The sequence below is a fragment of the Bos javanicus genome, chromosome 3 (genome assembly GCF_032452875.1).
Source record: "Bos javanicus breed banteng chromosome 3, ARS-OSU_banteng_1.0, whole genome shotgun sequence".
Taxonomy (NCBI): domain Eukaryota; kingdom Metazoa; phylum Chordata; class Mammalia; order Artiodactyla; family Bovidae; genus Bos; species Bos javanicus.
In genome coordinates this window covers 7,042,975-7,592,629 of record NC_083870.1, presented here as the reverse complement: position 1 = coordinate 7,592,629, position 549,655 = coordinate 7,042,975, and the positions used below count along the sequence as shown (strand labels likewise).

The 549,655-nt window shown below is 44.6% G+C and overlaps 4 protein-coding genes, 1 long non-coding RNA gene and 1 other non-coding gene across 14 annotated transcripts; 1 reads left to right on the top strand and 5 right to left on the bottom strand.

Annotated features, from left to right (window-relative positions):
- Positions 1–22,821: 22,821 nt before the first annotated feature.
- On the bottom strand, positions 22,822–72,132 carry OLFML2B (olfactomedin like 2B). Of its 4 annotated transcripts, none has more exons than XM_061400227.1 (8): positions 71,446–72,132; positions 68,746–69,009; positions 65,859–65,966; positions 47,459–47,635; positions 41,026–41,257; positions 38,660–39,211; positions 24,403–24,579; positions 22,822–23,901 (listed from the first exon to the last, which is right to left on the bottom strand). In XM_061400227.1, exons 1-8 carry the CDS (start codon positions 71,617–71,619, stop codon positions 23,300–23,302), a joined length of 2,286 nt encoding a protein of 761 aa, XP_061256211.1. In that variant the 5' UTR covers positions 71,620–72,132; the 3' UTR covers positions 22,822–23,299. The 4 variants fall into 4 exon arrangements, with proteins under 4 accessions (XP_061256211.1, XP_061256215.1, XP_061256235.1 ...); XM_061400231.1 differs by having other exon boundaries at positions 41,026–41,254; XM_061400251.1 differs by having other exon boundaries at positions 41,026–41,209; positions 71,446–72,131.
- A 51,565-nt stretch (positions 72,133–123,697) lies between these two features.
- Positions 123,698–123,833, bottom strand: LOC133245441 (small nucleolar RNA SNORA70). Its single transcript, XR_009735698.1, has one exon. It is a non-coding gene; the product is annotated as a small nucleolar RNA SNORA70 (small nucleolar RNA).
- Positions 123,834–134,325: 10,492 nt separating this feature from the next.
- LOC133237785 (uncharacterized) lies at positions 134,326–137,112 on the bottom strand. The gene is made up of 3 exons (XR_009733343.1): positions 137,024–137,112; positions 136,089–136,188; positions 134,326–135,383 (listed from the first exon to the last, which is right to left on the bottom strand). It is a non-coding gene; the product is annotated as an uncharacterized LOC133237785 (long non-coding RNA).
- C3H1orf226 (chromosome 3 C1orf226 homolog) lies at positions 136,918–496,419 on the top strand. 5 transcript variants are annotated; one of them, XM_061400275.1, is made up of 12 exons: positions 136,918–137,104; positions 226,700–226,771; positions 384,355–384,447; positions 396,088–396,146; positions 430,294–430,402; positions 442,915–443,056; positions 466,428–466,594; positions 468,313–468,492; positions 475,935–476,100; positions 477,514–477,666; positions 491,857–492,166; positions 492,976–496,419. In XM_061400275.1, the coding sequence occupies exons 1-12, from the start codon at positions 137,000–137,002 to the stop codon at positions 493,469–493,471; spliced, it is 2,052 nt and encodes a 683-aa protein (XP_061256259.1). In that variant the 5' UTR covers positions 136,918–136,999; the 3' UTR covers positions 493,472–496,419. The 5 variants fall into 5 exon arrangements, with proteins under 5 accessions (XP_061256259.1, XP_061256248.1, XP_061256279.1 ...); XM_061400264.1 differs by having other exon boundaries at positions 396,073–396,146; XM_061400295.1 differs by lacking the exons at positions 136,918–137,104; positions 226,700–226,771; positions 384,355–384,447; ... (5 more) ...; positions 475,935–476,100; positions 477,514–477,666 and adding an exon at positions 487,816–487,901.
- SPATA46 (spermatogenesis associated 46) lies at positions 484,343–487,096 on the bottom strand. The gene is made up of 3 exons (XM_061400313.1): positions 486,898–487,096; positions 485,634–485,747; positions 484,343–484,984 (listed from the first exon to the last, which is right to left on the bottom strand). Exons 1-3 carry the CDS (start codon positions 487,094–487,096, stop codon positions 484,458–484,460), a joined length of 840 nt encoding a protein of 279 aa, XP_061256297.1. The 3' UTR covers positions 484,343–484,457.
- Positions 496,420–506,964: 10,545 nt separating the features above from the next.
- SH2D1B (SH2 domain containing 1B) lies at positions 506,965–536,999 on the bottom strand. Of its 2 annotated transcripts, none has more exons than XM_061400191.1 (4): positions 536,701–536,999; positions 515,229–515,292; positions 512,765–512,930; positions 506,965–510,908 (listed from the first exon to the last, which is right to left on the bottom strand). In XM_061400191.1, exons 1-4 carry the CDS (start codon positions 536,832–536,834, stop codon positions 510,871–510,873), a joined length of 402 nt encoding a protein of 133 aa, XP_061256175.1. In that variant the 5' UTR covers positions 536,835–536,999; the 3' UTR covers positions 506,965–510,870. The 2 variants fall into 2 exon arrangements, with proteins under 2 accessions (XP_061256175.1, XP_061256186.1); XM_061400202.1 differs by having other exon boundaries at positions 512,774–512,930.
- Between the last annotated feature and the right edge of the window lie 12,656 nt (positions 537,000–549,655).

Genomic DNA, 549,655 nt, shown 5'->3' with positions numbered 1-549,655 from the left:
GGATGAAAGATTTCACACCTATTTTGTGCAAAATCAGGAGACTTCTCGTGACTGGGTGTGACTGTAACCCCCATGTATGTGACGAGCCTCCCACAAAGTAAAGATACCGGCTGCGTCACGTGACGCGGCCCCTGGGACGCCGCAGGCGGGTCCCCTCTCGGCTCCTGCGCTGACGGAGACCCCCAGCACCACCTGCCGGGTTAGCGCTCCCTCCCATCAGAGAGCGTCGCCATGTGTGCGGTTCAGGCTCAAGGGACCGTCTAGGGGAAACCAACGTCAAATCAAGTGTTCCGGATGCTGGCTGTGGTCCACCGGCCGCTGTGCCTCCTCCATGGGTACCGTGGGCTCTGTGCCCCCTCCCGCCCTCCGCATGTCTCACGAGCTGTTCGGAGGGGCTGCGGGCGCCGCATGACAGCACTCTGGGTCCTGCAGCTGGGAGCTGCCTCCAGCACTTCAGAGTTTCCAGTCAGTGGTTTCCTGTGGGAGAGCAGGCCCGGCCTCCGCTCTCGCTTCCTGGCAGGCCTCCCCCTCTCTCTGCTCGGCCTCCCATCCATCCTGACCACTGGCCTGGCCTCGCTAGAGCAACAAAAAGTAGACTGGCTTCCTCAGAGTCAGAAGATACAGCATGCCTGGGAGCTGAAGCTAGCCACTGGCCCTTAGTGTTTAGGGGACAAGAGTGAAGTGGAGGGCACCCTGGGACCCCAGAGTCTAGAGCGTGTCTCCTGAGGACAATCTGTTCTGCAAGAACGCAGCAGCCCAGTGGGGGTCCTCGTCTGTCCCGATGATGCCACGTGGAGGGCAGGGGCCCCTCCATAGCAGAAGTGGCCACTGTGAGACGGAGGAATCCGCATGGGGCGACGGTTTTTAGGGAGGGCAGGGTCCACTGCTGGCTGAGAAGGCTGGACCTGGGGGCCGCAGGAGCCTGTTCCAGGGGCTGCTGGGAGGTTCAGAGGTCCTTCTGGGTGACAGCACGCATGTCAGCATACCAGTCCACCTGCTCGGAGCTGGGCTCTGCTCACGCTCTCTCAGGGACACAGAGATGTCCTCCAAAGATAGTCAGCCTAGAGAGGGAAACACGTGAAGTGTGAGCAACTCAGGCACCAGATGCCGTGTGTGCCGAGACACAGGTACAGAGGGAGACAGGGAGGAAAGGATAGGCAAGCCGGGGGGCTTCTTCTAGGAGGTTGGTCTGGGGTAGGGCCTTAAGGGAAGGGGAGAATTCAACCAGGTAGTGACTGGGGAGGATCACCTGTCAGGGAATTCCAAGGAGAGGAATGGCCTGAGCAAAAGCAGTGAAGGTGCCCGGGGGTCAGTGTGGCCTCACGCATTGAAGTCTCGTTCTGCCCAGGGAAAAATAAAACTGGTGGGTCAATAACTTCCAACGTCTCTGACGCACTACTTTGATGCTGGGACTGGTTGTGAGTAATCCTGAATGGTTCCCCAAACTTGGACAGCTCTATCTCAAGAGAGTCATACTTGGGGGAGTTCCCTAGGAGGGAAGAGTTAGGTGTTAACCTGCACAAAATGAATCTGCCTTTCATTGGATGTCCCAAACATCGCTGTCCTCCAGAAACCAGGAGATACCTCAGGGTCCTCTGATCGTGGGTCCAGTGGCCCTGGGGAGCAGGAATTCCACATCACTCCTAACAAGAGCTCTGAAGGTCTGGAAGGTCCTCAGCGGCCCTTCAGCTAAGGGGAAAGCCAGCATCAACACCTTTCATGAAGCTCGCGTTTACTGGCCCTCATGAGACCTGCTCCTCCTAGCCATGCCAGCTAGACAAGGGGTAGACACAGTCAAGTCACGTGCTCAGGATAAACAGAGGAACTGGACCAGTCACAGGGGTTGAAGAAAGAGACCCAGGGATGGCACAGCTGGATATGCAAGCTCAGACAGCTGGTTGACCACGCTGCCATCATGCTGGGCCACATGCAGGATGACTGAGCCCAGAGAAGCAGAAGTAAGGGAGCTCTCTGAGGGCCTCCAAGGGATGGAGAGGATTGGCAGTTCCTGAATCTTCTGTCCCAGCCCCTGAGAAGATCATGATCTGTTCTTAATTGCTCAGTTGTGTCCGACTCTTTGGGACACCATGGACTGTACCCCGCCAGGCTCCTCATCCATGGGATTCTCCAGGCGAGAATACTGGAGTGGGTTGCCATGCCCTCCTCCAGAGGATCTTCCCAACTCAGGGATCGAACCCAGGTCTCCCACATTGCAGGCGGATTCTTTACCAGGGAAGGCCATGAAGATCATGATACCTCCCTGAATGTCTAAAGGACTACCCTTTGCATCCATTACATCCTTACAAACAAGTGACTTTTATTTGAGCTAGCCTGAGTAGATTTCTGCTTGCTATAACCAAAAGATCCTGAGACGAAAGAACATTACCCTCCCACCTCTCCTTGCCTCTGGGCTCAGGCAGGAAAAGTCAGCTTATCACGGAGGCTGGAGGGTGGAGCTGGGGTTCTTTTGAGGGCAGCAGGCAGACCTCCCATCTTTCCAACCCCAGCTTTGACTCTCCAAACCCTAACTGAAGCTGCTATGCGGCTGGGAATTTCACCAGAGTTTTCCGGCCCATTCCTGGCACCTGCTGCTCTTGGCTGCACTCGAACTCCCCCAGGCACTGCCAAATTTTCCTTGGTGCTCCCAGGCCAGGCAATCTCCTCCAGAGAGAGAGAGCTCAGCTGAGGTCACACGGAAAATAACCCATGAGCGGGGCCCTGCCCCAAGCTGCTTCAGATGACTTCCTTTTGTTCTCTCGCTTTCTCTCTCTCTCTCTCTTACATGAAACTGGCCTGTTTTACCAGGTCAAATTGCATTCTTCTAAACACAGGAGTGCTGTGCAGTGAAAGTTTGATACAAGTTCTTTGCACCTAATCACTCTGGGAAAGCTTTCAAAGCGGAGAACTGCAGGGATACTGTGCCGTGATATCTTTATAACTGCTTGCTGGCTTTCAGATTACAAATCCTTCCAATGGGAAAATTCATAATACAGATGAACCATGCTTTACACCATAGCACATTCCTGAAGAGTCACAAACAAATCTGCTCACTCATATTCTGCCTTATTCCAGAAAAAAATAACCCCACAGCATGAACCAAGATGGCAAATTAGAGAGAAAGGAAAACGAACATCAAAAATATAAAAAAGAACCAGGAGAGAGGCGAAGACAACATGGTCACCCACAAATCCTACTTGCTTTCTACAGGTTAAGATTCAATAGGGCTGTACACTTCCCAGCAGCTAATGTGGAAAGAGAAGCGTGATTAGTTACACAAAGAGTCACATATAAACTGAATTTTGGCAAGCTGAATCACATTTCAAATATATTAGCAGAGGTTGCTATTGAAAAACTTTTTAAGAGGCATCTGGTTTAGGGTTTTAGTTTCTGTTTGTTTTTGTTTACTCAGCAGCACTTTATCTTGGGAACTGACCCTTCCTGATGTGGTGTGATTCAGGTGAGTTGTCAATCATAGAATCCCACCTTGTCATGGAGGTAGGCTTGGGACCCAAGCTCACTAATCATACCGTCTAGTGGAAATTCACATCTTGAGTAGAGAAACATGGGGGCTGTATATGGTTAAAGCAGAGGCTCCCGTGAGGGTTAGAGGAGGAAATGGCAACCCACTCCAGTATTCTTGCCTGGAAAATCCCATGGATAGAGGAGCCTGGCGGGCTACAGTTCATGGGGTCACAAAGAGTTGGACATGACTGAGCACTCACATTTGCACACACACACACATACATGCCTGTGAGGGTATTTTTAAAGGACCATTCACAATGTCCTGCCACCCCTGAGCCCCAGTGCTGGCCTTGTTCTGTCCCTGCCATTCTGGATTTCCCTTGAGTATGTTAACTTCCTAATATCCTTCCAATAAATTCCTTTTAGCTGAGGCAAACAAATATCTATTCCTATTCCTTGGTTACAAGGACTCTGAAAGATATTATACCGGTAAGTTTATATGGACTATGAGAATGCGCTCAGAAAGTAAATATTAGGGGTTTCAGGATGGCAGAGCAAGAGGACATGGGGCTTACCACCTCCCACAAACACATCAAAAATGCATCTATATGAGGAACAATTCTCATGGAAAACTGTAAATTGGCAGAAGAACTGTACAGCCAAGGCTGTAAGGAAGATTCCCATGTGATTGGGTAGGATGGGAAGAAAAGCATCAGGTCAGGACCTGTGTCCCTAGGAGGAGACTAAGAGGGAAAGGAAGATCACAGAGGCAGATGCTCACCGTGGGGAGTAAGACGGTTGAACCTCAGACTGGCTATCCCAGTCCTGGGGTCCTTTGCATAGGAAACAAGTGCTCTGATCTGCTTGGAGAACCATTGGGACAGACAGAAAGGATAGAAAAGCCTACACATCACTTGTAAGGATTGTATGGGTGCTGGCTTATCCCCAGACAGGTCAGAGAGAAGTCTACCCACTGGCAGCCACCTTGCCATGTTCCCCAGTTCGAGATGAGCAAATACCCTGGACCCATTCACTCCATGCCACAGCTTGGCATGGGGTGTAGCATGGTCAGGACTTAAGAAAAGACTCAATCTAGGGACTCAGAGGTGACCCAGGGCCGTGGAGTGTTGTCTAGGTGGCGCGGCAGTGGATACTGTTGGCACTTACTCCAACAGGACCACAGAAGCAGCCACGACTTCTGAAGGCAGTGCAGTGACTTCAGTTCCCATAACCACAATGCAGCCATCCCCAGTGCCAGCCAAGGGAATGCTCTGGCCCTGCCCACTCCATCCCACAAATTTGCACTAGATCTGGTATCACCACAACAGGGGGAAAGATGCAACCTTGGGCTACGCCTGAGCAAAGAGACTTCTGTAAGCACATGAGCCCCACTTTCTTCAGCACGCCCCTCCTTTGGAGCCAAGCTCCCGGTACCAAGAGGAGGAAAGACACACACTCAAAGGGAGCAGAGCCAGCCAGAGCCTGACCCTCAGGGCCTCCACTCCAGCAACTTAAGAGCAGATCCCACTGAGCAGAAAGTCCCACCTCACACCCTGTGCAGGCTCCAGCTGCTCCCAGGTAACAGAGGCCAGCACACTCTGGGGAAAGATGTTCCTGCATCCCTATCAAATCCAGCCTTCCCACCAAAAGCACGGGGCACACAGCCTACATAGGGACGCTCCCATATAAAACTCTCTCGAGACCACAATAGATAACTGTTTCATATAAGTACAGAGAGACAGAGACACTGAAGGAAAATGAAAGGCCAGAGGAACTCCTCTCAAAGAGCAAGAGAAAAACCCTGAAAAATAACAAAACAGAGACAATCAATCTACCAGACAGTGAATTTTAAAAGTTGGTAATAAAAATGCTAACTGAAGTAGGAAAGAGAATCATCCAAGCACAGATTATTTTAACAAGGAACTATAAACTATAAAGAAGACCCAATCAAAAAGAGACAAATCAATTTCTGAGAGAAAAAGCAATCCAAAAGCAATGAATAGAAGACTAGATGACACTGAAAATGCACAAGCGATCTGAAAGGCAGAATGATGGAAATTACCCAATCAGAACAGCAGATAGAAAGACAAGTGAAAAAAAAAAAAAAAAACCACAAAAGCTTCATAAGAGATCTATGGGATAATATAAAATGTGCCACCATTCACATTATAGGGGTTCCAGAAGGAGAAGAGAGAAAGAAGGATATTGAAAATGTATTGAAAGAAATTATGACTGAAGCCTTCCCAAGCCTGAAGAAGGAAACAGATATCCAGGTATAGGAAACACAGAGGGTCTCAAACAAGATGAACCCAAACAGACTTACACCAAACATATCATGACCAACATGGCAAAATTAAGGAAGACGTTTAAAGGCAGCAAGAGGAAACCAAAGTGCCATTTACAATGGAGTCCCCATAAGTTATCAGCTGATTTCTCTGCAGAAATTTTGCAGGCCAGAAGGAAGTAGCATGATATATACAAAATCTTGAAAGGGAAAAACCTGTAACATAGGATACTCAGCCCAGAAAGATTATCACTCAGAATAGTTGGGAGAGGTAAAGAATTTCTCACATAAGCAAAAACTAAAAGAATTCAGCAATACTAAACCTTCCCTAAGAGAAATATTAAAGGGTCTTCACTAAATAGAAAAAAAGCAAGAATCTTTGGGAAAGGGAAAATCATGATAGGAAAGGCAAATATATAAACAGATGGAGGATCATTTAAGCCTGTATGTACATTTTAAAAAATTATAAAAGTAATTATAACTATAGGAATGAAGATGTAAAATAGGGCATATAAATCACAAAATGTGGGGAAGGGGAGTATAAAAACATAGATGTTTTAGAATGTGTTTGAACTTGTGTATGATTATCAATTTAAATCAAGTAGATATAGTTATGGGTCAATATACTTGAACTCCAGGGTAACCACAAATCAAAAACATACAATAGATTCACAAAAACCAAAAGAAAGGAACTTAAATGTACTACAAAACAAAACCATTAGACCACAATGGGAAAAAAATGAACAAAGAACAACAAAAACATCTGAAAAACAAGGAATAAAATGGTAATAAGTATATATCTATCGATAATTAAATGTCATGGACTAAATGCTTTAATAAAAAGGTAAAGGGTGGTTGATTGGATAAAAAACAAGACCCTTCAATAGCTGCCTACAAGGGACTCACTTTAGGGTGAAAGATATATATAGAGAGACTTACAGTGAGGATGTTGGAAAGAGCAATACTGCATAGGAACCTGGAATGTTAGGTCCATCAGATCAGATCAGATCAGTCGCTCAGTCGTGTCCGACTCTTTGCAACCCCGTGAATCGCAGCACACCAGGCCTCCATGTCCGTCACCAACTCCTGGAGTTCACTCAGACTCACGTCCATCAAGTCAGTGATGCCATCCAGCCATCTCATCCTCTGTCGTCCCCTTCTCCTCCTGCCCCCAATCCCTCCCAGCATCAGAGTCTTTTCCAATGAGTCAACTCTTCGCATGAGGTGGCCAAAGTACTGGAGTTTCAGCTTTAGCATCATTCCTTCCAAAGAAATCCCAGGGCCGATCTAAAGAATGGACTGATTGGATCTCCTTGCAGTCCAAGGGACTCTCAAGAGTCTTCTCCAACACCACACTTCAAAAGCACCAATTCTTCGGTGCTCAGCCTTCTTCACAGGCCAACTCTCATATCCATACATGACTACAGGAAAAACCATAGCCTTGACTAGACAAACCTTTGTTGGCAAAGTCATGTCTCTGCTTTTCAATATGCTATCTAGGTTGGTCATAACTTTCCTTCCAAGGAGTAAGCGTCTTTTAATTTCATGGCTGCAGTCACCATCTGTAGTGATTTTGGAGCCCAGAAAAATAAAGTCTGACACTGTTTCCACTGTTTCCCCATCTATTTCCCATGAAGTGGTGGGACCGGATGCCATGATCTTCGTTTTCTGAATGTTGAGCTTTAAGCCAACTTTTTCACTCTCCACTTTCACTTTCATCAAGAGGCTTTTTAGTTCCTCTCCACTTTCTGCCATAAGGGTGGTGTCATCTGCATATCTGAGGTTATTGGTATTTCTCCCAGCAATCTTGATTCCAGCTTGTGTTTCTTCCAGTCCAGCGTTTCTCATGATGTACTCTGCATGTAAGTTAAATAAACAGGGTGACAATATACAGCCTTGACGAACTCCTTTTCCTATTTGGAACCAGTCTGTTGTTCCATGTCCAGTTCTAACTGTTGCTTCCTGATCTGCATACAAATTTCTCAAGAGGCAGATCAGGTCCATGAATCAAGGTAAACTGGATGTGGTCAAATAGGAGATGGCAAGAGTGAACATTGACATTTTAGGAATCAGTGAACTAAAATGGTCTAGAATGGGCATTTAATTCAGATGACCATTATATCTACTACTGTGGGCAAGAATCCCTTAGAAGAAATGGAGTAGCCATCATAGTCAACAAAAGTCTGAAATGCAGTGCTTGGGTGCAATCTCAAAAATGACAGAATGATCTCTGTTCATTTCCAAGGCAAACCATTCAATATCACAGTAATTCAAGTCTATACCCCAACCACTAATGCTGAAGAAGCTGAAGTTGAACAGTTCTATGAAGACCTACAAGAACTTCTAGAACTAACACCTCCCAAAAAAGATGTCCTTTTCATCATAGGGGACTGGAATGCAAAAGTAGAAAGTCAAGAAACACCTGGAGTAACAGGCAAGTTTGGCTTTGGAGTACAAAATGAAGCAGGGCAAAGGCTAACAGTTTTGCCAAGAGCATACACTGGTCATAGCAAACACCCTCTTCCAACAACACAAGAGTAGATTCTACACATGGACATCAGCAGATGATCATAACCAAAATCAAATTGATTATATTCTTTGCAGCCGAAGATGGAGAGGCTCTATACAGTCAGCAAAAATAAGACCAGGAGCTAACTGTGGCTCAGATCATGAACTCCTTATTGCAAAATTCAGACTTAAATTGAAGAAAGTCAGGAAAACCATTAGAGCATTCAGGTATGATCTAAATCAAATCCCTTATGATTAAACAGTGGAAGCGACAAATAGATTCAAGGGATTAGATCTGATAAACAGAGTGCCTGAAAAACTGTGGACAGAGGTTCATGACATTATACAGGAGGTGACGATCAAAAACATCCCCAAGAAAAAGAAATGCAAAAAGGCAAAACGGTTGTCTGAGGAGGCCTTACCAATAGCTGAGAAAAGAAGAGAAGAGAGCAGCATTTTTCTTTTCTTACATAAAGAAAGCTGAGCACCAAAGAATTGATGCTTTTGAACTGTGGTGTTGGAGAAGACTCTTGAGAGTCCCTTGGACTGCAAGGAGATCAAACCAGTCAGACCTAAAGAAAATCAGTCCTGAATATTCATTGGAAAGACTGATGCTGAAGCTGAAGCTCCAATATTTTGGTCACCTGAAGTGAAGAACTGACTCCTTAGAAAAGACACTGATGCTGGGAAATATTGAAGGCAGGAGAAGGGGACGACAGAGGATGAGATGGTTGGATGGTATCACCTATTTGATGGATATGAGTTTGAGCAAGCTGCGGGAGTTGGTGATGGACAGGGAAGCCTGGCATGCTGCAGTCCATGAGAGTGCAGAGTCGGACACAACTGAGTGACTGAACTGAACTGAAAGTAAGGATATGGAAAAGAATATTTCATCCATCGGAAATGCCATGAAGTAGAATGACAGAATGAAATATTGTCTTTGTAGTAATGTTGATTGACTTAGAGAATGTTATGCCTAGTGAAGTAAGTCTGAAAAAGACAAATGCAATATAATATCAATTATATGTGTATCAGAAAGGTAATAGAACTGAATTTATGTGCAAAAGGGAAACAGACTCACATAGAAAACAAACTTGTGGTTACCAAAGGGAGAGGGAAAGGGAGAAGGACAAATTAGGGGTTAACAGATACAAACGACTATGCATAAAATAAATAAACAATAAGGATACGCTCTCTAGCACAAAGAATTATACTCATTATCTTGTAACAACCTATAATGGAACATAATTTGCAAAAATACTGAATCACTATGCTGTACACCTAAAACTAACAAACATGGTAAATCAACCATACTTCAGTTAAAAATAAAAAAGAAAATATTATCCTGAGTTGCCTTCTCTGAAAATGACAATCCAAGGCCTTTTATTGTTGTCCATTTGTGATTTCACAAGAGTGGGCAGAAGGGAGATTGAGAAAGTCAGCAGTTAGTGGAGGAGATAGGGAGGATGTTCCTGGTGCTGTGGGTGTGCATAGGCAGCCAGGGGAAGCTCTGTGATCAAGAGGGCAGAGATCCTCACCAACGTACTCAGGATCAAGCCTTCAGAGACTCATCTTTGCTCAGTAGAGCTCCAGATAGCCATATTTCTTGCTAGCTGTATAACTTGTCAAGAAACGGCATACTTCTGTGTCTCTTAGTTAAAAATAAGGAAAGCAATCCATCATTGTCACTGAGGCTTGACAATGCGGGATGAGCTGGACATGTCCTGGGCTCAGGGATGACCACCAGGTGAAGACTGGTGGTTCCAGAAGGATCCTCTCTAAGGGTGTCCAGAAGTCTGCCCTCCTTGAGTTTTCACTTCCCTGAACTTCAGCACAGCCACATTCATGCCACATGGTCTGCTGAGCATTGTACTAAGAGTCTGTGGGCAGGACAGCCTTAAGAAAAATAATTCCTTGAATATACACTGCAGGGAAGCCTGTGACTCTGATCAGGTTCCTGTTTGTGAAGTCACTAATTTGACCTTGAATTTTGTGCAGCAAAAATGAATTCATCATTCATTTACTTACTCATTTGGCAGATCCCTAGTGAATAAGCATTATGAGCCAGACTCTCTGTTTAGTGCAGTGGAGAGTCCCAGATGAATAGGAAATAGCCTCTGCCTTCCAGGAGAGGGACACGTCACTGAGTAGATTATACGTCTTCACAGATGGATGCAATAAAAGGCAAGGAGTCGAGAGCCTTGAAGATGAAGAGCACAGTGATTGGCCATTGGAAGTTGACAACAGCCAATTGAGAGGATCATAGAAGCTGATCTTACAACTACACAAGAAGTTCCCCAAGAACTCACCGTTGACCATTCTACAGTTGTTTGGCATTTGAAGCAGATTATAAAGGTGAAAAAGATCAGTAAGTAGGTGTCTCATGCTGCTGCTGCTGCTAAGTCACTTCAGTCGTGTCCAACTTTGTGTGACCCCATAGACGGCAACGCACCAGGCTCCTCTGTCCCCGGGGTTCTCCAGGCAAGAACACTTGAGTGGGTTGCCATTTCCTTCTCCAATGCGTGAAAGTGAAGTTGCTCAGTTGTGTCCAACTCTTAGCGACCCCATGGACTGCAGCCCACCAGGCTCCTCTGCCCATGGGATTCTCCAGGCAAGAGTACTGGAGTGGGGTGCCTCATGAGCTGACTAGAAATCAAAAATCTTGTGTTTTTAAAATGTCTTGTCTTATTCTATGCAACAACAATGAACAATTTCTCAATTGGATTGTGACACAGGAGAAAAAGTGGGTTGTAGATCTCCATCAGCAGATGAATGGATAAGAAAGCTATGGTACATATACATAATGGAGTATTACTCAGCCATTAAAAAGAATACATTTGAATCAGTTCTAATGAGGTGGATGAAACTGGAGCCTATTATACAGAGTGAAGTAAGCCAGAAGGAAAAACACCAATACAGTATACTAACTCATATGTATGGAATTTAGAAAGATGGTAACAATAACCCAGTGTATGAGACAGCAAAAGAGACACTGATGTATAGAACAGTCTTATGGACTCTGTGGGAGAGGGAGAGGGTGGAAAGATTTGGGAGAATGGCATGGAAGCATGTAAAATATCATGTAAGAAACGAGTTGCCAATCCAGGTTTGATGCACAACACTGGATGCTTGGGGCTAGTGCACTGGGATGACCCAGAGGGATGGTATGGGGAGGGAGGAGGGAGGAGGGTTCAGGATGGGGAACACATGTATACCTGTGGCGGATTCATTTTGATATTTGGCAAAACTAATACAATTACGTAAAGTTTAAAAATAAAATAAAATTTAAAAAAAAAGAAAAGAAAAGAAAAAGTGGGTTGTATATAACAACCGGTGACAACCAGCTCAATGGTTGGACTGAGAAGAAGCTCCAAAACACTTCCCAAAGTCAAACCTGCACCAAAAAAAAAATGTCATGGTCAGTGTTTGGTGTTTCCTGTCTGATCCACTACAGCTTTCTGGAATCCCGGCGAAACCATTACGTCTGAGAAGTATGCTCAGCAAATCGATGAGATGAGATGAAAACTGCAACGCCTGCAGTCAGTATCGGTCAACAGAACGGGCCTAATTCTTCTCCAGGACAATGCCCAACCGCATGTCGCACAACCAACACTTCAAAGTTGAATGAATTGGGCTACAGAGCTTTGCCCCATCCGCAGTATTCACCTGACCTCTTGCCAACTACCGCTTCTTCAAGCATCTCTACAACTTGTTGCAGGGAAAATGCACCCGCAACCATCAGGAGGCCAAAAATGCTTTCCAAGAGTTTGTCAAATCCCGAAGCACAGATTTTTATGCTACAGGAACAAACAAACTTGTTTCTCGTTGGCAAAAATGTGTTGATTGTAATCGATCCTATTTTTGATTGATAAAGCTGTGTTTGAGCCTAGTTATAATGACTTAAAATTCATGGTTTGAAAGTGCAATTACTTTTTCACCAATAGGTGAAAATGTAATAGGAGGAAGGAACCTGAGAAGCATTATAGAAAGTGAAAGTGAGAGTTTCCAGGAGACACTACATCTCTCACTGCGAAGGAGGGGCCAGACTCCACTCTGTATTCACCAGGGAGGTATCCTGGAACTGGGTGAAGACTTAAACTCTTCACCCACCTTAAGACTATTAAAAAAAAAAAAAAAAAAGCTGAGTTGGATTTTTTAAAGAGAATGAAGAGAATTCCCTTGGAAAGAGCTTTTCCGAGGTCTGCCCTTCCTCCTGGAGCAGGGAGTGCCCGCATTTCCCCTTAAGCCTAAGGGAAGAGAGCTTGAAATGGACCAGTTGGGACACTTAATCTGTGTTCCTTGTAGTTCGGGGGTCACAGTGGACCCCTGACTGACTCCCACCTGGGAGACCTAGAGAGGAAAGATGGGCTAGCTAGCTACTACTTTTCAGGAAAGCAAAGATTACTTAGTTGGAGGCCAACCTGCACTCCCAGGCTTGGTCAGAATAAATAACAAGTGAAAAATGTCTATGGATCAGATGTGGCTATACATGGGGTCATCTTAAGTTTGCTCTAGGTGGCCATTTTAGAGGGACAGAGGTTTCAGCAGTATGCCATCGGAAGGATCACTAGAATCCTAGGGGCTGGGGAAGGGGTGGACAACCAGCCAGAATAAAGATGCTTCAACTCCTTATGAAGAGAAGACGACAAGACATCCCTATCAAAGGAGGAGGAGGCTCTTCAAAGGACCCACAAAAGTGCCTGAGAGAGAGAGAGAGGATTTTAAATGCCTCCCAAGAGAGTGGGACCACCATGACTTTACCAGCCAGATCACAACTTCCCTGCCCTGCTTGTTCCCCTCTCTCTCCTGTTCAACTCTGGACCAGTTAGCCACCTGGGGGAGTTGATGACCCCCTCCCCAAAAGCAGGATTCTGGTCTCCAACAGACTGAAGCAGCTACCTGAAGTGGAGTCCAAAGTGTTGATTAAAACTGAATCTGCGTTTGTTTATTTAAGGTGACCATAGGACTTTTTATTACCTGAGAGTTCCCAGAAAAGTCAAAGGACCTGCCCAGTTTTTCATACGGGAGCAAGAAAAGACAAGGCTCTCCACCACCACCCCCGCCAAATACAGGGATATTCTTCCCCCAAATACAGGGGTACTGGTAGGAAAAATAAAGCTGCTTGATGACTACAGTCCTGAAGCACCCTGTTCAACTTGACAATTACGAGGACATTATCAAAGTAAGATTCATCTGTCGGTGTGGGCTTGATAGATCTGTGGGAGAGAAGCCAATAGAACTGGTATGGGGCATTTGCAATACGCACCTTGAGGTGGTGAGGCTGGAGGAGGCAGAGGAAGTAGTAGGGAAAATACGGAAAATACTAAGCACCAAGTTCACAGCATCAGCATACAGTTTTCTTGCCAAAAACAGTTGAACCTGGACCTAATCAAGCCTTCAGATCTAACGTCCAGTTTAAAGGGAAAAGAAGGGAGAGAGGAATAAATTAAATGATAGCTGAAGGAAGCAATCAGATAAGGCCAGAAAGTGATGTTCTACAAAAACCCAACATGATTTTTCTCAGCAAATCAAGGCATGAAAGAAAGAGGACAGAACAGGAAGAAACTATTCTAGACTAAAAGATCTAACTGGAGTTTAGTTAATAGTAATATAGCGATATTGGTTTTCTAGTTTTGACAAATACCTTGATTACATAAGATATTAATATTAGGGGAAACTGAAGAATAGTTGGGAACTCTCTGTACTAACTTTGCAACTTTTTCGTAACTCTTAAATTATTCTAAAATGTAAAATTTATGAAAGAGAGAGAGAATTAAGATGTAAAACCATAAACTCAAAGTGTAGACATTGATTCAGTTCAGTTCGGTCACTCAGTCGTGTCTGACTCTTTGTGACCCCATGAAACGCAGCACGCCAAGCCTTCCTGTCCATGACCAACTCCCGGACTCCACCCAAACCCACGTCCATTGAGTCGGTGATGCCATCCAGCCATCTCATCCTCTGTCATCCCTTCTCCTCCTGCCCTCAATCTTTCCCAGCATTAGGGTTTTTCCAATGAGTCATCTCTTCACATCAGGTGGCGAAAGTATTGCAGCCTCAGCTTCAACATCAGTCCTTCCAATGAACACCCAGGACTGATCTCCTTTAGGATGGACTGGTTGGATCTCCTTGCAGGCCAAGGGACTCTCAAGAGTCTTTTACAACACCGAAGTTCAAAAGCATCAATTCTTCGGCGCTCAGCTTTCTTCACAGTCCAAATCTCAAATCCATACATTACGACTGGAAAAACCATAGCCTTGACTAGACGAACCTTTGTTGACAAAGTAATGTCTCTGCTTTTTAAATATGCTGTCTAGGTTGGTCATAATTTTCCTTCCAAGGACCAAGCGTCTTTTAATTCCACGGCTGCAATCACCATCTGCAGTGATTTTGGAGCCCCCAAAAAATTAGCCAGCCACTGTTTCCACTGTTTCCCCATCTATTTTCCATGAAGTGATAGGACCAGATGCCATGATCTTAGTTTTCTGAATGTTGAGCTTTAAACCAACTTTTTCACTCTCTTCTTTCACTTTCTTCAAGAGACTCTTTAGTTCTTCTTCACTTTCTGCCATAAGGGTGGTATCATCTGCATATCTGAGATTATTGACATTCCTCCCTACAATCTTGATTCCAGTTTGTGCTTCATCCAGCCCAATGTTTCTCATGATGTACTCTGCATATAAGTTAAATAAGCAGGGTGACAATATACAGCCTTGATGCACTCCTTTTCCTATTTGGAATCAGTCTGTTGTTCTATGTCCAGTTCTAACTGTTGCTTCCTGACGTGCATACAGGTTTCTCAAGAGGCAGGTCAGGTGGTCTGCTAATCCCATTTCTTTTAGAACTTTCCAGTTTATTGTGATCCACACAGTCAAAGCCTTTGGCATAGTCAATAAAGCAGAAATAGATGTTTTTCTGGAACTCTCTTGCTTTTGCCATGATCTAGCAGATGTTGGCAATTTGATCTCTGGTTCCTCTGCCTTTTCTAAAACCAGCTTGAACATCTGAAAGTTCATGGTTCACATATTGCTGAAGCCTGGCTTGGAGAATTTTGAGCATTACTTTACTAGCATGTAAGATGAGTGCAATTGTGCGGGAGTTTGAACATTCTTTGGCATTGCCTTTCTTTAGGATTGGAATGAAAACTGACCTTTTCCAGTCCTGTGGCCACTGCTGAGTTTTCCAAATTTGTTGGTATATTGAGTACAGCACTTTCACAGCATCATCTTTCAGAATTTGAAATAGCTCAACTGGAATTCCATCACCTCCACTAGCTTTGTTTCTAGTGATGCTTCCTAAGGCCCACTTGACTTCACATTCCAGTATATCTGGCTCTAGGTAAGTGACCACACCATCGTGATTATCTGGGTTGTGAAGATCTTTTTTGTACAGCTTTTCTGTGTATTCTTGCCACCTCTTCTTAATATCTTCTGCTTCTGTTAGGTCCATACCATTTCTGTCCTTTATTGAGCCCATCTTTGCATGAAATGTTCCCTTGGTATCTCTGATTTTCTTGAAGAGATCTCTAGTCTTTCCCATTCTGTTGTTTTCCTCTATTTCTTTGCCTATTGCTGAGGAAAGCTTTCTTATCTCTCTTTGCTATTCTTTGGAACTCTGCATTCAAATGGGTATATCTTTCCTTTTCCCCTTTGCTTTTCGCTTTCCTTCTTTTCACAGCTGTTTGTAAGGCCTCCTCAGATAGCTGTTTTGCTTTTCTGCATTTCTTTTTCTTGGGGATGGTCTTGATCCCTGTCTCCTGTACAATGTCATGAACCTCCGTCCATAGTTCATCAGGCACTCTATCTATCAGATCTAGTCCCTTAAATCTATTTCTCACTTCCACTGTATAGTCATAAGGGATTTGATTTAGGTCAAACCTGAATGGTCTAGTGGTTTTCCCCACTTTCTTCAATGTAAGTCTGAGTTTGGCAATAAGGAGTTCATGATCTGAGCCACAGTTAGCTCCTGGTCTTCTTTTTGCTGCCTCTATAGAGCTTCTCCATCTTTGGCTGCAAAGAATATAATCAATCTAATTTCAGTGTTGACCATCTGGTAATGTCCATGTGTAGAGTCTTCTCTTGTTTTGTTGGAAGAGGGTGTTTGCTATGACCAGGGTGTTCTCTTGGCAGAACTCTATTAGCCTTTTGCCCTGCTTCATTCCATACTCCGAGGCCAAATTTACCTGTTACTCCAGGTGTTTCTTGACTTCCTACTTTTGCATTCCAGTCCCCTATAATGAAAAGGACATCTTTTTTGGGTGTTTGTTCTAGAAGGTCTTGTAGGTCTTCATAGAACTGTTCAACTTCAGCTTCTTCAGCGTTATTGGTCGGGGCATAGACTTGGATCACCGTGATATTGAATGGTTTGCCTTGGAAACGAACAAAGATCATTCTGTTGTTTTTGAGATTGCATCCAAGTAGTGCATTTTGGACTCTTTTGTTGACTATGATGGCTACTCCATTTTTTCTAAGGGATTCCTACCCAGAGTAGTAGATTATAATGGTCATCTGAGTTAAATTCACCCATTCCAGTCCATCTTAGTTCACTGATTCCTAGAATGTTGATGTTCACTCTTGCCATCTCCTGTTTGACTGCTTCCAATTTGCCTTGATTCACGGACCTAACATTCCAGGTTCCAATGCAATATTGCTCTTTACAGCATCGAACCTTGCTTCTATCACCAGTCCCATCCACAACTGGGTGTTGTTTTTGCTTTGGCTCCATCCCTTCATTCTTTCTGGAGTTATTTCTCCACTGATTTCCAGTAGCATATTGGGCACCTACCGACCTAGGAAGTTCATCTTTCAGTGTCCTATCATTTTGCCTTTTCATACTGTTCATGGGGTTCTCAAGGCAAGAATACTGAAGTGGTTTGCCATTCCCTTCTCCAGTGGACCACATTCTGTCAGACCTCTCCACCATGACCCGTCTGTCTTGGGTGGCCCCACAGGGCACAGCTTAGTTTCATTGAGTTAGACAAGGCTGTTTTCCATATGATCAGATTGGCCAGCTGTCTGTGATTGTGATTTCAGTCTGTCTACCCTCTGATGCCCTCTCTCAGAGCCTACCGTCTTACTTGGGTTTCTCTTACCTTGGACATGGGATGTCTCTTCACGGCTGCTCCAGCAAAGCCCAGCCGCTGCTCCTTACCTTGGACGTGTGGTAGCTCCGCTCCTGCGCTGTTGCAGCCACTGCTTCTGCGACATTGAGTGATCTGATTCAAAGGTCCAAATGTACAAGACATTGTTGACACAACTGGGGAAATTGAATGAGAGTTGGTTTTACTAATTTTAAGAAATCATTGTTATCCTTGTTACATTGAGGTTATGTAGGAAAATGTCCTTCTTTCGAAATAGGCCTACTGAAGTAAGTTTGGGTAAAATGTTATGATGTTCTTGAAATATTTTAGGCAATTTTTTTTTAAGTTGAAGCAAATATAATGAAATATTGATAATTATTATATTCTTGATGTTGGGGCTATGGGGGTTCATTATACTTTCCTATGTATTTTTCTGGCTGAAAATTGTCAGTCACAATAAAAGCACAATAAAGTCGCAATAAAACTATTGTGTGCTATTTTTGCCTTGTGCTTTGGGTGTTATTTCATTACATCCCCAAATAGCCAATCAAAGACAAACCCATTACTGAGGGCTCAGAGAAGTTCAGTGTTTTTCCCAAGATCACACAGCCAGAACAAGGCAGAGCAGATATTTGTCCACAAAAACCCACTGTCTCCCAAAAGTGCCTCAGGTGGAAGGAAAGTATCTCGGAGCAGCGGCAAAGTTAAGAAAGGAGCCTTAAACTGATATCCCAGAGACCAGGAGACCATCAGGGAAGTTGAGAGGAGAAGCTGGCTCAAGAAATTTAAATGAGGACTTTGGCTAGTGATTTCCACTTGCTTTTACTTGCACTGCCCTGTTCTAATCTTCCATGAATCTATCCTCCTTATAGGCTGTGTGTGCTCTTTTCTGAGGTCGTATGAATGCCAAGTTGCGGAACCAGAACTCAGACTGCGGTCTTGGAGACAGTTTCCTCCAGCAGACATCCCGATTCCCTTGGTGTTTTGTTGTTATTGTTTAGTCTCTAAGTTGTGTCCAAGTCTTTGTGATCCCAAGGACTGTAGACTGCCAGGCTCCTCCATCCATGGGATTTCCCAGGCCAGAATCCTGGAAAGGCTTGCCATCTCCTTCTCTAGGGAACCTCCCCACCCCAGGGATCAAACTCGCATCTCCTGGATTGAAAGGAGGATTCTTTACCCCTTATCCACCAGGGAAGCCCTCCCTTGGTGATAGCACAAAACAGGGCTGCAGGCCATCAGCCAGTTGTGTCCAGGGGTGTGAGCACATCACGTGGCCACAGAATACATGTGCTCATTGCCCGGGGGCTGGGTTGGCTGTGGGCACCTCACCCGGAGCCTGGAGGCTCACTGCTCTGGGCTGATACTGCTGAGAGCGGTGGCTGCAGGGCGTTGGCTGGTCCCGTCCCCTGCTGTCAGCCTCTAGCGGTCTGCATGCTCAGTCCTGCCATCTTCTGCTTCTGTCCCAATGTCCCCATATCACAGAGACTTTCTCTGACCTGCCTACACAAGAAGCCACTCCCTCTCTTCCTCCTGTGTTTCTCTATATTCTTTCCCTGCTTTATTTTTATTGCCACCTGTCATAACACACATCAATACATTCCTTTTCTCTCCTCCACTTCAGAATATAAGATTCCTGAGCTCAGGGACTTTGTCTTGGTCACTTAGGTTCCCCAGTGGGGGTTCTGTGAATATTTGTTGAATGGATACATGTAAACATGAACAGATAAATGCAAAAATAATGTGTAGATTGTTAGTCATATTTTTCCCCATTTTTGAAAATGATACTGTTGGAAAATACTTTAATAGGAAAACAAAAGTAAATCTATTTTCCCATCAGTATCAAGCAATTAAAATGCCCAAGGTTAATAATTCAAAAAAACACACATGTTATCCACATGTTCATTGCAGCTCTATTTGCAATAGCCACAACATGGAATCAACCTAGATGTCCACTGATAGATGAATGGATAAGGAAGTTGTGGCACATATATACAACAGAGTATTACTAAGCCATAAAAAGGAATGAATGTGAGTCAGTTGAACTGAAGTGGATCAACTTAGTGCCTATTATACAGAGAGAAGTAAGTCAGAAAGAGAAAAACAAATATCGTATATTAATGCACATATAAGGAATCTAGAAAAATGGTATTGATGAACCTATTTGCAGGGCAGGAATAGAGATGCAGACAGAGAACAGACTTGTGGAAACAGTGAGGGTAGGGAGTAGAGGGTGTGGGACAAATTGAGACATATGTTACCACATGCAAAATAGATAGCTAGTGGAAAGCTGCTGTCAACCTAGTGCTCTGTGACAACCTAGAGGGGTGGGCGGGGGGCGGGCTGGGTGGAAGGGAGGTCCAAAGGGCGGGGACACACGTATACCTATGGCGGGTTCATGCTGTTGAGTGGTGGAGACCAGCACGACTTTGTAAAGCAATTATCCTCCAATTAAAAATAAATTTTTAAAAATGCCCCAGGTTAGGTGATGGGTTACAAAGCTCAGAGAAGACTTGGCAAATCTGGGAGCTGGAAGATCCCCCTTCATTTCACAGGTCAGGGAAAGGCCAGGAGGGTCGGTACCTACCTGGCTGTTTGTCTGCCTCTTCAACTTTCTGAAAAACTCATTCTCTAATTCTTCATGTTTCTGAAACTCAGTCCGGTGATGAGAAAGCTCCTTGGACAAGTTCTGGATGTGCTCAGGGGAAGTGTTTCCGACCACCCAGCGTCAGGCCTGAGGTCACCCCTTCCACTGCTTCCTCCTTCCAGCGTGTGGGAGGTACCTGGGGAGCAGAGCCTCACCTGGCCTGAGTGGGCATTTCGGCCTTGGGGCAAGTAGATCGCCCAGACAGGCTGCAGCTGGCATCCCTGGGGCTGCTTCTCAGGGCCCCTTGCGCTCCCAGCAGGGGGAGCTCCGTGACGACTGAGAGGGGCTGGGAGGAGCTCAGAGGAGCCAGGGCAGGAAAACTGGTGCTCGGGTGAGGAGCCACATGAGTGTCCGCGTGGGAGCCTGATCCCAGAGTCACCGAGGAGGTGGGCAGCTGCCTTCTTACCTGCTGACCAGCCCTGTCTGGGGCCTGACGATCCAGGCCGCGGACACTTACTCCTTTGGCGTAGGTGATACAGCTGCCTGGTCCTTGCTCTGCCGCTCCTGCCTCTAGGCTCCTCAGCCCAGGTTCTGGCTTTTCAGGGGACACGGCTCATGTCCTAGGACCCCTACACCTGCACCTTTAAGCCAGGCCTCCCAGAACGAATTATTTTCCATAGCAGCTGGGGCCCTTCCTGGTCCCTGCCCACATCCTACTGATCCCCATTGCTTGTTCCTAAGGCTTATCCCTGAAGGCCAGTCTGCCCTGGAAACTTAAAGTCTGAGACCTTCCTTTGTCGACATGGCAGGGCAGCCCAACCCTCAGGAGGTTGATGCAGCTCTGCCCACCTGAGGAGTGGGCAGATTGGGAGGTCCTGGCAAGATCTGGATAGAGCAAAGTGCCTAGGCTATGGTTCAGGCACAGAGAGGAGAGGGACGCACAACCAGCCAAGTCTCTGGGCCGCCCAGCAGTGAGGTCCCAGGAGGGCTGAGTGTGCCTAGGTGACAAGCCCTCGTCTGGGAGTCTGGTGTACATGTGTGCATGCTCAGTCGTGTCTGATTCTTACGACCCCATGGACTGTAGCCCGCCAGGCTCCTCCGTCCATGGAATTTTCCAGGCAAGAGTACTGGAATGGGTTGCCATTGCCTTCTCCAGGGCATCTCCCTGACCCAGGGATCAAACCTGCATCTCCTACATCTCCTGCATTGGCAGGCAGATTCTTTAGCACTGAGCCACCTGGGAAGTCTGGCAATGTATCACTTTGCATGGATGGATGGGTGTGTGTGCAGGGGCTGGGGCGGGGGCATGGATGGCTGGCTGGATAGACAGATGGCTGGATAGACAGACAAACATTTCCATAAGATGTGAGCTCCCACCAGCTACTCTCCTGGTGGCTTACCCCATTCCCTCAGAGCAGCCTGACCTGGGGCTCATGCTGACTCTGCTATGGTTTCCAACTGGGGCCTGACAGAAGGGCCAAAGTCTAGGGAGGCAATGCTTCTCTCTTCTCTAGCAGGGCAAGGCCTCTGGACGTGGGCAACTCTACCCCCATTATCGTCCATCAAAGTCTTTTTGAACCCCGGACATACCAGCTTGTAAGCCCTGCTGCTGCCTCCAAGCCTGATAGGCACTAGCATCTGTTTCAGAGAATTTGACCCAAACAGCCCCAAGACAAAGTGAAGTCATTTGGATTTTCGTTATTTAGAATAGTCTAAGTGGAGGAAGCTGCTAGCGGGGTGGGGGTGGAAGCCACCCACTGTGCGGAGAAGTATAAGCTACGGGGATGACTGCGGGCCGGGCGGGGTGGGGGCGGTGGGAAGGGCGGGGGCGGGGGGAGAGGTGTGTGTCTGTGCACAAGGACTCAGCAGGCAGTGCTGCTCCCTCTATGGGGGTGGAGGTAGAGATGGTGCGGTGTGGGGACAGTGTGGTGACCTGTCTTCCCACATCACTCTTGGGTTTGCCTACCACCCACAACCTCTGGAGAAAGATGTCCCTCCAAGGCCAGGACAAATAGAGTCACAGACAGGCCCCCCAGGCCTCCTTGGAAAGGGAAACACTCGAGAGCACTCTCTCTGTAACAGTCTGGGGTGCTGCTCCCAAGGCCTGTGGCTCCCACCCCTTTGATGGTGTCTGGGAATGACTACTTGGCACGGTCTGGGGTGGGTGGCTGGGGCTGGTGGGGATGGTGTAGAGGACTTTGGAGGACCAGGCCATGCTGACACTGAAGTTGGCCTGCTCCGTGATCACCTCGGCCAGCATCTGGTTGTCAGTGGGCTTGTCTCTGCCCAGGCTTCTGTCTCATGATTTGTGTCATGTGGAGGAAAGGGCTTGCTTGTGGGCAGCAGGCACTCACACACAGGCATGGGGAGGGTCTACCCAGTTCCCGCAGGGGCCTTGTTTCAGAAGAAGGCCCTTCCCCTTCTGGGGAAGCTGGGAAGGAAGGCTGGCTGAATGTGAATGTTCAGGATCAGCGGAGGAGAGCACTGTGGGAAAAGGGGAAATTAATTGTTTGTAAGCTTCGTAAGAAGTACAGGGTGAAGGTCACACTCAGCTTTATATTTTCAATGGTGCCAACCACCAGACTACATGGAGGAAGACGAAGGAATGAACAGGTTCCTACATCTTGGGTAATGACTAGAAAAAAACCCGAACAGATCAAGGAAGCTGGTTGACAGTGGAAGAGCCGGGGAGGGATCAGTGCCACAGAGCAAGTGCCGTGGGAGTCAGCTCATTCCAAATTCCACCCCTCAGCCCCCCAACGGAGCCCCGCTCTAGGAGGGAGAGGAGCTGCCTGGGAGCAGCTCAGCATGAGGATGGTTCTGTGAAACATAGACTCATCTCCTTCTGGGGGAGGCATATAATCCTGTCAGACATAGCCATGCTAAACAAAAACGCATTTGGGGTTATTTTTAATTTCTTCTTTATTTAAAAAAAAAAAGCATTTTTTTTAATGTTTTTTTTTCCTTCAAAAACTTCTCCAATACATAAAAAAAATTTCCCGCCCCTTAGCACTTCTTTCTTGCCTCCTTCACTCCTGCTCCTGGTGCCATCTGCCTACAAACCCTGATGACAAAGCCTTCTCAGATGGAGATCAGGAAGCTGGAGGGGGTTGAGGGTTTGAAGGAAGGTGGTTACTGGTCAAAAGGAGAAGTTGATTTGCACAAAAATATAAACCATGGAGGGTGAGACCAGCACATACACGAATGGATTGATCTACAATCCACATAGAAAAAATAGACCCAAATTGTCATTTTACATTTGCAATATTATACAAAATAATATATATTTTTTAAACAACACATGCGTACACACACACACACACACAAACACACGCAAGGTGCCAGTAGCCCCGCTGCACTTCGGCTTGTGGGGACAGGGGTGTCAGTAGGCGAAGATGACATGATAGGTGACCTGGTGGCCATTGTCCCAAGCATAGAGCAGGCGGTCCTTGGGGTTGTAGTCTATCTGGGTGGTGTAGGAGTACTCATTCTCAAACAGCAGCCTGGGGACAATCTGGGTGTTGGTGTGGGTGTCGAAGGCGTAGGAGATGTTGGCGTTGCGCTGGTTGTGGCTGTCCACGGCGTACAGCACCCCGCAGATGACAAAGCAGTTGCCGTAGAGGTTCCTCCGGAGCCCCGTGCGCCACGTGGTCTCCTTCTGTGTGCTCAGGTCCACGGCATTGAGCTTGCTCAGCACGATGACCTCCTGGCTGAAGCCCTCGTCGTCCAGGGCGGGGTAGATGAGCCACAGCCCATTCTCGTCCACAGCAAAGTCCACATCCGAGTGGCCCTGCCACCGCCAGGGTGTGGCCTCCTCATAGGCTACATCATGGAGCATAGCCCAGGCGGCCACATAGCGCTGCTTCAGGTCATACTTGATGATGTTGCGGGTGAAGGCCCGGTTGTAGTAGAAGGCACCATTGTACACCACGTGGCCCGTGCCAATCCAGCTGTAGGGGAGCTTGTAGGAATTGCTCCAGCGACCTGCGGGCGGTGAGAAGGCAGGAGGCTTCAGGGCGACAGTGCAGTGACAGCCGCCAGGCGGGGAGGGTGAAGGAGCAGCCCAAAGGGAGGGGATGCGCCATGGGCTTGGGGTCTGGAGCCCTGGGTTTATATCTTGGCTCTGCCACTTCCTACTTCTGTGAGGCACCCTCATCTGTCATTTATAAATGACAATTCCCACTCCCCTCGTTGAGCTACTTCAAGGATCCAGATGCTAACATACATGAACATGGTTTATAAACAGTCAAGGACCACGGGAAAGGGAAGATGTATCACTTCCCTTGGGTAGTTGTCCCATGTCTCAGGGGCTGGAAGATGAAAAGGGGTGTGGAAGAGGGACATCCTATTGCTAGAAGTGTCTTTTACCATCAGAAGAAGGTTTTCCCCTTCTTATCCACTGTGTGCACCTTGGGTGATCTGGTCATTAAAACAGAGGACATGGAGAAGGAAGACCCTCCCTCAAGCTGGACCTGTAGCACGTACCTTGTTTGAAGTTCTCCAGGTTCCGGAACTCTACCAGGGTGTTGCCATAGTAATAGTTGGTTACGTAAATCCGCTCATCTTTGGCCAGGGGGTCCTTCATCCAGGCCCCCTCATTCCGCCCATACGTGTTTTGTGTAATCGGCCCTGTGATGGTGGAGAGGGTGTCCTTGCACCTTCCTGATGGAGGAGAGGGGGATGGAGGGGTTAGGCTGATGGAAGAATGCCCCACCCCTAGGGCCCTTGCTGGCTGCCCCTCCTGGAGTCTGAACCCCTCCACAGGCTTCTACAGTCCTGTGTAACCAACATAACACCAGATGTTTGCCCAGCATCCTCCCCTGCTGCTCCTCTTATCTATCCAAGGTGTGTCTGACTCTTTGGGACCCCATGGGCTGTAGCCCACCAGGCTCCTCTGTCCATGGTATTCTTCAGGCAAGGATACTGGAGTGGGCTGCCATCTCTGACACCAGGAGATTTTCCCGACCCAGGGATCGAACCTGCATCTCATCTGTCTCCTGCGTTGGCAGGCAGGTTCTTTACCACTAGCACCACTTGGGAAGCTCCTTATTTACCCTAGTCTACTCTTATGAAGCCGTCTACTGCCACCATCCTGGGCCACATTCATGCCACCACGCTTTGCTCCTGCTGACCACTTAGTCCTACAAACTCACCCCTCAGGGATCTAAGCTCCCATGTGCTTTTCTGACACCACTTTCTCCTCTGAAAAACCATTCTATCCCCCATTGGATTCCATCCTGCTCCCACAGTATTGTGAATGTGCCTCTCTTACAGGACACGTCACCTTCGGTTTTGACGATGCCTGTGCATCTCTGTCCTGATTCAATGCCCATCCCCACCTCAAGCATAAACCCCAGGGGGTAGGGGCTGTGGCTGTCCCCTTCGTGTCCTTGGTCCTCAGAACACAGTGTCCGACAGGCCGTGGGCACTGGGCAGATGCTCTGAAACTTGGATGAATACCCGGCAGCATGAGAAAGGTGACCAGAGGAGAGGACTCTGCATGCCCAGGAACATAGAGCTTCACCAGCCACCAGGCAGCCCCAAGGCGGTTGGCCCAGACCAGCAGCAGAGAGCAGCCCTGACTGTGCAGTGGGTGTCATGTCCGAGGCCCACCTGCTGGGTCCGAGAGAGCTGTCCTCAAGCCTACGCCCCTGTGAGCAGGGTGCCAGGACCCCATTCTGGGAATTGGAGAGGCCTGGGACCAAGTTCCCAGATAAGGAGCTTGTTCTGGGCTGTAGGAGCCTCCTTCAAAGGTCAGGTCTGCTTTAGTAGGACAGGCACTCTGCCATGCCCTCCTGAGTGACCCCCTGAGAAGTCCTCAAAGACCACTAGAATCACGTGTGTGTGTGTGTGTGTGTGTGTGTGTGTGCGCGCGCGCGCGCTCAGTCGTGTTCAACTCTTTACGATCCCACAGACTGTAGACCGCCAGGCTCCTCTGTCCATGGGATTCTCCAGGCAAGAATACTGGAGTGGGCTGCTGTTTCCTACTCCAGGGGATCTTCCTGCCCAAGGGATCACAACCCCATCTCTTGTATCTCCTGCATTGGCAGGAGGATTCTCTACCACTGTGCCACCTGCGAAGCCCCATAGACATGCTGGGTTCTAAATCAAATCGAAAGCCTGCCTGCATGCTTACTATGCAGTATTATTATATTGAACATGGCCCCAAATGATACTAAAATCATGTGGCCACTTACTGAGAGCATGTCTTTTTGCTCTTTTTGTCTCTGCACTAATGGTTATGAAGGAGACGGGAAGAGAGGGATGTGGGAGAAGCTGATTAACCCAGCTTTTACAACTTCCTCCTCCTCTCTGGTGGCTTAGATGGTAAGAATCCGCCTACAATGTAGAAGACCTGGGTTCGATCCCTGGGTCAGGAAGATCCCCTGGAGAAGGGAATGGTACCCACTCCAGTATTTTTTTTTTAAGTACAAAATAATTTATTACAGCATTATATAGGTTGGCATTATTTTACAATGAATTCTTTTCTCTCAACAATTATGAATCTAAATATACACTTAGCGTGAAGGAAAACAATTTTAATTAGAACAGTTTCTCTAAATAAAATCTTTTGAATTTATATTTGTCTTAAAAGGAAGTATTAATGTTACAGACATATTTATATGGTTCTGAAAAAAACATATTCAATGATGCTATTACTGTTTTCTTATATTACTTATACTGTATAAGACAGTATTCTTATCAAGAGAATTCCATGGACAGAGAAACTTGGCGGGCTACAGTCCATGGGGTTGCAAAGAGTCGGACATGAATGAGCAGCTAACACTTTGACTTCACGCTCTTCCTCCTCCTGGCAGCTGGGACCAGCAGAACACCCCCTCCCCAACCTGCCATCAACACTGGCTCGTGGACGGGCAGCAGCGATGAGAGGGATCTGCCCCTGACACTCACATGGGACCAAAGAGCAAGGGCCCACGGCTCAGATTCAGGGCCCTCTCAACTCCAGGCCACCCCTGTTTCCAAACTGTTTCAATCTGTTCCATCCCTCCTGCTCCCACATTAGTGGTCTGAGCTGGCAGGACGGGGCAGGCGCTGTGCCCTTGGCCCCGCGCCTGGGGCAGCCAGGCGTCTAAAAGCAGGATAAACATTGTTTCCCAGGCAGGCCGCACAGTTGGGTGCAATTGGCAGGGCTCAGGCATCTCTGTGTGGGGTTTATTAGGTCCTGGTCTGACAGAGAGGGGAGGGTTTTGGTCTCTGTAAGACAAACAACAGAGCCTACCAGCCAAAGCTTCATTCCCCCACAACTGAGCTCATCTGCTCGAGACAATAAAACAAAAGAATCTGCGTGAGCCTGGGCAGCAGAGTTCTGATGGAAAATATCTCGTTCCCTGGTGCTGAGTGGGACCCTGCCTGCCAGTGGAGAAGCTGTGCTTCCTCAGAACTAAGGTGAGCCTTAGCGTGCCATGCCCAGAGAGGGGCATTTTTGCTTGCCCCCTTCCCCTGGAAAAGCCCAGTGAGGACCCAACTCCCTGCATCAGAGGCAGACCCCAGGCAATACCCAGAGCCTCGCAAGTGGCTGTGAGAAGCCAGGAGTCTCTGTCAGGGTCGCTATGGCTATGCCACCTTCCTGCCCAGACGCGGAAACTGCAGATGAGCTCTTGGAAACTGGGACTCGTCTAAGCTTCGATGCACTGCATCGCCCCAGGCAGCTTCCAAACCCCTCCAGGGTTCTGTCTCAGCACTAAGGCTCTGCGGTGACGGGGCCTTAATGTGAAGCTAGAGAACGTGCAGCCCCCTCCCCGATTTGTAGCCAGAGGTCTGGCATCGCTCTTGGTCTTGCTACAGACCCCCAAGGTCTGTGTTTCATCTGAAAAGTCACAGAGCTTTCACTTCTTCCACAGAAAAACAAGCAAAATATATGCCCTCTCTACATCATGAGCACACTTGGAGAATGCACTCTGATGATGGTATAGAAGGCTGAGTATTGTCTTCCAAAGGTATCCAACTCCTAATCCTGAACGGGACTGTACATGGCAACAGAGAGTTTGCCAATGTGATTACCTCAGGGATGCTGTGATGGAGGGTGGCCAGGGGAGGGGGGAGACTAGCCTGTATTATTCAGGGGGGTCCTAATCACAGTCATAAGTATCCTCATAATAGGGAGGCAGAGGGAGATTTGACTGCAGAAGAGGAGGCAACCTGAGGATGGAAGCAAAGGAAGGATGAGGAGGAGGCCCCAAGCCAAGGAATGCAGGCAGCCACCCGAGACTAGAAAAAGCAAGGACTGGACCATCCCTTGGAGCCTCAGGAAGCAACCAGTCTCCTGACAGCTTGATTTTAGTCCTGAAAGACTCATTTCAGCCTTCTAGTCTCCAGAACATTCGAGAATAAATTTCTATTGTTTAAGCCATTAAGTTTGTGGTAATCTGTTACAGGAGGCATAGGAAACTAAAACAGATGGAGGCTGCTTCTGGAGTCAAGCATCTGTATTTCTGTAGGAAGAAGGGAGTCTCAGCTTACAGCTTCCAAGTCCTGACACCCAGGACCTCAGGATGTATCAGCATATGCCCTCAGATAGAGCAAATGCCAGCAACACACAGAGGGGTCCAGTACAGGCAGAAACAGTGATAGGTGTGTGTGGTCTGGGAGCATGTGGACACGGGTTCAAGGGAGGTGAGTAAACCTCGAGGCCCAGGCCCATCACTATGGTCGGAGAGTCTGGGGCCATTCAGATGCTCCCACCCTTGGCAGCAAAGCGTCAGCCCTGGAGAGAAGAAGCCACGTGTTTATTCCTTTCCAGGGCTAATGAGAGAAAGAAGGGAGAGAGTTCAAAGGCACTGTGGAGAAAAGAGAATGCTTCTGCCTGCTGCTCAGAAGTTCTCCCCCACAGTATGGTGACAGGGAACATTTCCTAAGCTGTCTCTATGTACTAACTCATCTTATCATCAATGGTCCTGGGAGACAGCTGGCCCTGCTTCAGATTCCCAGGGTCTGGGGATGGGATGGGGAGGGGGGTGGGAGGGGGGTTCAGGATGGGGAACACATGTACACCCGTGGCGGATTCATGTCAATGTATGGCAAAACCAATACAATACTGTAATTAGCCTCCAAAAAATAAAATTAAAAAATTAAATTTAATTTAAAAAAAGATGGCAGACAGCATATATAATAGGCCTTCCTCCTGCCTCAAATGCTATGAAGGCATGACAAATTTGATATGATAAATTAGCATGCTTCATTTTTAAAATAATCTTTTGATCTCTCTCTTCTGTAAGTGGTTGCCCAAGTGATATGTGGTCACTTGGAGTACTTGAAAATACAATTATTCTCTTTCAGGAGAGCATATGTATGTAATGTATAAAAATTTTGCTATTAGAATTAAAACTGCCACTTCAGAGGAAATGAATGATTTTGCTCTAGCTGAACCAAATGTACTAGATGATTAAACCTCCCACAAAGGAGATTTATGCACAGAGAGGGTTCCTTCTTTATAGAAGTTAACTATGGTAAATACCTACCATTTTTATTAATTTCATCTTCTCCGGTGAAAAGATTTTTTATTTATCTCTTCAACAACTTAAGTAAAATGTAGAAGTTCTAGCCCTACTTGACTAAAACCAAACGACAACAGCAAAAATAACTTGGAGGATAATAGAAATGTTTCTGGCCCATAGAAACATCTCTATTATACTGGTTTCTAAATTTCTTTATTTGCAGATGGTGTAGCCCTCACATGTAAAATACCATCTATGAACTAGGAATAGAGGATAGAGACAGGACCACGAAATCAAGCTATTTGTCCCAAACTCATTCTCTAGTGTTTTCCCCTTGGTTGTTGCTCAGTTGCTAAATTATGTTCAACTCTTTGCATCATCTCTTTTAATTTAATGTACTGATGGACAGTACAGCAGTCTTTCCTGTCCTTCACTGTCTCCTAGAGTCTGCTCAAATTCATGTCCACTGAGTCGATGATGCTAGCCAACCATCTCATCCTGTTTTTTCCTTAAGCTCCAGTTATATTTGAAATAGGTTCCCCTTGATATCTGTGGGGGATTGCTTCCAGGAGTCCTGATGGATAATGAAATTCGCAGAGGCTCAAGACCATCATGTAAAATGTCTCAGTACAATGAATACAGTGCAGCTTCCATATGTCAGAGTTCCTCGTCCTCGGATTCCACCAACTATGGCCCAAGGATACAGAAGGCCATTTGAGTGAGTCTCTTTGAAGCTAAAGGATATCTTGCCTTATCTATTATATGTATTATCTTCTAAAATGTTTATAGGTTAACAACAAAAAAAAGGTTCCCAGGGTCTGTAGGGGCTTTTCCTCTCAGCACATCAAGCTGCTCAATCTTGCCATCTAACAAAAAGAAGTCAGCACACAAGAGGCCCCTCTGCCCTCTAGGGCTCCCAGCTGTGGCTGTCACGTGGCAGGCCTCCACTACAGGGTGGAGCAGCCCCAACACACTCCTCTGCCCCTCCCCGATGGCTGCCTTAAATGCTTGCGCAGCGTCCACTGGGGATGCTCTCTGGCCCTTTTATCCGAGTCAAGCCTGTCTTGTGCACCCACCCTCTTCACACACTCGGTTTTCCTACCCCTCTCTCCTGGTTCCCACTTGCCGTCCAGGTCAGGCTGTCTTTGGCTGGTTCTCTTTTCTGCCCGCCTTTCAGATGTCATCTCTCAGAGCCCCAGTTTCAGCCCCTCGTCTTCCTCTTTTTCTTCCTGTATTCCCCGGGCACACTTGGCTCTCACTCAGCCCAGACTTTGTTTCTGAGTGCCAGGTGGCCACCCCGTTATGAGACACTTCCCTCCTGAGTGTCCTCCGGACTCCTTAATGGATTCAAAAAGGAATTCATTTGCTTCAGTTCACAGCCTGTTCCTCCTATACTTCTGTCCAGGAGAAAGGCACGGCGCACCATTCACCAAGCCGGGAATCTTGGTTCTCCCTGCTGTCCACCTCTCCTCTACGCATGGCCCCATTGGTCGCCGTCTCCCCCCTCTTCACTTCTCAGCTCTTCCATTCCACCTCTGTGCTTAGCTTAGACCTCACGGTCCCTTGCCTGGATCACTCCAGTTACGATGGTGGTTTCTATGGCTCGTCTCTAACCCCTTCTAACCCATCCAACCCCTGTGCCCAGAAGTCCTGAGCTGCCTTGCTGCTTAAACCCTTCACTCACCATCATCAACTGCTGCAGGAAGCCCTAGGTCCTATCCCAGTGCATCAGCCCCTCCTTCAATGCCATCACTTCTTGCCATCTCCCCTCAATCAGAGTTCTCAAACTCAAATGCCTCTAGGGGCCAGGTGTGATGGAAATGGGTGAAGCAGGCTGAGTATGAGAGGATGAGTAACAACAGAGACTGGAGTGGATTGGAAGAGCAGCTGACCTAAAGGCATTCAAGTTTAAGGCTGACAAGACATCTTGGGGGCGCATTTGGCCCTCGGGTTGCTAGCTTTGAGATCTCTTGCCCATACCTAACTGCTCATACAGCCCATGGTGCCGTGCCTGGAGGTAGCTTCATGGACATGTGAACCGGGCAATCACCTTTTCAAAACTCTGCTATGGCCATCTTGTAATTCTTAATCATTTTAGTTTGGATTTTTATTTTATAGTTAGAATCTAATAGGACAACTGGGCATGTGCATTTGCAGAGGACACAGTACATGTGTCCACCTTCCTATGGCCCACTTGCGTGCAGGGGACACCGGTGGGCCCACTGCTCATGGGGTTACGGTGAGACTCAGAGTGAAGATAAGGCAGGTGTGTTGTCCCTGTGACTGAGTGCGCCGGGCATTGCAGCCCCAGAGGCCACACTTGCCATTCTAAACAGAACCTCGAATGCAGAAAGAAGGCAGCGGTATGCTAGGAACCACAAATAACCAAGTAATCCCATTATATTCTTTCTCACTTGTGTTATTTCCTTGGAGTAGACAATAACTCATGCTGAAAATGTTATAGAAGAGGGAAAGATAGGGCAACTCACAGTTCCTTTTCTTTTATTCAGGGAGCCAAATGTAGGGAGTGGGGGTAGACTGTGAGCATATTAAGAAGAGAAACAGATGAGTTTGTTGTGTGCAGTATTTTCACTGGGCTGCTAAGAACAAATTACACAGGAACATAGGAGCCATGAAAAACAAACTGTATCATCTTGGTGGACTCCACACGTGAGTTAAATGATCTTATCTTTGCATTGAAAACTGGTAGTGCACAATATAAACAAGAATGATAAAATCCACGCCAGTTATTTAAGTTTTTAAAAAAGTATTTCTTACAATGGCATGAAGTAGCAAAGAAAAAAACCAAGTGAATGAGAGAGAGAGATCAAAGAAAGGAAACAGCTTTATATTCACTATCTTCAATGGCAATTTCCATCTTGCTTTTTGAACTGGGGCTCCATGTTTTCACTTTGCAATGGGCTCAACAAAATGTGTAGTCAGCCCTAACTAAACTGGTTCACTGCTGGGGCTCTTGTTGACTCTGGTCCTTCTTATTGCAATGCCACCGTCCTTCCTGGCTGGTTTTGCCTCATCCCTCAAGACAGCTAGGTCAACTTCTCTTTCCAGAGGAGAGTCCCTCTGACCGCAAAGCACTCTATGCATCTGCTCACCACCCTGAGTTGAAATTGGGTTTGCCAGGTGGCTCAGTGGTAAAGAATTTACCTGCCAATGCAGGAGCCACAGGAGATGTGGGTTCCATCCCTGGGTTGGGAAGATCGCCTGGAGGAGGAAATGGCAACCCTCTCCAGTTTTCTTGTCTGGAGAATCCCATGGACAGCAGAGCCTGGCGGTCTACAGTCCATGGGATCACAAAGAGTCAGACATGAATGAACAGCTAAACGCCACCCATCATCTGAACTGAAACTGTGTTTCTGGGTCCCATATACGAGCTTGTGCACAACTCCAGGTCGGGGACCCTGCCTCACCTGCTTTTGTAGGATCAACACCTACAGCGCCAGCACTCAGTACTGTCCTTCAACTCAGTACTGACAAATGTGAGTGTGCTCCTCTGCTTAGAACCTTCTCTAACACCTTTAGATCTAAGTCCTCATGTCTTACTCCCTTCATCATCAGGCCCTCTCCCCTACCTCTCCCGGTCTGTGCCAGCACCGTGGGTGCCCTTCAACACCCCTGCAGAGGCTCACGCTGTCAGCTCTGCCCTGGTGACCACACCTGGAGAAGGAGCTCACAGTCAGAACCAGAGACAGCCTCCCCTGGACCACATACCTTGCCAGACCTGTCCACTCTAGTCCCTGTAGCCCCTCCTGGTGACACCTCCGTGGAAGTGGCCAGAGTGCAGGCCCTTTCCCAGCCAGCGTGGCGAGGGCTGGGTGAATTAGGAGTGGCCTGTATCCTTGTAGACAGGCACAGACTCTTCCTTACCCATTTACAAGGAGCCACTCCACTTTATATTTGTCTTTCTAGGGCCAGCGGCCTCTGTGTTCTGACAGAGGCTCCTTGTGGTTTCAGGGGCCTGATGAGCTGATCAGCACAGTGAGAGCGGAGTGTGTCTGTGGAGCTGGGGCTGGGAAAGGTGCCTGTCAAGAGACTCTGGGCCGCCGACGGGACAGTCCTTGGTACTGAGTCTGGGTGCTGTGGAGGCTCCGGTCAGCACTGCCCTGCCCGTGTCGGTGCCACTTACTCAGGCCGTCTCGTGCCCACTGCCACTGTGGCCAGCCAGGCCTCGGGGGTTGTTACGGCCAGTTACTTTGTGGAAGAGGTGGTCTTCATGGGATCACATTTCTAGGTTCAGCCATGAGGCAGGCTCTGGTATTGCTGTCATCCCGACTGTCCTCTTCGCTCCTCCCCACTCCCCTCTCTGCCCCACACCAGCCTCTCCTACAATGCGCATCACAGCCCTTAAGGTCTGGGACTCTGCAAAGCCACGGCCATGGGGCACCCGTGTTCTCATCCTCTGTGGCAGCCTGACCAGAGCTCCCCACACCACCAAGGATGGTGACCAGTCCCCTTTCCTCCCTCCCGGAACCCGGCTCCCATCAAGGATGGTGTTTTTCCTCTCTTGTCCTCAAGCAGCTATGCTTTGGCCAAAAGTTAATTCTAATTCGTTTGTTTTCGGAATTTTTCTGAGCATTTTACAATTCCCCTGGGGAAACTGGTGGACATTTTTGGGCATCACAAAACCAGGTTTGGAAACCACAGGATAGGATGTTCCTTCTAAAAGCAGCCTGTTTAAAACCACTCAAACAGCTCAAACTCGAAATTGCCAGGCTCATTAAACAGCAAACAACCTTTCGCAGGTAGCAAGTCAGTGGCGTGTGTTGGTTTCAGACAAATGATGCTTATTTAACTGAAGGCTACATATAGTCTTACTTGGCCAGGCACAGGCAGGCAGGAAGTGTGCTAAGAAGGTTCCAGAAAAGAAATCCCATCCACACTAACAGCAGCCTGAGAGAAGCATGTGGCAGCAATACGTGATTGGAAATGATTCCTGAGAAAACCTGCCAAGACTCCACCTGCCTTCTCTCTGTGCCACCCCCTCTTTTCACCCCTTGGCATTTGAAGAAGCACTTATATCTGTGTCCGTGTCCCTGTGTTTTTTTCCGCAGTAGATACAAGAGATAAGAATCCCAGATCTTCTGAAAAAAAAACCCTACAGGCCAGTCTTTAAGCAGAAGCTGACATCCTCTGTGTAAGACAGATGGATAAAGAAGATGTGGCCCATATATACAATGGAGTAATACTCAGCTGTTAGAAAGAATGAAATAATGCCATTTGCAGCGACATGGCTGGACCTGGAGTTTACCATACGAAGTGGAATAAGTCAGAGAAGACAAATATCGAAATCTAAATAAAAATGATACAAATGAACTTATTTACAAAACAGAAACACAGTCACAGAGAATGAATTTATCAGGAGAAAGGTTGAGGGGAAGGGACAATTAGGGAGTTTGGGATACATATCAGATCAGATCAGATCAGATCAGTCGCTCAGTCGTGTCCGACTCTTTGCGACCCTATGAATCGCAGCACGCCAGGCCTCCCTGTCCATCACCAACTCCCGGAGGTCACTGGATATTTATACACTGCTGTACTTAAAACAGATAACTAACAAGGACCTACTGCATAGTACAGGGAACTCTGCTCAATATTCTGTAATAACCTAAATGGGAAAAGAATTTGAATACGAATTGGTATCAATATATGTATAACTGAATCACTTTGCTGCACACCTGAAACTAACATAACATTGTTAATCAACTATATTCCAATATGAAATAAAAATTAGAAAAAAAGAACCCCAGCTCTTTTGAAAAATCCCACAGGTCAGTCTTTAAGCAGAAGCTGACATCCTCTTTTAATGTTATGACCAACCTAGATAGCATATTCAAAAGCAGAGACGTTACTTTGCCAACAAAGGTCCATCTAGTCAAGGCTATGGTTTTTCCTGTAGTCATGTATGGATGTGAGAGTTGGACTGTGAAGAAGGCTGAGTGCCGAAGAATTGGTGCTTTTGAACTGTGGTGTTGGAGAAGACTCTTGAGAGTCCCTTGGACTGCAAGGAGATCCAATCAGTCCATTCTGAAGGAGATCAGCCCTGGGATTTCTTTGGAAGGAATGATGCTAAAGCTGAAACTCCAGTACTTTGGCCACCTCATGCGAAGAGTTGACTCATTGGAAAAGACTCTGATGCTAGGAGGGATTGGGAGCAGGAGGAGAAGGGGATGACAGAGGATGAGATGGCTGGATGGCATCACTGACTCGATGGACGTGAGTCTGAGTGAACTCCGGGAGTTGGTGATGGACATGGAGGCCTGGCATGCTGCGATTCACGGGGTTGCAAACAGTCAGACACGACTGAGCGACTGAACTGAACTGAACTGACATCCTCTGTTGTATAGGCGCTCAGTTGTGTCCGACACTTGCCACCCCATGGACTCTAGTCCGCCAGGCTCCTCTGTCTGTGGGAGTCCCCAGGCAAGAATACTGGAGTGGGTTGCCATTTCCTTCCCCAGGGGATCTTCCCAACCCAGGAATTGTCTCCTGTATCTCCTGCATTGGCAAGCGGATTCTTTTCCATTGAGCCACCAGGGAAGCCCCTCTGTGACAATGTGCTTCTGGTCGAACAGAATAGTGAAGCACAAGAGAAAGTGTATCCTGTCTCCTGCTCCTCTACCAGGTAAACAACTTCCAGGACACAGGGTCTCTCTTGTCTGGGCATCGGCATCTCAGTCAGGCTAACGAAGGAGGTGGAGTCCTGAGACCTAAGAACTCCAGAAAGATGCACATCGGAAAAGCTCGCGGGTGGCGACACCCAGGGGAGGCAGGTGGGTTGTGGAGACAGTGGAGAACTCACTGGCTGGAAGTGAAAGTGTGAGTCGCTTAGTCGTGTCTGACTCTGCAACCCTATGGACTGTGGTCCACCAGGCTCCTTTCTCCATGGGATTCTCCAGGCAAGGATCCTGGAGTGGGTAGCCATTCCCTTCTCCAGGGGATCTTCCCAACCCAGGGATCAAACTCAGGTCTCCTGCATTGGAGGCAGACTCTACTATCTGAGCCTCCAGGGAAGCCCCTCTCCTACTGGCTAGGAAGTCACCAAGGGAAGAGTTTCCAGCCAGGCAATCACCATCCCTGGGGACATACAAGGAGTGTGGACCTACCTGCGGCCTGTATTCCACCCGTCTGTGGAGGGATAGTGGTGGGCAGCTGGCTAAGTTTCTGGAGGAACTGTCCCTGTCACCTGAGTGGTAGAGGTATGGGGACCCTGGGGAGTGCACTCCTGTGGCAGTGGGGAGATGGGATGCTGGGCTCAGGGTCTGTGAGCCCATGAGCAAGGTCAAGGCTGCCCAGAGCCAGTGTGGAAGTGGACCCTTTGCTCAGACCCTGGGGCATTCTGCAGAAACTGAGCAAGACCCACAGCTTCAGAACTGATTTCTCCACGCGGTGAGAAATGGATCTTCTACTCTGGGGTCTGCTTGCTCCCACTGTGACAGTGAAAGGGACGAAAAGAAAAACATTCTTTCCTCCCACCCCAACCTCTGTGGCTCAAGAACTGTCTTCTTGCTTAGCTTCCTCCTGGCCAAGGTTCATTGGCTATTTCCTTGTTATTACTCTGGGGTTTTTTTTCACCCAATAAGAATTCCTTGCTATATCACGGCCTGATACACTTACTACAGGATATAGCTGAGGAAACTTTCTTTACCAGCTGAGCTACAAGGGAAGCCCAAGAATACTGGAGAGGGTAGCCTATCCCTTCTCCAGTGGATCTTCCCGACCCAGGAATCAAACCAGGGTCTCCTGCATTGCAGGCAGATTCTTTACCAACTGAGCTATTTAGGGATTCCCAATTGAGGCAGCAATCTTTAGTAAATTTCTAATTTCTGAGACCTGCAGAAGGGCAGAGATTTGGCTAAGGTCACACAGCTCTCCGCAGTGGGGACTAGGCTACAACCAGGCATCTGGCTGCTGGTAGGTGCCCCTACCACCATCTGTCTGGCATGGCTGGCACTTTATCCTGAGGAGGAACTGGAAAAGAGGATGCCAAGGGGGCTGAAAATGGGAAGAAGGGAAAGAAAGGTATAAGGCAAATTGCATCTGTCAAATCAAGTATATTTTTAATGAAATTACTATTCAATAGTGTTATTTTTCAGTGTTGATGGTGACTTAATGAATGTTTAAGTCTTTTTGAAAAAGCCATCTGTGGCAAGTCCCACTTCCCCCTCACCCCGCCTCCGCCCACGGAAACATACATAGACACACACACACTTTCACGTTTCACTGTTCTCAGAGTCATCTTATGGCCATGGAGCGCCCAGGCACAGAACAGGCTACATTCTCTGTTTCTGGAACACACCCTGCTCATTTAGACCTACCCAGTCAGAATACTTTCCTTTTCCACTTAGCAAACTCCTGTTCATCCTTCAAAACTCAGCTCAAAGGATACCTTCTTAGAAAAGCTTTCCCAGCCTTCTTAGCTGCCAGGCAATCTGCTGCTCCCTCTGCCCCTGTCTCTCCACTCCTCTGTTACATCATTTATCACACGATGCCATGATGTTCCCATGCTTTCTAAGGCCAGGGGCTAATGAGATTTGTTCCCTGGGGCTCACTATTTCCCTGTTCCCTCTTTTAATATTCTGGGATCCCCCCACCTACACACACATAAGAATCTCTTGTTAGTTCATGGCCTGGTAAACATCCTGCTGAAAACGTGTTGCTGCTGCTGCTGCATCGCTTCAGTTGTGTCCGACCCTGTGCGACCCCATAGACAGCAGCCCACCAGGCTCCCCCATCCCTGGGATTCTCCAGGCAAGAACACTGGAGTGGGTTGCCATTTCCTTCTCCAATGCATGAAAGTGGAAAGTGGAAAGTGAAAGTGAAGCCGCTCAGTCGTGTCCGACTCTCAGTGACCCCATGGACTTCAGCCTACCAGGCTCCTCTGTCCATGGGATTTTCCAGGCAAGAGTACTGGAGTGGGGTGCCATTGCCTTCTCCAGCTGAAAACGTAGTCATCACTAAATAACCAAATATCCAACACCCATCACAAAGCCTAGTACACCAGCATTTGACAAATGTTTATAAAACTTATTAATGAAGCTGAGATCTTAGCTCCACTAATTTATTTTAGAAAGGAGTTTTCTACTCTTGTCACTGGCACATTGTGAATATAGACCCTAGATGTTAAAACTGATCGTTGCCCAAGGAGTAACTCCACTTGCCTTTCTTTATGAAGCAGTTGGAGCATCTGACTCTCCCCTCTCCTTTCAAGCTATTTCCAGGCTCAGCCTTTTACTTGAGCAGGAGACCCAAGCCAGGCGGAATGGACTCACCTATGACGTTCCGTATGTCATCTTCTTCCTCGGGGCTCAGGGTGGGGCCAGGGGGAACTGTGCCCTGTCTGGCAGTAGAATCTTTCCCTGGTGAGTCTGTCCTGACTGGAGGCGGAGGCACTGGGGCTGTGTGCGTCACCTCCACAAAGGCATCCTCAGGGGCCGCTGACGGAGGAGCTGAGGCTGGCGGTTGCTGGGTGGCTGTGTGGGCCACAGTGGTAGCTGGTACCTGAGTAAAAGGTGTAGGGACTGCCTCCTCCGTGGGATCTGGAGACACTGAGGTCGTCGGGAGCGGTGTTGAGAATTGTTCGACTGAGGCAGAGACTGCAGGGTCAGGGGTGCTGGGCGCTGCAGTGGAGGCGGGCAGCCGGGCGGAGGGCAGGGCTGTGGTCGGAGTGCCAGCGCTGGTGGTGCCGGCATCAGCTGTCACAGCGGCGCTGCGCCTGGTGGCTGCTGGCCTCCGGGTGGCGCTGGTCAGCAGCTGGTTGTGTCTCAGAAGCTGATCTTCAATTAGCAAATCCATTCCGTGTTCACCACTGAAAAATTCGTCTTCTGGGAAACAAACACAGGTGTGTTTGTGACTCAGGAGTCAGCAACATGTGGTGTGTGGCAGATTAATGAGGGTTTCTTTCATCAGCATGATACCCTGATTTATTATTTTTTTTATTTTTTAAAATTAATTTTAATTGAGGATAATTACTTTACAATATTGTGATGGTTTTTGCCATACATCATGAACCAGCCATAGGATACTCTGATTCAAAGTGGAGCCCAGGTGGGATTTAGAAGAAGAAGGTGAAAGGAGCACAGATGGACACATTTCCTGGAGGGTCTCTCTGAACAGTCTGCCTCCACCCACCACCCAGGAACCGCAGCCAAGGGCTACAAAACCTGGGAGGAAGTTAGTCACTCACTCAGTAGTTATCAATGGAGCACAAACAACAATGAGCCTTCACAGAGTTTCTATCTAGTGGTGGAGACGCCAAACATTAGACAGATTGTCTCCTTGAAGGTGTTGTGAGGAAAAGTCTAGTAGGGTGAGGGGAAGGGGGGGATGGGAACCTTGCAGTCATGGATAAAGTGGTCAAGATGAGACTCAGTGGGATGAAGAGAGGAGCAGTGGCTTGAAGGGAGGTAACCGAGCAGGTGACGGGGAGGAGTATTCAGGGAGAAACAGCAGCAGTGCAAAGGCCCTGGGGCCGGAACACATCTGCTGAGGCTGAGGAGCAGTGAGGTGGGCAGAGGTCAGAGGGAACACAGCCAGGTCATGGAGGGCTTGGCTGCTGTGTTTGGACTTCAGTTTTTATCCTGCATGAAATGGGGGAGGCTCCAGGGTTTTGAGCAGAAAAGGAATACTAAGATGGAGTGTTTTCTTAGGACACAAAGAGGTCTAACCACAAAAGACATAACTGGTCGACTGGATTTTATCTGCTCATCAAAAACATCATTAAAGAACTAAAGGTACAAGCCATGGGCAGAAATAAAATATTAATATCTGCAATACAAAGGATTTGTCCCAGAATATAAAAACCCCACAAATCCATTATTTATTTTGGCCATGTAGAGAGGCTTGTGGGATCTCAGTTCCCCGACAAGGGATTGAACCTGGGCCACAGGAGTGAAATCACCAAATCCTAATCACTAGACCACCAGGGAACCCCACAAGTCAATAAATTAAAACGTTACACAGTTAGAAATGGGCAAATTGATTATGCCAGCAACTGGGGGAGCAGAATCTATCAGGAGGCAGCTGAGGGGGACCAGATGAGAGGAAGTGGCGTAGCAGGGAAAGGGGAAAAGCTAGGTCTCCTGGGGTGCTGGGCAGGGATAGATAGAAGAAAAGGAGGGGCCGGTGGCAGGGAAGAGCCCAGGAAGAGGAAGTGTAGGGGAAACAAGATAAAGATGAGGTGAAAAGGAGTATCTATTTTCTGTGAAAGAGTAAGAAGGAAAGAGATGGAAGAGTAGGTGCTAGAGTCTAGGTCAAGAAGCCCAGGGTCCCCCTAGAAAAAGCAGGCAGGAGAAGCCTCTGTGTGTCTCTGAGTGGGTCACCCCTCCATGCCTCAGTGTGCACGTCTGAGAATGGGGAGGGCACAGAGGCCCCTTCCGGCTCAGCCACGCTCCGCCCTGTGGTCCTCTGCAAGCCCAGAGAAGGCAAGTGACTTGCCCCCGGGGTGCTCAGCAAGCTGTGAGGAAAGGCAGTAAGAACTCTGGATAATTTGTAACTGCAGGTAAATCTCAGGTAACCAGGCTGGCTCTGCGGGGCCACTGTAGTAATCAAACTGCCGAAGGCAGGTGTGGCTCACAGGAAGTGCCCCTCCAGAGTGCAAAGGGTGACTCCCTCCCTGCCCCTGCGGACCCCAACTCACGATGCTCTTCGATGTCATTCTCCTCCTCGGGGTCCTTGGCTTTGTAGTAGGTGATGCCCCGGATTACGGTGGGCCTGGAGGCTGGCCGGCCCCTCAGGTGGACCTGTCTCTGCAGGGGTCGCTGTGGCTTCACCACCTCTGGTGGAGGCAGTGGCCGCGTCTGCAGGAGCTTGATGGATTTGATCTGTTGGGACACAGTTTCTTCCTGCAGAAACCTCTCTTCATACTGCTCCTCAGAGGGGACACAAGGGAAGGTCACAAGAGGCAGTGCTGGAGTCAAGGCCATCCTAGTCACAACAGCTAATCCTAAAAGCACTTCCTAAGCCAGGCACTGTTCATCTTGTCGTCAGCCCCATGAGGTATGAACCATTTTTAATCATTCCCATTTACAAATTGGGAAATTGAGGCACAGAGAGGTTATGTAAATCACCCAAGGTCCCAGAGCAGAGAAGTGGTAGAGGCAGGATTTGAACCCAGGCAGTCTGACTCTAGACTCTGACTCTAACCTCCATGCTATACTTCCCAGAGAGTGCAGCTGTCCTCTCAGCTCTGGCCTAGAGATGCTGGGTGCCTCAGATCTCACGCAGTTGTTTGTAGTAAATCTATGTAGTTGGAACATGAAGTGTGTTAGTCACGCAGTCGTGTGTGACTCTTTGTGACCCCATAAACTGTAGCCCGCCAGGCTCTTCTCTCCATGGGATTTTCCAGGCAAGATTACTAGAGTGGGTTGCCATTCCCTTTTCCAGGGGATCTTCCCGACCCAGGGATGAAACCTGGGTCTCCCTCATTGTAGGCAGATTCCTTACCATCTGAGCCACCAGGGAATCCCGGCACAGGAAGGCTGAGGGCTAAGATGCACAGCTCAGGATAAGGCATGACTGCTTTTACTTGTGCTCTTGGCACAAACTGCCCCAAGCCCTCCCTAATGCATCCAGAATAAAGTCCAAAGTCCTTGACCTGGCACTGAGAACTCAAAGTGACTTGACCCAGCTCAGCCTTCTCTCTTGCTCCACCCCCAGCCTCCCCACCCTTGGTATTCCAGGCACTTGGGTGACTCCTGAACTGCTTGGCTCTCCCGAAGTGCTGGGTCTTTGCTCAGATTGTTTTCTCTGTCTGGAAGCCATTCCCTTCCCCCCATATAGCCATTTATTGAAATCTACCCACTTTTCAAGGCCTGGCTAAAATCTCAGGACCCCAAGGAAATACTCCTAAACCTTTTCATTTAGAATGCATCTTTCTTTCCCAATCCTTACTTTGCAGCAGAGACTTCTAAGTGACTATCTGAACACTCTCCTTTTTTCCTAACTTAATGAGAAACTGGTTTTGTGGGAGTGGTCCTGGGACTAAGTTCTGGCTGTTAAAGTAGAAGTAGAAGTTGGTGGGAAGAGCTTTTGGAAAAGTTCCTTAAAACATGGGGCTGACTCAGCTGGAAGGCATCATTTGCACTTTTCCTCATTTCTCTGGCCAGGAGAATGTGGGCAGGATGGCTGGAGCTGAGCAGTCATCTTGTGACCATGAGGGGATTTTGAAGATGGACATCACTAATGACATCTCACAGCTAACTGTACCAGCCCTGGGCCACCTGCCTCCATGACTCTTTTTACAACAGAACAACAAACCCCTATATTGTTTAATGCACAATATTTTGGTCTCTTACCTAAAGCTGAACACAACTCCTAATGGATAAAACTCTATACTATTATAACACCTCTCCCATCTTGCCTTCCACAGGAATTTCTTAAGAACGTTGTCTCTGTAAACTATGAGCAATTGGAAGAGCAGAGACAATTTCTTGTCCGTCTCTGATTCCCCTGGATATATGTACCTTAATATTTGTTAAACTGAATTTCTGAATCATAACAAATCCCAAAGAACTGTCAACACCTGTGACTGCCACTGGGATTTTTGTCAAATCAAATGATGCTTTACAGTAGGTAGCCTATGACCTGGGCATCATGATGGTACCAAAAAAAGGCCTCTGCGATGGTTATGGCCACACAGAAGGACCATCCTGTCCGTTCATCCTGGGGACTGACCTCTTGTGTCCACAGTGTGGCAGAGTCCCTGGGCCCTGCCTAGGTCCATCCAGTCATATTCCCTCACCCAGGCCCGTTTTTGAAAACAAAGGGGCTTGGACACAGGGCCTGTGAGCCGGCTGTGCTCCAGTGCAGAGCCACCAGACAGGGCCAGTGGCTCCATCAGTAAAGCAAGCGCGGACCACGGGAGGCGTGGCCCACCTCTGCTCTATGAGGACTTTGAATGGCTGAATTATGAAGAGGTCACTCCCTGTAGTCACCTAAGCCCTGAAAGCTCTTCTTCTCGCCAGGAGGAGGTGGGTGAGCTCCCTTAAATCCTCGGTAAAATGTGCCCAGAGAGCACAGCCCACTTGGAAACAAAACCTCTGTCCCTTTGATGCTCAGTCCTGAGAGGCAGAGCAGGACCTTTGAGCTCCCTGAACGTCAGCTGTCAGGGACCCAGCTGTCATGACCAACTCTTTCACTCTGCCTGCTGCTGCTGCTGCTAAGTTGCTTCAGTCGTGTCTGACTCTGTGCGACCCCATAGACGGCAGCCCACCAGGCTCCCCCATCCCTGGGATTCTCCAGGCAAGAACACTGGAGTGGGTTTCACTCTGCCTAGGAAGAAACAAATCAGATTCTTGTTCTGACCTTTAAAATCTGGCCTAGAGAAAACCTGGAGTCCTCATTCCCCACCACACCCCGGGTCTGTACTGGTTTTCCCGTGATGGAAGACTTTATCCAGATGGCACTGCAGACAGGGAAGCTCCTAAACATGTGTTCTTCACTCCCCCATGCTGACCCACTCCTGGAAAACAGAGGACACTTTCCAGCAGCCTCCCCTTGCTGGGGCCAGAGAGCTGCCTGGAAGAAGCAGGCAGACGTGTGCCCTGGGCAGCCCTCACTCCTGCTAACTGCCCCTCCCCCACTTGCCATGGTTTGCTGGGGAGGTGACCGCCACCAGAAGTGCAGGGAATACTTGGCTGGTGGTGGTGGCATTTTACTGAGCATCTGTTATGGGCAGACATGTCCCTTCATATTCTTTTTAACCCTTAAAACAATGAGGCAAGATAGATACTATTATCCACATTTTACAGATGAATAAAGAGAGGTTCAGAGTCATTTAGCAATCTGGTTGAAGGTTAATCAAGTGAGAGAGCACTTATTAAGTCATGTATGTGCATGCTAAGCCACTTCAGTCATGTCTGACTCTGCAACCCTATTGGACTGTAGCCCTCCTGGCTCCTCTGTCCATGGGATTCTCCAGGCAAGAATACTGGAGTGGGTTGCCACTGCCTTCTCCTTATTAAGTCATAAGGCTATTAAATAATCCAGGGCTGCTTGCCTTCAGAGCCTGTGATCCACCTTGGTATAGCTATACTGTGCTCAGCTGTCACCACAGGACTAACTCATCTGCCGTCCAAAAAGCCCTCAGGGCCGTGGTCTGGCTGGTGTCCAGAAGACTTGGGGATTCCTCATTTCCCATAGAAAAGAGCTGCCTGGGAGGCGGACAAGAGGCCCCAGCCCTCAACTCAGATGCCACAGGCCATCTAATTGCCAGACCTTGGTTTCCCTCTGCATTGCAAAAGCAAGTTGTCATTTCTTCGTGGCAAACCCCAGGAACTGTCTTTAATTCCAGACTTTTAGGGATGAGCGGGAACTGCAGTTCCCGCTCCCAGCCAAGGAGATGGAGCAAGACCATGGACAGCCTCTGCCAGAGAACATATAATTTCCTTGGATTCGCTGGCGACAGGCTGCACGGGGCGGCAGCAGCCCCCGAGTTTTTGTTTCTTCTCTCTGTTAAATTGTTGTATGACCTCAACTCCTGGTGTTTCCATGTTCCCAATCCCACCCTGACCTCTCCACCCAGCCCCCAGAGCCCCCTGCCAACCCTCCAGGCATGGACCTTCTTGGAAAGATGCCTCCAACAAAGTGCCATTCACCATTCCAAAAAACCCTGACGTAATCCATAAGAACCTTGAAAATAACAACCAAACCCAGACACCCCTCTTTACCCCCTTTTCAACAGGGGGTTCACTAAAGAGATAGGAAAAGGGAGAGAAAGATTCTAGCCTCGTCTCCTTCACCTCGCCTCCCTTTCTGGTCCTGCCCTGGCCCTGGCTACCCCCACCACTACCCTGGTTTGGGTGGATTGTGCTAACCTCAGCAGTGTGTGAATGGGGATTTCAGGAGGGAGCAAGGTTTGCTGAGCAAGGAGAAAAAGAGTTTGGTGTGTTTGATTTGGTTTGCTGTTTACCCTCAGGAAATCTGAGCTGGGATCCTGAACATACCACATAATGTGTCATCAAGACAACTGATGGAATTCTCAAGCTCAGTCGACTGGGAAATTGGAGCCAGAGAGGACTGAAGTCAGGGAGCGCCTGATTCCACTGAGCGGCTGGACCGGCAGATGATGCCACACGGGCGGTGACAGGAGCTGCTGGGCCCCAGGTCTGATGAACCCAGGGTGCCTCCAATTCCCTTTAAAGTGCAAATGTCCTCTGGCTCTTTGGTTTACAAGTTCAGACTTGCTCAGGGGTGACCCACCAAGCAGACTAAACATACGCTCAGTCACTGGCGTGTCGAGAACACCCGAAAATGAGAATAAAAATAATTTTTGAAGATATATGATATTTCCAAAAAACCATCAATGGAGTCATCGTGGGCTAAGCCAGAAAATTACTGGCCTTGCTTGTACTTATTTTCTGGTTTGGAAATGGGTTTATTTCAAGTTACAAATTGGGCGGAGTGTAGGCACCAGACTCTCTTCAGGGCCTCTTGTCTCCAAAGTCCTAATCTGCCTGCTCTTCTGCCTTTGGAACACATGCTCAAGGTTCCCCAAACCCACAGCTGCTGCCTGCTTGGCTCCACTTGGGGAATTTCTTTGCTCAAGAGTTCCAAGCCCGCAGGCCTAACCTTACTTCCTCTCTTACCCTGATTCTTAACAACCCAGGCAACAAATCCTTTGCAGCAACACTTCCCAGCCCTTTTCAATGTCACAGCACATAGAACCACAAGTTCAGGGCTTTGCTGTCATTGTCCCAGACCCTCTCAACCCACACTCTGCCCACCTGCCCCAGGCTGAGCGGATCCCGCGATGGGTCACCTGAAATCCATGCTCTGCTGTCCACCACCAACCCGCGGCCCAGTAAAAGTAAGCACGACCTTTCTTAGCTGTCGCTATTCCATGTTTGCCAGGGACTCCTTTTATAACACTTTATCCAGACCTGTCTTGCTGAGAGCATCCACACTCTGCAAGTCCTGCTGCCAGAATTTACCTGTTTCCTCTTCTATTCTTTTAGGGTTAGCTCCTGTTTCACAGGCAGCAATTTAGGAGATAACACATAAATAATAATATATATAACTATCGGCACATAAATATAACTTGGTTGCTGCTGCTGCTGCTAAGTCGCTTCAGTCGTGTCCGACTCTGTGCGACCCCATGGACTGCAGCCTACCAGGCTTCTCCGTCCATGGGATTCTCCAGGCAAGAACACTGGAGTGGGTTGCCATTTCCTTCTCCAATGCATGAAAGTGGAAAGTGAAAGTGAAGTCACTCAGTTGTGTCCGACTCCTAGCGACCCTATGGACTGCAGCCTACCAGGCTCCTCCGTCCATGGGATTTTCCGGGTGACAGTACTGGAGTGGGATGCCATTGCCTTCTCCCATATAACTTGGTAAGCAGAGACAAAAGAAACAGGTATCAGACGGGGAGGTATTTTTAAGCAAGTAGGCCCTCTGGCATCACCCAAATCACATTAGGTAGTGTTTCATTTCATCACACCAACCCAGACACTGCTGAGTGGGCAGAGACAGAGATCTGAGACCCCTGTCGCCACTTTCCGGCTGAGCCACGGGGAACGTGAGCGTTCCTGGACCTGCTTCCTCTTCTGCAAAGTGAGGGTACTGATGTCGGCCTTGGGCTGCCTTCTAGAGCTGGGGTGAGGGCCGTACGGTGTGATGGATGATGGAAGTACTCACAGAGTCCCTTACAAATGGGGAGGACCACACAGCTGACTGCTTCCAAACTGGGACTCTTCTAGAGTGACAGAAGGAGTCATTAGCGATCATGCCGGGACAGCAGGAGTAAACTAGGATGGTCCCAGACAAGCCACCTAACTTGTAAACGCAAGGGATGCTCAAAACGGCAGGATGAAGTATAATACAAAGAACAGGCCTGGTACCCAGGAGACCCAGATCTGGGTCCTGGCTTCAACCCTGGCTGAACCTTGCGGGGCTTCAGTGTTAAGTGTGATGGGGTCCACTTCTGCCCCGTCAGACTGATGGGACAGTTGAGTAGATGGAATGAGACCATACCCGTGGGAGGCTGGAGCCCGAAGGCTCCATGCACCTGCGAGGGGGTGGGCGTACACTTTCCGGAGGGCTGTGGTCAGAGCTCCCGGAGGCCGGGGCTGTACCTCGGGACGGGTGTAGGCTGCAGCCGCGTCCCTCTGCAGGGCCGAGCGGATGTCTGGAATGCTGTCCAGGATGTTATTGGAACAGTTCTCTTTGCCTCGCTTGTTCATCTCAGTTCGAATTTCTTCCACGTCCTCTCTGATCTGCTCATTTTCCTTGGTGAGGTTTTTAGATATTTCCTAGCAAGAGAGAAAAATTTTTAAAGGGAGTCATTTAAAGTGCTCTGAGGACAAGTAGGAGGGAGCTGGCAGCCATCTCCTGCTCCAAGCCCAGAGACTCAACAGGTAGGTTGAGAAACCAACCAGAAAGCACAGGGGCCCTCAGGAGCGTCCAGCCCTGTGCTGAGGCCCAGCGCATGGACTCAGGTCGCATCTCCAGGGCAGCCTGGCTCCAGTGTGTCCATGACTGGAAATGCTTCCCAATACCACCACGGCTTTCCTAATAATAATACTGTCATGTCCCCGAGCTACTGGGACACCTGCTATTTTTCTATCCTGTGCACACAGTATGCTCATACCAGTGATGAGTAACATTACAGAAAAATTCCATTTGCTTGCATCTCCCCACATGTGAACCAATGTCTCAATTAATGAAAGAGGGATTTTCTAGGCAATTTAAAAAGAGGTGGTCAAAGAAATCTACTTAATCTGCTTTTCTAATAAGAACAAACTATTCTTTCGAGCACTTTTTAAAAATCTTTTTTAAATTGAATTCTAGTTGATTTACAACATTGTATTAGTTTCAGGTGTACAGCAAAGTGATTCAGTGATATACACACACATTTTTTCAGATTATTTTCCATTATAGGTTATTACAAGATATTGAATAGAGTTCCCTGTGCTGTGCAGTAAATCCTTATTGCTTATCTATTTCATGTATAGGAGTTTGTGTCTGTTAATCCCGTATTCCTAATTTATCCCCTCTGCCTCTCCCCTTGGGTAAACATAAATTTGTTTAATATGTCTGGGAATCTGTTTCTGTTTTTTATATAGATTCCTTTGTATTGTTTTTTAGACTCTACACATAAGTGATTTCATGTCATACTTGTTTTTGTCTGACTTAGTTTGATATTCTCCAGATGCATCCATGTTGCTGCAAATGGCAACATTTCACCCTTTAAAAGTATTTACATATTTATTTTTGACCGCGCTGGGTTTCGTTGCCGTGGGTGGGCTCTCTCTAGCTGCAGCGAGAGAGGCTTGTCTAGCTGTGGTGCACGAGCTTGTCCCTGCAGTGGCTCCTCCTGTTGCAGAGCGCGGGCTCCGGGCACATGGGCTTCAGTAGCTGTGGTGCACGAGCTTGTCCCTGCAGTGGCTCCTCCTGTTGCAGAGCGCGGGCTCTGGGCACATGGGCTTCAGTAGCTGTGGTGCACGAGCTTGTCCCTGCAGTGGCTCCTCCTGTTGCAGAGCGCGGGCTCCGGGCACATGGGCTTCAGTAGCTGTGGTGCACGAGCTTGTCCCTGTAGTGGCTCCTCCTGTTGCAGAGCGCGGGCTCTGCGCACATGGGCTTCAGTAGTTGTGGTGCTCAGGCTTGGTTGCCTTGCAGCATGTGGGGTCTTCCCAGACCAGGAACCAAACCCATGACCTAGCATCGGCAGCTGTATTCTTAACCACTGGACCCCCAGGGACACCCCTTCACCCTTTTTTTATGGCTCCCCTTTAAAAAGCATTATTTACATAGGAAATTGAGAGGCTGGCTTTAAACTTTCCTAATCACACATAAAATGTTTCCCTAAATGACCCCTCCTTGGCGAATTACCCATGTTCCAGATGTACTTCGTACCAGCAAGGACCAAAGTTACATTTCTATCAACCAGTACTGGTAAGCACCTCCTGTGTGTCTAGGGTGCAGTATGGCAGAAGGAAATCCTCTAATTCCTCTGGTGTTCCTGTCCTGGGATGGGAGGTGGGGGTGGGTTCCGTGGGGGACAACTGCAGTGGAGAAGACAGGCTCCCCACTGCAGGAAAAAGATGACCAACCACGCCAGGTTCTGTAAATGCCACACAGGCGTTCAAAGGGAGGGGTGGCGAGAGGCATCAGAGGCAGCATCCTGGAGAAGGTGAGGCTGAATGGGATTTGAATCTTGGGCAGCTGTCAACAGACTTAGAGGTACCCTTTCATCTCTAGCTATTTTTAGAGACGTTTACTGCACTGAGATCTAATGTTGTCCAGCACTGGCTCCCATTCCACAGTTTCCATGAGCATCTGAATTTTTAGATGTGGCGTTCTCCTTTGGGCCCTGTTTATGAGGGTGATAGAGGAAGTAACCATGTAAACACAGAGGACGTGTACACTTTCCATCTTTCTTTGACAGACAGGGTGCAAAAGCTCAGACCCCGCCAGGCACAGTCTGCAGTCTGGTAAGACGCCGCTGTTGGCCTAGAGGGATGCCACGGTGGCTCAGACCTAGGGGGCGTATAGGCAGACTGTGACACCCAGACACTGTGGCTCCAGTGGCTCTACGTGGGCTGCCCAGAGGAGCCCACGAGGTGCTTGTTAAAACTAACCAGGCTCCAGACCACTGGCCATGCCATTCTTACAGCATTTCAGCGCACGCCAAATTCTGAGCACTGGAAAGGCTCAGTGTGTTCTGTGGGGCTGACGCCAAGTCGGCCTCCCTAAATATCACAGAACTAAGTGTGAGAGCGAAAGCCCTTGAGAGGAGGTTGTTTCAAGAGTGCCCGGAATGAGCGGTTTTACTGGACGTCTATCATTCCTGATAAGTGTTATCAGGGTCAGTCAAATGCAGCGGTTAAGAGCACGGATTCTGGAGGAAACCTTTCAGTTTACATTTCAATGGTGCTACTGCTAGACCTGTTATCTTGGGCAAATTGCTTAAGCTCCCTGTGCTTCATTTGTCCATGTGTAAAATGGGGTTAACACTAGCACTCTCCTGGTGGGTTGTAATGAAGAATGAGTTAACGTATGTGGAAATGCATGGGACATACTAAGTGGCTGTTATTTTTCATAGAATGTTACTGTCATGGTCTATGCACAGGTTGGAAAAGAATTTCCAGACATGAGGCGGAATGAAGGGAGAATAAAGCTTATTAGAGTGGGAGACGCTCTTGGAACAGAGGCTGGCTCCAGGAAGAGCCAATCCCTTTCTTGGGCTGGTAGCCAATTTTTATAGCCTCAAGACAGAAGATTCCTACTGGAAGGGTGGCATTAGGTGATTGGTTAAGATGCTATAGGGTAGGTAATAGGGTGGGAGGTTTACCTACTATGGGGCCAGAAAACTGGCTGGCTTAAATTCGGAGGCTCATGGCAACAGTTGCTATGGGACTTGGTCAGTTCCAGAGATTTTTGTCCTGTGACAAAACAGAGGGCTCCACACCTGTGACCTGGTCTAGGGTTCCACAGAACTACTACTCAAAGAGACCAACAGCACAGGCATCACTCCATCACTCAGGAGCTTGTTAGAAATGCGGACGCTCTGTTCTTACTGTAGGATTTGGGAGAAAGGTAGATAGTGATGGGAAGCTTTACTAATCTAAAGTGAGTGTGTGTGTGTGTGCGCGTGTTTATTGAAATACATTTGTGTAAAGCATAAAGATTTGGGGAGACTAACCTGAGCAAGAGTCCCTGAAAAATAAAAGGCAGTTTGATTTGAAAAAAAAAAAAGAAAGAAATGCAGAAGCTCCGACTTGACCCAGACCTGCTGAATTAGAATCTGCGTTTTAACAAGATTCCCAGGCAGTCTGCATACACACTGAAGTCTGAGAAGCACTGTCTTCAATATAGGGAGCTTGGGATACAGCTGATGGAAAGGGGGCCCAAATGTGTCAGAAAGGCTATTTTATAGGAGCCAGGTTCTTCCCGGGGCTGACAGGAGAAGTTCCTGGTGCCTTCATGGGATTCAAGCATTTCTGATCATCCACAAGCACCTGCAGTGAGCAGCATCCTTGCATCTTCTATAATTCTCACATCCTGTGATGTGGAGTGAAGCCCCAGAAGGTTCAGGGTTCGATACACTACTCCTTCATTAATGCACTCATGTGTTCAGCCCTGGGCACGGAGGGTAAGCCAGAGCAAGGATCCTGCTCTGATGAAAACCACCTTCCGTGAAGGGAAGTAAGCAATACATAAGAAATCAACAAGAAACCATCAATTAGTAAAAAGTGCAATGAAGAAAGCAAGTCGGGGTGATGTGACAGAGGCTGGTTCTGACTCATGGGGAAGGTCAGTGACGTAGCTCTAAGGGACTGAAACGTGTCCACCTCTGCTGCCCAGCCGTGGCCCCAGGACCCCAGACCCAGTGGTGTGGCCTAAGTAGCTGTATTAGCAAAACAAGAGCTCACGCAATTCCTGAACGCCTGGACAGAGTCAGCACTGACCCTCACACTCGCTGTGAGGCAAAGGGAAAATCCCATGGAATTAGCCCCTGCCCTCTAGACCTTGGGTTTTCTAGACCCCTGGAAGGCCCTGTTCTCACTGATTTAGAAATGCCCAAGCCACTTTCTGGTTTTAGTGAGGGACCATTATTCTTGGTTTCCATAGAGGAGAGTTTGAGACAGGCCTGGCCCTGAGACCCCAGAGAAGCAATATTTTTTATTTCCCTCCCGGGAACAGCAAAGCCCACCAGCCGCCTGAATAAACAGCAGGCTGGTGGTAGCCTCACCCCATCAGCCTGCTGAGCCAAGCCAGCTGGGGACCCCAGGGCTGCAGCAGCAGATGCCCCTCCTTAGCCACCCTCCCCGACTCAGGCACCTCTTCCCCAGAGATGCTGGCCTTGCAGGGCTCCCCGCTGCTCCCTGGGGTTCTGCCTTCCTCATATCAAGGCTCTTGCTCGGTATGTCTCAGGAGGCACCAGGGATGCTGCCTACCCAGGATACTCTCCATCCTGCCCTGGGAGAAGGCTGAACCCCATGACCTCATGCCTCTGGCTCTTCCCCTCTGGGACAGCTGTGACTATGACATTTATGGTGTGTGCAACTTGGCTTGTGCATAGCACTGGCAATGTGGGAGAGAGAACAGGAAGGGTGCCCGTCTTGCGGGGTGAACACATCTCATCATCCCTGCCAAGGGTCCTGGTGCTGTGAGGAGGGAGAGGAAGAGGGAAGAAGAGTAGGTAGAGAGAAGGCTGGCACAGAAGGCAGGACACAGCCAGACAGGACGACTGAAGTTCTGGGAGCTGGGTCACGGGACTCAGGCCAAAGAGTCGAGAGGTGTTCCCAGAAGGAGGGCCACGTGCTGGGGCAGGCAGTAGGGCATCAAGGGCGCCTTCTAAGAGCAAGCCCACCTTGCCAGATGGGACAGGTGTCCTGCTCTGACCACAGCCAGATGCACAGGTGGCCGAGAGGAGGAGGTATGCAAACTAGGCAGGTCCCCAGGAAAGGGGAACTACGTATAGGCTTCCCTGGAATTGGGGGTGCCCCTGGCAGCCAGCCCTGGCAGCACAGCTGGTCAGAGGGCAGCTTGAAGGAGCCATGGAGGGCCAATACTACCAGATGTGCACGCTGGGGCAATGGACGTGGATGGAAGGGCTGTTCCATGGGTTCAGACGTATCCTGACTTTGTCCAGCTGTGGGACACGTATGTGCACGCCTGGGTGAGAGCATGGGGCAGCTTCAGCCAAAAGTGTTGGGACCTGAGGGAAAGACGACCAGGGTCAAGGCTCCATCAGTTCTCTGTGGTCTTGTTCTCCCACCCAGAAGCAGGGATGAGGGGCGGTGGGCAAAGTGCAGGCTCTGGAGACCAGGTATGAAATACACACCGCAGTCACTACCTGGTTTTATGTAACCACTTAAGGTGAGGGATGGGACCTCTCCAGGCCCCAGGTAGAGGAGGTCAGAATAATGATGTCTGCCTCCCAGGCTTGGTTTGGAGAATGAATGAAGAGGCACATGTAGCTCAATGCCAGGCACGAAACAGGGCTTGGACACGTGGACCTGAAGGTGGGGTGGGATGGACTCTCAGGATCTTGGTAGCAGACGTGCAGGTAGAAAGGGGAAGGGAGCCAAGGCGTCCTGTGGCTGGGACAGGGAGGAAGGTGAGGACTCAAGGCTGGTGTGATGTGAAGGAGTCCTGTAGAAGGAGACCACGCAAGATTGCAGCTGGGCCAAAGCACGGTCCCGACTCGTGTAGCAGGTACGTCCAGCCCCCACCTGAGACACAGGGCTCCAGTGCAGATGGTAAGCTTGAGGGTGAAGGGAGCAGGGTGCTTGTGGGAGGGAAGTGTGACAGTGCGGGGGGCGGGGGTCACTGGACCTGGTGGCAGGGCTCGAAGTTCTCGTCAACTCACCCTGCCGCACCTCCTCAGAGGCCTCCAGGACATGACTAGGACCAGGTTGCCTGGGACAGCCACCCCTGAAGACAGCTGTCTGCAGCCCTTGGAGGAGAGCTGCAGGGGAGAGCAGCTAGAAGCAGCCGGTGCTCCAGCTGACGGGACAGCCGGGGTGCCACACAATCCCTGACTGCAGCTGGTGGAGACGGTAGCAGGCCCGTGCTGCAGGGGTGGCCGGCTGACGTGTTCCATCACTCCCTCAACCAAACAGCTGCTGACCATTTGGTCCACACCCCGTGCGGGGCTAAAATCCAGCAAACAAAAATAACTTAGACCCAGGTTGTCCTCAAGACGTTCAGAGCCTGGAAGATAGTCAAACACATAAAAAGCAAGAAGTTCTAGGCCTCTGATGACCAATCCTGTAAATATAGCCATGCACTCCTTACATCATGGCAGCTCCAAGCTATTGCTGGGCCAGTGGATGTAGGACAGATGCTCACACCGTAAACCCCTTTAGCCAAGAAGAAAACCTTTCATGCCACGGTGACAAATTAGATTTGAAGTGTAGACAACCCCAGGAGAGATAATATATTGACCTGAGCCCTTACTAAGATGTGAATTAACATTGGAACTGAAATATATCTTAGAAATCTTATCTCCAATCCTTTCCCATTTCACAGATGAGGACACTCTGGTCAGGCAGGGTGAGTGACACTCCTTTCCAGGCCACACTGGAGTGAGGAGGAGAGTGAAAAGATTTACAGCAAACCCTTCTGTGAACGATAGGAAGACAGTGCACTTGGTGTCTTGATGTGAGTGGAGGGAGGGCAGAAAGGAAAGGCTTGGAAAGAGACAGCTCCCCTGACTCACGGCCTGGTCTGCACAGACAAAAGTTACATTTCCCCATTAGTTGGTAAAGAGATGTATCCCCCAGTGTCAGGAATGATCTTTTGATCTTGCCTTCCAGACCAGAAACACAAAGGCCACCACATCCTTACGTCTGGGGGCGAAGCCCTCAGCAATGCTTATGCCAACACATTCTGGGGAGAGGGCCAGCTCTGGGTCTGGTAAATCCATTGTAGACTGTAAATCTCACTTGGATGCAACATTATCAGGAGAAAAGCCTTCAGATGACACACAAGGTTCCACAGTGCCATCTGTATTCATGGATGGGGTTTGCAAACTCCAGCAGGCAGGTGCGAGGGAAAGAGCCACACACACACGCTTGGGCAACAGAAATCACACTTTGGAAAGCTTGTAGGCATGCATCTATTTTAAGAGCCTGGGCTAGGCACCCACACACATGCAAGAGCACACGTGTAAACAGTCACCTCCAAGTAATTATAAATGTTGACAGGTGTCCTGCAGCTAAGTGGGGGTGAGGCATTCCTTCACCAAGTTTTGCAGTTTTTATGGGCATGACTTAATCCAATGAAAGCCTTGAAGCTAGAATAAATTATTTTAATGAGCTGTCCCTCTGTTTGTCTTTTTCTTTACTTCGAGAATAAATCTACTCCTGGAAGCAGTTGGTGGTACCACAGCTGTACCCTTGCGTCTTGTCCCTCTGCCGTCAGAAGGCACTTTTAGGCCTGGGCAGCCTACAGGTCTTTGTATCTCTGAGTGCACTCAGAGCAAAAGTCTTCTGGGCTGAATCTGTGCCCTGGAGTGAAAAGAGTCATGCAATGAATAGGTTCTGCCTTTGCCTTTAGAGGCTACAGATTTTCCTTCTAGACTTCTAATTCCTATCTCTCCTGGCACTTCTACTCTGCGCCTGTGCTGTGCTTAGTCGCTCGGCAATGTCCGACTCTTTGCGATGCTATGGACTGTAGCCTGCCAGGTTCCTCTGTCCATGGGATTCTCCAGGCAATAATATTGGAGTGGGTTGCCATTCCCTTCTCCAGGGGCTCTTCCCACCCAGGGATTGAACCCACATCTCTTACGTCTTATGCATCGGCAGGCGGGTTCTTTACCACTAGTGCCACCTGGGAAGCCCATATTTGTGCCTGCTGCTGCTGCTGCTGCTGCTACTAAGTCACTTCAGTCGTGTCCGACTCTGTGCGACCCCATGAACTGCAGCCCACCAGGCTCCTCCGTCCACGGGATTTTCCAGACAAGAGTACTGGAGTGGGGTGCCATCGCCTTCTCCATATTTGTGCCTACACCCACCTCAACTCCAATACATACCGCTACTTCGTGCATCCCCTTCCCTTTTCCAGCCATTTTCAAAAAAGGGTCAGTCTGGATCTACCACACTGAAGGTTCTTGGACCACTGACCACCTTAGATGTTCCTTTTACTTGGACCAGTTCTAGAGGAATGCCCATGCGGTTTCAGGCCTCCACTACGTGAATAGGAAAGATGTTTTGAAGCGTAAGTTTTTGAAACACAATGAAATGGTTATACTAAGATACATGCTCCAAATATATAAAAATTAGAAAGTCTGTCAATACCAACTTTCGGTAAAAATGTGTATGGAGTATTCACAGCCTGCTAGAGGTGTCACTGGGGAGAACAGTATGGCAATAGAGTTGTCCCTTGGTATCTGCAGGAAATTAGTTCTAGGACCCCCGAGAACAGATAAGAGAATCCATTCAAGTCCTTTATACAAAATGGTGTTGTTCAGTCGCTCAGCTGTGTCAGACTCTTCTTGACCCCATGGACTGAAGCACACCAGGCTTCTCTGTCCTTCACTATCTCCTGGAGTTTGCTCAAACTCTTGTCAATTGAGTTTATGATGCCATCCAACCATCTCACCCTGTCACCCCCTTTTCCTCCTGCCTTTAATCTTTCCCAGAATCCCAGGGTCTTTTCCATCAGCTCTTTGCATCAGGTGGATCATAAATATTCCCCGCAAAATTCCAGAAAGCTCCAAAAAACAAACATTGAGTTTGCCACACATACATAACATTTGCATTGTATTAGGCATTGTGAGTAATCTAGAGATGAATTAAAGTATATGGTAAGATGTCTGTGGGTTTATGCAACTACTACATCATTTTATTCATTGGAAGGACAGATGCTGAAGCTCCAATATTTTGGCCACAGTGCGTTGAATCTACTGATGCAAAACATGTGGACGCGGAAGGCCAATCGTACCCCTTAAAACGTGATAAGCATAACAGCCCAGTGGTCTCATTCCCACTTACATATCATAAAGAAACGTATGTGTGTGGGGGACGGGCTTTTAGACGGGCACTCCTGGGGCTACTATGAATCACAAAACTAAAAATAACCCCCATATTCACCACCAGTAGGCAAGATCAGCAAATTGTGGTATAATCTCACACTAGAATACTACACAGGAATAAAACTGAATGAACTACAAGCCACAGAATTGACATAAAATCTTTAAGTTGAATGAAAGAAACCTAACACACATACACACATACTTCTGTAGGATTCTATGTATTTAAAGTTAACAAACAGAACTATTGTGTTTAGGGATGTATCTTTAGGTGATGAAACTGTAAAGAAAAGCGAGGAAGATGATTAACAAAGTTAAGGATAGAGGTTCCTTTCAGGGATGGGATGTATTAGGCTGGGGTAAAAAAAACTGAGGTTTTGCATTGTTGAAATTTACCATTTGATATTGGAATATATTCTAAATAAATGTGGTCATGTTATACCTCATTTTAATGTGCATTTCTTGCTTTATCTTTTTTTTTGCTTATGACATTACTCGCCATTTTATATTTACCTTAGACTATGGAAATGAAGTTCAGAGAAGGCGATGGCACCCCACTCCAGTACTCTTGCCTGGAAAATCCCATGGACAGAGGAGCCCGGTAGGCTGCAGTCCACGGGGTCGCTAAGAGTCGGACATGACAGCAATTTCACTTTCACTTTTCACTTTCATGCATTGGAGAAGGAAATGGCAACCCACTCCAGTGTTCTTGCCTGGAGAATCCCAGGAACGGGGGAGCCTGGTGGGCTGCCATCTATGGGGTCGCACAGAGTCGGACACGACTGAAGTGACTTAGCATCACCAGCAGCAGCATGGAAATGAAGTTAGAAAGCAAATTTGAGCAATTTTCTTATTTGAGTTCAAAAATGGGTTGTAAAGCGGCAAGACATCTTGCACCATCAACCACGCCTCTAGTCCAGGAGCTGCTAATGAACATACAGTGCAGCGGTATACAATGCAAGAAGTTTTGCAAGAGTTGAGAGCCTTGAAGCTGAGGAGCACAGTGGCTGGATGTAAGAAGTTGACAACGACAACTCAGAGCCATCATTGAACCTAATCCTCTTACAACTACATGAGAAGTTGGCAAAGAACTCAACGTCAACCATCTACAGTAGTTTGGCATTTGAAACAAACTGCAAAGGTGAGAAAGCTCAGTAAGTGGGTGCCTCATGAGCTGTCCAGAAATTTTTAAAAATCATCATTTTGAAGTGCTCTCTTCTCTTATTCTATGCAACAACAACAAACTATTTCTCAATTGGATTGTGACATGTGACAGAAAGTGGATTTTATATGATAACTGGCTCAGTGGTTGGGCTGAGAAGCTCCAAAGCACTTCCCAAAGCCAAACTTGCACCAAGAAAGGTCACGGTCACTGGTTGTCTGCTGACAGTCTGATCCACTACAACTTTCTGAATCCTGGTGAAACCATTCCATCTGAAAAGTACGCTCAGCAGATCGATGAGATGCAGCGAAAACTGCAATGCCTGCAGCCTGCATCAGTCAGCAGAAAGGGCCCAATTCTTCTCCACGACAACGCCTGACCACACATCGTACAACCAACGCTTCAAAGTTGAATGAATTGGGCTACCAAGTTTTGCCACATCCACCATATTCACCTGACCTCTTGCCAACCCACTACTGCTTTTTCAAGCATCTTGACAACTTTTTGCAAGGAAAATGTTTCCAAGGCAGCAGGATGCAGAAAATGCTTTCCAAGAGTTTGCTGAATCCCAAGGCATGGATTTTTATGCTACAGGAATAAAACATTTCTCATTGGTAAAAATGTGTTGATTGTAATGGCTCCTATTTTTGATTAATAAAGCTGTGTTTGAGCCTAGTTAAAATGATTTAAAATTCACGGTCCAAAACCGTAATTACATTTGCACCAACCTAATAAGTGGGAAGAGGGCATGTGGGGAGCTTTTAGGGTGTTAGCATTGCTCTGTTTCTTGAGCTGGGTGGTGGTTGCACGGGTATTCGCTTTATAATGATTTGCTAAGCTGTACATTCATTGTTTATGCACTTTTCTATGCATGTGCTATTTTTCACCATTTAAAACACAAGCTCAACCAAAATCACTCCACCAAGCAGAGCTCCCAGAGCTCACTTTACCAGGAGGTGAGATTCTCAACAGTTCAGATTCCATTTCTCTCTCCTTCCTTCCTCTTTCATCTGCAAATGGAGTTTCCATTCTTAAATCCTGCTACAGAGCCGAGGTGGATGCACACATGTGTATGTGCCTGCTTCTTCTGCCAAGTTCTGATCTTACTCTGGGCAAAATGCCCCTCCATTTGACCCCTTTTGTCTGGTCTGACCTCCAAAGAACTCTCCTTGGGATTCAAGAATATCCAAAGGCCAGGAGCAGAGGTTCAATTCCATTCCTCCTGCAGAGTCAGGCTGGAGACGGAGTGTTTTTTCCATTTACCCAGCATTCTGCCTTTTCAATGTGCACAGACTGCAGACGGAGTTGGCCAGCAAGAGCCAGGAGACGAGTGGCCAGACCCAAAGACAAGAGACTCTGGTCTGTGGGCCCAAGGCCCAGGCCCATCATTATTCACTGTCACACCAAAGCACCTCGTCATCTTGGGCTGCCTGTTGGGGAAACTTTCACTGGATGAGACCTTCCCTAACTCAAATTTAATCCTATTTAACAAGATTTATGGGATATGGCCATGGTTTTGCCTAGAAATTCCCTTGGAAGGACTATTGCTATAAGTTCTGGTTAGGAAAAACTGACGCTCCCAGGGCAACTAGCAATGATTTGAAGACACTTATAAGGTTTATTAGAAAGAGCCTGGACAAGGAACCAGATGACCTGAGCTCCAGCCTATTCTTTCCCAGCACTGTGTCTGTAGGAAAGCCATTTAATTTCCTTTGGTCTCATGTCTTGTCCAGCTCATAGGAACAAAGAAACTAAATATAAATGGAATGCTTTAAAACTACTGCTGCTGCTAAGTCACTTCAGTCGTGTCCAACTCTTTGTGACCCCATGGACTATAGCTCACCAGGTTCCACTGTCCACGGGATTCTCCAGGCAAGAACACTGGAGTGGGTTGCCATGCCCTCCTCCAGGGGATCTTCCTGACCCAGGGATTGAACCCATGTCTCCTGCATTGTTCCTGCATTGCAGGCAGATCCTTTACCACTGAGCCCCTGGAGAAGCCACTAAGTAAAACCACTAACGCTATACAAATATAAGGGATGATGATGATGATTACAAAGGTTCCAGTTCTTGCTACTAAACATTCCATAGTTCTGAAAAAGACATAGCTCTCATCAATGTAACTATGGTTAGTTTTGGCGAAAACCCAGTGACTGACTGTTCAGAAGATAGATGCTGCTGGGTAGCAGCATTGCACCAAATTCACCCCCAGCCCCCTCCTTTGCCAGCAGAGAGGGCTCAGCTGCTAGACAAGGCTGGAAACAGATTATAGCCCTTCAACAAAGCTCAGCGCACTGGCCTTCTCAGAGGCTGAGTGCCTGACCTTGGCCTCATGAGCACTGTGTTCTACCCCCACAGCCACCTTTCCCAGGCTGTGTTCTCCAGAGAGAATGAAAAACATGTGGCTGCCAAGGTCAGGTAAAAGCAGAAGAGGAGGCTGTTACTGATGTTCCTGCACATTTGGATGGTTCTAGGGGCCAAGGGAAAGGGAGGTACTTTTCAACTTTGAAGGTCCAGTTGGATCGTGGTCTAATTCCTTTTGAACCCATTTGAAAGAAGCAGAAGCTGGTTCTAAAAGGGAGGAAGAATCCCAGGCCTGCATGAAGTCCGTAGGTAGTAGGATGCTGTTGACCATTCCCAATCCCATCAGTCTAGCTATTACTATCAGGGAAGGAAAGACTCAAGAAGCCAAGTAGCCTGATTCTCTTCGGGAGCCCCTCCAGGAGGAGTGGGGTGATAAGAGTAAACTGCCAAGATCCTATTGGCCACCTTGGCCTGCCTCCAAGTTTGGGCTCCAGTACCCTGACCCCACTCATTAGACCTCACAACTGAAGTGACTATGGACCTACCAACCCTCCCAGAGCAAACGGCCACGTTCAGACAGCACTTCATCCCAGCCCTGAGGGAGTTAAGGCTACGGGTAGTTGAGAAGGCTCTGGTGTTCTCTATCTTTAAAAAAATTTTAAATTGGAGGATAATTGCTTTACGATGTTATGTTGGTTTCTGCCATACAGCAACATGAAGCAGCCATAAGTATACATGTATACCTTCCCTCTCGTGCCTCCTCCCCGATCCCCACCCTACTCCTCTAGGTCATCACAGAGTACTGGCTGAAGCTCCCTGTGTCATACAGCAGCTTCCCATCAGTTATCTGTTTTACACATCAGTTCAGTTCAGTTCAGCCACTCAGTCGTGTCTGACTCTTTGCGACTCCATGAACCGCAGCACGTCAGGCCTCCCTGTCCACCACCAACTCCAAGAGTCCACCCAAACCCGTGTCCATTGAGTTGGTGATGCCATCCAACCATCTCATCTGTCGTCCCCTTCTCCTCCTGCCATTAATCTTTCCCAGCATCAGGGTCTTTTCCAATGAGTCAACTCTTCGCATCAGGTGGCCAAAGATTTGGAGTTTCAGCTTCAACATCAGTCCTTCCAATGAACACCCAGGACTTATCTCCTTCAGAATGGACTGGTTGGATCTCCTTGCAGTCCAAGGGACTCTCAAGAGTCTTTTCCAACACCACAGTTCAAAAGCACCAATTCTTCTGCGCTCAGCTTTCTTTATAGTCCAACTCTCACATCTATACATGACTCCTGGAAAAACCATAGCCTTGACTAGATGGACCTTTGTTGGCAAAGTAATGTCTCTGCTTTTTAATATGATGTCTAGGTTAGTCATAACTTCCCTTCCAAGAAGCAAGCATCTTAATTTCATGGCTGCAATCACCATCTGCAGTGATTTTGGAGCCCCCCAAAATAAAGTCAGCCACTGTTTCCACTGTTTCCCCATCTATTTGCCATGAAGTGACAGGACCAGATGCCATGATCTTAGTTTTCTGAATGTTGAGCTTTACGCCAACTTTTTCACTCTCCTCTTTCATTTTCATCAAGAGACTCTTTAGTTCTTCACTTTCTGCCATAAGGGTGGCATCATCTGCATATCTGAGGTTATTGATATTTTTCCCAGCAATCTTGATTCCAGCTTGTGCTTCTTCCAGCCCAGCGTTTCTCATGATGTACTCTGCATATAAGTTAAATAAGTAGGGTGACCATATACAGCCTTGACATGGTCCTTTTCCTATTTGGAACCAGTCTGTTGTTCCATGTCCAGTTCTAACCGTCACTTTCTGACCTGAATACAGATTTCTCAAGAGGCAGATTAGATGGTCTGGTATTCCCATCTCTTTCAGAACTTTCCAGTTTATTGTGATCCACACAGTCAAAGCCTTTGGCATAGTCAATAAAGCAGAAATAGATGTTTTTCTGGAACTCTCTTGCTTTTGTGATGATCCAGCAAATGTTGGCAATTTGATCTCTGGTTCCTCTGCCTTTTCTAAAACCAGCTTGAACTGGTTCTGGAAGTTCATAGTTCACATATTGCTGAAGCCTGGCTTGGAGAATTTTGAGCATTACTTTACGAGTGTGTGAGATGAGTGCAATTGTGCGGTAGTTTGAGCATTCTTTGGCATTGCCTTTCTTTAGGATTGGAATGAAAACTGACCTTTTCTAGTCCTGTGGCCACTGCTGAGTTTTCCAAATTTGCTGACATATTGAGTGCAGCACTTTCACAGCATCATCATTTAGGACTTGAAATAGCTCCACTGGAATTCCATCACCTCCACTAGCTTTGTTCGTAGTGATGCTTTCTAAGGCCCACTTGACTTCACATTCCAGGATGTCTGGCTCTAGGTGAGTGACCACACCATCATGCTTATCTGGGTGGTAAAGATCTTTTTTGTACAGTTCTGTGTATTCTTGCCACCTCTTCTTAATATCTTCTGCGTCTGTTAGGTCCATACCATTTCTGTCCTTTATTGAGCCCATCTTTGCATGAAATGTTCCCTTGGTATCTCTAATTTCCTTGAAGAGATCTCTAGTCTTTCCCATTCTATTGTTTTCCTCTATTTCTTTGCTTTATAGCTGAGGAAGGCTTTCTTATCTCTCCTTGCTATTCTTTGGAACTCTGCATTCAAATGGGTATATCTTTCCTTTTCTCCTTTGCTTTTCACTTCCCTTCTTTTCACAGGTATTTCTAAGGCCTCCTCAAACAGCCATTTTGTTTTTTTGCATTTCTTTTTCTTGGGGATGGTCTTGATCCCTGTCTCCTGTACAATGTCACAAACCTCCATCCATAGTTCATCAGGCACTCTGTCTATCAGATCTAATCCCTTGAAATCTATTTCTTACTTCCACTGTATAATCATAAGGCATTTGATTTAGGTCATATCTGAATGGTCTGGTTGTTTTCCCTTCTTTCTCAATTTAAGTCTGAATTTGGCAATAAGGAGTTCATGATCTGAGCCACAGTCAGCTCCCGTTCTTGTTTTTGCTGACTGTATAGAGTTTCTCCATCTTTGGCTGCAAAGAATAGAATCAATCTGATTTCAGTATTGGCCATCTGGTGATGTCCATGTGTAGAGTCTTCTCTTGTGTTGTTGGAAGAGGGTGTTTGCTATGACCAGTGCGTTCTCTTGGCAGAACTCTATTAGCCTTTGCCCTTCTTCATTCTGTATTCCAAGACCAAATTTGCCTGTTACTCCAGGTGTTTCTTGATTTCCTACTTTTGCATTCCAGTCCCCTATAATGGAAAGGACATCTTTTTTGGGTGTTAGTTCTAAAAGGTCTTGTAGGTCTTCAGAGAACCATTCAAATCAGCTTCTTCAGTGTTACTGGTCGGGGCATAGACTTGGATTACCGTGATATTGAATGGTTTGCCTTGGAAATGAACAGATGTCATTCTGTTGTTTCAGAGATTGCATCCAAGCCCTGCGTTTCGGACTCTTCTGACACCTGGTAGTGTATGTTTGTCAATGCTACACTCTCGATTCGTCCCACCTTCTCCTTCTCCCACGTGTTCACATCTGTCCTTTACCTCTGTGTCTCTATCCCTGCCCTGCAAATAGGCTCATCTGTACCGTTTTTCTATATTCCATATATATGCATTAATATCGAATACTTGTTTTTCTCTTTCTGATTTATTTCACTCTGTATAATAGGCTCTAGTTTCATCCACCTCATTAGAACTGACTCAAATTTGTTTATTTTTATGGCTGAGTAATATTCCATTGTATACATGTACCACAATTTCTTTATCCAGTCATCCATCAATGAACATTGAGGTTGCTTCCATGTCCTGACTATTGTAAATGTTCAATAGAAATGAACATTGGGATACATGTGTCTTTTTGAATTATGGTTTTCTCAGGGTACATGCCCAGTAGTGGGCTTGCTGGGTCATACGGTAGTGTTATTCCTAGGTTTTTAGGGAATCTCCATATTGCTCTCCACAGTGGCTGCATCAGTCTACATTCCCATCAACAGTACAGGAGGGTTTCCTTTTCTCCACATTCTCTCCAGCATTTATTGTTTGTAGATTTTTTTGATGATGGTCATTCTGTTGGGGATGAGGTGATACCTCATTGTAGTTTTGATTTGCATTTCTCTAATAATCAGTGATCTTGAGCATCTTTTCATGTGTTTGTTGGCCATCTGTATGTGGTGTTCTCTTTCTGGGAACATTTTAGGAGTATAAGGAGTGTGCTGAAATCAATCCTTGAAACCATAACATTTCATCATCCTTGTCCCAGTTCTCCTGGCAAAGCAACAGAGGGATATTTGCCCCTACTCTCTCATTGGTCATAACCTGAGTGCTTTGTTTTTTTAACCATTTCAAAGTATTTATGAAATGGTTAGTTCAACTTTATCCCCTCAGGAAACACACAAAGTAGGCAGCAGACGTTTCCCACTTTACAGATGGAAAAAGTGAGATATGGCTGCGTGGGAACGGCAAACAAAGAGCAATTCACCGTCCTGAGTCCTGGTCCAGTGGCTCTTTCTGCCCCCTTGAAGAGCCTTATATACACCTCCTTCTACATCTGCTATCTCAACTAATCACCCATCAGGGAACCTCAGCTTCTCCACAAGAGACCCCCAAACGCCCACTTTTTCATGAGGAATAATAATATATTTACAGTCATCTCATTATTAAATTTATCTTACGTTAACATTCTAAAAATTAAATAGTTTTTTACTTGAAGTAGCAGCTCTTTGAGCCACTGCTTCAAGAATTCATTCAAGGACTGGATGCCAGTCAATGAACTTCTCATCAATCAGGCTGAACGATGGTCATTCCTTTTCTGATAATTACATGATTGCTTATTTACATGTTGAAGCATTACAACAACAAATCAATGTCAACATTACTGTTTACGACTTCAATCTCCCATCAGCTGTGAAAACCATAGCTCCAGCTGTGCACCTCTTTAGAACTCACTCATACAAATGCATCTCTGTCTATGGACATTACATTACTAGTCTACTTTTCCTGGAAGTGAGCAGCCTGAATGGTTTCCAATAAGGGGTATTATTTATTAGTAAACATTTTATGTCTTTTTTTTCTAAAATGGATTTGAGATGGATTACTGCTCCTCCTCTCTGACACACACAGAGACATGCACCAGAATAGTTTCTTTAAGAAAGGAAATTAATAACCATATACCCAGAATAGAGGTGACTCCACCTTAAAATACGAAGTAAGATGCTTATTGTACTTTTTACATTTTATTCAGCTCTGAGTTCCCTCGAAGTCAAGGGAAAATAGATATACATTGTTTAGTGGTTCTTATATATGGAAAAAAGAACGTATTTCTTTTTATCACCAACAATTTGGCATGATTTTGATGAGTGTTTTATGTATATTTTTTTCTTTCCAAAGAATAATGAGTTAAATATAACCAGGGTACGTGCTTTCTGAAAACAAGGCTTTGGTTGACTTTAATACACTTTGAGGTTTGATCAAGAGAAAGATATAGAAATCTAGACTCTTCCTTACCTCCTCCAGCTTGTCCACTCGCCCCACCAGTTTGGTGGTAACTGAATGCAGCTTCAGGAGATCCAAGCCGTAGAAAGCTCCTTCCAGCATGTCTATAATGGTGGAGAGCTACGGAACAAGGGCAGGCATCAGTCCAAGGCTGGTGCAGACGGACCTAGAGGGAGATGGCTCCACGTCGGAGGCTGGACAGGGACACCACTAGCCAGGAATTGCGAGGCCCCTCAGAAACGCACTTGTGCGGGTGGATAGGCAGATCCAATGGTGCAGGTGTGTTCTGTCTACTGGAGTACATGGCTAAGAAGATAGGAGACTCCTACAAGTCAACTGAGGTCTGAATAGCTTCACCAAACTGTTTATACTTCCTTTATTAAGTCTATCAGTTGGATGCATGTCTGTCTTTCCTACTAGACTGTGAGCTCCTTGAAAGCAGTGCTATGTCATCTTCATCCTCGATTCCCCATGATATCTTGGCCCATAACAAGTGATATATAAACACTCAACAAAGTGGCTTATTAACATCCGTGCCTTGAGGATATGCTTCTGAAATACTTACATGCATTGTCTGCTGAAGTCCCTGGAAGACACCAGCAAGCTTTACCTTAGCACTAAAAGCAAAACTGCCCCTGGGAGGTAAAAGAGACCCAGTGGCCCACCTTTAAGGTGGCAAGTTGTCATGGGGTACCCAGCTGTCTCAATTTTTTCGACACTGTCCTCCCTGCCAGTACAGAGCCGGTGGGAGAAAGATGGCTGAGGTGCTGGTGACATCCAGGTCATGCAAAGTTTAGGCATAGGAAGCTGACGAGAGATGCTTAAAGTGAGCCTCCCTGCCAAGGACTATCCCTGGAAGATAGGGATGGGGCACATGCTTGTGCCCCACAGCCTTTCTATCAGATAAGAACTCCGTGTGTGAAGCGCTCATGTTTCAAAGATCTCCTTCCTCTGCATCAGAGGAAGATAGCTGAAGCCTGGGTGAGAGCCACGGAAGGGCAGCCAGTGAGTATGCACTGTGACGATTCTCTGATTCCTAAAATTTTGCCTGCTATTGTTTCAGAACCCCCCAAGAGTCCAATCCTATAACTGAGTGATTGTGCCTTTGGTTCAGAAATTGTTTCACAGCAGAGTTGCAGCTCTAAGTGACATGGCTGAATTCAGGGACACTCATTTTACTGGTAAACCCTGCTGCTGCTACTGCTAAGTGGCTTCAGTCGTGTCCGACTCTGTGCGACCCCATAGATGGCAGCCCACCAGGCTCCCCCGTCCCTGGGATTCTCCAGCAAGAACATGGAGTGGGTTGCCATTTCCTTCTCCAATGCATGAAAGTGAAAAGTGAAAGTGAACTTGCTCAGTCGCATCCAACTCCTAGCAACCCCATGGACTGCAGCCTACCAGGCTCCTCCGTCCAAGGGATTTTCCAGGCAAGAGCACTGGGGTGGGATGAAGCCCAACTCTGCTTAAAGGAATATCAGTGACGACCAGTTACCAAGTGTGCGCCAGCTTCTGGCATAGCAGTAGCACTTTGCATGGTCATTCATTACTGGAATGTGTCTATGGAGCCCCAACTCTATGTCAGTCATTGTGCCACATACTCAATAGTTGTCATCTCATCTATGCTCAAAACCCTCAAAGGTAGATGTTATTCTTCCTACTTTTTAATTCAAGGAGACTGAGGTCAGGCCAGTTGAATAACTTGTATATCACCATGCAGCAAGCACTAGCAATGATTTGAACCCAAGTCTGACTCCAAATCAAGCTTATCCCATGAGCCCACACTACAGATGAAGAGGGGAAAGTGGGGATCAGATGAAGGCCTCAGCTAACCTATGCGGCTGCCCCAGATAGGGCCTGAGTTTCCCCACCCTGTGGTCCAGGATTATAGGATTCCAATTGTGAGTATCATTGCTTTACAATGTTGTGTTAATTTTGACTGTACAGCAAAATGAATCAGCCACACATGTACATATTATTGCTGTTGTTCAGTTGCTAAGTCATGTCAGATATTCATATATCGTCTCCTTTTTGGATTTTCTTTCCATTCAGGTCACCCATTCGTGTCTGACTCTTTGCAACCCCATGGACTATAGCCTGCCAGGCTCCTCTGTCCATGAAATTCTCCAGGCAAGAATACTGGAGTGGGTTGCCATGCCCTCCTCCAGGGGATCTTCCTGACCCAGGGACTGAACTTGGGTCTCCTGCACTGCAGGCAGATTCTTTACCATCTAAGCCACTAGGGAAGCCCTTCAGGTCACCATAGAGAATTAAGTAGAGTTCCCTGTGCTATATAGTATATTCTCATTAGTTATATATTTTATATACAGTATCAGTAGTATGTATGTGCCAATCCCAATCTCCCAATTCCCCCCACCTCCGTCTTTCCCCTTGGTATCTGTACACTTGTTCTCCAGGTCTGTGTCTCTATAGGATTGCAGTTTGCTGACCGGACCTGGGCAGGCCCCAGGCCTCTTCTTCCCTGGGTCACCCAGCTCTTGCACTGAGGGCTAAAGGCTCACTGCTCTCTGTGTGTCTCTGGGGTGCTTGCTGTGCTGACAGTAAATCATGGCAGTAACTTTCCTGGAGAAGAACGCTGAGTTCTTTTGGCCAGCTGGGTCTGGCAGCTGTTCCCAGGCCCGGCCTCCTTGGCTCCCAAAGAGAGGGAGACATACTTTGCTCTAGGCATCACCCTCAGACATTAGAGTTGCAAATGACCAGTCTGTCAATTCCTCAGCTCCGGATCCACACACAACACTCTGAGGCTTGGAGCCTGACCTCCTTTAAAGGCTAAAACAGGGCCCACTTACTCCAAGGCCTTGATCCCCAGCAAAAGCCTTGTCAGACTCAAGGGTCCCGAAGGCACCCTCTCACCCAGGCATCACCTTCCACCAGGTCCTACCTTCAAGTCCCGGCTGTCTGCCTCCCGAAGCTTCTGGAGCCTGAAGTCTCCCTCGCAGGGATTGAGGGCGGATGGAGGTGCAACACAGGCGCACTTGCAGGAGGGGCCCGAGGTGATGGTCTCCACTGTGTAGAAGTCTTCCTTCCGGGAGGTCCCCGCGTTGACCCGCTGGCAGGCATCTCGGCCCAGGGGCCGCACCACACACTTGCACTGACAGTCCGAGCCCTCAGACACGGCCTTGACTTTGTCATAGTCTCCCAGCAACTGGACAAAGACAGAGAGACCAGGTTTGGGCTGTGCAAACACCAGCATCCATCAGGGTCCTGAAAAAGGCTCTACATTCACTTTGTCAGATGTCCTGCTAGCCAGAGATCTCCGCTAACTCTGGTGCAGAGTTGAAGGGGTCATCGCAACACAATTTGCTAACTCTAGCATTTCCTGGAAGGCACTCTGAGTTCAGCTCTCTTTACTTATTTTGGAAAGGAGTGCGTGTCTCAGGGAGCCTTAGTCTTTTATCACTTAAAGGAAAAAAACAAATAAGCTCCATCATTCTTCCAATAGTACTTGCCTTAGCTAGAATCCAGATTTAGACTGAAAAGGGAAAGGAGAAAGGATGGCGGAGGGATTGGAAAACTGGCGTTCCAATTTCAAGACTGCTGGCTTCTGTTCCCCTTCATTCATTCTCCATTTACTGAGTGCCACCTTGGGACTGAGCTTGGTGCTATGAGAGGTAAAGCGATGAATGGGTCAGAGAGCCTGCTCTCGAGAGCTTCCTGTGCAAGAGGTCTATAAGTTATGATCACCCCAAGCAGGGAGTGGTAAGTACCCCGGATGTGGGAGTCCAGTGGGAGCTCAAACAGAAGGCCACAGAGCGTGGCTTCTAGAAGGAAGTGGTATCTGATGTGGCCTCAAAGGATGAGTTAGATTTGGAAAAAAGAAACTGGGAGGAGAGAGACAGATGCAGATGTCAGTAGGTTTACTCAGCCCAACGGTTCATTTGGCTCCTAGAATAGCTTCTGCACCCAAACCCCAGGCCAAAGCCAGGAAAGCAAACTGGCAGCACTTACTGCCTCCACAGCGCTAAACATTTCCTTCTGAGTGCTTGCCCAGGCAGGAAAACACGCAAGGGCAGGCTTGCTGGAACCACAATCCTAGGCACTTGCTGGGGACAAGGCTCCTCCCCAGCTCCTCTGCAAGACATCCTATATCCCCAAGGTCATGGCTCCCTCTGTGGGCACAGGGAATGGTTCCCTTCCTTTGACTAATGACCCTGGCAGGCAAGCTCTGGGCTTGTTGGAGTGGATATGTTCCTGGGATGCAGTTGGGGGAAAGAAGTCTTGTAATGTTTTTCTTGCAAAGGTTGGGTTTCTTCTAATACTAATATTTGTGTTAGGACTGTTGTCAAAGGCAGAATGGATCAGTGGAAGACAGAGTTGTAGTTCAAGATGACTTAAGTGGCCGGTCTTTATGGGCTGATGGAAAATCATAACTGTCTGCTCTCTGAAACTCTGCTTAGATTCCTATATAGCCCTACTCAGAGACTCTGGGCGAATTCCTTCCTTTCAGGAGGCTCAAGTTTCAGGAAAGTTTTTGTTGATGGTCCTCCAGAGCCCCAGTATGATGGATTTTTAAGTCTTTTTGATTTAGGGGTCAGTGCGAGGTTATGGATGAGTATAGGGCATATATTAGCATAATTCTTAAAGGAAGGGTGAGGTGACTAATGTTTGATAAATGCCAAAGTGGAGCCGATCATTCTTTCTACAGGAAGGAGTCAAGGACCCCAGTCCAAGGGCTTAGTAGAGGCACAGGCAGCACTATAGGGATCCTTTTTCAGCCATCCCGCCTCCTTAGGATTAAGGTGACACCCAACACACAGTCATCAGGCCGGTCCTGGAAAGCGTGAAATAAACAGTCTAGAGAGAACTGTTCTTTACTGTCATGAGATCAGGGCTGCAGACGGTCAGAGGACCTGGCTCTGCCCATCTCTAGGGCCCTTTACTGTTTCAAGCCTTACGGTCCTTATCTGTAGAGCGGTAGTAAGCACGCGTGAGGATTGAGGCAAATTAAACAAGTGAAAGCTTTTTGTAAAAGGGTGTGTTACAGATCCGGTTCCTACCCGCTGTCACTCCCCGCTCTGACACCATCTGCCAGACCTGAGTGGATCTGCATTTCCCTCTTATCTCCCCAGTGTGAGGGGGCACTTATCATCAGTGCCTCCGTGTGGGGCTCACCTCATGTTCATCACATTTGTTGGTGCTCTCTCTCCTCCCTGGGGGTCTCACTCAGGGTCATGAAATATCTCCCCATGGGTTACACCACCTGCCTCGGTCCAACACGCCCGCCTGTATTCACATTCCAGTTCTGACGAACAGCCACACAGACAAGAGATGGCCATACTTTCCACAACCCTTGAACCAAAAGGTTTTGATATTTTTTCTTTCTTCTCAGGGAGTTGTGACGTGTCTCCCCTTCCTTCTCCTCTCCTTTTTCCTGATTCTGTAACCTTGAAAGACCCTATGACTTTGAGAGGAGGACCCATGTCTCTTCAGTTAAGAAAATGTTCTGATAAATGAAAAGCAAAAGCCCTCCCCTTCGGTAATGGAGGGACAAACAGCTGCCTCCAAACGCTTCAGCGGGGACCGTCTTAAGGCTCTTGCCATCACTGGGGCCAAAGGAGTGGGCATGGGACTCGCAGCCTACCTGAGATAACACGTTCTCCTGGTTGTCTGCTTCGTTTTGCAGAGTCTCATCCTCTGTGGGTGCCACCGTCTGCACATCTGGGGGCTCGGTCGTCCCGGTGGGGGGAGCGCTGTACCCCCAGCCCAGAGTCGTAACCAGAGCGAAGCAGAGAACTAGCAGCAAAGACTTGGCCATGAGGAAGGCGACAAGAGGGAGCTCGGCCCCTTGGAAGAATGGCTGGGGTCCGGTGCGGAGGGTGGTGGGGCAGGGGCGCGGGTATCTCAGCAAGGAGTGAGGCGAGAGGGTGTCTTGGCTGGAGCCCCAAAGTGACTGCTCTAGAGCTGGGTGCGGCCGGGCGGGGCAGGAATGTGCACCCCAGAGACCCTGGTCATCTCCTTCCCGACGCGATCAGCCGGTAGACAGTGGGGCGCAGGGCAGAAGGAGGTGACAAGGAAGGTGGAGGTGGCAAGGCGAGCGCGTCGTCCTCTGGAGAGGGCTCAGGTGGAAGGAGCGGGTCCGGGCGGATGCGAGCGGGGCGCTGCGCGCCGGGGCGGGCGGCGGGAAGCCTGGGGGCGCACCCGGGCCCTGTGGGAGTGCGGGGCCGGCAGCGGCGGCGGTGCCGAGAGCTGCTGGGCCAGGGCGCCGCGCAGCGCTGGCGCGGAGGGAGGGCGGAGCCTCTATTGTGCCGGGCCGCGGGGATGCAGCCAGTTACCGCGCGGAGGAGGAGGAGGACCGGGAAGCGCCCTGGGCTCGGGCGGCGGGGAGACCAGCCGACCCCGCCCCCGACTCGACCTCAGCTGCTGCTCACGCCCTCCAGGGGTGACGTCGGAAGGGCGCCTCTTTCATCTGACCGCAAATGGGAGAGAAGTTACCCTGAGCCGGGTCCTTGAAGTTCGGGGATTCCTTGTGCCCGTTCTCTCCGAGAGGAGCGAGTTTCCTGTGGGTTGGCAGGTAGGCACCAAGAGCTCTCTCCAAGCGCGAGCCAGTATAGATGGATCCTCAACACCCTCCTTTTATTGCACCTGGAGGACGGAAGGAACATTTGCTCTTGGATGTTTCTTTTCCCGGACGACTCTGGAAAGACTCTTGGCAGCTTTGAACTTGGCGCCACTGGTCGTTTGCTCGCCTGCCACAGCTTTAGAACCTGGTAATACCTCCACCCAGAGGGTAACTATTGAACTCTCTGCAGGAGTGTCCTCAGCTCAATTCGGTCGCTCAGTCGTATCCGACTCTTTGCGACCGCATGAACCACAGCACGCCAGGCCTCCCTGTCCATCACCAACTCCCGGAGTCTACTGAAACCCATATCCGTTGAGTGGGTGATGCCATCCAACCATCTCATCCTCTGTCGTCCCCTTCTCCTCCCGCCCTCAATCTTTCCCTGCATCAGGGTCTTTTCAAATGAGTCAGCTCTTCGCCTTAGGTGGCCAAAGTATTGGAGTTTCACCTTCAACATCAGTCAATGAATACCCGGGAATGATTTCCTTTAGGATGGACTGGTTGGATCTCCTTGCAGTCCAAGGGACTCTCAAGAGTCTTCTCCAACACCACAGTTCAAAAGCATCAATTCTTCGGGCTCAGCTTTCTTTATAGTCCAACTCTCACATCCACACATGACTACTGGAAAAACCATAGCTAAGTTGTGTAATTATTAAAAACAAAGAGAGTAGTTTTTTCAGTAAATCTCTGACAGTCTGTGGGTGGGGGCCAGGGGGAGGGGGGAGCTACTATCGGAGATGCAGTTGATTGTCCAAGGGTACAACTCTTACTGTCTTCATGGTTTGGGACAATTGTCAGGATCTCTGTCACTGGATGATCTCTTAGAAGATGTCCACCTTCAACAGTGTGCAACTGTGCTACAGTATCCCTTAATTAGGTTCCGTTTTATAAACCAACTGTGAAGATTAACAGTGTCTGAATTAAAGGAACTGCACTGCACCTTCTGAGACAACTGTGGAAATGCAAAACAGAGCCAGACCCTTTAGAAGATGTGAAAAGTGTCACGCATCTTTGGGAAATTCAAACACTGTGCCTTTATAGTAAGGAAAAAGGGTCCTCATAATCTAAATAATAAACTATGAGATTTCAGCTCATATAAACGATGCTGGTTGAGAGAAGCACAGAGTTTTGCCAAGAGAACACACTGGTCATAACAAACATCATCTTCTAACAGCACAAGAGAAGACTCTGCACATGGACATCACCAGATGGTCAGTGCTGAAATCAGATTGATTATATTCTTTGCAGCCAAAGATGGGGAAGATCAGCAAAAATAAGCTGACTGTGGCTCAGATCATGAACTCCTTATTGCAAAATTCAGACTTAAACTGAAAAACTGGGGAAAACCACTAGATCATTCAGGTATGACCTAAATCAAATGCCTTATAATTATACAGTAGAAGTGACAAATAGATTCAAGGGATTAGATCTGATAGACAGAGTGCCTGAAAAACTATGGATGGAGGTTCATGACATGGTACAGGAAGCAGTGATCAAGACCATCCCCAAGAAAAAGAAATGCAAAAAGGCAACATGGTTGCTGAGGAGGCCTTACAAATAGCTGTGAAAAGAAGAGAAGCTAAAGGCAAAGGAGAAAAAGAAAGATAGACCCATTTGAATGCAGAGTTCCAAAGAATAGCAAGGAGGTAAGAAAGCCTTCCTCAGTGATCAATGCAAAGAAATAGAGGAAAACTATAGAATGGGAAAGACTAGAGATCTCTTTAAGAAAATTAGAGATACCAAGGGAACATTTCATGCAAAGATGGGTACAATAAAGGGCAGAAACAGTATGGACCTAACAGAAGCAAACAATATTAAGAAGAGGTGGCAAGAATACACAGAAGAACTATACAAAAAAAAAGATCTTAATAACCCAGATAACCACGATGGTGTGATCACTCACCTAGAGCAGGACATCCTGGAGTGTGAAGTCAAGTGGGCCGTAGGAAGCATCATGTATCACTATGAACAAAGCTAGTGGAGGTGATGGATTTCCAGTTGAGCTATTTCAAATCCTAAAAGATAATGCTGTGAAAGTGCTGCATTCAATATGCCAGCAAATTTGGAAAACTCAGCAGGGACCACAGGACAGGAAAAGGTCAGTTTTCATTCCAGTCCCAAAGAAAGTCAATGCCAAAGAATGTTCAAACTACCGCACAATTGCACTCATTTCACGTGCCAGCAAAGTCATGCTCAACATTTTCCAAGCAAGGCTTCAACCGAAGCCTTGAACTTCTAGATGTACATGAAGCAAGAACTTCCAGATGTTCAAGCTGGATTTAGAAAAGGCAGAGGAACCAGAGATCAAATTGCCAATGTCCAAACATCCAAATGAATCACAGGAAAAGCAAAAGATTTCCAGAAAAACATCTACTTCTGCTTCATTGACTATGCCAAAGCCTTTGACTGTGTGCATCACAACAAAGTGTGGAAAATTCTTAAAGAGATGGGCCTACCAGACCACCTGACCTGCCTCCTGAGAAATCTGAATGCAGGTCAAGAAGCAACAGTTAAAACCACACATAGAACAATGGACTGGTTCCAAACTGGGTAAGGAGTACGTCAAGGCTGTATACTGTCACCCTGCTTATTTAACTTATATGCAGAGTACATCATGAGAAACGCTGGGCTGAATGAAGCACAAGCTGGAATCAAGATTGCTGGGAGAAATATCAATAACCTCAGATATGCAAATAACACCACCCTATGGCAGAAACAGAAGAGAAACTAAAGAGCCTCTTGATAACAGTGAAAAAGGAGAGTGAAAAAGCTGGCTTAAAACTCAAAATTAAAAAAATGAAGATCATGGCATCCAGTCCCATTAATCACTTCATGGCAAATAGATGGCAACAATGAAAATAGTGACATGGGCTCCAAAATTACTGCAGATGGTGACTGCAGCCGTGAAATTAAAAGGCACTTGCTCCTTGGAAGAAGAGCTATGACCAACCTAGACAGCATATTAAAAAGCAGAGACATTACTTTGCTGATGAAGATGCGTCTAGTCAAAACTATGGGTTTTCCCGTAGTCTTGTATGGATGTGCGAGTTGAACCATAAAGAAAGCTGAGCGCCGAAGAACTGATGCTTTTGAACTGTGGTGTTGGAGGAGATTCTTAAGAGTCCCTTGGACTGCAAGGAAATCAAACCAGTCAATCCTAAAAGAAATAAGGTCTGATGCTGAAGCTGAAGCTCCTTGGCCGTGTGATGTGAGAACTGACTAGCTGGAAAAGCCCCTGATGCTGGGAAAGATTGAAAGCAGGAGAAGGGAATGACAGAGGATGAGATGTTTCGATGGCATCACCGACTCGATGCACACGAGTTTGAGCAGGCTCCGTCCTGGTAGTGAACAGGGAAGCCTGGTGTGCTGCAGTCCATGGGGTTGCAAACTGAACTAAACTGAACTGAATATCTTTTAGGTTATAAAGACTTCAGAGTATTAATATAACTTAATAGTTTTTTAAAACCCAGTTTATAGGCAAAAATTCAAGATTCTAGTTATCTGGACTTGTGGAAATATCACACAGAGAATATTAAAGCTATCAAATCTTTTTTCAAAACTAGATGGAAGTAAGCAACTATAAAATATAGTTTGAAAATTCAATTAAAAGAAGTGTTGAATGTTGGCTAAGTATAGGACAATCTGCTAGATATTTAATTGGAACAAGAGATAGTCCACGTTTTCCTGGAGAAGTGGACTAGGAGTAAGGAGGTAAGCAGGACAAGTACTCAAGTTGTCAGGCAGAGTAAGAGCACATCCCAAGGAGCTTAAAGAAGGATTAGGTCACTTCATGTTGAAAGGTCAGGATTTCATGAAAAAGTGACAGGTTGGCTGGGAGGATGGGAAGGTTTCGGCAAGGCAGTAAGATGTAGGCAAGATGAGAGGAGCCATTCTGGGCAGAGCCATCAGCCCGAATGTGCATATTCAGGTCTCTGACCGATGCTCACTTCTCAGGAAAGGCTTCCCGACTCCATCTCCAGCATACTTCCTCTTTGACGCTCCCATAGTACCATAGCATCAGGTTCCCCAGGTGGCGCAGTGGTAAAGAGTCCGCCTGCAAGTGCAGGAGACATGGGTCTGATTCCTGGTCAGGGAGATTCCCTGGAGTAGAAAATGACAACCCACTGCAGTATTTTTGCCTGGAAAATTCCATGGACAGAGGAGCCTGGCAGGCTACAGTCCCTGGGATCAAAAAGAGCTGGACACAGCTGAGCAACACATACACACAGTACCATGTATCTTTTCTTCATAGAATTATGGGAATTGCATTTTTATACTTTGTGAGTTGTTTCCGTTGTGTCTGCCTTCACCACTAGGCTGTAAACTCCATGACGGCAGGCTTTTGTCTGGTTTTGTTCACCATTACATTCCCAGAGGCTTCCTTTGTAGCGATTCTTGGGTCAGGAAGATCTCCTGGAGAAGAAAATGACAACCCACGCCAGTATTCTTGCCTGGAGAATCCCATGGACAGAGGAGCCTGGCAGGCTACAGTCCATGGGGTTGCAAGAGTCGGATATGACTTAGCAACTAAACCACCACCACATTATGAGAGTTTAGCTAGTACCTGGAAGGAAATAGACACTCAATTAAATTGGTTGAATGAATGGACTATAAATAGTCCAGTTGGATGTACTCCTAGTTACCTTCATAAACATCATTTTTGTACCTATTAGCATGCATTTGACTACAAGGAACAGGAAATCAACAATGGCTTAATCAAATTCTTATTTATTTTTCTCCCACTCTAAAAGACTGGAGGTTGACTATTTGAAGGTTGGCTTAGTGGCTCAGTGATATCATCAAGGACCCAAGCTCTTTCATTTCCCACTCTATTATTCTTTGGGCTTTTAAAAGATTTTTTTGTTTGACCTAATTGTAATTGGCTTAAGTCAGTTCCATATATCCCTTGACCATTCTCTTTTGCTGGACATTCAATTTCCCAATCTCCCTTGCAGTTAGGGGTAGCTAAGTGATTCAGTTCTTACTAATAGAATAAAAATAAATCTGCAGAGTTTTTACAAAAGATATTTTACTTCCTGATAAAAGAAACAAATAGAAGGGAGGAGCTTTCCAGTGCCACCCTTCCCCCACTTTGTCTTTGACTGTGGTCATGGCCCCTGGAGCTGTGGCAGCCTTTTCATAACCATGAGTGAGTCCTTTCTCCTATGCTGAATTGAAATATGCCTCCTTTTAAAGTCCAGTTTTAAATCATTTTAAAGTTCAAGCCTATGGTTCTAATACAGCGTATGTCTTGGCCTTCCTTTAAAGAAAGGAAATGTATCTTTACTTAAAGACAGAATGTATCTTCCAAGTCTCTGTCTCAAGCGAACTACACCCACTTTCTTCACCTTTTATCTCCTTTTTATTCACCTGCTTCTCAGACCACATAACCTTCTAGACCTTCTGTTATTCTGGTTATTTTTTTCTCTAGAAAACCTCCAGTTTGAGTGTCTGTAGAGCATATTGAAACTGTTTTCTTTATTTTTGGGGCACTGTTGCTTTATTAATACAGCCCACGATTGCCTTGGTTTTTTCAGTAGTTACATCACACCAATGATTCATATTGATTTATTTTTTAAATGTAGTTTTTCCTGTTATTTTTAGCATGAATTTTATACTTGTTTTCCCCATTCTGTGCTTTCCAGCTGAGTTCTTCTTATTTTTTTTTTAACCCAAGTGCAAGCCTTTACATTTTTTTCCCACTGAATATTATGATGGTTTTGGCCCATCTTTTCATTCTGTTGAAATCTTGCTCTTTTTGCTCTTGTCCCAGTTTGGGATAATTTCTAAATTCAATAAGCATAGTTTCTATCTTAATGCAGATCACTAATTTGAAAAAGTCATAATTATTCATATTCTAGAGCCCTACGCATAACAGGAAAGTCTTTCCTTATTGATATTAACATTTTGTTAATTGCTTAGGCAGTCAGAGGCATTGATGCCCAGGTCACATGTTTTCATCATGTCTAAAAGCATTTCCAGACAGACTTTTGTCACCTGCCTTTCAGAAATTCAGATATACTGTAGCTTAGTCCCACCTGCCAAGAAGATAACCTGATCTGAAGATCCTGAGACGAGCTGGGTTTGGCTTTAGAGCATCCAAGCTGACACAAACTCTGTGAAACATTTGTTAAACGCCTAAAGATTCCACTTCACTTAATCTTCAGCATATTCACGTAAAATAAGTACTGCTCTACCTGTTTACAGATGGTCTTTGAGGCACCTAGACAATGAATTGTATCATGGCCACCCTGTACTGAGTGCTCACAAAACGCTGAGCTATGTAGTATCATCCCCTTTTGCAAATGAGGAAACGGCTTCAAAGAGGGACATACTTACTATGGAAATGTTCCAAGAAGAGGGTCCCAGGAAGTCCTGAGCATGCCACTTGAGCAACCTGAGACTCAGAACCTTTATAGGTTTTGGCCAGTTGGCACGTTGCGGGTCTCTGGGGCTCCCTCAGATGTTGCATCCACCAGGCCTCCCCAGCCAAGTTTGCTTCTGGCAAGAGCATCTGTTTTCCAGTTTACCTGGGAGCCTCCTGGCTTTGCTCTAAAATGCCTGTCTGTTGAAAACCAAGGCTTCATTTGCCAGGTGGGGCTGGGTTGGCTAGAAATGACCTGCCACCTTAGTGTGTAATTTAGAAAATGCACCTGCCCCACAGCATCAGAATCAAAGAGCAGGGCAAAATCCCACGAGCCACATCATTCTGCCATCTCACTTCCCTGGCTCATTGTAAGGTGGGAGCCCTGCCAGGGAACTGCCATAAAGTGCTGGAAAAGGATGATGGAAAGCATGGCCGAAAATGAGGTCTTTTTTCCCCTGTTCTCTCTGCTTTGCTGTTTTCTCAGCTTCTTATTTTGCCTTTGATCTTCTAGATTTTCTCTCTCTTTTAATTCAGTTTAACTCAATTATTGACTGTATATTATGAGCCGGGTACGCTATGGCCTGCTGAACACAAAAGATGAAAAAGACAAAACCTCTGCCTTTATGAGCTCATGTTATAAAGATTACGTGTAATCCTGGAGAGGCATACAAAAGAGCTTTTTTCCCTCTGAAAGTATTTAGTAAAAACAAAATTGTTCATAACTGCAAGAGAGCTGGGCAGTGACGAGTCATTAAAAGATCTGGGCCAGGAGAATGGCCATGGTCCGATTAGATGACTCACTCGTGGTGACGCATTGAAGGCAGAGGGAAAGACAATACAATTAACTACAGTTCTCTGCTTGCAGACCCCCTGGCCTCCTGGGTTGGCTCTGCCCAAGCTAGAGTCCTGCACTGGCCAGGCCAGTGCTCTGATTTAGAGGCAAGCTCCCCTGCCCTCTATGACTTGCAGTGACCCAAGGACGGATAGGTAGGCAGAGGCCCTTTGCCCTACCAAAGAAGTTCCCGTGACTGCTACATGGCAGAGCTGCAGGAGATATCATAGCTCACATGAGTGGAGCCCTCCGAAATAGCATAGGCACAGCCCACAGCACCAAACACTGTCCTGGGACAGGCCAGGAGCACCAAATAGAGCCTGTGGCTTCTACACAGCGTTTCCTCCCTCCCTCTCTCTCGTCCCACCCCCTCCCTCTTCCTCCCTCCCCTCCCACTGCCTCTCTCCTGGTTCCAGGAGGCCTCCGTGCTTGCAAGCAGAGAGCAGATGGACACACATCACGTGCTTGTGGTGTGCTGTTTCAAGACATTCACACGCCTCCCCTGTCTTTTCACTGATAGCCCTTTAATACATTCTGCCTTCAGAGATGAGTCTTTACACATAAATACTTCTGGTAGAGGCAATGAATTGCCTGGAATCTATACCAGGGAATAAATAAACAACTGATAACAGATTTTGCTATGGAAGCAGCAGTGGGAAAATATTGCAAAGTCCGAAGGACACATTACTGGGCAATCCCAGAGAGGAGAATGTGGAGAAAGGCAAGGCCTGGTCCATGCTCTACCACCTAGGCTATAAATGAGGTGTAGGGATTCATTCTTGATCATTAGAGGTGCGTAGAAGTTGGTTCAGTAAAGACTGGGAGAGGGCACTCCAGGTAGAAACCAGAAATGATAAAACTGTGGTGTTATCGGGAAGTGCAAGCAAAGGCAGAGCATGGGGTCACAGTGGACCGAAGAGAAAGGGAAGCAACGTGGGTGAGGAGGCAGGGCTGCATCATGCCACGCCTGTGCACTGTGCTGGGAGCTTGGATTTGGAACCAAAGGCTCTGGAGAGACTCCAAAATTGCTGTAAGCAAGGGAGTGAAATGATTAACTTGAGTTCTAGTAGATGGTCCTGGCAGTAGAATGGATTGGAGGCTCAGACTGAAGTAGGTAGACCTGTTTGGAAGTAGGAGATGTAAAGGTGCTGATAAAGGCAATGGCACAGACAGAAAGGGGTGGGTAGGAGATACCGAATGAGGTAGAAATAATAGGAGTCAGTACACCTCTAGATATGGGAGAGAGAGTAAGGCGAAAGTATTCTTGACTAAGAATTCCTGGTTGTAAGTAACAAGATAACTTTATCCAGATTAATCAAAGAAAAGGGGTGAGGGAGAGGGTTTTATTATAAGGATATAGGATTGTCTCACAGAACCTGAAGGCCCCAGTGTCTCTTGGGTCATTAAGGACTTCTCCATACAACAGACAGAAGGTGTCCAGGCCATAGTTATTTGAAGAGAGAGTGAGGCTTTCTCCTTCTCAGGGTCAGTTCCAAAAGCCCAGGAAAGGGACTCTGATGCAACCTGGATCAGGTGCCCAGTCCTGAACTGATAACCTAAGGTGTATATGGAGGGTGTCAGGCCACTGTGTAGAACTGGGAGGAAGGGCAAGTCCCGGGGAAGGGCTAACAGACCAGACAGATTGACAAGTATCCACTATATTCTAGGCCATGGCTGGCTGGCTCCGTCTTCCCTCTGCTTCCAAAATGTACTTACTTAACGTAAATTAATCTTCTTAGAGAAAAGCAAAAATGTCTCCCCAGAAAGAGACAACCCAAATTACTATCTAGGAATGACAGCTCTTACGTATGTCCAAAAAGGTATCTGTCCAGGTGATATCTTCCCCAGAGTGGCTCGAATCTGGTCCAGATGTGACTTTTCACCACCCTATAGGCACCAGATTCAATGATACGTTTAACCTGCTTTATGTAAATAGATCTCAGCTCAGTGTAGACATTTTACTTGGTAGTATGCTGCTGCTGCTGCTAAGTCACTTCAGTCATGTCCGACTCTGTGCGACCCCAGAGACGGCAGCCCACCAGGCTCTGCCATCCCTGGGATTCTCCAGGCAAGAATACTGGAGTGGGTTGCCATTTCCTTCTCCAATGCATGAAAGTGAAAAGGGAAAGTGAAGTCGCTCAGTCATGTCCGACTCTTAGCGACCCCATGGACTGCAGCCCACCAGGCTCCTCCGTCCATGGATTTTCCAGGCAAGAGTACTGGAGTGGGGTGCCATGGTAGTATAGCCACTGAACATATGTGATACATACATTTGTTCTCCAGGACACTCTCCTGTTCACTGGGGTGCATGAATATCATTTAATTTTAGCCTTGTCAGGCAGCCTGGAGCCGTGGGGGAGCCTGGGCTTCAGGTTAGACAGATGGTCTATGGAACCCTGGATTTCCCACACTTACTATGGAGTTTGGGAAAGTCACTTCGCCTCCATGGATCTCTGTCTCCTCCCTCTCACCTGGGAGTCATGTAAACATCCCCCTCTGACTACTAGGTGCTCACCACGTGTTCCTGTGTTTGACTCTGGTGGGAATGAACTCCCACCCCAATTCTAAGGCTAAAAATCATGAGGTATACAAAGGTCACAGAAGACTTAATGAAAGGGTGCGTCTTAGATTTGGCATCAAGAGGAAACCCAGACACCGATACAAAGGTGAAGGTTTACCTGTAAGCAGGAGAAATGATTCTAGTCTGAGCTTTGTGGTGGCTTCAGGGCCACAGACCTGGGCTCCAATCTTAATCCTGCCACCTTTCTGGTGGGTGGTTTTGGGCAACTTTTTCTCTTCTGAGCCTTAGTTTTCTAACCATTGCTACGTTGTCGTGGAGATTAGAGATGTATAAGAATGCCTCACATAGCTTGCCACGTTCACAAATATTTGTTGAGTGAATGATAAAATAATAACTCTTTATTAGAGATATTATTATCCTGTTTCTTTTTTATTATACATCAATTGATATAAATTTATCAATTCAAATGCATGCACTTAAAAACTTAACTTTAGCACACGATCATGGTGTTGTTTAGTGGCTAAGTCATGTCCGACTCGTTGCAACCTCGTGGACTATAGTCCGCTAAGCTCCTCTGTCCATGGGATTTCCCAGGCAAGAATACTAGCGTGGTTTGCCATTTCCTTCTCCACTATCCTATTTCTGACTCACTATGTGAGCTTAGTAGAAACTCTCTCTGTGCCTCGGTTTACTTATCTAAGAACAGCAACTATCCTTTCCTGTTCTTTGTCCCTTCCATGTGGGGACTGGGACTTACGTACACAGGTTTTTCCCTTTGGGGGATTTGCTTGTTGCAGGGACTAAACTTGAATAAGATAACGTTCTAAAGCTTAAGCAGCTCTTGAGGTGTTTGGAGCCAGCTGCCAGCCCCTTGCTTTTGTTGGCAGGATAGCCCAGGAACATCCAGCAGGTGCAGCTGCCCAGGGAGATACTACCTCCAGTGGGGGAAGAGGGGTGGGGTGGAGGTGGGCAAGGCAGGAGCTTGTCTTGGAGGACATCCAACATTGCCCAGAGCAAGATGGTGAGTAGAACAAGGCTGGCACAAGCATGCCTGGCCCGACACTGAGTCCTGAGTGAAAACCAAGGGCCACCTCACTCCACATAGGAGGAAGCCCTGCTGTGTACTCTGGAAGCCAACACTCTCATCCAAAGAGAAAGACACCCGAAACAGCAGCAGCATGACCGAGCGAGGGTGGTGCCCCCAGAGTTCCAGTTTCTGCTTTCTGCAGCTTTCTCCCCTCTCCTCTAAAATTACTTTGTTTCTTTCAAAAAACCCAATCCAAGTTCATTCCAGTTAATCTTTGGATCTTCCCTCATGCCCCCATCATTCTCAGCCTTCCTTCAGCTCATTGATATTGCTCTGTTTTCCTCTTATCCCTCCTTCTTCCCTTCTTGCAAGGAAAAAACATTCAGAGATCTGTTATCTGAAAGTGATAACTGTGGTTCCTGAAAAACCACATGCTGTTGAAGTTTTCCATTCCTAAACAGAAGATTTTCAGTGTCTGCACTTCACTGCTCATAGACCTAGAGTGGTATGTCCAGTAACATACTGCTTTTGTATAACTCCAGGAGGACTGACCATACAATGTAAATGGTGCCCTGTGGGGTTAAGGATGGTTTTAGCACCTAATATGGCCAGGTGCAAGCATCTCATCTCATCACCCCAACAGTCTTGCAGTGGAGGTGTTTTTAACCAACAGGCTGCAGGTGAGGAAAATGAAGCAGAGAGATTGACTAACATGCCCAAGAACAAAAATACCCAATTTATTAGTGGCAAGCTAGCTTTGATTTCTGGAGAAGGCAATGGCTCCCCACTCCAGTACTCTTGTACTCTTGCCTGGAAAATCCCATGGACAGAGGAGCCTAGTAGGCTGCAGTCCATGAGGTCGCAAAGAGTCAGACACGACTGAGCGACTTCACTTTCACTTTTTACTTTCATGCACTGGAGAAGGAAATGGCACCCCACTCCAGTGTTCTTGCCTGGAGAATCCCAGGGACGGGGCTGCCGTCTATGGGGTCGCACAGAGTCGAACACGATTGAAGCGACTTAGCAGCAGCAGCAGCAGCTTTGATTTCAGCTTCAGGTCTATCTAACTCCAAGCTCATGCTGTTAATGACACCCCATCCTACAGTTAACTTTTGAAACCCAACTTTGTCTCCTCACCCACATGCCATCTCCTCTCCTGGAATTCCATACTTCAGGTTCTCCAATCACTTAGGGGCAAAGAGGCATATCTATGGAAAAAGAGCCGACTACAGAAGCGGTGGACAGTGAGGTGTCCTATCTAGGAGACCCAGCATCTGGTCGCAGCGCTGCCACTCCAGCTGTGTGTGTGAAACTCGGGAATCCTGGGTTTTAGTCTTGTCTCTTTTTCAAGAGAATTGATTGGAAATCAAGAGTGATTTCCAAGGTGGTCCCTTTCAGCCTCAACATTCTAAAGTCTTCAGTCCAAGCAGTTGATTTAGTGACACTTCTTTACTGTGTTGTAAACACAGTTGGCTTGAATGTAGCTACCCACACAAAAAAATTGTTTTATGTGTTTCTGTAAGGCCATTAGTCCCTCTACATAGTGTTGAATGTTTGAGTTATGAGAAGGGTAGATACATAGATATCCCGTGTTTCTCGTGGCACTTTGCTTAACACTTGTGTCTCCTGGGTTTCCTCAAATTGAAGCTTGGGGACTGCATAACCATCGTGTGGTCATGCCCATTCTACACCTGAGAACAGGTGGGAGGGGAGGGGGGAGTATCAGGGCTGCCCCAGGTGTGCTGCCAGGAATTTGACTGGTCTGGTCAGGAGTAATGGCTCACTCTCTGTAGAGCGTGTGTCCTGGCCCAGGAAGCAGGAGAAGTGGTCTGGTTCCAGCTGGGCTCACTCTGGGTTGGGGATAAATTAAGCAGTGAGGGCCACTGGCAAAGCTCATTAACAATTCCCACGAAATAAAAGTAGAACCCAGGTAATAAAGTCTAACATTTTTTTTCCTTTTCTTTTGTGCTTAGTCTGGTTTACTTGGTCACAGGGTACCACGTGTGGAGTCCTTGCACCCTGCACTTCAGACCGGAGTTCCTAGTGGGAAGTGGCTGCACCTTACACTTCAGCTCAGGGGCGATGTGCAGAGATGCTGCGCCTGGAGCAATGCAGTCTGGAGCTATGACCAGCAAGAACTCCATCCCCCTCCCCTCCCCACTGATAAGAACCCTATAAAGCGGTTCCACCAAAGGACTTTTGGGGAGAACGTGTACTTTAAAGCATGCGCTCCCTCCTCTCCATTCTTTGGTCAGAGACTGAAGCTTTCCTCTGCTCCTGAGCTTCACTCGGTCTCTTTCCATTGGCTCAAAGGACGCCTGGCACGAGGCCCCTTGTTGGAAACAGACACAAGAGGGGCAGCAACAAACTCCCAGCAGCCACAGAGGCATGGGCCATGGCCTTTTCACCTGCGCTTACCCACCAGGCTCCAGTGGGAGGACAGTGGAGGCTTTCAAGTTTTGCATGAGGATGACTGAGTCCAGTCTTCGAGTTCCCTCTGACAGGGGATTCAGAGCAAGTCTGCCCAGCAACCTGAACCTGGGTGTGGTGTGCACACTGGCGTAGCTCCAGAGTCATGTGAGCTGTGCCTGCTCGAGACGATCACCCTGTGGCATCATCAGGTATTAGAGACTGAAATTCACACGCCTGCCCACTGCCTCTGGCTGGCCTTCCCCGCAGTGCCGGATGCCCCAGGGACAGTGGGGACCTGTGGGTAGAGGGAGCCAAGGCAGGCTTGTCCAATGTCTTGCTAGTAGTGCTGTCCTCGTGACCCCTGGACAAGGCAGGAGCAACCACACCAGGGCTTTTGGCCCTCCTCTCTGGCCTCCAGGATGCAATGGTAGCATTCTTTATAGTCTCTTTCAAAATTGGTGAATTTTTATGTAGGCATTTTAATATTGAAGATGGAATAAAAAAGCAACATTTTTATCATATTATGCCTTAGTATTTCAATAAAGGTTAAAAAAGCAACTGAAATGCAAAAGAAAAAAAAATTGTGCAGTGTGAGGAGAAAGTGCTCTAACTGATTTAATGTGTCAAAAGTGGTTTTTGTAGCTTCATGCTGGAGATTTCTCACTGGATGATGTTCCATGGTTGAGTAGACAGTTGAAGTTGATAGTGATCAAATAAAGACATTAATTGAGAATAATCAATAGTATACCATGTGGGAGATAGCTGACGTACTCAAAATATCCAGATTATTTATACCAACTTAGTTGCGTTCATCACTTTGATGTTTGGGTTCCACACAAGTTAAGTGAAAAAAACCTTCTCGATTATATTTCCATATGTGACTCTCTACTTAAACATAACAAAAATGTCCCAGTTTTAAAACAAATTATGATGAGTGATGGAAAGTGCATACTGTATGATAATGCAGAATGTAAGAGATTATGGGGCAAGTGAAATGAACCACCAGCAACCACACCAAAGGCCAGTCTTCATCCAAAGAAGGTGATGTTGCATATATGGTGGGATTGGAAGGGAGTCCTCTATTATGAGCTCCTTCTGGAAAACCAAACGATTAATTCCAAAAGGTACTGCTCTCAATTAGACTAACTGAAAGCAGCACTCGCTGAAAAGCATTCAGAATTAGTCAACAGAAAACACATAATCTTCCATCAGGATAATGCAAGATCACATGTTTCTTTGATGACCAGGCAAAAACTGTTACAGCTTGGCTGGAAAGTTCTGATTCATCCACTGTATTCCCAAGACATTGCACTTTCAGATATCCATCTATTTTGGTCTTTATGAAATTTCCTTAAGGGGAAAATTTCAATTCCCTGAAAGACTATACACAGCAGCTGGGACAGTTCTTTGCTCAAAAAGAGGAAAAAGGTTTGGAAAGATGCAATTATGAAGTTGCCTGAAAAATGGCAGAAGGTAGTGAAACAAAACAATAAATACATTGGTCAATAAAGTTATTGGTGAAAATGAAAAAATGTGCCTTTTATTTTTACTTAAAAAACCAAAGGAACTTTTTGGCCAATCCAATGTAAGTGGTTAGTTAAGGTGACAGTAACTCCTGGCATGAAAAATAGAATCAGTTGTATAATTGGAACCGTCTCCATCTGTACAGTGAACATCCCCAACAGCAGACCTCCCAGAAAGCCCCAGATATAAGGTCCGTTCAGGGCAGTGGGACATATCCTGGGGAAGACTGGCAGATTGATTTCACTGTCATGCCAAGAGTGTGGGCAATTTCAGGTATCTTTTAGTGCTAGTAGACATGTTTTCTGGGTGGATAGAAGCATTACTAAAAGAATAATCTCTAGGCAGGCTTCTAGGATCCCTGCTAAGCTACTAAGTCGCTTCAATCGTGTCCGACTCTGTTCGACCCCATGGACTGCAGCCTACCAGGCTCCTCCGTCCATGGGATTTTCCAGGCAAGAGTACTGGAGTGGGTTGCCATTGTCTTCTCTAGGATCCCTACGAAGCAGTAATTGTCCAGCATTTGTTTCTCAAATAACAAAGGGGATAAAGAGTGCCCAAGGCATAAAAAAGGGACCTTACACTCAGTTTGGAGATCTCAATTGTCAGGGAAAGTAGAGAGATCAAATCAGATCTCAGAAATGGCCCTTAGCAAAGCTATGTCAGGAGACTCAGGAAATTATTAAATTGGTTTCAATTGCCCTGCTCCACATGCAGTTAGCCCCAAGGGATAAGTTCAAGTTAAGTTCATTTGAATTCTTATATGTAGACCCGGGCCTGAAGATGGAGAAGGCAATGGCAACCCACTCCAGTACTCTTGCCTGGAAAATCCCATGGATGCAGGAGCCTGGTAGGCTGCAGTCCATGGAGTCGCTAAGAGTCAGACACAACTGAGTGGCTTCACTTTCACTTTTCACTTTCATGCATTGGAGAAGGAAATGGCAACCCACTCCAGTGTTCTTGCCTGGAGAATCCCAGGGACAGTGGAGCCTGGTGGGCTGCCGTCTCTGGGGTCGCACAGAGTCGGACACACTGAATTGACTTAGTAGTAGTAGTAGGCCTGAAGAAGGGAAAACTTAACCCCCTTGAAATGGAACAACTCATGTATGACCTCCAGGTAGGAGAAACCACGAAAGTCCTCACAGACTATGTTACCAGGTAATGCCTGCACCCCCTGACCTGGCCCTCCATTGCTTCTGGTCAGGAGACTGGGTATATCTGAAAACCTAGAAAACGGCAGCTTGCAAGATCAGTTCAGTCCCATCAGAAAGTGTGGGCTCTACAGTGTGAGCTCACAGCTCTCCATTCTCTGATCAAAGAGTAAAGCTTTCCTTTGCTTGTCAGCTGAATTAGGTCTTGTTCTGTTGGCTTGAATGACACAGGGCGCAAGGACCCTTGCTGAAGTCCCAACTTGAGAGGTCAGTAACAATAGCAGCATTCATGACAGAACTGATTCTTCATGGCTTTATGTGTACTGTCACTAATTTTCAAAGCATTGCTAGCAGACAGGTATAGTTTTCTCCACTTTGTGGATGAGAAACAGAAACTCAGAAAGTGTAAGTAATACAACCAAAGTCACAGATGGTGGACTGGAAATTGGGCTTATTTATTCAAAACCAGTGCTACATTCCTCATTTGTGGACTGGAGCACTGAACCACTGCTTCCTGGCATGGGACATGCATACTGTTGGGGGGCACTTGAAAATATTTTAGGTGGTGCCCAGTTAGTCACTTCAGACTAGGGTTCCTAGTACCTAATGACTGCTCCCGGCACAGGAACTCTGGGACCCTGTGCAGAGATAATGTACATGGCACTGCCGTCTTGACGGTAAGCAACATGCCTGCACCCACCTTCTGGTGGTGCAGAACATTACACACAGAAAACTTGCTATTTCTTAAATATTGATTACTGTTAAGTGTTAATTGCTCAGTCGTGTCTGACTCTTTGCTACCCCATGGACTGTAGCCCACCAGGCCCCTCTATCCATGGGCATTCTCCAGGCAAGAATACTGGAGTTGGTTGCCATGCCCTCCTCCAGGGGATCCTCCCAACCTAGGGATTGAACCAGGGTCTCCTGGGTTACAGGTGGATTCTTTACCAACTGAGCCACCAGGGAAGCCCAATATTGCTTAGGGAGAAGCCACATTTAAAAATTAGTTGATTTAAGGTCCAAAGGTCAGTTGAGGTGACGTGGCAAAAATTGTGAAGTTGGGAACTTCACAAATGCCTGAGATTTGGGGACTGATGAATCAGACAATATGCTGCCCTGGTTCCATAAGGACAGAGCAGAACCATGGCCTCCCTGAGCCTTTGGAACTGTGCCTCCAGTGCCTGGGCCTTTGGATCCTTCTGAATGGAGAGAAACAAATTGTGTATACAGAAGGTTTAATAGGCCAAGTCTCAATTTATCCCGCTTCTAATGTCTACCCCACCTCCACAATCCTGTCTCCTATACATCCAAGACTTCACTGTTAGAAATCTCAACACATTCCTTGAGTGAGAAGCTTAAGGTGTAAGTTGCAAACTGATTGGCTGTGGATGTATTTAATTAGACCAGCACAGTGATTGTTTTTTTATTTCTGAATTTGAATGTCTTTAGGGAGGACATACTCAAGCTTTAGCACATTTCACTTCACATAACATTAACCTTCTTAACTCCAGGTCCCTGAGGCATATGAGGCTGTGACCATTGGTTTAAAGTCTTATCTTCCCCAAGGTCAAAATCCTGAAAGGCCCGAAGGACTGGTTCTTCCATGGTGGGATTTCAGAGCATAGCCTTCCCAAGGAGCTGTCAACTGTGTATGTTTGTAATACACCGTGAGTCTCTAATGCCTGTGGAGTTTCTGCACCATCCTTGCAGGAGGGGAAGTCAGGACAGGAGCCGGAGCCAGTGGATGGCAATCATCACAGCTTTTTATGGCCTTTGGTACCTCAGTGGCCTCTGCGATTTTTCAGACTAGGAATAGAGTGACACCTGGCGTCTTGTGTCCTTCTTCACAGCCAGCAGTTCCCAGCATAAGTCTCCATCCCCAAACCATTTCTCTTTCTTCTCTTTATTCCCCTGTTTGGGTGCAGACAGCCTGGGATCAGGTTGAAAACTTCTCAGTCATCACCAATACTTTCTTTCTTCTCTCCTCCACCCCTGGCCCTACCCACTGCCAGTGTCTTGCAATTTGACTTGGGTTGATTTTATATGTCTCGCCCCTTCTTGCCATTGCCTCTTTTTGGCTCATAAATTCATCTCTCTCAGTGTAATAACTTTTTCAGAGTTCTCAACTACATATCACTGCCTGGTTAACATTTTTAAAGTACAGTTCCATCGGATCACTCCCCTGGGCCATTAGGTTCCCACAACTTGCAGAATAAAGCCTAATCCTTCAGACTGTTCATGACTTGGCCCCTGGCTACCCTTCTGTCATTTTCTGCTATTCCTGTGTTCTTCAGTAATGTTCCAGACTTTCTGCAGCTCATGTCACTGCTTCCCCCTACATGAATCACTGTTTCAACAGGGCTGGTTATAAAGAGAAGTAGAGAGATAGAGCAAAAGGTAAAAAAGATGAGCAGAGAAGGAGTTTTCTTCTGATTAACAGCAATGACTTGAACACGATTTAAGCCAGAGATTAAAGAACTCATTGTGGGGTAGGTAAAAGATATACACTGGCACTCTCTGAAACCACCTGTGGACCAGAGACTTGACTCTGTTTTACAGGAAATAATTAATTTCAATCCTCTCAGCAACATTACAAAGTAGGTACCATTGCTGATCCCATTGTACAGATAGGGACAGTGAGACCCAGAGAAGACATGTACTCACGTAAGAGCCAGAAGGAAGTAGAGCTGAGATTTGAACCCAGGCTGTTCAGCTCCAAGTGTGCGCTCTTACTTGATGTAAGAGAAGGGGGATAACAGCAGAGTCCCTTAAGAGGTGGAAGGGGGAATAATTCCAAGCTTGGAGTCGGGTGGTCATCCATCAGCCTTACACAGAAAGGGAACACCTCTTTCCTGAGGTAGGAGAAATGAGGATGGTGGAGTTAGACCCATAGGTTGAGGAAAGAAGTTGGAAATATTCTTTCCAACAGTTCTCTGTTGAGAACTGGGGGAAAGGGTGGTGTAAGGAGCTTGAGGAGAGTAAGGAGAGTCTAAAATAGTTGCTGCCGGGGAATGAAAGAAGAACTGTGAGGACCTGGAGTCAACCTTGCTTCAGTGATTATAAGCCCTCAGCCACACCGTGTGTGCATTCTCTGGTCTATACCAATTCCAGGTACCACTCAAACACTGTCTCCTTCACTAAACTTTCCCTGATCCTTCTAGCCAGAACTTTCCCACATTAATTTTCTCTCTTTTTTATGGTCCTCCTAGTAAGGGGCTTCCCTTGTAGCTCAGTCGGTAAAGAATCTGCCTGCAGTACAGGAGACCCAGGTTCGATCCCTGGGTCAGGAAGATCCCTTGGAGAAGGCCATGGCAACCCACTCCAGTATTCTTGCCTGGAGAATCCCAGGGACAGAGGAGCCTGGTGGGCTATGGTCCATGGGTCGCAAAGAGTCGGACAGGACTGAAGCGACTTAGCACGCAAGCATGCACGACAAGGCCGAGCATGTGCCATTGGATCATGACTGAAGCGACCTAGCATGCAAGCATGCACGACAAGGCCGAGCATGTTCCATTGGATCATGGTTGCTAGGTAAATGCTTGTTCACTTACTGCTTGACTATTTCTCTCCAGATGAGACCACCTCTTTCCTTTATTCTTTATTTTTCTTCCTTTATTATTTTTTCATTTCTTTCTGTCTGGGTCCCAGAACCTATCGTTTAGCTGTTTCTATTTTTTCTTTTCTGTTTACACTCTTGGAGGCTCTGCTTGGACTCTAATGGAGGCTCTGCTTGGACTCTAATTAGCATTGCCTGGTTGATCTAGGTTCTCTTGAGGTGAATTGAACAGGACAATTCTTGAATAAATGAAGACCACATAACAAGAGTACAGACTGACACTAGTCACCGGTCACTCCTTGCCTATATCACTGTACTTCTTGCAGATGTCGGGGAGCCTTGATAATAAGATGGAGTCAAAATGGATAAAAAAAGAATCTTTTTTTTTTTTTTGGCTGCACCACATCTTGCAGGATCATAGTTCCCCAATCAGGGACTGAACTTGTGCCCCTACAGTGGAAACATGGCAGCCCTAATGACTGGACTTTTGGAAATTCCTCCCAAAGAAGAATCTGTAACTACTGCAGACAGAAAGGATATTTAACTTATGCTACCCAATAGTATAGAAAAAGCAAAAGAGTTCCAGAAAAACATCTTCTTGTGCTTTACTGACTACACCAAAGACTTTGACTGTGTGGATCACAACAAATTGTGGAAAATTCTTAAAGAGGTGGGAATACAAGACCACTTGACCTGCCTCCTGAGAAATCTGTATGCAGGTCAAGAAGCAACAGTTAGGACTGGACATGGAACAACAGACTGGTTCCAAATCGGGAAAGGAGTATGTCAAGGCTGTATACTGTCACCCTGTTTATTTAACTTATATGCAGAGTACATCATGAGAAATGCTGGACTGGAAGAAGCACAAGCTGGAATCAAGATTTCTGGGAGAAATATCAATAACCTCAGATATGCAAATGACACCACCCTTATGGCAGAAAGTGAAGAAGACCTAAAGAGCCTCTTGATGAAAGTGAAAGAGGAGAGTGAAAAAGTTGGCCTAAAGCTCAACATTCAGAAACCGAAGATCATGGCATCTAGTCCCATCACTTCATGGGAAATAGATGGGGAAACAGTGGAAACAGTGACAGACTTTATTTTGGGGGGCTCCAAAATCACTGCAAATGGTGATTGCAGCCATGAAATTAAAAGACACTTACTCCTTGGAAGAAAAGTTATGACCAACCTAGACAGCATATTAAAAAGCAGGAACATTACTTTGCCAACAAAGATCCGTCTAGTCAAAGCTATGATTTTCCCAGTGGTCATGTATGGATGTGAGAGTTGGACTATAAAGAAAGCTGAGCACCGAAGAATTGATGCTTTTGAACTGTGGTGTTGGAGAAGACTCTTGAGAGTCCCTTGGACTGCAAGGAGATCCAACCAGTCCATCCTAAAGGAAATCAGTCCTGAATATTCATTGGAAGGACTGATGCTGAAGCTGAATCTCCAATACTTTGGCCACCTGATGCAAAGAGCTGACTCATTTAAAAAGACCCCGATGCCAGGAAAGATTGAAGGTGGGAGGAGAAGGGGCCGACAGAGGATGAGATTGTTGAATGGCATCACTGACTCAATAGACATGAGTTTGAGTAAACTTCCGGAGTTGGTAATGGACAGGGAGGTCTTGCATGCTGCAGTCCATGGGGTCGCAAAGAGTCGGACATGACTAAGTGACTGAACTGAACTGAACTGAACCCAGTAGCATCCATATCTCTACTCAGTTCAGTTTTCTTATATTTTTTCTTTCTTTAGATGTTGTCCCCCAAATACCACAGCATGGTCAGAAGACGTGTCTCTCAGAATTCAATAGCCATTGAGGTAATACACTTGAACATGAAGCAGAACTCTCCCACACAGTAGACTGAAAAATCTGCCCCTCCCTAAAAAAAGATATCCACATCTTAATCTATGGAAACGGTAAATGTCACTTTATTTGTAAAGAGCATCTTTACAGATATTATTCAGGATCTTGAGATGAGGAGATTATCCTGGATTATCTGGGTGGGCCCTAAATATCATCCCAAATGTCCTTCTGGAGAGAGGCAGGGGAGCATTGATACACACAGAGGAGAAAATGATGAGAGGAAGCAGCAGGTGGAGATGTGATGACGCTGACCTTGAAACCTGGAACAAGGCGGCCGCAGGGCAAGGAACGCTGCGCCCACTACAATTTGAAAGAGGGAAGGTACAGACTCTCTCCTCTAGCTTCTGGAAGGAGTACAGCCTTGTAAACACCTTGCTGTTGGTCCACGGAAACTGATTTCAGGCCTCTGGCCTCCAGAACTGCGAGAGAATAAATTTCTATTGTTTTAAGTCACTGAGTCTGTGGTGATTTGTCACAGCAGCCACAGGAAATAATACACCACACCACTAAGAAGACACCATTCCCCAATGACACGTAGCCAGTGGGGGCGTTTGGAAGATCATATTAGAAGAAAGAAAAATCTCATTACGTTTTAGTTTTCAAGACCCTGACAATTTTAGGCAGAGGCTGAAAATAGTTGTGCATCTGGCAAGAAAGGCACTGATAAAAAGAAGCCTCCGTTCCAGCGCAGATACAGATGGTGTAAGAACAGCCTGGGGCACTCAGAGGAGGATCAGCTGGTCCTGCACAAGGCGAGAAAAGAGAAACCCAGTTTTTGCCAGGATAGACACAAGCCTCTTAGGTATACTTGGCTAAAGAGTTTTTCCCTACTTTTTTCATAGAAAAAGATTTGAAGTTAATATTTAAAAAGACGTCAAATGTCTTATTTTATCCTGAAATGATTATTTTATCCTGAACTAAGGTAACAAACTGTACTTGATTCTCTTTTGTGGATGTGAGTTCAGTTACTTTCAATTAGTCCTCATGCCATCTTCACAATCTCCTGAGCTAAAGAACTCCTCCAATGCTGTTGTGGATATCCTTGGACCTCATGGCCCCCACCTGAGGATAGCAGTCAAGGTCTGTCCTTCGGAATCTGTAAGCCAGATGAGTGCGCCTGAAAATGCTATCTTCAGAAGGCTTATTCCAGGCTGCATGGACAATCTAAAGCAAGGTAGGGTAAAACAGTAGCAAGCTGATAGTTTCTGTGGAAACAGAAATAAGATGAGCCCCATTTTTGAAAAAGGAAAATATGAAATCAGAAATGTGGGATCTCCCTATAAGAAAGGAATCTGCTTTACTGCAGTGAAAGCAGAATGACTCCCTCTTCTGGCTTCTGGAGTAACTGATAACAGACTTGTACTCCCTCTGTAAACAGCTAGAAAATTGAACAAAATGTGCGAGACAACTGCTTCAGACATTGCACAACAGGCAGCGCAGCACTGTGATCTCTGAGAGAAAGGAGACAAGGTGAGACCTGCAATTAACACAGTTTCCTGGCTGGAGGCGCTTTCTAGAAGGCAATGCAGAAGGGGAAACCTGAGATCACAGCAGCCTGAGTTGAAGAGCTAGAGTTCAGGAAAGCAAGACAGCTTGAACACTCAAGGCAGAGCACCAGAAAGAAGGCAGTGATATAGGGAAAGAGATTCAGAAATTTGCATAAGGGTTCCTCTTGAATTCTTGGCTGAACACTAAGTCTACATACATAGAATAAAACTCCATGAAGATTCTGCAAATAAAACTGTGAGAGAAGAAACAACTACCGGAGAGATACAGGAGCTCACGTAGGTTGAACAGACGTTTAATTTCTAACCATCAGAGTGTTCTTCTGCCAACACCTATGCATTCAGTAGCGAGGCCAAGACAGTTATTTTTTTAGTATTAGAGCTAAATCAGAGTAAAGGCAGTGGTGTGTGGAGCTGGCTCACACTAGTTTGTGGGGCCAACTGTGCATACCTCCTCCCATCTCCACCTTTAGTGACGTCACTCTGGAAGCTGGACATGAGCCATGGTGGGATATTTACATTAAAGAAATCAGCATACATTACAAATCTGTATTGTTTTCCCCAGGAAAATTGGTTGTTAAACATTTACCAGCATAGCTGTGGCGTCATAGAAAGACGTTTGGTTTTTGTCTCTGGTTCCTAGTCTAGAGCTCCTAAAAACTCTTGGAATTTCCTGAGTGATAAGAATGATAGGAGCGTCTTCTGTTCTAAAGAGGCAACTCTTCACGGGCCCCTAGCTAGCGTCAGGGTGGGAGCTGGTTATCAGAAAGACCAAGCTTTGATTAGAAACTTGAAACTTTTAGCCACGTTGCCAAACCTCTGGAGAAGTGAGACCGTTTGGAGATTAAGTTGTTAGCGGTTAATGATTTAATCAGACATGCCTACACAAAGACCACCATAAGGCGGAAAAAACGCTAAATAGTAGGGTTTAGAGAGGTTTTTGAGTTCAGTTCAGTTCAGTCGTTCAGTCATGTCCGACTCTTTGTGACCCCACGGACCGCAGCATGCCATGCCTCCCTGTCCATCACCAACTCCCAGCATTTACCCAAACTCATGTCCATCGAGTCAGTCAGCCATCCAACCATCTCATCCCCTGTCATCCCCTTATCCTCCTGCCTTCAATCTTTCCCAGCATCAGAGTCTTCTCCAGTGAGTCAGTTCTTCCCATCAGGTGGCCAAAGTATTGGAGTTTGAGCTTTAGCATCAGTCCTTACAATGAATATTAAGGACTGATTTCCATTAGGATCGACTGGTTGGATCTCCTTGCTGTCCAAAGGACTCTCAAGAGCCTTCTCCAATTTCATAGTTCAAAAGCATCAATTCTTTGGTGCTCAGCTTTCTTCACAGTCCAACTCGCACATCCACACATGACTACTGGAAAAACCATAGCCTTGACCAGACAAATCTTGATTGGCAAAGTATGTCTCTGATTTTGAATATGCTGTCCTAGCTGGTCATGGCTTTTCTTCCAAGGAGTAAGCATCTTTTAATTTCATGGCTGCAGTCACCATCTGCAGTGATTTTGGAGCCCCCAAAAATAAAGTCTGACACTGTTTCCACTGTTTCCCCATCTATTTGCCATGAAGCGATGGGACCAGATGCCATGATCTTAGTTTTCTGAATGTTGAGCTTTATGCCAACTTTTTCACTCTCCTCTTTCACTTTCATCAAGAGGCTTTTTAGGTCCTCTTCACTTTCTGCCATAAGGGTGGTGTCATCTGCATATCTGAGGTTATTGATATTTCTCCCAGCAATCTTGATTTCAGCTTGTGCTTCTTCCAGCCCAGCGTTTCTCATCATGTATTCTGCATATAAGTTAAATAAGCAGGGTGACAATATACAGCCTTGACGTACTCCTTTTCCTATTTGGAACCAGTCTGTTGGTCCATGTCCAGTTCTAACTGTTGCTTCCTGACCTGCATACAGGTTTCTCAAGAGGCAGTTCAGGTGGTCTGGTATTCCCATCTCTTTCAGAATTTTCCACAGTTTGTGGTGATCGACACAGTCAAAGGTTTTGGCGTAGTCAGTAAAGCAGAAATAGATGTTTTTCTGGAATTCTCTTGCTTTTTCGATAATCCAATGGATGTTGGCAATTTGATCTCTTCTTCCTCTGCCTTTTCTATATCCAGCTTGAACATCTGGAAGTTCACGGTTCACATACTGTTGAAGCCTGGCTTGGAGAATTTTGAACATTACTTTGCTAACATGTGGGATGAGTGCAACTGTGTGGTAGTCTGAGCATTCTTTGGCACTGCCTTTCTTTGGGATTGGAATGAAAACTGACCTTTTCCAGTCCTGTGGCCACTGCTGAGTTTTCCAAATTTGCTGGCATATTGAGTGCAGCACTTTACAGCATCATCTTTAAGGATTTGAAATAGCTCAACTGGAATTCCATCACCTCCACTAGCTTTGTTTGTAGTGATGCTTCTTAAGGCCCACTTGACTTCACATTCCAGGATGTCTGGCTCTAGGTGAGTGATCACACCATCATGATTATCTGGGTCATGAAGATCTTTTTTGTATAGTACTTCTGTGTATTCTTGCCACCTCTTCTTAATATCTTCTGCTTCTTCTAGGTCCATTTCTGTCCTTTATTGAGCCTATATTTGCATGAAATGTTCCCTTGGTATCTCTAATTTCCTTTAAGAGATCTCTAGTCTTTCCCATTCTATTGTTTTCCTTGATTTCTTTGCACTGATCACTGAGGAAGGCTTTCATATCTCTTCTTGCTATTCTTTGGAACTCTGCATTCAGATGCTTATATCTTTCCTTTTCTCCTTTGCTTTTCACTTCTCTTCTTTTCACAGCTATTTGTAAGGCCTCCTTCAGTTCAGTTCAGTCACTCAGTCGTGTCTGACTTTGCGACCCCATGAATTGCAGCACGCCAGGCCTCCCTGTCCATCACCAACTCCCAGAGTTCACGCAGACTCACGTCCATCGAGTTGGTGATGCCATCCAGCCATCTCATCCTCTGTCGTCTCCTTCTCCTCCTGCCCTCAATCCCTCTCAGCATCAGAGTCTTTTCCAATGAATCAACTCTTCGCATGAGTTGGCCAAAGTACTGGAGTTTCAGCTTTAGTATCATTCCTTCCAAAGAACACCCAGGACTGATCTCCTTTAGAATGGATTGGTTGGATCTCCTTGCAGTCCAAGGGACTCTCAAGAGTCTTCTCCAACACCACAGTTCAAAAGCATCAAATCTTTGGTGCTCAGCTTTCTTCACAGTCCAACTCTCACATCCATACATGACTACTGGAAAAACCATAGCCTTGACTAGATGGACCTTTGTTGGCAAAGTAATGTCTCTGCTTTTGAATATGCTATCTAGGTTGGTCATAACTTTCCTTCCAAGGAGTAAGCGTCTTTTAATTTCATGGCTGCAGTCACCATCTGCAGTGATTTTGGAGCCCCCAAAAATAAAGTCTGACACTGTTTCCACTGTTTCCCCATCTATTTGCCATGAAGCGATGGGACCAGATGCCATGATCTTAGTTTTCTGAATTTTGAGCTTTATGCCAACTTTTTCACTCTCCTCCTTCACTTTCATCAAGAGGCTTTTTAGGTCCTCTTCACTTTCTGCCATAAGGGTGGTGTCATCTGCATATCTGAGGTTATTGATATTTCTCCCAGCAATCTTGATTTCAGCTTGTGCTTCTTCCAGCCCAGCGTTTCTCATCATGTATTCTGCATATAAGTTAAATAAGCAGGGTGACAATATACAGCCTTGACGTACTCCTTTTCCTATTTGGAACCAGTCTGTTGGTCCATGTCCAGTTCTAACTGTTGCTTCCTGACCTGCATACAGGTTTCTCAAGAGGCAGTTCAGGTGGTCTGGTATTCCCATCTCTTTCAGAATTTTCCACAGTTTATTATGATCCACACAGTCAAAGGCTTTGGCATAATCAATAAAGCAGAAATAGATGTTTTTCTGGAATTCTTTTGCTTTTACGATGATCCAGCGGATGTTGACGATTTGGGATCAAGACCATCCCCATGGGAAAGAAATGCAAAAAAGCAAAATGGCTGTCTGGGGAGGCCTTAAAAATAGCTGTGAAAAGAAGAGAAGCGAAAAGCAAAGGAGAAAAGGAAAGATATAAGCATCTGAATGCAGAGTTCCAAAGAATAGCAAGAATAGATAAGAAAGACTTCCTCAGCGATCAATGCATAGAAATAGAGGAAAACAACAGAATGGGAAAGACTAGAGATCTCTTCAAGAAAATTAGAGATATCAAGGGAACATTTGAGGCAAAGATGGGCTTGATAAAGGACAGAAATGGTATGGACCTAACAGAAGCAGAAGATATTAAGAAGAAGAATACACAGAACAACTGTACAAAAAAGATCTTCACTACCCAGATAATCACGATGGTGTGATCACTCACCTAGAGCCAGACATGCTGGAATGTGAAGTCAAGTGGGCCTTAGAAAGCATCACTACGAACAAAGCTAGTGGAGGTGATGGAATTCCAGTTGAGCTATTTCAAATCCTAAAAGATGATGCTGTGAAAGTGCTGCACTCAATATGCCAGCAAATTTGGAAAACTCAGCAGTGGTTTTAGAAAAGGCCTCCTTAGACAGCCATTTTGCTTTTTGCATTTCTTTTTCTTGGGGATGGTCTTGATCCCTGTCTCCTGTACAATGTCACGAACCTCAGTCCATAGTTCATTAGGCACTCTGTCTATCAGATCTAATCCCTTGAAATCTATTTCTCACTTCTACTGTATAATCGTAAGGAATTTGATTTAGGTCATACCTGAATGGTCTTGGTTTTCCCTATTTCCTTCAATTTAAGTCTGAATTTTGCAATTACGAGTTCATGATCTGAGCCACAGTCAGCTCCCGGTCTTCTTTTTGCTGCCTCTATAGAGCTTCTCCATCTTTGGCTGCAAAGAATATAAGCAATCTGATGTTGGTATTGACCATCTGGTGATATCCATGTGTAGAGTCTTCTCTTGTGTTGTTGGAAGAGGATGTTTGCTATGACCAGTGTGTTCTCTTGGCAAAACTCTATTAGCCTTTGCCCTGCTTCATTCTGTAGTCCAAGGCCAAATTTGTCTGTTACTCCAAGTGTTTCTTGACTTCCTACTTTTGCATTCCAGTCCCCTATAATGAAAAGGACATCTTTTTTGGGTGTTAGTTCTAGAAGGTCTTGTAGGTTTTCATAGAACTGTTCAACTTCAGCTTCTTCAGCATTGCTGGTCAGGGAATAGCCTTGGATTACAGTGATATTGAATGGTTTGAAACCATTTGATATTGAATGGTTTCCAATTCAAATGTTTTGAATTGGAAACAAACAAAGGTATTTCTGTTGTTTATGAGATTGCATCCAAGTACTGAATTTTGGACTCTTTGTTGACTATGATGGCTACTCCATTTCTTCTAAGGGATTCCTACCCACAGTAGTAGATATAATGGTCACCTGAGTTAAATTCACCCATTCCAGTTCATTTTAGTTCACTGATTCCTAGAGTGTCGATGTTCACTCTTCGTCTCCTGTTTGACCACTTCCAATTTGCCTTGATTCGTGGACCTAACATTCCAGGTCCACTAATATTGCTCTTTACAGCATCGGACCTTGCTTCTATCACCAGTCACATCCACAACTGGGTGTTGTTTTTGCTTTGGCTCCATCTCTTCATTTTTTCTGGAGTTATTTCTCCACTGATTTCCAGTAGCATATTGGGCACCTGTTGACCTGGGGAGTTCATCTTTCAGTGTCCTATCTTTTTGCCTTTTCATACTGTTCATGGGGTTCTCAGGGCAAGAATACTGAAGTGGTTTGCCATTCCCTTCTCCAGTAGACCATGTTTTGTCAGAACTCTTCACCATGACCTGTATGTATTGGGTGGCCTACACGGCATGACTGTTTCACCAAGTTAGACAAGGCTGTGGTCCATGTGATCAGATTGGTTAGTTTTCTGTGATTGTGATTTTCAATCTGTCTGCCCTCTGATGGAGAAGGATAGAAGGCTTATGGAAGCTTCCTGATGGGAGAGACTGACTGATGGGGAAACTGGGTCCTGTTCTGATGGATGGGGCCATGCCAGTAAATCTTTAATCCAAGTTTCTGTTGATGGTGGAGCTGTGTTCTCCCCCTGCTATTTACCTGGGGCCAAACTATGGTGGAGGTAATGAAGATAACGGTGACCTCCTTCAAAAGATCCCTTGCATGTACTGCTACACTCACTGCCCCTGACTCTGCAGCAGGCCACCGCCAACCCACACCTCTGCTGGAGACTCCTGGACACTCCCGAGCAAGTCTGGGTCAGTCTTGTGGGGTCACTGCTCCTTTCTCCTGGGTCCTGGTGCACACAGGCTCTGTCTGTGCCCTCTAAGAGTCTATTTCCCATGCTGTGTGAGTTCTGGCAGCTCTATGGTGGGGTTAATGGCGACCTCCTCCAAGAGGGTGTATGCCATACCCAGGTCTGCTGCACCCAGATCCCCTGTCCCTGTGGCAGTCCCCTGCTGACCCATACTTCCTCAGGAGATGCTCAAACACCGTTCCGTCTCAGTCTCTGTGGGGTTTCTGGGTCCTGGTGCGCACAAGGTTTGTTTGAGCCCTCTGAATGTCTCTGGTGGGAATGGGGTTTGATTCTAACCTCCATTTCGTCCCTCCTACCATCTTGCTGGGGCTTCTCCTTTCCCCTTGGGCATGTGGTATCTTCTCACAGCCACTCCAGCGCCTACCATATTGCTAGGGTTTCTCTGACCTTGGACGTGGGTTATCTCCTCACAGCCATTCCAGCGAAGTGCAGCCACCGCTCCTGACCTTGGACATGGGGTATCTGCTCACAGCTGCTCCAGTGAAGTGCAGCTGCTGCTCCAGACCTTGGATGTGGGGTGTCTTGGAAGTGGGGTTTTGGGGCTGGTGAACATATTAATGTGCTAGGGGCGATGATGGCCACCACTGCTGCTGCTGCTGCTAAGTCACATCAGTCGTGTCTGACTCTGTGCAACCCCATAGACGGCAGCCCACCAGGCTCCCCTGTCCCTGGGATTCTCCAGGCAAGAACACTGGAGTGGGTTGCCATTTCCTTCTCCAAAGCATGAAAGTGAAAAGTGAAAGTGAAGTCACTCAGTTGTGTCCGACTCTTCATGACCCATGGACTGCAGCCTACCAGGCTCCTCCATCCATGGGATTTTCCAGGCAAGAGTGCTGGAGTGGGGTGCCATCGCCTTCTCTGTGTGCCTCCACTGGACCCCACTATATTTATATATCTCTTACATTTGATTGTTTGAATTGTATCCTTTATGATAAACCTGTAATAGTAGATAACAGGTTTTGTGTGTTATTCTAGCAAATTATTGAAACTGAAGGGAGAGGCATCATGGAAATCCTCAACTTTGTAGCACAAATGAACAGAAGTGTGGGTAACCTATGGACCCAATACTTGTAACTGGTATCTCAAACGAGAACAATCTTGTGGGACTAAGCCCTGAAGCGTATCGAGTTTGACACGAACTGCAGATAGTTAGTGTCAGCATTGAATTGCGTTGTAGGACACCCAAGGGATGTCAGAATTCATTAGTATCTAGGAGGGAAGAAAAAAAGGCTATTGATACCACTGAGTAAAGCCTATTCAAAATCTACCCTAAAAAGATTCTTTAAAAAGTCTCAAGGTGGTTTGCAATAGCTAAACTGCTTCTCAAAACAAAAGTAAATTTTCTTTACAGAAAGACATCAGAATACAATCAACAGTGTTATATTTAAAATGTCCATTATCCAATAAAAATGACTAAACACATGAAGAAGCAAGTAGGTGTTGTCCATCACCAAGAGAAAAATTATTCAATAGAAACAGACCCAAATAAAATTAGCAGATGAAAATTTAAAACAAGTATTATAAACATGTTCACAATTTAATGGGAAAAATATCCAGATTGTCCTACACAGCAAACAAACAAACAAAGTGAGCCTTGAAAAGATTTACTGCAAAATATGAGTATGAGAAGTAAAAGATATGAAAAAGTGAAACAAATGGACTCTCTAAAGCTGAAATATATAATATCGAAAGTGAAAACTTCACTGGATAGACTTAGTAGTATACTATAAATTAAATAAAAAAGAATAATAATCTTGAAGACTGCAATAGAAACTATGTAAATTGAACCTCAGAGGGAGAAAAAGCTGGAAACAAAATCCCACAGCAAACAGCACCATGACCTGCAGGACAATATCAATCGGCATAATATATGTGTGATTGGAGTCACAGGGTGACTCCAAAAAATATTTCAAAATGCATACCCCCAAAATTTCCATTTTGATTAATACTGAAAACTTAATTATCTAAGAAGCTAAATGAACCTCAAGCAGAATATACACACACCCACAAACAAAAAAACAAAGGAACATAATAAAAAAATTATTAAAAACCAGTAGTAAAGAAAAAATCCTGGAAGCAATCAGAAAAAAAAAGACACTGGATGCAGGAATACAAAAATAAGAATTTAATAACTTCTTACCATAAATAATGAAAGCCAGGAGACAATGGGAACTTCCCAGGTGGTGCTTGTGGTAAAGAAGCTGCTGACAATGCAGAAAATGTAAGAGACACTGGTTTGATTGCTGGGTAGGGAAGATCCCCTGGAGGAGGGCATCACAACCCACTCCAATATTCTTGCCTGGAAAGTCCCTTGGACAGAGGAGTCTGGTGGGTTACAGACCAAGGGGTTGCAAAGAGTCAGACAGGACTGAAGCGACTTAGCAGCATGCGGGAGATAATGGGATGATCTAAGTACCAAAATAAGAAAAAAATAGTCCATCAACCTAGAATTTTATATCTCACAAAAATATTCTTCAAAGATAAAGGCAAAATTAAGACATCTTTAGAGAAGCAGAAGCTGAGGAAATTTGTCACCAGCAGATCTGCATTAAGATAAATGCTAAAGGAAGCTCTTTGGACTGAAGAAAAATAATACCAGATGGAAAACCAGATGTACAAAAGGAATTAAGAGATATGTATATATATATATAAAAGAGACATTTCCTAATTTAAACTATCTTTAAATGTAATTGTTTAAAGCAAAACTTAAAAAAAAAAAAACCACAATATATTCTGAGTTTTATAACAAAAGCAAAATAAAATACAAAAATGGCACAAAAGATGGCAGGGGAAACTTTTTTAAGTTGATCTTAAAGTATAACTGAGATTGTATAACATTTAAAAGTAGGCTGTAATGAATTAAAAGTATTTGAAACTCTAAAGAAACCCCCTAAAACTAAGATTAAAAGGTACGTATCTAACGTATTAGTTTCTTAGGACTGCCATAACAGAGTATTATAAACTGAGTAGCTTAAAATGGCCAGAATTTATTCTCACAGTTTTAAGACTGAAAGTCTGAAATCAAGGTGTCAGCGGGGCCAAGGTGACTGAAGGCAGTAAGGAAGCATCTTTTTTTTTTTTTTTTTTTTTTGCCTCTTTCTAGCTTCTGGCAGCTGCTGGTAATTTTGGCATTCCTTGGTTTGCAGATGTATCACTCAAATCTCTGCATCCATCATCTGGCATTCTCCTATGCATCTGTGTGTCTCTGTTTTATTTTCTTATCAGGATATCAGTTTTTGGATTAAGGTCCTTCATAATCCACTATGACCTAATCTTAACTCTAATTATATTTGTAAGCATTATTTCCAAATAGGGTTTCATTCTGATGTTCCAGTGAACATGAATTTGGTGGACACTATTCAACTCAGTACAGCCAAGAATCCAAAAGTGGAAATTAAACAGAACGTAGACCACCTCTCCAGATGTGGAAAACAATATCGTTAAATCTCTATAGAGTTAAACTGGCCAACTACTCTTTTCATATCCAGTTCAGGCAGTTTGGTGAACAGAACATGTTTGTTTGTTAATATATTTGTACCCATTTAGTACCAGTTTCCCAGAGAAGGCAATGGCACCCCACTCCAGTACTCTTGCCTGGAAAATCCCATGGACGGAGGAGCCTGGTAGGCTGCAGTCCATGGGGTCGCTGAGGGTCGGACATGACTGAGCGACTTCACTTTCACTTTTCCCTTTCATGCATTGGAGAAGGAAATGGCAACCCACTCCAGGGTTCTTGCCTGGAGAATCCCAGGGACGGGGGAGCCTGTGGGCTGCGGTCAATGGGGTCGCACAGAGTCGGACACGACTGACGTGACTTAGCAGCAGTAGCAGTACCAGTTTCCTTCCTTTTTCTTGCTCACAGTGACCCATTCCAAGTGACTCATCAGAAGGTAACCCCATCCCCTGCTCAGGGTTAAGTTCTGATTAGTTTAAGTAACTCGTGTTAGTCCTGTTTCCCTTGTCAATCTCTTATTTAAGGATGAGCATGTGACCCATTTCTGGCCTTTGAAATGTGGTGGGTGCTACTAAGACTTTTGTTGCTGTTGCTGTTCCGTTGCTCAGTCATGTCCGACTCTTTGCAATCCCATGGACTGCAGTATGCCAGGCTTCCCTGTCCTTCACCATCTCCTGGAGCTTGCTCAAACCCCTGTCCATTGAGTCAGTGATGCCATCCAATCATCTCATCCTCTGTCATCCCCCTCCTTCAATCTTTCCCAGCATCATGGTCTTTTCAAATGAGTCAGTTCTTCACATCAGGTGGCCAAAGTATTGGAGTTTCAGCTTCGGCATCAGTCCCTCCAATGAATATTCAGGACTGATTTCCTTTAGGATGGACTAGTTGGATCTCCTTGCAGTCCAAGGGACTCTCAAGAGTCTTCTCCAATACCACAGTTCAAAAGCATCAATTCTTCAGTGCTCAGCTTTCTTTATGCTCCAACTTTCACGTTCATACATGACTACTGGAAAAACCATAGCATTGATTATATGGACCTTTGTCGGTAAAGATCATACTGTCTAGGTTAACATACTGTCTAGGTTGGTCATAGCGTTTCTTCCAAGGAGGAAGTATCTTTGAATTTCATGGCTGCAGTCACCATCTGTGGTGAATTTGGAGCTCAAGAAAATAAAGTCTGCCACTGTTTCCCTTGTTTCCCCATCTATTTGCCATGAAGTGGTGGGACCATATGCCAGGATCTTCATTTTTGAATGTTGATTTTTAAGCCAATCTTTCACTCTCCTCTTTCACCTTCATCAAAAGTCTCTTTAGTTCCTCTTCTCTTTCTGCCATAAGGGTGGTGTCATCTGCATATCTGAGGTTATTGATATTTCTGTCCTCAATCTTGATTCCAACTTGTGCTTCATCCAGCCTGGCATTTTGCATGATGTACTCTACATATAAGTTAAATAAGCAGGGTGACAATATACAGCCTTGACGTACTCCTTTCCCAATTTGGAACCAGCTCGTCGTTCTACGTCCAGTTCTAACTGTTGCTTCTTGACCTGTATACAGGTTTCTCAGGAGACAGGTCAGGTGGTCTGGTATTCCCATCTCATGAAGAATTTTCCACAGTTTATTGTGATCCACACAGTCAAAGGCTTTAGTGTAGTCAATGAAGCAGATGTTTTTCTGGAATTCTCTTGCTTTTTCGATGATCCAACAGATGTTGGCAATTTGATCTCTGATTCCTCTGCCTTTTCTAAATCCAGCTTGAATATCTGGAAATTCTCGGTTCATGTATTATTGAAGCCTAGCTTGGAGAATTTTGAACATTACTTTGCTAGTGTGTGAAATGAGTGTAAATGTGTGGTAATTTGAATATTCTTTGGCATTGCCTTTCTTCGGGATTGGAATGAAAACTGACCTTTTCCAGACCTGTGGCCACTGTTGAGTTTTCCAAATTTGCTGGTATATTGAGTGCAGCACTTTAACAACATCATATTTTAGGATTTCAAATAGCTCAGCTGGAATTCTATCACCTCCACTAGCTTGCTCATATATAAAGGTTTTATTAAAACATCCTACATAGAGATGCTTGTATAAATGTAAGAGTAAGATGAGAGTTAAGCTGACATGATGATGGTCTGAGATTATGAAAATCTGTGTGTTAGTTGCTTAGTCATGTCAGATTCTTTCCAACCTCATGGATCGTAGCCTGCCAGGCTCCTCTGTTGATGGAATTCTCCAGGCAAGAATATTGGAGTGGGTTGCTATTTCCTTCTCCAGGGAATCTTCCTGATCCAGGGATCAAACCCGGATCTCCTGCTTTGCAGGCAGATTCTTTACCATCTGAACTACAGGGAAGTCCTGTGAAAATCTGGTGGCCCTTAAATCTCCCCATCACATTTTATTTTTCCTCTCATGGCTTGTGGGATCTTAGTTCCCCAACCAGGAATTGAAACTATGCCCTCAGCTGTGACAGCAAGAAGTCCTAACCTCTGAACACCAGGGAATTCCCTCCCCATAAAAATTTTTAATCTTACATTTCCATTTGAAAATATTGTAAAAGTGAGATATAAGGATATTCTAGAACAGGGCTCACATTTACATTGGTGTTTATGATTGTGTTGTTACCCGGTGATCCCTTAAGTGACAGTGCTTGATTTTTAATGTGTTTATAATGAAGTCTGATATGTTCTGATGTCAAAATGATCACTGACCCATAATTATTACCATGCTGAAATTCTTCAACAGTTTAAGGACAAGGCTTTTCTTCTGCAATGATAAGTCATGTTACTAAAGAAGTCATATTTCTAAAGAAGCAAATCTTGTACTTTCTAAAGAAGTAAATCTCTTGAGTATGTTGGTGTCCAAAGTGCAGATTATTCTGAGTCCAGCATGCCTGTGCTCTGTGCCTCTGTCCTTCCCCCACTTTTTCTCTGAACTACAAGAAAGGCTTTATTCACTGCGACTGTACTGCACTCTACTTTGTGCAAATGCAAACACAGTCCTTGAAATACGTGACACTATTTAGTTATACGATCACGTGCCAGGTGATTCCCCAGTATATTTTTTATTGCATTTCTTCCTTTTAAAATGACTGAAGCTCAGAAATGTTAAGTTGCTGGGGGCCAGCCCCGGTGGATCCAGGGAATTCGAAGTGGGGACGGCGTTGGCGAGGATCAGGAAACAATTGTTTTATTAAATATTAATTAGAGATATAAAGAGTAATAGAATAAGGATAGCTCAGCAGGAAAATTCAGTGGAGAAAAAAGGCTGAATAACTTGGTTTATGTGGAAAGCTAATAAAATTCCAAAGAGAAAGAACGACATGGGGAGACCAAGCTTTGGTGAACAAGGCCTGCACTTTATTTTCCAAAGTAGTTTTTATACCTTAAGTTGTGCATAGAGGATAATGGGGGAAGGGGTAGAGTCAGCAGTAAGCCAGGCTTTCTTCTTGCAAACTTATCATATACAAAAGTTTAGGTGATTTACATCATCTTCTGGCCCGGAGGCCTGTTAACATTTTAAGACCCTTTCTTCAGAAAACTTATTTTTCTCTAAAAGTGATTAGTCAGGCGCCACCCTCCAAAAGCATTAGATAAAGTTGCATTCCTATAGGGCAAAGGTGTGGTGGGCTATAACAAGAAAAATAATTAACTCAAGGGTCCAAGGTTACAAACATTAAAGCTACTACTTACATTCCTATACACTAATTATATTAATCAATACACTGCCAGAGACACAGTAGGTAAGGGATATGGAAACTTAGCAGCAAACATTGGCCCAACAAGTGAAAAACCCTTCACCAATACAATTTCTAATCAATCTTTTAACTGCTCAAAGGAATCTGTATTTAGACAGTTTAAACACTCTTGTCAAGCCCAGGAACTTTATTAACTGGAGCTGTAAGTTAACTGTTTTTCAGAGAGAGGTGGTGGGGGACAGCCCCCCGTAAAGTCAGAGGTGTAGGTGAGAGCACAAAGCAGTAAAGTAGGCAGACTCTGGTTCTGGGGGTAGATGCTCGAGAATTTCCAGGGGGACTCCTGAGGCTCGATCCCGCCTTTGTGTATGCCGAGCCTCCTTCCTCATGACCTTTGCCACGGGCGGAGTTCCTCACGCTGGCTCCCGGCATCAAGTGACTCTTCAGGGCTGCAGAACTACTGAGCAGAGGAACCATAATTTGAATGTAGGCATTTTTGCCTCCAATTATAGTGCTTTTCCAGCTACATCACTGTTTTCCTAGTTAGCATGCAAACCACTGGTGATATGTCTGGTTATCTTAGGTGATATATGGGAAAACATTTTAAACATTTGTAACTGAAAATATAATTCGTTTTATATCAAAATTATACTCTGATTTCTCAGGGTTTTGCATAGGACAGGGTTAAGGTAGTTAGTACTATAAAATTTTATTTTAGTCAGAACACATTAAACACAGGAGTATGGTCAGGCAAGTATATTGATGTTTCCAAATTCCAGTAACTGAATCTTCTGTTACATAAAATTATTGAGATTAGCAATGATATAGATAACTTATATGGTTTCTCATATATCGTTTTCAGGCAAATATTGAAGTCTTTCTTCCATAAACTCTCAGTTATTTGCAAAATCAATACAAAGACTTGTTTCTCATATCTAATCTATTGCAGCAATAGGAAAATTTTCGTACTGACGTAAACACAGGGAAATCTTTCTCATCAGAGAACTGCACGAAGATGGAACAAATCTGTTAAAACATGTTAAGGGTAGGGCAATACATTCTTGACATTTTTTTTTCTCAGATAGGTGGTGTTCATAAGCAACATTTGTTTCATTCTCAAGTTCAGTGGCTTTCATAGGGAAAAAGCATTTCTTATCTAAGTTGCAAGAAAAACTTCAGGGCTTCCAGAAGGAACTCATCACTCTGTAAGATTGTGGGCATTATTGAGACTGACCTTGCAAACTAGCTTATCTCACAGATTCAAAAAGCTTGAATTTGTCCTTTCAAGGCAAGCTTTTGAAAATATATCAAGTGTACTACACGATTCTCATGAACCTAGGGTGTGGGATACATGCCATGACTGGTGGGCCTAGCTTCTATTTGTTGTCTAAATTACCCATCTATTGTTTATATTTCTGAGATTCTTAGTAATACCCTCTCCTCTTGCATGTTCTCCATGACTTGCTGTATCAATTCAGTTCAGTTCAGTTCAGTTCAGTCGCTCAGTCGTGTCCGACTCTTTGCAACCCCATGAATCACAGCACGCCAGGCCTCCCTGTCCATCACCAACTCCCGGAGTTCACTCAAACTCATGTCCATCGAGTCGGTGATGCCATCCAGCCATCTCATCCTCTGTCGTCCCCTTCTCCTCCTGCCCCCAATCCCTCCCAGCATCAGGGTCTTTTCCAATGAGTCAACTCTTTGCATGGGGTGGCCAAAGTATTGGAGTTTCCCACTTATTAATTCCAGGTCTGAGAATTAAGACAGTATCACTTCCTTTTCAATCTGTGTATTTTTTATTTCTTTTTCTTGCCTTATTGCTGGGACTTCCAGTTTGGTGTTGAATAGACAGGAAAGCACTTGTTCCCAGTCATAAGAGGTGTGATAATGTGATTTATAATAAGAAATATATATTTGGTCATCTCCATTTCTGGCACAGTGCTCCTAAAACCCTTGAAATTTTCTAAATGACAAAAGCACTAAGGGTGTCTTTTGTCATATTAATGAGGTGACTTTTGTACCCCACCTGAGGATGAGGGCTGGTTGCCAGGGGAGCCAACTGTGAGATTAGAGAATCTGAATTTTACTTCCACACCCCGTGACCTCTGAAGAAGAGGAGTTGAAGGTTGAATTAATCACAGATGGCCAGTTATCTAATTAGTCATGCCCATGTAGTGAATCCTCCATTAAAAATTCAAAAGGACAAGGCTGGAGAGCCTCTGGGTTGGTGGCTGTGTGGAGATTGGAGGAGAGGGGTCCCCTCAGAGAGAGCATGGAACCTCTATGCCCTTTCCTCACGCCTTGTCCTATGCATCTCTCCCATCTGACTGTTCCTAAGTGGTGTCCTTCTATAATTAACTGGTAATCTAGTAATTAAATGTTTCTCTCATTTCTGTAAGCTGCTCTAGCAAATTAATCAAACCCAAGGAGTGGGTGTGGGAACCTCTGATGTACAGCCCATCAGTCATAAATGCAAGTGACAACCTGGACTTGTGATTGGTGTCTGAAGTGGGATAGGAGTTGGGGAGAAGTCCTGCGGGACTTAATCCTTAACGTGTGGAATCTAACGCTACTTCCAGGCATATAGTGTTGGAATAGAGTTGACTTGCAGGACGCTTGGCTAGTGGCCAAGAGTTGATTGATGTGAGGGGAGAAAAGTCCACACACTAGAATTGATGTTCAGAAAGCTTTAGAAGAAAAAACTTCAGACTTTTGCCATAAGAATAGCATGAGCTGAAGTTTTTCATAGATGTTTTTTGGTCTTATCTATTTTAATTCTCCTTAGTGTTTGAGAAGAATTATCCCATTTACAGATGAGAATACTGAGGCTCAAAGACATTGTGTAAATTACCTACAATTATGCAGCTAGCAAGAGGTGGTCAAGACCCCAGTGCCAGCACTATTTTGACTGTACCAATGATCCAGTTTGTCAAGTGCCTGATGCTTTATTCAATTTAAATCATTCATGTCATAAACAATTACCGAGTTCATATTTATGTGCTGTGTTTTGAAAGTGCAAAGCACTGAATTAAAGTTATTTATTTAGTTTTAAAATTAAGATGATACCTAGGTTATCTTTTAAGAAAGGTTTGCGGAAGATTCTTGCATAGATTACTTAGAAAGATGAGAGGACGTCACTTTACTGATGGGAAATAATGTTCCATCAGGATGGCACATCTCATTAAGCATCAATGAGATGCTGAGTTTTGGTTCTTAGAGCATGGGGTTGTGTCTCCAGAGATAATTTGCAATAACAACTATGCATTTGTGGCTCTATTTACCTGTGTTGAAGAATTCCACTTCAAATACAGGCTGTACTTATGGAGCAGTACCCTAGGATTGGTAATTGCCACGGTCTTCTTTAGGCATCATATCAGAGAATGTCCTTTCTGATTTTATTGGGAGTTAATCTATTCTTATTGTAACCATTTTAGTTGAGGAAGTTTTAATTTTAGGTTTAGATTTTTTAAAAAATGTTTGTACGTATGTATGTTCTAATTCATTCGATCTAAATTGGAGCGTAATTTGCAAAGTGAAAATCAGCTCATATTCCTTCTGCAGATTATGAATGAACATGAAGAGGAAGGTGAAACTGTAGAAGAGAATCACAGAATGACAGGACTACAAGAGATTGCAGTGGCCAATGTGCCATTTTACAGATGGGGAAACTGTGGCCCAGAAATCTTAAGTCACATGTCTAAGGTTACACAACTACTGCCCCAGTGGCAAAGCTCGGGTCTTTCAAACTCAGGTCTTACGTTCCCAAGGCCTGCATTATTTCCATGTCCACAGTCTGATAAGCATCAAATGAGAGCCTGGGATAGTTTACTTTCAAGATCGCTTTCAACTCAAAGAGTCTTTTGTTATTTTATTCTTCTTCTTTTTTAAATGGCCATGCCCTGAAGCATATGGGATCTTAGTTTCTTGACCAGGGATCAAACCCATGCCCTCTGCATTGCAAGACTGGAGTCCTGAACACTGGACTGCTAAGGAAGTCCCTATTTATTCTGTTTAGAATTTTATTAGTCCTACAAACACTAATATTTGAAGTATTTTATGCTATTCTCCCTGCATAAAGAAATATTTCAAATTAAAAACGAGTTTCTAAAAAGTTGATTATAGGCCAATTTAATGAGAATCACTACTACCTTTGAATTCATATACATGTTTTAGTTAAACAGAACAATCTTGTCGTGACTATTTGCATTTATAGGATCAGTGGTTGTTTTTCTACCACCTGTTTCAATAAAGACCCATGATTCCCCTGTCATGTTGGAAACGTTCATCTGCAGTGACTCAACACAACTGCACCTAAAAAAATAAATTGATATTCAGATTTCTCAAGATGCAAAATCAGCCTGAAAAAGTAAAAAATAGATGTGCTTTAAAATGTAAAATGTGCACTGCCAAAAAATGAAATACACATATTCAAAATTTGAAAGCTCTATGATAAGATTATATCAAGTAATGTTTTCCATTTAGAAATTAAAAAAATTTTACTTTTTCCTGGATGGTGATACAAATCATTTTTATTTCTGTCAAATCCACTGTAGCCTCTGACTCAACAGCTATTTTCCTCTATGTCTCTAGCATCTATATGAGAATTACCTGGTTCTGCTAATTAAAAATGCAGACTTCTGCTTCTCTCCCAGGCCTCTTTTCTGGTTGGCACCCAGGGACTTTGCACTTTAATACACTCTCTTCCCCACTCCCAGGACGATTCTTACGTGCACTAAGTTTGTAGCACTGGCCTAGAAGACAGTTTAATAACCTTAGTTTAACCATCACTAACCATGCCAGGTTCCTGCATTCTCTGATGATGATAATGTAATGCCTACTAAGCTCCTGCTTTAAACCCCTTGTAGCTACAGCTTTCCAGCTCCTACTTACAGGCTAATCCCCACCTGGTATCTTGGATCAGCCTTGTACTTATTCAAGGAGAATCTCAAAACCCATAAGTCAGTGGTCCAGGGTTCAGCAATGAGGGTGATGATGCTGTGATATTGATAAATATCTTGATATTTATTGATTGATATTTATTTATATCAAATAAATAAAGATACTGATAAATGTCTATTCTGGCCCCTCCCTCTCTTTCTCTGTCTTGGTAGCTCCAGGGAAGGTGGAGGGTGCATACTGCGCTGCGGGATCCCCCTCACCTCTAGGAGGCCCATTTCTCACTAGTTAGCTGGTTTATCCCACAAAACTTACCAGACAGCCTTCAACTTCACTCTTCTCTTTCCCTCTCTCCCCTAGGTCCACACAAAGGGGCTGGTTGGGTAGGATTTGAGACTTGAGGAATATTTACATCCATGTTTTGATGGAAGAGTGAAATATTATTATTCATTTTTATCCAAAACAGACTGCTTTGGTTCTTTGCACAGGTCTTAGAACTATCACTAAGTTTTAATTACACTCTTCTCTGCAGTCTGATTGCCACTCAATTTAACATATCTCATTGACAAGTCGTTACCTGTAGGTTATGCCTCACCTACATCTCAGACCAGAACTCCTCTGATGTTTGTCTCATGTTTTAAAGAAAGTATGGTAGACACCAGAGGCCTCAAATCCAGTTCTTCCTGGGCTAGGGAAAGAACCAGAGGAGGGCAGTCCTTCATCTTCATCTCTAGCTGATTCTTCAAACTGCTTCTTCCTTTAGTACCAAACGTCTCATATAGTCACCTGTCTTTCTCAGCTCAGAATTTCTGGTACAGGGAGCACACTTTTATCTGTGACCTGTCCTTATGCTCTGTTATGCCTAGAAATGTGAAAAGAAAGAGGACCTTGACCAGAAAAAAAGGTAATCTTCCTCCCAGAGGATAACACAAAACGTTTTTTTGTCTTTCCATCAAGCTCTCTTTCAGCCTTGAAAGATTTGTTTGTTCAGTCGGTAAGTCGTGTCTGACTCTTTGCAACCCTATGGACTGCAGCACGCCAGACTTCCTTGTTCACTATCTCCCTGAGTTTGCTCAAACTCATGTCCATTGAGTCGGTGATGACATCCAACCATCTCATCCTAGATTGCTCACTTCTCCTCCTTCTCTATTTGTAACCTCTGGTTCCAGCTCCCATATGGTGGTGACCTAGACAAGCAGCTATGGAGATCTTGGGAGGGTTACAGAGGATCTTGGGATTAAAAATTGCTTAAAAATTTTTTTGAATATATCTTCTTAGTAACAGGTTGTCTTCTGGATTTTGCAGAATAAAACCCTTGTAAGCCAAACAATCATTCTTTTTTTTACTTTTCATTATTTTTTTAAAATTTATTTTATTTTTTTAATTTTTATAAGGAAAAATAACTTTAATGCGTAATTATCCTAAAGTGCTGTTTTGGCAGGGATGACTAGCCAAAAATTCATGCTCCTTCCAAGATGACGAGTAACTGCTGGCAAGCAGTGGTCCAGCCAGATCCCGCAAGTCTCTGCTCCTAATGCATGTGGCAGGAACCATGTAACTAGTCTTCATCAAAAGATCTTGAGCAGAAGTGTTGTGTGTCACCTCTGGCTGAGCTGGTAAAGTTCCAGATACGTGGATTTTCATCTCTCTCGTTGTCATCTGACTGCATGCAGAGGATCTGATCGAGATGACAAAGTAGAGTGCAGTAAAGAAGAAACCTGAATCTCGAGCCACTGTCTTAGTAGAGAGCTGCCCAGAAGAGCTGCTTGACCAGGAACATCCACTTCAAATCAGTGTGACTGAGGAATAAACTTTTATTTTGTGCCATATTACTGAGACCTGTGGGATTGTTTGTTATAACTGCTAGGGTCAATTACCCTGACTTATACAACCATCAACCACAAAAGGGGGTGAAAAGGGGACAAGACCTGTTGGTCACATATGTAAGAACAACACACATAACAGAAACCTAGGTATCTAGACTTGCACACTTCACACGGAGAATCTGTATCTCTAATCATCTTGCCCAAAAACACAGTGAAAAAAGTGAAAGTGTTAGTTGCTCAGACATGTCCACCTCTTGCGTGACCCCATGGACTGCAGCCCGCCAGGCTCCTCTGTCCATGGAATTCTCCAGGCAAGAGTACTAGAGTGGGTAGCCATTCCCTTTTCCAGAGGAGCTTCCTGACCCAGAGAGCAAACCCGGGTCTCCTGCATTGCAGGCAGATTCTTTACTATCTGAGTCATGAGGGAAGCCAAAAAAAACACAGTACTCAAACCGAATACTTCCCTAGCTGTGATGTGCTGGCTAAGCAGGAGGTTCAGAGACACATCAGAGTTCCTTAAGTCTCTGTGGCAGCCCACAGTCCCTGCCAAACAGAGGCACTGGATAAGTGTTTGTTACATTGGATAGTTTGAGAGTCAGAGTTGAAACAAGATACAACACAAGAAAAGCGTCCTAACAGGGCTATGGGAACAGATGACAGAACAACTAACTTTGCTTACATATGAAGTGAAGTGAAGTCACTCAGTCATGTCCGACTCTTTGCGATCCCATGGACTCTTTGCGATCCCATGGACTGTAGCCTACCCGGCTCCTCTGTCCATGGAATTCTCCAGGTAAGAATACTGGAGTGGGTTGCCATTTCCTTCTCCAGGGGATCTTCCCGACCCAGGGATCGAACCCAGGTCTCCTGCATTGCAGGCAGACGCTTTACCATCTGAGCTACCAGGGAAGCCTTGCTTACATAGAGTCTATGTCAGTTGTTAGTGGAGAAAAAGCCACAGTTTCTAGATGTCTCTCACAGAACAATCACAAAGACCGCACTGGGGGCCTTTCAGCTCTTAGGCAGAAAGGAAGATCACAGCTTGGGTCTCACTCCCTGTCATTGCTGCTCTGGAAACTCCCAGGACTCTGGACTCTTCCTTTCATGGTCCCTTCCACCCAGGTCACCAATTGCTCCAGATCCTGAACACTCATCTCCAGTCCTTTATGAGAGGGCGGCACTGTGGCTCCAAGGAGCAAGGGAGAGGAAACAAGCACCTCTTTCTCCAGAGGAGAGTCATCTCACCACTTTCCCTTCTGCTCACACATTTCAAGTTCAAATTCTTTGGGGGGCAGGCACTTGGCATGGCCCTGTGGGCTCTCCAGTTTTCACAGGGGGGCTGGGCATGAAAGTATTAGGGGCAGTTTGTGTTTCAAACATATTTTGATATTCTTAAAAATGTTTCATGATCTTTAAAACGAAAAGGTGAACCCAAAGTATTCTGTAAAATTGGGGTTGGGGTGGATCAGAGGGTTTATTTCTCAGGCAGCTTCCTGGCTATGTCTGGACCAGTGGAGCGGTTCACACTACTAAGTTCTGCCCCTTGAGGGCACCAGAGACTGCTTTCTGAAGAAAATGGTGCTTTGACGCAAACCAGATGGGCTCTATGGCAGCAATCAGCTGTGTGACCAGCGGACAGAGTCAGTATCTGGCCTGCCTTGGAAGCCTTGCCACAGGCATAGCCTGCAGAATTCTGCGTGGCAGGCGGATGATAGCTGGCGACGGGGATGATGACAGGACCTAAAAGCTTGAGATCCAATTCCAACTCTGCTGTCAGCTGTGTGGCTTTTCAAAATTCATTTAACTTCTCTGGGTTTTAGCCCCCCTATGTAAAAAGATGGGGTTAAAGGAGCTGACCCTAAAGGTGTCTTCCAGCTTAATAAAATTTCTCTAAATAATAAAGAAAATGGGAAATGATAGAACAGCATGGATTCGTATTTCCTGGAACCTTTGAAAGTGTCCCTGTCCTGGGCACAGACCTTAGCATGACCAGGAGCAAGGATGGCAGGAGAGTGGGGATGGCAATGATATCAGAGTTGTGAATAACCAGGGAGGAGAATGAGGCTCAGAGGTAAACTGGAGGTGGAAATCTCACAGGGTCTCCCTAATCCATGATCCTAGCCAACGCTAGTAGAATCTGGAGAAAGATGGGGTAACCTTTTCCTGTAGCCACACTGAGTAGTCTTGCTGTGTGTGAAATAGCAACTGGGAGCACAGCATAACCCAGACCTACTCAGGAATGTCAGATACCACTCACGAGCTCCACTGAAGCATGGGTGGTCATCTCAATATCATTCTCAGGCACAGATGAGCTTTCCCTGACAATTCATTTCCATTCCCAAGTCATGCGTGATATTTTGGTTCGCACCAGCTCATTGGGGTAGGGAGATGAAACGTGTGCATGTAACATCATTCCTGAATAAATGAATGAAGGAGTCAATGACTAAGACAGAGCGAGCCCTGAAGGGAAGAGTCTTGGCTGTGACGGGAGTGAGGTTGATTCTGATTCAGTCACAGCTTTGCAGAGCATTAGTCTCTCGCTCCTGAGCAGAGAGAGCACCGTGGCTGGTCAATGGGTCCAGTCCACTGTCCCAACTGGTGCTTGTATGTAGGTTAAACTCAGAGATTGGGGTGTCACAAAAGATCCTAAAGAGGCTCTGTGAGCAGTGGGGAAAGAGGGGTCTCCCGTGCTGTGAATGTCAGAGGCAGAGATCAAGGAAGCCTGAGATGTTATGAATGCTGGGAGAACAACACTGTCATTCTGCTGGGGGCAGCATTGGACATTTCACTCCTCGTCTTGCAGTGATGCCATGGGGGACACGGATCAGTGAAGCTGAGCAGAATTATGGGGAAGAAGATTGCTTAGAGGGGGGTGTCAGGGTTGGGGCATCCAGGGAAGCCTTTCTGAGTGAGCACTGACCCCCAGGTTACAGTGTTCATTACTCCTCCTGAGGAGCCCTAATGAAGGCAAAGAAGCAAGTCTTCAGCCTCAGCTTTGCAGAAGTGCGTCTTTCCAGAAACCCCTCCCATCAAAGGAACTGCAGGCAGATAGGCTTACAGAGGAGTAGGGGTATGGGTGTCAAGGACTGGAGAGAAGGAATGCACAGAAGGTATGCAGTATGAACAGAGGGCTTGCCTTTTAGACCTGGCTTCTGGAGAAGGAAATGGCAACCCACTCCAGTATTCTTGCCTGGAGAATCCCATGGACGGATTCTCCATGTAGCCTGGCAGGCTACAGTCCATGGGGTCGCAAAGAGTCGGACACGACTCAGCCACTTCACTTCACTTCACTTCACTTCACTTCTGCCTACAGAAAGAATGAAGAAGAGAGCCAAAGCAAAAACAACACCCAGCTGTGGATGTGACTGGTGATAGAAGGAAAGTCTGATGCTGTAAAGAGCATTATTGCACAGGAACCTGGAACGTTAGGTCTATGAATCAAGGCAAATTGGAAGTGGTCAAACAGGAGATGGCAAGAGTGAACGTCAACATTTTAGGAATCAGCGAACTAAAATGAACTGGAATGGGTGAATTTAACTCAGATGAACATTATATCTACCACTGTGGGCAAAAATCCCTTAGAAGAAATGGAGTAGCCATCATGGTCAACAAAAGAGTCCGAAATGCAGTACTTGGATGCAATCTCAAAAACAACAGAATGATCCCTGTTCGTTTCCAAGGCAAACCATTCAATATCACAATAATCCAAGGCTATGCCCTGACCAGTAATGCTGACGAAGCTGAAGTTGAATGGTTCTATGAAGACCTACAAGACCTTCTAGAACTAACACCCAAAAAAGATGTCCTTTTCATTATAGGGGACTGGAATGCAAAAGTAGGAAGTCAAGAAACACCTTTGGCCTTGGACTACAGAATGAAGCAGAGCAAAGACTAATAGAGTTTTGCCAAGAGAACACATTGGTCATAGCAAACACCCTCGTCCAACAACACAAGAGAAGACTCTACACATGGACATCACCAGATGGTCAACACCGAAATCGGATTGATTATATTCTTTGCAGCCAAAGATGGAGAAGCTCTATACAGTTAGCAAAAACAAGACTGGGAGCTGACTGTGGCTCAGATCATCAACTCCTTATTGCCAAATTCGGACTTAAATTGAAGAAAGTAGGGAAAACCACCAGACCATTCAGGTATGACCTAAATCAAATCCTTTACGATTATACAGTAGGAGTGAGAAATAGATTTCAAGGGATTAGATCTGATAGACAGAGTGCCTGATGAACTATGGATGGAGGTTCATGACATTGTACAGGAGACAGGGATCAAGACCATCCCCAAGAAAAAGAAATGCAAAAAGGCAAAATGGTTGTCTGAGGAGGCCTTAGAAATAGCTGTGAAAAGAAGAGAAACAAAAGGTAAAGGAGAAAAGGAAAGATATACCCATTTGAATGCAGATTTCTAAAGAATAGCAAGGAGATATAAGAAAGCCTTCCTCAGTGATCAGTGCAAAGAAATGGAGGATAACAATAGAATCAGAAAGACCAGAGATCTCTTCAAGAAAATTAGAGATACCAAGTGAGCAGTTCATGCAAAGATGGGGTTAATAAAGGACAGAAATGGACCTAACAAAAGCAGAAGATATTAAGAAGAGGTGGCAAGAATACACAGAAGAACTATACAAAAAAGATCTTCAGGACCCAGATGATCATGATGGTGTGATCACTCATCTAGAGCCAGACATCCTGGAATGTGAAGTCAAGTGGGCCTTAGTAAGCATCACTACAAACAAAGCTAGTGGAGGTGATAGAATTCCAGCTGAGCTATTTCAAATCTTAAAAATGATGCTGTGAAAATGCTGCACTCAATATGCCAGCAAATTTCGAAAACTCAGCAGTGGCCTCAGGACTGGAAAAGGTCAGTTTTCATTCCAATTCCAAAGAAAGGCAATGCCAAAGAATGCTCAAACTACCGCACAATTGCACTCATCTCACACGTTAGCAAAGTAACATTCAAAATTCTCCAAGCCAGGCTTCAACAGTATGTGAACCATGAACTTTCAGATATTCAAGCTGGATTTAAAAAAGGCAGAGGAACAAGAGATCAAATTGCCAACATCCGTTGGATTATTGAAAAAGCAAGAGAGTTCCAGAAAAATATCTATTTCTGCTTTATTGACTATGACCAAGCTTTTGACTGTGTGATCACCACAAACTGTGGAAAATTCTTCAAGAGATGGGAATACCAGACCACCTGACCGCCCTCTTGAGACACCTGTATGCAGATTAGGAAGCAACAGTTAGAACTGGGCATGGAACAACAGACTGGTTCCAAATCGGGAAAGGAGTACGTCAAGGCTGTATATTGTTACCCTGCTTATTTAACTTACATGCAGAATACATCATGAGAAATGGTGGGCTGGAAGAAGCACAAGCTGGAATCAAGATTGCTGGGAGAAATATCAATAACCTCAGATATGATGATACCACCCTTACGGCAGAAAGCAAAGAAGAACTAAAGAGCTTCTTGATGAAAGTGAAAGAGGAGAGTGAAAAAGTTGGCTTAAAGCTCAACATCCAGAAAACTAAGATCATGGCATCTGGTCCCATCACTTCATGGCAAATAGATGGGGAAAAGTGAGAGACTTTATTTTTCTGGGCTCCAAAATCACTGCAGATGGTGACTGCAGCCATGAAATTAAAATATGCTTACTTCTTGGAAGAAAAGTTATGACCAACCTAGACAGGATATTAAAAAGCAGAGACGTTACTTTGCCAACAAAGATCTGTCTGGTCAAGCTATGGTTTTTCCAGTAGTCATGTATGGATGTGAGAGTTGGACTATACAGAAAGCTAAGTGCCCAAGAATTGATGCTGTTGAACTGTGGTGTTGGAGAAGACTCTTGAGAGTCTCTTGACAGCAAGGAGAGTCAACCAGTGCATCCTAAAGGAAATCAGTCCTGAATATTCACTGGAAGGACTGATGTTGAAGCTGAGGCTCCAATACTTTGGCCACATGAGGCGAAGAACTGATTCATTTGAAAAGCCCCTGATGCTGGGAAAGATTGAAGGCAGGCGCAGAAGGGGATGACAGAGGATGAGATGGTTGGATGGCATCGCTGACTCGAAGGTCATGAGTTTGAGTACAGTCCAGGAGTTGGTGATGGACAGGGAGGCCTGGCGTGCTGCAGTCCATGGTGTTGCAAAGAGTCAGACACAACTGGGCGACTGAACTGAAAACTCTGCCTACCTGCTGTTGGAAAAATCCAATATCGTCCCTGAGTGATTGTTAGTTTTCTTATTTGCACAATGAGAACCATACTCACACTTCTCTCAGAACGTTGTCATGAGCATTAGATGAGAGAATACCAGCAAAAGAGCTTAGGAAAACTGTAATGCACGGTATGAAAATAAACTTTATCATGAATGACAGAGGGTGTGTGTGTGTGTATGTGCGCATGCGCAGCCAGAGCTCCAGGATTATTTCTATTCCTGCTTGGTGGGTTTTTGAAGATCCTACAGGTTTGCCAGAACCACTTCTATTGGGTGACTGCAGGTGGTGGCTAATTAAGTTTTTGAATGGGCTCAAGAGCATTCTGTATGTGGCCTGAATCCTTGCATTGCCACCTGAAATCATTTTTTGTTGTAGGTTGGAAGGAAATCTGGGGGGTACCTGCAAATTTTCTTCTAGTTCTCTGCATAGGAGATCTGCTCCTATTTGGCCATGGTAACCCACGACTGATTTGACAGCTAGCAGTACTGACTACAAAACATTGTTTTGTAACTCACTGGGTCATGCATTCATTTCCGGGTGTGTCAAGAAATCCCATATCACATGGTTGTACATCCAGGCAATTTAGACATGCACAGGTTTGAACACAGGGCCTGAGAAGAGAACTCCGTGGGGACAGACAATGCAGCATAGTCCCAATACATGTCTCTGAGAGGCCGCATGGACCCTCTTGTCTCCATGTACCACCAGCGCCACTGTGGTGTGCATCCGATCACAATAACACGTTTTTTTTTTAAACAAATTAAAAAATATATCTATTTGAGTGCATTGGGTCTTCGTTGTGGCATGTTGGATCCTTAGTTGTGGCACGTGAACTCAGCTGCAGCATGTGAGATCTAGTTCCCTGACCAGGGACTGGGCCCCCTGCATTGGGAGCTTCGGGTCTTAGCCACTGGACCACCAGGGAAGTCCAAATGACAAATACTGAGAGTTTACAATGTGTCCAAAATTCTAAGTACTTTTAACGAATGATCTCATTCCTTGTTTGTTTAATCATGGGGAAATATATATAAAACTTGGAGTAGAAAATGGCAACTTTCCTACTCCAGGCTTCAATATTCTTGCCTGGAAAATCATATGGACTGAGGAGCCTGACGGGCTACAGTGCATGGGGTTGCAAAGAGCCTGACACAGCCGAGCTACTGAGCATGCACACATTCATACATAATACTCATTATTTTAACCATTTTTAAAGTGTGTAATTCAGTGGAATTGTACAATTCAGTGGTATTAAGTATGTTCTAAATGTTGTGTAACCATCATCACTGCCCATCTCCAGAAATTTTTCATTATCTCAAACAGAAACTCTATTCCCAATAACTCCTCATCACCTCTCTCTTTCCAGGCTTCCCTGGTGGCTCAGATGGTAAAGCATCTGCCTGCAATATGGGAGACCTGGGTTTGATACCTGGGTTGGGAAGATCCCCTGGAGGAAGGCATGGAAACCCACTCCAGTATTCTTGCCTGGAGAATCCCCACAGACAGAGGAGCCTGGCAATCTCTATTCTACTTTCTCTCTCTAGGAAATTGTCTATGTATCTCATGTAAGTGGAATAGTACAATATCTGTCCTTTTGTGACTGGCTTATTTCACTTAGCATAATTCTTTAAAGTTCACCCATACTATAGTATGTGTCAGAATTTCATTCTTTTTTTTTTTTTGACAAGAAAGTAGGATTTATTGGTGGGTGCGAGTAAGGAGGGGACAAGACAAGGCTCTCATAAATGTGGGGCCTGCCATTCGACCAGGGGGCCACAATTAGGGCATATTTGACTCCACAGCCGTCCAGGATGAGCCACTTTCCTGCCACTATGTTTTCAAATTCACCAGCATTAAACTTAGTAAATCCTCACTTCTTAGAGACATGGATCTTCTGGTGGCCCGGGAACTTGAACTTGGCCCTGTTAGGGCCTCAGTCACATGCTCCTTGTTTTGTAGCTTGGTACGGATGGACATTATGACTTGCTCAATGCGAACCCTGGCTACTGTGCCCAGGGGCTTTTCAAAGGCACTGCACACACCTATCTGGAGCCTAGACTGGGGACAGCATGCCAGTCATGAATGTCCACTGGGAAGGGCTGACTCCAGGCTTCCTTAGGGCAACACACAGAGGCCACAGGCTGCATACACTAACTACCAAGGAGGCTGCTGTTTGCAGACACTGCACACCAGGACCCCACAGGGAAAAGAGCAGAATTTCATTCCTTTTCAAAGCGGAAAGATATTCCACTGTATGTACGTATTATGTTTTATTGATTTGTTCATCTGTTAATGGACATCTGGGTTGTTTCCACATTTGGGCTTTTGTGAATGATACTCTTTAAAACTTTTTTAATGGAAGATGCCAAACATATGCAAAAGCAGACCAAAAGAATGTGATAAACTCCCATGTACAATAATTATCATGGGCTTCGCTGGTGGCTTAGTGGTAAAGAATCCACCTGCCATTGCAGGAGACATGGGTTTGATCAGTCAGGAAGATTCCCTGGAGACTGAATTGGCAACTGACTCCAGTGTTCTTGCCTGGGAAATCCCATAGACAGAGAAGCCTGGTGGGCTACAGTCCATAGGGTCACACAAGGATCGGATACAACTTAGGGACTAAACAACAACTCTAATTATCAACTCATGACCAGTCTTGTTTCGTTTATATCCATACATGATTCTCCATCCCATATTATTTTGAAGACCATCTCAAATATCATAAATGCTACTGTTGTTTACATTTTACAAATGGGAAGACACAGAGAGGTTAATTGTGTTACCAAGGTTACAGAGCTCCGAAGAGATGCAGCCAGGATTTAATTCAGGCAGTGTGATGGCTGAGGCCGTAGTTGTGTCTTTGCTACACCTGTGCGTGTGTTTGCATAAACACACACACATGCATCAGGTCAACTCTGGGAATGTTGGAAAAGTGCATTTGGAAAAGTTTGTCTCTTCCTACATTTTCCCTAAACTTGGATGTTGCCTGGAATCTGGAATAGATAGGCATGAGTTTGAGGTCTGAGGTCTTAGTTACAAGTAGAGTTGGTGATCCCCAACCTCCAGAGTTGCTGTGAGGATTAAGTGAGATAAAGTCAGTGAAAGTGCCAGGCACTTCCTAGCAGGTGGCAGGAGATCACTACATGTGATTTCACATCCTCTCCTCGGGCGCGGGGGTGTGGTGGGGGCAGGCTTACCTTCCCCCCACAGAAGCAAATGTCAAGAAAACATGCTCTATCAGAGTATGACTCTCAGAGGTCAATGTGTAATCACTGCTGGGGGATTTGTGTTGCAAAATAAGGGATTTTATCCTTTGGTCTTGTGCAGGCTGTGGGTGAGTGCAGAACAGAGGTGTTGCGATTCCTTCTGGCCCCTGAAATCACGGATGTATGTGTATCCATGTGTGTGCACAAGTGTGTAAGACAGGCTGGTAGGTAAGTTCAGGCTTCATTCTCTGCCCAGAGCATCAATTGCTTTCTTTTCTATAAAGAATTGTGTTCAAAACAAGCAACTACTTTCTCTATCTCCGTTTGCTCTTACTGGCTAAAACAGGAAGCAAAGCCCTGTTTTGGGACCCTTGTCATTTTCTGGTCCAAGGGCACAAAGCTACAGGCTAGAGGTCTGAGTTCAGAAAGGTCTTGGCAAGTGCTGCTCATCTCATTCTAAATTTCTGTAGTCAGGCCCCTTGAGTTAATTTGGGAAGGGCCTGCAGAGCTCAGTGGACAACTGAGCAGGACTCACTGACTTACAACAAAGAAGTCTCAGGTAATCTTATAATGCCCCTGCAGAGGAGGCCTGGGAGGTGGGGCACTGCAACCTTCAGTATATTAAGTGACAGTTAGCAAGAGTCTGATTCGCTCTTTCCTCTTCCTGGAATGCCTCTTTCTGATCTTGCCCATGGAAGTAATATTGGGTTGGCCAAAAAGGTTGTTAAGGTTTTTCTGTAACATCTTATTGAAAAAAAACCCAAAAGAACATTTTGGCCAACGCAATATAATCCTTTAATGCCAAGCTCAAATACCACCTCCTCCACAAAGGTTTTCCTACATCACCACCCACTGCCACCCACTCCCACTGCCATACAGAGTAATTTCTCTCACTCTGAACCCTTATGGCATCATTTTTGTACCCTTTGAGGCATTTTTGCTGCTTTATCTCTGTATTATCTGAATCCTAGTATTAACTCTGATAGATCAAAGTGAGTTCCTTGAGAAGAGGAATCATTTCATCTATTCCTTTTACTGTTCAGACCTCTTCATAGGCACATAATTAGCAACCAATAAATATCTGTGGAATAAATATTTCATGACAGTGACACATAGTAGGAATCCAGCAAATGCATACTGAGTGCAATGACATCCCTCTCCCACGACTGGAATTTATAAGAGACTTTTTACCCTACCCTTGATATTTAGATGGAAACCAATTCCACACAACCCTTTGAGTTCTAAAATCTGTCAAAACTTCAATGGAAATAACCATAAAACTTGCCTTGAGATAGCATGTGAGATGGTCTCAAGGTGTTACAAATATTCTAATATTTCAAAATGTGTCATTGTCTTTGTGTGTATAATATCCCAACTGTCTCCAGAAGAACGTGAAGTGTCACAAAGTACAGTGCGTGTGTGATGATTTAAGATCAAACCAATCAATATTTGGTTATCAGATATTTCCTGCTTATCAGCAGAATGATCACTGATATTCCTAACAGTGACTCTGCAGCTCCACAAGAAACCAAAACACCTTGCTTAAAGATACAATGGCTCCAGAAACAAGCTTTTAAAAGGCTACTTACACCATTTAAAAATACACAATTCTGCGGTACTAATCACACTCATATTGTGGTACAACCATCACCACTATCCATCTCCAGAATTTTTTCATCATTCCAAACAGAAACTCAATCCCCAGTAAACTATAACTCCCTATTCTCCCCACCCTTCTGTCCCTGGTAATCTCCATTATACTTTCTGTCCCCATGGATTTGGCTATTCTAGGATCCCCATACAATGGAACCCCACACTATTTGTCCTTTTGTGATTGGTGTACTTAGCATCATGTAGTCAGGTTCACCCATGTTGAACATGCCTCAATTTCATTCTTTTTAAGGCTGAATAATATTCCATTGCTTCTTCGGTGGTTCAGAAGGTAAAGAATCTGCCGGTAACTCAGGACATATGGGTTTGACCCCTGGGTCAGGAAGATCCCCTGGAGGAGGAAATGGCAATCCACTCTAGTATTCTTATCTGGACAATCAATATTTCTCCAGGCAAGAATACTGGTGTGGGTTGCCATTTCCTCCTCCAGGGGATCTTCCTGACCCAGGGGTCAAACCCCTGTTTCCTGCTTCTCCGGCCTTGGCTGGTGGATTCTTCACCACAGAGCCACCTGGGAAGCACAGAACACTTTTATTTATTTATTTGGCTATGCTGGGTCTTAGTTGTGGCATGCAGGCTCTAGTTCCCTGATTAGGGATCAAACCCAGGCCCCCTGCATTGGGAGCGAAGAGTTTGAGCCACTTAGCTGGCAAGGAAGTCCCTTATTCTCATTCGTCAACCCTATATCCACGGTAACTTCCCACTAACCAGAAAATTTGAGTGATTAGAATACCCTATTCCACCATTAGGCTTAGCAAGGACCTTTCTTGGAACATGTGGTCATGGGCAATAGGCAGAGACGGAGAATGATGCCCCTGTCCCGGGAGTGGACATGGGCCACACGGAGGCGGATGACGGGGCCACAGTAGCGTATTAGTAATGTGCTCAGCACGTTCGTCCAGTCAGGTGTGCGTTAACAAATCCCACCCCTCCCGCCCTCACCTCAACTCTGTCGCTCCTCTAGCTGTTCGCCTGGGTTGCTTCTCCAAAAAGGTACGGACTTGAGGAACATTTGTTCTGAATTAAGCTTGGCTGCAATTAAAGTGTTATCATCTATATGGAGCTCAGATTACAGAGGCTGCCTTTGGCCAGTGAATGGTATTGCCCTGGCTGCTCAGAGAGGTGGAAAATTCTGAGGCCCCTCCAGCACTGTTTCAGGAAAAATGCTCTGAGTGGGGTGGAGAGGGGCCAGCTGGTGATGTCAAGGGATTTATAAAAGAGATTACAAGACCTTTTAAGGGAATGAGGCAGTTGCTAATGATGGAAAACTGCTAAAGCTGGATCTGGATACAGCCTGCACATTTAACTTGTTAGTTATCCTGAAATGCTTGTGCATTTTAAAAAACGTAGTGCAACTCCCTTTGTGTGCATTTCAAAAGGCAGCATTAGCGTGTGGAGAGAACCTGTTATGTTAATCAGAGTCCGGGGGAACTGAAACTGAACTCACACACATGAAGCCCCAAGTGGGTGATACAGGACCTGGGAAGGAAAATTAAATGCCCAAATGGACCTGGGTGCACTGCACATCCATATTTTTCCTTCTTTCTTCCTTATTTTTTTAAAGCACACTAGTGGGGGCTCTGGAGGAAGCTTTATTTTTTAAGTAGCTACAAAGCTGCTTAAAAGATTTACACCTCCAGAGAGAGATCTGAAAATAAAATATTTACTTATATTGCATTTCCAAGTGTTTGCGTGGTCTTTTCACAACGCTTGTGTCATCCTTTCTGAAGAATGTGGCTTTTATAAGGAGGAACCAGGATCATTTACAGTGAGAGGGTAGATTTATTAATAGTTGAGTAGACAAGCTCCAACTTTAACAGTTGGGCTTACTTGGTGTTTTAAATAGATAACTAATGAAAAGTCATCCCAGATTTAGGGACAGAGACTTAAGTTTGGAGGGGTAAAAGTGAAGGCTCTAGAAATCAGTTTTCAGTGGAGCAGTTAAACTAAAGAAATTCTCTTTGCCATTATGGAGCTCTAAAACAAACCAATGAACAAACAAACAAATAAACAAAACAAAACTAATGGCCCATGTAAATAAGACTCAAACTGCCAGTCCAGGAGAAGGCCCAAAGCTAAAGTGGACTAGAAGCAAGAACTGGAAACCAGCATCTGGAAGCGAGCAGTGTGGAGGCACTTTGGGACCCACTATCCTAAGGCATAATTGGTTGCAGCTTTGTCTGTTTTCACCATTATTTATCTGTGCACAGAGGAGAACGGCACAAGGCCTGGCTGGCCCACTCCTCGCGTGCTCTTATAATATGGAAAATCCAATCATCTAGCTTTAAGTGCCATTTTTCAATTGTAGCTTAAACAAAAGGGTCAGGAAACATATGTTGTTTTCTTTTACTTTTTTGGTGGGGGTGGGTAGGAGGGTAATCTCTCTGAATTAGCACCCTGGGTCATATCCCATTTCAAACATTTCCCACGGAAGGCTGCCATCTCGGCCCCACATCGAAGCCCTCCTTTGCTGCCTCCAGATTGGCTGGTAGTCTTATCACCCTGTGCCCCAGTAAGAACTCTCCATCCTGCAAGCTTATCTCCTCACTGTCCGCTTTGCAGACACTTTGCAGATTAAGGTCTCTACAGACCCTGTTTCTGTGTCTTCTGCTCACCTCCTGCTCCGTTGTTTACTAAAATCCTTTCCCTTTTCCAAGCTGGATTGAAGCCTCACCTCTTTCTTCTTCTCCCTCCCATCCAATCTGGATGACTGGTCTTTCTTTTTAATTGAAGTACAATTGGGCTTCCCTGGTGGCTCAGTTGGTAAAGAATCTGCCTGCAATTTGGGAGACCTGGGTTCAATCCCTGGGTTGGGGAGATCCCCTGGAGAAGGGAATGGCTATGCATTCCAGTATTCTGGCCTGGAGAATACAGTCTATGGGGTCACAAAGAATTGGACACAACTGAGAGACTTTCACTTTCATCTCACTTCACAGTTGATTTACAAAGTCCTGCCAATCTCTGCTATACAGCAAAGTGACTCCGTTTTATAGATTATTTTTAAAATATTATTTTCCTTTATAGCTTATCCCAGGAGACTGAATATAGTTCCCTGTGTTATACAGTAGAACCTTGTTGCTTATCCATCCTAAATGTAATAGTTTGTATCTACCAATCTGAAATTCCCAGCACATCTCTCTCCCTCCTCTACCTCCCTCCCCCTTGGCAATGACGAGTCTGATCTTGGTGTCTGTTTCCTTTTTAAAATAATTAATTTTTTGGTTGCACTGGCTCTTCTTTGCCATGTGGGTTTTCTCTAGTTGCAGTGAACCAGAACTACTCTGTTGTGGTGTGTGGGTTTCCCACTGCAGTGGCTTCTCTTATTGTGCAACATAGGCTCTTAGCACACGGGCTTTAGTAGTTGCCGCATGCAGGCCCTGGTTGCTCCATGGCATGTGGAATCCTCCTGGACCAGGAATCAAACCCATGTCCCTTGCATTGGCAGGCAGATTCCAATCCACTGTACCACCAGGAAAGTCCTGCGAATCTGCTTCTGTTTTGTAGATGGTTCATTAGTACCATATTTTAGATTCCACATGTAAGTGATATCATATGGTATTTGTCTTTCTCTTTGTGACTTACTTCACTTAGTATGATAATCTCCAGTTGCATCCATGTTGCTGCAAACGGCATTGTTTTGTACTTTTTTTATGGCTGAGTAGTACTCCATTCGGAGAAGGCAATGGCATCCCACTCCAGTACTCTTGCCTGGAAAATCCCATGGATGGAGGAGCCTAGTGGGCTGCAGTCCATGGGGTCATGAAGAGTCGGACACGACTGAGCAACTTCACTTTCATGCATTGGAGAAGGAAATGGCAACCCACTCCAGTGTTCTTGCCTGGAGAATCCCAGGGACGGGGGAGCCTGGTGGGCTGCCGTCTATGGGGTCCCACAGAGTCGGACACGACTGAAGCGACTTAGCAGAAGCAGTACTCCATTATATACAGGTACCATGTCATTTTTATCCATTCTGTGGATCCATGGTGATTGACATTTAGATTGTCTCCATGTTTTGGCTATCGTGAATAGCACTGCTATGAATATTGGGGTGTATGGATCTTTTTGAATTATGGTTTTATCTGGATATATGCCCAGGAATGGGATTGCTGGGTCATATGGTAATTCTATTTTTAGTTTTTAAGGAACCCCCACACTGTTCTCCATAGTGGCCTCACCAACGTACATTCCCACCAACAGTGTAGGAGGGTACCATTTTCTCCACACCCTCTCCAGCATTTGTTATTCGTAGACTTTTTATTCTTTATTTGATAATAAGTTGAACTGGCACCCTTGGCAGTGAAAGCACGGAGTCCTAACCACCAGACCGCTAGGGCATTCCTGGTAGGCTTTTTGATCATGGCCATTCTGACAGGTGTGAGGTGATACCTCATTGTAGTTTTGATTTGCATTTCTCTAATAATCAGTCTCACCTCCTTCTTGAAGTTTTTCCTGACCATGCTGGTTCCAATGGGCTTTATTCCTCCTTTCCCTCCATGACACTTAGAAATGATGTCTCTCACTTTATACTTTGATCATACTTCAATTACTTTTTGCACTTAAAAGTGTATGTCACATTAAGGGTGTATATAACTCTCTTATAAATCCTGCTACCCCTGGGAAAGTACTATAGCAGAAATATTTGTTAAATATGATTGCCTTTAATCAAAAGGCTTTTTGACCAAAAACTGTTGCATCAATAACTATTTCTCACCTGAAATATTAGGCAGGGCCAAGAAACACAGCTTTTAACTTGAAAAACAATATTTTGAATTGGAAGCTGGGAATGGCTACACCATCCAAGAAATATTCTTAGAAGAATGTACAAGAGAAAGGGAAACCCAACCATCTTTCTTCAACTCAAAATTCTTCAGACCTTGCTCCCTTGTCTAGATCTTTTAATTCCCCACAAGTATTCCAAGAGAAAGGAGGTTGTGAAGCAGCCTGCGGGCCCTCTGAAAGTAGGCGTACCTTTCCATGCTATTTGCTTCCTGCCTTTCTGGCCCAGGGGCAGGTGGGAAAAGCGCTGTGGAGGGAAGGTCACCAGCCACTGCCTCCCACTCAGCCTGCATTCCCCCTTTCTCTAATTTTGCCTGCACTCGTGAGCTGCTGAGGAAAGCTGGGAACCCAGAAAGCATTCCATCTGGAAGCTGATTAGAAAAAGTATTCAATTTATAAAAATATAACTTGCATGATTTTGTAGAAAAAGACTTACTCTGAAAAAATATTTATTAGTTGTGTTGGGTCTTCATTACTGCATGGGCTTTTCTCTAGTTGTGGTGAGTGGAGGCTCTCTAGTGCAGGAGCTTCTCGTTGCGATGGCTCCTCTTCCTGAGGAGCACAGGGTCTAGGGCTCGCAGGCTTCAGTACTTGTGGCTTCCAGGCGCTAAAACACAGGCTTAGTAGTATGGAGCGGCACAAGGGCTTAGTTGCACTGTGGCACGTGGGATCTTCCCGGACCAGGGATTGAACCCGTGCCTCCTGCATTGGCAGGTGGATTCTTTACCACTGAGCCACCAGGGAAACCCCCCAAACTTACCTTTAAAACAGAAATAAATGACTCAATAAGAAATGTAGCTTGCTCTTGTAATGGGGAACCCCTCATTACTTACCAGTGTGGGAGTCAATTTCAATCACAAGGGGAAACACATGTAGGCCAGCATCAAAATATGCAATACCTTTTAGAATAACCTTTTTTTAGGGGACAAATGTCCTAAATTGTTGCTTATGACTTCCCAGTGGTCCAGTGGTTAAGAATCTGCCTTCTAAGGCAGGGGATGCAGGTTCGATCCCAGGATGGAGAACTAAGATCCCACATGCTGCGGGGTAAGCAAGCTCCCATGCACTGCAGCTACTATGCCCACACGTACAATGAAGACTCAGCGCAGCCCAAAGAAAATTGTTGCTTACAAAATAAAAGATCATAATAAACCAAACTTCGGTTAGAGACTATTAGGGATAGAGGATATTGTTGGGGGATGGCAGAGAAATCACTTAATATTTTTACTGACACCTTTTAAAACGGGCTAATGATTTCTAAATCTTTGTGCCTATGGAGACACTGTCAAGTAAAAATGGTGCCATTAAAAAATAATCAGAGCTTTTTGGAGTTGAGTTGAGTTGAGTTCAGTTCAGTTGCTCAGTCGTGTCTGACTCTTTGCGACCCCATGAACCGCAGCACACCAGGCCTCCCTGTCCATCACCAACTCCCAGAGTTCACTCAGACTCATGTCCATTGAGTCAGTGATGCCATCCAGCCATCTCATCCTCTGTCATTCCCTTCTCCTCCTGCCCCCAATCCCTCCCAGCATCAGGGTCTTTTCCAATGAGTCAACTCTTCGCATGAGGTGGCCAAAGTACTGCAGTTTCAGCTTTAGCATCATTCCTTCCAAAGAAATCCCAGGGCTGATCTCCTTCAGAATGGACTGGTTGGATCTCCTTGCAGTCCAAGGGACTCTCAAGAGTCTTCTCCAACACCACAGTTCAAAAGCATCAATTCTTTGGTGCTCCACTTTCTTCACAGTCCAACTCTCACATCCATACATGACCACTGGAAAACCCATAGCCTTGACTAGACGAACCTTTGTTGGCAAAGTAATGTCTCTGCTTTTTAATATGCTATCTAGGTTGGTCATAACTTTCCTTCCAAGGAGTAAGTGTGTTAGCTAATGGAAAGAAACCATTACATATTAACATTTAATATTATTATTTATAAGAAGATTTTATGAGTTCTGTTTGTGTATCTGAGCAGTACTGAGCAAGCTGACGTACTCTTCATTCTTTCTTGGTTATAGGCATGAAAGGATTTTTAGGACTTACTGCTTTCTGACCTCCACCAGCTACTTCTCTCACTCAGCCCCAGTTTCCTCACCTCTAAAATGGGTACTGACAGTACCTACCTCATATATCAAGTGAGACAAAGCATAGGATGTACTTAGCACAGCAAAGCAGGTATTTTATGATCAAAACCTAATTTTCTCAGTTTTAAATGTGCTAAGAATAAAGTTTGCCATCAATTTATTTTAAATCCATATTTGTGTGATGAAAAGATTACTGAGTAGGAGATCTAGGCTTCCCTGGTGGCTCAGAGGGTAAACAATCTGCCTGCAATATGGGAGACCCAGGTTCGACCTGTGGGTTGGGAAGATCCTCTGGAGAAGGAAATGGCAACCCACTCCAGTATTCTTGCCTGGAGAATCCCATAGACAAAGGAGCCCGGCGGGTTACAGTCTATAGGGTAGCAAGGAGTTAGACATGACTAAGTGACTTGACTTCACTTCTTCTTCAGCCTATAGTGATGACTAGGCAAATTAACCTCTCTGGGTTTCTATTCCTTTGGATTTATGAAGGAACTGGATTAGAAGATCTCTGAGTAGTTTCCATTTCTTAAGTCCCATGTTAGGATTTTTTTCCAATTCATTTTTAAACAAAATTTTAATAAAATTTAACATAAGAAGCTTTGTATGCTTTAGCAATCTATTTTTCAATTAAATGTATATCAGATTAAAATTGTATTATGCAGTGTTTAAAATAGGAAAGGATATGAAAAATGATACATGTACCTATCATTCACTTTAAGAGATAAAAAAATTGGAAATACTGTGAGTGAAGTTCAATGGTATTTAAAGGTGCAAAAACAAGATCGAAATATCTGCTTAAAAAAAAATCACTTTGGATGTCCATTGCTTCTGAAAGAAGGGTGTTTTTGTGCCTGTGTGACTCTGATGTTGTAGTAAGTGGAGGCCAAAGCAGAGGACAGACCCCTCCTTTTAGGAACATTTCATCTAACTGAAGCGAAGCAAATATAGCTTAGCAACAAAAAAACACCTAAATAAAACATGGACCCTGCATTTGATATGCATGTCATTTGCAGTAAGATTTTTATGGCAATCCAGGCTAATGGAAACACTCCTTGACAAAGGATTGGATTCAAATTTTGGCTTCTTTCCATTCTACGCGTGTGACCTTGGGCAAGTTATGTAATCCTCTCTGCCTCAGTTTCTTCATAAAATGGGGCTTACCTTAGGGTTGTTGTGAATATTACATGAGATAATACAGGCAAGGCTCTAACAACAATGCCTGACACATAAAGTTCAATGAATATTAGCTATTATTATTATCCAATTCCATAAATAATTATTGGATGTCTACTATGTAGCAGTCTCTGTACTAGATCCTGAAATATCTGTGGAGCTTAAGCTTTTTGTGTCTGGTGTACAAAGAATGTGTTACAGAGTTAGATACAAAATTCTGGTAAATGTAGCATTCCAGTGGGACCCAAGTTAATCTATTAAAATAGAGGCTTTGGAGTTCAGAAGACTTTTTATTTTATTTTATTTTTTAAAATTTTATTTTATTTTTAAACTTTACATAATTGTATTAGTTTTGCCAAATATCAAAATGAATCCACCACAGGTATACATGTGTTCCCCATCCTGAACCCTCCTCCCTCCTCCCTCCCCATACCATCCCTCTGGGTCGTCCCAGTGCACTAGCCCCAAGCATCCAGTTTAAATTCAGGTGGGAATATGAGATGCAAAGGAAATAGTTACTTAAGGTCTTGCCTTTTAGTTGTTGAGTTCCTGTGCCAGGTTTTAGAGAGGGCATTACGATGCATATTAAAACCACGGTGACATTCAAAGAGTCACACATGCTTGATTAGACTTTCATGTCCTGTATTTATAAAAAGGTTAGTGGAGCATTTCCTCCGTGCAAATTATTTTTGGTTCTTACTAATATTTATGAATATAATACAGTTTATACAGCAGAAGGTATATGATTAATTTGTTTTAGTCATCAGCTTTCTTTCATATAAGGAGATATCCCAGAAGAGGCTACATCTTGACCAGTAATTTCAGCAGGTAGGGATCAGGCAACATATAGGAAAGAGCAATTGTACTTCAGCACTATGGGGCAAAATAAGAAATAGATTTATGACAGTAATGCATTCTCTTATATAAATCTATCACAGAAATATTATAGGAAGACATGCCTCTTGGAAGTAATTTTATTGTGATGCTTTTGGGGCCTTGACTATACAACAATAGTGTCTGTATGTCAAGTTGTCCCTGGTGGATGTGTCCGCAAGATATTAGTAGGTTTAAATTGAATTCAGCAGAGTTGCTGACCATTGGCTCTCAGTGATCTCAGGTTGGGCTAGCTTTGGCACCAGACTGTCTGGTTACTTTTGACTCGCCGGTAGTATTAAACCATGTTCTTCTACCCATGGGGTCTGATACATAATTGGTCACAAACTATCCCTTTGCCCCTGCCCTTCCTTTGCACATTTTTGCATGGCAAAAAAACTCTTGGTGTAAAGGAAAAAAGTGAATGGGCCGCTTCTTAACAATAAGCAAATTGAACTGAAGCACTTTCTAAGATAGGAAGAGTAATAACAACTTGGAAGCCCATTTTGTCGACAACCAGCTTTAGGTTAAGAAAAATAGAAACGTTGTGGACTCTTTTGTCCTTAGTACGCTTCATCGGCCTATTCCATTTCCATGAGGCTTATGGTTTTAATATTAACACTAAAACCACCCCCAAAGGCATCCCCACAACCCTCCAATAATACAAGTCACAAAACACAGCCCAAAGGAACGAACACAAAGCACCTGCGATCGTCCTCCATTTGGGTGCAGTCTTGATTCTCCAGAGAAAGGAAAGTCTCAGAATTAATGTTCTGAATACACACGGGCCAGGACTTGGGCCTTCCTGGTAAAACATAAAAACAAAACAATAAACACCAGCCCCTCCCCCCTCCAAAAACAAAAACAGAAAACCCAAGGCGCCGCTGCTGCTAACTATTAGCAGCCTGGCTCACATTCTGACTGTAAAAAACAAAAACAGGACTGAGCCTGCGTTCCTGGGACACCGGCTGTCCAGGGTCAGGGCGAAGTTCCAGGGGTCCGGCCCCAGGACGCGGGTAGAGCCGGGCGCCACGCTCCCGGGGACTTTCACCTGCTCGGCGGGCAGCGCGGGGGCGGGCCCGGCGGCGGGCGGAGCCTGGGCACCCTGCGGGAGGAGCCGGCCCGGGCCCGCCCCGCAGGAGGAGTCGCTCGCCGGCGGCTGATCCGGCGTCTCCGTGACAGGCACCCAGCTCCGCCGCCGCCGCCGCCGCCGCCGCCGCCTTTTCTTCCTCGTCCCGGGCTGTCCGCGCCTCTGTTCCCGGGCCAGCGCCGCGCCCAGTCCCAGCGCGGGCCGCGCGCCCACCGCTCCCCTCCCCCGGCCTGGGCGCCGCGCTGCCCGCTCCCACCGCCGCCCCCGCCGCCTTCCTCGCCGGCAGGAATTGCGCGGCCACAGCGCCGCTCGCGTCGCCCGCATCCGCGCAGCCCGGCCCTCGGCGTCTCTCCGAGTCCCGGCTTCCACGGCCGCCGCGCGGCCGGGGCGCCTCCAACCCGGCGACCCTCCGCTTGCGCCCCCTCCGCGCGCCGCCGCCCCCGGCTCCCGCCTCCCCTCCCCGCGGTCTCGCCAGCTCCTTCCTGCCACCGCCGCCTCTGGAGGAGCCGGTCCACCGCGGGTCACCATGCCCAGCAAAACCAAGTACAACCTTGTGGACGATGGTCACGACCTGCGGATCCCCTTGCACAACGAGGACGCCTTCCAGCACGGCATCTGCTTCGAGGCCAAGGTGAGGGGCCCCGGGGAAGGGACTGTCCCGGAGGGGGCATGTCTGAGCGGATGGGATGCGCAGCCATCCCGGACGCAGAGCTGGTGGGTTAGGCTGATTTGGGGGCCTTTCTGTTAGGGAGGATGACTCCCCTTCCCTGTATAGAATTCCGCGGGTTCCTGCCCAGAACTGCTAAAGAGTAACTGCAAAGTTTGAGCGGTATTGCTTCATCCCCCTCCTCCCACCTGCAAACTGCCCCATCCTTACCCACCCAGGACTCACTGAGTTACTTCCCGGATCCCTCCTTCTGAGAACAAGCCAGTCGGGGAGCGCAGCCTGGATTTGGTTCTTTAGAATCGCTTTAGGGAAGCTTTGGTGTCATTTACCTGTTGGGATCTCGTGGGAGAGGTGCTTTCAGGAAGGTCTTTTATAAGGGGAATACCTGCTTCCTGATTGAAGAAAATAATACAGGGGTGGGTTTGTTTTTAGAACCCCAGCCAGGTGTCAGAGTCACTTCCTAAATGCCTTATTAGCCACGACTCCTTTGCAAGTGCCAGTCATTGAAGGGGGAGGTGTGGTGAAAGCTGCCCGGTTGCTAGTTTTGTGGCGTAATGTGAAGTTTCAGCAGCTAGTAGGGGACTGCTGCTGAAGAATTTATCGGGGGGGGGGGGGGGGGGGTGGGGGGGCGGCAACAGGAATTTTCAGCTCAGAGCCCCAGGTCCGTCCTTGGGACAGGGGGTGGGGCGGAAGCCTCTGAACTGCACCATCAGGTGTGAATAAGGCTGGCCCCCTGTCATGCACTTCCCAGAGTGAGGAGTTCTGGTTTCCGAGGTTGCAGCCGGGGTTCCTGCCCATCACAAGGGAGCAGTGCTTCTGCTCTTCCTTCATGCTTCTTGACGTCCTCCCCTCAAGACTTAAGGATGCTCAGCACCTACTGTGTGCCTGTCACTGGCCGGTTGTGTCTTGCTGGTTTGGGAAAGGTAATGCGTTCGACATGGAGGCAGTTTTACTCTCTGTCCCCTTTTTCTCCTTCATGACTTTGTAGGTAAGGTGTTAAGCATTTCAGGCAAGGATTACTCCATCAGGTGGCTATTTCCTTCAATTCATGAGACATCTTTTTGAGTGTCTGATGTGAGTCCAGTGCAGTCAGTTATCTCTGTTTTTTTTTTTTTTCCCCTTCTCCTGGTGATGTTAAATCTTACCTTTTCTCCTGCTTCCTGAATAACCTTCCCCCAACCATATTTGCTAGAACTAGGAGGACACCCCCTGTTCCCCTAGACATCAAGCCCTGCAGTGGAATGCAGAACTGAATTACTGGGTATGGCTGGGACCAGAGTGGGGCTGTAGACGAGACCTTATCTTGCTTCTCTCAGAATAGATCTGGTTGGTTTGATACCAGATCAGATGGGTTAATTTTTGTCTGGGCCTGTTGCTTTGGTAAGCAGGTTTTTAAATTTTAAGGTATGAGTTTTCATCACATCATGACTTAATTTTCTCGGACACGCATGAACTGGGCAGTTGGCTTTGGTCTTGTTTGGTTCACCAATACTCTGCTTTGCAAGGCTGGGCGGCAGAAGAGAGATCAGGATTAAAGTGTTTTTAACCTTTTAATTCTTTTCTCACAGTCTCTGCTAGTTTGGTCCTAGCTAGGACTCATAACCTAGCGTGCGTAAGAATCACCACGTGAGGTTGTTGAAAACTCTGTTGCCGCCCCGAATTCTAATCTGACACATCTGGGGAGAGACCAGGACTGTGCACCTCTAGGGAGCATTCCAGGAGCTTTCATGCAGGTGACTGGGACCAGAATTGGAGAAATACTGGTGGTGTGGTTCCTATGGTAACTTCCCTGGATTCATACACAGTGGTGCTCGATAAGAGGAGGGGGAACCACAGTTGGTCCTGGCTGTATTCCTATTACAGATTTGGGGTGCAGCATATCAAGGGTTCTGCTTTGAGAATGGTGAAGTGGGGAAGAAAGGGCAGGGCTGACTTTGAGAACTGGGTCCTAACTCCCAGCTATTTGTAATCGATGCTGGACACCAGTACATTCAAATCATGTCAGCTGAGACCTGAGCAGAGGTGGAAGTAGAAGCTTTTCTTCCCGTGAACATCTGGCAAGTGCCTCGTCTGGCTGGTTTTCACATCCCTCCTGAGCAGCGTCCATGGAAGTGCACGATTACTGGCATTTCAGGGTTAAATACACGCCACATGCATTCCTTGTTTTGGAAAAGCGCAGGCTGTAAAATGTAAATGTATCCATGCTGCCTTGTCAAGTACCCTTGGAAAATGAGCCCAGATCTTTGCCTCCCAAGGGCTGGCAGTTTTTCAGGATCAACACTGGATGGAGTGCGTTTTTGGATGGATGCGTTCATTTTCCGGGTGCTGCAGAGATTGAAAGGTTATGGCTAGGAACTGAAAGGCATCTGGGCGTCAGAGGTTCTGTGCACTTAAAAACCACACCATCCATTTAATTATCAAGCAGAATCCTAGAGGTGTTTCACCTCCAGTACTTCATGTGATTCTCACTGCTTCCCTGGAGGTCTGTGTAGGTGCGTCTCCTTATATCTTACCAAGGAGGATATGTTGCCTGCTTTAGCTCTGTGTATGGCAGAGCTATGGTTTAAACCTGGGAGCTTTGACTGTAGACTCTCAAATCCAATGCTCATTCATTTACTAATTTTTATGGAATGTTCACTCTATGCTGGGCGGTTGGTCTGATTCACGGTTCACCGGCGGGGCATCCTTAGGTTGCTGGCCTCTCTGACTCTGATGTAGAAAATTATTCAAATTTTTAGTGCTGGGCTGTTTCCAGATATAAGCTTGGGCTGGGAGCTGCTCTTAAGGGATACTGCTCTCTGTGTCAGAAAGGGCACGTGGCTCACTCACCATTGCTGATGGGTGGGTGGTAGACATCCTTCTAGGCTTGAAAGCCTTTGTGGCTCCTTTTTGTCTGCCCCCGTCTTTCCCTCTCTCAGTATATCTTCCTGGTAGCCAGTGCTACCATCAACTGACTGTCTCTGCTTGCTGGGTGCGAAGAAGACCTCTGATGATAATTATCATCAGATAATGATAATAAGTTAAGGCTATTAATAGCACAGTTATGCTTTACATTTGTAGGTTGATTTTTGATTTTCATGGGACTTTTGCACACAAAAAATTTTCCTTATGTGGCAGGGGGAACATTAGAGTTGTTTCCATTTTTCAGATGAAAAAAATGGGAATCAGATTAACTTGTCCAGGGTCACAGAACTGATGAGAGGATAATGATTATAGCTGATATTTAGTGAATACTTACTATGGACCATGTATCGTTTGAGGTGCTGCCTCACTTAAGTCTCATGTTGCAGCGCTTTGAGTCCTAGTGCGCCGCTCCTTCACCTCACCCTGGTAGCTGCCTCTGTATTCCCGGCCCTCATCGCCTAAGCACTCACTGATCTGGGCGTGTATGGCACAGCCTATCAGAAATAGAAAGCACCTTAGCTCACTCCTACAACTTCCTCATTTTACAGATGAGGAAATTGAGGTCCAGAGGGGAAGTTGTTGACCCAAGGACCCATAGCTAGGTAAGAACAGAAACAGGACTCATTCCTAGTTTCCTGGCTTCAAGTTGGTTTCAGTTATCTGGCTGTGTAACAAGCTATCTCAAAACTCAGTGGCTTAAGACAAGGTCTGTTTAATCTGCTCATGATTCATGAGCCAGGAATTCAGTCAGGGCTTTGCCGGGCTGTTCTTGTGTTCACCGTGGTGCTGACTGGATCACTCGGCTTCATTCTGCAGTGGCTGGGCTTGTCCTAGAAGGCGCCACTTCGTGCCTTGGTGGTCCTCCATGTGGTGGGTGGTTCCCTCCATTGGGTAGCCTGGATCTCCTCATAGCATGGTGGCCCTTTGATCTGGCAGCTGGCTTTCAACAGGGAATGTTTCCAGCAGGGAAGGTGGAAGCTCTTAAGGCCTGGCCTCCGAGGTACACAGAATCACTTCTGCGTTCTGTTGGTCAGATCAGGCCATAGCCAGGCTTAGGTTCAAGAGGAGGAGAAGGAGACTTCACTTCTTGGAGGAGAGTGTCACGGTCACTGTGCAAGAGTGCACATGGGGTGAGATAATTCTGAAGCCACCTTGGGGTCACGGTCAACCATAAAATTTTGTGCTCTCTCCCTTCTTTGTATGCCTTCTCCAATGATGAGTGTTCTTTGAGGAGCTTGTCTCATGCTTCTGTGTATAACTCCTTCCCCCAACATCAGGTACATATATATATATAGCCAACAGTAGCAAAGTATTAAGTGGAAGAAATGACCAATTATAAAAATTCTGAAAGCTGTAAATACATTGTCTTATTGCTGAGCGATGTGGGGGCTTTGCGAGTTTTTGGTCAAATCTGAACTGAATTCTCTAGTCATTATTTCCCTCTTTGCTAAATGGCTTGACTGGCTGATGATGTGGTTGTGGATTTTAGAGATTCCAATAACCCCACACCACAGGTTTCCTGTGGATGAATCTTAAACACACTGTCTTGAGGCTTCCAGGTTAGGATGTTACATACATTGATTCACTGTAAATGGGGTACTCTAACTCAAACCTAACCTAACAGCTTCATAATAAGCTGTGATTTTGGTTCTGTGATCAGAACCAACACTGATATGTTCTGGGTGTGTGCTCCCCATAGCCTCTCCACCCCCGCCCCCCCAACCTGCAAGAGTCCTGCCTTCCAGGATTGTGGACAAGTACAGATTGAGATAGATGCCCTCATCTGAATTCCATCATATTCTATCTAATGTGTATTCACTGATGTCATCATTGAAGTGCAGGTTATTTCACCTTAGTAGGGATTTGTCCAGATGCTTTAAAATCCATTGTTACCTTCTGCCTGGACCAGATGAGTCTTTGGGGGATGATGAATCTCAAAGATATGGTACTGCTTAGAAACGATACCTGTTTTTATTCACCCTGCTTTTGCTCTCAGGCATCCTAGGGTGTTACTCCACAGCTGGTGTTTTAGAACTTGATGAGCAAATCTATTTCTATCCTATCAATACGTCCCATGATGCTGCCACATCTCCTTTGCCCAGAATGTCCCATTAGTCCATTTAGTGGTCAAGATGACACTGTCCGTGTCATGCGCCCTTTGCCAATCACCCATATCCAGGACCCTAATCAGATTGGCTGTTTATTATGGCTCACTCATAACGTGCTGCTTCCAGAAGTCAGATCTTCAGAATGCTTTCTTTGATCACGGTTGCCTGCCTCCTGTCCCTCATTGTGCTGAGGCTGCCCTTAGCTCCTCAGGGACCTCCTGCCGCACTTCTGCTCTCCCAGCAGCCTGGCGCCCTGCCCACCACCCTTTCCGCCCCTCCCATTTTCCTGCTTGATACTATGGGCTTGGTCTCTGCTACTTTTCCCCCCCTGTTTTTGGAAAAAGAACTTCATTCTTTTCTCCACTCCCTTTTTCCTAATAGCTTTATTGAGATATAATTCACATACCATACAATTCACTGGTTAAATATACCATTAAGTAGCTTTTAATATGTTCATAGTGTTGTGCAACCATCACGATGGTCAATTTTAGAATATTTTCATCACCTCAAAAAGAAACTCTGTGCCCTTTAGCTATCATCCTCCTCTTTCCCCATTCACCTCAGCCCTAAGCGATGCCTAATCTACTTTCTGTCTCTAGACTTGGCTATTCTGAACCTATTATATGAATGGAGGCATGGAGTATGTGGGTTTTTTGTGATTGGCTTCTTTCACTATGCATAATATTTTCAGGATTCATGCATATTGTAGCATGTATCAGGACTTCATTCCTTTTTATGGTCAAGTAATATTCCATCATATGGATATATCACGTTTTATCCATTTATCAGTTGATGAACATTTAGGTTGTTTTTCAACTATTATGAATAATGCTTCTGTAAACATTTTGAGTACAAGTTTTGTGTGATACATGCTTAAATTTCTCATGGGGAGATAGCTAAGAGTGAAATTGCAGGATTGTATGGTAACTGTGTTTAACCATTATGGGACTCCCACAATATTTTCCAGTGTTCAGTTCAGTTGCTCAGTCGTGTCCAACTTTTTGTGACCGCATGGATGGTAGCACACCAGGCTTCCCTGTCCTTCACCAATTCCCGGAGCTTGCTCAAACTCATATGCATCGAGTTGGCGATGCCATCCAACCATCTTATCCTCTGTCATTCCCTTCTGCTCCTGCCTTCAATCTTTCCCAGTATCATGGTCTTTTCAAATGAGTCAGTTCTTCGCATCAGGGGGCCAAAGTATTGGCGCTTCAGCATCAGTCCTTCCATTGAATATTCAGGACCGATTTCCTTTAGGATGGACTGGTTGGATCTCCTTGCAGTCCAAGGGACTCTCAAGAATCTTTTCCAAGACCACAGTTCTAAAGCATCAGTTCTTTGGCACTCAGCTTTATTTATAGTCCAACTCTCACATCCATACATGACCACTGGAAAAACCATAGCTTTGACTGGACAGACCTTTGTTGACAAAGTAATGTCTCTGCTTTTTAATATGCTGTCTAGGTTGGTCATAGCTTTTTTTCCAAGGACTAAGCATCTTTTAATTTCATGGCTGCAGTCACCATCTGCAGTGATTCTGGAGCCCAGAAAAATAAAGTCTGTCACTGTTTACACTGTTTCCCCATCTATTGCCATTAGTGATGGGACCAGATGCCATGATCTTAGTTTTCTGAATGTTGAGCTTTAAGCCAACTTTTTCACTCTCCTCTTTCACTTTCATCAAGAAGCTCTTTAGTTCTTCTTTGCTTTCTGCCATAAGGGTGGTGTCATCTGCATATCTGAGGTTATTGATATTTCTACCGGCAATCTTGATTCCAGCTTATGCTTCTTGCAGCCCAGCATTTCACATGATGTATTCTGCATATAAGTTAAATAAGCAGGGTGACAGTATATAGCCTTGACATACTCCTTTACCGATTTGGAACCAGTCTATTGTTCCATGTCCAGTTCTAACTGTTGCTTCTTGACCTGCGTACAGATTTCTCAAGAGGCAGATAAGGTACATCTTGTTAAGACTTTTCCAGTTTGTTGTGATCCACACGGTCAGAGGTTTTGGCATAGTCAATAAAGCAGAAGGAGATGTTTTCCTGGTGTGGCTGCAGCATTTTTGTTTTCCACAGCAACGTGTTAGGCTTCTGATTTCTCCACATCCTCGCTGACACTTCTTTGAACCCACCTTTTTGATTCTAGCCATCCTAGTAGGCATGAAGTGGTATCTCATTGTGGTTTTGATTTGTGTTTCCCTGATGACCAACGATATAGAACATCTTCTCATGGCCATTTATTGTCTATTTGCAAATCTTTGGAGAAATGTCTGTTCGGATCTTTTGCCCATTTTTAAATTGGATTGTCTTTTTTTTTTAATTGCCATGGGGTAAGAGTTCTTTATGTGTTCTGTATTCAAATTCATTATGTAAATTTGCAAGTATTTTCACCTATTCTATGGGTGGTCTTTTTGCTTTCCTGGTATGCTTTTGAAACACCGAAGTTTTAAATTATGAAGTAGAATTAAATTTTTTCCCCCTTTTTCTTTTTAAGACTCATTGGCCCTCCATCTGCTGCTAGCCCACCTTTCCTTAGTCTCCATCACTCCCCACCCGGATGTTTGCAAGGTTCCATCTTCCGTCCTTTTGGCTCACTCCTCTGCCCAGGAGTGTGCTGTGACCTTCCCTTATGTGAAAGCTCTCTTCTCTCCACCTTTTTATTCATCAGCATGTTGTCTTCTTCCTTTCATGGCTAAGCCTCATGACAGAGTGGTCTACTCTCTGCAGTTTCTCAATGTTCATCAGTCCCTGGCTGTGTCCTTCCCACTTCTGCCCGCCATATAGGAATTGTTCGATTGTCACCCTTCTCTGTCTTCCACCTTTTTGAGTTTTCTTCTTGAGCAGCAGTCCTTGTCTTTCTTGGGATGCCCCATTCAGCTCTCTGCAGGCTGTCTGTTGGCCGGGCATAGCCCCCCGTCTGTACCTTCTCCTCTTTGCTGCTTGCTCTTTCTCCGCTCATTGACCTCTCTGGTGAATGCTTGATTCCATCCTTTCTCCTTATGTATGTTGGCTCCTGGATCTTCAACTCCAGTTCAGTTTCCAGATCTTTCTTTTAGCTTCCTGCTGGCTGGCTCTACCCCACTGAACATGTTGCTAATCCTATCACTCAATCATCTTGAATTCAAATCTCTCTGACACTTTATACTTCTTTAGATGACCCCACTATCCTCTCAGGCACCAGGATTGACACTTTGGAGCAGTGCTTGAATCATTTCATATAACAGTGTGGCCGAGCTCTTCCCAGACATCCCCTGCCCCCAACTTCAAGTCAGTTGCTGCATCCTTGAAATTTCACAGTGATATCCATGCAGGCATTCTGCTTCTTCCTTCTCATTTCTGGCTGGTTCAAATGGACACCACCTCTCACCATACTGTTTCAATTACTTTCTGGAGACCTCTACTTTATCCTGTAAACTTTTGCTCTGTTAATTATTCTGAAATATGGATTGTGATATCCTTCTACTCAAAACACTAAAAGTTTCTAAGCCTACCATATTGGGTCAAAAATTCTTAGCCTGATATTCAGGGCTCTCTGGTTTTGAGTGATTCTCTTTAATCACTCGTACCTACCATTCCCTCAACCTTTCCTGTGATTCCCCATCTGTATCTCAGGCCCAGTCCACTGTCACTCTGTGAAGTGGATGTTACTAGTTCCTTCTATGTGGCAGGAACTGACTCAACCCTGGTATGCGTTATAGCTGCTTGGCCTTGTCTGATTTCACCCCCCCGAGTGGTCATCATTAGGGTCCCGGCCACTCTGCCCCCTCGTGTCTTCTGCATTGCTGACTGCAGTGCCTTGCGTATAGAAAAAAATGTATTTTGAATCAATGAATATAATTCTAAGGTGCTGTCTACAAGCACTGCCAGGACCCTGCTGTATTACCCAAGGGTGGGAGATGCCTCAGCTGGCTCTGATCTCCTCTGGCTTTTTTTTTCTTGCTTTAGACCTGTAACTCTCAGGCCTCAGTGAGACTAGTCCCTGATCCCAGGAGGTATCCCCCATTCCCACCTGACAGAATGCCACTGCCTTCCAAAGAAAGTGCCAGGTAAACATTTTCCCTGAATTAAATGAAATTCCAGTGATGAACATGCAGCAGACTTAAAATCTTTGATTGTAGAACATATGGCCAATTTTAAGGGTAGATAATTGTCATTTATCAGTAAAAAGTATTTTCAACCTGTTATGTTGTTATTAATGATTTGATACCCTTTCCCCTCAGATCAGATCAGTCGCTCAGTCGTGTCCGACTCTTTGCAACCCCATGAATCGCAGCACGCCAGGCCTCCCTGTCCATCACCAACTCCCGGAGTTCACTCAGACTCACGTCCATCGAGTCAGTGATGCCATCCAGCCATCTCATCCTCTGTCGTCCCCTTCTCCTCCTGCCCCCAATCCCTCCCAGCATCAGAGTCTTTTCCAATGACTCAACTCTTCGCATGAGGTGGCCAAAGTACTGGAGTTTCAGCTTTAGCATCATTCCTTCCAAAGAAATCCCAGGGCTGATCTCCTTTAGAATGGACTGGTTGGATCTCCTCTTATTTTTTATCTTATAGTTTTTATAACATGAATTTGATTGACAGCATAGTGTAAATGGATTCAGGAGCCAAATTGTATTTGGGTTCAAATCCTGGCTCTGTCCCTCACTTGCTGTGTGAACTTGTTTGAGTTAGTTAACATTTCTCCCTTAGCATCTGCTTCTGTAAAAAGAGGATACAAATGTCACATGCCTCATAGGGTTAATGAGAGGAGAAAACGAGTTATGTATGCAAATACCCAGGACAGTGCCTGGCAATGAGTGGGTCGCTATTTTTATTATTGTTGTTTAGCCCTGCAGATTGCAATTTAAATTTCATCTGTGTATGGTTTAATGTAAAAATTGTCATATACTCTGTTTTTTTTCCCTAATGAATCAAAGGCCTAGTAGTGTATTATCTTCATTTTACATGTCTGCTTAAAAAAATCTAGCTACTGTATTATTCTTGATTCCTAAAGTTGCAAATCAGACAGTGCAACTGCTTTGTGGACTTAAAATAGCTGTCAGCCTCCTCGGGAAGGAATAAGGAGGGGTTAACTGGCTTCTGGTACATGCCCCCATCACATTTGTTCCAGCCTTTTAATCCTCATTCGGATTAAAAATCACAGACTCTTAAGTACAGTATGTTGTCTGTCTTCATGGTCTTTCTCTGAATTTCTTGGATAAATACTTCTTTAAGCAGAGGTAATCTAAGCAGGAGGAATCTTGCATCATGGGATTAATTAATACCTTGTGATGCTTACAATTCCCTTTTCAATTGTTATATTCAGCATCATGTTTCCTTTTAAGTACTGGAGCAGCTGGCTTTAAAAGTTACTTGAAATGGCACTTCCAGCAAGTTCTGTGCCCAGAGTGTTGGAACGCTTTTGTACTCCTAGTCCCCTACCCCTTGTGTGAAACTAAATTGGTTTTCTGCAACACTTCAGTGAGACTTGTGTGTCTTGTACTCTTATGGGTCCATCGGTGAGAACTGAGGACAGTGGCTACTACTATCGTTTATTTTTTAAAGTTTTTTAGATTTATGTGTTTTAATTTTTGGCTGTGCTGGGTCTTTGTTGCTACGCTCAGGCTTTCTCTAGTTGCAGCAGTCAGGGGCTACTCTCTAGCTGTGGCGCACTGGCTTCTCCTTGTGGTGGTTTCTTGTTAAGGTGGTTTCTCTTGTTGCAGAGCATGGACCCTAGGGCACGCAGGCTTCAGTGGTTGCAGCATATGGGCTTAGCTGCCCAGAGACATGTGGGATCTTTCCAACCAGGATTGAACTCGTGTCCCCCACGTTGACAGGTGGATTCTTAACCACTAGACCACAAGGGAAGTCCCCTCTCTGCCTATGCTTAAAGCTGCAGTGCTTTCCAGAACTGTTGAAATGATTAGCCTTGAGAGTTGAATGCAACCTGGGACTCCTAGGAAGGGGTGGCTGAGAAGAGGGCACTTGCCCAGTGCTCCCTGTACTCAGAACATTCTGAACTCCATTAGCCTGTATGTGAGCACGTTAGAGAAAAATACTGTTTGCATGGTTGCAGAACCATCGCATGTACCATGTTCTGAGAGATTCTTCCCTGCTGCTGTACATTGCTTATGTCTTGATCTAGACTATAAGCGTCTGTCTACAATGCGGGATACCTGGGTTCGATCTCTGGGTTGGAAAGATCCCCTGGAGAAGGAAATGGCAATCCACGCCAGGACTATTGCCTGGAAAATCCCATGGACAGAGGAGCCTGGTAGGCTACAGTCCATGGGGTCGCAAAGAGTCGGACACGACTGAGCGACTTCACTCATAAGCTCCTTAAGGATGAAAGGGACTCCTCACATACCTGCCTCATGCAGTCCACATCACAGAAGGCGAATAACATTCACTGATATTTACAAAGCACTGACTATGTTCTAGGGAACTATGCCAAGTTCTTTCTAGGAAATGATTAGTCTTCCGCAACAACCCTGTGAGTTTTACTCATGGGGAAGCCAAGGCAGAGAGAGGCAGAGGAACTTGCTCACGGTCCACATTTAGTAATGAAAAAATTCCTGAGTCAAACCCCAGCAGTCTCGCACTATTAAGTTCTGTGCTGAGTATATTTAAGAATGCTAAGAACTAATGTTTGCCCAGTACTCACCACTTTCAATTCGTGGTTCTCAGAATTTTACATATGCAAAACTAATTTAATCTTTACAGTGGCTCCCCGAGGGTAGGTATTCTTGGTTCCATTTTTTCAGATGAGGAAGCTGAGACCATCCTTCTGGGTTGGATTGAATGGGCAAATGGTCTATTAAAGGCAGTGGTCTCAGCCCCTCTCATTGAGGTGAAGTCTGTAACCAGGGGCGGGTCAGCTGCTGTATGCCAGTGGGCAACAGGCCACCTCTGCTGAGCCATGTTGATGGTCTCCAGATATGGAAATAAGGCATCAGTGAGTAAGTAGAAGGGCCGGAGAGAGGCTTTGGGAGGCCCTCCTTCCTGGAGAGAGTTATCCTTCACTGAGCTTCTGCCTATGTACTTCCTGCGCGACGGTGGCCGTCCGCTCCCCCACTGCATCTGCCTTCTGTCAACTTCCACACCCTCTTCCTTGCCTTTTTCAGCTCTTTTTCTGAGGACCAGGTCTCTCCACGCCACTTGGAGCCTCCAGGGTCCTTCCAGGAAAGTATAAATGCCAGAAAACACTTCCAGCCCAGGAGACGTTGCCTTTTGGTTAGAACTCTCAGCCCACACTACACAATGGAAAAGCTCTTTGGATGTGTCCTTTTTTCTGTCTTTATTATAACCTCTTCCCTTTTTGTTGTGGTCTCTTTGGATGGGAAGAGGTGCTCATGTGGAAGCTCTTTCTTTTTCTGCTGCCAAGAAGAAGAGTAATGTCTCCCATGGGCCAAGTGATGGCTACTATTTAATCTCATGCCCGTGCTGTTTCCCGTAAACGTGTATGACCTGTACTGTAATTACATTTTCAAACTGTTCCTCAATATGTATGGGTTTTTTCTTTAAATTTGGCAGTCCAGGTTAAACACATTATATCTTGGGCACCCATATCCAAAGTGTGATTGAAACTCTTTTTAAAGTATAATTGAAACTTTACCTCTCGTTTCAAGGTCACTTAAGTTTTGCTGTTTCCTCTTTCAAGTCAGGAATTTTGCAGCCTCCTGAATGAGGACAATCACCTGCAAATTGCTTTGATTAGTTAAGGCTTTTGGATCTACTGGAATCACATGAAGTCTGATTAAAATGCTACTGCCTGGTCTTGGAGTAGCTGAGGGCCCGGATCTCGTTGCCTTTATCACCTTTGTCCAGGTGATTCTGATGGATACCTTAGTTTGAGAACCATCAAGTTGGAGCACTGATTTTCAAACTTGGCTGCTCATTGGAATCATTAGGGAGTTAAAAATAATTACTGATGGCTGGAAACTCTCAGCAATTTTAATTCAGTTAGTATGGGGTGTAGCGTGGGTGCTGCAATTTTTATGTCTTCTGTTTCTTTGCTGAAATTTTGTTTTTCCATTTGTTTCAAGCATATTCATAATTGCTTGTTGAAGCATTTTTATGAAGGCCAATTTAAAGTCCTTGTCAGGTAATTCTAATATATCTGTCATCTTGGTGCTGGCATCTTTTGATGGTCTTTTCCCATTCATGTTGAGCTTTTTCTGGTTCCTAGAATTATTTTTGTTGTTTAGTCACTAAGTCATGCCTGACTCTTCTGCAACCCCGTGGATTGTAGATTGCCGGTCTCCTCTGTCTGTGGGATTTTCCAGGCACGGATTCTGGAGTGGGTTGCATTTCTGTGTTCCTTGGCATTTCTGGGTCCCTGACTTCTCCAGCAACAGGTCTGGGAGGTGTGAGGGAGAAAGAACCCAGGAAACTCAACTGTCGTGTGGTTCATGGCTGCTGGGGTCCCTGGGATCTTCCTGACCCAGGGATCAAACCCACACTTCCAGCTCGGCAGGTGGATTCTTTACCACTGAGCCACGTGGGAAGCCCAGTTCCTAGAATGATGATTGTCTTGCTGATCCTGCCAACTACTCCGGTTGTCTTGCTGTTTCTCACTGTATGCATGATTCACTGAATCCATGGTAGGCAAGGCATGAGTGGGGAAGCTGGAAGAGAACTTGAGGTGTAGGAACTGCAAATGAGTTCATCCTCTCTGGGCTGGCACAGCAGCTGTAGCAGCAGCAGACATTCTCTTGTGGTTGACCCAGTGGACGCAGCCATAATATAGCCATAAAAGAGTCACAAGGGCTTTTTCAGGTGGAGCTTATATATGCTTACAGAACAAAAGCCTGTGGCCAAGCCAGTACCTCCCGATGTGCATGCGCAGTGCTGTAAGTGATCTCAGCTGTTATATAATCATTATTTACAAAATGTGGGGCAAGAGCGAGAGGGCACGGGGCGAGAGAGCCTGACCACCGCCATCTTGGCTTATTTGCTCTTTCCCTACAGTGGTCAAAAATCATTATTTTTGATTGAAGCCTGGGTGGTGGGACTTCCCTGGTGATACAGTGGATATGAAGCCACCTGCCATTGGAGGAGACATGGGTTTGATCCATGGTCTGGGAAGATTCCACATGTCGTGGAGCAGCTAAGCCCATGTGCCACACTACTGAGCCCGACTGCTGCAACTGCTGAAGCCTGCATGCCCTAGAGCCCATGTTCACAATTAGAGAAAGCCTGTGCATAGCAACAAAGACCCAGCACAACCAAAAAATAAAATAATAAATAATTAAAATACAGAAACCTGGATAGTTTGGGTATTATGCTATGACTTTCTGGATCTTAGTTAAATCTGTTTTGGCAAGACGCCTCTGCCAGTGGGCTGGTGAGGGGAGGGGAGTGGTGCCTCCTTACTCTTGGGTGGGGTGGAAGACTAGATCATTTATTGGCCTCAGCTGATGCCACTCTGCGATGGGGCCAGAGTGCCTCATTACCGTTGCTCATGTGGTCTCCGCTGACGCTCTTCCCATGACCCTGGCTGGTGGTGAAAGCTCTGCCTCTTTACTGGGACTCCTCTGAAGCCCCAGCAAGGAGAGGAGGCGGCTTTGGCACCTGTGGGTCACTTCCTGGCACACAGGCTTCCCTTTCAGCCTTCTCTGAAGCATTTCATATGAGGCTGCCTTGGTTTCCTGGTCCTTTGGCTAGGGAAAGAGGGTTTCTCTTGGGATCTTTTTTTTTTTTTTGATCTGTGTTCACTGGCATTTCTGGGTCACTGGCTTCTCCAGCAACAGGTCTGGGAGGTATGAGGCAAAAAGAACCCAGAGGACTCAGCTGTCATGTGGTTCTTGAGTGCTGAGGTCCCTGGCTGCTCTGCCTTCTCTTCGTCTTTCAGAGTTGTCTTGTACTTGTTTGTTCTATAATTCCGGGAGTTTTGGTGGTTGATTGCAGAAGGAATAGGGAAAAGTATGTTGACTCCATCTTTCTGGACATGGGAGTTCTGCATGCTGGGAGTTTTGGAAGCTCCCCGGCTGATTCTGTCAAATCCAATCAAACTGAGGAGCATGATTGGAGAATCTCAGTGTCTGCGCGCTGCAACAGGCCAAGGTAGTTTTGGTGGGAAGTCAGAAAGGACCTGGCGGCTTTGCTAAGTGGAGGTCTTTATGAGTCACTGTGTGCTTCCTTGTGAATTCTTATCACTTACCTTCATCTTACTCCCTTAGATTTATTGAGTTTTTTCCCCCATATAGTCTTCTCTGAATCTAACTTGTATTCTTCGATGTGTTCCTACATTTCTAAATGCAGCGGTAGGAGTAAATCCAGCCACATAGAAAGTGTTTATTATGCTCGTACTGTGTTTAGAGCACAGCGCTTGGTGTTGAAGGTCAGAGAGATGAAGCAAGATGGTGACTTGAAGGAAGCCAGCCAGCCCGGTGGGGGAGGCACAGAAAGACAGGCACAGTGGTGGTGGTGTGTACTGAGCACATACTGTGTGCTGGACATTCTGCCAGGTGTTCTAGAAACTTCCTCATTTAATCCTCCCAGCTGGGCTGCATGATGTCATGCTCCCCCTTTCATCGTCGTAGTTTCAAAGACTCAGTATTAAGTGACTTTTTCAAGGTCATTCCCTATCCAATTTGGGGACAGAATTGGACCAAGGCTTTGCAGGAATGAGGCTTTGCTTTTTCCGCACAGAGATGTTCTGCTGAGCTTTGTTCATGAGCTTGTCCATGGGGGCACTGCTGTGATGGGGTAGAGCTCATCCATTTATATTCATCCCTGAAACCCAGCAGGACAGTTTTTAGAAGCAGCTGTTGTTGGTGGCTTAGTCTGTGACTTTGGAAGGGGTCTTGCAGGAGCATGAGATGATACATCTTAAGATTTAGAAATATCCCTGTAGCAGTTTTGTGGAGAGTGGGTTGGAGGGGCCGGGAGAGACTGTTCAGGAAGCTCATCCCGTATTTCAGGTGAGAGATACTAGTGGCTGGAATGAGGGCCTGTGTTCTACTCCAGAAGTTGCCAAGAGGTATAAGGAAGGCATCCCTTAGTTTGGAATGATTGTGTGTATAAATAAAGTGAATGGGTAGCTTTTAGGTAAGTGAAGAGGAGAGGAAAGGTAACTCTGTGGTGTTAGTGGGGGAGAGGAAATAAGAAGAAAATAATAGAGGTAACAAGACCCTTACATACCCCAGGAAGCTTTAAATACCAGGCTCGAGAGATGTGGCTTCAGCTTGTAAAGGAAAGTGTTAGTTGCTCAGTCGTCTCTGACTCTTTGCAACCCCATGGAGCAACAGAGGAGCTTACCAGGCTCCTCTGTCCGTGGGATTCTCCAGGCAAGAATTCTGCAGTGGGTAACCATTCCCAGCTCCAGGGGATCTTCCTGACACAGGGATCGAACCCAGGTCTCCTGCATTGCAGGCATATTCTTTACCATCTGAGCTACCAGGGAAGCCCATTTTGTAGGTAACAAAAATGTGTGCCTCTCGGAGATGTACACACTTATGTATATATAATGTATACGTATTCACACATACCGGCTTCACGCACACACACACACACACACACGGGCTTCCCCCCCCACACCGGCTTCACTCACGCACACACATTTCCCCAGTGGCTCAGCAGTAAAGAATTTGCCTGCAGTGTAGGAGAAGTGGGTTTGATCCCTGATAGGGAATATCCCCCGGAGAAGGACATGGTAACCTACTCCAGTATCCTTGCCTAGAAAATCCCATCGACAGAGGAGCCTGGTGGGCTACAGTCCATAGGTTGCAAAGACTCTAACACAACTGAGCAACTTGGCATGCACACACATATTTACATACACACGTATGTATATGTGTGCACACGCAGAATTATGTGTTAGGAAGAGGAAATGGATAAGAGTTGTAAAAATGGAAAAGAGTGCTGAGAACATCTGCACATGTGAGGACTTGAACGAGGACGATCGTGGCAGGCATGGGAATGGAAGGGTAGGTGTAAGAGAAGTTGTGCAGAGAAAGGCTTAGTACAGCAACATATATTGTGTTCTTAGGGCCAGGCTTTTTTGGGAAGGAGAATCAGAAGTAGAAAAGATACAAAGTTAAACAGTCTTCACTTCCAAGGAACTTACTCTGGGTTATTACAAGTCACAAGACAGAGCTATAAACCCCATCCACGGGGAGGGCACCCTGCTATGTGAGCTGTGAGAGCTTGAACGGTGGCTGAACTTACCTCTGTATGGGTTCCTCAACTGCTCTTTGTCGGTTGGGCCCTTAGTTACGCTGTATCCTAATATCCTATATGGAATTCTCTTTTTAAAGCAGTCTTGATATCTTATATTGTCTCAGAGTTTAGGAATCATTTTAGACTGCTGAGATTTGTCCATTTAAGGTCTGTTTAGTCAAAATGATGAGATTTAACCATGTCCGAATGAACCCTTCTGACAAATGAGAAAAGGGCTGAGTGGGATGCTAATCAAGGCTGTAAAAACATAGACCCTAGATAGTTGACAGTCTCAGCAAGTTACGATTCGATCATTTCTTTCTCCCTTCCAGCCTCTTGTTAGAAGTTGCTGAAATACAAAAACTTTATGCAGGGATTCTGTAAGAAACTGATGACAAATCCATGACGGATTTCTGAGGCTAATTAGATTGTTTGGGATATTAGATAGCAACTCCCTTTGTGACCCTAGGCTGTCTGTTTATCCTGCCTATGTTACAATGATTTGTTTTCTACCATCTCCCTCCACCCCCAGGCTCCCTCCAGGCCTGGGGGTGGAGGGAGGTGGTACTGCCCCTGGTCTGTGGGATGTAGAAACAAGCACCCTGTCTGATTCGTTTGAATTCCCCAGGCTTAGCACAGGGCCTGACGCACTGTAGGTGCACTGTTGACCTTGAATGAACAAGTGAATGATTGAAGCTGATGTCACTGAGTATATAGTACACTGCTTTGCTCCTCACCACATTTATCTGGTGCCTTTGCTAGGAGTGGGATCCCAAATATGGCTCTTGTCCACTGTGGTAATTCTGCTTCTCTTGCCCAGCCCAGTGGTCATCCCAATCCTGTTGGTTGTATTTTTCAAAAAAACATTTTGGGGCAAGAATGCAGTATTTGGTGATGGTGCTCTCCCAGCCATTCCCTTGGCAAGATGATAAAAATTTTTATGGTGTGGGTTTCACTTTTCTTCTGCTGAGGATAATTTAACCTGTGGCCTGAAGCTGGCTTTGTTTTTGTAGACCTGGGATGAAAACATGAACTCCACTCTTATCTTATGAGGCTTAGTTCATCAGATACTAATTTTTTCCTCACCTCCCAACTCTATGTTCTTTCTTATTCCTTGAATTACTGTAGCGCCATTTGGTTTATAATCTGATACTTGTCTTACAATAGGCTCCATAAAATGCATTTTAGTTAAACTTTATATTGGGTTGGCCAAAAAGGTCATTTAGGTTTGCTGAGGAACCCGAACGAACTTTATGGCCAACACAGACTTTTCTGTAGTACCAGCAGAGGGCCTGGCTTATAGTAGCTATCACAGTAAGCATATGTAGGGGATTCTGTTTGTGCCCTCCAAGAGTCCACCAACCTAGACAGCATATCAAAAAGAAGAGACATTACTTGGTCAACAGTGGTCCGTCTAGTCAAAGCTCTGGTTTTTCCAGTGGTCATGTATGGGTGTGAGAGTTGGACTATAAAGAAAGCTGAGCGCCGAAGAACTGATGCTTTTGACCTGTGGTGTTGGAGAAGACTCTTGAGAGTCTCTTGGACTGCAAAGAGATCCAACCAGTCCATCCTAAAGGAAATCAGTCTTGGATATTCATTGGAAGGACTGATGCTGAAGCTAAGGCTCCAATACTTTGGCCACCTGATGCGAAGAACTGACTCATTTGAAAAGACCCTGATGCTGGGAAAGATTGAAGGTGGGAGAAGATGGGGCCGACAGAGGATGAGATGGTTGGATGGCATTGCTGGCTCGATGCACATGAATTTGAGCCAGCTCTGGGTGTTGGTGATGGACAGGAAAGCCTGGTGTGCTGCAGTCCATGGGGTTGCAAAGAGTTGGACACGGCTGAACAACTGAACTGAACTGATGTAGGGGATGCATGAAATTCGGCAAGAGTTCAGTTTGTTAGAGAGTGAGGCCAGTGACTTTTGGGTCCTGTGGATGTCAAGTGCGTGATGACAGTGATGCCTTTTAGGGATTCTTTATTTCCTCTTTCCAGCAGTAGCTTGAAGTTGTTTTTCATTAAAAGTATGTCTGAAGCACACACTTGAGGCTGCTGACTCACCTCTTCTAAGGGAGAAGCCTTGACGCCTTGGCTATGTCATGTGGAGGGATGTGGGCCCTCCTCTTACCTCCCCATTCCAAGTGCTCGTTTCTCATAATAGTCTATTTATGCAGCAGGCAGGCCAGGATCTGCAAGACTAGGAGGAGGCATGGAAGAGTTCTGCACTGGTTTTCAATGCCAGTCCTACCTTTTGTTAGATCAAACATGCTTTAAACAACTCACTTGCATCTCTCTGTACTCCAGTCCCCTGGTTTGTAAAATAAGAGTTCCTTAGAAACGGAATCTTAGAAAGTCTCTGAGATCCCTTCCAACTGGAACACTCTGCTGCTGCTACTGCTGCTGCTGCTGCTGCCGCTTCAGTCGTGTCCGACTCTGTGCGACCCCAGAGACGGCAGCCCACCAGGCTCCTCCATCCATGGGATTTTCCAGGCAAGAGTACTGGAGTAGGGTGCCATTGCCTTCTCCAGGAACACTCTGCAATTCTCTTTTATTCTTCCCGTATCTTCTGTGGTCACATCCCAATGACTTAAGGCCCACCTACTGGCTGACAGATCAATTAGAGCAAACAGCCAGAACCCAGCCAGACTGCATGTGGGGCTGCACTTGCTCCCGCTGTGGAGGTGCCCTCTCTCTCTCTGAGGCATGGGCGGTGGGAACTTGTGCTTTCCTCCCCTAGCTGTTCATCAGTATGTTGCTCAAGTGTAACTACATGTAAGCAGAATTTATTCATTACTTGTCTTCTCTTCTCAAGTATTTACACCTTTTGCTGCTCCATGAAAAAAAGTCTTTTAAGTCTTAGTCATCAATTTTCCCTATTGCAGCCAAAGGAGAAGAGTTTTGAAAAACTGCAGAATCCTGCAGGGTCACATTCTGCAGAAAGGCAAAGGAAGAAAAAGACTGAGCTATGGTCTTGGATATTGTACACATTTAAGAAGAAAGAGGCCTCTGTGTGCTTCATAGGGGTCAGAGTCTTAGCCTTAAAGGGCAACCCGTTTTTCAAGGGTTAACTCTTAGTCTTGCTTCCTCTGAAACCTAATTTCATATTTTAACGGTACTTTACAACCCAGTTGTACTTTGGGGTCACCTGGAGAACTTAGAAACAGATGCTCACTACTCCTAGGGATTCTTATTTCATGTATCTGGGCTGGGATTCCTCTATCTCTGTAACTTAAAGCTCCCAGGTGATTGCACTATATAGCCAGGAGAACTGCTGCTGTAGTCACTGAACAGGGGCATTTATGAATATACCTGGGTTATGCCAGTTGACGAGCCTGGTTTATTGGGCCAGGATGCCTTTTGATGGGTTTATGGTGGAATATGTAATTGAGGGAATGATTGGATATTCTTGTGGATGCAGAAGCAGCGCCCATCTCCCTGCAGATAAGAGGGTGGGGGTTGTAGGGGCAAAGATCCCCATCAGAGGGGTGGTTGAGTATCCTTAATGTCAGCAGGCCAAGAGGGTTTGGGGTGCCCTCCCACACGATTTCCCTGGTGAAGCTGGAGTATTCAAAGTCCGTAGGTCAAAGCTCTCCCCCGCCAATGCACAGTATTTGGCTGGACACTGCCAGCAGTTGCCTTTCTGTGTTGGGTTCTTGGGAGTGACTGTGTCCAGGGCCGATCGATGCATTCCTCCCCTCCCCACGATGCCTTCTTTCTTAACCTTTGTGAATACACAGTCTGGTAACTGGCACTTCTTTGAGCTCTGGAGGTTGATCCTCTCTGTGTCCTCTGCTCTCCTTCTCCTTCTCTTCCACTCTTCCTTTATTTTCCAACTCAGACTCGAATCAGCATTTCTCCAGGAAGACTTGATGCCTTTTAATGCAAAATCTTTTCTCAGGACCACCATACAGCCACTTGGGATGTTGTTATTTATTATTACTATTTTTTTTTTTGAGTTGGCCATTGTTTCTAGATCTTTTTCAGCAGACAGAATTGGGAAACTATGAAGAGAGAGCACGAGAATAAATAGATATGAACATACTTGTGAGTTCATATTTCCAATTAGAATTCAAGGCTTCAGGGTTTTTACCTGTCTTTTCTATATTTCATCTGTTTTTTCGTCCATTCTGTGAATTCTGATTTTCAGGTATCTAGGGAATGAAGAATTGCTTTATTCTCCATTTGCTTTATTTATCCCATTTGCTTTATTCCACAATATCCAATCAGCAGTCTCAGAATAACAATACTAACCTCAGCATCAATAATGATACTGAAAACACCCAAAACTTTTTTTTGCATATGCCATCCTTTTCCTCCATCATTTAAAAAGATGATTGTACTAGATTAGTGGTGGTGGACTGAATAATGGCCCTTCAGAAAGTGTCCAGGTCCCTACCTTTAGAAGCTGGTTGGAGACAGGAGCCCTGAGACAATAGGCAAAGGGAGAAAGCGAGTGTGTAATATATGGGTCTCATTGCCTCTAACCATCTGTCTAGGGTTTTTTCTTTCCTTGATGGCAGTAGAAAGGCCTCAGTTCCATAACATACTACTCTTGATACTTTCTTTAAAGCTACTTTTCATGAAAGATTCCCTTGAAGAAGGCACTATAGAAAGTGTCCAGGTCCTAATCTCTAGTACCTGTGAATATTACTTTATAAGGCAAAGGCATTGCATGTGTGACTAAGGGTCTTGGGATGGGGCTGTTACCCTGGATTATCTGGGTGGGCCCTAAATGCCATCAAAAATGTTTTTATAAGAGGGAAGCTGGGGGAGATTATTCACAGAAGAGGCAATGACAGTGTGATCCTGGAGTCAGAGATTGGAGTAATGCAGCCACAAACCCAAGTAGTTTGGCGACAACCAGAGCTGCAAGAGCAGGGAACATATTCCCCCAGAATCTCTGGAGGGAAGGCAACCTGCTGGCACTTTAATATTGGTCAAGTGAGACTGACTTTGAAATTCTGGCCTCCAGAACTGAGAGATTTAAAATAAATTTAAAATAAATATCTGTTATTTTAAGGCACCAAATTTATGGTAATTTGTAATAACAGCCGTAGGAAACGAGCACAGTCATACAGCCATTAAACACTGTATTTTTCTGCAAGCCTTGCTTAATATTAGTTCCTTAATACATAATTGCATATTTAATTACATATTTAATACTACCAGCATGTACTTCCATGTGTCTAGTTATTTTGGCTATCTAAAGTTTATTCTGTAGTATCCTTAGGAAGGACTCATGGGAACAATATTTTCTGATTTTTTAAAAAGTGTTGCTAAAGTTTTGTCAAAATGGCTGGATACAAAGTTCTTGGTCCATATTTTCTTTATTTTAAATATTACTCCATTTTCTTCTCACATAAATCTTGTAAGACTGATAATTTTCTCTCTCTTATAATTTACGTACTTTTTTTTCTTAGATGGCCAAGTGGTCTTTAAAGTCCTGTAGGTTTTCTAGAGCATAGCTTGATATTAGTTGTTTTGAGTCAGTATTCTCAGGTTCATACTCTCTTCAGGTATGAGGTTTCAGTTATCAAATATTTTTCTTTTTGGGGAATGTTTTCATGAATAAGTTAAAAAAAATTTTTTTCTTTTATAATTCTGTTCCCTTGTTTTGGTTTTGTTATTCAGAAATCCCTGTTAACCAAATGTTGGCTATTCTTTGCCCGTCTTCAGTATCTGTCACTTTCAGATCCCTTTTATCTCTTTGTATATATATATTTGAAAAAATTTAAAAACATGTTTATGGAGATATAAATCACATACCATAAAATCCACCTATACCATAAAATCACATACTATAAAATCCACAGTTTAATGGTTTTTAATGTGCTCCGAGTTGTACACCTGTCATGGTAATCAGATCAGGTTACAATGTTTTTATTTCAAAAATCTCCCATTCATCAGCTGTCACATGGTTACCTCTCATTTCCTCCGAACTGGTCCCCTCCTCCCTCCCTCCCTTAGCACCATGCAATCACTCGTCTGCTTCCTGTATCTATAACCTTGCCTATTCTGGACATTTTGTATAAATGGAATCTTAAAACATGTGGTCTTTTGTGACCAACTTCTTTCACTTGATATAATGTTTTCAAGATTCATCCAGTTGTTGGGTGTATCAGTACTTAATGGGTTTCCATTGCTAATAATATTTCTTTGTATTCATATACTACATTTTATTTTTTCCTCATTTAATGGATATTTAGGGTGTTTTTCCTTTGTGGTTATTATGAATAATGCTGCTCTGAAATTTCTGTGTACAAATTTTTGTGTAGATGTGTTTTCTTTTTTCTCTTAGGTTTATTCTTGAGTGTGGAATTGCTAGATCAAATAGTAACTTAATGTTTAACCTTATGAGGACATGCCAGACTACTCCAAGGTAGCGGCCCTATTTTACATTCCCATTAGCAATGATCAGAATTCCAATTTATTTCTCCATATTCTTAACATTTCTTGTTATGACTTTTTGATTATTGCCACCTTCCCTTGTGGCTCAGCTGGTAAAGAATCTGCCTGCAATGTGGGAGACCTGGGTTCAATCCCTGGGTTGGGAAGATCCCATACAGAAGGGAAAGGCTACCCACTCCAGTATTCGGACCTAGAGAATTCCATGGACTGTATAGTTTATGGGGTCACAAAGAGTCAGACACGACTGAGTGACTTTCACTTTCACTTTCAAAGAGTGTGAAGTGGTCTCTCCTTGTGATTTTGATATGCATTTCCTTGATGACATTCAGTGTCTTTTCTTGTGCTTATTATCCATTTGTCCGTCTTCTTAGGAATGTCTATTCGTAATATGTCTAATCTGAAATGTCTACTCAGATTCTTTGTTTATTTTTTAAATTGAGTTCTTTGTCTTTGCTATTGAGCTATGTGTGTTCTTTATTTATGCTGGATAAAGTCCCCTGTCAGATATGATTTGTATATATTTTCTCTTGTTCTGTGAGTTCTTTTTACTTTCTTAATGGTGTCCTTTGAAGTACAAATGTGCTTTTGATGAAGTACAGCTTTTATGTTGCTGTATTTTTTGTTTGTTTGTTTTGTTGTTTTGCAGTGAAGTTTTGAGAGACAGAAATATGGTGAAACACACTGGGTCTTAAGTGTGTTAAAAGTTTTCTAAAGTGTTTTCGGATATAAATGTCCAGATCACACTAAATGTCTGGGACTGAATTGGGAGTCAGACAAGTTAACTCCTATATTTTTTTTCATTTTAAAACTTTCTCTACTTTTCAGACATTTTAAGGTTATTTTTTCCTATATTCCTTCTAGTTCAGCTTTCATTTCTAAAATGATTTTCTTTTTCAAATTTCTGATTCTTGAATTCAGTCACTTCATCTTCTGAATTTTCATAATTCAAATATATGTTTTTCTTTCATGTCTTGAATAATTTAAAATATTTTAAGCTCATTCTAAAATGTTATATTTTTATCTGTTTTTTTGAATATGTCATTTTGGCATGCTTTGATTGTCACGCATCTCCAGCGATGACATTTTTGCTGCTTAATCTCTTTTTCTTATAGAAATGTCTATGGCGTTTCCTTGGTACTTGTCTTATTTTTTTTAAGTGAACTTGTTCTCAATTTTAGAAGGATGGTAAGGTCAGTAGAGTTTCTACCTTCACAGTTCCTCTTCTGTTGTTTTCATGTATTAATAGATTAGGAGATCGGTGTGGTCCTGCTCCCTCTCCCACTTTTATCCAAACCTTCCCTTTTGTCTCCCTTGCCTCTCCTGCTCAAGTTTGACTCCACTTTCAGCAGTTTCTCCTTGATGTGGGATCCTGCCTGTGAGCCAGTTTTGAGGGTTCACAGGGGCTGGGCTGCTCCGGCCCTTCAGACCTCACTGTGGGCCCCCCGAGCCCCTCATTTCAGCTGTTAACTCTGCAGTTTGCCCACGTGCTGCCCAGGAACCCCTGCTGGCCCTTCCAGGTTCTCCTCCTCCGGGTTGTTCACAGCCCCAGTGTTTCCCTTTGTTCTCTCCCACATCGACACCAGTGTCGTGCTGGCTGGTAGTCATCTCACAACTGCATGTGTTTGGGACTTTATGTTGCCTGCCAATGCAGGAGACATAAAGACACATGAGTTCAACCCCTGGGTCGGGAAGATCCCCTGGAGGAGGGCACAGCAACCCACTCCAGTATTCTTGTCTGGAGAATCCCAAGAACAGAGGAGCCTGGTGGGCCACAGTCCATGGGGTTGCAAAGAGGTGGACATGATGGAAGCAATTTAACATGCACTCACGGGGGTGCCCTGTCACCAAATTGTGTTGGATTTTGTCCACGAGGTTTAAATTTTGTTATTTAGTTGTTCTGTTTTTGCAGGAATGCAGAAGATCCAATAATTCCACTACCACCATAGGTGCCATTGAACCAGAATTGATATCATCTTTTTATTTTCACTATTATAGGTCAGATTGCTCACTGAGATTTTAAAAGTTCCCTCCCCCCCCACCCCCACCGCCACCCCATGGAGCAGTAAAAGGTGTAAATATTTGAGAAGAGAAGACAAGTAATGAATAAATTCTGCTTACGTGTAGTTACACTTGAGCAACATATTGATGAACAGCTAGGGGAGGAAAGCACATGTTCCTGCCTCCCACGCCTCAGAGAGAGAGAGGGCACCTCCACAGCGGGAGCAAGTGCAGCCCCACATGCAGGGCTGGGTTCTGCTGTTTGCTCTAATTGATCTGTCAGCCAGTAGGTGGGCCTTAAGTCATTGGGATGTGACCACAGAAGATACGGGAAGAATAAAAGAGAATTGCAGAGTGTTCGAGTTGGATCTCAGAGCCCATCTAGATTTAGGTTCCAAGTATAAGTGTAAATATAAATACATAAGCTATCAGTATAGCTGGTATTTTACAAACCGGGGGACTAGACCACAGAGAGATTTAGGTGACTTTCTCGAGACTTCTTTCATCCAAACAGGGTGGGACCGGCATTACAACCAGTGTAGAGCTCTTCCAGGCCTCCTCCTAGCCCCAAAGACCCGGCCTCCCTGTTGAGTAATGAGCAAACAGACTATTGTGAAGCAGAGAGGCCTTATGTAGAGTAAATTGAAGGGTATTCACTCTTTTGTTTTAAGAAGTTCAGGTTCTCATTTAGTGGGTTTTCTTAAAATAGAGACACACATAATTGGGTGTTTGTGTGGAATAAATGAGGGGTGGAGCACGGGATTTCATCAGTATCATGTCTTCCGGTGGCTGAATCGAGACAGAACCTGAAGACCTAATTGCATCGTCAGTCCCACTGAACTTTTCACTTTACCAGGTGATAAATCTGGCCTTGACCCTTTGAAGAAAAGGAAGTGTCTGTCTGAAAGCTGTATGCTATTCATGGAATGATGGTTGATGACTGATTTAATGAGTTGATATTTATTCATCTCAACATATATTCTCCTAATGGTCTTCTTGTTTCTTTGGCCAGGGAGGTGGTGATTCATAGCTGGGTACCCAGTGCCTGGCACATGATTTGTGTTCCACATATATATCATGTGCATTGAATGAATCTGTTTGGAGAAGCGAGGCTAAAATATGAAAGGATGAATGTAGTCAAATTCCCTTGCATGGCGGAGTACTAAATAATAGGCCGCAAACCCTGAGAAGGTGTGCAGGATGGGAAGCCTCCCTAGATGAAACGGGAAGGAGGATTTGAGTGCTTACCCTCTCCTGCACTCACCAGCACCTGTTCTCCTTACTACAGTGCTGTGATGTAGCACTGGGATAGGCAACCCTGCCCTTTCCATTGGCTTCCACATCCCCTCCTGTAGTCTCTTCCTGTTTCCCAGACATACCAAGCCAGCGCCCACCATCGGGCTTACTTTTTCCTTGTTCCCTCCATCTGTGCATGCTTAGTCACTCAGTTGTGTCCCACTCTTTGCAACCCCATGGACTGTAGCCCGCCAGGCTCCTCTGTCCATGGGATTCTTCAGGCAAGAATACTGGAGTGGGTTGCCATGCCCTCCTGCAGGGGATCTTCCAACCCAGGGATTGAACCCAGGTCTCCGGAATTGCAAGCATATATTTTACCGTCTCTAAGCCACCGGGGAAGCCCAAGAATACTGGAGTGGGTAACCTATCCCTTCTCCAGGGGATCTTCCTGACCGACCCAGGAATCGAACTGGGGTCTCCTGCATTGCAGGGAGATTCTTTACCAACTGAGCCACTAGGAAAGCCCAGTGCTGTGACAGTGACATCCAATGAGGGAGGACCATAGGAAAAGTATATTTGCCATCAGAGAAAAATGGTTCCTTGGAGAGAGAGGCAGGTTTTCAGCTGCAGCATTCTCATTCCTACTATAGCCTGTTATCTTTTGTAGCTTTTCAACCGTTTTAATTACTGTGTTTGATCTTTGCATCCTTCACTTGACATAGTTATAGTTGTCCCCTGATATCCACTGATTTGTCCTAGGACCCCGCAGATAAAATTTGAGGATGCTTAGGTCTCTTTTGTAAAATTGTGTAGTATTTGCATCTAACCTATAGGTGCAAAAGAGATTTGCATCTCATCTTCTAGTATATTTTTCATTATCTCTAGATTACATATAATACCTAATATAGTGTATTAGGTACACTGAACCCAGGTCTCTGGCATTGCAGGCGGATTCTTTACCAGCTGAGCCAGAAGGAAGCCCAGGAATACTGGAGTGAGTAGTCTATGCCTTCTCCAGTGGATCTTCCTGACCCTGAAATTGAACTAGGGTCTCCTTCTTTACCAACTGAGCTATCAGGGAATGTAAATATGTAAATAGTTGTAAATACAATGTAAATGCTGTGAAATAGTTGCCAGTATATGGCAAATTCAAGTTTTACTTTTTGAAACTTTCTGGATTTTTTCCGGATTACTTTTGATCCAGCAGTGGTTCACTTTACACCTGTGGAAGGCTATTCCCACTAATAGTTTAGGTCCCCGCCCCTGAGCATCATAACATCCTTTGGCTAGTGAAAGGCAGTTCCCAGTGGAACTGGGACTCTGGAGTCCCTGCTGTATTGTCTGCCACCTCTCAGAGCTCCACTGAGCAGAGAATCAGTGGGAATGTGCTAAGATAAGAGGATCAGGGAAGACTGTTTCATTATTGCAGTCAGCAAGCACTTCCTGAGTACTATGGCAAGCCAGGTTATAGGGTTATGACCATACCCAAGAAAACAGTATTGGCTGCAAGGGTCATGTGGTATAGATATGTGTGACATAGGTCATGCAAGGTTGTCTTTATCCCATGCACTCTTCAGAATTATCCAGGTAACAGAACAGAACTCTATATCATGACTCTTTTTTTGGTGTGTGGTAGGGCTCTAGGTTTCACTTTTCACTTTCATGCATTGGAGAAGGAAATGGCAACCCACTCCAGTGTTCTTGCCTGGAGAATCCCAGGGACAGAGGAGCCTGGTGGGCTGCCGTCTATGGGGTCGCACAGAGTTGGACATGACTGAAGTGACTTAGCAGCAGCAGCAGCAGCAGCAGCAGGGCTCTAGGTAGGGCCCTAGATGTGTGGTGGGCATTTTGTCTCCCCCAGGCTACACATACGACAGGTTTGTGGAGGAGGTACTGGGAACATTCTTGAAAAATTCAGCTGTGCAAAGCAGTTAGGCCATATGAAACCATAGTATAATTTCTTGTCCTCTAGGATTTGTGCTGTTTGTGACCAGGAAGGTAGGCTCTAAGGTTCCTCTGGCAGCCCAGTTACCTGCGACTGATTAAGAACTCAGCAGGTGTAGAGTGCTCCTCAATAACCTTCCTAGACTTCCTCAAAGCAAGTATGTCCATGTGCGTGTGGTATGAGAGACCTATGCTAATAACAGAGTACATAACTCAGCTCTCAGCTGATGGGTGGGACTAAGTTGCTACCCCCAAGAGGGAGAGAAGTTCATGGCCTACTCTTGCCTCACCCTGAAAGTAGACTTGGCCTTCTGATGAAATAGCCCTGATAGCTTCTTAGACATAGGTTGGTTCCTGATCCTCCTCCTCCATGCTCGTGACTTCACCCACTCTAATCTTCCATTAGGACAGCAAATGAGTTGGTGGGGAGGGTACTCGTTGCTTCTTTTGCAGATTTTTGTATCGCATTGAGACGTTGGTGATATATGCCAGGTGAGACTTGGTAAACTCCTGCCTGATTTATTCTTCCCCTGAAGCCCATGAAACCTGGGAAACAGAGTTAGAGAACCAGTCCTGAACCATGCCTGTTAGTGCTAACTGTGAACACAGTTCCTGATGGGTAGATAGTTTAATAAACTTCCGTTGAGCATCTGAGCTGGGCCTGTTCTGGACCTGGCTGGGAGGTGGATGTGGACATGTGGCAGATTTGTTGACATTTTGAGGTGAGGTATTCCTTTCTTCTGACTTGGTGCTAGCTGAAGGTCAGGCTCAGATAAACTTGGTGATTTATCCAAGGTCATACAGTTGAGAATTGAGCCTTGACTTCTGTCCTGTCACAGCCCCTTCCAAACTGGTCCAGCTCTCAAAGTGTGCGTGGGGGTGTCCCAGATGTCATTGTCCCAGCTCCGAGTTCAGCACTGGGCAGCCACATGCCATCTTCCACTCCTTACAGTGCTTCTCAGAATTTGTTCTGTTTGCCATGAAGCAAGACTGTGGTAGTAGTGCTTGTGTGAAGCAGTTCTGAAATCCATTTGAGGCTCCTCTCTGGGATTCTGCAGGGATTTTATGTCGTGAATATGATTGTGACCCAAGTTTCTTTTCTTTTATAGCTTAGCATGGGGTAACAACTCTAGGAACTAGGGCATCGTAACTGATGTTTCTTACTGGTGATTGATTAATGGCATAGAGACAGGATATGTAGGTACTACATGATATTAGAAGATAAAGTTGGGAGTCAGGGAGAGGATGTTAAATTGTCTTTTATACTATCTGTATGTCAGCATCTTCAGGGACCATTTTAGACCCTGAACCATCCATAAGTGGAGTTCTCTTATCCTGTAGTCATGGTTACTTCTGCCACAGAATGATGGAGGAGCTTGGTGTCTGCAGACTTGTGTTGTAGGACCAGCCTTGACACTTTTCTTGGTAAGTCGCTCAGTCATGTCTGACTCTTTCAACCCCATGGACTGTGGCATGCCAGGCTTCCCTGTTTTTAGTTTGCTGAAACTCACGTCCATTGAGTCAGTGATGTCATACAACCATCTTATCCTCTGTCACCCCCTTCTCCTCCTGTCCTCAATCTTTCCTAGCATCAGGGTCTTTTCCAATGAGTCAGCTCTTCCTAACAGGTGGCCAGAGTATTCCTGGCCTTCCAATGAATATGTAGGGTTGATTTCCTTTAGGATTGACTGGCTTAATCTCCTTGCTGTCCAAGGGACTCTCAAGAGTCTTCTCCAGCAACACAGTTTGAAAGCATCAGTTCTTTCATGCTCAGCCTTTTTGGGCCAGTCCCTTAACTTTTCTCAGGCTTCCCTGGTAGCTCAGTTGGTAAAGGATCTGCCTGCAGTGCAGAGGACCTGGGTTTGATCCCTGGGTTGGGAAGATCCCCTGGAGAAGGAAATGGCACACCACTCCAATATTCTTGCCTGGAAAATCCCATGTACAGAGGAGCCTGGTGGGCTACAGTCCATGGGATCGCAAGAGTCGGACACGACTTAGCGACTAAACCACCACCAACCACCACCAACCTTTCTCAGCTTCAATTTCTTAATTGATAGAGTTGAGTTAAAGCATCCTCACTGGATTATTGTGAGTATTAAATAACACAAATAAGCTGTAAAACACTCTTCAAAGGCTAATTATGTGGAGTTTATTAGAATAGTTTTCAAATCTACTATAGACAGTCTCTATAATTATTAAGAAATGGTATGGACTTAACTGAAGCAGAAGAGGTGGCAAAAATACACAGAACTTACAAAAAAGATCTTAATGACCCAGATAACCATGATGGTGTGATCACTCACTCAGAGCCAGACATCCTGGAGTGTGAAGTCAAGTGGGCCATAGAAAGCATCAATATAAACAAATCTAGTGGAGGTGATGGAATTCCAGCTGAGCTATTTTAAATCCTAAAAGATGATGCTGTGAAAGTGCTACACTCAGTATGCCAACAAATTTGGAAAACTCAGCAGTGGCCACAGGACTGGAAAGGATCAGTTTTCATTCTAATATTAAAGAAAGGCAATGCAAAAGAATGTTCTAACTACCGCACAATTGTACTCATCTCACACGCTAGCAGAGTAATGCTCAAAATTCTCCAAGCTAGGTGTCATCTGTATGTGAACGAAGAACTTCCAGATGTTCAAGTTGGATTTAGAAAAGGCAGAGGAACCAGAGACCAAATTGCCAACATCCATTGGATCATTGAAAAAGCAAGAGAGTTCCAGAAAAACCTCTACTTCTGCTTTATTGACTACACCAAAGCCTTTGACTGTGTGGATCACAACAAACTGTGGAAAATTCTTCAAGTAATGGGAATACCAGACCACCTTGCCTGCCTCTTGAGAAATCTGTATGCAGGCCAAGAAGCAACAGTTAGAACTGGACATGGAACAACAGACGGTTTTCAAATTGGGAAAGGAGTACATCAAGGTTGTATATTGTCACTCTGCTTATTTAACTTATATGCAGAGTACATCATGTGAAATGCTGGGCTGGATGAAGCACAAGCTGGAATCGAGATTGCCGGGAGAAATATCAATAACCTCAGATACACAGATGACACCACCCTTATGGCAGAAAGAGAAGAGGAACTAAAGAGACTTTTGATGAAGGTGAAAGACAAGAGTGAAAAAGTTGGCTTAAAGCTTAACATTCAGAAAACTAAGATCATGGCATCTGGTCCCATCACTTCATGGCAAATAGATGGGGAAACAATGGAAACAGTGAGAGGCTTCATTTTCTTGGGCTCCAGAATCACTGCAGATGGTGACTGAAGCCATGAAATTAAAAGACACTTGCTCCATGGAAGAAAGCTATGACCAAGCTAACAGCATATTAAAAAGCAGAGACATTACTTTACTGACAAAGGTCCATCTAGTCAAAGCTCTGGTTTTTCCAGTAGTCATGTATGGATGTGAGAGTTGGACCGTAAACAAGGTTGAGTGCTGATGAATTGATGCTTTTGAGTTGTGGTGTTGGAGAAGACTCTTGAGAGTCCTTTGGACTGCAAGGAGTCAAACCAGTCCATCCTAAGGGAAATCAGTCGTGAATATTCGTTGGAAGGACTGATGCTGAAGCTGAAGCTCCAATAGTTTGGCTACCTGATGCCAAGAACTGACTCATTTGAAAAGACCCTGATGCTGGGAAAGATTGAAGGTGGGAGGAGAAGGGGCCAACAGAGGATGAGATGGTCAGATGGCATCACTGACTCAGTGGACATGAGTTTGAGCAAGCTCTGGGAGTTGGTGATGGACAGGGAGGCCTGGCGTGCTGCAGTCCATGGGGTCGCAAAGAGCTGGATATGACTGAATGACCGAACTCAACTGGTATCTAACATTGCTTTCTTCTCCAGTCTCCTATCATTCATCCTGTTTAATCCTTGTTAGTGAATGTAAATTAATATACTTTATTGCTTCTAGCTTCTAGAGTTGTTTTTGTTCTTTTCCATTTCACTAACATTTAATGAGACTTTTAGGAAATGCTTTTAAAATATTTTTATTCAACAAAGATTAATCAAGCTATTTCTAAGCATAGTCTCTGCCATGGAGATAGAATGGTAAACAAGATATTAATGGTTCTTTCCTCTAAGCCGTCTTCCTTAGGAGGGCATTTTCTTTTGCTTAAATAGCTCCAGTGATGGGAAATTCAGTTTCCAGGTTAGCATATTTTATGAAGAAATGACTTGAATTTTTGGAAGACTCTCCCTTGTATTGGTATTGAACCAGTCTTTCAGTGTAAATTTAAATCAACTGAACCATAATTGGACCTCTTGATGTATTTAATTTTTAAAAAGGTTAAGTATTTTAGGCATTCAAAAATATAGACAATATAAAGATCGTGTAGGTATGCACCACCTGTGTTTTTTCACTGTTTTTTTTTTCTCCCTTGACATTTAAAAATTTTTTTTGATGTAATCGACACATAACATTATATTGCAAATTGATCACCACAATAAGTCTGGTTAACATCTGTCACCATACATATACTTTTTTTTTCTTGTGATGAGAACTTTAAGATTAATTCTCTTATCACCTTTCATATATGCAATACAGTATTATTAACTGTGGGCTTCCCTGGTGACTCAGTGGTAAAGACCCACCTGCCAGTGTAGGAGATGCGGGTTTCATCCCTGGGTCAGAAAGATCCCTGGGAGAACGAAGTGGCAGCCCACTCCAGTATTCTTGCCTGGGAAACCCCATGGATAGGGGAGCCTGGTGGACTAGAGTTCATGGGGTTATGAGTTGGGCACTACTTAGTGACTACACGACAGCAAATTATTAACTGTAGTCCCCATGGTGTGTATACATTTGCATGACTTATTTATATTATAATTGGAAATTTGTACCTTTGGACCCTCTTAATCCATTTTCCTACCCCCCATCCCAACCCCCATCCCAGCAACCACCAATCTGTTCTCTGTACTTACAAACTTGATTTTGTTTGTTTTGTGGGTTTTTTTTTATTCCAATAAAGTGAAATCACAGTGTATTTGTCTTTCTCTGACTTGTTTCACTTAGCATAATCCCCTCAAGTTTTATCCATGTTGTCAAAAATTCCAAGATTCCATTCTTTTTTTACGGTTTGGTAATATTCTTCTCTGTGTGTGTATGTATATACAATCCCCCCCACTGCACCCATGTTTTCTTTATTCATTCACTGATGGACACTTAGGTTGTAAATAATAATGCAATGAACATGGGGGTGCATATATCTTTTCAAATTAGTGTTTCCATTTTCTTAGGATAAATAATCAGAAGTGAAATTGCTGGATCATATGGTAGTTCTAGTTTTAATTTTTTGAGGAACCTCCATAGTGTTTTCTATAACAGCTGTACCAATTTGCATTGCCACCAATGGCGCAAGGGTTCCCTTTTCCACACATGCTTGCCAAAACTTCTTATCTTTTTCATAATAGTCATTTTAACAAGTGTGAAGTGATCTCATTGTGGTTTTGATTTGCATTTCCCTGATGACGTTGAATATCTGTTGGCCATCTGTATGGCATCTTTGGAAAAATGTCTATTCAGATCTTTTGCTCAGTGTTTAAATGAGTTCTTGTGTATATTTTAGATACTAACCTCTTATCAGATAATTTAATTTGCAAATGTTTTCTCCCATTCAGTAGGTTGCCTTTTTCATTTTGTTGGTTTCCTTTGCTGTGCAGAAGCTTTTTAGCTTGATGTAGTCCTTTTTGGTTTTTGCTTTTGGTGTCAGGTCCAAAAATCCATAGCCAAGACTTATGTCAAGGAGCTTTTACCATCTAAGTTTTGTTTTAGAAGTTTTATGATTTTAGGTCTTATGTTCAAGTTTTTAATCCATTTTGAGTTTGTGTTTGTTGTTAGATGGGCTTCGCTGGTAGCTCAGATGGTAAAGAACCTGCCTGCAATGTCGTAGACCCTGGGTTCAATCCCTGGGTTGGGAAGATGCCCTCAAGCAGGGAATGGGAACCCACTCCAGTATTCCTGCCTGGAGAATTCCATAAACAGAGGCTACAGTCCATAGGATCCGCAGTGGTCCAGATTCATTCTTTTGCATGTGGCTGTCCCGTTTTCCCAACACCATTTATTGAATAGACTGTCCATCCCCCATTGCATATCTTTGACGTTTTTGTTGTGAACTAATTGAACGTATATCGCTGGGTATGTTCCTGGCCTCTGTTTTATTCCTTTGCTCTATGTTGTTTTATGCCAGTTCCGTTTTGTTGTGATTGCTGTAGCTTTGTAATATCGTTTGAAATCAGGTAGTGTATTGCCTTCAGCCTTGTTCTTCTCCCTCAGTATTGCTTTGGCTATTCAGGATCTTTGGTGCATCCATGTAAATTTTAGGATTGTTCTATTTCTGTGGAAAATACTATTGGAATTTTGATAGGGATTCTATTGAAGCTATGGATTTCTTTGAGTAACATTTTTCCAATCTAGGAGAATGGAATATCTTTCCATATACTTGTTTTGTCTTTAATTTTTTTCATCAGGGTTTTATAGTTCTCGGTGTATAGGTCTTTTATCTCTTTGGTTAAATTTATTCCTATGGGTTTTTTTTTTTTTTTGGATGCAATTGTAAATGGGATTGTTTTCTTAATTTCTCTTTCTGATTGTTTGATGTTAGTGTATAAGAATACATTTTTGTGTGTATATTGGCTTTATATCCTGCAACTTTACTGAATTCATTTATTCTAACAGTTTTTTGAGTTTTTTTGGGTAGAGTCTTTAGGATTTTTTGTATACAATATCATGTCATCTGCAAATAGTGACATTTACATCTTCCTTTTCAATATGGATGTCTTTTATTTCTTTTGCCTAACTGCTCTGACTAGGACTTCCAAGGCTATCTTGAATAAAAGTAGCTAGAGAGGGCATCCTTGCTTATGCTTCTACACTCTGCTTCCCCCACCCCCTACTTAACACTATGCTTTTGTGGTGTAGCCATATAGCTTTATTAAGTTTTCACTACTAAATAGTACTATTCCATTTTATGGGTATAGCACAGTCTATCCATTCTATTAATTGGTATTTAGGTTAATTCCAGGTTTTTGATGGAGAAGGGAATGGCACCCCACTCCAGTACTCTTGCCTGGAAAATCCCACGGACAGAGGAGCCTGGAAGGCTGCAGTCCATGGGGTCGCTAAGAGTCGGCACGACTGAGCGACTTCACTTTCACTTTTCACTTTCATGCATTGGAGAAGGAAATGGCAACCCACTCCAGTGTTCTTGCCTGGAGAATCCCAGGGATGGGGGAGCCTGGTGGGCTGCCGTCTATGGGGTCGCACAGAGTCGGACACACTGAAGTGACTTCGAAGCAGGTTTTTGAAGTTGACAGTGTTGTAGTGACATCCTTGTACAGATCTCTGAGTCTTCTGAGCACCGCTGTAAATTTGTTATGTGCCCACCAGTAGACTTGCAGGGCTGTAGGCTGAGCGCATCCTCCACTTCATTGGATACTGTAAGGTCACTGGTGGGATGTAAATGGATAAGCAGTGCTTGCGTGCTGCGTTGCTAACACTTAGTTTTGTTAGCTGTAACATTTTTTGCCAATATGCTGGATGTGAAATTTTTTTTAGAATTTGCATTTTCCTCATTACCACCACCACCACCACGGAGTTAGAGCATCAGTTCTTTATTTCTTACTATTTTTTTTCTCATATGGGAATTGCTTATATTTCTTCTCTATTTTTCAATGACTCTTGTCTTTTCCTTGATTTTTAGAATTTTTGTCTGAATGCTAAGCTTGATTATGTGTATTACAACTGTCTTTTTCCCACTCTGTGGCCTCTGTTTTCACTATCTTTAGGGTTTATCTTCTGATATGTGAAAGTTTTAGATTTTAGCATACAATGTATGTCTTCTCCATTTCCCTTGTGTTTTTAAAATTTTTCCATAAGATCACAAAAAAGCTTTTAAAAAAACCTTCTAAAAGCTTTTTAAGATTTGCTTTTCACATTTAGCTCTGGAATGTATTTTTGTATATGGTCTGAAATAGAAGTCTAGTTTTATTTTTTCCTTTATGTAGATAGCCAGTTGTCTTGGCACTGTTTTCGTCTGCCAAGTCACTACTTTTGCTGTGCCACTTTTGTCATATATCAACGTGTCTGTATGTGTAGAGGTTTGTTTCAAGGCTTTCTGTTCCATTGGGGTATTGTCCCTCATTCTTGCAGAGCATCTATCTTAATTAAATCTTCTGGTTTTATTGTAAGCCTTGTGATTTAGTAGGGCAATTCGCAATCTTATGGTCTTGATTATTCTTGGATCTTTGTTTTTTCATAAAAATTTTAGAAGCAGTTTAGTAAGATCTTTTAAATAGAGATCTTTGTGTTTATCAATTCCTTTACTGATTTGTCCTCTTGAGTTGAGAGTTTTAATCCGAATTGCGTTGAATTTATAGAATCTTTTTGGAGATAATTAACATCTTTGTGATACTTAATCGTCCAACCCATGAATACAGTTTATCTCTTTTATTTAGACATTACAAATGTCTTTAAATGAAATTTTGTAATTAAGTTTCTATCCACCTTTTATTGGTTAGCAGGTGTCTTATAGTTTTGGTTGCCACAATAAGTGGTATCTGTTTCAAACTGACATTTTCTAATGGTTGGGGGCTTATATTTTTGCTTGCATTTCATGGCTCTTTTCCCAGTAGGCCACATCTTCTCTATTCCACATGTCTGTGATCTCTCCAGCTTATGCTGTTCAATGATAGACCTCTGAACTTATCAGAAATGTGAAGAATTATTACTCCAAATGGCTCATAATCATATGAGAGAATGCTCAACTTGACTCATAAGAGCAATGCAGACTATACTGAGATAGCATTTCTCACTGAAAAGATTGGTGAAATTTCAAGTTTGACTCTTGATAAGGCCATGGAAGAAATACATTTTCCCATTTGCTGGAGGGAATGCAAAATAGTCCAGTACGCATCTTTGTAAGGGGAATAGGCAGTGCCTCGTACAATTGCATATGCATTTACTCTTTGATCTAGCAATCCCTTTCTGTAATTCTATTCCAAAGACTTACTGGCAAAAATATTTTTTGAAAGTCTGCGTTTTGCCGTCTGGAGTAATAAAAGGCTGAACGTGATCCAAATGTTCCTCATTAGAGCACCGGTTGGATGTGCTCTGATGCCTTCACACGATGGAGAACTATGAGGCTGAAAACAGGAATGGAGAATAGATCTGTAGTGCAGTGATAGCTTAGATATATGAACAACTTATTGACCAGAAGCGTAGTAATACATCTTTTGTTATTGTTGTTTAATTGCTAAGTCATGTCCAACTCTTTTGCGACCCCATGGACTGTAGCCTGTCAGCTCCTCTGTCCATGGTATTTCCCAGGCAAGAATACTGGAGTGGGTTGCCGTTTCCTTCTCCAGGGGATCCTCCCAACCCAGAGATTGAACCTGTGTTTCCTGCTTGGCAGGAGGATTCTTTACCACTGAGCCACCTGGGAAACCCTTGTCTTTTGTTACCTGAATATTAATGACTGGAGTCATATCAGTATTCACTGGCATAGCAAATTGCCAACTATAGGTGTTAGTTTCTGCAAAAATCCCCTGGTCAGTATGTGTTAAGTGAAAGGGCAATATATAATTTACTTAAGAAGGGAAAGAATGTTTTTACATTAAAAAAGAATAAACCAGAAAATAATAATTTAGAAAATGGTTATTCTCAAGAAAGAGATGTAATAGGCTGGAGGGAAAAGAAAGAAAACTTTGCCGTCTCTAAAGATACCTTGTTTTTTAGTTTGGCTTTGAATCATGCAAATTTTAAACATGGTTTTAAAACTAAATAAAAAACAGGCAGTCCCTGAGAAAAGCAAATAAATCTGTGTATTGAGCTGGTTGGCATAACCCACAGAGAAGAACTCTGCCAACTGGCTTTAAAACAGTGATTTGATTATACATTCCTAGTGACATATATCATAAAGATACCAAAAGTGCAGAAAAATTCTAAGCGGTTTTTTTAATATTATTGTTGTTGGTGTTGGTATTGTTATTCTGAGACTCTTCTGTGTGTATTGTGGGAAAGAGTAAACAACTAAATACATTGGTGGGAGAAAGGAAACCATCGTAAGAACAATGAGATAAGTAGAATCCCCATGTCTTGAATTTGAATTGGACATATGAGCTCATAAAGTAGTTTGTTATTAAAAAAAGTTCTACCATCACAACATTGTTTACTAATCGGTTGTACCCGAATACAAAATAAAAAGTTAAAAAGTTATTCCAGCACTGTCCACTGGCAAGGCCCAGAAACGACGACAGTGAGTATTCCTAGTGTTTGTACAGTGATTGCCAAGTACAGTTTCCACATAAAAAGAACCAGGGCTCTTTGGAGAAATACCTGCTTTCCAATATGGGGCAGGAGATAGAAGAAAGATATAAGATAGAATCATGATTTCACACCAGAAAACAAGGAAGGACCTCCAAGTTCATGTTACAAAAGGACCAACTTGAAGAGGCTTCATTGCCCAAAGTTTGCAGTTTGAGCATCATTAAGGATAATACTACAGTGGATTGCAGAGAAGGTGATGGCACCCCACTCCAGTACTCTTGCCTGGCAAATCCCATGGACGGAGGAGCCTGGCATGCTGCAGTCCATGGGGTGGCGAAGAGTCGGACATGACTGAGAGACTTCACTTTCACGCACTGGAGAAGGAAATGGCAACCCACTCCAGAGTTCTTGCCTGGAGAATCCCAGGGACGGCAGAGCCTGGTGGGCTGCTGTCTATGGGGTCGCACAGAGTTGGACACGACTGAAGCGACTTAGCCAGCAGCCCAGCAGCACAGTGGATTGAGATATATTACACAGGTTTGAGTGCTTGAGTTTATAAATGATACCCAAAAAATCAGTCACTTTTTTGGGGGGATGAAATTAGCTTATTATTTTGAAAACAAGGAGGTAAGGGAAAAGAAACATTTTACAAGTGGTACTTTAGGGCCATCAAAGAGCTGATGAAAGCAAGAGGGAAGCTTCTCTTTAGAAGAAGTAAAGCTAAGAAATAAAGAAGGAATGATAAAAATCGTTACCATTTTCTAACACTTCATAAACTCACGAATCTAGGCAATGAACAACAAGGACAGCTGACAGCATAAAAGACGTGGTACCTCTTGGCGTAGCCTTGCCAAGAAAATTGAACCTAATAGCATCAAAGCTCCAGATTTCACAAATGTTTTTTTAATGATACACATGGGGCAGAGGAATATATTAAACAGTACCATGGAAATGCAGTCAGCAAAATCCAGACTATTGAAAATGCCATGGGGAAATTACCTAGGTTTTAAAATAATTACCAGCATTAAGGTATGAAAGAAATGGTAGATAAACCTGTAGGTTAGAATAGACATATTGACAACTGGTTGTTGTGTTTGGATTTAGTTTGGATTTTAATGAGAACAAACTTCAAAAATCTTTTGCGACAGACAGGCAAAACTTAAATACTGGCTATTTGATGAAATAAATTGGTAATTCTTTTCAGGTGAAATAATGTTGCAGTTATGTTTTAAAGAAAGGTCTTAATCTTTTAAAAATGCATACTGAGTCCATAGTAGTCTAATGATTCTGCTTTTCGTGTTTCTGTGGTGTAGGTTGTAACTTCTTTCTCATTTCTGATTTTATTGATGTAGGTGCTCTCCTTTATTTCCTTGATGAGTTTGGCTAAAGGTTTATCAATTTTGCTTATCTTTTCAAAGAACCAGATTTTAGTTTTATTGATCTTTTCTGTTTTTCTTTTCTTTTTTTTTTTTACTCTATTTCTTTTATTTCTGCTCTAATATTTAGGATTTCTTTCCTTCTACTAACTTGGGTTATGTCTGTTTTTCTTTGTTTGGTTCCTTTAGGTGTAGGGTTAGGTTTATTTGGGATTTTTCTTGTTTCCTGAGGTAAGCTTGTGTCTCTATAAACTTCCCCTTTAGAACTGTTTTTGCTGCATCATTTACTTTCAAAATAATATGATGGCTGGGATTTGCTTTAAAATAAAGGGCTCTTGAGGAACTGGGTGGATGTCATGGGAGTTCATTCATTGTACTGTCCTGTCTACTTTCATGTATGCTTAAGGTTTCATTGGTAAAACTTTAAATGAAAATAGCATTCTTAACATAAATATGGCTCAGAAGAGGTGAATTTCTGAAAAGTTATATAAAATGGGATTCTATATTAAACCTCATTTTCATTTTGTCTTTGTACATTAGAAATCAGTTCCTAGAGGGAAACAGAACACCCACAGGGTGTCTGGAATCACTTCTGGTTTTAATTCAGGGATTCAGCTGCTCAGCAAGCCCTCTCAGCCCATGACTGCTAAGGGAGACCACTCACGCTTGCTCCCTTGGAACACCATTCATAAAAAGACTTCTTGGTGCAGAATATGATTGTCCTTTTAATCTGGCTTAGTCTTCTTTATCATTACCTCGAGCCATCTGCAGACTGTAGTGTCTCTGTGGATGGAAAAGAATGTTTCCCTAGTCCCAGGTGTTCAAGGGCCCTTTGAAAAGCCATCAACCTTGAGATGGTCTGTGACCTCCAAGTGTCACTTGGCCAATTAGTGGAATAGTTGGGATTCGAACCAGAGCCTCCAGACTTCCACTGCCCTGCACTCTACACTTTGCCCTTATTTGGTGGGTTAAATTCTGTGTTGTTTCCTTATGTGATGAAGGGTGCCTGTATTCTTTGCTGAGATGCCAACGTGTTGTTTGAGAGAATTTTTGCCCTGAATAATTTATAGACCACTGTGCCTTTCTGGGTACCATTCACTAGCCAGATAACTAGTCTAAGGAAATGAATACAGCCTCCAGGGTCTGAGGAATATTAAACTGGGGATGAGGACATTTTTAATATCGATAATACTCATAAATAGAGTGCTGTGAAGTTTGGAAAGTGTTTCACATAAATACACCATCTCATTTGTTCCTCTTCTCCTCACCTGCTCTTACCAGTGATGGAGTGGCTGTCGAGTCAGAGACTGTAGTCAGGGTCTTCTGACTCCAGACGCCATGCGCTTTCGTCTTTGTCACACCACCCTTTTCTTTTAGCAGACGTTGAGACTAGTAACGTGTGATACCTTTAGATGATGTCAGCGACCCATCGTTATAGCATAGACTGTTGTGTCACTGTCAGCACCGTCGACATTACCAAATGAATCATGATTACTACTGAAGTCAGTTTGGGACTTACTGTGTGTTGGACGTGGTAGGAAACAGGATTTCTAATATTTAAAAACAATAAAATTCTAATACAAACCCTGTTATTGGCATACATATGAAAATCTTACTAGCTGTGGGAACTTGGGTAGAACAGTACTGATAAAGAGCTGAACCAGGATTTGAACCCAAGTGTGTCTGATGCCAGGGCTTGCTCTTGCTTTGACTCATCCACTGATTTTCACTCATTCATTCAATGTCAGACTTTATTTTTTGGGCTCCAAAATCACTGCAGATGGTGATTGCAGCCATGAAATTAAAAGACGCTTACTCCTTGGAAGGAAAGTTATGTCCAGCCTAGATAGCATATTGAAAAGCAGAGACATGACTTTGCCAACAAAGGTCCGTCTAGTCAAGGCTATGGTTTTTCCTGTGGTCATGTATGGATGTGAGAGTTGGACTGTGAAGAAGGCTGAGCGCCGAAGAATTGATGCTTTTGAACTGTGGTGTCAGAGAAGAGTCTTGAGAGTCCCTTGGACTGCAAGGAGATCCAACCAGTCCATTCTGAAGGAGATCAGCCCTGGGATTTCTTTGGAAGGAATGATGTTAAAGCTGAAACCCCAGTACTTTGGCCACCTCATGCGAAGAGTTGACTCACTGGAAAAGACTCTGATGCTGGGAGGGATTGGGGGCAGGAGAAGAAGGAGACGACAGAGGATGAGATGGCTGGATGGCATCACTGACTCGATGGATGTGAGTCTGAGTGAATTCCGGGAGTTGGTGATGGACAGGGAGGCCTGGCATGCTGCGATTCATGGGGTCGCAAAGAGTCGGACACGACTGAGCAACTGAACTGAACTGAACTGAGTCCGTACCTGGTACTTTTCAGATACCAGGGATATATTTGAGAACAAGACAGACGTGCTCTCTTGTCCTTAAACAACTTAAAACTGGTGGTGTGAGACAGTTAAACAAGATATTTTAAGGCAATGATGAGGGAATAAAACTGGGCAGTGTGACACAGAACATCTCAAGTGTGTGACTGGGGTGCTGTTTTAGGCTGATCGGGGGCTCCTCTGAGGATAGATAGGACTTGAGTAGATAGAGGAAACCCTGGAGGAGTGCATGGCAGCCCACCCCAGTATTCTTGCCTGGAGAGCCCACGGGCAGAGGAGTGGGGTGGGTCGCAGTCCATGGGGCTGCAAAGAGTCGGACAGGACTGAGCGATTAAGCACAGCACAGACAGAGGGAACAAGGGAAAATTAAGCCCGATCGTAGGCACTGGCTTGGTGTGTCTGGGAAACAGGAAGAGACTACAGGAGGGGATGTGGAAGCCGATGGAAAGGGCACAGTTGCCTATCCCGTGGTGAGCACAGATCTGCAGTGAGCTCCTCCGTGGTGACGTGGGCATAGCTAGGGTAAGGAGTTAATGCCTTTGACCATGGAGTAGAGCTCACTGACCTGTGAGTGGTCTCGTTGCTGAGAAGTTCCATTCCAGAGAAATGACATATTTCTCCAAGATTTTTGGCTCTCTCATCTCAAAACTAGTAGGACAAGTATAGGGTGAGACCTGGCTTGATGGTGGGAGTTGAAAACAATTTTAAGGTCTTTAGTGACATTGAGTGGAAGCAGTGTCAACAGGATGATGTGGTTGCCAAAAAAGTTGCTACAGTCAGAAGCTTCCCTGAAGGATGAAGTATGGAGAGGTGTAGTGCCTGCCAAGTACAAGGAGGATGTTCCTGGCCAAAAATGGAATAGGCTTCTTGGGATGCTGGTGCATTCCCTCACAGTTGATGAGAAACTGCACTGCTCCTTGCCGGGAGTGCTGCGAGGTGATTTAAGCCTGGGCTGGAAGTAGGGGAGGACTGGGTGATCTCTGGGCCTTCCAGCCTGCAGTCCTGAGGGCCCCATTGCTGGGGGTGGCAGTCAGTGGTAATAGTGGTTAGCAGCAGTTTATGGGAGATGAAGGATCCAGAACCTGAATTTTGTTCCTGTCCACATCACAGTCGAGGCCACTGGTCCCTCGTGCCCTGACTTCTTGTTGCACTGTTACCTAGGTCACAAGTTCACTCTGGGATCCCGATTGTTCTCAGTGTGGTCTTATTTGACGCATTTCTAGATTTTCCAGCTTCCTGGTACCATCTGTCTGTAATCACACTTTGCAGGCTGCCTCCTTGTCAGCAGCCTGCCTGCCTGTCTCATAGCTTGGGAACTAGATGTATTCTCAGTGACTTGCTGTCCTTAAAATTTTTGCTTGACGTGGTCAACAGAGGTACCGTATAGCCTCTGTGGAAGCCAGCAAAAGCCTTAGAACAGAGGCTTCAGTTGTCATATCACTGGAAGAGCATCGTGGCCTTTGATATAAGAGCCCTTTGTCATTGGGCTCTGTTTGCACAGCCTTGGACACCTCTTTCAACATCCCTGGACTCCAGTTCTTTTATCTCTAACCCAGTTGATGGTTTTAGAACAGTGGCTGTCTGTAGAGCCCAATCCAACTCTGAGATCATTCAGAAGTGTTCTTTGCCCATGCTCTGCACCATCAGAAACATAATTGGACTTTTAGACAGGCTCTGACTTCTGAAAACTTGCCATCGGAGACCTTCTGACATGGATGCACATTTAAAAGACAGGCACCTGGTACGTTATTGAACAGTTTAGTCTGTAGTGTGATGAAGATGTCACGTCTGGAAAAGGGATGTGTGTTTTTTTCTTTTCACTACTTAGGTTAAATCATTTGACTTAAGAACTCCCTCAAGTATAGGCATGCATACACCATAGGCTGAGTATTATATTAGCAGTTTAAGCGTGTCAGGGGCATGAATGCAGTTGTCCCCAGTATCCATGGGTGATTGGTTCCAGGAGCCCCCTCTCCACCCATCCCTCATCCTGAAGTCTGAGAATGCTCAATCCCTTATATCAAATGGCATAGTCCCGAGGTTGGTGGACCCTGCGGTTGGTGAAGGGCTGACTATAATAGCAGTACTTTAGACATACTATTTATATTCTCTATAACAACTCTGCAGGGTGAGTTGCTATAATTTCCAGTGAAAAGATGAGTGAATTCAAAGAGGTGAAATAGCCTCCTGAAGGTTCTGTGGCCCTCCCATTTTGTCGGACATCAGCGTTTGTGCTCTTTCTGACATGTGGGCTGCTTCTTAAATAGGCCTGCCAGTCGCTGGGTGTACTGGGCAGGGGAGATGGGGACAGGGTCACTGGAGGAGACAAGTTGACAGGGTCCAAAGTGGAGGATCTTGGTGTCTGGAGATGGGGTGAGAGGAAGCTGACCGCTTTCCTCTCCTCCTCATGGCCTTGTGGGGAGGTGGATTTGGGGTGGCCTTGCTTCCCATAGTAAGCACGGTTGTTGGGGCAGGACTGGAGGCAGTCCAGGAATGACCCGGCTGGCAGGACATTTGTGCACCAGGCCTACGGAAGTGTCTGGTGTCCCTGTGGAGGCCTGCCAGCCTGTGGTGGGGTGTGTTTGGGACTCGGGCTGCTGAGGAGACTGTCTCTGCTCTGTTATCCTCGCTTCATCTCTTAGGAGGGAGGGCAGCTGCAGGAAAGTGCCTGCCTCTGGGTGCTCCTGAGCACCCTTCTCGTGTGGGAGAATAATGTCATGATAGAGAGCTTGAAAACTCAGAGCTTACAGAGAGAACGTGTCAAGTAGTGAGGTGGAGTATACGGTTCCCTTTCCTCATAGTCTTAGTTTGAGGTAGCACAGTGTTTGGCACATAAGCCATTACTTGATTTGAATGGGAAGAACTGTGCTATCGTTTGTCATAAACCCCAGTGTTGGAAGAGGCCACATTTCTGTCTAGCAGGACAGGATCACCCTGCTTTGCTGAGTATCAGCCACAGTTCACCCAGAGAAACAGACCAGTTGGAAAGAGAGAGATGTATGAAGAGATGTATAGCTGGGAACTGGCTTAGGTGGTTGTGGGCGCTGTTAGGCAAGTCCAGCATTTTAGGTCAAGCTCTCAGACTGGAGATCTTGGGCATGGACTGAAGCTGCTGTCCCCTGGCAGGATTTTTCTTCATGGAATTCTCAGGCCCATTTAGATTACTGAGGATAATCTTAAAGTCAACTGATTATGGATCTTAATCATATCTACAGAATGTGTTTACAGCAACACCTGGATTAGTGTTTGATTGGATGACTGGGTACTGTAGCCTGGCCAGGTTGACATATTCAAAACCCTATCACATCTGGTAAACTAGCCTATTTGAAAATTAATCTGGAGTGTTGGGTGCATCCTTGGTAGCCCACTACCTCACTACCTTGGTAGCCCAGCCTCCTGTTCCACAACCCTCCCTGCTGGGATATAATCATCAGGTCTAAAGAAAATTCCACAGATCTCACTTAGACCCGTCCACCCAGACCATCGTGTTCTTGAACTTTTGTTGTATTCGTTTGTACTTCTGCTTTATAAGTATGCTTAAGTCTTCTTTTGTGTATCCATGACCTTTGGAAGTCATGGAAGTTGGAAGTTCTTGCAGAAATAGGGTGGTACCTTCTGTTGCCTTTGTCTGTTTTTGGTCTTAATCCATGCTGCCATGCTCTAAGTGGCTTCTCAGGGAACAGTGACTGACTTCTGGGGCCCAGAATGGCCAAGATTCTCTGCTCACGGAAGAAAAAGCAATTTGTTTTGTTTGTGCACCAGATATATTTTCAAGTGCCCACTATGAGCTGGGGATTTTTCTATGTACTGAAGATGTAACAGTGAACAAAACACTACCCTGCTCCTTTGGAGCTTTACAAACTGTCATGGGTGTTGGGGATGTGGGAGAAGGGAAGGAGGGTCACGGTGAATAACTGTACGAGTGAAATGAACTAGCTAATTGCAGAGAGTGCTAAGTGTGTTGAGGAAAATTAAGCAGGGTACTGTGACTCTAAATTTTGTTGGTTACTTTCTGAGTAACCAAGTAGTGACTTCCACGTTGCATGATGTTGGGCAAATTCATCTTTTTGAGCCTAGATTTTCCACCTGGGATAAGAAGCCGTGAGATGGACTTCCCTGGTCGTTCAGAGGTTGGGAGTCCACCTGCCAATGCAGGAGACACGGGTTCAATCCCTGATGCAGGAGGATTACACATACCACAGGACAGCTGGGCCCATATGCCACAACTACTGAGCTCTCACACTGTAGACTCCATGCTGCTGCTGCTGCTGCTAAGTCGCTTCACTCGTGTCCGACTCTGTGTGACCCCATAGACAGCAGCCCGCCAGGCTCCCCCGTCCCTGGGATTCTCCAGGCAAGAACACTGGAGTGGGTTGCCATTTCCTTCTCCAATGCATGAAAGTAAAAAGTGAAAGTGAAGTCGCTCAGTCGTGTCCAACCCTTAGCTACCCTATGGACTGCAGCCTACCAGGCTCCTCCGTCCATGGGATGTTCCAGGCAAGAGTACTGGAGTGGGGTGCCATTGCCTTCTCCGTAGAGCCCATATGCCACAACTATTGAAACCCATGCACCTTGGACTTGTGCGCCGAAACAAGAGACGCCACTGCAATGAGGGGGGAAAAAGAAATGAATCTCTGAGATGTTCGGAGTCTGAGCCACCTGTGGTGGGAGCCATTGTAAGTTTTTGGCAAGAGATTTTAGGAAGATGAGTTGTCTAGAAAAAACCTTTTGGAGTTGTTGGAGCTTTGTTCTTCAGTGTGGTTTGTTGTCCAGCAACATCAGGATCATTGGAGATCTTGTTACATGCAGACCCTCAAGCCCTGTCTCAGACCCTCTAAATCAAATCCCTAAGTGATTTGCTTGTATGCTAAAGTTTGAGAAACACTGGCGTGCAAGAGGCTGAGGGCAATCCAGAAGGCTACTGGAGCACTTTCGGTGTAAAGTTTTGGATTCAGAAAAGAAATGGAGAGGAAAAAAGAAAATGAATTCAGCAGGTTATTTTGGCTGATTTTATCCTGGGTGAGGTCCTTCTGTGAAGAATTGACCTTTAAGAAATGGACTTATTACCAAAATTGCCAATACTGGGAGGTTCAGTTCAGTTCAGTCGCTCAGTTGTGTCCGACTCTTTGCAACCCCATGAATCGCAGCACGCCAGGCCTCCCTGTCCATCACCAACTCCTGGAGTTCACTCAGACTCATGTCCATCGAGTCAGTGATGCTATCCAGCCATCTCATCCTCTGACATCCCCTTCTCCTCATGCCCCCAATCCCTCCCAGCATCAGAGTCTTTTCCAGTGAGTCAACTCTTCGCATGAGGCGGCCAAAGTACTGGAGTTTCAGCTTTAGCATCATTCCTTCCAAAGAAATCCCAGGGCTGATCTCCTTCAGAATGGACTGGTTGGATCTCCTTGCAGTCCAAGGGACTCTCAAGAGTCTTCTCCAACACCACAGTTCAAAAGCATCAATTCTTCGGCGCTCAGCTTTCTTCACAGTCCAACTCTCACATCCATACATGACCACTGGAAAAACCATAGCCTTGACTAGATGGACCTTTTTTGGCAAAGTAATGTCTTTGCTTTTGAATATGCTATCTAGATTGGTCATAACTTTCCTTCCAAGGAGTAAGCCTCTTTTAATTTCATGGCTGCAGTCACCATCTGCAGTGATTTTGGAGCCCCCAAAAATAAAGTCTGACACTGTTTCCACTATTTCCCCATCTATTTCCCATGAATTGATGGGACCAGATGCCATGAGGTTTAAAATACTGAGCACTTGAACTGGACTCTACATATAGGACGTTTCTTCCTGGGTCCCAAATCCCTTCCAGATGTCAAATATACAAGGTAGCAGGTTGTTTGGAAAGAAGTTGGAATCGGCCTTTATCATAAAGGATGTTCAAGTTACCGTTGCTGGATGTGTCAGTCTGCTGCTTCAGGAATGTTGCCTTTACAAATCTAGTCCCAGACTTTGGGCTGTTGCGCCCTGGCCTCTGAAGTGTGTGCTCTGGGTCACAGCCTCTGTCACCGTCTCCAGAAGCTAGGTGATGGTTCCCCTTTGTGTGCAGGTCACTGCGTCACTGTCTTCCTGTTTAGTTGTGACTCCTAGGACTGTTGTGTGCTAATCCTTTTGCAGGTTGGCTGCTTCTTGATGCCCTGTGGGAGACTCCGTGATCCTATCTCTTCAGTGTTTCCAGCACAGGTTGCTCCCTAGTAAAATTGTATGGACAGCTATCCATTCACGCGATTGACATTCTTGTGTACTTTATCCCCCAGAGGATGAATCTTTCCTCCTCAGGTTTCTTCTTTTGTCTTTCCTGGAATCCATCACTCTAAGGGTGTTTACATCATTCAACACTTGCTTTGTATTGGGCGTTGTTCATGTTCTGTATTTACTGCACCTACAATTCAGAAAAGATCTTGGCTGAGCTGGTAACTTAATATGATAGATTTGTATTATGTCACCTTGGAATCAGTCCTAGTTAGGGACAATTGTGAATGCTGTGAGGTTGTCTTTCAAAAATAGTGTGTTCCAGAGATGACATATGCGGAAAAGACAACGCGGCAGGCAGAGGACAGGTACAGTTTCTGATTGAACATCTTAGCATTATGATTTGTTGACTTTACCAATTCAGGATAAGTGGGTGTCTTAGAAGTGACCGTGGATGATGCAAACACAGCTCCACCTGCCCCTTTCCTCTAGCATCCTCTTTAACAAGTGGAATTTCCTCAGTGACATTTCCCTCTATAGTTTTTGATGCTTCTACATAGATCTGTGGGCTCTTTTTGGGAGAGCCCCAAAAGAGCTTGTTCCATCAGCTTTGAAACAAGAGGCAGCCTTTGTTCAGCCTGAATCAGAGTTAAGCCCATTTCATTTTTTAAGTTATTTGAGCTCTCATGAAGCTTCTTGCAGATACATATACTGAGGGAGTAAGAACAGAGTTAAAAGTGCCTCTTGAATGAAGTTAATTCATTTTCTAGGGTATAATCTAATAATCAGAAAATGCCGGCTTTGGTGTCCTGGGGATAGGAGCTCATTTTATGCATTTTGTTCTGTTTGCATTGGCTGTGTCTTCAGATCCTGCAGGTTTCCATGCATCGGTCCTCTTTATCAGATTAATGTCAGGCAGTAGTGACTAGATGCATGTGGATTCATCTGTTATTGCTTAATGGATTGTAGTCTGTGTCTGACGCTTGACTGCTGACTTCTTGGTAGCTATTTTTTTTAAACTGAATTCTTGCCAGGTAATTTACCATGAATTTTTCTTTCTGTAGACAGGGAGGCATGAACTCATGCACTCTAGCGTTTGTCCTTTTTGTTTGAGAGGAAAGGAGGGAGACAAAGGGAAGCCCAGGGACATATCTGCTCAGAGCCTTGCACCTTGTTGGAACGCCAGCTAAGACTCTCCACCGAGACTGCCCACCTTGGGCCTCCTGGCCTTCCAGGCATGTTGTTGAGCCCACTGGTGAGTGAATGTGCCCTGTGCTCCTGGAGTAAAGAGGGACTGGTGCCCTGAATGCACCTTGTCTGGCTGCAGCTTGGAGACCTTTTAGTTCTCTTCCTACTAAGGGTCCCACTGTGAGTACTTGTTGAGGCTGTATCTTTCCACCCCTCCAGGAAGGTCTGTGCCAGAAAAGCTGCCTGGCACACGTGCCTGCGTGTGTGCACAAATACTGAGGGCCTTCCATCATCTCCTGGGGACCTTAGAGACCCGTCACGGCTTCTTGCCATCTGATGACGGAGAAGCCCTCCTTTTTCTTTTGGCATTTTTGTCTCTACTTTCTAACACATCAGCCAGTGAACACTTGTTTTATCTCCTGGGCACCAGACACATCTCGTTCTTCATAAAATTGTTAGGAGAAGATAATGGCTAAAAAGATTGTGAGATGTTTCCTCAATACCAGTTGCTTAGCAGGTGCTGTGATATTACAATTTTTTTTCTTTAAGAAAAACCTCTCTAGCCTCCATGCTTTTTCTTTCATGATTAACCAGTGTTTGTAGAGCCCTTATGTGTACCCATCATTATTTGAATAGATATGCTAGTCAATTGATAGTTTTCAATTTGCTCCCTATGTACTAAGCACTCACTGTGTGTCCAGGGCTGTACAAGAGATTGGGGTCAAAGTGGGGGTGACTGTCTTTTCACTGGGGAAGAGTCAAAACTTTGCTCCGGGAGGACCCTTGGTTCTTTTGAGTTGTGGATCCTGTGAAATCTAATGAAAGTTTTGGCTTCTCTCAGAAAACTGCTCATAAGCAGACGCCTTAGCATAGTACTTCAGGGGGCCCATGGAATCCATGAGAAAGTTCATGAGATTCCTACAACCGCAGCATAAGAGCCACCTGTCCTGATGATATGACAGGCCACTTAAGAGATTTGTCATCAGATTCGTCATCATGTGCATTTTGGGAGGTAGAGGTACTAATTTCTGGACCTTCATAGTGTGTGTTCTTTTTAAAAGAAACTGGATCATTTCACAGTCATAATAAGCTGACGAGGGTCTGCTTGGGACCATGGACGGAACTTATTCCAGTAGCCTGTGAGGAAGAGCATTGAGAGGTAGGGAGCAGGTCATCCTGGCGTTCCAGAGAGGTCTTCACCTGCCTCCATCCTGGTGTGGGGTCTGGGGGCTCCATGTCTGGCACAGGCAATGAGGAGCCTGGCTAACTGGGAAGCATTTACTCTGCAGCATAACTGTGCAGGCAGCAAGCCCGTGTGTCTGCGTGTCCCTGGGAATGGTGTTGGGATGCCCCTGCTTTGGCCTGTTTCACTAAAGCTGAGCTCTCTGCTGGGTTTACTCCATACTCCACAAGAGCCAAGAAACAAAAAGCAACGCATGGCAGAAAATAAGCAGAGGTGTACTTCTGTGTTCATTTTTATTTAAAAAATGCCAACATGATGGGAGTTCAGTCAGTTTAGGAGAAGTAGTAGGAACCTACTTGGATGACTTTTGTTTTCTGCCTTTATTAAAATTTATATGAGAGTCTTCCTAATCCCTTATGCAGCTATAGCTTGCTCTTGGATCCTGGAGTACTCAACAGCTGGAGCAAAGGAATCTCTGTCTTGTCTTTATGAAATATTGAAGGGTAGCAAAAGGTATTCATGTCAGATGAGGGGGTTTATGGAGACCCTTGGAATTGCCTAGATTTGCCCTCGGAAGACCTGAAGAGTGAAACATATTGGGGAGCCTTGGCTTGTTGAAAGGAAAACGGATGGCGTGGGGGAGGCAGAGAGATGGTAATAATGGGCATATGGCCAGAGTGACAAATGTGAACCTAGCCTGTGAGTAATAAATAGGATGTCTCCTGTGCTGCCAGTGGGATTGTAAACTTTTGAAGAAAGCAATTTGATTATATATCTGTATATGATACATACACATATGTGTTTGTATATATATATTACAGTGCTTCAACATTTCATACCCTTTAACCAAATAATCCTGCTTCTGGAGATCTGTCCTAAAGAAATAGCATAAGTATAGTAAAATCTTTTAGGCAGTACATTTTTATATTCACTGCAGTTTTATTTGTAATAGTGAAAAGTGGAAAGACAGCTTAAGTGCTCACAATTGAGGAATTGCTAGGCAAGTGACAGCTCATTCAAATGATGGAAATTTGTACAGCCATTAAGCTTGTTTATGAATAAGGAAGCACAGAAAAAGTTGAGCCTCCGATGCAGGAGGCAGGGAGAGAACCGCTTCCATCTTTTCCTATACCTTTTTCGCTTTACAGTGTTGTGCTGGTTTCTGCTGTACACCAAAGTGAATCAGCTGTGCATACACATATATCCCTTTAACGTGTGTTTCTTCACGTTCTTCGTGTGTAATTCTTCCCAGAAGTGTTTCTTATCCTTTCTCACTGCCAAGTGCGGCCCTTGGCCGTCTGTTGCCCCTCAGACGCTTGTGAAGGGGTTGGTGCTGTCTTCTCATCCTGGTGTTTCTCTCTTTTGGACGCTGGTTCTGAAAAGGCCCCCTGCGCTGTGATCTCCCATCTACCCACATCTGTGTAGAGCAGGATTTTTCATGAGGAGTTCGGCCAGATGGTCATTGCAAAGCCGTGTCAGGGGGTAAGGTTCTTCTGCCGAAGAACTTGGAACGTTAGATATTCATTTGGAAAATCGCATCTGAGAGGGCTAGACTGATCAGTTCTGAGTCTGAGAGACTATTTAGCCCCATCTCCTTATTTTGCGGATGGGAAAACATAGGCCAAGTAAGATGCCCCAGATCTCACAGCTGCTAGTGATAGGAGTGGCATCCCCCTTTACAGAGCAGGCTGTGGAGGACAGTGACTTTCCTGTTTATTTGCTGTGTGACTTTGGACGAAAAAGCTGAGTCTCAGTGGGTGCATTTGTAAACTGAGATTGTATGAGGTGTTTAGCACCATGTCTGCCATATACTGAGCCACCAGGGCTTCCCAGGTGGCTCAGTAGGTAAAAATCCAATTGCAGGAGACATGGGTTCCATCCCTGGGCTGGGAAGATCCCCTGGAGTAGGAAGTGCAACCTACTCCAGTATTCTTGCCTGGAGAATTACATGGACAGAGGAGCCTGGTGGGCTGCAACCCACAGGGTCGCAAAGAGTTGGACACGACTGAAGTGACTGAGCGCACAGCACACTGTCATATACCAAGGGCTCAGTAAACGTTAACCATTATACAAAAGAAAAACATGAATGACAGGGGAAGTCAGTAATCATTACTTTTTATTGTTATTATGTAAGAGAGAGGACTCTTCTCTTATTGTTTGGGCGTTCTTAGAAATTATAATCCTCACCTCCTTAGAGATGTGAGATAATTGTTTGAATAATGTCCCCACATGGGGGACATAAAGCAATATTGACTGTTTGCAGTTAAGGTGGAATAATTCACTTCTAAGTCCGTTTGAAATGAACACATTAGAATGCAGGTGAACGGTGAACCTTTATTGTAGAATAGCCTAAAAGCTGATATGTATCAACAGATAAGTTAGGATGATTACAGGGATTACAAATGACTCCTTCACTTTATAGAAGAATTAATTTCAAAGTATATTTAAGTAGAGAAGCTCCTATTGAGTATTATAAGATTATTCATTGACAATTTCCACTCAAACAATGATAAGCAAAATGAAAACTCTGTAAAGCAAGACATATGCAATCTGTTGTTGAGATAAAATTCTCTTCTAATAACACGAGAAATGTTCAGAAACAACGCTTTCAGGTGTCATCAGTGTTTAGAAATCCTAGTGCTGAGAAGTGCAGTGAACCATCTGGTGGGCATATAACAGTGGAAATTATTTTAATTTTTATTCCACACAGATTGTCAATAAATCTTGAATTAATGGTAACAGTAGAGAACTCTCTAGAAACCAAGATCATATTGCATTCTGCATGTCTTTGGGAATTATGTTTTATTATGAAAAAAGCCCCAAATATGCAAAAATAGGATACTATAATGAATCCCCAATACTTATTGCCCAGATTCAATCATTTTTAGCATCTTGCCATATTTGCTTTATCTATAACCTGCTTCCCTCATTTTGAAGTAGTTTAATGGAAATCGTGAGATCACATTGTTTCACCACTGCATGAGTGAATACTTGAATGTAAATCTCCACAAGAAGCAGACTTTTCTTACGCATTCAAGACAGTTAGCCAAATAAATCCTTATACCTGGCCCTTTGTTTGCTTTCTCCACTTGTCTTCAAATATGTCTTTTTACTCTTGTTGGAATCAGGACCAAGTGCGGGGCACGTGTTGCAGTGGGTTGTTGCGGCTCAGGGCTCCTGTCTAGGGTGGTGCCCCTGCTTCTTTTCCCTGTGACTTTGAAGAAACTGGCTCAGTTGTGTGGTAGCATGTCCCACGTACTGGAATGTTTTTGACAATCTTTAGGGGATATTGCTATATTCAGTGTGTTAAATAAATGTATAGTCTTTTATTTCGGCGCTCATATTGTATCATTTTAATAGGGATGTGCTCTGCAAAGCGGTGCCTGTGTCCTTTTGACTTGACCCCGTTTGTTTTTTTTTCTCTCCATGCCTCCCTGCTTTAGTTTTTATAGCCTCCATACGTAGTGGTACATCAAGATATCCTAAGCTGATCTATGTATTTCTTAGCCTAGACCCAGAATCAGCCCTGCCTTTGAGGAGCTCTATTCCTTTTAATAGAGGAGAAACTTAGAGACCGTGGTTTGGGTATTGGGGGTACTCATTGTTGGCTTTGAGGCTTTTTCAATGTTAGAATTAGGAAGCTTTTTTATTTTTGAAAAAATGCTATTCTTTCCATTGATAATGAACATTACAAACTTTTAACTTCTTTAATTTTATACTTGCATATTTTTCTTTTCATTGAAAATCTTGGTTCCTCTTTTGTCTTTTCTTAGAGCATATATATAGAATAGTTTAAAAAATCAACATTGCTATTGATAATAGTACTGAATAAGGTTTGATTCATCACGGTTTTCTTTTCCTTAGAATATATTCCATCAAGTGTTTGTTGAGGTAGTGTTCTAAAAGCCATTGAAATATTGATTTTCTCTGTATGTTTGTATTGCCAACTTGAGATATTAGGTTTGTTTGTTTCAGTTGGTTCAATTAAAAAATTGTATTTTTTCTGAGTAGGTAAAACATATGATTCCAAATTCAAAGCTATTAACATGGTATATTCAGAGATCCTACATTCTACCTTTTGTGCTCCCTCATCCTGTATGTAAGCATTTTTGTTAGATTTTGGTAATCTTCAGTGTTTCTTTTTTACACGTGTAAAAGCATTTTTATCTTTTCCCTAAATCCATACCTGAAAGAGGCATATTATATTCACTATTTTGCATATTGGTTTTTATTTTGAATTAATGTCAAACAGAATAACTGCAAAAATAGGACAAAGAAGTCCAACTTACCCTTCACTTAGCTTCTCCCTCCTCCCCTTTTCCCCTCCCATCCATCCACCCATCCATCCATCCATATCCACATTATCCTGTCTACAGATTTTATTCACATTTTACCACTAATATCTTTTACAGTGAAATGAAAAAAATATTTTCTAGTCTAGGATCTAATCCAGGATGGTTTAGTATATTTAAGTTGTTATCTCTTTAGTCTTCTTTAATCTGGAATAGTTCCTCAGTTTTTCTTTGTCTTTCATGATCTTGACATTTTTTGAGACTACAGACTGCTTTGCAGATGTCTTTTATTTGAGGTTTGCCTGATTGTTTGCTCATGATTAGATTCAGGGTTAGCCTTTGGGACAGGAGCACCACGGAAGTGCAGCATACAAGGAGGCACAGGTGTTGGTTTTTTCATCACTTGTGATGTTGACCGTAATCACTTGGTTACGTTTTTATTTTTTCTTCATCTTTTTTGTTCATTCAGCAATATATCTTTGAAATCATTTATGTAATTATGTGGATAAATCATCTATGTAAGTATCTGCAAGTATTCTTATTCTTTTTTTTTTAATTATATTTTTAATTGGCCGAGAATTGCTTTACGATATTGTGTTGGCTTCTGCCTCTGGTGTGAATCAGCCATAAGTGTACTTATGTCCCCACCCTCTTAAACCTCCCCGCTCCCCTCACCACCCCATCCCACCCCTCTAGGCTGTGTCACAGAGTACTGTGTTGAGCTCCCTGTGAGAAGAGGGAGCGAGTTCTTATTAGCTATCTATTTTATACATGGTACGGAGGAGCCTGGTGGGCCGCAGTCCATGGGGTCGCTAAGAGTTGGGCATGACTGAGCAACTTCACTTTCACTTTTCACTTTCATGCACTGGAGAAGGAAATGGCAACCCACTCCAGTGTTCTTGCCTGGAGAATCCCAGGGGTGGCGGAGCCTGGTGGGCTGCCATCTATGGGGTTGCACAGAGTCGGACATGACTGAAGTGACTTAGCAGCAGCAGCAGCAGGTATATGTTTTAATGTGTCAATTCGTCCTGCCTTCTCCTTCCCTGACCAGGTCCAAAAATCTGTTCTCTGTTCCTGTCCTGCAAGTAGGTTTATCAGTACCATTTTTATAGATTCCATATACATGCATTAATATATTCATTTTTCTTTTTCTGACTTACTTCACTCTGTGTAACAGACTCTAGGTTCATCCACCTCACTGGAACTGACTCAAAGGCATCTCTTTTTATGGCTGAGTAATATTCCAATGTACACATTTTACAGCTGTGTAGTTTCTGTCCTGATGAACATTGTTTATTTGACTTGGATAATTTTTGTGGTGTCAGAATGTATAACCTTAGGCATAAGTAATTTAATAATTTGGCCACTTTTTTTTTCTGACAGCAGAGCAAGGGGTGGGGAGAAGGGTGAATTCCTTGAAGTGGGATTTGACTCAAAAAGTAAATGCATATGCATTGTTGATGAGTTTTGCCAGGCTTTTCTCCATAAAGTTTGTACCATTTTACATTCCCATCAGCAATAATTGTTTCCATATATATATGGAACAATATATAGTCAAGCTTGGATTTCTGCTAATCTGATAAGTGAGAAATAGTATCACTATATAGTTTTAATTTGAATTTCTTTTTATTATGAGTGAGGTTGAGCATCTTTCTGTTTGTATAAGGGTCACTGGCATTTGTTTCTCAATGAACTATTCATATCTTTCACCATGTTTCTATCAGGGTTTTGGTCTTTCTTCTCAACACTTAGGAACTCGTTGTCTATTAGAGATATGATCTCTTTGTGATCCATTGCAAGTATTTTTTTCTACTTTGTCATTTGACTTTATATTGCTCTCCCCTGCCCTACCTAACCACATACAACTTTTTATGTTTGAAAAATTTTTAAAAAGTTGAAAGAATGTACAGTATTATACTCTGTATATGCTACTATTTATAATATAGTATAGTATAATGTATATAATTATAATGTATAATTATATATAATATATAGTACAATATATAATACAGTATAGTATAATAGTACTATACTCTATACCTAAGTTCATCAGTTTTTAATAATTTTGCCATTTTTTATATCTTTACATACACAGTTTTGTTGTTTCGTTTGAAAGTAAGTTGTAGAAATGGACACTTTGTCACTAAATACTTAAGATACATGTCCCAAGAATAAGGATAAACTGCAACAACATTATCATGTGGAAAAAAATGAGCAATAGTTTGTTTATGGTAGTTTTTATTTTTGCTATGCTTTTATATAGCTTATTATATAGTTTATATGCCTTAGTTAAATTTATCAGTCTTCTATTTTAATGCTTCTGGATTTTGAAGCAGAGTAAGATTTTCCTTGAGGAATGTGAAGGAATTTACCCATGTTTTCTTTTAGTACTTCATTGGATGGTTTTATTTTTTTAATTTACTTCAGATCTCTCTTTTATTTGGTATTTATCCTAGTATACAGAAACAAGACCAGGAGCTGACTGTGGCTCAGATCATGAACTCCTTATTGCCAAATTCAGACTTAAATTGAAGAAAGTAGGGAAAACCACTAGACCATTCAGGTATGACCTAAACCAAATCCCTTACGATTATACAGTGGAAGTGAGAAATAAATTTAAGGGACTAGATCTGATAGATAGAGTGCCTGATGAACTATGGATGGAGGTTCGTGGCATTGTACAGGAGACAGGGATCAAGATCATCCCCATGGAAAAGAAATTCATAAAAGCAAAATGGCTGTCTGGGGAGGCCTTACAAATAGCTGTGAAAAGAAGAGAAGCGAAAAGCAAAGGAGAAAAGAAAAGATATAAGCATCTGAATGCAGAGTTCCAAAGAATAGCAAGGAGAGATAAGAAAGCCTTCCTCAGCAATCAATGCAGAGAAATAGAGGAAAACAACAGAATGGGAAAGACTAGAGTTCTCTTCAAGAAAATTAGAGATACCAAGGAAACATTTCATGCAAAGATGGGCTCGATAAAGGACAGAAATGGTATGGACCTAACAGAAGCAGAAGATATTAAGAAGAGGTGGCAAGAATACACAGAAGAACTATACAAAAAAGATATTCACAACCCAGATAATCACGATGGTGTGATCACTCACCTAGAGCCAGACATCCTGGAATGTGAAGTCAAGTGGGCCTTAGGAAGCATCACTATGAACAAAGCTAGTGGAGGTGATGAATTCCAGTGGAGCTATTTCAAATTTTGAAAGATGATGCTGTGAAAGTGCAGCACTCAATGTGCCAACAAATTTGGAAAACTCAGCAGTGGCCACAGGACTGGAAAAGGTCAGTTTTCATTCCATTCCCAAAGCCAATGCCAAAGAATGCTCATACTACTGCACAATTGCACTCAGCTCACATGCTAGTAAAGTAAGGCTCAAAATTCTCCAAGCCAGGCTTCAGCAATACGTCAACCGTGAACTTCCTGATGTTCAAGCTGGATATAGAAAAGGCAGAGGAACCAGAGATCAAATTGCCAGCATCTGCTGGATCATGGAAAAAAGCAAGAGAGTTCCAGAAAAACATCTATTTCTGCTTTATTGACTATGCCAAAGCCTTTGAATGTGTGGATCACAATAAACTGTGGAAAATTCTGAAAGAGATGGGAATACCAGACCACATGATCTGCCTCTTGAGAAACCTATATGCAGGTCAGGAATCAACAGTTAGAACTGGACATGGAACAACAGACTGGTTCCAAATAGGAAAAGGAATACGTCAAGGCTGTATATTGTCACCCTGCTTATTTAACTTCTATGCAGTGTACATCATGAGAAACGCTGGACTGGAAGAAGCACAAGCTGGAATCAAGATTGCCGGGAGAAATATCAATAACCTCAGATATGCAGATGACACCACCCTTATGGCAGAAAGTGAAGAGGAACTCAAAAGCCTCTTGATGAAAGTGAAAGTGGAGAGTGAAAAAGTTGGCTTAAAGCTCAACATTCAGAAAACTAAGATCATGGCATCTGGTCCCATCACTTCATGGCAAATAGATGGGCAAACAGTGGAAACAGTGTCAGACTTTATTTTTGGGGGCTCCAAAATCACTGCAGATGGTGATTGCAGCCATGAAATTAAAAGACGTTTACTCCTTGGAAGGAAAGTTATGACCAACCTAGATAGCATATTCAAAAGCAAAGACATTACTTTGCCAACAAAGGTCCGTCTAGTCAAGGCTATGGTTTTTCCAGTGGTCATGTATGGATGTGAGAGTTGGACTGTGAAGAAAGCTGAGCACCGAAGAATTGATGCTTTTGAAGTGTGGTGTTGGAGAAGACTCTTGAGAGTCCCTTGGACTGCAAGGAGATCCAACCAGTTCTTCTAAAGGAGATTAGCCCTGGGATTTCTTTGGAAGGAATGATGCTAAAGCTGAAACTCCAGTACTTTGGCCACCTCATGCGAAGAGTTGGCTCATTGGAAAAGACTCTGATGCTGAGAGGGATTGGGGGCAGGAGGAGAAGGAGACGACAGAGGATGAGATGGCTGGATGGCATCACCGACTTGATGGACGTGAGTTTGAGTGAACTCCGGGAGTTGGTGATGGACAGGGAGGCCTGGCGTGCTGTGATTCATGGGGTCGCAAAGAGTCGGACACGAATGAGTGGCTGAACTGAACTGAAGATTTTTCTTGAGGAATGTGAAGAAATTTACCCATGTTTTCTTTCAGTACTTCATTGGGTGGTTTTATTTTTTTAATTTACTTCAGATCTCTATTTCATTTGGTATTTATCCTAGTATATAGAATGAAATACAAATCTAATTTTATATTTTTCTAAGTGCATTCTGGTTGTCCCAACACTATTTATTAGTAAGTAAATATCCCTCCACCATGAAAATACTGCCTTTATTCTGCACCTCATTTCTCTATGCCCTTGGGAATTTTTTGTAGTCTGTATTATTTTTCATTGTCTGTCTTTGGGAATATATTCATTTAGTTGAATTGTTATTTCAGTTCATTCGGTGATCTATTCTCATATGGTTTCATTCTAATCATGAAGTATTCATTTCTTGTACATATTTACAAAATGTTTATCATACCAGAATGAAATATTCAGTGTTCTTCTAAATACTGATAATTTTCTTCCTCATTATACAATATCACTGAATGAAAATCCTCAAAAATATTTGTCTTCCAAAGCAAAGTTTATTTGTAGCTTCTTATTTGTAATCTTCCTTTAAAAGATGCATTGCAGGTTTTCCTAATTTTTCACCATTTTAAAAATTCTTTTTCTCCTTCTTTACAATATAGATATTTGCGTATCTTCTGTTTATAAGGTCATTTAACTAATAGTGTATAAATTGTACAAACAGGGAAAAACTTACTCCACATTCAACTCATGCTTCTCTTTATTATTTGAAGAAATCATTTTAAACTGAATACTTGCTGAAGTACTGGGGATCAGCTGCCAGTCTGTGATGCCAGCCTGGGGTTTCCCTGTCACCTGGTTATTTGGTGGGTGGCTGTCTAGTCATCTAAGGGTGGGTGCTGATGAAGTCAGTGGTTCTCTTTCCCAGTCTTAGGAGGTTCTTCTTTGGCCCTGATAACCCCTGGCTTAACTTTACCCTTTACTCTGCACACAGGGATTCATGAGGTTGTGGAGGTGCTAAATGTACTGATTTTTATGGATATCCTTTTTAAATTTTTATTTACGTGTTTTTGTCTGTGCTGGGCCTTCGTTTCTGAGTGGCCTTTTTCTCTCATTGTGCCAAGCGAGAGCCACTCTGGTTACAGCGTGCGGGCTCCTCTTTGCCGTGGCTTCTCTTGTCGTGGAGCATGGGCTCTAGGGTGCACGGGCTGGGTTGCTCCGCAGCATGTGGGATCGTCCCAGATGAGGGATCCAACCCACGTCTCCTGCACTGGGAGGCGGGTGCTTTACTGCTGAGCCACCAGGGGAGCCCTGAATGCATGTTCTGGTCATCTCACGCCAAGGTGAAGTTTTGGGTCTTAATCTAAGCATTTCTCTGTGTTGTGTTTTTCATGTATGTGTACTTCCTTCAGGCTCAGTTTCACCGGTAATTTGACCATTCTAGCTCTCTGTGCTCTTTCCTCAGATTCTGTCTCCTCATTTGGCCCATGGTCACACATGCCTTGAGTTATTGTATAACTGTTTTCTCTAGATCTTCTCCCCCTAGTTGAATAAGCTGTGCTGTTTGCCACCTGATTTCATTTTTTTTAAAATGATTAGCCATTATTGCTCACTAGCGGAGTCAGACACGACTGAAGCGACTTAGCAGCAGCAGCAGCAGTCCACAGTGTGTACTCTGTACTCTGCTCAGCCAGTCCTGTTACTGCCGCAGATATGCCGTATGCCTTCCTACCTCTGTGCCATGTCTCATGTTCCCTGCCTGGACTGTCTTCTCTTTCCACTTCTGTGTATCTGGTTATCCTAATGAGTGAGTTAGCCGCTTAGTCATGTCCGTCTTTGCAACCCCATGGACTGTAGCCCGCTAGGCTCCTCTGTCCATGGGATTCGCTAATAGGCTCAGCTCAAATGCTACGTCATCTGAAGCTGTCCCTGATGAGTATTTCTCAAGCAAGATGCATGTGACTTCTGGCACTTGCTGGAAGCTCTGTTCTTTACAAGAATAGGAAGAATAGACCATTAGGCTGTCTCTCCATGGTTTGCATCAGGGTATGGCATTGTCCAAGGCAGGAAAGAGGTCTTTCTAGAGGCTTCTTTTTTGTTGGGTATGAGAGATCATCTAGCCTAGGATCTTCAAACCAGGCTCTGAGGTCAACTTAACAAGGGTGGTACCACATTGATTTTATTGGTGTAAACCCAGCACCTTATGCAGTGCCCGGGGTGCCATAACATTTGTTGGATGAATGGTTTACTGATCATTAGAATCACTTAAGGAATTAAAAAAAAAAAACGTTGGGTCTCAGGACCCACCCCGAGCCTAACAGATAAAAACTTTAGAAAATAGAAAATTGAAATGGATTTGGAAAAAAGAGTTAGTCACGAGTGAAGCCATGCTTCCCAAATTTTTTTACCGTTTTTCTGCACCCAGAGGAGTTTCCCCTTCAGTCTCTGTGGTGGGGCTCAGTGAGTACATTGGGAAGCATGGCCCACCAGGACTTACGTGTATTTTGTATTTGGTTGAATGTTTGATGCTTGCAGTATGCTAGATGTGGGGATTGGAGAGGTCTTTGGGGGCTCTCAATGCAATGAGGAAGCAGATCTATAAGCAAATAACTTTCTTAAAATGTTGCTGATTCTCTGACAAGTGACAGGGCACAGCAGGGCTTAAAAAGGAGCACAGTAGGATTTATTATGGTCTTCATTATATCACCTGCCAGAAACAAGTAAATCTGTGATTTTCCATGGAAGGAGGCTTCTAATTTAGATTTTACTTGAGGTCAACCTGTTTAATCAATGTCCTTGTGAGGACATTTCCCTGGGAGTCTGGGAAGTTCTCAGAGGTGATTTGATTTAGTTGCTTTCCAAGCTCAGCAGAACAGTGGTTTTTATGGGCCTCTTGGGCTATCCTGTGGGCTCTGGTATTACCCAGTGGCATCTTTTTTTGATTGTAATTAAGATAAGGGCAGACAAAACACCAGGAAGGGAGTTAGAATCTCTTTTAATTCTTGTATTGCTGTAAAACTTTGGGCAGCTATTCACATCTCTCCAATCCTCAGTCTTCTCACCTGAGACACAGAAGAGCGGTGCTGTCTGCTTGTTCAGTTCAGTTCAGTCGCTCAGTCGAGTCCGACTCTTTGCGACCCCGTGAATCGCAGCACACCAGGACTCCCTGTCCATCACCAACTCCCGGAGTTCACTCAGACTCACGTCCATCAAGTCAGTGATGCCATCCAGCCATCTCATCCTCTGTCGTCCCCTTCTCCTCCTGCCCCCAATCCCTCCCAGCATCAGGGTCTTTTCCAGTGAGTCAACTCTTCGCATGAGGTGGCCAAAGTACTGGAGTTTCAGCTTTAGCATCATTCCTTCCAAAGAAATCCCAGGGCTGATCTCCTTTAGAATGGACTGGTTGGATCTCCTTGCAGTCCAAGGGACTCTCAAGAGTCTTCTCCAACACCACAGTTCAAAAGCATCAATTCTTTGGCACTCAGCCTTCTTCACAGTCCAACTCTCACATCCATACATGACCACAGGAAAAACCATAGCCTTGACTAGACGAACCTTTGTTGGCAAAGTAACGTCTCTGCTTTTGAATATGCTATCTAGGTTGGTCATAACTTTCCTTCCAAGGAGTAAGCGTCTTTTAATTTCATGGCTGCAGTCACCATCTGCAGTGATTTTGGAGCCCCCCAAAATAAAGTCTGACACTGTTTCCACTGTTTCCCCATCTATTTGCCATGAAGTGATGGGACCAGATGCCATGATCTTAGTTTTCTGAATGTTGAGCTTTAAGCCAACTTTTTCACTCTCCACTTTCACTTTCATCAAGAGGCTTTTGAGTTCCTCTTCACTTTCTGCCATAAGGGTGGCATCATCTGCATATCTGAGGTTATTGATATTTCTCCCACCAATCTTGATTCCAGCTTGTGCTTCTTCCAGCCCAGTGTTTCTCATGATGTACACTGCATAGAAGTTAAATAAGCAGGGTGACAATATACAGCCTTGACGTACTCCTTTTCCTATTTGGAACCAGTCTGTTGTTCCATGTCCAGTTCTAACTGTTGCTTCCTGACCTGCATATAGGTTTCTCAAGAGGCAGATCATGTGGTCTGGTATTCCCATCTCTTTCAGAATTTTCCACAGTTTATTATGATCCACACAGTATTGTAGGATTATTACTGGGATCAAATGAGATAATGTGTGAAAATGTTTTGAAAACTGTAAGCTGTGCAGTGTAATCCTTTGGGGCTATTGAGAAATCAAATTTGGCGGCAGTGGCATGAGTGTGTGTCCCAGACACATTGACCCCAGGGTGTGCATGGAAAGGTGGGTGGAAACTTGCTGATCACGGTGGAAGACTGTGAGAGGTTTAAATGTATCCTGGGAGGGAGAATGTTGCAGGACACCTGAGTCAAAGTCAAGTCCTGAGTGTGCTACAGCAAACACCCTGCTCTTTTGAGCAGACTGATGGCATACACAAACTTTCTGGGAGAGTGAAGTATATTGGAGAAAGTGCAAGTCACATTGGAGAAAGTGCATGCCCAAACAAGGAAACCCATGGGAACCTCACGCTAAGAGATGAGCGTGGATGGATGCCGATTCTGTCAGCCCTATGGGTTGTGAGTGGTCTCTCCTGGGTTCTGGACCCTTCGGTTACAGTGCTCGGGGTGCCAGGATGGGGGGAAGAGCTGCTTTCTGAAACCAGGGCTCTCTTCTTGTTAAGATTCCCAGCTTTATCTGAACGTGCCCTGGTTCTCCTTGTTTGCACTAGCTGATCTCTCTGAGTTGTAGACTTTTTTTTTTTTTTGTCTTTTCCTTTTGGTCTCTGTTGACTTGGCACCTAATTTAAAGCTTGATGTCAACAAGACCCCGGGATAGAGGTTGATGAAATATCACGATGTCACAGGTTATCTGAGATTTCAGGGTCCATTGTTTCAGTTCCATCTGAGTTTGTTCTCTGGCAGTGATTTGCTTAAAATAGTCTCCAGATGTGGGCTTCTTATGTTAGTCTACTTCGTTTGCCTATGTCCTTTATGTTGAAGCTTAGACACTTTGAATTAAAGTCTAACTGCAAAAAGCAAACCACTGTTTTACCAGATGCCCTATATTTGGTCACACTTCCTAGCTTGCCACAATAGACCTTGTAGCACCAGACATTTGGCCTGCAGTTATCCCTTACTTGTCTTATCTATTCTTGATAGAACCAGTTCTAGCAGATTCCATATCCCTCTTGGTTACCATTGTGCCTGAACCTAGAGACGATTTATAGTTTTCTCTAAATGTCTGCAAATGGGGTCATACTGTCTTCCTATTTTATTCTAACAGTGTGATATTTTATATAAACTGAATTTTAAAACAATCTCTTTTTATAATCTGACATCAGTATAAATTACTGACGTTTATTGTTCTGTCTCTTATGTGATAGATTAATCTCTTCAATTTTAGCTATTGAGTGACTCATGTTGTTAACATTCTGCTGTGGCATTGGGTGGTCTTTAGCATTTTATTGGACTGTTACATAAAACACTACCAAAGAAATATGTTGGGAGTGGTATTTATTGCCGCAGTCTTATTGTCTGCTTTGAGAAGTTGCTAACTAAATATTTTCTCCAGCTTTCTCTTAATTGCAGTACGGTTAATTCCTTTCAATTGCAGGAAGCCAGGGTATTTGTAGGTTGTTATTCTTTTTGTGGTCAAAGTAATCAGCATTCATCGAGTGCCAAGAACATGCTTGGCGTGAAGTAGAACATAGAATCAGATCTAGTTCCTGTCCCGTGAACTTGATGGGAAATGAACTTGATGGGCAGGGAGGAGGAAAGGAAAAGAAGATATTTCCACAAAATTTTATCTATTCTAAAGGGGAGGGAAAATAAATTCAGTTCAAAAGGACACCTTTGGAATTCAGTTGAGTGGGAAGAGACACAGATGACAGCCATCAAGTCAGAATTTATGCTAAATTACACAGATCTGAGGAGTGAGTCATAGCAAGCATAGGTATAATGGATAACATATCTCAAAGCAAAACTAGGGGTGTGAGAGGGAGAGAGTGGGTAAAAAGTGGAGATAGAGTCGGTAAGAGGTTGAAGGAAGGTGAAAGGAACCGTGGAAATCATCCTGGTTCAGCTCCACCCTAATGGCCACATCTGAGTCATTTCCCAGGTCTCTCTCTCCTGCCTCTCAGCCTCCTCTCAGCCTGTCCGCACTTCCGTTGCCCTGGTTCTGGTCCTCCTCATCTCTGTGGTCCCTCCTCTTGCCCTCTCCCATCCACCACCCAGGAAGCTGCCCTGCAAACCCGACGGAAGTTTGCAGTGGATTCTGGGGCTGGAGGACCTGTGGCATTGAGCGAGTGCGCGGGCCATGCCGACTTCCCTCCGTCTCTGTGTGCGCCGGTGCTCCTGTCAGGAGCAGACCCTCCTCAGTCTACATCTGACGGCGGCTCCTCAAATTCCGTTTCTTCTGTGGAGACCTCTGACCTGAACCCGGTCCACTTCGGTGTTTGTCCCTCTGTGCTTCTGCTGTGTTTTGTAGACAGAACCTCTTCACAGCAGTGACCTTATTTTGCACATTGTCTGTCTTCTGGTGTGCTCTTGGTTTTTAGAAGACAGGCGTCACGTCTCTTAGTTTTTCTGGCCTCAGTGGGGATGGCTGCTGGCTATTGGCAGGGCTGCCTGGGTCACATTGGGCTGTAAGCTCCTCAAGGATGGTATTCATGCTGAGTCTCTCTCTGCAAAGGCTTTTGTCTTTCCTATATTGCAAGGGGAAAAGACAGGCTCTTGGAATGGTGGGAAGATGAATTTCTTTCTCCTCCTGGAGGATTTCCAGTACTAGAGGACAAGAACAGTTGGTACAAACGTCCTGAATTTGTTGATATGATCGTGATGGGGGGGACACCTGTTTTATCTACAGAGCTGGCATTTGCTTTGCACGCTGAGTAGTGGCAGGCTTCCACATCTCCCAAGGGGAATGCCAGGTCTGTGCAGGGAGGTGGCTGACCCCGGTTTACTTTGTAACGTGGTAATTACTGTCACCATCTGGGAATCTGCCTTAAAGCATGAGGGTGGGGCTGGGGCACTTCTGACCTCTGTGGAAACTCAGGGAGAGTAGCTGCATTTCAGGATCAACAGAGCAAAAAGGCAGACTTGCTTTCTAGAACACCAAAGGCCTCGTCCTAAAAACTGTACGTAGGACTGCATGTCATTTGAAATGTCTGTTTCTTAAGGTTTTCTAGGAAGTGAAATGTTATGAATTGATTCATTTGAAGTGGCAACTCTGAACATTTATTTATTAACTTTTGTATTCATCTCTGGTGTGTACACATGACTATTGTTAAGTGTTGTAGGAGATGTGATTTAGGTATATAATACAATCTGGGACTGTAAGATTCTGAGAGTCTAGTGAAAGTTCTGTTTTACGAGCAAGTGAGAAACATTGAAACAACCCAGGTGTGAACTATAAAAATGGATTCAACACATGCTACAGATCTTCAGAGGAGGGTGGGTACTGTTCTGAGCTGAAGTGGCCAGGAAATACTGCACAGGGGGGAAAATGAGATCTGAGCTTTATCCTGAAGGTGAGTGAAATTCGAAAATGTGTAATGGAGGAGGGAGATGATTTCAGGGTAGGAAAACAGCATTCACAAAGCCAACCAGAAGGGAATCCTTTATTCAGTATTTTTAAGATTTATAGTGTTGATTTGACTAGGTGTTAATTATAGAAATCTGGCTCATGATGTCCCTAGGAGGGAGGGTAATTCCTGGACAGTATTGTGATGGTTTTTGCCACACATCAATATGGATTGGCCATGGGTACGCATGTGTCCCCTCCATCCTGTAGCCCCTCCTGCCTCCCTCTCTCTAGGTTGTCGCCGAGCATGGGCTTTGGACGCCCTGCTCCATGCATTGAACTCACACTGGCTGTCTGTTCTACATATGGTGATGTGTATGTTTTAATGCTGTTCTCTTAAATCATCCCACTCTCTCCTTCTCCCACTGAGTCCAAAAGCCTGTTCTGTATGTCTCTGTCTCCATTGCTTGCCTATATGTAGGATCATTGGTACCATCTTTCTAGATTCCATACGTATGCGTTAATATACACTATTTGTCTTTCTGACTTACTTTACTCGGTGTATTAGGCTCTAGGTTCATCCACCTCACTCCTTTACTCTTATTTTTAAATAACCTCTTCTGATTCTTTGAATATCTGTCATGTACCCAGGCTGGGCTGGATATGAATGCAAGACAGTACCTTTTCCTTATGGAGCTTCAGTCTTATAAATTACCTCAACCTACTGGAAAACATAGAACTGACAGCAGTTTTTTAAATGAAAAGTGTCAAATTAGAGTGACGGATTCAGTCTTCCTTGTGTGACGCTCCGGGCTTGCTGTCTCATTCTCTCACTGCTTTCCAGATCCATTTCTTGTCTTCCATGCTACGGAGGTCAGTAAATGGTTATTCCTTACCCTTTATAGATGGCAAACTTGACAGCAGGTGATTTGTGCAAGGAGACAAGTTGGTTGGAAGAACCGTAGTAAGAGGATTGTGTGTGTGTGTTTTTCTTCCATTGTTTCTCAGCTGGCGGATCATGAAGGGGGCTGCCTCTGAGCAGATAGAAGTGCCTCTTGGCCTTTCTGGGCTGGTACTGCGCTTCTAAACATGCGCTGGAACTCGAGGAAGAGGCAGATTGTGTCAGGCCAACTGGAGTGCAGGTCGCAGTAGAGCAGCTCTGAGTTACGGTGGAGGAATCAGTGACTCATGTGGAAGCACCCTGGAGTTATTGTCTGAGATCCTGGGCAACTTGGGACTTGATCTCTGAATCTCTGTTTTAACCTTTGGTGCTCGCTGGCCTTGGCTTTGGAGACAGAGGGGAGGCTGGGAGCTGGAGTCCCTCTTCCTTTGCCTCTCTGACTTTGGCACTGATAGATGCTCTGCCCAGAGAAGGAGGCAGGGCACAGTTCGCACAGTCTCTTACGGCAGTGTGGCTTCTTGATGTTTTCTATCTGTGTGTCTCCCCTTGGTCAGCCTCAGTCCCTCAGCCACACTGAGAAGCGCGTTCAGATTCTGGGCCACTCCTGCTGCCCCCAGGGCCATTTGTCTGTCCCTCTGCACTTCTGCAGCGCTATCGATTTGCCATTTGTGTGCAGCTTACCCGAATTTGGATTGGTGTGTGCTTCTAGATGCTTTTCTATCTATTGATCTGATCTAATGGTACCGTCACCACGGTTTCTAGGAGCCACATGGAGTGTTGGGAACTATTTTTTGCTTTAAAGCCAAGGTGGTCCGGTGACTCAGAGACATGAGAGGTAAAGTGAATAGCTCTGTTTTCTTTTTAAACGTCTGTGTATGAGGACCTTTCCTGCCCTTTCTCTGCTTTATTTCTAAGTCCATTCTGTCCCTTATTCAGCCGCCTGCCCCTCATTCTGCTGTCCTATGCTGTCCATACCCTATGCTTTCTCCCCATATGGCTGCTTAGCCTCTCTCCTCTGCCTTAGCGTAGCACATGCGTACACACAGACACGCAATTCTGTCTTGCTGTGTGGTGTTAACATGTACAGACTGCACATTCTCTTAGGGTCCCTCAGGTTCCTTCCCATCTGTGAATCCACAGATAGAACACCCTCCTTACTGGAAAGAAAGGTATACAGCTGTGGATTGGCCTGGGGCATGTATCTGAGCATCTTTAGGTCTGTGTGAGACAGAGAATATATAAGTGTGTAAAGAGGAAGGCCTGGCATGGTCAGGGGATCCATTATCTGTTCCTTACGTTAAATGTTACATGTAACCTGAGGGGACAGAATACACTGGACAACTCCTTTGAGTTTTCTTTGGACACATAATGTATTGATTATAAGCTAGTAGAACAAGTATATTCTGTGTATTCATAGCCAGTTACCTCAAAATTTAGCAGCTTAAACTAACCATAATCATTAATTATATCATAGATTCTGTGGGTCCAGTTTTCAGGAGCAGCTTAGCTGGTAGTTCTTGCTCAGAGTATCTTAGAAATTTGCAGTCAAGATGCTGGCTGGGGATGTGGTCATTTGGAGATCTGACTTGGCTGGAGGGTCTGATTTCAAGATGGTTCACTTGCATGGCTGGCAAATTGGAGCTGGCTGTTGGCAGGAGGCCTCAGTGCTTACAATGTGGACCCGCCCATAGAGCTGTTTGGGTGCCTTCAGAGCACGGCGGTTGGTTTCCCCGAGAGCAAGAGAACTGAGAGAGAGGTGGAGTGGTGGGAGCTGAGTGTATTTAAAACCTAGCCACAGGTCTCATGCCCACAGCATCTTATTGGTTCCTCGGGTCAGCCTGTTCACACTTGGTGAGGACTGTACAAGGGTGTGAATACTGGAAGGCAAGAGTCACGCTGGCTACCACATAACAAAGTCTCTGTGGCCTATGTCAGCGTTTCCTACTTCACAGTCTGGTCTGGAAAGGGCACTGTGTTATGTGAGTCATCTGGGGACGCAGATCCTTTCCATCTTGTCCTACCTTCCTCGAGGGCCAGAGTGCCCTGTGTTCATCTGAGAATGAGAAGGATGCAAGGATTTCCTATGGGAGTTGTTTTTAATCACCGGCTTTGGAGGTGGTGAGCATCATTTCTGTTCACGTTTCATTGGCCAGAACTCACCAGATCTCATGAGGGAGGTTGGAAAACGTTGCCAAATTCTGTGATTTCAGTAAAGTGAGGAGAACACGGATGTTGGCTTAGTGATTTCTGCCATATTCCACCAAATTATAAAAGCTATGGTAAAGGCTCTGTGTCATTCAAGAAGGTCTTATATCAACCAGGTAGACTGGTGGTGTCTAGGGCACCCACAGTCACCAAATCCTCATGCTTCCTGGGGGTGTTTTTCATACCCAGCACCACTGGGCTGCCTCTGATGGGGCAGCTGGGCAGTGGTCCAAGGAGTGATCAAGAGCTATGGTATCTTGAGCATTTTTAGCTTTTCGTAGAAGAGCTTCCACTTAGTGAGGTGCAGTCTGTGTGCTTTACATGTTATTTAATTTTTCCATGAAACCCTCTGCTAGGTATTGTCTCCACTTGATAGTTGAGGATACGGAGGTTCATAAGGGCAAGTAACTCTCTTGAGAATCGCGTCCCACCCCCCAGCAGTCAGTATGTGGTGGTGTTAAAGTTTAAACCCTTTCTTTCAGTACTTCACTCTGCTGCCTCTGAGCTATGTGTAAGTGGAAACCATCAACATAACAGTCTAGTGATGCTCTCGTGGCAGTTTTGGCCATGGCATCTTGAGAATGGCCTCTTCCTGTCCAGGAGAGAGGTGATGTCCAAAGACAATCCCCCAACCAGAGTACATTGCTCTGCGTCCTGGGGGCAGGTAGGGCTGTAGAAAGGTGCAGGAGCGTCTGTGGGCCCCAGACCAGGAAGTCTGGTGCTTTGGCTTGGCTCACCCCTCTTCTTCCCTCTGATTGTGCCTCCTGCTCCTGTCTTAGTGGGCAGGGACCTGGTGCCACATCACTCCTATCTGGTAACAGTGTCACCTCTTGCTCTTGTAGGATCTCATACTTTTTCAAGATATATTCACAGTGTATATGTATGTCTGAGCCCCTTTGCTATTTACCTGAAACTGTCACAACATTGCTAATTGGCTATGCCTCAATTAAAAAAAAGGATATGTTTACATTGACCTCATAAGCACTCTATAACGTAGGAAGAACAGGTATTCTTACTCATGTTTAGAGAGGCTGAAACCCAGAGAGTTTAATGTATCCTTCTGTCAATGGGGCAGTGGTGATAATGGGTATGTGGTTTTCCTTTGGTTTGGTTTTGTAAATGCAGAAGTGGCCCTAGAGGATAAGACTTTGTAGTAATAAATAGTTCTTGGGATTTGTATATTAATGTTTGGTTATTAATAATTGTTATACCCTTGAGTAGCATTTTGTCTGTTTGCTCCCCACTCCCAAATTCATGCTGGGAAAATGACAGAGGAAGCATGGAGGAGCTGACACAAGCATGGCTGAGTGTCACTTTTCCGAGAGCATCCTTATAACTCTGGCAAGATGAGGCCTGAGGCTTGGCATCCTGCCTACCTGGGAGACATCGCAGGGGACGGGTCTTATTTTTCAGCACCTATTTTTTCCTTTTCTGTAACTTTATCTAGGTGGAGGCATTAAGAAGACCCCTCTTTGAGAGGTTGTGTGCTTAGCTGGCAAGGCTGCTGGTACCTGTATCCCTCTTGGTAGGTCTGGAGTATTTTACTCTCTTGCTAGGGAAACCAGGATGGAGGAGAGAGACACTGCAGACAGCTAGGATGGAAGTGTGCCCAGGATGTGGAACTTGCACTACTAAAGCCAGGACAGCTCCTGGCAGAACAGGATGGTTAATCATTCTGGTTGGCCTTCACCCCTACTACGCTTGCCCCTGCTTTTGAACCCAGGGAATCTTGTGGCTCATGACAGGTGAGCATCTGGCAGGAGGCTTCCTTGTGGCTGAGGGCCCTGGTTCAGGACACAGCATTTCCCTCTACCCCAGTGGCTGCTTCTCCCATTCTGGCTTTCTGCCTCGCTTCCTCCCTAGTTCTTTTCTCCTTCTAGCCTCCAAGGATGGCGTGGACCTTTCACAGCAACATTTAAACCATTTGTTTAGCTCTGTGGTGTATAAGGAGCCTCTCCACAAAAATCTTTATTAAAAAATAAATTTCGCCTTAAAAAACCTTGGTCAGACAAATCTGAACCTTTGCAGTGCTTTGTTGGCATATTGGAATGGGATGCAAGCCGTGTGATTTGAGGTTAAACTTTTAGGGTAGATGTGGCAGAGACTTAATTTTGTTTTCTGAAACATCTCTGCTGCTGCTACTGCTGCTAAGTCGCTTCAGTCGTGTCCGACTCTGTGCGACCCCATAGACGGCAGCCCACCAGGCTCCTCCATCCATGGGATTTTCCAGGCAAGAACACTGGAGTGGGTTGCCATTTCCTTCTCCAATGCATGAAAGTGAAAAGTGAAAGTGAAGTCACTCAGTCGTGTCCGACTCTTAGCGGCCCCATGGACTGCAGCCCACCAGGCTCCTCCGTCTATGGGATTTTCCAGGCAAGAGTACCGGAGTGGGGTGCCATTGCCTTGTCCGAAACATCTCTAGTGTGTCCCAAAGAAGACCTTTGCCTGCAACCTCTTTCGTCCTGGCCCTGGACCACTAACTTTTCCCTAACTTGGTACTTGTATTCATTCAGAGTCATTCAGACAATTATTTCCAAACCTTCTTTATTACAATAGACGTTGGTCATTCCTTGTTATCAGTGTTTCCCCTTAAAATCTCATTTTTTCCCCACCTTGCTGATTTTTGGCAAATAAAAAATGCTCTGTGATTTTTCAGAAAGAAAGGAATAGAGCTCTAAGATAGGGTGTGCTTTTTCTGTGTAGTCTGACTTAATTCCCATGATAACCCTGTGGGGTTCCGTGTTCCACAGATGAAGAAGAGGAGGCACAGGGAGGATGACCAGCTGGCTGAAATTCATAGACCAGCTTAAAAGTGGTAGAACTGGGATGGGGACTGCCCACGCCTTTTCATTAGATTCTACCATACTGTTCGTTTTAGAACATTAGCTTGGAAGCCCCAACACCTGGGTCATAGTCTCGTCTGGACTCCGTAACTAACTGGATGTCCTTGAGGAAGCAATTGACCAAAGGACATCAGTGTCCTGCTTTGTTGGAGTAAAACAAAAGCTGGGACTAAAAGACTAGCCCAGAGCGGGTACCTTCCAGTGCTAACGTGTATCTCTTCCATCATTTCTTCTCTCTGGGAAATTCAGTCTTCACAGTCCACGTGTAGTCATTTCACCTTCCTCCCCCTTGCTGCTTTTCCACTTTTTGGGAGAGGAATTGTTTCTGTGACTTTGGATTCCTCAGACATTGTGCTTCCTGTCGTTTACCTGGATTACCATACCTGAAAAATCATTGCATAAGTATTTACTGTTTTGTCGTGGTGGTGATGATGATTAATTGCTGTGCTATGGGGACAGTTAGGTAGATCATCATAGCGTGTTGGATAATATCCTCAACAGTCTTGGACAGCCTGAAAGTAGGTAAAGAATTAAATAACATCTTAAAGGTTCTTCCTTAACAACTGGAAAAGCTACTAATTGTTTTGGTTTGATGGGCCAGGTTTTATACTGCTGCAGCTGCTAAGTCGCTTCAGTCGTGTCCGACTCTGTGCGACCTCATAGACAGCAGCCCACGAGGCTCCCCCATCCCTGGGATTCTCCAGGCAAGAACACTGGAGTGGGTTGCCATTTCCTTCTCCAATGCATGAAAGTGAAAAATGAGAGCCTTTAATCCTAGCCTCTGTAATTCTCTGTGCAAGGCCATCACTTCCGTGGGCAGAAGAGATACAACCTCTTATGTTGTGATTTGAAGGCTATAGTTAAAAGGCATCTCTGTCTTCAAATGCACGCTCTACTGATCTGATGCTCAGTGCTAGAACTCTGGCCAGTGAATCGCCTTTGAGGATATTTGGCTTCCATGAGATGCTCTTAAGATATGAGTGTGTCATCTGGCTGGGATAGTAAATCGGGACATTTGCTGATGCCTAGTCTAGTTGACTAGTGTTGCCCTAGTTTGTCTACCTAGCTAGCTGTGTGTGGAATACATGGAGACAGGGGACTTGGCGCCAGGACAGCTAAGTTTTGGTGGGGAAAGGGTGGGGGCGGGAAAGAAATTGCCTGGATGGTTGGTTCTGCACTGGGAGGAGGGCTAGAAACAGGATACCTGTAAAGATGAAGGATGGGACCACAAGTGAGAGGTGAAAGGTCATTAGAGATAAACTTTTCTCTGCTGGTCTTGATACCATGTTTATCTCTCTACATCAGTTCACCCTTTTGAGATACAAAGCGCATCATTTTATTTTTTTTGCCAGCTCTTATGTGAGCTGGTATTTATTGCCCGTTTCACACAGATCAGAAACCTGTGCAGCCTAGTGGCTGAGCCAAGAGTTGGTTGACTCATATCTCTATCTGGAGTTCTTGAACCTGCTGCTGCTCAGGGTTTAGATGGCATCAGGGTGAAAGGCCAGCCTGTTAGGCTTACCTCTCAGCAGCTGGTCCTCATGAGCACCGCTTTAGCTTCTCTCTCTTGCTGTCTCCCTACTCCTGATCATTTATCTTTTAAACTGTCCCCTCCTTATGCCTCAGCTTCTCAGGGCACTGTTTGGCAGAGCTGGGAGGACTTGAGACACCTTTTTGAGAGTAGTGAAGCCTTTGAGCTCTAAAGATGAGAAGAGCTATAATGTACAGAAGAGACAGTCCATGGGTGCAGCGTGATGAGAACTATCTTTCCGTGTTTGAGGGGGGAGTAGAGTCTGAATCTGCATGGAGAGCAGTTTTAGCTTGCTGTGGGCAGAACTTTCCAACAGTTAAAGCTATTGTCTGAGATAAGAACTTCGTCAGTGGTGGTGTTTAAGCACAGGCTGGTTAGCAACCTGGCAGGGATTTATAGAAGAGAGAAAATGTCAGGTGTATGTGTGGAGAGGGAGGGCTGTCAGACAATGTGATCTGCGTTTATTGTCCCTTCTGACCTTGAAATTCTACTTCCTTAATGTGATAACACAACTTTTTCATTTTTCCATTTTAATCACAGTCTTTGAATGTTGAGATTTTTAAGTTGGAAAATGTGTAATGTATTGTTTTACCTTTTTTGGGGTGTGTCTTTAAAAATATTTTCCTGTCTGGAAGTTTGTTTGGTACTGTTTGGAGGTCACTTCAGTAAGCCTGATTTACTTGGGTAGTCCCAGAAATGGTGTGGTGTTTGGCTCTGTGCTCTGGAAACTTCAGCATGATATAGAAATAATCTACTTCGTGAGGTGCTGTTCAGTTTTCCTGCACTGGAGAGTAGGAATGTGAAATGGGATTGCTAAACTCTTACAATATGGAAAAAATTCATTTTCTTTGGGGGAGGGAAATGTTTCTTCTGCAACTGAAGCTAAAATCTAGTACAGTTAGAGCTCCTTTTTCCCCAGGGATTGTCTGCTTGGTGAACTCAAACATCTTGATGACAGACAGCAATGCAGAAAGGCAGAGAAGAGAGATGTGAGCAGCCAAGAAGGATGGTGGGTCTCACAGCCTCGTGTTGAAGGAGAGCGCCCAGAATCGAATTTGGCTGCAGCGGTTCTTTGTTTTTACAGCATGCCGAAAGGGGGAGAGTTATGGCATTGTTTTTTAATAACAACTTTAGCGAGATATAATAATTCACCCTAATAAGCCTGTGCAATCCAGTGCTTTTTAGTATATTCACAGTTGTGGAACTGGTATCTAGTTGCAGAATATTTTCATCATCTCCAAGGAAAACCTGTACCATTAGCACTCATTTCCCCAATCCCTGGCAGCCGTTAATTCCACTTCCTGTTTCTATGAATTTGCCTATTCTGGACATTCCTAGAAATAGAATCATATATGTAGCCTTTTGTGACTAGCTATTCTTAGTTACCATAATGTTTTCAAGATTCATCTATACCGTAGCATGTATCAATATTTCATTCCTTTTTGTTGCCAAAGGGTATTGTGTGGATGTGCCATCTTTTCTATATCCATGCGTCCATTGATGTACATTGGTGTTGCTTCCATTTTTTGGCTTTTATGCGTAAAGTGAAAAAGTGAAAGGGTTAGTCACTCAGTCATGTCCGACTCTTTATGATCCCATGGAGCCCCTGCCAGGCTCCTCTGTCCATGGAGTTCTTCCGGCAAGAATGCTGGAGTGGGTTGCTGTTAAATAATGCTGCTACAGACGTCCATGTATAAGTTGTTGCATAGCCATATGACTTTTTTGCAGAGGGGGGTGGGGATTCTGTATGGAGTGTGGGATCTTCTTTCCTTGACCAGGGATTGAACTCAGGCCCACTGCAGTGGAAGCACAGAGTCTTAACCATTGAACCACCAAGGAAATACCATAGTCATACCTTCATTTCTCTCGGGTTTAAACTTATCAGTGGAATTGCTGGTTTATACGTTAGCTCTGTTTAACTTTTAGGGGAACTGCCAAACTTTTCCAAAGTGGCTGCATTATTTCCTCCTGCAGTTTCTCCATATCCTTGTTGGCAGTTGTGATTGTCTTTCTTATTTCAGTGGTCCTAGTAAGTATGAAGTATGTGGTTGTGGTTTTGATTTGCATTTCCCTCGTGACTAATGATTGAACATCTTTTCAAGTTCGTATTGGCCATTTTCTTGTCTTCTTTGGAGAAATGTCTATTCACATTCTTGGCCCATTTTTCCTTTGGGTTGTTTGTCTCCTATTGTTCTACGAGTTATTCTGGATTAAACTCCTTTATCAGGTATGATTTATGAATCTTTTTTTTCCCATTCTGTGAATTGTATTTTAATTTTCTTGATGATATGCTTTGAAGCACAAGTAATTTTACTTTTAAATCCAATTTATTTTCTTTCTTTGGTTTGTGCCATATCTAAGAAACTGTTGTCTACTCTAAGGACATGTCCATTCTAAGTATGTCATGAGGACATACTCCTTTAATCTATTCTAAGAGTTTCATAGTTTTAGCTCTTATTTTGAGCTGTATGATAAATTTTGAGTTAATTTTCACATATGATATGTGGTGGTTGTTCATTCGCTAAGTTGTGTCTGACTCTTTGTGACCCCATGAACTGCAGCATGTCCATTCTAAGTATGTCATGAGGACATACTCCTTTAATCTATTCTAAGAGTTTCATAGTTTTAGCTCTTATTTTGAGCTGTATGATAAATTTTGAGTTAATTTTCACATATGATATGTGGTGGTTGTTCATTCGCTAAGTTGTGTCTGACTCTTTGTGACCCCATGAACTGCAGCATGTCCATTCTAAGTATGTCATGAGGACATACTCCTTTAATCTATTCTAAGAGTTTCATAGTTTTAGCTCTTATTTTGAGCTGTATGATAAATTTTGAGTTAATTTTCACATATGATATGTGGTGGTTGTTCATTCGCTAAGTTGTGTCTGACTCTTTGTGACCCCATGAACTGCAGCATGCATCACTGTCTCCCAGAGTTTGCTCAAGTTCATGTACATTGAGTCAGTGATGCCATCCAACCATCTCATCCTTTATCTCACCCTTTCTTCCTGCCTTCAGTCTTTCCCAGCATCAGGGTCTTTTCCAAAGAGTCGGCTTTCTGTATCAGGTGGCCAAAGTATTGGAGCTTCAGCTTGAGCATCAACCCTTCCAGTGAATATTCAGGGTTGATTTCCTTTAAGATTGACTGGTTTGATCTCCTTGCTGTCTAAGGGATATGTGGTAGGAGTCTCATTTCATTCTTTTGCATGTGACTATTTAGTTGTCCCAGCACCATTGTTAGAAAGACCCTTTTCTTCCAGTGAATTATCATGCCATTGCTGTCAAAAATCAGTTGGCTGTAAATGTAAGGGTTTATTTCTGGACTCTCAGTTTTGTTCCATTGATCTGTATGTCCAGCTTTATGCCAGTATCATACAGTTTCTATTACTGTAGTTATGTAGTTGAAATTGAGAAGTCTGGGTCCTACAGCTTTTTCCTTTTTGATTGATTTGGCAAGTCTGGGTCCCTTGCACTTTTGCATAAATTTTAGGATTGACTTGTCAATTTATACAGGAAAGGAAGATGGGATTCTATGATTTTGTGGTACAATAAATGTATATTTGACCCCTGGTTTCTGGCACAGAACTAAAACTCTTAGAATTCCCTGAATAATAGGGGTGAGGGGAGCATCTGTTGTTACTCATATGCAGTCCCTTTCAAACTTACCTGAATTGATGCCAATAAGGTGACTCTTAGTGGGACCCTAATAGCTTTGAGATGGGGGCAGGGTGACAGATGAACCAATCTTATGGTTAGAGGTTTGGGGCTTGCAGCCATCTCCCAACCTCAGGGCAAGGGAGAGGGGCTGGAGATTAAGTCCAACCTCAATGGCCAGTGACTTAATCAACTATGCCTATATAATAGAATGTTCATGAAAATCATGAACAGTGAGATTTGGGGAACTTCCAGATTGATGTTGGGAGGGTGATGTGCCCGGAGAGGCTTACCAGAGCTTTGCTCCTCTTCCCACATACTTTGGCTTATGCATCTCTTCATCTGGCTGTTCATTTGTATCCTTGATAATAATTCAGTACTAGTAAGGAAAGTGTTTTCCTGAGTTCTGTTAGCTGTTATCAAACCTGAGAGGGGGGTCATGAGAACCCATAATTTATAGCTGGTTGGCCAGAAATACAGGAGACCCAAGACTCATGATTGGCATCTGAATTGGAAGGGCAGACTTATGGAACTGAGCCTGAAACTGTAGGTTCTGTGCTAATTCTGAATTGTTGGGATCAGAATTGAATTAAATTGTAGGATACCCAGTTGATGTTTGCAGAGAAGTAGAGAATTACTCATAGGAGAAGGCAATGGCACCCCACTCCAGAGAAGGCAATGGCGCCCCACGTCCATGGAAAATCCCATGGACAGAGGAGCCTGGTGGGCTGCAGTCTATGGGGTCGGTAAGGGTCGGACACGACTGAGCGACTTCACGTTCACTTTTCACTTTCACGCATTGGAGAAGGAAATGGCAACCCACTCCAGTGTTCTTGCCTGGAGAATCCCAGGGACAGGGGAGCCTGGTGGGCTGCCGTCTATGGGTTTGCACAGAGTCGGACACAACTGAAGCGACTTAGCAGCAGCAGCGGCAGTAAAGAATTACTTGGTGTGAAAAATCGACACATTCGATATCAGAATCACTGATAATAAAAAGTTTCTAGGTTTTAGTAGAAATAGCATTGAATTTGTAGCTCAGTTTGGGTAGTATTGCCTCTTTACAGTATTAAGTCTTTTGAACAATGAACATGGTGAGTCTTTCCATTGATTTATGCTGTTTTGAATTATGATTTATATTTTTTGCTATCTTTATGCTGTCTTTCAGTTATTATTTATAATTTTCAGTGTACATCTTATATAATACTTAATTTTATTCCTACCCATTTTACTTTTTTTGAATATTACAGTATGCTATTGTGAATAGAATTGTTTCCTTCATTTTTAGCTCATTCATTGGTTCTAATAGAGTTTTTTTTGTGTGTGTATTCCTTATTTTCTATATAAAGATCATGTTATCTGTAAATAGATACAGCTTTTCTTCTTTTTTTTTTTTTTTTCAGTCTGGATGCCTTTTATTTCTTTTCTTGCCTAATTACCCTGACTAGGACTTCTAGATCAATGTTGAATAGAAGTCGTGAGAGTGAACGTCTTTGGCTTGGTCATGACCTTAGAGAAAAAATTTTAGTCTTTTACCATTAAGTATGATGTTGGCCCTGGGTTTTTTGAAGATGTTCCTTATTGGATTGAGGAAGTTCCCTTTCATTGATAGTTTGAGTGTTTTCATCATGAAAGGATATTGGATTTTTGTCAAATGCTTTTTGTCTATTGGGAAGATCATTTGGTCTTTGTCCTTTATTCTATTAATATGGTATATGCATTAATCGATTTTCATGTATTGAACCAACCTTGCATTCTTGGGATAAATTCTTCTTGGTCATATAATCCTTTTTATATGCTGTTGGATTTGTGTTGCTGGTACTTGAGGATTTGGGGACAGTTGTTAAAGGCAGACGCATATATGGCATTTTGTTATCATCCTTGCTGCTAACGGTAGGAAGTGTTAGAAAAATTCTAAAAGTCAGCCTCAAGAACTCAAAAGTCTTAGCAGTAATCTGGAAACGTTTCTCATGGAGTCATTGCTGATATTAGCTTATCTGTTAAGTGATGTTTATAATGGTTATTCTGAATCTTGAAGAAGTATGTTGGATTCTAGCTCAGAGTCTCAATTATTAAGGAAGAGGATAATATATTTTAGGGCCATTTCTAGTCAAGAAAGAGAAAATAGAGAAAAGATTGGTTTTTAAATGGAGGTACAGGCCAGTTATCTGGAAATTTTACTCAGTTGTGGGGCTTTGCTCAGTGATAAATGACTGTTGTACGAGAGATCCTGCATCTCCAACTCCAAGCAGGTTTTTCCTGGTGACAGCCTGTTCATCTAGAGGGAATATGGCCAAGTGTTCACCGCAAACTGAGCCTGTCCTGTGAGGCCCTGTGAGTGCTGTCATAGTTAGCTCCTGCCTGCTGGGAGCGGTTGTGGGGAAAGGGGAGTCTGTCTGTGTCTGTGTGACTTGGTCACTGGTGACACTCTCTGCTCATACTGTTTATCCCGTCCTTTCTCTTTGAGCCTGCTGGGGTTGAATTCTTGATTCCATCCTCCCATTAACTCTGTGGCATTTTGAATCACCTCATTTTGTGCAGAGTCGTTAGTCTTTGAGAATCCAATATGAGATTACAGTAGAGCTACAGGTTGTTCATTTTCAGGGTCTTACATGCCCACAAAACAAGAGCATAATGATGTAAAGAACAGGATCTCTTTATGATTGTATGATTTTTAAAAAACTAACACTTCCACCTGCATTATCTAATTTGGTTCTTATGACAACCTTGACTTCTAGATAGTTCAGGTATACTGTATTCTATGCAACAGACAGGTTTGGAGAGTTTAAATACTTAGAATCTCTCAGGAGAGGTACAGAGTGTTGGTGCTGGGAGATCCTCTCTAGCATCATCCTGCGGTCTCCTCATCTCTGTGTTTCTTCCTTTCCCTGCTTCTCTCCAGTGGTGGGATTAGGTTTCTCTCCTTCAGAAACATTTTCATAATGAATATCTTCAGTTCCATAACTTAAGACATTCAATGAGTCAAATGATGATCCATTTGCTTTTTTCTAAAATCTTCCTGCCCTGACATTTGTAATTGGTTTGCTTTTGACGTCATGATCATTTTGGTGTCCATATACAGGCTTACTTGTCCAGCTCAGTTTGAGTTTAATGCAGTGGACTAGGCCTTATTGAACTGTGGTGTTGGAGAAGACTCTTGAGAGACCCTTGGACTGCAAGGAGATCCAACCAGTCCATTCTGAAAGAGATCAGCCCTGGGTGTTCTTTGGAAGGAATGATGCTAAGCTGAAACTCCAGTACTTTGGCCACCTCATGCAAAGAGTTGACTCACTGGAAAAGACCCTGATGCTGGGAGGGATTGGGGGCAGGAGGAGAAGGGGACGACAGAGGATGAGATGGCTGGATGGCATCACCAACTCGATGGACGTGAGTCTGAGTGAACTCCGGGAGTTGGTGATGGACAGGGAGGCCTGGTGTGTTGCGATTCATGGGGTCACAAAGAGTCGGACACAACTGAGCGACTGAACTGAACTGAGGCCTTATTGAGGTGCTGGCTTGTGTTCATCCTGGTTGCTTCTTTTCTACTGAAGTATCAGTGTTTCAGTGCAAGGTAGGGAGACTCACTTTGCTTCTGGTTCTGCCACTCACAAACTGTATTCTGTTCTCTTTGAACCTCAGTTTTCCCTTCTGTAAAATGAAGGGTTGGATCAAATGACCTGTAAGACCACCTAAGCTCTGCTGTTGGGTCTGACTTCCCTAATGATTTTATCATGTTCTTTGTCTCTCTCTGCCTGGCTTACCTGGTTGTTTTACAGGTGATGATTTCATCATCATATGTTAGTGTTGTCAATGATTCTCAGCCTCTCACTGTGCCTCGGGCTTCCCCCATTTTCTTTTTTTCTGTAGGAGAAATAACCTGCTGGCTGAGTAAGCATCTCAGGTGTAAGGGCTGGAAAATACTCCCTGACCAGGATGTAGGCCAGCCCCTGCCCTATGCCTGCATCTGTGATGCAACCAGAGCTCTTAATTGCAGAGCTGAAGCTTTCCATTCAAGAGCTAATAGTTGAAAGACTAGAACAGGTTTCTGTCTTACTGCTTTCTTCTCTTTGCTGTATCATTCAGAGTCCTCATAATAAAGAAAAATAATTAAACCAACCCATCTAAGCTTGTGCTAATGGAGACTAAAAGAACCCATGGGCACATTGCATGGTTCAGCCTCATCCTCTGTGCCTTTTATAGAGTGGCAAGCCATTAGCATAAAGACAAGTCACCACAATTATTTATTTTGCACCCAGTCCCTTAATGTTGAGGAGCAGGAAGGATTCTGCTGTGATCTCCGGCACATTCATCGGCCCCCGCTGAGCCCCTGATCAATAGTGACACAGTAGCATCAGATGGCCTTCAAATAGTACTTCCTTTTTCAGATGGGCTGAGAGAGAGAGGAAGAAATATAAGTGTTTCATTCCTCTTAGACTACAAATAAATAAAGACGTGGTGTGCAGCTGCGTTTCAAGCATTTTGGAAGCTTTTCTGGTGTGTGGGTGTTGGGGGGTAGGGAAAGGGGGGAGAGGAGAACCTCCACTGAGGCTTCTGTCTTGTTGCAGGGGGCGGTGAGAACACTGGCAAATGTCCGTTTGGGCACTTCTCAGTCCCCACTGCCCCTCCTGCGCACGGAACCACCTGGAGAATGGAGCAGACTACACAAGTGGGGAGTGGGACACCCCGAGGCCACTTTGCTTTTTCGTCCCGTTCCCCAGAGCGCTTATTAGAAGGTCATCGGCTGAGTGTGTGCCCTGGAATCTGGGCCCGCTGCTGCCGCTGCAGTTAATGCTGCTTTGTTCAGTGCTAAATGAGGCGAGAACTTTCACCCAGGTCACATTCATAATCCTGCTCAGCAGGACGCTCAGCTGCGCACGGAGAGCGGTTTCTGCAGGCAAGGAGGAACTTTCCCGTTGGAGTTGTTGCGCTGACCCGGGGTGGGTGCGTGTGTGCCAACTTGCTTTAGTTGTGTCGGCCTTTGGACTGTAGCCCTCCAGGATTCTCTGTCCTTGAGGTTTTCCAAGCGAGAATACTGGAATGGGTTGCCATGCTCTCCTCCAGGGTGTCTTTCTGACCCAGGGATCGAACCCCCGTCTCTTATGTCTCCTGCAATGGCAAGCGGGTTCTTTACCACTAGTGCCACCTGGGAGAACAGGCTTTTCATGCCACTTCTGCCATGAGCTGCATCCTTGGGCAGGTCACCTATAACCTCTGTGGGCTGCAGTTGCCCCCACTCATTCAGCAGATACTTGAGTCTTACTCTGCCAGGCTCAAAGGGCTGGGAATGCAGAAATATGAGGGCGGGTCCCAACTGTCAAGGAGCTTCCATTCTAGTGGGCATGGCAGATGGTGACCATGTAAATGAGGCAGAAGCCTAAGTGCAAATCATGTTCACTGCTGGGAAAGATATAGAGTGATGTGAAAAAAATGTAACTTTAGATGAAGTCATAATGGTGAATATTTACTAAGCATTGGCAGGATACCCAGCTGTGCTAAATGCTTTTCATATGTTCTTTCTTAATCTTCCTTTTGTGACATAACCTTGGACATGGTTCCTAAGGTTTCTTTGGATTTGGAATGGTCTGCTCCTATGATTCCAAGGTTTTAGCAACTGATAGAGGGTTGGTTAAGGGACTAACTCAGATGGGCCATCACAGCTGCTGATTTCTAGATGCAAGCAGAATACCGGATTTCCCATGTGGCAATAGTGGTAAAGAACTAGCCAGTGCAGGAGACATAGGAGATGTGGGTTCAATCCCTGGGTCAGGATGATCCCCTGGAGGAGGCCATGACAACCCTCTCCAGTATTCTTGCCTGGAGAACCCCTGTGGACAGAGGAGCCTGGAGGGCTACAGTCCATGGGGTCACACAGAGTCAGGCACGGCTGAAGCCACTTAGCATGCACCAGATTCCTACTGCTTGTGTGTATCTTCAGAGAGAGGACACAGTGCGGCCAGCAGACTTGAAGGGTATAAGAAGGTAGGCACGGTGTTGGAATTCAAACCTGGCCAGGTTTGGGACCTGAAGGAAGCGAGTTAATAAGAATGCCGACAGCGGAGAGAGTCCTGGACTGGGGGCCAGGAGCTGGGGGGTGGGGGCTGGCGGCTTGTCTGCCATCTGCCAACTGCTTTAGGCCTCATTGTCAACCTCTGTTATAGGAGGTGCCTCCTCCTGAACCTCACACGGTTGTGCTGGGAGCTGAGGCTGTAGCACTGAGTGGTTTTCAGAGAGAAGATGTGAGTTGGGAATGCGGAGATCCAGGGACCATTACATTGTGCCCATTTGGGGGGGCCTTGTCCTTTTACCTAGGAGAATGTGGCACTGTGGTCTTTCCCTGTGGTCTTGCCTTCACTGACGAAAGATTCTTCTGTCTTTTTCTGAACAGTGTAGATTTTTGTTCTTAAGGACAGTTAACGCAACAGGTCTTAAATCCTAAATTCGCCTCTGCTGACGTGAGCAGTACAAGCAGATCGGTGGCTCAGATGGTAAAGGATCTGCCTGCAATGCAGGAGACCTGGGTTCAATCCCTGGGTGGGGAAGATCCCCTGGAGAAGAGAATGGCAACTCACTCCTTTATTCTTCCATTCTGGAATGGAGAATTCCATGGACAGAGGAGCCTGGGGGCCTACAGTCCATGGGGTCACAGAGTCGGACATGACTGAGTGATTTACACGATTACATGAGGTGAGCAACTGCCACCTTCTGCCAGACTCCTTGGAGCCTGCTTTGCACATGGGCAGCTGGGGGTCATCCAGATCTGAGTAGCATTTATACGTGACTGGGGCTCCTTTTCTGTCAGCAATTTCTGCTCTCTTTCAGGCTCTCTGGTTGTTCACATCTTTGGTGACCAACTTCCCAGGCCCTCTGAGTGAGCATTTTAGCCTAAGCTCCAGGCAGTTGGTGGTGCACTTGTGGGATTGTGCTGTTGGGCAAAACTGCACCAACCAGGTTTTATCTCGTGTGGTTCCCTACTTTCAAGGGTTGATTCCCCACCAATCTCTGCCTGCTTTTGGTCTCTCTCCAGTGCCTTCAAAGTTATTTTTATTATTTCAAGTAATAGACTTAATGTTTTAGAGTGGTTTTAAGATTACAGAAAAATTGGGTAGCAAGGAGGGTTCCCACATACCCCTTCAACCCCCCTGCTCAGTCTCCTGTTATTAATATCTTGCATTAGCGTGTACATTTGGTACAATTAATAAGCCAGTATTGATATTTATTATTAACTAATATATATAGTTTATATATATCCATAGTTCCCTCTTTGTACATTTTATGCAGTTATTTCTTTGTATCTTGTCCAGAGGCCAAGTCTAGGATACCAGTTGAGAATATCAGCATCATCACAAGCCGATCATTTGATGTGTTTATTTTTGATTCATACGTAAGCTTTTTCCTGATCTCTGAAAACACTTGACAGAAACCTTTTAAATAAAGGGCTGTTCCTTGAGGAGGGTAAGGGCAGAAAGTCTCACAAGTCAATGGGTGGTGATAATATTCGTGACTGTGTTAAGCTGTTATGTCTTGCAGCTTTTAGTGTGATTCACCAGGAAACACTACAGTTCAGTTTATCACAGTCTTCAGAAATTAATCTCTAGAAAATAGGGTGGAAGCAAGTAAATGAAGAAAAAGCACCCCCCACCCCCCAAAAAAAACTTCCTGAGGTATTAACCTAGCACCAAGGCTGAGGTTTCTCTGGAAACTTACAAAGAATATTTGAAGTCCTTTGGTTAACCTTATTTGCACTTAACTCCTCCTTATCTGGAAGATGAAGCCACAGATAAAACTGACTCATAAATCTTGTATGTTGATTACTTAGTACAATTTGCATCTTCCTTCTATTTTTTTTTTTTTTCTTTTCTTTTCTAGATGGTAGTACTCTTGCCTGGAAAATCCCATGGATGGAGGAGCCTGGTAGGCTGCACTCCATGGGGTTGCTACAAGTCGGACACGACTGAGCGACTTCACTTTCATTTTGCACTTTCATGCATTGGAGAAGGAAATGGCAACCCACTCCAGTGTTCTTGCTTGGAGAATCCCAGGGACGGGGGAGCCTGGTGGGCTGCCGTGTATGGGGTCGCACAGAGTCGGACACGACTGAAGCGACTTAGCAGCAGCAGCAGCAGTGAAAAGGAAGCAAGCCCTGATATTTTTAAACTTAAGTGGTTGCGTGAGCTTCCTGATCTGTCTGGTCTAAGACTGTCTTGTATTTTGCCCAAAATGGAGCCTCAGGGTGGACTGAGATTAGCTGTGGTGTTGGTAATGGTTAGGTATGGAGGTACTTTTTTGTTATGGAGTTATACACATACATAATGGCAGTAATCACTTATCGTAGCCTCTGATTTCTGACCCCGCCTCTGCTTCCCTGAAATTGTTGCTCTGCTTTTTGGTTCATCATTAGTGTGGATGTTTAGTTTTTGATCCCTGCTTCATGTCTCCTTTTAATCTCCTCCAATAACCATAAGGCCTAGCTCTGGTAGAGATGGGTGTCTGCTCCATACTCTCTCTCAGAAAGGCAGATTTGTGATTTTCTTCAGATGGCTGAGAAGGAAGATGAGCGTGTGGTGTGACTGCAAGTGGGATGTGTTAGTGAGCGTGGGATGACCGCGTGCATGCTTCATGTGGGCTGTGTGAGATGAGTGTGTGGTGAGTCATGTGTATGCACGTGCCACATGTGTGAGCATGTGTGCACTGATGTGTGTGAAGGTGTGTGGTGAGTACACGCACACGTGCTGGCTGGCTAATGGCGTGAAGGAGGCACTGACAGCATGACGATGTTGGGTGTCCTCATGTGAGTGCCTTCACGTGCAGAATGCTATTCCCTGGTTAGGAAACCTCGTCCAGAGCTAGAAAGCCACTTCTCCTCTCTCCTTCCCCCCGGCTCGTTTGGGGTTCTCAGCACCGCCCCTTTCTGAGAAAGGAGAGGGCAGGGATCCGTTTCGGCATCTGTGTTCAGACTGATTGCCAGGTCAGTCTTGACTGTTCAGGGTTCAGGGCAGGAGCCGCCAGGCATGCAGCGCTCGGGAGGGGGGTGTGGAGACTGCCCCCAGCTGCGGGAGGGGGGGTTGCTTTGAACTTGGGCCGTCACAAACCTGGCATCATGTCATTCCTGGCTGTGTGGGTCACTGACATGCTGGCAAACCATGGGGTCCCGCAGAGCTCAGAGGGGAGCTCTGCCAGCCATGGTTGAAGCTGACAGTGTGCTTAGATCCTCAGGGTGAGGGGGCTTGTTTACCTACAATGGTGAGGCCGTCCATGTGGGGCCCAGACTTCCTACAGGGGGCGGGGAATCACTGTCTCCAGTGTATTACCACATACTGTGGATCAATACGAGGGGACATCCTTTCCCAGTATTTAGTTTTCAAAACCCTTTTCACTGGGGCCAGCCTCGCTCCAAATTTTAGGAAGTACCTTCTGTTCTCGTAACCACAGGAAGTACGATGACTGTCCTGCACTTCTGTTAATGTGGTCCTGGGTTGCATAGACTTAAATTATCCTGGGGCTATTAATTTCTGGGATATCCTCTGGGCTGTTTTATAGGTGCTTTTAAAAAGGAAAAGGCAAATCCAGTGGGTCAGTGTGGAATAGGGTGGGGCTGTCCTCTTGTTTCATCCTAAGTAATGATATCTAGAAATTATCTATAATTTTGATCCAGTAGTCCCACTTGTAGGAATCTAGCCTGAAGGGCTACCTGGATGAGCTCAGCCGTGTGCAGATAAGGAGGTTTGTGGAAGCAATTTTGTAAGAGTGCCCTGGGGAGGTGTCCACCAGTAGCGGAGTCATCATAAGTAATGTGATAGACTTGTATCTATTGGTGGAGAAAGATATCCAAGTAATCTTTAAAGTTAAAAAATCAAGTTGCAGAACAATGTGAGTAGTATTAACCTTTTCACATAAAAGAAATTCTTCTGCGTGTCTATGAATCTGTATGTCCATTAATATACAAAAGAGAGATGTGCTTGAGACCATTGACAGTGCTCTGCATATATCTGCATTATTTGAGTCATGTGTAGCAAAAAATTATATACGATATTAAACAACCTGTATGTCATTTGGTTTAATCAGGTTAAATTTTTAAATGCATAACTAGTCCATTCCTTTTCTCTATTCAGGAAATTGCTCAAACGTCTGAGGTCTCTGTAACATCCAGGGCAAACTCAGTGAAGTTTCATTAATTAAAAAAGAAGTAGATATTATTCTTTTTTATTCTTTTAGATTGCTTTAATGCATGAAGACCGGATTTCTGTAAGAGGTTTATACCTTATCCCACTTTATCTTTACTGAAATCCCATTGTACAGATGATGAAACTGAGACAAAGGCAAGCTAGCTTGCCATGAAGATGGTGGGAGAATCTTCATACCCAACCCTTTCTGTTTCAGAAGCCTACTTGTTTAACACAGTCCTTGCCTGCCTCTCTGATTAAAAACAAATGAGAAAAGGAAGCAGTCTCTCATGTTGCTTTTTATAAAGTTAGAAGTAGTCAGGAAACATCCTTTTGGCTCTTAATTTCCTTATCTGTAGAATGGGAAGATGAACTTGATGACCTGCGGAGATCCTTCCAGCCCTAACTTTCTGTGATTAGGGACTCTTGCATCCCTCTTCTCAGCGAGTGTTTGCTTCTCTCCCCACAGTACGTTGGAAGTCTGGACGTACCGAGGCCCAACAGCAGAGTGGAGATTGTGGCTGCCATGCGCCGGATCCGGGTGAGTGGCTGGAGATGGGGCTGTGTGGGCCTGGAACCCAGGCATCCTACCTGCTTGCCCTTTTAGAAAGTGCTCAGGGTGCCAGAATGGATGGCTGCACTCTGTGTAAGACACCTATACTGTCCAGGGGAGCTATTCTGAGCTAGGTGGTTGATGTTGCTTAAAGGTCAAGGTTAAAATGGACATATCGATGGCTGGAGGGCTACCGCCCTCTCTGTCTTGTAAACTACCGCTTCTCAAACTGAGAAGCATGCTACCCCTGAGGATGTGGGGTCTGCCAGGGAGTGAGAGGGAGACTGGTGAAGTCATTCAGCTTTTAGTGAAAAGGTTTAGTAATTAGCTGATACTTGTCTCAAAGCACTTTTTAAAAAGTAAAGCATTTTTGTGGTGCATAAAGAAAATTTACGTAAATTTTTAAGAACAAATGTGGGATTTCAACAGAATTTCCTTGGTCAGTTGCTTTAGGCTCTGGACATGTGTGTGCATTCTCTTCTGCTATTTTGGATATTCTAAAAGAGTTTGGTCAACTTTCCAACCTATTGTTTTAGGACCAGAGTCTGTGGTACATGGATCAGAGATGGAATAAAAATTAATTTTGTCTTCTGACCACTGTGAAGGAATTTCCCCATGTACTCTGTTGTGAAACAGAAGAGATCAGATTTATGCAGTTTGAGGGTGGATCTGGCATTGGGCAAATGAATTGGATTGATTTTTTGGAGAGAATTGGTATTGGAAGTGGCTAGATTGGTCACTGAATGCAGCCTGGTTTGAGCTCTTTGTCTTCTAGAAGAATCTGCTCACTTCAGTGGAAAACATATAGATGTTGGGAGCCTCATTTTGCTTTTTGTCAGTTTTTTTTTAGTTAGTTCATCTGAACAACAGAAACCTCAATTCATTGTGTTTTCTCTAAGCAGTTCATCAGCCTACTTATTTTAGGCTGTTCACTGCTTTGACCCTCCCAGTTCTTCAGCATTTTTTATTGTTAAGTTGAATTTGTTGAAAGTATTTTTAAATACATCAATACTGTTTTTCTTGGATGCAGGAATGAGTCACTTTCACATGAGTTCATTTAATGTTCACAACAAACTGTGAAATGGGATCATGTTACCTTCATTATCTGGATTAAACTGAGGCTCAGAGAGTCACAGAGGTCTTGAATGGTGGGCATGCAGCCTGCATGCAGCCCTCCACTTGGTTTCATGAGAACATGCCTTTGACTTCAGGCCTGGCACTCAGTATTCCCAGACCTCTTCTCTTCCTTCACCTTCCCACTCAGGTAGAGACTGCTGAGGCCTGGCTGGGTGTATCTGGGGTGTTACCCTTGTGAGGAAGGGTTATCGCTCTCACCACAGATGTGACCTTGGGGTTTCAACCAAAAGAGTCCCTCTTTTCTTCATACTCGACTAGGACACAGTGACTATGTTGCTTCTACTATTACTATCATTATTAGAGTAATTAATAGTAGCTATCAGAATAATAGCTACTATTCAGCACTTACTGTATGACAGGTGCTTTACTAGGCCTTTTAATATGGAAACGTTATTTATTATTTGTAGCTACTCTAGATGAAGTGAGAGTATTGTTTTTATATTTTGTAGATGAGGACATGGAAGCCTGGGGTAATTAATTCTAGATCAAGTTGGTGTCAGTAGTTTGAGCTGGCATCCACACCCAGAACTGTGCTGCTCCCTGCTTTGGGTGATGACTCCCGCTGGAGAACTGAAAGGTCGGGACTTGGAACATCCCCATTGAGGGAGTCAGTGGCAGAAATCCAACTTTGTAGAAGGAATGAAGGTACCGGCAAACAGCATCTTGAAGCAGAGGTGGGCCGTGGTGTCTGGTGGCGCTGGCCATACACGGGATCTGGAGCCCTTGGGGCTGGAGTGTGGCCCCGTCTCCTCTCCCTCAGCACCTGTCAGCCCAGCGGGCCATGTGCCAGCAGCTCTGTTCCCTATGACCTGCTTCCAGTACTTAATGAGCAGCTCATTAAATTAGAGGGAGGAATTAATTGGCCAGAAAGCTGTTTGGTCTGGCTGTCCGGTCACTTGTTTAGTCTGGCCACCAATGAGAACTCTGGGTGTGTGTTTTACCCTGAACCCCCCAATTCACCGCTAGGTCCGGGGTGCTATTTTCTTTTCTTCCCTCCCTTTTAGAAGCTGTTTTGGCTGTAATTACAGTTGTCAAGAACCAGAGCATGTGATTTCCGTGCAAAGGACTATTCCTGACTTGGTCCTTTTCTGTTGAATGGTGCCAGGCTAACGTTGGGCAGGACACTGCGGAGTTTGGTTCCTGGGTGCTCTTGTGGACTCTCAAGATGCAGGCCTCCAGCTTGGTCCCAAGCAGCGGCCCATCCTCAGAGGAAAGCAGTTACTCTGAGGACCTTGGTGCCTTACGTCTGTGAAATGAGTTGTGCCATGCCAGGCCCTTTAGACGGAGAAGGCAATGGCACCCCACTCCAGCACTCTTGCCTGGAAAATCCCATGGATGGAGGAGCCTGGTGGGCCGCAGTCCATGGGGTTGCTAAGAGTCAGACACGACTGAGCGACTTCACTTTCACTTTTCATTTTCATGCATTGGAGAAGGAAATGGCAACCCACTCCAGTGTTCTTGCCTGAAGAATCCCAGGGACGGGGCAGCCTCATGGGCTGCCATCTATGGGGTCACACAGAGTCGGACACGACTGAAGCAACTTAGCAGCTCCTTTAGATGCCAGTCTTCCTGGACAGGACAGTGGATGAAGCAGTGCAGATTGTCTGCATTTCCCAGAGAGGGAAGCACTCAGTGGAGGGCTTGTCCTGGGGTGACCAGACTCACCTTCCGAGCTGGGGCTTCAGCGGCCATTTGGAGTCCTGTTCCTGCCCCCGTGTCACACCTGCAGTGCCGACTCCAAGCTGACTAGGTGGACTGTTGATTTGACTGATGCTTTTCCTTTTTCCCCATTTCTCAAGGTACTCTCACCATATAGATTTTCTTTTAAAATTTATGTTATCTGTCTTCGGCATCTTTTTATTTTTCATGTGCTTGTGAAGATTTTTTTTTTTTGTGGAGATTAAAAACACATGACATTTTGACCATTTAAAAAAGTGTATAATTCAATAGTGTTAAGTATATTTACACTGTGTAACAGGTCACTCTGAAATTTTTGCGAAACAGACTGTACCCATTAAACACTAATTCTCCCTTCCTCTTCCCACAGCCCTTGGCCACCACCTTTATATTTTCTGTGTGTACAATTTGACTGTTCAGGTACCTCATATATATGGAATCATACTGTATTTACCATTCTGGCCTGGCTTATTTTACCTGGCACAGTGTTCATAATGTCCATCCATGTTGTAGCACCTGACATTTCCTACCTTTTTTGGCTGCATAGTATTCAGTTGTGCTCAACTCTTTGCGACCCCATGAACTGCAACCTGCCAGGCTCCTCTGCCCATGGGATATTCCAGGCAAGGATGCTGGAGTGGGTTGCCATTTCCTTGTCCAGGGGATCTTCCGAACCCAGGGATTGAACTCAGGTCTCCTGCACTACAGGCCGATTCTTTTCTGACTGAGCTACCAGGGGTGTATACAGTTGAATGTGTATAGCACATTTTCTTTATCTGTTTATCTATTGTACGCTTGGGCTTCTTCTAACTTTTGGCTATTGTGGCTAGTGTGAATAATGCTTCAGTGAACTTGAATATGCAAATTTTTCTTTGAGATCCTGTTTTGAATTCCTCTGATGTATATTCAGAAGTGGGATTACTGGGTTATATGGTAATTCTTTTTTAAAACTTTCTGAGGCCTCTCTGTACTGTATTCTATAATGGTTGCACCATTTTTGATCCCCCAGCAGTATAATTTTTTTTTTTCCTCAGTAACATGTGTGTCTGATTGGGTAGTGGCTTTTCAATAGGTGAGTTTTCTTTTTTCTGGTAAGGATTTGTTGGGATGGGAGCCGTTAAGCAGTTGGAGTGTTCATGGGTGGTTTCAGGGAGCAGAACATGGATTCATAATGGATTGACAGGCTGCTTGCTGTCACAGGGACCCCCTGGCTGAACTACCCTATGCCAGAGTGTGGGAGTTCCTTATACTGTTCTTCTGAGGGCAGGATCTGGGGGTGTGAATGGTTGTAAGTGCAGCCTTAGCACAGGTGGCATGGTATGAGTTGGCACATAAATGGATGAATTCATCAGCATTTCTTAGAAGGCCTCCCCTGAATTGAGCACCTTCACCTTCTGCTTCTCTAACACTCCAGGCAGAACCACTTCTGGCCCTGCCAGGCCCTGCCCTGGTCACCCAGGCCCTCTGCTTGGCTGCACAACTGTTGGTCAGGCTCTGGTGACCAGCGTGGCGTGTTCCCGGTTTACATGTGTGGAGCCCACTTAGAGTGGAGACCACGCAGGTGAGAGCCTAGGACCTGGGAGGCGGTGGAGGAAGAAGTAAGGAACAGGAGAGCCAGCCCTGCCCAGCTGGGGAGGGTGGTCAGCACTTCCTCTTGCTCTGTGGCTAATAGCGATTATTCGTGTGTATTTGTACCTTGTACACTTACAACTTTTAACCTTCTTTCACATATGTTATATCATTTGGGGCTTCCCTGGTGGCTCAGATGGTAAAACATCTGCTTGCAGTGCAGGAGACCTGGGTCAGGAAGATCTGTCCTTGGGTCAGGAAGATCCCCTGGAGAAGGGAATAATCTTCTTACTGCTGTTTGATGAGAGGCAGAAAGATGGGACAGGGAGGAAGGAAGGAAGGGGACCCTTGGCACAGGCACATGCTGTGCTGATGATTCAGTATTCTGTTGGGTGCTGCTATTCAGCAAAGGGCAAACTAGACACATGAATATATTATTAGTAAAAGGGTAAGAGGCTAAGCAAGTGTGTAACTGGGAGGTATTACCCAACTTGGGGGAGACAGGGAAGGCCCCTGGGTTACTGAGGGTTGGAATCAATGATCAGTAGATACTGCAGCCAAATGACCCCAGAGACGAGACTATTGTGGCTCAGGGAGGACTTGCATCTCCTGAGGGGAGGTGGCCACATCACACTGTACTGTCTTTGAACCTCAGCTTCCTGGCTTAATGCCTGACCATTAGAACACAGTAGTGTTTTGTGAATGAATGAGTGACTTAAATGTTTTCCTCAATAAAATGTACTTGATTAAACTCAGTCTATTGTGTACTTCAAATACACAGAATCATAACACACCATTCATTGTTTGATGTGACTGTAATTGCAGTTTATCAGTTTGTCCATCAGATTTTACAGAGGCCCAAGGTCACACAGGAGGAAGACCCAGATCTTCTGATGCCCAGCCCAGTATGCTTTCCACTGCAGAGTGAGGCCAGTGGAAATTCACTGCACATTTTTTGGTTCCTTGTTTTCTTTGGATGGCTTCTAGGAATTTCCATTGATTAATTGGGAGTTGGGATGGATTTGGGGACACTTTGTCAAACTGAGTTGGAATGAACTGCAGCTGTGGGTAGTAGCAGTTTTTTTTTTTTTTAATTGGAGGATAATTACGGTATTATGGTTTTCGCCATACATCAACATGAATCAGCCATAGGCATACATGTGTCCCCTCCCTCCTGAACCCCCTGCCACCTCCGTCCCCACCCCATCCCTCCAGGCTGTCGCAGAGCACCGACTTTGGGTGCCCTGTGTCACACGTCAAACTCCCACTGGCTATCATTTTACATATGGTGATGGGTATGTTTCAGTGCTATCCTCTCAAATCATCCCACCCTCTTCTTCTCTCACTGAGTCCAAAAGCCTGTTCTTTACGTCTGTGTCTCCCTTTTGAACCTACTTTTTGGTTGTTTCCTTTTTCAGGATTTGGCACGTTCCCCAAGGCTGAGACCCTTGACACACAAAGACCATGGTCTGTTCCCCTGTTTGTTGTATTCGTAAGAAATCTTCAGTTTCTGTTCTTTTCTGTATTAGGTTACTGTTGCTGCTGAAACAAATCAACGCCGTCTGACTGGTGTAAAACAAGGCAAGCTTATTATCTTACAGTTCTAGAGATCAGAAGTGAGTCTTATGGGACTAAAATAAAATTGCATCAGCAGGGCTGTGTTCCTTATGGAGGGTCTAGGAAAGAATCTGTTCCTTGTCTCTTTCAGCTTCTCGAGGCCACCTGTGTTGCTTGGCTTGTAGCCTCGTCACTCTAAACTCTCCTTCCATCACCATGTCCCCTTCTTTGACTGTGACCCTCTTACCTCCTCCTTATCAAGATCCTTTAGATGACATTGGGCCTGTATGGAGAATTCAGGATAATCGTCCCATCTCACAGTTCTTAAATGACTTCTTCAAAGTCCTTTTGCCATGTAAAATAACACGGTCACAGGTTCCAGGCACTGGGATACGGACACCTTTGGGGGGCCCGTCATTCCACCTACCACACCTGACTTGTCTGCTGTCTACCAAATAGGATACGCTAAGTGATGGAGGCCAGACCAAACCAACAGGCCCTCTAATGTCCAATCACGTACTTTACCCACTGCCTCACATTAGGCTGACCACATGTTCTCCTCTGATCTCAGTGATGACCCAGGTAGGGAGGAAGCTTAAGAGATATTCCCTGGAAGCGCTGGATGATTCTCCTGCTCTTTGTCTGCTCAGATGTTCAGTCGTGTTTGACTCTTTGTGATTCTGTGGACTGTAGCCCACCAGGCTCCTCTGTCCATGGGATTCTCCAGGCAAGAATACTGGAGTGGGTTGCCATGTCCTTCTGCAGGGGATCTTCCTGACCCAGTGATTGAACCTGTATCTCCTGCATTAGAGGGATTCTTTACCACTGTGCCACTTGGGAAGCCCTGCTCTTTGTCTACCAAGGATCCAGAGGTCTGAGAAGATGCCAGCTGGACAAAGACAACAATGGAAGAGGGGGTATGACTTTAAAAAAAATTGCACAACTTAGAATGACTCACAAAGTTCAGAGAAGTTCTGTGAGCCCACAGTTGGTCTGGCGCAATGGGATCGCTTGCTTGGAGGTTAATGGTTCAAAGTTGAACAGTGGCTGGTCATACTGAAATCAGGCTACTGACTTTGCACCATTGGGTCTGCTGTGTGAATAGGTGAATCTGGTGGCCAAATATTTAGCATAATTTTCAAGGCCTTTGTTCCCAAATACTAATACCATTCCCTATCATTGCACTTTTTAGATTCCTCAGGAAGGCAGCACTGTGTAGTCAAAAGAGCTCTCAGTGAAGAATGAGAGTTGAGCTTGCAGCCCCTTGACGTGTAAACTTGGTGAGGTATTGACTGCCATTAATTTCAGTTTCCTTGTTTATAAAGGGGAAAGGATGATACTTGTTGTTTTCCCTGGTGTTATTGTTGAGTCTGGGATAATGCATGAAAAACTACTTTATAAACCAAAAAGGATTATTTATACTCATCAGTGTCATTTTGACACCTTCTTCTGGGTTTCAAAGCACTTCATATGGATAAATACCCTGAGATGCTGAACTGCTTCGTCTAGCTTCTTTTAATACCCAGCATCTTTTTCCAGATTTCGGTGGCAAGCCTTGCCTCCTCGGGAGGCTTCCCCCACTAGATCATTTTGTCCTCTCACATGGTCTCATGGCAGCACACCTCTCTCTTTTGTAGCACTTGTAACAACTATATTCCCAGAGTCTGGCAGGATGCCAGCCTTTGCTCAGTAGACTTTTGTTGAGTGACTGAGAAAATTAATCTTAGCTGATAGCCATGTGAGCAAAAAAGCAGTGAAACCCAGTGAGGCTCTACTGAGGGGCTGGGGCGCCAGGGAGCGGGGCATCTGCAGTGAAGTCAGACCTGACCTGCTTTGTCACTTGCCAGGGACACTGGTGTGTGGAGAGCCAGGCTGGGCTCCAGAGTGGCAGCTGCTGTTCTGTCACTGCCTCCCCTTGGGAACCTGTTGTAGCTGCTGGAAGGGAAGCCTCAGGTGGGGAAGGGTAGAGGCATCTTGCTGGACCTTCAGGGCTGGAGAGAAGGTGGCTGTCTTTGCGGCCACAGACCAGACTTAGGCCTGGTAAAAGCCCAGGGGCCTGAGCCCTGCAGAACTGTGGTGCAGCCTCCCAGAGGCCATGCGGCCTGCCTCTACAGGCTGTATGCCTGCAGCTGGATGCTCTCAGATGTGTGGTCCCCATCGTGGCTCCTCCACTGTGGTCCACAGTGTGGCCTGTGGGCTGGGTGAACACTCAGCCACCCTGAAGATAGCTCTCACCGTAGTCCAGGATGGGATCAGTTTGCTGCTGAACAGGGACTTGATCTCTCAAGAGGGACTGCTTAGGAGTGGTGTGGTCAGTGGCCTAGAACAGAATGGGCAGGTGACCAGGATATGGCCAAGCCCTCCCTGCTCCTGCAACTCCCTTCCAGTGGTGCCGCCTCTTCCAGAAATTTCTCTCAAGAGAACCAATAGATGTAAAATGGCCCTGGATGCTCTTGGGAGAAGATCCAGGGACTGGGGGACACGGGGGCTTCATGGAACAGTGGCTGGAGTTACGAGTGCCGTATAGCTGCGTGTTTCTCTCCCCACATGCATTCAGCCCCTGCATGTGGCTGCCTCATACATTTGTGGCCTCCTTATACATTCAGCCAGGAAATCTATGCTTTACCCTTTCTGGAAGGCTTTGTCCAGAAAACATTTTGTTTGTTTGCATAACTCTCCCCCTCAGCAGCTACCCTCAGCATCATTTTCTCTCTTGCCATTAATTGTTTTCCTTTTCTTTCCAAGTTCAGAGTTGGCAAGGTTGCCTCTGAGCAGCTTAGATTGTAACACAGGCCTCCCTCTCATTACTCTAGCATGGCCCTGTTAATTTCCTATTGCTACTGTAACAAATTACTGCAAACGTAGTGGCTTAAAACAAAGCAAGTCTATTATCTTACACTTCTGGAGGTCAAAAGTCTGAAAGGAGGCTAAAATCCAGTTGGTAGGGCTGCTTTCCTTCTGAGGCTCTAGGGAGAATCTGTGCCCTTGATTTTCTGGCTTCTAGATGCTGCCTGAATTCCTTAGTCCTTGGCCTGTTTCCATCTTCAAAGCCAGCAATCACATCTGACCTCTGACCCTGCTGCCTCCCCCTAACACGCGTAAGACCTTGGTCATTACGTTGACTCTTCTTCCTCCTCCTGACGATCCAGGAAGACATCCCTGCCTTGGGGTTTTTAATTTAACCACAGCTGCAGAGTCCCTTTAGCCATGTAAGGTAAACATAGTCACAGGTTTTGGAGATTAGCTTGTGGACATCATGGCGGTAGTGGAGCAGGGACGGGTGGTGTGGTGGTGACATTATTCTGAAGATTAGACTTGCAGCAGGGATTGGAAAGATTCCCCCCCTTTACTGGGGCGCTCTAGTATTGGGGCCATAAGTACTAAGTTCACATCCTCTTCCTTCTGTTGACTAGCTGAATGATTTTGGATATGTTTCTTGCTCTGCCAGTCTTTAATCAGTAAAGTTGGGATAGCTTCAGTTCAGTTGCTCAGTCGTGTCTGACTCTTTGCGAGCCCATGGACTGCAGCACGCCAGGCCTCCCTGTCCATCACCAACTCCCAGAGTTTACCCAAACTCATGTCCATTGAGTCGGTGATGCCATCCAACCATCTCATCTTCTGTCATCCCCCTTTCTTCCTGCCCCCAATCTTTCTCAGCATCAGGGTCTTTTCAAATGAGTCAGCTCTTTGCATCAGGTGGCCAAAATATTGGAGTTTCAGCTTCAACATCAGTCCTTCCAATGAACATTCAGGACTGATCTCCTCTAGAATGGAGTGGTTGGATCTCCTTGCAGTCCAAGAGACTCTCAAGAGTCTTCTCCAACACCACAGTTCAAAAGCATCAATTCTTCTGCCCTCAGCTTTCTTTATAGTCCAACTCTCACATCCATACATGACTACTGGAAAAACCATAGTCTTGACTAGACAGACCTTTGTTGACAAAGTAATGTCTCTGCTTTTTAATATGCTGTTTAGGTTGGTAAAACTTTTCTTCCAAGGAGCAAGCATCTTTTAATTTCATGGCTGCTGTCACTATCTGCAGTGATTTTGGAGCCCCCAAAATAAAGTCAGCCACTGTTTCCACTGTTTCCCCATCTATTTGCCATGAAGTGATGGGACCAGATGCCATGATCTTAGTTTTCTGAATGTTGAGTTTTAAGCCAACTTTTTCACTCTCCTCTTTCACTTTCATCAAGAGGCTTTTTAGTTCCTCTTCACTTTCTGCCTTAAGGGTGGTGTCATCTGTATATCTGAGGTTATTGATATTTCTCCCGGCAATCTTGAATCAAGCTTGTGCTTCCTCCAGCCCAGCATTTCTCATGATGTACTCTGCATATAAGTTAAATAAGCAGGGTGACAATATACAGCCTTGACGTACTCCTTTTCCTATTTGGAACCAGTCTGTTGTCCCATGTCCAGTTCTAACTGTTGCTTCCTGACCTGCATTCAGGTTTCTCAAGAGGCAGATCAGGTGGTCTGGTATTCCCATCTCTTTCAGAATTTTCCTCAGTTTATTGTGATCCATACAGTCAAAGGCTTTAGTGTAGTCAGTAAAGCAGAAGTAGATATCTTGGCAGATATATTTTTCAGTTTTATGTGAGTGCGTGCAAAGTGCTGAGCAGAGTGCCTCACACGTGGATGGTGCACCACATAATAATCCCCTTCTTTCCCTTCTAATTAATGTGTATTGGGCAGGGCAGTGGGCTTAGAAAACCATACAAGTTGGCTGTCAGACACACTTAAGCACCCGGTAAATGTTAGCTATTAAAGGCATCAATTTTGTATGCCAATTACTTTTTTCCCTTAGTTTGTGGGTAAGTGTTTCTCAAAATGGATTCTGTGGCTATCTTGCAATTTAAGGATGTTAGTTTCCAGGGTCTGAGTTCTTTATAAGAATTTTAAAATTTCGTGTTGTCGTTTGAGTCAATAACAAAGTGAAATAAGCCTATTGCAGTCTTTTGGAAGGGCCATATTATGCCCGAACGCTGCCAACTGATTTTATCGTCTACAGTTCTGCTTGTTTTCTTGTGTTGGCCCCAGAAAGTTCTTTTGTAATTGTGCACTGAAGAAAAGTTTACCATATGTCTGTAGTGAATTCCCATAAAGCAAAGGACCATACCTTGTGGAAGTGAGCTTTCGCACTGGTGGGAACAGACTAGCAGAAACACGGAGCCAGCTCACGGAGCGCAGGGCTGTAGGCAAGGCTGCGATGCGGCCGCGCTCCCCGGGGTGGCTTTCTGAGTTGCTCCTGGCTTGTGTGACTGGCATTTGTTCTTATTAGTTCCAATATCTCTTCTGATTTGTTGGCTCCTGTGCTGTGCTGCTTGTCAAAATACTATCACCCAAGTGTGTGTCTGCTGGACTCAGTAGAACTTGGGTAAAGTACTCACAACATATTCCTGTTGTGAGAAGGGGTGTAGTTTTAGTTAAATAAGAAAATCTTCTCTGACATAAACATTTTTACTTTAATTTATTGGTTATATAGCTTGTGTTTAATTTATAAATTTGTAAAAAGAACCTGTATGTATAAATAGTTTATATCCAATTTTATGTCTTACATATTTAAACAATTATGTATGATTTGCCAAGAGTTTTTTGGTAACAGCTTTATTGAGGCATAACTCATATATACTGCAACTCATCCATTTTAAGCATATAATCCAATGGTTTTTAGTATTGTGCAACCATCACCATAATCAATTTGAGAACAATTTTATCACCCCACAAAGAGACTTTGTACTTCTTAGCCATCACCTTCGAATCAGCCCCAAATCTCCCATGCCAGCCCCAGGCAACCTCTAGTCTACTTTCTGTCTCTATGATTTGTCTGTTCTGGATGTTTCATGTAAATGGCAGTCGTATGATATATGGTCTTTTGCATATGGTTTCTTTCACTTAGCATAATGTTTTCGAGGCTAGCTATAGTATGACATGTATCAGCATTTCATTTCTTTTTATTACTGAATGATATTCCATAGTATGAATATACCAGCTTCCCTTGTGGCTCAGATGGTAAAGAATCTGCCTTCAATGTGGGAGACCTGGGTTCGATCCCTGGGTTGGAAAGATCCCCTGGAGAAGGGAGACTCCCCACTCCAGTATTCTGGCCTGGAGAGTTCCATGGACTGTGTAGTCCATGGTGTCGCAAAGAGTTGGGCACAACTGAACGACTTTCATTTCACTTCATTTCATTTATTCACTCAAATGCTGAGCATTTGCAAATTTTTTTTTCTTACAAAGAGGCCTATACTTTATTAAATTTTAGAAAGCATTTGATGTGGATTGAGGAGTATGTTACAGTTGTCTTCTTAGCCAAAGGAAACACATAGTTGGTTTCTTCGGTAATCTTGGCCAAGGCATTCTCGTCAATATAAAGAATAGTGTACTGATACAAGAACTTATTTTTTTTCTCCAGTCATTAAAAAAGTATAATGAACATTGGGTACATATATCTCTTTGAATTAGTGCTTTCATTTGCTTTGGATAAATATTCAGTGGAATTGATGAATCATGTGCTAGTTCGGTTTTTAATTTTTTGAGGACCCTCCATACTTTTTTCATAATGGCTGTACCAATTTACATTCTCACCAACAGTGTGCTCTTAGAGTTCCCTTTTCTCTACATTCTCACAGCATTATTTACAACATCCAAGATCTGGAAGCCGCTTAAGTGCCTACCAACTGATGAATGGTTAAATGTGGTTTATATACTTTGCAATAGAATATTGTTACAGCCACAAAAATGAATGACATCTTGCCACTTGTGACAGCCTGGAAGGACCTGAAGGGTATTATACGAAATGAAATAAATTAGAGAAAAGCAAATATTGTATGCTTTCCCTTATACGTGGAATCTAAAAAACCAAACAAACATATATAATAAAACAGAAATAGATTCACAGATACAGAGAAGAAGTTAATCTTTGCTAGAGGGGAAGGGGCTGGAAACAGGTGGAGGGGACTAAGAGGCACAAACTACTGGGTATGTATTAGATTGATACAAAAGTAATTGTGGTTTCAGACCATGAATTTTAGATCATAAGTAGGCTCAAACACCTGTTTATTAATCAAAGCAGGAACCATTACAGTCAACACATTTTTGCCAACAAGAAATGTTTGTTTTTTTTTTCTGTAGCTTAAAAAGACTTGCTTTGGGATTCAATAAACCCTTGGAAAGCATTTTCTGCCTTCTGCTGGTCGAGGAAGCTTTTTTTCTGCAGAAAGTTGTTGAGATGCTTGAAGACGCGGTAGTCAGTTGGCCAGAGGCCAGGTGAAGGTGGCTGATGAGGCAAAACTTTGTAGCCCAATTTGTTCAACTGTTGATGTGTTGGTTGTGCGATATGACGTTGAACGTTGTCATGGAGAAGAATTGGGCCCATTCGCTTGACCAACGCCAGCTGCAGGCATTGAAATTGTTGGTGCATCTCATTGGTTTGCTGAGCATGCTTCTTGGATGGAATGGTTTTATTAGGATTCAGAAAGCTGTAGTGAGACAGGGAGCAGACCACCAAACAGTGATGAGGACCTTTTCTTGGTGCAAGTTTAGCTTTGGGAAGTGCTTTGGAGCTTCTTCTCCGTCCAACCACTGTGCTGGTTGTTGCCAGTTGTCATAAAAATCCACTTTCTGTGTCATGATCTGATTGAAAACTGGTTCATTGTTGTGTAAAATAAGAGAAGAGGACACTTCAAAACAGTGATTTTTTTTTTTTTTTCAGTTAGCTCATGAGACGCCCACTTATCGAGCTTTTTCACCTTTCATATTTGCTTCAGACGCCAAATGACCATAGAATGGCTGAAATTGAGTTCTTTGGTAACTTCTTGTGTAGTTGAAAGAGGATCAGCTTCAGTAATCCTCTGACTTGGTCATCGTCCACTTCGACAGCTGGCCATTGAGTGCCTCATCTTCAAGGGTCTTGTCTCCTTTACAAAACTGCTTGAACCACCACTGCACTCTACGTTCTTTAGCAGTTCCTGGGCCAGATGCATTTTTGATGTTGTGAGTCATCTTTGCTGCTTTATGACCCACTTTGAATTTGAATAAAAAAAAAACTCTTGAATTTGCTTTTTGTCTAACATCATTTCTATAGTCTAAAATAAGTAGAAAATAAACAGCAAATGATAAGTCATTAGCCACAAGCATAAAGCTAGAAGTGCTCATTAAAATGGTGTGTAACACAACCATGTTTATTTAAGAATGTATTCTAATATCAAATGGCAAAGTTCAACAATGCAATACTGCAATTACTTTTGCACCAAACTAATAATACCACAAGTCACAGGAATGTGATGTACAGAACAGAAAATACAGTCAATAATAAGAACTTTGGTATATAATCTATAAAGATAATAAATCACTAAAAAAAAAATTGACTTTCTTTTTTGAGCTAATATTGTTTTGGACTCTGGGGATATAACAGTTTACAAAGCAAAGTTCCTGTCTGCACGGAGGTTATATTCTGGTAGCTAGGATGAAGATAAATGAGGAGACAATACATGTAAATTGTTGGCAGAGAAATAAAGCAGAGCATGAGGTTAGACAGTATCAGGAGGTACGGGGTGAAAGCTTATATGAATTGTTGGAAAAGGCCTCTAGTCTAGGGTGACATTTGACTCTCTAGAGATGTGAGTGTGACCTAGAGAGGGAGCAAGCAAGCCGTGTGAATATCTGGAGGAGGCCTCTGGACAGAAGGAACAGTAGGTGCAAAGGCCATGGGGCAGAAATGGGCTTTGCAGGTTCAAGAAATAGCAAGTAGCACAGTGTGGCTGGACACTCAAGAGTCCAGGTGGGAATGGTAGATTATTTCCAGGAGTTTATTCCTAGGAATCACGTATCATGTGAATCTGGTTCACTTATTACCTGCTGAATGCTTGACCACACATGAGAAAATGCATTTATTTCCCCCCCAAGTCTGTAGCATATTGAAAAGTCACTCTGTGCGAAGAGCTTTGGTTCTCCTCCTGAGGTGAACAAGTTCGGAATGATTTTAAAACAGGGACAGAGCTGCTAAATGCATTAATCTGTACATAGAGAAAGAGTTAGCAAGAATCAGTTGTTATCAAAGCTAACACATGCTTGCTTTTAAAGAAGGTGACTGACTTTATTACAGCCGTTTATGCTCAAGAGTAAGAAATAATGTAATTGAGCTTCCGTGGGAGCATTTGAGTATTACCTAGCTCAGCCCAGTTTCTTGTGCTGACATGATGTTCGGGGGTCTTCTTGAAGCCAGTGATATTTATCCATCACATCAGGAGGATATGAAGAACCCGGTTCATATGGTAATTCTGTTTTTAGTTTTCTGAGGAGCCTCTATACTGTTCTCTCTAGTAGCTGTACCAATCAAGAGTGTAGGAGGGTTCCTTTTCTCCACATCCTCTTTAGCATGTTTTATTTGTAGACTTTTTAGTGATTGCCATTCTGACTGGTATGAAGTGGTCCTCACTGTAGTTTTGATTTGCATTTCTCTAATAATTAGCGATGTCGGGCATCTTTTCGTGTGCTTACTGGCCATCTGTTGTCTTCTGCCCATTTTTTGATTGGGTTGTTTTTTTGATGTTGCATTATATGAGTTGTTTATATATTTTGGAATTTAAGCATTACTGTATAATCCAGCAACCCTATGCCTGGGAATATATCCAGACAAAACTATAATTCAAAAAGATATATGCACCTGTATTTTCAAAACTTGGAAACAACCCAAGTTGATTGATAGATGAATGGATAAAGCTGTGGTGCATATGTACAATGGGATACTACTCAGCCAAAAAGAACAAAATAAAGCCATTTGCAGCAACATGGATGCAACTAGAGATTATCATGCTAAGTGAAGTAAGTCAGAAAGAGAAAGACAAATATGATGGTATCACTTATATGTGGGATCTAAAATATGGCACAAATGAACCTGTCTACAAAACAGAAGCAGACTCACAGACACAGAGACCAGACTTGTGGTTGCCAAGGGGAGGAGGCAGTGACTGGGGGTTAGGGTTGGTAGATGCAAACTATTACATTTATAATCGATAAACAACAAGGTCGTAATCTATAGCACAAGGACGTATAGTGAATATACTGTGATGAACCGTAATGGAAAAGAATATAAAAATGAATGTATATGTGTATATAACTGAGTCACTTTGCTGTATAGCAGAGATTGGCACAATATTGTAAATCAACTATATTTCAATAAAAAAAGTAAAAATAGACAATCTCTCAAAGAACAGAACCCTCGTTCATTACTGCTGCATTCACCATCTCTGGGGACCTATCTGTTCATGTTACTGCCATTAGTAACAGGTTGCACTGAACATCCACTCCTTGTTTTGATAATGTCTGTGCATTTTAAAAAGAATATCCATAATGTTTATCATTTTAACCATTTTAAAATGTACAATTCCGTGACATTAAATAATTCACAATATTCTGTACCTATTGCCACTATCTATACCCCAGATCTTTTAATCACCTCCAGCATAAACTCTATACCCATTGAATAACAATTCTCTCTCTTCGCTCTCAGCCTCTGGTAACCTCTTTCGTGCCATCTGTCTGATTTTTGCCTGTTCTAGATTCCTCATATAAGTGGAATCTCAGATAATATTTGTCCTTCTCTGTCTGACTTATTTTACTCAACATGATGTTTTCAAGCACCACCCATGTTGTAGCATAAATAAAAATTTTATTCCTGTTTTTATGGCTGAATAGTATTCTCTTCTGTGACTTTTCGCACTTAGCACATTATGCAGGCACTGGCGTGTGGCTATTTCCTCTTGGGACCGAAAGCAGTGTATTGCAGGAAAGGGATGCACAGTCATGGAAGAAACACATGCAGCAACAAACCCTGAGGACCTGGACCGCTGGAAGGAAGCCTCTTCTGTCCCGGCTGAAAGGCTCAGTCCTCACTTAGGTAGTACTTCATAGTTACTAAAGTCAGTTTTCATGTCCATTGTCATCTAATGACTTCAGTAACTTTTTATAAAGTTAGACAGTTAAGGCAGATATCATCCCTGTTTTGTTACAGGTAAGGGTCCTCAGAGTGAAATGACTTGCCCCACTTATCTTGTTGTCCTGATCAATGCTGATACAGGATCGATTATAGACTGTGGTGTGTGCTATGTTACAATGTCAAGCTAAGTGCAAAATGCTTTACGAGTTTTATATTACTTGATCCTTCCCTTAACTTTGTGTGGTGTAGGTATGATGATCATCCCCTCTTATAGATGAGGAAGCTCTCTCATCTACAGGGAGGTTAGGTAACCTGCCTAAGATCACAGAACTGGTAAGTGGTGAATCTGGGATTCACTCCTGAGCCTGAACGAGGCACAGTTGTGGTATCACACCCAAGGCAAGACTCCAGTTTGCTTACTCTTGGGTCAGAGATCTTCCCAGAACCTGCTGACTGTCCCCGCTTTACCAAATACCGGTTCCGGCAGTGTCATCTGTGTCTCTGATTGTGCTGTTCTCCAGTCTGGGAACACTGCCAGACAGTGCACAGCACTAAATGTAAATAAGGCCGTTATTGGATTTTTTTCCCATAAAGTTCTTTTTAGATTTTGGGACTCATACATCCTGTGTGACACCACCATTTGGATATCCCAAAGGCACCTTAAATTCAGTATGTCAAAAATAGAATGCATCATTTCCACACTCTCTTTTCTTTGCTTGGAACCTTCTCCCCTGCAGTTTTTTCTGTTAATGTTTCCTTACCTCACTGAAAGGCATCTTATCAGTCCAAGAATGTCAGCCTGAAACCTCAGTCACCTTAGACTATTCTCGGTCAGCAGCCTCCACATTAGTCGCCCCTACTGATTTTGCCCGGTAAATATTTAAAAAATGTGTCTCTCCCGCTTCATCCCTCCCCAGGGGGACCCCTGTCATTTTACAGAGATTGGAGTTGCCCTTCGGATTGTTGCTGTGCGCCGGGCTTGTCCTCCCATCTCGCACCCTGCTGTCTAAAGGCACGTCTATGGGAGTTGTCCTGCTTCAAACCATGTGGAGACAGGGGATCACCCACAGGCTGGAGCCTGGCATGAGGGCTTCTGCCTGGCACCTCAGGCCAGTCCTGCTGTTCTTAGAGCCCTGTGCTTCCCTCTGCCTGGGAAGCTCCCCTTATCAGTTGGCCTAAGGGCTGAACTGCTGCATGTCCTGCACAAGTCAGTCTGGGCTTTCATCCTTCCTAGAGGCTTTCTCCCTGGAGACCTCTGTCTCGGCACTCAGACCACAGTGTGTGTGTCTCCTTTAGGGCAGGGACTGCGATGATCATCATGAGAACCATGGGCTGAAGGTGGATTCTTCTCTCGTAAAACAGGAGGAATGTCAACCCTGTCGGACTTACAGACAATGATGCTGTTGTGTCCTGAGGTGCCTGCCTATAACAGGTACTCCGGGATGTCAGCCTCTCCTCTCTGTATCCCTGCTGCTTGTGTGGCTGGAGAGAAGCCTCCTCCAGGCACCCCTTGACACGCTCATTTGCTGGAATGTTCCCTTCTGAGCTGTTCTGGACTTGGGGGCAGAAGCCCTCTGTGTATCTCTCTGTCACATTGCTGTGGGCAAATTAATTTCTCTGAATGTCAGTCTTCCTCTCCGTAAAGTGAGGAAGTGGTTATTTCCCCCAGTTTCCTCAGCTGTTTCATGAAGGTTCAATGAGATGCCACAGAGAAGGCTGTGTAAGCTGCCATGCGCATGTACAGATAGGCGGCCTTCGGGCCCACCAGGCAGTGAGATGGGTGCCACGCCTCGGTCAGGACTCCTGTTGGTAGAATCTCCGGCCTGGCATTGCTGTCGTTGAATCTGGTGCCTCCACTGCCGGGTCTCGGTGGGAAACCTGCCGTGTCTGCCTCTGCGGCAGGCACCCAGCCCTTTGGCACCGCGTCAGCGTGAGACAAGGCAGCAGCTGCTGTTCCTAGGTCCTCTTTCTGTCTCCCTGGAGAGGCGTTTCACCGTGTGCGTCGGCTGTGGGAATAACACATCACTTCTCCACAAGGAGCTCTGTCGAAGCAGCCCAGTCGGAATCACCCTTGTTAGTGTGATTAGCAATTTACCCTGTTTCCTTAACCACTAACCATCTTGAGAAGATCTGGCATTCTTTTTTGGCTCTGTGAATAGTCTCATCACTGAGGGCTCGTTAAATAGGTGGAGCGGCACACCCTGGATTCCCACTAAAAACAGTCATTCTGAGCTCTTCCTCCTTACAGAGCTTTTCTCCAGAACTGCCGAGTTCTGGGCCTTTGCTTCCTGTCTTTTTAGAGGCCGTGGAGGGGACAACGTGGTCTTGGGGCTGGAGAGCCCCTGGCTTGCCTCTCTGGCTGGGACTTGCATCCTGAGTAAGCTAATCACCCCTGGCTCCAGGTGGCTGTGTCGCCGAGGGAGGTTCTGGGAAACCCTTTTCCCTGTGGGAAGTCAGCATCCTTGGTTTCCTTTCTCTCCAGCTGGCTCTGCCCTTCCCAAGACATCCCAGGCTCTTCTCTCTCCAGCTGCTCCCGGAGGCGGGGCTCCTGCCTTTGCTGAGAGCTCAGGCCCCCTAGTAGCCCTGGTACCCTTCTGCAGAGGAGGGCCGGGGCTCTCCCTGGAAGGGCCTCTCCGAGCAGCTCAGACACATCAATCTTTGCTGGATTTTGTGGCCCCAGGCGGGTCTTAGTTTACCCCGACCCAGGAGGAGCTGGAGAGAAGGCATTTGAATAGTCTTGGGTATATATGAGTTGTTAATATCTTTAAGTTTGACTGGTATCTCCTCAACTCTTTAAGTCATCTGGTGGAAAAACCAGGAAAGGACAGGGAGGTGATGGTTTCATTTCTTTCAGGTATTACTGGTACCCAACCATCAGACCCAACAATCAACAGTGAGAGCAAGTTTACAGTAATGTAATGTTAGTTGTTGTGTAACAGATACTGTTGTAAGCATCTGACTCACTTAATCCTCACGATTACTTTATGAAGAGGCGTATCAGTAACTTGCCCAAGGTCACACAGTCAGTAAATGGCCAGGATCCCAGTTCTAGAACCCGGGCTGTTGACTGCCACGCTGCCTCTCTAAGGGAGATATAAATCACCACCGAGTCACTTCAGTTGCGATGAGCTGCTAGATGGATATTTTGTGGTGCACAGAGTGTAGCCTTGACCTCTGTCGGGCTGCTCCCTGCACAGAGTCAGCAGCAGTCTGTATTTGCACTCCTGTTAAAACTGATGCCATCTCATCCCCACCTCTCTACAGCTGCTGGTTGAGCCAGTCTACTCAGGTCGGAACTTCCACAGCAGCCTGTTCCTCCCTGGTCCTCAGCTAGGCTTTGTCACGTCAGCTGTACAGCTGCAGAAACAGCTGATCAGACAGGGTCACACTGCTTGGGGAGAGGGCAGTAGCAGGTCCCCGGGGGAAGCTGCCTGCTCACTTGAAAAAGCAAAAGCCTAGAAGTCCATGTGCATCGTCTGAGGCTCATGGGCCGTGGGGTGGTTTGTCCCTCCCTCCTTTCATTGAAAAGCTAAGCAGTCCTGTTGAAGATAATAGATAAGAAGAGGGGCTCCCAGGCTACAAAAAACTGCCTTCTCTGGATGGTATCAAAGTTGCTTATTGAACAGAAGGCTTAAGTGACGGTGGCCATGAGGAATTGCAGTCGCGTCTGGCTTGGTTTAGGTTTAAGCTCCCAAACTAGGTCTGCTTTGGGTTGGGTTTCTTCATCTGGTATGCAGCTTACACCTCAGGTTTCTCTCCCACTTGGGGAGCAGGGCCGGGCTGTCTTGGAAGCACTGGACTCTGTGGTCCAAATAAAAAGCCTGCTGCTCCTGGCTGGGCTTTCTGCAAGAGTGACAAGATGCTAGCAGCCTAGCACGGTGCCCGGTGCGATTTCCAGGTGAGGGTCCTCATTGGGTGGGCTCCGGGGCACTGTGCTCTCCTTCCTTACCAGTGACACCATTGGTCGGGAGCCCTGGTTTGACTTTCCTTCTCAGCACTTCTATCTTCTGGTGAAGCCTACTTCTCCCCCAGTTTCATCTTTCACAGAAATCCTTTCTTTAAACCTGATTAGATTTCTTGGCTTGCACATCTGGTCTTCATTTAGCAGGGATGACGTTTACTGTAAGTAAGAGTCTGGATGCCTTTAAAGTGAACAACTTCACCTCGTCAAGGGGCCAGTGGGGAGTCGGTAGCCAGATTGTTTATTGAAAGAGATATTGATTTATTATTTTTATTTAAATCTGTTTTGACACCTCTGCACTTAATTGCATTAAAAGGGCACCAGCATGCTTGCTGAGTCACTTCAGTCATGTCCAATTCTTTGCAATCCTATGGACTGTGGCCCTCCAGGCTCCTCTGTCTATGAGATTCTCTAGGCAAGAGTACTGGGGTGGGTTGCCATGTCCTCCTCCAGGGGATCTTCCCAACCCAGGGATCAAACCTGCATCTGTTATGTCTCCTGCATTGGAAGGTGGGTACTTTACCACTAGCGAAAAGGGCACCCAGACTGCTCCTTTAAGAATACAGTGCCCTTGTCTCCAGAGAGAGAGAGGAGTTTCTCCTGAGCCTGTGGGTTGGACCACTGTATGTGTGTGGCACGCATCCATCCGACTTGGAGGAGAGTGTGTTGGCAGGGCTGGAGGGCTCTCCCTGTCCACCCAGCACACTATGTCTGGATTAGCACGAGACCTGTCATGTCTCTGCCCAAAAGCCAGTGGCCCCCCATTGCCTGTGAATGAAGTGGGGCGCTCTCAGACGGTGGTCGGGAGCTTCCCTGAGCTTGCTTCACGGTGTCTGTCAAAACTCCTGTTCCATCACTGCCCAGTTCTCTAGCCAAACTGGGTTTCTTGTGTGTGTGTTTACATGTGCTCAGTTGTGTCCGGCTCTGTGACCCCATGGACTGTGTATAGCTATATACCAGTATATTTATATATATATATATATATATAGAGAGAGAGAGAGAGAGAGAGAGGCTATGCCATTTGTCTTAGGTCACCTAGTAAGCACGTGATGGAGCTGGGGTTCTGAATTATTCGGGCTTCTCCAGAGAAACAGGACCAATAGGATCTCTGTCTCTCTGTCTCTGCTTTTCTCTATAAATAGACTTATGATGAAGAGTTGGCTCATGCTATTATGGAAGCTGAGAAGCTCCAGTATCTGCCATCTGCAAGCTGGAGGCCCAGGAAGGCTGGTGGTATAGTCCAGTTCAAGCCTGAAAGCCTGAGAACCTGGGAGCCAATGGGGTAGCTCCAGGTCTGAGTCCAAAGGCCTGAGCGTCAGGAGTGTCGGTGTCCGAGGCAGGAGAAGACGGATGTCTCCACTCAAGCAGAGCACGATTGCCTTTCCTCCACTTTTTTGTTCTGTTTGGAATCTCCACAGATTGGTGCTGAACCATGCTGACAAGGCCGATTTCCTTTTCGCAGACGAGCAATTCCAGTGCTAACCTCTTCTGGAAACAACCTCCCAGACACACTCAGAAATCGTGTTTTACCAGTTCTCAGGGCTTCCTTTGTTGTTGTTTAGTTGCCAAGTTGGGTCTGACTCTTCGCAACCCCGTGGACTGTAGTCTGCTGGGCTCCTCTGTCCATGGGATTTCCCAGGCAAGAGCAGTGGAGTGGGTTACCACTCCCTTCTCCGGGGTATCTTCCTGACCCCCGCATCTCCAGCACTGGCAGGCATATTCCTTACTGCTGAACCCAGCTTCCCTTAGCCCAGTCTAGTTGACACATAAGATTAGCCATCACAAGTTTCCACTCAGATTGTCTGCTGTCCTAGTCCAAATGCTGACTTTGCTGAGTGACCTTTTATAGCAGGTACTTATTTAATACATGTTCACTAAGAAAAATTGTACTGAAGTCCAGAAGTGTAAGTGAGCAGGAATAAATTAACTTGAAAACAAGAAGCAGGAAGAAGTAAAATTAGAATCAGCAGGTAGCAATTCTCTTCTAGGAGGAGGGCGAGAATGGAATTCTCTTCTAGAAGAAGGAATCCTTCCAGAAGGAGAGCAAGGTTGGAAGAACAGAAGAGAGAGGAACACAGAAGATGGCCCTAATCAGGGGGGAAGCTTGGGACTCGTGCTTCTGGAATTAAGTTCAATGGGTGCTGGGCGGCAGCACACAAAGGCAGACACAGGGATTGCCAGTCGCCATACCTGGGTCCTGGCACGCCTGGCACGACCCCCACAGATGCTCCAAGTGTGACTTAAGCTGTTACCGGAAGCTTGGAGCAGATGCACATTTCAAGCTCACAAGCCTGCTTGTGAGGAACCTGATGCCCAGAACGGTTGTGACTTGCTCTGGATCCCACTGTGGGGCCGCGGTGCTGACTACAGTTCTGGTTCTTTCTGCTTTGTTCCCATGCTTTGTAGAGAGTAACAGAGGACTCTCTCCCTTCCTGTTGTTGGAGAGGGTCCTTTAAGGTGTGTGGGCTGCTGCACATCACTGTTATTCTGCCTGCATCTCTTGCTTTTAATCGCCATCCTGTACTAGCTGCCGTTGTGCTCAGTGGTGTCCAGCTCTTTGTGTCAAGCCTCTGGACTGTAGCCCACCAGGCTCCTCTGTCCATGGATCCTCCAGGCAAGAATACTGGAGTGGGTAGCTATCCTCTTCTCCAGGGGATCTTCCCAACCCAGGGATCGAACCCAGGTCTCCTGCATTGGCAGGGGGCTTCTTTACCACTAAGGCACCTGGGAATCCCGTCCTAGAGAAGTGGTTAATTCAAGTCCATTACTGTCTGTCCCCTAGTGCTGCTAAGGTACAGGAAGGAAAGAATTAGCTCTTGGCCGCCAAGTGCTCCCAGTGTGGTGGGGAGAAGGACCTGGAGCCCGATGGCTCTAGCACACAGGGGCACATGTTGTAATAGTTCCATTGTAAGATTCAGTGGGACTGTGAAAGATAGATCACGCAGGACCTTCTGGGGAAGTCGGGGTCAGTGAAACTGACTCTCAGATCACAAGGATGGATGAGGAGGAGGAAATTCAGGCAGACTTCAAGGTGAGAATCCAGGGAGGGCTGGAGAGAGATGGATGTGGTTTTAGACATCCAAGGCAGTGTAATCATGAAGGCACTGACTTGTCTACTGAAAATCTGTGACTCTGTCCTGCTGCTGGTGGGGAGCTAGTGATGGATTTCAAGCAGAGAAAAAGCATGGTGAGGTTTGCACATTAAGCTTTCTCTAGGGACAGTGAAGAGGGTGGTTTGGGAGGAGAGCATGACTGGATGCCTTTTCAAATATGCTGGCAAGAAATGCTGGGGTCTAAACCAGAGCCTCAGAGAAGGCAATGGCACCCCACTCCAGTACTTTTGCCTGGAAAATCCCATGGACGGAGGAGCCTGGTAGGCTGCAGTCCATGGGGTCGCTAGAGTCGGACACGACTGAGCGACTTCACTTTCACTTTTCACTTTCATGCATTGGAGAAGGAAATGGCAACCCACTCCAGCGTTCTTGCCTGGAGAATCCCAGGGATGGGGGAGTGGGCCTCTGTGGGGTCACACAGAGTCGGACACGACTGAAGCGACTTAGCAAACCAGAGCCTTGACCATGGGAATGAAGAGGATGGATCTGAGAGGCAAGGACTAGGGAGTCCTTGTTATGCAAGTGTTCATTATCTAGATTTCTGAATTATGGGGTTGCCGAGGAAATTGACAGTGATCATAATGTTAAATTTTCACTAACAAATTGATTTCTTATAAAAACAGTCCCAAGCGACAAATGCACCCTAAGGTGACCTGCAGTGCATCTTGCCCTTGTATAAGCACCTCCATGATTGTCATAGTATGTAAGACTCTCTTAGCAGACTGGAGCCAGGGCGTCTCCTGCAGACTTTGAAGATGTGAGCTGGCATGTTTGGGGAGGGGGTGGTCATGTGGAAAGCACTGATGGGCAGCTTTCAGGAGCTAAGAGTGAGCCCAGCTGACAGCCAGAAAGAAAATGGTGCCTCACCCCTATAACTCCAGGGAACTGAATTCTACAAACAACTGTGTGAGCTTTGAAGGGGACCCCAAGCTCCAGGATAAAACACAGCCTGGTTGGTAGCTTGATGCCCTGTGAGACCCTGGGCAGAAGACTCTGGTAAGCAGTGCCTGGACTGCTGACCCAAGGAAACAGGCAGGTAGTAAATACGTTGTCTTAAACCGAGCATTTTGTGGTAATTTGCTGCACAGCAGTAGAACATTGAGTCCCCTATTCAGTCTTCCTTCTAACGCTGGCATTTGTTCTTGTCCATCCTTGAGGTCTGTCAGCCAGTGTTTGGCTTTCAGATATGGCAGTACAATGCAAATGCCATGCAAATATATTTCAAAGTGAAATTGCAAATCTTTCAAAAGGTGTAGGATTATGAAAGTCAATAAAAGGATTGCTGGAGCCCTACTCAAACCATTCTGCAGACAAATGAGGACCGAGCATGGTTAGACCCACTTATAATTGGTGAGAAAAATAACCAGAAGGCTGATGAGAAACCAGTCTCAAAAGAGAAGGATTTGAATATTTTTGAATAACAAGAAGTTCCTTTGGGAAAATGCAAGCCCTTAAATAATTTTTGCAGAGATAACCCTCATATGGTAGTGTTGTGTAGAAGTCAGAGGGGACGTGAAGGATGGCCTGTTGTTGTGCAGTTTTGTTGCAGTAAGGGGGAAATTACAACAATAAATCAATAATTAATTAACTTTCAGTCCAATTTAAGAATTAATGCAAAATTCAATGTAACCTAAATGTTTCACATTTTATGCAATGTTTTGCATTTTAAATAAGCTTATTTGTATGATTTATATTTTCTTTAAAAAGATTAAGTCTTGGTCTGCTCTTCTATTTTTTCCCACTATTTGCTGTGAAGGTTGGTTCCCATGTTCAGGGGCGTTTCTAGTGCCAGCTGACCCTGGGTGTTTTAGCCTTCAGGGCACATGGGACAGGTGACAGCCTTCTACTGATTTTCAGTTCAGTTCAGTTCAGTCACTCAGTTGTGTCCGACTCTTTGCGACCCCATGAATTGCAGCACACCAGGCCTCCCTGTCCATCACCAAATCCTGGAGTTCACTCAGACTCACGTCCATCGAGTCAGTGATGCCATCCAGCCATCTCATCCTCTGTTGTCCCCTTCACCTCCTGCCCCCAGTCCCTCCCAGCATCAGGGTCTTTTCCAATGAGTCAACTCTTCTCATGAGGTGGCCAAAGTACTGGAGTTTCAGCTTTAGCATCATTCCTTCCAAAGAAATCCCAGGGCTGATCTCCTTCAGAATGGACTGGTTGGATCTCCTTGCAGTCCAAGGGACTCTCAAGAGTCTTCTCCAACACCACAGTTCAAAAGCATCAATTCTTTGGTGCCCAGCCTTCTTCACAGTCCAACTCTCATATCCATACATGACCACTGGAAAAACCATAGCCTTGACTAGATGGACCTTTGTTGGTAAAGTAATGTCTCTGCTTTTGAATATGCTATCTAGGTTGGTCGTAACTTTCCTTCCAAGGAGTAGCATCTTTTAATTTCATGGCTGCAGGCACCATCTGCAGTGATTTTGGAGCCCCCCAAAATAAAGTCTGACACTGTTTCCACTGTTTCCCCATCTATTTGCCATGAAGTGATGGGACCAGATGCCATGATCTTAGTTTTCTGAATGTTGAGCTTTAAGCCAGCTTTTTCACTCTCCACTTTCACTTTCATCAAGAGGCTTTTTAGTTCCTCTTCACTTTCTGCCATAAGGGTGGTGTCATCTGCATATCTGAGGTTATTGATATTTCTCCCGGCAATCTTGATTCCAGCTTGTGCTTCTTTCAGCCCAGCATTTCTCATGATGTACTCTGCATGTAAGTTAAATAAGCAGGGTGACAATATACAGCTTTGATGTACTCCTTTTCCTATTTGAAACCAGTCTGTTGTTCCATGTCCAGTTCGAACTGTTGCTTCCTGACCTGCATATAGGTTTCTCAAGAGGTAGGTCAGGTGGTATTCCCATCTCTTTCAGAATTTTCCACAGTTTCTTATGATCCACACAGTCAAAGGCTTTGGCACAGGATTTTCAATAGTATGGAACTTTTTCTCCTGTCTTCCAGGATGCTAGAATCACTAATTAGAGGATTATTATATAATATCTAAAGTAACATTTTTGCATACACACACACACACAATATCCCTAGAGCAGGGATAAGCTACCCACTCCAGTATTTTTGGGCTTCCCTTGTGGCTCAGACAGTAAAGAATCTGCCTGCAATTTGGGAGACCTGGGTTTGATCCCTGAGTTGGGAAGATCCCCTGGAGGAGGGCATGGCAACCCACTCCAGTATTCTTGCCTGGAGAATCCCCATGAACAGAGGAGCCTGGTGGGCTACAGTCCATGGGGTCATAAAGAGTCAGACACGACTGAGCGACTAAGCACAGCACAGCACATGCACACAATAAAAAAGCCAAATATAATAATGAGGATTATCTTGGGATTTGTGATGAAAAAAATACAAAACCTTATGCATGCACATTCAGGAAGGAATGTGTGTGTATGCCCCACTTCCCTACTTTGGAATCAGAGTTGAATTCTGAACCTTTGGTTGACACCACCTTTCTTCTCTTGCAGGGGACACTGAGGTTCTGAGACTACCAAGATGCACTGGGAGCATATCCTAAAAGGGACTGAACTTAGCGATTAGCTGTTGCCTTGGAGGCAGAAAAACCAGTTCTTTACTCCTCTTTGCTTCGTAGTTACTTTTCTTAACTTTTTGTTTATTTGTATATTTATTTGCAAGCTTTAAAGTAACACTGGTAGTTATGACATCAAGAAGCGTAGTACTGATGTAGTGGGTCTATGTCCAGCACCATTTGTTCAACCTCAGGAAGCACAGTGAAACTGCATTCTGGTTGGCACCGTGTTACAATGCACGTCACTGTGCTTGGTTATGAGATGTTGTGATCGTCTCCCACAAATGAGTGTGTAAAGCCTGTGAGATGTTTCTGCAGAGCACAGAGTTATTTTTATTTATTTATTTATTTTTTATTTTTAATTTTATTTTATTTTTAAACTTTACATAATTGTATTAGTTTTGCCAAATATCAAAATGAATCCGCCACAGGTATACATGTGTTCCCCATCCTGAACCCTCCTCCCTCCTCTCTCCCCATACCATCCCTCTGGGTCGTCCCAGTGCACTAGTCCCAAGCATCCAGTATTGTGCATCGAACCTTGACTGGCAACTCGTTTCTTACATGATATTTTACATGTTTCAATGTCATTCTCCCAAATCTTCCCACCCTCTCCCTCTCCACAGCTTCTGTGCTTTTGGATGTAAAACCTGATTCACATTGACTATATAAAAGTTTTTAGAAAAATGAGAGGAAAAAGAAGACAATTTGTCAGTAGCCCTACTGGGCAGAAGTAGCCACTGTGAGCCACTGTGAAACCTTTTGGTGCCTCTTTCCTAGATTGTAATTTTAGCCAAAATGGAATCTCTTTAACAAGAATGAGATCTTGTAGAAGGTTTTGTAATTTTTTTTTACTTAATATTTTATAAGATTAATCTCCCTAAATAATCCTTTACAGCATCATTTTTAAAAAAAATAGGAACCAAGGAAATTTATCGTATGTGTAATTGACTTGCACTACCAGAAAAAACATTAAAAGAATCATTGGGCAGAAGCACTACAATTTTAAACAAAAACTCAGGTCTGCAGAAAGAATGACATAAAATAAGTTAAGTACATTTTCTTTTATTTTCTTAATTTCAGGCTCTAAAGCGCATCACTTTTAATGGCTGGATATATTTACATGGTAGTAAATGGATATACTGTAATTTATTTAAACAGACCTTCATTGTTTGACATTTTAACTTATTACTAGCTTCTCACAACTCTTGTCAACATCTTTGTAGTCCTGTCATTGAATGCATTCAGCATTATTTATTTAGAATAAATTGCTAAATGGAATTATTGCACTGAATGGTATGTAGCTTCTGAGGCTTTGGATATACATGTTACCAAATTGCACCCTTCTACCAAATATGGTACCTAATATGCCAATAAGAGTGTGCTAGATTCTCTGTTGCTCACTGTGATGTACAGAGGTGTCTTATAGACACGTGAAGCTGGTTGAAGAGTGGATGCTGGGGGACGGTTCCTGGAACTGTCAGGTCACTGACGGTGAGCAGAATCTGCTTCAGAATGGCCTTGTGTTTGCAGCAGGTGTCCGGGGCTCATAACTAGTTAGTTGCCTGCTGCCCTGATTTAAAATTTCCCTATGTCTGAGATGCCATGTGGTGTGCAGGACAGAAGCTAGGCCTGATTCTGCTGCTACACTCATGCAGCCATATAGAGATCATAAATAAGAAAGCATTGGGAACAATTCCCAGGGCCATGGGAATGTGTGGCAAATGAAGTATAACCGCTGTTGTTGCATCCCTGGCTTGCCGTTCTGACCATGAGGAGCGCTCTTCCTGGCAGGGGGAACTAGTGGCGGCCCAACATCATAGCCAATTTAATCACCTATTGATTCTCTGTCTGCCTATTGCAGAAAGAGGCTGGACTGATTGGAACTGATTCTCGCTCATGTTAAGGGCCTCCACAGAAATGGCCTCTGGTAATGTCAAAGGCTTGCTGGAGTTTTCAGATAAAAGATGTTATTTGTTATAAGCAAATGATGCCCTTTGCAATCGTTTTGCAAACTATTTGTGGCTTGCTGGGAAACTTGCTCAGTATTCTGTTCCACAAGCTTCTGCTTAATGAGATAATTCTTCCTATATTTATGTTGCTGGAGTTGGGCCCATATATAGTCTTCCTAGGCCATTTGCATGATGCTTGATTAATGCTCTATTGTTAGTTTCCCTGGTAAGATGCGGACCACTTGGTTTATTGAAATGCAGTTTTTAGAGTGCAGGGGATGTACTTGTGTTTGTCGCAATGCCCAAGACCCAACTCTGGCAAACACTGAGAATGACTTAATTTTGTTTCAACTTGGTGCAAAAGAGCAGATTGGCTGGCAACTGTTAAATTTTTGGAAAATATGACAGATATGATATGAACACGGGCTGCATGTATTATATGCCATCCGTGAAGGGCAGGAAGTTTTGTTGAACAATACCAGTGTGTTAAACATGCCGATTTTTCCTTCAACTATTTAACAGTTGGCTGATATTAAGATTATTGAATAGTTTTCACAGGTTTTGATTTGCATGATATTATATGTGCTGTGATATTTATATCACATCATTTTACCTTACAATAGGGCAATTAAGAATGGTCTTTTATATATTCAACATTATAGTTATTAATAATTACCCAGAAATTATTACTTGAAACTACCATTATAAAAAACCAAAATAACGTCTCTATCTAGGCAGATTTTATCTTTTTGAAACATGGAAAAAATGTAATGTGCTCTTCTCCTTTGCTTTTCGCTTCTCTTCTTTTCACAGCTATTTGTAAGGCCTCCTCAGACAGCCATTTTGCTTTTTTGCATTTCTTTTTCTTGGGGATAGTCTTGATCCCTGTCTCCTGTACAAATATCATGAACCTCCATCCGTGGTTCATCAGGCACTCTGTCTATCAGATATAGTCCCTTAAATCTATTTCTCACTTCCACTGTATAATCATAAGGGATTTGATTTAGGTCATACCTGAATGGTCTAGTGGTTTTACCTACTTTCTTCAGTTAAAGTCTGAATTTGGCAATAAGAGTTCATGATCTGAGCCACAGTCAGCTGCTGGTCTTATTTTTGCTGACTGTATAGAACTTCTCCATCTTTGGCTGCAAAGAATATAATCAATCTGATTTTGGTATTGACCATCTGGTGATGTCCATGTGTAGAGTCTTCTCTTGTGTTGTTGGAAGAGGGTGTTTGCTATGACCAGTGTGTTCTCTTGGCAAAACTCTATTAGACTTTGCCCTGCTTCATTCCATACTCCAAGGCCAAATTTTCCTGTTACTCCAGGTGTTTCTTGACTTCCTACTTTTGCATTCCAGTCCCCTATAATGAAAAGGACATCTTTTGGGGGTGTTAGTTCTAAAAGGTCTTGTAGGTCTTCAGAGAACCGTTCAGCTTCTTCAGCATTACTGATCGGGGCAGAGAATTGTATTACTATGATATTGAATGGTTTGCCTTAGAAACAGAGATCATTCTGTCATTTTTGAGATTGCATCCAAGTACTGCATTTTGGACTCTTTTGTTGACCATGATGGCCACTCCATTTCTTCTAAGGGATTCCTGCCCACTGTAGTACATATAATGTTCACCTGAGTTAAATTCACCCATTCCAGTCCATCTTAGTTCGCTGATTCCTAGAATGTTGACATTCACTCTTGCCATCTCCTGTTTGACCACTTCCAATTTGCCTTGATTTGTGGACCTGACACTCCAGGTTCCTATGCAATATTCCTCTTTACAGCAGCAAACCTTGCTGCTATCACAAGTCACATCCACACTGCGGTGTTGTGTCTGCTTTGGCTCCATCCCTTCAGTCTTTCTGGAGTTATTTCTCCACTGATCTCCAGTAGCATATTGGGCACCTACTGACCTGGGGAGTTCCCCTTTCAGTATCCTATCATTTTGCCTTTTCATACTGTTCATGGGGTTCTCAAGGCAAGAATACTGAAGTGGTTTGCCATTCCCTTCTCCAGTGGACCACATTCTGTCAGACCTCTCCACCATGACCCGTCCGTCTTGGGTGGCCCCACACGGCATGGCTTAGTTTCACTGAGTTAGACAAGGCTGTGGTCCGTGTGATCAGATTGGCTAGTTTTCTGTGATTGTGGTTTCAGTCTGTCTGCCCTCTGATGCCCTGTCTCTGTGCCTACCATCTTACTAGGGTTTCTCTTATCTTGGACATGTGATATTTCTTCACGGCTGCTCCAGCAAAGCGCAGCCGCTGCTCTACCTTGGACGTGGGGTAGCTCCTCTCGGCCGCCCCCGCAACCCCGACCTTGGACATGGGGTAGCTCCTCTCGGCCGCTCCTTGGAAGGAAAGTTATGATCAACCTAGACAGAAAAAAAAGCAGAGACATTACTTTGTCAACAAAGTCCATCTAGTCAAGGCTATGGTTTTTCCAGTGGTCATGTATGGATGTGAGAGTTGGACTATAAAGAAAACTGAGTGCAGAAGAATTGATGCTTTTGAACTGTGGTGTTGGAGAAGACTCTTGAGAGTCCCTTGGACTGCAAGGAGATCCAACCAGTCCATTCTAAAGGAGATCAGTCTTGGGTGTTCATTGGAAGGACTGATGTTGAAACTGAAACTCCGATACTTTGGCCACCTGATGCGAAGAGCTGACTCATTTGAAAAGACCCTGATGCTGAGAAAGATTGAGGGCAGGAGGAGAAGAGGGAGACAGAGGATGAGATGGTTGGATGGCATCACCGACTCGATGGACTAGGGTCTGAGTAAACTCCGGGAGTTGGTGATGGACAGGGAGGCCTGGTGTGCTGCAGTTCATGGGATCACAAAGAGTTGGACACGACTGAGTGACTGAACTGAACTGGACTAAATTCTTCTGGGCCTTAGGAAGCATCACTATGAACAAAGCTAGTGGAGGTGATGGAATTTCAGTTGAGCTACTGCAAATCCTAAAAGATGATGCTGTGAAAGTGCTGCACTCAGTATGCCAGTGAATCTGGAAAACTCAACAGTGGCCATAGGACTGGAAAAGGTTAGTTTTCATTCCAATCCCAAGGAAAGGCAATGCCAAAGGATGTTCAAACTGCTGCACAATTGCACTCATCTCACATACTAGCAAACTAATGCTCAAAATTCTCCTAGCCAGGCTTCAACAGTATGTGTACTGTCAAATTCCAGATGTCCAAGCTAGTTTTAGAAATGGCAGAGGAGCCAGAGATCAAATTGCCAGCATCGGTTGGATCATCGAAAAAGCAAGAAAGCTCCAGAAAAACATCTGCTTTTGCTTTATTGACTATGCCAAGGCTTTTGACTGTGGATCATAACAAACTGTGGAAAGTACTTCAAGAAATGGGAACACCATATCACATGACCTGCCTGCTGAGAAATCTGTATGCTGGTCAAGAAGCAACAGTTAGCACTGGACATGGAACAGCAGACTGGTTTCAAATTGGGAAACGAGTACATCAAGGCTGTATGTTGTCACCCTGCTTATTTAACTTACATGCAGATTACATCATGTGAAATGCTGGGGTGGATGAAGCACAAGCTGGAATCAAGATTGCCGGGAGAAATATCAATAACCTCAGATACGCAGATGACACCAACCTTATGGCAGAAAGCGAAGAAGAACTAAGAAAGTGAAAGAGGGGAGTGATAAAGCTGAGTTAAAACTCAACATTCAGAAAACTAAGATCATGGCATCTGGTACCATCACTTCATGGCAAATAGATGGAGAAACAATGGAAACAGTGACAGACTTTATTTTTTGGGGCTCCAAAATCACTGCAGATGGTGAGTACAGCCATGAAAGTAAAAGATGCTTGCTTCTTGGAAGAAAAGCTATGACGAACCCAGATAGCTTATTAAAAAGCAGAGACATTACTCTGCCAACTAAGGTCCTTCTAGTCAAAGCTGTGGTTTTTGCAGTAGTCATGTATGGATGTGAGTTGGACTATAAAGAAAGCTGAGCGCCGAAGAATTGATGCTTTTGAACTGTGATGTTGGAGAAGACTCTTGAGAGTCCCTTGGACTGCAAGAAGATCCAACCAGTCCCTCGTAAAGGAAATCAGTCCTGAATATTCATTGGAAGGGTTGCTACTGAAGCTGAAAGTCCAATACTTAGGCCACCTGATGCGAAGAGCTGACTCATTTGAAAAGACCCTGATGCTGGGAAAGATTGAAGGCAGGAGGAAAAGGGGACCACAGAGGATGAGATGGTTGGATGGCATCACTGACGCGATGGACATCAGTTTGAGTAGGCTCTGGGAGTCAGTGATGGACTAGGAAGCCTGGCATGCAGCAGTCCATGGGGTCATAAAGAGTTGGACACAGCTGAGCAACTGAACTGAACTGAAGTTCTTCTAATGATTTATTATTGAAAAATTGACATATTTTTCTCAATGCTCTCCTAATTCTTTTTTAAGCAAACTAGTTTTCTGCAATTTAGATTGCAGGAGAACATGCCTTGTGTATAGAACCAGATTTCTCATACTTAAAAAATTTGCCTGTGCCTGGTGTTTCAATAAATACTTGATCAACCAGTATTTGAATATCACTTTCTGATGGTATTCTTGGCATTGGGAAACAGATGAGTGACATCTCTTCTCGTGGAATTTGTGTTAAAGTGGGGAAGATTCATTATATTAATGACACAGCAGCATTATAAACAAAGTAATATGAGATAGTTGTGAGTTTTATGAAGAAAATAAAAGGGATGATATGACCAAGAGTGACATTGGGAGAGGGCAGGGTGGGCATACTTTGGTGGTGACTGGGTGGGCGTTTCTGAAGAGGTGTAATTCAAGGTAAGGCCTGAATGTTGACGAAGAGCAAGTCATGCCAAGATCTGATCATGGCTGAGGGGTCAGCAAGTGAAGGACTGAGAGGCAAAAACGAGCTTGGCCTCTCCCAGCAACACAGAGGAATGTCACGTAGAGTGTAGTGGGCGAGAGCGACTTGACTTGTGATTGGAGAGAGAGGCAGGCCCGGGTCATGGAGGGGCCTTCCAGGATGTGGCTAGTACGGAGTTTAATGTTTTATAATCTGGGTCTGTAAGCTGGCAGTCAGTGAGGTTTTGCAGAGTTTTCCTCCTTGTAGTTGGTATTGCAAAAACCATGTGACGTTTGCAGTAGCAGCCTCACCCTTTCACCCTTCTCCTGAGCTCCACATACAGCCTGCGTCATCCCTTTCCTGTGGTAGCCTGCATGTATTTGGTGCCCCCATCTCCCCAGGCTAGTTAGTTGCTCAGTCGAGTCCAACTCTTTGGTTCCCCATGGACTGTAGCCCACGAGGTTCTTCTGTCCATGGGATTCTCCAGGCAAGAATACGGGAGTGGGTAGTCATTCCCTTCTTCAGGGGATCTTCCCGACTTAGGGATCAAACCCACGTCTCCTGCATTGCAGGGAGTTTCTTTTCCATCTGAGCCATCAGGGAAGCCCAAGCTAATGTCTTGAGTTTCATTGTTTTCTGCTTGGATGCACCGCCCTCCCGCCCCTGCCCTCTCCCAGGGTTTCTGTCTCTTCTGAACACGTATTTTCTGAGAACATCAGGAATTGGTAGAATATTGGTGTTGTGAGGAGGGTAGTGGAAGCGGGGTGAGATATCAGGGTGAGCGCAGTGGAGGTTTTTGAAAGCAGCGTCTGTTTCCAGAAGCGAGGAGTGCCCATTATGTTGCTTTCCTGGAGTCCGTAATGAGGAGGGGCCCTGCATCGGGGCAGTTGTTGGACCCCACAATCCAACAGTTGTTCCCCTGCCAAAACCATCTACTACCCTGTAGCTGAACTTGCCCATATCGGCATTAGTGAAATCAGCTCTTCTCTTGGCTTCAGTTTGTTTTTCTTTGAGCGCTTCGGTGTGCCTGTACCGTGGCTGCTTTCCTGAAGCGCTCAGATTGGAAAGTACTCCTCAGTCCCTTAAGTGATAGGCACGGCTCTGAGAATCTTCAGTCCCCTGTCCTCTACTTCAGCTTACTAACTTGCTTCCTTCCTGTCATGACTTTCTTCTGAGTATTCTTTTCCTGCGAGTCTTTTCCTGCTTGAGAGTGCTTTCTGCTCAATGCACTGTAGGGCAGAGGGCTGCGGGGGCAGCCACGGCTGATTTCTTTCTGTCTCCTCTCCACAACCCGTAGATCTTGCATTACTAGGTTCTGTCCACCAGCCGCCTGCTGCTGGCCCGGTGTGGAGGTGCAGTGGGAGAAGATGCCTGTCGTTCCCCAGAGCCCTTTGTATGTGTTCGCTGATTTACGGAGTTGCTGGAGGAGTTGTGTTTAGGCTGGCAGAGGAAGATAAGGGATTCCAGGAATTCTTGCTGCTGTCTCCCAAATAGCTGACTAAATTCCCTTCCTCTTCCTCCCCCCCTTAGAGAGGCCTGGGGGCAAGAGAGAGTTGAGCTCAGGTTGATCCTGTAATTGACCTCTGTATGTTTGTCACTGACTCACTCTTGATCCAACTGATGAATTAAAATTGGCCCACTAATTTTAATCATGAGAATAATAATAGTTGTTATAGTTGCACATTTATTTAGCCTCAGCATTACCCACATTACTTGCATAGATCCTGGCTTGGTGTTTGACCAACAATGCACTGTTACTCAGATGGGGACGATTGTCTCCTTACAGTTAAGGGAATCGTTTGGGCTTCTCAGTCAGTGACAGGCTTTTAGGTCTCCCAACTCTATATCCTGGATGACTTGAATGGCTTCGGCCACTGGTTCTCAGCATGTGGTTCCCAGACCATCAAGCACTAGGCTCATCTGGAAACTTGTTAGAAATGCAGAGTCTCAGGCCCTACCTACAATCTACTAAACCAGAGACTCTGGGGCGGAGAATCCGCAGTCTGTTTTAACAAGTGCTTTTGGTGATTCTACAATGGGAAAGATCTCTAGATCGCTAGCAAAGTAATACTCAAAATTCTCCAAGCCAGGCTTCAATACGTGAACCATGAACTTCCAGATGTTCAAGCTGGTTTTAGAAAAGGCAGAGGAACTAGAGATCAAATTGCCAACATCTGCTGGATCATGGAAAAAGCAAGAGAATTTCAGAAAAACATCTATTTCTGCTTTATTGACTATGCCAAAGTCTTTGACTGTGTGGATCACAATAAACTGTGGAAAATTCTCAAAGAGATGGGAATACCAGACCATCTGAGCTGCCTCTTGAGAAATCTGTATGCAGGTCAGGAAGCAACAGTTAGAACTGGACATGGAACAACAGACTGGTTCCAAATAGGAAAAGGAGTACGTCAAGGCTGTATATTGTCACCCTGCTTATTTAACTTCTATGCAGAGTACATCATGAGAAACGCTGGGCTGGAAGAAGCACAAGCTGGAATCAAGATTGCCAGGAGAAATACCAATAACCTCAGATATGCAGAAGATACCACCCTTATGGCAGAAAGTGAAGAAGAACTAAAGAGCCTTTTGATGAAAGTGAAAGAGGAGAGTGAAAAAGTTGGCTTAAAATTCAACATTCATAATAAGATCATGGCATCCGGTCCCATCACTTCATGACACATAGATGGGGAAACAGTATAAACAGTGACAGTTCAGTTCAGTCTCACAGTCATGTCCGACTCTTTGCAACCCCATGCACTGCAGCACGCCAGGCCTCCCTGTCCATCACCAGCTCCCGGTATTTACTCAAACTCATCTCCATCGAGTCAGTGATGCCATCCAACCATCTCATCTTCTGTCGTCCCCTTCTCCTCCCACCTTCAATCTTTCCCAGCATCAGGGTCTTTTCAAATGAGTCAGCTCTTCACATCAGGTGGCCAAAGTATTGGAGTTTCAGCTTCAACATCAGTCTTTCTAATGAATATTCTGGACTGATTTCCTTTAGGAAGGACTGGTTGGATCTCCTTGCAGTCCAAGGGACTCTCAAGAGTCTTCTCCAACTCCACAGTTCAAAAGGATCAATTCTTTGGCACTCAGCTTTCCTTATAGTCCAACTCTCACATCCATCGATGACTACTGGAAAAACCATAGCCTCGACTAGATGGACTTTTGTTGGCAAAGTAATGTTTATGCTTTTAAATATGCTGTCTAGATTGGTCATAACTTTTTTCTAAGGAGTAAGCGTCTTTTTATTTCATGGCTGCAGTCATCATCTGCAGTGATTTTGGAGCCCCCAAAAATAAAGTCTGCCACTGTTTCCACTGTTTCTCTAACTATTTGCCGTGAAGTGATGGGACCGGATGCCATGATCTTAGTTTGCTGAATGTTGAGCTTTAAGCCCACTTTTTCACTCTCCTCTTTCACTTTCATCAAGAGGCTCTTTAGTTCTTCTTCACTTTCTGCCATAAGGGTGGTGCCATCTGCATATCTGAGGTGATTGATATTTCTCCTGGCAATCTTGATTCCAGCTTGTGCTTCTTCCAGCCCAGCATTTCTCATGATGTAGTCTACGTATAAGTTAAATAAGCATGGTGACAATTTATAGCCTTGACGTACTCCTTTTCCTATTTGGAACCAGTCTATTGTTCCATGTCCAGTTCTAACTATTGCTTCCTGACCTGCACAGAGGTTTCTTAAGAGGCAGGTCAGGTGGCCTGGTATTCCCATCTCTTTCAGAATTTTCCACAGTTTATTGTGATCCACACAGTCAAAGGCTTTGACATAGTCAGTAAAGCAGAAATAGATGTTTTTCTGGAACTCTCTTGCTTTTTTGATGTTCCAATGGGTGTTGGCAATTGATCTCTGGTTCCTCTGCCTTTTCTAAAACCAGCTTGAACATCTGGAAGTTCACTGTTCACATATTGCTGAAGCCTAGCTTGGAGAAATTTGAGCATTACTTTGCTAGCATGTGAGATGAGTGCAATTGTGCAGGAGTTTAGCATTCTTTGGCATTGCCTTTCTTTGGGATTGGAATGAAAACTGACCTTTTCCAGGCCTGTGGCCACTGCTGAGTTTTCCAAATTTGCTGGCATATTGAGTGTAGAACTTTCACAGCATCATCTTTCAGGATTTGAAATAGCTCAACTGGAATTCTATCACCTCCATTAGCTTTGTTCGTGGTGATGCTTCCTAAGGCCCACTTGACTTCAGATTCTAGGATGTCTGACTCTAGGTGAGTGATCACACCATCATGATTATCTGGGTCGTGAAGATCTTTTTTGTACAGTTCTTCTGTGTATTCTTGCCATCTCTTCTTAATATCTTCTGCGTCTGTTAGGTCCATACCATTTCTGTCCTTTATTGAGCCCATCTTTGCATGAAATGTTCCCTCAGTAGCTCTAATTTTCTTGAAGAAATCTCTAGTCATTCCCATTCTATTGTTTTCCTCTATTTCTTTGCAGTGATCACTAAGGAAAGCTTTCTCATCTCTCCTTGCTGTTCTTTGGAACTCTGCATTCAAATGGGTATATCTTTCCTTTTCTCCTTTGCTTTTGGCTTCTCTTCTTTTCATAGCTATTTGTAAGGCCTCCCCAGACAGCCATTTTGCTTTTTGCATTTCTTTTTCTTGGAAATGGTCTTGCTCCCTGTCCCCTGTACAATGTCATGAACCTCTGTCCATAGTTCATCAGGCATTCTGTCTATCAGATCTAGCCTCTTAAATCTATTTCTCACTTCCCCTGTATAAATCGTTAGGGATTTGATTAAGGATTTTGATTTAAACAGTGACAGATTTTATTTTTGGGGGCTCCAAAGTCACTGCAGATGGTGACTGCAGCCATGAAATTAAAAGATGCTTGCTCCTTGGAAGAAAAATTATGACCAACCTAGACAGCTTATTAAAAAGCAGAGACATTACTTTGCCAACAAAGGTCTTTCTAGTCAAAGCTATGGTTTTTCCAGCAGTCATGTATGGATGTGAGAGTCGGACTATAAAGAAAGCTGAGCGCTGAAGAATTGATGTTTTTGAACTGTGGTGTTGGAGAAGACTTTTGAGAGTCCCTTGGACTGCAAGAAGATCCAACCAGTTCCTCCTACAGGAAATCAGTCCTGAATATTAATTGGAAGGACTGATACTGAGGCTGAAACTCCAATACTTTGGCCTTGTGATGTAAGGAACTGACTCATTTTAAAAGACCCTGATGCTGAGAAAGATTGAAGGTGAGAGGAGAAGGGTCGATGGAAGATGAGATGGTTGGATGTCATTACTGACTCGATGGACATGAGTTTGAGTAGGCTCTGAGAGTTGGTGATGGACAGGGAAGCCTGGTATGCTGAAGTCCATGGGGTCACAAAGAGTCAGACACGACTTAGTGACGGAACTGAACTGAACTTTGGTGATTCTGATGTATGTTCAAGTTTAGGAGCTGTTGATCTGGACCATCAACTTGAATTCTCTTTTCCATGGATATTTCAGGATATGTCTCAGACTCTAGTGTGAAAGTTGCTACTCTGGAGATATGGTTGAATTGGGCGAAGTGTCAGGAAAGGTTCTGCAAGGAGAATGTGTGGTTTTGTTTTGGTGATTAGCTGGTTGGAATGAAAGTCTTTTGAGCATAGCATAAGACGTGGTGTGGCAGGTTGGGGTTGAAGTAGAAAAAGTAGCAGAAGGCCACTGGAGATTAAAAATTCACAGCAAGGAATCCAAGTGATGCTTGTGTTAGGGAACCAGCCTAAGAGACTTGATGACAGCCTTCACTCTCACAGAAAGGATGTCTTCTGCCTTGCAGCTTTGGCAGTGTGTCTTTGGGCCGGGGTTGCCCATCTCTGGTCTGTGCTGCTATGCACACTATATGTATACTTATAAATCTGTTTCTCTGTACTTCCACTAATGGCTAGTCCCCTTTGTGATTTCGGTATGTGTAAATACAGAGATAGATTTTTAAGTAATTTAATCTGGTTCTAGTCAGGTTTACCAACCTGGGCACTTTTCTGTTTTTCTTAGTTGATTTTGCATATTTCCCTGTGGATATGGTGTGTTTTTAATTTTTAAGTTACATGCTCAGCAGGAGACTGGATGTGCTTCTTACCACCTTTTTGCAGGACAGAGCATGTCCCCCCCTGCTTCCTTTATACACACTTGATGAGACTTGCGGGGGTCTGTCCATTCCCCTGATTGCAGCCAGATCCTCTTAATGTCCCACTCTGACCCCTTGTGAATAACTTGGGTGTGCGTGTATGCTCTGCTGGGAAATTCCTGTGATGAGAGAGCTCACCACCTTTGGAGAACAGTCAGGATGTTGTCGGAGAAGGCAGTGGCACCCCATTCCAGTACTCTTGCCTGGAAAATCCCATGGATGGAGGAGCCTGGTGGGCTGCAGTCCATGGGGTCAGGAAGAGTTGGACACGACTGAGCGACTTCACTTTCACTTTTCACTTTCATGCATTGGAGAAGGAAATGGCAACCCACTCCAGTGTTCTTGCCTGGAGAATCCCAGGGATGGTGGAGCCTGGCCTGCTGCCATCTATGGGGTCACAGAGTCTGACAGTACTTAAGTGACTTAGCAGTAGCAGCAGGATGTTGTAGGAAAGTTCTAACCTTTAAAGGTTTTTCTTAACTGTTACTGGCCAGGGGTGGGGGTGGAGAGTGACTGTCAGACTGTAAAGTGAAAAGTGGAAGTCGCTCAGTCATATCCAACACTTTGCGACCCCATGGACTATACAGTCTGTGGAATTTTCCAGGCCAGAATACTGGAGTGGGTAGCCTTTTCTTTCTCTAAGGGATCTTCCCGACCCAGGGATCCAACCCATGTCTCCTGCATTGCAGGCAGAGTCTTTGCCAGCTGAGCCTGAAGGGAAGCCCAGACTGTAAGGAAATACCTAAATGCTTGAGAAGTGTAGCTGATATGGTTGGAAAGCAGCTGAACTTGGGAGCCTGGATTGTTCTCTAAGATAGGCGGCTTGAGATCCCTTGTACTAAATCCCACTTAGCAATAGTTGTCTGTTTGAACTATCTTAAGGGAAACACTTCAGGGCTCTCCTGTCCTGAAGTAGAGGTAAACTGGGGTAATGAGAGAAAAGATTCTGGGCCATTTTGTGCTGGAGTATGTCTCAGAGCCCTGGCTTAAAGGGAAGAGCGCAAGCTAGCTGATAGGAATGTGGACTTGCTGAAAAGCCTCTAGAAGAAAAGTAGGAATGGCCTGAGGGCTAGAAAGGGAACTAGACAAGCAATCAGGCCAGAGCAGAGGAGGAGTGCATTCAAGAATTTGTGCCCATGGGTAATTGTGGTCTTCCTTTTCTCTTTACCGTTTACTAAATGTTTATCTGTTTTACTGAATAGCAGCCCTGAGACTCTAAATTCTTTTGGCTGCCATCTGAATAATTTAGTCGGATTGTCTCTTTGCCTCCCTGACAATTCCCTAAAGAATCTCTTGTGATTTCAGAGGGGCCAGGGAAAAGGGACACTTTTTGGAAATCAAGCCAGATATTTTCTATTTCTTCCTGATTCATTGCCCAAAGCCTGGGACCCTTCTTTTCTCACGATCTCCACTCCTGACAATATAGATTCTGTTTCTTTATTTTCCACTTCTAGATGGATATTTCTTTCTTTGTTTTAATTAAGAAATTACCTTGCCATCTGAGCTATTGGCAAGTATTTGCCAAAAGATCCAAGGCAAAGCGGCCAACTCACTGGAGCGTGGCACAGCTGCTAGGGCCACCCAGTCTCAGAGGCTCTGCAGAGATGCGGGGCCGTCACTTCAACAAGTGTCAGATGTACACACTTTGCACACACTTTCCCATGCATAGCCTTAAATAAATATCCCAGAGGGATCTGCCCTGCTTCTTATCTCTGACTCCCTTTTCCATGTCCATATGTTTATTAAACATCATTTCCGAACTGCTCATCAGCACCTTCGTAGACCCCTGTATTTCCCCTTCCCTTCTCCGTCTCCAATAGAAGAACCAAAGCATCAGGTAGTATATTCCCTTGCCCACGACCATTTTGCAAGAATATTCTGCCCAGCTTGGCCGAGAGCCTGGTGGGTTCATCTCTTTAGGTCTTGGGGCCTGGGTCGGTTTGGGAGCTTCTCTCTGACTGAGAAGAGCCCCCCACATATTGAAAAACCTTCAGTGCTGGCTGTGCCCTTTCTTGTTTTGAGACCTTTCTCAAAGGGCAGTGCGGTTTCTACTTCCCTGTTGTAAGCTGTGTGTCTGTGGAAAAGTTCCCTGTAACCTTTCAAGGTTTGTACCCTGTTCCAAAGGGAATCTTGGAAATGAAAATGGTCCCTTTTTTTTTTTTTTTTAATTAAATGATCTCATAGAGGATCAAAAGGAGCACATAACGACTGTACTGTGGGTTGGCAGGGTTGCCAGTGTTCTCTTTACCTTTGGTCTGAGACAGTGTCTGGCCAGCAGCCTTTGGCTGTCCTTGGGGGGTTGAGGCTGGAAAGACACAGAGCAAGAGGCAGGAGGGAGATATTAATGCTTTCAGGGAGTCTCACTTTTTTTTTTTAACTCCTAGGAGAGGTATTTGATTTCACGTTGAGGCATTCAGTCCTCAAAACAGAAACTGGATTTGATTTCTAGCATCATCTTGGATTGTTCAGCCAGGGGGTCACTTGGGTGTGTGTTACCCGATTGACGGCTAGGCAGCTTGTGTGCTTTGGAATCGCTTGTGTCTTGTACTAGAGGGAGTGCCAGAGGTGCTGAACTCTGAACACCACTTAGCAGTTCTGTGATCTTTGTAAGACTGGCTGCCTCTCTGGTTGAAAAGAGGTGGGAGTTGTGACTAATGGGTTCTCTGAGTATTAAATGAGTACTTAGTGTAGTGCTTGGCATGCGGTAGGTGTTCAGTAAATGGAACCTGCCATTAAGAATAACAGTATTGATAATACTGATGCCAATGTTGTTATTTTTCTTAACAGCACGAAGTTGGTGCCCCATCTTTCCTGGCCCATAAGAACCTCGTGCTCATTATCCGTCGGTCCCTTAATTGCCGGTGTGCTTGCTGTTTCTGTGTGAGGCCGTATGTCCAGGTCCTTCACACTGCTGTCATGCTTACGCTGCCTCCCAGCATCTCCAGCACCAGCACAGTACCTGGCACAAGGGATGAATGAGCTCTTCTAATTGATTTGAAAAGAAATGCATTCCCAGACTGCACACTCCTCTAGTCTCCAGCGCACATCCTGTACTTCACGCGGGCTGGGTGCCCAAATGAACTCCTTTCTCGCTTCCCACTGGCTGTAGTCATTGCCAGTTCCTTTATCCACACCTGCTCTCTTGTTTAGGAATGCTGATCGTCTTCTCTGTTGCCATTCTGCATCCTTTTTTCCTTCCTGTGTTCCTTCTCTTCCATGATCCATTCCCACCCACTCCAGCCCGTATTCATCTCATCCATGCAATACTATTTCATTTGCACTGGTAAGCTCTTATTCTTGGATTGAATTTTTGTGTGATGGCTTTATCTTTACCACTAGATTGTCGGCTACTTGAGAGCAACAACATGTTTCATAATGAGTCTGTGTAGTGTAGGTATGTACCAGGGCCAAGTACGTAATTGGTTCTAAATAAAAAAGTAAGCCATTGTCAGAATACCTAAATGAATCAGACTATTGGATTAAAGGGGTAAATAGGATAAGAATGTCTTCGTTGATGTAACACCGTCTTTAGAGTTGGTTGTGTGAACATGGAGTTTGAGGGACCGTTCAGTTGCTCAGTCGCGTCCGACTCTCTGCGACCCCATGGGCTGCAGCACGCCAGGCCTCCCTGCCCAACTCCTGGAGCCTATTCAAACTCATGTCTATCACATCGGTAATGCCGTCCAACCATCTCATCCTCTGTCGTCCCCATCTCCTTTGCCTTCAATCTTTCCCAGCATTGGGGTCTTTTTAAATGAGTCAGTTCTTCACATCAGGTGGCCGAAGTATTGGAATTTCAGCTTCAACATCAGTCCTTCTAAGGAATATTCAGGACTGATTTCCCGTAGGAGGGACTAGTTGGATCTCCTTGTTGTCCAAGAGACTCTAAAGAGTCTTCTCCAACACCACAGTTCAAAAGCATCAATTCTTCAGCACTCAGCTTTCTTTATAGTCTGACTCTCACATCCATACATGACTACTGGAAAAATCATAGCTTTGATTAGAAGGACCTTTGTTGGCAAAGTAATGTCTCTGCTTTTTAATAAGCTGTCTAGGTTGGTCATAACTTTCTTCCCAAGGAGCAAGAGTCTTTTAATTTCATGGCTGCAATCACTATCTGCAGTGATTTTGGAGCCCAGAAAAATAAAGTCAGCCACTGTTTCCACTGTTTGCCCATCTATTTCCCATGAAGTGATAGGACCAGATGCCATGATCTTAGTTTTCTGAATGTTGAACTTTAAGCCAACTTTTTCACTCTCCTCTTTCACTTCCATCAAGAGGCTTTTGAGTTCGTCTTTGCTTTCTGCCACAAGGGTGGTGTCATCTGCATTTCTGAGGTTATTGATAATTCTCCCCGCAATCTTGATTCCAGTTTGTGCTTCATCCATCCCAGCGTTTCTCATGATGTACTCTGCATATAAGTTAAATATCAGGGTGACAATATACAGCCTTGACGTACTCCTTGCCCTATTTGGAACCAGTCTGTTGTTTCGTGTCCAGTTCTAACTGTTGCTTCCTGATCCTTACCAGCACCTAAATGTTGTGTTAAGATTTGGATTTTCTGTACTCTCTCATCCCAATTCCTGTTCTCGTATTTTCTAGTCAGTTCTTTTCCTGAGTGAGACTTGGGCGTGTCCTCTAAGAGCTGTAAGCTGATATTCCCACCAGTTGTAATGAAACAAAGTCTGGCTCTCATTTGGCAGTGTTCTTGTTCAGGGAATCATAGAACTGAAGTGCTGAAAGGACCCAAGACTTCTCTTAGGTTTATGATCCTGCTCTCTCCCTCGGGTGCTGGGTCTTCCCTGTCTTTCCTCTTGACTATTTTATTCTTACAGTATTTGAAGAATTCACACTTCTTTAAAGGTGTGAGGGAAAGTGTGGTAAAATGAAAGCCTGTGTACTGTCTCTGAGGAGGAAGGTCGTATGTTCGGTGGTGAAAAAGGAAATGTGAATGGTGACACGGAGGCTTGCTGTTTATCTAGTGGGTTTTATTTACTCAGGCTGAGTTCATCTCTTCATGAGCTTCATTACCAAGCTGTTCCAGGATGAAATTATGATTGATTGTTTTGTTCAACCTTTTTTGGGGCCAGAGGTCCAGCGGAGAACTCTGTGTGTGTGGGGTTTCGGGAGAAGCGGTATGCAGCGCGAAGAAGGTGTTTTGTCAGTGTTTGGGAGTGTGTTGAAAGTGTTCGTTTCTCAGTTGTTGTGACCCCATGGACTGTAGCCTGCCAATCTCCTCTGTCCATGGGATTTTCCATGTACGAATGCTGGAGTGGATTGCCGTTCCCTTCTCCAGTGGATCTTCCCGACCCAGGGATCGAACCCAGGTCTCCTGCATTGCAGGCAGATTCTTTACCATCTGAGCCACCAGGGAAGCCTGGTTTGGAAGTTTGGGAGTGGATGCATACACATGGAGGAGATGCCCTGCAGGAATGTGCAGCCTGGGCTGGGGCCACAGTGAAGCAGCAGTGTGAGGGCTGGGGAGAGGGAGGGGTGGCGGGCACTAGCTCCCCAGAGGGAGCCAGCCCCTGGGACGAAGGAACAGGAAGGAGGTGCTGGAGGAACGTCTCCTCACCACATGGACTGTGGAAGACTGCCTATAACAGAAATAAATGCATTTTGAAAAAAATCCCAAGCAGTATTCTACTATAAGTGGATAAATATTTAAATAATTATACATTTTACAGATTGACAAAGGGGCCGTTTGGAGGGAGCAGACTGCCTGGCATTTAGCAGACGGTCAGTAAACATTTATTGAGTGAATGAATTCAGGGCAGAGTGGGGCTGGAGGCCCCAGGGTTTTTGTTCCTCTTTTTTTTTTTTTTCACACCCAACCCACTGGTGGTTCAGGCAGGAGTTTTTCATTTTCCGTCTGTAACCAGATGAGAAATTGTGAAGAGCAGTTTAAAAGAGTTTATTGGTAGTTCTCTCTCTTTTTTTTTTTCTCATTCCGTTGTGAGTAAGTAAGGCCATGTACTGTGTGGACGTTTACTGGTGAGTCCATAAAACACGTTTTTGAGGGCAGAGTCCATGTCTTGAGTAATAATTAACTGCTAATGGCATTGTCTTTGGGTCTGTATGGTAAACAATCAAGAAATAGTCACTTCTCTTCAATGACCACACACAGGCAAACCTGGACAGTGGTGTTTTGACTAAATACAGGCAGAAACAAAGGGAACCAACCCTGCTGGCCGCTTTGCCACGTTTAATTGCACGGTGGTGTCGGTCTCCCTCGGAGCTTCTCATGCCTGGTGGGGGCAGGCAGAAAACAGTGAGGTGCGCAACAGAGGCTGCTGGGTTTTCAGCTGCAGCTGGATCTCCCTTGGGAGTGTTCAGGTCTGCGTCTCTGTGAAATGGAACAAGTGCACTGAGTGTCCTTAAATGAATCTTTAAGAACTAGGTAAAACACAAAGTGCCTTTCCATCGGAAGCCTGCAGAGAAAGAGCCTGGGAACAGACTTGAGAAATCAGGCAGTTTAGAGTTCCTCTTCCACAGCCCTCCTTCAAGCTCAGGAGAGAGGAGAAGTCGTGTTTAGGGTTGCTGAGGCCTAGGCCTAAAGACTTGTTGTTATTCAGTCACTCAGTCGTGTCTGACTCTTTGCCACCCCATGGACCGCAGCACGCCAGGCCTCCCTGTCCATCACCAACTCCTGGAGTCCACACAAAGCCATGTCCATTGAGTTGGTGATGCCATCCAGCCATCTCATCCTCTTTGGCCCCTTGTCCTCCTGCCGTCGATCTTTCCCAGCATCAGGGTCTTTTCCAATGAGTGGGCTCTCTGCATCAGGTGGCCAGAGTACTGGAGCTTCAGCATCAGTCCTTCCAATGAACATTCAGGGCTGATCTCCCTTAGGGTGGACTGGTTGGGTCTTGCAGTCCGAGGGGCTCTCAAGCCTCTTCTCCAGCGGCATTTCCCTCCCTGGGACACCTCCACCACCAGGTGCCAGCTGTCCAGAGTGTCACTTTTTTGAGTGAGGAGGCAGAGTGCCTGACCTGCGCGTACATTGCAGGACTGAAGGAGTGAGAGCACTTAGCCTTCCTGGGCGTCTCCTGCCTGGGTGGGTCACACTGTCCTCGCTTAACCTGCATTCCAGGGTGACTCTTTGGGGCTCTGATGGAGAGAGCTTCACAGCACAGGTAGTACAGTGTGAGGAGGCCAGGTTACTCAGCAGCCTCACCTGGAATGTGCCGAGAGGCAGGGTAAAGCTCTGCCTGCATCTGCTCGTGCTGGCCACAGGGCGGGGTGGGGAGGGAGGCATCATGGCCCCGTTGACTGAGGGCTTTGGTACTGCCCGCTCTGGGGTTGACCTGGAAGGCGTTATAAGATGGTGAGGGAGGGATGAGCAAAGGGGTGTTGGAGAGAGTGGGCTGTCCTGATGTTCTTTTAGGGGCTCAGAGAGGGAGCTGGGAAGAGAATGACATTGTAATTACAGACTGAGTTGTCAGGCCTATAATCTTCCCAGTGGTCCTCCTTATTTTCTAGTCTTCAGAGTCATCTGCATATGAATCGCAGGTGCTGAGGCTTAAAATTTCTGATCTTTGTAATATCCTGTCAGTCTAGCCTTTTGTGATTTTGCCCTGGGAGTTAACAGAGAGCAGGAGCCAGCTCCTTAGAGTTGCTGAAATGTCCCTGCAGTGTGGCATGAGAATCGGATTCAGATCTGTTTAAATAAGCAGGGTGACAATATATAGCCTTGATGTACTCCTTTTCCTATTTGGAAGCAGTCTGTTGTGCCATGTCCAGTTCTAACTATTGCTTCCTGACGTGCATAGAGGTTTCTTAAGAGGCAGGTCAGGTGGTCTGGTATTCCCATCTCTTTCAGAATTTTCCACAGTTTCTTGTGATCCACACAGTCAAAGGCATAGTCAAGAAACTTGAAGCAAAAGTCAACCCCACAAGAACCCTGAAGGTGCTGCAGTGTTCTGGGTGGTTCTTGCTGATCTGGCTGAAAAGATGGACCTCAGGAGGACCTGGGAACCACTCCTGTTTCTCCCTGAGGCTTTGGAGACAAGGGACAGCAGCCTGATGTTTGTTGATATCAGCACGCAGCTAGCAAATCTCCAAATGATTCTGTTGCCTCAGACTCAAAATTTTTTTTTTTTTCAACTTTTAATTTTGTATTGGAGTATAGCCAGTTAACAATGTTATGATAGTTTCAGGAGAACAGTGAAGGGACTCAGCCATACATATCCATTCTCCCCCAAACTCCTCCCTTCCAGGCTACACATAACATTGAGCAGCATTCCATGTGCTATACAGTAGGTCTTTGCTGGTTATCCATTTGAAATACTGCAGTATGTACATGTCCATCCCAAACTCCTTAAAACTATCCCTCTCCCTCCCCGCAACCATAAGCTCATTCTCTAAGTCTGTGAGTCCTCAGATTCAAATTGAATTCCCTCCTTCTTACGCCGATTTTATCGACCTAATATTTATTGAGAGCCTTCCCTATGCCTTGCTCTTTGTTGGCGTTGGAGATGACATGGCAAGCTGGACACTCGGGGCCTGCCTTGAGAGTTTAGTGTGGAGAGGCTGGAGGAGACTGTCTCGATCAACACTCTCGCCCCTTGTCCCCTTTTAGATGTCTCTTCTGAGGCCAAAGAGAAAGAATTGTCTTATCCATGGTCTCAGGGGCCGGGGCCTTGTTTTCTCAGCTAAATAGTAAGCAGCTGGAGAGCAGGGTCAGGTTTTCTTCTTCTGTGTGATACCCTGCAGGTAATACGGAATGATTGATTAAAGATGCTGAGCTTTCCTCAGCACTTCTCCTGGTTGTCCTGTTTCCTCATCCCTGGATAAGTTCTAGTCCCCTGCCTTACAGGGGTGGTGACTTATTACACTCTCCCTGTCTCTCCCCACAGATGCAGCTTTAGGTTACACTTGACCATCAAATCTGCTAGGATCTGCTTCTAGAATTATGTGTTTGAACCTGAGGCAGGAGGAGACCAGATGGAAGTTTTACCCTCCTAATGCAATCTTGCCAAGATATCCCTTAAAGGGCGGCAGAGGGAACAGCACCATTTACAGCCTTTGTGCTGAGCTGCTACGTGCTGGTTGCTTCCTCACACTGCGCTCGTTTTATTTAGCCCTTTAAACCTCTGCAAGGATCAATAGGTGGTGTGATCCTGATGTTGCCGAGGATAAACAGGAGCTAACTGGCAGGGCTGGCCGCAGCCCGTGACACTGTGCCTTCTGCCATTTCCCCAGCCTCTCTGGAAAGGTAACACGTGTACACGGGAGTTTTCAGTGGTTTCTGAGCTTGCTTTTCCGGGGACGTATTTGAGACCACACAGAGTTCCCAGGTGGTGCTAGTGATAAAGAACCAACCTGACATGCGGGAGATGTAAGAGATGAGGGTTCTATCCCTGGGTTGGGAATCCCTGGAGAAGGAAATAGCAACCCACTCCAGTATTCTTGCCTGGAGAATCCCATGGACAGAGGAGCCTGGCAGGCTATGGTTCATGGGGTCGCAGAGTCAGACACGACCGAAGTGACTTAGAATGCTTGGGAGATTTTAGTTCTAGTTTTGTGACTTGGCACATTTGAGAGACTAGAACTCCTGGAAATTCTCAGGATAATCCCTGGAGAGCAGAGCATGGCTTGCTTGTCTTGTGTATGTGTATAAATCCCTACACTTTCTCCTGTCCCTTGAGTGAGTGGTGATAAACCATCAACCTTTACCTCCCTCCATTCCCCAAGTACTCCTGTACTGGACTACAACTGAATGGACTGTATTTTAACATTTAAGTATTTTGTGTCTAATACATATGATTCTGGGTTTGAGGACAGTTGTAACAGATTGGCCTAATTGATTTACCCACTTGAAATTAAGAACTGTGAGTTCTGTATGCAAATACAAATTAAGCAGGATACAAACTGTCTCATTGGTCCTGGAATCCAGGGGCAGTTGATGCAGTTTGCTGGCTTTATAGGAGGAGGCTGTGGCAGGTGGTTGAAGCTGAGTGCCTGGAGGCGGAAGCTGTTGGCACCAGGGACAGTTGACCATATGAGATCTTGGGAAACCCACTGCACTTCCTTAGCTTCAGTTTCTGTCTGTGGTTTGGGGAAAAAAAAAATTACTTGCCGTTTGACATCCCTTTCCCAATGCTACCATATCCAGGAAATGCTTCAGGGAAGGGGAACACTGCTGCTCAATAGGGTAAAAACCTGGGTGCATGTGCATGTATGTGTACACAGGTATTTGCAAGTAGATGTTTGCTGTGGATAAGGCTTTTTAAACCTTTCCCTGAACTCCACTTGGAACATGTTGGATGACACAGAAATAATACTGAAGCATCCCACTTCACCTCCCAAAAGGCTCTGCATGTTCTGAGATTTGGAAAGGAGCTCTCTGTGACCCCTGGGCTTGAGGCTACCCTCCCTACACCCACAGAAACAGGTTGAACAGAAATCTGGCCCAAGTCCCCATGTATTCTATGAGGCCCTGGTGCCTGGCAGGGCTTCCCTCAGAGCTTAGTTGGTAAAGAATCTGCCTGCAATGCGGGACACCTGGGTTCGATCCCTGAGTTGGGAAGATCCCCTGGAGAAGGGAAAGGCTACACGCTCCAGTATTCTGGCCTGGAGAATTCCGTGGACTGTATAGTCCATGGAGTCGCAAAGAGTCGGACACAACTTTTACTCACTCACTCACTCATTGGTGCCTGGCACTGGGGTCAGAGGATTATCTCCAGAAAGCTTTGAAGCTCAGGCCTTCTGTTGCCTCTTCCCTGGCACTCCTCCCCCAGGGTTTAGCAAGCTCTGGACTTCGTTCGACTCAATGGACATGAGTTTGAGCAAGCTCTGAGAGTTGGTGAAGGACAGGGAAGCCTGGAGTGCTGCAGTCCATGGGGTTGCAAAGAGTCAGACACGACTGAGCAACTGAGCTGGACTTTGTTCTGAGTGAAGTTCAGAGTGATATCACCCCTGAGGAATTATTTGGGGAATGTGGGAGGATGACTTGTGGAGAATCGGGAGTTGTCCAAAGAGAGAGGATTGTGTATGTTGCTGCGGTGAATTCCATCTTCGTCTTAGGAGCCTGCGATGCTGTGTTCACTCCTATCCTGAGCTAGAAGATAATAAGAACTTAGGCGGCATTAATAGAGATGCTGTATCCAGAATAAGGAATGTGAGACCCCCACACCCTCAGCACCAATTATTAGACCACACCTGGCGCATTGCGATGAGGTCAGAAAAGCACATTTTCTAAGGGATATGGACACATTGGAACATGTTTACAGGAGCGTGGAAGAGCCCACTCTCGTCTGTGGGGATGGCTGGGAAAGCAGTGATTGTAACCTGGAAAGGGCAACAATCAGGCTTTGATTGGGTTTGAAATACCTGAAAGGCTGTCCCAGGGATCCATGTGCGGTCCCAGAAGTCCTTCTGTTGGAATCACAGAACTCTTTTCAGTGGAGACTTTAAGGAGGGTAATTCTGTTTACTATGAGGAAGAATGAATTTAATTTAGAGCGATAGTTTTACTGTTTTTTTCCTTGACCATCAAAGTGATATGTTAATACTGGAGCATTTAAGAGGGAAGAGTAAAAAAATTAATGAAGCATCATCTATAATGTCTCTATTGAGAAGTGGCCACTATTAGCATTTGGTACATTATCTTCTAGCATTTTTGTATATTTTATTTTTATTTGCAAAGCTGAAATCACAGTGCATAAACAATTTTGAATCTTAACTTTTTTATGTTTTTCATCATGCCTTGAGAGTTGTGGGATCTTAGTTCCCCAACCAGGGATTGAACCTGGGCCCTCAGCAGTGAAAGTGTAGATCCTAATCCTTGGACCAGCAGGGAATTCATTGAATCTTAATTTTTAAGTATGATTTCAGGTAAAACGTTTAACCTCACATTTAATAATTTGTGGTAAATGTAGCATTTTAATGATTTCATAATATTCTATCCTGCAGCCATGAAATTAAAAGACGCTTACTCCTTGGAAGGAAAGTTATGACTAACCTAGATAGCATATTCAAAAGCAGAGTCATTACTTTGCCAACAAAGGTCCATCTAGTCAAGGCTTTGGTTTTTCCAGTGGTCATGTATGGATGTGAGAGTTGGACTGTGAAGAAAGCTGAGTGCCAAAGAATTGATGCTTTTGAAGTGTGGTGTTGGAGAAGACTCTTGAGAGTCCCTTGGACTGCAAGGAGATCCAACCAGTCCATTCTGAAGGAGATCAGCCCTGGGATTTCTTTGGAAGAAATTTCTAAAGCTGAAACTCCAGTATTTTGGCCACCTCATGCGAAGAGTTGACTCATTGGAAAAGACTCGGATGCTGGGAGGGATTGGGGGCAAGAGAAGAAGGGGACGACAGAGGATGAGATGGCTGGATGGCATCACTGACTCGATGGATATGAGTCTGAGTGAACTCTGGGAGTTGGTGATGGACAGGGAGGCCTGGACACGACTGAGCGACTGAACTGAAAGATATGATGTAATTTGATCTAAAGTTTTCTCCACCATGGGCCATGGACCACTAAGTTTATTTTGTAGTTTGTGCTTTTGCACTAAATATCATTATGCATAGAGCTTTGCTTATATTTTAGATTATTTGCTTGGGTTAGGCTTCTAGAAATGAATTTGTTAGGTCAAAGTATATGAACAATTTAAACTGTTGATACATATTGCTATATTGTTTTACAGAAATGTTATACTACAATACCAATTTATTCTTTGTATCAGTTAATACACCTTTGCTCCAAATGATCAGAAAACCTAACTGCCATGAATAAAAGCTTATCTCCAGTATTCTTGCCTGGAGAATCCCATGGACAGAGGGGCCTGGTGGGCTACAGTCTGTGGGGTCATGAAGAGTCGCACACGACTGAGCGACTGAGAACACACACATGCACTGGAAGAGACGATGTAGGGCTGGAGTTTGGCTTCAGGTGTGCCTGGATACACGGGCCTCCCAGCTGGCTCAGTGGTCAAGAGTCTGCCTGCCAGTGCAGGAGACGTGGGTTCAGTCCCTGGGTTGAGAAGATCCACTGGAGTAGGAGATGGCAACCTGCTCCAGTAGTCTTGCCTGGGAAGTCCCTTGGACAGAGAAGCCTTGCGGGCCATAGTCGATGGGGTCGCAAGGAGTCAGATATGACTGAGCAGCTGAGTACGCATGCACACGCACATACTTGCCTGGATACAGGGGCTCAACTAATGTCCCCACGATTCGGTTCTCCTTCCTCCCCCGTCAGTTAGAGTCTGTTGGCTACTCAGGGCAGCTGTTTGTGGTGATCTCTGCGTGCGTGTGTGTAGGCTATAATTGAGCCTTGAATGAAGGATAGTGTTTCCATGACTGGCACAGGAAACCTCAATCCAGGGAGGCTATCAGGGGAATCTGCTTTTTTCTTTGGTCCCATTTGATCTGGTTTTGCTGACATGAAAATTGTCCCTTTGAAGTTTTTTTTGTTTTTTTTTTGTTTTTTTTTTAAGACAAAGAAGGGAGATATAGAGCCTTAAGGTCCATCTCCCCATCTCTGTGCTTGTCTCTGTGTCTCTTCATTCATCCAGGTAATGGAGTGGACTGACCCTTGTATGGGAGTTGAATGGTGTGAATTTTCATCCGGGTTCCAGCCCTGGTGCAGTGCGCCCTAATGGTAGTGACCAAAGCACAGTTGGGACTGGGGAGTGGTTTCTCCACCTGGGGCACATCCTCCAAAGCATTTATTTCCAGCAGTTTTAAAAAGATAAGAGGCATCATGAAAAGATGTTAGAGAGGATGTAGTGCGGGAAGCCAGACATGGAACCAACTCAGGGAACATGATCAAAGGGTACTGTCTCTCTTCTTCCAACTGATTTGCAGAGTCCATCCCCAAAGTCACTCACCAGTCTTTAGAAGCTGGTCTTGCATCTGCTTTCTAAACGTTTCCTTGTTTAAAGAGGGCTAAAATACCAGTTCTGCCTCTCTCAGAGGGCTTGGGGGGTGAAATGAAATGAAAGCTCACGTATTAGTACTGCATAAATGTAAGATGATGTGTTAAGGGTTGAGTACTTAGGGCAGAAAAGCAAGTTCCACCTTCCTTCTGAAAGAAGCTATCATATCCCATTCAGTAGGACCACAGAGGAATTTTTGGTAGAGAAGCCCAAAAAGGAGGTTGATAGGGTATTCAGGAATTCTGAGACTTAGCACATAAAAATCTGGACCACAAAAAGTGTGGAATAAATGCAGGTTCTTCCGCACTTACGTTGCCGCCACAGCCCCACTTCAGCTTGGCTTATGTTACTGCAGCAGCCCCGCCGTGCGCTCTCCTCTGCATCGTCCATAGGAGGTGATTTCTAAAAGCGCCAGTCCATCATGCTACCCACCCTGCTTCAGCCCTACTCTTGGGATGCTGTTAACTCCTTCATGTAACTGAGAAGGGCACCTAGGAGGGGTGTGGCTCCGGCTGATTTCGCCACTTTATTTTCTTCCGCTGCCATTTCTGTGTTACAGTTGGACTTCTTTCAGCTATACCATGTCCTTTCCTGCCTTCAGGCCTTCCCAGGTGTAGTTTATTTCTTCTTAACTCCCAACTCCGAAACTTTGAGGCATCTTTCAGATTTCAGCGTACATGTCACTTCCTCCAATTTTTGTGCATCCTTTGACTGGGAGACTGCATAGCCATTCAGTAGTCACTGATGATGGAAAGAGTGAAAAAGGTTTATGCATGTGCCCTCTGTCTGGGAAGGTGGGGACTGGATGTGGAACCCAAGTCCAGCAAGTGGCCAGCGGGTGTTGGAGTGGTGTGGTCTCTCTGAGCACAGTTCACAGTAGGAGCTGGGAGGAAGGTGTTGCATGTCAGCCTGTCTCTCTGGCATTATCCTATGCATGTCTGCTTTGGGCGTGTTCTCTGGGTTAGTGCTTTTGCCCCTGGGTGTGGAGTCACCCACATGCATTTGATCAGTGTAGCAGCCCCCAGCTGTCTGAGTGGTTTTCAGAAGGAAGTGGGTTGGAGGACTGTAGATGTCAAGCTTACACTTTTCTTAATTCTTAGAAACCATTATGAATCTGAATCACTGGGTTGGTGATGCTGCAGTTATCTGGAGAGTCTCTGCACACCTGTGGCTGTGGTGCTTGGGATGTGAACGGATGGTGATTTGTTTATGGGTAGGACTGGGGCACTTTGAGAAGAAGCTACTGAAATTGATCTTAGATTTTTGCTGAAGTGAATAAGAAGATATCCGGGCTCTCTGTATAGCCAAACATTCATGAGGCTGAAGGACACAAGGCATAAGAAGTGTTTTGATACCTCATTTAACACAAATATAGCACCAGAAATTGGCGTGCTAATCTGTTGGTTTTGGAGACGAAACAGAACTGATGCCTCGCATCTCGATGGATTAGAATGTGAAAAGAAGGCTTGTGAGCCCTGGACAGGGAGCTGGTTCCTGGTGATTATTTATACATGTATGGAGCAAACATTTATTGATGATTATGTGCTAGTCTTGCTTATGTGTGAATACACATTACTGCATTTCTTCTCAGAGTTCTGGGATCTGTTTGAGTTTTATTTTAGGATTTTTTTTTTTTGTTTTTTTAAGAGAGACTCTTGAATTTGTTTTCGATGGTGTGACTGTTTATCTAATGGGGAGTGCAGGTGACTTGTGCTGCTTCCTTGCAAGACAAAGCGTTAGGAGGGAGCCTGGCTCCCCTCCTCTCCTGCCTCCTGCTTCTTTCCTCGTCTCTGGAGTGAGAGTGACTGTTAAGTGAATGGGGACCAGAGAAAGCAGAACTTGTTAACAAGCAAGATGGTTCTTGAAAATGGGATTCAAAATACAGAGCTTTCCTTGCCTCTCTTTCTGAAAACCACTCTAATATCGCCACACTCATGCTTCCGTTTCTGTTTTTCCTCCAGAATCATATAGCGTCCTTTCCAGGGAGTTTTCTGGTGTCATCACTGTTGGGTCTTTTTATTAAGGAAGACTTTGGAGGTCTGCGGAAAGGGTGATTGGCACAGAATTAGAGGTCTGGGAATTGTAGCTGTCTTGCTGTAGATCAGCTTGGTTGTAATTGCTACCTCTGCTGTGTGAACCACCCTGCAAAATTCTGAACTCTGTAGACAACCTTGCTCTGAAAGCAAGTGATCCTTTGGGGCCCTGTTATGTGTGCTCAGTCATCTCCAGCTCTTTGCAACCCCATGGATTCTATAGCCCACCAGTCTCCTCTGTCCATGGAATTTTCCAACCAAGAATTCTGGAGCAGGTTGCCATTTCCTACTCCAGAGGATCTTCCCAAGCCAGGGATCAAACCCATGTCTCCTGCATCTCCTGCATTGGCCAGAGGTTATTTACCACTGTGCCACCTGGAAAACCCCTTGGGGGCCTATTGGTGGCTTTTTCTTGCTCTTCTTCAGATGTTTCCTGCAAACTATTTTACAGGTTCATTTCTCCCACAATTTAAGATGACTGTTTCTGACTTACAGACTTGTATTCATTCTCCTAAAGTATTAACCAGAAATCTATGTATCAGGAACCAAAGTTGTGCATCCTTGGTCACTCTACCCTAGAGAGCAATCGTTCATACTGCTGAAGTGAATCCACCTTGTGAGCGCCGTGCGATTGTCTGTTTCCATCTTAGAAGGCAAAACAGTGGCATGAAGCCTTCTAGGGGATGTTATATAAGTAACTGGAAAACTCAGAGGAGTGAGGAAAAGAAGCCGTGTTGAGCCAAGTGGTTGGAGGAGGATAAAGGGATCTTTAATTCAGGGAGCTTTGGAAACGAAAATGGACTAAGGCATTTTTCACCTATTTCTGTGAAAAAAAAAAAAAACTGTCATATTTTCTGATTCCTAAATTTGTAGGAGATTTGACTTGTGTGGGTTGATCAGATTTGTAAGTGGATAGTGTATTAGGCTTTTTGGGCTGCAGACCAATTTGCCATAACAGAATCCCATGGATTTGGTGGCTTAAACAACAGAAATTTATTGTCTCACACTTCTGGAGCCTGGAAGTTCAAGATCAGGGTGCTGTCAGGGTTGGTTTCTGGTGAGGCCTGTTTTCCTGGTTTTTGACAGCCTCCTCCTTATTCTGTCCTTACACAGCCTTTTCTCTGTGCCCATACACTCCTGATGTCTCTTCCTCTTTTTATAAGGACTGGAGTGCCACTCTTATGATCTCGTTTAACCATACTCACCTCCCTCTGGGCCCTGTCTCCAAATACATTGGAGGTTAGGGCTTCAACACACTGAACTGAATCCAGAACAGATGGGCAGACCGTATGATTTAATTTCAGCAAATCAGCCCCCACCCCAGTGTTTTGATAAAGTTTATTGAAACATAAACACACCCATTCATCTTCAGATTACCTGTGACTGCTTTTGCACTATAAGGACAGCCTTGGGTCATTGTGATTAGACAGTCTGTCCTACAAAGCCTAAGATATTTGTTATCTGGCCTTATACAGAAAAAGTGTGCCAACTCTTCAAACCAGCTGAGCCTGTTCTAATAAGAGAAGGGGATTATTTCTGTATCAGGTTTTGAATCACAGTGATTTTTAAAAAATTAACATGCATTTAGGCTTTATTTGTTTACACATTAAATAGGAAAGGAATAGAGAGTGAAAATTGCTCCATAGCCAAAGGGCCATGCCAAATGGTTGGTACATATCAGGGTTACTAGAAAGGACAGCTGTGGTCAGAAGAACTTGCGGTGGGACCATGGGGAATTCACTTCACGTCTCTGATCCTTGCTTCTTCCACTGTAAAATGGAAATAAGATGACCTGTCTTATGATTGTGTAGGCCCAATAAAATAAGCTCCTGGAATATCCTATAAATGGTGGGAGGACTGCATAAATAGGAGGGATTATTCAGCACCTATTTGTGCTCTTGCAGCTGCTGCAGATACGTGCCGAGTAAGACTACCCTATTATTTAGAGACTGAGAAATATTTGGATGGTGGTAATGTGCTGCTCTGGAAAAAGCAGTCGCCAGTGGGACTTTTATCACATAATTAGAGGGTATGCTAAATGTGCTCGTGAACAGAAGCTGCTGTGCACTGCTGCCTTCTGTTAATGTGGACCAGGGATCCTGAATGTTTTCCCTGAGTATGTCCTCCAACAGCATCTTTGCCCCCTTCTCTCGTGTGATGCTGCCTCTGGCCAGCAGAAATTCTGGGAAGGCCTAGACATAACTCCAGTGCCACATGGCCTTGCATGCGTACTCAGTCATGTCCGACTCTTTGTGACCCCATGGACTGTAGCCCACCAGGCTCCTCTATTCATGGGATTATCCCAGCAAGAATCCTGGAGTACATGTGCCATTTCCTCCTCCAGGGGATCTTCCCCACCCAGGGATGGAACCCGCATCTCCTGCAACTCCTACATTGGCAGGTGGATTCTTTTACCATGGAGCCACCTGGGAAATCCACCATATGGCCTTAGGGACTGTAATAAAATGACCATCTACCAACTGGACACCTGTGCTTTTCAAGCTTGATTCTGGCCAGCCACCTTGCATGTAAATCTTCTGAAAGGAGGAGCAAGCTGGAAAGCTGGACAGTGGTAGGAATTGGGAAGATCCCTAGTTAGGATGAGGAAGAAGCCGAGCTGTTCAGCTGCTTCTTGGTTGACTCATTTGTTCATTTATCTGTCCATTCCATCGCTCAGATTCCTCATATTAAGAGTGGTAATACTGTGTACTTTACAGGGCTGTGGTAAGGATTGAATGAGTTCTTGCAGATAAAGTGTTAAGCAAACTATCTGACATGGAGCAAATGCTCATTAAATGGTAGTTCTTGTTTTTACTGTCATTTTCTAATGACTTCATTCACTAATGCCATATCCTGTTCAAAGCCTTGGTGAACAGAGGAAGGAGATCCAGCCTTGGCCTCTGCAGCTGGCAGGGATTCAGGAGATCAGAGGTGCTCTTTCGCCTCCAGCAGGTGTGCCTTTCTCATTGTGAGCCCAGTGATGCTACTGCTGTCCCTTAACACAGCCTGCTCGCTTGCCGGGGCACCCCCAGCTTGCCTATCCAAATCCCATCTTTCTTCCAGGACCAAGCTGGGACCCATCTTCATCCTGATTAATGCTGGCTTACAGGCGTCACATCTTTTGAGAATCCGGCAGCATTTATATACCCAATTTAACTTTGGATCACATCCCTCCTTGTATTTTTATGGTTGCTTTATGCAGCCTTGAGAGAAGATACATGTCTTACTCAACCTTGATTCTTGAATGGTTATAACAGTGCCTGACACATGCATATGCTCAATAAATATTGAATTGGATGAATTCTAATTCAACTTAACCAACATTTATTGAGCATGTACTTCCGGGTTTCTCAGCCTCATCACTGGTATCATTTTGGACCAGATGATTCATTGTTGTGGGGCCATTCCGTGCACTGTAGAATGTTTAGGAGCTTCCTGGGCCTTTATCCACTGTATGCCAATAGCACCCGCCAGTTGTGACAACCCAAAATGTCTTTCAGTTCAGTTCAGTTTAGTCGCTCAGTCGTGTCCGACTCTTGCGACCCCGTGAATCGCAGCACGCCAGGCCTCCCTGTCCATCACCAACTCCCGGAGTTCACTCAGACTCACATACATCGAGTCAGTGATGCCATCCAGCCATCTCATCCTCTGTCGTCCGCTTCTCCTCCTGCCCCCAATCCCTCCCAGCTTCAGAGTCTTTTCCAGTGAAAAATGTCTTTAGATATTGCCAAATGTACCCTGAAGGTAGGGCAGAAATCACTGTTTGAGAACCACTGATTTACTGTGTTCTTGACACAGTCCCTTTCTTTCTTTTTAATGTTTCTTTTCCCAGGTAACTATTTTGATTGGCTTTGGTGTTTTTATTTGTTTGGTGTTTTGCTTTGGCCTCATCACATGGCTTGCGGGATCTTGGTGCCCTGACCAGGAGTTGAACCTGGGCCATGGCAGTGACATCGCTGAGCCCTAACCACTGGACTGCCACTTCTCAGATTATAAATACTGGGGGGAGAATTTTTCATTATCTCCGTGATGCCTGTATCCTGGCCATAGAGTATTCGTCACATTAATAGCTGCTTGTTCACTGGATGTGCTTAGCTCATTTTCATCACTGTACCGCCTTCAGGAGAGGCGGGGGGAAAAGAAAAATCCAAGGCCATCGTCATCATCCTCAATTAGTATGCCTTAAATAAATGCTTCCAGTTGCCTGGTTTCCATTTTGCCTTTCTTGCTAACTCTCAGCTCTGGTGTCTCCTCCTTTCTGAACGCCAGTACTGCAAGTAAATGAGCGAATCCCACATACGTTGTTCAGATTTCCTTTGGAAAAACTGATTAAAGTAACAGAGCTGTGGGCAAGTTTTTTCCCCTCTCTGGAGTCTCATGTATGGCACTAAAACTCCTCTGTTTGTAGTTTTTGCACAGAATGGTTTCTAAAAGTATTTGCTGTGCCCTTGCAGGGATGGACACCGATATGGGGCCCAAGTGCCCCAGGGACTCAGTTTTACATGTATGGTTGTACGAGGATAAACAAAGGCCTGAGGTCTAAGTCTTTAAGTTGGGAACACTGATGGACTGAATGGTGTGTGTGTGTGTGTGAAGGTCGTAGTGAGGACAGAGCACAGTTCTGTTGGGGAAAATGAGAAGAAGTGGTGTTCTAGGAGAATTCAGTACAAAGAGCTCTGCAAATGAGGGCTCAAGTCTAAGCTGGGGAATACCACTAAGTGGTTATGGACACTTGGGCAAGGTATCTAGAGTAGCTCCTCTCTGGGCCTGGGTTTCACCTGGGAAGGTATGAAGGGAGAGAAATGAATTAAATGATCTTTACCATCCCTTGTACCTCAGAACATTTATCATTTAAAATTTTTAGCTTGAAGCCGACTTCTTTTATTCTTCCGGGAGAGAACTTGGTTAGGAATTTGGGCCAGGATCTCCCGACACTGTGAACACTAGTCTCTTGCTAGCCATCTTCAGCTTTTGAAAAGGCTGCCGTGAAGCTAGGAGCCTGCAGCTGTTCTTTGATACCCTGGGAGCAGAACTAGATGATGGGCAGGCAGATCCTGGCTCAGTAGAAGAATTTTCTAGCCGTCAGAGTTGTTGGAAAGTGAAATAAGCTTTAGAGGGAAGAAGTTTCATCACTGGGGGCATTCTGCCTGAGGCGATCAGCTTAAAGTTGAGTCTCAAATGAGTGATCAGACTAGGTGGCTTGAGTTCCTTTCTGACCCTGTAAATTTTTTTAAATTTTTTTTTTTTTTAAATTACGTATACCTATGTGTGTGTGTGTTAGTCGCTTAGTCGTGTCTGACTCTTTGCGACCCTGCAGACTGCAGCTTGCCAGGCTCTTCTGTCCATGGAATTCTCCAGGCAAAAATGCTGGAGTGGGCTGCCATTTCCTTCTCCACGTATACCTGGGGATCCTTCAAAAGGAAAGGGGGGAAGAGAAGGGCAGAGCTGCTGCCAGACAGCTAACTCACTGGTGGAGCTAGATGTTAAAGTGAGGGCTCTGAGGTGGAGACAACATGACTTTTAATTGTATTTCTTCAGAAACAACTTTTGAGTGGAGTGTGCCCTGAAGTGCAGACACTCAGAGATGTGTCATGTAAATCTTTGGGGCCCACCAGTTGTGGGGCCCCAGCTTGACCTTCCTGGGCCGGTGACTGGCCCCTATGCTGAACCCACGGCTGTTTGCTCGTCTCACTGTGAGCTGTCTCGCCTTACTGAGCAGCACGCAAAAGCCGTTCTGTTTCCCCTGCCGCTGTCTGTCTATCTCCTCATGACTCTGAATCAGCTGTCATGGGAGTTGACTGTGACTGAGAACCAAAATTAATCCACTTTCTCTGGAAATTAGTTCTTTCAGGCCCATGTCTGTCACATTGCTGTGCTTTCTGAGGCCAGTATCTTTCCGTGAAGTCCTTGCTTTCCATGAGCGCATTTTTGCAGGGCTCCATGGAGTGCCTGTTCCACTCTGTAATTGACTGGGTATATTTATGCCACTTGTAATTACCTCAAGGTTGTCGTCTGCTGAGGCTGTGGCGGCGGCTCCTCTGGGGGCCCTCCCTGGGCATTCATACCCAAGCCTCCCTGCCTGTGGGATGGGAGGTCAGTGTTATCTGGATGGTAGGGTGGGGGCGATGTACCCAGATGGTTCCCTGACACAACTTCCTCTTTCCACTGACTGCCCTTGTTTCTTATCTCTGCTGATGCAGACAGCCAGGGTGGCACAGGGTGCAAACTGTCTGTCAGGGGCTGCTGGGCTCGTGGGGTCCTGAACTGGTTGTGATACCAGAGGGTCTGCCTCTCTGCCCTCAAGCCTGGGAATCTGGGTGTCCCACCGTCGGAAAGAAGCTGGCCGACCTGCCTCTCCCTTGGCCTCACCCTACCTCTCACTCTTCTGTCTTCTCACTCTTGCTGTCTACAGCTCTCTTGTCAGCCCACCCATAGTTTTACCCGGAGGTGATGAATCCACAGGGGACCTTCTTGTTTGGAAATGAGGGCGAATATCATATGAGGTTGGGGAGAGCCAGCGGTCTACTTGACTCTGTTACCGTCTTGGCTCAGGCAGCCATAGCAGTACCATAAAATACCACATACTGGGTGGTTTAAACAACAAGCATTTGCTTTCTCACAGTTACGAAGGCTGGAAAATCCAAGGCAGTGTCTAAGCAAGTTTGGTGTCCAGTGAGGACTCGCTCCTTCCCTTGCCGGCAGTTGTGCTCTCTTTACGTCCTCACGTGGCCTTTTCCTCACTGCACAGGCGTGGGGAGGGAAAGATCTTCTTTAAGGCCATCCATCCTGTCCAATCAGGACTGTACCCTTGGGACCTCATTTAACAATTAAAAAAAAAAGTGTTAGTCACTCAGTCGTGTCCAACTCTTTGTGACCTCATGGACTGTAGCCCCACCAGGCTCCCCTGTCCATGAAATTCTCCAGGCAAGAGTACTGGAGTGGGTAGCCATTCCCTTCTCCAGAGGATCTTCCCAACCCAGGGATGAACCTGGGTTTACTGTCTAAGCCACCAGGGAAGCCCATTTAACAATAGTTACCTCCTAAAAGATCCATGTCTGGATGCAGCCACTTTGGGTGGGGTGGTTAGGGCTTCAACATATGAATTTGGCAGGACACAGTTAAGTCTAGCATCTGCTCATTGGTGATTTTCTTCAGCTTCAGGAGACAAAGAATAATTTGCTTTCTACTGTGTGAGAAGTTGTTGTTCTTCCTGTCAGAACTCCTTTTTCCCTTGACGGTTTGAGACCTTGAGGGACCTACTTTATCTCTCCATGTATTCCTGTTGTCCAGATAGCTCACTGTTTCCTGGTTAAAGGACGCTGACAAAGGTCTAGGGTCTCTAGATACAGGTCCATCAGGGGACTGGCTTGGTTAAAATGCCGGGTCCTGATTCAGATGTGCGTTACTAGGAGTGGTTCATATTTAAATTCAGGACTTATTGCCCTCCTCAGTCAAAAGATCATTTCACAGAAAACAGAAAAAGACTGCAAAGGTTCTGATGGCTGATAGGAGGTCTTCAGACTAATTGTTGACAGAACCAGGAACATAAACCCGTTTATCATCCCTGGTGGTTATTAGCGCTGGTGAACTCCCTGGGAGACTGTGGAAGGGAATGCTCTGCTCCTGTTGTTGAGTAACCTTCTCTAGCCTTGCTTTCCAGGGGAGTCTTCTTCATTTCACACTTGAAGGGATGGAGGAAGAGTGAGATAGTTCATCGTGTGGGCTTCTCTACAAACCGGGAAGGTGTTCCATGACATTTAAAGAATGAGGGACTTAATGGCCAGTGATAGGCGCGGGTCTTCTGTAGATCCACTTCTTGAACTTAAGGCCTCTCCTTTACAACTAGCATGCTGATAACCTCTCCCTTAATTCGGGTAACATACAATGAGTATTTAGCCCTGTGCTGAATGCTGGGAGGAAATGAGGAAAGTGGGCTTGCCCTGCCCTCATGGAACAGTCTTAATTCCTATGCTGCCTGCCTCCACTGTGCCCTTCCCTGGAGCAGGGGCAGGTAGGGGTTTTAGCTGTGGGTGAAGGCCTCACAAGGCAGACTGGATGGGGTGGGGAAGAGCTTGGGGGAAGGCTGCGGAAAGTGATCCATACCATCTCCTCCTTCCTGCTTAGAGGTCCCTTCTGTCCTGGCTGCTCCCTGAAGCTTTCACTCCTGTAGTCTAGCTTCTTTTTAAAAGACTGAAAAGGTGTACAACATGATTTGATATACATCGTGAAATGATTACTAGTGTTGAGCTAGTTAACATCACACTTTTTTTGGGGGTGGGGGGAGGTATAATGAGAATACCTGAAATCTAGTCCCCTAGCAAAGTTTTAGTATTTCACTTATAATCATACAGTATTAGTTAACTTATACTCATCATTTCTTGGGGCTTCCCAGGTGGCTCAGTGGTGGAGAATCTGCCAGGCAGTGCAGGAGCCACAGGAGATGAGAGTTCTGTCCCTGGGTCGGGAAGATCCCCTGGAGAAGGAGATGGCAATCCACTGCAGTGTTCTTGGAGTATTCTTGGCTGGGAAATCCCATAGACAGAGGAACCTTGTGGGCTATAGTCCATGGGGTTGGAGAGAGTCAGACATGACTGAGCACATTCTATACTTGGTTCTCTAGATTTAGTAATCCTACATTACTGCAACTTTTACCCTTTGTCCAACGTGTCCCCATCTCCCCTACCTCCCTGTCTCTGGTAATCATTCTACTCTCTGCTTCAATGTATTAGACTTTTAAAGATTCTACATGTAAGTGAGATTATGTGGGTTTTTTTTTTTTCGTGTCTGGTTTATTTTACCCAGCATAGTGTCCTCCAGGTTCATTCATCTTGTTGCAAAGAACAATCTTTTTGTGAAGCTAAATGATATTTCATTGTGTGTGTGTGTGTGTGTGTGTGTGTGTGCACGCACACAGTGCTGTCTCTTTATCCATTCATCAAGACACACTTAGGTTGTGACCGTGTATTGTCTATTATGGGTAATAATGCAGTGAGCATGGGAAGACAGACATCTCTTTGAGGTATTGACTTCATTTCTTTTGGATATATACTCCAAAAGAGGGATTGCTAAATCATACAGTAGTTTTATTGAGGAAACTCCATACTGTTTTACATAGAGGCTGCGCCAATTTCCATTCACACCAACAGTGTGCAAGGATTCTCTTTTCTCCGTATCCTTGTCAACACTTATCTTTTGTTTGTTTTTGATAATAGCCGTCTGAACAGGTGTGAGATGATAGCTCGTTGTGGTTTTGATTTCCATTTTCCTGTGAGTAGTGATGTTGAACACCTTTTTTATGTGCCTGTTGGCTATTTGTACATCATCTTTGGAGAAGATCTTAGGCCCTTTGCCCATTTTTGTTGGGTTATTTCTTTTGCTATTTAATTGTAGAAGTTCCTTATATATTTTGAATATTAACCCCTTATCAGATGTATGGTTTGGAAATATTTTCTCCAATCCATAGATTGCCTTTTCATTTTCTTTGGTGGGTGGGGTGGGAGGGGGATAGATTTCTTTTGCTGTTTTTGAGCTTTTTTAGTTTGATGTAGTTCATCTTGTTTATTTTTGCTTTTGTTGGCTAAACTTTTAGTATCATATCCAAAAATCATTGCCAAAGCCAATGTCAAGAAATTTTTTCCCTAATGTTTTCTTATAGGAGTTTAGTAATTTCAAGTCTTTTGTTTGTATTTAACCCATTTTCAGTTGATTTTTTGTGTATGGGGTAAGATAAGGATACCATTTTATTCTTTTACATGTGGACATCCAGTTTTCCAAACACCATTTTTTGAAGAGACTATCCTACCCACTCCAGTATTCTTGGGCTTCCCTGGTGGCTCAGCTGGTAAATAATCTGCCTGCAATGCAGGAGACCTAGGTTTGATCCCTGGGTTGGGAAGACCCCCTTGGAGAAGGGAACAGCTACCCTCTCCAGTATTCTGGCCTGGAGAATTCCAAGGACTGTATAGTCCATGAGGTCACAAAGAGTCAGACATGACTGAGTGACTTTCACTTTCATTTATCCTGTCCTTAGACTGTCCTTATATATGATTGGGGCCTTTGTTGAAAATTAGTTGACTGTATCCATGGGCTTATTTCTGGACTCTGTCTTCCACTTCATTGGTCTATGTATCTCTTTATGCCAGTACCATCCTGTTTCTGATTACAGTAGTTTGGTAATATAGTTTGAAATCAAGAGTGTCTTGCCTCCAGCTTTGTTCTTTTTTCTCAAGATTGTTTGACTATTTGGGTCTTTTGTAGTTCCATACAAATTTCAGAATTTTTTTTTTTTTCTATTTCTGTGAAAGTCTAGCTTCTGAACTCTCCTGGGAGTACTGCAGCAACACAGGAGACGGGGTCAATGAGCTCAGCTGCGTGTGGCAATACCAGTCACTGGATGAGTCTGGAAACTGTCCCTTCAGATTCTGTTCCATGACTAATTTGCACTCAAGTGACACTCAAGCTTATGATTCTTGCTCAGTGTAACCGTTTCCGACTCTCCTGAATAATATGGGTGGGGCAGGAGTTGTGTCGAGGCAAAGCAGGTATGATAGGGCATTTTGAGGGGGAGCAGGACAGGGCTGGCTGCCCACCTCCCCTACCTGGAAGAGTCTAGGTACAGTTAGGTAGTCCTGGAAACCCTGACGTGCTTCCTTAGAAAGGACATAAACTGATGATCATAGCTCCCTCTTGCTTTATTCTCCATACATGTTTGAATACCCTGGCAACTCTCATCCTTAGCCCTAGCTATAATAACCAACTGCACTTCCTCTCTCAGAGCCTTTCCTTCTCTAATAATTGGCTTCTTCGTCCCACTCCTTTAATCCAGTGGTAGGAGCTGGGCGCTGCCTGTTTAGGAATTTTTGCATTAAAAGAGGAGACTCTCCCATTCATCCTCTGCAGGCTTTTTGCTGACAGGTTGCTATGGCTGGAGTTGCCCAATCCAAGAAGCAGAGACCTTTCACCTTCACCTGGGTCCTGTGTCTTTGAAAGAGGGACGTGCCCACGCCTCTTCCCGTCCCCTGCTTCTGGTCCTGACTGTTGAGTTCAGTTGACATTCACTTGCCCAATCCAGTGCCACCTGACCGAATTGTTTTTCATTTCTCCTCTGCGTGAATTATGAGCTTTCTTGACTTTGGTCAGGCTGCCTGGAGTCAGTCCCAGCCTGAGCAGGTGCTGTGCCAACTTCCCTGGCATGTGCCTGTGCCAGCGCATTTCCCTATTGACCCCTAGCTCTCCCTTGGAAATACCAAGCCTGGAGCTCTGGAGAAGGAGCTGCCACTTGTGTAGCTCTGAAAGCCTGCCTTTGTCCTGAGGAATGCCTGTCGCAGTGAAGCCTGATAAATAGCCAGCTCCTTTCTCCTGTAAATTAAAATGAAAGAACCTTGCCTGCTAGAAGTTACTCTACTTGTCTCTTCTCATCTTCTTTATTCAAGCCTATTTAATGAATATCTATTTAAGATCTAAACCTTGCACGGTGCCAGGCACTATAAAGGGGTACATAGAAGTTGTGGTCCTTGCTGTTTAGGACCTAAGGCCTCTTGGTGGACACAGATGTGTGTACCTGAAGCCATTAAGGAATATATAAAATGGACTTTGGTGACATGCCAAGTGTATGAGTTGCCTTCTCTGGTTGCCATGTGGGACCATAACTTCCTTTTCCCCATGTCTTCGAGAGATATGCTTTTATCAGTCCCTTTAACATTTCTTTTTTGGTTCACTTGTTCATTTATTCATTCATTTATTCACTCACCCATTCAATGAACACTGATTTAATGCTTACTCTTTATCAGGCATCATGCTAGACAAGGAGGTGAGTAAAAGGCATGGCTCTTAACCAGCTCACAGTCTAGTTGGAAAGAGAAAGAAGGGAATGATAATGCACAATAGTAAATGCTGTACTCAAGGCAGGGATAAAATGCCACGTGAAGTAGAAGATAGAAGAGCTAGCTAGCTTCTAGGTCTCATTGTACCTTCATAATTTGTCTTCTGTTGAAAAATGAATCAGTGTTTTTCTTACCTGTCTACCATTCGAATGGCTGATTAATCTCTCTCTTCTGCCAACCTGCACATCTTTTTAATTTTTTGAAATATTTTCTTCATTAGTCAATTGTATTCTTTCGCCTTTCATCTTATATATATACATGTACATATATATCAGAGAAGGCAATGGCACCCCACTCCAGTACTCTTGCCTGGAAAATCCCGTGGATGGTGAAGCCTGGTAGGCTGCAGTCCATGGGGTCGCTAAGAGTTGGACACGACTGAGCGACTTCACTTTCACTTTTCACTTGCATGCATTGGAGAAGGAAATGGCAACCCACTCCAGTGTTCTTGCCTGGAGAATCCCAGGGACAGGGGAGCCTGGTGGGGTTCTGTCTATGGGGTTGCACAGAGTCGGACACGACTGAAGTGACTTAGCATCATACATATATATATAGTGTTCTTGAAGCATTTTGTAGAGCTGTAAAGCTGTTTTGCTTAATTTTTTGTGTGGGATTATCTACTCTATCCTTCCATAAAGAGTGGCTGACACCATGTGGGAGTTCTATCTATATGCTTAAATTTGTTTATTAGTCATATTTCTCTGTTTCTTTGGCTGCTTATAATTGCTTTAAATTACTAGCTCACTACTGTTAATTCTGAATTCTTAAGTTTTTGAAAAATGTTACCCCCCACCCCGCCCCGCATCTAGGCCAAATTGGTGAATAGGGCACCAGAAATAGAAAACTTCAGTAATATGAAGCAGTCTTCCTCTGCCTCTGTCCCCGCCCTCCACAGGAGAACTTTTATGCTGCTTTCCCTTGAAGCCTCTCCAAGTATTTCTGAGCACCCTGGGGAGGTTCCTCATGGGGCATTCCTTTGGCGTTCTGAAGGCCACTTCCTTTTGAGTTCTCTGTGTGGTGATGACTGTTCTGAGCCATCTGCCCAGCGCTGGGGCGAGGCAAAGTCTTCGGAAGTGCCCTGCTGGGCACTGGGACTGGGTCTCCCTGATGCTTATCAGCGTTGAGCCAGTTGGCACCTTGCCGCAGTCATGCCGCCACACTATTATATGCTGCCTTGTCGGGCCATTCTGGTGATGGCGCTGACACCGCCAGTTGGCAACACTGTGCTGTGACTGCCGCTGAAGTGGTGAGACCTTTATTTGTGGCTTTGGGCTAATTCATTTTATGGGCCTTGGGGCTGTGTTGTCTGCTGTGCTCTAATATTCTGAAGTTTGGTCTTTTCCTAAGATGCAAACACAAGTCCATGAATGCCGGGTCAGAGAACAGAGTGACTGGCACTGCGTTATACTCAGAACTGCCTTGCTCCCTGCCCAAGCCCAGTTAACTGGTTCAAGTCTGGGGACCCAAGTAGCTTCCCTAAAAATACATTCTCTTCCAGTTAGCCCTTTAGTCCATCATCCAGATGGTCTTCCAGCAGAGGGGCCCCTGAGGTCCTTCACTCAGGCACCCAAATCCTCAGGGGAAGTCACCTGGGGCTCAAGTTGGCACCTATCAATATTTATACAGTGCTATAGCATTCTTACAGAAGCACTGGAAAAAAGAGGAAAGGAAACGTGATAACTTGTGGTCTTAGCATCCTTGTTTTGTTAGCGTTTTGGAGGGTTTTCATGGAACCTCTTTCTCAGTGTGTGTTATGCTTGCTCGTCTTCTGGCACCCTCTGGTTGGAGTCCAGCTTCTATGTGTGTTTGCTCCATGGTGGGGCTGTATTTCAGCAGAGACTGGTACAGAACACCTCCAGTGCACTTCCATTTCCTGCCAGAGAGCTCCAGCTCTACTTTCTTCTTTTTTCCCTCCTTCCGGTCATCACTCTTCACTGACACTTGTTTACATTCCCTTCTCGCCGCCACCGTGATGGCCAGCCCCACGCTGCTTTCTCAGGCTCCTTTCTCATTAGTGGCTCACCACCCTGAGCCACCTGTGTCCCATTTCCACTCTTGTCTCTGTTGGTGACCTCATTGGGCTGATGTATGGTGGGCTTACCAGCAATAAAGAAGATGCTTCTTCACACAGTTGTGATGAGAGGAGACTGTCTAGGGTGGGGTTGGAGATTGTATCGTGATCAGTGTGTACTTACCTCTGCCCTGGTTAAAGCAGCGTGGAGAGTAAATACTGCTGATATGTTAAGTATTGCTGATGGGGGAACCTTGATGACACCTATGAAATTTATCAGTGCCTAGACAGTCATTGGGCCATTTACTTCTACAGTTTGACTCTTGGGACGTGCATTTTAGTCCCAGCCCTGCCCCTGATTCCCACTCTGTACTTTAGATAGGTCACTTAACCTTTGTGCTTTGATTTATTCATCTGCCAACTGGGAATGTTTAAATTTGTCCTGTTAACCTCACAAGTGTACTTGCAGATAGCATGACAACCTTTTGTAATTCTGGACAGAAGTTGACCCTTGAACAACATGAGTTTGAACTGCATCCGTCGTCCACTTATATGTGGATGTTTTTCAGTAGTAAATGCTACAGTAAATATACAATGTGCGGTTGGTTGCGACTGTGGATACAGAATGGTGGATACAGAGAAATTGCAGACACAGAGGGCTGATTATAAGTTATATATGGATTTTGAGTAATCTCCAGGAGTTGGTGATGGACAGGGAAGCCTGGCATGCTGCAGTCCATGGGGTCGCAAAGAGTCAGACACTATGAAATGTAAAAGAAAACATACACCTCTCTATATTCAATAAGAGAGGTATAAACATTATTCTTGATGAAAGTGAAAGAGAAGAGTGAAAAAATTGGCTTAAAACTCAACATTCAGAAAACAAAGATTGTGGCATCCAGTCCCATCACTTCATGGCAAATAGATGGAGAAACAATGGAAACAGTGACAGATTTTATTTTCTTGGGCTCCAAAATCACTGCAGATAGTGACTGCAGCCATGAAATTAAAAGACACTTGATCCTTGGAAGAAAAGTTATGACCAAACTAGACAGCATGTTAAAAAGCAGAGACATTACTTTGCCAATAAAGGCCCATCTAGTCAAAGCTATTGTTTTTCCAGTAGTCATGTGTGTATGTGAGAGTTGGACCATAAAGAAAGCTGAGCGCCAAAGAATTGATGCTTTTGAACTGTGGTGTTGGAGAAGACTCTTGAGAGTCCCTTGGACTGCAAGGAGATCAAACCGGTCCATTCTGAAGGAGATCAGTCTTGAATATTCATTGGAAGGACTGATGCTGAAGCTGAAACTCCAATACTTTGGTCACCTGATGCGAAGGACTGACTCATTGGAAAAGACCCCGATGCTGGGAAAAATTGAAGGCGGGAGGAGAGTGGGCTGACAGAGGATGAGATGGTTGGATAGCATCACTGACTTGATGGACATGAGTTTGAGCAAGCTCTGGGAGTTGGTGAAGGACAGGGAAGCCTGGCGTGCTGCAATCCATGGGGTCACAAAGAGTCGGACATGACTAAGTGACTGAACTGAAACATTATACTAATAGCATTATGAGAACATTGATTCTGGAACCAGGTAGCCTGGGTTCGAATCTTGACACTACTGTTACTATCTGTGTGACCCTGGGCTAGTTTCTTAGCTTCTCTGTGCCTTGGTTTCCTCTGCTGTAGATGTTAAAGCGTGGTAACAGCGCTTTATAATCTTGTGGTTATGGTAGGATTAAATGAGTTAACATTATATAGCATGTTTAAAGGAGGGCTTGGCATATTTACAAGCATTATTATTGTGGATACTGTAAGCATTTATAGAGACTCTCTATCATCAGGTGTTTTCCTGCTGGTTAGGGAAGGGGCCCCAAAGTTGGCGACTTAGAGGGGAGGAGAAGCATTCATGTTCACCTGGTGTGTGTTGCGTTTTGATGGGTATAGCTGGTACTGCTACGTGTCATCTCCTTAGATGAAGCAGCTCAGCCTCGGAGGACAAATCTAGCAAGATTCAAACTCTTTTGTCCAACTACATGTTGGCATTCTTGTCACTGTATTCTACCACTTCCCATTTTGGCCCCGGCACATCTGTTGTTGGCATCTGGGTCAGCCACCAGTGTGTTTGAATGAATATGGATGTCCTAATTATTGTTGGTGCCAAAGATGCAGAGTGAGTGTATGTGGCTGACTCACTGGTGCCAGAGCAAAGGGCACAGCCTCTGTGTTAACTCGAATATAATTAAACATACATGGACACTTTTCTTTCTTTTTACGATTATGTATATTTCTCTAATTTGATTGGTATCAGTTTTTAAAACTAACCTTTGGCTACTCTGCTGCTTGGTTTATGACCGTGATTGGAGATGACATTGTACCAGCTGTTGAATGAGAGAAGCATCCTTCCTACCCATAGATATAGTGGCAGCAATAATAATAATGCCCTTCATGGATCAAGCATTGGGGAACTTTAGATAGTCTCATTGATTTCTCATAAACAACTGTGAGGGAGGCAGTATAATCCCTCATTAGACATGAAGAAACTGAGTCTTGGAGAGACTGACTTCCTCAAGACGTCACAACTGTAAGTGGCCGATGTGGGACTTGATCCTGGGCTGCACCACTGCGTCTGACAGATGAGTTCTACTTTTGACTGACTTAATTTGAGTTTCCAGGGACAATTCCATCTGAAGCTGTTCTGAGCCTTTAAACACTTGAAAGCCACTGCTCTAGGAGAAAGAATCTTTGTCTGGGAGTCTGATGACTGAAACTCTCACTTGGGGTTGATGGGAAGTCACTTACCCTTTACTGAGCCCCAGTTTCCCTATCTGTGAAGTGGAGCCACACAGTCAACCTCACATGTCAGGCTAATGAATGCAGTGCCGCAACAGTGCTTTGAGCTCTCCCACCCACTGGAGACCAAGCGTCTCTGGTTGTACCCTCAGTGGTCACACTCAGAATTCCATAATAATGATAACAGGGGTGACTATTACCCCACTGATGTTCTTGCCCTACCACCACCCTGGTCCTGTAGGTGTCATTTTCCAGCAAATCCTGTGAGAGCATCTTCAGGACTGATTAAGGTCTTGCTCATCTCTGGGGGAGGTGATCACACGTGGTTTGCTAGTTAGCAGGACTACCAGTTTAAGACCAGTTTCGTTCACAGAATGACCTCCTGACTCCAGCCTCCTACTCTTCCTGGAATCTAGCCTTTCAGGCAGTGGGGCAGGTGGTTAGGCGTGTCCAGGCCAGCCTGCCCCTTGAACCCCATCCGTTCCCTCCATGGGGTTGCTGCCATGTGCTGCCTCTGCAGGAGGATGTATGTGGTTCTGAGTACTGTGGATCCCAGTCTGCTTTCGCAGCCACTTTCAAATTTCTCTTCTCTGCCCCTCCAAAGCACTTGCTGATGACTTGGCCTACAACAGCCTTTCACATACAGCATTTGGAGCCTTCGGACATACCCCATGAGCCCAGGGGAAGGCCTCTTCAGCAGCAGCAGCACCATGTGCAAGTCGGGTGTTAGTGCTTCACAGCTGAGAGCGGCACTCGGTGACACCCAGTCATGAAGCGCGACTGCAGCACTTACCAGTGGTCTCACACTGAATTAGCTCCTCATCTCCCAAGTCCTGTCTCTGTGCTTGTAGGACGGGGATGAAAACACCCTCTTCATTATGTTGCTGTGATAGATGACAGAGTAGGGCCGGTATTCCATTACTCCTGGCATGTGGTAGGTGCTTAGTAATTTTAACTGTTAGTAGCAGTTGTCTCTGAGGATGGGGGAAGTCAGACTTAAACTGCAGAATTATTTGTTTAGGTGTTGGATAGGCTCCCATTTTTATTTTCCTTTCACCCCATAAGCCCCCAGAATCTGGTCCTCTGTCTGTCTGTCTCTCTCTCTCTTTTTTTTTTCTTTTTTAAAAAATCTGTGATCCATTTCCAGTTCTCTTACCCAGGTGCCAGGGATCAGAGCTGTGACTCTTCACCTGCTCTCTCTTCTCCCACCACAGATCCTTTCCTTTTTAAAGAGTCACTATTGCTGGCATCTTCAAGGAAACAGATGGGGCACAATAATTGTTCTTTTAAATAAATACCAAAGATAAAAAATTTAAATAACTGTTAAAGATAATGTTAGATGGTAACCTTCAGAGTGGTTTGTTGCCCCTGGTAGGAAGGGCTGAGTTACAGGGAGGATAGCCCCTGAAAATGTTCAGCTCTCTAGGAAATTTCTTCTCAGAAGATAACTAAGTGTTAAGTTTTAAGCACCATTCTGTGATTCATTTGACTTACTCTGATCATGCTGCTGCTTGAGGTAAAGATTGATGGCTTAGAAAAATGTTGCCTGTAACTTTACCTTTCAGCAGGCAGCTTTTATCTGCTTGTGTCCCTGAGAAAGAGTAAATATTGACATGTTAAGTGAAATAGCTTCAGTTTTTACACGTGGATGTGAGGGATGAGATGCTTACGAAATCGGAACTACCTCCCTCTCTTCTGTTCATCTAGAATTTACACGGATCTGAGTTGCTGTTACAGAAGGCAAACATCTGAATGGGAATAGGGGTTAGACAGACAACATACCAAGAACTCTGATGCCCAGAGTGAATACATTCACTATTTAAATGTAGATAATATTAGATCTTGTTCTTCTGCTTTCAGAACCTATACTTCTAAGCGTCTGACCAAACTGATGGGAGCGCAGCTGCGAAAAATTAGTTTTCTCATTTATAAAGTGGATAAGTTGTGGTCTGGACGTCGGAGGCATTTGGGTGGTATCTAGCATTCCTGGAGCCGCTGTTGATTTGATTCCTGAGTTCTGTTGGACAGAAACTCACCAGGTCTCCCTGTGTTGTCCTGCATGTTGATTATCATTTTGGCTCTGAATTCTCACACTTTGGCAATCTCATCAAGCAAACCTGTTGTTTTCCTGTGGCCTCCCATCACTTTATATATGGTTATTTAATTCTTTTTTACATATGCTCTCAGAATCATTGGATCAAATAGAAAAAGAAGTTGATATGATTCACTATTTAAATGTAGATAATATTAGATCTTGCTCTTCTGCTTTCAAATATTTTGAGGGCGAAAAAACCCCTCAAAACAGCTAGATAAATCTAGTCAGCTATCTCTGAAAAATAAAATTCCTCGAATGTTGTCTCTACACAATAGCAAATATATCCAAGGTATAGGGAATTTGCTCTAATTGCAAAGTGGACCAACCTTCTGTGAAGCTTGTTGGTAATAGCTCTCAATTTTTTAAAATTTTATTTGATGTTGGAATATAGCCAGTTAACAATGTTGTGATATTTTAAGGTGGACAGCAAAGGGACTTAGCAATACATATACATGTAACCAAACTTACTTCCCATCCAGGCTGCCATGTAACATTGAATAGCTCTCAGATTTTTAAATGTGCTGCCCCTTTTTGCCCAGTAATTCTACTCCCAGGAATTTAGCCCATAGAAACTCAGACAATACCCAAAATATTTGTGAAAGAAAATATACTGAGACACAGTATAAATTATAATTAGAAACAACCTAATTGAACATCGGTGATAGATTGGTTGAATAATTTGTGGCTTTTAAACCACATTTAAACTAAATACTGTGGAGGAGCTTCTAAAATGATCAAATAGCACTGTCTGTACTGACATGAACCAAAGTACATCACCTGTTGAGTGAAGTATCAGCATGTATGGTTATGTCATCTTGGGCTTCCCTTGTAGCCCCGTTGGTTAAGAATCTGCCTGCAGTGCAGGAGACCCAGGTTCAATCCCTGGGTCACGGAAGATCCCCTGGAGAAAGAAATGGCAACCCACTCCAGTATTCTTGCTTGGAAAACCTCATGGACACAGGAGCCTGGTGGGTGGCAGTCCATGGGGTCGCAAAGAGTCAGGCAAGACTGAGCAACTAACACTTATGTTATCTTACGTGATCAGAAGGTATAGCTCAACTTTCTTCCAGTTTTACTGAGAGGTAAGTGACACATGTCACTATTATGACTCATAATGATGAATCTAATAGTGAGTTTCATTATCACTGTGTAAGTCTATACATATAGCATGCTGGCTTGATTTACATATTTTGTGAAATGATTACCATGGTAGGTTTGGCTAACATCCATCTTGTCAGAGAAACCATAAAAAGAAATGCAAGAAGAAAAGAAGAAAGACAAGAGAAAACTTCTCCTTATAAGAGAATTCTTAGAACTTATTCTCTGAACAACTTTCTTATATATTATAAAGCAGTATTAACTACAGACACCACATTGTACACTACATCCCTAATACTTGTGTATCTTATAATACACAAAGTGTAATAGACTGGGTTGAAGTTTGTCAATCTTACCTTTGACCACCTTCCTCCAATTCACCATTTTGATATGTTTGTCAGATGAGTCATATTATCCAGAATTTGTTTATCAGGGCTCAACAAATTGATCAGGGCTCTTTTCAAACCCTCCCCCCCCCCAAACAAAAAGACTAAACCCTTTAAACACTATTTTAACACATTTTGAGGTGGTACTTAGGTTTATTGCATGGTGTTACCATATATAGGAATTCACATTGAAGGCCTGCTGGTTTTCTTTCTGTGTTTCATTTTTCTCCTTTTTCAGTTACAACTAGAATCTCTTGCTGGGGAAGAAAAGTCCAAATTGTTTCAAAGATCAAGTCATACTCGTATACTCTCTCTCTATAGAGGTTACCACCATTAACCCTTGGGGTAAGCTTTCAATTCCTTAAAACATTTTTTTTTTTTATTGGAGGGTAATTGTTTTACCATATTGTGCTGGTTTCTGCCATACATCAACATGAATCAGCCACAGATATACATATTTCCCCTCTCCATTGGACCTCCCTCCCATCTCCCACCCCATCCCACCCCTCTAGGTTGTCACAGAGCCCTGGGTTGAGCTCCCGGTGTCACACGGCGAGTTACATTTGATTCTGTGTATGTTTCCTTGCTGCTCTCTCCTTCCCTTGCTGTGCCCACAAGACTGTTCTCTGTGTCTGCATCTCCATTGCTGTCCTGCAAATAAGTTCATTGGTACCATCTTTCTGGATGCCCTGCACATGTGTTAATATACAATATTTGTTTTTCTCTTTCTGACTGACTTCACTCTGTACAATAAGCCCATCCACCTCATTAGGACTGACTCAAATGCTTTCTCTTTTATAGCTTAGGAGTGTTCCATTGTGTATATGTACCACAGCTTCTTTATCCATTCATCTGTTCATGGACATCTATGTTACTTCCATGTCCTGGCTATTGTAAAAAGTGCTGCAGTGAACATTGGTGTACATGCGTCTCTTTCAGTTATGGCTTTTTTCAGGGTATATGTCCAGTAGTGGGATTGCTGGGTCATATGGTGGCTCTATTTTTAGTTTTTAAAGGAATCTCCACACCGTTCTCCATAGTGGCCATATCAATTTACATTTCCTCCAACACTGCAAGAGGGTTTCCTTTTCTCCACACCCTCTCCAGCATTTATTGTTTGTAGATTTTTTAATGATGGCCATTCTGACCAGTGTGAGGTAGGTTTGATTTGCATTTCACTAATGATGGTTTTTCCAGTGGTCATGAATGGATGTGAGAGTTGGATTATGAAGAAAGCTGAGCACCGAAGAATTGATGCTTTTGAACTGTGGTGTTGGAGAAGGCTCTTGAGAGTCCCTTGGACTGCAAGGAGATCCAACCAGTCCATCCTAAAGGAGATCAGCCCTGGGTATTCATTGGAAGGACTGATGCTGAGGCTGAAACTCCAGTACTTTGGCTACCTCATGCGAAGAGTTGACTCATTGGAAAAGACCCTGATGCTGGGAGGAATTGGGGGCAGGAGGAGAAGGGGACGACAGAGGATGAGATGGCTGGATGGCATCACTGACTCGATGGACGTGAGTTTGAGTTGGTGATGGACAGGGAGGCCTGGCATGCTGCGATTCATGGGGTCGCAAAGAGTTGGACATGACTGAGCCACTGAACTGAGCTGAATGATGAGTGATGTTGAGCATCTTTTCATGTGTTTGTTTTTATCTCCTTTTTGTTTTTAAACACATCACACACCACACCACACCCACACACACACACAGGCTAAGAGCATGGACACACACACACACACACACACACTAAGAGCATGGTCTCTGGGTTCACAGCCTGACCACACACACACACACTAAGAGCATGGACCTACACACACACACACACACACACACACACGTGCGTGCACATGCTAAGAGCATAGTCTCTGGGTTCACAGCCTGACCCCCACAGCTCTCATTGGCTTTTGAACTAGGAAAAATCACTACACCTCTCTCAGCCTCATTTCCCCCAGTTTTCAAGTGGAGAATATTAAATAGCTGATAGGACTATTAGTCAATATTCAATCGAAAACCTTTGTCGATATTTAACATAGTACCTAGAACATAAGCACTTAATAAATTTCAAGTACTAATTTTAAAAACAAAAATGGGAACATACTATTGTACTCCTACAATTTCCTTTTAAATTTTTATTGTTTTATTTTTATTGAAATGTAGTGTTAATGATTCACAGTGTCATGTTAACTTTTGTACAGCAAAGTAATTCAGTTAGACATGTGTATATATTCTTGTTAAAATATTCTTTTTTATTATGGTTTATCACAGGACTTTGAATAGAGTTCTCTGTGTTATACAGGGGACCTTGTTGTCTATCCATTCTATGCAAGATAGCCTACATCTTCCTTTTTAAAAAAAAAAAACTCAGTGGTGAATGACATCCTTTTGGGTCAGTATATACCAATACTCTTCATTCTTTTTTAATGATGTCACAGTGTTGATACATAGATTAAATTATAGTTTATATAATCATTCGCCCGTCGGATACTTGTTTTTAAAAATCTCCTTGATGTTTTAAAGAAAGTGGCAATGAATATATTCATTTCTCTCTCTTTGCGCTCTTTATATTTCTGCAGTCTTTATTGCTGGATTTGCAATAGCTGAGCTGGAGGCTGTGCCAGTTTTTTTAAGGTGCTGTCAGGTTGGTTGAATGCTTGCTGTTAATGTTCATCTAAAACAGTATTATTGAGCAATATCTTTTTGGTGGCACCCAAGGAAGAGTATCTGTAGTGGCCGGTATCATACATTTCTTCCTTGAATATAGTAGACATTTGTGAGACCCTTGTACTTGACTGGTGTTAAAGAGCTCATTATGGACTTGGGTGCCCCCTCCATTGTCCGTACCTTCTAGTACAATAGTTGATAACACCATCTTACACTTATGTATCAAAGATGCACACTGGTGTGTCTTTCATCAGGTTTTTAAAAATTTCATAACTTTTCGTGCAAATCATTTATGATAAATCAGCCTCAACTATGATTTTTTTTTTTTTTAATTACTGAGACTGATCCATAAGCCAAGCAGGCAAGGGCTTGAGCAGAGGTGGCCCATTGCATCTGCTGGTAGGTTATGAAGGTGTACTGTTTTTACCTCTTTGGGAACAGTTTCCAGTTGATCATTCTGAAAAAGCATGAAACTGCTGGAAGAACAATGAAAGGAGAAATGAGACATCCTATTTTAAGAATGGGTACTTGCATTCCTGGTGGTTCAGGCCATGTGTGACTGACTAGGTCAAGGGAATGGGAGAACGCGAGTGTGGTGGCGAGAAGGGGCACACAGACCACACTGCCCATTCGCCATTTGTCTTCTGAATGAGAATGGTCTCGCATCAGTTGACATTTCAGCTCATTTATTGGTTGTAGTACCATCCTACTACTCTGTCAAAAACTTAAATGTTTTACTCAGGATGTTGAGTAAAAAGTATACGGACTCTTTAAGAAAATGGCTCTGAAATTATATTAAGACAGTTGTGATTGTTATACACGTAAGAGGCTAAGTGAAAAAAATCTTTAGAATCTAGTTATGAAAGTTTCTGCTTTAAACTTCAAGGTACGGTTGTAGGCACACCTCCCTAACTTCATACCATCACCGCCCACCCACCCCCCTCCCTTTTTTTTTGATCTTACATTGAGAAAGCAGAGAAATTCAGTTGAGATGAGGATAAAACGAAGAATGGTCCCGTGACGATTTGAAAGCAGCCACAGAATAGATTCCTCCTTGCCAAAAACTGGATAGGGGTGAGGTGAAGGGCTTGGGGGCTGTAATAGTCAGGGAAAGACAGGCTAGAAAGGCTTCTGAGGTCAAGCTGAGCTTATGTTCAGAGGAAGGTCTCAAAGGGGTTGGGTTTCTGAACTCAATACATAGAAAAAAATATAATGAAAATTTGAAGTTAAGAACAGGGTTTAATTAAACAGTGATTGTGATATTTCTGAGAAAGTAGCCTAATTAAGCTTATACTTACTTTACATAAAATATTTTTTTATGAATCATCTAAGTTGACTTGTTTTTAATAGTCATAATTTAGTTGAGTATAGGAAGCCAGAAAGTCAGATGGAGAAAGACAAATTCTATGATTTCACTTATGTGAAATGAAAAAAAAAAGAAAAAACCAAACAAAAGCAAGCATATAGATTCAAAGAACCAGGGTAGCGGTTATCAGAGTGGGTGTGGGAGGGGGAGGGTGGAATGTTAAAGGGGGTCGACAGTGTGGTGACAGATGGAAACTAACCTTTTGGTGGTGAGCGTGCTGTGCTGTGTACAGAAGTTGAAATATAACATTCTTCACATGAAACTTACATAATGTTATAAACCAATAAAAAATAAATTGCAAAGTGTGTGCCTTACAGTTCAGAACACCTCCTGTTGGTGTTGTCCTATAGCCTATTTGCAGGGAGAAAAACATCTAAAGGGAACTGAAGGTCACAAAGTCAAGATAAACATTTCCGTATTATACAACGACAGTATAATGTGTATGAGTTTTTTTCTGACTCGGAAGAGCACCTTTCACTCGTGCCTGGATACCCTGGATGGTATCTTCTCTACTGGTGAATCCCTCTGCTAAAAGCAGTCTTTATTTCACTTTTAGGAAGTTTACGTAAACAATGCTTTTAATTTATACTCGCTGGCACTTTGCATTCGCAGGTTTAAAGACTGTGCAGTTATTAACTTGTAATTAGCAAACTGCACAGTCCTAACACTTCGTTCAAGATCTTAAGAGTGTTTTTGGGAGGGAGAGACAGAAAAGGCATATCTTTCTCAGCCCACAATTGACAGGTAGGAGCACTTGAGATGAGTGCAGGTCAGGAATCTATTTAGCAAACAAGGTGAGAAGTGGTCCTTGAGAGTCTTCATTCAGTTAACATGTATATATTGCCTGTCTCTAGAGTCAAGGCACTGTATTCTCAGAATTGACATTCTGGCAGTTGCTTATGACATTCACAAATTACTTTCTTCTCCACTTGAGGTCTGACTTTTGGTAAGAACAATAAACTTTGTTGGCAAAAGAAACATGCCAGTGGAAATGCAGGGCATTATGTGATTTTCAAGGTGATTTAGCTTTATAGAAATGGGGCCTTAGAATGGGAAAGCCACGAAAAACATCAAACAGAAAAATATGTGTTGTGTCGGGTGCATATAACAACGCTTCTGAAAGAGTTTTGCTTTAATCAATAAAAAATAAAAGTGAAGAATTGTACTGAACAAGAAGACAGGAGATGCTATGGCCCCATTCCTTGAACCTAATTTTAATCCAGAGATACTTTGGCATAAGATGATATAGAGAGAGGGAGGTTAGGACAGAAACTATCTGTTCTTGTTTCTGTTGCCAGGGGACTTGGCTAGATTCTATCCGTGGTTTTAAGACTGTTGGTGTTTCTAGGAGGGGCCACAAGTCCAGCGTGCCCTGCCTGGGCCGGGGTGGTGGTGGTGGGGGAGCTCAAGAGGAATGAGCAGAATAGGTGTTATGCAGGCCCTTGGGCAGTATTTAACAGGGAAGTGAGCTTCCAAAAAAGGACCATCTTAGTAACCATGAGGCTCTAAATAGTTTTCCTCTTGGAAATTATTCCGTCTCCACTGGTAGACCTGAGGCCCAGAAGCTTAGAAAAGTGATGTCTGCTACTCTTCCATGACCAGAAATACTGCCCACTGAAGTCAAACCATTTGATTCTGGCTCCTCATGAGCCTGCAGTGATAAATATCAGCCCAGATTTCCCTGACCAGGGTCCTCCTGGGTAGGTTAGGAGATCACTCCCCTTATTTCTTATTCATTCGTTGTTGGTAGCTCTGCCCTTCCTTCGAGGGCTAGACCATTGTCATAGCCATGGGCAGAAGTGACGAGCCATGGGAAAGTGTACTTTTGAGCCTCTCCTCTCTTCGCTCTCCCTTACGTACTCGCTGTAGAGCAGGTGCTCTGGCCCGGCTGCGCCTCGGCACGTGCTGTTCACCTTCCCGGCCTGGGAACCGCTGTGCCTGCAGTGCCTCTCTCTCAAGACTAGTTTGTGTAAAGATAAAGTGAGTCAGTGCTTGTGAGAGTTCCTTTTATACATTATGAGTTGATTAACTTATGTCCTCCCTTTTCCAGAGAGGATTAAAGTACCTACAGATGTTCATTAATAATCAGCTTGTCCCCTATTCCATTCCTTAAAATTTTGACTGCATCGCAGATCTAACTCATCTAGGTTAAAGCTGCCAGTTTGCTGGCTTCTGTTGTTTTGTTCACTTAAAAGGGTTGAAAGTTTCCAAACCATGTCTCCAGGAAGCTTGTGAATCACTCCTATTCTTTGCTGGTCCTATCTTTGGTTACTAACGGTACTCACTGTGCTGTGCTTAGTTGCTCAGTCATGCCCGATGCTTTGGGACCCCATGGACTGTATGTAGCCTGCCAGGCTCCTCTCTTCATGGGGATTCTGCAGGCAAGAATACTGGAGTGGGCTGCCATGCCCTCCTCTAGGGGATCTTCCCAATCCAGGGATCGAGCTCAGGTCTCTCACATGGCAGGACCCACAAGGATACAGTAAATCCAATAGTTACCTCTGCTTTAGTCGCAGAATACAGATAGCTCAAATTCTTTTTCTATAAAAATGATAGTTTTAGGAAATTAAATTTACTTGTTGTTCAGAACAAGTTAGAATATAGAGGAAATGGAGAACTCAAGCTAAAATGTTCTTGCTTGTGTCCAATATCCATTTAAGAAAGTTTATTGGCACCTGCTCTGGTACCCAGGTGGTGGGGTTCTGCAGTGCATGAAAGAGGCACCATCCCTGCATGCAGGGGCTTGAATTGTGGATGGGGATCTAGAAACCAGACTAAATATCACCAGAATAGTGTGCGTTTGCAAACTGTGATAAGTGCCATGAAGAAGTAATAAGGGAATGGGGACCTAACAGAATGATGGATTTAATTTGAGGGTATTGAAGAGACGTGTGTGTGGAAATTCTGTTGAAGCCATATGTAAAATAGATGGCCACTGCACGTTCAGTGCATGAGGCAGGGCTCCCAAAGCCCCTGGGATAAGGGTGGGTAGGGAGGTGGGAGGGCAGTTCAGGATATGGAGTGAGACATGCATACCTGTGGCCGATTCATGTTGATGCATGGCAAAAACCATCACAATATTGTAATTATCCTCCAATCAAAATAAATAAATTAATAAACGAGCCGTCACTAAATTGTTGTTTTAAGTTTTCACCTTTAGGCTGATTCAGCTCATTTTCCCCCCTTTGGACTATATTTCTCCCTAAGATCTGCTGCTCAATAGACAACAAGTGATAAATACGTCCATTAGCACTTGGTGTCTGTCTAAGCTAGCGTTGCCCTCAGGGAGCTCTTAAATTCTCCCCTCTTTAATGAGAGGCCTTGGGCTCTGCTCTTAACTCTTCTGTCTCCGGTATGCCAGTAGCTCTTTTCTCTCCAAAGGGCCAATTTTTTGGGGGTAGGGTAGGGTGGGGTGGAGAGGGGAGGGATGAGCAGAGGAGAATGAACAGGCCTTCCTGCTGCCTGAAATCGCACCATTCAATCCCCTTTGGGTTGTGAGCTTAAAGAAAAAGCATCCTGAACAGTAATGACTACATGATTATAGAAAATATATTTAAAATATTTTTTTAGCTTAAATACTGTCCATAATTCTGATGAAGTTAACACTCTTAACATTCGTGGAGTGATTTCCCATTATGCATTTGTTATTTAATATAGCCATTTCTGTATATAAAATATAATCATAACATCCTTTTTTTCATTACCTGTTTAAAGTATGGGAACTTTTTAGTATTTAAGAGGCCTGTATTAACATTTCTTGGTTAACTTTTAAAAGAATTTTATTGAGGTATGGTTGAATTACAATGTTATTAATTGTTGTACAGCAAAATGACTGAGTCATATACATATATACACACACAACACACACACATTCCTTTTCATATTCTTTAACATTATGGTTTATCATAAGATATTGAATATAGTTCTCAGTGCTATACAGTAGGATCTTGTTGTTTATCCATTCTATATTGCCAGTTTGCATCTGTTAACCCCAAGCTCCCAATCCATCCCTCTCGCTCCCCCACTCTCCCTTAACAACCACAGTCTGTTCTCTATGTCCCTGATTCTGTTTCATGCTGCTGCTGCTAAGTCGCTTCAGTCGTGTCCGACTCTGTGCGACCCCATAGACGGCAGCTCACCAGGCTCCCCGTCCCTGGGATTCTCCAGGCAAGAACACTGGAGTGGGTTGCCGTTTCCTTCTCCAATGCGGGAAAGCAAAAAGTGAAAGTGAAGTCGCTCAGTCATGCCCGACTCTGTGCAACCCCATGGACTGCCGCCTATCAGGATCCTCTGTCCATGGGATTTTCCAGGCAAGAGTACTGGAGTGGGGTGCCATTGCCTTCTCCGGATTCTGTTTCATAGATAGATTCATTTGTGTCTTATTTTAGAGTCTACATATAAATGATATCATGTGGTATTTGTGTTTCTGACTTACTTCACTTAGTATGAGAACCTCTAGTTGCATCCATGTTGCTGCGAATAGGGTATTTCGTTCTTTTCTATGGCTGCATATTAGTGGCTGGTATCCTGGGAGCTACGCAGGCAAGTGGAATTTGCTGGGCCCGCGGCGGCCGGGGACTCGCCGGCTTCGGCGTCACAGGGCTGCGCTGGGTCTGTATGTGCCCAGTCTTTCTGCCCCTGATGGTGCTGTAGATCACTCATGTTTATGGCTAGTATTTACTGAGTGCCTGCTGTGTACCTCTTCCAGTGGCAGGGGCAGGCAGGGTCCCTGCCTGGAGGAGTTTATCACCTGGCAAGGAGAGAGGTGTGTAAACGGTAATTTCCAATCCTAGGAAGAGGTATGAAATAGATCGTTCAGCCCAACACCAGCACTGCGGTCTTCTCGGTTTTCAAATGCTGCCCCTACTCATCCTGATTAGTACCGATTCTTAAACTTGTCTATATCTTGATTCCTTTTGAAAAATCTGGTGATATGGCTGACACGACTGAGCGACTTCACTTTCACTTTTCACTTTCAAGCATTGGAGAAGGAAATGGCAACCCACTCCAGTGTTCTTGCCTGGGGAATCCCAGGGACGGGGGAGCCTGGTGGGCTGCCGTCTATGGGGTCGCACAGAGTCGGACACGACTGAAGCGACTTAGCAGCAGCATAGAATTCCACTATGTATGCGACACGTCTTCTTTTTCCGTTCCTCTGTCTGTGGACATTTAGGTTGTTGTCGTGTCTTGGCTATTGTGAAAAGTGCTGCTGTGAACATAGGGGTGAATGTGTCTTTTTAATTATAGTTTTATCTGGGTGTGTTCTTAGGAGCGGGATTGCTGGATCATATGTTAATTCTATCTTTAGTTTTCTGAGGAACGTCCATACTGTTTACCACAGTGGCAGCACCAACTTACATTCCCTCTTGTTGAACTTTTTGTTCATATTCAAAATGCTCTCTTTTCCGAACACATATAAATAATTTTTTTAAAGTCATAAATGAATTCATAACCAAGAGGAAACTTTTTTGGATCAGGAATGGAGAAGAGTGAGGGTCAGTGACCCAGACTTCAGACCTGCTCTAGAAAAGGGTTTTGGTGCCCTTGCACGCGGCAGGAGGCCAGAACCAGACTGCTGGGTGAAGCCATGGTCGGGATCATGGTCCTTGCCAGTGGACTGGAGCCTGGTCGTTCACAGCAGCTCACAGTGGTGAGGAGCTTCCATTGGCCCAGGAAGGAAACAGAGGTAAGTATGAGACTAGAGCCCAGAACAGTGCCTGGTACGGATGACCTCTAGCATTTTGTTGTTCCGTAAATGGAGAAAATCCTAAAAGCCTACCTTCAAACCTTGTTCAGCATTGTCAGTCTTTTAGGGCAAGATTCATCCGTGGTATCAACTGCCAGGGAATGGCAAATAGGAGGGAAAAACTCCTGTGCAAGATAAGTTTGCAGATGAAACTTCTGAGAATGCAACGAAGACCAAGACTGGAGAGGCAGGCAGGCAGCAGACCCTGTGAACAGGATTCCAAACTTAAGAGGGAGGAGCACTGAACAGTCTGAAAAGGTCGTTTCTAAAATGAAAATAGGGGGTAGGGTATCAAGCAAGAATTTATCAGTATGAAAAGGATCTAAGTGGGCATTTCTGAAATGAAAAATACGGGGCTTGGGGGAAAATGAAAAAATGGTGTCAGCAGTAGATCAGATATAGCTGAAGAGACTGTGAATGTGAAGACAGCAATGAGACTACACAGAGACATAAAGGGCTGGAAAATTAGAAAAACAGGTTAGATTGAGAAGTTCTGACATAGAATTAGCAGTTTTCTTTCTTGGGTTTCTTCAAGCTTTCTCCAGAATAGCTTCTATCATACTAATCCTTCCACTGCGGATGCTAGAAAAACATATATATGCTTTTATGTCGTGTATGTGAATGTAAATAATATAAGATCTGCTGGAGAATGCTGCAGGAGCGCAGCTGAAAGAGGCCGGGATCCCAGTGAGGAGTGAAGTGCCGAGAAATGAGCCTGATATTAGGTGCTACCTTCTCTCCCATGAGTCTGCCAGTTTGTAAGTGGCACAGTAGCTGCACAGAACTTTCAGCAGTCACTCAGACCTGGGGAGACCGAAATTGCAGTCTGGGGTCTGCCTTGGAAGAGGGGCCATGGTAAATACCTTGGCTTTCAGTTTGGAGCCCTGCAAGGCTGCATCTAGGGAGTGAAGGCAGACTGGAAATGCCAGCGCTTGCTAGCGGACACTTAGCTTTTGTCAGCTCGGTTGGATTGAGGTGCTTTTTCTCTGTCCACCTTTTTTGCTTGCCAAAAATGAATGTAAATCCCCTCCAGAGGAAAATAACATTCAGATCCTCAAATTAACTCAGTGCTTTTTCATATGCAGTGTATGACAGCCAGTAAAATATTACCAGATGTTTTAAAGAGTAAAACCAAATGGCTGTAAAATAAGAGGAAAAAAAAGCCAAAGAAGCAGAACCGCACAGGAGCCTCACACGTTGCAGCTATTACACATGGACTTACGAAACAACCAGGATGAGTTCAAGGAACAAGATGATAAGACGAAGAATTTTGGCAGAGAATGAGAATCTCTTCAAAAGAATCAGAAATGCTAGAACAAAAATTTACCAGGGAGCAGGAGATATCTTAGTTTTTTATTAAAGATAGGCATAGGCATTGGAGTGAAGTTGGAATCTGGAGCCATGATCTTTACCACTTGAAATGATGCTGTTGATGGTTCCAGATTGACTGCAAGAATGTCCCTGGGCTGTGCAGATCACTGTGGCTTGGTAAGGAAGCAGAGACAAGCATGAGAATAGGAACCAGTGCTGATCGAAAGCAGAACCTTTAGTTAACAAGACATTATACAGATGCCTAGAGGGAAGAGAGGGAATCCTGGAGTGAGGAGAGACCATTATAGAAAGATTTTTGTATTCTTCTTTATATATTTCCCCATGCCCAATTAGGACACTTAGAATGGTACAGCTACTGTTTTTATTTTTAGTTATTTTCATTTTATAGTGTTTTCTGTTGCATTCTAGTGAGTTGTGTCATCCTTTATGTTTATTTACTATGCTGTTAGGTTCTTCGAGCCAGAGTTTCTGTTTCACTTGTTCATTTCTCTTTGCTGTGTGTGACCTTTCCTTCCATCCCCTCAGCTACTCTCCAACCAACATTCAGTACCTTACCTTTACATAAATAGAAGCTAAGTAAATATTTGCTGAATGAATAGAAGATGGAGCTCTTGATTGACTTTTTTAATAATTCGAGTTCTTAAAGTATTTCCTGGATGAGGATCGCAGAGTGGTAGTGGTGCAACGAAAAGCATCCATTTCTGCTTTTAGGGAATGGGCAACAGGGAATAAGGAAGATAGTATTTGAGAAGGAGAATGGAAGGAAATGGAGGCCGTATGGCAACTGCTCAAAGCCTTGCTGACATTCTTCCAGCAACCTGTTTTGTCCTCCTTATAAACTATTCATAACGGTCCAGTCAGGAGACAGAAACCACCCTGGTAATTTGAACGGGGAAAATTTAATGTAAAGAATTCTTAACTAGTATATGAAAAGTGAAGTGAAAGTTGCTCAGTCATGTCTGGCTCTTTGCTACCCCATGGACTGTATCCTGCCAGGCTCCTCTGTCCATGGAATTTTCCAGACAAGAATACTGGAGTGGGTTACCATTCCGTTCTCCAGGGAATCCTCCCAACCCAGGAGTTGAATCCCAGTCTCCTGCATTGCAGGCAGATTCTTTACCCTCTGAGCCACCAGAGGAAAAACTTAATTGCTAAGAAGGGTAAAGAGAATTTTAAAGACTACAAGAGCACCTTCTATCTCTTAGAGCTGAAGAATATCCAAGGAAGGATAAACTAGGAAAGAGAGTCCCCCAAAGCTGAGATTCAGACATTGGAGACTGAGTGTGCGGGGCCCCCTAGGGGGTGGAGGGATCAGGGGGCACCATCGAGAAGAGAGGGCTGGTTATGCCACTGAGTCTCCCACATACCCCTGGCCAGGAAGTTGCCTGCTGTGCCATAGAAGCAGGAACAAAGGCGTGAGAACCAGAAAGAGAAACCCTTCCTCCAGCCTGTCCTTCCAGCACCCTCTACTGACAAGACCTGATGCTGTGCCAGTTGGCAAAGGAAAAACGTTTAGAATAGCTCAGCCCAATAGAAACATAATACACATCATATATGTAATTTAAATTTTCCAGTAGTCAAGTTTAAGAAGCAGAAAGAGCCAGATTATATTAATTTTAATAATGCATTTTATTTAAACCAGTATGCCAAAATCTTATAGCTCAGACAGGAAACAATCTGCCTGCAATGCAGGAGACCCAGGTTCGATCCCTGAGTTGGGAAGATACACTGGAGAAGGGAATGGCAATCCACTCCAGTATCCTTGCCTGGAGAGTTTCACGGATGGAGGAGCCTGGCAGCTACAGTCTGTGGGATCGCAAAGAGTTGGACACGACTGAGCGATTAACACTACTACTATTAAAATATTATTTTGATATATAATCAGTATAAAATTATTAATGAGGTAGTTGCCATGTTTTGTACTAAGTCTTAAAAGTCTGGCAAGTGGGCAAGTGTTTCTTTTTTTTCTTCTGTGTTTATTTTTATTAAAAAAAATTTTTTTATTATTATTTTTTTTTACTTTACAATATGGTATTGGTTTTGCCATACATCAACATGCATCCACCACGTGTGTACATGTGTTCCCCATCCTGAACCCCCTCCCACCTCCCTCCCCATACCATCCCTCTGGGTCATCCCAGTGCACCAGCCCCAAGCTTCCTGTATCCTACATCGAACCTGGACTGGCGATTCATTTCTTATATGATATTATACATGTTTTAATGCCATTCTTCCAAATCATACCCCCCTCCATCTCCCACAGAGTCCAAAAGACTGTTCTATACATCTGTGTCTCTTTTGCTGTCTTGCATACAGGGTCGTCATTACCATCTTTCTAAATTCCATATATATGTATTAGTATACTGTATTGGTGGTTTTCTTTCTGGCTTACTTCACTCTGTATAATAGGCTCCAGTTTCATCCACCTCATTAGAACTGATTCAAATGTATTCTTTTTAGTGACTGAGTAATATTCCATTGTGTATATGTACCACAGCTTTCTTATCCATTCGTCTGCTGATGAACATCTAGGTTTTATACTTAACAGCACATCTTAGTTCACACTCGCAGTATTTCAGATGTTTCACCATCTATGACTAGTTGGCTACCTCATCGAGCAGTGCAGTTTATGGGATCCAGCTCCAGTATCAGAAAGCTGGTCATAGCACATGGATTTGGAGCTGAGAGGCAATAAATTGATAGCTGGTGCACAACTATAATAATTACGTGGCCACGTAATGGAATATTAAGCATAGTTAAAAGTGATATTCTAAAAAGTTGCAGGAATTTTGGGAAAAGGCTTTTATGAAGTTCAAAGAGCATTTAGAATTGTATGTAAGTAGAATATCAGTTTTGTAATATCAGTTGAAGTGAGGTGGATGAACATAGAGCTTGTTACATGGAGTGAAGTATGTCAGAGAAAAATATCGTATATCAACACATATACATGGGATCTGAAGATACAGCACTGATGAACTTATTTGTAGGGCAGAAACATAGAAGCAGATGTAGACAACATTCTTGTGGACACAGAGGGAGAAGGAGAGTGTCGGATTAATTGAGAGAGTAGCATTTGCCATCCCCTGGAGAAGAGAATGACTACACGCTCCAGTATTCTTGCCTGGAGAATTCCATGGATGGAGGGACCTGGCGGGCTGCAGACCATGGGGTTGCGAAGAGTCAGCCACGAAAAAGCGACCACCACTGATGACATATGTGTACTACCATGTGTAAAATGTAGCTGTATCGCACAGGGACCTCAACTCAGTGCTCTCTGATGGCCTAGAGGGCTAGGATGCACGGGGTGTGGCAGGAGGCTCAGCAGGGATGGGATGTATGTGTACTTATAGCGGATTCACTTGTTGTACAGCAGAAACCAATACAACATTGTAATGCGATTATCCTCCTAGTGGAAATAAATTTAAAAAAAGGACAAGAAGAGCTTTCTAGAAAGAAAAATGGTAGTGGGGTTGCGAGACCTGGATTCTAGTCCCAAGTCTCCAGACTATGAGCCCATGAACTTGGACATGTTTCTGCATGCTCTGAACCTCACAGTCCCAGGTCTCAGGTCAGGACTTCCCCACCAGCCTTGCCCTCCTCACACGTAGTGTCTGAGCTGTAGCGCTGGGAGCGGGACAAGGTATCTAAGGCTGAATCAGATCCAGCAGTGCCCCATGAACTCTAAAAACATGTGTTAGTTTGGTGCAAACTTAATTGCTGTTTCGGAGCATGAATTTTAAATCATTATAACTAGGTTCAAACACGTTATTACTACTAAAAATAAAGTAGTAATAAAGTAATAAACTAAAAACACTTTATTATTACTACAAAAAATACATCTTTATTAATCAAAATCAGATCAGATCAGATTAGTCGCTCAGTCGTGTCCAACTCTTTGTGACCCCATGAATCACAGCACTCCAGGCCTCCCTGTCCATCACCAACTCCCGTAGTTCACTCAGACTCATGTCCATCAAGTCCATCCTCTGTCATCCCCTTCTCATCTTGCCCCCAATCCCTCCCAGCATCAGAGTCTTTTCCAATGAGTCAACTCTTTGCATGAGGTGGCCAAAGTACTGGAGTTTCAGCTTTAGTATCATTCCTTCCAGAGAAATCCCAGGGCTGATCTCCTTTAGAATGGACTGGTTGGATCTCCTTGCAGTCCAAGGGACTCTCAAGAGTCTTCTCCAACACCACAATTCAAAAGCATCAATTCTTCAGCGCTCAGCCTTCTTCACAGTCCAACTCTCACATCCATACATGACCACAGGAAAAACCATAGCCTTGACTAGACGAACCTTTGTTGGCAAAGTAATGTCTCTGCTTTTCAATATGCTATCTAGGTTGGTTATAGCAACCATTACAATCAACACATTTTGCCAATGAGAAATAAGTTGGTTTATTCCTGTAGCGTAAAAATCTGTGCCTCCGAGTTCGACAAACTCTTGGAAAACATTTTCTGCCTCCTGCTGCTGGTGGAAACATTTTCCCTGCAAAAAGTTGTCGAGATGCTTGAAGAAGTGGTAGTCAGTTGGCAAGAGGTCAGGTGAATGTGGTGGATGATTCAAAACTTTGTAGCCGAGGTCATTCAACTTTGGAAGCATTGGTTGTGTGACAGCAGTTCGGTGTTGTCTGGTTATGTGACGGCAGTTGGGCGTTGTCATGGAAAAGAATCGGGCCCATTCTGTTGACCAGTGCCAACTGCAGGCCTTGCAGTTTTCAGCATCTATTGCTTTGCTTAGTCTACTTCTCAAATTTAATGCTTTCGCTGGGATTCAGAAAGCTCTAGTGGATCAGACCGGCAGCAGAGCCCCAAACAGCAACCATGACCTTTTTTGGTGAAAGTTTGGCTTTGGGAAGCACTTTGGAGCTTCTTCTCGGTGCCACCTCTTAGCTGGTTGTTGCCAGTTATGTAGAATCCACTGTTTGTCATACGTCACAATCCAATTGAGAGATGATTCACTGTTGTTGTATAGAATAAGAGAAGATGACACTTCAAAATGATTTTATTTTTTTATTTTCAGTCAGCTCACGAGGCACCCACTTATTGAGCCTTTTCACCTTTCCAATTTGCTTCAAATGCCAAATGACCATAAAATGGTCGACACTGAGTTCCTCAGCAACTTCTCATATAGTTGTAAGACAGTCAGGTTCAATGATGGCTCTCAGTATCGTTGTCAACCTCCGATGGCTGGCCACTGCCCTTCTCATCTTCAAGGCTCTTGTCTCCTCTGCAGAACTTCTTGAACCATCACTACACTGTACATTTGTTAGCAGTAGCAGTTCCTGAACCAAATGTGTTGTTGATGTTGCGAGTGGTCTCTGCTGCTTTATGACCTATTTTGAACTCAAATAAGAAAATCGCTCAAATTTGCTTTTTGTCTAACATCATTCCCATAGTCTAAAATAAATATAAAATACATAGCAAGTAATGTTATTAGCAAAAGACATAAAGTGAGAAATGTGCATTAAAATGAAGTATAACATAACCGCATTTATTTAAGAATGTATTCCAATATAAAATGGCAAAGTTCAGCAGTGCAAACCACAGTTACTTTTACACGGACCTCATAGGTTATCCTGCCTTTCAAGGACATGAGGAAGAGTTAAGACCAGCATACACTGGAGGCAGGAATCCCTAAACTCTTACCACTGCCAGCCAGCAGATATTATACTTAATACTACTTCATAAAATCTCGCCATCCACATTCTAATTGTTCCAGTTTTGTAAAACTGCTTTCTCCCCTACTGGCCAGACCTCCCTCTTTAATATAGATCTTCTGATCTCTGAATCTCACCCCACCCTCTTCCTGGAAAAAAAAATACAAAACACAACAAATACCCACTTCTTGCCTTTGCCTGTGACTCACAGACAATAGTCAAATGATAGCTTCACACACACACACACACACAAGTTTTTGTAGCAATAGCAACAAAACTCTGAAGTGAAACCTATGTATCAAAAATGGAAGTATATACACTAAAATATTAACAAAGGATATCTTTGGGAAATGGTGTTAGGCAACTTGGTTTCTTCTTCCTATCTTTATGTATTTTCAGATTCTCTTTAGTGAGCACACAATTAATTCAGATAACACCCATGCTCTTATAGCATAGAGCTGTCCCTTGACTCTCCAGACACTGGGACTTGGGGTGCCCAGTTCCTTGGGTCTAAGTTGGTCACACTTGCAACGAGAAATAGAAATACTGGAAATGGGATTGACTTTGAACTCCATTAGTTTGAAAAGTCATGATTGGAAGTCCTTAAGGTAGGAGAAATCCTAATCTCTCTGAATTTATGGATAAGAGCAGGTGGTTTATGCAGTTTCTGTTAAAAGCTGCTTGGTTATGGCTGGGTTTGGAGTGTTTGGTCATTATTCATTTCCTTTTCTCCTCGTGGGAATCAAAGGATTAAAAGGCTGTTGTTAGAACTGATGTATATATTGCATCCTCTATATAGAGCATTTTGTCCCCTTGGCTCTGTCCTGCAGTTTAGAGGTTCTTTTTTCTTTTCTTCAAGGAAGCTGAATATGGGGAATGTTGTGATCTGTTGTGTATTGCATGTGTGGGGTCTGCTGACACAGCTGCAAGACAGCTTGCCCATGTTCTGAGAGGGAAACTTATGCATAGAGGTTAGGTAATGGGCTTTCAGTTACATAGCTAGTAAAAGGAGGAAGCAGTCTAGCTGTAAAGCCTGTGCACTTAAGAATTAAGCAGTACAGTGGTTCCCAAACTTTAGAGTGTCTCAGTCTATCTGAGGGTTTGTTCAAACACAGATTGCTGGCTCTGCCTGTAGCTTCTCTCAGTAGGTCTGGGGTGGGGCCCAGGAACTGGCATTTCTATTAATAATAAGTTCCCAGGTAATACTGATGGTGATGGTACAGAGATTACACTTTGGGAACCCAACATGCACATTCTTATGGCTAAAGTAAATAGTCCTTACTAGGCAGCTTCCCCCTCACCCCAGCATCTGTTGCTGTCTCGCAGATGGTGGGCAGAGGGGCAGTTGACTCGGCCCTGACTCGCAATGCAACGGTCAGCCTTCTTCTGACTCTAACCTGGCCATTTTCCAGCCTCCCTCAGTGTAAAGGGGCTTCCCTGGTGGCTCAGAAGGTTAAAAATCTGCCTGCAATGCAGCATGGGTTCAATCACTGGGTCAGGAAGATCCCCTGGAGAAGGGAATGGCAACCCACTCCAGTATTCTTGCCTGGAGAATTCCATGGACAGAGGAGCCTGGCAGGCTGCAGTCCATGGGGTCTCAAAGAGTTGGACATGACTGAGCGACTAATACTTTCACCTTTTTAGCTTCCGAGTAAGGTGCTTGTACTTGGTAAACATCTTTAAAAATAGCTTCATTGAAATATTACTCACGTTATACAATTTACCCACTTAACGTGTATAATTCAGTGGTTCATAGTATATTGAGAGTTTTGTGCTACCACCACAATTCAAGAATGTTTTTGTCATTCAACACAAAACCCTGTACCCATAGCAGACACTTGCATTTCTCCCAAGTAATTTCAGCTGTAGGCATCCTTAAACTTTTAGCCTTCGTGGCCCAATCCCATCAGCTTCCCTGGTGACTCAGATGGTAAAGAATCTGCCTGCAATGTAGGAGACCCGGGTTCAATCCCTGGGTTGGAAAGATCCCTTGGAGAAGGGAATGGCAACCCACTCCAGTATTCTTGCCTGGAGAATCTCATGGACAGAGGAGCCTGGTGGCCTACAGTCCACGGGGTCACAGAGAGTCAGACATGACTAAGTGAAGAATAGCATGACTCTCCGGGAGTTTTACTTGGGAGATAGAGCTTTGAAATCATGCCTCCAAAAGCTTTCCCTTGTGGCAGGTCTTGTGAACATTTGCCTGGGCTACTTGGTGGTTCCTCTTTTGCCAAGAACTTATGTGAAATATTTAACCACCTTTCCAGACGCCTATATACTCTGGGATTTGGAATCTGATGCTGGCTCATAGGGAAAGTTTATGAAGGGGCATGGTTGTCTTTTTCTCTCTTAAACTCAACAGTTCCACATATAGTAATCACCTTTTTTTTGAGGAGAGCATCATGACTGCTGTTGGAATTATGTGAAGATGATTAAGAGATCGTCTCTTGTTGTTTAGTCGTTAAATTTTGTCCACCTCTTTGTGACCCCATAGACTGCAGTATGCCAGGCTTCCCTGTCCTTCACTATCTCCTAGAGTTTGCTCAAACTCGTGTCCATTGAGTCAGTGATGCAGTCCAACCTTCTCATCCTCTGTCGTCCCCTTCTCCTTCTGCCCTCTATATTTCCCAGCACCAGGGTCTTTTCCAATGAGTCTGCTCTTCAAATCAATTGGTAAAAGTATTGGAACTTCAGCATGAGTCCTTCGAATGAATATTCAGGGTCGATTTCCTTTAGGATTGACTGGTTTGATCTCCTTGCATGGTCTCTGTCCCCATGGAGTTTAAAGTCTAGTGAGAAAGACCAACATGCACAGAAACTGCTATTAACACAAGACCGAATGTGTCAGGGCTCCAGGATGTATATGGAGTGCCGAGGAAGCCTACTTTGCTCTTGGGGAATGATTCGGATCTTGAAAAATGAGTATGGTTTAGTGGAAGATGGGCAAAAGCTGAACTGAGGGAATAGTACCCAGTAGTGGGAAAATACGGGGCCTGGTATCCAGGCAGTGAGTTAATATGATGTCCCTGGAACAATCAGATGTTTAATGGAGTTAAGGATAAGAAGCTACATTAGGTTTATACTGTATCGGGCGTCGAGTGCCATGGCGATTGTGTATCTTACCCATAGACAGCAAAAACTCAGAGTTTGGAGATGGGAACCTGGCAGTGTTAGAGCTGTGTTTCAGGATGTGTCTTCTAATAGAAATGTTTCTCCTGTGGAGTAGGCAAGGCCATTTTCATGTCACTGCTGCCTACGGTGTCCCACTTTTCAATCCCTCTCTACTGTCCTGGTCCCCTCCTTCCCAGCTTACTCCCCTCCTTAAAAATGCTGCCCTGATCTCCATGATTCTAGTTTAATCTGAAAGATTCACATCACAAGAGGCATGGGCACTGCTCTAATGCTCGAGCCATTCCAGAAACCACAGGTAATGTGTTCACAGCGCTCTGTGGACGGACACTCCCCTTCCCCTACCACCCCGCCCAACCTCTGTGCTTGGCCAAACGGAGTGGAATTTGTATTTGTACAGGAGACGAGGCCATTACTTCTGCTCATAACATTCTCAACCTGTTCATTTAGGTGTGGGCTGCTACTTTTTATTGTTCTACATTTGGGAACTCCTTCAGTGAATTCTAAACACATGGGGGAAGAGATTCCATAGAGGCAGAGATTTTTCTTTTGAAACGTCTTTTCACCTTGTCAACTGTCCTGACATTAGGCCCTTAGGACCTGATTCTGTGAGCCTTCCCCTCCTGGAAAAGTTCACTTAGTCAACCAGAATTTGAACTGATTCTGACTCATCTCCTTACAACAGACCCTTTTTCTCGCCACCACAATTTAATTGCATGTGTTGCAACCAGCATGTAACTTGCCAGGCACTTGTTTAAAAGCTTCCCCAACCTGAGAAGCCTTCCCCAGCGCTGGTGCTGTGGGTGCATTCTCAGCACGAGCCTTGGCTGCCTTTCTCCGTTGCCCCCTCTTCCGCCTCTGCCCCTTTGCGGGCCCTCGATGTTGCACATACCTGTAAAGGGGCCATCGGGAGCCTTGTCAAGGCTGAACTGTCAAAGGCTTTCACTGGTGTATGTTTCAGACTCTTGGAACATGGTCAGCAGTGCAGAAACGTGCCCCATGGAGAGATCAAAGCTTTGGTTGCTGGACTGAGGCAGTCACTGCTCTGACTAATTAAAACCAGGCCTGTGTGCCTGGCAGTGTGATTAAAGGCAAAGAAGCAGTTATGAAAAGGTGATGGTGGTTAATTCCTGACAGTCTGTCTGTTGGTCCACGTGGGGCTCGTGTCCCAGGAGAACTTGCCTGTCACAGCCACTCCTGATGTGAATATGTTTCCCTGCATACCCTGTGCAAGCAAGTGCGTGTACATATGGTCAGGTCACCTGCTTGTCTTGTCAGCTGAATGAATCAATAGAAATACAGAATCTGAGAGCTGGAAGAGCCATGGAGGTCATTTGGTTCCGTCCCTTAGATGAGAAACAGAGGCCAGAAGGATTTTCAGAGCTGATTAGTAGCAGAGTCTATAACTCATGTCTCTTCTTCCAGTCCCAGCTTAGTGTCATGCTGTAAATGACAACTGTAACTTAGCTGTTTAGGGCCTCATTCTTTGCAAAGATGCTTATCGATCACCTACTGTGTGGTAAGGTCTTCGATTTCACTACTGATTTCCTACTCAAAGATTTCCTGATTTCCTGTTCATCTGGCTCCTTCCTGTTCTTCAGGGCCAAGGGTCAGTTCAGTTCCACGTTCCCTGTGCTGGTAGCCCTCCAACTTTCTAATGCCAACCAACAGTTTTGAATACCTACCATATCCTATGAAGTGTGCTGACAATTTTTCCTCAGTTACTAATAACAAAACTACCATTATGTTGAGCCCTTATAAATGCCTATATCTATGTTAGTCACTTTACAGATACTATCTCATTTAATCCCCAGGAAAATATTTTTAGCCGACTTATCCCTCACAACATGCCATTCATATTTCCACAGTTGAAGGGATGCACTCTTGAGCAGTGTGCCCCAGAATGCCCAGGGAGTATCTAAGTTTTTACTCCCATCAATTCATTTGTCTGCTGTTAAAACAGACTTTCCCTGTATGATGTCCTGATTAGCTATGTGGAGGTGGGATGAGTCTCTTCTAGTGTTCTGACTCCTCTCTCCACCCTTAGCCTTCTGGAAAAGAACACACCAGCTTTTGGGGTGCTTCTCCATTCTCCTTTACTGCTTTCTTTGTTTAGAGATAGCCTCTTTAAACCTGAACTCAGCTCACAGGCTGGGCCTCTGATACAGAAGAGGCTGGCTGGTTTTGGGCCTTCTTTCACCAACCTGCTCTGCATTCAGGTCCTTCTGCCTCGCTCATCTGTCTCCCCTTCCGCTTAGGCATCCAAGCAGCTTCATCTAGCTGAATCGCCACTTACTTGAGAGTGGAGGTGGTGTCATTGCTGTTGAATTCACCTTGGTGTCTGCTGGAAGGGTAGTGGTTTAAACCAGTTCATTTCCCAGTTACGGCTGAGGCCAGCTCACCTTTCCTGGAAAGGATTCTTGACTCTTTCTTTGCAGGAGGAACACTGGACTTAATGAAGTTTTTAGCTTCAGCCTGAAAGCTAAGGTCCCCTCAAGTAGGACCAATGTTGAAATTTTAATTGGGCAAATTCTCTTTAGAGACTAAGGGCCAGTATCATGCTGGTAGAGCCTAATGTCTCCTAATGTTGACTTCAAACCAGTAAAGCCCTTGCTAAGCCATTTAACTGTAAAATTGGAACCCGGGAAGGCAGTGCAGACTCTGAGATTACAGGTCTGGAGGTTTGGATTTGCTTTCCAGCCCTCTGCCCATCAGTCACTTACTTTCTGTCTCTGGTTCCCAGTTTTGCACAGGGATTTACATGGGCATTAAGGCCCCCTGGGAAACAATTCCTTTTTCAATTGGGTGCCTGCTTTGGTGAAGATGCTGTTCAGTCTAGATTTCTAAGCACATGTGATTTTGGATTAACTCTACTACATCTGTCTGATACTAACACAGGCAACTGACAGATGATTAACAAGAATGAAAATGAGGTCTATAGAATTAAAGCATAATCAAGTCCTTTATCGCAGAAAGAACGTTCAACTCAAATGGACACAGACCACCTGTTCTAACACTTCATCAACTACCTCACTTAAAGGGAGATTTTGCAGGGAAAGTTTTAGCTTTGTATTTTGAAAAATTTAAGTGCACTGTCTAAACAGAAGTGTGAATCCTTTTCAGTCTCCTTGTCTCCATTCTGAGGGCAAAAATAAGACGAGCGTGAGACAGTTGGCTCACAGCCAGGCGTGCAGGCAGGCTCTGGGCAGTGTTGCTGTCTGAGGTGGTGCTGCTTCCCCAGTTAGTGGGAGCCAGGCCTGAAAGAACTCATCACATTTCACATGCAAACATTTCTTTCTTTGACTGTGCTGTTGTTTTTAACGAAGGCGTCTTTTCCAGTATGCCGCAGTGCAGTAACCCTATGCTGTGTTGCGCTTAGAGGCTCAGTCGTGTCCGACTCTTTGTGACCCCATGGACTGTAGCCCGCCAGGCTCCTCTGTCCATGGAGACGTTCCAGGCAAGAAGACTGGAGTGGAGAGCCATGCCCTTTTTCTCTAGGGGATTTTGCCGACCCAGGGATCGAACCCGTGTCTCCTGCAATGCAGGGAGATTCTTTACCATCTGAGCCTCCAGGGAAGCTGTGCAGTCCTGCTTCATTGTGTTCTGAGTAATCCAGGGGCTTGAGTGAGGAGAACACAGGGCGGGAGGCAGGCTGGGGCAGGAGGGGGGATCAGCGTGCGGGTTAGGGAAAGGTGCCTCTGCCCTGGGTGGGAGGCAGCCCCATGTTTGGAGAGGGCAGCGTGGCTGGGTTTCAGCCCTCACTCACGCCCTCAGTTGGGCGGGTTTATGCAGGTCACAGCCTGTGCTAAGCGACCCACAGCTCTGGTTGGGGATGGCGTTGATAGACAAGGGTGAGAGACGAAAGGCTTAGAGAAGGAGAGCTCAGGTGACCTCCACTTAACTTATTTCTTGGTCTTCATTCCTTTTTGCAAAACATATTCACAACTACTAACTATTCACTAACAACTGTTACATGCTCATGTTCTTATCGTCTTATATGCCACCATGATTCTGCTCCTTCATTTGGCCTGACTGTGTGCTAAGAGTCAGACCCGACTTAGCGGCTGAGCAGCAACAACAGTGTGCTGAGGGCCAATTGTTTGTTTCCAAACCTGTTTGTACCAACTAAATTTATTATAATTGAGTAATATAATCATTACATAAATGAAATAGAAAAAATAGCTAATGTTCAGTGAGCACTTACTATGTATGAGGCACTCTTCTCAGTGTTTAACATCTAGTCTCCTATAAGTGCTGTATTTATGGAACTAAGTTGAATGTTTTGCACAAAATTTATAAAAGTGAGTTGCTACAAAAGAAGTTGCCAATAATGTGTACACCTACTATATTTAAAATAGATAAACTAGAGGGACCTACCGTGTAGCACAGGGAACTCTGTTCAGTTTTCCATATTAACCTAAATGGGGAAAGAATTTGAAAAAAAAAATAGATATGTGTATAACTGAATCACTTTGTACACCTGAAACTAACAAAACATTGTTAATCAACTACGTTCTAACATAAAAAAAATTTTTTTAATGCAGAAAAAAAAGATGTTGCCAATGAATTAGGTATGAAGAAAATAGCAGTAAAATAGTTGGAGGGAAACAAAAAACCTTAGAACGTTTCTGCATCCAGAAATCTTTGCATTTATTTATGTCTTTAAGTTCTTAATCCACTTGGAAGGAGGCAAAACTAGAAATCAGTCAGTATGTTATTTATGCCAGAAAGACTTTGGGAAATCTGTAGATGCATATCTATAGAATAAGATCTCCAATCCATATTGAAATATCGGTGAATAAACATACATTTAAATGTTTATATTAAAATAAACTCTTTAAGGTAGGCACATTATTTTCTATGTTTTTTTGCTTTTTTTAAAATTTAAATTTATTTATTTTAATTGGAGGCTAATTACTTTACAATATTGTATTGGTTTTGCCATACATCAACATGAATCCACCACGGGCATACACGTGTTCCCTATCCTGAACCCCCCTTCCACCTCCCTCCCTGTACCATCCTTCTGGGTCATCCCAGTGCACCAGCCCCAAGCATCCTGTATCCTGCGTCAAACCTGGACCGGCTATTCGTTTCACATATGATATTATACATGTTTTAATGCCATTCTCCCAAATCATTCCACCCTCTCCCTCTCTCACAGAGTCCAAAAGACTGTTCTATATGCTTTTAACATCTGTTTTAATAGACTTTTTTCTGACCATGATTGTGTTGATAAGAAGTCTTGTAGGAGGGTTACTGAAACCATGTCAGATCTGAGCCCTGGATGGCCCCTCTGATGTGGGCAAGTGCCTGCAGGTGAGCTGATTAGGCTCTTCTAAGGAATGTGCCTATGAGGGAACCCTGGTGTGGTCTACAGATCATATTCTTTTATTGCAAGTTCCTTTTTTCTCAGTTATTGAGTTGGATAGGATTTTAACTTGTCAGCTATTTCTAAAACTCAGTGGACTGCAACTGCATCTCTGTTTTGAGTATAATGAAATTTGGCATAAAATAACCCTGCCCTTTGATGCCTGTGACCAAAGGATATATTTGCTATTCCAATGGTCAGATCCTCTGAGGACGCAAAGGGTGAACATGTATGTGTATGCGTGTATATATACACACATGTGTTGATATTTATAATTAGGCAAATATTCAGTGAATCCTACTGTGCTGTGAGCCATAAGTACCCAAGAAAATACCTGAGGTGATCACTGCCCCCAAAGAACCTGGGGATATACTTAAAAGAGTCATACATCACTGGCTAAGATAAATGGCCTATTAGAGACCATGTGTAGGATGAGGACAGCCGGAAAGGATTTCAGTTGGAAAAGCAGCTTGGAAGGGGTGACATTGCAGAGGAGTTGTACAACTCAGTGATAAGAAGTTACAGAATAATTTACTTTCAAATTGCCTTTATGTTTATCTGATTTAATTTTCAAAATAATTCCAGGAGGTAGAAAGACCACTACATTGCCAACCAACACTTAAGGATACCTTATAGAAGGAAGGTGACTTGTCCCAGTAAAGTAGAAGCCAGAACTATGACCAGGCAGCTTTGCATCCTTCTGGGGCATTCACTTAGCTATCTACCACCCTAGAGACACTAATGGAAATCCATACCTTAACTGCTCAGGTGAAACTGCCAGATTGCCTTATTGCTGCTCCTTTTTAATAAGCCACAACTACCACAAACTAGCCACATGTAGCTAGTTTGCTAAATGCAGGCCACATAACTTCTGGAAACGACCCAAGTCTGGTTCCTGCCGAACCGCATGACAGTTGGGTATGTGTTGAGGCGTGCCCGCTTACCTGGCACCGGCCTCAGGCTTGCTGCCCTCCAGCTCTGTGGGCAGAGGCTGGGACAGCACCCTCATCCCATGCCTTCTGAACCCTTCAGGGAAATACTTAAGGCTTCCACATTCTACCTGAACCTGGGCAAGCTCAGTTGGGCCCTCAAATAGCTCCTTGCTATTTAATAGGGAGAATTGCATTTGCAGAGGTTGGGAAGATTCTCTGGAGTAGGAAATGGCAGTATCTCCACTCCAGTATTCTTTCCTGGGGAATTCCATGGACAGAGGAGCCTGGTGGGCTACAGTCCATGGGGCTGCAGAGTCGGACATGACTGAGCGCATGTAGGTAACCCGGATGAGGACCCTACAGCAGAGGACTCTTTCCAGTTGCTGTCCCTGGTAAGGAAGGGTCTGTGTCTTCCCCTGACTCAGAACAACAGAAACCACAGACCTAAGGGTGATGATAAAGGTTTGTGTTATTGAGCCGCTTTGTACTTACACTGGAATCCTGGAAAATACAGCCACAAAGGAAGGATATGAGGCACATGGTCCATTCATTTATTCAACAAATATTTGCTGAACACCTGTTAAGTGCTGAGTGGTGTACAGGTATTGGAGATTTCATCTGGAGCAATCGTGGCCCTGCCCTTGCAGAGTTTATAGTCTGCTGAAAGGGTACAGATGTTTCCAGGGCTAATGACAGTAGAGTGTGAGAAATGCAGTGGGTACACTTGGAGGCGGGGTTGGGTTGCTCAAGGGTTCTTGGTTAAAGGAGTGAGTAGAGGCTGAAATTCAGCCCATGCTCCACTCCTCTAGATATGTGCTGTCTTGCAGAAAGGGAGCCTTTTTGTAGTCTACAGAAAGGCCCATAGTGTCTGGCAGTGATCTTGATTGGAAAGACACTTGGCCTAATCTAGGATGGAAGGGAAACCTTCTTGGAAGGAAACGTTTGAAAGGAGACTTGAAAGATGACTAGGAATAAGGGAAAGAGCTTTCCGTGGCAGCATGATTACCGACACCGAGTGGGCTCTCAGCCTGTGCCGGGCACTGCTCTGAGTGCTTTAAGGTTCATCCTTTCAGGAGAAAGCTACATGTGGAAGGCAGAGAGTGTGAGGAAGCAGCATTTGGGGGACTCTGGAGGGTGTTTACTGTGGGCTCAAAGGAGAGGGAGATCTCTGAAGGCCGGAGTTATAATTATGGCTGACTACACTCACATCGCACTTGTTATATGCTCAGTGACCTGAGCACTCAATGCATAGCGATTCATATAATCCTCGTAACCACTGTATGAGGTCGGTACTATCACTGTCATCATTTTGAAGATGCGAATGAGACAGAAAGACTGAGTAATGTGTCCCAGGCTACACTGAAGAAGCAGAGAGACAGGAGGCACACTCAGGCTCCAGGTTCTTAATCCCCACACTGCCTCTCTGGGAGGAGCCCAAGATGGAGACAGTCCTTCAAAGATTGACTGGGCCGAGGAGGGAAGGGAAGCGCATTGAGATAGGATGACAGGTGTCAGCTTTGACAAGGAGGTGTGCGCTGTAGCTCTGTGAACAGTGTGGGAGTCTAGCCACATGGTACCATTTCTAGTCTTTTCCAGCAACTCTGGGAAAATGAAAATCCTCCTCATAAATTATAAATTATCTCATTTAACACAATCCCTTGAAAGTTGAATTTGTATCCCCACTATAGCAGTGAGAAACAAAGACGAGGCTCAGGTTCAGTTCAGTTGCTCAGTCGTGTCCGACTCTTTGTGACCCCATGAACCACAGCAAACCAGGCCTCCCTGTCCATCACCAACTCCCGGAGCCCACCCAAAACCATGTCCGTTGAGTCGGTGATGCCATCCAGCCATCTTATCCTCTGTCATCCCCTTCTCCTTCTGCCCTCAATCTTTCCCAGCATGAGGGTCTTTTCAAATGAGTCAGCTCTTCGCATCAGATGGCCAAAGTATTAGAGTTTCAGCTTCAAGATCAGTCCTTCCTCTGAACACCTAGGACTGATTTCCTTTAGGATGGACACGTTGGATCTCCCTGCAGTCCAAGGGACTCTCAAGAGTCTTCTCCAACACCACAGTTCAAAAGCATCAATTCTTTGGTGCTCAGCTTTCTTTATAGTTCAACTCTCACATCCATACATGACTACTGGAAAAACCATAGCCTTGACTAGATGGACCTTTGTTAACAAAGTAATGTCTCTGCTTTTTAGTATGTTGTCTAGGTTGGTCATAACTTTATTCCAGGGAGTAAGCATCTTTTTATTTCATGGCTGCAGTCACCATCTGCAGTGATTTTGGAGCTCAAAAAAAAAATAAACTCTGATACTGTTTCCACCGTTTCCCCATCTATTTGCCAGGAAGTGATGGGAGTGGATGGGATGATCTTTGTTTTCTGAATGTTGAGCTTTAAGTCAACTTTTTCACTCTCCTCTTTCACTTTCATCAAGAGGCTTTTTAGTTCCTCTTCACTTTCTGCCATAAGGGTGGTGTCATCTGCATATCTGAAGTTATTGATATTTCTCCCAGCAATCTTGATTCTAACTTGTGCTTCTTCCAGCCCAGCATTTCTCATGATGTACTCTGCATATAAATTAAATAAACAGGATGACAATACACAGCCTTGATGTACTCCTTTTCCTATTTGGAACCAGTCTGTTGTTCCATGTCCAGTTCTAACTGTTGCTTCCTGACCTGCATACAGGTTTCTGAAGAGGCAGGTCAGGTGGTCTGGGATTCCCATCTCTTGAAGAATTTCCACAGTTTATTGTGATCCACACAGTCAAAGGTTTTGGCATAGTCAGTAAAGCAGAAATGGATATTTTTCTGGAACTTTCTTGCTTTTTCGATGATCCAGCAGATGTTGGCAATTTGATCTCTGATTCTTCTGCCTTTTTTTAAACCGGCTTGAACTTCTGGAACTTCACGGTTCACATATTGCTAAAGCCTGGCTTGGAGAATTTTGAGTATTACTTTACTAGCATGAGGGATGAGTGCAATTGTGCAGTAGTTTGAGCATTCTTTGGCATTGCCTTTCTTAGGGATTGGAATGAAAACTGACCTTTTCCAGTCCTGTGGCCACTGCTGAGTTTTCCAAATTTGCTGACATATTGAGTCCAAGTACTTTCACAGCATCATCTTTTAGGATTTGAAATAGCTCAATTGGAATTCTATCACTTCCACTAGCTTTGTTCATAGTGATGCTTCCTAAGGCCCACTTGACTTCACATTCCAGAATGTCTGGCTCTAGGTGAGTGATCACACTATTGTGATTATCTGGGTCATGAAGAACTTTTCTGTACAGTTCTTCTGTGTATTCTTGCCACCTCTTCTTAATATCTTCTGCTTCTGATAGGTCCATACCATTTCTGTCCTTTATCGAGCCCATCTTTGCATGAAATGTTCCCTTGGTATCTCTAATTTTCTTGAAGAGATCTCTAGTCTTTCCCATTCTATTGTTTTCCTCTATTTCTTTGCACTGATCTCTGAGGAAGACTTTCTTATCTCTCCTTGCTATTCTTTGGAACTCTGCATTCGGGAAGGAAATAATTTTTCCTCTTAAAAAATTGATTCTCCACTGTGGAAGCTCATTTTTCTTTTTGGTCATGCATGCATTCATTCAACATCTGTTTATTGAACATCTATTGTATGCCAGCCAGTCTGCTATGTGTGTGACCTACAGTAGTGAACAAGGCAGATTTCCTGACCTCAAGTGGACTAGAATGTTAAAACAGGTCAATGTGGGATCTTAAAACATGCCTGTGAATGTTTTTAACACTCAGACCATTGAGCGATGAGATCTAGGACTAATTCCCCTTGTGTCTGAGCTGACCTTTGTTGTTGTTCCGTCTCTAAGTCATGTTTGACTCTTTGTGACCCCATGGACTGCAGCATGCCAGGCTTCCCTGTCTTCCACTGTCTCCTGGAGTTTGCTCAAGTTCATGTCCATTGAGTCGGTCCAACCATCTCATCCTCTGTTGCCCCCTTCTCCTTCTGCCCTCAAGTTTTCCCACCATCAGGGTCTTTTCCATTGAGTCGGCTCTTCACATCAGGTGGCCAAAGTATTAGAGCTTCAGCATCATTCAGGGTTGATCTCCTTTAGGATTGATTGGTTTTCATCTCCTTGCTGTCCAAGGGACTTTCAAGGAAAAACCATAGCTTTGACTATACAGACCTTTGTCGGCAAAGTGATGTCATTGCTTTTTAATACACTGTCTAGATTTGTCATAGCTTTCCTTTCAAGAAGCAAACGTCTTCCAATTTCATGCCTACAGTTACCATCCACAGTGATTTTGGAGCCCAGGGAAAGAAAATCTGTCACTACTTTTACTTTTTCCTCTTTTATTTGCCAGGAAGTGATGGGACCCCAGGAAGAGCTGACCTTAAGGACTCATTTATAGCTCACAGAATGAATGGAAGTATGTGACTTCCGAAGTTGTGGGACTTGTGAGACTAGGTCCCAAAAGGGCCAGACAACTATCTGAGAGGAGCCAGCTGCCCATTAAGAAGTCCCGCTAGCCTGATGCAGCCTCAGTGGAGAGGCCGCGCGTGGGCACTCTGGTCGACAGCTCCAGCTGAGCTCCGGTGGACAGCCGGCACTGGCTGCCAGCTTTGTGAGTGAGCCATCCCGGACGCCCAGCATCATCTGACCTCCAGATAACTGCAGCTCTAGCCAGCCTCCGACTGTGACTGCATGAGAACCCAAGTGAGAACTGTGCAGCCTCTCCCACATTTCTGACTTGTAAAAGTGCAGGCAGAATTAAAAAGTGGTTATGTTATAGATGTTGTAATTTGTTACATAGAAATAGCCACGGGGATAGTCAGCCTCCAGGAACTGAGCCCAGAGGAGTCAGCCCAGAGGAGATAGGGCTCAAATCCTAGAGAAGAGAAATTGCTTAAGTCATCTGGTTCAGCACAGAACATAACACTCCTAGCTGTCTTTCAGATTTTATTGCTAACTGGTCCTTGCAAAGAAGGGGACAGGCAAATGTAGAAGAGAAAAAATGAGCAATTTAATAAAGAAGACTTGATTTTACGTGCTGCTGTGAGTTTGAGCTGACATTCCCCCCAACTCCGTACACACATACACACACACACCCACGCACACAGCAGGCGGTGCAGGAGGAGCCTGATTAACTAGAAGTCACAGGCATCACTAACGGCGCTTACTGTTCTGTCTTTAGGCTGGTGATGAATAGTGCTCTCTACTTTAGTTCTGACGTCCTGATTAGTTAAACTGTTGGCAAAAGTCTCTGCAGTGGCTTGGCCTCAGGCTTGTCTGTGGAATGGTTCTGGAGGCAGACAGGGGAGTAAGCTGAGGGGTAAGGGCTGCAGCTAGAACAGAGAAGCATGCTTCTCATGGTTCTGTCAAGCTCTGGGTTAGTTGGAGGCAAACCATGTAGGTGATGTTGAGCCGTAATGGGTATGGGCTACAGCCTGAGAACATTTCCTACTGGAGACCAAGGTATTCACTTCTGCATTGTGTCTCCTTTGTATTCCCCTTTTCCTGTAGGTATGCATGTAGGAAGCTTTCTTTCTCTTCACAGAAGAAAAACAGAGAGGAGAGATGACAGTGGTTAATAATACGTCCCAATTTTGACCCTATCCTGTTGGAAAAAGTGCAAGGAGTGCATAGTCAACCTTGCTCCTCTTCTTAACCGTCAATTATGATGGAAATCATGGTGCTTTCACCAGGAATATCTGTGGGAAGCTCTTGGGATTACTTTTGAGAGGCAGGTTGTTTCTGGTAAATCTTCTTCCTTAACGTTTATAATTTTTTGTCGGTTTGAAATGAAATAAGTTTACCCCAGGGCTGTCCGAGATGTTAGCCGTCTGTTTATTCTTGCAGGGACTCTTAGGAACAATTTTCAACCTCATTTAACCTGCAGAACAGCTGTTGTAAGAATTGGTGGAGGATCTGCTTCCCCCCAAAGGGGGCCTGAGTGGCAGAAACTTGGTTAGGATTCAGGGTTTGTGTTGCCTGGGTTTGCAGTAATAAGCCTGTTGTTTCGCTGAGGTGAGTCCCAGGGTTCCACTACCAGGTGACTTTCTTCCGATCAGAGCTCTGTCAGGATTTTCAGAGACACTGTCTCACCGGCACCATCTCACTTTCGAGTTGGAAACTCCATCTGCTAGGCAAATTGGCCCTGGAAGGGTTTTCACCTGCTCTGCTGTGGAAGTCACATTCTAAGTTCGTGTTTACATCACTGACGTTGAGTGAGTTGGATAGAAGGGAGGGTAGGAAGGGATCTAGCTCAGCGGGACAGTTTCTGTTCTGGGAACACCTGAATTCTTCTGGCAGGTGCTAGAAGCCCATCTGGTCTTCTTGTCTTCCCATCTCTGTTTGGGGTCCCAGCCGAGGTCAGCAGTTGGTTCCCGTCTTTTTTAATGAGAAGCATTCTCAGGGACTATTCTCTTAAACAAACCTTTATCATTATGTTGTCAAACTCCTTAAACATGGAGAACCTAAAGTCATTTTCATGACTGCTCCAAGTTATGTGTGGTTTTGCATAAACGGTCATAGGGTTGTATTTCTTTGCAATTGGAGAACTTAGAGGTAATTTAGGTTATGCCTTGCCTTTAACAGATGAGATATTGGGGACTTTGAGAGTTTAGGTGCTTTGCCTGAGGTTACAGAACTAGTTAGTGACAGAGCTAGGAGAAGAACCCATATTTCCTGGCTCTTAAATCAGTATTTCTATTCCATTATCTAAAAACAATACCTGCGAATATTAATACTGTTAAAACAGGGTTTCCACAAAATTCTTTGTTTGGCGGGCTGATCTGTACATTGTGGGTATTTAGCAGTATATCTGGCCTCTACCCACTAAATGCCAGTAACAACTGTTTCCCCACCTAGTGTGACAAACAAATATCTCTGGGCATTGCCAAATGTTCTCTGGGGGGGCAAAATTGTGTCCCTGTTGAGAACTACTGATTAAAGGTAGTGTCTCTTGAAGTAAGAAAGGTTAATGTTGACTTCTTGCAGAAGTGTGTGAGTATAAAATGGACTTGAATCAAAGTCAGGGGTTTGAGAAGATGTCTGCTTCCTGATCAGCTGTGCCAGACAGGGTCATAGAGGCTAATGAGACCATATTGCTTGTCCCTTCATTTAAATGTTTAGATTGTGATGCTACTACAGCAGGGGAGGAATAACTGGTGGAATGAGGGAAAGGCTTAAGGAAATCAGTAAGATATTTTGTCTTTAAGGGAAGCAATTGCCATAGACTTTCTTGTCTAAAGGACTTTATCCAAAATCTACAAAGTACTCTTAAAATTCATTGATAAGAAAACAATTCAATTTAAAAAGTAGGTAAAAGATTTGAATCCAGTTGCTTTACAAAAGATATGTGGATGACTAATAAGTACATAAAAAGATACTCAGCATCATTTGTCATCAGGAAAATGCAAATTAAAACCATAATGAGATACTACTACTTAACTGTAAGAATGAATGAAATTGAAAAGACTGACCATATCAAGTACTGATGAGGAACTCTTGACATACTGCTGGTGGGAATGTAAAATGGTACAGCCACTTTGAAAAACAGGCGGGCATTTCTTATAAAGTTAAACATTTACCTACCTTATAATGCAACCATTCTACTTCTAGGTATGTATGCAAGAGAAATGAAAGCATGCACAGACTTGTGCATGAATGTTCATGGTAGCCTTAAGTGTAATAATAACCCAAACTGGAAAAAACCCAGATGTCCATCAGCAATTCCTTTTCAAACATTGCTTTCTGAGTGAGACATTTTCAAATCATACCAACTAGTTAGGTTTAGTACAGAAACAGGTCAGACTACCAGGATCTCTTTAGGCCCAAATATTGGCTTGCTTTTTGGGTGTGTCAGAATATCAGTAGTGTGAGTGAGTCTTCAATTCTTTTTGGCAATGAAATTGGTAATCCCTTTTTGTAAGAGTCTCTGGTGGGCTATTTTAATGAGAGATAGTGATGGATTCCTTAAATTTCAAGGTTTTGAAAGAGTACACCCAGCTCCAACCACTAGCTCTGTTAAAGCATAGTATTTAATCCAACATTAAAAACCTGAGAGGTGGAGAAGTTGTCATTGATTCTCCTTAAAGATGGCAGTCCAGATGCTCTTATGGCTAGAATTCTTCCTAAAGAGTCAAGATTTGGGGACTAGAAAAGAAATTGTTTCAAAGGAAGGTGGAGTGATCAACTCCTACCCCAGAAATAGCCAAGATTTCTGTGAAGTGTGTTGGTGAATTGAGACCTGCTTTAGAATCCATTTCTTGAGTTCCCAATACCTTCCTTAGATGTTTAGCTTGGTACTATGGGTTATGGCATGAATGCCTAAAATTACTAGGAAAAGATAAAATTCTTGTCAGAGAGTTTAGCCTAATTGAAGAGATGAAATTAGTACATGCAGGATTAAGATGGTGGTTTAATGTGACAGAAGTAATACAGTGATATTCAGGCCTGGAATCTGTGCTCCTTGGCTCCTAACCCTGGATAAGTCATTATTGGGTCTCTTGGCTTCAACATTTTCAACTCTAAAATGAGAAGCCTGGATAATAGTGTATGATATGTCCGGTCCATTTGAGCACTCCCTTTCTGTGCTGTGAGTATGTCATGAGATCTGGGCAAAATCAGCGTGGCCAATCTGTTCTTATTGAAGCACAAAATTGTTAAGAAGAAATTCTGTCCCTTATTAGGTTGGGCAGATCATGGTATTCAGAGACTGTTAACACTCTGGAAGTCATTTTTGTGGGAACCATATTTAAAGCTATAGCAAAGCATGAATCTTATTTGGTGGGACCAAGGACATTAACTTCTTTGGCCACTGTCATTCAGTGACCCCTTTTTTGACTGTGTGGTCTTAGCTTGGTGCTGGGTTCATGATGGGTACCAAGAAAGACCTAAAGCCAAGAGTTAGAACATTTAGCATGTTGTCACACTACCTTTCTTCCTAGCATGTAGGATTAATCAATGCTACCAATCCCATTACTCCAAGGCCAAATTTGCCTGTTATTCCAGGTGTTTCTTGAATTCCTACTTTTGCATTCCAGTCCCCTATAATGAAAAGGACATCTTTTTTGGGTGTTAGTTCTAGAAGGTTTTGTAGGTCTTCACTGAACTGTTCAGCTTTTTCAGCATTACTGGTCGGGGCATAGACTTGGATTATCGTGATATTGAATGGTTTGCCTTGGAAATGAACAGAGATCATTCTGTCGTTTTTGAGATTGCATCCAAGTACTGCATTTCAGACTCTTTTGTTGACTATGATGGCTACTCCATTGCTTCCAAGGGATTCTTGCCCACAGTAGTAGATATAATGGTCATCTGAGTTAAATTCACCCATTTCAGTTCATCTTAGTTCCCTGATTCCTAGAATGTCGACGTTCACTCTTGCCATCTCCTGTTTGACCACTTCCAATTTGCCTTGATTCATGGACCTAACATTCCAGGTTCCTATGCAATATTGCTCTTTATAGCATCGGACCTTCTTTCTATCACCAGTCAGAGCCACAATTGGGTGTTGTTTTTGCTTTGGCTCCATCCCTTCATTCTTTGTGGAGTTATTTCTCCACTGATCTCCAGTAGCATATCGGGCACCTACCAACCCGGGGAGTTCCCCTTTCAGTATCCTGTCTTTTTGCCTTTTCATACTGTTCATGGGGTTCTCAAGGCAAGAATACTGAAGTGGTTTGCCATTCCCTTCTCCAGTGGACTACATTCTGTCAAACCTCTTTACCATGACCTGTCTGTCTTGGGTAGCCCCACATGGCATGGCTTAGTTTCATTGAGTTAGACAAGTCTGTGGTCCGTGTGATCAGATTGGCTAGTTGTCTGTGATTGTGGTTTCAGTCTGTCTGCCCTCTGATCCCCTCTCTCAGTGCCTACCATCTTACTTGGGTTTCTCTTACCTTGGACGTGGGATGTCTCTTCACAGCTGCTCAGCAAAGCGCAGCTGCTGCTCCTTACCTCAGATATGGGGTAGCTCCTCTTGGCCACTGCCCCTGACCTTGGACGAGGGGTAGCTTCTCTTGGCTGCGCTTCTGTGCCTGTATGCAGGTCAGGAAGCAACAGTTAGAACTGGACATGGAGCAACAGTCTGGTTCCAAATAGGAAAAGGAGTACATCAAGGCTGTGTATTGTCATCCTGTTTATTTAACTTATTTGCAGAGTACGTCATGAGAAACACTGGGCTGGAGGGAGCACAAGCTGAAATCAAGATTGCTGGGAGAAATGTCAATAACCTCAGATATGCAGATGACACCACCCTTATGGTAGAAAGTGAAGAAGAACTAAAGAGCCTCTTGATGAAAGTGAAAGAGGAGAGTGAAAAAGTTGGCTTAAAGCTCAACATTCAGAAAACTAAGATCATGCCATCCGGTCCCATCACTTCATGGCAAAAACAGTGGCTGACTTTATTTTGGGGGGCTCCAAAATCACTGAAGATGGTGATTGCAGCCATGAAATTAAAAGATGTTTACTCCTTGGCAGGAAAGTTATGACCAACCTAGACAGCATATTGAAAAGCAGAGACATTACTTTGCCAACAAAGGTCCATCTAGTCAAGGCTATGGTTTTTCCATTGGTCATGTATGGATGTGAGAGTTGGACTATAAAGAAAGATGAGCTCTGAAGAATTGATGCTTTTGAACTGGTATTGGAGAAGACCCTTGAGAGTCCCTTGGACTACAAGAAGATCCAGCCAGTCCCTTCAAAAGGAGATCAGTCCTGGGTGTTCATCAGAAGGACTGATGTTGAAGCTGAAACTCCAATACTTTGGCCACCTGATGCGAAGAGCTGACTCATTTGAAAAGACCCTGATGCTGGGAAAGATTGAGGGCAGGAGGAGAAGGGGATGACAGAGGATGAGATGGTTGGATGGCATCACCGACTTGATGGACATGGGTTTGCGTGAACTCCAGGAGTTGGTGATGGACAGGGAAGCCTGGCGTGCTGCAGTTCATGGGGTCCCAAACAGTCGGATATGACTGAGCAACTGAACTGAACTGAACCAATCCCATGATTGGAAAGGCATTTGCATTCCTTGCCTGTCTCTTTCCCTCCTTTCTGATACCTCAAGAGAGATGATCCTGATCTGAGAATATCCCAACAATGCACAGCAGTGTTATTTGAGAGAAAAACATAAATAAGGAACTTATTCAGAGCTACAGGAACTAAATTGCATTTTCTTTGCTCCATCCTGAATGCCTCCTTTGTCTGGCTTCTGGAGTGCCCAGGCCTGAGTCACCTTTTTTTGAAGAAGGTATGGCAGACTGCAGGTCCTACCTGGCAGCTTTGCGCGTGCTTACTTTGTAAGATGGATCTCAAACTTTTTGTTGTCTTTATAAAGAGTATGAAAGATGTGAAGGCTTTCTAGTTTGGGGTAGCATCAGTATATAATTTCTATTCTTGTTTCTACGTCCAGACTCCAGATCTTTCCCAACTCCCATTCTCTACTCTAGTTAGATGTTTCATGTTTGACAATGCCCCCTCAAGATTCATTTCTTTTCCCCAGTTTCTACTTTCTATCCCTGCTCTTCCACAGACCTCCCCCTGTAACTTCAGTATCTTATTTCCAATTGAAATTTAACTTTCCAAAACTACTTTGGGAAAAAGTTAGATCTAATTGTCAGACTTGATGCTTTCATATGGCCTGAGGGCCTAGGTAAGAAAATAAGCAGAAGACTGTGAAGACATAGTCCATCTCGTCACCCATAATTTTAATGTCATATTATTAATAATTGGTTGGGTACCAACTGTTTTCCAAACACAAAGTTGGATAACACAAAAGGATTTATAGCAATCCTGCCTGGAGTAATTGAAGTCAAAAGCCTTTTGTTAATATGGGTAAGGTGTGTTAGGTCCGTGGTTCTTTGGCGTAGATGGTGTAATTCCTTCCTAAGACTTCGTACCGTATGAAGTAGACTTGGCAGTAACTATTTCCATGAAAGGAGATAATTGAGACTCAAGCAGTGAAGTGCCCAAGGCCATGCATGTAATAAATGATGAGAATGACCTTGATGCCAAGTCCAGTATGCCTTCTGTTACCCAGATGCATTTCTGTGTGTTTGTTGTTCATGGAACTATTCTATTTTTCCCATAAGCTGCTCTCATTAGATTAAAAAAATTACCACTTTGCTGGTAGTGGATATTATAAGATAATAGCAAAAATTAGAGGGACTTCTAATATGCTCCTCTCCTACCTGAAAAAAAGTTGTCAGCAGGAAAGAAGGGAGTTTCCTTATGGTTCTGCAGCTTCAGGGGTTATGGCTTGCACATCACCGCTGACCCTTACGCTTGAGTGTTCCCTCCGGAGATCCTAGGTGACAAGGCCCAGCAACTGGGTAGAGGTCATTCTCATGTCGCACTTTACTCCAGCTCTACCCGCACTAATAATAAGAAACCATAGACGCTCATGTCCCTAATTCATTTCCTTTGGAGATTGGAGGTTTTGTTCACATACACCACTGAAGTCTTTAGGGAACCCATTTGAGTTTTCTTCATCTTGACTTAAATCCAACTCTTCTTGTTTCCTTCTCCATCAACAAACCCCCCTGCCCCAACTTTCTGTCAAGGGGTGATGGACAATAGATGGTAGCAACAGTTTCCATGGTAACAGCATCAGAGTTATCTCCTTGGAAACCTGCATAAAGACCTTCCATCTTCAGACCAGCTCAGTGCAACTTGGAAGGCCTTTGTTCCCTTGAATGTGTCAGCATGGGGGAGCAAGCTCTCCCGGGCCTTGGCCACTGCAGTTTCCTTTGGCTCCTGATGCCCGTGGCACTTTGGGTATAGAGTTGGATTCAGGCAGAGGTGGGGGTTGGGGGACCTGGAGTGCTTTTCTCAGCCTAATCCATGGCCAGAATGCATTGTCTATGGTCCAGCACCAGATACCCAGCAGACTTAACCAATAGGCCTCTCCTTTTTAAAAGGCCAGATGACTCAACCAAAGCTCCCACAGTGACCAGCAATGGATCAGAACAAAGCAGTACTGCATCTGAACACAGATGAGCTGGATATTTTGGCATGGTCCTGAAGAGAATACTGAAATAGGGCACCGTGGGATAGCTTGTATGAGTCCCTTTCCTTGTGGTGTCCTGCAAATGCAGCAATTTTGTTACTTAAATGAAAGCAGAATGGTTTCCAGCAGCTAAGAGGATTAATTCTCTTGTCATCATCCACACCAAGTAACAATCACAAACATTTCTATTTTGTGATCATTTTTACATCCAGGAGCTCAATTAATAATTTATTCAGTTGTTCGACACATGTTAATTTTAAACCTACTATGTGCCACGTACTGTGCTGGAGCACAGTAGTGAGAAAAAATCAACACAGTTTCTGCCCTAATAGAAACTGGAATCAAGACCTAATCAGGTAATTACACATGTGCGTGAGCATTCATCTAAAATCTGCTAAAGGACAGGGTCTATGGTATGATTAGCCCTTGGAAACACTGCCCTGAATAAGTGATGGTTATGCTGACAGCTGGTCAACAGGGGCTTTTGCATAGAGAACGTGAAGACTTGGAGGGCAATTTTACTTACTAACTTGTACTTATGAGTTAGCTTTTCTTATGTCCTTATCTTGTTCTTCCAGACACAACATGATTTTCCGTTCATGTGTTCTCATGTCTTGGTGCCCCTTATTGGTGTGCTATTCAATTCAATAGCCACTGGACACATGTGAGAATTTAAGTTTAAAGTAACATTCAGTTCCTCAGTTGTACTAGCCATATTCCAAGTGCTTGGTAGTCACATGTGACCGGCATCTAGGGTAGAAAGAACAGATTAAAAAAAAAAATTCCATTATTCTAGAAAGTTCTAATGGACTGTTCTATAGCACCTAGTTGGCCCAAATAAATATGTATTGATTGAGCCCTCAAGTGAACAAAGCTGTTTCTCATGGATGAAGCTGAGGGCAGTTACTGATGCGGGAACAATTGCTATTTTGCCCTGTTACCTTTATGAACTACCAGAGAAAAATTAAACACACATAACTAACCACTTTGCATTCGTAGAAAACAAAAATTAACAATGAATCTGTAACATTCTGGTCAATAAGATAAGTAAAAGTTTAGGTGTTTCCATAATCTTTGATCCCCCTACTTCTCTCTTGACTCTTAAAATGCTAAAATTGGAGGAAATGTCACCACTTTTGTGGATATAATCTTGTGAGACCGTTGCAGTTTTCCCACCAGAACTGACTAATCTCGTGAACTTTTTTCTTTTGATTATCTGTCGATTTTAATTTTCCAAGCCACTTCAAAAAGTTTTTGCTGACACAGTTTGGTTGAAGATTTATCTTTTTAAATTCATGAATCCTGAAAATAAGAAGCAGACATGTGCTGTACCAAGGAAATGATAATTCCTATCTTGAGAGATAATACTAACTCCTCTAGAGGCTCCTGAGTGATTAAAGAGGAAAGAAGGGATAGGATTTGGGCAAGTTGACTAAACCAAGTTAGTGAAATGAAAGTCGCTCAGTCGTGTCTGACTCTCTACAACCCCATGGACTAAACAGTGCATGGAATTCTCCAGGCCAGAATACTGGAGTGGGTAGCTGTTCCCTTCTCCAGGGGATCTTCCCAACCCAGGGATCAAACTCAGGTCTCCCACATTGCAGGCGGATTCTTTACCAGCTGAGTCATCAGGGAAGTCCAAACCAAGTTAGGACCTGTTTATTTTTCTAATAAAATAGATGAGATGTTTTGTGTCATTGACACTAGTTTTTTTTATTGTTGTTGTTTTTAAAGTCAGGATCTCATAGGACTGAGATTTCTGGAGCCCAGGAACAGCTCAGGAGGGTGCCACTGGTTGGGAATTACATGTGCCATCCTGTGTAGGAGTGGGCGAACATGAAAGCTGCCATCACCCCATGTGCCTGACCCCCTGCACACACCGTGCCAACCCTAACAAGTGTTTCTGATTTTCACTTGAAAATAATCTGAACGTGTTTAGGCTGATAGATCGTCCTCTCATTAAGACTTCATAAACCTTCTGGTAGTATAGAAAAATTTCCTAGGCCTTCTTGCTAGTGCCTATGTTTGGATCCGGAAAAGGAAGTATGCAGCTTGTTAATAATGAGAGTCGCAGGTGAAAATTAAAGCTGAGGTAACTTGGAACCCCAGCAAAGGCCGAGGAATTTGAGATGGGCTCTAGGGAAAGTGAGCATGTATGAGTAGGGAATAATGTTCAGAACTGAGAATGCCTCCGGGGCACAGCCATGAGACTGGCAGACAATGAGGAGCACAGGAAAGCTGGACTTGGGAGGCAAGATTGGCAAGCTGGCGCCACTGCCGTCTTGCTGACTGACTAATAATGGGCAAACATGTTGGTCATTTTACAGTGAGGAACATGAGGCCTCGAGAATCTACACGGATGCATTTTCTGCAGTGGCTGGTGTGTCGTAAGAGGCTGGTATTGGTGAGTGGTTACAAAGGAGAAAGGATGTGAGGATAATATGTGCTAAATTCTAAGCTACTGAGCAGCAGCAGCAGAGGGACTGCATGGTATAGCACTGTTTATAGGATTCCACAGATTACAACTGTTGCTGCTGCTGCTGCTAAGTCGCTTCAGTCGTGTCTGACTCTGTGCGACCCCATAGACGACAGCCCACCAGGCTCCCCCGTCCCTGGGATTCTCCAGGCAAGAACACTGGAGTGGGTTGCTATTTCCTTCTCCAATGCATGCAAGTGAAAAGTGAAAGTGAAGTCGCTCGTCTTGTCCTACTCCTAGCGACCCCATGGACTGCAGCCTACCAGGCTCCTCCATCCATGGGATTTTCCAGGCAAGAGTACTGGAGTGGGGTGCCATTGCCTTCTCCAGATTACAACTGTAGACCACTGTAAATCAGGAACGGGGCTGGGCTTTTTACCAACACAACCTGTGGAGCGGGCGTTGTTGTCCTCTTTTTGCAGGTAGAGAGCCTGAGGCTTAGGTGGCTTGAGTGACCCCCCTGGCCTCACACAAGTGGTGGATGCCCGACGTGGTGGGATTTCGATCCAGATCTTTCTTTTGCCACTGTTCCTGCTTCCTCTCCAGAGAGGCTCTTTGTGGTCCATTTTGGTTCAGACATTCTATGGTGCTGTCAAAATGCTTTTCTTCAAAAGGCCCTTTGGAAAGCTGTTAGAGCTCCAGGAATAGTACAGATTGAGGATACTCATCAGTTGAACACATTTACATCTCCCTTGGGGCCATGGAATCTGGAGGGTTAATTAGCATCCAAGAGGCTGTTCTAAAGTACTGGGAAGGACTCAAGATGACCTTGAAGAGCATTTTATTTTGAGGTGGCTCCCAGAATTTGTATTATAGCTTGGTCAGTTTTCCCCTCCTCTCTGGCAGCTTTTATTTATGATGGCTCTTTCTCCAGAAGCCGGGATCTACATCTCTCTGCTTGTCTGTTCCAGCCGGCCCCGGCCAGATTGAAGTGCACACCCTCGACCCTTCCCCAAATAGCTCTTTCTTCTCCCTCCACTTCTTTTACCATTTCTTGCTGAGAGACCTGGCTAGCTGGCCCAGGAGAGGGATTTCAGTGTGAGTTATTTGCTGATGGAGATTTTTTTTTTTTTTTAATAGAATAGGCTGTGAATTTCTCTGAGCTGTCTACATTCTCTCATTTCCTCTTTCATGACCTTCCAGTGCTATGTGTAAGGTGCTGATCAGGACAGGAGTCCCACAGTGAAAGCTGTAATCCGTGGCTGTGGCGTGAACAACAGTGAAGGACAGGGAAACCTGGTGCTCTGCAGTCCATGGGGTCGCAAAGAGTCGAACACAACTCAGCAGCTGAACAGCAATAGGTGACCAAGTTCAGATGGGTGAATCCCTTGGAGAATGACATCTGTAGCATGGTAAACTCATGCCATGAATGCAGTCTTATGCACAGGAGAAACACTGAGAAACAAACAATGGAAGTGATTATTTTCTATGTGAGCAAGCCAGCCCAGGCTTTATGGGTGGGAATATAGTTGATAACAACTCAGTAAATTGGAGAGATAAGGAGACAGAGGACAAGTTAGCATCAACTGTATACTGAGTCCAGCCCGTGAGTCAGAGTACCTGAGTGAGTGGTTCTGCTCTACCATCGTCTTATGTATCAGTAAACATTTCTGGAGCTGTTTTCCTTACTTTGGCTTCGGGACTGAATTTAATCTTCTAATGGATTTTATTCTCTTTCCGAAAGGTCTTTATTGTATTCTAACTCTTTGTGAGTGCTTGGGACTTTCAGCTATTGGTCAAAGCCTGCACCTGTGTGGACAGTGTTTAATTCACCGCTCCCTTTCAGGCCTGCCTATGTGAATGAGTTATCTTTGAATGCTGGCATCATTCATCTAACTCTACTAGGTTTGCTCCTCCACTTCTTTGCTTCCCTTCCTCCTCTCTCAGAGACACTCATACATGTGGGTGTGTACACACAAATGTGTGCTTGTTATATGGACAGGGTCTTTTGTCCCTCAAGAATAGAGTGGTTGATGAAGCAAAAGTCATTTATCATTGAGTTTTACCGTCTCTCATACATTCGGTGTGAGTCAGGAATTTTGATTGTTTTACCCTGTCAATCAGAGCCAGATACCTAGACCTGCTTGTGAATGTGCCCCCTTATTTAGGAATTAGCTTCTCTAAGATGATCTCTTAATGAATCCAGGGCCTTCTATCATGTAAACACTTTGGGGGCTTCCCAGAAAGCTCAGTGGGTAGAGAATCCACCTGTAATGCTTGAGACACAGGAAATGTGGGTTGATCTGGGTCAGGAAGATCCCCTGGAGGAGGAAATGGTGACCTACTCCAGGATTCTTGCCTGAATAAATCTTACGGATAGAGGAGCCTGGTGGGCTACAGTCCAAAGGGTCGCAGAGAGTCAGACACGATTGAGTAACTAAACACACACAGAAGAAGCACCTCCCACTTACAGGATGTTCTCTTCTCAATCCAAATTATTCCTAGGGGAAGCTGATTTTTGTACAAGTCTTTCCCAAGGGTTGGTCAGAAAGCTTGGGTGTTAGAGGCAAAAGGGCCACCCTGGAAGGGAGATAGATGCACAGAAAGCGCAAATGGGGCATCCACGATAATATAAACTTAGCTTATTGCAGAGCCACCCACATTCAGATCTTGAATCCATGTCAAATGCTGCAGAACCTTCTGGTTGGAGAGGAATAGAAAGGGAGGTCTGGCTGGAACTTGCCAAAAATCAGGGAGTTAACACTTTGGGAGGACAGTGGAAGTCCCCGGGTTTCTCTGTTCACATCTGTATGTGATTTTTCTAATTGCTGCCAGAGGTCATGTAAGCAGTAGGAAATCCAGGTTTCAATCTGGTACATACATACGAATCGTGAAAGGCAGTATCATCCGTAGTGATAGTGGGCAGGGGCAGCGGGAGCGGGAGGCAGCCACTGGCTGCATGGTTAGGTCTTGAGGTTAGATTGCCGTCTCAGTGCTGCGGACCACCTTGATTGTTAACGCATGGTTGCTGAGTCTGAAGAGCCATGCATCTTTTAGCTTTTCTTTGCTGGCCATAGACATTTCTCTTATCAGATTTCAGGGAGGACATTTCTCCCTTTAAGCAACTCCATGAATCAGAGGTACCAGATTTATTGCCTTGTTTTGGTTATTTAAAAAATTGGCCATGAACTGTCCCCTGGCTAAATTCCAAGGTTTATTTCTAACCACTCCTCCGCGCTCATTTCCTTCAAATGCACCAGGCTGTTTGCATCTTGTGAACACTTCTTTGATACCTGGAGACCTCAGCTCCTGTTCTTGTTCTCTCCCTGCCCTCATATGCCACTCCCACCTTACCTCCCTGGCCAGCCCCTGGTCACCCTTCCATTTACTTCACAGTGTTTATAACGCTGAGTCTGAATTACTTTAGATATCTGTCTTTTACTCACTTCTTGTGAGCCCCGTGATATCAGGAACCACATCCTAATAACTTTTCTATGACCTGAGTATAGAACAGCCTCTCTTACCCTTGTATCTCCCAGTAGGACCGTGAGTGAGATGTAGGGGTGGTGACGGTGGAGGGGTGGGTGGAGAGCATTGATTAAAAGAACAACAGCCCAGATGGGTAGGAGGTGCAGATCTAGCTCCCACCACCCATCTTATCTGTAGTCTTTTCCTCTCCCTTGAATCTCCTACTTCCCTCATTCTCATCCCCTACCTTGGTGGACGCATAAGTGGTCTTTTGTAGTTGCGTGTTATCTTATATGGGCTTCCCTGGTGGCTCAGACGGTAAAGTGTCTGCCTGCAATACAGGAGACCTGGGTTCAATCCCTGGGTTGGGAAGAGCCCCTGGAGAAGGCAATGGCAACCCACTCCAGTACTCTTGCCTGGAAAATCCCATGGAGGGAGGAGCCTGGTAGTCTACAGTCCATGGGGTTGTAAAGAGTCGGACACGTTATCTTATATCCATGGCTTGACCTTTAGCTCTGGATGCTTGTGTCTCCCCATTGGTCAAGCCCTTAAGGTCTCCAGTGGAAATCTTCTGACACCAGTGCCTATCTCACCTGTTGCAAGATTGGGTGATGTTCTGGCAAGTACTGGCTGTCATTCTATGCCGCTGGTATTTAAGTTGCTTCCTACATGTGAGTTTTTGGGAATGGCACAGCACCCATAAACAAGACTACCATTAGGGAAGTAAATGGGTCTTCTTAGGATTTCATTAAATACTAAGTTTTAAGTGCTTGTAGACGCCTAGGGGATTTGCTGTAGGATGCATAACAAAGGAGTAGCTCTGGGGCAGGCAGGGAGTGCTGTGTGGCTTCACAGTGGCGTGTGCAGGGTGGCGTTTGTTTGAATCCTCAGGACCCTTTCCCTCCACCTGTAAGCACTGTGGTTTCTGTACTCGCTGTTGCTCAGGTGTCATCATCCTTCTACCACTGCTCAGGAAGAGTAGGAAGACAGCATGTAACCCTGGTACGGTTCACTGGTTGTGATTCTCCTCTGGGACAGAGCTCACGTGTCTGCTCACAGTGGTCTCTCTGGGACCACCCCACTGTGCGCTCATCCTTCTGAGTGAGGTTGCTTTGGGGTGACTGACTTGGGCAACATTTTCAATCTTTTAAAAGACTGTCCCTTGTTCAGAAAGGCATTCCTCGGATATATCTGGAGTTGTGAATCAGGCTGTTAATTATAAACACTGGAAAGAATGTGCTGCTTGCTTTCTATATGCACAGCAGGCCATTTCTAACACTACCGATACAGTCTTTTACATTTGTACAGTCAGAGGATGGTACTAGTGTCTGCTTTTCTTTTCATGAATTTTTTATTTTTGTGATTGCTTCTGAAAATATTCTGCTCAAATTTTGTATAATAGTTTCACCTTGCCATTCTTTGTGTCCAGTCTCATATAGTTCCATCATTCAACATGATTCAACATTCAACATGATTGTGACTTGGTTCTTATATTTTCTTATGGATTTTGACTGCCTGTGAGATTTGTTTTTCTTAGCTAGCTGCTAAAAAATCATTAAAATTTCCTCTCTATTAAGTTCACAGTGTATAATCATACAAAGTCAAAAATCATTGAAAGGTTTTAAATGTTTTTAAAAGCATTGAAACATTGACATGTTTATGTCATAGGGTTGCGAGTGTTAATTTAAGAAAAGCTAGATTTCTTAAATGTGGCTTGTGCAAAGTAGAGTGGATTCGTTTCAGAAGGAAACTTAGCAGTTGTATTTATTCCCCATGTGTTTGTAATTTAAGAAAGCTGCACTCTGCGCTTGTGTTTTTCTCCAAAGAAACTTTGCTGCTGCTGTTGTTCAGTCACTAAGTCATGTCTGACTCTTGGCAACCCCTTGGATTCAGCACATCAGGCCTCCCTGTCCCTCACTATCTCCCAGAGTTTGCCCAAAGAAACCAAGACACCCTTAAAACGCTACTTTACCTGATAGCTTGCCTATTCCACTTGCACTGTTTGTCTTTCGTTGTCTCTGAGAATCCCTTTTAGTTTCTCCCCCTTGGAGAATGTAGTGATGTTATTTCTATGGAAACAGTGATGTCATGAGTATGAATGGGGCTTAGTGACCACCAAGAGTACCATATATCAAGTTCAGTGATAGACCCCAGCTTTACCTATGAAGTTGCTAATGGGGCTCTGTTGTCAGCATTTTGAAATATATATGGCTAGCGATTCTGGACAGCCCATGTGGAGTGTGTGTTTGTGAAGCTATGTGTATGTGACTGTGAAATAAATCCTGCTTCACAGTTTGACTGTAGATCATCTGGATTCCCAAGTCTATAGGGTGGGAACTTGTAACCTGTGAAATCAAGTTCCCAGCGGCTATGGAAGAAATGAAGGAAAAATATGTCTGCAGGGTTTGGTATCCAGATACATAAGAATCACAGTGTCAGCATTAATACAAATCAGAGCTTTGTAATAATACATGCAATAAATAGGCATTGATATACAGTAGATATATAGTTTAGTTTAACTTGAATGCATTTAAGTGTTCTTTAAATGTAAATGACTTAATGAATAATATATACAAGTTGTGACTAATGATCGGAGCCAGAGTCTTACTAAGCAGCATACCATAATGTACTTCCAAAGAGTGTGCCCTCTTCAAAGAGTTGGTCTGGAAAGGCTAAATTCTTACTTTAGTGAAAACTGCTGCTTTGTTTTTGTCTTTGCTCTTTTAGAACTGCATCCAGATCTTGCAGCTCAATCTGTTGACAATTATCAGGATATATGACATTTGATTTTTGTCATCGTCCAAATCGTTTGAAACCAAGTTTAATGATTGTCTATCTTGATAACTCAATTTAAGGCTATTCCAGTTAAAAATGAAGTATTGTTACAAAGTAATGAGACTGATTATGATGTAGTTCATATTATTGGTTCTAAAATAACTTCTCAAGGGATGATTTCATCAAACTTTCAGGCAGTAATTATTCGAATGTTTTATGTTCCCAAGATGACTGCTTTGAGGGTTAACATATAAGTTCAGGTATACGTGACAGAAATAAGTCTCTCTGATAAACACTGCCTTAATCCTTTTGGGCTGCTGTAACAGATACCATAGAACTTGGTGGCTTTCAAACTACAGCAACTGACTTCTGAAGTGTTAGAGGCTGGGAGTTCAGGGTCAGGCACGAAACGGCTGCATCCTGGTGAGGGCCTCTGCCAGGCTGCACACGGCCCTTTTCCCCTGTACCTTCACATGACGGAGAGGAGACAGAGCTCTCTGCGGTCTTTATTTTAAGGGCAATTCATGAGGGCTCCACTCCTGTGACCTAATCACCACTCAAAGGCCTCACCTTCTTGTACCCTCACATCAGGGATTAGGATTTCAATGTAGGAATTTAGTTCGGGGTGAGGGGGTGGGGGGACAAACATTCATTTAGCCCATAACACATAATAAATCTCATTTAGTACTGGAGAATGAGATTTTCCATATAAGTACAATTTAAGCTTCTCTCTCTAAGGTTTAGTTCTATCTTTCAAAACTGATAATTATTTTATTGAAATATTTCATAATCTCTCATGCCCTCTTTCTTGAACTTTACAGAATGAAACATCACTCTTTTTTTTTCATGGCTCAAAAACATTATTTTGAATTCTGTTCGTAATATTAAACCAAAATAAAGCAGTGCTGCCTTAAGAGGTCATTGACAGAGCACGCTGCTGCTGCTGCTAAGTCGCTTCAGTCGTGTCTGACTCTGCGACCCCATAGACGGCAGCCCACCAGGCTCCCCCGTCCCTGGGATTCTCCAGGCAAGAACACTGGAGTGGGTTGCCATTTCCTTCTCCAATGCATGCAAGTGAAAAGTGAAAGTGAAGTCGCTCAGTCATGTCTGACTGTTCGTGGCCCCATGGACTGTAGCCTACCAGGCTCCTCCATCCATGGGATTTTCCAGGCAAGAGTACTGGAGTGGGTTGCCATTGCCTTCTACGTGACAGAGCATAGTAGTAATTAATTCCCATGTTATATGACACAGGTTGCTCCATTTTTTGTTGTTTGTGTATTTTTAGTTTTCTCTACTTTCCATCTTTTTTTTCTGTTTTATTCCTTGTTTTTAGGTTTACTGGCATTTGGTTTTTGCAGCTGTCAGTGTGCCTGACTCTGTTAGACTGAGTGTGCTGTGCTTAGTCGCTTACCTGTGTCCCACTCTTTGCAACCCCATGGACTATAGCCCCCCAGGCTCCTCTGTCCATGGAGATTCTCCAGGCAAGAATACTGGAGTGGGTTGACATGCCCTCCTTCAGGGGATCTTCCCAACCTAGGGATCAAACCCAGGTGTCCTGGATTGCAGGCAGATGTTTTACTGTCTGAGCCACCAGGGAAGCCCAAGAATACTGGACTGGGTAGTTCTTCAGGGGAACTTCCTGACCCAGGAATCAAACTGGGGTCTCTTGCACTGCAGGTGGATTCTTTACTATCTGAGCTACCAGGGAAGCCTGTTAGGCTGAATCAGTTCAATTCAGTTCAGTTCAGTCACTCAGTCGTGTCCGACTCTTTGTGACCCCATGAATCGCAGCACGCCAGGCCTCCCTGTCCATCACCAACTCCTGGAGTTCACTCAAACACACGTCCATTGAGTTGGTGATGCCATATAGCCATCTCATCCTCTGTCGTCCCCTTCTCCTCCTGCCCCCAATCCCTCCCAGCATCAGAGTCTTTTCCAATGAGTCAACTCTTTGCATGAGGTGGCCAAAGTACTGGAGTTTCAGCTTTAACATCAGTCCTTCCAAAGAACACCCAAGACTGATCTCCTTTAGAATGGACTGGTTGGATCTCCTTGCAGTCCAAGGGACTCTCAAGAGTCTTCTCCAACACCACAGTTCAAAAGCATCAATTCTTCAGTGCTCAGCTTTCTTCACAGTCCAACTCTCACATCCATACATGACCACTGGAAAAACCATAGCCTTGACTAGACGGACCTTTGTTGGCAAAGTAATGTCTCTGCTTTTGAATATGCTATCTAGGTTGGTCATAACTTTCCTTCCAAGGAGTAAGCGTCTTTTAATTTCATGGCAGCAATCACCATCTGCAGTCATTTTAGAGCCCAGAAAAATAAAGTCTGACACTGTTTCCACTGTTTCCCCATCTATTTGCCATGAAGTGATGGGACCAGATGCCATGATCTTCATTTTCTGAATGTTGAGCGTTAAGCCAACTTTTTCACTCTCCTCTTTCACTTTCATCAAGAGGCTTTTTAGTTACTCTTCAGTTTCTGCCATAAGGGTGGTGTCATCTGCATATCTGAGGTTATTGTTATTTCTCCCAGCAATCTTGATTCCAGCTTGTGCTTCTTCCAGCCCAGCATTTCTCATGATGTATTCTGCATATAAGTTAAATAAGCAGGGTGACAATGTCCAGCCTTGACATACTCCTTTTCCTATTTGGAACCAGTCTGTTGTTCCATGTCCAGTTCTAACTGTTGCTTCCTGACCTGCATATAGGTTTCTCAAGAGGTAGGTCAGGGGGTCTGGTATTCCCATCTCTTTCAGAATTTTCCACAGTTTCTTGTGATCCACACAGTCACAGGCTTTGGCATAGTCAATAAAGCAGAAATGGATGGTTTTTTTGGAACTCTCTTGCTTAATGGCCCCTAAAAGACGCTTGTGTTCTGGTGTTACCATTTGTGGCAAAAGATACTTTGCAAGTGTGATTAACCTCCCATGTGGAGGTCCTTTACTTATCCTGATTTTTCCAGATGGGCCCAGTGTAATCACAAGGGTCCTTCTGAGGGCACGGCAGGATGTCAAAGAGATTTGAAGATGCTGTGCTGCTGGCTGTGATGATGAAGGGACCATGAGCCAAGGAATTCAGGTAACTTTTAGAAACTGAAAAAGTTGAGGAAATGAGTTTTCCAGAAGGAAAACAAGCCTGTGGACTCATTTTAGGCTTCTGACCTCAAGAACAATAAGATGTTAAATTTGTGACATTTGTAAGCCACGTTTTTGTTCATGATAATTCATTACAACGTCATAAGAAACTAATACACTGCCCCTGGCTGTTGCCTTCCTAATTTGATACATTATATCAAATAATTGAGTTTATTAGGTATATACCTTCTGTCCAACAAACATGTGTTTTCAGTTTTGTATCAGATGCTCAGAATTCAGTAAGACACAGCCTGTCCCAGATATCAGCTTTGCTATCCACCTAGTCCAGTTGGGAGATTGAGATGAGAAAAGACAGATAAAAGCATCTTTACAATCTACTGCATTAGGTGCTAAAATTGAAATATGAATAAAGAATAGTAGGAATTCAGAAGAAAGGGCAACTTTCTTATTTGGAGGGATCCAGAATATTCAGGTCTTAAAGAATGTGGATGTGATTTGTGGGGAGATAAAGTGTAAAAGGGGAGTCATGCCTGATTGAAAAAGTGCTAGATGGACAAAGACCATTCTGATAATGCAGAGTTCATAAATCACCTTCAGTTGATTTTCTTCTAGATGATGAAGGTCCTGTACCTGTTTTGGTTTGGCCCTCTTTGCCTTTCTTTCTACATGTTGGCTGGATATTTAGTCCTTCACACTGAAATTTCACCTGTGGATAAGACAAGCATCAATTCCCTGTAAATATAAAACAAAGGAATACCTAACCTGTGGCCAGTGTACTTTCTGGAATATTCCTGAAGCTCTCATCTTTTCATTGACTATATAGCAAAGAGAAGCTCCTGATCCTGCTTATTTTCCTTTTATGGGGCTCTCATAGGCATCCTTATTAAATCTTATAACAGTGAATAATATCATAAAATGTAACCAATTTCACTTCTAGTTCAAATTTCATGTTTTTAGGGGGTAACTTCATCATGGTAGTAATCTAGTGATATTCTCACGGGAAATTTTTGTTAATTCACAGCATTTGAGAATGAAGAACACAGAATTGTATTTAGATTAGCTTGTATTTTAATGAAGGGAAAATAGGGCATCTGGTTCTCGAAGAATTTATAGCTACTTTAATTGCAAATTATGTAGAATGATTTAGCATCCCTTTGTTCCTGCTTAACAGTTATCGTATCCAAAATATTTATTGAGTGCCAGCTAAGTGCAAAGCATTGTTAAAAGTGCTGTGGGAGTTTTAAAGCTACTAGTAGTCTTAATAGTAGCATAAAAAACATTTAATCATTTAACCCATTTATTGAGCCCTTTAAATGAGCCTAGGCACTCTTCTAATCCCTTTAGATATATTATCTTGTTTGATCTGTAGAAGACTTGCTTACTTACTGCCCATACTTTATTTTTTTACCTCTCTCTCATCTTAAACTGATTTCCAGCCCCATCTTTCTGCCAGAATGCTGCTGCTGCTGCTGCTAAATCACTTCAGTCATGTCTGACTCTGTGCAACCCCATAGACGGCAGCCCACCAGGCTCCCCGTCCCTGGGATTCTCCAGGCAAGAACACTGGAGTGGGCTGCCATTTCCTTCTCCAATGCATGAAAGTGAAAAGTGAAAGTGAAGTCGCTCAGTCGTGTCCGACTCTTCACGACCCCATGGACTGCAGCCTGCCAGGTTCCTCCATCCATGGGATTTTCCAGGCAAGAGTACTGGAGTGGGGTGCCATTGTCTTCTCCGTTCTGCCAGAATAATTCTTGTTAAAGAAATAGTGATCAGTCTTTCCAAACCCATTGGATGTTTTGCACTCATTTTCCTTGACTTCTCAGGAACATATGTCACCATTGGTCATCATCACTTCCTTTAAAGATTTTGGCTTTGTCAGTACATTACATGTCCCTGACTTTACCCACTCTGGCCATCCTTTCTATTAGATTGAATCATATAGAAATAGCTGGTAGTCAGCTATTTTGGTTCAAGAAATGCCATTTTTCCCATGGTTTCACAGAGACGTGAATCCTCTTTCTCTAGTCTATAAATTTTGGAGTTCTCCCTTATTTTCTGTCTTTACACTACCATTAGGTAATCTCATACATTCACAACTATACGCAGACAATCCAGAACTTGTATTTTGATAGAGACCTCTTATCTGACTTCAATTTTTTAATTTTTCCCACCACTTACTTGACGAGATTAAGTATCATCATGTCTAGAATCAAATTCTTACTCTTCTTCTGGTTCTACTCCTTTTTTCCCAGTCCAGTGACTGGCACCACCACATATACAGTTGCACAAGCATTGTAACCTCTGTCTTGGTTCCTTGATCTTTCTCCAGTCCCTGTTGCATTTACTTCTGAACTAGGTCTTACATTCAGCAGCTTCTCTCCATCCCCCTACCCTCCCAGTGGTCCTAGTTCAAGTGGAGTACTACAGCAGCATCTGAATGGTGTCCCAGCATTTTTGCCAGCTTTGCCCCACCTGTGGTCTCTTTTTCATACTATGACCAGAGTGAGCTTTTGAAATCAGAATCTTTAGCTATGCCCCTCCTCATCCCCCCAACTTTAATGTATTCATTACACTAAAGGCCGTACTTCTTAATATGGTCTTAGGCTGCAAGGTAGCTCCCTGTCTACTGCTTTAGCTTCTTTTTCCTTTACTATTCTCCTCATATTTCCTGGGCTCACTCTGTTCTTCTTTCCATTCCTGTAGTCTCTGTACTCCCTTCAGCCCAAGGCTTTTGCCTAGGGAGTTACCTTTGCCTGGAATATTTTTTCCTCCTTTATTTGCCTACTTAGCTTCTCTTTATGTTATAAATTTTAAGTGTCCATTCCTTGAAGAAGCCTTCCTTTTCTTCCATAAATCACATCTCCCTAACATAAACTCATTTGCTTTATGAAAATCCTGTTACAATTCTTACGGCTTCCCCGGTGGCTCAGCAGTAAAGAATCCACCGGCAGTGCAGGAGACACAGTTTTGGTTCCTGGGTCGGGAAGATCCCCTGGAGGGGGAAATGGCAACCCACTCCAGTGTTCTTGCCTGGAAAATGCCATGGACAGAGGAGCCTGGCGGGCTACAGTCCATGGGGTTGCCCAGAGTCAGACACGACTGAGCACCCACGATTGCATGTGATTGTTAGAGGTGTCCATCCTCATAACAGCTCCAAGTCAGGCTGATCCCGTCTTTTAATTTCATGGCTGCAGTCACCATCCACAGTGATTTTGGAGCCCAAGAAAATAAGCCTGTCACTGTTTCCATTGTTTCCCCATCTATTTGCCATGAAGTGATAGGACTGGATGCTATGATCTTCATTTTTTGAATGTTGTTTTACACCAGCTTTTTCACTCTCCTCTTTCACCCTCATCAAGAGGCTTTCCTCTTTGCTTTCTGCCATAAGGGTGGTGTCATCTGCATATCTGAGGTTATTGATATTTCTCCCTTGATTCCAGGTTGTGCTTCATCCAGCCCAGCATTTCTCATGATGTACTCTGCATATAAGTTAAATAATAAGTTAAAAGATGCTTGCTCCTTGCAAGAAAAGCTATGACAAACTTAGTGTATTAAAAAGCAGAGACATTACTTTGCCAACAAAGGTCCATATAGTCAAAGCTATGGCTTTTCCAGTTGTTGTATATGGATGTCAGAGCTGGACAATAAAAAATGCTGAGCACCAAAGAATTGATGTCTTTGAACTGTGATGTTGGAGAAGACTCTTGAGAGTCCCTTGGACTGCAAGGAGATCCAACCAGTCAATCCTAAAGGGAATCAAACTGGCATATTCATGGGAAGGACTGATGCTGAAGCTGGGGGTTCTTTCACTCTAGGAGGAGAAGTGGTGTATATCTGGAGATTACAGGCAGTCTCTGTGTGAGACTTTAAAACCCAAGTTCTTAACCACTGGGCTTATAAGTTCCTGATCTCAAGCATTTCCATTTTACTAGGGAAACAAAAGATAAACAAATGAAAAGTTAACAGTAAAAGAGAAATACTAGTGAAGTAATATCAGTAATAAGATGTTACCAACCACGTGATATATGTTCAGGAATGCAGGGTGATTTTTGCTGGTATCCAGAAAGGATGCCGGTATTAGGTAGGCGCGGCGGTCCATAACCATGAGTCACCTGGTAAGAGAATTATTCCCTTTCTAATTACCTTTTATTCTTTCTCATGGTATCAACACTTGATACTTACCTTTACCACCCTATATTATCACCACTCTTTTATTGTTTAGTCTCTCTGTTGTGTCAGACTGTCTGCGACCCCAAGGACTGCAGCACGCCAGGCTTCCCTGTCCTTCACCATCTCCTGGAGTTTGCTCAGACTCATATCCATTGAGTCGGTGATGTCATCCAACCATCTCATCCTCTGTCGTCCCCTTCTCCTCCTGCCCTCAGTCTTTCCCAGCATCAGGGTCTTTTCCAGTGAGTCACCTCTTTGCATCAGGTGGCCAAAGTATTGGAACTTCAGCTTCAGCATCAGTCCTTCCAATGAATATTCCAGTTTGATTCCCTTTAGGATTGACTGGTTTGATCTCCTTGCAGTCCAAGGGACTCTTAAGAGTCTTCTCCAACATCACAGTTCAAAGACATCAATTCTTCGGTGCTCAGCATTTTTTATTGTCCAGCTCTGACATCCATATACAACAACTGGAAAAGCCATAGCTTTGACTATATGGACCTTTGTTGGCAAAGTAATGTCTCTGCTTTTTAATACACTAAGTTTGTCATAGCTTTTCTTGCAAGGAGAAAGCGTCTTTTAATTTCATGGCTGCAGTCACCATCCACAGTGATTTTGGAGCCCAAGAAAATAAGCCTGTCACTGTTTCCATTGTTTCCCCATCTATTTGCCATGAAGTGATAGGACTGGATGCTATGATCTTCATTTTTTGAATGTTGTTTTATACCAGTTTTTTCACTCTCCTCTTTCACCCTCATCAAGAGGCTTTCCTCTTTGCTTTCTGCCATAAGGGTGGTGTCATCTGCATATCTGAGGTTATTGATATTTCTCCCTTGATTCCAGGTTGTGCTTCATCCAGCCCAGTGTTTCTCATGATGTACTCTATATATAAGTTAAATAGGCAGGGTGACAATATACAGCCTTGACGTACTCCTTTCCCAATTTTAAGCTGGTCCGTTGTTCCATGTTCGGTTCTCACTGTTGCTTCTTGAACTGCATACACGGTTTGCAGGAGGCAGGTAAGGTGGTCTGGTATTCCCATCTCTTTTAGAATTTTCCACAGTTTGTTGTGATCCACACAGTCAGAGACTTTAACGTAGTCAACGAAGCAGACGTTTTTCTGATATTCTCTAGCTTCTTCTGTGATCCAGTGGATCACCACTCTAATACTGGTTATAAGAGGTTACTTTTTAATCTCATTAGTGTCAGTGAAGCTTTTGTTTGTCTTCTGGTTCTGGGTGTTTTCCACCCTAATGAGTCTTAGAGAATCCCTGGTGGCTCAATGCTAAAGAATCTGCCTACAATACAAAGAGACATGGGTTAAGGAAATGGTGACCCACTCCAGTATTCTTGCCTGGGAAATCGCATGGACAGAGAAGCCCAGGGGCGGTTGTAAGAGCTGGACACGACTTAGTGACTAAACCACCACCACCACCACCAAGTCTTAAACATGCTTAGTTTTGTTGATGTTGTTGAAGGCTTTGACCAAAGAGCTGTCTGTTCCTCTTCCGCATAGTTCTGTTCTGAATGTTTGTCCTGTTGAGTGCTAGATTTCTAATGAGTCCTGATAGAAGAGCCTATTGATTATTAAAACATATCACCAGGATGCTCATAATTCTGATCTTTTGTCCTTTTCTTCCTAGAGGATGCATATTTCAGTAGTGAGTCATGGCATGTTAGGCCACAGTGTAAATGAGTGCACTTCCGTAGTTGTGTTAAAACCAGGAGTGGAAAAGCTAGCAGCAGCAGCAGCAGTGATGGTGGTGGGAGTGGATGAAGTAGCAGTCGGGTCAAAGAGCTGTGTCTGCGCCAGGGAGGTAATACTACTTCCAAACTATGTCTGAAGAGAGAGAAATCTGCTACTATTAGAGTTTTAGCATTGCTAAAATTGGTATGGAAAATCATACAGAATTTTCCTAAAGCATCCATGCATATTAGCAAATGGTCATAACACCTGGTGGATTGGCTACCAGTATCCATCTCCTCTCCCTCCCAAACATCACTGAAATTAGGACAAAGAGGACAAAAGGGGCAATGGTCAATAAAAGACTTCAGTGATGTTTTAAAGAACAGAGTGTGTGCTGTGTTGATGGCTTTCCCTGAACAGAGGCAGCGTCCGATGGACAGGTAAGTTGATTGATGTGGGGAAACTCTGGAGAGACTCAAGACAGGAGGCTAGCAGTCGTTGCAAAAGGCAGAGGTAAAGTGCCAAGATAAAAAAGATCTTCAGTAGAAATATTTACATTGAACTCGAAGGACCCTGGAGCTCCCTCCCTCTTCTTGGAATACTGATTATAAGAGGACTTATCTCTGGAGAAACTGAATGGTCCCAGAGGAATAATCTCTAGACCTTGACACCTGATGATTTCTGCAAATAAAAGGCTCACTTGTCAGGACTTTCAGACCATGAGCCCCACCCACAGACAGAGCATTTCCAGTCAGTGTGTAACTCTTTTTTCTCCTCAAATAGAGGTGGGCAGTCCAAGATCATGAAATATTTGAGGAAACCATCCTATACAATAGAGAGGCAAAAATAAACAAAACAGAAGGAGGAAGCTGAAGAAAAGAGATAGCAGAGATCAGAAGAAAATCTAAAAAAAAAAACTAATTAAGACACTATTTCCTAAAATAAGAACAGGATGTTATGAAAAAGAAATAATCAGAGAACTGTTCCAAATTAAAAACATGATATTCAAACTAAAAACGAAATCAGTGGAAGTGTTGAAAGGTTAAGAAAGAGAGAGGAAATCAGCTAAAAATTAGAATAAAAATACAAGGTGGGAAAGAAAAGATTAGCAAATCAGAGAATCAGTCTGGGAAGTCCAACATCTGATAAATATGAGTTTAAAACAGAACAGAAAAAAACAAATGGGAGGAAATTGGCAAAGAAGCAATACAAGAAATATTCCTAGTGGAAAAGTTTTCAGATTGAAAGTGTTACCAAAAGGTATGGGTTCCAACTGCTTGCTGCTCAAAAGTCAATAAATGGGCCAGTTTGGTGGAAAGGAAAATTTGCTTTATTTCAGATGCTGGCAACTGAGGGTTAGGGGAGATACCTGTCCAAAGGCCGCTCCTGCCATTGGCAAGCAGTGGGTGAGATCTTTATAGGCCCTTTATAGGCTGAGGCAGGAGCCTACATGCAGAAACAGCTTAGTCAGCTCTGACAGTCGTCTTCAGATTGGTCGTAGGTGATCTGACCAGCATCATCTTCACTGTTTTAGGTACAACTAATCTTCAGTTCCAGGGTCCATTTGTTCCCATTTCTTTGAGGCCAGTTCTCAGAATTGTGGCCGCTTATATTGTGGGTACAGTCTGGTCATCATCTAGTTAACTTCTTCCACCTGGGGTTTCATATCTATAAGACAGCTCATAGGATATGGCTCAGAATATTATCTGTAGTCCTTGAGAAGGAACTAAAGGTCCTTGACTATGTTTAATGACTACATTATTATTATTTGGTCTCCTTTGACTGTTTTCCTTTGTTTCTGTATTTTTCATTTCTCTGACTAAACTTTGACTAAAGTTTTCCGAAGATAAAAGGCAGGCAGAGAACATGGGGCATGGGGCAAGGACCACAGGGCCCTGCTCTGTTTCAAAAGGACCCACTGAATAACCAGCACAGCACATCCAGGCAAACCAAGGCACTTTGAAGATCAATTCCTTTTCCCATTGTAACTGTCCTGTAACTGTTCTCTTGGCTTCCCCTTTCCATCTTAGAAAGTAGTAATTCCAAAAAGCAAGAGAGTTCCAGAAAAACATCTATTTCTGCTTTATTGACTATGTCAGGGCCTTTGACTATGTGGATCACCACAAACTGGTGTGTGGAAAATTCTTCAAGAGATGGGAATACCAGACCAACTGACCTGCCTCTTGAGAAATCTGTATGCAGGTCAGGAAGCAACAGTTAGAACTGGACATAGAACATCAGACTGGTTTCAAATAGGGAAAGGAGTACATCAAGGCTGTATATTGTCACCCTGCTTATTTAACTTATTTGCAGAGTACATCATGAGAAATGCTGGGCTGGAAGAAGCACAAGCTGGAATCAAGATTGCTGGGAGAAATATCAATAACCTCAGATATGCAGATGACACCACCCTTATGGCAGAAAGTGAAGAGGAACTAAAGAGCCTCTTGATGAAAGTGAAAGAGGAGAGTAAAAAAGTTGGCTTAAAGCTCAACATTCAGAAAATGAAGATCATGGCATCTGGTCCCATCACTTCATGGCAAATAGATGGGGAAACAGTAATAGACTTTATTTTGGGGGGCTCCAAAATCACTGCAGGTGGTAACTACAGCCATGAAATTAAAAGACGCTTGCTCCTTGGAAGGAAAGTTATGACCAACCTAGACAGCATATTAAAAAGCAGAGATATTACTTTACCGATAAAAGTCTGTCTAGTCAGGGCTGTGGTTTTTCCAGTAGTCATGTATGGATGTGAGAGTTGGACTATAAAGAAAGCTGAGCACCAAAGAATTGATGCTTTTGAATTGTGGTGTTGGAGAAGACTCTTGAGAGTCCCTTGGACTGCAAGGAGATCCAATCAGTCCATCCTAAAGGAAATCAGCCCTGGATATTCATTGGAAGGACTGATGTTGAAGCTGAAACTTCAATACTTTGACCACCTGATGAAAAGAACTGACTCATTGGAAAAGACCCTGTTGCTGGGAAAGATTGAAGGTGGGAGGAGAAGGGGACGACAGAGGATGAGATGGTTGGATGGCATCACCAACTGAATGGACATGAGTTTGAGTAAACTCCGGGAGTTGGTGATGGACAGGGACGCCTGGCGTGCTGCGGTCCATGGGGTCTTAAAGAGTCGGACACGACTGAGCAATTGAACTGAACTTCCATCTTAGAAGGGGCCATAGGGTGTCATCTGAGAAAGACTCGGGTTCTATCTTTTAAGCTCATTGAGTTTGCAAACTTTACAGTCAATTTCTTATGGTAAAATATCCCTCACAGTTCCTTGGTTATTTTAATTATTCATTATCAAATGTAATGTCCCTGTTTTTAAATTGGATTTCCTTTTATTCTTTGTAGTGACTGGAGGGGGAGTTAAGAGATACAGAGATGTGGAATGAGGGACCTTTTTGAGAAGTAATTTGAAACATTTTTAAAAAGAGATAATAGTGGATATTTTGGGAACTAGAATGAATACACTCATTCAGGTTTAAAAAATTTGTGTTCATTTGTGAGCAGTGATCTGAATGTAATCAGTTGCAACTGAGTATCATCCTGATCAAAAAAGGTCTGGGAAGGAATAAAAGAAACTCAACTCATTTTAGCCTGGAGGAAAATAGTTCTTCTTGGGGAGAGGGACGCAACTATTCCCAGCCAATAAATTATTAAAATGACATATTATTGTGTAAGTTAGTCATAGAAGATACTTTGATTTGGGCTCAGAATATGATGATTGCTGCAAAATGAAGACCATTAAGGATCATTTTCTAAGGACTATAGTTGTTTCTTTTCCCCACCCCCCACCCCCAATTTTCTTTTGGAAAAGTAGGAAAGAGAACAATTTTCTGGTCTAGTCAGCAGCTTGATTTCCTAGAAGATGTTAAGCTCTTAGGAAAGGATGCAAAGAAGCTGAGTCTGTTTCATAAACTGAAGTAACTTTTCAAAGTGTTGTGCTAAGTGTCCAAAGAGCTTTAACCTACAATTCTCAGAATTTATGATGCCATGACTCTCCTCATCATAGCCATTAGACTAACCAAGTATTTTTAAAGGAAAAATAAATCAAAGTAGAACATTGGCTGTATCTGGAAGACTGTCTTCCTCCGAAATAAAATGGCAGCTAGCCAAGAGCTTGTCCATTGGTTGTGTTCCTCCCGCCTGGGATCCATTTGCCTCTGTGTTTGGGTGCTAGTATTGTTTCTTGTACACTTTCTCACTTCACTGGGCAGTTAGCCTCCTTTGTGAGTTTCTTGCTTCCTCACCTGCCTTCTTATATTCTCAACACAGCAGCCAGAGTGATTGTTGGATCAAGTCCTTATAGTTAACTGAAAATCCTATAATATTGCTAAAAAGGATATAAAGTTCAACCTACATAGCTCCTAGTTTCAAAGAATTTACATATTAGTGGAGAAGATGAGAAAGAACCATGTTCTGAGAGTATTAGATAGATTTTTTTTTATATATAGCATCATTATAAAATCAATCCCCTACATGCTAATTGCCATAGAAGTTTAGAAGAAATTCCTTTAGGTTATGATAGGGCAGATTTTTATGAAGTGGTATTTAAGGTACAACTTATGGGAATACTTTGGATAGATGAAGAGAACAAGCAAGAAGCTTTCAGATAATAATTGCTTAAGTAACAGTGCAGACATGATAAAATCCAAGTATCTTCAGGATGCACAGTGAATTTAGCATGGTGCAATTGAACTGTTGTAACAGGATTTCATAAGGTCAGTGATTTTCAAATTTTCCTCTTATAAGTCAAGACCCTTTTTGTTAAGCAGAATATTGCATGTAAAGAAAGTTAAGTATCAGTCACTCAGTCATGTCTGAATCTTTGCAGTCCCATGGACTGTAGCCTGCCAGACTCCTCTATCCATGGGATTCTCCAGGCAAGAATACTGGAGTGGGTAGCCATCTCCTTCTCCAGGGGATCTTCCCGACCCAGGACCTGAACCCAAGTCTCCTGCATTGCAGGCAGATTCTTTACTCTCTGAGCCACCAGTGAAGCCCATTACATGGAACTCCACCCCCCATATTAAATATAAGAACTGTAGCCTCCATGGATAAAGCAGTATGCAGCTGGAGAGTACATGCCCATTTTTGCCTGCTTGATTTCTTAGCCCCACAGTGGTGGTCTTTGAAGCTCTCTCACCAAACATGGGGTTCTGAGGAATAAAGCTTAGAAACCACGTGTTTTGGGGAGCAGCTTGGGAGAAGGAAAACTGACCACTTTGTGTCAGTTGATAGAAAGTGTTGAATATCAGGTTTGAATTTCTTGCTTAGCCAGTGAATTGTTATAGAAAATTTTTGATCAGAGCCTTTTAGCATAATGTTTCAGAAAGATTAGGCAGGTGGCACGGTGCAGTTTTTGTGCCACTTGACCCCACAGCATGACCTTTGGAACACCTCACAGGGGTCTCCTGGGAATGTTTACTTTTTCTGACCAGGGAGCAAGGTATGTGTGGCTGAAACAACTTAAGGGGAGAAAGGAAAACTAAGAAAGATATGAGGGCCAACTTGGTGAGTGCTGGCCAAGGCTAAATAAAGTGCTCTGAAATTTATCAAAGTCTGTTGTGTAAAAGACCAAACCCTGTGTGTTAGAGTAGTATCTAAGAAGTGCAAGTTGCTCAGTCATGTCTGACTCTTTGCGACCCTATGGACTATCCAGTCCATGGAATTCTCCAGGCCAGAATCCTGGAGAGGGTAGCCTTTCCCTTCTTCAGGGGATCTTACCAAACCAGGGACCGAACCCAGGTCTCCTGCATTCCAGGTGGGTTCTTTACCAACTGAGCTATCAGGGAAGCCCAGAGTAATATCTTAGCAGCAGTAATATTACAGTAGAGTGGGAGAGAGGAGGCAGCCTGTGGTCTGAGACACTGGTTCAGCCTCGCGTGTGCGCAGGTTTCCAGGCATGCACTTAGCTTTCAGGTCCATAGTAATGGCCGCCAGCTCCCTGTTTTCCTCTTGTCCTCAGGACTTCCTTGATTTCTCATGGCTGTGGCTTTCCCACGTGCAGCCTGTGTGGAGAACAGGACGGGAATTCTGCAGCACGTGTTCCAGAATGGCTGGCTGAGGCTGGGGCTGCTGCAAACCTCGCAGATTTGCCATGTCCACTCAGTACTCTGTGCAGGGAATGAAACACAGATGTCTGATCCTCTGAGAGCGAGAAACACACCCCAAGGGGCAGCAGCGTGACTGGAGCGCTTAGATAGGGTGGTGGGAGGTAGAGCTGAGCACACTGGATTCCGCGGTCCTTGCACGCAGATGATTCCCTCAGCTGCTCCCTTGCAGGCCTGCCCTCTGCTGGCTGCTTGGGGCGTGTATTCATTATTCAGCTTGTCCTGTCTGAGTCACAGGTATGTTAGCCTTCGCTTCGTGTGGATTCAGAGACAGGCAGAGGGGTTCCAAGACCAACAGGAATTGGGCTCGAGATTGCCATGTGACAGTAGAGCTGAGACTGAGTGCGACTCCTGCCTAGGAAACTAGGCTGAAGAAGTGGTTTCTGCCCTGGGAACATGGTGATTTGATCTTCAGTTCTAGGGCCCACAGAGTCACACCCAGGTCTAACCACAGGTCTCTAAGGCAGTAGGATATTCCTCCAAGTCTGGAATAATGGCCCCCCAGAGAAGCTGAATTCCCCAGAGTTGAGCAGGCTTGGAAACAGCAGTTGAATGACCTTCAGCCTGTCCTTTGGCTTCAGTGCAGTAAGTGATTCAGGCAGCACCTGTACTCGCTGTGCATAGGCTGGAGGGAGGCCTTGTGGTTGGGAAGACTTCCTCATCCTCTTAGGCAGTTACAAGGTTCTCCTGGCTAGTCGGTACTGTGGCCACCGCTGGAAGCCCCTGTGCTCATCCTGGGAGGCAGAGGGTCCGGAATGGCCTGGTCTGCACTTCAGTGGGGATGGTGCTCCTCACATTCAATCTGGACCAACCCTGGAGAAGTGGGGGATTCCTGGGGAGAGGGTACGGATGCTCCCCCATTCTGACGTTTCATCCAGCCCTGAGCATTTTATTTTTTTGATTAACAGGGTAAAATAGATTTTAAAGTACAGTTTTATTAATTTTAATTTATGTATAGACGCATGTAGCCACCACCACAATCAGGATGCAGAGCTGTTCCGTCACCCCTCACATCTCCTGTGCACTATCCCTGTGGAGTCATACCCTCTTCCACTCCTGCTCCCTGGTAACTGTTTCAGTTTGTTCTCTGCGCTATAGTTTTGCCTTCCTGAGAACGTTTTAGAACTGGTCTCATAACCTTGTGAGACTGGCTTCTTTCATTCAGCCTTGATATCTTTAAGCACTTTCAATTTTGTGCATATTAATAGATCATTCACTTTTATATGTTAATTTTTTTGCATTTCAACTGATTTGCCAGTAATTTTTTCTATTTTAGGCAGCACTACCTCACGCATGAAGTATCTGTTTTCCTTATATTTTTTCAGTGGTATTTCAGTATATGGATGTACCACAGTTTATTCACCTTTATTCACTGTTATGTTTGAAGGATATTCGGGTTGTTTCTAATTTTGGCAGTTATAAATAGAGCTGCTAAACACTCATGTACAGGTGTTTGTGGGAACAGAAGTTTTTCTGTAGGGTGAGTACACAGCAGAGGTGTTGTTGGGCATATGGTAAGTGTATGTTTATGAGGAACGTCAGAACAGTTTTTTAGAAGCGCTGTGCTGTTCTACATTCCTTTCAGCAGTGCACAAGGGTTCAGTTGCTCTGTGGCTTCACCAGTTCTTGGTGGTGGTAATGTTTTCTAATTTACCTATTCTGATGGGTATACAGTGGAATCTCAATGTGGTCTTAATTTGCATTTGCCTAATAAGCAGAAACATCACTTTGCCAACAAAGGTCTGTTTAGTCAAAGCTATGGTTTTTCCAGTAGTCATGTATGAATGTGAGAGTTGGACCATAAAGAAGGCTGAGCACTGAAGAATTGATGCTTTCAAATTGTGGTGTTGGAGAAGACTCTTGAGAGTCCCTTCGACTGCAAGGAGGTCACGTGAATCAATCCTAAAGGAAATCAACCCTGAATATTCATTGGATGGACTGATGCTGAAGCTCCAATACTTTGGCCACCTGATGCAAAGAGCCAGCTCATTGGAAAAGACCCTGATGCTGGGAAAGATTGAGGGCAGGAGGAGAAGAGGGAAACAGAGGATGAGGTGGTTGGATGACATCACCGACTCAGTGGACATGAACTTGAGCAAACAGGGAAGCCTGACGGGCTGCAGTCCACGGGGTTGCAGAGTTGGACATGACAGCGACTGAACAACAGTGGCTAATGACGCTGACCGTCTTTTCATGGGAGGCCATTACTCCACGCTTGGGGGATGTCCTGTTGTCTGAGGGAGCTGTAATGAGGTTTGAACATGTCTCAGTAGGCACTTAGACTTAAGATGCAGACTTCAAAGGTTCCAATGTGCAAAAATAATTTTTTAGCCTAGTTTCCTAGGCAGGAATCTCACTGAAGTCCCAGTTCCTCCCGTCACACAAACACTGAGCCAACTACCAAACCTAATTGGCTTCTTCTCTTGAGATTATTTGCTTTCCATATATTTATCCTCTGATGAAGTTCAGTTCAAGTCCTTTGCCCACTTTTTATTTGGGTGGTTTTTTATTGAGTTTTGAGAATCCCTTGTGTGTTCTGGTTATATTTTTTGCCAGATTTGTAATTTGCACATATTTTTTCCCAGGCTTTACTGTGTCTTTTTATTCACTTCAAATTGGCTTCCACAGAGCACACGTTTTAAATTTTGATGAAGTTTAATTTATCAGCTTTTCTTTGATCATGCTTTGGGTGTCATGTATAAGAATTCTATATAACCCTGGGTTGTGAAAATTTTCTCCTGTTCTAAAAGTTTTATAGTTTCACATTTAAATTTGTAATCTAGTTTGAATTAATTTTTGCAGAAGGTGTGAGTTTTGTGTCACAGTTCATTTGCTTGCCTGGTCCAGTCCTATCTCACTCCCAGGAGTTTATTCTCTTTTCCTGACAAGTTTGATCTCAGATTTCCAATGGAGGTGGTGAAAATCTGCCTCAGATTATAGATTATTACTTCATGGGAAAAGAATCCCAGGCAGAGGCCCCATGCCAGAAGTCTGGCAATTTTGCAGATCTTAGTAGAGGTTTCTTCGCCCTATTTTTATCCTCATTTCTGAATAATCAGAATAGGCTCCCGTTTCAAATCTCATCTGCCTTCCCAAGGTCCCCTCGTATATTTTCCATTCTCCATGCAGTGGTCTCATTCGTATGCTGTGAATGTCACAGCCATTGTGTTTGGTACCTGAACATGGTATCATAGGGAAGAGATAGAAAGTTCAGAAGAAACTCGGATGGGGTGAAGCAGGGATTGGCAAAATGTGCTTTATGGGTCAAATCCAGCCACTGCCTGTTTTTTATGAATAAACTGTTATTGGACCACAGGTATAGCCACTGACTTAAATTTGTCTGTGGCTGCTTTTGCGCTGCGACGGCAGAGTCGAATAGTTATAACAGAGACGACATGGCCCTCAAAGCATCAAATATTTTCTCTCTTGCCCTTTACGGAAAAGTGTTGCCAGCTCATGGAGTTGAGACTGACACTGGGGTTGAGTTTTGGGGTAGGGCGCACTTGGCTGAGGTTAAAACTGAGTCTTGTAGAAAACAAGGGATAACAGTACTTTTCCTACATAAACCATCTTGGCATCTTTTGATCCAGTGTCATCTGTTGACATAGGAATTTGGAGGAAGCAAGATCTGTTGCCACCTTGGAATAACCTAGTGATGAAGGGCTGAAAGGGAAGATGAGACTAAGTTGGGATTATGTGGTATAGCTGAGTCAGCCCTGATGTGGGAGGGGAAACTCAGGGGTGACGTGAAGAACAGCATTTGCCTAGACTCTCCTGGACTCTCTGTTTCTCTGGATCTTCTTCTGCACTTGACTTTAGTGATCCTCAGCCTTAGCTGCACATTAGAATCACCTGGTCTGTACTACATACCAATTAAACCGATTTCCAGGGATGGGATGGAGATACCAGGATTTAAGTTTCCCATCTTAAGAAGAGTCGAAGTTGAGAACCTTCATTACACTTTGCAGTTCTTAAGACCCCGAGGAAATGTTGCCACCTACTGATGGCAGGAAGTTGTTATGCTTGGAAACCAGTCCGTAGCTCTGAATCCCACTCCAGTCTGGGATCTTGTGCTCTGGATAATGTATGTTTATCATCTGTACATTAGAGTTTGATTTTTGGCCATCTCAAAGTACCTTTAATGAGAAACAACCTGTCTCAAATGTGAGGTGACCCAGAATATTGACATACACAATCCTGGGTAGGAATCATAGAGCATTAACACTGAGGAAAACCCTAGAGGTCATCAGCTCAAACAGCTAGCATATCCAGTGTTGTTTAGACTTATGTACCCTGGCCCTGCTGCTGCTACTGATGCTAAGTCACTTCAGTCGTGTCTGACTCTGTGCGACCCCATAGATGGCAGCCCACCAGGCTCCCCTGTCCCTGGGATTCTCCAGGCAAGAACACTGGAGTGGGTTGCCATTTCCTTCTCCAATGCATGAAAGTGAAAAGTGAAAGTGAAGTCGCTCAGTCGTGTCTGACCCTCAGCAACCCCATGGACTGCAGCCCACCAGGCTCCTCCATCCATGGGATTTTCCAGGCAAGAGTACTGGAGTGGGGTGCCATTGCCTTCTCCACCCTGGCCCTAGAGCCTTGCTATTCAGAGTGTGGTCCATGGGCCAGTAGTGTCAGCATCACCTGGGACTTTGTTAGAAAGGCAGAACTTCACTTCCACCCTGTACCCACCTCTACCCCTTGACCCACGGAATCTGTGATTTACCAAGATCCTCAGGTGATTCATACGGATCTTAAGGTCTGAGAAGTACTGCTTTAGAGACTCATAAGTGGAAGCTTCTGTGAGTAGATTTCAATTCATAGTAAGAAACTACTTCTCAAACACAGCTGCCAGAATTCAGTTAGACAGAACGACCACTTACCAGAGACAACACTGCTACTTCCGAATCCTCCCACGTCTGATTTTATTGTTGTTCTCCTCAGATAGTTTCTTCAGGGTTTCCCAAGAATGACCTTCTTTATACATTCTGTTATACCATGAGATACGGTACAGCCATCTATTCTGCTGTGTTCCCTGTGGTCTTCCCATTTTCTCCTCAAACCTGGAAGCTCATGACTGACGGATGAGTGCAAGCACAGGTTATCCAGATCTCATCTCTTTCTCATTGTGCTGATAAGCCTAAACATGGGAAGAGAGGTTGAATGGATCCAAGACTTGGGAGAGGCTAGACAAGGGAGTCCCATGTGAATGCCTACATAACCTCTAAATTCCCTTCTAACTTCTACACCCAGATTCTCCAGTACAAGGCAGACTGTTTGATGTTAGACACGTCTGCTGTGCTCACCTGTGCTGTCCTTGTTGAGAGCATTTAGAGATGCTTTAGAGAGAAAAATTAGGGACTGTTTCCTTATCCTGGTTCTCAGTCTAGTGATTTCATCCGACATTCTCTCTATTCTTACAGCCCAGGACTGGATATATACTCCCGGTCACTCCTAGGTTGTTTCCCATTTCCCAAGTTTCTTCTTTTGGAATCCTCGGTGCTGGTGCCAAGATTATGTTCACCATCTGCCCCTCTGCTTTTCACTGTTTTCAGAGCCAGAAAGAATGCAAATCCCTCCTCCTTTCTATGCAAAACTCTAATAATTTACTTTCTAAGTGAGAGCCCTCCCCTGTCTGTCTGCATCCTTTCTCCCTTCCATCCTCTACCTTTGCTCATGGAATCGGCCTTTCCCTGCCCAAACACCCTCATTTCCTTGTTACTGTACCTTCTCCCCTTCCCTCTTCAAGTGAGCCTGCCCATCACACCATTCCTACAAGGGCTGTGAGCCTTGTATTATCTGGAATCACATTTAGAGCTGGAATGTTCTCAAATAACATCTAACCCAATACCCTTATTTCACAGAAGGGAAGAATAATGCCCAGAGACGTTAGGTGCCCAGGGTCACACAGCTAAGAGTGGGAATGTTGGTTGTGAATCACTGTCCAATGTGGCTCCTTCAGGGACTTTATAATATTTGATGTGAACTGTTTCATTTAACTTTACAAGGTAAGTGTGGAGATGTGCATGGTGGATGATCAGGGATGCAGGAAGTCACACAATATGGTTGATTGTCTTCTTTTAAAGAGAGATAGATCGAGCCTTAGCCAGAAGGATTCATTGTCTCATGACCATTTTTGGTCTGAAGCAACCTTAAATTCTTGGTTCATGACTACCAAGTACTGGCAGGCTTTTACTCCTTCAGGCACGTGTGTGTGTAGAAATGAGTTATTCTGTTTAAGCATTGTTGTGTCTTTATTTTCTTCCTCTGGAAGATGATTTTAATGTCCCTTATCCTACTTATAGGAGATACTGTGTTAACCACCTAGAGATGGTCTGGGTTAGATATTAGAGGAGAAGGATACGATTGGTCACAGTCAGGATGTGTTGTTTTATTTTTGGCTTTTCACCCAGCTGTGCCTCTGATTTTACTGAAAAGGAGAAGGTTCTAATACGTGTTTTTACTGCACTGCAAGAGCCAGTGGAGGGAAAGACAACCTGACTCAGTGGGCTGTTAGTAGCAGTGGTACTCATCTCACTTCATAAATCACCCCTTTGGGCCCCTTAATCATTTGCGGTGTTGTTCAGCTCCCCGTGACCTGTCAGCATGCTCCCAGTCAAACAAAGTGGCGGCTGTACTCCAGGGCCCGTCTAGTCTTCTCTCTGCAGGGAGCAGCTGCACTCAGAGGCTCCATTGGGTACACGGCCTGGAATTGCCTGCACTTGAGGCCGCCTCTGCCTGTCATCCCAGGGCCTGTTTCGTTTGCCCTCTACCGTCGTGCCGGTCTCTCCACACTGTGAAAATGTCTCCCTCCCACAGAACGTCTGTGTCTGGATGAACCTCTGGCCCCACTTCCCAGTGCTCCAGAAAGCAGTGAACCGGATGTTTCCCACCCTGAAGCCCTCTTGATGTCCAGATGCCCCTTTGCCATGTTTTTCTGTCCCCATTAGCATTCTGTGCCCGTCCCGGGTCACTGACATGTGTCCTGGGGTGTGGAATTGGGTGGGAAGCAACCTCATTTCCAGAGGAAATGAGGGCAGCCGGTGCGATTAGTATGGGAAAGAATTTGGGGTGTAGATTGGGTGCTTTCCGCTGAGTCGTCTGAGACTATTCTAAATCCTGTGAAGTTAATTTCCAGTAAGTTCTTCCTCCTTTCCTTGCTGCCGCTTATAAATGGAGTTGCCTGCTTATCTGAGAGCTTATCACACACGTATTGGATGAAGGGAGAAATGAATGATGTAAATTTTTATTTTCTGGAGCCAAGACTGGGCTGGTGGGGTGCTGGGGCTGTAGGGAACATGTTGAGCACAGGGCTAACAGTTTCAGGCTTGAGTTTTCTATGAATGAACCTAGGGAACTATTTTACTGTTTTTAGGCAGTGGCTTCTTCATAAGATGAAATATCTGGTCAACATTTGTGATCCCAAACATTTCAAACATAAGAATTCCTGTACATTTTTGTTGATAAAATATTTCAGAAGCTTTTGCACGGGGAAGGAAATCAACAAAATTCACCTACTGAATGAGAGAAGATATTTATGAACAATGTATTTGATAAGGGGTTGATATAACTCCTATAACTTCATATCAAAAAAGGAAACAACCCAATTAAAAAATGAGCAGAGGGCTTAAATAAATTTTTTTTGCAAAGAAAGCGTACAGATGACCAATAGGCACATGTAAAGATGCTCAGCATCACTAATCGTTAGGGAAATGCAAATCAAGATCACAGTGAAATATCACCTCACACCTGTCAGAATGACTGTTATCGAAAAGGTAAGAAACCTTTGTGATGATAAGGATGTGGAGAAAAGGGAACCCTCATGTGAACCTCATGTTGGTGGGAATGTAAATTGGTACAGCCGTGGAAAACAATATGGGAATTCTTCAAAAAAAACTAAAAGTAGAACTATCATATGATTCAGCTATTACACTTTTGGATATTTATCTGAAGAAAATGAAAACACTAATTCAAGAAGATATATATATACTGTCTTCATAGTAGCGTTATTTATAATAACTGACATACAGAAGCAACCCAAGTGTCCATCAATGAATGGTTAAAGAAGATGTGGCATATAAAAGTACTCAGCCATAAAATATTACTGGACTATTACTCAGCCATAAAAAAGAATGAGATGTTTCCATTTGTGTCAACATATGCTGACCAAAATCACTGCAGATGGTGATTGCAGCCATGAAATTAAAAGACGCTTACTCCTTGGAAGGAAAGTTATGACCAACCTAGATGGCATATTCAAAACCAGAGACATTACTTTACAAACAAAGGTCTGTCCAGTCAAGGCTATGGTTTTTCCAGTAGTCATGTATGGATGTGAGAGTTGGACTGTGAAGAAAGCTGAGCGCCGAAGAATTGATGCTTTTAAACTGTGGTGCTGGAGAAGACTCTTGAGAGTCCCTTGGACTGCAAGGAGATCCAACCAGCCCATTCTAAAGGAGATCAGTCTTGGGTGTTCTTTGGAAGGAAGGATGCTAAAGCTGAAACTCCAGTACTTTGGCCACCTCATGCGAAGAGTTGACTCATTGGAAAAGACTCTGATGCTGGGAGGGATTGGGGGCAGGAGGAGAAGGGGACGACAGAGGATGAGATGGCTGGATGGCATCACTGACGCGATGGACGCGAGTTTGAGTGAACTCTGGGAGTTGGTGATGGACAGGGAGGCCTGGCGTGCTGTGATTCATGGGGTTGCAAAGAGTTGGACACGACTGAGCGACTCAACTGAACTGATGTGGACCTAGAGGGTATTATGCTAAGTGAAGTAAATCAGAGAAAGGCAAAAGCAGTATAGATTTCATTTATATGCAGAATCTAAAAAAAAAAAAACAAAATAGAAACAGATTCATAGATACAGAGAATAATCTGGTGGTTGCCTAAGGGGGAAGGGTTTAGGGGAGATGGGTAAAATAGGTGAAGGAGATTAAGAGGTGAGGTACAAACTTCTAGCTATAAAATAAATACGTCACATTATGGATGTAATGTACAGCCTAGAGACTGTGAAGTGAAATGAAGTGAAAGTCGCTCAGTCATGTCCAACTCTTTGCAACCCCATGGACTGCATACTCCATGGAAATCTCTAGGCCAGAATACTGGAGTGGGTAGCCTTCCCCTTCTCCAGGGGATCTTCCCAACCCAGGGATCGAACCCAGGTCTCCTACATTGCAGGCAGATTCTTTACCAGCTGAGCCACCAGGGAAGCCCAAGAATACTGGAGTGGGTAGCCTATCCCTTCTTCTCCAGTGGATCTTCCCAACCCAGGAATCGAACTGGAGTCTCCTGCGTTGCAGGCAGATTCTTTACCAACTGAGCTATGAGGGAAGCCCCCATAGGAACTATACTAAATAATGTTGGAATAACTCTGTATGGTGACAGATGGTAAATAGACTTGTCAAGGTAAACATTTTATAATGTATGACAATACGGAATCACTATGTTGTACACCTGAAACTAATATAACATTGCATGCCAATTACAATTCAATGAAAATGAAGAAAAAAATGACAATGTATACCAGCAGCCAGTGTAGCCGTATTAAGAGGAGAGCTTCCCAGGTCACTCAGTGGTAAAGAATCAATCACCTGCCAATGCAGGAGATGTGGGTTCTGTCCCTGGGTTGGAAAGATCCCCTGGAGGAGGAAATAGCAACCCACTCCAGTATTCTTGTCTGGAAAATCCCATGGACAGAGGAGCCTGGTGGGCTGTAGTCCATGGGGTCACAAAGGGTCAGCCATGACCGAGCGACTGAGCGCACGTGCATGCATGGAAAGTTGGGAGAGTTACCTTCTACCTTTCAAACTGAATTTCTAAATTACTCATGCCATTTGTGACTTTGGATCTCCTTGGGAAGAAAAGAAAGGGGAAGGAAGGATGATATCCTGAAAGATGATGCAAAGAAGAATGTATTAATCCCGAGGACTACTGTCTTAAACCAAAGTAGACAAAATTGCCTTAAGAGGACAAATTTCAAATTTCCCCTAACTTACATAGTAAGTAGGAATAAAGCCTTCACACCAAGATGAAAGATGCTTATAGAAAGAAGGAGAAATTACTTTTTTTGTTCACTTGTATTTTAGTGTAAATTTTTGAGCCACTGCATAACTGATATGCTAGAAATCCTTGAACACAGATCTTGGTGCAAGTCTGTGACTATTTTTTTAGGATAATTTGCTGATGGGAGTACTGAGATCAAATGGTATGAGCAGGTTTTAGGACTGATAAATATTTATAAATTGCTTTCCTAAAAAGTTGTACCAATTTAGATTCCCAGCAGTAGTATATACATATCTCTCTTATCATACCCTCACTAGAATTTCTTTCCTATCATATTCTCATTATAATCGACAATTATCATTTTGTAAAAATATTTGACAATTTGGTACATTAAAATCTCATTTAATTTGCCTTTTGATTAAGTGAGATTGAGCATCTATATGTATTTTTTTCTCTTATTGTATTTTTTTTCTATGAGTGGACTCCATTTCTTTACCATTTATCAGGGTGTAAGTAATGTTAGTACTAATTTGAAAAGATATTTGTAAAGTAAAAATACTTTTTAATGTAAAAAATATTTCAGAGATACAAAACGTGTAAAACACAACCTATGAACACCTGATGTCTACCACCCAGCGTCATTCCCTCCCAGCATAATAGCTGTCATTTTAATGCCTTTGATTTAGAAAACAGATAACTGTAAATAGCAGTGGTGCTTTCCTAAGAATCTATATTTTAATTGTTATAATAGCATCTACACTTAAAATATAGTATTTTCATGCATGATCAAGATGCTTTGATTATTGTCTAAGGCAATTCTGGATACAAATAAAAATATGTAAAAGCTCTTGTTGTATGCTTCTATAGCCCAGAGTAATGTTTGTGAGCAATGTGATCTGTATTGCCTTCTATAGTTAAAAAAAAAAAAACCACAGCAGCCAACTTCTGGCCCTATCCCAGAGATGCTGAATGAGCATCTCTGAGGTCTGGCTCTGGATACAGATTCTGCCATTTAATCAGGTATCGCAAGAGGAATTTAAAACAAGCTTTAGATCTCCTGGTCTACAGAACTGAGTGAATACGTAAATCCTACATTTATGTTACAATGGCAATGAATATTCCTTTCTTTAAAAAGTAGCTCCTCTGCTTTCTTTTAAATAATGTGTACTTGATGGGGATTTTATTTATACTCAACTTTCAGTGATATGTCTTGCTAAAATAAGTTACATTGGGCTTGAGGTTGATAGGAATTAAAGGTCTGTACCTAGTATTGCCCCAAATCCTCAGGTATTCTAGAATGTGGATTCAGCACCAGCTTTGGTCTTTGTCTTGCTCACATTTCTGAGGTTTCATAGGAGTGAACAGTACAAGGTACTGAGCCACACAGCAGTGTCAGGAGCTGCACGGATGCTCCTCGGCAGCCTTGTCCTTCAGCTTCTGGCTCCATAGGCACAGGACCTGGAACTGAGGGAAGCTGGGTCGCCCGGAGAACAGAAGCTCATCTGCACGACCGGCCCGTCGATTTGTTACCTCTGTGCCATGAGTTGATTGAGAACAGCCTTGACCAATGGTGGAGGCTCTAAATTATTTCACTTAATGAAGTATGGATCAAGCAAAAGATAAAGTACTTACCAGCATGCTGCGGTGGAGAAGGCAATGGCACCCCACTCCAGTACTCTTGCCTGGAAAATCCCATGGATGGAGGAGCCTGGTAGGCTGCAGTCCATGGGGTCGCTAGGAGTCGGACACGACTGAGTGACTTCACTTTCACTTTTCACTTTCGTGCATTGGAGAAGGAAATGGCAACTCACTCCAGTGTTCTTGCCTGGAGAATCCCAGGGACGGGGGAGCCTGGTGGGCTGCCGTCTCTGGGGTCGCACAGAGTCGGACACGACTGAAGTGACTTAGCAGCAGCAGCAGCACGCTGTGGAGTTTAAAAGAATGAAAGAAAGTCAGATCTTCTTATAGTCTTTATACCCATGGAATGGAACCTAGATTTTGATAACTTGCTAATCAGTTAATTAACTTATGGGAGATTTATTTTACCTTTGTGGACAGTGTTATGTTTTCTCAGGCTTGGGAAATAACCACTGGCAGCTGTGTCCATTAATTTATTTGACATTAATTTATCACCCTCCTGTGTCCTGGTGCTATATTCTTGGGTACAAATATGTGTAAGATGTTTCCTGCGCTCAAGGAGGGCCTGGCCTAGTGGGAAATACGTGACCTATCAGTGGTGAGGGATAGTAGAGGCTCACATGTGGCAGTGGCAGCCAAGTTGCTGGTGTAGTTCTGTGGGAGGGTATGGGAAGTGGGAGTTGACCTGCAAGACTTCCCTGTGAAGCAGGCTGAGTGGATATTTTAAGAATAAGCAGGAGTTCATCAAGCGGATGGTGGGGGGAGGGCATTCTGGGCATAAACATTAGCAAATGCAATTACATGGAAGTATAGAAAAATATGGCATGTTTGACTTGCATGTGGGAGAGTAACAGAAATGTCCTTGCGCAAGCAGAATTAAAGTGGACTTGCCATGAGAAGAAATGTGTTTGTTACAGTGTTTTCAGATGTTTATCTTCTACTGGTAAAATATACTTTAAATTGTCCATTTCAACCATTCTTAAACATACAGTTCTATGAAATCTGCGTACAGCATTTGTATTATGCAACCATCATCATTGTCCGTCTCCAGATCTTTTCTTCTTCCAAAACTGAAACGCTGTACTCCTTAAATGCTAACTCCTCATTCTCCCCTTTCCCCTAGCCCCTGATGACCACCATTCTATTTTCTATCTCTGTGAATTTGACTGCTCTTAGATACCTCATGCGGAGAAGGCAATGGCACCCCACTCCAGTACTCTTGCCTGGAAAATCCCATGGGCGGAGGAGCCTGGTGGGCTGCAGTCCGTGGGGTCGCTAAGAGTCGGACACGACTGAGCGACTTCACTTTCACTTTTCACTTTCATGCATTGGAGAACGAAATGGCAACCCACTCCAGTGTTCTTGCCTTGAGAATCCCAGGGACGGGGAGCCTGGTGGGCTGCCGTCTATGGGGTCGAACAGAGTCGGACACGACTGAAGTGACTTAGCTTAGCTTAGATACCTCATGTAAGTGGAATCGGGACTTTTCTGGTAGCTCAGAGGATAAAGAACCTGCCTGCAATGCAGGAGACACAGGAGACGCAAGTTAGATCTCTGGGTCAGGAAGATGCCCTGGAGGAGGGCATGGCAACCCACTCCAGTATTCTTGCCTGGAAAATCCCATGGACAGAGGAGCCTGGCAGGCTACAGTCCATAGGGTCGAAAAGAGTCACGGCTGAAGCGACTGAACATGCACACACGCAAGTACGTTGTTAAACTTTCGAATGTTAAGTGCAAAATGATTTTCTACAAACCATTTATAAGATGGTCCCTTTGGTTGAAGTGGTTACAGTTTTGCTGTAGAAAAGTGTTTGCACTCTTGAACCCAAGACTGTGGGCAGAATGTGACTAAAATGCCTAGTCGCAGTACTAGAATTCATTTTAAATTTTCTGTGGTCACTCGCAGGAAGCAAAGCCGTAAGACTTACTCTAGAAAGGTGGTAAACACAGCTGATTATAAGCCAGGGGCTGGGCCAAGCAAGAACATCACTATCCATGTTTGCAAACTAAATCTCCTCTCTTGGTCAAGTAGCACCTTGATTCATAACTGGAAGCATTGTGGGGACAGGAGGAAGGAGCTGGGCAAAAGAAATTTTATGGAGAAGAGTGAGAAGCTCAGCTTCTTATGTAGCTGATGAGAGTGCATCACTAGGTAAGTTGTAGACAAGGTAATCGAAGAACCAAAGATCCTAATTAAAAAAATCCAGGATTCTTCAGGGAGCTAGACATTATCGTGGAAATGGATGTGTGTGTGTGTCTGTCTCTCTGTCTGTCTATACAGCCCCAAGCTTCCCCTGACTCCTAAGAAAGTGATTCTGTTATTAATACTTATTTCTGCAGTACAGCAGGGCTGGGCCAGTCCCTTCATTAACACACACCTCTGTTACAGACCTCCTGCTTCCCCTTCTTGGATGCCCTGTAGTTGGAACTGGAGATACACAAGATTAGGAGCTAGCCCTGGGAGCTGGGGACAAGGAAGCACTGGGGCCTCAGAGATAACCTGTTCTATTAGCAGCTCTCTGACTTCCAGCCGACGTTCTTACTCGCATCCTGGTTGACTGTTTACTCCTGGCGCCTGCTGAACCTGGGCCCCTCCCTCTACCCGGCCTCCCCTTCACGGGCCTCACTGGTTGGCACAGCACACTAAGTTCCATGGCTACTATGCCCACACAGGGTCCGCAGGCTCTTGTTTATGAACCCAGACACTTGGTCTTTCTAGTCAGTGGTTAGTGTTCCAGGGCTTGTAATGTTTTGTTTCCTAAAAGGTCAGGTCCTGTCGGGCTTAATCTGTCCTTGCTGGTGGGGCTCTGACTAGCAAAGCAAATAGATCAGGTCAGCCTGGCTGCATTGGGGGAAGAGCCAGGCCTGTTGGCACAGACTTCAAAGCTGGCATGGGCTTTCTGGAAGGCTGGCCTGGGCCGCAGACGGTGGCACCAGCAGTCCTGTTTGTTCTTCGGCCCCTGGCAAAACCTGGGCAGACTAGATTCCTACCCGGCAGAACACGGTGCTTCCCCTGGGCCTGGCTAGCCCTTGGAATAGTGCAGTCTGAGAAAGAGGAGAGCTTGTCCTTGTGAGCCTCTTCTCTGTGTTCTCCTGGCCGCTCCTATCATCTTCTCTCTTTAAAATCCATTTACTGTCCCCCCAGTGAGCATAATAACACGATTCTCCAAATGAAGTATACTTGCCATATAAATAAATGGTTTTATGATAAAGATTTGAACCTTTTCAGACACTTGCTTTCATTTCCCTGGTTTTCAACAGAAGTGCAACTTTGAGTACCTGTTCTCTGGTTGGAAAGGGTTTGAGACATCCGAACACCAGACACGTGGAGTAGGTGCAGAGCGTGTCCAACCCAAGAGCCTTAGCAGCGCTCAGGTGGTGCATACTAGCAGCGATCGTGGGGCCTGGAAGCCCGTTTCCTGCCTCTTGGCCCTCTTCACTTTGAAGCGCTCCAGAGAGCATCCCACCAGCTGTCTTAAGGAGGACACCTGTGTTGTCACTGTCACTGAGATTCAAATGCAGTGGTTTGGTCATGCTTTTCCACGTTGTCACTGTGCCCACACACCAAAGAAGAGCCATCTGGAACTATGGCAGTGATCGAATCAGAGGCTGTTTTCCAGTTCCAAAGAGAATGTTTAGTTGCATTTTGAGTTCTTAAGATCAGGGTATTAAAGACATGGCCATGGTTGTTCAAGTACGAACTATGGAAATGGTTTAGATTTTAGATACACAGGCAAAGAGCTGCTGGGGCGTCTCTTGCCAGCCTGGTTTGGGGGCAGGGATATTGATTTTTAAAAAATCCCGAAGAGAATGAAACCGGTAGGACCATGGACCAAACAATAAAGCAACATAGTCATATTTTTCCGGAAATGGACGCCATTTATGGGTCTGGTTCAGCCGGCAGTAATATGCTCTCTAGAACCAGGGCAGGGAAGTGACATTGTGCCTTGCAGAGATGGTGGTTTAGTTGCTAAGTTGTGTCTGACTCTTGTGACCCCATGGACTGTAGCCCGCCAGGTTCCTCTGCCCATGGGATTTTCCAAGCACGAATACTGAAGTAGGTTGCCGTTTCCTTCTCCAGGGGAATCTTCCCAACCCAGGGATCAAAGCCGGGTCTCCTGCATTGCAGGCAGATTCTTTACTGACTGAGCTACCAGGCAACCCCTTAATATTCGCTGCTTTGATTCGTTGCTGGAAAGAGGGAAGAAGGAAGGATGTGGAGCTTGTGCGAGTGACATACTGGATGAGAGCAAAGACAATAAAGCAGGCAGAGATTGACGTGTCTGGGGCAGGTTTTGTCCACCTCCGGGTGTTTCCTGGACTCTTAAGCCCTTATCTCCCACCTGAGCTCATCAGAACACACCCCTCTGCACTCCTTCTACTGGCAGGAGCAGCTGTGATGTTAGTGATTTGTTTCCAAGGGAGGCACAGCTGAAAGATTGTGTTCATTGAAAGCCTGCGAGCAGAGGTAAATAAATGCAGGTGTGGCCAGGAAATGGAGCTGGTTCACCTCTCCCAGTGGGCACAAGGCCAAAGTCAGCAGACTTACAGAGTCTCGTGCTGGCTCTCCCACCCAGAGATAATTTCAGTTCATCTAGTGCTGCCCCTGAGCAGAATGCTGCAGTCAGGGGAACACCCTGCAGATTGTAGCCATGCTTTGAGTTGCATGCCGATCACACAGCTCTACCCTCCACCAGCTTACAGCCATTGACTTAGAGAGCAATTTGTAACATGACCAAGGCCGTCTCATAAGCCAGACTCCAGTACAGATGGCATGTCTCCCTGTCCTTTACTGTATTATTCTTAATTGGCTCTGGGTTCCCAGACTCTGAAACAGAGCCTGAAGTTGATGTTTCCTTCTCTTTCTCCTATGTGTCTGCGGCTCTTCTTTCAGGATCCCTGGTAAAAAGGACAGCTGTTGACAGGATAGAGTGATTGGGAGGATAGGAGACATGACCACCAGACTGGGGAGTGATTTATGTTGCCATCACCTAGAAACTCAGATCAGCAGTAAACCGGAACCTGCCCTGATGATGTGAGGAAAAATACTTCACCTCAGTTAGCCAGGTCATGTCCTTATCTCTAAGAAGCAGACAGCCAAGGGGCGTCAGCACTAGCTGTGCAACAGAAGAAGAGAATGAGCTGACATTTCAGTGGAAGGGATCGAGTACAGGCAGGGTAGGAAGCTCTCATTTGAGTTCTTAAAATCAGAGTATTGAACAGCATGGCCAAGGAAAGGTTCCAGATTTCTTGTGAGATTTTCAAGTTAAGTTATGTTTTTATCTTGTTAGGGTGGATTAGATTCATGTCTTTCAAAATACCAAGTAGAAATAGGTTTTGGATGTACAGGCAAGGAGCTGGTACCTTATTAAGCTTAGGTGGTGGCATGGTGGGGAAGGGTCTTGAGTCTAAAAGGTCCCAGAGAAGAGAGCCTATGGGTTGGAGTAGACATTTTGGCCCTGGGTCCTATATTATTATTTTTAAATCTCTAGTCCAAATGTTTGGGCAGGTAAGTTTGCTAGGTGGTGATACCAAGATGAGGACCAGATGAAAATGGATAAATGCTTAGAATGAAGTTCAGTGAAGAAAATGTAGAGTTATATCACCATTCTGAATACCTGCACAAACTTAAGAAATGGCTGTGAATGAGAAATGTAAGAATATCTGGGGTTGAGGATGAAGGCCAGCATCCTTCAGCAGTCTAGTCTGTGGCTGAAGCAGGCCTGTTCAGGATCGCAGATAGAAGTTTAGAATATAGGGCTGTGATGTGATGACCTCCCTTGTAACCATCAGTAGTCAGATCCTTTTTAGAGTACTGTCTAGAATATTTCAGACTAGTGGGCAGGTCTGGAGACTGACCTACAGATAAGGGAATTTGGGACTTGACCTTGTAGAGAATAACTTAGATTTCATAATGATCTTTAAGAATGTAAAAATCCTGATCTGAGGATGGATTCCAGCTCTTCTTAATCTTTGTTGAGGGTGGAAGAGTGTCTCAGCAGCACTTGGGTAGACTTGAGGAAAACTTGACTAACAATGAAAGCCATTAAATGTCAGAATGATTTACGGGGGGAAGGTTCTGGATTTCTCATGAGATTCTCAGAGTAGGCTCTGTTTTCATCTTGATAGAATAGATCAGATCCATTCCCGTGGCCCAATGTGATAGCTGAGTGTGACACCAGTGACCATTCAGAGTCCCTGTTCCAACCCAAATATCGCCAAGCCCCTGCCTACAGACATCCACCTGCTTTTACATCCCCTGAGGTGCTTCATGTCCCCAGAATCAGCACCAGCTCCCTACACCCATCCATGGCCCTCTTCTCCAGGTCACAGGCTCTCGGGGTCCATACAGATGCACTGCTCTAACCAGATTGCGCTTCTTTGTCTCTTCTCACTTGCAGTATGAGTTTAAAGCCAAGAACATCAAGAAGAAGAAGGTGAGCATTATGGTTTCAGTGGATGGAGTGAAAGTGATTCTGAAGAAGAAGAAAAAGGTAAGTGACTCTGAACCACAAACTCTGCTGAAGAGAGACGCAGGGTAGGTGGGCATGGGGTAGCTTTTCTTCCTAGGCCACTCTCTGGGCAGATTCCTTCCCTTATCTGGTGAGGTGGTCTGCTCTAACCAGCAACAGCATTGAGAGGCTGCAGCTGGAGCAGAGAGAAGGCAAGGACCAAAGGTCTGGTCAGTTGACTGGCTTAGTCCTGGTGTCCCGTGAGTGACAGGTTCATCTGTCATCCCTGCATTCACCCCTTTCCCCAATCTGTTACCTTTACCTTTGAGGCTTGATCTTGGGAAATACTATAAATTCAAGTTCAGCAGGGTTCAGCGGGGGAGGAGGTGAGAGGAGCCTTCCTAAGCAGTTGTCCCATCCTAAGTAGCCCCTTAAGACCCAGCATAGCTACTGTTCAGGGTACAGGAAGGCTGGGGTGTGACCCTCGTGGGACGAAGGTATTGGTCCGTGTGACGGGCCATCCTCTGAGTTGGGGAGAGGCAAGCGAGTGAGTGTATGTTGTTTAAACACTGGGCTGTTTTGTGTCCATTTTATGTGCTATGGGAGAATGATATTCTGGGAAAGGCTAGATTCACATAATAGTCAGAGGGGAGAGTGTATGTGTTTCTGGAAAGAAATGGAAAAGGGCTTGGTTGATGGACAATGTGAGGAGAAGCACTTTCTTTTTCCTCTTTCTAGACTCTGCTGAGGCCTTTGTTTTATACTCAGTGATGTAGCAGCATCCATACTAATGTATAGACGTCTTGAGCTGCCTTTGGTTCCAAGCCTCTATTGCTCTCGGGGCTTCCTGGTTAGCTCAAATGGTAAAGAATCTGCCTGCAATGCAGGAAACCTGGGTTTGATCCCTGGGTTGGGAAGATCCCCTGGAGAAGGACATGGCAACTTACTCTTAATAACTTACTTATTCTTGCCTGGAGAATCCCATGGACAGAGGAGCCTGGCGGGCTACAGTCCATGGAGTTCCAGAGTTGGACACGACTGAGCAAGTAACACTTTCACTTTTCTCTATTGCTCTTAATTCAAATGGGACTCAAGGCAGACCCTGAGTCTGGGGGTTATGGAAGGTAAACACAAATACTAATACAGAGTAGTAGGTACGTAATACGTAGAGGTATTAAAAGATAAATACACGGAAGTAGGAAAGTCAGGGGGTAGATGTTCAAGTTGTAGTCGTCTTACCAATCCAAGGATTTAAATCTTCTCTGTCCTCCTCACAAAAGACATTCCCCAATGTATGACTGGACCTCTCCAGTGAGGAGGACTCTGCCACTTCTTAAGGCAGCCCATTTTTTTCTCTGGACAGCTGGACATTTGCAAAGGTCTCCCACATATAAAACTCAAACTGGTTCTCTTATGCTTCCTAAATATCTCCAGGGGTGATTCTAGAAAGTGTTTTATGGCTGTGAGATTGGAAGTTTATAGGAAGAAAATAGAAGATGATATACTGTTTGTAAAGAATTGACTCCTTAAAAATTTACAAGTAATAGGGAATTTGTAATAGCTTATTAAATATCCCCGACTTTATAAACTTCCACTGTGGGAACATTCATACTAATGTATAGACATCTTGAGCTGCCTTTGGTTCCAAGCCTCAGTCCCCATCGTATTCTTACCCTGGGGATCTTTTCTGCCCCTTCCCTCTACCCCACATATGTGCACACAGCAGTTAGCCATGAGACAGTCTTTAGAATATTGTCCTCTCAGGGGTTCTTGAGAAGGAGAGTTACTGGAATAAGTGAGGCCCATCAGGTCAGTGGGATCCCTGTGCCCCTGTTAAAGAAATTGCAGATGATGACCAACGTGAATTGAAAAGCAAGAGAGATCGTCAGAGGAAAAATGGGCCAATGCACCCAAGCTCGTGATTCAGCCAGCCAGGCTGAGCCCAGCTTGACTTTCATCCTGTGTTGTCAGATAGCTTTTCTCTGCCCTTCACGTGAGGGGCGACTCATGGGTTGGTGCTCTCATGATAAAATGGTAGTCTTGATTTGTGGACACGCTCCAGGCTGCAAGATGCTTTCACACCCATTATCGTCCCATCTCCCCACAGTCCTTCATGAAAGTCACCTGGACATCTCACTTGGTCAGCATTTGTGGCACCTCATCCCTTCAGGGAACTCGCCACACAGACAGTTTCCTCACTAAACTGCTCCCTCACCAGCGGCCGATGTGTCAGCCTTTCGGAGTCTGAAACTCAGACTCATAGGATTTGAAATTATGGACCTTAGGACACTAACTCACACTGACAAAGCTCAAAAGAGGCTGCCGTATAAACCAGAAATCAGGTCCTTTGTTCAGTTTGAGACATTGTCCAGTGCTCCAGACCAGGCACTCATGCGAGCCTCCGGAGCACATTCTTCTGTCAGAGGCACGCGATGTGAGAAGACACGTCACTCGAGGGTTGCTCAATGAGCACGGAAATGGAGCAAGTCAGCTGACTGCATGACAGGCATGTTTCCTGGCCTCTGGCTCCACAGTAAGCCGGATGTTCAGAGTGGCCTTGTTGGGTACATGCTGCTCCCAGAGTCTGTGCAACAGACTGTCCAGGCTTTGCCCTCGCAACTCTGACTTCTGTGCTTCTGTGGCTGAGTGTCTTGGCATCTCCCCTCCTCCACAGTGAGCACGCACTCCTGCCTCAGGTAATCTCTGTTTACCTGCAGCTATGGTGCATTTCTGGGCCTGCTGTCCTGGGGCCTATTCTGTGCCTTTCGGTAACTTAGTATATGTCTGAGCTGATCCATAAGGGCTGACTTCGTGGTTCTACCCTTAGAGGACAATCTCGTTTCCCACCTCACCTGTCCCTTGTATATCATGGACCAAACGTGGTGCCATGCTTATCCTGCATGTGAAGAAACAGAGGCTCGAGAGTCTAAGCTTTTTGCCCCAGATGACACGCCATGCAAGGACAGCTGTGTGAGGCAGAGTCGCCTGGCAGAGAAGCCAGCCTCCTTCCACTGAGTACACGAAAACCGAGCTGGAGAAGTGTCTTGGAGTCCCGGGACCCCGTGACTCACTTTGAAACTCTCTCCCCAGTAACCTCTAGTGTGGGCTCCCCCTCCAGCGGCCCAGAACAGGTCTTTCCTCAACGTGATTCTTCTGCTGCCAGGCCTGGGAAAGGGGGGCCCCTCCCATCTCGTTCTCTCCACCCCCGCCTGGCGTGGTTGTCATTTGGATAAGGCCTTTAATCACAGGGTTCATTTTACACTGGTTCTGACAGATGAATGCACATTAATAGCAATCAGCCTTTTTTGCCATCTTATTCCCATGTGACTGTCCTCTGGTATGTGAGTATGCCGACACCGTGTGTGTGTGTGTGTGTGTGTGTGTGTTTCTCTGTCTCTGTTTGTAGAATAGAGAGGGGCGTGTGTAGACATGCCGTGCTTCTCTCCAAGGAATGGAACAGTCAGCACATTTCGGTGCTCAGGACTGGAGCTCTTGCCAGGTAGCTGTAAGTGTGGAAAGAGTCGTGGCTGATATTCAGCCATAGGCACCACATGGTGTAGCCTCACTGTGCTTGTGCTATTAACTAGTCAATAAAAATGTCGAAATGGTCCCCTCCTCCTACTAAGAACATGTTGCTTTTTACTGGGTCAGTGTAGCACGTTGGAAGGAGCCCTCAGCTGAGAGGAGACCTAGGTTCCAATCCCAACTCTTACCTTCCTGGCTGGGTGGTTCTAAGCAAGTCATTTTAAATGAGCTGGATTAGGCGATCACTTTAACCTTGTCAGCTCAGTTACTCTGTACCAACTCTGGAATGATGCATTTAGGGGCTTGCATGTGTGTATATACATCACCTGTGCTTCTTCAGGCTTTGAGAACCTTTTGTGCTACAAAGAAAGCAGATCCCAGATACCAAATAGGTTTGTGTAGAAAGTTTCTGTCTCCTGAACTTCCAGGGTAGGATGGGGACCTCAGAGGTCAAGAACTTCCCCAGGCAGCCTCCAAGCCGCTGCTCTGTCCACAGCCTGTCCAAGACTGTTGAATGACGATATGGCTCCCGGCTCGGGGAGAAGAGTGTTCACCGGGACTCCCTGCTCTACAGAGAGTGTTTAAGGTCAGGGGCCATCTCTGTGAGCTCAGCACTTACTTGGACTCCTGGTGCATGCAGTGTGTTTCCGGCGATCGTGGCAGTTGGCTAGTTGAGTGAGTGAGTATGATTTGTGTATGAGGGTGTCATTAAATCGGGAAGAATTAAGTGCTTAGCAATTGGATCAAATGAAGTCTTATTCGCTACTCTTGGCTGTCACATTCTTCTCCCTCTTTCTCATTCGATCAGTCTTCCCATTTGAAAAAACATGGATAAGAGCCTTCCTAAGCACAGAGAGGCCTCAGTGGAAATTGCTAACTTCATTATATTATGAGCAGGACTTCTTCAATGACTGATCATCAGGTGCTTTATTCTAATACAGGCAGTAGCCAAATATATTGGGATCATCTCTTATTGTGATGTGAAGAAAAACGAAAACATCTTTTTGGTTACATTAATGTGCCTAAAATGCTGTTGTCTTTAACTGGCACCAACAGATAATGAGACTCAAATTCTCTTATGAGTCTTAGGTTGTATTTGTGGTATAAACCCAGCTACAAAGATAATTGGCTTTGCTTTGTTGTTTCTCAGTCAGTACATTATCTTCAACTCCCAGCAAGGCCCAAATAATGATCTTTTCTGTGTATGTGATAATGATTATTTATTATAGTACTGGCATCACCCTATGGCACCATTGGCTAGGGAGTGGACTTCTGAATAGGAAGATTAGTCTTGAACTTCATCCGAAGGATTATTCTACAAAAGAACTAAAGGGCCTCTGTTTCCTGTGTTTTTTTTTTTTTTTTTTATACACACCAATAAGTGTATTGGAATCCCCTAAAGCATTGTTTTAGAAAGGCTCTGCTGTTCTCATTAACAGATATTTATTGTGCCTAAAGGAACTGGGTAGGATACACCGGGGTATTAGATATGGACCCTTTCCAGCAAAATTAGCTATAGGCACGCATTGGTCTATTACAGCTCCTATAGCATTGCATTTTAGTTATTTGTGTCTTTCCCCCATAGGCTCTGAGCCATTAAGGGCAAGGACCGTGTGTTCTCTCTGGTTCTATTTTATCTGTTTGGGAAGGCAGAAGACCAGTGGGAGCCATCTGATTGTTATTACATACTAAGATGATAACAAGTGCATCTAGCAATAATAGCTAACCCTGAAATGTAGCCCCTGCCACTTGTTAGGCTTTGTGTGATGCAGTGTATACTTACCAGGTCTGCACAGCCATCCTGTGAGCTAGGTACCACGTTTAGGTTTGGTTTGCAAAAGAAGATTGAGTGACTTGCCCAAGACCTCAAGTCCCATAAGTGGTGAAGTTGGGGTTTCAACCAGGTCTGTCTTGTTCAGATGCCAAGTGGGTTCTTCCTGCCATCATGTTGCTATGTGTGAACTAATCTCCTGAGACTCCTTTAGAGAAAAACTGCTCTATAGGAGATGCCTAATTAATTAATCCAGTGTCTTTGACTTCTAACCTGTACCCTGTCACTGGGATGTCACATCGCAAGGAAACTAGTTTCCAGCTTCAAGAGTACTGTTCGTTCCTATGAAAACACACAGCTTAGAATTATAGATCCAGAATTTGGGAGAATGATCTTTAGAAGTGCTCTAGTCTGATCCCCCAACAGAGGACAGGAGAAGCCCAGAAATGGTACTGAGGTCACCCGGGCAGTCACAGAGCCGGGACTAAATCGAATCCAGTCTTCTTTCTACGATGTTTTTTGATAGTTTTAACACAGGCATGTTAGGAATTTTGTGCATCGTGTGAGAGCTTATTAGTGCCTCAGTTTTGAATTGTGTTTTTTATATCTGTATGGGTTATATCTTAAGATGGGTGGTAGCTGTGTTTTCAGACTAATCCCATTCTGTCTGGAGGTGTGGGGAACTTGCCAAGCTGAGTTACTTTGGCCTTGGCAAGGTGGTTGTTTTTTTTTTTTTTTTAATTGTTTAAGAAGTCACCATTGCTTTCAAGAACATTAATAAGGGTGACAGATTTTGTGGTGTGCTTCCTGATAATTTCCAGTAGGGATAGGAAATAAATGGAAGTACAGAGTTTTCCTCCACCTCTGGGTTCCTAGGGAAGGCCTCCAAAGATGCCGTATCCGTTTCTGGGTTCCGTATCCTTGACTCTGTTTTCTGTTCTTGGCACTGTTCCAGGCAGACTACCTCTGAACCAGGCTTCACTCCCTGCCAGGGAATTTTGGAATTTCAGAATAGCTGTAACTTTTCATGGAAGACTGGATATTTATACTCATTAGATAAAGGAAAGAGAAGAATCTGTAGTTAAGGATGTGCTTGCCTCATTCAGTGGTCTTATAAAAGCATGCACCGCAAGCCCATTACCCTGTCTCTCTGTTGAAAGTGAAACGCTTCCTGACACTGGAGCGTGAAAACCTTTGGTTCCATCACATGGAGTAGCAAAGAGATGTGGAGTCTGGAGGTAGACAAGTTGGGCTTTAATTGCCACTGGACTAGGTGGTCTTGCAGGGGAGTAAGTTATCTTCCTGAGCCTCATTGTTTGTCTTGAAAGTTGAGGTCAATTTTGATAGTATAAGGGAAGCAGTATATAAAGTTCTTAAATGGAAGAAAATACTTTTCTTCCGTATCAACTGGGAAATTTCCGGTAAGAATGAAAAAATGAAGCAGCTAAATATGACTTTCCTGTATCTTTCCTTTTTTACTTTCTCACTTTGTGTTATTCTAGGTCCTCCAACAATTAAATGCCAAGACAGGATTAAATGCCCGTGGGAGAAAGTGTGGAGGCAAGGCTGGCATAGCTGTCAGGCTTCATTGTGGGTCTGACTCCACCTGAAGGAGAGCGGAAGGAAGGAAGGAAGACAGGCTGGGTGAAAGTCTCTTTGGCTCCAGTGTGGTCCGAGGAAGGTTTGGCGGGGCCGCCAGAGGGTTCTGATCGTCTGTCAGGGGGATCCCTGTGTCTCTGAGGACGGGCCTGCTCAGAATCCCCGCACATTGATCATTGTCTGGGAGTGGGGCCCCTGCGTGTACGTAATGATGGATTTCGAATGCCACATCTGGGGGCCCTGGGTTAGTTACACTTCCTGTAATTGGAGGTCTGCGGGGCACATTTATGTGACAGAATCTTCCTTTCTCTAGAAAATTTTTATTAGCCAGTATGTGAAGCAGACCCTTCCTTCAAGTTAAGCTGCTCTCTCTATCTCATGACTTTTTAATTACCTTGGAGTGTGGAATACATTTTTTAAAAAAAGAAGAAAAAAAGTAGGGAAGGGGAGACTGCTGGGGTGGGGAAAGGCGTAGAGAGGGATGGGCTAATGAATTAAATCAGAGTTCTCTTAAAAGGCTCAGCGGTGCCGCAGTGTCCTTTGTAGATACGGAGGGGACAAAGAGTAGGAGAGAGGAGTTACACCCCAGTTCTGAATGTGTGGCAAAACGCTGGGCAGCTGCCCCTGGCGTATCAGTATGCTCCGCTTGATATGCTCTGCCCGCTCGCATTTTTATCCCTGTTCCTTTGTATTTATGGAGCTAGTGCGGAGGCAGATCTTGTCCCCTGGGCCTTGCTCAGTGGCCTCAGCGATGTTACTGCTCGCGCTCCCAGGGGTACCAGTAAGGCCCTCCAGAGCCTGGACTTCAGGTTGAAGGAGCCTGAAGAGCAGCCTTGCTCAGTCCTGCTGGTCCTCCCGGGGCTGTTTGCAGGGTGCTTTTCCTTCCAAAGTCTTCGGAGGTACCGCGGGCTCTAGAGCAGTGTCCCCCGCCTTCCCCCTTCCTCTTGTCTTCCATCCTCCACCTCCTTTTCCACTCCCATTTCAACGTGAAATGTCTTCATTTCCTGGCATATTTTGGAGACCACAGCTCATTGAGGACAGAGAGTAGCAAAACTGAAAATTTCCTCCCAAAGCTACCAGAACTCAAAGCCCTTAATTCCAAGCACTAAAAAAGAAGTGGTTTCAGGTATAATTTGGAGCTCTGAGTTTTCTGAGGACAGTTAAACTGAATTTGGCTCCAGTTATTATTCAATAATATATCTCTCTTCCACAGTTGAAGCCAAATTTGATTTATAATCCCATAAAGGTAGGTCATTAGCTTTTCTTTCTCTCTTTAAAAACATTTTTTTTCCTGAAAATTTTTTCTTTAGAAGACTATTATAAAAGTGAGGGAGAAGGTTGATCTCTTTGTGTGTGTTTTTTTTGTCTCTGTAGAGTTTGGAAAATGGAGGAGATGTTTAAAGCAAGTTCAGAGCAAAAAGAAGAATCAATCCCTCTGATTTAAGCTATTCAGATAATACATTGAGTCTGAATTGTACCAGAGCACCCTTACTGGTCAAAAACTCAGGAGAACTTGAGCCTAGTCTTGAGTGGCTATTAACTATGGGGACACCTTGCTCAAGAAACTGCGCTGTTCTGGGTCTTATTTGAAAGATGATGGAATAGGAAGGATATACGATGTGTGGGGAGGAGTAGAGAGCCTTTAGTTTTCAAGGTGTTGGAACATCATCCAGACATTGAGGAGACTGGGTTAAAATGCTCCAACCATATTTGCCTCAGGTTCTTTGAATAACTGAAACATTGTTGAGTCCTGTCTACACTCCAAACCCTTTGAGTTATTTTGACAATTTCTTTATCCCTTCATAGATTGAATGTATTCATGCAAGGATTACTGTAGTTGTTTAGTTGCTCAGTCCTGTCTGACTCTCTGTGACCTCATGACACTGCAGCATGCCAGGCTTCCCTGTCCTTCACCATCTCCCGGAGCTAGCTCAAACTCATGTTCACTGAGTCGGTGATGCCATTCAACCATCTCATCCTCTGTGGTCCCCTTCCCAAGGATTACTACAAGTAATGCAAGGATTATTACAAGACCTTTAAGGGGAAATATAATGGGATTTTATGACTTTTACTTAAGTGGATTTTAATGGAATTTTCAGAAAAAGAAAATTAGTAAGTGAAAAGATGTTTGTTTATTTTTTGGCCAGGATTTTCTATATGGATACTCATATCACTTTAAAAAGGAAAGTATTTTCTGCCTGCTGTGGCCCCTTCTGATATTCCTCAATAAAATAACATAAGGTTCCCTGGGAGTTGGGAGTCCTGGGAGTCCTTCTCTTCAGATCTTCCAGAGAAAGAAAAAAATTTATTCTGTATTATTTGCCTCATTATTCTTTACTTTTGATGAAAGGGTTAGTTGCATTCCTTAGACTTGCAAGGAAGAGTCTTGCCCAGATCACCTTCAGCAGAGGCTTATAGCAGGCTAGGAGGAAATGTGGGCGGGCACACGATGCTTCCTCTTCCTCAGGGGTGCAGTCCTGAGAGGAAAGATATACACCTACCATTACTGGGGGCTCCTCTAGGCTCCATCTAGGACCTGATAGTCTCCAAGGAGAGGATTTGATTGGGTGGAACTGGGTCTTCTCAGGCTTCCCAGGTGGCATTAGTGGTAAAGAAACCAATGCAGGAGATGCAAGAGACACAGGTTTGATCTCTGGGTCGGGAAGATACCCCTGGAGGAGGGCATGGCAACCCACTCCAGTATTCTTGCCTGGAGAATCCTTTGACAGAGGATCCTGGCAAGCTGCAGTCCATGGCATAGTAAAGAGTCGGAAACAGCTGAAGAGACTTTGCGTGCACACACAAGTCTTCTCGTCACGGAGCTCAAGGGCTGGGCAGGTCTGGCCAGCCCCTCTGTGACACTTGGCCTTGCTCATGTGCAGGCAGCTGCTGATTCTGAGCCCCATCAATCATGGCTGGTTAGCAAGGCTGGTTCATCAGTTGCATACAGCGTAAGCCAAGTCACCCACACTCGAAAGAACCCTCTTTGAGGTTACTTTCCTCTGAGAGGGGCAGGGGTGTGGCAGCTCCTCGGACCTTTATGGGCTTTTTGGTGCATTGAGTTATTAACTCTTCTATTAACTTTGAAAAATGACAACAGAATAGCAAGGACTGTAGTGAGCAGACTTTCCTAATAGTGAGCACACTGAAGCTGGATTCCCTCAGGAGCAGAGCAACCTCACTTGTTAGCCTGCCCAGTATTCAGTTCACAGAGGCTGTTTGTTGAGCAATGCCAGGAAGGGGTCCTGGCCAGGGACAATGTAATGGGATCCCCATCAGCTGGCTGTCTTTGGAATGTCAAGAGACCCTCCTGTGCCAAGCCCAAGACTCCAGAGGAAGTATGCTGAGATTCTCCTATTAGGGATTTCACTTTATGCCTTTTCTTTGGTGTCGAAGAATGGCTGTCAACCCTAGGGTCACGTCACAATCACCTGAAATGTTTGTTAAAGCTGAAGATTACTGGCCTCAAGCTTACATCCATTGTCGTAGGAATGACTCCAAAGAGTTGGAGCCCTGGCATCTGGAGTTTTGTAAAAACATACAAACCAGACTTCCACTTTTCAGATGGGTGCATTTTTCTCTATTCTTCCTGCTAAAGTACAGCTGAAAACTCTGACCATTATCTGTAAAACAAACGTAAGATTCCGAAAGGTGGAGAAAAGGCAGCCTGGCTGGGGACGCAAGGAAGAAAACAGTTGTGAGTTCCCTGAGGTTAGTTTTCATCTTGTATATTCCAGACTCAGAGTCAAAAGAAGCCTGCCACCCAGATATGACACTGGGAACAGACACAGAACCCCAACAAAGCCTGCTTTCTCTCAAACCCACGGAGGAGGGAAGGGGAGGCATAGCAAGGCAGAAAACTTCCAGCTGGAAAACACAGAAAAGCTCCCCCCACCCCTGGCCAGCAGACTGTGAATGGCAACCTAGCCTCTCCCCTTGCCAGGAGTAACAGGGGACTCCAGACTCCCCCGCTGGGAAGAATGTGGGACTTCAGCCCTGCGAGCTGGTAATGAGCCCCCTCCCCATGTTCTCTTCCCTGGAGAGCTAAGAGTGTTCCTCCCAGGTGTTCTGCACGCACTGCCCCCACAAAGGCTGGTGAAGGTGGGGCAGAATTCTCTGTCCCTGCACTGCAGGTGCGCCTGAGGGCTTGAGGTGGCTGCTTCCCCCGACGTGGCGGGGTGCCACTGACTTCATCAAGCCTCTGGGGTCCCAGTATTGCCCTAGAGTCCTCTCCCCCCTACCATCCTCTGTCCCCGTCCCTGTCCGCTTCCCCAGCTGCTTAGGGGTCCATCTCCATTGTGTTCACAGTAGGTTAGGTTCACAGCCAGGTGAATATACTATTTTGGGTGACTATAAATGTACTAATTAGCTTGCCAGGCTTGCGTTCAGCCTTTTCCTCTGCTCCTGAAGGGAGGGAGGCTGGGGTCCACATTGCACATGGATTTGACAGCATCATTCAGTCTCTGTGGCAGGTCTTCTCTTGTTCTCCCTGCTTCTCCTGCACAAAAGTATGATTTAGACTGTGGTCCCCTGAGACCCTTTGGCTCCTGCCTACTCTCTGCACCCTTGAGAGACACTCTCCTAAAGTGCTTGAAGGAGACACATCCGACCCGATACTTGACATTTTCCACTTGTCCATTTGGAGCAATCCACTCCAGGCCTCTTAGAGGGAACAAGGCCAGAAACAAATGCATGTGTTTGCATAAGCATTAGTAGCTCAGTGTGTGCCCTGGTTCTGTAGCTGAGGACAAGCCTAACTTATTCATTTACAGCTTCTTTTATTGCAGAAAAAGGAGTGGACGTGGGATGAGAGCAAGATGCTGGTGATGCAGGACCCTATCTACAGGTAAGAGCCCAGTCTCCAGGGTCCACCGGTCATCTCTTGGAGCCATCTGTCGGCGCGGTATGTCCAGACAAATAAAAATAAATTTCTCCTTCCCCGTCCTGAGACTTGTTGTTTCTGTAAATGTAAGTACAAGAAGCAAATCTGCCATATCTTTTAGAGAAGAAAATTCTTCTCATAATTGCGCTAGGGGAACTATGAAGGGTTTCCGCTTGACGTTTAATCCAACTCTTTTAGTTGTAACTTGAGACCTTTTCATTTTGTATCAGTTATATTTTAACGGAACTTTCGTGATTGTACGTATGTTGATCAAAATGAGAGAAGTGGGTTTTTCCATTACCCTATGCTTATAATTTCCCACAGATAATCTGCTCTGCCTTTCTGCCCCTTCAGAAACTGAGCATGGATGAGGGGGCTGTGTTCATTTGGGGCAGCCGAAAGTCACAAATAGAGTCCATAGAAATTGCTTGCACGGTGAGGCCGGTGTTCCTACAGAGATTAGATGACTGCCATCCGTGTGTGCTCCGACCAGAGGGGTGCCTGATGGGGATGCATTCACACAGCCGGGGCCTGCTGGGACCCACGCCGGCTCTCGGTTCACCTCTGTCATTGTTCTGTCCCGGGTCTCTGCTGGCCGAGCCCTATCCCCCTCTTCCTCCTTCCTGTTTTTTTTTTTTTTTTCCACTGGGGAGAGGGTATTAGCTATTCCTTTGGGATACGGGGGTTCTAGATTTAAGTTCTGATTTTATCTCCTCTCAAATTACTTGCCTTGGTTGACAAAATGGATTAAGGTTGGAACTCACCTGAGAAGTCTGCATTTATGGTGGCCTTGCCATCTAGATTAAAGGGTAGATAACTGAAATGGAGTTTCCATTCATTCAAACAAATATACGCATTTAGAACACTTGTCCTGGGTACTGTGCTAGGTAATTTAGTAGATGACTAAAATAAGTCCCTTGTTCTTAGGAAGTTTTAGTGAAGTAGGGAAGTGGAATCCTGAGCAAATCCTTGTAGTACAAGACAGTGTGTCTGACAAAATGAATTTCATTCTCTGTGTTTCTTTTGTACTTGTGTTTGTTGAAATAATTGTTATGTGTTACTGCCACTTAAAAATGTATCTTTTACCACTAGACTATGAAGCTCTTATCAGTGAAGAGCTGTGTTCAACTCACTTTCGTATTTCTAGCACCAAGCCTGTGTCTGTTCTCTATGAGGCATTTAGTAAATGTGTGATGGGTAGATGGATAAGTGTATTGAATTAATAATCCAAAAATGAACTTAAGTGTTATGGTGATTCACAGGAGGGAATGATCCCTTTCTACTTAAGTGATAAGGAAAGGCTTCAAGAAACAAGTTGCGTCAGAATGGGGCTTGAAGGATGTGAATGGACAAAGCTTGTCATTTGCACCTTGTGAAAGGAAGAGTTTCTTGGGTTTTACTTTTTACAGTGGCATTATATACACATAAACGTGACCTCTGTGTGGGTGCTGGGCATGAACTTTGCCTTGCCTTTTCCTGGTTTGAAAGAAGAAACTTTCCCCAAAGTTTCATATCCCCAATAAACTGTTGCTTTTATTTATTCTTATAGCAGCTTTATTGAGGTATAATTGACATACAGACATTGAGCATATTTAACATGAATTGTTGGGTAAATTCTGACATATTACATTTGACTTCTAGAGCTGTCACCTCAGCCAAGACACTAAGCATATGTCCCCCCAAAGTCTCCTTGTGCCACGTTGTATCCTTCCCCTCTCATCCTTCCTGCCCCGTCTCCCTCCCTCCTTCCCCAAAGTCCCCAGGCAGCTACTCATCTCCCTTCTGTTATTGGAAATGAGTTTGTGCTCTCTTGAGTTTTGTATAAATAGAATAAAAAGTACATAGTACACAGTGGTACGTGTCCCCCTGCTTTCTCTTGGTCTGGCTTCTTCCGTTTAGCATAATTATTTTAAGGTAATTCCTTGCCGCGGCATGTATCTGTAGCTTATCCCTTTTTATTAGTTGTTTCCCACTGTATGGGCTTCCCAGGTGGCGCTAATGGTAAAGAGTCCACCTGCCAGTGCAGGAGACACGAGAGATGCAGGTTTGATTCCTGGGTCGGGAAGACCACCCAGAGTAGGAAATGGTAACCCACTCTAGTATCTTTGCCTGAAAAATTCCACGGACAGAGGAGCCTGGGCGGCTGCAGTCCACGAGGCCGCAAAGAGTTGGATACGACTGAGCACACTGAGCGCTTCCCACTGTATCGCACAGGTTACTTAGCCATTCACATTTAATGGGCGTTTCGGTGATTTCCAGTTTTTGACTGTTACTGTGAAAACTTCTACAACTGTTGATATACAGTCTTTCTGTAGATATATGTTTTTATCTTTCTTGGGTGCATACTCAGGAGTAGAATGATTATTTGTTAGATGTATGCTGAGCTTCTTTTTAAAGTGAATTTTAAGTGGCTATCTCTTTGGTTGGTGAATCTCAGAGTGACTTTTAAGATATGTCTCTTTTTTTTTTGGCTGCACCATTCTTTATTTATTTACTGGCTGTGTTGTGGGGGCGTGCAGGATCTTAGTTGCTGCTGCTGCTGCTCCTGCTGCTAAGTTGCTTCAGATGTGTCTGACCCTGTGCGACCCCATAGATGGTAGCCCACCAGTCTCTCCCATCCCTGGGATTCTCCAGGCAAGAACACTGGAGTGGGTTGCCATTTCCTTCTCCAGTGCATGAAAGTGAAAAGTGAAAGTGAAGTTGCTCAGTCGTGTCCGACTTTTCTCGACCCCATGGACTGTAGCCTACCAGGCTCCTCTGTCCATGGGATTTTCCAGGCAAGAGTACTGGAGTGGGTCTCCATTTCCTTCTCCAGGATGTTAGTTCCCCTACCAGAAATAGAACCTGCGCCCCCCCGCAGTGGAAGCATAGAGTCTTAACCACTGCACCGCCAGAGAAGTCCCTGTTGAACTTTTTATGAAACGGCCAAACTTATTTCTAAAGCGATTGTACCATTAGTTCCTTCACATCTCTGCCCGCATCTAGTATCATCGGTTGGTTTAGCCCTGCATATTGGCGTAATGTAGTGTCTCATTGTGGTTTTAATTTGCATTTTCCTAGTGAGCAACAATGTTGAGCATCTTTTCATCACATGTGCCATTTGTATATCTTTTGTGAAGCATCTGTTCCAGTCTTTTAGCCCATTTTTAATTTAGGTATTTTGCTTTCTTTTTAATGAATTTTGAGGGTTCCTGATAAGTTTTGGATACATGTCCTTTATCGGATATATGATTTGCAAATATTTTATTCAAGTCTGGGTTGTATTTATGTCAGTAGTGCCTTTTGAAGAAGTTCATATTATATCATTTGTGCTTTTTGATGTCATTTGTAAAAAATCTTTGCTAACTCAAGGTCACAAAGATTTTCTTCTGTGTTCTCTTCTGGAAGCGTTATAATTTTAGACTTTATGTTTAGGTATATGATCTATTTTGAATCAATTTTTAAGTGATGTGAAGAATATATCAAAAGTAATTTGGGGGCGGTTTTGTTTTGTTTTTGCTCTGCAAATGAATGTCCAGTTGTTCCAGGCTCATTTGTTTAAGAGATTGTTCTTTCTCCACTGAAGTACCTTTGTTGAAAATCAGTTATCCGTATCTGTGTGGTTTATTTCAGAACTCTTTAATCTGTTCCATTTATCTAAGTGCCTGTCTTGATACGAGTACCAGAGTGTCTTGATTGCTGTAGCTTAACAATGATTGAACTCAGATAGTCTTAGTCTTCCAACTTTGTTCTTTTTCAAAGATTTCTTCCCAATTAGTGTTAGTATGGTATATCTTTTTCCATTCATTTTTTAGGAAGAAAAATGGGTTTTGGTGGGGAGTAGAAGACATCAAAGAAATCTTAAAGTGAATTTTTCTTTGACCAACCCCCACCTTAAAAAAAAAAAAAAACGCTCCATACAGCAGACTTTTTGGTTGTAGATGTCTTGTGGATATCTTGCTGATGTATCAAAATTTAGCAGCCTGTGTTTATGAACAAAAGAATGGAGTTTTCTTAATGCTATTCCAGTTTGCTAGTTATTTTTCCCCCTCCTATGTTTTTTCCCTCATGTATTAAATTATGTTTTCATCTCTGTACATGTGTGTATATATCTATGTGCTGTGGGTAGATGAAAGAGGACATTTTTCTAAACTGTGTGTGTCCCTTTTTGTCATCAATAAGAACATTTATTATCATGATAATATATAGTAACATTTACAAATGAGCTTTTTCTTGGGTATAATTATTTTCCTGCCCTTAAGGAACCACTCTGGTTGGATTCAGTAGCATTGTTGAGGAATACACAATTGCTATGCCTTTGATTACCATAGCATTCACGTTAGGAAAACTCCTTTATGGTAAAAATGTACTCTTCCTAGTTAAAAGAAATGACTTTGCAGTAATGAAAAGTAATAATGAAGTAATGGAGTTTTTGTTTTTTATTAAGTCAGAGTTTCAGATTAAATCTTTCGCCTCCCTCACATAGAATAATAGAATCATTTTTTAAATTGTGATGAAATATATATATGTGTGTGTCTATATGTGTGTGTATATATATATAAACATAAAGTTTGCCATTCTGTCCACTTTTAGGTATACAAACAAGTGGCCTTCACTACACTGACTGTGTTGTGCAATCAGCTATCTGCTTCCAAGATGTTTTCATAACTCTAAACTTTGCACCCATTAGTTACAAACTCCCTATTCCCTACTCCCTCTCCTTGAACCCCATGTAACTTTTACAGTCATGAGCTTTAAGAGGTTAAAGTACTGTGGTGAACATCTGGTTCATTTCCCCTCCGTTCCAGGATGCCTCTATTTCTCTAAAGTATTTGTTATTATGGCATTCTTCATTCAGTGAAGGCAAATGTCTTTGTTTATGTAATTTTTGTCCATTTATCCTAGCTCTCTTCTCTGGAGCCACACATATATTGATCTTATTTCCCTAAAGTTTCTGAAGCCATTCTTCATTACATTTTTTCCAGACTTCCTAATTTCAAAACATCATATTTCTTCATAAAATATGTCAGAATTTAATATAATGTTCCAGATGCTATCTTAGTATAAATTTAGAGACACAGTTTTATCCTCATGATATAGAGTTTTGCATTTGTTTTTTAAGAATTAGATCATAATATGTTTTATTCATGTGTTAAACAAACTGTGTTAAGTCATACATTGTGGTGGATTTAATTGTTCAGAATCCTTAGGATATTCACAGTAATTGCTTTCAATCAAGATTTTTTTTACCCTTTCTTTATTTCTGAAGTTTTCTGCTTTATTTTTTAGCCTAAGTACATAACTTTATATACACTATTGTTAAATTAGATGCATTTCATTTGAACCTATTATTTAGAACTTTTGGATACTTGTGAATCCTGGAAGCAGGTAACTATGACTGATGGCATGACAGATTTGTTATAGGATTTAGGGTCAGGAAGATCCCCTGGAGAAGGAAATGGCAACCTATTCCAGTATTCTTGCCTGGAGAATCCATGGACAGAGGAGGCTTGCAGGCTACAGTCCTTAGGGTCTCAAAGAGTTAGACACGACTGAGCGACTAACATTTTAGACCTACACAATAATGGCAGGAGCCGGGAAGTAAAAGGTCCGAAAAGGACCAAGGCGGTCATGAGCCAGTCCTGGTGTGGGTTAGAAGTCAGAGCATGCAGGATGCTAGGAGCTTTCGTATGCTAGAGTGGAATCGTGACAGGGACAGGCATGGATGTCTGTGGGAGCCTATTGGCCCTTGATGGCTGCTGCCTTTGAGTCTGCAGTTGCAGCTCCTGATGGCAGTCCTCAGTTCACTGTGGTTCTGCAGGGCTGGTAGTTATGAAGGAGAGCCAGATACGGGGCACTGAAGAGTGAGGGCAAATCACAGCTCACTAGTACCTCCATGTTCATCCTTTCCTGCCTCGAATGCATAATGACATTCAGAGCATTATTGCTACTTCGTCTCAGCCTCCTGCTGCTGCCGCTGCTAAGTCGCTTCAGTTGTGTCTGACCCTGTGTGACCCCATAGACGGCAGCCCACCAGGCTCCCCGTCCCTGGGATTCTCCAGGCAAGAACACTGGAGTGGGTTGCCATTTCCTTCTCCAGTGTATGAAAGTGAAAAGTGAAAGTGAAGTCGCTCAGTCGTGCTGGACTCCCAGCGACCCCATGGACTGCAGCCTACCAGGCTCCTCCATCCATGGGATCTTCCAGGCAAGAGTACTGGAGTGGGGTGCCATTGCTCAGCCTCCTAAAGCCCCACAAATTTCTGTTGTGAGCAGTCCTCAACTGTGGTTCTGCAGGGAAGGGAATGCTGAGATACATAGTTGTAGCCTTGCTGAATGGGTTAACTGTCCCTCTTCATTTTCTGTTAAGTGAAATTTTAATATTTTCATCCAAGTCATTGATAAGACTGTTGAATAAAATGGGGAAGCCTGGAAAATGAAGATTTCATGTTTTTATTTTTCCTCTATTTTCACTTCTTTAGGTAATATGCCTATTTTACCTTTTCTGATTTAAAGGGCATACTCATTAGAAAAGAATGCTTAAAAATGGCACTGGAGTGGCTATACTGTTATGGAAGTCACTGTGCTTTTGAATCTGTTTTCCCTGCCTTGATGTCTTCTGCCTTTTAAGATTTATTGGGCACTGACAGAATTTACATATTTGATTTTAAAAGTCTCTAGGACATTTATGTTCGTCATATTAGGGATCAGATTGTCAAACATGTAAAAAAATATATATATTTTAAATCAGAGGAAGTAAATTAATCAAACCTGAAGTTTTCAGGAGCCAGACTGGAAGTAATTCTCCAGTTTTGAGTATAAAGGATCAAGCCAGGTATGTCCCCCATCCCCAAAGAGTTTCTAGTCATTCCCCAGAAATGGCATTAATTAACATGCAAGCAGTTGGTGAGATGATTAGAAGTTAGAGGAAGTGCATTCTAGTTTTGACCCTCCACATGGAGCTGTGCTCTGATTTTGAGCAAGCCAGGTAAATTATTCAAGGCTAACTGGGGCGGGAAGAGAGAATGCGTGGAGAGCTGATGTGTGTTGCTGGTCGTCGTGCAAGGCCCTGAGGAAAGCAGCATTTTGTCTGGGTCTAACTGGGAGACAGGTCTCACACAGTGTTTTAAATAGGAGAAGGATTATGAAGAATTACTAAGCTATAACAAAATAGGACCTTCAAGATGCAAAGAGCAATTCTAAGAGTCCTCTAGGGCTGAAGGAGAGTATTTGTACTCACATTTTGTGGTGCAGGATGTGGCGTACCATCTGAATGGCAGAGAGGCTCACGGGGTTGCCTCTGCCAGAGCTTGTCCCCAGTTGCTGGGAAAATAGGAAGCAATCCTCAGGGGCCGGGTGCATGAGAAGTGCACCTGGTAGGTGGGCGCACAGAGGGAGTAGGGGTGTCGTTGTGGATGGGGGCTTGGCATGGTCAGGACCTTCATGGGTGGGTGGGACTCAGCCAGCCACAATGGGAACCTGAGCTCACTGAAGAGCTATATTCTGGGCTTGTGGCTGGGACAGACCACCAGCAAGAGAAGCCCATTCCTCCTGCAGTGTCCTTCCATTGTACAGAGAAATTCAAACAGCCTGCTCAGGGTAAAGGAGTGAATACATAAAGGAATTCTGCCCATTATCACAGAGCATGTGTTGAAAGGGCAAGAAATTGATAACTGGTACAAGCAGTAGTTCCTACCTTTAAATCTAGAGTCGGGTGAGGTTTGATGTATGTGTTCCTCAGTCTTAACAGCTATGAGTGGTAGAATCTGTCATTCCCATTCTTAAGATGAAGATACTGAGCTTCAGAGACATTAGAAGTTTTCCATGATCACATAATTAGTAGGTCGGCGAACTGCCTGTCTCCTGAGCGTCTGTCCTTTGTATCTGCTGCTCCACTCAGTACTGTACACCTCTCAAAACAAGCACATTCATTTAGTTGCCTTCTTGGTTTTGCTGTTATCATTTCAAACTCATAGATCACAATTCAGGACATTTTGGAGGATGCCAAAAAACTAGATTTTAAGGTGAATGAAATGTATTCTCTCTTAGGGATTGATAAACCTGTTCTCTGATACTTGGGGGTTTCTTGGGAAATCAAGCACCCCATGTAGCTTGTTTAACTTAGTGAACAATCAAGAGTTTAAATGATCAAGCCAGACATGATTAAGGAATGATGAATATCCTGAGATTCAGGAAGCATATCAAATTACAAGCAAGGTAAAGAAAAATTCTTTTTTTTTTTTTTAAATAAGGAATAAAACTCTATTGTCTCATAGTAATGAAACTACAGAATGTGGAAGATAACTATCTTAAAACAATCTGGAGGAGAAAAAAAATATTGCCTACAAAGGAACATAATTAGGCTGACAGCAAAAATGGAAGACAAAAGATAGTGAATTGTCTTCTAGTACATGGAGAGTCAAGTGCTGAAGCTTAGAGAAGTGCTTCTTTAATACTTTCTTATTAGAGTAAGTATATTACAACAGTAAAGTAGAAAACATCCTAGGCAACATTTCGGAAGGCTTGAAAAGGAAGGAAAAGAGTATCCATTCTGAAAGGAGAGTAAAGGCAGAAGACAGGCTGGTGTTTGAGATGAAGTTCGTAGTGAGTTCTACAAGAGCATTGTCATTAGAGAGACTGGGGCAGAGTCTGCCAGTGAAAGAAAGAAGAACCGTGGTGTGATGAATTGGTGCTCACCTGTGAGATCAAACAAAAAACTACGTTTTTAAAGGAGGAGATAGCAACACCTTTATAAAGGGAGAAGGAAAGGATCTGGTAGGGATTTAAGATAGTTTTTTAAGTGTTATTTTGAAAAGGAATTAGTTACTATCCTAGTTTAGGATATATAGATACATAAGATAGACTGAACGGTAATTGATTACTCTGTTGTTCTGTGGAGCTGAAAAGCTCTCTCAGAATTCTTACAGATGGCTCTCCAAAATCCATGTTGACCCTCCAAGATCCGATGGAGACCTCCCAGATACAGACAGTTCTGTTTTATGAGCTCCTTTCTTTCAAACCTTCACACACCCAAGTCCTGAACTCAAACCCTTCGCTGCATTGTTGCTGGATTATGGAGGGGTGCTGAAATAGGAAGGGTCCTGAAGGGTGAGGGAGTGATGAGCAGACCTGGAGCTGGTGCTTTGCTTTTGTTACATACCTATCTCTTATGTCCTTCTCATTTGTGATTTACAAGGGACAAGGGTGACTGTGTGCATCTTCCCATATTATTTTTTCTAAGGATGAGTGTTCTCTCCTTCAGCCTCCCATTGTGTGAGTTTCTTGAGGGGCCTCTACTAAACTGGGAAAACTGATAACCAGGAATTTAGAGGCAGCCCAGCCTATCCATCTCTACTTAACTTCTTTTGTATCATTTCTGGGCCAGCCCATCTGAAAGGTCTGAGTGTCCATCATCCTGTCATGAGTGATGTTTCATGTAGAGCTGATATTTTTATTCCCTCCAGCTCCAGAACCTTTCACAGACAGTGTCTTTTTATACATATGCATGAGTAGGAATTACTCATCCAATTTTATGCATGGAGACACTTATGAACTAAGAAAGGGAAGGAAAATCCTTCATTCTGTCTGGCTTCATTTAGTTCCCCAGGGCTGCTCTGCACTCCATTTTGAGTCCCGGGTAGAAATTCCACTCGCTGAGGTGCCAAAACCTTTCACTACCTGTCCGTTCTGTTGGTACATCCTCACTCTCCTTAGGTGACACCCGTCTTCTCTGAGGCTCCTCTGATTGCCTCCTTCTCTTCGAACTTCTTCGTGCCATTGCCGGCTGCCCTCTGCCCCTTGCCTGTCTGTTTCAGACCCATCTTCACTTGTTTCTTCAGCTCCATGAGCACTCCTACCCTTGTCCCCAGCCACTCCGTCTCTTTCCACGGGCTGGCTCCCCATCTCTCCCTGGCTATACTTTCAACTGTCCTGAAGTAGCCCCCCTCATCCTGCTAACCCCATTCAAGGGCACAACTTCTGTCAACTCTCGCCTTCCTCCCAACCTCTGAGCATGTTTTCACCAGTGCCTGCCGTCCTGCAGCTCCTTGCAGACTGACACTGATTTCCATCACTTCGCAAAAGTCACTCCCTCCGCGTTCATTGCTGGTGCTATCCACGTCTCCAGATGCACCAGCATTTTTTCGGTTCTGATGCCGCGCCACTTCTCTTCCTCTGTGTCTCCTCGTTTCATTTTTTCCTGCCTTCTTTTGTTTGCTTTCAACCCTACATAGTTATGTGCATTTTTTGTCCCATGCCATTCTTTATCTTTCCTTAAAAGCAAGTTCTGCTGTTTAATCATCACAGGCTGATGAACTCCCTTGTGCTTCTGAGCAGTTCAGTCGCTCAGTCGTGTCCGAGTCTGTGACCCCATGAATTGCAGCACGCCAGGCCTCCCTGTCCATCACCAACTCCTGGAGTTCACTCAGACTCACGTCCATCAAGTCAGTGATGCCATCCAGCCATCTCATCCTCTGTCGTCCCCTTCTCCTCCTGCCCCCAATCCCTCCCAGCAGCAGAGCCTCTTCCAATGAGTCAACTCTTCGCATGAGGTGGCCAAAGTACTGGAGTTTCAGCTTCAGCATCATTCCTTCCAAAGAACACCCAGGGCTGATCTCCTTCAGAATGGACTGGTTGGATCTCCTTGCAGTCCAAGGGACTCTCAAGAGTCTTCTCCAACACCACAGTTCAAAAGCATCAATTCTTCGGCGCTCAGCATTCTTCACAGTCCAACTCTCTCACATCCATACACGATCACTGGAAAAACCATAGCCTTGACTAGACGGACCTTTGTTGGCAAAGTAATGTCTCTGCTTTTGAATATGCTATCTAGGTTGGTCATAACTTTCCTTCCAAGGAGTAAGTGTCTTTTAATTTCATGGCTGCAGTCACCATCTGCAGTGATTTTGGAGCCTAAAAGGATAAAGTCTGACACTGTTTCCACTGTTTCCCCATCTATTTCCCTTGTGCTTAGGAAGGCTCAATAAACTCCTAGGATAGACCGTGAGCCTCCAGCAAGGGACTGCTGACATGTAATTCATTCTCTGGCTCTGTGTCCAATGCTCGGGTTACCACACACTTCCAAAACCTTCCTTCTCTCCTTCCTCTTCATTTCTTTGACTCCAGAGTCAGAGTCATCTGCACTGTGTAGAAAGCACCAGGAATGCCAAAACAGATAAGGCGCAGCTTGTCTCCTCAAGGTCCTCACAGTGACTCTTCTTTTCTATGACAGCTTTAAGGCTCAGGGGAATATGCCTGACGTAGGAGCTTTACAGTGACCAAATGATACGTGTTTGTTGCTAAAAATAAAACCATGACAGAGTTTTATCAAGGAAAAAGTCAAATGCCCTTCCCTCAACATTTGTTCCTTCTAGTGCCACTCTATACGCAAATGTAGACACTCAGGTATTGTTTTCAAAATTTGATATTCTGGGTATTCCTCTGTTCCACCACGAGTCTGTTTTTCTCTCAGTGATGTGTCAGGAACTTGCTTCCACATCTGTACTTACTGTCTTCCCATGAGGGCTTTGATTCAGAGTTCCAAAGTCAATGTGATGTTTTAGGGTAACCAGTGTGAGGTGGAATGCAACACACCCCAGATGTGAAGAGATCGTATCAGGGAAGTGACCCAGGGAAAGATAGCCCAGTAATCTGAGGCTAATAGGAAGAATGTCCAAATAAAAGTGGTGGTAGCACCACACAGCATAGAGAGGGGAAGGCCTGTGAACTGTTGTAACCCTGGATCATTCAGACTAGGGACAGCCTGGATATTGAGAGTAATTAAGAGAATCGTCTTGCTTAAGGAGCAGGGGGAGAAAAAGATGCCCAGTGACTTCAGCTTGAATCTTGGGTAGTTTTACCTTTGCTTCCTGCCTCTGGTGGATCCCACTTGATGATTAAATTCAATCATGGCAAAAGGGTGGAAGTTTTGTCATGGTGACGCTTAGGCCTGAGCTCCACAGAAGCGGCAACCACACCTCTTTTGTGTATTACTGTACCCTGGTGCCTGGAAGGATTCTGTCTACGTAGTAGGTGCTCAGTAAATACCGCATGTCCAAGCTAGTGCAGGCTTGATTCCCTTGTTGGCTGCACTAAAACATTCATTTCAAAATGGCTATGTAGTCTGCTTATCCTCTTGGTGGCCTTATTCTCTACCCTTCTTTTTTTTTTTTTAATTTTTTTGATGTGGACCGTTTTAAAAGTCTTTATTGAATTTAATACAATACTGTCTCTGTGTTACATTTTGGTATTTTGGCGGCGAGGCACATGGGATCTTAACTCCCTGGCCAGGGATGGAACCCACACCCCCTGCCTTGGAAGGTGAAGTCTTAACCAGTGGACTGCCCTTCTTAATGGCCAGCAGCACAGCCTCAGTGAGGCGCAGAGGCAGCAGAGAGTGAATAGGTGTGCACGGCAGAAGACTGAAAGCCACCGGCACGATCAAAGTTAAAAGCCCTGGATCAATCTCTCTGTGCCAGGCCTTAGAGGGTATCTTTTACACTAATGATCATGGAAAATTCAATTAGGCCGTGTTTAGAAAGCTTCACATAATTAAACACTGTCTACCAGGGAGGGAATTTCCCTGCGGAGGAAGAACCTGGGGAACAGGGAAACCAGGCCTGGTCCCAGTTCTGTTACTAAACGACTGCCTGGTTTCAAATGCTGTTATTATGTGCTTCCTGTGTTTCTCTTTGAATACATAAAGAGAATCAGTTTAGAATTTGTGCAGAGCATTAAAGAGTCTCAGATAGGATAGTATGTGCAAATAACACCAGCCCCTCTCTGCTTGCCTTCTCTCCTTGCTGCCAAGTAGGCACTTGCCTGGTTTTCTGTTGAATGGTCTTGACCTTTCATGGGACACAGATACCTTTCACAATATGGTGAGGACTGGATTCTCTGCCTTGAAAAATTAATTCCTCTTCATACTTGCAAGATTTTGATTTGTTTTTTGACAATTTATGGACCCCATAGCCCTGAGGTTTATGAATTCCAAGGTAAGACCCCTGATGCCACCAAGCACTATAAACCTCTCTGAATATATTGCATCTTAAGCTAGGAAGGTTTATAACTGGTAGTCCTCCTGTAGGAGCAGAAGTAAACAAACCAGTTTAACTGTCGTAATGATTTAATGCTTGAATGATTGACAGATATTACTTTAGCTTCCCAGGAGGTATTTGCATGTTGTTAGAGGAGCTGTCTTACTCAGAACAAACCAGTTTTGTGTTGGTAGGTTTCAGACCGTGTAAAGGGAAAGGATTTGTGTAGGAGGAGACCTTGTGGTGCTTGAGCGTCCTGGATTTGCGTGGATATGGGGAAGTTGGTGCAGGGTCTGTGTTTCACTCTAGTGTGTGAGGATTATTGTGTGACCAGCCTTAATACCAAAAATGAGTAAAGAGAGACTACTCTTGATTTGGAGCTATAGCCCCTGTCAGATTAGCCCTTAATATTAATAGATAGTCTCTAGGATTGCTGCAGACAGAATCACAGCTCACCCCACAGTGGCAGCTGGACATGCTGCCTGCACACCAGCCTAGAGACTGTATTGCAGCACCTGGTCCTCCAGCCTGCCTAGGAAGCTCCCCATGGGCCCCTCCTCATGTCCTGGCGCAGTTTGGAGGAAGGGTGGCGGGGTCTCACCTCTAAATGTATAGCCATGGTGAGTATAAGAGCATAGCCATGGTGAGCCTGGTCTTCCTTTCTGGTAGCACCGACCTCAAACTGTGGAGGTGAGGCTGACTAGGGGATCCAGAGGGCAATGCATAGAATTCAGGAAATTTGCCTTGGAAAAAGCTAAACTGTCTGTGAGTCCCCACATCCTTTATCAGGAATCTCTGAGAAGCAGTTATTGAGTTATACAGCCTTTCCTGTTTGCTGGCGGCAGTTATAATCAAACTGTGATTAATCGCGTTCCCAGTGTTTGGTTAACATTCAGTTCAGTTCAGTTCAGTCGCTCAGTCATGTCTGACTCTTTACGACCCCATGAATCGCAGTATGCCAGGCCTCCCTGTCCATCACCAACTCCTGGAGTTCACTCAGACTCACATCCATCAAGTCAGTGATGCCATCCAGCCATCTCATCCTCTGTCGTCCCCTTCTCCTCCTGCCCCCAATCCCTCCCAGCATCAGAGTCTTTTCCAATGAATCAGCTCTTCGCATGAGGTGGCCAAAGTACTGGAGTTTCAGCTTTAGCATCATTCCTTCCAAAGAAACCCCAGGGCTGATCTCCTTCAGAATGGACTGATTGGATCTCTTTGTAGTCCAAGGGACTCTCAGGAGTCTTCTCCAACACCACAGTTCAAAAGCATCAATTCTTCGGCGCTCAGCTTTCTTCACAGTCCAACTCTCACATCCATACATGACCACTGGAAAAACCATAGCCTTGACTAGACGGACCTTTGTTGGCAAAGTAATGTCTCTGATTTTCAATATGCTATCTAGGTTGGTCATAACTTTCCTTCCAAGGAGTAAGTGTCTTTTAATTTCATGGCTGCAGTCACCATCTGCAGTGATTTTGGAGCCCAAAAGGATAAAGTCTGACACTGTTTGCACTGTTTCCCCATCTATTTCTCATGAAGTAATGGGACCGGATGCCATGATCTTTGTTTTCTGAATGTTGAGCTTTAAGCCAACTTTTTCACTCTCCACTTTCACTTTCATCAAGAGAGTTTTGAGTTCCTCTTCACTTTCTGCCATAGGGTGGTGTCATCTGCATATCTGAGGTTATTGATATTTCTCCTGGCAATCTTGATTCCAGCTTGTGCTTCATGCAGCCCAGCGTTTCTCATGATGTACTCTGCATGTAAGTTAAATAAGCAGGGTGACAGTATACAGCCTTGATGTACTCCTTTTCCTATTTGGAACCAGTCTGTGTTCCATGTCCAGTTTTAACTGTTGCTTCTGGTTAACATTGCTGCATGTCAGATTCCTAGTCATCCTTCAAGGTTTATTTTAAATATATGTCATGCCCACAGTAGGGATCTAATTTCTATTTCTCCTATGGAGCCTAGGACTCCAAGGCTACATCATCCTTAAGTTCATTCTTGTGCTATAGTTGTTTACCTGTCATATTTTTTAGAAGGAGCTGTATCTTATTTACCTTTATGTCTCCTTGACTATTGTCTTGTACATAATCATATATTTTTATTAAATCAAATTGATTTCTTTGTAAATCTTTACAAAATTCCCAGAAAGTGGGTACACTCATTCTATAGACCTTTATCCAGAATTGGATGGATGAATGGACGGACAGACAGATGAAGCAACCAACCTGCAGATGTTTGTTGAGCCCTGAATGTGACTCATATGTAAAGGTATTTGGGAAAGGTGACAAAAAGTGTTAACATTAGAACTTCAGGATGTATGTTCTGATAGGAGATAATGAACTGCACACAGATGACTATTGAAAAGGCATCCCTGCAGTTGAGAACACTGAGAAATGAAGTGGCTTTGTTCAGCTTTGGAAATTTGGAAAACTCAGCAGTGGCCACAGAACTGGAAAAGATCAGTTTTCATTCCAATCCCAAAGAAAGGCAATGCCAAAGAATGTCCAAACTGTCACGCAATGGCAGTCATCTAACACGCTAGCAAAGTAGTGCTCAAAATTCTCCAAGTGAGGCTTCAACAGTATGTGAACCGAGAACTTCCAGATGTTTAAGCTGGATTTAGAAAAGGCAGAGGAACTAGAGATTAAAGTGCCAACATCCTTTGGATCATCAAAAAAGCAAGAGAGTTCCAGAAAAACATGTACTTCAGCTTTATTGACTATGTCAAATCTTTTGACTGTGTGGATCACAACAAACTGTGGAAAATTCTTAAATAGATGAGAATACCAGACCACTTGACCTGCCTTCTGAGAAATCTGTATGTAGGTCAAGAAGCAACAGTTAGAACTGGACATGGAACAACAGACTGGTTCCAAATAGGAAAAGAAGTACATCAAGGCTGTATATTGTCACCCTGCTTATTTAACCTATATACAGAGTACATCATGTGAACTGCCAGGCAGGATAAAGCACAAGCTGAAATCAAGATTGCCGGGAGATAGATCAATAACCTCAGATATGCAGATGACACCACTTTTACGGGAGAAAGTGAAGAGGAACTAAAGAGCATCTTGATGAAAGTGAAAGAGGAGTGTGAAAAAGCTGGCTTAAAACTCAGCATTCAAATAGCTAAGATCATGGCACCCGGTCCCATCACTTCATGGCAAATAGATGGGGAAACAATGGAAACAGTGACAGACTTTATTTTCTTGGGCTCCAAAATCACTGCAGATGGTGATTGAAGCCATGAAATTAAAAGACGCTTGCTCCTTGGAAGAAAAGCTATGCCCAACCTAGACAGCAATTAAAAAGCAGAGACATTGCTTTGCTGACAAAGGTTCATCTAGTCAAAGCTATGGTTTTTCCAGTAGTCATGTATGAATGTGAGAGTTGGACCATAAAGAAAGCTGAGCACCAAATAATTGATGATTTTGAACTGTGGAGTTGGAGAAGATTCTTGAGAGTCCCTTGGACAGCCCAGAGATCAAACCAGTCCATCCTAAAGGAGATCAGTCCTGAATATTCACTGGAAGGACAGATGCTGAAGCTGAAACTCCAATACTTTGGCCACCTGATGCCAAGAACTGATTCATTGGAAAAGACTCTGATGCTGGGAAAGATTGAAGGCAGGAGGAGAAGGGGCCAACAGAAGACGATATGTTTGGATGGCATCGCTGACTCAGTGGACGTGAGTTTGAACAAGCTCTGGGAGTTGGTGATGGACAGGCAGGCCTAGCGTGCTGCAGTCCATGAAGTCGCAAAGAGTCAGACACGACTGAGTGACTGAACTGAACTGTTCACTCCGCTCTTGGAAAGCCCAACATCTCTCCATGCGGTGAGATTAACCACAAAACGAGGCTGCCTTTGCACATAGACCCACTCCCCGCCTTAAGTTGGCCGTGGATGCTGGCCCATCCTCTTTTATTTCTGTGTAGTTGGCTCTTTGCTTGAGGGATCCATGGTCTTCTTCTGACTATCTTGGTCTTTGACTTTAACTCTTGTCCAGTTTGTCTCATAACTGGAGGGTGAGTGGGTGATAGGAGAGGGTTGATTTGAGAAATGAAGCCATAATGAACAGTAAATGTGTTCATCTTGTTTTTTGGTGATGGTCCCAGTAAAAGCTGTTTTGGAGGGGAAGAGCCTCAGAAAGGCAACCTCTGATGCTCATGATCTGCACTTGAGCTCATTGTCCCTCATTGTCTCCTCTTAGAATGTAATCAGTAGTTAAGGATGACACTAACTGCTGGAGGTGGTGAGGTGCTGCTGATGCTTTTTCTTCCAAAGTTGGAGTGGCTATCTGGAGAGTAGCCTGTGGTTGGATCTGCCTATCCCTACTCCCAAACACTGATAACAAAAGAAAAAATATGTATATGTGTGTGCGCACGCTCATATGTGTGTGTGTATATATATATATACACACACACACACATGCACACACATCTATTTTTAATGTCTGTGTATATGTGTGTTAAGAAGTATTTTTTTATATTAAAAAAGCCAAATCCCTCTCAACTGCCTTTGTTCATTGATGGGAAGGGCAAAACCCTGAGGAAACAATGAAGCTGGTCAGATTCCTTAGCAGACAAAGAAGAATTTGATTGACAAGCTAAATGTATGAGTGAAACTGCTGCTGCTGCTGCTACTAAGTCGCTTCAGTCTGACTCTGTGCGACCCCATAGACGGCAGCCCACCAGGCTCCCCGTCCCTGGGATTCTCCAGGCAAGAACACTGGAGTGGGTTGCCATTTCCTCCTCCAATGCATGAAAGTGAAAAGTGAAAGTGAAGTCGCCCAGTCAAGTCCGACTCTTAGCGACCCCATGGACTGCAGACTACCAGGCTCCTCCGTCCATGGGATTTGCCAGGCAAGAGCACTGGAGTGGGGTGCCATTGCCTTCTCCATGAGTGAAGCTGCAAGTGCTCATAAACCAGGTCCCCAGAGAGCTTTTAGTGTCCCTAGCTAGGTCTCCTTCCTCACCCTCCATGTATTTACATGAAACCCTTCCTCAGTCTGTCAGAGCCAGGATGAATTCATTTGTATCTCCTAAGAAGATTACAGCAAAATGTTTCTGACTGCACATGCTTTCCTGTTGACCCATGTCCTGGGGAAAAGAAAGTAAGTTAATGGACAGTAAAATGTGGGTCTGGACTAGGTTGCTTAGATGGTAAAGAATCTGCCTGCAAAAAGAAGGCAATGGCATCCCACTCCAGTACTTTTGCCTGGAAAACCCCATGGACGGAGGAGCCTGGTGGGCTGCAGTCCGTGGGGTTGTGAAGAATCGGACACGACTGAGCGACTTCACTTTCACTTTTCACTTTCATGCACTGGAGAAGGAAATGGAAGCCCACTCCAGTGTTCTTGCCTGGAGAATCCCAGGGACGGGGGACCCTGGTGGGCTGCCATCTATGGGGTCACACAGAGTCGGACACGACTGAAGCCACTTAGCAGCAGCAGCAATATGGCAGACCCGGCTTCGATCCCTGGATTGGGAAGATCCCCTGAAGGAGGGGATACCTACCCACTCCAGTATTCTTGCCTGGAGGATTCCATGGACAGAGGAGCCTGGTGGGCTGTAGTCCATGGGGTCGCAAAGAGTCAGACAGTACTGAGTGGCTAACACGTTCACTTTCTGGAACAGGTGAAAGAGCCTCTGCTTTTAATCAAGACTCTACTAAACAGCTGTACTGATCTCTTGCCTCAGCCAGTCTCATTCCTCCTACTTCCAGGTCAGGCTCAACTCTCTGCCAGGAAAGGGCCTGGCTGCATGAGAAAGGCCACACAGGAAGGGGAGAGGGAGCCCAGCCAGGGGTCCATACCACCCTGTGCGGCACCCAGTTGGTGCCCTCTTGACTCAGAGGAGACACTGCTGTCTCTTCCCCAAGTTGGACCCCATCTTGTGCTGTCTCTGTTTCTTGAGCCATCATTTTTTCTGTATTTCCCCTCAATCTGGAGGCTGTTTCTGCTTTGTTCCTTTTTTAGCCTATAAGTAGACTCAGGTTCCACCATCTGAAAAAAAAGATACTTCCACAGCCTGCCTTCCTATCTTGCTCTTTCCCTGCCAGGCTCTTGGGAATGATCGCATTTGCTGTATATATTTCCAAACCCCACTCATTTTTCAGCTCATTATAATTGGGCTTCCTGTGCACTCTATGAACGCTGCCCTTGCTCAGGTCACCAGGGATATCTTCGTTGCTGTTGTAAGTGTCTGGCTCCTTTCTGTCCTCCTGTCTAGAGCACCCAGCGCCTCGGACCTTTTCCTCCTGGAGCCTTTCTCCTCCCCCAGCTTCCATGGTGGTTTTCTCTTGTTCCTCTTCTGCTCTCCTGGCCTTTTCCTGCTCTATTTTCTTTTTCTGATTCCCCCTGTTCTGCCTTCCATTTAAATGGATACTGTTAAGTAGGATTCTCTCAATGATGTTTGCTCTTATTCTTCTGGCTTCTCTGGGGATCTCATATTTTCCATGGCTTTAGCCACCCTCTGAGTCCCGGAGACTCCTAAGTCTTGCCTGTCTCCTTGATCCCTTGTTTCCAGTTGTCTCGTAGGCAAGTTCGTCTGAGTTCTTTGGTGGCTCCTCAGAGTTGAGCTTCGAGCCACGCTCCGCTTCTTTCTTCCCTGTACCCTCAACTTTTTCCTTGTTCTGAGCCCCTTGCCCTAGTTAGTGTTTAATCCAGCCATCAAGTCACCCAAGTTACAGAACTCAGAATCTTCTCTCCCCACCTCCATTTTCTCACACCCAGAGAAACAAGCCCTGCCACTGCCTTAGTTAGACCTGCAGCTTTTCTTGGCTGGACTCAGGTTGACCAGGCTGGCTGCACAGCCTGCGCACTGCAGGCTATACCCGTCCCCCTCGCCTGTGCTTGGCCCCTGACTTACCTACACTCCAGTTGCGTGACAGCCCCCGTGTTTGTGGATGACAAAACTAAAACCTGAGGATTGAAAGACTCACCCATTGTCTCAGTTGTAAGCAGCAGAGCAGGGCTTTGAGTCCAGTTCTGACTGGCAAGCCTGGGTGCAGATTCTTCCTCTTCCCACAGACATTCCATGTTGTGGTAATTTCTTTATTGGCCTCCCTTCTGCTCCTATACTCCTCAGTCTGCCCTGCACACCACCAACTACATCATCCCCTGCTCAGACCTCCCTCTGTGCCCTGAACCCCGGAGGTGCAGCTCCACAGCAGACCCTGGCCTGACCCTGTGTTCCCCTCTCTTGACAGCCCTCCAGCATGTCTGTGTCCCGGTGCCTGGGCACACTGCGGTGATCGTGACCCCATGCCTTTCTCTGCGTTGTTTCCCTCGCAGAGACCCTTCTCCCTCCTGTGATCTGTGATGGTAGCTTCTCTTTGCTCCTTCCTCCAGGTCTGCTGCCCGCAGTGTGAGGTGCCAGGGAGGCCTGTGTGTGTGGACTGCATCAGCAGGCTTCTTCACTGTCAGGAGGGTTGCTGCCTTCCAGGCACACTGTTCTTTCTCTCTCTGGGTTCTTGGGACCTCTCACTGCCCTGCCCTGTTGGCCTTGGGGTGCTGAGGGCCCCCAGGGCTGCTGTATTATCCTCTGGGGGTTCCCTGCACTCTGCCTTCATCTTTGTAAATCCTCCCTAATAGACTCTCTGCTGCTGCTGCTAAGTCACTTCAGTCGTGTCGGACTCTGTGCGACCCCATAGACCGCAGCCCACTAGGCTCCCTTGTCCCTGGGATTCTTCAGGCAAGAACACTGGAGTGGGTTGCCGTTTCCTTCTCCAGTGCATGAAAGTGAAAAGTGAAAGTGAAGTCGCTCAGTCCCATCCGACTCTTTGCAACCTCTTGGACTTCAGCCTACCAGGCTCCTCCATCCATGGGATTTTCCAGGCAAAAGTACTGGAGTGGGGTGCCATTGCCTTCTCCAAGACTCTCTGCAGATGACTCAAAGTATCTGTTTCTTGCCAGGACCTAGACTGATGTGTTCCCCATGCCACCGTCCCTGCCACCCCCAACGTGTTCCTTAAGAAGGCACTTGGGCAGCAGCTCCTCACCGCTCCCCGCAGCCCCACGGTGGGTAGCTTTCCTGGCTACAGGCTGGCGGCTGCGTTGTCCTCCATAAGCGTGTCCACAACGCTGTGTTCTGCTGTCCTGCACTTGTCTCACCCCATCAGCATACTCTGAGCTCTTCAAGGACAGGCTCTGAAACTGCTCAGTTCTATATCCCAAGAGAGTCTGATATCGGGCAGGAAAAGAGCTGGATACAGAGCAAGATGTATGCTTCTGAGAATAAAAGTTATGCAGAACCACCCAAAGGCACTGGCCCTCAACATCTGCTTTTGGGTGGCAGGAAGACAGACAATAAGAGAATTTCTGGCATACAGCAGACAAGCCAACCAAACCTCGCTGCCTCAGGCCTCCCAACTCACCCCTTTCCCAGACTTATTAAATAAAAATAAAAGACCATTAAAATGTGATTGGAAATTGAAATGAGGTCAAATATGAGTCAGTTCATTTTTTTTAAGGTATGTTAGTGACCTAGAAGTAAAGATACATGGTCCTTTATAGTTTAAAAGAAAGACAGAAAGAAACTAGATTCTGATGGAGAGGAGGTTGTCCGAGGATAAATCACAGTGATTCAGCGGTTTTCCTGGGGACGTGTGTGAGAATTAGGGATGTTGACCCCTGGAGTGAACACCCGCCCTGGGCTCCCTGGCTTGTTCTCTTATCCTCAGTTCCTGGGAGGAGGTGCCTTCAGGTGAGCTGTGACTCAGACCTCCTCTGGTGTAGCATCTGGCGTCATCAGGCAAGCAGGTCAGGGCAATCAGAGGAAGAAAAATACTAGGGAAGAGGAGTACCTGGCAATGTCAGCCAGGCCCAGCCTGCCATGCTCCGAGCCCTGGGTAGGGAGATGCTTTCTCTTCATTTCCTGTCATGTGTTAGCAAGTGGCCTGAGGGTAAGGGATTAGAGCCGAAAACAGGGGTGTGTTACGGAGTGAGTCCCTGGTCCTTTGAACAGACTAAGAACAGCCTACCTTTGGACAGACTAAGATGTTCTTAGGACATTTGTCATATTCCTGGGTTGGTTTAGTTGAAACTCGGATGTAAGGTGGGCAGTCAGGGACAGCAGAGCAGTCAGGCACCACTCACTCAAGTGCCCAATGAAAATCTTACCCATGTGAGAATGAATTCCTTTTCCATAAAGAATCTATAAAGACATCCAGGGCTTGGCAAATACCTGGAATAAGGAAATTCACGGTTCCTAGGCGGCATAAAATGTACCACAGCACTGGCTGGATATAGAGATAAGAATAGTAGTAATAACAGTTTAATATCAAATGATGTTTGACAGTTATTAATAAACTAAGCAGATGATTCAGACGTGAAGGACTTTAAGATGGCCGGGGTTCAGATTCTGTCTCAGAGACTGCAGCAGGCCAGATTGTGCTCCTCAAAAAGATATATGGAAGTCCTAGTGCCTGACGTCCATGGACGTGACTTTATTTGGCAAAAGGACTTTGCTGATGTAACCAAGTCAGGATGAAGTCATGGTAGATTACGGCAAGTGCTGAGTCTCACAACTGGTGTTCCTATAAGAGGGGAATTTGGAGACAGAAACATGACGGGGAGATTCAGGGAAGACGGCTGTGGACATGGAGGCAGCAGATTGAAGCGATGCCACCAAAAGCCCTAGGATGCCAAGAACTGCCAGCCACCCCCAGATGCTGGGACAGAAGCAAGGAATAGACTTTCCAGCAGAGGCTGTCAAAGGACCTGACCTTGCCAACTTGCCATTATGACCTTGCCATAATGTGTGTCTTTTGCCTTCCTGAACACCGAGAGGTTAAATTTCTGTTATTTTAAACCGTCCACTTTGTGATGATTTGTGACAGCAGCCCTCAGAAACTAGTACAGATACCTCCCAGCTCTGGGCCTCCCCAGGGGCTCAGTGGTCAAGAATCTGCCTGCCAAGGCAGGAAATGTCAGAGACGCAGGTTCAATCCCTGGGTCGGGAAGATTCCTTGGAGGAGAAAATGGCAACTCACTCTGGTATTCTTGCCTGAAAAAGTCCATGGACAGAGGAGCTTGACAGCCTACAGTCCATAGGGTTGCTGAAGCAACTTAGCCCACGTGCATACACAAGCTTCGTGACCTGATAAAGTTGACTAAGCTGCCTGTTTTCTCATCAGCTGAATGGAGGCTGGTAGTAGTACCTATCTCATAAGGTTGTGAGGATCAAGTGAGTTTTTACATGTAGTGTGATTTGAGCAGTGCCCGGCACTCAAGAGAGAAACGTGAGATTAGCAAATATTCTTGTTTATTTCAGTTTAGTAAAGATTTTTTTGATTGCCTACTATGTGCCAAGCATTGTATATAAATCATTTCATTTGATTCACATAACAATCCTGTGAGACTCTTCTCATACCATTTTGCAGTTGAGAGAACTAAAGCTCAGAGCTCAGAGAAGGGCTGGCAACTCAACTGAGGCTTTGCGGCTCTGTTTTGTCCGTTCTTTTATTCCGTGAAACCAAAGGATCTCAAGGACAACAGGGGAGTGGATCAGGAAGGATGTGAACTTTTGATTATGATTGCTTTTGCATTGGGAAGATTTATGCCTGACCTTTCTCTCCACATACCACTTAAAAGAAGGGCAGTATTCACTGTCTTAGAAGCAAAAGGACAAATTGTTCATGGGGAAAGAAGAGGAGGATGCAGCTTTCTAAGGAAGGCTCCCCAAGCACATACCAGTCAAAGCATCACCCTTGTATTTGTGTGGGCTGGTGTTTTCTCTGCTCCCTGGATCTGGGAGGAAAGCTGTGTCTCTGAGCAAGAGCCTTCAGGAAGCCTGAGCATCCTCATAAGTGTAGGAAGGATGGCTGACCCCAGGGAACATGAACATGCCAAATGTGCAGACCTAGATAACACAGAAGCAGAGGAGAGAGAATGGGCAGCCTGTATAAACAGTTTTGGTCTTCGAAAGCCAACAGCAGGTGACAGTTATTTTGTAGAAATGACCAGTGTTGCAGAGAAGTTAAAGCCTTGAAGTGTATGAAAGGATTGTTGTGGTTTTGTGAGGGACACTGGCCTGTTTTTTGCCTACTTGTTAAGTAGCAAGCAAGAAGAAATTAACATCACAGTGCTTGGCATTTAGAATTGCTATATGGTGGTTTGTGGTTGATTCAAATAAACCAGGAGAGATTTTGTGGGGGCATAAGAAAGCACTTCTAACAGCTGTGGAATTAAAACATAAATTAAATGCTGAGATAGGACGTGAGGGTGCCTTAATTAGACTTTCAAAAGATAAATGTGTATTTGTCTGGCTCTCACTAGGTTTTAAAATTCAATTGATTGCTTACTTCTTATTCTAGGTGCACACTAGAGAGTTGTCATAATAATTTAGACATGTTTATAATGTTATGTCTTGAAGAAACCTTAGAAACCAGCTGTGATCCTTGAATTTCTCCACCTGCAGTTGCGTAGATGGGCCTGTCTCATGAGGTCTCTCGGAGAAGGCAATGGCACCCCACTCCAGTACTCTTGCCTGGAAAATCCCATGGATGGGCAAGTCTGGTAGGCTGCAGTCCATGGGGTCGCTAAGAGTTGGACGAGACTTCACTTTCACTTTCATTTTTCACTTTCACGCATTGGAGAAGGAAATGGCAACCCACTCCAGTGTTCTTGCCTGGAGGACCCCAGGGACGGGGGAGCCTGGTGGGCTGCCGTCTCTGGGGTCGTACAGAGTCGGACACAACTGAAGCGACTTAGCAGCAACAGCAGCAGCAGCATGAGGTCTCTCTTAGCCCGAGGATCCCAAGCTTCTTTCCAGATCACACTGTGTGAGGCAGGTCGGTGAGATATGGCGCAGCTATGGCTGCAGGAGGATCTTGTACAATGTACCCCAACGCCTCAGACAGCCGTGAAGTAAGGAGACCAGTTCCATGAGGGACTGTGGCACCATATCCTGAGTCGATCGCCGTACCTTTATGACAAATAGCAGCCCAGAGAAAGGTAAGTCTAATGGAGCCCAGTACTGAAATCAAGAATGGCTAAATTGAGGGATGAGGAAGAGGAATATTGAATTAACTGCTGATAAAAGAAAACCAGCCATAAAAAAAAGAAAACCAGCCAACGTGATAAAGGGTCCTGGACATACAATGGGAGAGAAAGATAATCAGACTAAAGCAGCAACAAGAAAAACGATCAAAATGAAAGGCAATTTTATCTAAAGATTAGATTAAAATAAGAGACAAAGGGAAAGGAATGATGACTAGGGACAGAAGTGTGAAGCTGTATGAATGCTCCAGGACTGGGTAGGAAGAGAGAAAAACACACCAGTGTTCAGGCAGCATGCACGGGCTGGGGGGAGGGGGAGGGGTTGCTCATTGCTCTAGGTTTCTTTGGTCTGTTTCTATTAGTAAAGCGTTGGAGTCCTCCCTCCAGACCACTGCCTTTTCTAACGTTCTCCCCAGGCCATCTGAAGGTAACACCTTCCTTTGGAGGACCCACAGAAATGCCACAGGCTGGACTGTTCAGGGAATCACTACTCCCATGGGCAGAAGCCAAGCTGGGTTTTCCCAGGACCATGGCTTCATGGCTGTGCCACACTCACTGGTCTCCGTCCTCTGCATTTTCACATCATGCTGCTGCTTCCTCCAGAGGTTTACCTTAAGACTCCGCTGGGTTCAGTCTTCACCATCTACTAGTTACTTGGCAGCTTATCTTATTAATCCTGGTTTGTTTCCATGTGTCCTTGTGGGATAAGGATGTCCCTGCCTTCCAGGACCTTAAAAGAAAAATCTCTGCTCCATGTTTAAACTGGACAACCCCCAGAGAGTGGTGATATTGGGGAAACAGTGATGATTTCTCTTTGTTCTTCCATTTGCTGTCTCCAAGGTTATTTCCACAGTTTTAAAGTATCTGTGCAATGAGTTATAGAATGTCTGTCCATCTACCATCTCATCCACTTTCAGAATTTGTCCAGCCCAGTAGTTTACAGCCACTCTGAAAGATGTTTTATTGCTCTCACTTTATGGATTAGGGAAGAAGGCTGAGAGAAGGAAAAGAGTTTGCCTGGGCCCAAGGCAGGTCTCGATCCTCTGTTCTGAGGTCCCATGCTTTCTGCTGTGTCAGGTCCCAGCTGGCTAGGTCAGACCTGGCAGGTTTTGAGCAGAAGGCAGCTTGGAGACTTCGCTGTGGAGCTCTGTGTCTGTGGGTCTTAGATAGGGGAGCATGGATGTGGACTCAGGAAATGTTCCAGGTGACTCAAAACCCTTTCCATTCTCTGTGGCCAGTGGGTTGAGAGGTCAGCCAGCAGTCCCCATGGAGATGAGGGGAGATAGGGGCAGGATACTAACGCTGGGCTGGGGGTGGTACATGGCCATGCATTTTAGAGTGTGTGACTTTCAGAGAGAGGAATGATAACAGAATAAGATTATGACCTCAGGAAATAAGAAGTGAGAACTTAAGATTCTAACTGGGTCCATAAAGGTGAGACCGTGAAGAAGAATCACGTGACTACCTACATTTTCATATAATGTCCTTTGAGAAGTATCAAAAGCAGAGCTTAAAGTCAAGTATAAGTGCAGAGGAATTCTGAATGCACTGGGCTCATGGAAAAGGCTGATGATGATATATGTATACCTATGGCTGATTCATGTTGAGATTTGACAGAAAACAACAAAATTCTGTAAAGCAATTATTTTTCAATAAAAAAAATTAGAAAAGAGAATAGCGCATGACAAAGAGAAGTTCTGAAGTTGCTTTGTTCTAACCATGTCTCTTCTTTTTATTGTTTTCCCTCAAGTAGAGAACTATTGGATCTTCAAACTAGAAACGCTAGAACATAGGTGATTTGAAAAATGGAAGAATTTCAAAAACCATGATGAAATAGGCAGGTGTCCCTCCCTCCCTCCTTTAAATGTGTCCAGGCCTTGCTCACTTAGGACCTGGGCTCCTAAAGAATGTGAGTACAAGTCATTATTGGTCACCTTTGCAAAGTCATGAGGAATAGATGAGATATGAGATTACAAGAATAAGACATTTCACTTGTCAGAAAAAAGGAAAATCTGGGTCTAGGAGTTACAGATCAGTGAACTTGTCATTGCCCCTGGGCAAAATTCTAGAAGAGATCATTAAGCAGATGATCTGTGAGAGCTTGGAAAAAGAAATAGTGATCACTCTGAGCCAGTCCTCAAAACCAATTACCAGATATGCTTAAGAAATCTGCCTTGAGAGCAGTTGTGCAAATTAGCTTCCAGTGTTGAGGTGATCACAGGGTGAATAAGCAGTGAGATGCTATAACTAAAGAAAAAAAAAGATCAGAGAGGCTTTGCTAAAAATTCAGTTCTAGGGCATAGAAAGTATCCAGATTCACTCTGTGGTGTTCTCATCCCTTTAGGAATATGCATTTAGTTCTGTAAACTATATTTTGAGTCATTGGTAAATTGGAGTGTATATACAGAAAAGGTTAATAAGGAAGATGGAGATCATATTTACTAAGCAAACAACTCATCGTGTGTTAAGGCATTATGCTAAATATTGGAGGGGAGTTAATACTATGAAGAGATCACTAATTCACCTATTTCAGATGAGGAATGAAAGAGTAATGCTGACTGAGTAGTTTGCATAACGCCGACAGCTAGGAAGTGGCAAAGCTAAGACTTCAACCCAAATCTCTCAACCCAGAGCCTGTGCTCTTTATTACCAGAGCAATAAGTAGTCTAGAAAATGGACTGGTCGAGGAACTCTTGAAGAGGAAAAATGAGAAGAATAAATATAAATATGGTGATGGTTTCCAAATATTCAGATGGTCACCACTTGGAAGAAGGATTAGCTTTGTTCTCTGAGACAGAACTAGGGCATTAGTATGGCAGTATTAACAGCAGTTACCATTTACTAAATATTTGCTATAAGCTGATCTTTCTGTACACATTTAATTTTTAAACCTCATGGATGAGGTATAGTACTGTGATTACCCCCACTTCTCAAGGGAAGAGCCATGAGGAAATCAAGATAGTGACCAGGATCTCACAGCTATAAGTAGCAGAGCCTGAGGCTATAATCCCTGTCTGTCCTACACCAAGGACAGTGTTCTCAGCCATTTCTCTCTACTGCATTCCTGTTGGTAGATTTCTAATCAGTATAAGGGGAAATTCCCAAGTAATTAGAAGCCCTCAGAAAGGAGGAATGGATACTCTAACAAGAGTGAATTGCCCGTCACTGACAAATGCTGAATGACAGGGGTGCTGGGTTGGACACATCCGATGATTACATAGGTATCTTTCTACTCTGTTTTCCAACTTTTTTTCTATTTTCCTAAGAGAAACACATTTACTTATTGATTAATAGTCAAGGAAGTGGGGGCAGGGGTTGGTGGTGGGTCTTGTGGTTTTTATCAGTTTGGCAACTTGAATTCCAACATGATGATAAACCCCAAGTCCAATTCCTCCAAGATATTGTTTATATTTCAGTTATTTTTGGTAAGTTTATGAACATAATCTGCAGAAAATTCTGTTGTTTTGGCTTTAAAGCGTATAGTTTCATTACTGAGTGAAAATTACAATTCTATGCATATTTTGAAATAATGCCAAGAAATTATAAGAAATTTGAAGTCAGAATAAATGTAAAAAGATCTTTTGCTTTTGTTTAACCACTCAGTCATATCCTACTCTTTTGAAACCCTGTGGAGCTCACCAGGCTCCTCTGTCTATGGGATTTCCCAGGCAAGAATACTGAAGTAGGTTATCATTTCCTTCTCCTGGGATTCTTCCCAACTCAGAGATCAAACCCATGTCTCCTGCATTGCAGGTAAATTCTTTACCGCTGAGCTACCGAGGAAACCAGTAAGATCTTCAGTTCAGTTCAGTTCAATCGCTCAGTCGCGTCTGACTCTTGGTGACCCCATGGACTGCAGCATGCCAGGCTTCCCTGTCCGTCACCAACTCTTGGAGCTTACTCAAACTTATGTCCATCGCATCACTGATGCCATCCAACCATCTCATCCTCTTTCGTCCCCTTCTCCTCCCGCCTTCAATCTTTCCCAGCATCAGGGTCTTTTCCAGTGAGTCAGTTCATGCTGGGCTGGATGATGCACAAGCTGGAGTCAAGATTGCAAGGAGAAATATCAATAACCTCACATATGCAGTTGACAGCATCTTTATGGCAAATGATGGAAAGCAAAGAGGAATCAAAGAGCCTCTTGAGGAAGTTCATGAAAGAGGGATGTGAAAAAGCTGGCTTAAAACTCAACATTCAAAAAACAAAGATCATGGCATTCTGTCCCATCACTTCATGGCAAATAGATGGGGAAACAATGGAAACAGTGACAGACTTTATTTTCTTGGGCTGCAAAATCACTGCAGATGGTGATTGCAGTCATGAAATCAAAAGACCCTTGCTCCTTGGAAGAAAAGCTATGGTAAACCTAGACAGCATATTAAAAAGCAGAGATTTTACTTTGCCAACAAAGGTCCATATGGTCAAAGCTATAGTTTTTCCAGTAGTCATGTATGGATGTGAGAGCTGGACAAAAAAAAGGCAGAGCACTGAAGAACTGATATCTTCAAACTGTGTTGCTAGAGAAGACTATTGAGAATCCCTGCACTGCAAGGAGATCCAACCAGTCCATCCTAAAGGAAATCAACCCTGAATATTCATTGGAAGAACTGACGATGGAGCTGAAGCTCCAGTACTTTGGCCACCTGGTGGAAAGCGCCAACTCATTAGGAAAAGAACCCTGATGCTGGGAAAGATTGAAGACAGGAGGAGAAGGGGACGACAGAGGATGATATTGTTGGATGGCATCACCAACTCAATGGACATGAATTTGAGCAAACTCTGGGTGATGGTGCAGGACAGGGCAGCCTGGTGTGCTGTAGTCCATGGGGCTGCAAAGAATTGGATACGACCTAGTGACTGAGCAACAACCATGTCCCACCCACAACACACACATACACACACACGCTCGCACAATCACAGTTCTTAAAACCAAAGTATGAAGAAATAAGGGTTCTTGGAGTATATTTTGTAGATTTAGAAATTTGGACCTGAGCCCTTAATTTGTTGATCTATTAATTTGTGGGTGAATGAGGTCACATGGGAAAACTTCCTGCTTCTTGATTGTATTGGTGGATATTTTTCCAAGCTCTTAACTATTTGGCTTTTTGGTTAGCTAGAGGTTCCAGGCTTTTAATAACTTACACATTAAGTTTCTGATCTCAGATATGACAGAGCTGTCTCCAAAGAGCTCTAGTTCAAAGAGCTTGGCTTCATTCATGCCCAGGCTGTCATCATGTTTGCCAAAAATGTGCTTAGTCTACAAAGGTAGAGTTCATACTAGCTTGCTACCACCTGAGTGCCTTCCATGTCTCTGCGTCTTGTTGGCATGTGCATCTGCCTTCCTGTCTGCTCTGTCCATTTTAATTCTAGTTCTCAGTCCTTAGGTTCCTGTACGTGTGCTCAGTCATCTCCGACTCAGTGCGACCCTATGAACTGTAGCCTGCCAAGCTCCCCTGTCCATGGGATTCTTCAGGCAGGAATACTAGAGTGGGTTGCCATTTCCATTGGGGTGTTATGTAATAATAAATGAAAAACTCAAGAATCAGAGGAGCTTTATGTGTGACGCATCTGAACTAACAGGATCTGTTTTCTGGGGGGAAAATGAATAGCCAAGCAGAGTACATTATGGGTGCTTATTAATGACAGCAAGGATGCCTGTCTCCCCTCCTATGCAGATGTTAGGAACCTCTGTGCCAGTCACTGTGCTGGCACCTGAGTACCAAGGTGTGGTCCTTGGTTCCTTCAAGAAGCTTCAGTGTAAACATCATAATGTGAGATATGGGCTATGGTAAAGGTGAGCCCAGGGGTGTCAGCAGCTCAGATTCGGGGGCAATGTGGGCAGGGAAGCCTTCTCTGAAGCAAGTCTTCAAGGATGCCAAAGATGTCACCACAGATGCGGAGGCAGGCAGCTGTATGCAACTAGTCCTGAAGAGCTATGTAGGTCAGGCCTCTGGAGAGGGATGAAAGCAGAAATGTAGGTACTCCATGCTGAGGAGTTTGGGCTTTATCCTGAGGGCAGTAGGAAGCCTTTGGTTTTTAAAGGGAAATACCAGGAAGCAGAATAGAGAGTGGATTGGCAGTAGGTGAAGTGGGAAGCAGAGGGACCCTAGGTGAGTTGCAAGACTCTAGATGAATAGTAAGGACCTGTGGACCAAGGCAATACTGTGAGATTGAAGAAAAAAACATTTCAGAGATGTGTCAGGAGATGGACTGCAGAGAACCTGGTCATGATGACAGATATGGGAGAACAAAGGAGGAAGGAGTTGAGGGTGTTACCCAGGTCTCTGGCTTGAGTGGACATTGCACCCTTTATCAAGAGGGGGCTCAGCCACTCGCCACAGCTGGAGAAAATCCACATGCAGCAGCAGAGAGCCCGTGCACCACAACAGAGACCCAGCACAGACAAGAAATAAGTAGAAAAGAGTTTTAAAAAAGAGAATATGAGGGAGGGAGTAAAGCTGAGAAATTCTTTAGTTTGCATGTAACAAATCTTCTGTGTAAGAGTAAAAAGATAAAGCTACATTTTAAGCCATGACGTGAATTTTTAAAAACTGATTCGGGTATAAAAAAGATTTTGTAATCATTGTGTTACTTTAAGTGCATTTTTAAAAGACTTAAGAAAATTTGCTGTGTTAGACTTATGGTTACAGTCTATGCTTAAACATTTGGAAAAATGCAATTGACTGCATAAAAACTGCCTATTTATAGTTGTTAAAAGAGTTTGTAAATATTTGGACGGTTTTGCATTAAGGATTAAGCAAACATTAAATAACATACAAATAATAAAAAGAGAGGGCTTGGGGGAAGGAAGGCCATGCTTGCTTGGGGAATGCAGGGGAGAGGATTAGTTGGGGGAGGTGTGATGAATTTGAAGCTTGAGAGAAGATCAGGAGGGCATGTCTGGGTGGGCCAGGAGCTCATAGGATATGCTGAGATGCAGCTGTTGGCTTGTCCCTTCGGTGTTAGGAGGACACTTTGGCATCATTAGAAGGATCAGTGCTCTGTGGTGTGGGCCCCCTAACGTTAGATTAGCTTTCTTAGAAGCCATATTAAATAAACATAATAACCTCAATTTCAGTGTTGTTTGAAGTTGGTGGACATGTGAGATGAACTGAAGTGACTTTTAGTGGAATTCAGCAAAGAAAGTTCTCAGGGTGAATTTGGATTTTTTCTTCACACTTCTTGGGGTCCTTTGTCGGAATCTCAGTAAAAAGACTACTTAGAGGCTATATCAGCAAGAAGTAAAAAGGTACTTTACTTGTTATTTGATCTTCCCAATAACACTGCAAGGTGTCACTGTAAAAAGTCCCATTTTATAGATAAGAAGACTGAACCTCTGAAGGTTACATGGCTTTTGTGTGCATGCTAAGTCGCTTCAGTCATGTCCAATTCTTTGTGACCCTGTGAACTGTAGCCTGCCAGACTCCTCTGTCTGTGGCATTCTCCAGGCAAGAATTGGAGTGGGTTGCCATTTCCTTCTCCGGGGGATCTGCCTGACCCAGGAGTCGAACCTGTGTCTCTATGTCTCCTGCATGAGCAGGTGGGTTCTTTACCTCCAGCACCACCTGGGAAACCCTGCTTACCTTATAATAATAAATAGTAAGGGGCAGAGCTGTGACTGTGACTCTAAATTCCATTCTCTTTCTGCTACACAGCACATACCAGGCCTGTGAAATCCGGGGATAGAAAAGTTGTGTTTTCATTGAGAAAAAGATATTTTTTGGAAATGATGTGGTCCTAGGAGGTTGATCTGGAACATGGCTGATTCAAGCTGATATATGACAGAAACCAACACAATATTTAAAGCAATTATCTTCCAGTTAAAATTTTTTAAAAAAGAGCAACACTCTCCTTGGGTCACCCTAGATCAGCTCCTCTGACATACCCCTGAGACTCCCCTCCCCTGCCCCATGCTAACAGCTCTCAGACTCGGCATTTCTGGTGGTACCCCGGCCCAGGTCTATCTGAGAGCCAGCACTTGGGGCCTTGCTTTTGATTCTACCTTTTGCCAGCCTTTTCTCTGCCTCTGCCCCCGCCCCCGCCTCCCACCCATGGCAGCTGGACAGATTCTTGAGTCGAAAGCATCAGGCAGGCAGTCTGCTGCTCCATAACCTCGGATGGCTTCTCATCTCACTTGGAGTACAGCCCCTGACCTTCAGGGCCTCCTGTGCCCTGGCCTTTGACGGATCCCCTGACCCTGTCACTGACCACACTCCCTCGACTTGAGCCACGCTGACCTTCGGGCCACTCCTTGAACTCTGAGAGCACCTTATCAACACCAGTGGGCTTTAAAACTTGTTGTCCCTCTTCCTGCCCTGCTTTTGCCCACGTAGTGCTGTGACAGACGCTCTCACATTAGGTCTCTGCCTCTCTGCGTGGCCTTCCGTTCTGAAATAGCAGCCCCATGCTCTGCCCCTTCCTTTTCTTCATTTCTTCATGCCACTCATTTTCTATTTGTTTATTGATATCTCCTGCCTATGAGCTCCATGAATTCCGGGGGCTTTTTTCTGTCCTGTTACTTGTACCTCTGGCTGCTGGGACAGTGCCTGGCCCCCAGTGTGCACTCTGGGGGATTGCCTGACTGATGGAATAAATACATGGATGCCTCGGCCTGATGGAGAGGGATGGAAAGTGGATTAGCTGTCACCAAGGGACCTAGATAATGAAACAGTGCCTTAGTCTCTCCCTATGTGGTTAGCATTGCTGGTTCCCTAAGTCTTTTCATTTGGAGGTATTAGGAAACCTCCCAACATTTCCCTGGATTAGAAGCAGACTTACTGCTCTGATAAGGATGGAAATGATTTTTTCCTGTAACCTACAAGTTACCAGGAAAGATGTACTGCCCAGTGCTAGCGTGGGGTCCACATCCTACCCGTGTCCACCCATCAGCCTCTGGAGGTCACTCACGGAACATCAGTGTTTGTACAGCTTTCGGAAAGTACCTCCTGCATTGTGGCTTTCATCGGAAGGAGGCCTTCTCTAAGAACTTGATTGGAGCTCTGTCTGCAGGGTGTCCTTAAACAGAGGTTTGCTTGTTGGAGATTTGAACCTGAGCCATTTTCAGTGCATTTTTCTGTTGTTCTCCCTGTAGGATCTTCTACGTCTCTCATGATTCCCAAGACTTGAAGATCTTCAGCTATATCGCTCGAGATGGTGCCAGCAATATCTTCAGGTGTAACGTCTTTAAATCCAAGAAGAAGGTAAAGGGGCCGGCATTGGTCATCTCATCCTCTGATGGAAGCAGAGTGTTCGCAACATTTACCTGTCTCCCTGTTGATGGAGAGGCAAGATTTGGAGGTGGCTATTTGAATGCAAGATATAGGGCACCTCTCTCAGTAGTCAGTCATTGCTTGTATACAATGAAATTCTCTTTTAGTTTCAATTTTAGTTTCATTTGAACTTGGTACTTAGTTGTATGCAAACAACTGGAGAGATCTCAGCCACTGGAAAAGTGCTCTGGAACGCAGCAGGCAGACAGCTCCAGGAGTGATGCTCATGTTGGTGTGTGGTAGGAAAGAAGGTTGCCACTCACTGAAGTCACCCTGCATCATAATTCTGTATTCTGATCAGTGACCTCCAAATATGACATGGTGGGATCTAGTTAGACTTTGTGATGTTGGTTGTCCTGGATGGTTATTTTGGTACAGTAACCTTGATGCTTGAGTAAATGCAACTTTTGCAGTTCTGTGGAGACAGGGTTCCTCTCTATCATGCCTCCAGGAGTCTAATGCACAAAACTGGGGTTTGGAAACATGGGCTGTAACCCCTCTTCTCTCCTGGACCCCCTGAATTATGTTAGGAGGGTCAGTATCCCCCTTGGGTCTCAGCTTCCCTCTCTATAAAATAAGGAGGGGCATCAAAACAAGCATTTCCTAAAACGTATCCTGTAAAACATTTACCATCCAAAACATTAAATATGTTAACATTTAACATATTAAAACTATTTAATTTAAATGTGCTAGAAAGTCCTATTGCTATTGCTATTGCTAAGTCACTTCAGTCGTGTCCGACTCTGTGCAACCCCATAGATGGCAGCCCACCAGGCTCCCCCGTCCCTGGGATTCTCCAGGCAAGAACACTGGAGTGGGTTGCCATTGCCTTCTCCAATGCATGCAAGTGAAAAGTGAAAGTGAAGTTGCTCAGTCATGTCCGACCCTCAGCGACCCCATGGACTGCAGCCTTCCAGGCTCCTCCATCCATGGGAGTTTCCAGGCAGGAGTACTGGAGTGGGGTGCCATTGCTTTCTCCGGCTAGAAAGTCCTAAGTTAGAGAAATCCCTTTAGCTTTAACCTAGCATTTCTCAAACTGAATTGGCCATGAAATCATATTTTTTCCATGTATATGTGTTAATGTCCTAGGAATTACTTTTCTGTAGAAGAGAATTGGAAAGTACTATTTGTATCTGTAAGGTCCCTGACAGGTAAAGGTGGAATGATAAGATTCTTAGCACTCTAGACACAAATCAGTGACCCTGACTTTCTATGAGGACTACTTCTGAATTCTCTCCTGCTTGTCCCTTCTTCGATGCCATGTGACATCTTAATGCATCTTATGTCCTAAGACATCTTTAATAGATCGGTGGATACTGTGCCAAGTGGGGATAATAAGAATAAAACATGATAGGGTCGGGATTTACTGTAATATTATGTATGTCCCATCTCCCACCCTGGCTCCACAAAGAAAATTATACTTTGCTGATTCAGCCTCTTCCTTTAAGGAGAGGTATGCCCTTAACCCACCTATTCTCAGGCTTTTTAATGCAAATGGTGGAATCGAAGGGAAAGAGCCAGAACTGGAAAGGTAGACAGAAGAAAGGGCAGGTTGCCAGATTACACCTTTAGGTAATAGTACAGTTGAGAAGGGGAAAGAATGAAAGTAGGATATGAAAGAACTGATAGAAAGAGGAGGAAGTGTTGCAGGAAGGGGGACCCCTTCCAGGGCTCGAAACTGGGCTCTTGTCTAACACTTAGAAATGAATTGTCTGCGGAGACACATGTGCTGACAAAGCAAGAGACTTTACTGGGAAAGGGTGCCCGGGTGGAGAGCAGTAGGGTAAGGGAACCCAGGAGAACAGCCCTGCAAGAGGCTTGCAGTCTGGGGTTTTATGGTGATGGGATTAGTTTCTGGGTTGTCTTTAGGCAACCGTTCTGACTCAGAGTCCTTCCTGGTGGTACACGCCTTATTCAGCCAAGATGGATGCCAGAGTGAAGGATTCTGGGAGGTGGTCGGACATGTGGTGTCTCCTTTTGACCTTTCCTGAACTCTTCTGGTTGGTGGAGGCTTATTAGTTCCGTGTTCCTTACCAGGACCTCCTGTCGTAAAACAATTCATGCAAATGGTTACTACGGTGCCTGGCCAGGGTGGGCCGTTTCAATCAGTGTGCTTCCCCTAACAGAAGGAGAAGGACAGAAAGAAAAGCCAGAGGGACTGGAGATGAGAATTTAGGGGTTGAGAGAGGGAAAAGCACTTGTGTGGTTTTGAAGTGTAATGGATCTCGGAAGGAAGGAAAGGAAATGCAAAGTGTTCCTGAGACTTACAGACCGGATCGTCTGCAGGGTTCCTCAACAGAAACAAAGACTAGGATTCCCTGTCATTCATTCTGAGTGCTCCACTGTACTCTTAGTTTTGTCCAGCGACCGGACTGTGTGGATCTGGGACTTTATATTAAAGTTACAAATACCATATTTTAATTTACAGAGTCCTTTAATGTTTAATCTTACTAGATCCTTCCAAAAACCCACGTGAAGAAGTTAAAATGGTAATTTTCATGGGATAAGTGAATTGAAAGATTAAATGACTTGCCCAAGGTCCCATGGATAGGCACTGACTGGCTAGAATCAGGGAGACATATAGAACAACAGGATTTTGAGCAGGAATTCTAGGTAAGGGAGATCGTTATATTTGCTTTGCCATCTGATCTGGTACAGCAGTGCAAACACAGTGGGATCGTCCAGGCCTTCTGCCAAAACCTGAGTCTAAGAACGATGCCCACTGGAACTTTGATCTTGAAGAGAAGCACAGAATGAAGTTCTTATTACCCAGTGACAAAGGAGTAGTCATCTGGTTCCCTCTCACACCAGTTTTGTCCATGTCTCCGAGCTAATGCTGACCTCTGGCTCTCTTATTTTCTCTGTCCCTTTTGCCCTCACCCACTGAGACTGTAACTCTTCCGAGCTGGTTCTCAGGCCCTTTGTTGGCCTGTAGCCACGTGGATGAAGGAACTGTTTACAGACAGCCTGGGCTGTGAGCCCCATTGCTGCTGAACTATAGGTGGAAGGGCTGGTTTCCACGCCAGGAAAGAAAAGTGAATTAATTGTTCTGCAAAGGAAACAGAGTTGGGGAGGAGTGGGACCACGTCTGCAAGGTTTTGCAAGCTTACCCTGGGTAGTCTCCAGATCTGGTGATTTCCTCTCTTATAAAGCATTTCTGATTTGGAGAGATAATAGTTAGCTTGGGAAGGAGTTTTAATTGGCAAATGGTAGGAATACTTAAGAGGTGAGGGGGAAAGGACTAAATACCCTGAGTAAGTGTGTCTGGTAGGGTTGTTTTTGGTTGTTGTGGGTCAGTAGGGAGCTCTCTTGTCTAGCTCAGCGGTAAAGAATGAACTCCCGCAATGCAGGAGCCACAGGAGACGTGGGTTCAATCCCTGCATCGGGCAGATCCCTTGGAGGAGGGCCTGGCAACCCACTCCAGTGTTCTTGCTTGGAAAATTCCATGGACAGAGGAGCCTGACAGGCTACAGTCCATGGGATTGCAAAGAGTCAGACATGACTAAAGCGACTGAGCACACACGGGGAGGTCTCTTGACTGGAAGCCAGTGGACCTGGGTGTTCTCCAGAGCCTTTATGTTGATCATAGTGTAGAGAAACCTCCTATGAGCTCCTTGCTATGTTAAGGCTTGGTTATTGCTCTTCACATCATGTCATGTCCCCAGAGTGTCCTCATGGCATTTCCCATGATGGGCTTCTCGTGTGGGTCATCCTTACCTTATAGTTCACTGTGGGAAATGTGATTGTCTCTTCTATAGTTAATAATATGGGTCAGATTCTCAAATTGCCTGGTAGATCACCTCCCTGCACCTGGCTGCCAGCACCGTGGTCATTTATACCTATGGATCTTCCTTTAGTTACCCATATAGCCAATGTGGTTCTCGTCTTTGGAACTTTAATCTTGAGCTGATTTTTTTCAGTTGGGCCTTCATCAGAAGTTAGGTAGCAGAATATTGTAGGGAGATAATATACTATCAGCCATTCATCTGTTACTCTATATTATCCATCCTTATATTATTAAGTCAAATAATATCCAGTTGGAGAAGGAAATGGCAACCTACTCCATCCAGTATTCTTGCCTGGGAAATCCCATGGACCGAGGAACCTGGTGGGCATCAGTCCATGGGGTCGCAAAGAGTCGGACACGACTAAGCGACTAAGCACATAAACCATATCCAGTCAGTTTGGGTTACTTGCTATGTGCTTGTGACTGTCCTAGACTCTTCATTTAAATTATGTTTATTCCTTCAGCAGCCCTGTAAGCTGTAGGTCCTATGATGCGCTTCGTTTTATGGGTGAGAAAATGGAGACTTAAGGGATGTAACTCATAATAAGTGGTGCAGAGGCTTCCCTCATGGTTCAGTGGTTCGAACTCTGAGTTCCAGCTGCATGGGGCTCAGGTTTGATCCTTGGTTGGGGAACTAAGATCCCACATGTAGCACACCACCACCACCACCTCATCCCCAAAAAAAGTGATGAAGTTAGAACTATACCTAGAAACTGACTCTGGAGCTTACCTCCTTCACCACTGCATTTTATTATCTTCATCAGGAAATTGCATGACTGAGGAGTAACCTATTTCTCCAAGGTCTAGTTGTAAATGAACTCTACTGTAACTGTTACTGGGGTATGAAGAGTTCCTTAACTCTGAACGGTCCAAGTCGCTTTGACACAGATTTTCCTTTTTTTCTCTTAATATCTTTGTATGGTTTATCCTAACTCCATTTTATAGTGGGAGAAAGAGAGGGCCCAGGAAAGTAAATACCTCTGGTCACACAGTAAGTCAGCAATGCCCCTGAGATAAGAACCTAGCTTCCTGCTTCCTAGGCCAAGCTTTGGCCACTTGACTCTGTTACATGAAATTCATAAAATATATGTGAGCCTCTCTGCGTCTGAGTTTCTCCAGCTACCAAAGAAGATGAAAGGCATCCCAGAAATGCTGATCTGTGGGTGTGGAGTGAGGTGACCTTCAGGAAACAAATTCCGTGTGACTAAGAGGGATCACCAGGATTGTAGTGGGGAGATCCCAGCACTGTTCAGACCAGCGCCAGCAGCAAAGGGTTGGAAGAGGGTCTTTTCCTCGCCCGGAGTGTTAGTGACACTTCCTAGCAACACGGCTTTCCCATTTGCCTCCTTCGGGGATGTAATGACAGTATTCATTTGCAAGGCCTTTTGCCTCCTGCGAAGCCTCTGTGTGTATCTTGACCCCTCCTGTGTAGTGGATGTCCCGCTCCTGTCATATGCTCCCAGCCCCAGGTGGAAGTGGCTGTCTGCCCTGACTAAGTGTGACGGTACTTATCAGTGCGTGAAGTGCTGGTGATTAACAGGAGCCACAGGAATCTCCCCATTATCTTCACGGGTAGCTCCTTGAAACTGTTCTGCCTGCAATCACGGCTCAATTGGTTTGGGTTAGGAGAAATCATTTCCTCCTGTAATACTGCCACCATCAGGTTAGGGGCCACAGCACAAAAGTGTCCTTAAGGGCTTGCCATGGATTTTGCATGATGATGTCAGTTATGTGCTAAAGAATGAGTACTTTCCTGGTCAAGTTCAAGTTAGGGAGGAGAGATAGGTCCTAAATTTAGGGAAGGAGGCTCTTTTTTATATTTTAAATGTTAGTGTGGGGTTGAGTTGAGAAGTCAAAATACAGAAATCCTAAGTCTCAGAATTCATGTAGTCCAAAACTCTTTGTTTATGGAGAGGAAATCAGTACCTGGAAAAGTAAATTCACTCACATGTGGTCATCTAGGTGGTTACTGATAGTACTGAGGTTGTAACTCGGCCCTCTTTTCTCTATGCTCCTGTGGTTCATGGACTAACAGAGCATAAGGAAAAACCCAAAAGTCCATTGGAAATGATAAGGTCTACTATCTCCTGTCAATGTTGAAAGTGTAAACCTACTTTGAAACTAAGCTTTCTTCATAGTAGCAGTATTCTGGTGTCCAAGGCATTGCCTTGATCAAATTATAGGATCAAGGCCATTAAAGAACCTGTTAGACAGAAACCCAACCCATTTCTCAGTTCAGAGCCTGAGTTTGTTGGGTCTTCCTCTACGTACAATTTCAGGTGTATTTCCTTGCTTCAGCATTGCAGATTCTATAGATTGAAATCACTTGATAGATATAAGCTTAAATCTTTTACTAAGGTTCAAAAAACACATTAAAGAAACATGAACTTCAGTTCTATTTTTGCTGAGATTCTGTGGTGTTAAGGTCAAGAGAAGGCCACTGTACTTTCTGGCCATGATAAATGGCAAGAATGATAAACCTGTGAGTTATTCTAGAACTGACTTACTGGGCTGAGGTTTCTTAGAATTCAGACGCACTTGGCAAATAAATCTCCAGTTCTCAGAAGAGACAGAGTGGCAGGGGAGGGGATGTAAGCTGGGGTAAAGGGCTGGTGGACTAAGAAAGGTGTTTACTTGGAGGAGGTGTGCCCCCAGTCTTCTCTTCTTTCCCTGTCATTGTCATCGTCATCGTATACACCTTGCATTTTGAGCTTCTTCTAGTCACCTTGGGCTTCCCAGGTGGCGCTATTGGTAAAGAAGCTGCCTGCCAGTGCAGGAGACATAATAGACATGAGTTTGATCCCTGGGTCAGGAAGATCCCCCGGAGAAGGACGTGGCAACCCACTCCAATATGGTTGCCTGGACAGAGAATGGAGGAACCTGGCAGGCTACAGTCCATAGGGTCGCACGGAGTCGAACACGACTGAAGTGACTTAGCATGCACTAGTCACTTTCCTTACTTATCTGATGACTCCTTTACTTATTGCCATGAATTACGAAGTAGAGAGGACTTTTTCCAGGACAGTGAAATTCAGAACACTGCCACAGTTATTTAATAAATCAGCTGTAGAATAAGACTAACAGTAATTATCATTCCTTACATATATGCAGCACTCAAAAGATTCCCCAGATTTACAAGGACCAACCAACAACAAGATGGCTTAAAATGAAAACAGAAAATAAAATCATGATTGACCATTATTTTCCTGTGGGCCAGTAAAATGCAGAAATCAACCTTCTGGTTTCTGTCTTTCTAAAGGTACCATCGCAGGCTCTTGTCTGCTTTTGAGTAGATAGCCCACTCTCGCTCAGAATATAGTGTTATTAATATTTTCATGATTTTTGCTGCAGTTTATCAGATATTGATGCTGACTACCAGTACAGTTGGTACCCTCATTAAGCATACAGAAGAGACTAGCTATTTCTTGCATTTGACTTCTGTGTTGGATTGAGGTTGGAGAAAGAAGGTTTTGTCGATATGATTAAATAGATGATTTAAAGAAACATTTCTGGGTGCCATTTGGGTAAATGGTGTAAAGTTCTAAGACAGCTTCTTACCCAGTCCTCTTCTTACAAAATTGCCTGTAATTGGCACCCCCATGGGCTTCAGTGCACCCCATCTGCAGCCTAGAACCGCTCTGAGGTTAGATATGCCCTCTCGGCTTTGAAAACATCAAAGCAGCCATATCCGTTCTAATCTTGACAACTGAAAGTCCACAGATACTTTAGAGTTGCTAACACAAAACTGGCTTTTGGACGGGAAGATTTGATCCATGTGGCCAAGTACTTTCAGTGGCTTATGTAATGCTGAACTGGATTTGTACAGAAATAATACAGTATAATGATGCTTTTTTTTTTTTTAACCTAGCAAACTCCAGAGAATGGTCATATCCTAGAGCTGAAAAAGGCTGCCTTGCCAACATGCTGGTTATTTGCTCTGCTTCATCCCTGGCTACCTTCACATCTCTAAAACCCCAGTGTGCTTTCCAAAGGTCATGAAATGTGAGCACTTGCTTCCTGGTGACATGTGCAGGCCATTGGAAGGGGTTTTTCTTAAACCTTCTCCCTCTTGGATTAGACCTGGTTTATAAACTGTACATCCCAGCATGTGTGATTCCTGCATTACAAGGTGCGGGCAGAACTAGTGTTCTTGCTTAGAAGGCTAGAAGGTCCCGTCAGCACGTGGGCTAGGCCTGGTGGGCAGGCACCAGTGTGGCCATGGAAGAGCAGATGGTTCCAGTGATGGGAGCTCCTGCCACGTGTGGGCTGGCCCTCCTGGTCACCTGCAAGTAATGCTCCCCCAACAAGGTTCTTATACAGAATCTTCTGAAAGTAGACTTTTCCCTAGTGAAGGAAGAGGAGCCTACAAAGTCAAGAGACATCTGAACTCACCTAGCAGTTGTGAGAGAATTGTGAGAGAAGTGGGAGTCTTCCAGCCCCTTCTAACTGCTAGAGTGGTGAGTGGGAAGGGACAGTCTCTTACATGTATATAATCATTCTGTGAAGCAGATAGGGTGGCTTCATTATGTATTCAAATGCAGAGAGCTCTTCATAAAACATGCTACTGTGTCCTTTTACTGTGAGTGGAAATACAGCCTTCACATTAAAGAGGAGTAAAGGATAAATCAAAACGTTATTCAGCCCTGAATGTGCCAATCCATAACTCTTACTCAACAATTTCCTTGCAGCAGAAACCATCACTCCAGCTCGGACCAAAGATGGTTTGGCCCAGTTCTTCTCTGTTGCTATGGGGACAGAGAGATGATGATGTTAGCCCTTTTGATGCTAACTTACCTACATTAAGAGTCAATTCCCTTCATGTCTTCATGTTTCTGTTATTGATAAAGTAGCCCAGCCTTTTCTGAACTACTGTTTGTTTTCTGTCTTATTTCCCCTTTGGTGCAATGAATTCCATATTCAGAATAAAACATTTCTTGAGCACTTGGTATATGCCAAGCACTGTGGGAGGTGCTCTCATATATGTTAGCCATATATTTATTCCTCTATGAGGCAAAGGAGAGAGCATAAACACCGGTGATTCACTTTTTCAGTTGAAGTTTACAGAGGTGTTTTGTAGTGCAAATGTGAGGAAGGGAGGCTAGGAAGGAAATGGGTGTGGGGAGTCATTTCTAACATAGGGAAATCAGGACCAGTGAACTGTAAGTCTGCATTTTCCACTTTTTCCAGGGAATCAGATGATAGAGGCGAGGGCCAGTTGCTTATCACAGTAAATGTCCTAAGATGTGAAAATGAGACACGGAATATTAAATATTAATATGAGTATTAAGCATTAAGACCAGCCACTTCCTTACAACCGTTCTGGGCTTGTAAATAGTTGGCTGAGACTGATGAGTGTGTGTCAGATGATGGTCCCTGATGAAGGTGAGAGATTAGGGATCTGAGCCAGGGTCCAGTTTCTGCAGATGCTCAGTCCTCAGTGAATCTCATCATCTCTTGTCAGCTTGATGCATGAGAAAGGCAGGTCCTCTGAAAAGTCATTTCCCACCAACTACATCCTCTTACTTATATTGGTGTGTTTCCTTCCAAAGACACATTTAGAAATCCTGTCCCTTCTCTGATTTATCCCTCAGACTCAAGGACACTTGTTTGAGGACCCTTCCATTTTTAATATCATCTCAAGAGTTAGTTAAGGGATGTGTCTGTGACTTACAGACTTGGAGGAATTTGTAACATGTCCTCCTTAGGAGAACCTGAGATTTTAGAGCAACAGATGTAGTAGTAAATTTGGAACTTTCTGTATGGCAACCTACTCCAGTATTCTTGTCTGGAAAATTCCATGGACAGAGGAGTCTGGAGGGCTATTGTTCATGGGGTCACGAAGAGTCAGACAGGACTGAGCGATTGAGCACACGTATGTTTTTAAGAGGGAAACTGGGTCTCTGATAATGATACCCATTATCAGTTGGGAAAAGACTAACTCAGCCTTTGCAGGTACTTATGCACTATGATTTATCTGGGTTAATTTATGTAAAATAAGGAAGTAATGGAATTAAATACACAATCTCTACATATCATTTAGACTTACCGTATTTTATTTCTAGACTTCCCCAAATTTGTCCTTTTCTGTCACTTGTAAAGATGCATAAAAGAGCAAAATTTCTGAAGGTCAGAAGAAGTGAAAGGGGCAAGGCTGTTTGTAATGGACCCTGGCTGTCCTTGGTAGGCAGGTTATAGCATCTCTAAGGTTCGGTAAACTGGGAATGAGCATTGCTGTAAAAGATTAACCACAGGCAGGCAGTCTGCTCTTATTCTCTTAAAGAGAATAAGCAACACCAGATCTAAGGCCTGGAGGGGAGAAGTCTTTTGAGTAGAGCAGACTCTTCTCCATTTTCACCCGAGGATTGAGCTTCCCGGCTCAGCCTCCTTATCAGAGCACAGCTGGATTGTCAAAGGAGATGGAAAGCTGTGGTGCACTTGGTCTGGATTGGTCAGGGACTGTGCCCTCTAAATCATACTTTTTTATATATTTGAGAAATGAGAAAGATGGAGGCTTGTTGCTTAAGACCAGTGCCTGCTGCTCCTCAACTTCCAGTGCAGAAGGAGTTGTTGTCTCTCAGATGGTACAAACCTGTGGTGGGAGAAAGGGCCTCAGCCTGACCTTTGGAAAACAGAGGAAAGTCAAGTGTGGACATACAGGGACAGAGGCTCTGACCACCGCTGGGTGATGGGGGTCCCACAGAAGTTACTGCTTTCTTCCTGCCTCACTTGAAGTGGTCATCATCCAGACATGTCAGGATGTTCCAGGTAAGAGGTAAGAACATCCCTGGAGTTCGCCCTGTGGACTAAAAGGGGTTTGAGCTCTAAGACAGTCACTTCTAGGAAGTAGTTTGGGAAACATCAGAAAGAGAAGAAGTTGACTGAGATCTGAAGTAGGTATATGATGGTGATTGGCTAAAATACCTTTTCATGAACATGAATGCTCTGACCTCAAATGAAAAGAGGGGACATAGAAGTAATGGAAGGCTTGAGAAAATAGTTAGGGTAGCTATTTGGGGACTTAACACCTAGCAGAGAGTGAATTAGAGCAGCAGTTCCACACATGGAGTCTAAGGCAATTAGGGGTTCCTGGGCATAGTAATGGAGAAATATGAGCTAATTTCAATATTATGAAAAGCATAAATGAATCACACACTTACCCTCAACAAGGCCTTACAGGCTATCAAAACACTGGACTCTGCTTTTGTCTATAATTGAATTGGTTTGCTGATGAGAAGCTCTGCTTGACTGCTTGTTTTGTTTTGTTTTGTTTTCCCCAACGTGATGGGTGAACTGATGGTGTCACTAGTAGTCACAACTGACCTGAAGTCAGATTATCGAAGATGTGATTAATCTTTGACTCAAGGCGCAGAGTGACAGCCACAGCGAAATACTCCACAGTCTGTGGTGGCAGAATAGTTGGGGACCACTTTTGTAAAAGGAGCAGTGACCTTCAGTTTCCCATCCCGAGTTCTTAAACCTTGCACAGCTCTCACTGAATTCATTCTTGGTCTTTGAAGGAAAGTGAAAGCAGAACAATTAGCAAATCATAATCAGTTGTCTACTTTGGAGACCATGCCCTGGAAGTCTTGCGTGTGGTTGTTCCTCCTAGCCTGCGTGGGCCACTTAAGACTCCTTTCAGGAACAGGCTCTTTTGTCCTGTCCCTGCTGTCCTGAAGCTCCAGTAACTGTGGCCAGCTGATGCAAAGAGCTGACTCAGTGGAAAAGACCCTGATGTTGGGAAAGATTGAAGGCGGGAAGAGTAGGGGGTGACAGAAGATGAGATGGTTGGATGGCATCACTGACTCAATGGACATGAGTTTGAGCAAACTCTGGGAGATGATGAAGGGCAGGGAAGCCTGGAGTGCAGGAGTCCATGGGGTCGCAAAGAGTCGGACACGACTGAGCGACTTAACAACAACCTCTACCGGCTGTCCTAGCTAAGGAGTGGGATACCGAGAGCTAGGGTTAAGCACAATGCTTGGGCAGTTAGAGGAAGAGGTTAAATAGCAAGAAAAAGAATGAAAAGAAAGAAAGTAGCAAAGGAATGGACCCCGTGAGCGATGTCTTTAGAGCAAGGCTGGGAAGCTCACCTTAGATACGGTTGGCTGCCAGTGATGTTCCAAGGGATCTGGACTCTGGTCCTCAGCTGGTTCTGCTGTTTAGACTGTGGCTTTTCAGTCCTGTATCTTCACAGCCCATGGTCTGCAGGAACACCAGGGAAACCCACCATTTCTAGCATGAAAAAGAAAATGACAGCTGAGTTACTCTTCAAGTGATGAACCCATGAAACGTTTGATCATGGTTGCCAAAAGAATTCTGAACCATCTCAACCACTGTCGTCAAACTTGCTAGGTAGAATTGGGCTAACTCCACAAGTGGAATCTTTGCTATCTGTCCATTCAGTTGACTGTTTCCAAACTGCGGTGACAGTTTCTATTTTCTGGAGTAATTGAGGGAAGGGAAAATGGTTTTGCATACTTCTTTGTGAGTATGTGCACAGCCAAACAACATTAGGTTTTTCCATCTCTTTCCCTTGCTGGCTTCATGGGTGTCTGTGTGCCTGCCTCCTGCATATCCTCTCCCACCTCGGCCCTTCTTGTGTCCTTGTAGAGGGTCTCCGCATCCTTCATTCTCTTCTTTCCTTTATGCTTCCCAGAGCCAAGCTATGCGAATCGTCCGGACGGTGGGGCAGGCCTTCGAGGTCTGCCACAAGCTCAGCCTACAGCACACGCAGCAGAATGCTGATGGCCAGGAAGACGGGGAGAGCGAGAGGAACAGCAGCAGCTCAGGAGACCCAGGTAGGCACGGTCACCGCTGTGGATCCGGGGGAACAGGCAGGTGGATACACAGTGTGGGTGGTGGATCGTTCCCCCAAGCCCAGAGCAGCCACTTCACCTAAAAACATTTTCTCTGTTTCTAGATTCTAAATTTTCTTTAAAGAATGTGTGTTGCTTTTATAACAGAAAATTGAAGATGTTTAAACTATCAAACAAAGAAGCATTTAAACTGGATATCAGGAAATATATTTTAACGGTAGACCTGCTTATACTACCAAATGAGATCCCAAAGAAAATTTTCATACAAAATCACCTTCATAAAACAAATAAGATAATTTCCAATTATCTAAGTAGTTTTTTTTTCCCTACTTCTAAATTCTATAGTTCTGTAAACCCTCAGGGTAGACATTATTCCAGTATCTCCAGTCTTCAAGTCTCACTAAAAGTCAGGAGCAAGACCAAGGTGTCTTTTACCATCTCTCCAACAGTAAATGTGGGAGCAAGAAGTATGAGTATTAGGTAAAAAGTTAATATTGTTTATATTTTTATGTGGGAAACCCATGAAAATAAACTTAAAACTATTAGAAATAAGAGAATTTAGAGGTAAGGTCCAGTAAATAGATATAGATAACTGTGGTTTTCTGTTCCAACATCAACCTGTTGGAAGTCATAGTGGAAGAAAATATCCACTGAAATAACTTTTTTTATCTTTAAAAAGATAAAATGCCTGAATAATCATAATAAAATATATATGTTTATATGAAGAAAATCAGATAGTTGGAAAGTTCTTGGTTGGGAAATCTCAACATCATACAAATGTTAATTCTCCTTATGTTAATCTATAAATTTAACATTATAATATAAATCTTTATCAGCAAAGTTGGCACCTTGGTAAGCTATCATATTTAAAACTATAGGCTACAGATAAAGAGAGTGCTCAGAGGAAAATCAAAGGTTTAATTATTTACAGTAATAGATGATTAGTCGTGAAAATCAAATTAATTAAACATTCAATTCAAGAAGTTAGAAAATGGCAAAAGAAGTCTCCCATCGCAAAAGGCAGTTTTGCTAAGTGATGAAGGGTAGAGATTTTTGGTTTCCATTCAAGTTGCACTGGTCACTAGCTGTGTGATTTCGGGCAAATTCCATAACCTCCCTGTGCCTTAGTTTCCTCTTCTGGGAAAAGTAGGAATAACAGTAGTATCTTCCTCATAGAATTATTGTGTTGATTGGATAAGCAGATATATTTAAAATGCCAAATCTGGTACTTGGCACATGGTAAACACCAAATACGTTGTTAGCTATTATTATTTTTTAAAATGGGAAAAAGCAAGGATAGGAAAAATCCTAGAAAAGATGAGTGATGACAGACAAGTGACTTTCCAGGTTCAAAAACATACTTTAAAGCTGTAAAACTGTGCTGATGCATTAATAAGTGTCTGAGTGGATTGGAAAAGAAAGCTCAGAGATAAACTCAGACACACATGTTGACATAGTGTGTGGTAAAGGTAGAAATCCTCTGGAGAAAAATATGGAAATCATTAAATTTAAAATTTCACATGCTTTTGACCCCCCAAATCACCCTCAAATTCTCTTCTAAGAATTCCTCTTAAGGGTATACCCATACATGTGTGAAATGATGCATATATAGTTATAAAAATTATAACTAACAAGAGGGGATTTTATAATAATTTATGGTTACAAGTAATGGAATATTGCAGAACCTCTAAAAAGGATGAATTGGTTCTCTGTGAACTGATAAAAAATCATCTCCAAGATATTTTGCTGAGTTTTTAAAAAACAAGATGTAGAACTATGAATTGGTAGCATACCAATTATATTGTATAAAAACATATACATGTAAATATGTGTTTTTGTATATGCCCACTATGCATAAAACATCTCCAGAACTGGTAACTTGGTTCATTCTGGAAAGAGGAACTAAGTGTCTATACTGGGAGGAAGATTTACTTTTCATTATTGCATATTATTGCAGCCACATTGCTCAGAACAAAAGCTGATCTGCTCACTTCTGAACTGGAGGATTTGCCCTTGGAGCTCCTAGCAGGATAAGATTGATGCCTTTTCATTATTAGCTCTTCTTTGTCGATGCCGTGCTCCCTTGTTGGTGGACAGTCATGGCTACACCTCAAAGGCTATTGAACCCACAATACAACTGGCAGCCAGGATGCACATATACAAAGATATTCTAACTGAAAAGTAAAGGGCATTGTCTCTGGTAAAGCCACCTATTCCTGGAGTGAAAGAGGTTGGGCACAGAGAAGTTATCTAGAGGTTGAGTGTTTGAACTTTGTTCTTATCACATAACTGTCTGAGGAGCTTGATCTAGCCTCTAAGTACCTAATCAGAACCAACTTCTCAGCCATTTGCTAAAGAGGGCAGGTTTGGCCTTTGAAGAGAAAAGCATTTCATATAGACTACTCTGAGAGCTAGGTCTTCTTCCCCTCCTGCTGTGGGAGCTACTCTTTCCTTCCCCTTCCAGACCCTGCAGGGCTCTTTTGGGTGGGGGTAGGTTGAGATCCAACCAGTCCATCCTGAAGGAGACCAGTCCTGGGTTTTCACTGGAAGCACTGATGCTGAGGCTGAAACTCCAATACTTTGGCCACCTCATGTGAAGAGTTGACTCATTGGAAAAGACCCTGATGCTGATAGGGATTGGGGGCAGGAGGAGAAGGGGATGCCAGAGGATGAGATGGCTGGATGGCATCACTGACTCGAGGCACATGAGTTTGGGTGAACCCCAGGAGTTGGTGATGGACAGGGAGGCCTGATGTGCTGCTATTCATGGGGTCACAAAGAGTCAGACACAACTGAGCGACTGAACTGAACTGAAGGTTGATATGATTTCCTGTGATACTAGGAAGGATTCTCTTTGGGGAATGAATAGAGATTCCAGCGGGGACCCCTTCCTATCATTGTTTCCTTCTTATCTTCCCCCTCCTCCTCCCCAAGCACCTGCCTCCCATTTCCAGTCCTGATCCAACTGTCGGCGTTTCCTGCATTTACCTCCAGGCGGCCGTTCTAGTCTTTCTTCACTATCCTGTCTTCTGGGGAGGCTGCCTTCCAGCTCCCACTGTCCCATTCCCTTTCTGCCCCTTCCCCAAAATTTAAACACTTCCTCCCTCTAGGTTTCTGTGTTCTTTTCACCCTTGGCTGGTGCTGCTACCGTCAGCATTTAGCCCACTGTCTACCAGATACATAGTGTCATCTGTCTTCAGTAGAGGACAAGCTCTAGGGTAGGGGGGAGTTGGGGGGTAAGGACTACTCTTCACACAATAAATACTTGTTGAATAAAGTGGGGGATGTGGTCAATGATTGTGGCAAAGGATGTGTGTCATCTTAGTCGTTGTCAGCAGCATTGATTCAATGTTTACTCTGTGCCAAAGTGAATATGGAGACTGAGTAGAAATTTCAGCAGGGAGTGACTTCTTAACAGTCTGCTTGATGAAGAAGGATGACCTTGAATGGCAGGAGTAGGTACTGTGTTTTTATGTGTGTGTGTCTGTGTGTGTTCAGTCACTCAGTCGTGTCCAACTCTTTGCAACATTATGGACTGTAGCCCACCAGGCTCCTCTGTCCATGAGAGTTTCCCCAGAAAGAATTCTGGAGTGGGTTGACATTTCCTCCTTCAAGGGATCTTCCTGACCCAGGGATTGAACCCGCGTCTCCTGCATCCCCTGTGTTGGCAGGGGGGTTCTTTACCACTGAGCCACCTGGGAAGTTTGGGAGTAGGTGGAATTGAGGTCGTATGGCCTAGAGTGGGAGACTGGGAGGCTGGAGAGAGTGCTGATGGTGATGAGTGATGCTGGCTGAGACCAGCATGGTGACACTCTTCTGGCTGTGACAGGTGGTCAGCACTGAGATATTGGGCCCATCAGCTACATGTCCATCTCTTTTTATAACCTTTTTGGTGATTTTTTTTTTCAAATTACAGTAATATACATGAGACATCAGCCGCTTGACATCTTCTGTATACCATTCTCCCTAAGAAGAGTGTAACTGACATTCTACATGTGGAAACATCTAGGTTCATTTTAGGAAAACCTGTCAGGCTCAATATACTTGCTTCAGAGTTTAAGATGTCAAAGCACTGAGTGTGTCTCTTTAAGGAGGTTGAGCATGGCTTGAATGTGTGCTTTGAGTACCATACATCCCCGCAGAGAAAGGGAAGTAGGAAGGCCCTCCCCAACTTGCGTGAGTGAGAATCTGACCTGTAGAGTGATGTAAATTGTCTTAGGGAGATACACACATTCGTACTAATTTTAAGGAATTGGCTCACATGATTACAGAGATGTGGCGAGTCCAAAATCTGCAGGGTAGGCTCCAGGCTGAAAACCCAGAAAAGAGTTGCAGTTCAAGTCTTAAACTGGTCTGCTGGCACAATTCCCTCTTCTTCCAAGGAGGTCTGTCTTTGTTCTGTTAAGACTTTCAACTGATTGGATGAAGCCCAGCTATATTATGGAGGGTAATCTGCTTTATTCAATCTACTGATTTAAATGTTTACTCTCGTATGAAAAATACCTTCACAGTAATATCTAGAATAGTGTTTGGTCAAGTATCGACACCATGGCTCCACAAAATTTGCCCACAAAATTAACTATCACAGAAATGAGAAGGCAGTGTGGTATGACAGAGGGAGTGCTGGACCCGCAGACGAGAGAAGCAATGGAGAGCTTGGGTTCTGGCACTTTTCAGGTGAATTCTAGGCTTGAATGCTAAGTCAGCCATTTCTTAGCTAGGTCAGTCAGTTCAGCCACTCAGCTGTGTCCAGCTCTTTGCGACCCCATGGACTGCAGCACTCCAGCCTTCCCTGTCCATCACCAACTCCTGGAGCTGGCTCAAACTCATGTCCATCCAGTCGGTGATGCCATCCAACCATCTCATCCTCTGTCGTCCCCTTCTCCTCCTGCCTTCAATCTTTCCCAACATCAGGTCTTTTCTAATGAGTCAGTACTTCGCATTAGGTGGCCAAAGTATTGGAGCTTCAGCTTCAACATCCGTCCTTCCAATGAATATTCAGGACTGATTTCCTTTAGGATTGATTAGTTTGACCTCGTTGCAGTCCAAGAGACTGTCAAGTATCTTCTCCAACACCACAGTTGAAAAGCATCAATTCTTCAGCGTTCAGCTTTCTTTATGGTCCAGCTCTCACATTCATATGACTACTGGAAAAACCATAGCTTTCACTATATGGACCTTTGTCAATAAAGTAATGTCTATGATTTTTAATATGCTGTCTAGGATGGTCAGAGCTTTTCTTCCATGGAGCACACATCTTTGAATTTCATGGCTGTAGTCACCATCTGCAGTGAGTTTGCAGCCCCCAAAAATAAAGTCTGTCACTGTTTCCATTGTTTCCTCATCTATTTGCCATGAAGTGATGGGACAGAATGCCATGATCTTCATTTTTTGAATGTTGAGTTTTAAGCCAGCTTTTTTTCACTCTCCTCTTTTAGTTTCATCAAGAAGCTCTTTAATTCCTCTTCACTTTCTGCCATAAGGGTGGTGTCATCTGCGTATCTGAGGTTATTGATATTTTTCCCGGCAATTTTGATTCCGACTTGTTCTTCATCCAGCCTGGCATTTCACAAGATGTACTCTGCATAAGTTAAATAAGCAGGGTGACAATATACAGCCTTGACGTACTTCTTTCCCAATTTGGAACCAGTCTGTTGTTCCATGCCCAGTTCTAACTTTTGCTTCTTGACTTGCATACAGATTTCTCACAAGGCAGATAAGGTGATCTGGTATTCCCATCTCTTGAAGAATTTTCCACAATTCTCTTGAAGAATTGTTGTGATCCACACAGTCAAAGGCTTTGGTGTAGTCAATAAAGCAAAAGTAGATGTTTTTCTAGAACTCTCTTGCTTTTTTGATGGTCCAACAGATGTTGGCAATTTGATCTCTGGTTCCTCTGCCTTTTCTAAATCCAACTTGAACATCCTGAAGTTTTCAGTTCACATACTGTTGAAGCCTGGCTTGGAGAATTTTGAGCATTACTTTGCTAGCGTGTGAGATGAGTGCAATTGTGCAAGTAGTTTGAGCATTCTTTGGCATTGCCTTTCTTAGGGATTGGAATGAAAACTGACCTTTTCCAGTCCTGTGGCCACTGCTGAGTTTTCCAAATTTGCTGGCATATTGAGTACAGCACTTTCACAGCATCTTCTTTTAGAATTTGAAATAGCTCAACTGGGATTCCATCATCTCCACTAGCTTTGTTCGTAGTGATGCTTCCTAAGGCCCAGTTGACTTCACATTCCAGGATGTCTGGCTCTAGGTGAGTGATCACACCATCGTGGTTATCTGGGTCATTAAGATCTTTTTTGTATAGTTCTTCTGTGTATTCTTATCACCTCTTGTTAGTATCTTCTACTTCTGTTAGGCCCATACTGCTTCTGTCCTTTATTGTGCCCATCTTTGCATGAAATGTTCCCTTGGTATCTCTAATTTTCTTGAAGAGATCTCTAGTCTTTCCCATTCTGTTGTTTTCCTCTATTTCTTCGTATTGGTCCCTAATGCTTTCTTATCTCTCCTTGCTATTCTTTGGAACTCTGCATTCAGATGCTTATATCTTTCCTTATCATTTTTGCCTTTAGCTTCTCTTCTTTCCTCAGGTATTTGTAAGGCCTCCTCAGACAACCATGTTGCCTTTTTACATTTCTTTTTCTTGGCGATGGTCTTGATCCCTGCCTTCTGTACAATGTCACGAACCCTCTGTCCATAGTTCTTCCGGCACTCTTGTCTATCAGATCTAATGACCTGAATCTATTTCTCACTTCCACTGTATAAGCGATTTGATTTAAGTCATAGCTGACTGGTCTAGTGGTTTTCCCTAATTTCTTCAATTTAAGTCTGAATTTTGCAATAAGGAGTTCATGATCTTAGCTGGGTGATCCTTGGCAAACTTTCTAGTCTTTCTAGATCTTTCTTATCTGCTAGCTAGGTGTAGGGAGATAATGCAGGTAAATCAGCATCATTCCTAGCATATCAGATCAAATCACATCAGTCACTCAGTCGTGTCTGACTCTTTGCGATCCCATGAATTGCAGCTCGCCAGGCCTCCCTGTCCATCACCAACTCCGAGAGTTCACTGAGACTCACGTCCATCGAGTCAGTGATGCCATCCAGCCATCTCATCCTCTGTCGTCCCCTTCTCCTCCTGCCCCCAATCCCTTCCAGCATCAGAGTCTTTTCCAATGAGTCAACTCTTCGCATGAGGTGGCCAAAGTACTGGAGTTTCAGCTTTAGCATCATTCCTTCCAAAGAACACCCAGGACTGATCTCCTTCAGAATGGACTGGTTGGATCTCCTTGCAGTCCAAGGGACTCTCAAGAGTCTTCTCCAACACCACAGTTCAAAAGCATCAATTCTTCAGCACTCAGCCTTCTTCACAGTCCAACTCTCACATCCATACATGACCACAGGAAAAACCATAACCTTGACTAGATGAACCTTTGTTGGTAAAGTAATGTCTCTGCTTTTGAATATACTATCTAGGTTGGTCATAACTTTCCTTCCAAGGAGTAAGCGTCTTTTAATTTCATGGCTGCAGTCACCATCTGTAGTGATTTTGGAGCCCAGAAAAATAAAGTCTGACACTGTTTCCACTGTTTCCCCATCTATTTCCCATGAAGTGGTGGAACCAGATGCCATGATCTTCGTTTTCTGAATGTTGAGCTTTAAGCCAACTTTTTCACTCTCCACTTTCACTTTTATCAAGAGGCTTTTGAGTTCCTCTTCACTTTCTGCCATAAGGGTGGTGTCATCTGCATATCTGAGGTTATTGATATTTCTCCCGGCAATCTTGATTCCAGTTTGTGTTTCTTCCAGTCCAGCGTTTCTCATGATGTCCTCTGCATATAAGTTAAATAAACAGGGTGACAATATACAGCCTTGACGTACTCCTTTTCCTATTTGGAACCAGTCTGTCGTTCCATGTCCAGTTCTAACTGTTGCTTCCTGACCTGCATACAAATTTCTCAAGAGGCAGATCAGGTGGTCTGGTATTCCCATTTGAAGACTTTTCCGCAGTTTATTGTGATCCACACAATCAAAGGCTTTGGCATAGTCAATAAAGCAGAAATAGATGTTTTTCTGGAACTCTCTTGCTTTTTCTATGATCCAGTGGATGTTGGCAATTTGATCTCTGGTTCCTCTGCCTTTTCTAAAACCAGCTTGAACATCAGGAAGTTCACGGTTCACATATTGCTGAAGCCTGGCTTGGAGAATTTTGAGCATTACTTTACTAGCGTGTGAGATGAGTGTATACTCTAAATATATGTTAGCCATCGTCTAGTTCTCCAGTTCAGTATCTCAACTCCATGACCTCATGTATGCTGTGAGGACAGTGGACAAGATCTCTGCAGTCCCATGGTTTTATGAGAGAGCCACATTAGATGGTTACCCCGTGTTTGTGGTGCGGTTCCATGGCCAGGATGTGAAACTGCCTTTGAGTATCAGTGTTTGGAATTCTACAGATCTGGAATGGGAAACGTTTTCTTATCAAGCCCCAAAGTCACTTCCTCTTTTTAGCCCCACTTGCTTCCTTACTGTCTGTAAGCTGCTAGGAACACATTCCTTGTTACCGTAAATGCTTTTTCCATAAATGCTTCCCCCAGAAGCGTTTATTGACTCCATCAGGGTTTTTCTCTGTAATGGGGCACCTTGAAGCTTCAGAGTGGAACTGTGGGCTGGCAGCTTTTCTTTTCCTTTTAACGAGAGTCTTGCTTCCACATTAGGGAGCTTTCATTTAATTCGGTGTTTATCTTTCCAGTAGAGCTGCCCCAGGCAGGCCCTTTGTTGTGCCGAGGAAACTTGTTTACTCTGGAGGAATCCAAATGTGTGGAGGCTTTGCTGTCTTCTTTGATGTCTTGTGGGCCCTTCCCCTTCTGGGTTTTTCAGCAGCGCCTTTAATGAAGGTCCTCGCTTTCATTGTGTGCGCTGCCTCTCTTGCTCTCTCTGTCTGCTTTTCTTTCCTCCCTCATTCCCACCATTCCCTACCCTGGGGGAGATTTATCCTTTGTATCTTTTGGCAGCAGCTGCCCTTGGCCATTCCCCCAGGGCTCAGAGCCAGGTGGGGCCTCTGCCCCTGTTCTGCTTGCCTTGCTTTGCCTTGTGCAGTTTCTCTGACTCCTGGACAGGTTTCCTGGGAGAGATCCTGTTCCCCTGGAGGCATCTGTCTTCCCATGGTGGCAGACAGTCCAATGTGGGGAAGGGCTTGGAGCCCTTTGGAGATTAGAGCCTCTTAAAACAGGACTCATGTCATCTAGACGGTAACCAGTGGCTCAGGAATATTTACTGTGTACCTGTTACACCTGCCAGACCCGGGCATCTGGCTTATTCAAGCAAGCACACCCCTGATGTCCTGTCACTTCCGGGCTCCACCACACCTGCCGTTCCATCGCAGCAGGCCACCGCTGCCTAATGCTTAGTTTCTCCTTAGTTTCATCCCCTTCCTTCATTCAGTGGATATTTATTAGTTTCCCCAGATGCAAGGCTTGATTCTGGGAACTGGGAATACTGTGAAGAAGGCAACAAGGTTCCTGCTGGTGAGGAACCCACATTGCAAGTTGGGGTGGAGGATCCAACAGATGACACACGAGGCCTTTTTAGGGGATGTCAGTGCAATGAAGAAGATAAAGCAGGGTGGCTGACTACAGGTGGAAGCAGTGAGCCTGTTGGGAGGCAAGGTGGTGCAATAGTTAAAAGCACCAAGCTTAAAGCCAGACTGGCGGGCTTTGAGCCTTAGCTTCAGTTTTACTAGCTGTGTGCCTCAGTTTCTTTGTCTGTCTAATGGGAATAATAATAGTGCCTAACTTTCAGGGTGGTTATAAGGATAAGTAAGTTAATAGTACATGTACATCCCTTAACCTACTGCCTGGAACACAGTAAGCACTATTTGAGTCTAAGTTATTAATATTGCAATTTTGAGGCCAAAAGTGACCATTTCAAGCACTTTTGGACTGAGCTAATAATCTTTTGTTCTTTTTTTTCCCAACCATTTTGTTTTGAGGCATAACTGACATGTAAGAAGTTCTGTATTAATCCAGCATTACCTATTGTTTTAGCGCCGTGACACTGGCTCACACCCATCTGTGGTCCCTGGACTTGGCCACAGGCAGCTTTGCCTTCAGCCCTCCTGCTTCCCCCTTGTCCCCGAAGCTCCCATCTTAGTGTCCAGTGTCCTTCTCCTGACCCAGATGAACCCCTCCACCTGCCTTTGCCTTCTCATCTTGCCTCTTCTGAAACCCTGAGCTATCAGCTCCCTCTCCTGAATCATCACCTGAATCTTTCACTGTGCTTTCTTCTCCACCGCAGATAGATAAGGGCAAGTCTTTTCCATCTGAAAAACAAAACAAAAATCACACCTTTCTTGTCCCTGCATCTCCCCCTAGCCTATCTCTTTTCTCTCCTTCCTAGTCAAGCTTCAGGCCACACACATTTATCCCCATTGTTGGCATTTTACCCCACCCTTGCCATTAGCCCTTCAACCTCCCGTGATCTGATATCTGCTGCCTACCAATATTTCCTGAAACAAGCTGTCCAGGTCACTGAAAGTGAAAGTGAAGTCGCTCAGTCATGTCCAACTCTTTGTGACCCCAAGAACTGTAGCCTATGAGGATCCTCCGTCCATGGGATTTTCCAGGCAAGAGTACTGGAAAACCATTTCCAGGGGATCTTCCCGACCCAGGGATCGAACCCGGGTCTCCCACATTGTAGGCAAACGCTTTACCGTCTGAGCCACAAGGGTCAGATTGGCAAATTGAACCAGCCTTTCTCTGCAGTGTGCATCACGGGGAATGAATCACTCCCTTCCCTAGCTCTGGGGCCCCCTACCTCCGCTCTTGCCACTCTTTCCTTCTTTTTCTGCTAGCTGCTTTCCAGGATCCTTTTTTTTCACCTGCCCCTTGGGTGAAATCCCCAGGGCATTTCTCCTGGGATTAGTCCTTGGTGCTTTTTTTTTTACTTTTCACTTCCCGTAGTTTTAACTTATGTTTATCTCTAGGCCACATCTTATCTTGAACTCTCCACTTGTGGATAGTCGGTATCTCCAGTTAGCTGTTACAAACTTTCCCAGTTTCATTCTCTTACCCATAGTCCTTCTTCTCTGGAATTTTCTGTGTAGGATGCCAGTCTCTGCTCAGTCACTTCAATCAGAATTGTGAAACTCATTCCACATGTATTCCTGTCTCTTCCCTGCCTCTCCTCCGCCTTTCCCTCTTTCCCTCCCCGTTCCCTGCCCATAGACGATTAGTTTCCAAGTCCTGTGATTTCTGCCCCCTGAAGATATTCCAGGTTTGTGTCCTTGGCTCTGTGTTATCACCACCTCTTTAGCTTTAGCTCTCATATTTCTCACCTAGAGCACTGCTTTCTATCTTGTCCCTTATAGATCTACCATCTACATCATCCTTCGGGTAAAATTTGAAAGAATGAAAATCTTTTGGTATCACTTGCCTGCTTTTCTTCCTTCAAGATAAAATCCTGTCTCTTCTCAGTCAGGTCCCTTCCTGTCTCTTCCTCAGTCAGGGTCATTTGCAGTGCTTCCACCATGCTGGGGATTTTTCTACATCAGTATCTTTGCCCCTGTCTCGCCCTCTGTCTAGAGTGCCTCCCATGGCCTCCCCTCCTCTCTGCCCACTTCTCACTGTGGTCTCCTGCATTGCAGGTGGATTCTTTATCAACTGAGCTGTCAGGGAAGCCGCGATACGCTGACGGTCACACACAATAATGATATCCCTCCATCTAGCTTGTTCTTTCCCCTCGGTTCTAACAAATCTGTTACTGTACAGGCATTAGGAGATACCACAGGTTCAGTTTCAGACCATGGCAATAAAGTGAATATCGTAATAAAGTGAGTAGCACAAAATTTTTGGTTTTCCAGTGCACATTAAAGTTATCTTTACACTCTACTAGGGCTTTCCTGATAGCTAAGTTGGTAAAGAATCCACCAGCAATGCAGGAGACCCCAGTTCAATTCCTGGGTCAGGAAGATCCATTGGAGAAGGGAAAGGCTACCCACTCCAGTATTCTGGCCTGGAGAATTCCGTGGACTACAGTCCATGGATCACAAAGAGTCAGACACAACTGAGTGACTTTCAGTTTCACTTTACATTATACTGTAGTTTATTAAGTGTAAAATAGTATTATATCTAAAAAAAATTGTATATACTTTAATTTAAAAATAGCTCATGACTAAAATGCTATCACCTGAGCAAACTGTAATCTTTCTGCTGGTAGAGAGTCTTGCCTCAATGCTGATGGTTGCTCACTGACTAGGGTGGTGGTTGCTGAAGATTAGAGAGCTGAGGCAGTTTCTTAAAATAAGGCAGCAATGACGTTTGCCACATTGGTTGTTTCTCCTTTCACAAATAATATCTCTGTAGCATGCAATGCCATTTTAATAGTGTTTTACCTGTGGTAGAACTTCTTACAAAATTGAACTCAGGCCTCTCAGACCCTGCCACTGCTTTACCAACTAAGACTATGTAATATCCCATAGCCTTTGTTGTCATTTCAGTAGTCTTTACACATCTTTATCAGAAGTAGATTCCATCTCAAGAGACCACTGTGGTCCTCCCTAAGAAGCAGTTCCTCATCTGTTCAGGTTTATCGTGAGAATTCAGTCACATCTTCAGACCCCCTTCTTATGCTAGTTCCTCATCTGTTCAGGTTTATCGTGAGAATTCAGTCACATCTTCAGACCCCCTTCTTATGCTAGTTCCTCATCTGTTCAGGTTTATCGTGAGGATTCAGTCACATCTTCAGACCCCTTCTTATGCTAGTTCCTCATCTGTTCAGGTTTATCGTGAGAATTCAGTCACATCTTCAGACCCCCCTCTTATGCTAGTTCCTCATCTGTTCAGGTTTATCGTGAGAATTCAGTCACATCTTCAGACCCCCTTCTTATGCTAGTTCCTCATCTGTTCAGGTTTATCGTGAGAATTCAGTCACATCTTCAGACCCCCTTCTTATGCTAGTTCCTCATCTGTTCAGGTTTATCGTGAGGATTCAGTCACATCTTCAGACCCCTTCTTATGCTAGTTGCCTTGCTATTCCCACCATATCTGCAGTTATTTCCTCCACTGAAGTTCTGAACCCCTCAAGGTCATCCATGTTGTTGGAATCAACTTCTTCCAAACTCCTGTTCATGGAGACATTTTGGCCTCTTCACATGAATCAGAATATTCTTAATGGCATCTGGAATGGTGAATCCTTTCCAGAAGGCCTTCAATTTGTTTTGCCCAGATTCATCAGAAGAATTGCTATTTATGGAAGCTATAACATTATGAAATATATTTCCTAAATAAAGACTCAAAAGTTGAAATTACTCCTTGATCCATGGGCTGCAGAATGAATGTTGCGCTAGCAAGCATGAAAACGACATTAATCTCATTGTACATCTCCATCAGAGCTCTTAGGTGACTGGGTGCATTGTCAATGAGCAGTAATAATTTGAAAGGAATCTTTTTTAAGCAGTAGGTCTCAACAGTGGGCTTAAAATATCAAGTAATCATGTTGTCAACAGATGTGCTGCTATCTAGGCTTTGTCGTTCCCTTTGTAGGGCACAGGCAGGGTAGATGTAGCATAATTCTTAAAGGCCCTAGGATTTTCAGAATGGTAAATAAACATTGGCTTCAACTTGAAGTCACTGGCTACATTAGCTCCGTTAATAACAATAGTCAGCCTGTCCTTTGAAGTTTTGAAGTCTGGCATTGACTTCTCCTCTCTAACTATGAAAGTCCTGAATGGCAGCATCTTTCCAATGTAAGGCTGTTTCCACTATGTGGAAAACCTGTTATTTAGCATAGACACCTTCGTTAGTGATCTTAGCTAGATCTTCTTGATAATTTGCTGCAGCTTCTACATCAGCACTTGTTTGTACTTTTTTTTTTTTTTTTATGGTTATGGCTTCTTTCCTTAAACCTCATGAACCGACCTCTGCTAACTTCAAACTTTTCTTATGCAGCTTTCTAACTTCTCTCAGGCATTACAAAATTTAAGAGAGTTAGGGCTTTGCTCTGATTTAGGTGTTCACAGCTTGGCTCACTGTTGCAGTAAGCCTTGCTTTTGACCTGTTTTGGCTTTCAACATGCCTTCCTCGGTTAGCTTAATCCTATGTAGCTTTAGATTTAAAAGTGAGAGATACGTGACTCTTCCTTTCTTTTGAATACTTAGAGGCCAGTGTAGGTTATTACATGGCCTAATTTCAATATTGTTGTATCTTATGGAACAGGGAGGCCCAAGAAGAAGAAAGAGATGGGCACAGTGGTGGTAGAGAGGAGTGGGGGGCAGAAATGGCAGCAAGCGAAGCAGTCAGATACACACTGCTATATTTAAAACAGATAACCAGTAAGGACCCATTGCATAGCACAGGGAACTCTGCTCAGTGTTATGTGCAGGCTGGATGGGAGGGGAGTTTGGGGGAGCATGGATATGTGTATGTATATGGCTGAGTCCCTTTGCTGTCCACCTGGAAAATACTTTCAGTCTGAATATTCTATAATTCTATATCACATTTGTAAAAAATAAAACACATTTGTTAAGTTTACTGTCTTATATGGGTACAGTTTACACTGCCCCAAAATAATTACAATAGTAACATTGGAGGTTATACAGAGTGAAGTAGATCAGAAAAACAAATGCTGTATCCTAATGCATATATATGGAACCTAGAAAAATGGTACTGATGAACCTATTTGCAGGGCAGGAATAGAAACACAGACATAGAGAACAGACTTGAGGTCATAGTAGGTAAAGGAGAGGGTAGGACAAATTGAGAGAGTAGAACTGAAATACACACATATGAAATATCCTTATATAAAATGGATAGCTAGTGAGAACATTGCTGTATAACACAGGGAGTTCAGCCTGGTGCTCCATGACGACCTAGGGAGGTGAGATGTGGGGAGCGGGGTGGGAGGGAGGCTCAGGAGAAAGGAGGATATATGTATACTTAGGGCTGATTCGCGTTGTTGTACAGCAGAGACCAGCACAACACTGTAAAACAATTATCCTCCAATTAAAAAATTAAAAAAAAATTTTAAAGATCACTGATCACAGATCATAACAGATAATGAATAACAACTAATAACAGGCAATGAAAAAGTTTGAAATATTGTGAGAATTACCAAAACATGACACAGAAGCACAAAGTAAGCAAATGCTGTTAGAAAAATGGTGCAGATTTGCCAGAAGCCTTCAATTTGTACAAATGAAGTGTCTGTGAAGTATAATAAAATAGGTATGCATGCTCTCTACCCGTCAGCTGTATTAAATCTGTAAGTATCCAAATGTGATCATCAGAGGACCCTCTGAGTGGCAGAAATTGTCTCAGAAAGCAGCCCCTAGTTGGTGATTCACTTACATCAGTGTTGGTTTGGAAACTCTCCTAGTACAAAGAGAATGGCTGAGAAGTTTATTTTTTAATGACTTTCCCAGAAGCAGAACTAGAATCTCGGAGATTTTTCAGTCCCTTGTGAGTTTCTGGCCTGCATGTCTCCAGACCCTCTGCAGGGTGCTGCTCAGTTCTCATTACAGTCAGTCCCCTACATACGAATGAATTCTGGTCTGAGTGTGTGTTTCTAAGTCCAACAAAGTTAGTCTAGGTACCGAGCTAACACAATCAGCTATGTAGTACTGCACTGCGATAGATTTGCAATACTTTTCACACAAATAACACATAAAAGACAAACACACAAAAACCCATTTTTAATCATATGGTACGGCACCTTGAAAAGTACAGTAGTACCGGCCACATCACTGCTGGTTTTACACTTACTTCTGTACATCCAGGCTGAAAATAAAGATACTGTACAGTACTGTCCAGTAAAGTACACAGAAGCAGAACCACTTATGGAAGATGTGCTCGTGTGACAGTGTATACCAGACACGTGAACTAACGTACATGATTGGCCATGTGAATGCACATCTGCATCTTTGAAAGTTTGCAACTTGAAGGTCTGTATGTAGGGAACTTACTGTATTAGGATTTCCAGGGCTGAGGGGCAGCCTCCCTGTAGAGCCCACTTCCCTGTTTTGTACTCTGTGATAACACTGTTACTTTTGTAAGTATTTACTAAACACCTTCTCTGTGCCAGATCCATGGGAGATGTGAATGAAACACACCCTTGGCCTCAAGATCAGGACACAGTTGACTTTGCTTTTGCTAATTAAGAGCACTTGACAGATGGCTTCCCCGTGCTGTGGAAGCCAGTCTTCCCTAATGACTGATGGAAAGCTCTCCTCAAGTGCAGGCCCATTTCACCCTATCTGTTCCTCTAGGGGCAAGGAGGACCAGATGCTCAGTTCCCAGCACTATCTGCCTACTGAGAAATAGACACGGATTATCCACCAGGCCTCCCTGTCACAGGGTAAACCTCCTAATTATCAAGAAGGTCACTTCTGGGTGCAGGAGGTGGTAAAAAGCAGCCTGCTCTCTATGCTCCTGCTGGCTGGTTGACAAAGAGGCAGAAGAACTGCCCTGCTGGGCCATGGTCCAGGGTCCTCCTTTCTGTCACATGCCATCGCAACACTCAACGGTCATCTCCCAGCTCCTAGAGCAGCCAGAAGGAAAACCAAGCACACTGTCTGCTTCTGAAATACTAGGCTATGGGAAGAGAATTTTAAAAAGAGTAGATAGGCTACCCACTCCAGTATTTGGGGGCTTCCCTTGTGGCTCAGCTGGTAAAGAATCCTCCTGCAATGTGGGAGACCTGGGTTTGACCCCTGGGTTGGGAAGATCCCCTGGAGAAGGGAAAGGCTACCCACTCCACTACTGTGGCCTGGAGAATTCCATGAACTGTATAGTCCATGGGATCAAAAAGAGTCAAGACACGACTAAGTGACTTTCACTTTCATATGTATATGTATCAGTGACTCACTTTGCTGTACAGCTGAAACTAACACAATGTTTTAAATCAACTATATTCCAGTAAGGGCCTCCCTAGTGGCTCAGTGGTAAAGAATCTGCCTGCGATGCAGGAGACATAAGAGATGCAATTTCGATCCCTGGGTCGAGAAGATCCCCTGGAGTGGGAGATGGCAACTTACTCCAGTATTCCGGCCAGGAAAATCCCATGGACAGAGGAGCATAGGGTCACAGAGTCAGAGATGACTGAGCACACACACAAACACACATACTCCAATGAAAATTTTAAAGAGTAAAATGATTTTTGAATGTTAAATAAATACATGTATATGCACACACCAGGCTTGCTTCCCCCGATGACTCATGTGGGTTTGCATGGAAAGGCCTGTTAGAACTATTTGTACTACAAGGCAGGCCCGCAAATGACCAAAGCCTGGCTCCCTGAGTTGGCTTGAGGTTTAGGGAATCAACACTTCATACTTCCTACTTATGTTACTCTGTGCAGTTTTACAATTGGTGCTTAGTCTCTGAAAGTTTCAAAGCTTTATTTGAAGACAGTTAGTGATGAACCTAATCCTGAATGTAGAGGAAAAGGTATTTCCTGGGAAATGCCTGAGAATCTCCAGTTGTTTCTATAGAGTCCAAGAAAGAGAGAAGAGCAGAGAATGAAGAAAAATAAGAAACAGTAGGACTTTGATACATTTGCTGAGCATGTGATCAAAGACATGGTCAGTGGGAAGAAGCAAGTGGGAAATAGACAAAGCATGACAGACCAGCTGCCTATCTCTTCTGTGCCACTGCCGCTGTCTCCAGGCCTGTCCCTAGCTTGTGTTCTTGAAGGAGGATGGTCAGAGACAGGGTCTGAGGATTAGAGAAAGATTTTGTGTGTGCTGGGGCCTCAAATCTCCTTATTTCCACATCCCTCCCCCCAGGCCTGCAACCCTCCCACCCATTTTAACTCAGCCTCCGTGTAGAGTTGAAGGAACTGGGGCCCAGGGAGTGAGGTGATTTACCCCTTTCCTGACAGCCCGATAGGAGTGTGGTGGAGGAAACCCCTACCTCTCTGGATGCCCCATTCAAGGTTATTCAAATGGTAAAGAATCTACCTGCAATGCAGGAAACCTGGGTTCAATCCCTGGGTCTGGAAGGTACCCTGGAGAAGGAAATGGCTAACCACTCCAGTGTTCTTTCCTGGAGAATTCCATGGACAGAGAAGCCTGGTGGGCTTCAGCCCGTGGGGTCGCACAGAGTTGGACACAATTGAAGCAACTTAGTATGCATGCATGCTTCGATACAAAATAAAATTTTCTAGAAATACGCCAAGAATAACAAGATGGTGGAGTAGAAGGACGTGCACTCATCTTCTCCTGCAAGAACTCAAAATTACAACTTGTTGCTGAACAACCATCGACAGGAGAACATTGGATCCCACCAAAAAAAGATATCCCATGTCCAAGGGAAAAGGAGAAGCCCCAGCAAGACAGTAGGAGGGGTGAAATCACTTTTACAGTCAAACCCCATGCCTGTCAGGGACGCTCAGAGGGCTCAAGCAAAGCTTGTGTGCACCAAGACCCAGAGACCCCACAGAGACTGAGCCAGAGCTGTGTGTGAGTGTCTCCTGTGGAGGTACGGGTCAGCAGTGACCTACCGCAGGGGCAGGGGCTCTGGGTGCAGCAGACCTCGGTATGGCATAAGCCCTCTTGGAGGAGGTCGCCATCAACCCCACCATAGAGCCACCAGAACTTACACTGGACTGGGGAAACAGACTCTTGGAGGGCACAAACAAAACCTTGTACACACCAGGACCCAGGAGAAAAGAGCAGTGACCCCCACAAGAGACTGACCCACACATGCCCCTGAGTGTCCAGGAGGCTCTGGTGGAGGCGTGGGTCTGCAGTGGCCTGCTGCAGCGTCGGGGGCACTGAGTGCAGCAGTGCGTGCATGGGACCTTTTGAAAGAGGTCACCATCATCTTCATCACCTCCACCATAGTTTGGCCTCAGGTCAAACAACAGGAAGGGAACACAGCCCACCCATCAACAGAAAATTGGATTAAAGATTTACTGAGCATGTCCCCACCCATCAGAACAAGACCCAGTTTCCCCCTCAGTCAGTCTTTCCCATCAGGAAGCTTCCATAAGCTTTTTATCCTTCACCATCAGAGGGCAGACAGAAAACTAACCAAACTAATCACCTGGAAAACAGCCTGTCTAACTCAGTGAAACTATGAGCCATGCCGTGTAGGGCCACCCAAGACAGATGGGTCATGGTGGAGAGTTCTGACAAAACGTGGTCCACTGCAGAAGGGAATGGCAAACCAGTATTTTTCCTAGAGAACCCCATGAACAGTATGAAAAGGAAAAAAGATAGGACACTGAAAGATAAACTCCCCAGGTTGATAGGTGCCCAATATGCTACTGGAGATCAGTGGAGAAATAACTCCAGAAAGAATGAAGAGATGGAGCCAAAGCAAAAACAACACCCAACTGTAGATGTGACTGGTGATGGAAGTAAAGTCCGATGCTATAAAGAGCAATATTGATAAGACCTAAATCTAGAATGTTAGGTCCATGAATCAAGGTAAATTGGAAGTGGTCGAACAGGAGATGGCAAGAGTGAACATCAACATTTTAGGAATCAGCAAACTAAAATGGACTGGAATGGGTGAATTTAACTCAGATGACCATTATTATATCTACTACTGTGGGCAGGAATCCCTTAGAAGAAATGTAGTAGCCATCATAGTCAACAAAAGAGTCCAAAATGCAGTACTTGGATGCAGTCTCAAAAACAACAGAATGATCTCTGTTCATTTCCAAGGCAAACCATTCAATATCACAGTAATCCAAGTCTATGCCCCAATGAGTAACGCTGAAGAAGCTGGTTCTATGAAGACCTGCAAGACCTTCTAGAACTAACACCCGAAAAAGATGTCCTTTTCATTATAGGGGACTGGAATGGAGAAGTAGGAAGTTAAGAAATACCAGGACTAACAGGCAAATTTGGCCTTGGAATACGGAATGAAGCAGGGCAAAGACTAAAAGAGTTTTGCCAAGAAAATGCACTGGTCATAGCAAACATCCTCTTCCAACAACACAAGAGAAGACTCTACACATGGACATCACCAGATGGTCAACACTGAAATCAGATTGGTTATATTCTTTGCAGCCAAAGATGGAGGAGCTCTATACAGTCACCAAAAACAAGACTGGGAGCTGACTGTGGCTCAGATCATGAACTCCTTATTGACAAATTCAGATTTAAATTGAAGTAAGTAGGGAAAACCACCAGACCATTCAGATTTGCTGCTGCTGCTGCTAAGTCGCTTCAGTCGTGTCTGACTCTGTGCGACCCCATAGACGGCGGCCCACCAGGCTACCCCATCCCTGGGATTCTCCAGGCAAGAACACTGGAGTGGGTTGCCATTTCCTTCTCCAATGCATGAAAGGGAAAAGTGAAAGTGAAGTCGCTCAGTCCTGTCCGACTCTTTGCGACCCCATGGTTGGCAGCCTACCAGGCTCCTTTGTCCATGGGATTTTCCAGGCAAGAGTACTGGAGTGGGGTGCCATTGCCTTCTCCAAATTTAGATTTGACCTAAATCAAATTCCTTACAATTATACAGTAGAAGTGAGAAATAGATTCAAGGGATTAGATCTGATAGACAGAGTGCCTGAAGAACCATGGACAGAGGTTTGTGACAGTGTACCAGAGGCAGTGATCAAACCATCACCAAGAAAAAGAAATGCAAAAAGGCAAAATGGTTGCTGAGGAGGCCTTACAAATAGCTGAGGAAAGAAGAGAAACTAAAGGTAAAGGAGAAAAGGAAAGATATACCCATCTGAATGCAGAGTTCCAAAGAATAGCAAGGAGAGATAAGAAAGCCTTCCTCAGTGATCAGTGCAAAGAAATAGAGGAAAACAATAAAATGGGAAGGACTAGAGATCTCTTCAAGGAAATTAGAGATACCAAGGGAACATTTCATGCAAAGATGGGCACCATAAAAGACAGAAATGGTATGGACCTAACAGAAGCAGAAGATACTAAGAAAAGGTGGCAAGAATACACAGAAGAACTATACAAAAAAAGATATTAATGACCCAGATAACCACAATGGTGTGATCACTTACCTGGAGCCAGGCATCCTGGAATGTGAAGTCAAGTGGGCCTTAGGAAACATTACTATGAACAAAGCTAGTGGAGGTAATGGAATCCCAATTGAGCTATTTCAAATCCTAAAAGAAGACGCTGTGAAAGTGCTGCACTCCATATGCCAGCAAATTTGGAAAACTCAGCAGTGGCCACAGGACTGGAAAAGGTCAATTTTCATTCCAATCCCAAAGAAAGGCAATGCCAAAGAATGTTCAAACTACCACACAGTTGCACTCATCTCACACGCTAGCAAAGTAATGCTCAAAATTCTCCAAGTGAGACTTCAACACTACATGAACCAAGAACTTCCAGATGTTCAAGCTGGATTTAGAAAAGGCAGAGGAACTAGAGATCAAATTGCCAACATCCATTGGATCATGGAAAAAGCAAGAGAGTTCCAGAAAAACATCTGCTTTTTTGACTGTGCTAAAGCCTTTGACTGTGTGGATCACAACAAACTGTGGAAAATTCTTCAAGAGATGGGAAAACCAGACCACCTGACCTACCTCCTGAGAAACCTATATGCAGGTCAGGAAGCAACAGTTAGAACTGGACATGGAACAACAGACTGGTTCCAAATCAGGAAAGGAGTATGTCAAGGCTGCATATTGTCACCCTGCTTATTTAACTTATATGCAGAGTACATCATGCGAAATCCCAGGCTGGATGAAGCACAAGCTGAATCAAGATTGCTGGGAGAAATATCATTAACCTCAGTTATGCAGATGACACCACCCTTGTAGCAAAAAGTGAAGAACTATAGAGCCTCTTGATGAAAGTGAAAGAAGAGAGTGAAAAAGTTGGCTTAAAACTCAACATTCAGAAAACTAAGATCATGGCATCCAGTCCAATCACTTCATGGCAAATAGATGGGGAAATAGTGGAAACAGTGACAGACTTCATTTTGGGGGCTCCAAAATCACTGCAGATGGTGACTGCAGCTATGAAATTAAAAGATGCATCCTCCTTGAAAGAAAAGCTATGATCAACCTAGACAGCATATTTAAAAGCAGAGACATTACTCTGCCAACAAACGTCCATCTAGTCAAAGCTATTTTTCCAGTAGTCATGTATGGATGTGAGAGTTGGACTATAAAGAAAGCTGAGTGCTGAAGAATTGATGCTTTTAAACTGTGGTGTTGGAGAAGACTCTTGAAAGTCCCTTGGACTGCAAGAAGATCCGAACAGTCTATCCTAAAGGAGATCAGTCCTGAATATTCATTGAAAGGACTGATGCTGAAGCTGAAACTCCAATACTTTGGCCACCTGATGCAAAGAACTGACTCGCTGGAAAAGACCCTAATGCTGGGAAAGATCGAAGGCAGGAGAAGCAGACAACAGAGGATGAGATTGTTGGATGGCATCACCGCCTCAGATATAAGTTTGAGTAACCTCCAGGAGTTGGTAATGGACAGGGAAGCCTGGTGTGCTGCAGTCCATGGGTTTGCAAAGAGTTCGACACGACTGAGTGACTGAACTGAAAAATACACCTATCTATTTATGTAATTTTTTTCGTGCTAAAACCTTTGGGGGCTTCCCTGGTGGCTCAGTGGTAAAGAATCTGCCTGCTAATGCAAGAGACACCAGTTCAATCCCTGGATCAGGAAGATCCCCTGGAGTAGAAAGTGGCAACCCACTCCAGTGTTCTTGTCTGGGAAATCCCATGGACAGAGGAATCTGGTGGGGTACAGTCCACGGGGTTGCAAAGAATCAGACACGACTGAAAGAATACTTTTTTCCCTACTGTTTCCACTTCTGAGTTTGAATGAGGTCGAGGTGGCTGTCATCCCTTTCTTGCAGGTTCCCCACACCCTATCAGTGAAAACATCACGCCAGCCTGACAAAGCAGTCATGCCCAGCCTTGAGGAAATGTCTTTGTTTCAGAACTTTGAGAAGATATTAAAATCAGAACGTCTTATTGGATTGGACATTTAATGGCTGCTGCTGCTGGTGCTAAGTCGCTTCAGTCATGTCCAACTCTGTGCGACCCCATAGACGGCAGCCCCCCAGGCTCCCCCATCCCTGGGATTCTCCAGGCAAGAACAGTCGAATGGGTTGCCATTTCCTTCTCCAATGCGTGAAAGTGAAAAGTGAAAGTGAAGTTGCTCAGCGATCCCATGGACTGCAGCCTACCAGGCTCCTCCGTCCATGGGAGTTTCCAGGCAAGAGTACTGGAGTGGTTTGCCATTTCCTTCTCCAGGACATTTAATAGACTTGAGTTGAAAAGATATATGAAAATGTTACTGAACCAATGGTGTCCCGAAGCGTGACATGATTGGAAACTGAAGTGTTGGGCAGGAGGATGCTGTTCTTGGTGTGACTCTTCCCTTCCCACCCTCTCTGTTGTCCCTGTAGGTCGCCAGCTCACCGGAGCCGAGAGGACCTCCACGGCCACTGCAGAGGAGACGGACATCGATGCGGTAGAGGTCCCACTCCCAGGGAACGATGCCCTGGAATTCAGCCGAGGTGTGACCGACCTTGATGCTGTAGGGAAGGAAGGAGGCTCCCACACAGACCCCAAGGTAGGCAGGAGGCAGCCCACCCAGGTGATCTGCACATCTGCATGCATGTCACCTCCCAGAGTGGCCTGTGTCATGGCCTCAGCCCCCGTCCGTCACCTCTTAGCCTCTGCCAGCACAGTGGTGGCTCCAGAGCATGTGTTACTTCCTTTCAAACTGAATCTGGAGATTCAGACCCTGTGAATTGATGCTAAATGTGGCTGTATGTCAGGATTTCACAGAGCTCATTTCTGACATGCATTACCCTCCAGGGTCCATCAGTACTCAATTCCCTTCTCACTGGAAGCCCCAGCTTTGATAGCACCTCATCGGAGCACAATACCTGTGCATGTGGCTAATTCTTGCACAACACAGTGCGATCCCCTGGGGCTTAGCTGAAGGACCAGGGTGAGTTTGGGCTGTCTCTGCCTGTGGCTAGGATCGTGTGCCTTTGATGCTCCTGGGGAGGCTGGAAATTGGCCCACTGGAGGCTGGAAACTGCAAGACCACCTTAGGCATCCTCCATTTCAACCTCCTGTTTTTATGGGTGAGATGACAGATGCCCTCAAGGGGTTTCTGATATGATCCAGGTGAAACTGAGAACTCCCAACCTGAAGACAAAACCAACACCTCTGGCCCCTGCCCCCACACACTGCCCCTACCCACCCCCCGACACACGGCCCCCTGAAACACACACACGGCCCCCACCACACACACACAGCTCCGCCCCCCACACACACACACACAGCCCCTGGCACACACTCACAGAAGGAAAATTCTGACAGATTGCCCTGGCCTCAGACTCCCTGCCAGTCCCCTGTATCCTGAGTGCCTCTCTTTCCTCACCATGTAACAGCTTTTCCCAAGAGGAGGTCATTAGGCTAGTTCATCGGAAGGGGAGACCTGTCTAGTTTGAGGGGCGGTATTGTTCCGTATTGTCTGCCTGATATTTTCTGTGGCGCCCAGCTTGCACTCTGCGCGGCAGAAGCCCTCTGTCCCCGGCGCTTCCCCTCGCACACCTAAAGAAGGGCCTGCGGCAGAGCGGCTGCAGCGGAATTCTCTGGCTCACAGAAGCTGCCTGGTGACAGTGTCCAGCTATTAGGAGGGAGACGGGAGGGAAGGGAATGGAAGCTGCTTTCCCCTTTCGGAGAGAGGATCTCCCCAGCCCACGTTCGGTGTGTGTCCAGACTTTCTTCTCTGGAGCTCCCATGGTGAGGAGGTGGTGCCGGGTTGGAGCACCTCCCTCATGGCCTCTTCCTCCAGTGGTCAACTCGGGAGACCCTGCAGACCCGGGAGGAGAGAGCCCTGAGGACACAGCAGAGTGAAGGTAGAAGCTGCCTCATAGCAAGGTGTAGGTAGCTGCCTTTCATAGAAATAGATCCAAGACCAGAACCTCAGGTAACTCAACAGTGTGGTAGAGTTGGAAGCCATGGGCAAGAAATGGAACAGGATCAGCTGCCTGGGCTCCCATCATATCGCATCAGGAACTCAGCTATACAAATAGGGTTTTCTGACTCTGTGGTCCCAGCCCGGGCCATCAGATCATCTCCTCTGGGGGTGGTTGGGGGCGGGGGTGTCCTGTCCACATTTCCATTGAAGACGCAGCATTTCCAGCTCTTGGTTATAAGTGGGCCATTTCACCCCAGCCTCGTACTAGACATACTGTGTATATTGAAGACAGAGTAAGTTGTGTAAAGGAGGCACGTGCCCAGGCTCACACCCTGTCTTCTCCTCTCTTCCAGGTCCCGCCCCACCCCCAGGAGCCCATGCTGACAGCTTCGCCCAGGATGCTGCTTCCCTCTTCTTCCCCGAAGCCCCCGGACCTGGGTGCGGGCACGCCGCTGTCCACCCATCACCAGATGCAGCTCCTCCAGCAGCTCCTCCAGCAGCAGCAGCAGCAGACGCAAGTGGCGGTGGCCCAGGTTCTCCTCAGCCTCCTCCCTTCTTCGCAGGCTCCACTCTCATGGGCTTGACGCACCTTCCCTAGCGAGGGGCACCGGGCAGGTTTTAAAACCTAGGGAGCTATAAGGGATGGCTCATGCTGTTGGATCATTGCTTGTTGGGGAAGGGGGGAGGTGGGGAGAGGAGAAAGGGGGGATGCAGATGAAATGGGAAAAAACATTTTGGTTTCCCATGTATCCCCCACTCTGAGTTGGGCTTGGCTGGCTTGGCTGGATGTTGTTGGGTCATGACTTGAACTTACTAAGGAACATAATTTCACCCTTCCTTTCCTGCCTTCTTTTCCTGGTGTGTGGGTGAGAAGGGATGCTTCTGGAGTCAGAACAGATGTGAGGATAGGTGTGACTTTGTGATACCACGCTTAAAGGAATTAAAATATGAATTTGTGCCAAATGCCCCTGCAGAGTCTACCATCCTGGAAACCTTGTCCATAGAGGTTTCCATGCCTCCTTTAGTCATCTACTCATTCCAGGCAGGATTTCTCTATTTATGTAAAGATTTCTCCAGGCAGGACTTGATACCATACTGGCCTTGATTATAACGGGATTTAACTTCCAGGAACTTGCTGTTGTTCAGTTGCTAAGTCCTGTCCAGCTCTTTGCAGTCCCATGGACTATAGCACGCTGGGCTCTTCTGTCTTCCACTGTCTCCCTGAATTTGCTCACATTCATGTCCATTGAGTCAGTGGGTGATGCTTTCTCACCAGCTCATCCTCTGCTACCCTCTTCTCCTTCTCTTGTACATTTCCTTTCAGGAACTTAGGTATTTGAGCCATAATGGGAAGAACTAGCTTAGCTTTCAGGAATCAAGCACTGTTTGAGCCTTAAGGATTCACTGGGCTGCTGTTGCTTTATAAAGGAGGGGTGAGCTGATGTCCCTGCTGCTTTTAGCAGGGATCCCTTCTGCTTGCTTTCTGTGGAAGGCATGGTCGTCCACATCTTCCTTGGAACTTGTGAGTCTGAGCTTCATCTTCTCTCTGGGCAATCAGGGGATGGTGGACGCATCATTGGTACCATTCGAAGGCTGACTCCTAAGGTAAGAGTCAGATGGGGTCAGGACCTAATGGGTAGATGAAAATAGTGAGAAGCGGGGACTTCAGGGTTTGGAGAGTTGGTGAAAGATCTGGAAAGGCAGCTCTTGGCATTGGCATTCTACATCTGCTCAATCAGGCTGGCCTCTGAGGTCTTCTGCATTCTGGAGTGAGAATAATAAGCCTTCTCTAGAGAGCTGTTATTGATCCTTGTCATTTCTTCTCCTACTCTTCTCATGACCCCCAGGTGGAGTGAATCACACAGGCAGAGCTGTCCTTCCCAACACAAACCCCTTGAGGAAGCATCCGGCAGCCTAACCAAAGTGATGCAATGACTTGAGTCTTGAAAAGACCTTCTTATAGCAGTCTCACATTGACCTGGGCCTGAGGCCCAGCCTTGTGGGTGCCTTTTGCAACCGGGTTTCAAGAGAATAAAATCAGTGGGGCACTGCTCCCAAGTGATTTGAACCTTTTTAAAAATACTGACCATAATCCAAAAGGATATGTGCTGATACTGGGAGGATCTGCAGGTATTCCCAGAACAGCAACAAAGAGGAGGGATGTCATTTATGGCTTCTGATATTTGAGGGAAAAATCACTGCCTTTTGTCAAATAATTGTATTCATCTCCTGTAATTAATGATATGGCGGGTGTTGTGGCTGACAGGAGCACAAAGCCGGAATGCTCCAGCACAGGGCCATTCGGCAGCCCACATCCATCCTCCAACCCACGATATTTTCCTCTTTCAGCCTATCAATTACCAAGTAATTAGTATTTATCTAAGAATGAGCTTGATGCATATTCATGATGAATATTATCAGGAAGGCATTTGAATTTGAAGTCACTGCTAAATACTGAAGCAAAACTATTTGCAAACGTATAATCTGCACGACAAGAAGAGTGTTGCGGTAGTCAAAGAATGCACAGTCCGCAAAGCCTCAGGTCCTGTAATTTATCACAGGTCTCTCTCCCAGTCAGGATGAAACCCTCAGAGTGGTTCTCTGGCCCAGAATCAAGCATCTGTCTCAAGGAGACATCGCTCTCCTGGCCCTGTTTTAACTGCTTGTGTTGCAGAAGACAGTGAAGCTAGGAGAGGGGAAGAGCAGTGCTTGCAGTTCACCTGATGAGCCTCTCCCAGCTCAGCCACTCCCACCTGATGAGCCTCTCCCAGTTCAGCCACTCCCACACTTGGAATCTGTGGATTATAGTTGGCAGTGCCCTGGTTGAATCTGTTCAGTCTGTGGCATGACTGAAAGGCCACCGGAGCATCTCCCATGGGTAAAATGACTTTGGGTAGGGCCATAGACTTCTGAAATGTTGGGGTCAGACAGTACCTTAAGGTCCTCACAGAGCGTTGTCTTGCCCTCTCTGCCGTCCTTATAGGCAGGCTCTGCGGTTTGCTTCTTCATTTGCTGCCTGGGAATACAGCTGACATGTCGCACCTCGCAGCTGGCTTTCAGCTCCTCTTGTCCTCCAAACCGATTCAGTCCTAAACCAGCCTTTAGTTACAGGTTTCTCTGCATATCCCTCTCTTACTCTCTTTGTAGCATTTGATCCAAGGGCTTTTTTATTAGTATCCAAATATTTGGGTGTAAACAATGATGTAAGATATATATATATAGGTGGATTAATAAATAGGTCTTCTTAACATCTTTCCTGCTTTTAAAATACATCAAGTCTGGCTTACTTGGTTTCTCTGCACAGTGTCCGGCGTGAGGTCAGCTTTTACTTGTGTTGCCAGACTCTATTGCCATCAGACCGCAAGGTTTCTGCCTGTCTTTGTAAAACTGCCAGCAATCCCCGTAATTCCAATGGGTAGTACTGTGACCTCAGCATTTCAGGTGGGAACACATTTTCCTTTGTTCTGGGAGTATCCAAGTCCTCCTGTGTGACTCCTGAGAAGAGCTAAGGATAAAGACAGTTTCTTGCTAACAGGTGTACTCTCGGGGTCCCTTGTTGCATGATTTATGCACTGTCCCCATTTTTCCTCGAAGATCAGTCTGGTTCTACTGTTATCACTGGGACCAGGCTTAGATCTCCTTCACAGTGTTCTGATTTGGTCTCAGACCTCAAGACCTCTCCCAGCCTCTCCCTAAATTGGTTCAGAGCTGGTGTAGAAAGGCCCTGCCTTGGCCTTCAAGGTACGTGGGCAAAGGTGTTGCTCAGCTGACTCTTAAGCATTTCCAGAGTAGATCTCAGTGCATAAATAGTGAACCTTTGGACCACTTTCCTGACCCCAGCATGAGGCTTGCCTGGCTGCACTAGCTTCCTGCTCTTAGATGGACAAGAAGTTCAAGGGTGCGAGTCAAAGTATAATCAAGCCTTGAACCAAAGCTGGGTTGTAGCTGGCACCCGCATGGCCACAGGCTGGGCCCACATAGCTCCAGAATTGATCTGGGCGCTGTGGCTGTCTGGCAGCGGTTAAGTAGGCCAGGTCCCTTCACAGTTTGCCAACTCCTAGCCTGGCTCCTGGGGAAAATGTTGTCCTGCAGCTCAGTATTGCTATTGAAAGACTTCTCTACCTGCTGCCACTTGTTCTGAAACAAGCGATCGGTTACTTAATGCTTTGCAATCGTGTGTGCCGTAGTTAGAGGAACAGCGCTGAAAACCCTCCACAGCCCCCCACCCCCACCCCCGCCAGGCCCTAGATGTAGCCTCTGTGCTCGTGGCTTCTCCAGTTCCCAGCGCCCTGGGTGCACTGCCCAGGCCCCTGCCTTGTGCATGCAGAGACAGAGCCGCCTGCCTCCGCTTGTGTGTCCCGTGTGTGTGGGCGGGGCAAACTGCTCTGGTTCTCTCCACTGCCATTTCCATGTGCCTGCTGCTCCCTAACTCCAGCCTGGCCCTGCCCCCACTTCTCACGGAGGAGCTGGAGTCCAGGCAAGTAGGCTGGAGGGCCAGTGGGCAGTGGTCTGGTGTTGCTGGGTGGGTTGTGGGCGGCTGTCTGAGTCTGGGGAAGTGGCACAGAGCTGGAGGGCACAGGGTTGAACTTACACTTGTACTGCTATGGCCAAAACGCAGAACTGGACCCTGACTCAAGGCGTGGCCTTCCCCCCGATTTAGTCTGTGACCAGAATGCGTGCATGCTAAGTCGTCTCAGTCTGGTCTGACTCTTTGCAACCCTGTGGACTGTAGCCCACCAGGCTCCTCTGTCCATGGGATTCTCCAGGCAAGAATACTGGAGTGGGTTGCCATGCTCTCCTCCAGGGGATGGATCCCTTGGCAGGTGGATTCTTTACCACTAGCGCCACCTGGGAAGGCCAGAATAGTCATTGCCAAAGACCACGTGACTCTGGAAAGGCAAAACTGTCTTCTGCCTTTTCAGAAATTAACATAGCCTTCCTTGGCCAAAGGGGTTTGAGGTTTTAAAAGAAGAGCGTGCTGAATACAAATACATCCCGTCTGGGAGGGATGGGGAGGTGGTATCTGCTCCTGTTGTACAGTGGGAGAGGCGAGCACACAGCTGTAGCTGACTGCCCAAGCCAAGGCTGAAAATAATGCTGCTTCATTTCAGTGCTTTGTGGCCAGACCCACATATGCGAAACACAAGGAGTGTTAAATAGCCTCAAATTTAGAGGAAGTTCGGGCCGTTTTGTCCCAGCTTGGCCTGGGTTTCGTACTCCTGGGGTACAGACTGCTTCAGTGAGAGGCCTGAGCCTTATGCCTGCTGCCCATTTGGACGGCTGCAGGAACAGAAGGGCTCCTTAGCGCCGGGTTTAGGCAGCAGCAGCAGCGTGTGCTTTCGAATTCCCAGGGTTTCAAAACACCTGAAATGTTATAAGTCTGCGTTTGCAAAGCTAAAGTTCTTGTTTAGACTAATACAAGGAACGCTCAAACACAACTTTTTCTCATAGTACTGAGTGCCTGTGGATTTGTGATGAAAGATTTGATTCAAAGGTTGTCTTTTATCTACTAATGGTAACTCCCCTGCTGGAATGGTTACGTGCAAAAGAAACTTCCAGATTTTGGTGTTTTTTTTTTTTTCCCCCTGGCTTCTGCAGGAGGGAATTCTTCTTTTGTCCCCTGTCCTAATTCTCTGACTTCCCAGAGGAAATCTAGGAGTGTTCTTCATGGAACCTTTAACCACTGGCCCCTGGTACTGACTATTCTATTCACCTGATATGGACTCATAGACTGGCCAAGCCTCTGGCCAACCTCTCAGTTGAAAAATGGAGACAGTGAGGCGCAGGTAGAAGTGTATTACCTTCAGTTGAATAGGGAGTAACCAACAGATTCGAGCTTTCAGCTCCTGGTCCAGTGCTCTCAACTGGCCTCTTCTGTGGGCAGGTTCAGACGTGGGGTTTGGGCACCTGAGTGTGTAGCCTTTGTGTGCAGGGAGCCCTCTGTAGATGTCAGTTGTTGGTAGGTGAGATTCCCCGCTGTTTCTGTTTACATGCTTGGAAAGTTTTGCTCCACGTTTATGCCTCGTGTTTCTGTTTTGCTCTGAAGAAAATAGAAAATGGATAATTAGCAATTTTGTCTGCCCAGTACATTCCTCTCGGTGATGCTCTTAGTTGGAATAAATTACATTTACTGGCAGATGGAAGGTTATGGTTTCCTCTGGGGGCACTTGTAGGGGTGAGGTTCCCACAGCAATTGTCCTGATTCTCAGAACCAGCAGGATTTGGGGGGACTCTTTTGGTGAACTGTCTCCATGCCTCATTTTTGCAAGGAAGACAGAGGCTTAATAGCCATCTACCATCTGATACTGGATTAAAATATTATTGCCACTGCTTTCCCTGTTCTTGCCCCTCTCTAGATCTCTCCTTAGTTTATTTGAGGCTGATATCTGGACTGGAAGATCAGTCTTGTCCTTAGCAGCGCCTGGTGAAGGACAGATTCACTTTAGATTCCTTAGGCATCCTCCCCCTTGGGGAACGATAGGCCTAACCTCAGGAGCCGCTAATGGAAAGTGGCGGTTAATCTCATTAGTGGCTCCACTTAGAAGCAGAGCCAACAACTGCAAGGTCAGGTCCTCAAATCTGGGCCTGGGTGAGGAGCTGGGGGGAAGGAAGCAGCCACTGCATCCGAAAGTGCGATCTCTGAGGGCTGGCTGCCGGCAGGGCAGACACTGCCCTGGCAGGACTCTGGGCCAAGCTCGGCCAGACCGTGGGGTGAACATGACCTGTTACTCCCTGACAGAATGTGAATCTCTTTGGAGCAGATGGCTCTTCAGAAACCCAGAGCATTTGTTGTCTGAGTCAGAGAATCGACTCTTCCAATTCCTTCCTTCTCTCTCCTCCGCTCTTGGCTCTACCTGTCCCAGTCTGGTCCTCCTGACTCTGTGTCTTTATCCACACCGTGTTTTTGGTTCAAGAAAACCCTCTTTCATACAGGTTGCTTTGGTCTTAACCACCAAATTCATGAGCTCCCCATATTCAGGGACCTTCAGAAACCTCCCAGAGGCCTTTCTATCTACTTCTCAGCGCAAAAGTCACACATTGTTGTGTGACTTAGTGTCGTCAAGCCAGAGTCCTGAGAGAATCCCCACGTCTCCTCCCCCTGGGTTGTGTCCCCACACCCAGACTGTGCACCGGGAGCAGAGAGGCCCCCTGGGCCCTGAGCACTCAGGGTGCCACTGCCGGTGCTCTACCAGGGACGGTGAGAGGGCGAGGGGCCCCCTCTCCCCAGAGAGGGCAGCTCTGGAAGCTGTCACCTCAGGCTGACAGCCATCTGCCGGGGCTGCTGGACAAAGCCCTGTGGTTAGTCAGTCAGCAGCTGTTTGACCTCCGCCAGGTTCGAGGCATGCTCCCAGAGGCCTCCGGAAATAAAAAGGGAGCAGAAGGGCAGGGCAGGAAGCTGACACCCACCACAGACATGGAAAAACAGACTTCATGACCGTCACCTCACTGTCTTAGAAAGGGCATGCGCCTGGCTTCCTGTTTCTCGTGCTGTTTGGGTGTGAGGAAGGGGAGAAGGAAGATTGTTACAGGGGTCTGCTGTGACACTGTTCTTCGCTAGTGGGTCAGCATATCAGTTTTTTGGCTTTGTTTTTGAAAAGACAAGGTGAGAAAAAGGTACCTGCCTCAACACAGCAGTAGTATGTTAGCTGTCAGAGCGGTTCTGACGGGGCTGGGGCTGGGACACAACTCTTTCCTACCTCTTGCTCTCGGTGTGGGGCTCTAAGTGGTATGTGAATGACACATCATGGCCCCCACTCAGGATGCGGATCCAGTGGCCCAGCTTCTTTCAGCTTCTCGTCTGCATTACCAGCCCAGGTGCCCATTTTGCCTGGGAAAGGGCTTCTCCGTCTTGAATTGAAGCTGGAAGGCTTGTCTGGCCCTGGCCCTCCACCAGTGACTCACGTTTACATTCACATCCCTTTCTTCTCTCCGCCCTGTCTCCTCGCTGTCTTCTCTGCCTCCCCCTTCTCCGCAGGTTCACTTGCTGAAGGACCAGCTGGCTGCTGAGGCCGCAGCGCGGCTGGAGGCCCAGGCTCGTGTGCACCAGCTCCTGCTGCAGAACAAGGACATGCTCCAGCACATCTCCCTGCTGGTCAAGCAGGTGCAGGAGTTGGAGCTGAAGCTGTCGGGACAGAACGCCAGTAAGCGAGGGCCCTGCCTGGCCTCACCTCCCCGTGGAGGCTCTGGAACCGAGAGTTACCTTCCCCAAGCTTTTGGTGGTACTGTTGGACCCCTGGCCTGCCCTGGTTATCCTAGCAGAGAATATAAGCAGCTCTGTTTGTTCCATCCACACACTTAATGGAATTACAAAATGGCAGGGCCAGAGAGGGTCTTGGCTGCCTTCTAGCCCAGTGCCCAGATTTGACCTTGAAAGTCCCCAGGAGTCACAACCACATGTTCACCCAGCCTCTCCTTGATGGGCCCCCAGGCTCTTCACATCCTGAGGCTGCCTGGTTCCTTCTCAGAGGGCTTTTCCAATCGAAATACACTGAGCATCTATTGTGAGTCATGCTTTCTGAGAGCTCTGCAGGAGACGTCAATCTGTCCAGTAGTTCACTCCCCCTGTATAACTCTGTAGTGCAGAAAAGGCTGGTAGCAGTCTGCCTCTCAGTGCATAAAGCAGAGGAGCGCCTGTGGCCAGCACACTCTGCCGGCTAGTGGCAGAGGTTGCTTGGCTCCCCGCCTGAGATCCCTGCCTCTACTCCCAGCTGATCCAGGCTGCACTGGGATGTGCTGGGAGACAGCGTGTCTCTGTGACGCGCTGAACTTGTCCGTGGCTTGTCTGCTGCTCTAAGTGTGCACTGACTGTGGACCAGTATCGACTGATCATAGGCATGATCTCATTTAATCCCTACAGTGGCAGATGATTTTGTGCCCATTTTACAGATGAAGAAACAGACCCAGAGATTAAATAACTAGCTCAAGGTTTCAGGACTAGCACAGTGTGGAGCCAAGATTCAAACTCGGGTCTGATCATAAAACAAATGCTTTCTGCATCACACCAGTAGTTCACCCAGACTACCCTGGGAGCTTCTTAAAAAATGGATACTCAAAAAAAAAAAAAAAGGATACTCCCAGATCCAACCCACAGAGATTCTGCATTGGTAGGTCTCAGGCAGAGCTGAGAACTCTGTTTTTAAAGTGGCCCAAAGGTATGCATAGGGAACCACTGTACTTTACCACTCTGAAAGCCCTTCTGGATGTTTCTTTATCAAGCCCCTGTTGTATTAATGCCAATTTGCAAGGTTGCACTAAACGTTTCTACATACTTTTAACATAGCTCTTCAGTTTGTACCTTTTTCCTACCACGTTCCCCTTTCAAAGCATCCACGGGTCTTGCCAGCCCATCGCGGTCATGGCCCCGCCTTGCCTCCTCCCCCGGCTCCTCCCCCTAGCCTGGCACGTCCATTCTGAGTCAAGTGGAAGGAAGGATTGAAAAGCCCACCCTTACCCCACTCCCCCCGAGTCGGCCAGGGACCTGGGTGGGCCAAGGGTGGCTTTCAAACCAACCACCTTGCTCATGCGACCCCTCTTCCTGTTGTCTCCCCCTCCAGTGGGCTCACAGGACAGCTTGTTGGAGATCACCTTCCGCTCTGGAGCCCTGCCTGTGCTCTGTGACCCCACGACCCCGAAGCCGGAGGACCTACACTCGCCGCCCCTGGGCGCGGGCTTGGCCGACTTCGCCCACCCAGCGGGCAGCCCCTTAGGTAGGCGCGACTGCTTGGTGAAGCTGGAGTGCTTCCGCTTTCTCCCACCCGAGGACACCCCGCCCCCTGCTCAGGGCCAGCCGCTCCTTGGCAGCCTGGAGCTCATCAAGTTCCGAGAATCGGGCATCGCCTCAGAGTACGAGTCCAACACGGACGAGAGCGAGGAACGGGACTCGTGGTCCCAGGAGGAGCTGCCCCGCCTGCTGAATGTCCTGCAGAGGCAGGAGCTGGGCGACAGCCTGGATGATGAAATCGCCGTATAGGTGCCCTGGGGCGAGGAGGCCGAGGTGTGGAGGGCCGAGTCTGGCTGCTGCATGGGTAGGGCTGCCAGCTGATGGGCAGATGGGCACTGCTGAGGATATCCAGGGGCCTGGAAACGTTTACAGTTTAAGAAAAGCATTAGGATTTTGCTTTGGAGGGTCAAGTGGGGAAGAAATTGGATTGCCAAAAATGAATCAACTCCTCCCTCCTACTTGTGACTCCTGGGGGAGGAGGGGACTTTCAGAGCCCATGGCTTTGGGAGAGGGTCCCTCTTGAGGACCACCAGGCTGCTGAAGGACCTGCTCCCACCTACCGCATCATCAGGCTGCTCTGCTCTGTCACGTAAGGCCCTTACAGTCCCCTTGCTCTCCCTACTTCTGTGGTCCCGGCTATGAAGGGAAGCCATCGGTACCTTCTCAGGTACTTTGTGTTTAGATGCCAGGATGCTACCAGTTGCCTAACTCTTCCCTGACCTTCCTGGGAGGAATAACTTCTTTAAGCCTTTGCAGAGACTATAGAGGTTAAATGCTCCAGGCTAAAGGACAGGATAGTCCTTTCAGTGTGCGTGTGGTTTGGAATGTGTCGCATTGAGGGGATACGCTTTCAGATGAATTGGATCCAAGCGCTTTCTCTGGGTGGCATCGAGCGCTGCTCCAGAAGGAGATGGGACTTCACTACCGTTCAGGCCCTGCCGTGGAAGCCAGTGGGGAGGACAGCCTCTCTCCTGCCCCAGATCACCGAGGTCTGACTCTGTAGTGTGATGCCCCGCCCACCTCCTGCCTACCAGTCCAGCTCATCCCCAAGGAAGCGGGAAAGCTGCCCTCTGTCTCCCGTGTCCTGCCTCAAGGGCTGTGCCTACTGAAGCTATTATAGCACTCTGCCTCTATAAAAGCCTCAGAGCCCCCAGCCTTACCTCTCAACCTGTCCTCTCCACTGGGTGGAAGTGTGCAGTTTTTACTGCAACAAGAAAAGAAAAAGAACACAGGCTGGTAGCTGAGACTGCTCAAGTCCACTCTTCAGAATCACTGCCACTTAAGTCAGGGACCAGAGCCGCTTTGCCCTTGGCCGGCCACCCTGTGGATGCGCGCCTGGAGTGTGCCAGTAAACAGTGCCACGTGCCGCTCTCCTTTACCATCTGGGCCCGGAGGTTGCCGCCTGCTACTCTGGGCTGACTGGGGCTCTGAGGGCACGGTTGCGCGTCCTTGCCCCCAGTGAGACCCGCAGTGGCTGGCAACAGGTTTAAAGGTGCCAAGAGAGAGCTGAGACATGCTAGTGCTGTGTAAGTTTGGGGAAACATCTTTATCTTGAACAGCAAATTCCAGACCCAGACTGTGTTACTATGGGGTTGGCTAAAACGTTCGTTCAGGTTTTTCCACAGCGTCTTATGGGAAAACTCGAAGAACTTTCTGGCCAACGCAGTAGTTGAGGATCAATTGGTAACGATGTGGTGGCTTCAAAATTAAGTTCTTTAAGCCTAACTTGGCTTTATGAAATACAGAAATGAAAGCGTAGATCTTTTGTTATAGCTACAGCTGGGTTTCTGCTAGACCCGAAAGTCCAAAGTAAAGGAAATCAATGCAGCTTTATGTTAGCCTTCCTTGGTGCATGAAGGTGTCAGTGAAATGAGATGGGTGCATGTGTGTGTGTGCATGTGTGTACACGTGTGCTTGCTTTGACACGCACATGTGAGGGAAGGTGTATATGTGTGTGTAGGCTTGTGAGAAGTGACCAGAGAGAAGAATGGGAATCTCCAGAGTGTTTGAATCAACAGTACACTTGTGTTCTTTTCCTGATGTGCATTTAGTTGGAGAGGGGGTGGCTCTGTTTTGTTACACTTTCTAGTTGATCATTGGAAGTAGATCCAGAGACAGAAGGGAAGGAAGAACTATGAAATCAAAGGAGAGAGGTCAGGAGTCCAGTTTGGCTGAGCCTCTCTAGCTTACAAAATCCTAACCCAGGCTTCCTTGAGTGTGGGACCTCTTTGCTCATTAGAAGTTGGGGTGTTCAGGGGAGGGGAAGGTCTGGCTTCTCCAGGCCCACTGCCCATAAGCAGGGGCTGAGGACAAAGCCAGAGGCCAGTGGACTGGGTGTGTGGAATGTGCTAGGAGAGGGCTTGTTTGGGGAGAAGAGTGGGTGGGGAAGATAGTGTCTAAAAGGGTCTTGAAAAGATTGCAAAGGGAAAGAAGAAAGGAGATGGTAGAGAGACTCAAGAATTGGAGAGACTAGTTCTCTGTACTACTGACTTGGAACCCATTCAAGACCCTTCCCTTCAGGAGGCTCCACAGTGGTTTCTACCCACATTGGCCCCATCCTTTCCCCGGTTCATGCCCTCCCTGGAGCACTGGTGTGTGTGTTGGCGTCATCTTCCGTGTGACCCAGCCAGCGTGCGCTGGGTGTGTGGAGATGGAGGAGACAGAGGACAGATCTAGGGGCCTTCAAAGGTCACCAGCCACTGGGCAGGAGAGGGAGCGTTGCGGACCCCAACCTCCAAGTGATGTCACCCTGTCCTCTCCCCCTTGCTTCTTGCTCTGCTAACTCAGCTCCTGCCCTCCTCTCTTTCATCCTTCTACTCTGCCCTGTGTGGAGGACGAGTGGACACCAGGGGCGCCTCCCTTGCAGTACCTGCCCCAGCCTCTCCTGGGTGCCAGCAGACTCTTGGGCACCCTAGGCTCTCACAGGTGTGGAGCCAGGGAAGAATTGCTCTGCACAGGATGGACTTATATTGGAACTGAAAATTATATTCCTTATATCCCTGCTGATACCAATGCTGTCTATAAAGCCTCTTTATAGCCTCACTTCTCTCAACTGCTCTCATTTAGGGGTTGTATTCCTTTTTATTTTCTCTTTGCCTGACTGCTTTCTCCTACCCCTCACCCCTCACCCAATTCCTCGCCCTCTCCCTGAGCCTTCTACTTCCTAAAACTGTGTGGCATTAACTCTGTTGGATCAACTCTCTGGGAAAAGATTCTGTTCATGTAAGTGCACTTACTGCCTGGATGTTGTCACTAGTCTAGTGGCTTTTGCTAAATAAACCTTTCTTATTTCTAAAAGCTTTTCCATTGTCTTTTCTTGCTTCTTCTATTCTACCTGCTCCTTCTCCCCACCCCACCCCACCCCACTCCCCAAGCCTGGTGGCATCAGCTCCGTGACGCACGACTCCCAAGGGTGTGGTGTTGAGAAAAAGAACTCATGCTTCCAACAAGGAAGGAAGGAAGGTGATACCTTCAGAGGCAGATTGTCCAGACCAGCCTTGCAGGATCAGGCTATACCAACAGTTCTTATCCAGGGGCGACAGTGCTCCCCCAGGGGATGTTTGACAGTGTCTTTTTGGTTGTCACAACTCGGAAGGATTCTGTTGACACATAGTGATTGGAAGCCAGGGAAGTTGCTAAATTTTCTACAGTGTGCAGAACAGCCCCCACGACAAAGAATTATCCAGCCCGAAATGTCAGTAATGCCTCGTCTATACCTGTTTCTTTTGTTCAGACTCTCCCATACCCCAGACCTTTTCAAGCTCCAGACATCATTGAAATATTTTGGCAGCAGCAAGTTTTGAGTGCTTTAAAAAGTACACCATAGATCTTTTCAGATAGAGTTAAGATCATCAAGGGAGAAAGCAATGGCAACCCACTCCAGTACTCTTGCCTGGTAAATCCCATGGACGGAGGAGCCTGGTGGGCTGCCGTCTCTGGGGTTGCACAGAGTCGGACATGACTGAAGTGACTTAGCAGCAGCAGTAACAGCAGCAAGATCATCAAGATTAGAAAATTTCACTGATTCCCTGACTATAAATGTCTGAAATATGTAGTTGGTAGAATGCTAGATGGGAGCAATCCAGAAATGTCCATACTGGAGACGAAGCAGTGATGTTCCCACACCTGCCTAGAAGGATTACGGTGGGACACAGCTCAGCGGAGGGGTCCTGACTCACTGAGATGTGGGCTTTCCTGCAGGGAGCAGAAATAAGAGGGGAGGCAGAAGGCTGGCAAAGACGGATGTTAGAGAAACATGGACCTGCAGTTTCTCAGCATCGTGACAATCAAGCTACAGTGACCGGAACATATAGCTCTTTGGAAGGCAGAGGTTTTGTTAAACTTGACTTTGGTAAGCCAGGCCTGAAGGAGAATTGGAGGGTCAGTCAACCAGGTTTACGTACCCTCTGCCTTTCTCTGGCTGAGTGAACGGAACTGAACCTTTATTTTCTCACCTGTAAAATGGGAATACAGTACCCCACTAAAGCCTCAACGAAGAGTAAATGAGACTGCATTTTAGAATCAGTCAGTGTTGCTGCTCAGGGGTGCCTGGTCAGCGCAGGTGTGTGCTGCATGCATTTGTGCTGCACTGAACCTACTCAGTACTCTGTATATCGAGAATGCTACTGGGGTCATAATGACAGTATGTTAAATGTGAAAGGTGGAAAGTACCTTGTCCTTAGGGAGAAAATGCTGAATTTGCACCCCTGCCAGGGCACACTCAGCGTGTGTTGTGGCCCTCGGGCTCAGTCCCCAGCCTTTGGATGGCTTTCCGTCTCTTTTTTAACACTGTGCCCTGTGCCCAGGTGGCTCAGTGGTAAAGCATCGCCTGCCAATGACTGCCAGTGGCAGGAGGCGAAGCTTCATCCCTGGGTCAGGAAGGTCCTCTGCAGAAGGAAGTGGCCAGCCGCTCCAATGTTCTTGCCTGGGAAATCCCATGGGCAGAAGAGTTTGGTGGGCTACAGTGCGTGGAGTTGCAGAGACGGGCACGTCTGAGAGCACCTGCACACATGTTCCTGGCCATGCCCGTGGCGTGGGTGTCCTGGAGGAGCAAGCGGGGGCTGGGCTGAGGGGGAATGAGTCCTCTCCTGGTCCTCCCCACACTATGCTGAGACCGTGGGCAGCCTCCCCAGGTCCACTCCCTGTCCCCCTCTCCCTGTGCTCCTTCAGAAGCCCCGTCACGGGGCCACGTGTGCACAGTAACATCTGTAAGGGGAAGCTCCCGAGGGCTTAGGTAACTTTTCCATTTAGGGAAGTGGGACGTCAGAGTGAGAACTAAAGAGTCACTGGAGTCTCCTCTGCTCCCTCAGAGTACCAGGCCCTGGAAGTAGAGTCATGTCAAGGCTCCCTGCAGACCACCATGCCCCGTGAGGGGAGAGTGGGACCTGCATGTCCTGGCTCCTGGTCCAGCTGGAGGTGGTGGGGGGTGAAGGGAGGCAAGGGAGTGGGGTGAGGAGCAGGGCGCTGGGGGTGGGGATGGGACTGGCCTCGCAGCAAAGGACTGGGACGCGACGGGCCTTGGGTCCAGCCTCTCTCTCCCTCACAAAGGAACCGCACATGGTATTTGAACAGGACAGTGCTAAGCAGAAGCAGCTTTGCTAAACCATAATGTGGGGCTTCAGAAACACTTGCCATATGACCACGGGAAGGGTCAATCCTCCCCACATTGGCCAACCAGTGGGTGCCAGGGTCCCCAAAAGGAAATGTGCCCCCACGCCCCTGCAGTGAAGGAGCCCACTGAGTCACCAGGGAGATGAAGTGAGAGGTAAATAAAGCCTCAAAATACGACCATCGAGTATTAAGCTCTGTTTTTCTTCCACCACATAATGGGCAAAACAGGTGTCCTTGCTGCCCACTCAATGCTCATCCATTTTTCTGTGTCAGAGCGGGCTGTGAGGTTTGCTCAAAAATGGAATAAGGGTCAGGGATATCTGCTGGGACATTCCTTGGTGCTAGAAGCAGTGTTTTCACATATTTAACCTGGCCTTTCTGCCATGATTCAACAGAGCTATGTCAAGATGTCCCATGGGTCAAAAATGATCTACTTCAGCCAGAGATGTCCCTTCCAAGAGAAGCATCATGGTATATGTGGTAGGAACGGACCCCAGCCTTATTTGCCTCTCTTCTGGCTTATGCGTGAGGCATGGCCTTCCCATTCCATCCCTCAGAAGATCTAACACCTAAGAAGCTTTCACACTGCACGCAGATTCTGCCGATGCAGCCTTCCCCAGGCTGACAGGAGAGGGCCTTCAACCCTTCTGCCTCTGCGCAAGGTTCCCCATGGCGCGGGGCCAGGACCAATCACAGCGGAAGCAGCAGGAAGGTCAGGGTCCTAGAGCGGTGGCTCTCACACTTGAGCTGCATCAGAATCGCCTAGAGGGCAATTACAGCACAGACCGAGGGGCCCACCCGCAGTGTTCTGATTCAGTAGGTCTGAGAATTTAACTTCTAGCAAATTCCCAGGGGATACTGACACTTCTGGTCTGCACACCTCACTTTGAAAAACCACCATCTCGGAAGATATTCCCATACTTTGGGTATTCTTTCCAAACAGAGAGGCAGGGAGATGGACCTGGTGTTGCTAGGCAACCAGCAGCAGAAGGGAAATGGGATGGAGGCCAGAGGCTGGGAAGGATGGGGTACAGGGTGACCTGGCACTTAACAAAAGGCCATCACTGACTTTGGTTTATTGACATCTCCACAGAGACATAAATAGGTATCGTCCCCTATTTACCTGGCGTCATCCACTAACAAGGGAGCCGCTGCTGTCCAGCAGGCCTACCTGAAGGCCTGGCCGCTGCCCAAGGAGAGCCTGTCTCCCGGCCGGGCCTTCTGCTCCTTGTACCAGAGCGTTTTGAGCTTGTGGTAGTACACCTTGCAGCTGAATCCCTCCTTGAAGCCCCTCTTGATGTGGCTCTTGAGGGAGTGCAGCGTCGGATACAGGCGGCAGCAAGATGCACACTTGTAGCCATTCTGCTGGGCCGGGTGCCACTTGGAAGCCATCAGGATGTCCTGGAATGTGATGGAGTCTGTGGTGTCTGGGCCGGGCCTGGATTTCTTGGTGGCCTCTCGGGGGCAGGTGTTCTCTGGGGAGGGAGAGGATGAGCAGATGCTGTCGGCTGTGTCCTCTGGGAGGCAGCTATCCCTCTGACCCTCGTCCCGCTGCACTTCCGAGAAGCTGTAGGTCTCAAGGTGGCTCTCTTTGTCCTTGCATAGAAAGTAGCTGTAAGGGGAGAACCAGGGCCGGTAGATGGTGCAGTTCCACCTCAGCTGCTCTCCATTTGGGGCGTCCCCCAAGATGCAATCTGCAAATGAAAGCTGGGTCTGAGCCTCAGGCCAGGCAGGGAGCAATGAGGCCTGGGGTGGCCAGAGACTGTACAGAGAGGCAGAAGGATAAGCAGACAGGGGGTCAGGCACGCCCTCAGGTCACCTCTGCCCCACCTTGAGTGGGTTCTGGGAGCAGGCAGAGGGTGGGGTGGGGAGAGCAGGCAGAGGCATTCTTTCCCGCTATTTGCTTTTCTGCTGGTACAAATGGCAGTTTGACTTCTGGGTAGTGACTCTGGTGGAATCACTCACTAAGCCCTGGTATTTGTCAGGTGTGTCCCGCCCTGAGGACACCTCTCCTCTGCCTCCTCTAAGGAGCAGACTGCCAGACCTCTGCACTTCCTCTTCCTTCCACAATGGTTGTGGCCATTTTTCCAGCCTCACTGTCTGTCTGCCTTCAACAGCCTGGTCAGGCAGAAACTGCTGCTGTGCATCAGCGTGAGAGACAGGAGAGGAGAAGCAAGAGGCCCCCACAGGGCTGCAGGTCTCTGCTAAAGGAAGCACCAGACGGAAGACTGCAGGGAGCAAGGCAGCGGGCGGCGATCCCACGCACAGCTCCCCCATACCCTCGGGGAGCAGCCGCATGCCCCAACTTCTCCCCCGTGCCCGCCCCGCCAGAGCAGGTCTCACCTGGCGAGATCACTATGTTGTGCACCCCGTGCCGGAGAACGCCACCTGGGCACTGGGGCGGCAGGGCCTGGACTGGGCTGGGCACCTCAGTGGGTAACACAGGCTTTGCGATGTCTGGGTTACAGGAGAAACATTCTGGTGAGCTGAGCAGTGTTGGGAGCCCTTCCCCCAAGACGTACCTAGAGGTTCAACCTTGGTACTTTCAAGGCACTGCAAAGCTGAAGCAAAACAGTGACCTTTCTTGCACCTAGATAGGCAGAGGTATTCTGGATGACCTCCTGGGGAATTCCAAGTAGGGTGTGGTTTCACTGAGACCCAGGAAAGAGCCTCTCCAAAGGACAATGTAAGACGCAGGCCAGATAACAGCTTTCTGCCCGGCCCAGCCCTCTTTTGACCCTCCTGCAGCTCACTGTGTGTGTGTGTGTGTGTGTAAGCGCGCGCGCACGCGCTTCTGTCTCTTCACTCCACGTTGCACCTTTTGGGTCCCTCCAGGGCCCAGGGGAGGGAGTCATGGGCCCTGTTGCTTTGTTACAAGATCCCTTTGAGGATGAAAGCTGGTTTCTCCAGTAAAAGTGCCTCCCACCCATAGCCAGAGAGTGTTCAGATGAACCGTAGCTGTCTGATGGCTGCTAATACTTGGCTTAAAAAGCTGACTTGCCTCAAATCTCAGAGTAGTAGCTGTGCTCAGTTTGGGAAATAGATACAAATGCCTGTGTGTAGGCAGTGGGTGTTTAGGAGAGCTATTCCTCCACGGAGCAGCACTTAAACTTCAGTGTGCGTAGGAACCACCTGAGATATCGTTAAAAGTGCAGATTCTGACTCAGCGGGTCTCGGGTAGGGCCTGAGGTTTTTCATTTCTGACAAGCTCTCAGGAGATGCTGACGTTACAGGTCCATGGACCATGCTTTGAACAGCAAGTCAGAACATTCAGCTTTATTGCATGAACTCCTCAGCCTCTTCTTCTTCAACTTACATAGACAGGCTGTCCCCGCGAGTGTCCATGTAGATACAGAGGGTGAAAAGTGTAACAACAAATGTTTCCCCCATTCTTCACTTGCAGAAAATGAATAAACAGCAGGAACTACTTACCTGCTTTCTCCAATTAAAATGCCTCCCACCCACAGCATTTTGAAAAATTATTTTCTCCCCGTATATAATTTAACTTTTTCACTAAATCGAGGTCCTATAACATGATCTGGTAGAGTACTCAATTACAAGCTTCAAAGAGCCACATTTTGGGGGGCCCAGGGACACCAGAGTTTACCTGGCAAGCTGGTGGCACGTGAGGACATAATATCAGGAAGCGTGCTCAGGGCAGAGGAAGAGATTCGAGTTCCAGAAATGCTGAGGAGTGAGAAGTTCTCCATGTTCTGGCTACCGAAGGGTACGGAGGTCACGCACAGCTGCTCCCAGGAGGCTGGTTGGGTTGTCTGGACGATAAACATTCCGAGCGCAGGTGACATCACAAGAAGACCACACGATTCCACTCACCAGGAAGGTGCCCTCAAAGATGGATGGGGTCTGGTGCAAGCAAGATAAAAATTTTAAAGATTTTTTGACTTGGCATTCCTCAGTGGCCTGTCTTACTTGGGAATATCCAGAGAGATGGAGGCGTGTGGGCGAGACCTGGAGTGATGCTGTCTGTCCCCCTGTCTGCTCTTTAGTGTCCCTTTTCCATGTTGTTGCTGCCACTACCCCCAGCTCTGGGGCTCTCTGTCCTCTCTGAATGACGGCCTTGGTTTCTTTTTCATCTGCCTAATGTCTGCCACCAGATATTTTTGTTGTTTTAATTTAGCTTCTGGTTTGGGATATGGTGTATACTTTTATATTTTTCTTTGGACATAATTTCAAACTTAGAAAAAGCTGCAAAACTAAAATTAGTGCAGAGAATGTCCATGTACCCTGTATCTAGATTTTCCTATTGTTAACATTTTATTCCATTTGCTTTATCAATTCCCTCCCTCCCTGTCTATGCATGTATACTTTTTTTTTTCCTGAGGTATTTAAAGGTAAGTTACAAACATAATGTCCCTTTGTGCCTAAATACTCAATATGTTCTCCCCAAGAATAGGGACCAGATACTGTTTTAAATGGTTGGTGCTATTTTTAGCAAATGACTAAAACATAAATGGGTGGCTTACTCAACACCATTTGCTCATTATAAGCCATTTCCCACGAGGCTATGAACTCAGAGTGGCAAGGTTGCCTCTTTTCTTCGCTTCACTTCTGTCATCTAACAGCCTGGGTAGCCTGCTAGAGGGTTGATGGGTGAGTTGAAGGTGCCCCCTTCTCGATGCATACAGGGCTTTAGATGTAAAGGTGGAGATGTTTGTGCAGTGTGGGAAAGATCTGGTCCACTCTGTAAGTAGCAGTGCACTCCCCCTGCTGTGTGTGGACCAAGTGTGAGTGAGCGTCTGCGTGTGAGAGCCTGGAGTTGGCCTCCTGTCCCTGTGTGTTCACAGCACTCAAACGTTTGCCGGGGGCAGTGTGGGGAACGTACTCTCCTCACGCGCTGCCTCCACAGCCTGGTCTGGAATGTTAGAACGTGTTAGGATGCAAACTGATACTATGTACCTTGGCAACTTTAAGGTATTGGCAATTTCAGTTGGCTGCCCTGGCGTGCAGAAAGATCAGGGCTCAGGGAGTCAGCCTGTGTGAGTTCTAAATTTGGGTCTACCGTTCAGCTCCCTGTGGGTATGAGGCATTCCTCTCTGCCACCTGCTTTCCCCATTCTGTTAATTGGCGTGGTTGGAGTGGATGACCATCTTCCTGGTCTTAAATCTAGTGATTTACATGTGGAAATGAGACAACGAAGGAGTGATGCAGGACCCAGGAGACTTAGAGCTTCATCCTGCCCTGGCCTATTCCATTCCTCCTGCCGCCAGCTAGGAACTCCAGATATACTTAATGCAAAGGGGGCTCAGAGTATGGGGGGAAATACAAGAGGCTACATCAGAGCCTGTTGGGAGAGTTTTTAAAATCCGACTCTGTTTTGATCTGGTTATTAACAAGCACCCGGTCGTCCTGCGTGCCTCATAACAGGGCCCCTGTCTTGCATGCTATGTCCTCTCGGTGTGTTGTTGCTGGTGGCCCAGACAGGAGATGACACTCCCCACGTGGTCGGTCACTACATAAAACGTGTCTCTCTCTCGTTTGTTTCCCACCTGCTTTCCGAGCCCCTTTCTCGGACAGGTAAGATACCATCTTTCTTACGGATGACTTTGGCCCCAGATGTTCCGCTCTGCTTGGCTGTGTGCATGCTGGGGGTGCTCTGGGGAGGGTCACCTGGTTGGGGTCCACTTACCTTCCTTTCCACCATCACTGTTACTTTCTGAACCACCACGCTTCTGGTCCTGACAGTGTGTGAGTTTTAATGCTTTCAGCAGGAAAGGGGCTTGCTGCACACCCCTCAGATGGGGAGATGAAGGAAGCCCCAGGGAGAGTCCTGCGTTGGAGGCTGGAGTTCCTCCCAGTCTGACCTCAAGAGCCCCTGTGGACCACTCCCACAGGAGAGGGTTTTGAATGACTTTTCTAAATGGAAAAGGGCTTGGAGAACAGTTTCTCTACGATGTTAGCTCCTAATGCAGTCCGTTTTAAGTATTCATGTCAAAAGTCAATTCAATTAAACTATTTGCTAAATGCCTGCTATTGTGCAAGGCCCTATGCTGAGCATTGTAGACCAGAAATATCCCTCAAGATGCTACAGCCCAGCAAGGAGCTTATTTTATTATAAAGACAAGATGTATTTACCAGAAGACTGCAGAGAATTGTGAAGAGAGTACATGATGGGCTATATTTAAATTACTTAAGAATTCAGCAAATACATTCTGACGGGTAGAGAAGCAAGTAGTACAGGAAATCTAAAATGATGCTTAGTCAAAAAGTTATGTTTATTAGACTGCTTCCTCAATAATTATAATAAAAGGGGCTTGCAATTTACAAGTTACTTTGCCAGGTGCTTTTGGTACTTACACTTTTAGAAATGAATGTGTCTGCTCTTAAAATTCACATTAAACCAATAAGAAAACAGCCACAGAACTATGTGAGCCCAGAAGTGGTGGGGATTGGCCTTCTTCCCCAGCCTACCTCTCTTGAACACTCGCTCTAGTTTCATGGTGGCCCAAATACTTTCTGATTTGGGGGGAAATCATTAAACGCGTTAGTTTCCAGGAGTTCATGATCAAAGAAGACTTTGAAGAATATGGGACATGATAGGTAAATCACGCAAAAGTGGATGACATGGCAAGATTTACACTCTCAGGAGAAGACTCGAGTTGATACCCCTGTTGTACGATGGGCCAGGATCTCCTGCTGGTGTGGTGGGTCTACACCCGGAAGTCAGCCAGCCTGAACCAGCTGGCTCTGTGCCTGGTGTCCCAGCGGTGCTCTACCCAAGTTCCTGGCATGTCTCCTGTAGAGGTGCTTTTCCTGCATGTGGGTTAGGGTCAGTTACAGAGGTGAAGACTGGGGCTCACCAAAGGGGGAGATTCCACTCTTCCCACAGCTGCCTCCTACCTCTAAAGACCCTCACCATCTGGCTTATTGAGGTAGTTGGCTCAGAAGAGAGATCTCTGCTTGAAACCACAATAGAGAGAAATGCTCCCTGTGACCCAGGACTCAGCAGGGCAGGGCAGAGAAGTGCTTTATGCGCAAGTTCAACAAAGTGGCTTCCGGGCTGGCTCAGATTAGAAAGAATCCACCTGCAATGCAGGAGACCTGGGTTCAGTCCCTGAGTTGGGAAGATCCCCTGGAGAAGGAATACTCCTGCATTCCTACCTGGAGAATTCCCTGGACAGAGGAGCCTGTGGGCTACAGTCCATGGGGTCACAAAGAGTTGGACACAGCGGAGCAGCTAACACTTGCACTTTTTTCAACAGAAGGAAATACACACCCTAATCTCAATTCCTCTTAGGAAGGCTCAGCAAGAATAGACACTTAGAAGAGGAGCCTGTGACCAAAGGCAACCTCTCCTCCCCACTGGTTGACAAAAGTACCTGGAGCGGTTGGGAAGGACAGGAACCTCCAGCCTGCTTGCAAGGTGCTAGCATGGGTCTGGCTGCACTGAGACCTGAGCTGAATTTCCGGGTGGGGAGACGCTGCCCCATGCCAGGGTGTATGGGGCATGAACCTTGAACTCCTGAGAACCCTGAGCTCCAGCCATTCCAGTTACACATCGCAGAGCTGCTGCGGTCTTGGTCTCCACAGTTCTCTATCTGCAAATGGGTTTGGCAGTTCAGGGTATTTATTTTGAGTACCTACTGTGTGCTAGCTGTCAAGGACACAAAGATGAATGAGACATGGCCACTGCCTTGCAGGTACCAACAACTCAGTGGGTCTCCTCTCAGCCCTTTGAGTTAATTAATCCTTCCAGCTGAAGAGAGATCCCTAAGAGGAGTGTCCACAAGGCATATTTAGACAGCAGGCAAGGCAGGGAAGGGAGTGGGACGAACTCTGAGCTTCGGGTGAGAAACCCTGGTTTGTAGTTCCCACAGCACCCGTAACTGGCCTGTGACCTGAGGCCCAGCAGTTCACTGCTCTGAGCCCTGTTTTCCTCCCCCATAGTAAAAGTCTTAACCACACCCCACCTCACTAGGTTGTCCCGAGGATTAAGTGAGCTGGTGTTTGTCAGCTTCCTCGTACTTCCTTGGCACCAAGCACTCGTCCGTTTGGTTCACACCATCCCTCCTCAAACAGCTGGTCCGTTCTCCCAGATTCCACACCTGGAGAAGTGAGCATTTTCCGTGGAGAAAGCATGCTACGCATGTACCTCTTTAGCAGAGAGCCTCCAACCGCAGGCCTCTCTCGCCCTTCCTCCACCGGCTTCTACCCCAGTACCCGAGTCAGTGCCATGCGCTCACCGCAGCATAAAACTGTACATCTCGTCGCTTCATCCTGGTTTCCTTTACTTTAGAAGGCCTGGTGACCCCAAGGTAAGCAGTTAGGCTGGGAGTCAAGGAGGCAGGCTTAAAGGGATAAGTTGGCTTTTTTTTTGTGGCTAGCGTTCATCACTGATTAACCTGGGTGAGGCAGAACTAGAATTTCTGGTCCCACAGCCCATCAAGACAACCGGATTGCAAGGTTCAAGGGTATCTTTGCTGGCGCGCTCTTGACTCGTGAGGTTACAAAGCTGTGGGTGTGGTGTAAGGAGAAGACCGGCAGTGATAGGGAAAGAAGTGCCCGCTCCCCTCCCCTCACCGGCTCTCTCTTTCCTCTTTGTTTGTAGTCGACCACAGCATGTTTGAGAACCTGAACACAGCCCTCACTCCCAAGCTCCAGTCGAGCCGCTCCTTCCCCCACTTGTCCAGGCCAACGGCCCCCAGCGCTGCTGCTCAGGGGTCTGTGGAGCCCGGGGGGCCCGGACTCTGGGTGGGCAGCAGTCAGCACCTCAAGAGCCTGGGCAAAGCGGTGGGGGCCAAAGTGAATGACTTCCTGCGGAGAAAGGAGCCCTCGAGCCTGGGCAGCGTGGGCACAACAGAGGTCAACAAGACCGCAGGGGCCCAACTGGCCGGCGGGGCTGACGGGGATGACGGAAGGTGAGTGCACCACCTATCACCTCCCTGCGGGTCTGTGGACCAGGAAGGGGCTTGCAGAGAAACTGTAGTGTCTCGAGAGGAGAATGACCCTGGGGAAGGGACGTGAGGTGGTCACATGAGAATAGCTGAAGGGTGACGTTTGGGGAAGCCGGCTTCACCGTCCGCCGCCACAGCGGAAGTTCCCGGCATGCGCATCACGTCCCGGCGCTGTGCTGTGCTTCAGCTGCGCTCTGTTACTGACCCTGCCACAGTCCTCCGAGGTAGACGGTATCATTTCCATTTTGCAGACAGTGTAGGTTCAGAGTGGTAACGTGAGGAGCTTAAGGGTACAAAGTTAGTGATCAGCAGAGTTGGATTCAAACCCAGGTATTGTGGAAAGCACGCTTCCCAGGGGGATTCCAACACCCAGCCCTGTGTGAGGAGCCCTGCCCTGACAGTCAGTAGTGGAGAAGCCCATGTTTGGGCAGGTGCGGGGGAAGCCTCCCATTTGGGGCCTTGTTTTAGACAAGTGCACTTGGAGGGTGGTGATGCAACTTTTGAGAGCTATTGCATAGGTTCTGATGAGATGCAGTTCACCAGTGGGCCCAGTGTTAACTCTGTGCTGCTCTGAAGACCGAGTGAGCATGTGACAGCCCCAAAGCCATTTGCACTCACACTGCTGAGACTCATGCTAAACCAAGGATGAGAGTCCAGAGTGTAAAGCGCCCCCCTGGGTGGGTGAGTGGAAAATGCAGTTGGAGTTAGAGATGCGAGAACACAGCAGGGACTGGTGTCTCGCCAGCCTCAGAGCACTGACATCAACTTTACAGGTCAGCCCTGCAAGAAGCATTCCCTCGGCTGGATCCTCCACCTCCTGCCACCAGGAAGCGAACCCCTCGGGCCCTGAAGACCACCCAGGACATGCTGATTTCGTCACAGCCTGTCCTAAGCAGTCTGGAGTATGGGACAGAGATGTCATCTGGGCAGCCCCAGGTCTCGTCTTCCGCCCAACCCAGCCCAGCCGATGCTTCCCAGCCAGAGGCCACCACAGAGGTGGTGGACAGGGATGACGCTCTGCCCAATGGAGAGGTTTCCGTGTCGGTACCTGATCTCATCCACAAAGACGGCCAGGACGACCCCAAGCTCAAGGTGACTGAGTGCCGAAGGGCCTCCTCCCCTGGCCTTATGGAGAGAAATGGCCTCAAACTCAGCCTGAGCCCCATCAGCCTGGCCGAGTCTCCGGAGGACGGCAGCCCACCTCCACGGGCGCGGACCTCCAGTGTTGACAATGAGGGCCCTCACCCAGACCTGCTGTCCTTTGAGTAGAGCTGCTGAGCGCCCTCCCTCTGCCCTCTCCTCCACCGTGCACCCTGGCTCTGCCCTCTCTCCTGCTGTCTGTCCCCCTTGCACAAGGCATGGCAGAGTGATTCTCCTGGTGATTGCAGGGCCACAGGTCCAAGTGGTTGTATAGTCCAAGAGTCTGTCCATGGAATGGAAAAGTACTCCCTTGGGTGCCATCCCAGCTTCTCTGCATGCTGGCTGCAGCCCTTGGATGTTGGGGCACCTCTGCTCCCATGGTGCCCTGGCTTCCCATGGGCGTGCAGGGCCAGCAGCACAGGATGAAGGCTGTTCTCTTTGCCTGTCTTCCAAATGCCGCCTGCTCTTCTCTTTTCCTCGCCCTCCTGGTTCCTTCCTTCTCCTCCCTGGGTGCCCAGAGGCCTCCTGCCTCAGGGGCAGTCAGATTGGATGGGGGATGCTGGGTTTGGCTTGGTGACGGGCCCAGACCCAGAAAGCCACACCAGAGCACAGCGCAGCCGCAGCTTTTCCTGGTCACAAGACACTGCAGGCCTCAGGCTGTCCCCTTGCCTCTGCCCACGTGCATGCAGGCTGAGGGAGATGCTTATGCCTGAGACCCTGGGCAGCCTTGTCGCCCAGCGCTCACAGGGGCTTCTCCTTTAGACGGGGAGCATGGTGAGCCCTCCCTGGGGCAGGGCATGGAGCCAGCCGCCGAGGGCACCTGCCCAGTGTGGGAGTGTCCAGAGGCTTTGGGAATGATGGTGCCCAGCTACGCTCGTGCTCCCTGCCCAGAAGGAGGGACCCGGGCTTCCCACGCTGTGCATGAATACAGGGCTAGGCAGGCCCTTGCAGAAGCAGCAGAGCAAGTTCTGACGTCATTAGGGGGGAGGGCCCGGGAACCTGGCATCCATGGAGCTGGTCCCGAGAGAACACAGAGCAGTAGTGGAGAAGGCCATGGGAAGAGTAGTCATTAGGACTCAGGGCATCTATGGGGCCTCACAGCCTACCGAGATGTAGTTCCAGGCTCTAAGCATGCTAAGTGCGAGGATGAAGGTGAAGAGTGTGAGGACCAAGGTGGAGGGTGTGAGAGGTTGGAGTATGGTGAGAGGCTGGGCAGGCTGCCCTTGAGGAGGGGGCACTCTGCTCTTGGCCTGAAGGCGCTCTCTGTGCACCTGCTCTGGGGTCCCTGTGACGGACTGGCAGTTCCCCCAGCTGCACTGGTTCCGCCCTCCTGTGTTAACCCACCTCTGTGTTCCTGTCTCCCACCAGGAGTCCTGTCCTGCTGCTTTCCTGTGGCCAGGAGACCCTGTCAGGGGTTGATCCCAGCCTTGGGGGCCTTTGCAGCAAGAAGAGAACGCGCCTTTTCTTAAGCAGGGTGGCTGGTCCCTGGGAGAAGGCTGAAGGGGCTCGTCCGGCCAGAGCAGGGTCTTCATTCCTCTTCCTGCAATTCCTGCTGCCTCCGTTTCTAGTCATCGCTTGGCTTCCCCTTCTGGGTGCCCCAGAGCTCACTGCCCACTTCCTCTCATCACCCACTTCCTGCTCCCCCCTCACCACCTCCGTGGACCCGGGAGCCTTGGGGGATCACCAGCGTGCAGGCTGCTCCTGCCCCGTGTGCTCGCGTCTGCAGCCACACGGCCAGGCCTCAGCTCTGCCATGGCCTTGCCTTTTCACAGCAATGCTTTGTCTCCTCTTCCTCAGAAGGGTCCCAGCATCCCAGGCACCTGGCAGGCCATTGTGAAGTGAGCAAGGCTGTTACTGAATTGAGTCGATCCTGCCTTATTCCAGGAACATCACAAGGATGCGATATCTGCCCTCAATGCTCAGAAGTTCTCAGGACTAGCATTTTGGGGGCCTGTGAGTTTTCCCATATTGGCTTGGGGTTCTGCACAAAACACACAGCTGGGGGTGGGGAACAGAGCTAAACCCACATGCTGGGAGCTAGCCCCCTTTGATTTGCACTTCCATGCCAGAAGTTCAGTTTGCTTCTGATGAGAAACTTACTGAGTATCTACACTCTGGTCTGCTGCTCTCCCAGGGACCAGCGTGCCTCTGGCCGGGTGGTACTGTAGCCATAGGTACAGTGGTGGCAGGCCAGGGCTGGTTCAAACACCCAGACGCCACTGAGGCCCGGGAGTCAGCACAGGCATCCTGTCAGGCTGTCCCAGGACCATGGACAGGGTGACCCCAGAGTTCCTCAGGCTCGTGTCCAGTGCTGAATGAGGAAGAGGCAGTGGGACCCTGTGTCAGTGTCCAGGTGGCCTCTCTCTGGTCACCACCTCAGCCATTCTTCTGCAGCAGGGGGTGGGGGAGCTCTCTGAGGCTAAAATCGAGTCCTAAATGCTGCAGAGAGTGCCTAGTACTAGGGGACAAGAGGTTCCCAAAGGCCGACAGGAACAGCAATGTCTGTCCTGCCGAGGGCCCTGGCACAGACCAGCTGTCTATGTAAAACCCCACTTGGCTTCCTGTGTCCATCTCAGCACCTGACCTTCCTGTAACTGCAATATGCTGTCACCCCTGACACACACACACACACCCCTCAGGGTGACTCCAGCTTCTCTGGAGGCTTCACCCTGGGGTGGCCCAGTCTGCTCAAGGACAAGGCACCAAGGAGAAATGTCTTCTATGTCCTCAGAAGGAAGTGGGGCCATGGAGTTTTTTCCACATTCTGGTCCCACTCCCCTGTATCCCCATATTCAGCAATAGCTTTACCCTGACAGATGGAAGGTGAGCTTCCAGAACCTGGCAAAAAGGTGGCATATTCATACTCCCCTGGCACAGAGAGAAATGTAATGTGTTAACGAATGTGAGTGATGAAGACCTTCTTGTAATCAATCAGCTTTTAAAGAACCAAGAGGTTGGCCCCAGTTTAGGGGAAGAAGAATATTACAGAGCTATTCCGAGTATTTTCTAGAGATTTTATATTTATATTTTTAGTAATTTTCTGGTAGAAAGTATACAATAAAATGGTTTGGTTTGGGTTTGCTGGTTTGGTTTTTTTCTCCTAACCAATGGTGGGTGGTTGGTTTTTCTGAAGGCTGACTTGTTCGCCGGCCTTTTGCTTTGTGAGCCTGGGAGAGGGAGCCATGACAGATCTCTAGCCTGAGACCTTGGGCGGAAATGGTCTCTGGGGATGTGCCCTCGTTTAGTCCCCTAACTGGCTGGGCACCGTGGAAGTCTCCCTCCTCCAAAGTGAACTATGACTACTTCGGGGAACCACATCGTGTGCAGAGGTGCCACCCTCCCCCTCAGAAAGAAGCAGGAAATGAGAGTGGCCACAGGATCATCTACCTGGGGTCCATAACCCTCCCCCATTGAGGTGGGAATGGAGCTGGGTGTGCACACAGACCTTCTTCAGAGAGAGACCAGAGCTGCTATCAGATTCCAAGTCATTAGTAATGTCAGTAAAACACCCAAAGCTGCTGATGTGGGCACTTACCCCAGACTACAGTAGCCCAGATGCTCCTTACTGAGAGAGCATGGCTTAGAGCAGTGCTGGCCTGAAGCCCCCTGGGTACCCCCTGGCTGTCCCCAGACTGAATGACCCGGAGGACTCCCAGCTGAGAACCGACCAGATTTTTAACCTCCTTAAAAGGGACAAAGTGGAGAAAAGATAGGAAGAGGAAGGAAAAGAAGCCATATCCGTAACTAAAGGGGGAGGGATGGGCCCTTTCTGCCTAGCCCTGTCATTCCCAGCCCCCCACCCCCACCCCGTGATGAGGCCTGAGACCCCTCCCTGGCTACAATTAAAAAGCATCTCAGGCCTGAGGCTGTCTCCAGTCTTTTCTGCTCTGAATTCCACTCCTGCACTTCCTTCCTCAGAGGAAGAAGACAATGGACCTTCACTCTGCTTGCTTGCTCTGCGGAGGGGCTCAGCGTATTGTTCTGGGAAGGTACGAATAACGCAAAAACCAATCCAACATATTCCATACATGGGAAAAGGCATTTTAAATACTTAACAGGAGCAACTTTTTCCTTCAAGTCTAAGCTCCAGTTTGGGTGACCGCTCCATTGCGTAGCTTCAGGATTGACTTTGGCAGTCACTCAGGTCTGAAATGTGCCTTTTACATGCCTTTTCTTTCCCACTATTATGCAAAGCAATTATTTGGGGCTAAGATCAAATATGAAAAATCATAATGTAAAAATAAAAACTTTTTGAGGAAATTTTTAAGTGTGAAAAGGGATGTGAATATGTCATTTTCTTTAATGCTGTGGTCTGAACCTTTGGTCTAGAAGCTGGGGTAAAATGCCCAAGCCTGTTTGTGTACGAAGTGCTGTCTGGGGCACAGTGGTAACACTGGAAAAGAGATCCCTGGTTGTCTCTCACGAGGCCCGCAGTGGACAGAGGAGCCTGGTGGGCTACAGTCCACGGGATCGCAGAGTCAGGCACGACTGAGCGCCCAGGCCTGCCCGCCCAGTTGGTGAGGGCACCGTGGAACCTGCCTTCTTGTTATACTTGACAGGCTGTGTTATTAGCATAAGCTGTTAAACAATGGAAGTATGGAGAAGGGGGGAGGTGGCAATTTCAACTGAAAGTGTTTTTCCTCTGCCTGTAGTGATTGCTGAAGGAAATGAACAAATCACAGGTCATCAGGAAACCCACTAAATTCCTGAAGTCTGGTGGGGAATTCCTGTTGGGATTCAGACTTCATGGAATGACTGTAGCTAGTACCAGATTGCACCTCAGATATTGCTCCAAACTCAGAGAGCTGCTTCCTGCTCAATTTGCTCTCAGACTTATTCAGAATCCCTTCATGGTCTGTGAATCCTGGGAGTGTTCTAGAACCATCTGTGCTTCAATACCCTGTCTCGTCTCTATTCTCATCCCCACCAGCACAGGGCTCCCGAGTTTGGTTTGCCACCTGCAGGCAATAGCTCCTTGCCTTTGAGGTTTGGGTCCTCAGGGTTCCCTGGGCCTCACTCAGCATTGCCCCTGCTGTGCCTACCACTCGAGCTCCCCACCCCCCGTTGTGGCGCCCTTCTGAGTGGGAACAAGTAATTAATTCCACACGAAGAAACTCAGCCCTCGTAGAAGAATCCCCACCTCCCCCTAAACAGCTTCCTAAGTGCAGACAACATTTAATGTCATTCATCTCTCCCAAGGAAATCCACTCTGGAAACCTTCATTTCAGTCGCCAGTGAAGCACCTTCGGGGACTTTCCCCTCCAGGGTGCCCTCCTCCCTGCTGCCGTTTGCACTGGGGCGTGCCATGAAAGCCTGGAGTCCCCTCCTCTGACTTCTCACTAATGAGAAAATTCCTCCGCGTTTGTATCTAGGGTCCGACACCCAGAGACACAAATCCTCTTTGTGTCCAGCTTATCTCCAGCTGCTGCCATGATAAATAGTGCGGCTCAAGGGAGCCTGGACAAGCTGTACCCACGGAACAAATCACTTGGTTACTGACCACACAGACAGGGAAGCCGGCTAGGGGAAACGTTTAGGAACCAACTCAGACACACCAGGCTACTTTCCCGTGGGAGGTGCCTGAGGAATCTGTCTGTTTTGGGATAGGAAACACTGCCAGTGTTTCGCTCTTGGAAAAGGCAAAAAAGAAAAAAGTCACCCAAAGCCAGAAGCCACCTCACAGCAAACTGCAATTTTTGTTTTGCATTTCACCGTTTAACCAGTCTAGCGGTTTCCAGTACTATGGGCTTCGCCACCTTGTGCCTTCAAGTTCCCTCCGTATTTGCCCAGGAACCTCTCTACACTCCTGTTCTTATGCAACTCCCACCCTTTGAGCTGGTGGGTAAGTACAACAGGTGGCGCTAGTGGTAAAGAACCGGCCTGCCAATGCAGGAGACACCTAAGAGACGCAGGTTCCATCCCTGGGTCAGGGAGATCCCCTGAGGAGGGCACAGCAGCCCACTCCAGGATTCTTGCCTAGAGAATCCCATGGACAGAGGAGCCTGGCGGGCTACGGTCCATAGGGTTGCAAAGAGTGGGACACGACTGAAGAGATAGCATGCACGTAAGTACAGCCAAGTGTTCAGCCTGCTCCATGGGCTGACTCATGAACTTACAGCATCTCCCTATGGTTACTGTGGCCTGGTTCCAGTTGTTCCGGGCCTCTGCGGGGCCAACAGAGGGACGGGAACTCCATCAGCCCTGCAACTGCAGCCACAGAATGTACTCCCCCAGCATCCTAAGCCCACAGCCGATGGGCCCACTTGCTGGATAGGAAAACTCAGAACAAGCTTGTTCTACCTTCCAGTCGGTCTCTGAACTTTCCAGTTCAGAGATAACTCTCCAGTCGGTTATCTGGTACACTTGCTCAATTAAAATCCTGGGTTCTCTGTGTCAAGAGCTGTCGGAAAGTCTTTGCAGCAGACCTGGTCCGTTCTCTGGATGCTGGGCCGAGGTGTGGTATTTCTAGGAGCTGGGTCTTTGGGAGAGGCTGTGTAGGACAGCTGGAAGGTGAACCCACTTGTGATAAAGCTGAGGGAGGAGGTTGTGCTCCTGGGCAGCCGTGCCCATGCCTTGCCCTACATCCCCCTAATTCTCCAGTCAGTGGTTATACAGGTGGTATAGATGTGACGGGGCTGGGGACTCTGCTGGGACACCCATGGGAGAAGGCGAGCCTGGTTCTCTGTGCTCAGGATCATCCCCAGTCCTGCCCAGCCTAGCTTGCCAGCTTCATCTGCCACTACTGCTTCTATGTCCCAGGGCCCACACTCCAAACTGCTCGGCATCACTGCCGTGTCTTTGTTCAAGAATGTCCATCCACCTGGGCACTCCCGTCATCCTTTCCCTTTCCTCTGACCTTGCCAGGCTCTGTTAATTCATCCTTCAGATTTCAGCTCAGGCATCCCTTCCGCTGGGATCCCTGCCCAGACACCACCCCCAGCCCATCCTCTGCTCCTGGGTGGCACCCTCTGCCTTTCACCATGCTGGCACTTGCCACATGATGTGAGCAGGAGCTGCCTCCTGCTGGCTCTCTCACAAGTCTCTGAACCCCACCAGGGCAGGCCTTGTCGTCTTCATCTCTAACTCCTTGGTCCCTGGCACAGCACCCCACATGTCACAGGAGCTTGATAAAGATGTGCCTTGAAATGAGCTAAACTCGAAGAACTCGTCTTCTGGTTTGGGAGATTTTATATACATGTGCACACACACACACGGGGCTTCCCAGGTGGCTCGGTGGTGAAGAATCCCCCTGCCAATGCAGGAGACGTGGATCCCTGGGTTGGGAAGATCCCCTGGAGAAAGAAATGGCAACCCACTCCGGTATTATTGTCTGGAGAAGCCGATGGACAGGGAAGCTTGGTGGGCTACAGCCTGCATGGTTGCAGCGTTAGACATGACTTAGTGACAGAGGACACACGCGCGGGCACACACGTAGTCTAGTGCTGAGTGGCGTGGCCTGAGCCAGCCCCACCCCTCTCAGCTCCTCTCAGGGCCTCCCCCTCAGGTGGTTTCTGTCTCTGATGTCCTCTGCAGGGAAGGCTGGAGAGGGGCCGTTTTCAAAGTGGAAGTGATGAGTGGACCAGTGTGTCACTCATTTCTCTTCATCCAAAGCCTTCATCAGTTCTGTCCCTGCACCGGTGGCACCTCACCATGCAGCCAGCAGAAGCGGGCACGCACGTCCAGCCTGACGTGAGAAGGGTCACACTCCAGCTCTGGTTTTGCCGCTCCCCCAGCTGATCTCAGGTCCCGTTCTTAAAACTCATACTTCATTATTCTGGGCTTTCTTATTAGTTGATGCTTTATTATATTTCATTCCAGGAATTGTGCTAATCAATTTACATTCATTATCTCATTTGTTTTTCTCAATAGCCCTGCAAGGGAAGTCCTCCTAAGCCTGTTCTTTAGGTATAGACAAAGTCGTACTGCAGTCAAAGAATTCACACACATGATCTCATTAATCCTTGTATCTTGTGAGATAGTTATTTCAGCCCCATTTTATAGATGGGTAAACTGAGATTGGGGCTTCCCCAGTGGCTCAGTGGATAAAAAATCTGCCTGAAGTGCGGGAGACACAGGAGACGTGGGTTCGATCCCTGGGTCAGGAAGAGTTCCTAGAGAAGGGAATGGCTACCCACTCCCGTCTTCTTGCTTGGAAAATCCTGTGGACAGAGGAGCCTGGTGGGCTATGGTCCATGGGTCACAAAGAGTCGGACACTACTGAAAGACTAACACTTTCACTTAGATTGAGGTAATGACTAAGCAGATTGCCTGAGTCTTACAAACTGATAAAAATATAGAGCTAGACCTGCAGGCCCAGGATTTTAGATTCCAGGAGCAGACAGCATCATCACCACATGGTTCTTCTCTGTTTCCATCACACCAGTCTGATAAAATTTTCCCGGAAATGCTCTTGGCCCAGAAACATCTTGTTGAGTTGGACCTTCTCCAGGGATGAATGTGATTTCATTAAACACTGAATATTCATGTGGGATGGGAATTTAGAGACCCAGTCATCAAATCCCTCATTTTACAAAGAGAAAACAGCAAGGACTACAGTTTTTCAATATTAACCTGTCCTGGCATGGTCTCTGATTTCCCACAATAACTCTATGCAGGAAGACTTATTAACCCCATTTTCTAGATGAGGCTGGCCAGAGGCTTAGAGAGTTTCAGCAACTTGCCCAAAGTCACTCTACCAGTAAGTGACAGAGCTGATTGGTGCCTCTGGAAAACATCCATTCTGCAGGGTGTTGGTATGAATATGATCTATGAATTGCACTCCAAGCAGGAGTGGAAGAAGTATTTCTATTGCATCTCACATTGCAGACTCAAGGAAGCCTGGCTCATACACTAATCCTGTTACACTGGAGATTAAGCTTTCAAATGAGAGATGAGTATTATGAGCGGAATGTTTGGCCTTTTGTAGCTACCATAGTCCCTCAGCCGGAGAAGGCAATGGCACCCCACTCCAGTACTCTTGCCTGGAAAATCCCATGGATGGAGGAGCCTGGAAGGCTGCAGTCCATGGGGTAGCTGAGGGTCGGACACAACTGAGCGACTTCATTTTCACTTTCATGCATTGGAGAAGGAAATGGCAACCCACTCCAGTGTTCTTGCCTAGAGAATCCCAGGGACGGGGGAGCCTGGTGGGCTGCCGTCTATGGGGTCGCACAGAGTCGAACACGACTGAAGCGACTTAGCAGCAGCAGCAGCAGTCCCCCAGCAGTGCTAAAACAACAGAAACTTCAGCTCATTATCTGTTTTCTTGGTGGTTGTCTGACCTCTTGTGGCTGAGTTTAGGCACTGCAGTTTCTGGCAACTAGTTTCTCTAAGCAGCAGCTTTTCATGACAAAAGCATTTTTGAGGTAAGTACTATCTCCTTTGGAAAGGGTTGTAAGTTTCCTAAGATCATTCAACAAATAGTATGTGAAAGGATAAATAAAACAGATGACACCTTTTTTTTTTTTTTTTACTAAGAATTCCATAAGGGAGAGAAAATAGAAGGGGAGGAAATCTTTGAAAAAAATTAGAATTCTCCAAAAGTATAGAAAGATTAAAATTTTAATACAATGGCATATAGACCTTCAAACAGGATGAGGAGGAAAAACTCAGACACACTTATAGCAAAATGTAGGGTCAAAAAGAGAAACCACCTTTAAAGTTTCCAGAAAAAAAGATGGGCTGTAAAGGAAAATCAGGTTGACATCAGACATCTCAATAAGAATCCTAGATACAAAAAAATAGTGGCTTAATGTTTGATATTGTTGAAAGAAAAGGACACTAAACCTATATATTCAACTATCATTTGAATGAGTATTAACACTATTTTGAAGTATGTGTGTGTGCTGAGTCGCTCAGCCATGTCCAGCTCTTTGTGACTCCCTGGACTGCAGCTCACCAGGCTCCTCTCTCCATGGAAATTTTCCAGGCAAGAAAACTGGAGTGGGTTTCCACTTCCTACTCCAAGGGATCTTCTCGACCCATTTGCAGGTGGATTTTTTACTGCTGGGTCACACGGGAAGCCCATTATGAAGCATGTAAGACTGCAAAGGCTTACTTCTCAAAGACCATCTTTGAAAATATTCTTGGAGGAAATATTCCAGTAAGAAAAGAAGTGAACTCAGAAGAGTTCCATGTGTTTGTAAATACATAGGAAGTAAGGATGAATAATTGATTAGGCTATGGGTTTTCCAGTGGTCATGTATAGATGTGAGAGTTGGACTGTGAAGAAAGCTGAGTGCCGAAGAATTGATGCTTTTGATCTGTGGTGTTGGAGAAGACTCTTGAGAGTCCCTTGGACTACAAGGAGATCCAACCCGTCCATTCTGAAGGAGATCAGTCCTGGGATTTCTTTGGAAGAAATGATGCTAAAGCTGAAACTCCAGTACTTTGGCCACCTCATGCAAAAAGTTGACTCATTGGAAAAGACTCTGATGCTGGGAGGGATTGGTGGCAGGAGGAGAAGGGGATGACAGAGGATGAGATGGCTGGATGGCATCACTGACTCGATGGATGTGAGTCTGAGTGAACTCCGGGAGTTGGTGATGGACAGGGAGGCCTGGCGTGCTGCGATTCATGGGGTCACAAAGAGTCGGACACGACTGAGTGACTGAACTGAACTGAACTGAATCTTACTATTACATAGATGGTAAAGGACTCAGAAGGAGTAGATAATAATAATTCAGATTTTAGATCAGAAAATGAGATGGGATTAACAATGGTGACAAAATTATAGAGAAAAGCAAAAATGCTCATTTTCAATAGGCTGTGGATAACTATCACCAAAAAAAATTTTAATAGAGCTTTCCAATAAGCAGGGTTAAAGGAGGAAAAAAAGAAAACAAAATATATAGAAAATGGAAAGAACGGAGTAGGATTTTTCTCTTAGCTCAGGCTTCTGTAACAAAATATTCAATACCATAGGTTGGGTGGGTTAAAGAATGCACATTTTACTAGACTTTCTTGTGGGGTGGGAAGTCTGAGGTCAAGGTGCCAGCAGACTCTGGAGAGGACGGCTTCCAGAGGGGCCTCCAGCTGCCTTCCTGCCGTGTCCTCACAGGGCCCTTCCTTGGGGCTTGCAGGCAGAGAGCGAGCTCTGGGGTCTGGTCTTCCTCCTCTTACAAGGGCCCTGAACCTCTTTTAAGGCCACCACCTTACCTAAACCCAGTTACTCCAAATACCATCAGACTGTGGGTCAGAGCTTCAACATTTGCCTTTGGGAGGCCAAAAACATCCAGCCCATGACAGTGGCAGAAATAAATTCAAATAGGACAATTTCTAATAAATATAAGGGTATCAAACTTACCAAACAAAAGGAGAAAAACTTAAATTGGAAAAAAATTAAATCCAATAACATTTGTCTATAGAAGACAGGGTTAACACAAAAGATATGAAAAAACTTAAAAGCAAAGAGATAGAAAATTATATATTAAAAAGTATGGATGAAGAGAAAGTCAAGATAGCAATTTAAGTATGATAAAAATAGAATTAAAAGCAAAAATTATGAGAAAAAGAGAAACTTCAAAAAAAATTAAGATAAAATAGTTATTAAAAATATATACATCTAAAAATATAACCTCAAAATAGCAGAACTATGAAGACATACATATGTCAATATAATATATGTCAATTATTATAATTAGAAAACTAAACTGTTATCGGAGAAGGCAATGGCACCCCACTCCAGTACTCTTGCCTGGAAAATCCCATGGATGGAGGAGCCTGGTGGGCTGCAGTCCACGGGGTCACAAAGAGTTGGACACGACTGAACGACTTCACTTTGACTTTTCACTTTCATGCATTGGAGAAGGAAATGGCAACCCACTCCAGTGTTCTTGCCTGGAGAATCCCAGGGACGGAGGAGCCTGGTGGGCTGCCGTCTGTGGGGTCGCACAGAGTCGGACACGACTGAAGTGACTTAGCAGCAAACTATTATATATTGGGTTAAAATGAGAGACTTTTCTCTCTGATAGATCAAATAGAAGAAAAATAAGAACATCTATGAAAAATAAAAATATTTGTCTTATATGGTCTGTAATCTTGAATACATTGGTGGCATTGGTGAAGATAGTGTTAAAATGGATAGAAAAAACAACTCTTTCCTAATGAAATGTTCACATATACCAGGTAATCATCAAAGCCTCAGAAATCAAGTCAAATTATGTTAAATTTAATACAGTATAGTTTGCAATCTATACTTAAGTGAAAACTAAAGTACATGTTTGAAAAAATTACAAACTACTATTCTCTTTGATTAAAAATACCTTGACCTGAACAGCAATAAAAACCATGTTAAAATTTGTGGGGTACAGGTCAAGTAGTACTATGAGATAAATTCATAGCTTTTAAATGTATTTATTACAAAACAGTAAATATTGAAGACAAGCCAGATAAGCTGAAAAATGATGATAAATTCAGTGAAATAGAGAATACCAATCTAAAAAACAGTAACAAATTAAAACTAAAAGCCGACTTTAAAAGGACAATTGCTGTGGTACATATACACAATGGAGTATTACTCAGCCAGTAAAAAGAATTCATTTGAATCAGTTCTAATGAGGTGGATGAAACTGGAGCCTATTATACAGAGTGAAGTAAGCCAGAAGGAAAAACACCAATACAGTATACTAACGCATATATATGGAATTTAGAAAGATGATAACAATAACCCTGTGTTCGAGACAGCAAAAGAGACATGTATGGAACAGTCATACAACAGACATGATGTATGGAACAGTCTTATGGACTCTGTGGGAGAGGGAGAGGGTGGGAAGATTTGGGAGAATGGCATTTAAACATGTAAAATATCATGTATGAAACGAGATGCCAGTCCGGGTTCGATGCACGATACTGGATGCTTGGGGCTGGTGCACTGGGACGACCCAGAGGGATGCTATGGGGAGGGAGGAGGGAGGAGGGTTCAGGATGGGGAGCACATGTATACCTGTGATGGATTCATTTTGATGTTTGGCAAAACTAATACAATTATGTAAAGTTTAAAAATAAAGTAAAATTTTAAAAAAAAGGACAATTAAGACGCATAAAATTGATTAGTAAAAAGAGATGCAAATAAAATACAGAGTGAAGAAGAAGATACAATGACGGTCACAATATGTTTTTAAGAATAATAATAGTATTAACTATATGCCAATAATTTAGAAAACTTAGACAAAATTTATAAAATTCCTGGAAAAACAAAGAGCACCAAATTTGGCAAGATAATTGAATAAACCATTGAGCATTAAAAATACTGTTTTGACCAAAGTGTTTGTTCAGGTGTTTTCATAAAAACCTCAATGAACTTTTCGCTAACCCAATATTTACAGAGTAATAAGAGATGCCCTATCCTTCTTTACCAGAACTTCAAACTCAGTTTTATAAGAGTATTAATGAGTTTTCAAACAACACATAGACTTTTCCTTACAAAGCTGTTGTGAAAAAATAGAAAAAATATAAAGACCGCTTCATCCACTCTTTATGGTTAGCATAACCATGATTCAACAAATTATAGTTCTGTTTGGTTTATGAGTTTTAATGCAAAAATCTTAAATGAAATAACTTACTGAATCCAACAGTTTATTAAAAATAATGTAAAATGATCAAGTTAAGCAATACAAGCATGGTATAAGTTAAGAATTTAATGTAATTTACCTCTATAATGGAATGAGGATTAAAGGAATGTGGCTATCTCTGTAGATACAGAAGCAAGTCACTTAATACATTTCAAAACATTTCTGATAAAACTAAAATGGCCTTCTTAAAGGCTACAACAAACACTGTGCATAAGTGGAGAAAATGACTAAGCATTTCACACAATATGGAAACAACGCAAGAATGCTCACATTCTGATTCGTATTTAATGTATACTGGAGGTCCTAGCCAATCGAGTAAACATAGAAAATAAATTAAATACATAAGGGTTGAAAGGAAGGAGAACAAAATGCTATCATTTGTAGCTGACAAAATTATTTACATAGAATTTACAGTTTAATTTACAGTAGAATCAACAGATAAACCAGGACATCTAACAAGAGCATAAGCAGTTTGCTACTGTCGTAGTCTATCAGAAATGTAACAAAATATATGACTTAAAGTTATAACAACTAAAAATAGGAATTAACCTAACAGAATATACAGGACTTCCACAGTGAAAATGTATGATTTCATTAAAGACCAAAAAAGCTGGCATAAATAACTAGAGTAGCATGTTTACACGTGGGAAAACATCACCAGAATTTCAGTCTCCCCCAAGTGCAAGTTTACTCAAAATTCCAGCAAGATGTTTCAAGAAACTTATTTATTCTAAAATGTTTGTGGAGGAATCAAGGTCCACAAATAGCTAAAATGATTTTTAAAAATGAGTGCTTATCCTAAGAGACAATTACAAAGTCAGAGTATTAGAATAGTTGTGACATAAAGAAGAAACCATAAACCAGAGGAGAGACAATGGATTATGAAGCAGGTATAAATCTGAAAACCACTTCAATATAGATGGAAAAATACAAAGCTGGATTCTTACCTCTCACCATGGAGAAAGGTTAACCCCAGACTCATCCTTTATTCAACAAATACTTACTGAGCATCTGCTAGGAGCGAAGGACTTTTCTAACACTGGATATATGCCACTGAAAAAGGCGAAAGTCCCTGCCATCGTTAAAACCCTTAGTGTAGAAGGTAAAAGTATAATGTAGAAGGTAAAATTATATAATAAAAAGTATATATATATATAGACGCTTGGAGTGGGGAAGGGCTTGTAAAACAGGGATCAAAAAGCACAAAGCATAAGGCAAAAAAGCACTTCATGGGCTTGATTGTATCATAATTAAATCTGAGTACACTTTATGACCCACCCTCATAGTCCAGAGGCAGCCTCTTACATGTCCATAAAGAAGAGGCTGTTCATTACAGTGATGTTCCTAGGAGCAAGGAGTTGGAACCAACTTAGATGTGTGTCTCTAGAGAGATGAGAAAACAAAATGTGATGGGTGCATGCTGTGGAATACCATGCATGAGTTAGAGGCACTGGGTTAGATGTACACTCAAGAGTAAGGAATAGAACTAATCATAATATTGAGGGGAAAAAAGTAATAACAGAATTGGAGCAATAGCACTATATCATGTGTGTAAATATAAAAGATATATAGTCTCAACCAAATTTGTATATTCTACAAGAGTGCATACATGTAAGTAAAGTGAAAAAAAGTGTTAGTTGCTTAGTCGTGTCTGACTCTCTGTGACCCTGTGGACTGTAGCCCACCAGGCTCCTCCATCCATGGAATTTTCCAGGCAAGAGTACTGGAGTGGGGTGCCATTGCCTCCTCCAGGGAATCTTCCTGATCCAGGGATTGAACCTGGGTCTCCTGAACGTTGCAGGCTGATTCTTTACCATCTGAGCCACCAGGGAAGCCCATCCACACAAGGGCATGTATCAAATAGTGCGGAGCTGGTTCCGTTGGAATGGGAATGAGGGATGAAGGGAAGAAAAATGAATGTGTCTTTTATGGGTGGATAGTGATAATGAGATAAGAATTAAATAATGTGATTAACTCAATTCTCCGTACCTAAGTCATTTGGACCCCAGAAGACGGAGGACTGTTTGAATGTAGGATAGCTCCAGCGGGCTCCGATTCTTCCTACGTTGAGTTCTTCCTACATGTGGCTGAGACTGCCCTCCTGTAAACACGCAGCCGCTGCTCTGAGTTCTTCTGTCTGGCTTCACACCCAGTGAGTCTTCTGTTCCCCCTTTCACAGAACGGCACTGCCAACATTGAAACGGCTGCTGTAGTTTATTGTCTTCCCTCTTCCAGTCCCACATACTCAGATCTTTCAGCTGTTCTTCATATGACCTGTTCACGGCCTTCTAAATTTCAGGGAACTATGCAATGACAGCCACATTGACTATGAAATGTGGCTTGCTTGTTTGAGAAATATGGCTGAAATCCCACCAGGGATCAAGCTCCTTGTAAGGTGCTATGCATAGGTGCTCAGGAAAAAAGGAAATCACTTCTATGAGAGTAATAATGGAAAGGTCTTGAATTAACAATCATATTCTACTTGATTTTGAGATGTATATATAGAGTTCAAACAAATCTTTGCTATCCAGAATGAGTGACCACATTTCATATATATTGATTTATTCAGGAAATTTCCACTGACCATGTTTTCTGTGCCAAGGATTGCTGCAGTCCCAGATAACTGGAACATGTTCTTTGTACCATGCAGAATGAATCAAAGACCCGGAGCCGAACCCTGGGGAGCAGGTTTGCTTCTGGTGTCCTTTACTGAACCATCCAGAAGTATGCTTATGTGGCTCCTGCAGTTCCCTTCTTCTCTACTATGGTTTGCTGTGACCTAAGAAGTCAGAATGGCTCATGCTTTTGGGATTCCAACCACAATGTCTGTTCTTGTTTCCCAGAAATCCAAGCTCCTCTCTTTAATAAGGCCAGGGGGGTGAAATGAATCCCTAAGGTTTGAAGATAGATCAGAGAATGGGCATAGCATGTGGTACATTCCACACTAAGCAGGTCTTAATTTAAAATGTGAACTAGGAGAAAAATACAAAGGGCCTTAGAACCAAGCGACAACCGCCTCGGGAATGGGCTCCTAGTCAGTAATGTCTCTAAATGGGGCACGGTTTTGAGCTGCAGGCATTTCTGTGTGCCGTGGAGGATTCACGGGGAGACTCAACCGCACTTTAAAGCCTAGTCAGAAACAGCACCAACCACTTTCACAGCAGCGACGTGGTTCTGCATTGTGACACACCTTCAAAATCCCCACACGTGTCGCAAAGCAGAAGCACGTCGCTGCTGTTAAAGTGGTTAGTGCATAAATGAAACTAGGCAGAATCAAAGAGGAAGTGTCTCCAGGGCAATGTTTAGCAGGGATGGAGATTAGAAAGAAGGTGGGTCGCCCAGGCTGGAGGGAGAGGGTGCATGAGTGGGTCTGGGCTCCCACCATCACCAAGACCAGCACGGGCAGGGGCAGAGAATGTGTTGGCTGTTTTGGGAGTGTGAGATCCAGTACCCATGTCCGTTACTCAGGGGCTCCCCAGCGCCACCTGACTCAACCAGCCTCAGCAGAGAGGCCGGGCGTTGGCTGTCCTCTGCCCAGCCACGAAGGAACAGAGGCCCAGAAAGAGGAAGCGGTTTGTCTGCAGTCACATCGCCATGACTGGAACTCAGCCTCCGAAGGAGACACCAGCACTCTCTTCTCTCCCCTCTGGTCGCCTGGTTGAAAGACGACCAGACGTCAACGGTGTTGTCGTGGTAGCACCTTTAACAAGTCAAGAATAGGTTCAGGCGGTCCTATTCCAAGAAAGAACAGTGGGAGGGAGAATGGGGTTTTGAAGCTCCTCGTTTTGTATGCATGGGAGGCAGGGACTGATTTCTCTGAGGCTGGTGAACAAAACATCTTCAGTCACTCAGACCAGGAGAGTCTAAGTTGTCCCCTAGAGTTTGGTCTTCCAGACCCACACACCTGCAGGAGAAGCAGGACCGCGTCTATAAGTGCTTCATCCAGTCTCCATCCCTTCAAGGCAGGACATCTACATAGTCGCTGCCACTGTTCTCTGGGGAGAAAAGGAGACCAGCCGTGAGGCTTCACACCCAGGAGTCACCCTGACCAACACCTCTCGCGGGAAAGAAGCCCTCTGCCCAGGCACAGGGTGGTCTTGATGCCACAGCAGAGTGACATCTTCACGGGCTGGGGTACCACAGGGAGCTCTCCTGGCAAAATAGGGGGCCTGTTTATAAGTCAAGTACCAGCGTTTCCAGCACCAGATGCCTCCACTCAACAGCAGAGAACCTATGCCTCCCTGAGGGTGAGAACACCTGAGACTTGTTCTGAGGTGGCCAAGGGAACGGGGGCGGGGGAGAAGATGAGCCGCTCAGAGGAAGTTCCTTCCCCCTTAATGGCTGAGGATTTGGGAGCTCGTTCTGCCAAGGCTGCCTGAGCTTGGACAACTGGTGTGGTGAGATTCCTGCTCAGCTCTTGGAACGAACTCCAAAGGGTTCTCCTCTTGGGATTTGTGGTTATTTTATTTATCCCTGAGACAAATACTACCGCCACCCTCAAGCACCCTGAGCAGCTCATCAGGGTTTGCCTAAGGACTACAGCATGGGTCCATCCCTAGGTTGCTCCTCTGCCCCCCTTTTATTCTTTGTATTTTTATTTCTTTCTGTAAGTTATGGTAGAAAATGGCCATGGGACCACATCTGCAGCTGCAGCTATAGCAAGCAACTCTGTGACGGGCTACACACTCCTCTGCCTGGGGGAGGGAGACAGAAACAATGGGAGAGGAGGGCTATTTTCTCGTAATTAAAAAACTGTGTTTAGTCCTGGGGAGGTGAGAAGCTTTCTCCGGCAGTCTAAAGGGCAGCTTGGCTGTAGACAGAGTATAATGGGTGTGTGGTGACCGCAGACTTCCTGGAACCCTCTGTCTGTTCCCCTCCTTGCTCCCTAGCTAGCCCTCTGCACCCATTACATCACCTGCCCACTGAGGACAGAAATCCCTTTAATGGGGCTCTAACCATACATCCCACCTTGAGAAAACAGGGTTAAACTGTAAATGTCTCAGGAAGTCTGAGCTAAATTCGAACTATGTTGTGACTGATGGATACTAGATTCTTTTCTGCGAACAGATTTCAAGGGGTGTACACAAGAGTAGCTGCTTGGGATATGACCTGGATCCTGTGCACTCAGATTTACTGATTCTCTGCACTCTCATTTCCCACCATGGCTTGATAACTCTTAGGATGTATCTGAAATAATTAGTCCCCTGCTCCCTGCTAAGGCACTCCAGTCGTGTCTGACTCCGTGCGACCCTATGGGCTGTAGCCTGCCAGGCTCCTCTGTCCATGGGATTCTCCAGGTAAGAATACTGGAGTGGGTTGTTATGCCCTCCTCCAGGGGATCTTACAGACCTAGGGATCAAACCCACATCTCTTACGTCTCCTGCAACGGCAGGCGGGTTCTTTACCACTAGCACCTGGGGGAAGCCCAGTTTGTCCACTAACACTACATAAATGAATGCTTAGCAAATATTGAGCAAAATGTAACAGAATGCGGCTTGGAGAAAGAAGTTGAAGCATTTTTCTCATTTGAAAATTCTGCTTTTTGGCCATCTACTCCCAAATATGTGATTGGCACAAGGTCACAGGGTGAGTTTGAAGTTGGCTCACGGAATGCCCAGGGACGACTCTTCTCCCTGGGCTGCCCGAGCACAGAGAGCTCTGTGCGTTTGCCACCACCGGGAGCATGAAGGCACTGCTTCCCAACAAGATAGAAAAATGCTGTTTGCAGGATGAGGCTTTTTTAGAGCTAACACCATAGAAAGGAGCGGTTATCTGTATGGATTCTACCCAGTAGGGCAGTAGAAGAAGTGGGACTAAGGCTCTTGTCTGGCCCCCCTATGAAAGTTTTTACCATAAATACCATCCAACTCTATCTTCGATCTTCTCCATCTCAGGCAGGATCCGGTTCTCTTTATTGGCTTTACAAGGTGAAACATCAGTCCTTGATGTGGCTCTTCAAACTTGGAGATCAGTTCCTTCAGGTTTGGAAAGATCTGTCGTCTAATGCCTTCCGCTGTCTGCAAAAGTGCAGGAAGGAGAGCACTCATCACCACGCAACTATGTGTGAACGCTGACACCTCTCACAACAGTGGTTTCAGGGCTGCCTCTGAGCAGCGAACTGAAAACAGGTGGCTGGCATTTCATGTGTGGGAGCCCACACCACACACAAAACACAGAAACCTTCCCTCTAAAAACAGAGCTCTGGCTTGAGCTGCTGTGAGTAGAGAGGATTAACAATCAAGGGTCCCCACCTCAGTCTGCAGTGTTGAGTTCCCATCTATGGCAATCTGGGGGCAGCTCTTGTAGGTACCCTGTAGAGGGTAACCCCTCTAAGAGCTTATGTGAGAGTGTAAGCGACTGATGCAGGCGGACTTCAATGGGAAATGCAATCTCTGTACTTGATGGTGGTCCAGTGGTTAGGAATCGGTGCTGTCACTGCATGGTCCTGGGTTCAATCCCTGATCAAGGAATTAAGATCTTGCGAGCCACATAGCCAAAAAAAAAAAAATATATATATATATATGTATACACAAAAGCCTACATACTTGAATTCAGAATCTCCGTGAGAGGAAAATAAGACCAAAATGTCTGGATTTAAATTGAAAATGGAAATGTCAGCATGATTCAGGTAAAATTATGAACAGTTGTTTTCTGTTTACCAGCTATAAGCAAAGCACAAATTTCTAGTCATTTAAAAAAAAATAATAATGCTTTCACTTTTTTTTGATGTGGGCCATTTTTAAAGTTTTTATTGGATTTGTTACAATATTGCTCTGTTTTATGTTTTGGTTTTTTGGCCATGAAGCATATGGGATTTTAGTTCCTCAACCAGGGGTCACAGCTGCACCGCTTGACTTGGAAGGCAATGTCTTAACCACTAGACCTCCTGGGAAGTCCCTCTACTACAATCTTATAGAAATAATTTAAAAACACAAAAATTTCCTCAGCTCTTGTGTAGTTGTGTTTCTTGATGAACACTGTGGTTCCCAGAGGGCCAAGGTGTTGGTCTGCAGAGAGGGGTGGTGATGAGAAAGCTCTGGGACCTGCAGTGTGTTAACCTCTGTGACAGAGACTCAGGCTGAGCTGGAAGTCGGCTCCATGAAAGGCTGTCGCGTCAGCCCAGGGCAGCTTCTAGCACCGGCCCTGATGTAGAGCTGCTTCCCATGAAACGCCCCTGCGTCTGTTAGAAGAGATGTGGATGCTTCTCTCTTTTGTCCAGACAAGAGACAAAATGGGGCATTACGGAATTATCCAGAATTTCCCAAAATATGCACAATAAAGAAATAAATGTTTTAAAATGAGTTGCTTTAAAAGATTCAAAAATGTTTTTTAAATTTCCATGTATATCCTTCACCCGCACCCCAAAGGTTAACATTTTATTGTATTTGCCTTTCATCCTCTCTTTCTAAATATACAAATGTACATATATTTATCCTTTTTAAAAAAATACATGATAGTTACTGACATGATATCCCTTTAACCTAAATACTTCCTATTTCCTAAAAAACAAGAATATTACATACCCAGGCTAAATGAGGAAGTTGATGTGATACTGTTTACTAATCTACAGATCTTATTCAAAAATTTGTCAATTGCCTCAACAATGTCTTTTGTTTCAAAGAAAAAATTATATGTGTGTGTGTGTATCTGGGGATCTCAGGTAGTCACAGTGCATATTAGCATATCAAAGGTTCTGAGAATTCTTGAAGTAAAAGATCTGCTTAACCTTTTTGCAAGTATTCAGAAAGATTATTTCAGGATCCTTAGAGTAGTAATTAAAGATTCAATGACATTCATTATACTCTACTTACTGCCAGAGAAGTAACTTCAAAAGAAAAAAGGATTTTTTCTGCTTAACGTTCAGTAAACCAGACACATTAATAAAATCCCCAAATTGCCAGTTGACTGATGCTTCCTTTTGTATTTTCATCCAGGTATGGCGCACCCCCCGACCCCCTAAACATTCGGACCTCTGCCCGCCTTCCCTTTCCACCCACTCTGTCATTTAGTCTTCTAATTTGACAGTAGTCTTACATAGAGTTCAGGTTGGTATATTTGACCCCTGGAGGAACTCTGTGCCTCTACACTTCTGAAAACAGCCTTGTTTTTTTTTTTTTTTTTTTTTTATAAAAAAATTGAACCCAACTCTAGTGTGTCTCTATTCTCTTAAAGGAAGACAAGGTTAATTACTGATCTGACTCTAACTCACAGTGCTTCCGTAGAATGCCTCCACACGGCCACATCTCAGAGATGCTTTTAGGTTCTTCTCCCCAGTTTTTGTTGTTTTTGTTCTAGGAGTTCTTATATGTCCTTACCTGTATGTGGAAATACCCATGTTTCTCTTTGAAGATTCGGTATGTGTAGACAAAATTTTTAAACCTGTGGAAAGATGACTCTGTGAATCACAATGTTCTTATATGCAAATCCAGGTAACATCTATCATTGTATGTTATATGCAAAGCCTTTGTCAATCTTGAATCCCAAAAAGAAACTGATCATTTCAAGCCTTCTTATCTGTGGGACTTTGAAAGAGAGGTTTTTTTTAATGGGAATCTTTATTCTGATGGAAGTCTGGGCTGTAGTAAAGGGAATAAGAGAAAATTTACAGTTTTCATTGTCTTGGTATTTCTCTCTAATTTTTTCACTTAGTACTTACTTGATACACTATGCAAAATACCATTGAGCCATTCCTGTGTTATTTATTAATTGAAATGTTATTGATCTCATTACAGATAGTTAATGTAACTAAAACAGAGAATTAGGGATTATGTGCAAGGAAGTGGTGTATTCTGCTCTTATTCTTCATTGGAACATGAGCCACTAGCTTAGTAATCTATCTAGAATTTAGATAACAGACCCAACTGAGCAATTTCCAGAGCAAGAGATAGCATACATTACCATATTTCTTCGATTCCCAGATGTCATCAATTGTAGAATACTGTATCAATTTAATAAAGGCGTTTGAGGAGAAAAAAATGCATCCCTTAAATGCCTCTATCAGTTGTTACCTATGTTCTGATTCCCAAGAAATATTAAAATGTAAAAAATGAGGATCAAAAACATTAACATGAGGTTCAAATGATCTGATTCATCGCTCCTCACCCCTTCACTTGCACCCACGCCAAGGAATCGGATGACTCATCTTACAACTGAATTGGAAAGGCAGATAGCTATTTACAGCTCATTGCCAATTGTCTGGAGGCTTTAACTGACTTCAAATCCCAATCCTTTTGTGGTATTTCCTGAGGCCAGAATAAGCTAATGGGTATCTCTGAATCACACAAGCAACAAAACCTTTTACATGAATCCTTGTCTATATGTGACAAATTAAAGTATTCCACTGTTTGGGAAGAGGTCCCACGAATATCTTTTCACAGACATATTATTCAAATCAGGATCCAAACAAGGTTCATACACCGCTTTTGGTTGATCACATGATTTCTTGAAACTCATTTATTAAATGGCCTAAGTTAAATTCTTAAACAAATGACTTTATTTTTAACTAATTGTTGTATTATCCACCTAAGAAAATATTTACTAGAGGAGTTTGAAAGAATAAAACAAAAGGAGGGTCTGTGTTAATTAGTCCAAAAGCCATATACTATTAGGTTAGAAAGACAGACCTTGCTCAGATATAGTCTTACTCATTGCAAAGCACTTTTAATGAAATAACAAACCAAATTGCAGCAAAACTTTAGAAGAAATTGCTTTATTGAACTTGTAATACTAATATGCATTTATTTTGAAATGTTTATCCAAAAAAAGCACTGTAAGAGATTACAGAGCAGTGAGGTTAGTATCTACTTCATATGGCTGCAATATTATTAGTGTTAGTGTTAGTTGCTCGGTCATGTCCAACTCTTTGCAACCCCATGGACTGTAGCCCACCAGGCTCCTCTGTCCATGGAATTCTCCAGGAAAGAATACTGGATGTTGCCATTCCTTTATCCAGGGGTTCTTCCTGATCCAGGGATCAAACCCAGGTCTCCTGCACATTGCAGGCAGATTCTTTACCATCTGAGCCATCAAGGAAGCCCACAATATTATTGGGTCAACATAAAAACTTATTTTAATGCCTATTCTAATTATTACTTTATAGATGTCATTTATAAAACGTTAAAAAGATACATGATTTTTCAGCATGCATCTACACTTAAGACAGGTAAAAAGATCCTGCTTCCCTGGGGCCGTCTGCCCCCATCACCATGGTGACAAGGGAGTCGTCTTTATCCTCCAACACTCACAGTCTTCCCTCCACCCTCACCTGGAGTCCATTCAGCTAATCTCATCATGTCCTTTATTCCTGTTCCTAAGTCATTGCAAGAACCCCAGTCTGGCATGTTGTCTATCCCCTTTTTCTAATCCTACAGGGCTTTGTGCAACCTTATTGTACCCCCCTTCTTCCCAGCCAGGAAATCCTGCCTTGTGTTCTCTAGTGCTCAAGGTCTGCTGTCATCAAATTCTTCTCTATCTTCAACCTCTTCTCTAATCATCCCTGTCACCCTCTTGCTCCAAGGGACACCTGGACACACTATCTTTGTCCCAGTCAGTTCAGCTCAGTCACTCAGTCATGTCCGACTCTTTGCGACCCCATGGACCGCAGCATGCCAGGCCTCCCTGTCCATCACCAACTCCCAGAGTTTACCCAAACTCATGTCCATTGAGTCGGTGATGCCATCCAACCATCTTATCCTCTGTTGTCCCCTTTCTCCTCCTGCCCTCAATCTTTCCCAGCATCAGGGTCTTTTCCAATGACTCAGCTCTTCGCATGAGGTGGCCAAAGTATTGGAGTTTCAGTTTCAACATCAGTCCTTCCAATGAACACCCAGGACTGATTTCCTTTAGGATGGACTGGTTGGATCTCCTTGCAGTCCAAGGGACTCTCAAGAGTCTTCTCCAACACCACAGTTCAAAAGCATCAATTTTTCTGTGCTCAGCTTTCTTTATAGTCCAACTCTCACATCCATACGTGACCACTGGAAAAACCATAGCCTTGACTAGATGGACCTTTGTTGGCCAAGTCTCTGTCCCAAGGACCCTGCTTCTCTGGGACTCCACTAAAAGGAGTCCTGCATAACCTGCAGAACCATAAAGGAGTACCTGCATGACCTCCCCTTGCAGGCCTGGATGAGAGGCCAGCGTTCTTGCTTCTGCAGCATCTCAGTGTCATTTCCTGTCTCCAAACTCTAGCTTTGAGTTTTGTGTAGATTATGTCACCTACTGCCCAATCAAGATGTGTCTATTGATGACAGCTCCTAACTCCGGTTATTGTCTTTCGTTTCTCTAGGTTCTAGCTCCTCGCTCACTGTCACTGCCTTCAGTACTATGCCTATCTAAATTGTTGGCAATTTCAATTCGCAAGTTGATTATTCTTTAACACTCCAATTTCTCCATTCCCTGAGCCCACCTCCTCCAACAATCTTGTCTTCCCCTACATTGCCCACTCATTCCCATGTTCATCACCAGGATTGGCTACGTAATTTGTGGGGCCCAGAGAAAAATGAAAATTTAAGGTCCCTGTTTAAAAGTTATTCAGAATTTGGGGGTGGTAACAGCAGTACAGGTACTTGGATGGTAACCAAGTACAGGGCTCTCTGAGTCGGGCCCTGTGTGGCTGCATAAGATTGCCTGCCATAAAGCCAGCCTCACTTGTAATTTTTACCATATAATTGCCAATAATGGGAACCTTCTCATAATGTGAATTTCATGCATCCCACTCACTTCGTCCTAAACATCTTCTCCTTTCTCTAGTATACGGACCCCGACATTCCCTTGACCCCACAGATCTTCCAGCCCATCAGTCCTATCACTTTTCAGGGTTTTTGCTCACTTGTCTTCACTCCCTTCTTTATACAGATTAGACTGCTTGCCCACCATTATAATCACTCTTTTCAACTCCTTTACCATCTTTCACTTTATTTCCTTAATTAGCAAACCCAGAATCCTGATTGAGCCCAACTCACTACAGCTGTATGTGGCTGTAGCCATGTTCACTATTCTCACTTAAATCAATGACCACAAATCTCAAGTGGACTCTTAATTCCTCCAGGTAGTCATTTATTTTCCTATTCCCCTCAAACAGAGATTCTATACCATTTGCTTTCTTCTTAAACCTTCAACATCTCACTCGTAACTGATGACTTCACTGAGAAAATTAAAGCATCAGGAGAGAATTTCCAAATTCCCATCACCACACATAACAGTATCTGCAGGCATAGACTCTGCCTTTATTACCATGGATGAACTTTGCATGCTGATCTGCAAAGCTAATCCTTCCTGTTTCTACTGGTTGTCATCCACTTTCATGTATTCAAGGACACAGCTCTAGCAATTTTTTTCCCCTCTCTCTGATTCATTATTATTCTTTGCATAACAGACAGGGTAGTCCTTTTTAAAAATATGAGTCAGATCATGTCATTCCTCTGCATAAAAATATGGTCTAGTCAATTTTGAAAAAGAAAGATAAAACTGGTGTGGTGTATGTGTGTGTGTGTGATGGGATGTTTCTGTCTTAAGTCTTTTTAAAAAGCTATAATTAAGACAATGAGGAGCTAGCTCTGTAGTGGAAGAAACATTAATGGAATAAAATAGCCCAGAAACAGATGCATAAATATGTAAAAACTTGATATATGACTGAGCTGGCATAACTAATCAGTGAGGAGGAGAGGGACTGTTTGTTAAATGGTAATGGTAATGTTTTCATGTGGGAGCAAATAAAATTGGATTCTTGCTTCACATTCTAATTGAAGACCCAATTGTAAAGAAACAAAGCACTAAACTTAGGAGAAATAAAAGTGACCAACTTAATGACCTTGAGTTAAGGAAGGCATTCTTAAATCATGAAAAGTACCAGTCAGAAGATAAAATTAATAGAACTCACTATATTAAAATTGGAGAAGGCAATGGCACCCCACTCCAGTACTCTTGCCTGGAAAATCCCATGAATGGGGGAGCCTGGTAGGCTTCAGTCCATGGGGTCGCGAAGAGTCAGACACGACTGAGCGATTTCACTTTCACTTTTCACTTTCATGCATTGGAGAAGGAAATGGCAACCCACTCCAGTGTTCTTGCCTGGAGAATCCCAGGGATGGCAGAGCCTGGTGGGCTGCTGTCTATGGGGTTGCACAGAGTCGGACATGACTGAGGCGACTTAGCAGCAGCATATTAAAATTAAAACTTCTATTTATCAAAATATACTATAAATATAGTACCTACTTTTGCGATAAAGTCCACAATTTGGGAGAAGATAATGGCAACCCTAATGTAAAATAAGAACATTAACGTACAATAAGAAAATGATAAGTACAATGACCAATAAACAAATGAAAAGTTGCTTCACTAATAATCAGGGAAATAGAAATGAAGCCACATTAGATTGGAGAAGGAAATGGCAACCCACTCCAGTGTTCTTGCCTGGAGGATCCCAGGGATGGGGGATCCTGGGGGGCTGCCGTCTATGGGGTCTCACAGAGTCGGACACGACTGAAGTGCCTTAGCAGCAGCAGCAGCAGCAGCCACATTAGATATCATTTCATACCAAATTGGCAAAGATGTAAGAGTTACTAATTCAAAGTATTGGCTGTGATATACAGCTTTACAAGTTTTATATACTACTAATGAACTGACTGAATGGGAGTGTATTTAGATACCAAAGCCTTAGAGAACAATTTGGCAAAATTTAGTACAGTTGAAATGTGTAGAGTCCATGAGCCCAAATGTCTACTCGTTCACATTGGGACTGTTGAAATTGACAATGCCAACATTTTATTACTTATTATAAAGCAAAGATCAGTGAAACTACGTATTTGTTACATTTAAATATACTTTAAAAGTCATAAGTATATTATAAAGTACAAATAGAAGTATAAATTAGTGAAAATGTGTATTTTCTAATATAAACTATTATCAGATTAAATTAATCAAAATACAGTAATAAAAATAACACTCCATAAAACTTTTAAATTATAATTAATAATACAAATTTAAAATAAAAATAGGTTTTTAGTGCAATTTTGAGATTAAATGGAGAAAATGGAGGGATGAAGGGAGGAAGAAAGAGGAATGTAGAAAGAAGGGATATCAGTGGTGTCATCCTTGAATTCTGAGGGGTTTTGGTGTAAGTTTTTCCATCTGTCAGAACTCTGTTTACATTAGTTGAGGTATGCTAAAGATGTAAGAATAGGCTAAGTAAATCTTTTCTTATGATTTGTTCATTTTCAAACAAACATCTCTTGTTCTGCAACTTGGAAAAAATCTTTTATGAACATTTGACTCTTTGTAGTAGTTAATATCTCTTTGCTGAAACCAAGCTACAGAGTTTGTTATTTAAGCCTTTAGTAATCTCAGCTGTTCACTTTCTAGATTCCAGAAAATTGCCACTGCTCTGAAACAGCCTTTGTCCAAACACAAAGCAAAACAAAGAGATAAAAAGGTCCCACCACTAAATATATATTATTTTTGCCAGCAAGCTCACCCCTTTAATCCCTTTTGAAGTCCACTATTTCGTGGTAAAGGCTATGTTTTAATTCTCCAGTAATTTTCTTTTAAGGAGGTTTTACTTTTTTCAATATTTAGGAAAAAGATTTTTCAAAAAACAGACGTAAAGTGAATGCAATCTTAACATATGTATCCCCCTGTGCCTTTAAGAGGATAGGGTGAAATATCATCAGGAAAATGCAAAGTAAAACAACAAGAAGGTAAAGCACACACCTAGAAAGGCCCCAAAGCAAAACATTGACGCCACGAACTGCTGTCAAGGGTGTAGGGCAACGGCAACTCTCTTTCATTGCTGGTGCAAATGCAAATGGTCCTGCCACTTTGGAAGACAGTTGGTGGTCCTTACAAAACTGAACATACTACTACCATACAATTTATCAATCGTGCTCCTTGGTATTTACTGAAAGGAGTTGAAAACTTATGTCCATACAAAAAAAGCTTCATGCAGATGTTTATAGTATTTTATCCATAAGTGCCAACATTTAGAAGTAACCAAAATGTCTTTCAGTAGGTGAACGGATAAATAAACTCTAGTACAGCCAGACAATGAAATCTTTTTCAGTGCTAAAAAGAAATGAGTTATCAAACCATGAAAAACACACGGAGAAACTTTAAATTCATATTACTAAGTGAAATAAGCCAATATGAAAAAGCTACGTACTATACGATTCCAGCTATATGACATCACAGGAAAGGCAGAACTGTGCAGATGACACCATCCTTAGGGCAGAAAATGAAGAAGAACTATAGGGCCTCTTGATGAAAGTGAAAGAGGAGAGTGAAAAAGTTGGCTTAAAACTCAACATTCAGAAAACTAAGATCATGGCATCTGGTCCCATCACTTCGTGGCAAATAGATGGGGAAACAGTGAAAACAGTGACAGACTTTATTTTGGGGTCTCCAAAATCACTGCAGATGGTGACTGCAGCCATGAAATTAAAAGATGCTTACTCCTTGGAAGGAAAGTTATGACCTACCTAGACAGCATATTCAAAAGCAGAAACATTACTTTGCCAACAAAGGTCCGTCTAGTCAAGGCTGTGGTTTATCCCGTGGTCATGTATGGATGTGAGAGTTGAACTATAAAGAAAGCTGAGCACAGAAGAATTGATGCTTTTGAACTGTGGTGCTGGAGAAGACTCTTGAGAGTCCCTTGGACTGCAAGGAGATCCAACCAGTCCATCCTAAAGGACATCAGTCCTGAATATTCATTGGAAGGACTGATGTTGAAGCTGAAACTCCAATACTTTGGCCACCTGATGAAAAGAACTGACTCATTGGAAAAGACCCTGATGCTGGGAAAATTGAAGGTGGGAGGAGAAGGGGATTACAGAGGATGAGATGGTTGGATGGTATCACTGACTCAATGGACATGAGTTTGAGTGAACTCCAGGAGTTGGTGATGGACAGGGAGGCCTGGCGTGCTGCAGTCCATGGAGTCCCAAAGAGTCAGACATGACTGAGCGACTGAACTGAACTGAACTGAGCTGATGGAGACAGTAAAAAGATCAGTGGTTGCCAGGGGTGAGAAGTGAGGAGGGATGAATAAAGGATTTTTAGGGTAGCAAAAGTACTCCACATGATGTTATCATTATATGTTTGTATAGATCATACAGTGTCAACACTGAGCCCTAATGTAAACTATGGACTTTGGTGATCATGATGTATAAGTATAGTTTCCTCGATTATCACAAATATACCACTCTGGTGAGGGATGTTGATAATGAGGGCATATTGCATTTTTGGAGGGGCAGGGAATATATGAGAACTCTGTATCTTCCTCTCAAATTTTCTGTGAACCTAAACTGCTCTGAATAAAAATGAAAAAAAAAAAGAGGGGGAAAGGGTGACTTCAGGCTGATTGTCTTGGGGAGAGAAGAGGAGCAATAGGTAGATGGGTTTACTTGGTGTGTGATAATCAATATCACAATATTGTCACATTTACGTACCACTATAACCAGCCACATGACACCTCTGCCATCCAGGCACTGTTCAAAGACCTGGCAGAGCAAGGCAGCGAGCTGACTCAGGCCACCTAGTGCTTCGGGTCAGGCATGCTGGTGTGGGGCACTTCATCAGTAGGAAAGAAGGGGAACTTTTGAAAATATACATTTATCACACTGAATTTTAATTATCTGTTTCCTCATCTGTAATTTGGGGCTTCCCTGGTGGCTGTGGTAAAGAATTCACCTGCAATGCAGGTCTGAATCCTTGGTCAGGAAGATCCCCTAGAGAAGGAAATGGCAACCCACCCCAGTATTCTTGCTGGGGAATCCCATGGACAGAGGAGCCAGGCAGGGTATACAGTCCATGGGATCGCAGAGAGTCAGACATGACTTAGTGTCTCAACAACATCATCTGTAGCTCACACGCAGATCAGAATAGTGTCTGCTTTGTTCACTCTAGCACATTACCTGTCCCATAGTATATTCTCGCTATTTGTTGGGTTGCATTGAATTATCTTAGTAAGAAATGTGCCAAACATATGTGAAAAATCTAACCAACAAAATACTTCACAGAACAAAAGGAGGTAGAATGTTTATGAACTGAAAGACTATTGTAAAAATATAAACACTTACCAAATTATATTTTAATCTGTAGTCCTAACTTCAACCTGCCCCTGATCTCCAGACTCATTTTTCCAACTATTTAACATCTTCTCTTGGATGTCTGTTAGGCATTTCAAACTTAATATGTCCAGTACCAGTATATATACATGTGTGCTCGATATTTTCCGTATCTCCAGTTCCTTTTTCTAATTTTACCCACTCTGCTCTGTGCTCTGACTTCTATGGGCTCCTTTGCTCTCAGACTTCTGATTGGTTCAATCAGTGGGAGACATGTATACAAAGAGTACATGTGGAAATAGATAAAAGGATGTGAAACCAAAAAGGATAAAATAGAACATTTGTTGGCTGAATTCATCAGTAAAGGCACACTCAGCCAGGATTTGAAGTTAGTATATTAGCTCATGTACCTGGGGGTGTCATAAACATTTTGCTAGACTGGTAAATTAAAGCATGGAGTTAATAATGGCTCACATTCCATAGAGATTCAAATGCTAAAATTTCCTTGGCATTCTACAGAGAAAGGAATCTAAAAACTCAGGAAGATGAGAATGTTATAAGTGTATTTATGCAAGCTATTTAGTTATTTCTCTCCCCCCTTTAGGTGACTTAGTGCTGTGCTTACTCATTGTCATGTCTGAATCTGCCACCCCATGGACTGGAGCCCGCCAGGCTCCTCTGTCCTTGGGCAAGAATACTGGAGTGGGTTGCCATGCCGTCCTCCAGGGGATCTTCCCAACCCAGGTCTCCCACATTGCAGGCTGATTCTCTATGGTCTGAGTCACCAGGGAAGCCCCTTAGGTGATTTAATGATGCCCTAAAAAATAATTGCAAGGAGAGTACCAGCATCTTTGAAAAACTCTGGCTCTGTGCTGTAAGCTAGAATTGACATTGAGAAATTCTACAATGGAACTGGGTTCCCTGATTTTAGTGGAAATAACGGGGTGTGCTTAGGTATTGGCATTCAGTGAGAGACAAAGATAGCCAGTTATCATAAACCACAGGGATGTAACAGTATAAGAAACAGCTTACTGTACATCTGTGGTGATGTTTAATTGATTCACTGGATTGCAAAGCAGAGAATGATGATGGACAGTCAAAAGTGCTGTTGGGTATAAAGTAAACAGAGAACTTCTAGGTCTGGTGGAAGAACCCTGACTTGGGTCACAGAAAAGGGATTCTTGGGTGTCTTATTCAACTTATAGATTTAATCCAGTTCACAGTCTCAGATCCCTTTCATTGAAAGGAATGTTGGGCTTCTGGGTTCTTTTAAGGAAGGAATGTGACAACACTTCAAGCGTTTCCCAGAAAAACCTACAGGGGGACTATATACTGGAAAAAGGAAAAGTGCTCATGTTTCTGAAGGTTATTTGATAGTGGCTCTGGACTGATACTAACACTCAGAGATGCAAATGTTCCAGAGACCCTGATTCAGGAATTCAGAATTAGAACTCCTGAGGTCAGGTGATATAAGAAATTTTGACCTGAGTCTATTTAGAGTGGGCTCAGTGGGACCATGGGGCCATCCTATGGTTATTTCTCCAGTTCCAGAAATGTACTTAAATACTTCATTGTTGTTCGGTAACTAGGTTATGTCTGACTCTTTGCAACCCCATGGACTGCAGCACGACAGACTTCTCTTCCTTCACTATCTCCTGGAGTTTGCTCAGACTCATGTCCATTGAGCCTGTGAAGTCATCCAACCATCTTGAGGTGTTTATGGTGGCTCAGACAGTAATGAATTTGTCTGCAATACAGGAGAACTGGGTTTGAGCCCTGGGTCAGGAAGATCCCTGGAGAAGGGAATGACAACCCACTCCAGTATTTTTGCCTGGAGAATCCCATGGATCGAGAAGCCTCACGGGCCACATACAGTGGAGTCCCCAAAAGTTGGACATGACTGAGTGACTAACACTTACACACTTGGAAACTGGCACAATCTTACTGGTTCTTTGAATCATAGAATGAGTACTATTGTAGTGGGAAGGGCCAAACCTGAGCTCCTATAACTGGTTTCACCTTCCAAGAGAGTAAACTGAAGCAATTCACATCCCTAGAAGAAATTTCTATTCTAAGAGCACCATCAAATCATGAAATGTATGCTGTGTTGATTCCTACCACATTCTCATTTAGCTCACCCATTTGGCCAGTGCAATCACTAGATATATCTTGGAGAATGACTATGAATTATTACAACATTAATCCAAGGTTATTGTATTTTCAATTGCTGTTCTAGATGTGCACATTTTTTGGGATAGAATAATCACAAATCTGGCACCTAGGTCTATGAAAAGATTTGCTGTAGGTCAAGCAAAAGCAAGCCATCTATCTATCTGAAATTCCTAGCAAAGTACTCAGAACCAATTTGCCTTCATTTGAGAAGAATAGCAGTACACAGTCATGGTCTTCCCACAAAGATTTATCGATTCTTCTTCTGGTGTAATATAACCCAAAGGACATTGATTATCTTAATGTCCTTAAAAAATGATGTTGGTTCATTTCTGAATTTGTTCCTATTGATTAACATTTCTCCTTCCCTTTAATAGGAATATTTAGATAACATTCTGACATTTTACCTTATTTGGTGATGGTTACTTTTGTATTCTTATAAATATTATTGAACACATTTCTAAGGGTGCAAGGAAGCTACTTGGAAAGAGTTAAATATTTTTGAGTCTTACTTAAAATCTTTTTTTGGTGGGACAAGAGAAGTCTTGAGTAAAGGGAAGTTATTGTTTAGATTGGATAAAAAAGCAAAACTCGAGTTTATGTTTCCTATAAGACACCTGATATAAAAATAAAGACAGAAAATTGTGATTCCACTGTCCACTGGGGAACAGCAAACTTGTTGAAATTCTCAGAATAAAGTCTAATAATTAACTGAAAAAAATAAAGACACAATTAGGTTAAAAGTTAATTGATGGGGAAAATATATCCTATTAACACTAATACAAGTAAAGCTAGCAATATCAGCTAAAGTAGACTTCAGAGAGGGACTCTAACCAGGAATAAATAAGGGGATTTTCAAAGAGATAAAGGTGTCAATTAATCAAGAGGATAGAACAACCCTAAATGTTTATGCACATAAGTATTTTTTACAAAATGCATAAAGGATAGATGTTTTTCCAAAGAAGATATACAAATACAAGAGATATATGAAAAGGTGCTCAACCTGATGATTACTAATCATCAGGGAAATTGAAATCAAAATCACAGTGAGGTATTACCTCATACCAGTTAAAATTATTGTTGTGTAGTTGCTAAGTTGTATCTGACTCTTTTGTGACTCCATGGACTGCAGTCCACCATGCTCCTCTGTCCCTGGGATTTCCCAGGCAAGAATACGGGAATGAGTTGTCATTTCCTTCTCCAGGGGATCTTTCCAACCCAAGGATCAACCCGCATCTCCTGCATTGGCAGGCAAGGGCTTTAGCACTGAGCCATTAGGGAAGCCCATCTGTTGGAACAGCTGTCATCAAAGAGACAAGAGATAACAAGTGTAGGTAAAACTATGGAGAGAAGGGAACCCTTGTGCACTCTTGGTGGGAATGCAAATTGATACAGCCACTACAAAAAATAGTATAGAGGTTCCTCAAAAAAGTAAAAATAGAACTACCATGTTATTCATTAATCCCACTTCTGAGTATATGGCCAAAGGGAATGAAAACAAGATATCTAAGAAATATCCGTACTCCCTTATTCATTGCAGAATTATTCGCAATAGCTAAGATAAAGAAACCCTACATGTCCATCAGCTGATGAATGGATAAAGAAGATGTGGTATGTATAAACAGTAGAATATTATTCAATCATGTTAAACAGAGATAAATGCTGTCAGAGATAAATGGTATCACTTATACATGGAATCTTGAAAAAAAAAAACCTGTTGATTAAGAGACAAGGAACAAAAATTCACACTACCATCTAAGTTGATGCACAAAAAAACAGCCCTACTAGGAATAGAAGGGCTAAAAACATAGTTAACAGGAAAAGACTGAATACTTTTCCACAAGGTCAGAAAATGATGAGGATTTTTGCACTCATCACTTCCACATTGTTCTAAAACTCTTAGGTAGTGCAATAAGGCAAGAAAAAAAAATGGAACAGAAACACTGAAATGGGAGAAGTACAGTTCTCTTAATTGTAGATGGCATATAGAAAATCATACAGAAATTCTACCCAAAAAGCCACTAGAGCAATAAGTGAATTTAGCAAGGTTGCAGGATACAAGTTCAATACATAAAAATTAATTGTGTATCCACTCAATTGCATTGAATAAGTGGAAAGTGAAATTAAAATAATTTAAAAATTTAAATCGTTAAAACCTGTTATCATTTAAAATAACATCAAGCATATGAAATTTTAGGGATAAATTTGACCAAAGATGTACAAGATCTGTTACAAAACATTTTTGAGAGAAACTGTAAAAGTTTCTTTTACAACTTTTACAAGAAACTGTAGAACTTCTTTCATATAAATGAAAGAGGTTAAACTATATTCATGGATCAGAAGAATTAGTATTATCATGTTGGTTCTCCCCAGATTGACCTATAGTTTTATGCAATCTCAGTCTATCTTCAGTCTTGGTGTCTGTGCGTGTGTGTCTTAGTTGAAAAGCTGAATCTGAAATATGTATGGAAATACAAAGGATCTAAGATAGCCAAAATAACCTTGAAAAGTTGAGTGATTTACACCATCTTATTTCAAGACTTATTATAAACTGATGGTAATCAACATAATATAGAATTTGCATAAAGAAAAAAAAATCAAGGCTAAGAGCTCAGAAATAGAGCCAGACTTACATAGTTGATAGTTTTTGTTTTACAAAGGCACCAAAGCAATTTATTGGGAGAAAGAATAATCTGTTCAACAATTGAGCTGGAACAAATAGGTGGCCATATTTAATAAAACACCAACCCCAACCTTACCCAAATGCAAAAATTAAATCAGGATGGGCTACATTAATTGTGAAAGTTAAAACTATGCAACTCTAGAAGAAAACACAGAAGAGAACCTTTGTGAATTACATTGGACAAGGGTTTATTATATATTGACATATTACTGAAATCACAATCCATCAAAGAAAAAAGATAAATTTGACTTCATTAAAATCAAGAACTTCTGTTCTTTCAAATATACTTTAAGAGGATGGTAAAACAAGTTACAAGTCAATAAAGAATGTTTTAAGACTTGACTTCTGGCTTTCTCACTGCCCTTGGTTGGAGTGTGCATCCATGCAAACTCTGATTGCACTAATTTGTCAATGTGTATAAAAATGTTAAAATGTTTAGGGTATTATCCTGAGGAGAGAGTTGGGCAAACTCTCAAAGATATAAGCACAAAAATATTAGTTGTATCAAATTACACTGGGTCCATTGGCCCAAACTGGAAATAACCTAAATGTATGAAAATGTTAGTTGCTCAGTCATGTCTGATTCTTTGCTACCCCATGGACTGTAGCCCACCAGGCTCCTCTGTCCATGGAATTCTCCAGGCAAGAATACTGGAGTGGGTTGCCATTCCCTTCTCCAGGGGATCTTCCTGACCCAGGGATTGAACATGGGTCTCCCTCATTGCAGGCAGATTCTTTACTGTCTGAGACATCAGGGAAGCCTAAATGAATACTTAGGTATAAATTATGACATATGCAATCAATAAATAGTAAGTAATCATAAAATTATGATGTATATTTGCTTTCTTTGATGTGGAAATGTACCTGTTATACATTGAAAAAGAAGTTGTACCTATGACTGATTCATGTTGATGTATGGCAGAAATTAACACAATATTGTAAAGCAATTATCCTTCAAGTTTTTACTTTAAAAGTCACAAATCATCATATATATGAGTAATTTATGTACATACATAATATTCACTTATACATGCATATGAACAGAGAACAGTCTGGAGAGATGCATGCTGAAATATCAAGAAAGGTGATTTCTGAGTGGTGAGACTGAGATAATTTCTGCTCTCTTTTTTATACCTTTCTCAACATTTGATTTTTCTAAAACAAATAAGCTTGATTTTTTTCTTACTTTCTGAACTCAAGTCTTTCCAAAGATCTCAGAATATGAGAGCTGGAAATGACTCTTAGGATCTCTGTCACTCACTGTTTCTGTTGTTGCTGTAAGTCATGATTTAAGTACTTCTTACTTGCAACCTTCCTATAACTACAAAAAGTCCCCCCTTTCTCTTCACACCAGCAGCTGAATCCTTTATATCTCCAAATATCTATTCCATTTTGACTCTGCTGACTATAAAGCTAGACCCAGTTCCAACTTCTAACAGTCAAGTCACCTACACAGTGTTTTGCACGTTGGTGTTTTCTGCACAGTGTATCAGGCTGTGAGATCAGGTTATATTTCCTGTCCATGCTTACCACAGAGCATTCTGGTCGGTGATAATGTGCTGCTAGACCAACTTTCCTCTCTGACTTCCTTCCTTTATTTCTAATCTTCTCTCTAATAACCTCATTTGTATCTGTGAAAGCATGGAAGTTGGTATCCTGCTATGCTAGCACAGCAAAGAAGAAAGGGTAGTTCTCTAAGAAGCAAAATGCAAGATTCCCCATATCAGGATCTATTGCCAAGCCCAATGCTTGGAAGGCCCCTGCTTGGGCACTTTAAAGAGTTCCGAAAGGATCACCTTGAGCATTAGAACTAGGGACATTGGTAAGAAAGGCAGGATAACAATATATTAACAGTCTGATCTTGGACCTCTTAGTTAATAAGAAGCTCCATTCCATTTCCCACAAAATAGGGATAGATCACCTACCAAGGATGGCTTTCCAAAGCATAAATAATTGATGTAACATGCTTAGCACAATTTTTGGCTCATGGAAAGCACCTTCATAGTGGCTTTTGTTCCACTAATGTAGAAAAACAGGCTAACACTTGTGTTGTAGATAATTTTGACTTTGCCCACACAGGGTGTACACTGGAATATGAATTGCTTTGTGACCTTCTCAGAGGAATCTTTCCTGAACCCAACCTAAGGTAGACTCCGCCCTTGCTGCAACGTGCCTCTGATTTGTTTTCACTTTATTGGCTCCTCTCACTGCAATGTCATTTCAATGAGGGCAGGACTAGTGTCTGTACTATTTATCACTATTTTACCAATGCATAGGACCATACCTAGAACATAGTGGGCACTCAGTGTGTGCTGTTGAATGAATGAGTGACGGTTTTAATCACCCTCCAAGTCCTATCTTCCATGTAGGCTCTTGACTCCTTGATGAGTGAACCATTCCTTTCTCTCAGTTCCTATCATGCCCTAACGTAAGTCATCAGTTATCATACACCTCACAGGGTCCATTTGCTTCTCTATTTTTCCCTGTAGGCTCTGAGGTGTATTGAAGGCATTAACTGAGTATCTACTATACTGCTTGACATAAAAGTGCAACTTTAGTCGCTCAGTCACGTCCGACGCTTTGCAACCTCATGTAGCCTACCAGGCTCCTCTGTCCATGGGATTTTCCAGGCAAGAGTACTGGAGTGGGTTGCCATTTTCTTCTCCAGAGGATGTTCCTGACCCAGGGATTGAACCCAGGTCTCCCATACTGTAGGCAGATGCTTTACCGTCTGAGCCACCAGGGAAGTCCTTGACATGGGAGACTTTAAAAAATTGTTGAACAATTAAAATTGAATGGTCTATACTGATGTGATAAAATTTCATAAGAACTATGAAAGGGGCCAAAAGGTTTTGAGAGGGCTATTTGATCTGAGCCTTAAGGCTGAGGGTGCCTGAAATTTTGTTTGCCTTTGAGTGACAGGGGCAGGGAAGAGGGTGAACCTTGATTAAGGGCAGGTGTCTGATGGACATTTATCCTGCCTCTCCATTTGATTTGTTATTATTATTTGTATTTAATATTTTAGTGATTTTTGCTTTGGATGAATATTTAAGTTAGCATGATGCATCACAGAGCAGTTGTGCATAAATGTCAATTATTAAAGAGAATCCCGGTATAGGCTAGATTACCTATGCCGAAATCGTGACTGAGGTCCCTCCTATCTATTTCACATACTTGGCACCTCTTTTTAATTTTTAAAATGTATTATTCTTTTATTTTGGCTATGCCGAGTCTTCATTGCTTTCACGTGGGCCTTTTCAAGTTATGTTAAGCGGGGCCTGCTCTTGGCTGCGGTGCTCCGTCTTCTCACTGCGGCGCTGTCTCCTGTTGCAGAGCACAGGCTCTGGCCGCACGGGCTCAGCAGTTGCGGTGCGTGAATTAGCTGCTCCATGACAAGTGGAATCTTCCTGGACCAGGGATCAAACCCATGTCTCCTGCATTGGCAGGCAGATTCTTCTCCACTGTGTCACCAAGGAAGTCCCCCTTGCACCCTCTTCTAATTTCCATTCCCACTGCCTGCCCCACGACAGCAAGTTCCTCACCATCTCCCATCTAGAGATACAGCAGTCTCTACTGCCATCATTATCTGCCAGCTTCAGTGTATTATCCTTATTAGATTGAAGTTCCCAAAACTCAGTACCAGTCTTGTCATTTCCCTTCTCAGAAACCATCCATGTTTCCCCACCAACTACAGAGTCATTCTTTTAAGACCCATAATGTTACCCCAAACTGACTTTGTTTCCAAACTACCTTTCTAGAACCCTGTGTGATTCCTATGTTTTAAAATATCCCTTTTCTGGACCTATGTTCCTGCCTTTCCCCCAACCCACAATGCCTTCCATCTCATTTCTGTGTAACTAAACCTTATCCACTCTTTTAAATCCCAACTCAAATACGACCTCCTCAAAGAAGACTTTACTAATCATCTCTTCTGATTTTAAATTTGTATAAAACTGTCTCTTCTGAAATTTATACTTTACCCTTATTTTATTTATTTACATGTTGAAAAATTTGCAAGTTGCCTATTGGAATCACCTTTGAATCCCCCAGGGCCTTAGCACAGTATTTGCATAGATAGTAGGGACTCACTACATTTTTATAAACATTTTTTAAAATTAAATCCACAACCTTTTCTTCCCCATTTATTCCTCCTAAATTTCCCAGCTGTAACCAATATTGTGAATTTCTTATATACATTTCAAAAACTGTTTATGGATATATAGGGATATAGGCATACATTTTTTTTTACACAAATGGGATCATACTTAATATCTAGCCTTTTTCACACAAGATCTTTGAATTTTTTCCATATTATATATGGATTTACTCAATCTTGCCAATGCCAATTTGCACATACTATAAGCAGTACTCTTGCCTGGCAAATCCCATGGGTGGAGGAGCCTGGTAGGCTGCAGTCCATGAGGTCGTTAAGAGTCGGACACGACTGAAGCAACTTAGCAGCGGCATAAGCAGTACTGACTATAAGATACGTTTTTATTAATGAGATTTGGGGTCAAATGTTAGGCTTTCCCAATAGCTCAGCGGTAAAGAATCTCCCTGCAGTGCAGGAGCTGCAGGAGCTACGGGTTCAATCCCCCAGTAATGAAGACCCCCTGGAGAAGGGAATGGCTACCTACTCCAGTATTCTTGCCTGGAGAATCCGATGGACAAGAGGAGCCTGGCGGCCTACAGTCCTTGGTGTCGCAATGATTCGGACACAACTTAGTGGCTGAATAGAAATCGAAGCAAAGTGAAAGTGAAGTCGCTCAGTCGTGTCCGACTCTTCGCGACCCCATGGACTGCAGCCCACCAGGCTCCTCCGTCCATGGGATTTTCCAGGCAAGAGTACTGGAGTGGGGTGCCATTGCCTTCTCCAGGGGATCTTCCTGACCCAGGGATTGAACCTGGGTTCTCCCGCGTTGTAGGCAGCCACTTTTACAGTCTGAGCCACCAGGGAAGCCCAGTGACTGAATTACAACCATTCAAAGAAGTTGCATTTAGCAAGTGTAAGGACTGTGGTTGAATAACAACCATTCAAATAAGTTGCATTTAGCAAGTGTAAGGACTGTGGTTGAATAACAACCATTCAAAGAAGTTGCATTTAGCAAGTGTAAGCACTATTACTTCCCCAAAATTGAATTTCTTCTGGGTGTTTTCAGTTTTAATTCTGGACCACTGAATTGGTAAAAATGGTATCACGTTATTCTTTTGTGTTTTTTTAGCTATTTAATATTTTCTTATTCTTTCTTTTTCATATTCCATTTCAGAGACTCTCCTCCTCTTGCACTTTGTCTAGTTCCTATTGTTTTTTAAGAGCTCTTCCATGTTAATGAAGTTTTGATTTTCTTCTGTTGGTTTGTCATTAACAGTTTTTTGTTGTTGTTATAATGGTCATATTTAGCCATCTGTTCTTTTTTGTTTCCTGGTTTTATGTCTTGTTAGAAAGACTTTCTCAATTCCAGGAATATTTTTTAATAGTTCATGTTTTCTTTTAATACACATGGTTTCATTTAGAAAAAAGAAGCTCTGTATTAGAACCACTTTGAATTAACTTTGAGAAGTAAGAAAGGGATTCAGGTTATTTTTTCTAAGTGTTCAGCCAAGTGTCCTAACACAGTTAATTATCATTCATCTTTTCCTCACTAATTTGAGATGATCTTTTAAATATAAAGTAAATTCCATATGTATTTGGCTTTATTTCTACCAGACTCTATATTCCAAATATTTAATTGATCTCTCATTACCAAACTCTTTTAATTATTGTAGTAATTACTGTAGTAATCTATTTTAGTATTTGGTAGAGCCAGTCCCCCTTCTTTTAATAAAAAACTTTTCTGGCTCTCTGGCAGATTCCCTGTGTTTTATTTCCCATCTGGATAAACTTTACTATCTTTGAAGAGAAAATTTAAGATTCTGTTGATTTTTTTTACTGAAAAAATGCTGAATTTATAGATTAATTATGGTGAACTGGTAAGCTTCCAAATTGAATTCTTCCTTTCATTTAAATCTTCTAGTAAGCTCCCCAGTGGATGCTTAAGTTTGCACATTTCATATTATATTTATTCCTAGGTATTATTAATTATTGCTGATGTAAATGAGGTGTTTTATTATATTTCTTACTAGTTATTATTTCAGTATGGAAGCTGTTGATTTTTAGATTTCAATTATAAAAGCTGATATCCCTACTGAATTTTCGTAAAGATTTTAGTAGTTATTTTTTTCAGTTAAATCTAGATCTCAAAGGTATAAAGTCATGTCAACTGTAAATAATAATAATTTTACATCTTCCTTTTCAATTTTTACATGTATTTCTTTTGATTAATTACACTTGCTGATATCTCCTGGAAAATGTTACATAGTAGTGGTTACAATCACTTTGGCTCATTCATGATTTTAAGGATAATTCTTCTAGTGCTTCATCTGGTGTTAAGGAAGCATCTATCTAGCTATATATGGTTAGGAGTGTGTAAGTGAGTGCATGCATGTGCACACATGAGTATGTGTTTAATTGAGGGATAGATGCTGAATTTTATTTAATACCTTTTAAGCAAATTTGAATGAGTTATACAGTTTGCAACCTCTGACCTATTAATACACAATTAAACTAATAATTTTCCTGACATGGAAACATCCTTGATTTCTTAGATTGGACTGTAGTGTCTTTTAGCATAGTGTATTTTCTGCTTTAATATTTTACTGGCTTCTGTTTTGTTTACTGAAAATTAATAGTAAATGAAATTTAAGTTGGTCTGTAGCTTTCTTGTGTTTGTGTGTCTTTTTTTGAAAAAAAAAAAAAGTTTTACCTTCATACACAGAAATTGAAAAAAATCAGTAGAAAGATGACAACAACTCAAGCTAAAAATGGGTAAAGGGTATGATGATGCAGTTCTCAAAAGAGAAATTAGTGATGGCTACGAAATACATGAAAGCACTCTCAACATGACTGGCAACTTGAATTCAAACTGCTAACACCTGAAGGCTGCCTTTCTTATATCTGGATTCCTGGTGTCACATAAAGAAAGAAGGGCATCCCTGCCTATTCTGTCAGTAATGGCACGCTTTTTTGGCCTTGCAGCTCCCAGTTCTAAGAAGCACTGGAGCTTATCTTTGGAGACACTTGGGTTTTAATTCTTGTAACAGGTAAAGAAAAAGTTCAGTGGTGTCCACAAACAGGAGAATCCTTTAAAGATAGTAGATTTCCCTTGATATCTGTTTAAGATTGGTTTCTAAACTGGGCTAAGCAACTTCCTTCAGCAGTATGTCTCTGATGCTCTGGCTTAAACTTTCACCTGGAACTCAGCTTCTTTGGAAACACCAGACGTGTTATAACACAAGCAAGCTGTTGCAGACACCCCAGGGTCTGTTTCTACATCGACAAAATGGTGGCTTGCCTTGACAGACTACAAGCAGGATGAAGGGAAGGAATGTCTGCTGAAGCCTTTTACAAATGTAACGAAGTTTGAAATGTTATTAGTATCTTAAAAATCACAAGCGGAGCCAGCCATGTAAAAACTAGGCCTCTCAGGTTAAAATCTCATGTTTTCCATACTAAATAAATCAGCCTCTATAGGAGAGGACCTTTCTCACATGGCTGCCTTCTCTTCTCTCTGCTCCCTTCCTATGCTGCCTGAAGCCCTATGCTCACCACCACCGCCACTTCTGCTGCTCCACAGAGTCTGCGTGTGGAGAGAAGGAAAGGTGGAGGAGCTTAGACAGATGTATTCCTTCCATTTCCTTGTGGCAGTGTCTAGCTATTTCTCATTCTGCTCATCTGGGCTGCGGAGTCAGTGAGGCACAGTTTCTTTTCCACCTGGTTATCATATTAAGATATGATACACACTTAACATATGCATGGAAGGTGAGGCTACTCACGAGACACAGAGGCACAGGACTCCGGGCATAGACTCGCTGTCTCTTAACAGATAGTTGCCATCCACTCCTTCCTTGAGCAGCAAGGTCTCACAGTCTCGCTTGGACAGAGGGCCATGGTAATAAGGCAGATCCATGGGGAGCCTTCTGGTACCCCGAGTTGAGGGACGAATCTGAGGAGAGAATTGGAGGCAGCTGGCCTAAATGGGGCCTGTGGAAATACCACTTCTTGCTCTGGCTCGTAGGAGTGAGATGAGGTTATTCTGTGGGACTCAGATAGTTTCACAAGATTCAGGAAATGAGAGAGGTGGGGTGATGAAGTGACCAAGACACTTCAGCCTATAAGTGGCCTAAGTATGACTCACGGAAGTGGGTTAAACATGTCTGAAATACACAGTGGAATCAACAATGACTGTGGTTCAAGCTCAATGCTGAACACAAGCTCCTCAGAACTGGTTGCAGCCGTCTTTGTATTTCACCCGAAGTCACCAGTTTTCAGCTTCTCTGGCTTGTGGCATCCCTTCCAGGGATGCTTTTGGCTGAAAGGGAATCCCATCTCCTGCTGAAGCCACCCATGGATATGCTGTACCCAGCTCAGAACAGGTGCTCAAAAAAGTGTACAGATGCTGAATGAATCCAGGTATATCCAGAGGTAGTGGAACAGTTGAGAAGGTAGGACATCCATGGATCAACTGACACGACACACGTAAGACAGCAATGGGAATAGGAAGCACTGGGCGCTGTGGGGGAGGATGGTCTGGGGGGAGCGTCGCCTGGCTAAGGTGCCTAGCCACTGGTGAACAAAGGCCATTTTTTACACCTTCTAGCATCAAGCCTTTTGGGGAAGGAGCTGGTGAACTTGGGAGGGAGGTCTGGATATGCACAATTAGTGTAGGGATGTTTCTCCAACTGGAAGAAAAGAACATATTAGGCTTCGATTTGAAAAACCTCAGGTCCTTTGAGGTTTCCATCCTTTGGGGCATCAGTAATGTTCCTTATAAAGAAAAACCAAAAAAAGTCTATCCAGCCCAGGACACTTAGCCACCCTGGTGTTGACAAGAAAAATCTTTTCTGCTGACCCTTTTCTACTTAGGTCAACTGATATTCTTGGAAAAGATTGTTTCGGTTATCTGAGGATCAGAATTAATCCTAAATGTAATTTCTAAGACCCTTTTCCCTGTTGACATACAATTGACATGTAACATTGTAAAAATTTGAGGTATAACCATTTAATTTCCTATTTGCAAATGATTACTACCATAGCGTTAGCTAACATGGCCATCTTGTCACATGCTTACTATTTCTTTATTGTTGTGAGAACATTTAAGATCTACTCTTGTAGCAACTTTCTTTTTTTTTTCTTGTAGCAACTTTCATGTAGTATTATTCCTTGTAATCACCATGCTGTACTTCAGATTCCCAAAATGTATTCATCATTTCCTCCAAGGCTTTTTGAGGAACTCAGCCCTCCTACATAGTATTATTTGTTATGTTCAAGTAAATCTTTATTTACAAAAAGAGGCAATAGAAAGATTTGGGACCCCAGCTTCAGTTTGTCAGTCCTTCATTTACAGTAGTAATTTTAACTGAGTATGACTGCCTCAGTTCAGTTCAGTCACTCAGACATATCCGATTTTTTGCAGCCCCATGGACTGCAGCATGCCAGGCTTCCCTGTTGGTCACCAACTCCCAGAGCTTGCTCAAACTCATGTCCATTGAGTTGATGATGCCATCCAACCATCTCATCCTCTGCTGTCCCCTTCTCCCCCTGCCTTCAATCTTTCCCAGCATCAGGGTCTTTTCTAATGAGTCAATTCTTCCCATTGGGTGGCCAAAGACCTGGAGCTTCAGCTTTAGCATCAGTCCTTCCAATGAATATTCAAGACTGATTTCCTTTAGGATTGACTGGTTGGGTCTCCTTGCAGTCCAAGGGACTCCCAAGAGTCTTCTCCAACTCCACAGTTCAAGAGCATCAATTCTTCAGCACTCAGCTTTCTTTAAGGTCCAACTCTCACATCCATACATGACTACTGGAAAAACCATAGCTTTGTCTAGATGGACCTTTGTTGGCAAAGTGATGTCACTGCTTTTTAAAACACTGTCTAGGTTGGTCATAGCTTTTCTTCCAAGGAACAAGCGTCTTTTAATTTCATGGCTGCAGTCACCATCTGCGGGTGAATTTGGAGCCCAAGAAAATAAGTCTGTAACTGTTTCTCCATCTATTTGCCATGAACTGATGGGATAGAATGCCATGATCTTTGTTTTCTGAATGTTGAGTTTTAGGCCAGCTTTTTTTACTCTCCTCTTTCACTTTCATCAAGAGGCTCTTCAGTTCCTCTCTGCTTTCTGCCTTAAGGGTGGTGTCATCTGCATATCTGAGGTTATTGATATTTCTCCCAGCAATCTTGGTTTCAGCTTGTGCTTCATCCAGCCTGGCAATTTTGCATGATACTCTGCATATAAGTTAAATAAGCAGGGTGACATTATACAGCCTTCACATACTCCTTTCCCAATTTGGAACCAGTCCATGTCCAGTTCTAACTGTTGCTTCTTGACCTACAAACAGATTTCTCAGGAGGCAGGTCAGGTGGTCTGGTATTCCCATCTCTTGAAGAATTTTCCACAATTTGTTGTGATTCACACAGTCAAAGGCTTTGGCATAGTCAATAAAGCAGAAGTAGATGAGCTTTCTTGCTTTTTCAATGATCTAATGGATGTTGTCAATTTGATTTCTAAATCCAGCTTGAACATCTGGAAGTTCTTGGTTCCTGTACTGTTGAAGCCTCACTTGGAGAATTTTGAGCATTACTTTGCTAGCGTGTGAGATGAGTGCAATTGTGCGGTAGTTTGAGCATTCTTTGGCATTGCCTTTCTTTGGGATTGGAATGAAAACTGACCATTTCCAGTCCTGTGGCCACTGCTGAGTTTTCCAAATTTGCTGGCGTATTGAGTGCAGCACTTACACAGCATCATATTTTAGGATTTGAAAAAGCTCAGCTGGAATTTCATCACTTCCAAAACTTTGTTCCTAGTGATGCTTCCTAAGGCCCACTTGACATTGCACTCCATGATGTCTGGCTGTAGGTGACTGATCACATCACTGTGGTTATATGGGTCATTAAGATCTTTTTTGTATAGTTCTTCTGTGTATTCTTGCCACCCCTTCTTTGTATCTTCTGCTTCAGTTAGGTCTGTACCATTTCTGTCCCTTATTGTGCCCATCTTTCTATGAAATTTTCCTTTGGTATCTCTCATTTTCTTGAAGAGATCTCTAGTCTTTCCCATTTTATTGTTTTCCTCTATTTCTTTGCATTGATCACTGAGGAAGGCCTTCTTATCTCTCCTTGCTATTCTTTGGAACTCTGCATTCAGATGGGTTTATCTTTCCTTTTCTCCTTTGCCTTTAGCTTCTCTTCATTTCTCAGCTATCTGTAAGGCCTCCTCAGACAACCATTTTTCCCTTTTGCATTTCTTTTTCTTGGAGATGGTTTTGATCACTGCCTCCTGTACAATGTTTTGAACTTCTGTCCATAGTTCTTCAGGTACTCTATCAGATCTAATCCCTTGAATTTATTTCTCACTTCCACTGTATAATCATAAGGGATTTGATTTAGGTCATACCTGAATGTCCAACTGGTTTCCCTACTGTCTTCAATTTAAGCCTGAATTTTACAATAGAGTTCATGATCTGAGCCACAGTCAGCTCCCAGTCTTGTTTTTGCTGACTGTATAGAGGTTCTCCATCTTTAGCTGCATAGAATATTATCAATCAAGAATCAAAAATCCCTTAGAAGAAATGGATTAGCCCTCTTAGTCAACAAAAGCATCCACAATGCAGTGCTTGGGTCCAGTTTCAAAAATGACAGAATGATCTCTGTCCATTTCCAAGGCAAATCATTCAATATCACAGGTACTTACTGCCCGGTAATGTACATTTTCCTGTGAAAAGTGCTCCTACCGCTTATAATCCTGGACATTTTAGGAATTTGGCACAGCCAGATATGTGCTGTGTGCTATGCTTAGTTGTTCAGCCATGTCTGACCCACCAGGCTACTCTGTTCATGGGGATTCTCTAGGCAAGAATACTGGAGTGGGTTGCCATGCCCTCCTCTAGAGGATCTTCCCAACCCAGGGATCAAACCCAGGTCTCCCCCATGGCAGGTGGATTCTTCACCATCTGAGTCACCAGGGAAGCCCAGGAATACTGGAGTGGGTAGCCCATCCCTGCTCCAGGGGAACTTCCTGATGCCAGAATCGAACCCAGGTCCCCCCTATTGCAGGCGGATTCTTTACCAGCTGAACTACCAGGGAAGCCCCATCTAGGTATGGTGCTGTTTTAAAATAAAGTGAATTCATAGCAAGCTTGAGGATCATTAAAGTTTACAGATCAGGAGACTATGGCCAGGAAAAAAACCCACCTTATTTCTCACAGTTCCCAAGAGGAAGGGGCACATGGAAAAGCACAGGTCACAGGCGCAAGAGCATGTAGGGGAGGCAGGGACAGGGAGGGGATCTGCAGCTGTAACCTCTATTGTGGTTTCCCTGGGAAGGAATTGGCGAGGCAGGGTCAGTGGGTCTAGAATTGGCTAGTTTGAACCATTTCAGTGGGCTCTGGAACATGGAGCCTGTTCCTAGTTTTCTGGTACCTGGCCCTGTGTGATTCAAACTGGTGGCTGGGAGTATGAGATAATGGAGGTTGGTCAGGAGGCTGGGCTTCCCTCATAGCTCAGTTGGTAAATCATCTGCCTGCAATGCAGGAGGCCCGGATTCGATTCCTGGGTCAGAAAGGTTCTCTGGAGAAGGAAATGGCAACCCATTCCAGTATTTTTGCCTGGAGAATCTCATGGACAGAGGAGCCTGGCAGGCTACAGTCCACAGGATCGCAAGAGTTGGACACAACTTAGTGACTAAACCGCCAGGAGGATAGGCTCTGGACTAGCTATTCTGTGCATTTGTGAAGTGGGTTGAGCTGTTTAGTAGTTCTAGGAATTGGCTAGCCCTGAGCAGGGCAGTCTCTCTATAGAGGCTCAGCAAACCAATTTGACTAATCTCAGGTGATGAATGGTCAGGATGGTTAGTCTTTAGAGATTTTCTGCTCACATGATCACTGGCTTAATAAATTTAATTAATTAATGTCCACCCAAACGTACTAATGGCAGAAGTCTAAGGGGTTTCTCCCCAATATAAAGCGTTTTTCTTGGGGACTTCAGAGACAATGCAGCTGCCTAATTGGCTAATGTAGGAATAACTTCAGAGGTGTATAACACAGCTTGCAGTGAACCCTCCCCAACACTTGAAATTTAGGTAGAATTACCTCAATTCCCCAGGTCCATGACCTGGGAAAACTTCTTCAGTGTTTCTGTAAATTCCTATTGCTGTTGTTCAGTCGCTCAGTTGTGTCCCACTCTTTGCAACCCCATGGACTGCAGCATGCCAGGCTTCCCTGTCCTTTACAAACCCCAGAGTTTGCTCAAATTCATGTCCACTGAGTCAATGATGCCATCCAACCATCTCATCCTCCCACCCTTCTCCTCCTGTCCTCAATCTTTCCCAGCATAAGGGTCTTTTCTAATGAGTCTTCACATGAGATGGCCAAAGTTTTGGAGCTTCAACTTCAGCATCAGCCCTTCCAATGAATATTCAGGTTGCTTTCCTTTAGGATTGACTGGTTTGATCTCCCTGCTGTCCAAGGGACTCTCAAGAGTGTTCTTCAGCATCACAATTCAAAAAGCATCAATTCTTTGATGCTCAGCCTTCTTTATGGTCCAACTCTCACATCTGCACATGACTACTGGAAAAACCACAGCTCTGACTACATGCACCTTTGTTGACAAAGTGATGTCTCTGCTTTTTAATATGCTGTCTAGGTTAGTCATAGCTTTTCTTCCTTGGAGCAAGTGTCTCTTAATTTCATGGCTTCAGTCACTGTCCACAGTGATTTTGGAGCCCAAATCAATTGATTTATTTTCTTAAATAAAGTCTGTCACTGTTTATACTTTTCCCCCATTTATTTGCCATTAAGTGATGGTATTGGATGCCATGAAGCCCTGTAAATTCCTAGAGACATACTTTCTCATGATCTCTGCTATAAGTTCCTGTGCCTCATGTCTCTCCTAACACTGCCATGTAGACTTAGAGAGCAGTCAGTTTATTTCAGTTCAGTCACTCAGTCGTCCGACTCTTTTCGATCTCATAGACTGCAGCAGGCCAGATTTCCCCGTCCGTCACCAACTCCTGGAGCAGAGAGCAATACTGCAACATGTTTTCTGATGGCTTTCCCTGTCAAAATGAACATCCACTCATAAGGAAGGATTGTTAACATACTGTATAGCAGAGAGAGCTCTACTTAATGCACTGCGGTGACTTGAACACTAAGGAAGTTCAAAAGGGAGGGGATGTATGTATGTGTGTGGCTGATTCATTTTACTGCCCAGTAGAAACTAGCACAACATTGTAAAGCAACTATATGCCAATAAAAATTGGTTTTAATTAATTATTTATTTATTTTTGGCTGGGCTGAATTTTCACTGCTTTTCTCTAGTTATGAAGGGAGCACTCCATTCCCTGTGCTATCCAAAAGCTGTGTGGGCTTTTCTCCAGTTATGGCAAGCCGGGGCTACTTGCTAGTTGCTGCGTGCAGGCTTCTCACTGTGCTGGTTTCTCTTGTTGTGGAGCACAGGTTCTAGGATACACAGGCTTCAGCAGCTGTGGTGCATGGGCTCAGTGGCTGTGATTCCCAGGCTGTAGAACACAGGCTCAATTGTTGTGGCACACAGGCTTAGTCGCTCTGTGGCATATAGGATCCTCCCAGATTGTCCCATGTCTCTTGCACTGGCAGATGGATTCTTTACCACTGAGTCACCAGTTCAGTTCAGTTCAGTTCAGTCGCTCAGTCGTGTCCGACTCTTTGCGACCCCATGAACCGCAGCACGCCAGGGCTCCCTGTCCATCACCAACTCCCGGAGTTCACTCAGAATCACGTCCATCGAGTCGGTGATGCCATCCAGCCATCTCATCCTCTGTCGTCCCCTTTTCCTCCTGTCCCCAATCCCTCCCAGCAGCAGAGTCTTTTCCAATGAGTCAACTCTTCGCATGAGGTGGCCAAAGTACTGGAGTTTCAGCTTCAACATCATTCCTTCCAAAGAAATCCCAGGGCTGATCTCCTTCAGAATGGACTGGTTGGATCTCCTTGCAGTCCAAGGGACTCTCAAGAGTCTCCTCCAACACCACAGTTCAAAAGCATCAATTCTTCGGCACTCAGCCTTCTTCACAGTCCAACTCTCACATCCATACATGACCACAGGAAAAACCATAGCCTTGACTAGACGGACCTTTGTTGGCAAAGTAATGTCTCTGCTTTTGAATATGCTATCTAGGCCCCATGGAAGCCCCCAAATAAAAATTAATTTTAAAAATGTTTATAAAAGAATTGGTGAGCAAAGTTGAATTTACAGAAGATTTGCAGCAGTAGACGTAGAGGAGGCGAGGTTTGCCTTGCATATTCCACAACAAGCAACTTAGAAATATATTTAGACATTCTGACTCTCCAGAGTGACTTTTCAACCAACCAATATCCTAAGAACTCTCTTTGACACCTTTACCCCTTTCCCACAAGCAGAATCTTGTCATATCTCCCTTCTGTGTATACCATGATATACAAATTAATCAAACAAACAAGCAAACAAAAACACAACATAAAAAGAGACAAGAAAACCTCATAAAAGAGTATATTGTTGAGTTGCGTATCAAATGTAGTAATAGGTTATATGTAATAAGATTTTGAACAGTGCAAATCAGAAGTGTCTCTGGTAGCTTCCCTGGTAGCTCAGCTGGTAAAGAATCTGCCTGTAATGCGGGAGACCTGGGTTTGATCCATGGGTTGGGAAGATCCCCTGGAGGAGAGCATGGCAACCCACTCCAGTATTCTTGCTTGGAGAATTCCCATGGACAGAGGAGACTGGCAGGCTATAGTCCATGAGGTGTCAAAAAGCTGGACATGACTGAGTGACTAAGAACAGAACAATAAAATTTTGAACAGTGCAAATCAAAAGATGTGACACGAATTACTGAATATTCTCCAAATCCCCCTAAATCAGAAAAAAATTCATCAAGAGCAGAATAATTACAAAGTTGGTGAGTAACATGAAACATAAACTCAAATATATTAGTAATTATATATAATGTAAATGAGCTAAGTGCTCCACGTAAAACACAAAAATTGATGGATAGGATTAAAATAAACAAAGCCTAACTTCTTAATATTTACTAAAGGAACATATAAAACATACAAACTTCAGGAACCAGCTCTATGTACACCTGTATCCCCTCCCTCTTGAACTTCCCTCTCCCTATCTCCCTCCTCCCCCCAGATCATCACAGATAACAAAGCTGAGCTTCCTGTGCTAAACAGCAATTATACTCCAATTTAAAATAAAATTTAAAGCAAAATAAAACATACATTTAGTACCTTCAAAAAAATAAAACACATGAACATAGAAATTCTGAATGTAAAAGCATAGAGAAAGATTAAAGCATGTAAATATGAACCAAAAGAAAATTGGAGAAATATTAATGTCAAACAAGACAGAATTTATGACAAAAGTATTAATGAAGAGTTTCAGCTTGTAATGAAACAGGACATGGAGCAACAGACTGGTTCCAAATAGGAAAAGGAGTACGTCAAGGCTGTATATTGTCACCCTGCTTATTTAACTTATATGCAGAGTACATCATGAGAAACGCTGGACTGGAAGAAACACAAGCTGGGATCAAGACTGCTGGGAGAAATGTCAATAACCTCATATATGCAAATGACACCACCCTTATGGCAGAAAGTGAAGAGGAACTCAAAAGCCTCATGATGAAAGTGAAAGTGGAGAGTGAAAAAGTTGGCTTAAAGCTCAACATTCAGAAAACGAAGATCATGGCATCCGGTCCCATCACTTCATGGGAAATAGATGGGGAAACAGTGGAAACAGTGTCAGACTTTATTTTTTTGGGCTCCAAAATCACTGCAGATGGTGACTGCAGCCATGAAATTAAAAGACGCTTACTCCTTGGAAGGAAAATTATGACCAACCTAGATAGCATATTCAAAAGCAGAGACATTACTTTGCCAACAAAGGTCCGTCTAGTCAAGGCTATGGTTTTTCCTGTGGTCATGTATGGATGTGAGAGTTGGACTGTGAAGAAGGCTGAGTGCTGGAAAATTGATGCTTTTGAACTGTGGTGTTGGAGAAGACTCTTGAGAGTCCCTTGGACCGCAAGGAGATCCAATCAGTCCATTCTGAAGGAGATCAGCCCTGGGATTTCATTGGAAGGACTGATGCTGAAACTCCAGTACTTTGGCCACCTCATGCGAAAAGTTGACTCATTGGAAAAGGCTCTGCTGCTGGGAGGGATTGGGGGCAGGAGGAGAAGGGGACGACAGAGGATGAGATGCCTGGATGGCATCACTGACTCGATTGATGTGAGTCTGAGTGAACTCCGGGAGTTGGTGATGGACAGGGAGCCCTGGTGTGCTGCGGTTCATGGGGTCGCAAAGAGTTGGACACGACTGAGCGACTGAACTGAACTGAATACATTACATAATTATGAGTAAAACATAACATTTAAAAATTTTCATGCACCTAGTAATAAAATCTTAAAATGTGACTATATATAATAATTTCCCCAAATAGGGAAAAAGTAGAAACAGTGGCAGATTTTATTTTCTTGGGCTCCAAAATCACTGCATACAGTAACTGCAGCCATAAAATTAAAAGACACTTGCTGCTTGGAAGAAAAGCTATGACAAACTAGACAGCATGCTAAAAAGCAGAGACATCACTTTGCTGACAAAGGTCCATATAGTCAGAGCTATGATTTTTCCAGTAGTCATGTATGAATGTGAGAGTTGGACCATAAGGAAGGCTGAGCAATGAAGAATTGATGCTTTTGAACTGTGGTGTTGGAAAAGACTCTTGAGAGTCTCTTGGACAGCAAGGAGATCAAACCAGTCCATCCTGAAGGAGATCAGCCCTGAATATTCATTGGAATATTCAATGGATGCTGAAGCTGAAGCTCCAATACTTCGGCCACCTGTGTGAAGAGCCGATTCATTGGAAAAAGACTCAGATGCTGGGAAAGATAGAAAGCAAAAGTATAAGAGGGCAACAGAGGGTGAGATGGTTGGGTGGTATCATCAACTCAATGAACATGAGTCTGAGCAAACTCTGAAAGAGTGAAGGACAGGGAAGCCTGACGTGCTGTATTTCATGAGTTCGCAAAGAGTTAGACATGACTTAGCGACTGAACAACAACATAACAATTTAAACTTTGCAAGCAGGCTTCCCACATGGTGTAAGTGGTAAAGAATCTGCCTACAATGTAGGAGACACAAGAGATGCAGGTTTGATCTCTGAATCAGGAAGATCCCCTGGAGGAGGAACTGGCAACCCACTCCAGTATGCTTACCTGAAAAACTCTATGGAAAAGGAGCCTAGCAGGCCACAGTTCACGGGGTTGCAAAGAGTTGGACATGACTGAGCATGCACAAACATGCAAAATTTGCATGCACCTGGTAAGATAACTTAAGCTATATAATACAAAATTGATAGACCAATAAGGAGAAATAGACAAATCCACAAGGCAAAATATTTTGCAATATTCTCTCCATAATATTCTCTTATGCTAATGAATGTAGGCTATGAATAATTATCAGAAGATTTTGAAAAATCTTATAGTATTTTGAAACAAGAAATAGAATTTTAAATAACCTATGTATGGAAGAAATAATAATTGGAAAAAGGAAAATATGTAATATTGTACTGGTGATTTCAACCAGAGTAATAGACGGAGTGGGAGGGAGAAGATTAAAAAAGGAAAAATTAGCATCATCCTTTTTCACAAACAATATTGTTTTGACAATAAATTCCAAAGAATATACAGATAATTTGTTAAAAATCAGTGAGTGTAGAAAGGTCCAGTATGCAAAGTCTATGAAAAAATTGATTGTGTTTGCATATAACAATACCATTTAGAAAAGTAAACTTGAAAATATTCATGATGCCATTTATGATATCAAAACACTTCAAGGACCTAGGAGTAAATCTAGGAAAAGATGTGTTAGATTTCCAGAATCAAATTATAAAACATAATTTGGAGATATAAGGGAAGACGCAAATGAATAAATGAATATGTATACAATTTGGAAGAAGAAATGTTGTAAAGATGTAAGTGGATCCAGATTAATATATATACAGATAATCCCAAACAATATCACAGCATGTTTTTTTAGTGTGGAAAATGACAAATGTTCCTGAAATTTATATAAAAATGAAAGGGATTGCTACACCAAGACACTCTGTTGTTCAGTTGCTAAGTCGTGTCCAACTCTTTGTGACCCCATGGACACTAGCATGCCAGGCTCCTGTGTCTTCCACCATTTCCCAGAGTTTGCTCAAATTCATGTCCACTGAATCAGTGGTGCTATAACCTTCTCATCCTCTGCCCTCTTCTCCTCCTGCCCTCAATCTTTCCCAGCATCACAGTCTTTTCTAATGAGTTAGCTCATTGCATCAGGTGGCCAAAGTATTAGAGCTTCAGCTTCAGCATCAGTCCTTCCAATGAATATTCAGGGTTGATTATTTTTAGGATTGACTGGTTTGATCTCCTTGAAGTCCAAGGGATTTTCAAGACACTCTTGAAAATGAGGAAAAGGGTCAGAACCAATTCTATTAGATATCAAAATCTATTTATAAAGCTACTCCAATTCAGAAGCAGGGGAAAGGCCAAACAGAATAATAGAACAGAATAAAAGCTCCAGAAACACAACTGGGTGTATTTAGACACTTACATATGACAAACAAAATATTGCAGAGCTGTAGAGAAATACCAATTTTTCAACAAATAGTGCTAGATCAGTCGACTATCCATCCATATGGGAAATAATGAAGTGTGTACCCTATCTACATCACACAAAATTCCAAGTGTTTGTAGACCCTCAAGTGAAATATAAAATAACAAATCCAGAAGATACTGTATTTGTAGAAGAATATCTGTATTCTATACAACTTTGTGGTAGGGAAAGAAATTTTAAACCAAACCTAAAAGAAATAACCCTAAAAGAAATGATGATAAGATGTACTAAGTTAAAATTTAGAAAATCCACTCATCAAAACACCATTAAAAGAGTGAAGAAAGCACAGAATAGTTGAGGATATCTGCAAAACATATAACAAAATGGTCTTATCCAGAATAGATGAAGAATTTACACAAACGAAGAAGAAATGACAGATAATTCAATACAGAAATGAGCAAAAGAGTTGAAAAATATCTAACAAACTAATAAATGTTTGTAAATGTTTAAATTTCACTAGGAATCAGGGAAATAAAAGTTATAACTAAATTAAGATACCAAGATACACCCAGAAGGAGCAGTTCAAATAAAAAGACGAATGACAGCACGTGTCATCAGTGGCCCAGTGAGATGTGGAACAATGGGAATACACATGTACTATAAATGGAAGGGTAAATTGGTGCAACTTCTTTGGAACATGGTATTTTATTATCTATCAAAGGTCTTGGCGGTAAAGAATCTGCCTGCAATGCAGGAGCTGCAGAAGACACAGGTTCGATCCCTGGGTGGGGAAGATTCCCTGGAGAAGGGCATAGCAACCCACTCCAGTTTTCTTGCTTAGAGAGTCCCATGGACAGAGGAGCCTGGTGGGCTACAGTCCATCAGGTCACCAAAGAGTTGGACATGACTGAAGCAACTTAGCACACATACACAAAGTTTAAATATAGATATACTCTAGGAAGCAGTAGTATTCTATTCCTAGGTATCTACTGTAAATAAATGAGACATGTAAGTACAAGTAAATAAATAAAAAGATAGGTAGGTAGATAGATAGACAAGTGGATAAATGTACATGGTATTGATAGAAGTATTATTTACAATAGATCCAAGCTGAAAAAT

Bases quoted from the DNA above. Each gene is read 5' to 3' on its own strand.
- OLFML2B (XM_061400227.1), bottom strand. From the start codon at position 71,619: ATGGCCAAGTCTTTGCTGCTAGTTCTCTGCTTCGCTCTGGTTACGACT. The intron at 65,967-68,745 runs GTAGGACCTGGT...CTTGTTCCGTAG, and splicing joins CAGACAGCCGGGACTTGAAG to CTCTCCACCATTATAGACAT. The intron at 24,580-38,659 runs GTGAGTCCATTC...CTCCTCCATCAG, and splicing joins TGACATACGGAACGTCATAG to GAAGGTGCAAGGACACCCTC.
- C3H1orf226 (XM_061400264.1), top strand. From the start codon at position 137,000: ATGCCCAGCAAAACCAAGTACAACCTTGTGGACGATGGTCACGACCTG. The intron at 466,595-468,312 runs GTAGGCAGGAGG...CCTCTCTTCCAG, and splicing joins GCTCCCACACAGACCCCAAG to GTCCCGCCCCACCCCCAGGA. The intron at 476,101-477,513 runs GTAAGCGAGGGC...CTCCCCCTCCAG, and splicing joins GCTGTCGGGACAGAACGCCA to TGGGCTCACAGGACAGCTTG.
- SPATA46 (XM_061400313.1), bottom strand. From the start codon at position 487,096: ATGTCACCTGCGCTCGGAATGTTTATCGTCCAGACAACCCAACCAGCC. The intron at 485,748-486,897 runs GTAAACTCTGGT...CCTGTAACCCAG, and splicing joins ACGTGCCACCAGCTTGCCAG to ACATCGCAAAGCCTGTGTTA. The intron at 484,985-485,633 runs GTGAGACCTGCT...TTTCATTTGCAG, and splicing joins CAACATAGTGATCTCGCCAG to ATTGCATCTTGGGGGACGCC.
- SH2D1B (XM_061400191.1), bottom strand. From the start codon at position 536,834: ATGGATCTGCCTTATTACCATGGCCCTCTGTCCAAGCGAGACTGTGAG. The intron at 515,293-536,700 runs GTGAGTAGCCTC...ATCTTTCCACAG, and splicing joins GTCCTGTGCCTCTGTGTCTC to GTTTAAAAATTTTGTCTACA. The intron at 512,931-515,228 runs GTAAGGACATAT...GCACTTTTGCAG, and splicing joins ATGGGTATTTCCACATACAG to ACAGCGGAAGGCATTAGACG.